The sequence below is a fragment of the Lonchura striata genome, chromosome 12 (assembly GCF_050655825.1).
Source record: "Lonchura striata isolate lonStrDom1 chromosome 12, ASM5065582v1, whole genome shotgun sequence".
NCBI lineage: Eukaryota > Metazoa > Chordata > Aves > Passeriformes > Estrildidae > Lonchura > Lonchura striata.
The window spans coordinates 9,550,345-10,005,154 of NC_140714.1; the positions used below are offsets into that span (position 1 = coordinate 9,550,345).

At 43.2% G+C, this 454,810-nt stretch overlaps 3 protein-coding genes and 1 long non-coding RNA gene across 38 annotated transcripts; 2 read left to right on the forward strand and 2 right to left on the reverse strand.

Moving 5' to 3' along the window:
* The first annotated feature begins 14,985 nt into the window (after positions 1-14,985).
* Positions 14,986-272,011, forward strand: GRIP2 (glutamate receptor interacting protein 2). Of its 8 annotated transcripts, XM_085590446.1 has the most exons (25): positions 190,157-190,956; positions 194,165-199,262; positions 212,016-212,096; positions 215,237-215,372; positions 216,142-216,287; positions 219,073-219,159; positions 219,427-219,502; positions 220,065-220,210; positions 226,054-226,201; positions 228,110-228,279; positions 231,961-232,086; positions 232,733-232,885; positions 233,098-233,284; positions 238,885-239,030; positions 239,645-239,725; positions 247,799-247,865; positions 248,684-248,829; positions 249,119-249,263; positions 253,506-253,645; positions 255,935-256,111; positions 258,838-258,991; positions 261,892-262,012; positions 265,426-265,662; positions 267,321-267,467; positions 269,941-272,011. In XM_085590446.1, exons 3-25 carry the CDS (start codon positions 212,057-212,059, stop codon positions 270,136-270,138), a joined length of 3,174 nt encoding a protein of 1,057 aa, XP_085446572.1. In that variant the 5' UTR covers positions 190,157-190,956; positions 194,165-199,262; positions 212,016-212,056; the 3' UTR covers positions 270,139-272,011. The 8 variants fall into 8 exon arrangements, with proteins under 8 accessions (XP_021387209.2, XP_085446570.1, XP_085446569.1 ...); XM_021531534.4 differs by lacking the exons at positions 190,157-190,956; positions 194,165-199,262 and adding an exon at positions 14,986-15,141; XM_085590443.1 differs by lacking the exons at positions 190,157-190,956; positions 194,165-199,262 and adding an exon at positions 18,490-18,831.
* On the reverse strand, positions 137,445-150,078 carry LOC116184103 (uncharacterized). Its single transcript, XR_004148841.3, has 3 exons — positions 149,639-150,078; positions 142,071-142,181; positions 137,445-141,965 (listed from the first exon to the last, which is right to left on the reverse strand). It is a non-coding gene; the product is annotated as an uncharacterized LOC116184103 (long non-coding RNA).
* Positions 272,012-274,070: 2,059 nt separating the features above from the next.
* Positions 274,071-367,378, reverse strand: SLC6A6 (solute carrier family 6 member 6). Of its 11 annotated transcripts, none has more exons than XM_021531631.4 (17): positions 367,280-367,378; positions 327,374-327,409; positions 324,813-324,878; positions 320,441-320,497; positions 307,916-308,155; positions 307,192-307,326; positions 304,779-305,013; positions 298,875-299,007; positions 295,491-295,625; positions 293,457-293,560; positions 293,217-293,341; positions 288,465-288,577; positions 285,671-285,808; positions 284,540-284,642; positions 283,560-283,660; positions 282,707-282,877; positions 274,071-281,182 (listed from the first exon to the last, which is right to left on the reverse strand). In XM_021531631.4, the coding sequence occupies exons 3-17, from the start codon at positions 324,865-324,867 to the stop codon at positions 281,042-281,044; spliced, it is 1,986 nt and encodes a 661-aa protein (XP_021387306.1). In that variant the 5' UTR covers positions 324,868-324,878; positions 327,374-327,409; positions 367,280-367,378; the 3' UTR covers positions 274,071-281,041. The 11 variants fall into 11 exon arrangements, with proteins under 11 accessions (XP_021387306.1, XP_021387298.1, XP_021387284.1 ...); XM_021531623.4 differs by lacking the exon at positions 367,280-367,378 and adding an exon at positions 331,779-331,871; XM_021531609.4 differs by lacking the exon at positions 367,280-367,378 and adding an exon at positions 331,177-331,314.
* On the forward strand, positions 330,905-336,375 carry LOC110471393 (uncharacterized). 18 transcript variants are annotated; one of them, XM_085590458.1, is made up of 5 exons: positions 331,556-331,885; positions 332,313-332,733; positions 333,475-333,651; positions 334,254-334,886; positions 334,992-336,375. In XM_085590458.1, the coding sequence occupies exons 1-3, from the start codon at positions 331,556-331,558 to the stop codon at positions 333,549-333,551; spliced, it is 828 nt and encodes a 275-aa protein (XP_085446584.1). In that variant the 3' UTR covers positions 333,552-333,651; positions 334,254-334,886; positions 334,992-336,375. The 18 variants fall into 18 exon arrangements, 16 of the variants coding, with proteins under 16 accessions (XP_085446584.1, XP_085446583.1, XP_085446585.1 ...); XM_085590457.1 differs by having other exon boundaries at positions 334,254-334,374; positions 334,686-336,375; XM_085590459.1 differs by having other exon boundaries at positions 334,254-334,374.
* Positions 367,379-454,810: the final 87,432 nt, after the last annotated feature.

The window sequence follows — 454,810 nt, forward strand, 5'->3', positions numbered from 1 at the left end:
TCAGTAGGTGGTCAATGAGTTCTCACGATCTCCTACTGCCAAAATCACCTTTCCCCAGGTACTGCTCAGTTCACTCTTGGTGCTTCTCATCCAGGCAGCCCATTCATTTGGGGATTGTCTTCTCTTTTTCTTAAAACAGCAGATTAGCCAAACATATGATGCTCACAATGCAATTGCTTAATCACAACCATCCAGCTATAGCTACTGATTAACACCTAAAAAAAAAGAGCGAAGTTTGACTCAACCCCCTATCAAAACCTTGAGAGCCTCATAACTTGAGGGGTTTGGTATCGTCAAGAGAAAAAAAAACCCAAAAAACAAACCACATTAAAAAAAAAAAAACCCAAACACAACCAGGAAAAAACCCAACCCAACCAACCCAATCTAAAACTCTCTTTCCTGCCTTACTTGGTGAGTGCCACAGAGATGAGACCTGAATGAAACAGCCAAGTACAAACCCACTTACATGTGATTGATCCAGCTCTGTAACCTCAGACAGGAGCACAGGTAGTCTTGGGAGTGTGTTTCGGAGTTTTAATAATACTGGGTAACTGTTTATATCATTTTTCATCCCCATGGAGAAAAAGGACTCTCTGATAGGTTTTAGTTGAAATACTGAAGATCATAGTTATCTGTGCAAGAAAAGGCTGCCTCTCACTTGTCTTTAATAAACTAGAAAAATACAAGGTGCTCTGATGTTGCTTGGCAGTGTGACAGCTGATAGAAGCACCAGAAACAGTTCTCTGAGTTTGGAAATGTATTGCTTTTGTGTTTGGCAGGCTGGGTCAGCCCATGTTTAATAGTTTATGGAGACAGAATTGCAAAGCTGAAGGAGGTAATCAGTTGCTAAGAAAGCTGCACCTGTATTCCAGGGAGTGCAAAGTGTGCAATAGAGAAAGAATGATTTCTGCCCTGTGAAGCAATTTCTGACAGTGAAACTGTCTTGCTTTTGGCTGTTTAAAAGGGGAATTGGTGAGAGACAGCAGGGACAGAGAAGTGCAGGTCATATTAAAACCATAAAGTATTTTAATTTGCACTGGAAAAGGAGAAACACACATTACTGGAAAATAGGACAAATGTATGAAAACATCTGTGCTGTTCTAATTAAATCACACTTCAACAAATAATTTATTGTTGCCTGTTCAAACCTCCCCTAGCGACAACACTGAGAAGGAAAAACAACCCAAACTCAAGCTAGGGTTGGTTCTTAAAATACTCCTTTCTGGTTGAGGATGAGATTAATCACCAAGTTTGTAAGGAAAATCTGTGCTACTGAGTTGCACGACAGGATGTGGAAAAAGGAATTAATCCTAGAAATTCCAAGCTGGCTCGTGCTGCTGTGAAGATTGGAGAGCTGGCACTTGTGTTCTTGCAAGAAGCAGTGGATTTTTCTGTGGGTAGCAGAGGTCTGGCTAGGCATGCCTGGGTTGGGAATGAGGCAGGGTTGCTGATGCTGTACAGAACCGAGTGTGTGATGAGATAAGCTCAGCTCAGGTCCTCTCTCATGGAGCATCAGCAGGCAGGGAAAAACATGGAGCAGGACAGAGGAGAGCTCTTGTAAATGCAGGTGAACCCAATGGGAAGAAATTATGATGTCTGACTCAATTCAGAAGACTGAATTATTTATTTATTATAACTATGCTAAAATACATTAATATACTATATAAAAGGGAAATACTAATATTACTTTAACACAACTTGTGACCCTCTCTCGAGAGTCCAGACACAGGTGGATTGGATTGGCCATCAGGCTCAAACCATCCTCACCAAAATCCAACCAAGCACTCACTCCAGGTAAACAATTCTCCAAACACATTCCACATAGGAAAAACAAGGAGCAGAAATAGAAATTGTTTTCTCTTTCATTTCTCTCTGTGCACCTCTATGAAAAATCCTGAGAAGGAGAGAAATGTGCTTGCCACAGGGAGGCCTGCTCCTGCCGGAGCCGTGGGGCTGCTCTGCTGCTGGGGGATTCAGCGCTGAGAGCACACACAGACAGATGGCTTTGGGAGCACCGTGTGTCACTTCAGTGGTCTTGGATTTTCAGGCTAAGAACTGACAAGCTTCACACATACGGTTTCCTCAGAAAGGCTCCATGTCAACTCTAACCTGTGAAGGGCTATTCTGTGCATGTTTTTGATCCAGCTCACAGGAATTAATAAAATTCCAGTGAGGGAGGAATAAGAACACTTCAAAATGTGAAGTAAAACCAGCTTAACTTAAAAAAATGAGGTGGGGAAGGGGAGGAATCTGTTTCAATGTACAGTAGAGGCTCAGTGTGGCTTATTTTCATCAGGAACTTGTGAAAGCTGTATAAACTACCATGTTTGATCTCAGACTGCTGATAGCCCTGAATTCCTGGGGAATAATTGATTCCTCACTTCCAATTAGTATGTTGCTCATTTTAGAATGAGGTCTAATTGTGTTTGTTTCCACAAAGCTGCATCATCACAAAAAGTGTGTTTATTATTTTTGAGGAAGATGAGAGATCACAGTGGTTTGTTCTTAGGGTTGTTTTTTAATAAAACAGTGGTGTTTCACTGTCTCATGAATTTGGTGAGAGGTGCTGCACAAACTTGAATCAATTGCAAAGCTTTGGTGTGGATTTCTCCTACACCCCCTTACCAAAACTTGTAGGAGCACCAGACCAAATGATATTGATGTTTGAAGGTTTTGTTCTTCAGAGACTGATTATCTTATCTCAGACACTAAGGTTTCATCCTACCCTAAGGCTTTGATATTCTCTTATTTTTCTACATCTTGGCTTTAAGATGAAATAAAACTGTGAGTAAATAACAGCTGGACATTTTGTGAGATAAGCCCTAGTGCTAGGGCACTCTGTCCTCATACGCTTTCAGAGCCACTCAACATAAGACAACTCATCCATGTTCTTCTGAGGGATGCAGAAATTCCTTCTGTCTTTTTTATTTATACATTTTTCTCAGTTTCTTCATCTCAGAGTTTTTGTATGAAAGAATTTGTGTTATATCAACAAAAATATTTTTTAAAACAGTGCAAGTTTTTTAAAATTTTGCTTTCCATAGTTTGCTGGAGTATTTGTGGAATTTGTGTGTCTTAGTGTGTGTGAGGCCAAAAATGACTGTGAATCAAGCAAAACTGTTTGCAAACTAATCTTTGCAGCAGCAGTGGTCCAAAAGTTTCTTTCCTTCTAGAAAAGATTCCCAAAATCAAGTCCTAGCATATCTCTTTTTACTTACTTCTGTACATTTTCCTAAGGGGACCTGAAGAAAAGTCTAGAAGAAAAGTCTTTATATTTTTGTATTGTATTTTAAGAAGTGTGCACTTGCTCCAGCAAAACAAACAAGCAAAAAAAGAAACCAAAAGCCATTTGTGGAAACTCTGGAGGGATACTGTGAATTTTTTTCAGGAAGGCTGAAAGTTAGCTTCATTTGGGTAGGTAATTGGTAAGTGTGAAGACTAGGAGAAAAAATATCCTAAAAGTCTGATAACTGTTTGAGATATTTTGCATGATCTTAGGCAGAAAGTCAAAACAAGAAGAGGTATATAGTAAGTGTTCAATTGCCATGTGTGGGGTTTTTTGCCTGTTGGGTCACAAGCTGCAATGCCAGATTGCTTTTGTGCTATCTCAGTTTTGCTTGCAAACTAAAAATTAGTCAAAAAAAAAAAAAAAAAAAAAAAAAATCTAATGATGACTTAATGCTAAATTGAATGGTGATCTAAATGAGCCTTGTCATTTTCTATGGGAACCTGCATTTTATTTTCAGTTTTATAATGCACTTGAAATCATGTCTTGTGTCTACAGTGTTGCCATCTCTTCTGTCTTCATATGTGTTATGAGAGAGGGAATACTGTTATGTGCTAGTTTTATAGAAATTGTAATTCCTCTCAAATACAGCTTGAATGTAGAGATTTCCTAAGGGCATCCAACAGCTTAAATCAGAATTAGGCTTAATGTCATCTTACAACAGAATCTGTAGGAGTGACATAGTTACTGCAACCAGAATTATCTTAGAAAACTGTTATTGATAGCCATGATTTTTTTTTAGTATGCATTTTAGGAAGTTTTACTGCAAATGGACATTGTGACCCTTCCTCCTTTGGGGAATGTGTGCATGTTCTTAAGTCTGATGGACATAAGAAAAAAAAATTGAGCTTGAGTTCAAAATAAGAATAGTTCTTTTTTCTTTTTTCCTGTACTAAGAGATACCAATAGATGTATTTTCTACACTAAAGATGTAAAAAGAAAACTTCCAAAGGAAATTGGCTTATCAATCTCGTTGGTGTGTGGCTGTGGATATTTTCCTCCCCTGAACTAGGATTCTAATTTATTGGACTACATGTGTGTTCTGTGGTTTCTGTCTGATTGGCATAAAAGACAAATATGCCCTTTAAGGAATTGCTCAACTCCTTATGATTTACCCATTCATCTGTCCACCCTTCTTTCACCATCTGCTTCTTCCGCTGTGGACATGCGAAGTTGCTCCATGCCTGCAGCAAAATGCAGCCTGGGTGGTTCACAGTCAGGCTTTTGCAGGCAGCAGTTCTCCTGTCTTTGCAAGCACAGATGCAAGCACACTACCTCTTTGTCAAGGTGTAGCCCTATAAAGAAGCTGGGTTTTGTATTCCAGCTGCACATCTGCAAACTCCTTCGAGACACTACAGACTTGTATTTCTTTGTCTCTAGGTGTGGGATGCCAGGCTGGAGGAAGTGCCTTGTTTTTTGTCTGCGGAGAATGCAGGGCAGAGGTAAGGCAAGAGGGGAGTATGACAGCAAAGGGGAGATTATATTTGAGGGGATGCCCATAGGAAAGGGTTGAGTTCAATGATTCTTTTTCTGCTCATAGATATTGTTAAAGCTGCAGGATCCATCCCAAAACTTAGGACTTTTTATTTAAAATAAACAAATCTACAGTGTAGCTTTCCCATAAAAAAAGCACATTTTTAGCTTGAAATCTGTTCTCCTTCCAAAGTGCTGGTCTAGATGCTGCTAGTGAATGCATACCTGCTTTGCTTACAGCTCTGTCTAATCTGACCCTGGCCTAACAGAGCTTTTATGGTGGTGTAGTTGTCTATCAAAAGCATCTACCAGAGCATAACATTTGGGAGCTCTAAACCTCATGTACCTTCTTTATGGTCTGTTTTTCTTTTAAAGAAAACACCAGGCTATTGATTGTGTCAGGTAGAGAGACACATGCTCGTTGTAGCTGTAACTTTCCAAAGAGGCTACTTTCTAGCTGTGAGTTTAAACCCTGTTATTTATGTTCATTTAGTGTCACAATGGTGATATAAGTCATATTTATATAACTTCTCGTAAAATGTTTCTGTTTATATCCCACTGTTTGAGCTGAATTATTTTAAACCAGCAGGCTCATGGCAGCAGATTCAGGTTTTCTGACATGTTGGCAGAAATCTAGGTCCTAAAGCACATTACTAGGCTACTTTGGAGGAGGGGAATAATTTATATTTACTAGTCTTTGCACAATGATGTGGAATTGCAGTTGATGCTTTTTTTAACGTATATTGAATGGTGCCATTACAATCTGAACTGGGTGAGATTTCTGTTCAGTACAAAGCAGCATGTTTTTTTTCCTTTGACCAACAGAAATCTCTAGCCTGAAGTCTTTAATTTGTCTTCTCAGGCTAGAAATGCAGGAAATGCAAAGGACGTGACTCTTTTAAGAATAAATAAATAAAAATTGAAAAAAAGTATGTATACATAAATCTTTGTTCTGTGGTTGTGGATGATCTTTGAATTGCACTTTGAGATGCAAACGTGAAGACCACTTCTCCACATTTAGTCTTTATGGAGGGTTCTGGTTCTTGACACTGAGCAGAAAATGGGCTGGCATAATAGAACAAATTATTGCTGTACATGTGATTTCCTGATACATTGGCAAAAATCAGATCTGTGTACTTAGGCAGGACACATCTCTGGCATGGGGTCGTTTTTACCTTGATGCACCAAAGAGATTTCAGTCAGCATAATTGGGGATGGGGTTTCTCTACCATATGGGCATTGATTACCTAGCAGTCATCTACCATCTGCCTGCATGGGTGGCTAAGTGGCAGCTATGATTAATTTATTAAGAGAACAAAACTATCTTGTGTATATAATCCTCAGATACTCTGGTAGTGAAAAGCTGCTGTTAGATGTTTTAGAATTAAGGGAATTTTTTTTTTTCTTTACTGTAGCTCAAAGACTTGGTCCACTCTAGTTTGTATTTCTCTTTATTTTCTACAGTGAGATGTATCTGCAATAAAATGTTCTTTCACCATCCATCATCCTATCATTTATACCAAAAAAATGAAGTGAAAGACATAAGTTGTCTTTCTGGACAAATTAATTGAGGAGAGGGTTGTTTGAGGAGAGGCTCGAAAGGGCTGTTTAAGATAATTTTCCCAGGGAAAGAGAGAGCAGCGTCTAAGGAAGACAGGAATAGTGGTGGATGGCTTTCTCCCGGCTCCCCTCTGCAGCAATGTCCTGGAGGCGTCACTTGTGCTGGCAGAGGGATCTCAGGGCGGTAGATGGCACTACGAGACTGTTCTGGCATTTGTGTAAGTCCCGTCTCAGCGAGACCGTGCGCGCTTGGCAGAGCTGACCTCGCATGAATGAGCGTCTCCCCTGCACCTCCCTGTCGTCTCATCAGCACTGGAGGGGTAAATTGGTTTCTTTTCCCCGCTCCTCCGCTCTCATACAAATAAGACAAGTGGGGAACCCAGAAATGCAAGAAGAGTGGGCCCCAGATTTCCAGCTGCCAGTCTAATTTCGGTGAGAGTGGGAGTCAAGTTTGGGCTTCTACTTCGGCCAGCTCTCTGCAATAAAAGTTGGACAAGTGCTTTTATGTTAAGTGACATGAAATAGCAGCCATCCTTTCAATCTCCCAGCTGACAAGTCTTTTAAAGGGCTGAGATTGATGATCAAATAGGTAAGGAGTTATCCAAAAGGGTTGTTACCTTTCCAGAGACACCAAAATACACATTGTAAGGAAGTCTGTGTTCCTTTTGCTTGAGTGATCCCTGCCCTGTTGTTGAATGGGCCTTCAGCCCCTAATACGAAGGCTCCTCCCCAGACAGGCCTTCCCATACAAATGTTACTTAAAATAGAACCCTGGCAAGCACCAAAGTGTTGCTATATGTATCATGAAAGCTTAGAGTGATTGTAGATGTTATTTTAGCAATAATTGAGAAAAGAAATATTGAGTCTCTGTACATAGAGAGAACTTGAAAATGTGTGTGGCGCTGATGCTATTAGTCAAATATAGACAAGTGGAATGAGAACTAGAATAGTACTTCAAAATGAATAACTACATCAGGCAGAAGTCCAATGATTTCTTTATTAAGGCCTTGATGAGCACCATGCAACTCATCAGATTTATCAAGGAGCCATACAAAATGTGAATTCCAGTATTTTATGAAACACTGGAGGTGTGAGCCCATACTACAAGGAAGTGAAGGGAGCTTTAAATTTTTCAGCTCTTGCCCACAGTGCTCATTTCCTTGACAGCTGATTTGGGAGACATCAGAACACTGAAATGGCAATTATTGCAGTTTTCTATCCCATTTGAATGTACCTGCAAAATTACAGAATGTTTCCATTAAGACCAACAGTCAATATCAATGATTTGCAACTGTCTTGCCTCCTTCTCTGATCTGAAATAGACTGCAGTCATTAATGTGCTACTGACAGCTGGAGCTGGGTCACAGTGAGAGGGATGAGGAGGCAAGACAGCCATAGTTAATGACTTTTAACATATGTTGACAGAAATGTAGTGTTGCTTTCTGCACCCTGCTCTTTGCTTCAGCTGCTTCTGTTCATCAACCAGAAAAAAGAAAACCACCTAATTTTTTCTAATGGCAATATTGAAGTCGGTTTTCATGAGATGCAAACATGTGCTTTACTGAGAGATGGATGGATAGTGTTTTTCTGCTTACTATCAAGTGCAGTGGGTTTTGGTGGAATAGATGAGTCCTTAATGCCAACTCTGGTTAAGGAGGGAGCTTGAGAGTGTGGCATGAGGGAAGGCTGGGTCCAAGACTGTCTTCATGTCCTGAGTCATCTGCCAGTGATGCACAACAGTAACTCACCTCATAAATTCGTTTTCCACAGCTTCTGGTTCATAAGATTCTGGATAGTGTTGGATCAGAAGGGCCAAACTTCTGGGAGTCAAATCTGCCAGCTGCTACCCTGAGTCTGACTGTCCAGAGCAGCTGGGATTGGATTTGACTTCCCTTCCACTGTAGTTCTGAATGGACTTCTGGGCATGGCAGATACAGTAGTCGTGTTAATAGAAGGCACAGAAGTAGTTCCATTGTGTATTTCTTTCATGGCTGTTAAAAGACACTGAGCTATTCCTGGAAGAAATGACAAATCCCTGGTGATCAACTTTTTTTACTTGCACAGCTGGTAACCAAGAAAAATGCAGTTTGGGAGTGCAGGAACAGCTTAGAGATCCTTTCACATAAAGAACAATTTGTCAATCAGGAAAACAAAGCAAAATGTAGAGCATGTCCTAATGGGAAACCTTTCCAGGCTGTCTGGTACCTGGCATTCTGGGTGGTGCAGAACCAACTATCCTATACCTGATAGCTCTTTCACTTAAGTGATCTGTAAAATTTCCCTGGGGCACCTCTGCAATGAGGAGCAGAGATGAAACCTACATAGCCAGAGGCAAATCTTGCTGCTAAGTGGATGCCTGGAATGAAAACCTCTATGTAGCAGTGGGATGATTTGGAGATTTCTGCTGTGGGTAAATGGTGGTAAGCACAGTTCTTGCTTGAGAGGATTATCTTTATGAAGATAAACACTTGGACATGGTGCAAATGGTGACATTTTATTAGTGATGCTGTGTGTATGTCTACGGTAAAACGTGGTGGTGTGTGCAAGGGAAAAACTAACATGATAAAGGAAAGGAGGGTGTCCTGAAAGCAGTTTTGAAAGAGAAGGAACATGTTTCCAGCAACTCCATCTTCAAAAGTTAGAAAATGGCTCTTCATTGCTTTGACCTACTTCAATCTTATTTTTAAATTCTCCTATCTTCCCAAGTAACACTACAGATCACACAGCAGCTTCACAGTGAACCAGACAAAACTATCTGCTGGCTGAATTGTGGAGATTTTCACACCGGATGCCACCAAAATGATTGTCTCTTATGTTGCATGGTTGTAAACAAATATTAACAGTATTAAGCAGTTGTATCAGTTGCTAATGCTTCAGACTCTGCTGTCTGTTTCCATGTGGAGGGTAGTACACAGAGTAACATGTAGCATGCATGGCCACCTTGGATATTGAATTTCTGACATGTTTCAGTAGTCTGGAAATCAATAGGCAGCAGCTGCAATGGGACAGGGGGCACTGCAGGGCCATAAACCCTGCTGTCAGCCTGGGAAGGGGCACAGACTTCAGAGTTTTAGTTTAACATTAATGGTTTGGGGCATGAAGTGAGGAAGATGCAAAGCTTCTCCGTCTTGCTACACTGTCGTCCTCCCAGCACCATATTGTGTGCTGGGTCATGGCAGGTAAATGGGGATAGTCTCTATGGTGGGGCATTGACAGTAAATTACAAGATTAGGTTTAGGAACAAGGTGGACAGCCAATGTTGTATTGTTGGCAGAAAAAGTGACTGGTGTCTGTGACTTGCTCTAAACAGCATCTATAAGTTAATAACCCTCAAGGGAAGCGAAACCAAAACTTAAGCACTAGCATCAGCCCAGCAGTCAGCTCAGCAAAGACAGGCCTTGTGCCCAGGAGAAGAGATGTGCTGACAGTGGTGTTGCAGAAAGCAGAGAACCAAGGAGAGAAACCCCTGACTTGGCTGGTCACAGGCAGCCTCAGTGCTTCAGCACACAGAGCTTGTTGTAGATATACTTTGCAGGGTTCTCATAGAAGGAAGATGACTTTGGAAGGAGGTGAAGGGTGAATCTCAGCCCCTTTGTGCTTTTGCTGTGATTTCCAACAAAGGAGGTGAAGAACCAGCTCCTGAGCTGACTCCAAGTATGCATTTGGGACAGAAACAAGGAGCTCTTCAGCTCCCTTCCAGCACGAAGAGAGCTTAGAGGTGACCATATCCTCATGGAGCCCATTAATGGGGTGTATACTTGTGTCAGTGAAATCCAAACACATCTGTCTAAAGGGCATTCAGAGAGATGAGTATCACCCAGAAGAGGCAAAATGACAGATTGCTTCCAGCCTTCAGAACTTAGTTGGACATGAACACTTCTGCAGAAATGCATAGTATTAAGTTCCTGACAAGAAGCAGGCAACAAAACAAGTAAACCGTTTGCATTGCCTAAATTTAAGGCAAAAGCAGAACCAAGTTGGATTAGTAAGTAAAGTTGCTATTCATCAACCTCTGGTAGTAGCAAAGTGAAGATAATCTATTTTAAAATTTCCTTTAACCTTCTACCATGACAGGACCATTATTAAATTCCAGGATCTCACTGCTGTGTATGGGTATAAAAGTGAGTGTAGCAGCCAGTGAGACAAACCCATCATGACCCTGTGTTGTGACAGAGATTGATGTTCTATATCCCCACTACCCTTCCATGGGCCTAAGAGGTGAAAATAGAGACTGGTTCTGCATTAATGCATCCATGTGCTATTTACATATCATGGTGGGATGGAAATAAATTTCCTATAGTCCCTGCCTTCTCCATGTACAGCTGTAAGGATACAGGGTGCCCTGCTTCAATACGCAGCAAAGTAGCCCAGCCTTGGTAGAGAAAGAAAATTTATCTTTTACTTAATTAAGGAGCAGGAGTGGGAGTGGGAGTGGGAGCAGGAGTGAGAAAGGCAAAGATTATTCTAGACACCTAAATAGATTTCCTTTGTGTAGGATTACATAGGTCAAAGTAATTTCTAGCTTGATCTTAACTACTGAATGCTGCCTGGCAGTAGCACCAGGACAATATGGGGGGAGGAAGCCCACAGTCCTCTCTGTTTCCCCAGAGGGTTTCATGATGCCTCCAAATCACTGTTGAAGTAATGCCACCTCACTAGTGGTGCCATTTCACTAGTGGTGCCATCTCACTAGTGGTACATCTTCACTCAAGCTGCTGGGAATGGTGGGTGGACAGAACACCACTCCTAAGGGTCTCCCAAGTGCCAGATCTTCCTGGGTTCAGACATGGCAAGAGAGGAGCTCTTAAGTAATTTGGTTTGGGGCTGAAAGTGAAGATTGACTCATTTCACTGACTTTCCTTGTTGCAGGGAGCCAGCTTACTCTTGTGAGATGAAGAAATGAGTGATCCTCAGAGTGAGGGAACACATGATATGAGAGTTTGAGCTGGAGCTGTCTGGAGGCAAAAAGTTCAAGGACAAAATGGAAGATAAAAAGGCTGGACATTCTCCCTTAACCCCTGGAGGAAAATGGGACTTTTACATGGGAGCCTCTCCTTACCACACAAGTGGCATCACTGTCTATCATCCACCAGGTTCATGCAGTATGCAGGAGAGGTGAGATCCATCACATTTGCAAATCCTGCTTTGAAGGCTTGTGACAGGCCTGAAGCATTGCTCAGTAGCCAGCTCCTGAGACTGGAAAACTTGGTGCTTTAATTTTTTTTTCTTACAGCTATAGTGGTATTTAAAGCACAGTGAGCCAACTGTTCCCTCTTGTGTGCCACTGAAAACTGCTGGGAAGGAGAGGTAGAGTTTGAAGCTACCCAGAATCATAGAGTCCATGGTCCCTCCAACCCATTAAGAACAAACCTCTAATTTAAGACCTCCCATCATTCCTCCAGCCTGAGAGAGATACCCCAATACACATGCAAGGAAAACTTGGTTTTTGTACTGAGCCATGCTGCCTATTTAGGTTTCACACACTGCAGAGCAGAAACCTTTCCTTTTGCCCAGCTTAGATGAGCTGGGACTTTAGTTTTGCTGCACTCTGTGTTCCTCAGTGGGGCAAGGACCACCAGCTGTTTAAACAGCCAATGTGCAGGGCACAGTAAAGTCCTCAGTTTGTCAAACCAGGTCATCCTGTCCTGGGGCACATGGCCAAAGAGGAATCTCTGCCTCGCAAATTTGGTTCGACAACCATTTCTGCAGGGTGGAGGAGGACAGCAGTGTCTTCTAAAGATTTGGCAGTATCCATGTCACAGTGGTGCCCAAAATCCTGAATCTGGACATTTCAGTTATAAGACAGATTAGACATTGCTCAGTGACATGGCTATTCATTTCTGAAGTTTTCTATGGACTTTCTGCTGCTTGAAATATCCCTCCATGACTTCCCTCCAAAGAAGTACCATAGCATCTATCTTACATTGATTCTGCTTATGAATTCCATACTAGTACTTCTAGGTATGTTTCATTTTCTCTAAACCAGTTTCCCACGTGGGTACTGAAGTTAGTGCTTGAGAAAATCTCACCACACTAACTTTGACTCTTTCTACAATAATGGATATGTCAAATTTGATTCTTAAGACCACCAAGCTGCTTTTTCATCTAGTAATATGCTTGCTATTTTCATGTTTAATTATTTTTGTAGTAGCAGTGTCCTTTAAAAAGCAGTATTGCTGTAGCCATGACAGTCTAAAGACACTTCAGGGAAAGTCTTTTGTGAAAGCAACCAGTGTAAATGGCAAAACCAGATGAGCTTTTAGGTACAAAAAGTGTCAATTTAACCTTACTTTTAAGAGCCTCTTCCTCTATCATGTTTGTTTCAGATTCTCATTACTTTTCCTGAGAACAATATTAGATCAATAACAATCACTTTCCTGGAAATAATTTTCTAGTGCCCAGATTCTGGTTATCATCATGCAATTATAAAATACAGCTGAGGAAATCAAGGCACAGAAATGCAGGTGATTTGCCTGTGTGGGTGGTTGAGTTAGTCATATAACTTGTCTCTGTATGCTGCATTTTAACTATTGAAGAAGCATAATTTCCTTAGGATGCATCCTGGCATCACATTAGTCCTTCTCGAAAAAGCTTCTGAGTTGTGCTATCAGAATATTTGGGGCATATCACAAACTTTCTATAAATTAGCATGATGTGCCCTGATCCAATCCAGCTGTGGAGTTGTGATTTGTTGTGAGTCCCAAAAGTACAAAGAAATTGCAGGGGAGGGGTGGTGGTGGAGTTGTGTTTTCCTCCAGGGAACAAGCTGTGCAAATGTGCTGTATTTAGTATAAGGAAAGGAGCTCTTTAAGAAGTTTAGCTGGGTGGGGAGTAAATCTCTTCTTATGTTTCTAGTTTGCAGGTAAATGTCGGCAAAAATATATTTTGATGTCTGTGAATTTTTCTGTGCTGCTAGTGGGTTATAGCAGGTCTGAGCTATATCTGTTCTCCTGCTGCCAACAGTCCTCAGGAAATCTCTCCTAGAAGTGATTGCTCCAGCTGGCTGGAATAAGCCTTCAGGTGCCATCACTCCCATCACTGTCCTTTAAACTGATGGGAAACTCTGGTTAGAAATATGGAAGGGAATCAGCCTGTACAGTGCTGCTCTCTGCTGTGGTAGGAACATCTCATGCAGTCCTAGGGCATTGCACACTGCTGTCTGCCTCTGCAGTGCTGCAAAATCTTATGCTCGAATGAAGAGGGCTGTCTGTTATAAACTATGAGTTTATAGTTATCCCAGCTTAACTCACTGCAAAAGCATGCTACAATAGTAACTTCAGAAGACCCTCTGCAGCCCAGCTCCCACATTGCTCTTCAAGAACTTGGGGGGCAGGGGGAGAAGCTAATTTAACCAGAGGCTTTTAATTCAAGTACCTCAGTCAGGATTCTCATCCCCCAGACTCCCCTAAAGTCACGGGTTTCTGCTTTTGCCCCTTCTTGCAGAAATGGATTTTCTACCTTGGTGTGCTCAGAGCTTTAGGAGGTTGTTTCAAGAAGATTCCCAAGTACCTTTGTGTTGAGACACTTCCATTACCACCAGGCACTGAAAAGGTTTCCAGACTCCTGCTGCCCAGCTTGACATATGCCCTGCCACACTTGGCTGGCAGCTCCCTAAATGGCAAACATGTCTTAGATGTGAGCAGAGCAGAGAGGGTGAAGCTGCTGTTACTTGTCCTACAATAGCTGCTTTTCATGCAGGTAGGGACAGAAAGGCTGAACTGAAAAGCCAAATCCATATGGATGCATTCTCTTGCTATTATAGCTATCCTATTCCATCTGAGTGATGTAAGACACCAGCCTCTGAACTGGAATTAGCTCATGCTATCCCAAGGGGAGCTTGGTCCCTAATATTTTAGATTATAGCAGATGCTGCACATAATACAATAACTCTCACAAAGGGAGGCAGAGATACAGAATGAGACCTACCAGATAGCTAATAAAAGGCCTCATGAAGAGAAAAAAAAAAAAAAAAAAAAGCTGCTAGTGATTGCAGAGATATGTTGCCCCCAGGAAATTAAAAACATGAATACCCTGGTATATGCAATAAGCATCTCCTTTGTGTCCATGTAAAAGTGCTGAAACCTCTGGACTATTAAGAAATTGAAAAGATTCTTTTAAGTTTTCCTCATACACTTCAGCTTCTTGCAAGTCGTAGTGAAGAAAATGAAATAGATCAGCCTGGCTGCTGTGCAACTTTATTTACCAGAGAAGCCAACTTCAGGATAAACACACGCGTCAATGCGCGCACCTCTGCGTGGCTGCCAGGCAGCTGCCGCTCGGGGAATGGAAGAGGCACCAGGCTCCAGCTGTAACCAGAATGTAGAATGGGAATAGCGTATCTTTCCTGGGCATATATCTGTCCAACCTCAGCCGCAGATTTGGGACCCGCAGGGCGCCGGTGTAGGTCAGAGCCCGGCGCCCGTTTGTAGGCGGGGCCCACCCAGTCTACGCAGACCCACCGCGGGGGAAAAAAATATCCAACATATCCATATCGCCACGGTTTCTCTACCCCTCTTCCCCACTTCGCCGCTGCCCGCCCTCCGCGGCGGGGGGAGCGCACCTGCGCGGCGGGCGGCCCGGGGCTGCGCGCAGGCGGGGGCGGGCAGCGCTCCCGCCCGGCCCCGGCCCCGGCCCCGCCGCCGCATGCACCGCCCGGCCATAAAGCGCCGGGGAGCCCGGCCGCGCTCGGCAGCGCCCGCCGCTCCCGCCGGGCCCCCCGGGCCCCTCCAGCCACGCCGCTGCCCCGGGGGGCGGCAGCGCTGCCGCGATGCCGGGCTGGAGGAAGAGCCTCGCCCTGTGCCTGCAGCGGATGCAAGAGGACGGTGAGCGCGGCGGGGGGAAAGGAGAGCTGGAGGTGCTCGGAATTACCCTCCGCCTCCCCTTTTCCGTGACTCTTTGCGGGGGTGGTGGTGGTGGTGATGTGCGTCCCTCTGGGAGGGAGAAGCTCCTCTGCGGGCATGGAGCTCCGCGGATGAAAGGACTGGAGGGGGGATGCTCTTCGTGCCGATAAACTTTGCCGCAGCCAATCTTCCCTTCCATACCCCGGCTTGCTTGGTTTCTGCTTTTGTTTATTTTTCTTGTCCAAGCGGTGGGGGCAAACCTGAGCGCGAGGTGGCTGCGTGGTCCTTTTTGGCTATTTAGAGGGGCTTGTAGTACCTGAGCCCCAACTTTATAAAGCTGCTGGTGATGCTGTTTTCAGCTGGTAATCTTCCCCAGCGCCAACTTCACCCGGGGAATAAAGGGTTTGTAAATTGCACAGAGAACGTGTCACGGTAAATCTGATTCCTATTGTGCTGCCTACTGTTGCTCACAGTGACTGTGAATTTTTTTGTTTACATGCTCAAGAGTGTGATGTTAAATAAATGCTGGACCTGCGGCTCATAAAAGTAGTGAGAAGCCATCCACAAGGTGGCACAGCGTAAGGGAGGTTTAAATCTTGCACTCTGGCTCCTGCCTTTGTAGATGAACAGGGGTGAGAGTGGTGGGGAAAGTTTATGTCTCTGAAATCGGGTGCGTTTCTCCTCTGCTCTCATGGGACTCGGGTGCAGGAGCTGATTCGGGATAGGCAGAAACAAGCAGGAATGAGTGTTTTATAAAACTGCTGCTTTTGTACAAACTAACTAATGGCAGGCTTTTCCTTTGGACCCCTTCCCAGACTACCTCTCTAGACTGTTCTAATCTGTAAACAGACTTAATAAATATATGAAGTGGCACTGTTGCAGCATTTCGTGTGAGTAATGCAAGAATCGTGGAATTCTCTGAACCTGCTGGTTGATAAGCACAGAGAGAAATTGTGCTGTTAGATCCCCTGCAAGGTGTTAGGACAGAGTCATTAAGCTGCTGCGCCTTTCTGATGCTGATTCCTGGCTCCTACTGCTTTGGGAGAGCACCATCTATTTCTGCTGCTGGATTGCTCTAGGACCATGGCTTCTCCTTGGAGCCTCCATCCACCCGAGATAGAGCTGTTAAAAATCTCGTCTTGTAGAAGAGTGAATCAATCCCCTGCTCAACACACCGAGACCTGTTGGCATGAATTCAGCCCTGTTATGGTGCAGTGCTTTGTAACGCTGCCTTGCTGTAGCTGGCACGGATGCTTTTGCACCATTGGATTGGGGTGCCTTTGGGAGCCTTATTAAACATTCACAGCAGAGACCTCTTGATCTACAGCTGTGCTGGGTTACTTTCTCTGTGACTTCATATGTGTATGTATACTGGCTCTTGTCTCTGGCTCTACATAATGCCCTTCCCTCTGATTTCAGTCCCAGCACTGCAGTGAGTCTGTGGCTGGTGTGCCTTTGAGTTAATTGCATTTATTTCTGTGGGTGGTTCACAGAGTAGTCAGTCTTAGGAAAGTGCCATTTAATCATAGAATGGCTTCTCTGGATGGATAAATCTTTCAGGCTTGAGTTGATATGCTGTGTAGAGGAAGATTAGCTGAGCTTGTAGGGAACTTCTTTCCCTTTTCTACAAGGCAACCGGTTTGATGGTTGTGTTATAGCATATAACTCTGCAGGGGCAGCAGAGGAAGTATTTGGTAATGTGTTTGTAGCACTGCAGTGCTAACAGGTATGTTAGAGAAGGTTTTGCATCATGATGTGTCCCTGTCTGTGACAGGAGGATTGAACCTAGATGATCTTTAAGGTTCCTTCCAATCCAAACCGTTCTATAACAACACTGCAAGAAATGTCTGCACTGTTCAGATTTATTTTTACAAACCAACCTCTAACCAGTATATAAAGAAATATGGACTTCTGTTTTTCTTTGTTCAGAGCAAGTTACATCTGCCTTGTTGGCATCTCTATGCCTATGTGTTGTGATAGGTTGTGATGCCCAAGCTGGGGAGCTTTTCCCCCAGGCACGTATACTCTGGCCCATCAATTTGTTCACTTCCTCTGAGGACCGTAGTACTTAAGCTTCCAAAAGAAATGTCCTGGTGTTCAGCAGGAGCACAATTGTAATTAGAAGAGTGGTATATTTTGGTTACTGAATATTAAAGTGATGAGTGCCTCTTGCAATTTGCAGCCATTCAGAGATGATGAATTGGAAGCTGCATTAATCACAGTTGGTAGAAAAGGTCAGTCATGGTAAGTCACTTAGGGAAATGCAAGATATACACAAACTGTGCTGAAGTATGATTGCCATTTCAAATACTATGCATAGGGAGTCTCTTAATGCGTGTTTTACCTTAAAATTTCTGTCTCCTGGAAGATGGAAGTGGCTTCTGGCCAGTATGCAGATTGCTTCATTATATAATGTGTTGGTTTTCTCCACCACAAAGAGATTTGTACATGGGATCTTCTACTATTTATTGTGTTACATGCAAGGAAAAAACAATTGATGTCAATGACTTAAGAATATTTGGTGGAAAATGTTTCCTCCAGCCTTCACGGATAACAGACCTGTTACTCCAAAATCATGGGGTTCATCAGCTCCTTCCTGCATTACTGTGGGATTGTCTCAGACCTGAAAGAAGAGGTTAAAGCATATGGTCTGGCTTTCTGTCCCTCACTGTGTGTGGAGAGCTTTGTGGCCAGATCTTCTGCTGATTTCTCTTCCTGCTAACTCATCCTCTTTTGAGGCAATGATGAGAACTAGTTGGCCAAGCCAGACCCTTTTCATCCCAGTTTCCACCCCTCATATTGCTGTCCTTTATGGGAGAACTGAAGGATTTGAATTGCATTCTCACTGCTCCAAGGTTTTCAGTAGCAGAAGCAAAGGCTAATTTCTGCTTTGGTAGCAAGAATATATGTGGGCAGGTGGGAAAGTCCCTGTTTTTGGCACATCTCAGGGGATGTGGAAACTGTGTGTCTAGAAAGGATAAACTGTATTTGCAGACTGAGAAGTGGAGATACTTTTATCCAGGCTGGTGAAAAGCAGTGTTGGCTAGATGCACAGGACTTGTGTAAGATGGGCCACGGTTGTGGGCAGACACCCTTCGCTTAACCTGAGATGTTTTCTGCTTCTAGGGGGAGGGAATACAGAGTTTGAGTGTAAATTTAGATTGTTGATACAATTCCCCTTCCTCTTCCAGATGGTTTATCTTAAGTAAAAGCAGAAAATTTGACTCTTACCTTTAAAACTCCAATATGATGACTTATAAAAATAAGTCATCATAATAAAAAAAATCAAAACCAAACCTTATGAAAGACTGAGGTAATGGGATTATAAAATGTGAAGTGAGTTATCTAACCCTTGCTTGAATCATGAGGCAGGTGGCAAGGAGGGGAAGGGGAAAGAGACAAGTCAGACCTACTTTAAAAAGTGACAATATAGCAGGGTTATGTTGCTGCTATTTGCTTGCTTCCCTTGTATACAGCTCTGTGCTTGTTACCTTGGAAACAGCTGTAGGAGCATATAGGGGCATTTTGCTGCTGTGCAGCCGTGGGCAGAGGTGTCCTGTGGTGCGTGGAAAGGAAAATCTTTCATGGTGCATGTTGATTTGCAGGATGAGGGTAACAAAGTAAAATCCTACTGCAAGATCTCCCTTTCTTGGCTGCCCTGTCTTGCTGCAGGTACAGTTTGGCAGGAGTGGGACCCTGGGGAAAATTTAGCAGGGGGGTGGATTTTCATGGTTTTGGCAGAGCTATTTAAATTTTTATAATAGGAAGGTAAAAATATCTCAACAGTCTGTTTTGAGGAGGCTTATAACAGCTGGGCTATGGACATCAGGTTTTTATTCAGTTCCTCGGAACAATGTGGTGGGATGTTTTGCTCAATAGCTCTGAAACTATGTCCATGACTAGAAATAGGATTCTTCTTTACTTATTCACATACATCATGGGGAAACATCCCACTAAGATGGAAATTTGCTGGGTTTGCATGATTAGCAGAAAATTAGATCTTCCAATGAGTTCCATGTTGTTTGTGATATGCCTGTGATGTGTAGAATAACTAAAATAGAATAACTGCTAAAAATAATGTGAATTGTCTTTTGCTCACTTGTCCATAAACATTTTGCTCTTGCAAATGGTATGGTGCATAACTTTAAATCAGTTGAACTATTCTGATGTTTAAAATACAGTATTTTTTTCTTGTGCTTGCCACATCAGAAATAATTTGGTCATTTGGAAAGGTTTTTTTTTGTTATCAAGTTGTCTTAGGACCATCTTTCAATGCTAGGTTGAGTCAGTTCCATTGTAATATGTTGCTTTATGGAGTTATTTTGTCCAAACCTACAATGACATGATTTATTATACTGGCACTTAATTATCAGTAAAGAAATTTGGCTGTGTAGCTGTCACTTAAGTAGTGTGCAGTTGAAGTGTTGCAGCTGAAGGGCTGTTACATCTGTCCTCTGTATGTGGTGTATTAATGTATTTCTACATGTGACACTTTTGCTTTACAGTGTGTCCAAGCTTTATCAGAGATGAGGACTTTCTCACACAGAGCTCAGGAATTTATGGGCTGCTGTTTGTTGGCAATACTCATTATACAGGCCGCTGCTTTTAAACAAAACATAAAAATAGAGGTTCTGACCCTCCAATGAAGTGTGGTGGGGAATTAGGATTGCATGAAAGCTGTGGTGGTAATGCTTAAGGGATAATGCTCACTTATCAACCTGATGGAACAGCTGAGCAAATCCTGCTAGACTTTGATGGGGTCTTTTTTCACTCATTAATATGCTGATGGGGATTTGGTACCCGTTGAGTGAGTAATAACTGCACCCGAGCACTGTGCTCACTGCTCCCCTCCTTGCTGGCTGTCACACTGGTCTGACTTTGGGCTGCTGCTTTTGGTCCTGTACTTCAGCAGTCTGAAAATTTAGCTCTGATTGAGAAGTCCTGCACAACCTGGGGATGAAGCCACAAAGGTTTTATGGAATGACTCCAAAGCCTCATTGAAAGTTAAAGACAGATATTGATCATTATTTTGCTTTTTGAACTAATCTGCCAGATTTTACAGCCTGAATGTGCTCCCATATCTGCAGACTTTGGCTTTATGAAACTGTATGGACATTATGGCTTCTGCTATCTTGTTTATGCTATTACTCTGTGGGGATTCTTGTGAAGAAGTTTTATCAGCAATATTGGGTGATGATGCTCAGTGCTGACAAAAGCATCAGCGACAGTGGTTTGGCATGCTTTTCCTTTAGAGCTGCCAAGGTTGGAAAGTGTGGGGGGAAACCTTTCAGGATGCTGAAGACCTTGATGGAAACCATGAATTGTGGTAGCTAGGAAAATTTCAGAGTGAGAAGAATTGCCAGATCTGTCTGGAATCAGGCCATGCTTGATGTTCTCCAAACCTGTTGGTGTTTCTATGGACTCATGCCAAATGTAGTGGAAAAACACATGGGAAAGTCTCAAGAAATGGATGTGGTCTTTGAAGCTGTTCCAGAGCTGTGATTGCAGCTACTGACCCAGAGATCTTCTGATGCTCTGGGTTGCACTGAGAGGAAGATTGCTCAGGTTAACCAAGGTGTGTGACCAGTCTGAGGTGAATGATTTGCTGTGCCTTTTTTTCATTTGTTTGTCTCTTCTAACTAGACACAAGTGGCAGAGCTGCTTAGTGGTAGGCAAAAGAAGGCTGTCCACCAGGGCATGAGCTCTATGCCAGGTTCTCTGTGGTTAAGACTGTGTAGGCCTTCCTACAAATGTCCCATTTTACTGACTGTTTTGTTAATTATTAGATTTTGTTATAACAGAATAAAAGTATTTATTTTGAAAATGAAGTGAATTTAGAAGTGTAAACATAGTAGAATAATTATAGGGTAGCACTCTATTGAAATTGCCTCTTTGTAGACAAGCCCCAAGCCAGTGAACCAGGCATTTCTGTAGCTCTGCATCAGATAAATGGAGCCCTTTATTTTAAAAGTCAGACCTAACCCTTGATGTTCAGAGCAGTGATCTATGTGCAGGAGGCTTAGATTTTCTAGAGAAAATCTCTCTTTTCTAGAGGAGGGGGAAAACTTTTTTCCCCATAATGGTCTCTTGACAGGCCATGTGTCGTGTTCCAATGAATGTTGGTGATGACCCCATGTGTATGGGAACTGGTTCTGCATTCATGTCTTGTGCCAAAGGGAGTCATACCACCTAAATACCTGTTTGTGTTCCTGAAATGAGTATAGCTATTGTGCACTAACACTAGTGTAACTGGGAGTGCAACATGGGCAGCATTTGATTGAGAAAATAAATTCCATGTTGAAGGTCTCTGTTGGAAATGGCAGCATCTCTTCTGCAGCGCTTGGCCTGGGTGAACCACACAGTGGAATGGAACATTCCCTCTCAGAAGGGTCTGCATTTTGTCCAGTTATTCTTGGTCTTGCTCTGTGCTCTGTCCATTAAGAGAAAAACGTAATGAAACTTTTAATTTAAAATCTGAGTAGAATTTTTGTCTGCTTGTTTTGTCAAAATAATGAATTACCTTTTTATTTTTCCAGTTTTCCTTCTCTTTGTCTTTGGAAAATAAAGGAATTCAAATAAGCTAAAACAAATTTTGTACAATTTGTTTTAGCAATGATGGTGATTTCCCTGTTACTGACTCTCACCCTCATTAATGTTAGATGAACTTGGCATCTAGTAATTACTGGCTTTCACTTTTCAGCCAAAACTATTTTCTGGCTTCAGCAAAATCTGCTGATTTCACTGATAGTGTTGAGAGAGCTGCTTTCCACTGGGAAATTAGTTCAAATATTTTCCTCTGACAGCTTCAGGTATGTGGCATCAAGACCATTCTGCATTTAAGAAGGGTTATCATGGTATTTGAGCTCAAGGAAATGCAGTGCATTAGGATGGGGTTAGATCCATGTCTTATCTGTGTTAAGTGGAGGTGTCAGTGACCCTGCCAGCTAAGCTGCTGTGTCTTGATGAGTAGAAACCTCTTTCTGAGGCCACAAATTAAATTCAATGCTACATTTTTCAAGTTGTCTATGAAGTAACACTTTTTGTTTGCTTAATGACTTCATTTCCACTGTGAACAAAGCACTACAGAGCTTTTGTTTTAGCAATTATATTAACATTGGCTGCTGCTTTGCTGCCAGTCAGAGGCTTTTCAATGTATTTATTTGGATTACAGGTGTTATTGCCTTTTCTTGTACATGTGGTACTGTTAGTCATCTTGGTGACATTTCATTCATCTGTCCAAAGAAATAAACATCCCAGCTCACATTTGAGTATTGCCTCATACAGCCCAAGAGGAGAGCTGCTACTTTCATAAAGCCTGAGAGGTCTCACTTGGGTTCCATGGGATGGAGCTGAGATTAGCTGCTGGATTTTTTTTCCTTGTCTTTAATTTATATAAAAAAAAAAAATCACGTCTCTTCTCTGTTCTCAAGGCAAAGTTGAGTTGAATGTACAGAATCTGTGCACAGAGGACTCCAGTCTTATCTTTGGTTCCATTTTGATGAGAACTGTAACCACAGGAACAGAGTGTAGACTGTAGGGTTGGGGGTGGAGGGCTTGTCCTCATTTGCATTCCCTTGCAGCAGAGGCCTTGAAGATTTAACAACAAATGAGATGCAAAGAAACAAGGAGAAAAATAAGATAATAAGGCAAACTGTCAGGCAGTGTGACAGTTTTGCAGAAATTAGTGATGCTAAGTTGCTCTCTTCTTACTTGGTACCAATGTGCTTTTCTGGTTGAGTTTTTCTATGTGTGTTCAGGAAATGATGATGATTCCAGGAGTGGGGGCTTCCTCATTAAAACTATCTTGCCCAGATGCATAGCTTCTGATTATTGGAAGTCAGGGGAAATTCCCTGGGGCTGTCAGAGTGGGATGAATTTAGTGAAGAGCTAGGAGGATATGTTAGTATTCGTAGTGGCTTGTCTCAGGGCTATGTGTTAATTCTGAGCAGAGGGCACAGTTGGGAATGAATGTTGTGTTTCTAGATTAAGTGTTCTTTGGTTTTCTTTCATCTTGTAATAGGAGGCAGTCAATCTCTATACTGTACATGCAGTCATGTCTGTAAAAACACCCTCACAGATTTCCCCTTTGAGGTTAGAGGGCAGGTAGATCTGTGAGAGGTGGGGTGGTGTTGTCTCAGTCTTATTCCCGTTGGGAGCATTATCTTTTCAGCCTTCCTCCATCTGGTTCTCCCTTTCAAGTAGTGAGGTTCTTTCTCAGTTAAAAGGTAGCTGCAGGTAAAATGTTTGGGCTCTGTCCCCACAGGCAGCTGAGCCTGGTGTGCTGCCTCCAAGTTGTTTCAAACAAAAGCAAAGTTTAGGCATGCTGCAAATCCCACGGCAGGCATTTAGATGAGATATTAATACTGTAAGCGTGCTCCAACTCACTGGCCATGCTTTGCTGCTCCAGAATCTTTCACAGACTGTGTCCTTTGCATCCTGCCCAAACACCTCGTGCATTAAATAGCTGCCATGCTGCCCAACAGATCAGGCTGCAGCCCAGTGGTAACTGCAATTCCAGTGTGGCTGGCACTTACTGATGAGTTGGTTGGTATTGGGTATTTTGGTCCTGTGCCTGTGTTCCTGACTGAGCATAGGGCTTGCAGCAAAATAATTTTATCATTTAGTTTCTCAGAGTGATGTGGTATTTTCTGTCATTTGAGATTAGTGGGACTGAGGGATTCTGTGCCACTCTGAAAACCTCTGCATGCCCGTCTTTGTGTCTGCAGAACGTGGATAATGACTACACTTTAAAGGTTTTGATGCTCAGATCAAAACGGATATGGAAGTGCAGTTATTAAGTGTAACTTCATGGCTGTCTTCCTCTGCTTAGTATCTTCATATTCAAAATTATACCAATTATGCCAAATATTTGAACAAAAATGAGGTAGAAAACATCTTTCTGGCACAGGATTGCAGATCTCTTGCAGCATAGAGCTGGACATAACAGGAAGTTCTATTTATGTGGATAAAAATTTCCCTGTACAGTAATGAACTGTGCTGTGAGTTTACCAGCTATCTAATCTAGTTTCCATCCGTTACACCAAGTGATAATCCTCTAGCAAATTTGGTGCTGTTAGCAGCATTTCTGTCAGCCTAGCTCTGGCTGCATATCTAGGCAACCTGCCTTTGAGGAATTTCAAAATTTGCTCTAGTCAGTCATGCTGCTTCCTCAGCCTCTGGAGACTGCATTTCACATGTAACACAAAGCTGAACTGTCTTGCTTCTTTAATTGTATTTATTCTGCTTTTCCTCCACCCACCACCTGCCAAGACTGTTTGGCCATGTCTAGAGATGGCCCCTGGGTTGTTTTCTTGGAATATTCATTGTAATTGGCTTTTTGATGTATCCTGTCCTACTTTAATATAATTCCTTCACTGTTGCTGTGCTTATACAGGGTCTTGTTAGTAAGTGGGTGGGGGATCAAAAAGCAAAACGTGTGCAGGCCAGGCTGGGATGCTGGTTTCTCCAGGGCTTGCTGGCTGGAGGGTGTGCTTGCCTGGGGATGAGCCATACATCACTGTGTGCCTTTGGCTCCCAGTGTGTGAGCTCTGTGGTGAGCCCTGTGCTGCTGTGGCAGCTGGTCCTGCCCTGCTCTTTGGGGCTGCCCCTTGCCAAGGGTCATGTACTGCCTAGAGAGATTCAGTGGCAGGCAATACTGCAGTGAATGCCATCCAGTTTCTGTCTCTGAATTATTCAGAGGGAGAGTGTGGCTTTTGGCCAGGCAGCGCCGTTCTCTGCCACCCATCTGCTTCCCCGACTGTTGCTTGGAGCAGCTGCTTGTCTCCAGGGGCTTCTGGGCAGGGCAAGTGGGGGGCAGATTCCTGACCACCCTTCATTGTCTTGTCACTGACATACATAGTGAGCTTTAAGTCCTTGGGGTGCCATTTTTCTGTGCTTCTTTTTTGTGCAAATTCACACCACGGTTTTTAATTGCAACCTGCAATGGTAGTTCTTGGTGTCAATGCTGTGGTGGAGAGCACAGAGTGAGGGACAGGGACTGGAGGAGTGCAGAGTGAGGGGGCTTGTTTCACTGTTAGCTCCCTCTGTAGAAATCCAGCTCCAGCACAGGAGGCTGGAGCTGCTGCTCAACAGTGTGCAGGGAGAGCAGCACTGAATTGCTCTGAAGGCAGATCCTTCATGCTCAGGTATGATGGACATGCTGGGAAAGCCCCTGTGGAGAAGGGCGAGTCCTCTTCAGCACTGTGTAAAGCAAAACCACTGACAAAGCAGCCCTTGCATTGGAGGAGCAGGTGGTGATGGCAGCCTCTGCAGTTTCAAAACAGCTGAGGAATTCCCTGTGTAATATGACCATGTCCAAGTTTTTTAATGTGACTCTAGAGTGAATTTGCTCTAGAGTTAGAGGTTCTAGAGGCTTTTCATAGCCCCTCAGTATAGTAGGATAATGTAATATTTTTATTAGCTGTGGCCCTTTACAGTGGGGTAGTCCAGGATTTGACCTGTTGAACTTCAACACCAAGTAAGTGACAGCCAGGAAGACACCCCTAAAGTTGTGACAACTTTCAAAAACTCATGTCTGGGCACTGTACTCCACTGCAAACTCTTCCCCATCTACAGCTTTTCTCATTCAATTTCCTGCTGAAGGCCAGCAGATTTTCTGTGATGACTCCCTGCTCTGAGCCAGTGTGACAGCCAGTGTGTGACCCTATCTATCTGTCACCTCCTCAGCCGGCCACTAACCAGCTGGGTGGGTTAGCCACTGGCATTTAACTCATTTTGACACAATGCTCAAGTCAGGCTCACAAGTCAGACTTGAAATAGACCTTATCAGACAACACACAAAATTTGATTTGTGCTGTGAGAGTATTGCTGATGGTGTTTTGGGAAACATTATGTGAGTAAAGGAGCAGAGGTCCATGAAGAGATTTTTAAAAAAATGTATTTCCCTCTTTTTTTATTCATAAAAATTTGAATTTGAATGAAAAACAACAACTTGGAGATGGATGGGGGAGTAGGAAAACTAATTTATACAGCTAAGTAAGCAAGAGGATGGAGGTACACCGTGCCATGACTGGATGGAGTATTGGGAAGTGCAACTCTCCTCTAGTGTGTAATATTCACACTTCACTGCAAGAGAAGACAGACACAAAACTACCCATCCTCCACAAAATATCTTTGTGGAAAGGTGTCCTCTTCCCAGGAGGCATTTGTTTCCAACCAAAAGAACAAGTCCAACATCCTGGCTGACTGTGGTGACCCAGCACTGGAAGGGACCTCTGGGGTCTCCTTTCCTGCAAGTGAGACATTAAAGCACCAATCATCCAGGATAATACTGTTTCATGAGCTCATTGATTTTTAGCAGAGGGAAGTGAGTTAAAATGATGAGTCACTGACCTATTTGAAAATGAACAACCTCCTCAGTGCATTAGGAGCTGGTAATAGATCATCCTGGACAAGAGCTGGTAAAAGGGGATAAAGGGTCTCCTTGAGCCTGCTGTTGCTCTACACTGTGTGTGGCTGCTGTTTCACTCAATTTTTTTTACGGGTGAAGAAGCAGCACACTTTATATATAAAAAGCCAAAAACTTCTTGTGAGTGTAGTTGAAATGTAATTCTAATGCTTTAGTCCTGCTGTAATTGTTACAGACAAGGAAAGGGTGTTATGCTTTTGCTGAGGAGATGTGGCAGTGCTGGGTAGCTGGAGCTAGTGTAAAGCACCTCTCCCATTAGAGATGCCCTTGCATGGGGATATCTAAATTAAACAGCAGGGAATTTATCTGCAAAATTTCTTGGCAAACTTGTGCCTGCCAAGGCTGAGGAGCTGTCTGCTTGTTCTGGGCTTTAGGCTGCCACAGGAGATGTGGAGATCTGAGCTCTGGCCTCCTTTGTAAAATACTCTGGGATGATTCACCTTTGAGAGGTGATGAACAAAATGTAAAATTTTAATTTTAAAATTGAATAATACTGTAAATTTTTTTTTTAAATTTTTGCTTCTTGCGTTGTAGACCAATATTGAATCAGTGGTTATTTGCTCTCTCACTGTTTAAATGTCAGTCCCCACTTGATGCCTTCTTTCCTATCTCTGGTACCTGCACAGGGCTTTGGTTTAATAAAGTGGAAGTCTGGTACTGAAATATCTTCCCTGTTTTGTGCCAAGTCTTGACTTTGGGAGTTCAGTCAGTGTTGTGTGCAGATATGATCAATAAAGCTGCTAGTGATGTACTTTGCTATTAAGTCTTAGTTCATTGATTTAAGGAGTACCAGGAACTAGGGGAATAACATGGTTAATTAAGTTAATTGGATTGTAAGGTCCACAGGGATTGTGCCTGTCTTTGTATTCTCTGAAGCACCTTGGATACCTCTGATCACTATAAAATAATGACTTTTTCTTTTCAAATACTGGCAGTTTGAACTATTTAGTTGCTTTACAACTACATGCATTTCAAGGCAATTAATTTCTACATGGACTATGGAGTTATGGCTTTGCAGCCTTTGGCTTTAGAGGTCCAGGTAAAAATGGAGAAGTAGACTTTTAATAGATTTTAGCTAAATAGTCCCAGGGAATCTGGAGCTTTGTATTTGCTTGCCAAGATGGCTTGGTGAAGTTGCTACCCATGGTCTTAGCAAAAAGTCTGTGGGGCAACTTCTAGTGTGTTTGTGTTTTATATCTTGGCCTTACAGCTAATTCTAATTATGGTCTTCTTCCATCCAGTATGATTTAAGAAGAAATAATATATCAGGTTCTAGATAGATTTATTCTGTAGCATCCATTTTTCAGGAAGGTAAACAGATCTCCCCCTGTCTTAAATGGAAATTTATTCTGGGTGTATGAAGTCAAGTTTTGCACAGAGGTATTCTTCTGCAGGTTTTATTTCATCAAATTTATAGCTTCTCTTCTTCTCCAAGGGAATTGGAGATTTACACCTTCCATTATAGGTCTGTAATTTATGTTTTCAAAATTCAATGATTGTTATCTCTCTGTGTTTTTATGAAGCTCTGCTGTGGAGGTGCTCAGATAAGGTTGTATATTAAGTACTGGCCAATTTGCTAGGAGCAGAACTGGGAATATAAATTACCAGAAACAGTCTCAGTCAGCATGAGCTGGTTCTTGTGTTAATGTCTTTAACTTATTTTGAAGAATTAGGGAAGATGAGCTGTAGAAAGACAGACTGGATGAAGCTGTGATGTGGTGGCTGGGAATATGTGCTTGTCTTACTTTGATAGTGATGAATTGTCACTATCCACAAACAGATTGAGTGAGATTCCCCTGGCATCTTTTGAGGGTCTGGTAAAAGTCAACCCTTATTTTAATAACCTCCTGAAGAGAAAGAGAATATGCTCATTAAATTTTTAAGATGGCAGCAAGTTGAAAGATATTACAAAAATACTGGTGAGGAGAGCATGGGCTTGATCTCCTGAGACATCCTCAGGAAAATCCTCCGATTTCCATGACTTTATAGGAAAAGCAAGGTATGGAGGATACATGAAGGACTGCATTCTTGTATAAATTAGAACTTCTTTTATTTAGAATAAAGGGGATGGAGGGAGAAAGCACTTCTGTGCTGCTTGGCAATGCAGCCATCAAGAGAAGAAAGTTACTGAAATTGGATTTACCTAGTAATTTGTTTTGGAACTGTACTTATCCTTTAAAAGTTTAAATTTAGACCTGAGCTATCTGTGCCTTTTTTGCCACCCTTTTGTTGGTTGTTCTCTGATTACTTTCCATGTTTACAGTTCCACAGGAGCCACATATTCATCTGAATCTGGAATTTAAACACTTGTCTTCAGTGTGTGTGGGGTGTTATTTTTTTTTTAGGTTGATGTTGTTTTTTTTTATGAGAGGGTTTTTGGTGGCTCTTTTGGTGGTGATTTTTTTGTGTGTTTTGTCTTTTTTTCCCCCAGAAGCTTAACATATTTTAAAATAGGATATATCCCCAAATCCAGTTGTGAGATCAATTTATCATTTTCTGTCTTTATAAAAAGCTTGACTGTCATTTTTCTTACTGTTGTTTTTCAAAGTGAAACAAAGTATCATACAAAATTCTACTATTTCCATAATGCTACCTGTGATGATATAAACAAAATTGAGCCACTTCCCATCTTGCTCCATCTATTTCTCATCAGGAAAACATTTAATCCTAACTTGCTTGCCCAACTTTTGTGTACTATTCTGCTGCATATTGATATGAAGCTGTCTGTGTAAAATTAATCTTGATGTTAGAAATTGGGCTTTCACTTTTAGTTTTTTGTTGTTGTTATTAAATAAAAAGCAAAGATTTTTCGTGGCTTTTCTTTTTCCTTAGGGGAAAATATCTTTCTTTACAAAAATACTTTCCTTGTAAAAGTGCCAACATGGTTTTTCCAGGACTGATTTCTGTATGTGGTTGGTACAAAATCAGAGGTACCTAAGAAATACCTGCCCTGATAGTAACTGAAGTATGTGAGGACAGCTTTTCTGATGCATCCAGGTTGTACATGGTTTGAAGGAGGAATTGATGTTTTGTGTTTCTGGTTATTTGTCTGATTGGTTTTTTTTTTTTGTATGTGGATGTGTGTTTTAAAACCTTGCCTGCAGACATCTGTGTTTGCAGAAGCAGCTGTCACTTGAATGAAAGACTGTCTCCTTGTCTGCTGTGCCTGATGTAGGTGTAATCTTACTGTTACCAGTGCCAAAATTATTGGCAGCAGTGTGATTAGATGGAGGCCAATGAAGGTGCAAGCAGTGCAGTGTACCTTGCTGTCTTTAGTGTGGTCATCCCTGTGGACAGGAGGGTGCTGGCGTGGGTCTGCCAGCTGTTTCTGCAAACACCTCTCTAGTTTCTCCCCCATCTTGCCTTGAATTCCCATTCTCCAGGATTATTATAATAAGCTGGAGTGTCATAATATAATAAGCTAGGAGTGTCTGCCTTATCAGCTCTTCCCAATGTTAGTAAAACCCCTTTTCTCTTTAATTTTCAGTGTCGAGTTGTTACAGGCTCTCGAATTACTTTAGAGAGCTTGTGCTATGTGTGGAGCTGAAGCAGAGCAGGGGAAGCAATGCTCCTGGAGGGGAGGGTGAGGGCTTGCCCAGGGCTCCACTGTGGGCATAGAGTTTCCACGTCTCTAAACCCCCTGGAATACAAATCTCTATGGTATGGAACAAGGAACTTTTAGCAAAGTCTTCTGGTGTAAGTATTTTAGATCCTAAAGAATTGCATTATTTGGGCTGTAGTCTTGCATTTGCATGTAGAGCTGAACAGATCTGTTCCTTCTTTCCAGCCTACTGAGTCCTCTGGGAGGCTGCTGCTTTTCCCTCTCTCAATAACTGATAGTGGGTTGTCTATATAAAATTATATGTAATGGTCACATTAAAGCATTTCTGTGAGCAGAAAAAATGTTACCTGCCATCTTTTCCCAGTGGTGCAGTGCTGGTGTGGGCACTGCATTGCCTGTGTGAGTACTGCCAGATTTCAGCTGAAATCCTGAAATCTTCTCTCTCTGCCAACAGTGATGGCTGCCATCATCATCTTTATTTCAAGGGACACAACAAGCATAAATATATCTCTGTTTTAAGCACTTGCACCCTGGAATGCTATTGCTACTACAGCTCTCTCTGCATGCAGCTGCTGTTCAAATGGTGGCATGGCCATGGGCTGAGATGTCCTGAGTCTGTAGCCTGCAGGAGGAGATACCACTGAAAAACTCACAATGGAATTCCAGAATGACAGTGCTTACCTGCAAATATTTGTGTGATAGGGATAAATATCAGTGCTGGAGAAGGAGAAGAGACCACAGCAAATGAGATGAGCAGAAGTACTGGTGCTGATCCTCTTGGTCAGGATTGGAAACTGCACTAGGCAAAATGCCATTGTCAGTGAGCATCAAGGAAAATCCCAAGACATCTGGAGGAGGAATGCTGAAATGCTTCTGGAGGAGAAAGACTGACAGATGGACTTAAGGGCAAAGCACTTGTAAGAGCTCCTGAGCAGAGAGAAACTCAGAAGCTGAACCTGGTGGAGGGATGTGAGGTTAGTTAGGCACCTTTGTTCTGTGAATCCCTAACTCCCCTTACCTCCATCCTGAACATCTGCAGCAGGGTGCCTCTGGAAGCTGTCATTTTACATTATCTATATGTATTATATGTGTAGGCTGTTTCAGGCAAAGCTCCATCCAAAAAAAAAAAAAAAAAACAAAAAAAACAAAAAAAACCACAAAACCAACAAAAAAACCCAAGAAAAAAGGGAATAGTAAAGCACCTTCAAACTGTTCCAAATTCTGCCTCTGCAGTGGATACATTTTCCAGCAGCACAAATCACTGCATTGCAAAAAAGCAAAGCAAACAGGGGAGCACCTGAGTAGTGAAATAAACTCTGAAATGCAAAATAAATCCTTGCAAGCAGCTCAGCAACAGCTCATTTAGTTCTCAGGTTGTTTTTTGGTTTTGTTTGTTTTTTGATTTTGGGAAGGAAGGAAACAAGATTTAAGCAAAACCCTTGAAGTAGACTTTCCCGACTATGAGAGTTCTTTTGCAGCAAACTACTTAAATGTGCTAGGAAGATTTTGGTGTAAAAAGAGGGAATAACAGTTTGAGGCTGTTTGAACTGGCTGGGAGACGGAGCAGTGCAATGTCTCTCTCTTGACATGGAGTTGCAAAGAGTTCTTGAGGCCTTTGTCCCTTTTGTGCCCTGGTACCACCTTAGTCTCATTTTCCAGTGGGTGTTCCAGTCCTCCCTGTCCACAGTCTCACCCAACCCATCACAGGAGCATTTGCCATCTCTGAGGTCAGTACCAGAGCACAGCAGCCCACACTGCATAGATCAAGCCTTCACCTGTCCAGAGCCACTGTGACTCGAGAGCTGCCAGCCAGAGTGTCTCACTGATCTGCTGTGCACTTACTCCAGGTATTTAGCAGGTCACAGTGGACTCGAAGGCTCGCCTGTCTTCTGCTCATGGCATGGTGATGCTGGACTATCTAATGTGACTCACTTCATGTTATTATCAAGGTTGATATGGACCTCTTCTGGGGAGTTTTTTCATTTTTATGGCTTCTTGTCTGCTAAGACCTTATGCCATCTTTATTGGTGTCTCAAACCTCTGGTGGACATTGTGGCCTGAAAGAAGAGGCTGTATAGCTTTCTCTAGAGCTTCAAGGCTGTGTCTTGCAGAAATGAGGCAATAGAAGACCAAGTCTGGATGGAATGCAAGAAGATAAAGCCAGCACTTTGCATTTATCTTATGATGAAAAGATGTGGGAGTACATTTTAGGAATATTGTTACAGATTGTAGCTTGACTTTGTAAAAGTGATGATTTAATTATTCTAGCCTCCAAAATGTACCACCCTGCCTCTTTACCCAAATAAGAATTGTAAAATTCTTAAACTGTTGAGAAATACAGTTACAGCTCAGGTCAGAGGCAAGCAGAAAAAAATGTGTAGGATTGTCCTTATATCTGACTGTTTGGCATCATCAGCCAGCCAGCCTGAACTTGTCCGTGATGCCTTAACTTTTTAGCTTTTATATTTTTCAGGTCCTGTACTGCATTAGTGTATAACTCTGAACTCTATATAGAGTGTTAGTAAGCTCTTTTCAGATTTTGGCCGGACAAAACAATCCTTCTGGGCCTGAGAACCAAGGACACCCTCTGCCTCAGGCCCTGAATAGTGTTAAAAAAAGTGAATTGGGAGGGAGCAAACTGGGAGAATGTGACTTCATTACCTGAAGCTGTAATTGGAGAATTAACCACTGATATGAAATAGATCAAACTTATGTCTGAAAAACTCGTGGCCATTGTCCATCTTGGGTGCAGCCTCTGCAAGGCTTTGCACTGCCCAGCTGTATCTATCGAAGGCCTTTAATAAATACCCACTTGTCCTGGGTTGTAAGATAAGCTTGTATTCCATTTGCCATCTGTCGAAGGCGAACCGGTTGGACAGGTTTTTTGTTATCTCTCTCAGAGACAATGGTTTGTGTATACACCTTTGACTGATTCAATGAAAGGCTGAAAAAAATGTAACGCCGTGAGGGGTCCCACCCAGAGGGGGGAAGCAGCTCTCCCTCTTCTTCGCGGGACTCCGAGAGAAGCAGCTCTCTCACTCTCTCTTCGCGGGATTCCGAGAGAAGCAGCTCTCCCTCTTCTTTGCGGGACTCCGAGAGAAGCAGCTCTCTCTCTCTTCGCGGGATTCCCAGAAAAACAGCTCTCGCTCTCTCTCTCTTCGGCGGCACTCGCAGCGAAGCAGCCGGCGCGCGCGGAGGCGACGGCAGCGGAGCTCAGAGGCAACCCCGGCGCAGAGGAAGACCGGCCCCCACTGCCACCAGATCTTCAGAGGAAAATTATACCCTTCTAAAGATCACCACTTCAGCTGCAACTCATCAACTATTGCAAGAAAAAGCAATTGTCCCAGCAAAACCTGATACTGGTATTCCTCAGGTTCTAGACTTTTTCTTTCACTAGTTTTGTTTGTACCGATTGCATTTTCCTTTTTAAATTGTTGTCTAGTTTTCTCCTAGTAAAGAATTGTTACTCCCACTCCCATATCTTTGCCTGAGAGCCTTTTAATTTAAAGATCCTCGTAATTCAGAGGGAGGGGGGTTTGCCGTTCTCCATTGCACAAGAGGCTTTGCCCTCTTTCACAAACTCCTGTCTTGTCTAACCAAGACACCACTTCATTCTCCATCTCTGTCTAGCCTCTGCTCTAGGTAGCCACTCCAATGCATTATCTGGACCTCAGTTCTCTGCCACCCCTTTGATAACACTTTCCATCTTAGTGGGGAATTTTTTTGTGCAAGGTTATAAGATGCCACATGCACAATCATCTTTATAGCTCATCACACACATGTAGCCATGGTACTGTCAGTTTTCATTTGCTGTCAGCATAATTTACTTCTTGGGTTCTTTTTTTATATTTCCCCAACAATTCACAATAAGCAGATGGTTGGAGGCTCTCCTTGCTGGCAAGCTGCAAGTGAAACTGCTGTTGGATGGGATTTGTTTGCCTAATTTTGCCTGTCATCTCCCCTTCCTCACTGTGGAAGGGAAGGCAGTGGTTTATCTCCTTTTGCCCCATCCAGATGCCTGGTGTAATTTGTTTTAATGAGGCAGGTGAAGACATCCAGAGAGGCTGGGTGTCCCCAACAAGGAGTCTCCTTTGCTGACTTTGAGGCAGCAGAGAATGAAACCAGAGATTTGGATAAAAGTGAAATTTGGGTTGTGATTCAGTGGAGGCTGTGATTAGTGATTCAGATATGCCAGTCAGTCCATTAAATCTAACCTTTCTTATCAAGTCCTCAGAGATCTCACTTCCAAAGCAGAAGGCCTGTGCTGGTGTCTAAGGGCAGAGAGAAAGGAATGATGGAAACATTTAGTGTTCCAAGTTGGAGCAGTGTCTTGGCTCACTGGCAGATTGCCTCTTTCATCTTTGTTGGCCTACTCAAAAGACCAGCTAGTTGGTGTAAATCCCTGTTGTGCTGACTCTTGAAGATCTTCATTTAGGGTAGTCCCTTCTGCCTCTATTTCCTCTAGCATGCTGCAGGCATCAGTTCAATAGAAATAAAAATTGATTAGTGTGGGTCCCTAGTGAATCTTTACAGGTTTGGCAGCAACTGCAAATAATGTGTGTGCAGGTGTTTAGTGAAGGGGTCAGATGGCTGTTATTCCTCTTAAAAATTGATCAGTGCTATTCCTGGGTATTGATCTGAGCCTCCTGGACAGAAGAGGAGCCAGCCCTGTCCAAGGGCACATGGATGGCACTTCTTGAGGAGGCTGGGAAAACAGCTCACTTTCTGGGACAAGAAAACTTATTCTTCATCCCATCTTGTATTTTAACCTTTTTTCTCTAATAACTTTCCCTACAGTCATGTTTATGGGTTTGGGCTAACGGAGTCCCCAGTGTTTAGCACCTGGTGGAAGCTGTAAGTGACACTGTGGCTGAACAGATCTAGCACATATCAATGTTCTGTATTTGCTTAGGGGAAGCATACAGTGCATCTCCCAGGCATAATTCCCACTGTAATGGATGCAGGCAGGGTGACACTGCACCAAGGAACTTTTCTTTAGCTCATTCTTGTATCATATTTAGTTGGTTTGTGATAAATGGATTGATGAAAGTCTGTATTGGCTGACTGGGAAAAGCAGTGTGTCTACAGGAGGCTCCAGTGCTTGTCATCCTTTCTTGTTGCTCTTCATTCACACAAGGCTCAGTGCTTTGCTACTTCCCCCTCAGCTGTGAAATGAGAAGGGCAGGCAAGCTGTGGTGGGGTGATGAGAACCTTGCCTGAGGAAGAAATGTTCCCACAAACCAGAACCCGAACCTCTGCACTGGTGTATGGCATCAAATGCTATCATACAGGAGGAGGTCAGAAGGATGCCCAGTAAACAGCCACCTCTCTTAGGTATTTCCCTTCCTCGTCACCTCTGTCCTCTCCTGAAAGCTGAGCTTGGCTTTCCTTTGTAATAAAAAGCTGATTAGGGGAACAAGACATCAGGGTGGGTTTTCAAGTCCAGGTTGCTTAGTATATAGCCAGGTATCCACAGGCTAGTAGGTCTCATAATGTACATCCCCTTTGCTGAGCAAACTGTGGCTGCAGAGCCTCTCCTCTCAAGAGGTGCTGGCTTTTGGGAGCCTTTGGCTGGATGCTTATCCCAGATACTGCCAGGCTGAGTCAGGGACTGACCCTAAAGCACTGTGTGTAATCACAGTGTGATCCTTCCATCTTACATTGGAAATCTGTGACCAAGCACTGAAAAGTAGCAGAGTTTGGGCTGGTGGGTTGTTGCTATTATTGGTTTGTTTGGTTTTTTTGGTTTTGGGTTGGTTTTTTGGTTGTTTGGTTGTTTTTGTTTTTCAGCTTGTAACCTATAGCTTTAATCCACCTTGAAATGAAGAGTGAATACATTTCTGTTGTTATTACGCCTGAGGGAAGCCTGTGTGTGACGGGAGAAGGTTAGAAAGCTCAGAAGTTTGTTGCATGGAATTAACTGGGAGGCAGATGGGGATCTTTTTTTATTCTCTTGGTAGTACACTGAGTCTCTGTAAGGGTAGTAGGTTTGTCTGTGTTAGTGAATTTTCATGGAAATAAATCTTAAAATGGACCCATCCATGAGGAGAAACAAGCTCTGTCATGCACCCGGCTGCTCCTGCATGTTCAATAGCAGGAGGACCACAATTTTTGCTGCTGTGCTGCCTCTAACAAAGCTCATGGTGCCTCTCCTCATGGATGTCCCACGAATGGCCAGGATGCTCTGGTGCTGGACGTGTTGCTTAGTAAATGTTTCTAAATTGCAGGAAGTGTGGTTTCCAAGTAGGCTGAACTGTAGTGTTTCTGAGCTCACTGGAGTTCTGCATTTGTGCTGGCTGGGGCTGGGGGACAGTGCCCAGGGTTTTGACTTGGGAGTGCCAGTGCCTGCACCCAGCCCCGGGGTTGGCTTGCCCTGCTGGGTCCATGTGTTGGTGCCTGTCATTTATTAAGGGCTTGTCCTTCAGCCCTGTGCCACTGACTCCCTTCTGAAGGGATTAATGTGGCAGGAATGGGTGCCTTTCAGTTTGTGATTGAGATTTTTTGCTCTGAGCCAACATCTGAAAAACCTCACTGGAACTGGAGGAAGTAAGACTGGATAGAATATGCTAACAGAGCATTCACTTTGCAGTCAAGATTAGCTGTTGAGGAAAGTGCAAGCCAAATGTCCCAGGATAAATGACCAGTAATGGACCATGCTGAAGGGGCAGCAGCCTTGAAGGGAGAGTCAGTGCTGGTGCTTCCCATCCTTAGTATGGTATGGAAGCAGTTTTTCATTGCTGTTTGGTACCTCCTGCAGGAGGCTGCAGCAAATTAATCCTTGCTATTCTCTTGGGGGTTTCATGACTGTTCATAATTAGTTTCCCTCTTTTCAGGTTTTTTGGGTTTATGGTGGATTTTTTTTCACAAATCTCAGTCCCTTGTCACCTTCACATCCTGTAGAAGATTATTTAATAACATACAAATATCTGCACAGAACAGGGCTGCTGGCTTTTGGGTGATGACTGTATTAGCTCTGCTGCTGACAGCTCCTTGCATTTTGTGCTGGAGGAACACTTAAACAATGAAATAAGCCCCTGGGGAAAGAGGTAGAAAGGTTGCTGTTTGATATTTAAGGCTTGATTGCACAAGGAGGGCATGAAAAAATCAAGCCCCTTGGGAAGGTGGCAGGCACGAGGCCCACACAGAAAAGGATGCTGGAGATGCCTGGATCATGTGCTGGCTGCCCCTATCACTCTGCTGGGTGCCTTTGCAGTGACTGTGAGCATGACCCCTGGGTGACACTGCAGGATGAAACTGCTGTTAATTGTAGCAGTCTGGTCCTCTGGTTGTGGCTTGCAGGATTTCCTGAGAGATTTGCTTTACTAGATCAGGCTTCTGGGGTGTTAAACACAACAACCCAGATACCCAGGTGGTCCCTGAAATAGCTAATCTAGTTATGTCAAGATACATACTGTGTTCATCTGTTGGACTCTTACTTGGACCAGTGGGTGATGGTCACTCCATACCAGAAAGCATATTTCAGAATGAGTATTCAGAGGATGGAAGAAGAATTAATGACATGATAGAGGTTTTTTGATGTGAAAAAAAGAAAAGACAGGGAGCCTACCCCAAATAATAGGCATCAGTAAGTGTGTACCACAATGGCCAGTCTGGGTAAGAGCAAGTTGGAGTGTTCAGTTTATCTATTTTTGGTCCCTTGTTTTAGTTCTTGATGCCCATGAGCTGAGATGTGACATTACACAGAGCTGCCTGTTCAGTGCAGTGATCATCCCCTGCTCTTTGGGGGTGAGCTGTTTGCAGTAACAGAGATGCTAAGAAATGGCATTGCTATATATAGCAACGGAGCATTTCTGTGCACTGTGTCATCTCTGTCTTTCCCCTTTTAATGATATCTGTAATGAAGAAGGAAGGATAGAGCTTTTTGCTCCAAACAGGGAAAAAAGCCTGGATAGCCTCCATCAGCAGCATGAAAGGACTTCATCCTTCACAGCTTGGTAAATCTTCCATGAAAATCAGTGCAATGGCTTCAGGTGATGGACATGTGCCAGCAGGCCAGGCCTGGCTCCTGTGGCTGAGAGGTTCACACAGTGTCCTATCCATGCCTCATATATCCCTTAGATCACCCACAGACAGAAAACAACTTCTGTACTCTTTGTTTTCCCTACTTAGGTAGGATTTTTTTAATGCATGGAGTTAAATGAATGTCTTCCTAGGAGAGGAAAAGGCATCAGAATAAGTAAGGAGTGTGCTGCAAACCAAACATTGTTGGGAGTACCTTCCTAGGAGTGGCAGGTTTGTCATTACTGAGCATTTGAGTTGACAAAAGACCCAGCTGCTGAGCCATGCTGTGTGTAGCTAAAAGGTGCATCATTGCTGCTGTCTTTGTGCACACCTGATCTTACATAGCATGGCCAGAGACAGAAATAACATTTTAGTGGTAAATTAATTGCAGAATTTCCAGGTACTAGCTTTATTGTAAATTATAAAATAAAAAAACTCACAAAAGTAAATATGAAAGCATGACTTGTGCTATAAATATGTGTGTAAATACTAGAATTTAGGCATGTTGCAACTGAATTGAATCTACTCAGCATGCTGAGTCTAATTTCTAACATTGTTTGCTTCCCAGTACTTCTGCTGTGTCCTATTACCAAAAAAATTTTCGAAGCAGTGGGATTCATCTTATAGGTAGGATGTGGGCAGCTGGAGAGATTTGTCCAGGTTGCAAAGTTGTAACAGGATCAGATTTTTGATGGTTTGGTAGACCATATGGTCTTCCTTGCAGGGATGAGAGACCTGCTTTACAGCCAGAAGCTTTGCAGCTTCTGGGATTTTTGTGCAAGGAGGTTTTGCTCTTTTTATGATCTGGGGACATTTTTTGGCTGGAGTAGTTTGAAGTGGTGTGGAAACTCATTCTTTTCTAAACTGCTGTTCTCAGGCTGTGAGTTTTCTTTTTCTTCTACAGAGCTCGGGCTTGGAAATGTCTCCTCACTGAAATAAAAAGTGATCTTGAAACTTTATGGCAGGCTCATCATTTCTCAGCGTATGACTGCTATAATAGTCATCAAAGCACTAAAGAAACTGTGGCAGCTTTACTTTACTTTAACTCCTACTAGTCACTGAACTGTAATCCTAGTTTTACAGCAGTATAAAAAGTGTCATTAAGCTGATCATAAATCACTTGGTTTGCTGGGAAAGCTGTTAGGACCATTCTGGTCCCACAGAGAGGTGCTTGGCTTGTGATTACAAGTTTAAATACAGCTGTGAAAAGAATAACCCAGTGCAGTGCAAGCAAGATGTTGGTATTGGCTGGGAGGGGTCAGTCCTGGCAAACCTGGAGCTGAAGAGAAGTAATTTAATCAAAGTGGATGTGTTTATGAATCTTTGCTGGGCTTTGTTCTTTCTTGGTGCCTTTGGGATGACTTCTGCCAGGAATGGGGTAAATCACCTGGTACTGCTTGCATGGAGCAGTGTGCTTCAGTCACACTTGATTTTCCATGTACAAAACTGCATTTCTACACTCCTATCACTCTGCTCTTGGCACAGAATGTTTCAGGTGCATGCTGAAGATTTACAGAGTTCATTGTATCTCCTGGAGCCACAGCAGAAGACTGAGCAGAGCTGTGCAACTTGTCTGCAACAGGACTGTCTTATCTGTCACTTGTGTGTGACTCCTTCAGTACTGAGAATTTCGGTGCTAAAAACTACCAATTAGACAAATGGTGTGTTCAGAGCTGGCAATTAATTTGAAGTAGATGATTTTATGCTCACAAATTCACAGCCTTTTAAAATTGTCTTAACAAATACCAGTGTTCTCCCCATTCAACCTTCTGCTGTATAGGGGATGATGTGTGACCTCCATCCTGTGCCTGGCCCAGAAATGACAGCTTCTTGCTGAATTCTGTTGGGCAAACATGTCTGAAGATCATGAATTAAGTAAATCATATGTGGATTAAAACAACATGCCAGCTCCAGGATGTGGAGGAAAAGGAGGGTTTTGGGTTATTTTTCCTCACAGCTCAAGTCTATTAGACAGGGCTGCTGGAGCTCTAGACACTTTGCTTTCATCCCAGTTCATCTTTCTCTGTGCCTGAGATACTTGGCTTCATTTAAAATGGGTCTTCAAATCGGTTTTTGCTAAATTGCTGCAAAATCCTGTGTGGATGCTCTTCAGTTGATTTAATCTTGGTTTATGTTGGTTTAGTTTCTTGCCAACTTTTGCTAAATCCATTTGAGGCAGAGTTAAATCAACTTATGAGTGTCCTTGCAATTTAATTAAGTCGACTGATGTAGCTAATGTAACTGATTGTAATTAAACGCAAGCAGCTTTTATATAAAGACAAGTCCTGAGGGGTTTCAGGAAATCCCATCTCATGTTCCCATTAGCCCCTATATGGAGTTTGCTCACAGTTTACCATCTCTGCCTCTTATCCTTGTCCCAGAGCAGAACTTTGCTGTGTTGGCCTGTGCCTTGTGTTTATAATAAACTCCATCCCTGGTGGTTCAGCTTCATGGCTCTGTTGCAGTGCTGCCATCCCTTCCTTGGGTGACCATGTGCCCACAGCCTGGTGGAGAATGGCACTGGCTTGCTTGCTGCCCTAGGTAAATAATAACCTGCTCAGGTGGTCATTATGAAGTCAGTCATTCTGAATTCAGTCATTCTGAATACTGACTTTTGTCTAGGAATGCATTGCTTTTTCTTGTTCTAAGCCTCAAACTGGAGGCAGTGGTCTGTAATGATGTAATCTTCCAAAAACCATGCAGGTCCCATGCCCCAAGGGCTGCTTGTTGATCTCCAGCAAGGAGTCTTGCCATTTAAGGGAGCAATGATCCTATGTTAACATGAGTTTCTGTGGTTTTGAGCGATAGAAGAGAGGACCAGATGGGAGAGCAGCCAGAGCAGGCTGTAGCATCCTTTCCCCTGACCCTGCTGGCATTGCATGGACTACCTGCAGTGGCAGCAGCAAAGGCAAGACAAGGAGTATCCCTCTTGTTCCACCCCCTTCTACTAATGTCCCCAAAAGTCTGGGTAGCAGAGGATGAGCAAGGGAGGCACCATTTATTACCATGCAAGCTTTTAATTTTCCTGCTGTGTTTCTAGCTCAGTTCCCATATCAAGAAAACATTAATAGCTTCTGATGACAGTTTCATGCTCTGTTTACATCCTTCCCAATGGGAGCACTCTCTCAATGAGCTGAGGGACCATGTGCAGATGTGCCACTCAGTGACAAGCCCACAAACAGAGAGAGAAGCCCACAGGAACTTGTGGGGCTGTTCATGCCCTGGTACTCTAGGCTGATCCTGTGAGCCCCTAAAAGGAGGTTGCTCACAGTTTACTCTCTCTGCTTCTGATCCTTGTCTTTAAGGGACCTCAGAAATCATCTTTGGGCCCTGAGGACCCAGACTGGGCTTTTGCACTGCCTTTGCTGCCAGATACATGTGTGATGGAGATTCTTTTTCAAAGGACATCAAACCTCCATGGGGTCCACCTTGCCAAGGGCTTCTAGGCTCTTTTTCCCTCTGTCATCTACCTCTTTTTTCAGCCTGGAGCAACCCATAATCTTTATTGTGCCCTATTATCTCTCTTTTCAGCTGTGTTATGCCTGCAAAAGCAATGGGAGAGTGTCACTTGGGCTTAGTGAGCTGAGCAAAGTCATTGGCCCAAGAAGCAGCAAAAGAGGAAAGTGGCCAAGGAGAAACCCCATATGCAGGGAGTTCTGAGGTGCATCCATGGCCAAGGAATAGGAGCTCAGATCAGGTGCTGAGGTGGGAGCCAGCAGAACTTCAACAGCATCAATGGGAGAGGATTTGTGGACATAAAGGGAAGTGACTGGCTTAAAAAAAAAAACAACACAAAAATTCCATTGTGTGATTATTTGTAGAGGGATGTGGTGGACATGTCCAAACCACCTTTTATAGGATGGAGTTACTGGTGGAAACTGAGGTAATCTTAAAACAGCTGATTGTAAAATCCAACTGTCTGAAGACTCCATATCTCAGAGCAGTGAGCCAGAAGAGACAGGGCAGCCTTTGGGTGACATATTTCAACAAAGTGTTGGAACGGGGCCAGGCTGGATGGCTGAAGTGAAGCTGACATCTTGCAGAATAGCTGAGGGAAGCTGAGCAATGAAGAGTTGAACCAATGAGCCAGCAGGCATGAGGCTACTGAAAGCCTTTGGGAGTGAGGGAGGGAAGGCACCCTGAAAGACACTGAAGGTAGAAGTGAATATGATACAATCTTCCTCAATCTGTGGGAGTTGAGCAGGGAAAAAGAAGTCTTAAGGGACAGCTCAGATGTTTGTCTGGATGTTAGGTGAAGCAGATAAAACAATTTGCACCTAAAAATAGATTTTGCTTCTGGAAATGCTATAGCAAAGAATGAGTGAATTTTTTTCATTTGTTAAAAATCCAATTTGGCGTGCTCCACTCACCCTTAAAATGCATTTAGATTTTTAATGAGTGAAAAAATTTGGAAAGTGATTTTGATTATTTTGATGTTGTTGAAAGAGAAGTACTTGTAGAGAAGTTAATGAAGGAGAGAATAAAAGGATATTTATAATGTTCTCAGCCCTGCCTCTAGCATCAGGGAGTGTTTTTGTACAGCAGGATCACAAGTGTGTTGCCAACCACCATCAAGGCAGAGGAAGGAAGCAGAGCAGAGATGGTGTGGCATGAGCGGAGCGTGTGCTACATGCTGTATGTACCTGTGTGAGATTTATGTAGCCACCTATATGCAAGTCAAAAGTCCACTTAAATGAGTATGGAAAGCTCACATCCTTTTGCTCTCCTCAAAACCATTCTGCTAGAGAACTCCTGCTGGAAAATACAGAAGGTTAAAAAAAAATTAAATACTGCACCAGCAGTAGTTACTTTATGCCTCATTTTTCCCATGAAGGCTCTCCTGGGAAAAAGGTATTCCCATGGCCTTGCAGTCAAATTTAATGACAATACATTAGCAAATCCAAGAGGACTGATTGATTTGAACATCTTGCAGGCTCTGTCAGCACTGGAGCTGGGCTGCAGCCTGGCCATGGGGTGTGTGTCTGTCATTATGAGTTGTGAGCATCCTGCTGCCTGCCTTAACCAGGGTCTCCTGCTTCCCTGGCCCCAGGGTGGCAGGTGGGTGACTGTGGCAGCATTTCTCACCTCCCTGTTGCAATGAGAATCACCAGCAGCTGCTGCAGCTGCTTTTTAAACTTCAGGCCTGAAGCTTGGCCATGAACGATGGCTTCCCCCAGCTGGGGCTGCAGCCAAAGGGAGGGTTAATTTTCCATCCCATGGGGGTTGTGGAACTGGTGAGGCTTGTATCAGGAGGAGAGATGATCCTGCAGGACATGAGACACACAGAAGCAGCAGGTGGAGGTGCAGAGGTGGGGGCTGCCAGGGTTTTATTGTTCCCACCACTCCAGCTTGGGGCTGGGCAGCCTCGCTCAGCTCACCTGGGGCCCAGGTAGCACTGGGGAAAGGAATTTAGTAGGATCTTCCAGTCCATAGGTGTTTTTTGTTTGGCTTACTCTGCAAGGTCAATAGCTGTTGATTCCCAGCTGTTGGTGCAAAGTTGAAGCACCACATTTTGTGGTTTTAGATTTACCTCTTAGAAAATAAGAGAAAAAGTGATTTGGTAGTGCTATAATTCTGTATTTTCATGCTGGTAATAGGAGGGAAGTGAACCCAGGGCACTGTTGCTCCTTAGGCTTTCCCTCTGTGATAATAGGTCCTGTCATGGTGACCGATGCAGAAAACCAAACCACTGGGTCAATTCTGGAACTCTTGCATTTGGCCCATGGTCTGTGGGGTGGTTTTTAGGCACGTGATAGCACTTGGGTTTAGTGACTGTTTAAGGAATGTACAGCTGTTGTTCACTTCTCTTTCCCCTCCAAATACTGCTGTTGCTCAGGATTTTATATCAATCCACAAAGAGGTTGAAACAGAACACAGCGAGACAGGAGTAAGCATATGAATTAGCTGTGAGGTAACCTAATAACTATTTGATAGAAGAGGAATTCACTTGTGACCCAAATTACAAATAAAATTAAAACAATTCTTCAAATGTCTTTTCTTTCTACATTTCTCTCCTCCTCTAGGAGTTGAAATGAGAGAGGACATGACAAAATACTGAGCTGGAGGCTGCTTTCTTTGCTGAGTCTGGCTCTGCTGTAATCCTAACTGCTTGTGACTGAGCAGGGTTTGAGGTATCACAGCCCAGGGATTTTTGATTTGCTCTTTACTGAGATTCATGTGTGAATGAAGCATCCCTGGCTGTGTGACTCTCAACTAGTCTTTTGTGAAATTATGTGTATTTTTAGCAAGACTCTCTGCTTCCTCATCCATTCTTGGGTTTAAAAATTTTTGTTTTTCTCAGTTAACAGACAAACCTTTTTGGCATGACTGGGTTTTGTTTTGTGAGCAGTATTTCAAGTCCTTGCCTGCAGAAGCTTAGCCAGCATGGTTCTGACACAGGCTGGAGTCTTGGCTCTGGGCTGCCTGTGACCAGCGGAGATGGTGACAAACCCTCTAAATAGAAAGTTTCTGTGTTTACTGTTGGAAAGCTTCTTTAAGCTACCCTCTCCTTTTTTGAGGCTAATGAACTTCAGACCTTGTTGACTAGCACATGGATTTCTAAATCCCATTGGAGATGTTTTATACCAAGACTGCACCTCTTGAGGTGTACAGTGACATGGAGGACGCTCCCAAGGGAGCACCATCCTCTGCAGAAGGCCCCTGAGCACCAGCCTCCCTAGTTCATTGGACATGGCTTTTGTCTTAAGGTGGTCCCTGTCACACAGGCAGTGCTCTGAATTTAATTGTATTACCGTTTTATTGGTCCCAGAGAAGAGCAGAGGGAAACTCTGCAGGTCTCAAGGAAGAGTGGAGGTGGTTTAGCCACAAGAAGTACTTGGTGTGGTGTGAAGTTACTGCACAGAAGCACCTGTTTTTAATTAATCTGTTGAATCAATTCGGTTCTAGCAAACTAATTCCATTAACAGGCTAAGCAGAATAATGACAGGCACAGCTGCTATAATTCCTTGTTACGCTTCTAGTTAAAACAAAATCCTCTTTGCATCAAGTAACACAAATCTAATGTGTTCATTATGAAATCTTTAGTAGTTGGGCACAATCAAATGTTTCACATGTGTTTTCATAATTTTCCCCCTCCCTACTATATGAACAATGTGTGGAAATGATGAGGTGATTTCTCCCCAGAGAAACAGAGCTAATTGGTGCATTAATGTTATTGAGAAATCAAATTGAAATTCCCTGCTATGCTTAGCTATAGGGTAGACTTTCATATTAGTTCTAATGTTCTTTGGGAATATTTCAGTTGGTTTTTAAGTTTTGAGCTGGTTGTTTGCTTATCAAATGGTTCAAATGTGTTCAAATGGTCAGTTACTATCTTCAGAGAACTCAAATCTGCTTGGATTATGGTCTCACTGTTAAGAAAAGATAATGTCAGACCATCTAACTCAATTATCTGATCCCTGTTAGCACTAAAGGATGGCCAGAGAAAATAGGACAGTGTCAATGTGTACGCTGGGTGATCATTCCTTGTGCAGTCTGTCCCCTGCTCCTGCCTCCAAGTCCCAGCTGGGGGTCCTGCTCCTTGAGAATTGACTGCAAGTTGGTGATGTTCTATCACATCCCACCTGTGATTTTAGCTTCCTCCCCATCCTTCAGCTGTGAGTTCCACAGTGCACCTGTTAACTGTGTAGGAACAGCAGCCCTGCTTCATTTGGTTTAAATGATTTGTCCTTGTGTGTGCCCTCAATCACCAGAGTACCTGTGTCTCCAGCTAAAAGGCCAAATACTTAGGGAGGAGGGAAATATTGTGGGGCATGAATGATCAAGTTGTGGAATAGGCAAAATATGAAACTCAAGGAGGCAAGAGAGGAACATGGGTTCAGACCTGACTTGTGATCTAACCCTCAGCTTTGGAAGGAATGCTCCCTGCTTGTCACACCTGCCACGTGCCTGTGCAGGGACGCGCTCTGTGCTGCTGCCCTTTGGAGATTACAGCTCACCCTCGAGATCTGACACTGCTAATTTCTAAAGTGCTAGTTTTCCAAACTGGATTTATCACTAAGAAACAGATGAGGTTTCATGGATTAGACTCAAATCATCCACTCTTAGAGACAGTGTAGAAGGAGAGGTGCTGGCATGGTCTGAAATTCCTCCCTGCTGGAGAAGTGGGAAGCATAAACCAGGAGTGAGCCCAGGTCCCCTCCTGAACCTGAGACTGGTCACTGCCTTTTATCCCATGCTACAGTGTTATCACCCAAGTCCTTGCCTGTAAGTGGCCTTCTTCTGGGATGTCATATCTCACTTTATCACTGTGAGGAAGTTGTAAAGCTTTCTGGTCTTGTTATCAGTGACACCATCTCCCTGTGTGCTGATTTCAGGTTTAGCTGGTAAAATATCCTGTCCCCCTGCTGTGAGGGTTGACTGGCTGGAGTCATGCCATGGGGGTTTCATGTCCAAAATCATCCTGTCTTCAGATGGGATGCTCTTGTAAGCTGCTCCAGTTTCCCTGTGTATTTTTATAATGCATAAAAACCCATTAGAGCCCTGATGTGCATCTGGGGTCTCTTTCCCTACAAACAAAGTAAAAAGGATATTGTTTAACTCTTGGGAAAAGTACTGGTTTGCTCTGCTGGGGCTACAGCTGCTTGTATGCCCTTAGGGATACAGCTCTAGCTGTGTGGGTTCTGTTGCCTGCAGAGCACACATGGGGCAGCTCTTGCAGTCAGTGAGCAAGCTGGCATTTGTTAGACTCACACTGTGAATGGATATGAGGAAATAGGTTCTTGATTTTTGTGGAAATGATGTTTTCAGTGCAGCACAAGGAAAGGGAAGAGGAGAATCTAAGTCACTGAGATAATTTTGAAACTGTCTGCCCCACTGTGAGATTTTGCTGAGCGATTTCAGAAGTGACATTCAGCACAGCTTATCAGCTTAGTTTTAGGAAGAACTAGAAATTAGAGAGTGATGGAGGCCAACCTCCAGAGACCAGCTTTGTCAGAGAAGGCAGCTGCCAAGCAGAGCTTTATGTGACTTGCACGCAGTGGAGTGAGACTGTGGAAATCCTTATGGCTACAGCTTGCAGTAGCTTGCTGCAGACAAACAAAAGCACAACCCTCTGCTGGCTGTGTCCATCCTCTCCCATAGGTGTGTGTCAGCAGGCACATACCCACACCCTCTGGGTAAGCACATCCATATCTCAACTTTCCCACATGAGGTAGCTCCAAACCTGCTCCAGAAAGATAAACAGGAAGGTGGATAAGCCAGTGCTGTGATGGTCCCCATCGGGGATTACTTTCTGCTGTGTTAGTTAGGGAGATGCAGGTGTCCAAGCTGAAAGCTGCCGGGTGTTTGTGACAGCAGTGTCAGGAGGAGAGTGCAAGCAGCTGCAGCACCCCTGCAAAAGGGAGTGTTGTACCCAGCTTGATCAGCTTCAAGTCTTGGGGCTGCATTCTTCTCATGGAACATGTCTCTTTTCTTTCCTGTTGCTCTAACTCTGTCAGTGCAGATTGTGAATTACGTGGGTATTCTGCAGGTAGAAAAGATGACATTAAATCTGCTTTTTTTAATGGTTAACAATTCAGAGGCACTTTTCAGTAGAAAAAATCCAGGGTATCCAGTGGAGCTATGCCAGCAACATACTTGGCATGGCAGGCTGATTGGAAAATCTGTTAGCTTCTCTGTGAATAAACACCTGACATCTCATTTTGCTGAAACCCCCAGAGTGGCATGCAGCTTCTTCCTATAAATACTGGCTGATCAAGGATAGCAAAAGCAAAAAGGCCATCCATTGCTAATTACAAAGCTATTTCTGTCAGGCCAGTAGAAGATGATGTTTTATCTACTCTTTGCTTTCAAAACTCACTGTATTTGCATGAATTGATAACAATTTCTCTCTCAGCTTACATTGAATGTGATGGCATTTGAGCTACAGTTCCCAGAGTGTCCAACATAAGCAGTAGCCTAAAAATTCAGAAAAACACCAAAAAACCAAGGAAACACCAATAAAAAAAGACCCCATAACCCATAGCAACAAAGCAATAATCACTGTTAATGTTTCAAGGCTAAATGCTTCAGCCACGGTACTTAATCGATAATTGAAATTGCAAGAGAAATGTAATGCTTGAAATTAATGCAGCTAATTTTATTGCTAGCACTTGTAATTTGAAAGCAATTCTGAAATCAATATGACTTTTTTTTTTGCATAGAATGGGAAAGCCTGGAGTAGGTTCAACCACAAACCATTCAGTATTTAAGTGCGGCCCACTGTTCCATGAGACATCAGGATTAATTTTATACATTTTTCCCCCAGCTATAAATAAGATCTTCCCCTACACCATTTGGTGCATTTAATGTTTGTAAATTGTTTGATATTGTATTTTTCAAAGGCTTCAGATGCTGCTCTCAGGTTTTCTCTCTGTCCCACGGGTTGCTCTGAGTGCCAGTAAGGCTGTGGGATAGGGGAGAGGCCAAAAGAAAGTTACAAAACTTCCTCCTGCCTAAATCCTGTTCCTTCCCAGTGAAATGTGCTCCTGCACTGCTTCCAAGCTCTGTCTCCACTGCTGCAGGCTCCAAAGGAGATATCAATTAAGGCAGGATTGTGCTGGGGTGTTTTGTACCTCTGTGTCTTCCCGATGAGCTTATCAGAAATGGGCTTATGAGGGCTGCAGTGAAGGTAAAGATCAAGACCTTAAGATGGAAAAGGATTGCCATGCTCTGATTTTGTCTCAAGTCATTAAAGCTTCTGTAATGCATTTGCAGACTAGCCAAGAGGCTAACTGGGATGGTTGGATCCTTCAGAGATGTCTGTTTGTGCTGCGGGTGTCACTGTGCTGTAGAAAACTTGGCCTGAATTAATGCCTTGGGCCTCAGTGGGGTTGGAGAGGCTTTCTGGGCAGTCCTGGTGGGCTTCCCTGGGAAAATGTCTGAGACCTGGAAAGGCAAACATGGTGTGGAGAATTGAAGGCATTGTTATGTGTGTCTTGCAAATATGTATTTTATCAGGAAATGGGCCTGACTTTGGCCTTAGAACTTCTCTTCTGGAAGAGTCCAGGCAGTTTTGCAACATCCCACCCTCTTTCCAAGCTACTCAAGCTTGTGAACCCCCAGAAAAACTCATAAGCATTGAATCCAAAGAAGAGCTTTACTAATTGCCACTGGTATGTGCAGTCTTGTTTTCTGTCTTGTTGGCTGGAGGATCTTCATCCTTATCACCTGACGCAGCTCAGATGCACGATGGCTTCTGAGTCAGCCTTCTTCAGGTGTGAGGGTATGAGAGCTGGCAGCTTGGATACTCTGTGTGCCTGTACTTCCCGTTCCAATGCAACTGCATTTATGGGCACTGCAACAAATATCCCTTATTTTGAAGACTACCTCTGGGGGTCTTGAAGTTCAAAGGTTCTTTTTGACAGAAAAATCTACAATGACACATGCTGTGATCAAGACCTTGAGCCTGCAGTGTAGGCAGAGAGCAGCATGGGCCCTTCTCTCCTGAGCAGGGATTGGGACCAAAAGCTGCCATCCAGGCTGTCTCACTTCTTATTCAGACTGGCATCCTCTTGATCTCTGTGGGAGTGCTGCAAATGTAAGAGCAATGGTTTCTTTATAGGAAAATCACACACAAAAGCTAATTTTAGAATTAACAATGATCTGATTGTTTTCCAAAATACCTTTGGTCTGTAATTTCCAGTGGCTGACAGGACTTTGTGTGGGGGGGTGGTTAGTTAATAAGAAAAATATTTTTTACCTTCAGTCTCATCCTTTAATTTACCAAGCTAATTAACTGATCTTACCCAGGGACACTTTGTTCCTAAGCAATGCCCTCCCCCATCAAAGTCAAGGGAAGACATCTGTGCACACAAAGGGTGTTACTGCTGAATCCTGTATGCAAGTAGGGTGGTGCTTTCTCATTCATCTGGCTTCATTTTAATCTTTCTCTTTTCACCCCGAGCTCAGCTGAAGTACATCACAGGTTCTTCAGCTAATTAACACGATTACAGCTGTCTGCATCAGGTTGGGAGATTGAGTTAGAAGCTGTCAAGATCCCAATATACTGGAGACTCATTACTGAGTCTCCAATGTAGCCACGTATAATGAAATTCAAACAGATCAGGTTAAATTAGATTAGCTAATGGAATTCTCATCTTCTCAGTTTAATGTAATTCCAAACAGTGACTCTTTAGTTTACTTAAAAAAAATAAATGTTTCTTTGAATTGGATTTGACCTGATGCTGCAGGCCTGAACTCTTTGGACCTCTGAGGAGTTAATGTTCAGGATCTGAACTCCATGGGTTTGGTTGGTTGGTGGCTTTTGGGGACCTTGTGCTAGGGGACCTGGAAGTAACTTGGTGCTGGGAGAGGAGGCTCTGCAGTGCTCTTTCTTGGTGTTTGTGGGGTGGCCCCAAGGGACTTGCATGGTGGATCTCTCCTGCCCTCAGTGTCTGTAGGTGGGATAGAAATACATGGCAACTGCCTCTGCCACAGCTCCTGGACCTCAGTGCAGAAACAGAAGGGCCAGAAGAAATAGCCTCTGTTGCAACAAACTTTGAAGTGTTTGATTTGTGGTATTAGCAGCTCAATCCTTTGTCCTGGTACTGAGAAAGAGGAAGGATGGAGCAGGCACCTGATAGCTAGCTCCAATGGGTTGATGTTCTTGTCTCAGAGTAGACAATATTCTGGAAATACAGTAGTACTTATTTCTTTGGCAAGCTAGTGGGGAGAGGATATGGTGAAATATTCAATTTTTTTATAGAGGCAATGTCTTGCACAGTCCCTTAGCAATCCCCAGATCTGGCAGCAGTGCCAAAGTGAGTTAGAGCAGCCTTCAAAACTTGATGGGGAGCTGCAAAGTTGTGCAGAACTCAGCAAAACTGCTGAAGTGTCTTTGCTGTGACCCCTTTTTGTAATCAGCAAGGAAACAGGCAAGATGTAATGGAAGGTCCCTGCCTGTCTGCCACTGGCTTGGTGTGACAGCCTGTGCTGGTGGAAGATGCAGAGTCTGAAGATTTGATGGGGATGGCAGGGTCCCAGCGCCTGCTGGGGGCTGGCTGTGCTCAGTGAGGATCCCTGGTATTGTGTGGCTGCTGCTGATCCTGGAGTGACACTGGATCTTGGTGAAAGTGGCAAAAGCTGCCTCTATGTTTAACTTAAAGAGCAAATAGTGTGAGTTAGGAAAGGATTTGTGTCCTGGTATCCTCTTACCAGCAGAGAGCTGGGGAGGTACCCAACAGTTGGATAAAGAAAGAAATTGTATTTGTTGTATTTTTCTGTCTTTACAGAAACTGCTTCACTTCTTGAACTCTGTGTGGCACCTTTTGCAAGAGCTAAATTAACTTAATGTGCAATGGCATTATCTGACTTGGTGTCACTGTCTGACAGCACAAGGCTTTTTAGAAGCTGTTGGGGCTGCATTCAACCCAAAACCCCACTATTCCTGTGTGATGTCTGCAGCCAGCACATGTGTTGGTATCCCACTGTTATGATCAGAAGCCCACCATAATCACATGTAGCTTTTGATTCTCTTCCTTAGCTTCCAGCAAACTGAACAAGTTTTGATTAGGAAAGAAGTAACTTCTGGCCATACAGTGACATTCCAAAGGCTTTAAGCTCTTCACAGTGACATTCCAAAGGCTTTAAGCTCTTCTCTGGGTGGTATTAATTTGGTAGCATCTCCTGGTGAAAGTGAAGGTCTCTGAGCAAAAGCAGGTGTCCTCAATCCAATTTTCTTTTAAGAGGTTCTCCTTGCTGTGACATCTCTGCTGTGCCCTCTGTGGGGTTGGAGGTTTGGGGGATATATTGTCCCTGTGGGTGTCTGCCCACTCACCCAGGCTGATGCACTGTTTTTAAGGCACCAAACATTTCTGCTGGTTATGGGATGCTGCTGGGACTGGAGGAAGTTGTTCCTAGTTATTCCTCTCTCCTTCCTTAGCACGCATGTCTTTTCAGCTGCAAATCCCATTGCCAGCATAATAGTTGTTTTCATTGCTTCACTGGGAGTAGTGAGGTTAACATCTCGAGCACCAGCTAAAATAGACACAAGCAAATAGCACAATAGCTTAATCCCCTGGAAATTACACTTTCAGTACAGAGTTATGTTTCCTTTTTATTTCCCCTCACTTTCTTTTAAAAGGCAGAATTACATTTTATTTACAACTGGGCCCAGGACCTGTAGTTTGCTGCTTCTGCATGCAGAGTTACAGAATAATCCTCTAGATATTCTTTTCTCAAAGGAAGTTTCCTGGTTAGAAGGTTGTGAGACCTTGGCAATGCAGGGTAGAGCAGTTCAACCACAGTACCTCATCTTTCTTAAATGTTGCGATAAGGTTCCTTAGTGAAACATCATCTCTCTGGTATTGCCTGCAGTGGAACTGGCAGCAAGTTCAAGTTGTCATTGCAGAGATGAGCAGCTTCCAACATACATAAATATCCACTCCTTCTCTGTTGATTCTACCACATTGCCTATAAACAGACTCACAGTCACTCTCCAAGTGAGCCATCTGGGTTTGACAGATGTCGCTGGCTTTTTCTGGACCCATTGTTAAATGGGAAAAAGGGAGTGAATATTCTGAATTGAAGGAAGTAGTTCTGATGGCAGTCTGCAATTTCATGGGCTGGGAGACGAGCTGCCCTTCTTTCCTTCAATTGCCATCATCTTCATTGATTGTAATCTGCATTCGCAGCCTGGGAAAAATCGCTTCTTGTGGGAAGTCCTGGAATTGTCAGTTTTGGGGAAGGAAGTTTAGGTGTATTTTTACCCTTGATGCAGAGCTAATGGGTTTTTTGTACTTTGGAGAGATGTAGTGTTGGTTTCTGAAGCTGTGTAGTGAGGTCTGTAAAGCTCTGATCTGGGACTAAATTCCCATACTCTGGATGCTTTTTATTCATCCTGATCCCAACACTTGGCAGATGCTGATATAAGGTAAAGGTCCCCTCCTCTCAGTCTGGGAACTACATGTACTTGCATATTTTTGAAGCCTCTTTGAATCATGATATTTGCTTCCCAATGTAGAAAGATTCCTGTGTCTGATCATTTCTGACAAATTGTGAAATTAGTAAAGTTGACTTTATGTTTAAATACCAGCATCAAATATCAACTTTACACTACCTTTATATATATATTTAAATATATTTTTATTATTGCTGGCAAAAGCATGTGAAATACATTAACTCTCTGAAAGTGATGGTATTAAAAATAGAAGGAGAGGTGTCTATGAAATGCTGAAGGTCATACACCAAAAGTGAATTTCAAGGAATTTATTCAGATGAGAGTCTGTGGTGAGATGCTTTGCTTTTCCTCTCTAATGTATGTGAGGGTGAAGTTTCAAGCTCTAGTTGACACACACACACACAGAGATTTTGCTCTCCTTGGAGTTTTCTGCCATGCTCCTGGTGATGGTGGTGGTGAGGCATCTCATACAGAAGACAATGTGTGGCTGTGGGCTGAACATGGACAGTGAGAGCAAAGTCCAAAGGGCACATTTTGGACAACTTTGCTAAAATAGCAGATTTTATGCTTGCTTTTAGGGTTTATTCAGTTAGCTTAAAAAAGGAGGAGAGAAGCAGGGGAAGCACTGTAATTCCTCAATCTTGCACATGTGGCAGCCCACCAAGTGTTAAACTGTCACAGGCAGAAGTTTGCTAAAGAAATCGGTAAATACTGAAAACCTAGTTTCCTCCACTGCATTATCTTCCCTGAGAGAGTCAAAAGATGATACTACTTAACAACCTATGTTCAGCTCTGAACCCTGGATCATTGTCAGCCTGTTGGAGAATATGTGTGAAAAGTCTTTGGATCGATTGCTGCTGTGCTCCCAGATTTGGCACCAGCTGTTGCTCCCAGATGTTCTGTGTTTGTGCTTTAGAAGAATGTTTCTATGTTGTCAGCTTTAGATGTGTTTCTAACACAAAGGTTCCTGCCCTGCACCATAAACATTTCTGAAAAGATTTTGTCCCTACTGTGTATCCCATAGTAAAATGTTTTCTTGCAAGTAGTTCTGGAATGGAGCTCTGGATTCATGCTTTTATGTGACTCTAGGGAAAAATTGCAATTTCTACAGAATGACTTGACTGTACAATAATTGCAAGGAAAAACAAACAGATATTAAGTGGCCAGCAATTTCTATCAACAGACATTTTGTCAATTTGTTCAAATGATCTGCATTTAAGGTGGGATTTGGGGCATGCACAGAGCTTCAAGTACCTTTGTCCATCCATCTGCCTCTTCTGTGCTCTGTGGCATCCGTGAGCCTTTCTTTAGGAGCTGCAGAAACATTCACTTCAGTGGCCACCCTGGTGAGCTACCACAGGTCCTTTAGGTTTCTTCCTGTCCCTGCTGGACTCTGTCTTGGAGCTAGAGCTTTATCAACACTAGATTGTTCTTGTGATTTCCTTGCTCCTCATCTACATCCCCTTCTCTCTCCAGCCCCACTATTGTGCTTTTTTTTTTTTTAATAGCTTGTTTGATGTGTGCTCTCTGATGGCACAGGAATAATCCCAAAGTGCTTTGTCCTACTGAGTGCTGGGGCTCATGCTGGGACACTTGCAGAGCTGGCAGTCCATCTCCAAGAACTGAGCCTGAAGGCTCTTCTATTAGGGTGAAACAGGCAAAACTGGGAAACAGAGTGTTGTGGAGTCAAAACTGCAGTACCCAGACTGGAAAGCACAGAGTCTGTAGTGCTGAGTAGTGCGAGTGGTATCGGCTTGATGCATTTATTTTGCCCATTGAGATCAACTTGCTGGAGGTGCCTGGAAGCAGGACTTTTACTAGCTGTGCTGAAGAAGTGAATGTTAACATGAAATCTGGGATTTTTAGTGGGCTCCATGGAAATGACATACTTAAATCACTGTAAATGGTGGCATTTAATTCCCTCCGGGGATACTTGGAAAGCCCTACCCTGCAAATGTGAATCGATTACAGCTTTGTGAAGAGAAGTGTGATGAAGGGGTTTGAAAAGCTCAGTGAGGGATGGGAGGCCTCTGCAGAAAGGGATCTGTGCGTTTAGGAGCTGAGATGCTGTCTGAATCAGCAACTGGATGAATTGGATTTTGTTTCAGGGGTCAGTGCCCAAACAAATATTTTCAATAAGACATTCATAAGCCTTTATTAAACCTACACTGAGGCCACCCTGTACTGTCTGAGATAGTGACAGAAAGAGACTCGAGATAAAAGGTTTGCATTAGTATTGGTAGTTATGTTTGGGCAAGGGGCTTTTTTTGCCTTACATAAAGGGAAAAGTAGTTCAGGAGCCGTCTGTGAGATGACAAAAGAGGCGCTTGGGACATAATTTTTCCTTTTGCATGAATTTTAAAAACACCTGAAGCTAGAAAAGCTTTGCCCTCAATAGTGTCCCATGAAACTCAGAATTTGCTTTCAAGTGAAAACTGCTGCAAACAGGCATGGAGAAGGAGAGGACAAAATGCTGCTTTGAAGGAGTTAACAAGCATGTGGAGCAGAGTCTTCTTTTGGTGAAGCCTGCTTGGATTTTTCAAAGACATTAATCAAAGTTCCTCACAGAAGATGTTTAAGGAAATGAAGCAGCAATAGAAAAGAGAGAGAGGGTTTTAGAAGAATAGTTGGTTAAAAGAAGATGAGCAGACAGTACAAGTAAATAATGCATTTTCCTGGTGGAGAGAAGTCACCAGCAGAAGACTGCAAGCTCTCATGCTGAGACCTTGTATCTTTCAAGTAGGAATCGGAGACTTGAAAAATGGATAAAAAAGAAAAGAAGTTTTGGCAACACAGCAAATTATTTGGGGTGGTAAAGACAGGCAAAGTCCAAGGATGTGCAGAAGGATATTCTGAAACAGAATGATGGGATGCTAAAATGACAGATGAATTTCAGGGTAGGAATACATGAAGTGATACACATAAAAGTAATTCTCCATGTAGATAAGGCAATGAGCTGTGAGATGCCAACAGGCTCTGGGGGCTTGAGGTTCTGGGTTATAATGTAGAGCTCAGTGCTCAGCAGTGATGAAAACCAAATTGAACATTAGGAGTTATTAGCAAAGGCAGTGGGAAGAAAACATGCTGCAGCTGTTTAAGCTTGTGTTTGCACTGCCTCCTCCTCTTTATCTCCTTGCTCTGGAACAAACCAAGAGAACAGCAAAGAGGCTCAGAGCAGGGTTAAGTCAGAGATATTGGCTTGTTTTTCTACCAGGAATTTGTAAGGAAAGCAGGGTTCCTTAGACTGTGAAAGAAATGGCTAAGGTGAAATACAGCTGCAGTTTGTAAAAACCATCAGAGATGGTAAAGGTGAGTGATTTCTATGGTGGTCCATCTCCATCAAGTGAAGGGCAAGAATGCAAGTCTTGCTGGCAAGGGCAGGGGAGTGCGATTGTAGCAAAACATGTGAAATAAAGTTCTAATCATGGATGCTGTGGCCTTTTTGTAAATGTCTAGGAAGCCTTTAATGAAAGGTTAATTGAGTGTTGGATCGGCAGAAAAGTATCATGGGAGAGCAAATGGTGAGTGCATGACTGGAGACAAATTGATTTGATATCGGTGTATCACAGTAGGGTGGTAATTCATGCTGTTCCCTGGCTGGTGTATCCTGAAATTGCAATGCTGCTGTTCAGCCCTTGGCTGTCTAGCTGTCAAGGCATAGGTGCCATTTGGCATCATGTGACATTCCTGTGGCTTGATTTGAGTCTGGAAGTTCAGCCCAGTGGAGCATGTAGGTCTTGGGAGAAGCATTCCCTGGGAGACCTGGATGTCTTGCAGACCCAGCTTCTTGTGGGAGATAATTACCTCCATCAGGTGTGGCAAGCACATTTCTCTCCCTCTCAGGATTTTTCATAGAGGTGCACAGAGAGAAATGAAAGAGAAAACAATTTCTATTCCTGCTCCTTGTTTTTCTATGTGGAATGTATTTGGAGAATTGTTTACCTGGAGTGATTCCTTGATTGGATTCTGGTGAGAATGGTTTGAGCCTGATGGCCAATCCAATCCACCTGTGTCTGGACTCTCAAGAGAGGGTCACGAGTTGTTTTAAAGTAGTATGTAGTTTTAGTATCTTCCTTTTTATATAGTATATTAATGTATTTTAGCATAGTTATAATAAAATCATTCAGTCTTCTGAATTGAGTCAGACATCGTCATTTCTTCCTGTTGGGTTTGCCTGCATTTACAATAATCAGCTTTGTTGGAATGTGTTCAGAGTGGGGCTGGGAAGCAGTGGACTTCACTGGTTTTGCTTCTTGTCACCACCTGTGCCATGGCATGCTTACAATGAAGAAGTAAAGCAGATGAGATACACTTCCAAGCACAGTATCTGGGTTTTATCTCTGTTAATAAAAAGAAAACAAAAAGGTAAAAGAAAGCACTGGAAGGGGGAACAACCTTCAAATTAATTTAATTTTCAATCTGGACAGATATTTTGAAGATCTCAGTGGTTGTTGCATCAAGCTGAGGACTTTCTCCTTGCTCAGGGCAAGTGTTACCTTGTCAAATGAGATGTTTCTGGGATCTGAGTGCCTGCCAGTAGTAATAGGGCTGTGGACCTTGTCAGGCTTTATTTTTTTTTTTTTTTTAAGTATCTTTTATATCTAATATAATTACTGCATTTCACAAATTATCTCTGAGGTTGCTACTGTAGTTTTGTATTACTGGGCTACACCCTGTGCATTTTGTCTGCTGCTCACCCAGGTACAGGTCTGCTCTCTCTGCCACAGAGGGATTTCATGACAGTGAGGGTCAAGTAGAGTTGAGTTGGGTCAAAACTTGCCAGGTAGATGCCAGGTCTTATTTAGAACATCATACCTGGTGTTTTGTTGGCATTTGGGTGTGGCAGAGACATCTGCATTGGTTCTTGTATGTGCTAAGAATATATGGCTGCCCTGAGAATGAGTATTTTAATGAGCAGAGTTTGTCTGCTCACCTAAACATGAGACTGAATGGATGTTCAGTGCATCTGGCTTTGTACAAGGCTGAGACTACAACTGCTCTCCCATTAGGCTTCAGCGCTTTGGATATACCCCTGGCTGCTGTTAAATTTCTCTCCCTCAGAATTACTTTGGTGATGTGAGAAAGGGTGAACAAGAGGACTTGACCTGTGCTTTTGTGACACTCTTCTTCACTACATCAGCCTTTTTGTAGATCCCAGATTGTTTTTCAATGCACAACCTTTTATTCAGACTTCGATCTACCACTTTTTGTTGATTGTTTGCCTCTGTTTTTCTAGCCTTGAAATTTTAGGTAATTTTAAGTACTAGTGTCTGTTAGAAATGCACACTTTCTCATTTATTAGTTCCCATGAGGTCCTGCTGTTAACTGCAAGCCAAATAATTTAGTCTTGGACAGGCAAAAAGAGCTTTCCAAGGAGTAGCTGGGGTAGCTGGTGGGGAGCACTGTAGTCACAATACTCCCAGACTAAGTTGACTTCTGATCTCTGAGAAAAACCACAATATAACTTTCTTTGTCAGGCCAAATTTGTAAACTAGAAAATTTTCTTTTTGTTTCTTTGTTCAAAGGTTTGTCTGCTGTTGGCTTTTTCTGAATTGTTGGAGTGAAAAATGTAATGGGGAAAATAAACTGTTAATTATAGACTGAATAAATCTCTCTAAATCTGAGAATTAATAAATCCAGGACAAAAGAGTTGAGGCAAATAAGATTTGCAATATCTTATAATAACCCACTGGCCTAGTGATGTGAATGGGATACTGCTAAGGAAGATATTTAATAGTGTGCTCTTACATGCTTGATAGAACATTTGCGCCAGCAAAGTCATGTTCTTTCTTGTGTACTGCTGCTTGTGGACCAGCAGTGCTTCCTAAATGAAAACTTAACATATGTTAGAAAAGGTCACAAATGTCCGGATTTTGCTAAGTTCTCTGCTTTGAAAGAAAAGCCTGGAAAAATTCATGACATCTGAAATTGTGCTATTTTTTAAGGATGCTTATTCCCTGATGAACAACCAAAGGGAAATCCCTCCTGGTGCAGGCAGGTGAAAGTGAACAGGATGAACCCTGATGAATGTAAATGAGCTTTGAGGCACCTTGCTCTTGTGGAGGTCCCCATGCTCTGTGTCATCCTGAAGCTCTTGGAGGGGCTACCATGGCTCTCCTGAGCTCAGAGCATGTGGATGGGACTGTGCTGTCACACAGGCTGCAGAGGGCCTCTCTGTGTTTAAAAGCATTTTTTCCTCCCTATCAACACCAGCACAGACTCATGAGCTGGCACTATTAGCATGTGTGTTTTCCCTTCAGACAGTGCAAGAATAATTATCCTCTCTCAGCAGTGCGACTGTTTCTGTTCCCTCTGATTTATGGAGGCAAAGAACTCATTTAAGAGTATGAGTCAGAAGTAATTGAGCTCCAGGGGGCTGTATTTCATGGCTTCTTCTCTCTTTACTTTTGCCCTGTACTGCACCTCATGGTTACCAGTTCTTTGGCCTTCCAGGGAATGTTCAATAAAGCTGAGAGGAACAAGCTCAGGTCTTGGTTGATGTTTAGAAACCAACCTGATTCAGTAACTCAAGAATGTAAAGCAATGATACTCTTTCAATCTTTGTAATATTATAATAAATATAATATGATTCATAGTTGGCTATTCCCAAATACTTGGCGCCTCCTATAAAATGCAGGATGGGTGTGAGAGCTGCTCTGCAGGGAATTCCACATGCAGCTGATGCTGTAGAGAGGTTTGGCAGCTGGTGAGTTGCAGGGAGTGGTGCTGGGTTTAGCTACAGAGCATGAATTAAAGAGGATTGCTAGGTATAACTGAAGCTCCTGGAAAGACAGAATCCAGGGAAAGCTTTAGGGAAGTGCTCGTGCTTCTGCAGAGGAAGCCAAAGTCATGTGTGTCAGTTTATATGTGAGTAAGATGCTGGTGCTTGAGTCATGCAGACAGATCCCAGGCAGTTGGGGATTGATGGCATGGCCTGGGCAAAGGTGGGATACAGAGCCATCACTTGCTGAACTGATGTCAGCAATAGATGGGCATCAGATGTATTTTGCATGTTACTGGTGAAGGTCTGTGGGCTTGACCTCTGAACAATGTTTTGAGAAGGTTTTTGAGTCCCACAGTGGTTGAGTATCAAGGCAGCATGAAAGACCTGCTGTGGTCTGAGCTGCTGGCTGACCAGCTGGCAGCAAAGAACAAAGTTTTTATTACTCTCTTGAAATAATTCCAGTCCTGTTGTGGTGGTGAGTGAGACACTGGTGTTCACAGGGTCCTCAGTCTCACAGGCAGGATTTGAGCTGAGAAGGCAAATAATCCTCCCCTACCTTTCTGGAAAGGCATGGCAACCAGTTAATCTGGAAGCCTTGGGAAGTTCAAGTTGGGAAGTCTGCTTTTTTTGCTAGTAGGCTTCTCCTTCTTGTATTCTTGTATTCTTTTTTTAAGTTCAAAATTTTTCGTGCAGAAGTGCTCTGGTGACAGGAAAGAGCGAGATGGCTGATGACGTGTCCCATCCCCCTGTGATTTTGCTCAATGCCTTTGCCATTGGCTGCAAAAGCTGCCAAATTCAGTTGCTGGCTTCTCCCAGTTTGGGACTGACTGATAAACTTCTGTACAAGCTGCAGTGACTGATGACTCTGCTTTTGCATTTCCATTTCTATTCACAGTTTAATTTATCTCTCTCTCTGCCAAGTGCTTCTTGAGAACACTTCAGTGGCTTTTTCCTTCAAGTGTAGCAAAACCAAACAAAAGAGCCTGATGTTTCTTTGCTGGACTCAATAACTCACTGTTATGATTGATAATGGTGAAACTGGTTTATAATTTATATAAACAGTGATGTACATTATTAAAAACAAAACAGGCAAACTCCAAGTCTGCTGTGGATCTGATTGCTTTGAACAGCAGATGATCCCTGGGGAACTCGGAGTGGGAGTTCTAGTTCCGAGGGCTCTTTGAAGCATTGTAAAAAGTAATCAGGAAAACTGAGGTGATGGATCAACAATTCATTGATTTATATGTGTCTCTGATGGGTGGAATTGTCTGTTGCAAATGGGCTTTGCTAGCTTTTAGCCAGTAATCCCTTGGTTGTTCCCCTCTGCCTATTTCTGCTAAACAGAAGGCACTGTCTCAGAATTAATCCCATTAGTTAATTACAGTCTTCTTTTCTCTGTAGCTTCTTTAGTCTGCAGATCCAAACTGTGAATGGTAGCATGGGTGGCATAGTATTTGGTTTTTTTCTGTGCTGTGGTCAACTCAGATTTGGGGTGTGGATGCTTTTGGGGATTAAACTGAAAACAGAAATGTTCTGGACTCTTCAGCATTTTTCTCAGGGGCATGTGTTTGTGCTGTTTTTCTGCAAGCAGAGTTTTAGAAAATATTTGAAAATGCAATGAAAATCTGGTTACAGCTAAACCTAAGGAATATGCAAGCCAGCACTTGTGGAAAGTTTTCAGGTGAAGCTGCCAGCCTCTCTAGGATACCTTTTTCAAACTGAATTTTCCTGGAAAGGTACTTAACGTTTGCCATGCACATGAGCTCTGTCTCTGATTTGCATTTGGGCAATGTAATGCATCCAGGTGCTCACTGTGGAAAAGCCATTCTTATGGGTGAAGGTGGTGCCTGATGCTTTTCCCTCAGAGCAATTAAAACCTTGTTCTGTCTGTCCACCTACCTGGTGGCCTTTCAATCTGACCTTTAAAACCGTGCAGTGTCCTGCCACGTACACCTTCCATGGGCAGAAAAAGTCGTTTCTCTATTGCAGGTAAAACTGGTGGTGACATACTTCCAGTCATACTCAGTGCTGGGGAGAGATTGAAACCCGAATTCTCTGACCTTTGGGCTATCCTTCATCTCTGGGCTGAATTGCTCCATGGACAGTTTTGTAAATGCATGGGTTCCTCACTCTGAAGTGCTTCCTCCCCCACAGATGGAAATGCATTCCCATTTCTCTCTGTCACTTTGCAGCTGGAGTACTCAAGGCACCAGGATCATAGAATATCTCAAATTGGAAGGGACCCATAAGGATCATCAAGTCCAAGTCCCTGCTCCTCACATCCAACAATCACTGTATTAATCAGAGCTCATTTTGTACTTTGCTGCTTTGAACACAAATATCTCCAAATGGCTTAAAGATGACATGGTTGAGTAGTCATGTGAAACAACTCCAGCCTTCCAAAAAATCCAAAACACAGGTGGCTGCTAAAAATGATATTGCCTGGAAAAGTCTTGTGCTTGATTTACTAAAAACAGTTACTGCTATCAGACATCTCTGTCTCCTCTGGCTTATGTCAAGGGATTTTGAAGGTTAGTAGTATATTGCAAGTAAGAGATTACTTTCTTATTGCAGGAAAGTAAGGTTGGTCCTAAGCTACTGGTAAATCATCCTGGTAAGCAAGAGGAGTAGAGGAGGTACAGCAGAAGGTGTGTTTGCTGTATCACAGCCTGGAAGGCAGTGTTGTAATTCAGATGGCAGAGTGTAAGGTACCAGATTGCTTTAAATGTGTTGCAATCCTGCGGTGTCAAGTGTTTGATGTGTCCCCAGGGGCTTAGCAACGAACAGCCCCATCTCAGTGCCAGACTTTGGAATCACAAGGTATGCAGAAACTTCTCCTCCACAAATCCACAGGGACAGGCTGGGTCCTTCAAGTGAATGGATTGCTTTCAGCATTCAGTGAGAGCCTCGTGCTGTGTTTGATGGCACTGCTGGATAGAAGTGTTCTCATTGCCGTCGGCGCTGCCTCGTTAATGCTGCATCGCTCCCCTGCCACAGGGACTTGAGGATGATTTAAGTGCCTTTGCATTGTGTCTTTGGAGGAGGGGTGAGAATTGCAAGGGAAGCTCTGTCAGATGTACAGGACCTGTGCAAAGCAGGCTGGGGTGGTGTGGTAGGAGGATACTGGACGGGGGAATGGGTATTAAGGGATTGGCAGCATGGTCAGGGCTGCAGGCAGGGCAGGCAGCTTCCTTGCCTCTGAGATGTGCTGCTCTGGGAGATGCTGCTGGACCATGGAAGCACTCCAGTGCAAGGCATCAGCTTTTGTTGACACTGACTGGGATCTGTCTTGTCCAAATTTGTGTGTCTGCACTGACAGCAAAGAGCTGGGGTCTTTCCACTGTCATCATGGGGACAAGGAGCTGTAGAGCTCTGGCCTCCTTGCCCCAGGTAGGGATGAAAGAAAAGGGAAAAGGGGGTCTCCCTATAGGCTTTGGGGATGAAGTCTGTGGAAACAGTCTTCTCCTGTCACTGAGGAGCACTGAATCCTGCTGCTTTCTTAACAATGGAGGGTACACTTATGCTTTTCCAGGAGCACAATCCCATATGGGAAAAATTTTTTCTCTGATAAAGCCTCTTCTGAAATGAGAATGCCTCATCACTAATAAGTGCATCAAAGAACATCAGGGGGCACATGAGAGCAGCACAGTGTTTTTAAACCCCTGCATTGCTATGGTGTAGGGCAAAAGGTCTTTTAAGTTTGATTTACAGTCCTTTTGCTGATAAAGATACATGCTATGGATGCAAATACTCTTTCAACTGATGATACCTGGAGGTGAACGTGTTCTAGATTTTACCTGGAGAGTATGTTTTTGTGTGTTTTGATTTGTTATGCTAAGTAATTGCAAAATATCTTGCAAGGTTTGTTGTGGTGCAACCACACAACAATTAAATTTCTTCCTTCTTCCCTCCTTGCCATTCTACATCACCCTTTCTCTCTCCACGTTATTGTACATGCAAAAAGAATTTAAACAGTTGAGTGGGCAGCTGCTAAACCCTGGAGGCTCCAAATGATCTTCTTCCAGGGAAAAACCTGAAAGAAACACTTGGGGCTTTTTTTGTCCCGGTATTTTAGTTGGAAAAAGAAGATTTGAAGATACAGTTACTATAACTGTGGCTATATATAATCCTTGTGGTTTAAATCCTTTTATTGGTATTTTATATCAGAAATGTTGGAATTATTTTTTCCCCTTCCCTCTGTCTTGAGAACAGAATTTTCATTGGTGGAAGGAACAGGTTTAGGACTGTTCATTCCAGTGCAAAGTGAAACTGGGAGCTTTCACAGCATGTTTGGAGTTGAAGTGCCAAGGCAGGAGGTGCAGACCCCTCTGGGAAGAGAGCACTCGTGGAGGGCACGGAGCTGGGTTGGGGCATCCCTTGTGATTCTCTCCTGCCAGCTCCAAGCCAGGCACAGATAGGACCTGACCCTGCTCATGCCCCATCTCCAGCAAGCATCCGACCATTTGAGTCATAGAGGTGCTCAATTATTTTGATGAGCAATTGCCTTTTGACCAGGGAAAACATTCTGCAAAACCCATCAGCTTGATGTGATGCAGCAGCTCTGGCAGAGATCGCTGGGTGTTATTTTGCAGCCGTGCTTTGCTGTGCGAGGTCGTGGATGGTGATTTTAATGAGTAGCCCTGAATGAGAGGAGCATTTCTTGCAGCTGACAGGGGTCCCAGGGCTGAGCTCACTAGCCACCCACCCCTAAACCCTGGCTCAGCCTGTCCCCCACCATCCTTGGAGGTGCAAAATTTCCCTGAGGCTGCTCATGTCCTCCAAGGAGCCACTTGTCCATCCTTTCCTCTTGTTTTCCTGCTGATGATACCTTTCATGGGGGTGTCTGTGTTTGTCCCCTGACACCCTGCCTCAAGCAGGATTGCTTTGTGTTTAGTTACTCAGCAGAGTTGGTGTTTCCTCAGAAGGGTTCCCAATGGCTTGCTTCCAGTCTGTGTCCTTTTTATTATTCAAACTGAAATAAAGAAATACAAGAAAAATGCTAAATGCTACTTTAATTGCTATCAGAATATATTTGTTTTTCCCTTAGGAATAGAAATAAGCAACCGAAATGTAATCTATAATTTTTTCCATGCATTTCATTGTGAGACCTAGAATAGTTCTGCAGACAACTCCCCCTTCAAGCTCAGTCCAATTCCAATTGCATCTAATGGGATTTCTGCCCCCTTTTCCTCCCTGAGGGCAGTGGCTACCCTTCTCTTTTTACTCCAAACCAGCAGCTATTCTGGGCTAGATCATGGGGATAGATATTATAGACCAGCACTGTACATGGACTATTGAGTGTTGTTTCATAGATAGGGTGGTGGGAAACTCATGTTTCCTCTGTCTTGTCCTCTATCCCCTTCACTAATTATTTATCAGCACTATCACAGCAGTGTCTGGAGGCCTCTGATCAGGTTCCCACTGTGCTAAGCATGGCTCAGATAATTCCTTTGGGATGATAAATCAGGAGCATGAAGAAGAGGGTGGCTGTGGCTGAAGGGTCAGAAAGATGAGGTACATGATGCCAGAGTAAGGAGCTGCTAAACACAACATGTTTCTGTGGCATCAGCTTCTTTTTTGTCATGTTTGTGACAAAGATCTTTTGCTAAATGGATCACTGAAGAGAGAGTCACAGAGTTTGATCTGATGCTGTGTTCTGATTATTTAAAATTGCACTTGTAGGGCTTTATTTCCTAACAAGTGTGTTCATGGTAGTGCATACAACCTGTGTGGTTATGTGGGTGCCTTATCTCCATGCACCTGTACTGCAGCAGGGTGGCTGTCCTGCTGTTATCTGTATGTTTGGAAGGATTGGTGCAGAGGGAAAAGGAAGACACATTGCTTGAATTAATATCTTAATACCTACAACACTTAATTTTATGTTTGCATTTTCTAAGTGTTGTTAAGTGTTGTTTTGTTGTATTGCCATACCTCCCTCTGCTGGTTAATTTCACAGTTTAACCATCTGTTTTGCCTGATTTTACATCTAATTGTAGCAGGATTATGTATTGGAGACTGCCTTGGCTAGAAAAGGTGAGGAGTTTGTACCCTGTTGGTGTGATGTATTTGCTGCCTGCTCTTGCTGTGCAGGTTTGCCTCCCTCTGCAGCTGAGTAAACCCATTTCTCTGATCACTTGTCCTCTGACTCACAGCTGCTGGGTGAGTCTGTAGCAATTCAAATCCCCATCAGGGGGGTTTGAGGCTTTGCTGCACTGCTGGACTGCAGCTGATAGATCTGTGGCCAGAGACAGTGGCTGGGGCAGTGCCTGGGAGGGTTTGTTCCTTCCTCCACAAGCCCATGTGAAAGGCAATCCAGTCATTCCCAGGTACAATGGGAAGCACTGTGCTATGGAGATTCCCAGGAGTTCCCTGACACAGCTAGCAGTTATTAAAGCTGTGCTGAAGCTGAGACTGGCAGCTGTGCTGGGCAGAAATATCTCACCTGGAAGAGTCAAAGGTAGCTCGGAATTTTGGTCTCTGCACTGCTGGGCTGCAGCTGTGTGTCCTGTGTGGGAGCATCACCTGCCTTTGTGGGCATGGCTGCTCCCTGCTCAGACAGACACCTCTGCCTCCTGGCTCCCTGCTGCACTTGCCCATAGGGAAACACTTTGTCTTTTTTTGACAACTGCTCATTTCCCCATCCATAAGGCATTTTAACGCACTGGCCTGTTTGTGCTGCTTTGACACAAAAATGGAGAAAAATTGTCTTTGCCAATGCCGTACAAGAATCACAAAAGAATTGCTTAATGAATATAATCTCAACTACAGAATAAATACTACATTCCTGCAAAGGTGTCAGTTATTTTCATATTTATATATATATATATGTGCATCTCTTTTCAGCAATTTTGGGACACAAATAATAAAATGTTCCCCTTTTGCCAGCATAACAGAAGAGACAGATTCTATCTCTTTGTTGTCTGGGTATTATTCCCTGCTGCTTTGTATTGAGTTTAATTAAATTCTGGACATCTAATACTTAAAGCTGATGTATTATATTTAAAACTACCTGCTAGCTAGAAGTATAGTGGAGAGAGTGATGAAATGCTCAGGAATAATTGGGCAGAGCCCTTTTCTCCCTATCTAGCTCCTAGGGGTTCACTTTGATTTAGTGCAGAAGTGCCAAAGGTGCCACAAATATGTGGCCAGGAAGCTGAGATATGGGTGGTTTGGATCAGATTTAAGGTTGGACCCGCATACTGGTGTATTTCTCCTGTTTAAAGATGGAATTTGAGGTTGGCTTCTCTTTCCTTCTGGTTTTCTCTGTGGTAATGTGTGTATGCCAAGTCAATATGAGACTGGGGAAAAGAAAAACTTCAGCCTTTTAGCATTGGCTGAGTTACCCCAGGTTTGCTTTAGTTTGAGAAAAGGATGAAGTTGGGTGTTTTCTTGTGTAACTAATGGGTGTACCGAGCTGAACTCTGCATTTCCTTACACACATCCAACATGGCAAGAAGTCTAACTTGGGATGTGTGTTCTGTGGGCTAGAGCAGAATGTGGGGATCCCCTGCCACCTCCAATCCAGGAAGCAGTGGGGTCATGTCCAGGGATGCAGAGAGCATCCTCTCAGTGAACAGCTGGGCTTAATTTCCTTTTTTCTGTTCAACAGCTTCAGGCTGTTGAAGAGGCCTAAGTAAGGCAACCTGGGGAGGTGGAGAGGTAGCCTGAGAAGTGGAGATGAGGAACAAAGTCAGAGCTGGGAAAAGGCAGGCAGTAACTGTCTCACCTGGTCAGGGCTGAGCTGAAATCTTCCTCAAAAATCACCATTCCCTAGTGTGTCACATAAGGGGCAAGTTAGAGATAAGAGGTTAGGCAAGGCAGTTTGCTTTTCATGTTTGGAAGAACATCAAATCCTCTAGATAAAGCTGCATCTGTAAAGTTGAACAACCCCCTCTTAATGGATGAGTTTGATCCATTACTTCTTGCAGGGCTGAGGTGGTGTAAGGGTGCCATAGGGGACAGCAGGGGTCAATCTTGCTGGAAGGGTTAATCCTCCCTGGAGCTGCTGCAGGCAGAGCTAAGATGCCAGTTCTTGGAGATCTGGGAAACCAGCACTAAGCTGGCCTGGAGGAGATCAAATGCTGTAGTAGTGGCAAAGCTGTGGTGCCTTAGCACCCTGCCTGAGTGGGTTATGACTGCAGACAGCCTCTGTGGAGCTCAGGCAGTGCAGGTGAGTGCCAAAGGTGCTGCAGACCCAGCCAGAGCACTCATGTCCCTTTGTGCTCAAGTGCTTGTTAATTTGGGTGCCAAAAGGAGGAAGATTCATTGTGACCTGACTGTGCTGCTGGTAGGAAATCAGTGGGCTTCTCACCTAGCTTGCTGTACATACATCCATATTACCAGCCGTGTCTGTTGCCTGTGCTTTATGTGGCAGGGAATTCTGGCTCTGGGAAAACTAGTGATGGAAGAGCTGTATCTCCTTGGTAGAGGACAGGTAAATGCCCCAGTACAGTGCTTGGAAACTTTCCCAGACAGTTCTGACACATTCTAAAAGCTGCTGTTTGAGAACTGGATCTGAGGGATCTGCTTGCATTGCATTTTCAGCGATTTGTTGTGGCTGGAAAAAAAAAATCAAAAGTGTAGAACTAGGGAATGTATTACAGTAATTAACTGTGGCCTGAAGAAAGTGAGGGACATCCTGGACACAGAGGAAATTAAATGGAAAGTGGTATTGACCTTATGTGGGATGGAATTGCAAAGAGTTCTGTTTGCTGGGTGGAAATTAATTATTGGATTTTGTCTAAAGCAGAGCTTATGTAAGAGGCATGTCTGTCTTCCAGACTTTGCCACCTCAACTCTTTGCTTCTCTGCTCATTAAAGAGGCACATGTAGTGACCTGCCCAGTGACAGTTCAAGCTATCTCAGTGGGGCTGGCTTGCTAAGGCTGCTGCTGATGTTCTCATTCAGGGATTTTTCAGTGTTAAACAAAAATTTTAGTTGACTGGGAGTGAATCAAATCTGTCTGCCGGTCGCTCAAAATGCAAATCCCTGCAAGCCCTCCATGTGCTGGTGGTGGGATGTTGCCTTGAACAGAGAGGCCTCAGCAGAATGAGGGTGAGGAGGATGTCAAGCTGAGATCTCCCAGTTCCTCCAGGGTTGTGGGATTGCCTCTGCCCTTTGCTGGCAACCAAGGAAAGCAGCTGCCTTGGCCAGTACTGCCCATGCTTTGACTTTTGTGATGCTGCCAACTTGGGCATGTCCAGGATGGGACATCCCAGTGGCAGGCATGAGAATTTTGTTGGCAGCAGCTGACACTGCATTGGTGACTACTCACCTGCAATAGAGATTCAGGAGTAAATGATATAGACTGTTTCAGCAGGAATATTATTACTTGTATATTTTTGTGTGTATCCCACAGGAGACCAGATTGTAGACCAAGACTGGTAGACGTTTGTCAGACACAGAAACAGTGTTTAATTCATTGATTGTTCTGCCAGAGCCTTGACAGTTGTGCTTTTACCTTTTTCATTTTCCCACATGCAGAGAGCAGCTCCAATCTTTTTCTCTTTATGTTGACCTTTGTTTGAAATGAAAGCAAAAGAAAATTGTAGAAAGCCCCAGTGAGAAAACCAGGACTCAGTTGTCTTTCATGTACTGCATGGCTTATATCTCATAGAAAGGCCATGTGTCTCGTTAAAGTATTTTCATCAAAATTTGTTTTCTAGGAGAAATGATTTTTCAAAGGAAGTAAAACATTACTGAAAATACTTCCTATTTCAGTTTTCATATTTTGCTGGAAGACATATTTGTTTTTCATTCCTGTTTTTAGGAAATCTGTGGAAGATGTCAAACATTCCAGACTGATTTTATAGTAAAATATGCCCATCTTTTTTCTAGTTGTTCCTTTTCTGTGTCTAGAGAAAATCACTCTTTATATAAATCAGCAAAAATAATAAGGAAGATGAGTTTTTTTTTTTTTTAAAAAGTAATTCTTCTGAAAAGCAAAGCAAAACCAGAGGAAGGAAGCAAAGCCCTGCCTCAGTGCAATGTCTAACAGTGCAGGTCCTACCTGTGAGGTTGCTCTATCCCTGAAAGAAGAAGATAGAAGAAAACTATCTGTGCTGCCCTGAAGCACTGCAAGAATGCATTTAGGTGGAAATCATAATGATGCAATTATTTTACCCATAAAAATATCATTTAATTGAAGATTTAATCCTTGCAAGAAGAAAAACAATAATGATTTAAGAAAATATTAAAAAAATCTGTATTGCAAAATTACTTTGGGGATTAGTGATGGAAGATTCCTTTACTGCTGCTGTTGTTATGGAAGCTTACTGTGTTTTATTTTTAATGAAGAGAATATTCAAAATGTATCATCAACAAAGACCATATTCTCCTAAAACAGTGTCCTTCAGTGGATCTGCAGAGTTTTGCTGCTGAGGTGGAAGGATAGGGTAGCCATATATGCAAGATGCTGCTGAATCCTTGATCTCTTTGTACTATTTAGATTTTTGATTTTGTGTGTCCATAAAGTTTATGGAAATAGGCTTTTATATGTATCTGTACTCAAAGAGTATTCGGATGTCTTGCCAGTGTGTTTCAATCTCTTCTACCTTTTACTGGAGCAGCCCAGCTGCAGACTTTTTTTTGTGGCTGAAGGAGTGGAACAGGGGTAGGGTAACATTCCACCTGTTTGGGGACTGTTGTGCTTAGAGTCCCTCACATTTATTTCCAGAAATAGTTCAATGGGCAGCTGAGACATGACCTGCTCAATGCACCTGCTCAGTGGCTGTGGTTCTTTTTGTGGGTTACCCCTGCTCAGCCTCTCCTGGTCTTTTCATGGGGAGAAGCTCAGCAGTGGGACTGGGATGTCAGTGCTAGACAAATGATTATCTTCTGTAAGACTCCCAAGGGATCAGAGGACAGGGGCAGGTCCCTTGTTTTACCTTGCACCAAGCAGAGCAAAGATTGAGCTGTTGCAACCAATGTCCAGGCCATGAGTTGAAATCCTACTGTCACTGATTTATCAATGTGTTCTGCATAGAGCCTGGTGATGGCTGTGAAGGGGATCTCCAATGGAAGCACAGCTGCAGTTCCCAGCTCAGTTCTGATCAAAGGCTCTGGGCTCAGGATAGTGTGTGAGGGAGGCAAAGCCTCACAAGCATTGCTTCAGGCTCAGCATAATTAACAGTAAAGTGTGACCCTCTCGATCAGCTCTGCAGGGAGTGGAGGAGAGGCTTGTCACAAATTTTGACAGTCCCTCAATGAAATGTGTGACCTTTCCCAATGCCCACACGTGCTTGCTGGGCTGGTGAGCCCCTGCCCTGCTCTGCCCTGGACCACTGCTGCCCTGCTGAGTGTCAGGGGCAGACCTGCAGAGGGGAGAGGGACCTCAGACAGACAGCTGGTGTCTGGCATCACCTGTGGTGCCATCCCTGAACTGCCAGCCTGTGGCGTTTGGGAGAGAGCTGACAGGATTCTCCTGTGCTGCTGCTTAGTTTCAGACTCTTTTGTTTTGATCGTTTCAAGTGAGTGATGGATGAATTTCACATGAGGATTTTGAAGGGTCTGAAAAATGTTATCCAATGACTTCCATTTGTCACGTTCTATTTTTGAGATAGGAAGGGAAGATGAAGGACATGAGGTGTCTTCCTTTAAATTTGTGAGACTTCTGCCTGATATGGTTAATATTGGGTATTTTTGATAGAAATAAAGACATGGAAGCACTGACCTAGGAAAGGAGTGTTGTATAGAGTGCATCAGGGAGGGAAATATTGCAGCTGGTACTGCTGATATCCCACAGTGGGAAGGTAGGAAGACTTACATGGAATGACAGGCTAGGGTGATTCCTTGGTGCAGGCACTCTGAATTAGAGACAAGTTATGAGCTTTCCTGAAGTCAAAGCATGTGTACACAGATGGTCTTTCCCTACTTTGTTAAATCAAGAGAGAGATCAACTGATTATTTGCATTTTCCATTTAATTTTGCTGTGTGTTTTCACTGACCTGAGAATTAGTCCAGTACATCTGACCTTCTTTGACTGAACCTGAGCACTTATAAGCTATTTCAGTCCAATCTGGTGTCAACCTCACAGTTCTTGATTGAAATTATTGGGAGGTAAAGGGCCCTTAAGAAAAATTATTTTTTCATCTGACTGTGTCCAGAGTACACTGTGTGCAGTGCTACAGAGTAAAAATGTAGTAGAGCTGAAAGATTTTTCTGTTATCTGTTGTGTAGAAATGATTTCATTCTCTCAGAAAATTATTTTCACCAGTGTATCAAAGACTGCAGTAAGAATTGTGTGCATTTTGTTTCTCTTCTACTAACTAGGATGTACTTTCCTATGGTACAGTATCGTAAGACTGGCAAATTCTGACATGTCCAGTAAGTCATAGATTTTTGAAATAGTGAGATTTTATGTGAACAATGAAACAGAACTGTGCCACACTTCTTAGGTTGCCTGTTGGTTATATGCACTGAAAGCAGTGCCAGTGAATATTTGATTTGAAATTTGAGGGGGGAAAAGATCAGCAGCAGGTCAAAAAGAGAAAATAAGATTCAAAGCCAGGCTGAGTCTCCTTTTTATTTCTTTCATTCCCTTCTGTAGTCTATGGGGAGTCTATTTCAGTTTGCATGAAGCTACTCTTTCTGTTTGCTGTTCACACCTCTTGGTTTCTGGGTGTTTTACATTGGTCATTTTCTGACTCTTGGATTTTTGTCCTAATGTAGTGTATGGTCACATTTGGTGTGTTTTATGGCTGCTTTTGTCTGTTAGTGCAGCTTCTGAAATTAAGGCACTAAGAGTCAATAATGAACCTCATGAATCACCTTGGCACTGTGTACGAACTGTACTGACGGTGCTGTGTTCAGGAGGAAGGTGTGGGACCAGCCAGCCTTGCCAGGACCAGGGGATGGTGACACCAGGCACCCTGTGGTCATTGATGCAGCAGTGGCAGGGCAAATGTGCCCACATCTTCTGTGCTCTGCAGAGACAAGGTTTACCTGGCCTGGAATGGGAGAGGGCTGAGCTCTGTCCACCTCCATTTACCATTGGTTACATCCCTGCATCTGGTTCAGCTCCTGACTGACCCATGTGAGCAACTGCTTCTGTACCCAAGGAGTTTCAAAGCTCAAGATTTTGATTTCCAATCTAATTATGTCAAAAGCTATTCACTGCTTCTTTCTGTTTCTTTAAGAAACTTATCTCTTCTCAATATCCGTGTCTGAAATCTGCTGCTACCCTGTTCCCATGCACAAACACACAGAATGGAGCAAAGATAAGTGAGGCGGGAGCAAACATTTTCTTATTAGGGCTGCAGTTTGAAGTAATGAAAATAATAAACGGAGTCTGGAAGGTACTGCCACGTGTCCTGGTGGCTGCATAAAAGGAAGATGAGAAAGGGTGTTGTGATGCCTTGGAAAAGATTTTAAGTCCTTGTTAAAATTTACAGAGCAATTTAATTAACATCCGGCTTTAACAAAGTGTTTTATAACTCTGTGCTGTCCTTCTTTCCCATCCTCAACAAAAACCTGTGATCTGTCACCAAGCTTGTGCCACAGCTGTAACACTTTCATGATTCAGTGGGGTCATGGGGAATGAGGTGTAGATCCACGGAATTGTTCCTGACTTCTGCTGCTGATAGAAACAAAGATCTCAGCTGCACCTCAAAAATTACAGCTAGCCAAACTTGTTCTTGGGACAGGGAGAATGCTCTGTAAAGACAGTGTGCAAAATGTTGCACTACAACGTGTGACAGTCAGAGAGCAAAGTGACCCCAAGTGACTGGGTGCAAAATTGAAGTTTGGGGGTATGCCAGGAGACTGGAGCTGTTTGGGGTGACAAGGAAGTTTTGGACATTGTTGAGCTCAGCCCTTCCATCACTAGCCTGGGAAATAGCTGAAGTGCTTCACATGAAATCTCACCCTTCCTCCTAAATTGTATCTATGCACAGATATATATGTGCCAGTGTATGTGTAACCTGACATGGAGAATGTCATCCCAATCCATTCAAATTTGGTGGAGATTTAAGCAGCAAAAGACAGAGTCTTATAATGGAAGATAGAATGCTCTCAGCACAACTTAGAGTCCAGTAAATTGAGGGAAATGCTTCTTGAGCCTCATTGAGGGGATCACATATTGAACATAGCATGGATTGAGCTGTGCTGAAAGGATCACTGAGGGCACCGTTTCTAGGAGATGAGCATTCCCAGTTGGTCCCTCAGAGGCTGAGCAGAGGGAAGTGTAATTCTATGGACATGTGTGTAAGTGCCCATGGCTGGATTTCACCTGTGTAAATCAGCTTAGTTCAGGAGCCTCAAAGTGGCTTTGGTGATTACCTTGGCTCAGGCCAAAGCTCTTGTTAATGGAATGAACGTGGAGTGCAAGACTCCTGCCCTCTCAGTCTTTCTGTCAGGCATCATTCCATGCCCTGCCATTTCAAAACTCATGGCTGAAGTGTTAAAAATGCAAGGCCCAGGATCAAAAATGAAGGAATTGAGAGGAAAAAAGTGTTTCTCTTTTCATTTACAAGTGGTTTTGAAATTTTCTGCTGGAGTTGGATCACATTTTCAAAATTTTTCTGTCATCTCCTTTGCAAAACTAGACATTATCTGCATGTGTGCACAAAATTTGGACCAAAGAGAAAATGTAAATGTGATGTGACTTGGGATAAAATTAGACTGACAGTGCTGGGCTATTGTTCCTCCCTGCTGGGCTAAGTCATCACTATTTAGATTTGCTGGAGTCCAGAAAAGGCTTAGCTCATGTTTTGAGCAAAGCTAGCAGTCACATCCTGCTTTCTTAATTGCTATTTGAGATGAACCATGATAATTTTCATTATGTAGCCAATTTTAATTAAGCAAACAAAACCTTTCTGCTCTTTTTTCTGGCAAGCTGTTGATGACTTCTTCTGAATTGTGACAGTCGGGTTCTGATGTGTTCTTCAAATGCAGCCAGGTTTAGAAATTACAATAAAGCAGAGAATCATGTGCATGGCTTTGAGCAGCAGCTTTGCATGGCCCAGAGTGTCAGTGCTGGCCAGTGGGTCCCAAGTAGGATTTTAGCCATCAGTGTTCCCTAAGTGCTGCATTGCTCATGGATCTGTAAGGTGATGTGTAGTTGAATGCAATAATTCAGGGGTTCAAGGGGCCTTAGACCAGCAGTGAGATGCTTTATTCTGGGTGCTGCTGCTTCCCCCTGAGACTGCAACTTCAATTGTGTTGGAGGGAGAGACATAAACCCCCAATTATTGTTATATTTTCTCTAATAGAGGGAGATACAATATAACAGGCTGTTACAATGTAAGGCAGGCAGATATGTTTGGCTTTTTGTGTAGCATGTGTACATGGGAAAAAAAGGTTGACTCCCATGCAAGTATCAAGGCATGTAGGGTGATGGGCTGAGGAAGTCACTGAGGAGCTGATAGATCACAGTCCCAGCATGGGAAAATCCCTTTCTGCCAGATGGTAAGGGGATGGTTTAACATAGCTGGATAGACAAGGACAGCAGGTCATTTATTTCTCCCCGTCTCATGGGGTACATCAATAATATATGACAGAAAACTTGTTACCTGACTCTGTAGTAACCAAGGTGGAACAGGCAGGAATGGGCCTTGTTTTGTGTTTTGCTTTCTCTTGTGACAGGACAAGAGGACATGGGCTCAAGCTGTGTCAGGGGAGGTTCAGGTTGGATATTAAGGGGAATTTTTTCACAGAAAGGGTTGCCAAAGCATTGGAACAGGTTTTCCAGAGGGGTCATGGAGTCACCATGCCTGGAAGTGTGTAAGGAAGGACTGGATGTGGCACTTGCTCTCATGGTCCGGTTGACAAGGTGGTGTCTGGTTAAAAGTTGGTCTTGATAATTTCTGAGGTCTCCTCTAACTAATTGGTTCTGTGACTTTCACCAAATAAAAAGTATTCTGTGATTCTTATAATAGAACTAGCAAGAGAGTTAAAGGGATGCTTACTTGGGACTTCCTTGTGTAGCTGCACAGCAACAGGAGCCTTGGGATTTAATAAACCTTTAGCCTGAGCTGTGCCAGTGTTTTGCATGAGAGCAGAGAGTATGGTGGTTTCATGAATACAGCCCAGGGAACAAGGCTGGGTGGATACAGGAGGGGCTGGATAAAATTCCTAGAGATTTCCCTATATGGTCTCACTGCACCTGCATGGGGAGGAAGATAAACTAACATTTAAAATGCTATCTCTCCTTGCAGCAACAACCAAAGCAGTACTTTATTATTCACTTTAAGATTGTGGGACTACTTTCCCCCTACTGTTCCCTGCAAAAAATTTGAGAAAAACACAACTTTTTAAAAATAATCCCGACTTAACTAGTTGGGATAATTTGCAACTGATTATAATGCTCCTCTGCTTGAGTCCTCCTTCATCCTTTGAGTTGCCTGTTGGTATTTAGCCATGTGTAGTCTCTTTCTGAACCACTTTTTACAGTCCTTATAATATAAGGGTTCCTTCCTATGCTGGTGGCACTAATAGCTGTGTTGAATATTAATACTTTTTTACCAATAATATTGGTAATATATCTGGGGCTGCTTAGTTGTGATCCTACTGTCCTAGTGAAATGAAATGGATTAAATACCATTCCCCAGTGAGAGTGTAATTCATAAAAGCAGTGTGGACAGTATGTTGTGCCTGACTGATGTGTTTCAGAGAACATCTCTGCTGATAATTATACTTTGGAAATTGGAAGAACATGTCCCTGGGACATATAAAGTGACTGTCTTTTAGGAACATGTAGAGGATGTGTCAGATTTTCAAGAAATGTCCTAGAAAGAGAAATTAAGTTTGAAAAAGGCAGTGCACTGAGGAAGGCAGGCATCTCCTTTTTCTTCCAGTGTGGATGAAAGTGGATTCTGTTTAGCCATGCATGCAATTTTAAAGCTGCATGTACAGGCTCAGGAAGGATGAAAATAGCATTTTCAAGAGCTGGCAGAACTTGTCTGCAACAATGGTACCTCATTAGCAGATGGTGATCCTATCAGAGAAATAAAATAAATGGTGTCTTTTGCTTCACTGAAGAAGATGCTGCCTTAACCCCTTGCTCCCCCAGAGGAAAGGGAAGAGTATCTGGGCAGTAATGCTGAAGGGTTTGAGCAGAGCCCTCCTGAGGGACACCCAGGGCAGACAAAGCTGGGAGACACAGCAGCACTGTCAGTCCTGTGTGGTTTATTCATGGGCCACATTGCAGGAAGGAGATGTGTTTGGAGCCCACACACCCTCAGTGCTCAGCTTGGGGAGCAAGCTGCAAGTCATGTCTGGTACCACCCATGAAGTCTTGCTTTTAAACAGTTGGGTAGCTGTCAGGGGGTTCCCAGGAAAGAGGGATGGCAGAGTCACTGGTGGAGGAGGAAAGGAAGTGTGTTGGAGGCAGCATGTAGACTCATGGAGAGAATGAGTAGGCTGCAGTTTTATACTCTGAATCTTACAGTGAAGAAACTACTGCTGAGACCAGCAAGCTACTTAGAATTTTAATTTTTCTTCTTGCTATATATTTAGTGTAGCTATCAGTGGAGTGGAAGGGAGTAGGCAGATAGAAGAGGAAAAGGAAGACAACAGAGGTGAAAGTCAGGGTCCTGGGTTTGGTCTTTGATTACTCATGTGTCCATTCAGGCCCAGGTGGTACAAATTGTCTTTGCTAATAAACCTTCTAGTAATTTATTTTTTAAGAAAGCAAAAGCAATGAATGAGTCTTTAAGGGTTGTGGCTCTAATTTGCTGTGCTGAAGAGCTTGAGGGTAAAAGTTCAGGATCATGAAAATTTATTCCAGCTCTACCTGGGCTACAGAGGAATCCTTTAGCCAATCTTCCCACCAGCAGCAGCCAGCAAGTGGGGAGGGAGGAGTAGTGGAAAAAGTCTTTATATCTAAGTAGGTAGTATTAATGATTTCCTGTGTGGTACCTACCCGAGAGGAAATTCTGTTCACATCTTTGTTCTTTCTCATCTTAAAGGTTTTCATGAGCATCTAAGTGCTGTTAATTTTCATCATTCAGAACATCCAGGTGCTGAACAATGTTCTTAATCAAGTGTGGAATGACCATTTGTTGAGAAAACTCCTGGTCCTTCAGCAAGATGCTTCTGAAAAGGTTTGGCCTTTGTCTGTGCCCCTTTGTCTAGGGAAAAACAAGTGACAAGAGTCTGGAACCTGACTGAGGATCATCACTTGATCTTACCAACCTTGTCTCCATGATCACCCCTCAGAGTATCAAACCAGTGAGAGCCTCATCTGAGCTGGAACTAACTTAATGGTATGATGCCAGTTTTGGCCTTGCTGAGCAACTCTTGAGACAAGTGGGTCAGTCAATAAAGAGGTTGAGGGATGAGCAGTGTGAGGCATTACTGGAAGCTCTAAATCCTTTGCTTTGTAGAAGTGGAGGGCTGGCTGGAAAAATGCACAGGTTTGAGCCCAGCTGGCTGGGGTGGTGATGAAAACAGAAGTTATGTGGGCTGCCCTTGGCCTCATGCATCTTGTTCCAGTCACAATGGGTCAACTGGGACTTGAACTGGGGTATCCAGGGAATAGTTCTAGTGATGTCAGGTGTCTCCAGGTGTCTTAGGTTCAGACTTTATCTTTTCAGTAGTGATGAGGTGATCAGAGTAATGGACTGTTCTCCTGCTGGGAATGAACAGACTTGGGTATGTTTGTCCACACCATAATGAGTGACACTGGGGAGCTCAAAGGGTTAGTAAGGTAGAGAATACTCTTCTTTGTGGAAGGGACAAAAATTGTCCCCTGCCTGATTGAGACTGACTGTAGGAAACACTAAGAGCATTTCTCCCCCTCCACTTTACAGAATTAATCCATTGGAAACAATCTGGATGTAAGATAGCATACCTGGAATCAGAATAAATACCTTTTTTTTCTGGACTATTAGGATATTTACTAGCTTTTGGCCAAAACCTCTGCTGATATGACTTCACCAAATTTAGTGAAGCTTGGATCAAAGTCTCCGATGACATATTTTTCATCCAGTTCATTAAACAGCAAGGAGATGGATCAGATAGGACACAGAAAGCACAAAACACTTGCTGAGAATGTAATATACTTCATTAGTCATCTGAGTTTGCAAAAGAGCAGGGAGAGAATTGTACCCACACCATCAAAGTCCTGTCAGCCCTGGTGGGTGTCTCACTGTGTGTCTCCAGCCCCTGTTTGAGCAGTGCTGTGGAAGGACTGGGATGCAGCTGTAGTGATCACTGGCTGGGATGATGTGCAGCTTGCTGAACTGAAATGCCATAAGAGGAAAAACTTCTGATGTAGCAAGCACTAAGGGGAAAAAAAGATAAAAAAGAGATGAGAAAGCATATTCATCCCCCCAGAAACCCTATTACTGCCATGTTGCTCCCAGGCATTGCTGGTGGGAAAGAGGGAGCAGCTTTGAGGGCTTCTGTGAAACAGCAGCCACAGCAACGAGCAGTCAATATGGGACCTCAAGGAAATATTCATAGTGCTTTTGAAAATGAAGTTTTGTTTATTTTATTTTTGCTAATGCAGTTCCCAGGAAGTCCCAGCTTTCTTTGGGAGGGGTTGTCAGTGAATTTAGCATGAACTAAACATATACTTAGGGCTTGCAGTGATCTGTAGTAAGTGTGCAGGAAAGGGTGGATATCCCACGTGCCTGCCAAAGTGGTGTGCCAGTGTCTCCAAGCCCTTCAGCACAAGCATCTACAACTGTGTGACTGTAGGAGGAGAGGGAACAGGATGGGTGCAGGAGAAAGACGGCAGCTCTGTAGAAATGTGGAACAGAGGATTACGCCCACAGTGTTTGATATGGAAGAGCAAGGATTGCTGCCTGTGACATTGTGTGGAAGAGATTAAAGGCACCCTAGGCAAGCAAAAAATGGGTGTGAAGCAGGAGAAGAAATGGGGATTCAGTTGGAAGGGGTGTGATACTGGAGGAAGGAGGAGTCTTCCTCTGGGTGAAACACAGGTAATGTAAGATGACAAGACTTGGATGGTGTGGATAGTAGGTGCATTGTAGAAGAGGTACAAGGGCTGAAGGATCTGCAGTATGGACCTGGGGTCACTCTTAAGCCCCAAACTTCCCCTGGAGATTCCTATCTTTCCAGCTCTTGGAAACAAGCGGTATGAAGTTTACCAGAACAGCGATCAGCCCTAAATATTGGAGTGGTGCAGAATGCTTCAGAGTCAGGGTGAATTGTAGGGCTTTCTTACTCTTCAGGGACTGGCTGTTAGAGGCTTTCTGCTTTTGGGTGGATTTCTGGGTTCCCCAAGTGCCACTTATTATCAGCTCCCTGGCAAGCCTCCTGCCCCTGAAAAGGAATCTCTAGTCTCTCTGCCCAGACTGAGTCTCCATGATGCCAAGTGCTACATTAAAATGTAATAAGGGATACTTTTTCTCCTGAGGAGTTTTTTTCTACTGTGCCAGGAAAAGAGAAAACTATGGTATGAACTAGCCCCAAAAAAGAGGGATTGTTGGGCTGCTCGTTGCATCCTCTCAAGGATATCAACATCAGCATGTTTGGTACAAGGGAAGACCCTGGAGATGAACCTGGTGGGATTTAGAGCTGGCTGAAGTGTTGTACTGCACTGTTTAAATGCAAAGGTATGGAGAAGACCACCTGCTAAGTATCTAAGGCTGATGCTTTAGTTATATTTGCACGTAGGATGCCTGCATTGTTTACTTATGTTTAAAATCCAACCATAAATTGTACTTTTAGTGGCTGTTACACATTTCCTGCTCCAGGAGCAGACTTTCAAAGCCTGTAAGAAATATTCAGTTACACTTATGTCTGATTTAAAGGGAGAAGATCTGTAGCTTTGTAGCCTTAATAATTTGCTCAAACAGCTGTAGATTAATGAAAGTGTTGCTCAAGGCATGTTTCCAGAAATAGTGTGTAGCTTGGCCTGCTCCAGTCACATTGGGTTAGGAAATGTGTTTTTGTTTTTAACGCTGGAAGTGCACACAGGAGGTGATCTACCAGAGCTCTCTGGACTCATGGTGATGTCTTGAAGAGCTTGAAAACTGTTTCTTTATGGAGCTGCAGAGCTCTTTAGAATCACCGCATAAATGGTTTTGCCTATTGCAGAGGGAATGTCAGCCTCACTCCAGTGAGTGACCACCAGCTGCTCTGCAGTCAGAGCACTGAGAGCCTGATGTGACTTTCCTGTCCCAGGAGACAAAGCAGATAAATCTGTCACTTCAAACACTGAGGTGAAAGAATCTATGAAGCATTCCAGTCTGTGGTGTTGGACTGTTGAGCTTCACAGACTGAGTCACCAGGAAAATTATGTTCTCCAGAAAAATGCTCTTTTAACTGTATGGTTTATTTTCCCTCTTAATTTGATTGAGGACAGAATGCCTAGGGACAAGAGGCTATTTGATAAGAAAACTGCAGTCATCAAGAGGAATCAGTTCTTATTCCTTGTCACACACAGAGCCACAGGGATCTCGCTCCATAATGTCCAGTGTGCTTTTCACAGAGAGGGGTGCAGTCCCTTAACTTCCAGTCAGGGGCAAGTGTGAAAGCAGAGTTAGAGTCTTCTCATGGAGTGTAGTTTGAGGTCATGTAATGCCCTGTTGATTGTTGAAGATAGTTGAAGTACCTGTTTTGGCATGCTTCCACATTGTCTGTTGGGATTGTCCCTGGCTCTGAAGAGAAGCATCCAGTATTGGTATGAGCTGAGCTTTGCCAGGGACCATGCTGGCCCTTGCTCTGCTTGTGTGTCATGGACTCTAATGTGTCATGTAAAGTCCAGGAGTGTCCCAGATGGGACAAGAATAGAGTTAAATGTTATTTGCTCCCTTGTGAAAATCTGATGACTTGCTGATTTGTGCCCTGCAGTGGGACTGGCAAACTCTTCCTGCAGTCATTGCTGCTCAGGATTCCTGTGGTGGAGAGCTGAAGATCCTTCCCTCCTGAGGCTAAGAGGACACCACACTGCTCCCACTTCAGTGAACACACATCCACTGTTTTGTGTAAAAAGCAATAAACCTACTAAGCTGTTGAAATGCTGCTGCCCTGTAATAACACACACTTTTCTTCTGAGACACTCACTTTATTGGGATTTTTCCATTGATGTCTGGTGTGATTTATCTGTTTCAAACATGACTGCAAATAAAAGCAGTGCTCGTTGAGCTGATCCAATTTGACCTGACAGGGACAAAATGACTGGAGCTGGATCGTAATTCTCTTCCAAAAGAGAATGACAGTGAGATATCAGGGAGATATGGATTAGTGGTATTTTACACCAAAGTGGTCCACTTCTTTTTTTCACTGCTTTCATGAGCCTGAATGCAAAGCTTTTTGCTTGTGGGTGGTAGATATTTTTTGGAGGAGGGAGGCAAATTGATTTATTTTGGGGGAAAAAAAATTGGTACTGCTTGAAAATTTTTTCCTAGCTTTAAAAATGTTGCTAGGCTGGGATGTTTGAATGGGGAACATGCAGGGAGAACGCACTCAGTACTCTTCAGCAAAGCACTTTAGGCTTGCACATAATCAGTTTTTTGAGTTGGATGTTAAGTAAAATGTTGTGCAAAAAACCAAACCAGCTGTATGAAATCCTGAAATGATGCTATAAGCACTCTATGACCTGCAAGGGTAAGGAGGTGATTTTTGAGTGCTTCTAGACATATCTGAATGTATAAAATAGGAGAGGATGTTCCTTCCCATACTTGAGGCAGTGGTAATTTGCCTGTGCCAGGGACAGGAAATAGTGACAAAGAATTACTGCTAATAAAACATCCTCTCAAAGAAGTTGACCTGAGGAGTAGCAGCAGTGTCTAATGCAGTTGGTGTGAATTTGGAAGCACTGGGGTTTGTCAGCTGAGTGCTGGCTGTTGCTCCACTGGTGAAGGCAAGCAAGGAGTTATTACTGCACTAAGAGGCAGCACCAGACACTGAATAATGACTGGAATATTGCCTGTGGGGTGAGCAGGAGCTGGGATGAGGAAAAATTCCCTATATCCTCTTTTGTTTTTTTTGGTTGTTTTGCAAATAACTGACCTAGGATGCTCTTGGCTGGATTGGCAGTTTGCCCCTCCACAGAGATGGCGAAGTAGCTTTAAATACAAAACAAAACTGTGGCAGCGGGTTGTTTTCAAGAGCATTGACAAATTTGGAGATAAGTATAAATTTTCATTATCAGACAGTACTAAAAGGCTGAATTCTCTCTACAGAAGTGATGCCACAAAGACTTACTGTCTTTGCCATGCTCAGGTCTCCAGGGAGAGGAGAGAGGTGAGGATGGCAAAGAGCTTGTGGACTTTGACAACATTGAACAGCTCTGGGCTTGCTGGTCTCTTAATGAAATTTAATTGCGGGCTGCTTGCTTGCCACTAGATGACAGCCTTACTCTGTGCACCAGGCCCTTGGCTATCATTAATAGGGGGCAGGGAAATGACCCTCTTACAGGACATGCCCTGCCTGTCTTGCTTCCAAATGCCTTCTTGCAAGGCAGGGAGCTGGGCACAGAGATGATGGTGCAGATTAGCTTGCTTAATGGAGAAGATAGTACTTGAACCTTGGACACACTTCAAATGTGAGGACAAATCAAAAGTGAAATCAAGAATATGCATGTCTTCCAAGAGTGAAAACTCTTCAAACATATCATCACAGAAAAGTCACATCATCTATTGCATTCCTTGGTTGCTTTTCCTCTGTGTTTTTCTTATCTTTGGTTTCAGTCTGTCATGTTGCAGATGCAAGAATCCAATTGCATGGGGTTATTTTTTGGGGCAGAGCATCCTACCACCTTCATTCTGCAGGCTTTTGGGGTCTGTATGATGCTTATGTGCTGGGATGGAAAAATGCAAATTGCCCAATTAATGTGATATTGGCATTCGGTCATTAACATGGCATAGTGTATAAAATGATAGAGATCAGCAGGGCAGATTTAATGACTTGAAAGCTTTTACACTGCCACTGTATTAGTATCAAATCTGAATATATGTGTTTTCTGTTGGGGCTGACTTTGAGGGTCTGGAAGTAATGCAAGTTGGAGGAGGTAACATGTGAAAGTAGTCGGGGAAATTTTAGTGTTGGACATAAGTAACCTATTACAGCCCTTCTCAAGCAGCCTTTTGGAGAAAGACCCTTGCAGAGGTTTTGAGTCCTTGGTCAACTGTTCAATTATATTTGTAGCATGCCCTGCCTCAGTGTATTTGCTTTCATGTCATCCCAGGAGCTTGAGCCCACCTTGCCTGGAGGCAGTAGCACTCCTACCTGAACATGGCTTTTCTGCTTTGCAGGACTGAAGACATCCTCTTGGGATGCTCCTCTGGCTCTGCCCCAGCAGAGCGGGGTTGTACTCTTTGTCTAATGATTTGTCTGTCCTGAAGCCTTTGGCCATGCTAAAGGGAGCACAGGTACATGCCAAGGTGTTTCAGTGTTCAGAATGTCTTGCTGTCAGGATGATGTTAAGAAAGTTGAGTTGTGAGATCATTATTGACCAGGATCTTCTCAAAGTTTGAGCCACTGAGCTTATATTTTATATAATTTCATTCTCTTTCCCTCCTTCTCCTGTCATTAAATTTTTCTCCATTATGCAATTTGGCTTGGAAGGAGATCAAGGATGGATTCACTGGAGCACATGGAGTGAGGTGGATGGGCAGTCACTGGGTCAGCTCGTGGGACAAGATCCTGGAGGTAACAAGCACAAGCCCACTGCTGTGCCTCACTGCAGGCTGCTCCAGGCAAGATATGCAAGGAAGAGATGCAGGATAACATAGGTCCTTTGTACAGTACATTACACATGCACACAAAAGACTTGATCTTGTGGTTTGTACAGCTGCTGGATAACCCCTGTGAAACAGCTAATTCCTGGATATAAGCATATTATCATCTCTCTTTTGATTAGGGTGCTAATACATATTAATATTTTTCTACTTTCCACCTACCAGTTGAAGGAATCATGTCCTTTACTAGTGCTTAGTTAGCTGGCTTATATGGGCAAACATATAAATATTCATAAGGAGGGGAAAAATGGTAATACATGGAGCTGAACTCATTAATTATTATTTATTAAGGAGTGAAAAAAATGCTAATTGAAGTATGTGAGCTTGACTAGCCATGAATGTTTTCACATGACATGTAAGAGAATCCCTGCTTTTCAAAACACTGTAAAGAGCATTTTGGATTCTGTTAAATGTTTTTTTCTGAAGGTTTTCAAGCTGTGCTATTGCAGGATGATATCTGACAGTATTTTTCAGGAGAACTTCTAGCTCTAGAAAATTGTTGGAGACTCATCCTTACTTCTGAAGAATTGCTTTGGTTTATATTTCTTTTCACTAACTAGTACATGCCTGTGTGCACAAAGGAAAAAGGAAACTCTGTTCAGCTGAGTCTTGTGGTCTTTCTGGGCCAGATTATGCTTTCACTGCCAGCTTTCCATATTTGCAAAAATACCTTATATTTGCTGAGGTTGGGTTCTGCCCTCCAGTATCTTTGTGTGTGGCCACCTTCATGTGTGTGCACACACTTGTGTGCAAAAAATCTTCTTCCCTTATGAATAATTGATGTAGAGGGCACATTTTGTTGCTTATTTACAGTGTGTTCCCCATCCTTGTTCTGTTTGAGGCATTTGCACAGCAACACTGAATACTGCTCTGCTTTGTTCTTTGCTTTTTCCTCTTCTGTGTATTTTTTTTTTTCCCTCTTTCCTCCTTTCAGCTATTTGGATGCTGAATTGGGGTTTATCCTTGCCTGTGAGGGTGATTTTTCAGGCCCAGCTCTGTGGCTCTCGGGGTGCCCTCCCCACGTGCAGGGACACTCTGGGAGGTGCCGTTGGCCTCGATGCCCAACTGCTCTGATGCTTCCTGACAGCTGCGCCTGCATCCAGGAGGGGAGGTCTGAGCAGGTCCCGTGCTTTTGTTTCTGGCTCTGTTGTGAAAAATAAAGCTTTCCAGCACATTAAATATCCTTTTGGGAAATGGGGACAGAAAGCGCCATCTCCCAGCTGCGTGGCTGGTTGTAGTGGCCAAGCCTTGGGTGAGCCTTTACCCCACAGCAGCTCTCGGCACGAGGCTTGAGTGTTGTGGGAAAAGGCTAGCAGAGGCTTTTCAGCTATTTGTGCTGGTCACACAGCAATTTCACAGACTGTTTCCTTGCTCCCTTTGAGCGGAAGGATTGTGGCTGCTTGTTCTGGTTTTGCACAGAGGTCCTGGCTTTTAAGGACCTGGATTTGCAGCTGAGCATGGAGATGCTCAGTGCTGTTTCTGGGGAGCCCAAAGGTGGCACTGACTGTAGAGCAGCAGAGGAGATCCTGGGGACTTGCTCTCAGTTTCCTAATGGAGGCATAAGGAACTGGAAAATTCTGACTCTGTCAAAGGAGAAAAGCCCCAAGTGCATGAGCTTTTCTCTTTTGCATCCTGCTTTAGTCCCTGTTTTGATGAACAGGCCCATACTCCTCCCTGTGAAGGGTGTGGGCACTGCACAGACTGGACACTTGGACACTGACTGAACTGTGTTTTTCAGTGTTTTGAATAATTTGTAGCAGGGCGTGATTCTTTTAAGAACTAGGGCCCCAGGACACATTATCAACATTTCATGAGGTTGTGTTCCACCCATGCCCCTCCCCTTCAGCAGAGGCACAGGAGAATGCAGCTACAGGGGTTGTGCAGACTATGCCATGTCCAGTGATGCTCCAAGCCCCACTGGCTGCACAGCACCCACAGTGATAAACAGGAGTGCTACCAGAATTTCTGAGCAAGGACAGCCCTTCTTGGAGGAATATCTCCATTGGCATGGAAGCTTGCAGCTGGACTTTGGTTGTTCCTTCTGTTTGTTTGTCTTAATGTTAGCTTGTTAATTATCCTAAAAAAGAGATCTGTGTGTTCTTCTAAAAATAACAAATCCTTACATGCTTTTGTGCCTGAATAATCTTAATTTGGTGACCCACAAACCATAGGCAGAATCATAAAATAAATAATTTTCTTTTTCTCTTAGGAAGCAGATGGCTCAGTTCAACTTCTGTGACATTCTCTAAATGAAATTTTATTCTAGGCGTTCAGCAAGAAATGAATTTTCGGAGTTTGGGAGAACTCTGGAAGGGTGAAGGGACCAAAAGCACAAATTGTGTGTCTCAACAAGGGACAGGAGAGAAGATGTGGGAGGAGAAAGGGAGGAAATAATTATAGTGCAGAATTTATTCCAAGTTTTCCTTCTGTTTTTCCCTCTGCAAAGAATAGAAACATTCACATATTTATTCAGTGTTTGCATTTAATAGCAACCTTCTTTCAGTCTGTAGTTCTTGGCCTGAAGCTGTTAACTGAACAATTCCTTCAAGCTGTTTGCAATTCATGTTGTGGCAACTCACTGTGTACATCAGCTGGCGTTGCTGCACTTTCCCCATATGTGACCACAGCAGCGTGAATTTGGAACAGTGTATTTGCACATACTGTTTGCAGATGGATGGCTGGATGGCTGGAAATGTGTAGCCTGCAAATATTTGACTGTCTCAATACAAAATTTGCTTTTGCCTCAGTGTTCACACCTGTAAAACTCAAGCATCAGAGCTGGTACTGTGAGAAAAAACAAAGTTTGGAGAAAGGACAGGGAGGAAGAGGAAGATGGTTCAGATCAGGCACTGGGAAAATCCAGTGCTGAGGGCATTGCTGTACTTGACAAGAGGAGAAGGTGAGGATTTTGTTGAAGAAATAAAGGTATGGAGGAGGAGGAGAATGGACTTCAGGCTGATCTGGTAGAAGGAAGTGGCTGAGCTTGTAGAGTAGGGAATCTGGATATGATGGGGAGGTGTGGAGTTCCTGCACTCCTCTGACTGGCTGGGATATCACTCCTTGCTCACACTGGGGGTGTCTTTGCTCCTGTTTGTGGTGGGTGAGAAAAGTGCATGAGATCAGTAAAACCATGGGAAGTTGTGGCAACCCTTAACTGTGGTGACTGCATTGCTTTTAGTCATGTGCATCATATTTTAGCAGAGTACAAAATTTTATTCTGAGGCAGACGAGTGTCGTGGGAGCAGCTTGGTTTTAGCCGCTCCAGTAGCACAGGGCTGGAAAGCAGAAGTGGAAGGAAAAGGCTGGAAAGGCCTCAAGGACTGATAACATTTTAAAATTTACAAAGCTGTTGAGTTGGATCTCTGGCACTTATATTCACTCATTGGTGTTGATTTCTTTCCTATTTATAAGGATGCTTTCAATCTAACTGGGATGCTTGTGTGGTGAAAGCAGAGACTGTCACTGGTTTCTTGAGCATCCTTGGACAGGTCTTCTCCCATGTCTCATTTTCCCCATGATGCATACAAATGCTGGTTCTACTTTTAGGATGTGTTTTGGCATCACCTACCATAAATCTACAAGGCACTTATGAAAATAATAAAAATGGTCCTGTCTCTATGGGCCTCTGGAGGGAAGAAAGTATATGGACTAGGAAATGTCAATGCAGGAGCATTTTTGGTCCAAGAAAAAGATACAAAGAGTAGTAGAGCATAAATATGAAGAGTAAAGGTAAATAAGAATACAGTTTCATTTACCTCTCTCTGAACAAATCAGTCTGTGTATGTATATGTATATATAGGTATACGCACACATATATATGTTTATATGTATATTTTTTTCCCAGGGGAAATAAGGTACAATTAATATAACAAAGTCTAACATATTAACATAAAGGCGCAAAGGTTTGGGAAGCTGAGGAAATAATTAGTTTGACTCTTGTACTGGAGCTTTAGGATAGCTGGATGATATTGTTTTCTGCCTCTGTCATTGTCTCCTTGTTCCTGTGCATCACCTAACACAAAAACATCATCCCTGCAGGCTTTGGAAACTGTGGCAAGTTGTCATCTCACCATTAGTGGCTTTTCCTTTAACAGACCGTTTGTATTTCCATAGCCTGCAGCTGCCATCACAGACTTTGCAAAGAGGGGAAGGAGTGTTTTGTCTATTTGTTCCTCAAATTCTAGATTATTTTATACCCTTTTCTCCAAAAGGGGCTGCATTTGCCTCCATGACAGAAGAAAGAGCCTGCTAAGAGCTTTGTCACTATGCTTACATTGCTGCAGGCTGGTGTTAGTGTTGTGCTTTATGAATTTTCCCCTTTCTCTCCCTGGCTAAGGGCTGTCCTTCCAGCTCACTTGGATGTGCAGCCTCTGGAGTAACCCAGCAGCAGCAGGGAATTGAACTCCTCGTGTCTGTCCTTCCAAGTCCATATTTCTAAAAGTAGCAAAAGCAAAATCTTATTATCCCCTTTTTGCAAGGAGGAGGTGTGTTGAGGAAAGGAGTTGAATGTGACAACAGTTTCCATGACACAGAGATGTCATGCTCTTGAGAAACTGAGGTGATGTGTCCTCTGAGCCCATGACACGCTGTGTAGCAACCTGGTTGCTCACTGATGGTGTTGGATTTTAACAGTGGAGTAACCAGCCCCAGTGGGGAGGGCCTTTGCATCCCTTTGTCCTTTCTGTGGGTGTCCCATCCTCACAGAGGAGCAAAAGATGGCTTTGCTCCAACAGCCAGTGTGTTCTTTGAAGATAGGTAAAGTATGTGAGCTCTAATCTGTTGGTATTTTTAGCTCTGCCTGGGGGATTTGGTCATTTCAGTTCACTGTTACTGATGTTTTTTTTTTGTGTGTGTGACATTCAACCTACAGCTGTGGAAAGTCTCTGGCTGCTGACCTCTCTGAACAGCCCTGCAGTGCCACGTGGAGGAGCTGTCTTTGCATGGATGATTGGTTTTAAGACTTGGCAGCTAGGGAGGAAAAGTGGAGTGGAAAACTGATCCTGATGAGCAGTGAAGGATTAGCTGGGGAGATTGTACACTGTAAATTTGCATTTCCTTTCCTAGATAGTCACAGGAAATACAGAGAAAGACAGACAAAGCACAAACATCAACAAGAAAACCAGTAGTCTTAAGCTAGTTTTGAACTTCAAAGAAACATCCAGCTAGTTCAAGGCAAAATTACAGGCCTTGTTATCCAAGCTCATTGGTGCCATGGGGCTGGTGGCTTGGAGCTGTGGGGGAGTAGGTTGGCTTCTTTTTACTCTGTATATTATTAAAGTCAAAGCCAGTGTGGTTCTGATTTTTTTTTTTCTTTTTAAAAACATGATTGGAAATGATGCATGAAGCAGAAAGGAAGTTACTTGATTTCCCTTTCCCTCTCCACCCCAATAACCAGTCTTAGCTGTTTTGCATGCTGTCAGTTCAGGAAAAATCATGCTTAGATTTAAAATGGAGAAAATAGGATAAGAGAATCATTAGGAAAGGAAAAAAGTAAGAAATGCTGTAGCTGTTAGAGTTTGGCTTTAGAGTTGTACAGAGCTGTGATGGCTTATCAGATGTGGTCAGTACTGGATGGGAACCACTGCAGGAGCTGGAGGTGGCAACTGTAGAGATGCTGGTGTGAGTTCCAGTCTCAGCAAGGTGGGACTGAGCTGTTCAATGCAGGAGCAAGGGGTTTTCTGCTCTGGAAATCTGAGGGACACAACTGCAGTCTAAAGACCATTTGCTGGCACTGTTCTATCTCCCAGTGCTTCCTGAACTGGTGAAGGGGGTCCTGAGATCTCAAGCCAGTCTTGAGAGCCCTCTTATTATCCAGGAGAAAAGTAGCTCCTGAGCAGCAAGGATGCAAGCTCAGAATGGCTCAAAGCTCAAATCCATATCCTCTGATCAGGCTGGAAAAGCTCACTCAGACTGACATGTGTAGAAACTGGGGGCCTAGAAGCAGTGCTGGGATATCAGTTTAATTCTTGATATAGAAGACACCATCACTGGCAATGCTTTGCAGTTTTACCCATAGCCTTCATGCTGCTGGTCTTTGACCAAACCAATAGTGCTCTCAGAGCACAGTGCTGTTAGCAGTATGTGAGAACCCACCAACCCAAGTAAGTAACATTTTTGTTATATCATCAGTGACTGAAATGAACACAGCTTCTCTCCCAGATACTCTTTACAATGTGTGGCCATAAAAAACTTGTAAGAGATATTCAGACTTTCTTTACTTAGTGCTTCATGGAGGTCATACCTGAAATGTCATAATTTTGTGTTTTCTGACTTAGGAAACTTTTTTAACTTAGAAGGACATAGGCAGAAGAGACATCAGTTCATTCTTATAACAGCTGTTAACTTGGTTTAATTCACCATCACTTGTTATGGCAAAGCACATTTTGGCAGCTGAAAGGCCTAACCTATTGGATGCAGCACTCCCCACTCCTTGCCTGCATTGATTGCCCTTTCAACACGGTCACTGGGAGAGGGGAATAGGGTGGTAATGCCATGTGAAATGTCAGGCACACATGTGCTCAATTAGTTTATACAAGCAAAGGGCACCTTTGCTTAGAGGCTACACTGACTGCAAAATCCATAATGATTTAACAGCGAGGCTGTGGCTTAACCTGCCCTGGGAAAGAAGTTCAGGCTGCTGCTTCAGCTGGCATTTCCTTTACAGAGCAGGTTTCTAAGAGTTGTCTGGACTTCCAGCCTCTTGTGATAATGACTTTGCATCACCACGGGGCACCTGACCCTTCATGCAATTTCTGGGACAGGTGACATAGAAACATGGGCTGCCAGCACAGCATTGTCCATTGGGAAATCATCCCTTTTCCCCAGGGGCCTTTGTGTGGAGGACAGCAGCTGGTAATCAACCATGTTTCTAGTGAAAATGAAAATCATTATCTTCTACTTTTGTAGTTATGTCTGGCCCAGGGACAGGCCTGCATTTTCCCATCTTCCTCTAAAGTCAGCGATGGTCACTGTCTTGAGGTTTTGGAAGCTCTTTTGAGTTTCCATGTTTAACCCTGTTTTTCATTCTGTAATGTTAGACTAACCATAACCAAATTTAGTCATCATAAAGGGAGACCACAAAACTTCATAAACTTTAAAATATACCTAATAATTACTTAAAATAAATGAAAAAAGCTCATTATTTCACTGAGGAGCAGTGGGCCTTGTTAGGCACTAGCAGTGAGATGCAGAGCCTTGCCTTTATGGGTGGCCAGACTGAGTTTGGTCAGACTGTATGTAAAGCATGTCCTAAGTAATAGTTCATCTTCTCTCATTCCCACCTGAAGCCACAATAAATCCTTTGTGGATGTCCCAGTTGTTCTGACAATAAGAGGATGCTGCTGACAGCCATGGAGGTGATCAAAAAGAATAAGCAGTAGGGGATGGGCCTGGACTACTTCTGCAATGGTGACAGTATTTGCATAGGAACTCCTAAGGACTAATCCATAGGTGAAGCAGTCAGGGCACATCAATGAATGAGCACAACAATGTGGAGGGGTCCTTGGTGACCTCTGGAGTTCAAAACTGGTGAGGGAATATGGTTTCTCTGGAAATGATAGATGAACACCTGTGTGTAGGTTTAGATCTATGTTTCCTACACCATGCTGAGGATTTATACATTCATTCATGGTGCTAGAATGCCACAGGAGCTTATGCATTTAACATAAGCCAGAATCTAATCTCCACCAAAGGTCTGACCCATTTTTACCAACAGTCAGTGCTGTTGACACCTTTAGTTTCTTATATTTTTGCTTGAAAGTAGCAATAATTTCAGGAAAAAGTAAGATTTACTCCTGTTTAATCTTTTCCCTGTTTTAACATTCCAGCTGTTTTGAGCTCAGTTGAGGAGTGCACGCTCAAGTGTTGGGACTGGGTTGTGGTTTCTGAGCTGGCTGTTTTCTTGGAAATGAATGTGAAAGGAGACCTCTTAAGGAGGGTACACTCCTTGTCCTTGGGTAAAGACACTGCAAAGTAGCTGTCTCTACTGGGCTTTTCTGGCATCTGCACCTCAATTTCTGAAGTAAAGCACTTGGGAGAGAGAAAAGAAAAATGGAAAAATGAAGAACTATTTCTGAACATTTCAGCTGGACATGCTCAGTTTTCATTTGCCTGAAGGTCAAATGTCATCTTCTCCAGCACAAATTGAAGGGCATTGGTTGAAGTTACTGCATTTATTACAGTGAAGTTGTAATAAAGTTCTTGGATTAGTTAGCTGGCTTTTTATTTTAGTGTTTTAATTTGTGAAATAAACCTGTGACTGCTTTTTCCTTTCAGTAATTGAACACTCCTCGTTATTTTGTAGCTCCTACTTCCAGCACAAGTGAGATTCCATCTTCTCCAGAAAAACCAGAATGCATGGTTTAAGCTAAAATAGCCAGAGAATGGTTTATGACAAAAAAAGAGCAATCCTGTACTGCTCCACTGGAGGGAAGTGTTTGCCTCAGTGTTGAAAGTATCAGTGTAATTTTTGTCCTTAAATCTAGTTCTATTTTTTTCCTTCAAGTGCCTATGACAGGAAACAGCAGCAAGAAAACAAGCAATACCCTTGTCTGTAGACTATTTCAGCAAATCCTGTGCCCCTGCTTTCAGCTCAAAATAGGCTCTGCAGTCTTCTAAGATCACCTCTGAGATATTTAAGCTTCCAGGGGAGGGGGAAAAAGTCCAAATAACAGCTTTTGAGATCTGTTGCTTTTTAGAGATGACTGAATTACTGTCATTATCTCTTTTGATACAGACCTTTGACATCTGACTGTCTGACATTTTCTTCCAACAATAGTGAAAACAATGGTAAGGGACAGTTTTGGTTCATATTTGTGATGTCTCTCTGCCTACCAATGAAGTCCTGTTACCAAATATTTAGCTGGTACTAATATTTCTATTATTTAAAAGCTTAAATTAGAAGAGTGTGTGTGTGTGGGGGGGAAGGAAAAAAGTAGCTAATGAAAGTGTGTATTTGCTGAGTGACAAATGACAGTGGGCTCAACAAGTCATGATGCTGCTGACTGATTTTGGCTGAACACTCTCAGAAATGAAACTGCACAAGTTCTCTCAGGTAAGTGGAACTTGATGAATTCTGCTCCACCTTCCCTTTATAGGCAGGACTGTGCTCTGAGAAAAATTAACATCACCTGACATTACAAAAATATTTCCAGGAGGCTCCAGTGCCAGCACAGCTGTGTGCAATGGTGAAACATGATATTTTCTACCGGGAGGTGTTTGATTTCTGAGGGGTAGTTCAGGATCAAGCTGGGTCCTGGCTCTGTTAGTGCATCCTGCAGTATCAGGAGACAGGACACTAGTGGTCACTGTTACATTAAATAAGCAACAACTGTATGAAATGTAATAAAAAGATGGGTCTCTTAGAGACATTTCTTGTTATTTGAGAGATTTGGGTTTAATTCCATTCTTTATCACAAGTTCCCTCAGACCTTGGACAAATCACCAAGAGAAGCATCAGTCCTGTATGAGATTTTGCACCCAGAGGTGGTTCCTGGCTGGGGCAGCATCTCTGGGGACATGCAGCCCACATGAAAGCAAGATTTGTGAACTTGGAGGTCTGAAACCAGATCTTAGCATCTGTGCTTCATTACCTTTTTTTGACATAAGGATGGCAGCTAACAACATTCCATTGGGAATGCTGTGAGGATAAATTAAAGATAGAGTAGAGAAAGGTGTTGCTGCAGAGAATAAAGAATTAATAGGGGAGAACTAGAAGAATGCCAGAAAACCAGTTTTAAAGCTAAGGCAGAAGTTAAATATATAGGCACATATTAATGCAGACATTTGCTTGTAGATTATTTCTTCTCTCCACTGTGAGCAGACAGACCAGCCTGGCATTTTCTTCAAACTGCAGAATTATCTCCTCCAGTTATTGCACATGAGTGACTCACTGGTAATTTCTGATTCTGAGGCAGGAAGTGACTGTAGGAGAGTGCTGGAGACACTTTTAGCCCTGGGTGAGCAGCAGCAGTGTGCAAGGCTGGTGTGGTGAGTGGGGCTGGGAGCATTGGCTGCCCAAACAGGTCTGAGCTCTCATCTCTTCTTGTGTTCCAGCTCCTGTAACATTTCTTCCTTCCCTTTCATAATTTTAAAATCCCAATCAAAAGCAGGAAGCCAATCTGTTTAAACAGCCCTCCTTTCCCACCTAGGCTATGCACAGCTCCTTAATTTTAATGGGTGCCCTTTGCATGGCTTTGGAGGCTGCTCTGAAAATCACAGAGGACACTGAAGGATCATGGTGGATTTCTGCTCTCAGCACTGTCTGCTAAAGGACTGCCACTCTCTTCTGTGCTGTGGCATGAAGTTATGCTTCTGTCTAAAATGAGACTGAAGGTGCTGCTCTTTGGTGGGTGGTTGGTGGTTTAAGTAGTTAAGGTGGCATGAAGTTCTTCCTATTGTTAAAAGTATTGAATCTGGGCAAATTTTTTGTAATCCTCGCAAAACGCAGGTGCTCTTTTGGTTTGTTTTGTCTTTTTCTGGACTCTTTATGGAGGACTAGCAGTTAAAGTCTGGCAGAGATGTTTTTCAGGGTAAGAGGCTTTTCCTACAAACAATGTGTGACTAAAAGGCACTGTGCCTACCTCAGGCATCAGTGAGTTTTTGAGGTGCTGGAAGAGGTTGCAGCTTGGTCTGACTTTTTCTGGTCATCCTGACTATGTGCCACATGGGATAGAGAGTACAGAACCTGTTCAGTGCATTTAATGTGTGCCTGATGCCCACGTGTAGGCCTTGCTATTGGTGCTGGAAGTGCTTGGAGAAGGTTGTTCTGAGGCTTTTGACAACTGGGGAGATCTGAGTAGTGAAAAGTCCCGGGCAAACTTCTCTGTGGGAGACTTGATTGTGTTGGCTACCACAGAGTATTGCAATGTGGGAACCATGCTTGTTCAGCCAGTGGGCATGAGGCTATTTGTCCTTTCTGAACTGTGATGTTTTTAATGTAGGACTGATCAAATATACTCCAGAGGAAATCTTGCTTTGGTTTTCATTCTCCAGCAAGGATAAAATTCTGCTCTGTGTTGAATTCTGCAAGCCTGATTGAACCTTCCACATGATTTCAACACCCTGATGGTCCCAGATCTTTGGATACTGGGAGTAAATTTCAGGAGTGATGTAAGTGTGCCTGAGCAGCACTTCAGCTCCAAGAAGGTTCACAGATGTTCCCTGTGCCCTGGGAACAAGACATTTTGTGTGCTCTGCTCTTCACAAGGGAATAATTTTTCTTGCATTTGTCTCACAAAGTGAGAAGGCTTTCATCTTTCCAGCAGTGATTCAAATAAAGCTTGAGTCACTGTCAGAGAAGTCTTTACTATCTGATAGCTCCTCTGTAATCTGGGAAGAATAATTTGGTGAGTGTTGGTTTAGTCCCTACTGGGACAGATGTCTGCGTCACAAAAAATCGATTTGCCATTTGAATAGAGAGGTTAAATGGACTGTGAAGACTGCTCTCTTGTCAGTTCTAGAGGCAATGATGTCTTGTGATTTCAGCATATCAAATATAAGGCACCTTGATAGGACAGGGAAAAGACTGCATTGCTGGGGAACAGTCTGCAGCTACTTTGTGGCTAAAATGCTCTTTTCTTGGCTTAGAATAACCACAGGATGCCAAGAATACCTGGGTACATTTGTGTGAATGTAAATGAACCTGTGTGCAGGCATATTCACATGAAAGGGTGCACAGTGCATATGAGGAGAGGAGAAAGAAGAGTGAGTCAGATCCAAATGTTGACAGATGACAAGAAAATTCCCATTTAGCTGAAACATCCGAAGAACCTCGGGGAAACCGACAGCTTGACTCAGCCTTGAAATGTTCATTGGTGACCTGGTATAATATCATAATGCAGACCTGTCTCCATCTTTATCCCACTTTTTTACATGCTTTTATTTGCCTGCCTCATTTTCATGCCCACATCACAGTTCAAATCATTTTAGCAAGATGGTTGTGCTTAATCTGACTCCCTGTGCCATGTGTATCTTGTTGATTACAGACCCTCTTAAGATGCCATTATGAGTGACTCTTTGCATGCCCTGCTGTCAGCAGCTTTTCCCTTCCTTAAGCCTTTTGAATGTCTTTGCTCAGGAGATTATAAGCCTTTCAATAAATACAGGACGATTACTGAATTAGTGTAAATTTTGCTCTGGGATTGCCAGTCACTTAGAGCTTGGAAAGCAACAGCAAACGAAGGTACCTGTGGATCTTTCCTAATATCTGATTGAAGCGAGAAAAGTCATGCAAATTTGTCTTTTTCCATGCAAATTGTCAGAAACTGATATTAAGGAAAGCTTGATCATGCTTGAGGTCTGCTCTCATGCTCCAGGTACTTGGGAATAGGTGAAGTGACATAGCAGCTCTGTTTGCTTTCTGGTGCAAGCGAGGCTGGGGTGTGATGGGGAGGTACAGGGCAGGGGAGAGCAGGCTGCAGATGATAGGCAAATTATTCATTAAGGTCTGCTCATTTCTGTATCTCTTGTCAGGAGCTCAGATCTTGCAAATATCTTGCAAAAGCGTGCAGCAGCAGAAATCAAGATCAACAGAGATGTACACAGTTAAAAAAGATCTGGTGGAAATGACCCCTTTGAACACCCTGAGGTGTGTGGTATGGCACTGCTGTTTTCCAGCAGCAACCAAAGAAAAGCAGATGAGTCACATCTGAGTGGTCATTTCTCCTACTCATTCTAGATCATGCTGAACAAATCTCTGATTTCTCCTTGCCTCAGTTTCTCGTTTCAGTATAGTGACAAGAGAGGACATATTCCAAGCAGTTCCCTGTCTGACTTGGACTCTAGCAAGAGTGACAAGATGATCTGAAAGACTGTATTCACTCACATTAAAAAAAAAAAATCCTGTTCTGGGATGCTTGAGCAGTTCATGGAGGTGCTGTGTTTAGCTCCAAAGCCTGCTCTTGGTCTGCAGGTCTGTATCTCACTTCTTTGTGCAGGCTGCTATTAGAGGACATCCCATTAATTGTTTGCAGAGATCTGACAGGTTTTGGATGACTTTTAGAATGTTGGTGTGGGTTAGGCAGCAAGTCCTATGGAGTCTTCCTGCAGCCTGGGTTCCTTGATGAGTTGGCAGCTTTTGAGAAATCTCCCAGGAGCACTGGGAGAGAGGAGCAGCAAGCAGGAAACAGCAAAACAATCTCTCAGCGTATCCGAGTGAGTAGCTTCTCTCAGTTTGCATTTGGCAGAGTACTCACAGTAACAGTGATGGCACAGGAGCTGTGGGTTGGGAATGACCTTTTCTCCCTGCTGGAAATAAAAAATGTGATTGTTTCCCTTTGCCACATACTGTTTTGAAAACGAGTCTGGTTTGATTCAAGTCAACCTTTGGAAAACCAGTCTTGGTTTCAGGTTGCGGAGGGGAGATGTTTATGGACTCAGACTGGCTCTGTGCACCCTGAAAATGGTTGTCAAGGGTCAGGCTGTGTCAAGTGTGGCCCAGCTCTACCCTGGGGCTGTGTATGCATGGACTGGAGGGCTTTTAGGGGACCCCAGGGACTCATTATCTCTGCAGACCAAAATTCCAGTGGAGTCTTGAAGAGCCTTGTTCTCTCACCTGTTCTCTTATCTGTTCTGGTCCAAGCATTCTGCATATAAGGCAGGCAGCAGCAGATTGGGTTAAATCCTAGAGGAGATGCCAAAGATTAATAATCCAGGAACTACCTAGATGCATGAAACTGTTGGAGGCACTAAAACTGGAGATGGAGGTATCAGGGTGTGCACTTTCATGTCATTGATCCTGGTATGGATAAGTCTTAAGGTGGTCTGACTTTTTGACTATTGCCATGAAGTCAGTGGGTTTCTGCTTGGAGCCCATATACAGAGAAATATTTGCCTGGGGAATGACAGTAACTTTTATGCCTTAGGCACTGATCTGATAAAAACAACTAGTGCAACAAGGAGTGCACTATTCTGGTGGCTATTTGTTTTTTAGGAAAGGAGAATATCAGGATTTTTTTTAGAAAGGGAATCCTTAGTTTTTAGATAGTCATTGTGTTTAATAATGCTTTTTGAAAATTAGAATGGAAATTATGTATGTAAAAAAAATATTTCACTTCCACTCCATTAATTTGGCAGAAAATTGTGAAAGCCTTGGGGACTATTAGTGCTTTCAGTCCACTCAGAGGAAGCACTAACTTCTGAAGCTTTCATTTTAGTGGGTAATGAGGAAAAGGGGACATGGGTGAAGCTATATCTGAGTGCTCCTACTTTCAGTAAATTTCTTACTTCTCCCTAGCCAAGTGTTGGCATCATATCACTCCACTCTGGTAGGCTTTGATGGTGGTAAATAATGTATTCCCACCAGTTATGAATTTGAATTTTTTTCCCTTTCCTTTGCTGGCTGGCCTTTGGGATAATCATGTGGAGTCAGGCCAGACAGTAGGACAGCTGTGTGGATGGAGGGTGTCAGCATGGTGCTTTCTGCAGCAGAGACTAATGATTTGTTCCACATCCCACAGGAGATATTAAATGGTTTTTGGAAATGGCAGTTATCAGACATTTGACAAAAAAAGTCTTTTATCTGTGTTATATGTGTAAGTGAAATGTGATTGCAGTTGCCCAGGCATGCTTTGAGTATTATAATGACTTTTTTAATGTAGCAAATAGTTTCTATAATTTCAAGTGATGTTTTTTGCTTCCTATTCTTTGTCTTATACTATTTTGTTTCTCTGTTAAATTGTTCATGTACCTCTCTTGGGTACATATTAATGGCAGGTGAACAGGTCTGACAAATGGGTGTCCAAAGCTGCAGAGAACAACTGAGATGAGCAGATCAACATTTGCCTGCACATTTGCAGTGGCTGCAGCCATGCCCATATTCAAATATACCCTTGTTTTTTAGATAAAGCTATATGGGGGAAGTGAGAACTCTGTCATTATGCAAAGTGATTTAGGGCAGTGTGTCCTATAAAGTCCCTGCCTGCTATAAGAATGAGAGAGGTTAAATCTTCCACGTGGCTGTGGGAGGTGGTTGGTGCTTCTCTGCAGAATCCTTCAGAAGGGTTTTACCCTGGTGCCATAGGTTGGGTCCCAAACATATCTACAGGAGACTGGTTCAGGGTTAATCACCAGCAATCAAGTGTTGTTTTATGTTTTTCTTTCAGGCAGAGGAGACTCCTTACAAGCTATATATAACCTACCTGGTTCCTCCATCCTGCATCTACCCCAGCCCCTTTGCTCTTGGTTTTCTTAGACCATCTCCAGACTTCCTCCAAGCCTGGGTTAACTTTATTGTTTGAAGTTTTTCCTGTAGTTAAAGGGAAAAGCAGTTTTCCTGTAGTTAAAGGGCAAAGAGCAATCCTGCTGAGGTAGGAAGAGAGAAGGTTTGAGGAAACTCCTGTTGCTGGTTCTTTTTCAAGATCCTCTAATAAAAGAGTGCTGCTTAAGGGTACCCAAGAAGCAAAGCTCAGTAACATCAAAGTTGGTCTGAGCACAGAGCAGGAATGAGATTGAATGCATGGCTCAGCCACAGTGATTTATTTTTGCAATTATTGTTTAAGGTCAATATTGCAACAAAATAAACTGCAACATAACTAAGCTAGACATGGAGGAACCTGGGAGGTAGAATTTATAGTCTAGCTTTGTACTGCTACACTTTGAGGAGATTTTAAAGAGAGCTGTGTGTGCTTAGCACCTGGGAAAAATCAAAAGCCATCTGTTAAGTGTTTGTGGGACCAGATTTTTCCTTCTGTCCAAGCAACTCACAGTTGGACTAGGGGCCTGGAAAAAATGAATCCTGTTCAGAAACTAACCACAAATCAACTCAAGGACAACTCTGTTTCACTAACATGCTGGCTTTCTTGTGTATATGTTATCTTTGTTTAAAAGAGCCCCAGTAACTAGCTGGGTCTGGGGAGCTGATTTGGCATCTGTCACAGTCTTTATGTTGTGTCATTTTGTTTTACTAGTTCAGTGGTAAGTGCAAAAAGTTCAGTTTTGGACCCTGTGCTTCCTGCTTGGCCTTTGAGTTTTGGAAAACTTAATTAATAGGCTGAGGTTTTGGTAGCTGTTGCTTGCAGGCAACAAGGCAAAGATCATAGAATATGGACTAGAAGAATTGCAAATAATACATTTCAGTGTTGAAATGAATAGGACAACATTGATTTTTGTTTTCTTATTGCCAACAGACTGATGACAATAGTTTTGCTTCTATCCTTTGGTGGCATCTGTCTTCTGGGCATGACAGCCACACAACTTACTATCTGTAGCTGTTGGATGTGGCACTTGTCAGGGGAAAAGCAACTCCTGCCTTGCAAATTACAAAGAGGCAGAGCCCAGCACTGGGATGCTCAAGGGGCATTGTGCCTCTTTATCTCATGAGCCATTGCATCCTGGCACAGCGAATCTGTTTGTTCACGTGTTTGTAGGTTGCTCTCTGACTTCTTTGTCTACATGTTAGTCCTCAGTGTAATTTATTCCAAAGTGTTCCCATTTCAGTGTGTGGTTTGCAAAGTCAGCCCTCAGTAAACGTGTTTCAATCCTTGCAGGCAATTAAAGAGGTGAAAGTAGGTTGAGTTCATGGAAGGACAGAGGAGCAGCCGACTGCCTGACTTGAAAGGCTGCTTATTTTTTCAGCGCTGCTGATTTCTGGATAATGACAGATGCTTATACTTCAAGGTGAGATGGAACAGGCAAAAAGAGATTATCAGCTGTGTGAGGGGGTCAGTATGCTTCTGGAAGGAATTTGAGGCCAAGGCATTCAGGTTCAGCTGTCTGGAATGGAAGTACTGGAAAACAAAGGAGAAAATCTGAGTTGAACTGGCAGCAAAATTTGCATGTAGCCTAATGAATGCTTTTGCACTGTGGTGGTTGAATTATCTTTTTTTCCTTTAAAACATGAAGGTAATTGCTTTTACAGTTCTTTGTGCTGTACAACAAGCTGAAATGCTTTAAAGACAGTGTTGAAGAAACATGTGTCACCAGGCAGAAATTGAGGGAGATTTAAGAGCAAAGAGTATGTGAAGCTCAGCAGAGCAATAAGCAGTTAAGGCTGTTTCTTCTCCAGGGCTGCTGGACCTCAGCTGCCTGCATGGGAAATGCCTTTTTGGATGAAGGATCTGAGTACTACAAGATCCAGATTTTACATCCATAATGAGTAAAGATTAAATGAAAGGCTTCTAATGTTTTATTCTGTTCTGTGTTACTGAGCAAGATTTCATTTATAAAGGTGCAGTTTTATAAATGTTTCCTGGTGAGATTTGTTTGGTATGGTCACGGTAGGCACTCTCTCCAGCCAGGAAAGGGTGCTAATTACAGTTTGAAGGGACCTTTTCTCCATATACTATTTGGTGTTTTTTCCTTAGTAATGGATAGGAAGTCTTAATTCACTAGATGATGATGAGGTCTGTCTTTGTATGCATTTTTTAGAGTGGAACAGAGCTGCTGTAAGCACATACAAAATTAAATTTTCCAGTTAAATTTTGAAGTTGCCTCCTGTGCATGGCTGCATAATCTTTTAGATACATCAGGTCTGGTTTGCAGAAGACAAATGAGTGGCTGTGGACAGTCCCCCATGTCCATAGTGAATAGGCCAAGAAAAGAGTGGCTTAAAATAGCAAATGGGGAGGTTAGGAGAGAGCTTCAGGGCTAGGAAATGCACCAAACTTTATCATTAGAGGTAACTGGTTTCCTTTACCCCTGTGGCAGCCAAGGTAGGTTGTGTCTAGCAAGGGAGGCAAAGGACAGATCCTTGTTTCTGTGTTCCTCACTGAAGTAGTGTCACCACATCCACAGCAGATTCACTCCTAAAAGTGCCCCACATGGCCTCAGGTTAGAAAGGGAAGAGGATAATTGTGCCAGAGGTTCCAACAACAATTATTCTGTGACTCAGCATGCACAGGGCCAAGCAGCTGTTCCTGACATCTTGTGAGGTGTCCCTTTTCACCTAGAGACTGCAAAGGGCTAATTAAAATTGTGCCCTCCAAGACCTGGGTTTAATGAACTGTCTAATGACAGGGAGGGTTAAACAAATTTTAAAACCCTAATAACTTCAATAGTAGGACAATTGAATCAATTTTCCAATAGTTTTAAGATGCATGCAAGTCGCAGTAGCAAGAATTAGGATCCCATTCTTCTGGGCTGACATGTGAAGGTGCCTTTGAGCATTTTCCCTGGCTGTTCCTGCCTTAAATGGAGGAGCAGAGTTCTGGGATGAGGCTGGGCTTTGTTTCACTACTTTAGCCTCTCTGACAGCAATTCTTGTAAAGATACATTCAAAATACCATCAGCAGCACTGTGAGGCCAGGTACTCTCATTTCCATGCTGTTTTCACAGTTCCCTGTGCAGAATTTAGATGGTCCAACCCTGAGTCTTGGGTGAGGTTTTGCCTTGCCTTCCCTTGCATTCTTTCAGCAGTAAGAAGGAAAGAAAATACTTTGAGTGGCCCAAAAGCTCTCTTGTTCTGCTCCTGTTCTCCTTAGTGTCAAAAATGAAGACGTCCCCTGACTTTTCTGGGGTCAGAAGAAAGTAAAGTGGCACTTCTGGGGATTGTTGGTTTTGATTGAGATGCTCAGATTTTCTCTTGGCAGGCAAAGTTTCCTGTGACTGCTCTCCTTTCCTGCCCTTTTGTCCTTTCCCTGTGCAATAACTAAAAACACCCAGGTGTGAATTCCCCTTCTGCCTCCCTCTTTCAATAGGTCAATGTCTTGCTGAGCCTGAGGCCAACTTGCATTCCATCTGGTTTTACCTGGAAACTAGAGCAGTTTGAAGGAGCAGTGCAGTATTGCCTGTGTTCAGGTTTGCCTGGGACACCCCATCCTCCTACCCTGACTGTAGCAAGAGTCTGGCTTTTATCACCAAAGACTTCATTCTGTGAAACGTGGAGAGTCATCTACTTAGACAACATAAAATGATCAAGAAAAGGTCAAACTGTTTTATGGGAGATGAGGCTCTGGCCTCATGCCTTCTGGAAAGAGGGAAATGTGGAACAGCACCACACAGACCAAAGGGAGCTGTGGGCATGGTGCCACCTGCTTTGTATTAAATCCGGGCTACTTTCCCCCCAAATAACTCCTTTGCACTATATATTGCATTCTGTTTGTGTGCTATGGTTGCTTGGATGAATGCGAGTTAAACTTTAATGAGTTCCTGTCCAAGAGGAATTGTGAAAATAAATGCAATTCCGCCTCCTTGCTCTCTTCCCCACGCTCTGGCTCTCTCCACCCCCCTCACGTCAGAGCAATCACATAATCATATGGTGCTGAATAAACAAAAGGGCCTAATGTTCTGAATGTGGTATAAATGGAGCAGTAATGGCAAATGACACAGTTTTTAATTTCTTTGATAAACAAATGTGCTCAGGGAGTTGGTTTAGCTCACCAAAGGGACATGGTGGCACTCTTGTTCCTTTCTGCAGTGGTAGTGTAGTGCAGATGCTAAAGGACCAAAGCAATGGGAATGGAAGGGTTTAGCTGGCTGTGCAGCTCATGCACCAGCCAGATTTTTGTGCTGCCATGGCTCTCTGGCTTCCTTGGGACTGTGTTTGCCATGGGCTTCTTTCCAGCTGTGCAAAGTCTCTCTCAGCTGCCTTTAATTTCCAGGATGCTTCTTTAATGTTCATTGCCAGAAGGATAAAGAGGAGCCTGGGAAGCAGCAGCTGTCATGTGAGAGCTGTAGTAGATCAGATAGAAGAGTATTTATTTCATAATTCTCTTTGCAACTTTTTCACAATTTCACGGTCCTGGATAGAGTAGCGGGAAAGCTGAAGCATACCTGTCAGTCACAGATTTGCAGAAGGGCAATCAGGGGCAACAGAAAGGTGAAAAAGAAGATAAAGAAACCAAATCAACTGGGTTTCAGTGGAGTTTTTTATGCCTTCCATACTCCCTTATTCCTGCCATTACTCCAGACAGCGTGGTCAATGGCTGGCCAAGGAATCCGTGAGGCTTGACCGAATTCCCACTTGGGCAGCCCATCCTTCTGGGCAAGTTATTGCAGCTTAGGGATGGTGTCTGTGTTCTCAGCTGCTGCTTTTACCCTGTTGTAGAGAAACTATTGCTAGAGAGACCATTACTAATTAATTATTCTTTATTTGTTTTACTTCTGGCAACCAACCCTGTAATATTCAAAACCTTGTTTGGGAAAGCTGACCCTGGAGGTTACAGAAACTCCTGGGATTTGGGGTCTTAGGGAAGCTGAATGCACTTGGGTGTTGTAGGTTTTTTTGGTTGCCACCTCTAGGTTCCTGTAAGCTCACAGTGTGAAATGGGGACTTAGAGGTAGAAATCTGCTGCTTATTATAGTTGGATCAAGTGTGGAGGAACCTTTGATCTGGGTTAGATGACTCCTTAATTTTGCCCTTAACTTTTCACTTGAAAAGTAACTAATGAAGCAGCTTTCCTTCTCCTGCTCTGTTGGTTTGTGCACATTTCAAATTCTTCAGGAGGAGCCCAGGAGGCTAAATCTATTTTTTTTTTTTTTTTTTTTTTTTTTTTTTGTGACAAGCAACTGGGACTGGGTAATGGCTAAATCTTTGTATATTGAATGAACAATAAAGAAATAGAGAATTTGTTTAACTACATAAAGATATGGACCCAGTAGCACCCTACTGTAAAATGGCTCTGAATTGCACAGGTGGCTCCACGCATTGCATAGCTGTGGGGAACCCATACATTATGCTGTCAGGATGAGTGATACCCTGTTTTGGTAGGAACAACAGGAGTCATTCATTACTTCAAGAGCTCCTTTCAGGCTGACAAGGTGGTAGCCTGCACTCTCAACAGCGTATTTTAAAACTGCAAACACCCTCCTTGTGCACTCAGAAGAAGCTGGACACTTGAAGAGCTTCTTCTTGCTGAAGTGGTGTTCTAAGTGTCCATGGGATGAGCACCTCAGTGCCTCTCCTGCAAATTGCTGCAGGAGGTGGAGACAAAATGGATGGTTTGAAGGGTTATTGCTGTGTTTGCAACCTCACCTCAAGTCCTTATTTGAAGGCAATATTTGCAGAAGTGATTTACGAACCTGTGTGGCACAGAGTGGCTGCAGGGACCAAAGTTATTTTACAGCTTTGGCATGTTTTATCCTCTGGCTATAAATGAAAATGTACTTGAGGATCTCATCAGTAATTATAGAAGGGGGAACTACTTTTGAGCACGTAGGTTAGCAGATGCTTTGTGAAAAGTGCTGTGTTGCAGGAACTGGGTCTTTGGCCCATTGTGCTGAGGATCCAGAAACCAGTGGTGTCCAAAGTCAGTGGTGGCTCTGAGAGCTCTCCTGCCCCGCAGACCTGCAAGCAGGACAGAACTGTCTGTGCAGGTATGGGGTGCTGCTCCAAGCTGTGGAACTGTTTCACAGGCAGTGATGGTGTGGTGTGCTCAAAAGTGAGAAATCCTCTCATCCTCAGCCAGAGCCGATCAGCCCCTTGTGTGCAAGAACAGCAAAGTAATAAATCAGGAATTAGATCAATATTCTGGAGATGCAGTTACTGAAATCCCTCAGTAGCTTTTCCTGGCTCAGGTAAGGTAGTGTGGATGCAGAAATGCTTTAAACCCATTTTTGCATGTTCACTCTTGCCTGGAACAACAATCCTTTTTGGTTATGTGGCCCTGAATTTGAGGCATGTAGTGTGTCTCAGTGTCTTTCCTGTGCCCTTGTTGATGTTCTGCACTGCCTTGTGTCTCCCTGATATTTTCTGTTTATTGTTACCTTTAAAACTTTGAAAAATATTTTGTATTATGTTTTTTGGGTCTGTTCAGCTGTTGAGTTGTTGTGACTCTTCTTCTACCTTTCATTGTCTAGTCCTGAATTAATTCTCTTTAGCTATATTTGCTGTCCCTAATGCCTTAAAATATGAGTTTAGATGTTAAATTATTTTTTCTTTATAAATACATTTAGAGTTCTTGATGTGAGTTATGATTCCTTAGCCTTTAAGCCACAGTGAGTCTATGTTTTCAGAGCCTTTTTGTTCATAATTGTGAAGTTTACAATGTGGCTTTTTCAAAAATGAAAACTGAGATTCCCACATTCACCTTCAGGAATTGTAGATTTAAAAGCAATTCTAAATGTTGAGACTTGCAGTAATATCACAAGGCTTGTCTGCTCTGGGAATACCCTCAGATTTTGAATTTGACAGGTTAAATGCCAACAGTCTTCTGAATGGTGCATTGTATCCAACAGGAATTAATTTTAAGAGGCTTCTGGTGAATTTTTTTTCCAAAATTGAGCACTCAGACTTGTAGAATATAATCTTTCACATGGGAAAAGTGTGCCCAGTCGGCAACAGAGAGAGAAACAAATCCAAACTGGGAAGCAACTTGTGAATTCACTCAGAGCTGGTTGGCACACTCTAAATATTAAGAAGTTGTTCCTTGCAATAATTTTTACTTCTGGGGGCAATTGTTGTTCCGTCTTAGCCACTGATGGAATCCCTTTAGGCATCACTGGAGCACAGATGTCAACCTTGTCTGCTGCCTCTGGATTTCTTACGTAAGAGTGTTCAGGCTCTGCAGTCAGGAGCTGCTTTCCTTGGCATTGATCAGAGATCAGAATCAGACCCATTGTCAGAACCTTTGTAAAATTAGTTTGGGTTTTTTCCCCCTACATAACTAGTTTCAACCACAACGAAGAGGTCCTAAATACAGAGGCTCTGTTGATAGCTTCCCCTCTGCTTGTTTATTTTCAGTTGCCTGATATTATTTGGTTTATCAACATCTGCTGCCTTCAGCACGTGTGACATCATATTTGTCACGCTGTCATGTGCTACCAGGGGTGGCAGTGGCTGTGCTAAGGGCAGGCCAGCAGCCCTGGTCTGTTTGAAATGAACATTCAGTGTGTGACCAAACTGCTGTGGTTTAAGCAAGGAGCTTTTCACCACCTCTGGGAGATTTGCGGGATCTGTCCCATCCACCAAGCAGTTTCTGTGCTGCAGAATGTGTCCTGCAGTGGCCCTGATCTCATATATGGGCCTTTGGACCTCCATAATGGGAGCTTCATTTTGGATAAGTCATAATTTTGTTAGTTCTTAGCTTGAGAAGCTTTTATGAAACTTGTTCTTAATCCTCAGAGCAGTCCCCTCTCTTCTATGAAAGTTGGTATAGAGAAAATAAATCTGATTGTATTATGTTCCTGAACATTAACCCCACTGCCTGAAGTGCTGAACCATGCTGTGCACCAGCCTGTTGGGTCATTCCTAAGGACATGGAAGCATAAAACTGTCCCTCAGGCTTCTTTTTGCTTTTCCTAATTTCTATGAGAAATCTCTTTGCAGGTGGGCAGAGACGTAGGCCTTTTCTAGGTTTTGGATGCAGTGAAAGAAAAGCTCATTTACTGCAGTCAGGCACCCAGGAGGAACTAAATGTGATGCTAATGAGCACTCTGAACTGTGCTACACATGCCTGTGTGTGTATCTGAACTGGGGAGGCCAGAGCTACTGCCCTCCGGATTTTTGTGGGTGTGGAAATAGGGAAAATAATGGAATTGGAAGTATTTTTCTTTCTACAGTCTTGTTGAAATTCAAAGTGACCAGAAACCTGAACTGTTTGGGAGAGCTGGGATCTGGAAATTTGGAAGTGCAACCTCCTCAGTTCTCCAAAGAAACTCTGAATCAAATGGCCAATTTTATCCCATCTCTAGTATTTACAGAAGAGAAAAATTATCAGTGATGATTACTTCTCTTTTTATCATGAGAGTAGGAGACACTGCATAGGAGAAAAAACCCAAGGTGATAGCTCATGGATGATAGGATGGAATTGCTCTAAAAATTGTCAAAAGTTGGGGTAGGATTTTTTTTTTCTCATGTCAACTTAATGGTGTGGCTTAAATTCAGCTGATGAGCAGAGGAAGAAATTAGACAACTGGTCTTGAAATGTGGAGGAGATAAGAACACAAAGAAAATTTTTCTAAAGCATAATGTAGCACATGTACTACATCTAAGGTTTCTTGCATGTGCTCCCTGAACAAGAGAGACTTCTGAATTTGGGTTGAATGTAGCAGAGAATTTGTGCAAACCTGAGAAACCTGTGCAAGCCAACCCCTGTTAGAGCTGCACACCTGGCCAGGCTTGGGTATCAGCACAAGTGCCCAGATTAATTACAAAGAGGGGGAAAATGACCCATAGCAAGCCAAATTTTTCTTTCTAATGGGGCACATTTTAACACTTACAGCAAGCTATTACAATCAGAATCAGGTTGTATTATCATCTGCTGCTTCAAATTGCATGCAAATCTCCTCAAAGCCTACCTCTTCCCAGTGGGATGGAAAGAGAGCTTTTCTCCCAGTTTTGCTAATGCTGCCATCTCAGTGTCTCACTCCATGACATTTAACATCTTTGCCAAATTTAATTTGTGCAAAATCAGCTGCTTAGTGGTGCTGAGGGCAGTCCTACTGATTTTAGCAGTGTGTGGACACCATGGTGATTGACACTGGAAGAGGCAGCCCCAGGGCTCCTGTGCCAGTCCTGCCTTGCTCTGCTGCACTGGGCTTGTGGAGCAGCTCTTGCTGTGTGGCCAGAAAGGTTAAATTTGCTCTTGGCAGATAAGAATATTTAACTGGTCAACTGAGGAGGCTGCAGCTGTATTTTTATGGCCTGGAAAGCTACAGGGTGGAGAAGGGTGGGAGGTTGGCTGGGTGTAATTGTTTTTGTCGTGTTTGCTGCTGCTGAGGGATGCAAAGAGCAGGTGTGATGGGAGGGGGAGGAATCTGTGGCTGACCTGAAATTTTGTACTCAGTTTGCAATACTGACTTTTTTGTGGATGATTCAGTCACCTACTCACACAAACTGACCAAAAAGGTGGCAGTCAAAACACTCCCTGCTCTCTTGTCCTCTACCAGCCATGCCCAGCCTGGCTGTTGACTGTGTGTGTTGTTAAAGGTTGGATAAATCAGGGCATGGACACTCTGTAAAAAGAGGACAGAGCTGAAGTACAACTCATTTTCAGTACTTCCTATTTGCATCTGTTTGTGGGCTACTGAGGCACAAAGATTTTGGCTGAACAATGAGGAGAATGTATTCTAATTACCATTGTTACTATCTAATCTGATTCCCCACAATAATTGTTCTATAATTTTATTTTTTCCTTAAATAAGCTTAGAATAAGCTTTAGGGGTTTTTTATCTCTTGGTATTTAAGTATGTCCTTGTAGTATCATTTGAAATGATCTCTGTATTTGGACAAAACTTTTATAATAATTAAAGATATATGTCTGGGATTTAAAAATATCAGGTCCCACAAACATGGGCACATGTAAACTGTTTCAGGTGCATACAATTTTGTACCCATTTGCAGATGTTTTTAAGCTTAATCTTGGTGCTCAGGGAAGCACAGCTTGTAGCCAAGTATTTAAACTAAGAAAGAAACTTGTAGCATTTATTGTACAAATGCCCTCAAACAAGTTTTGCCTGTGAAAATCCCCTTGACCCATTCTGTGCCTCAAAGATTAGACTAGCATGTAAGGCCAAAGTTCTGGTCAGTCTCTGTATTGACTTTGCCTCGAATATATCATCAATACTTTGTCCTGAAGGTCCTGAGTACAGCGGTTCATTGAATTGTCTAAGCTGATGTCTCACTTCAAATAGAAATTATATCATAATTTATGACTACTGTGAGTTGTGCTGCCTTGTAAGGACAAAGACCTGGGGAAACAGTGCCTTGGTTGCCACCATGGTGTATGGATGTTTTCTAAGAAAAAAGGAAAAAAAGTTTATTTTTTTCTTGTGAGGAAGTATTTGGTTTTTATAAGATATACAGAGAGACTGTTTCAGTTGATTACCTGGGGATCACAAGATTTATAGGCATAAAAAGCCTTTATCTGATGAGCATGACCCAATACATTCAGGTAATATTCTGTTTGATTCCAAGGGTATTAAAGGGAATCCAAGTCGAATGGATGTTTTGATAAGCTTAGGATGTCATATATGCCTGTGTGAAAGAAGAAAAGGTCACTTGGTATCAAGGAATCAGGACTAACTCTTCATATAGAGAAATCTCTTATCTGGCCATTTGTCATGAATGTGCAAGAGAGAGTTGGAGATTGAAAGAGATTTTCTGATTTAGATTTTAGATGGGTTATATTAGCCAGTATCTTAGCCTGCAGCAGATGTACAAGAAAAGTCCTTTTTTTATCCCTAGTGATGGCTGAGCTTCAAACTTTGTTTCACCAAAGGCAGAAAAGCTTCTAGATGCTTGGGTACACCTCAAAGTATTATCTGAATCTGTTTGGTTTGCTTGTCAACACAGTTTTGCTATGGCTTAGTTACAGGTTATAAATAAATATTCCTACTATGGTAAAATATTGGCTATTGAAAAGCTCTTGAATCTAGCAGAGATGCATAACAGGAATTAATGGCTGAAAGATGGAGCCAGATGAATCTATAGCAGTGGACTGATGAATGTTTTAAGGAGTAATTTTAGATAATCATTGAGATTAAGGAGGTAAAGAATAGAGGAGAGTTAACATTTCTCGATACCTTCAGATCATGATTGAATGCCTTTCTGGAAGATATTTTTTTCAGGAAATTATGCACTGCTGAGCTCAGTATAAAGAAAACTGGGCAAAAGGTAATGATCTGTGTTAGAAGAGGGATGTCACTGGTTTCCAAATGGTGTCTCCTGGCTTCAGATGTTATGAATTGAAGCAGTTGAGGACTTGGTAAGTGGTGAATTTTCTTTACGTTTCCAGGACTTCCGTATGGACTGAAAGTACAGAGATAACACTAAAGAGTGAGTAATTTTTATCATATTAAAGAAACCCTTCAATCTGAGCCTAAATGAAACATTTATGCTGATGTCTCACTTCAAATAGAAATTATATCATGATTTATGACTACGTTGTAATTGGAGGACATTTTTTGAGATCACTTATTTTATAAAGACTTAATTTTGCAATTAAAATTATTTTAATTTTTTTTTTGCTTTACTAGGAAATCCTCTAATTGGAAAATCTTATATAGGCAGAAGGTGTTACAAAGGGGAAATCCTACATGGTAAAAAAAAAACCCATCTCATCTGTTACAACATGAAAGATGTGTCCCTGGGGATGTTTCAGTGGAAAGCTACAGTGAAAGGAGAAACAAGAAAGTATTGGATATTTGACTACTACTTAAATTTTGTACTGGCACAGAAACAATGTTGTTTTTTTTTTTCCCTCTGCCATCACTATTTAGAAAAGGGCTTTTATTTCACCATTTACTGGGGGAAATATGCAAATATTCCCTCCTTGTGCCAAGGACCCCCACTGTAACATCAGCAGTGGAGGTGAACCCTTTTGTAGGCTGGTAGAGAGTCTCTTGCCTCTTCTGCTCCAAGGATGCCACTTTCAGACTGTTCCACATGCAATTTTAAAGTGGACCATTTAAGTGTCTCTCTTCTGAGACCCGTCACATTGAACTCTTGTATGTTTTTTATTTTTTTACTGAGGTGCTTTCTTGAGGAGATTGCCTGTCAAACTATCAAACCTCTGCAGACCTACTGGCTTTGCTGGCTGTAATGATCCCTTCTGCCAATTCTTGGGACGTGTGTGGATCTGAACACTGTCAGGAAGGACAGTGATTCACATTAGTGCAAAATGCTTCTGACTGAGCAGCAGGTGTTGCTCAGTGCAATCTTCCCCATGCAAGTCAAAGAGAGCTTGGTGCCTGAAGAAAGTGAGGAGAGATTTACTGGTGGATTTTTGTCCCAGACATCTATGCAAACACAGTTCTCTTACAACATTGCAGGACAGATGTTAATTGAGGTGAATACATGAATATGGGCTGGGGAAGAGTGATTGGAACTGAAGGCAGAGATGGAGAGAACTAGTTTCCCTCTTTTTCTAATGGTGCAATGTGTGGTTGCTGCATAAGAAGGAATGATGAGCTTAGGTGGACCTTTGATCTGATCTGCCACATATTAACCTGCTGCATCAACATAATCATTTCTGTCGATGACTTGGTGGCACAGTAGCACTGAAAGTCCTCATCCTTTAGAAGCAAATAATCGGTTTCTGTTCCCAGTGTGTGTGGTGTTGCCTGGCTGTCACTCTATACCTCATTGCTGCTGGTTAAGCCTGTGTATTAGTGGATTTTGTCTCATGAGACTTGGCATTGAGATATTGCAGTGATGGAAATAGTACAAGTCCTTTAGGCAGGCACAGCAGTTCGCCTGGAAAATGATTATACTGAACAGCTCGAGAAATTTTCTGTCAGAGAAAAGAAATGCTGAAAAATTTGGAGTTCTGAAGCCAACACATCCCTTGTGGGTATGCAGGCACAGGGACCAATACCTTGCTGTCTCCCATCTCTGTGCTGTGCTTTACTCTGAAGTAAAGAGAGCCACCTTCCCACCAAGTATTTATACACAGAGCAGTGCAACAGCCTCTGAGTGAGGTATTTATACCATGGGATCCTCATGCTTAGAAATAACTGCAGCACTGCAAGCATTGCCTGCTTGACTGTAAACACACTATTTATATAAATCTGACAATGTAACTACAGCTGTGGAAGACGACTTAAATACAGCTGGTAAAGTAAGTACACTCTTAGGAAGATATAACTAACTACACAGATAATAGTATCAGGTAACTATACCCACAGGAAAGCATAAACATGCAAATAACAGCCACAATGTAAGTGTAATATAGAAGTCAGAGGGTCTCAATATTGATGCAATAGCAGTTGGGTAACTTTACTCAGAGGAGAGGAAAATAACTCTGTGAATAGCAGCTGCAGCCCAACTGCAGTGATGGGACAGGGGAGTTACAGCTGTGATATTTAATTCCCAGTAACAGGAGGTCATCTGCATGGGGCCAGAGCAGGTTTCAAACTGAAACTTTTAGTGTGGGCATTTAGCTGTGGAGGGGGTCTGTTCCTGGCAAGTAGAGCTCTGGGAGGAGGGTGTTGTGTTCTAGCCTAGGATGATGATGGATGGAGGAGTGCAGTGGATCTGGCTTCTGCTCACTTCCCTGGGCATTCAATTCAGTATATTTCAGAAGATGGTTTTAAGCTGAAACCAGATGTTCTGAAAGAGAAAAGGTTTCCAAACACATGAAATAGTGATGGGCCCATACAGCTGCAGAGCAGCAGCATCATGTTGTGTGTGCTGTGTACAGGATTAGTAAAGTAACTTGTTCTGGAAACAGAGGACAGGAGAACAGAGAGATTCTAAAGCAACAATTTGATATATTTTCTTTTTTTGCAGCCTGATCTAATTTGCTTTCTAAATAGAGATGATTTTTATGTTTGTCTGTCTTATAAAAAATTAAAAGTGAAATAAAATAATTGCCAATTATCCTCTGTTTGTATACAGCTATTCAGCAACAAACTTGACTGAAGACACAGGAGAAGCACTTTTGAACTGCCTGCCATGTTACATTGAGACTGTGGTCTCTGAGCTGTGTTTGGCTAGAAATTGGATCAAGTAAAATAAAATTATGGTGGTCTCCTCTAGACCTTCACATGGGTTTTATATATTTCTTAAGATGTATATTTGACAGTAGAAGTTGAATGCCTTACTTTTAAAATAGAATCAATTTAAAGCTTCCACACAGTACAGATCACTTAAGTTATTGTTAACTGGTTATCAGTTAAGTCAAGAAACTGGGTTTGGAGTAGGCTTTTTTTGAGTTTATTTTTTCATTAGTTTTGTGGAGGATGTTGATTGACAGAACTCGAAATAAAGTACTTGTAGGGCTGTGTTTAGGGTGAGCACAGGAACACCACCAAGTCCGGGGCATGGTGTCTCTGGGTTTGGCAAATCACCTGGTGGATTTCTGAAAAGTTTCTCTGATCGCTTCTGATTTTAAAAACAGGGAGCAAAATACATTCTTTGATATCTCTTTGGAAATGTGGTATAAATATGTAATGATTAGCTTGGTTTTCCTTTGTCCTTGGTGCAATGACAGCTGTCTGAATGCTATGACAATGGAATTGGTGCTTGGAACAGACAGGTGGTTGTCAAAGGGAGCATTGTATCTTAGGAACGACTCATTGGAAATCTCAGTTACCTCTGTTTTAGAGGCAAGCTGAAGTGTCTGACTGCTTTACCTTAACGTGCCGAGGATATTCTTCACTCTGCAAGCAAGATGATCAGTTAGCCCTTAGGCTCAGTGTTATCCTGCAGGGTTCAGGGATACAGGCACAAAATGCCAAGACCAAATGAGATAAGAGGTAAGATTTTCTGCCTGCAGCTTCCCACTTATGGGAGTAAGGACATGCACTATGCCCTGCAGAAAACTTCTTAGGGAGGGTGTATCATTAGCAATGCATATTTCCTTCTTTAAAGCTCAACCTGGGAGCCTTTCCTGATTTGAAGTGTCTGGAAAGCAATGGGACAGCAATGCTGGTGGGTTGGGTATGGGCAGTAAGAAGCCCTGCAGACAGAAGGAGAGGTCAACAAGAAGGGAAGGAGGAGGGAAATGATGCTGAGCATGGGGAGATGTCAGCTGCATTATTCACCAGTTTCCTTCAGGCCAGCTTCAGGGCTCACATTCTGTCCTGCTGCATTCAGAAATCACCATGGTGAGTGCTCTGTGTAATCTCCCAGATGATTTAACACCAGTGGATAGATTTAACAGATGGTATCAGACATGAGCAGCAATGTCAGACAAGCCCCCATAATCACTACTTATGTTGGTTGAAACCAAGATTTCTGGAGCAGCATGAAGTGATTGTATTGGTTGCAAGTTCTGGTTGGGTCTAATCCTAATCAGAGTCCTAAACAAGTCAGTAACTGAGGAGGACTTGAGGACAAGTCTGTTTCAAGAGTTAACAGAGGACAGGTAAGGGGTCCTCTTAATCAGTGATAAGAGCATCTTAATCATAAAATGGTTTGGGTTGGAAGGGACATTAAAGAGCATCCAGTTCCAACCTCTCTCCCATGGGTAGGGATGCCATTCATGGACTGGGCTGCTCAAAGCCTCATCCAGCCTGGCCTTGAACCCTTCCAGGCATGTGGGGTATTTTAGCCCTGGTCACACAGCAGTGAACTGCTTTACTCTTGTTGTGGTCCTACCAAATGTTTTTTTCCCTTTGAATCCCAAGGAGGTAACACTGGAGTTTTTTAACTTCCAGAGGAGCTGCCACTGCAGATGTGGTGTGTTTGGTTTATTATAGTTTTTTTGGATCCAACTGACAAGATCTGTCACAATTTGTTGTCTTTATTGTACTTCTTCATAGCAATTAAGGAATTCAATATGCTTTTATTTAGCTAATGACCAGAAATTGTGCATTATAAGGTTTCAGTCCCAAAATTCCATCATATGATACTTTTTAAAATGCAGGAGTCAGCTGCTTTATGTCAGCCTACTTTCAAAGAAATGCAATAAAATTTAATGGGGATACAATTGTTCTTCATTAAATGCATTTATATTTTCCTTTAGAATTTAAGCATTGCAAATTCTATTTGACTCTGACTTCTGTTTAATAACCACTCTTGCTTAAGGCCATTACAGAAAATTGCATCTCAACCCATGCATGCTTTATGGTGGTAGTGGGCCAAATTCTACCAACAGAGGTGGTTCACAGTGAGCTTGTAGAATTCCTTTCCAGATTCTGCTATAAATGCAGACCTTCACAGACCTTTCTTTATAGCTGGGAGAAGTGCCTGGTGGAGCCATGTGTCAGTCAAGTTCAGGCTGAGAAGAACACAGACAAGAACATAGTTTAAAACTTGGGTGATTTCTTGCAGGAGTCATGTACATGTCATCTGCTCTCTCCCTGGTCTTCACTTGATATTCTCTTGTGCCTGCTGCTGAAGGCAGCAAAGTTCAGTTAATCTCAGGGTAGGGCATTCGCTGATTTATTCAACAGAGGATTAAGCTGTTGTTTGGATGTCAAGTCCTTTTTAGTTTGTTGCTGTTCTTAGGTGAAAATGTGAGAAAGGTAGAATTTGTCAGTCAATAGCAGTTTTCATCAGCATCTTACACAGAAAACCGTACTCTAAGCCTGTCAGAAAAAAAAGCAGATTTTTTTTTTTCCCTGTATGAACTATTTTCATTCAGTATTGTCTTTCCATTCTGTTACAAAGTTTTATTCCTGTTATTTTCCAGCTGGCCCAAATACAACATTGCTTAGCATAGCAACCTCTTTTTAACCGAGGTTTTTCTAGCATTAATACCCCTGTGTTTCTTTCACTAGAAATGCTATTGTTGCTATACAAAATTGCTCAAAAATTATCCTGTGATCCAGAGGTTGTCTTTTGTGAAGGCACACTGAATTACTAAGGATATATCTGTACAAGGATGGCAAATCTGCATCAAAAACTGGCAATGTTGTAACACATAAATTTAACTGAATACCATAATCACAGTTTCAAGAAGTTTGTAGCTGAATTGCTGCCTTTTCAGTCTAGGTCACCAGCTTATTCACAGGGAAAGATCCTCACAATAACGTGGCTGTTGAGTATTTTTTAATGAAGTGTCCTGGTAGTCTACATTTGTTCCTGTATGGACAAATCTGTATATTATAAGTGGACATACTGGACAGAGGCAAAGTGGAATTTTGGTGCTGAAGATCAGCCTTGGCTATGGCAGTTGAGGCACCAAGGGTTAAGGGTTTGTCTTGCTGCTGCCACTGCCAGATGTGCCACAGTATGAAGTTTATCTCTCCACATTGCCAGCCCAGCAGAGTTACTGAGTGCTTAAGTGTAGTTCAGCATTAAAAAAGAGCAGTGAAGGCAGGGTGGCTCTTTGTGTAACTTAGCATGCTCTGGATGAAAGGAAAATATGCTCTGCACTTGGACTTTGAGAAGGGTTGGGGAAGCTCAGCACTACTTAGGAAGAGCAAAGCTTCACAAAGGATAAGAGGTGGGATTTAACTCACTGGTTGATCTCCTTTTTCAGTACTTCTGTGGCTTTTCAAATTCTTTTTCTTGTAGCTCTGTCAGGCGAGAGACAAATGGTATCTTGAGAGCCAGGAGAGGTGTCCTGCCTGGGCCCCTCTGCAGCAGGGCCTCACCAGCATGAAGATGGCCACTGTCCTTGTCACTGTCATTGTCACCTCAGCTCTCGAGTGCCAAAGCCCTTGTCCTTCCCTTGCTGGTGCTCAGTGTGTACTGAGCTGTGACCCTGCCTAAAGCCAAGATGGGTTCTGCTGCTAGCAAGTTTTACAGTATTTCTGAGCTGCTTAGGAAGACAGTTCTTCAACCCAGTTTTCCTTCTAATCTTCATTTCTGCATGAAGATAAAAAGTGTCTTCAAGGATTCCCTTGAGGACCAATTTAGAGTTCAGTTTTGATTGAATTAGTTGGATGTATGTAAATAAAATCACACATTTAACAGAAACCCAGATGAAAGACACTTTCAGGAGGGCTTGGGGCAGGTGCTGTCAGTTTAGCCTGCAGTAAGCACCTCAGAGCAAATCCTACACTTCTCCCTTTTATCGTGATTTATTCCTTTCTCCTTCACATCTCAGCCACTGGTGAATGCTGTTGTTCCAAGATGCATATTTGTTTTGGGCACTTGTGCCTCAAGTCTACCTTGGGTCTGTGGCTGGTCCCTTTTACATAGTTGTGTGCCACAGAAAAAATATTTTTGTGCTGTTCCAGGAGCTCTTGTGTTTGAAAAACTGGAGTCATAAATATGGATGGCACAATTTGTTGGCATGAGAAAGGAGGGAGGTAAAGATTAAGGAAAAGTGCTTTAATTAGCTGTCTCTGTGTTGGGGGACAGGCACCCTATGTGTCAGCAGTGAGAAAGGGGATGTGGGATGCTTCATCACCTCCCTGCTGTGAGCAGGGATAAGGAACAGCCTCCTGCAATGCCAGCAGCACGGGCAGGAGCTGCAGGGAGTGGAACAGGGCTGGGAGTACAGCTGGAGGCCTGAATGGCTGCGAAGTCCTGCATGTCCATCCCACAGACTGGGAGTGCAGGGACTGGCAGCCAATTTACACCTTGGCAAAGTAAGCCTGGACCACAAGGCTCTGCTCCAGATGTGTCTCCTGTGAATGCTGAGGAGGGTGACTTCCAAAGGCTCATCTTTATTCCTCATGACAAGAACCTGAATTGCATTCTTCTTGGCTGGTAGTTTTTCTTCATCTGGGTACCTTGTGAGATTATACATGACTGTATCACTGTTTTTGCACCACAAAACACCTGTTCATCCTCCTGTGGGAAAGCCCTGATCTCTGCAAGTACCTGCTGGGCTGTGGCTGGGAGGTGCTGCTTGCTGCTGATGTGGCAGGGTTGGATCAACTTGCCAAACTGAGAATGCAGAGAAGGTCATGAGCTGCGGGGCAGGGGGCAGAACTTGTACTTTCCTAGGTGCTTTGGAAGTGACTAGCATGCTCCCTTTCCACACTAATCTGGGGCTTTAGTTTGTGTTTCCTTGGATTTGCAAAGCTCAGTGCCAGAATCTGGAAAATGTTGGGCTTTACATGGGAAAGAGGACTGCATGATTTAAGATGTATGTAGCCAGTTGTGGGACCAATTCTTTCCTTTAAACCATTTCATAGCACAGAAACATCCTCAATAACAGCAAGGGTTTTAGAGCCTTCTATGCAGAACAATCTCTTCAGTGCTGCCCTCACTTGCAGCCATACTGTTTAGTCAGAGCCTAATCCAGTTCAGATGAGGCTGTGACAGGCTTCTGTCACATGTCTGTGTGGTGCTATGCAGCCAGATACCCTGAGCTGTCGTTAAAAACAAAATAAATAAGACACTGCCCATCTCCTCCTTCCCACCTCTGAGCCTGCCTGTCTCCCTGAATGTGGGCTCTTGAGAGTTACTTAGCCAAAGGCTAAATCATATTATGTCATACATATGAGCTGGAAACAAAGCAAGTCTCAGCAGACACCTGAGCAGATGCCAAATGTCAAATTTGATGGAAAATACTTAATTACTTCTCCCAAGCCTACTTGTTTTTTCCTCCTCCCACGTTTTCTGAAAATTCCTCTTTTGCAGTGTGAAATGTTTTCCCTGATTCAACCCATGGTTCAGCTCTCCAGAATGGAGATTCTTGTTCTTACAAGAAGCTGGGAAACTCAGATGAGGGAGCTTGGAAGAATGTGTTCATTTCAACATAGTCCTTGCAGCTTTTGTTCTCAGTTTCATGGTCACCTTCCTTCTATAGAATTGTTTTGGGGGTTTGAGGTTTTATTTCTGCTTTCTGTCCCTCATGTCTTCAGTGGACTTTTGCACCTTATCTCTTTGGCTGTATTTTTGCCACTCACTTTATTCCATGAGAGTGAGTTGCAGAGTGTGGTGGTGATGTGATGAAACTTGTGAGTAGATGTGCTTGGGAGTGAGTCTGTGCTTCTAAGTGAAATTACAGGTCAAATTGAGATGATGGGAATCTGAAATGTGCAAAAACTTCTTACAGGAGCTGTGTATGATGTGTGTGAAATTCAGGTTCTACTCACTGTAGTAAAGCTGGGCAGGGTACAAGCTTAAAACTCTTCCCACAGCTAAGGTGAGTGCATTGTCCACAATGCTATTCTGGGAGGACCTCTATTGTCTCCTTGCTATTATATTTTGCTGTTGGATAATGATGAATTCAGATGAGTTTTGTCCCTAGGTGGGACAAACGTAGGTTTATGAAATTATTGTTACTCTTAAAGGATAAAAAAATCCCACCCTACAAAGACACAGCAGTTGAGTGTGTAACCATTCAAGAGGACAGTAGTGAGGATTTGAATACAGAGTCTAGATTTGAATATAGGATCTTAGGCTGCTGCTATTTCCAGGAGCTGTATTTTAGCTCTTGGAGAGCTTTATATGCAGAGATTGAGAGCTGTACCATCAGCAGAAGCTTTACATACATACAAAGGGTTGAAGGCAGGGGAAGGAGGGCTGCAGAAACCAAGAGAGCTTTTGGGAACTGAGACAGTCATAGGGACACTGAAGGTAAATGACACAATCCTGCTCCTAAAGGTGGAGCAGCTGCTGTGCCTGCAGTGCTGCCTTGGTGCTGTGCAACCACTGCCTGGGGCTTGCACCAGTGAGAGCTGTGACCCTCCTGCAACACGGGCAATGTGGTTTCTCCTCTTGCAGACAAGAGGGAGATGATGAGCTCAGAGGTCTCTGAAGAAATAGATTTTTCTCTCTAAGGAACTACCCTGATTCTAGGTAGTTTTCGGGTTTTCCTGTTTCTTGTACCATCCAAGCACTGAGCAGTGCAGCTGCTGTAGAGCACAGCCCAGGATGTACATGGAGCCTGTTGAGAGTACAGAAGTGAGTTGTGTTGTGTTTTTTCATACTTGACATCTTTTCTGTGAAAAATGAATTTCCTGTGTTTAAATTTTCCTGCTTTCCAGATCTGCCTGTGTGTCTTCCTCTAACCATTGCATTTGGTGAGTCTCCCCTGTCCCACTGGGGCAGCCCAGCAGCAGCAGAGCTCTTCCTCACACAGCATCTCCCAGCACACAGGGAGCCATGATCTGGGAGGAGGGGCAGGGATAGTGGTGTTTTTACTGTTTAATACACATTTACATTTACTGTTGTAGTATTTTCACAGAGGTGGGAAACTAGACAGCATCTACAGGACCTGAGAGCTGCATGGCAGGGCTCAAGAAGCATGACAATATCATAAAAATATCATGCATGACAATATCATAAAAAAGTGAATTGTGAAAAGAAGAGGTTGATGTGAACTTATACTTGTTTTCTGAAGGATAATTTCCTTAATGCCTCCCATGCTCTCTCCTGCACCTGAGCAGCCTCTGCTATCTTAAAGTAGTCCTTGTCCATGCTGGTGTCTGGACTCACACTGGGTCTTAAATTCCCTCTCCCATTGAGCTCTGGTGTTTGGAACATCTTCAGCTTCATCCAGAAGCAAACCCAGAGCAATTCACTTTGATGTGTGAAGTCTGAATTAATGAAACAACTGAATTAATGTTTTGTGCCTCTTGGGGAAGAGAGCAAGGGGAATGTGTTGGCCTATATTTCATCAGAGGGAAAAACTTGTTTAGTTGTATGCACAGAACCAAGATATCTCTAGACTCTGTGGTCTCTGTGTTGATCAAGTGCAGGTTCTCCAAACCTGTTCCATTTCCCATGCAGCCATTTCTTGCAGACTCTTTGTAGAGCTGCGGGCCAAAACAGGGGCAAAGTTAAACTTTTTTTTTGTTTCTTTTCTTGAAAATTGAAATTGAACTTCGAAGAAGAAACATATTTTATGGCCATTTGTGGCAGGACCTTGTTGGAGATCAGAAACCCCCTCAGTTGTGAGGAGGAAGTTCAATTTAACAATAACTGTGAAGCACTTGGATGCTATGGTGATTTACTGCTATAGAGGAAGTGTGACCATGGGACCTTGGATTTAGAGCAGCCTTTGATTGGAGTGAGGTGAATTGGGCTCTGAGAGGTCCCTGGATCTGTAGATTCATTGGTGTGTGGAAGGGCTGTTGCCTTTTGGTTATCACCATTAAACCACTGAATAGAAAGAAGATGAGACTGGGTTAAAAACAGTACATATCCTATAATTAAAAACGTGCACTTTCATATTTATGTACTCAGAGGCTGATTTAAAGTAATAAAACCCCTTAAATGTGCATTTCGTAAGGCTTTCATCATGCAGTTTATAGTTTTAATATTCTTGCACCTGGTTCTGTTTCATGTGGTTTTTATGAGCAATCTGTCTGGAGTGGCCAGGGCCAGTGCAGGCAGTGCCAGTGTTTGCACGTGGCCTTCTGAGCACAGGGAAGGGGGAGCTGGCAGCCTGCAGCAGCCTGGGGCCAGCCTGTCTGCCAGCAGATCAGGTTCCCTGTGTCCTGGCACGGTGCTGCCTGGCTAAATTATGCTCTGAGGTCTTAACACATAATGCCTGGTGTGTCCCAGGAGCTGCTCAGCATCTTCCAGGATAAGCTCCCATCTGCAAATGGGATCTTATTCCTTCCCCATACAAAATAACTCTAAGAGAGTGAGCATTTTTCTGCAGTAACATTGATTATTTTTCTGTGGTGCTTGCTCTCAGCAGCAATGTTGCTGTTGTAGATCCTGCTCATTATTTTGGCAGGGGATTTAAAAAAAAAATATTCTTCTCAGAAGATGCTCTTGAGAATTGATCCTGAATCAAAAGTAAAGGAACAGGGCATAACTAAGAGGCAGTTAGCAGCAAGTTTTGTTCATCTGCAAAATTTCCTGGGTTCTGCTTGGCCCTTTTTATTAGCTTTATTTATCTGGATAGAAACTCGCTGAGATTACAATCTCAGCCTCCAGAATAATTTGTCCTAGTCTCCTGTCTTTGAAAAACGGTCTCCAAACCATCTCAGGGGTGACACTCTGGTCGTTCTTTTTTGCTGCTCGCAATCTGTCCTGTTGCTATAGGAAGCTGTAAATGGTTTGTTTGCTTGCTTCTTTTCCTACACAGCTCCTGTAAATCTTTTCTCCCTTTCTCAGGGTGTGACTTATGACTCCTAGGAGGTTAGTGAAAATCAGCCTGAAAGGGATGGGAAGTATCAATTTGCTGTAAGTAATTTATTTATAAAGGCTGGGAGAAACACTCGTGGAAATCACAGCTCTGGGCCTCTTGCTGAGTGTCCCCCTTGCTTGTGGCTCAGCAGTGATGTGTATCTTGTGGCTCTTCTGGCCTGGGATGGCTGACTGTGTCCCTGAAAACCCCTGGGCCAGCAAAGGGAGGAGCAGGGGGCACACTGGAACCCTGTGTGCAGACCCCTTCCCTCTAGATCCACCATGGAAAAAAGGCTTGGCAAAGCTTTGACATCAGTGCTGGCACTGCTGCTTTCTCCTTGCATAAAAATAAGCCTCCTGCAGAGCTTAGTTTAGCGGAAATCCTAAATAATGAAATATTTTCCAATAGTTCACAGCACTGGCAAACCTGCCTGTGGGTGTTTTCTTGTCAGGTATTCCCATATGCAGCGTGGACCTGCAAGGTAGGACTTTGCTGGACAAGGAGTTTAAAGGGAGATATTTGCCATTTCAAAATTTTTTACTTAGGTTTTGCAGTGAGAAGGCCTTTAGAAGAGCAGGAGGCTGGGTCTGACCATGCTGATGTCAGTCTGGATTTAGCTGTCTTAAAGGGAATGAGGTTAGTCTAGACTGACACTGGCATAAAAGGAGAGGACAGAATTTGGATTATGATAACTAAAAAAGTCTTAGGTCCTGATTCATCAAAGGACTTAAGTATGACTGAATTCTTCCTAAAGCCCATATGTCAGCATTTTGCTGACAGGGGATGTTTATTTTTATTCAAAAATATCAAAAAGTACAATGGGGAACATTTTAGAAATGGTTTCCTTCTGACTAGAAGTATAATTGGCTCTAAATTTGGGGATAAGCAGGAGAAAACATGTTTTAGGCTGAGAATTTCTTGTTTGTTTAGTAATGTATTTTACTGTGGAAAGCAGCTTCTGATGCAAATATCGTGTCAGTTGCAATGACAACAGTAGTGTAATTATTTTTGATAATGAAGGAGCATACTATTATTTTGAATCAAGGAAGCTATAGGGTGGTCATCGTGGAGGATTTTTTTTTTACTGGCTATAACTTATTTCTGTATGATGTTGTAATTGTGACATAATCACAATCTTGAGATAATATAAGCACTTGACTGCCCTTTATGCATCAAAATACCCCAGAGATGTAATTATCTCATGGCTACTACATTTTCTGACAAGTCTGGTAGCTTAAATATTGCAGACCCTGAACATTGATATGCACAGAAAACATTAAATATTCATTTGCTGATACATGTATTTATAAAACTCCCATTTCTCTATTGAGTGAGAGGTGGTTTTCAGGTCACCCAATTCAATAACTGTGAGCATATTTGAGGACTCAGGAATTCTTGCTCATTTGAAGTTCTGTAGATTTTTTTTCTTTCTTTTTTTTTTTTTTTTTTTTTTTTTTTTGGCAAAATAAATGCAGTAACTACTTTGCTAGGAAAAGTAATACATTTCTTTTGCAGTTTGTTCCGCTAATAGTCCCTGTGTACTGCATGTGCAACTGTGCTGGCCTCATTGTAGTACATCCATGGAAATGTGCAGTGCTGTGATTGCAGCTCTTGGCACCCTTTGCAGTGCACAGACTTACCTCCCACCCTCCTGGTGGTTCACAGTGGGGAGGGACACAGCCTTGGTCTGGCTGCAGGAGGGGAGTAAAGCTTCCATTTAATCTCTTCTGTCTCCCTGATCATGGTGAACTAAACTTTATTTTTTCAAAGTGTTACAAAGTGCTTGACTCTTCTGCAGGATGAGCAAATCCATCTCTCCTCCCACCAAAAGTGTGCTTTATGTGTTTTGAAGCAATGGATACCTCCACAGTCATTTGTGGCCAAATTTTGTTTGAACCTGGCTTTGGCCAGCCAACTGTCTGGGAGGCCTTGGATTTTGAAAGAAAAAATCACCAGAGCAAGTAGCCAATGTTAGAAGATGCCTCAGCTTTTAAAATGCAAAACAATTTGTTTCTTGCTGTATCAGCAGAATTGTCCAATTCACTTTTTGGAGAGTGGCACTTATCTGTGGCTGTGTAGCCCCTCTTTGTGTGACCTGTGGTGGCCATACTGTACATGTATGAATGTTGTGCATGCCCTGAGGTCACTTTGGAGTCTATATCTGTGTTGTATTGTCTTCTGGAAGTGCCAGGTTTGCTCCTTTCAAGCTATTTAGGATGAGGATGAAGGTGGGGATCTCTCCAATGAGTTTTGAGCGGTGCATTAGTGTCACCTCTGACAGCAGTAAATGACCCAGGAAAATCAGCTGGGAGCGCTCAGCAGTGATTACAGTGCAGAAAGGGGTATCTGTGCCTCAGGGGCTTTTCTGCTGGTGTGCCCAACTGAAGTGATGGATAAATCCAGGGGCTATATCTTCCTCAGTGACCAGTTAAATCTTCCCCTTGTAACTGCCTGAAACACAACCTGTGGTAAGCTGGATAAGCTGAGCAGTTGTGCTGCTGTTTGTGTTTATCCAAAAGTCACAAGCAGTGAGGGGTCCTCTGCTTGAGTCCAATGTGAGGCAATGGAGCAGGATCCAACATGTGTGGGCTTTTTTTAAGGAAAAAGAAAAGAGGAAAAGCACAATGAACCCCAGGTGGTCAACCCAAATGGTTTGTTGCCTTCCCTCTTGCACTGACTAATAATCCATTACAGGAAAAACAGATTATCTGCTGATGAACACACAGGGGTGGTACGTGAAGGGAAGATGTTCTCTGGATCCAAGTAGCCAAACTGCTTCTGGCTCGAGCTGTGTCTTCTGTAACCAGTAGGTGCAGGAGCAACCTTTGTAGAACTGAGGACCCTCCTGTGCTATTCTTACTGAAGTAAAAATAACAAATCCCTGCATTTCCAGACATGTCGTGGCTTCAGGCTGGGGTACTCCCGATGTGGTGACACAGAACTGTGTGGGTGTGTGGGTTTGCAGTACCAACCTGTCACGATGCTTTTGGAATTTGTTGTTCTGTTTCAATCCTTCTGCAGAGCCTAGTTGTCATCCTGCCCTTTTGTTATGTAAACAAACAAACAAAAAAAAAACAATCAAAATGCCTTTGTTGTGTGTTTTTGATCTATTCAGCTCTGAGGAAACCTTTCTGGTATCACCCACCTCAGGTATATAGCTACTTAGCTGTGGTTTGAAGGGGAGTATCACTTTTATGCTTTATGTACTTGAAAGGAAGTTAAATAAATAGCTGCTTTACTCCTTTTAGTTTGTCTTGGACTCTTCACCCCTAAGAAATTGTGAAGCCAAGTGGAATAAGAAAAAGGCTGCATAGCAAGCAGTTTACCCATGAAATGTATTTGTTTTTAATTGCCTCATTAAGTCAGGTTATGATGGATTACATGACCTTATCCAATGCAGCCTGACATAATGGGATGCTGTCAGAAGTTCTGGAATAACAGAGTGATATTCACTTGACTGGGGTTTTCTTGCTTGTGTTTTTAGCCGTGTTGATCGCTCGCAGTGGTTATACACAATAAGAATGTCTTGACATGAGTAAAGGCAAGGTCATTAATGCTTTTTGTCATGATTACTTGATAAGCTTGTTGTTCCACCAGGAATTAATGCCTTGCTGGTAGCACAGGAAGGAGGCGTGAGGCTGTCATGCTGTGCTGCAATGGGGGTGGGTGTTGGGCTCACGGATTTCTCACGGTACCTCCCAGGGCTCTGTCCATCAGCTGGGATCAGGGGCTGCAGCCAGTGACAGCATCCCAGCAACTCAAAGAGCAATTTTCAGCTGAGGTATTTTAAATTATTTGGCTGGTGTTTAATAAACATGTCTTGAGGAGGCCCCTTTGTGTTGCACATCTGTTTTGGAGAGGGGCATAGGAAATGGAGGTGTTGTGTCCAAGGCAAAGAAAGGTGGCTTGGCAGCAGGAGCTGGCTTTGCTTCCTCCATGAGGGAACAGGAGCTCTCTCATTTTCTGGCATGTGTTGGTGGCTTGTGTAACTGAGAGATACAAGAACATCCTCCTCTTCCCATGATAGATGATCTTTGTAGGTTTCAAACTGTTTAAATAAGTCTTTTAGCCACTGAAAAAAGTAGAAGAAAAAACTCCCACTCTCAGGTAAATCATTATGCTGCATTTGTTTTCTGAACCCTCTAATAATAATATAAAAAAGCCATTTTGAATGCTATTCCTTTTGCCTTTTCAATTTCTCCCTTGGAATCTCTCATCTGTTAAATTAGCTTTTGGATTCATCCCAAACTTACGAATATTTCTTTGTCCCTCTTCCCTTATCTGTCTCTACTCCCCCATTCTTTTCCAGAATAATTTCCAGTGGATGAATTTTTTGGAAACAATATTTCCATGTGGGTCTTACTCACCCAGCACATCTTTCTTTAAATAATATGGGTGTTTTTTACATCCTGGATGGTTCTATTTAATTGTCAGGAGCTGGACTGTTGACTTGGATGAAGCCTCACTGTGTGTAAGTGCTCTTAAAAGCATTGATTAGAATGGCAGGTTTTGACAGCTGAGTCAGCCAGAAACCTTGAAATACACCATTTGGGATTGTTGGTTGTGATAATGAGTCTCAACTGCCACGGACTTCCATTCTTTTTATCCAAAAGTTTAGAGCTTTCTCCTTCATTAGGACAAGGGCATCCTTCAGACTCCTTTGAAATGGATGAAGCACCTCCTGTTCTCCTGCAGCAGTCATTGCTATGGGTAGTTTTGATGGAAACAAGTGAGATTTGGAATTTTTTGGAGATACTGCATTTATTTTCTTATTTACATTAAAGTTCACTGAAAAATTGATTTCCATAATAATTCTTGAGGTTTGTGGGACAAAAGTGAATTCTAAATCAGAATGCATCTAAACATTAAAGTTTTCCCAGGAAGCTGAAATTTTAGTGTGTTCCTTATGAAAGCACTGAAATATATTTCCAGGAGAGTAGATTGCTGTCTGGCACTTCTGTGAGAACTGAACTTGGCATTATTCTTATCAGCTTCATTTGAGTTTTACAGGGGGAGGTGGTAGGAGAGTGAGAGAATTCACATCAAGTCAAATTTACTGGAGCTTGCAGCCTCTGCAGCTCCATGGATCCCTGTGCTTTTAGCCAGGAATGAACTTGCAAGTGTCAGACAGGGCTGAGCAGGCTGCTTGGCCATTGTGGAGTGTGTTTGTAGCAGCTGAAGAGAAAACACAACTGCACACCCTCCTCGTTTGGCCTCCAGCCATTTGGTCCAGGCACCTTGCACAGCCTGATATTCATCCATCCCTCTTCTCTTTTCTCTGTTGAACTTTTCCTGACAGACTAGTGGGTTTCTGAACATTATCTGTGTTGTGGCTCCTGTGGGCATGAAAACCTTGGAGAAAGACAGCAGAGCCAGCCAGTAGCGAGGCTCCCCTGCATGTTCATGAAAATGGAGCTGCTTCTATCAAAGTTCTCTTAAAGCTTGTCAATCCTTTGGAAAAGCACTCATTTAATCAGAAATATCCTTTATGTTCCTCTTCTCTCTACTCATCCATTTCCTCATTCCCATTCCCAAGCTTGTCTTCTTTCCTTCACTTCCAACCTGAAGTTCTGGTATCAACTGCTATTTTTGAGCTGCCAGCCCCTTGCAGGCAGCCAGATTTAGCACATTTTGGAAAAATGCAACCAACTTCTCTAGGGCAACAGAGAAAGCCACAGAGCCAAAAGCTAGTCCTGATAGAAACCAGGGAGTTTTTACTGTCATGAAGTTCTTTAGCAAGAGCTCTTGTTTGTTTGGAGCTGCTGTGCAGTGATTATTTTTCAATAAGAACTTCAACTTCACCCGAGTGTGTCTTACAGAACTGAACCTAAATGTCTGGAGAGAATATGCTAAACTTCACTGCTGCTGGTGACAGGCTTTAGTAATACCTGCTCCCACAAGCCTATGGCTTTAGACATCTGCCTCATTTGGGCTTCCTGCAAATTACACCCCCAAGGAGCTTAGGGGACTGAAATAATCTGTACTGACAGAATGTGGTATGGAAATGTCCCTCCTTAACTGTTTTGCTGCATGACTTCAGTGTGGAAACAAAGGAAGATTGATGGCAGAGAGCAAGTGGAAATCACACTGATGTTTAGGCGTGACCTGGGTTAGGCATTGGAGAAAGAAATAAATAGGAGAGGGAAGTTGGGTCCAGAAGTGTCATTCCTTTTGTTTATTAACTGTCTAAGGTACTGGTGAGGGAACTCAGCATCTTGTGCCAGAAGCACCACTGTGAATTGCTTTGCTTGGCAGTGCCATCTTTTCAGAGCATTTTGTTTCAATTCCCTCAGAACCTTGGTGGGAGAGCTGAGTCTCTGAACAGCTGTAGTGAGCCCATGACTTCATTTCCGAATGACATCTCCTGAGGACATTAAGAAGATGGTGAGATTTGGGAGGAGCAGTGAGATGGCTGCTTCTCACTGCCTATGGCAGCTTCAAGGGTCAGCAGATCCTGCAATTAACAGGGAGCAATGAGCCAGCCAGGATGCTCTGGCACTTGAGCTGACATCCTGGGTGGAAGCTAAAGGAAGAGGAGGAAGGCAGCGAGAAACTTGGGAACATAAAAGCCCTTCATTTGAAAGAGAGAATGACATTGTTTTTCCTCCTAAATAAGCTCAGATCCTGTATTGTAGCCCTGATTACTGTGTCATCTGAGTGCTTGAATGTATTTGAGCTCTCAGAGCAACTCGATGGTGAATGTGCTCATATCCATGTTTTTGGCTGGGTGCTTGAGGCTGAAGTCCTGCTGATTTCAAGGGGTTGGCTTGGCACCATGTGGTGTGGCCCATCATCTTGTACAGTCCTGAAGCAATGCCCTTCACCTCTCCTAGTGGTAAATCATGGCTCCCCTACCAATTAAAGGAAGGGTGTTTTGGGGCCAGTTGGCAGTGCTGAGGTCTCTCCATGATTTGGCCAGAGGTCCTTACAGCCTCAGCTATTGTCTGTTTGCAGCAGGCTGCCTGTGCCTCCATTTCTTGATTACAGCAGGACAGCCAGGGCTAATTCAACTGCAATGATTGCAAGTAGGCTTTGGGAAGCTGATTATTCACAGTCATACCTGACACTGCTGTCTGATCTGGAAAATAATGCCAGCATTTGTCAGTGTGAGTCCCTTGTGAGGCACTGAGCTCAGAGACCTCAGTGAGGTGTGGTGGTATCTGTTTGCCTGCAGAACAGGTACTTTTTTGGAGGTAGGAGAGCAAACTGTGCCCACCTCATCCCACTGAAACATCTTACACTGTCAGTACGTCTTTGGTCTGTTTCAGAGTAAATATATTTCTAGATTTTCTGAGCTGCTGAATCCCCTACCTCCATGGACCTGCCATATTTCATCAGGATTTGGACCGAGTCCCACATCTCATAATCAAACCCCTTGTCAGTTAATGCCTCTTTCTGCATGACACCCTTGGGCTGATTTCAGTCTGGCAGGGCAGCTTCCAGTTTCATTCCATCAATGTTTCTCCAGCCATCCTGTCTTAAAAGCCATGTGTGTAACTTGTCTCCTTCTAAGTTCTTTCTCTCAGTACTGTTTTTTCTTTCTAGTTCTTTACTTACGAGCCTCAGGTTTTCATGTAAAAGCAGAAGTTTGGACCAATGTGTGTTTTCTGCCCCTGTGAGATCATACTCCACTTAGAAACCATGGTTACAGGACCAGTCCCTTTAAACTTGGATACTACTGAGCCACCTGTGATAGTTTATGCTCCTGAAAAAAACTCCACGTTTCTCTGAGTTTACTTTCTTTGTCATCTGTCTGCCAGCCTGAATTTGGCACAGGATCAAAAATGTCACCTTTCCAGATTTCTTTGCCAAACCAAAACACAATTTCAGAGTGGCTATAATATGGGAGTGCCAAGAAACAGTACCTGAAAGCACCAATTGTGCAGCATTTGGACTTTCACAAAACAGAGTTTTGCTGTAACAATTCTGTGTTGGTCTCTCCGCTTTCCCTTCCAGTAGAAGTATCTACTGCATGTTCCTGGGCTTGGCTGCAGTGTGTGTTTGGGTGTCTGTGAGTGCCAGGGGTGACATGTCAGTCACCAAATCTGTCCCCCCACTTTTCCAGGGCTGTGGATTTCATCCTACCTAGTGAGGCTTACTATTTATAGTCGGTGCTATTCTGATCACACAGCAACCTTTGGAAGCCAGAGGGGCACTGCAGGTGCTGGAATATCTTGTGAACTATTATCAAACAAGTGAGAGAAATTAGGGTAACTGCAGGAAAGGACCTGGAAAAGAAAATGTGTGAGTCAGATAAACTTGTATTTTACCCAGGCATTTTTAATATTTTCCCATGATTAATGGCCACAGTCTGTTCCTTGTTCCCAGTATTCTTGTTGTTACAGTGAAAATACCATGGGCACTGTCAAGCACTGAAATTTATTTATGTGGTTGGTGTGGGTTTTGTTGTCTCTACAGCATTTACAGCTCTTTATTATTTTACAGGTATTTTTTGACAGCTAGTGTTTTCCTGCCCTAGAAAAAAATAAGCAAAAAGCCAAATATGCACCTGATGCTTTTAAAATTGCGAAGATTTTAAAAACCATCTGAGCCTTTTTTCTTTAATAGTTTTAATTCTGAGACCACATTTCCTTGAAATAAGCATTAGCTTAGTATTGGAAGTAGCTGGGTAAATCCTTAATTGCTCTGCCAGGCCTGTGCTTTTTCATTTCTTGAAGATTTTGAAATCCTCAACTTTAATTTCTGTAGCTGCAGTTAAGCTGGTGAGATGCTGCACACAGGTGGCAAACCTCCAACACTATCCTCTTTCTCTTTTGCCTTGATTTATTGTCATGTTTATTATTTTGTAATAAAGCCAAAAACCAAAATAATTCATTTGAAATGAAGCAGTTGCAAGACACCAAGCTGTTGTCTTCTCAAAAGCTTCTTGTGGTCTTTGCAACAGCTGGAAAATAGCAAAGGGAAGGGAAGGAAATGGCAGGGCATCAGCAGAAAGTTGCAGAGGGGGTCATTGCCACAAATTGGTGTTAAAGCAGGTGAAGACTTCATGACACAAAGCCTAACAGCAGTGCTGCATGGTGTGATTAATAACTGCAGCATGTTGTGCTCTCTCCAGCCTCACAGAAACTCTGAGTTCTGCGGCAAGCAAAACAGAATGCGGTAGGGAAGGATCAGGTAAGGGCTCACCTGTGAAATTGTAGTTGGGGCAGGATGCCTCTCCTTGTTTGGTGGTGTTTGCTGAGGGTGGAACAAGGGTGTGGAGTGTGTGTGGTGTCTCCGTGCTGCAGAGTGTTCCTGTGTTCCTGTGATTTCCTGGAACCATGTTACAGCAGGTGGTGGTGGCTTTGAGAACCTAGTGCCAAGCACCATCTCTGGAGAGCAATGCCTTCAGTGTTGCCTGAGGGTTGCATACCAAAACAGGCCACAGGTTGAGTCTACTTAAATCTCTCAGATCTGTCAGCTGTGGCTTGGGTGGCCTGGCATAGACAAATAGGGCTGTGTTTTTATATCCCTATAATTTCAGAGTGGCTATAACATGCTGAAAAACCTCTCTGCTGAAAACCTCTCTCCCTTTAGTGTTTGTGGCAGATGAACCATATGCATGCTTTATAAAAATTCAAGGCAATAGTATTGGCTTCCTCCTGTTTGAAATCACTTGGCATGTCCTAGTGCTGAGAAATGCTGAATAGTACTGCTGGTTAGGGAGCAGGCTCTTCCACAGGGCATAGAATAGCTTTGCAGTCAGGGTGGGATTAGACAGGAGCAGAAGAAGAGGAGGATTGCCCAGGATCAAGGACAGTTGGTCTCAGTCATGTTGGGAAGAGGCAGCTGCCGTGTGCTGCTGACTCACATAATGACCCTTGTGCTAATGCTGTTCCCTATCATTTAACACAAAAATAAAACTGCTAAATTGAGACCGATTTGAAACATGTGTGGTTTGCTTTGGAAGACATTTAATAGCAGCTATACTTTAACTGTAGGACTCTGATTGGAAAAGGAGGGACAAGTAAATAGTTTACATTAACTTAGCAATATTATTGTTATTGTTGAACCTTCCTAAATTCTACCTAAATCGTGGCTCAAATCAAACAGCTTCAGATAATTTGTGAGAAGCAGCAGATGAAACTAAGTGGGAGTAGGACATGAAAAGAGTGTGATTACCTGAATGGAAACCAAAGTGTTCCCAGTACTCACAGTAGTTAGTGAGATGCTTTGAAGGCTTTTTCACCTCTTAAATCCTTACTGCTTTGAGGCAGTGATTTTGGCCTTCAAATGACTACAGCAACTTGCTGTCTTGACAGTGGAATAAATTTTGAAAGTGGTGTGAGTGCAATCTACAGGATTAACAGCTAGGCCATAAAGCAGAAATCTTTACAAAACAGAGAGGTCTTGTGATTACTTAATCATTAAAAAGTAGCCTACAAGACCTGGGTGGTTCATGGTAGCTTGTTGGCTTTTACACTGACAGGTGGGAAAATACAGAGCTCTGAGAGCCCATCTCAGCAAAATCTTTTGCATTGCTCCACAGTCTTGCTTTCCTGCTGCTGAATGTATTGCTGCAGCTCTCTAAAATATTAATCAGATGAGAAGGATTTTACCCTCGGATAACCCTCTATAGCATTGCTTACTGGACTGAGAGTCTGGGCTACAGTACAGTCCCAATCCATGTGTTTTGTTTTTATAGGAGTGGTAGTGGTGACTCAGTATGGATGACAACTAGAATTGGTTATGTCAGTTCTAACTAATGGCACTGAAGACCAATAAAGTGACTCTTAGATTGGTTTTGTATTATTAGTCTTGTTATTAATTATGGAGACATGACAGCAGCATTAGTGCTAATATTAACCATCAAAATAAAACAGAATTGTACTCATAAATCCCACTGATTAGGAGTACATGAAGGATTACAGCCATTCTCCAAAGGAAAAGAGAGGAAAAGGAGTGAGATGGAAGTGGAAGAAAATTTAGAGAGGGATAGCAATAAGCTGAAGATTGTTCAAAGAAGGAGCCTCAGCAAAGGGGACTAGGACTAGGACTAAAGTCTGCAACTGCCTAGGTGGACAAGGTTGGATTTTCCTGCATGTTAGCAGGAAATATAGACCTCATTGCCCTTGAGCCTGGCTACCTGTCTAGTGTTTCCCACTTCCCTTTGGGACTCTGCTGCTGGCTTGATATCCAATCTGGGAAGCACTGCAAATACTTTCTCCACTGGGCGAGGCTGGGCCAGAGCCCTGCCCATCTCCCAGGAAGCTTGTGGGAGCCTTAATTAATGCCTGGGAAGAGAAGGCAGATCTCAAATGGTGGAGACCAATGCAAACTGGGACAAGCTCTTGCCAGGAGCAGGCTCTGGTTTGGATGCTGCCTGTGGACAGGAGGAAAGGAAAGCAGAAACATCCATGCAGCCCTGGAGGGGAGGCAGGGAGATCCCTGCTCAGCACAAGAGTTGCCTTTGCTCCTGCAGATTGAGCCAAGTCAGAAGTGGTAAACTGCTGAGAGGAAGCAGTGCAAATTACCTCCTGCCCTGGAGAAAGGTGGCAGGAGGAGAATTATGCCTCGGAGTAATCCATGGGAACAGCACAATTTCCTGGGGTGGTGCAATCTGCATGGTGCTGCTTCTCTGGAGACGTGACTCATTAAAATATGGGCTTTAATGAGCTGAGAATCATCCGCCAGATCTTGCACTTGGGGTCTGCTCTGTGGCACTGCTGATGTGGCCATGTCTGGGCTCTGGCAGTTCAGGCCTCCAAGGGTTACCCAAGGCTGGCAGTGGCTGTGGCTGGTGACCATGCTCTGCCCTGTGCTGGCCTTTGCAGGGCGTGGGCTGCATCTTGCTCAGCAGTGAGAGTGATGGCCCTATTTATAATGCCTTAAACGAAATGCATGGTAATTTAATTTGTACATCCATTAATGCTATCTACTGCAGGGTTTGTACTTAATTATGTCACTCTAAATGGAGTTTTAGGTATATTAACAAGCTCTCAGTCCTGCTGCCAGGGACAGCCATGTCCAATCCCTGCACATGGTCACTTGGAGAAGGTCTGTTCCATTCCCCTAACCCCCTTGGCCTGGCTGGGGAGGGTTCCTCCAGGCTGGCAGTCACTGCCCAAAAATCATCATTCCTCTCTGAAATGGCCAGGAGGCAATAATGGTATTTCTTTGGCATCACTGTGGGAGATAAGATGGTATTGACACTCTCTGCAAGGCAGAGACAAAGGGGAAATTTTGGGCCAGGAGCTATATTGGTTTCCAAAATTTTCCAAGGCAAGCTCTTCCTTAAGCCAAATAACTTTGTAGGTTGGCTGAGGATTGACTGACTATAGGAAACTGATAATCTGCTTCTGCTGTTATTTCTTTTGGGTGTAAATGGGTTAATAAACATCTGTCTTAGGTCATGTCTCATGGTCTAGTTTAAATCTGAGAAGCCAGCAGTAAAGGTGTGTGTTTGTCACAGAATCATGGAATGGTTTGGGTTGGAAGGGACCTGAACATCTAATTCTGACCCACCCTGCCATGGGCAGGGATGCCCCCTGCTCTATTAGGTTGTTTAGGGCCTCACTCATCCTGTCACCCACCTGACTCCCAGGCAGTCATTCCCAAGCACACAGGATTGTTTTCCACTTAGCCTCCTGACTCTCAAAACTGTCATTTACAAACAAAATAAGTCTTTCAAAGGGAATGCTCTTCTTGCTGCTCATCCATACCTTGGGTTGCAGTGCTCAGATGAGAGCAGTGCAAGGGACTCTGAACTGCCTTAGGCCATTGCCATGGACATATTCAAGTTTCCTACACAGGGCTCTTGCATTCTTCTCAGTGGTTTGGTGGTGTCTGAGAGCAGCTATGGCACTGGGTGGACACTATAGGCTGCATGCTATTGTCCATTAAAGTCTTCACAAAAATACCAGAGGATTGCGTAGAAACGTTTAAAGACTCTAAATTATCTGAAAACTTTTGAGAGTCTAAGCTTTTGAAACAGGAAGAGAAGCTATTTTCAGGCATGTATTTATTGGTTCTGCTAAAAATGTCTTGACTAGCTACTTCACCTTGCTTTGCCTCAATGTCTGCAGGAAACTGGAAAAATTACTTGTCTTTGTCCAGAGATGCTGGTGAGAAACTGAGAGCTGAAAGGTGAGCAATTGTGTAAACACGGGAAAGTCAAGGTTTTTTCCTGCAAGCTTACAGAGTTATTTAGCATTTCTCATAGATGCAGAGATTATTTGCTGTCTGCGTTAGCTATTTCTAGTCTTTGAAAAGAAGCCAGAATTCTTTAAGAGTCACTGCTTTTTCTGAGCTGATGCTGGCTCTTTTGCCTGAGGAGTATTTGAAATCTGCCAGAATGCATGTATTGTCAAAAACAGAAATTGAAAACCCTATACAGGATCTGCTGCCCCTGTGAGTTACGTGCTTTCCCAAGTCATCAGGGAGAAGAAATGCCTGCTCCTATTGTCTGTAAGAGCTGTGGATGGACAGAGGCAAAAGAAATCCCTCTCCCTCCTCCCCCCTCTCCCATCACCACCCAAAACTCTCTATTTGGGTGGAAAGAAGCTTTTGAAATACACACACACATACACACAAGCGCTTTCCCAGTGACCTGCCTGCTTCTAGCTGTCCCTCCTTCCTTGGGAGCTGGAGCTGCTGAGACACCAGAGCTGGGCAGATCCCATCCCTTCCCTGCAGCCTTGAGACCAAATGAATAAAGTGAACAAGGTTTTGAAGATCCTTAAGAAGTCATCGAGGAGAAGGAAGAGATGGAGAGAGGAGCTGAGGGTGGAGGAGGAAGGGGAGAGCCAGGAACTCTGTGACCCAGGTGGTTTGTGTCACCTGCACCTCTGTACTGCTGGTAAGGAAACAGGAAGGTTCCTGCTCACCTTGGGACAATGTGCCTGTTTGATATCCATGCATGACAGGAGAGCTTCCTACAGCCAGACACTGCTGTTCTGCTCTTTGTGAGAAATCTTGGTGGGAGAAGTGGCAAAGGCAGGGAACTGAAACTCCTGGGTTTCCTTTTATAAACCTTTCCTTGCTTGCGTGGGTGGCATTTTGCACATTTGTGAAGTGGGGAGAGAAGGGAATATTTTTCCTGGAAGAATGGTGCTCCTGGAAACATAGGGAGAATGTGTAGCTCATTCAGAATTTTGTGGTCGCATCTCAGATATTTAAGCCTGAATGTTTATTCTGTGTATTTGTGCAACAGAAAAGCAATGGGAAATGAATGAATTTAGGTTGCTGTTTTTCTGAGGGATGTTTTTATCTGCCAAAGTTGGTCTGGACCCAGGTCCATTATATCCACCCTCGCCTTCCAAGCAAACGATGCTGTGGCTGTAATACCATTGAAAATTATTCTGTGTTTAGTCTGTCTATAAACCAGCAAAACAAAAGATGCTGAGAATGTGAAAAAGGGTAATTTAGGGCATGTCTCCAGTACATTTGAACTTTCTGCTAGGGGCTGTGACCCAGAAGAGGAAAATGTGTTGATGTGTGCACTTGGCCATCAGGCTCAGCTTCCTTTTGCATTGCCAGTGTCCAAGGGATATGAAGCCCTTATGAAACCACACTTAGGATGAAGCCACACTCAGGTTCAATGTAGGTCAATGCTCTTGATGCTGTCACATTTGGTAGTTTGTTTGCAATAGTACTGTTGTAGCTTTTGTGCATTTTACAGACTCACTCTTTTTCTTTCTCACACACCTAATTCTGTTGAGCTGCTTTTCTGACCCTGTCCTGGAGTATCTGATGACCTGTTCCTGCAGCACCTTGAGTAGCTTCATTTACAGCTGGAGACCTGGGGCACAGAGATGTTACTGGGCTTGCCCAGGGTTACACAGACTGGGGCAGGGGTGGCTGAACTTGAGACCTGGAAAGTGTCATGATGAGCAACATTGGTGACTGTCCTGCTCTTGGCTTCAGCTTCCAGTTGTCCAAACTTTCACTTCTCTTACCTCCTTGGTTAGTTCACAAATCTGATTGTTTCTACCACCATTTTTTCCAGTGAAATATAGTCAAATAATTTTGCTTAAAGTCTTTCTTATATTTCTTACCTTATATTTAGTAAAAATCTGCTCAACAGATGAGAAAGGAAATAAAAACCTGAATGTATTCAGGTGTCAGATGTGAGGAGGCAGCAGAAAACATTAACCAGTTTTGCCAGTTTGACAGTTATTTTTATTGGTAATCCCGTGTGTGTTTTACTTCATCTTTTTAGTAGGAGGTTGTCACTGAGAAGGTTCACCCTCAGCTCTGAGCTTCTCATGCTGGGAATGTGGTCCCATCATGGCTGAGTTTTATTTTCAGTCCAATTCCTTCTTACCATCTCATCTAGTGCACTCCAAGATGTTGACCTGAGAGATGGAATGCTTTGGTTATTTTTTACTTCTTTGGTATCTCTTTTGATAAAAAGAATAACACAGATCTTTTGAACCTGTAGCTAATGCCAAGCTGTGTGGGCAATAGTAGTTCAATAGCCTGAGTCCATCTCAGCTGGGTGTACACTGGGGACTTCTCCCTCCAAACCATGGATTCAGGCTGCTTAGCAGGGAAAGGAGAAGAACTGGGGCTTTTTGACCCAAAACATCACAAACTCATGTGATGAATTCTCTGGAGAGTCTATTGCTCTCTGTTGTTTGTAAGGGAAGTAAAACTGAAGGCTAAGATTTCACTTGTGGGCTGACTTTTATATGGCTTGTAGGGGTTTTTGGACATGAATGTGTGACTGTCTAAGAACCTTTTGGCTTTATTGTCTGGATATGCTTTAGGTGAAGGGTCCCCTCTTTCACAGTCTCTGCTACTCTGCAACAATTTGTAAGCTTGAGGCTTTTAAAAAGCTCAACTGATGGGGTTTTTTTTTTCCCTAAATGCAAGATAGGTAGTGGGTTAATGCACTTCTGCCATCCAGGCAACAGTGATAGAGATGGATTGACAGAAAAAAAGAGAAAAGCATCAGTTAAGGCAAATGGGGAGAAAAATACTGCATTCCTGCAGTTGGGTTCTGTGCTGGCAGTTATTCCAGCCAGTTATATCTCCACAATAAAATGTAAATGAATGCAATCATTTCTTTTGGAGCCTGGAGGCCTAGTGGTATGAAAAGATAAGCGAACATTTTCCATTGTTTATTTGGTGGGGGTGGCTCTTCTGTGTCTGCTACTGGCTCTCTGATACTTTGGCAGCATCTAAATGTTGCTTTTATTATTAAAAACACATATTTGGGAGTCTAATATCTGAAACGGATTAGAGTGGTGTTTACAGAAGTGCCAGCCAGCTCCCACTCCCTGCAGGCTCTCAGCATTCGTGCTCCTTCTGCAGGAGCAGTGCACGGGAGTGGGAATGCCAGCAGCTGGCTGAGGACTGGGAAAGGCAGAGGCACGAGGCAGGGAGTGATGGGTCTGCAAGGTGCAGGGAGTGATGGGTCTGCAAGGTGCAGGGAGTGATGGGTCTGTAAGGTGCAGGGAGTGATGGGTCTGTAAGGTGCAGGGAGTGATGGGTCTGCAAGGTGCAGGGAGTGATGGGTCTGTAACCTGTGTGGTTGTTGCTGGTCAGAGGGACGAGCAGGAGGGACTGGGAGTCTCCAGTGAGCTGCTTCTCTGGAGGCTGATGGGGGGGGGGGAAACAAAGGGAGGGTGGAGAACAATAGGACATGACAGTGGCATTAGGATAATCTCTGATCCTTTTTAGGCATATTTAATTGGCCTGTCACTTTTTCACATTCTCATGCATTTTCATAAGGATTCTTCTTTGCCTCTTGTTTTATCTTCTCGTAGCTCCTTGGATTTCCCTGCGGACAGTCTCTGGATTTCTTTGTTTTGTGTCCCCCCACATTCCCATTGCCTGGCTTTGTGGTGTCTAAGCAGAAAGACGGATTCAGCAAAGGAGCTGTTTGGGAAAGCCTCATGTTATTCTCAACAAAGAGAGAAATTTGGTATGGGAGGGGTGATTGTCAGTGACCTATACACGTGTGCCATCTAGTACAGCTCTTTTTGCATTCTTCTAAAGCTCTGAATATAAACCTACATCCCAATCATGTGTAATGTTAAGAGGAACCAATTTTCTTCTCCCTCTGGTCCCTCTGAAAGCTAAGATGCATTTATTATGATTTTTCACCCAGTACTGGCTACTTTAAAAATACAGAGCTGCTGAACTTCTGGGTTATATAAATTAATTCAAAGGTATGTTGCTCAGTCTTTCAGATCATCTCTGTTATAGTCCTACCCTTTCATTCCTGTGTGATGCCAGACCTAGTTGCTTCATCCTCCCACAAGAAATCCCCCAGGCACGTGATTAAAACCAAGACATCCATATAAAGTCACTGGCTGAGCTTGCCAGAATTGGTAGTGTATTTTTTGTGGCTTTGAAGTTCACAAGTACTGGGGCTTGGAGGGACATAAGGACCCACAGAGTGGCAGTCCTGGTGGGCAAAGGAGATCAGAAGCTGCAATGATCTCTGAGCTGGTCTCAGAGCTGGTCTTGTCCTACCTGATCCCTGGGGTTAAGACAAACATCTTCAGAGAGGTGCCTTTCAGAGTGGTTCCTCTGCAGAAGGGGGCTGCAGCAACAAGAGAGTCCAAAACTGCAGGGCCAGGCTGTCCAAAGGGTTTGTGTGTTTTAGGAAACCAAGGGGCAAAACTCATGAGAAGGGTATCCCAGACCCTCAGCAGGGAAGGAGATGGGAAGAGCTGCAGGTGGTGGTGGAGGCCAGGAATGGGTATCTCCTGCTTTGGAAGAGACCTTGTACCTAATGTCTGTGGAAGTGCAGCTGCCATAAAATCCTGTGTCCCATCAGCAGGGTGGTTTTCACAAGGCTTTTATGCATTTTCTGATGACAGCTTGGTTTGTGGCAATTTATTGTCCTACTGGGTTGTCTTCTCTGTTTATATCTTGTGGGTCTCATTGTACAGTAGTAAATAATTGCAAAGCTGGTAGTTTAGTTTCCAGACATAAATTAAAATGCTGGAAAAAGAGATTTGTGTATTCCTGTGCCTCTGTTCTTCATATGTGGCTGTTCAAAGAACTCTGTATGCCCCTAGATGTGAGGATGATGTATGGTAAAAGCGGTGGTAACTTAAATAATGTGAGGAACCTCTAAATAAATTTTTATATGGGATTGCAAGAGGTGAAGTGATTTGGACAAGACTCTACACCAGGGAAGGTAGAGAAACAGGAAAGGGAAAGAGATCCTTTTGGCAGAGCATTGGCACAAGGCTGGGTCTATGTGTGCTGCACTATTTGGTCATGGTTGTGGTCTGGGGATGGTGCTGGAGCACTGCAAGCAGCAGTCAAGCAGCTGAGGTTTCAACCTGAAGGTCCTGGCACAGCACTGAGGGCTGGCACCAAGTGTTCTGCTAGTGAGGGCAGCATTGTTGCTGGTAGAACAGAGAAAACCTGGAGTGGGAATTAATATGTGGCTCTGAAGGAGTCAGGGTTAATAGCATTGAGGCTGGGATGTTTGTAGGTAAAGGCAAAGGATCCCAAGGAAGCCACAGGCTGGAGACCCTAATAATCCTCTCTCCTCCGGTGCCCTGCAGTGGTGAGTGAACTGTAAATGAAGCAGTTATTAGCAGCTCTGCTCGTATCAAAGATATAACCTGGTCTATTGAGCAAGGAAGAGTTGCCCTTTTTTAACCTTTCAAAGTGATTTCCCTTGTGGGGACCAGCAGAAGGAGAAAGCTGTGCTTCCTGACTGGAGTCAGGTGCCCTTTCAAAGCCCCAGCAGCCCTGATCTTCCTCTTTGCTAAGGGCCTTGTGGAGCTGCATTATTTATATTTCCTCCTGGGCACCCCACTTGCACGTCCTGCAGTGCCCAAGGAAAGGGAATTGCTGGCATTCACTGGAGATTCAGAGGTGACTAAAGCTCACAAGTGATTATGGTCTCTCTTAACTTCTAGCAAAGATAATTGTACAGAAAAGCTTTTGATCAAACAGATTCAGTCCATTGTAGCCAAACATAAATTTTGCTGAGAAAATATTCTGTTTCAACATTTTCAGCAATTAAGCCCTTCTACATTTGGACTGTTTGGTGCTAGAAATTAATTAGTTGATAATATTCTCTTTAGAATGAAGACAAATGTTTTTTATGTCTTTGCTGAAGGCTAATATTTGCAAAAAGAAAAGGAAAAATATATGAGTTCCTTAAATCTCTTTAATCTTGTTCTGATAAATATACTTTCTTACTGATAAGTGTTCTTTAAATTTGTGTGTGCCTCTTTCTCACATTTCATATAATGCCAAGTGCTAGAGAGGGGGTAAATAAGAGCTGCAGGTAGCAGCTTTCAGAGGACTAGAATGATCAGATTCAATCCAGTCCTTCCATCTTGGGATCAACTGTAAAAAACAGCAAGGAAATGAGTGACAGTGTTTGATGAGACATACCTTTTTCTTCAAGACCAAGTACATGAATGCTCAAATGATTAGAGGTGGCATCCACACCTTGCTTGCTTATAAAGAGCTGTGTAGTTCAGTTCTTTTTGCAGCCACATCTTGAATTTTTCTGTGGTTGAGACAAGCACAGGTGAGCCTGGAGGCCAACAGCTGGAATTTCTAGGGAAGCAGAGACACATACTGAATTAGCTTCTCAAAATGCTCTGCAGCACTTGCTTTGGCAGATTTTCTGCAGTTGAAGAATGAAAATAAATAGGCAAAGCTAGGCAGCAAAGGAGTTTTAGAAAAAAACAGGCACCATCTTTCCTCTGATTCATCTGAAATCCTTCCTGTGGGATGCATCACCACTGACTTTGGAGCAAAGTGTTTCCACCTTATTCACCTGATGGTGGGACCAACCCATTAATGAGGAAATGCAAATAGAGAGTGAGAGTCTCCTTGGCTATAAAATGCAGCTTTGACATTGTTTTTAGACATCAAGTTAAAATGTAAGGTATAGACTGAATCACAGCCTTTGTGAAGGGCTGAGTTTGGCATTGCTGATTAGTGAAATCAATTTGGCAATTCTGGGATGAGGGAAATGTAGGCTATTACAGTAAGAAAATACTTCAGAAATGGGGATAATAAATTAAGTCTGAAGACTGCAGACATGGGAGATGGAGTTCCTAAAGTCTCCCTTGGATGACAAAAATAAATATCTCACTTAGTAGGAAGTATGGAATTGCTGGTAAGTACTTTTCAAAATATCAGCTGTTGGCTAGATTCAATCCATTATTAATTACGCCATCATGGTGATAATTATTACAATTTAGACACTTCCCAAACAAATCTCTAGTTAATTAACAGTGCAGTCAGTTCTTGGAAAAGTGAGCATTGGGTCACCTCTGTGATGGTGCAGCTCTGGGTCTGATAACCACAGGGGCTGGTAAATCAGCACCTACTGTCAAATAGGGTGAGAAATTCAAGCCTTGTGTGAACAGAAAAATGCTTAAAGGAGGAAAAATTAATGATGAATTTACAGATGGATAAATGGATTTACTCTGGGCTGGGCTCAATTACCTACTCTGCTGTTGTCTTCCAGTCTAGTGGCTAGGCCACTGATGGGGAAATTTTCTGCCAGAGTGTTTTGCAGATGAAATAATAATCCCAGTTATGTGTGGCAGTGGATTTGGTCATGAAATGTGTTGGTGGACAAAGATAATTCAGCTGCATGTCCTGAGAAAACACAGGCCAAATCCTTCACTGTAGGCAAAATGAACTCTTGGATGAGGTTTCTATAAGCAAACAAAATATTGGTGCAGTGTGTTTAATGAGAATAATAAAATTCAATATCATGAGTCCTTAAGACCTCTTGAACATTCTGTTATTGATTAATAATTGTTTAACTTGAAGCTTCCAATATTTTGCTTAAAAAACAAAGTAGTTTTTTAACTGAGTGCTAAATATTTGTAACAGCAAGTCTGCCAGGACAAACACGCTATTTTAAAAGGTACATATACATCCTAGCATGAGCAGTACTGATTCTGCATGGTTATTTAAATTTTCCCTATATAAAATGTCTAAAATTAGGCTGTTTTAATTTCAAAGCTAAGCTGGAGGTTGCAGTGACTGCAGCTTTCCTACCATCATTTCTGGGGCTGATGGTGCTCTGTAAGTGACAGATTTGTGTGTTATCTTTAACTGTGTTCACAGCAAAGGACTGCAGCTGGCACTTAAACTGGGGCACAGGAACCTGCTTAAAAGGGAGATGCCTTTTGCCTTTCAGCTTTCTAACTCGTCTGGGCTGTTCCTGCCTAATTGCTTCATTAGCCCAGCAACAATGTCAAATAGAGGGAGAAGCCTGTTGGGAGTGCATCCATGAAGGCAGAGCATGACCCCTGTCTAGGCAGGCATCTGCAGGCAGCATTTGCAGGAGCCTTTCATTCTCCCAAGTCAATTGGCAGTCAGAGCAAGTGGCAGCACAGCACACAGAGATAAGACTATTTTAATTTCTTGCTTCAGGAGACTCAGCTGCCTCCTTGGAAAGACTGATGTCTTGTCCATAGATTCACAGCCTGAACAAACATATTGTATCATTTAATTATTAAAGGATAGCTTCAGCATTTCCTGGCAAAATAAATTGGTTTTAGGATGAATCCTGGCAAAAGTGTTGCACCTGCAGGACCACTCCTCTTACTGTGGGCAATAGGCAGTACCACTTTGGTCACTACTCTTTGGGACAATACAGCTCTTCTAACCCTATTTCCAAATATCAGCTGATAAAATAGTCATAGTAGGAAGAGATGTCTACAAGTAATACTTAAGCTGGAATCTCAAGAAAGGAACATAGAGGTGAATGCTTAAAGTAGTAATCTTCTTAGCTCTGTGACATGACTAAAATGCCATTCACCCACATGAATTGCAGAAAAGTGCCCAAAAGATCCGATATGTTCAGCCTTCCTGCTCATATGGGGTGTGACTTATGGAGAGGAAAAATGGGAAGAATTTGTCAGCACGTATGGTGGTTACACATGGCTGCATTCCTTGTCTCAGCAAATGCAATGGTGAGAACTAGGAATTTTTCCAAAGAGCCTCCTGCTGGTTTCTTGCAGCTGGTGCTATAGTGGGTCTGCGAGAAGTTCTAATTCAGGGGAAATAATTGCATGTAGCTGAAAACTAAACATGGCATTTCTCATGAAGTGTCCTTTTGGTGAGTTTGTAGGAAGTTGCACAGGATGTTAAGAGTGTAGGTCAGAAAAGGTGGCCCTGGATGCAGAAAATAAGAACTTTCAAGGTATCACGGGTGAGGGTTAATGACTGAAGCATGTTTGCCTTTTTTGCTGAACACAGTTAGTGACAGACTGTCACCTGCATAAGTTATTGTCAGGGTAATTAAACGTTATAGTGCCACATGACACATCCCAACCCACATTTTACTCTGTTGGAGGCTGTGGCATTGCACAGGGAAAGCTGCAGCCATGCTAATTAGGATCAGGCAAGGTACTTGTAAAGCATAATTTAGACCATTTCCTTTTGGGAATTGTCTACTAATGAGCACAGTTTCAATGAAATTATTCATTGTTCACACTGTCACAGGATCATTTATTAAGGGCAATCAGTTAAAGCAGTACAGGTGTCAATGTGGGTAGAACATCTTCTTCCAAATGTCTGTTATTGACAATGTCAATATATGACGAGAAAGCACTTCAGTTTGGCTTTGTTGAGCTGCCAGTTTGACCCCCCAGCCTGAGCTAACAGCATTTGTTAGCAGCATATTTGATTTAACACACTCCAAGAGGCAATAAACTTGGAGCCTGGAGGAGAGGAGAGTCCCTTCTGGCTACTCTAATGCTGCTCTGCTTTCCACAGAGGATGTGGGTGTTTCTGTGGGAATTCATATGCCAGGAAGGGGGACTTCATTGCCAACAGATAGCAGCCAATGAGTCTGTGGGATACCTGAATTTTATAGATCAGCTCATCCTGCCTTTGGTTCAAGGCTTACTCTATTGGATTTGTTGTTTCAGCATTGATCCCACTTGCTTATCTAAGGCAGACTTTTTGTCTGCAAATGCTTTAATGCCACAGTTGGTCAATGTTATTTTCTTCTATGGCTCTCAAAGGGCTCCTGGGGGTGGGGGGGGTGGGGTGGGGGGAAATCTGTTGTCTGTTAATTGCAATAGATTATCATAATATTCACTATGGCATGAATGTTTTTGAGAGATACCTTTGGATTGTAGTTGGTCCATCTGTTTGACATATTTTTGCAGGACAGTAATCCCACATAATCTACATGCCCATATAGACTCATACTCTGTTTACAGAGAAAAACTATCTGTGGTGAACTTTATTTTGCTTTCTTTCTTAATGGAAGGTGTACACTGGTTAGCCACTTTAATGTGGTCTGATCTATGGAGATGATAAAAAGACTGTTAGTCCAGTATCTGGAAGTACCTGGTTTTATTTTTTGCAGACAATGTGCAAATACCAAAATAAAAGAAGAAAAGGAAAGGCTGCCTTTCGATATAAATCTGCATTTTTCTCCCCAGAGCCTGTTTTATAGGTCTTCCCACTGACTGTACTGATAGTCATTGAAGCACATAAAAAGTAATGTGGGAACATCCTTTAAACTAGTGAAGAGAAGATGAAAATAATCAGAACAAATTCACAAAGGCAGTATTATCAGTATTTGTAACATTAATACATTCAGCCATAACTGCACCTGTTAGTAAGGAAATATTGCCTTCTGAAATGCATTTTAGTACATTGTGTAATTTTAAGGATATGTATTAGGCACACAGGATTTTGCTTTATTATTCCTGAGGAAGAAAACAAACTGTATGGCAACTTCAAGGGAAAAATGAACTAATTTAATACGAGCTCTACTTGGAATAGTTTTTTTTCCTATGATTTTGTTCTGATACATATTTTTAAATGTTTACTTGAACAGAAGGCTGTTTCTTTTCCTTGCCACTTCTCCACTGGTTGCTGTTGTAGAAAATGTGTGTTCATTGTCAGGCAGATAAACATAGCAGTACATACATATATTCTGAATACTGTATATTCACTAATCACACTGCATTTTGCTTTATTTTTTCTGAAACTTGGTGTATATTTTCATTATCCTCTTGCATTATTTACAATGGATTCTATGGCTTGGCAGGGCCACCTCAAATACTAGACATGATAAATGGTAATAGATTTCCCATTATACAAATGCTTTTTTATCCTCTTAGTTTAATTGCTGCATTTCTCACTACTTCTATTGTGACTCTTGATGACCAGTGTCCCCACAGTCATTTCCTGAGCTGAAATGAGGATTAGATTTATATATGGGAGAGCAGAAAACATATTTATTTCAGTATTGTAGAGAAACAGATGTGTTTTGTTTTCAACTGGAATTTCCTCTAAGGTAAAGCTAATATCTTGGGACATTCAGGCAATTCCCCTGGCTAGAGAAGTTCTCTGGGACTCTTGGAGGAGGGTAAATTGGATCTTAATATTCAGGTTTAAATCAGAATAGCCTTAAATTTTAGTGATGAACCTAGAGAGAGAATGAAATGGCATAGTTCCTCTAGTCTTATATGAAGACTGGTACTACAGCATCATGAAAGCAAGGAAGGTGTGGTGCAAAATGGTATTTTGATTGGAGAAAGAGGATAAGATCCTCTGCTACAGCTCCAGTGAAATTAATTGCAGATGCCTGTGCTCAGTAGATGGAAGAGAAGAAAAAGCAGCCTGAACAGAACATGCAACTGTGCATGGTTGGAGTCAGCTCTGTGCTGGGAGTCAGCTCTCAGGCTGTCTCAGAAATTGAACATTTGGGATCTAATCAGTCCCCAAGTGCTCAGGCTTTTCATCTGCTGTACAAGGCTTTAAATACATAATTTACATCTAAATTTATCTATAGTTAACACACATGTACACACTTGTCAGTGCTTTCAATTCTATATAATTTTAAAGAAAACAAGATGGAGAAAAGAAGAAAATCTATTGTGTTATTACATCAAGATTGACCTCGAAAGTACTGATGGTTTATTGAGTTTTGAGGGTCAATAATGGGAATTCCTGAATTTGGATTTGGTGTTAGTTCTCTGGGATTGTCATTTGTGTGTGCTGCTAATGCTTCTACACATTCAGAGTAGCTCTCCATAGCCCTTTCCCTGCTGGAAAGCTTTCTGTGTTGTTTTCCTTTGGTTCCAAACTTATACCTCTGAGTCTGAATTTGCAAAACTGTTCATGTGTCCTTCTAGCCTGAAAAGTCAGAAGGTAACTCTGGTGGCTAAGTGCAAAAACTCAGTGGCAGAGCATTGCTGAGATCAGGCACTGGAGGTGAATTATTTTGTGTCATGTCTCTCAGGTGAACCCTGGAAAGCCACAGTGTGTTGTTTCCACAGACCAATGGCTGCAGGCTGTGAATTGTAATCTCCAAATCATTTGTGGGATCAGCAGAAATGTTGGCTAGAGATAAACTCCCAGATGTCCATCTATTGAGGACAGCCTTTACCTCTCAGGTATTGATTTAGTAATGAAGCTTTCTTGTACAGATCCAAAGTTTCCTGTGTGTTCCTGGAAGGCACCTCTGAGCTCCCCTGGGACCATGGTAAGAAAGAACTGAGAACCACTACTGCTGTAATCTAAGTTCCCATAGAGAGAAGGAAGAATATTTTGCTTATCCAGCTGCTGAGAGAGGCTCAACTCAGCAGAAAAGGTCAACTAAAGTGCTACTCCCAGTGTGATTTGGCCTGAAATTCAAAGGGGGTACTAACATATTAGTTGGGCAGAGTCCTCAGCAGGTGTTGTTCTCCCAGAAGAGTGTGAGGATGAGCAGGGTTGGACAAGAAAGGGAGTGAGACTTGTGTGCCATCACAAACCCTCTCTAAAATCTTTCCACAAAAAAAAATAGTGTGAAGTTTGTTTGGGATATTGATGTTCTACATGTAGTTTGTGGGATGGTGGCTTTCCTCTTAGGTCTCCGTGATATTGTCAGTGGTTTCTACAGACACAAAAAGCTGTTTTGCAGACAAGTTTTTTTAGCAGAACTTGCCCTGCTGGGGCTGTTACTAGAACAGTCCCATTGCATTTGTGCTGGTTTCTGGTGAACTGCTCCCATAAAATTGAGGGCTTTTATCTCCTTTGCTCTGGTAATCTCTGGATTAGCTTTCTAGTGAAGTGCAAGCGTGCACTCGTGTGTGCTAAGGAATAATCTTACTTTGCAAATTAATATGTTAATGTAGTGCCAGATTCCCAGCCTTTAACAGTGGGAGACCAGTGATAGGTTTAAAACATCAATGTGTGATTTTATTAATCTGGACGAGATAACAAAACAGCCCTGCACTGAAAAGTACCGAAAAGGGTCTGTGCCCCCTCTAGCTCAGTCTGCCATTCTCCCCCCCAAAGCCCCTTCCCTCTCACTGCCAGTGCCACTGCCTAAAGCCCGGCTCCATTTGACAGTAATCACACGTTAATTTGGAGCCGGCAGCCCCTCGCAGAGCCAGGCAGAGGTGCGGAGGGAGAGCGGCACGGAGCCATGTGAGCCAGCGCTGCAGGCTGCAGGAAGATGTTCGCGGTCTCGCTCAAGTGCCGGCTCGGCGTGGTGAGACGGAGGAGCAAAGGTACGGTCAGAGCAGAGCAGCTCGCTCCTGCCCGAGAGGGACTTGGAGGGCATTCGCTTGAGCATTTGCTTTTCCTTAGCTGGGCAAGAGGAAAAAAAGCTACTTGGGCTGTGATTGATTTTCACCCTCTGTGCATTGGCAGGCGGGAGTAGGATTATTTTAATTTCTTGCATGTCCTATATTTTTCAGATGTTGGATTTTTTTTTTTTCCGTTGACTCTCTGGATTTTTTCTCTATTCATCTGCCATGGTTATTACTGCAGTAAAGTAGATTTAGGTGTGCCTCAGAGTCTCACAAGGTTTCCCTCCTCCCGTATGGGAGCTGTTACTTTGCAGGGAGAAGCACTTGAGTGTTGGACACCACCAGACTGTCCCTCCCTACACTCCTTCCAGCAGGGGAGTGGGTTGAAAGGATGAGAAACCTGGCAGGATAATGGGGAGAAAATCAACTTTGGAAAGGTTTGAGGAACAGTAATATTTCATTTCAGAGCAAGTTAATCTGGGACAGGACAGTTTCTGTACTCACCATCCTGCAGTGCTGCATGCGATCAGATCAGAAGTGCAGAAGTTTTGTTGTGCTGGACCCAGGGTCCCTCGCCCCACTTCAGCTGTCCGGGGTCTCTGCTCTCCTGGCTCAGGGCTGCGCTGCAGCCGGGGCTCAGTCCTGCTGCTGCTGCCTTTGATTTCTGGGAGCTTTGCATTTTAATGGAGCCTGAAGCAGTTCTCACTGCTTGGAGCTTGACTCCCCTGTGCAAGCCCTTCCAGCCAGCGGCACTCCTGCAGCAGATCAAAGCCCTTTGCTGCTAAGGAAGATGACCTGCATTTTTATGGGGACCTCTAAAGCAAAACAGCTTTTAGGGGCTCAGTGTAACTCGGATGCTATCGATTCCAAATTAATGCATAAACTCAGCTTTTAGTCTCACTTAAGGGGAGAGACACTTACATGCTGATGCAAGGATTTCTGTGCTGATACACAGAAACTCTGTCAGGACCAGCAGGTAGAAAACTTTAGTAGCAAAGAGAAAGGCCTGAACACAATGCACAAGTTTCTGATGTGGACTGGACCTTAAGTTTAGGGTGCAATTCCTATGTGTGACTTGCCTAAAGTAAAAAAGTGTTTACTCAGATCAAGGTTGCAATTCAATGGGATGGATGTGAATAGGGAGCAGGAGTCTGACATTGGTTACTGGGGTGCTAAGAGAGCACGTAGGTTGTGATTGCCCCACTGTGCTCCTTCCTCCTGTGTGTGCACAGGCAGTGAGATGCTCTCCTGTACTCTGCTGCACACAAGGGCATGTTCACCCCAGGGTTACAGTCCTGCTGTGGCAGCCTTGGAGCTAAACTGATTTCAGATGTATGAATTTATATTTGGCATCACTTGCCTTTGACAGTTTATCCTCATGCCTCTTTGTTTCTTTGCCTCCATAGTTTGGAGGCTTCATGGGCTTCTCTGAACTGGAAGGAGTTTCATGTTTGCAATAAAACATGTTGGCATAGGCAGGATTTCCACCTTCTAGGGCAATGGCTGGAAGTGCTTGAATCAAACCCTGGTGTCCCTTTGTAACTGCCAGATGCCAGGAGAAAGTCTGGTGCCTTATTAGTTTTTACAGTCCTTTTTCCCTGGCATGCTTTTTTGCTACATATCCTTAAGGAATTGGCAGTAGTGTTGGAACATGATGGGTTTTTCTTCTACAATTTTCCAGGAAAGTAAGTAACACAGCAGAATAAATGCATTTGTGCCTGCAAAACACTGAATATGCAGCCTGAGATTGTAATGAAAGTAAAAAAAAAAAGAGTTATCCCTGTACTACCTGATAAAGTTTTAGTGGCTTTAGTTGAAATATTTAGAATTGACTTATTTCACCTGCTTTTCTTAGTGACAGATTTAAATGAGAGAATTGCTAATCCAGTGCTAAATTGTACTGCTTTGATCAAGGATTAAATTGAGTTGGAAGTGGCTTTTGGGACTTGAGCTTTGAAATGAACAACCAGAGAGAGAGACATTGTTACTCATCTTCAGCATTTTGGGACAGATGATGTTTAAGGAACATACCCCAAAGAATGATCAAAAATAAATATTGCCTGGTCACTTTGGTACGAGAATGAGCCCATCATGACTGGGCAGCAACCAAGGACAGGAGCTGCTATGAATTATGTTTGTGAGTAATGAAACTCTGCTGCATTTCCCATGTTGCATCCTATGAGATGGTCAGACCATTATTTGGCACTAAAAATTCCCACCACCTTTTGAGGAGAGACAGGAAGAAATGGCAAAGGGGATGTGTGAAAGACAGTGGCAGATACCCCAGCCCAGGTATCTGTCTTTCTTCTGGTCCAGGCATTTATGTGACCCAGTATCCCAAACCATGCTCTGCCTGGCTCTGCAGGTGGATGCTTGCTGAGGGGAAACTCCTCTGGTAAAGCTGATTTTAATTAATTGTAAGGTTAGGTGTTCAAATCTCAGCTATGGTGGCTGCTGTTAGTTTTGTGTAGTTTTAGCTTTAAACATCCTCACAGAAATAAAGATTGATCTCCATCTACTAATTGCTCCTCTCTTCTTCCAAACAGACCCCTTCCCCCAACTCTTCTGCCTTCTCTGCTATTTTCTTTTCCATCCCTCAAACTTTGCTCCTTCCCAGCTAATCCCCTCACTTCGGGGAGAAATTCTTGCTGTCAGTCCTCTTGGATTCCTGCTTTATTTCTCTCGCTGAGCCCTCCAGCTTTTCCTGGCATGAGGAACATTCACAGTTAATCCACCAGGCATTCAGCCGGTTGTCTGGGGCTGGCAGCACTTCCCTGCCCACAGCTCTTGGCTGTCTTTGGCCAGCATCAGCTCATACAGCTGCAGGGCTCCTCAGTCTGCTTCAAGGACTCTTGATCCTCTGCAGAAGGTGCTGCTGAAGACCCCAAGGAACATACCTGTCCAACACAATAATTTAACCTTCCTCAGTATTAGTGTGTTTTTCCACTGGAAAAGCAGAATGATTTCTGTCTGGTCATGCTTGTCAATCAGCTGAGCTCCAAAGGGATTCTTTGGGGAGGTTGGTTGGTGGTTGCCTGCCCTGCTAGCCCCCAGTTACTGCAGCAAATCAACTGTATTTTATAAATAAGTAAACAGAAGCAGTGAAGAGCCTAAATAATTAACCAGATACATGTGTTGGACTGAAAAGCAGCAAATGAGGCAATTCAAAGGTGTCCTCACTGTTTCTCCTGCTTTCCAAAGCCTGCAGCCCAAGGGGATGCTCTGCAAGAGCTGGTGAGACCAGCAGCTGCCTGAACAAACAGTAGCACACACCAAGGGGTCTGGACCCCACTGCCATGGCAGAAGAAAAGCTTGGTTACTTGGTTTGAGACATTCAAGCTTAAAATATGTTTATTTTTGTCCAGTCTAGTTTCTCCTACTGTGTGGTGTGAATGATGTAATGAAAGTAATTTTGCTGTTTTTTTGTCAAAGATTGTCACCTGGAACATGCCAGGCATCACATTCTGTAAAAGAAAATGCATGTTCTGCTTTCCATTTACATACTTCAGTGTTTCTCAACCTTTTAAACTTCACTGAGTTACGTTTACTATGTTATTTTTTGGACTAGATGCTTTCTCTTGCCTTTTGTTCTTCCTCTTGTGTGTTTGACTGGGAACTGGGAAAATAAATAAGCAAAAAAAAAAAAAACTCACCCTGAAACCCCCAGGAATAAAATAGAAGAATATGTTCAGAAAAGCTGTCATACAGAGTGTAATTTTCAATAAAAAAAAAAAGTTTTAGAACACCAGGTTTTACAGTGAGACCCAGACTTCCAGTGATACCACATTTGGGCATATAGGCATTGCTGTCGCTTAGATGGAAGTTACTGCATCCTGTTTGGTGCAGAAAGATGTTTGGTTTTGTTTTTATTGAGAACAGCATCATGGGAATCAATCCCATGAACTGAGAACGTGTTCTTGTGCCACTTCACCTTGTTTGCTGTGTAGCAGTATTGCACTGTAAAGCATCCTGGCTGTATTTCATAGCAGGGAGTGTTGCTGCAATTGTGTTTCTGTCACAAAAAGATTTGCTCACTGCAGGAAGACAAGAAAAGTTTTGGGTCTCTACTTGGCAAAGAAAAAAAAGAAAAAAAAAAGAGCAAGCAGGTAAGCTGCTTCCATCCTGTGGTGTGGTGCCAAGTCCAGAGCACCACACAACAGCTTGAGAGAGTGAAAAGTCCAGTGGAGCTTCTACTCCTTGAGGAGAGAAACCACTGATATTCCTGTATTTATCCTCAAGGCCCAGAGGAGCCAGTAAAACACAGTAGGTGGGCAACCAACACACAGAGAAACCAGACTCATCCCCAAAATGAAGCTGTGGTGCAGAGGCTGAGCCCATGGTGAGGCCAAGTGCAGTGTTATGGCCCTTGCTTGGCCACCTTTTCTTTAGGGTGATCACTGCCTGCTAGGATTTATCCTCACCTGCCTGCTTCAAAGCAGAAGGCATCTTGGAGGTGCTGCTGTGAATATTCATGGGGCTTTTCCTGCTGCAGTGATGAAAACCAGGCAGTGCTGAACACAGGGAACTCCCTCAGCCCAAACCACTGAGCTGGCAGGGGCTGAGATTCCCTTTCTGTCAGTGTGGGTACACTTCAGCCCTTTCCCTATCTCATCAATAACTCATGATTGGGCATGTTTTATTTATATCTCCAAATGAAGCCCATTTTTCAGCCTGGTGCTCTAGCATCCCAGGTGGCTGTCACTGGCTCTGAGTGCTGTGTGGTGCCTTCAGCCCCAGCTCATCCCTCATCTTCCTCCAGGCTCCAGTAGCAGAGAGGATATTGATCTCTTAGGGGGGTAATTGAATGAAAAAAGCCCCTAGCAGCCCAGAGGCAGATGATAAATCCTTGCAGGGATGGCAATGTGCAAAACAGTGTGTCTGAGGGGGCATTAACCCTTCCTCATGGAAAGGTACAGCATATATTGGAATCCTGTGTGCAAATCCTGCCCAGATCCCAGCTGTTGGAACAGGAATGGAAGACAAGCCTGCCTTGCTGTGGATATATTACACAAGAGCAGTTGCATGGGCCCCTTGCTGTGCTGCATGGGGAGTCCCAGGCTCTTTCTGGAGTGGTTTGGAAAATCTGGGCTTTGATTTAGACTGCAAAAATCACAAGGTGAAATCCTTGTGCTCCTTGTGTGTGTGTCCATGTATTCTTTCTGTTTTACATATAAAACTGTGTGGGGGCTTTGGGGGTGTTATTTAAGCTAAAAACAAAGGCTAGGGAGTCTATCCCATACCTTCCCTTTATGTTACTGTGATTAACAATTTGTTGTGCAGGTGGTTTTACTGGTAATTTGTTTTCTCTGTGACAACTACTCCAGCTGTCTCCCTTGAGAAAAGTCCAGGATGTCAAGAGCAGGTGCCTTTTATTGATCAAGGCTGGTTTGTGTGGATAGATTTGCCCACTGGCTGCAGGGCATCACCCATCACCCTCTGTCCCATGTATCCCCTGGCACAAGGACATGTCACAGGGAAATGCTGCTGATTTGCATCTCTGGCTTGCAAGCTCAAACAGGCATTTTTGGAGAACAAAGAATAATTTCCTTAACCAAGATGACATTTAATATGCTTTGTCATAGAGAGGAAAACCAGGCCTTGAGTTTAGAAAGCTGTAGAAGGTCCATGAGGTCACCACTGGCCTATCTGCAGTGTGTGTGAGTGAAGGAAATGCAAATGTACATGGTACTGTGATTTGATAGTTGCCATTTAACTGTTTTATAAACAAAACCCAGTTCACTGGAGTTGTAAGATGTAGTGAGTTCAGAGTCAATAGAAAAAAGATTTAAGAATATTATTTCAAAATTACCATCTTGCTGCTTATAAGGTGTGTCTGAAGTTCCTCTTTTCTCATTGTGCATGTGTCACCAGAGAGAGTTTGGATGTTAAAACCATGGATCTAAAGGAAGTTGTTTTCCCTATTTGTCACTGAGCTACATTCCTCTTGACTCCATTCCTTACATACAGCTATGGGACATTTTTGTCACAGTCTTCTTAGTCAGTGAATAATACAAAGCAGCTTGGCAGGCAGCATTTAAAACAGGTGAGGAAATGCCTTGATTTCCTATTCCTCTGCACCTGTACAACTTTTTATCCATGGCATTTCTTCCCTCGTGTACAGGAGTCTGACTTTGCATACTCACAGGGATGTGACAAATCACAGTTCTTCATTTATTTTGGAGCTGACAGGGAATCTGCAGTGGGTCTATCTGGAGGCCAATCTGCTCCTGTGCCTCAGGGCCATGTCAAGGAGATTGTATTAACTTCTCTGTTTTCTCAGTGTGGCAGTAAGTACTTTCCTTTTAATTGTAAAAATCCACCTAAATTTGACAGAATTGAAAATCTAAAATCACCCCATGGGTGCCCTCAGTAAATTCTGTGTAATGCTTTCCCTCCTCCTCAAAGTCTTAAAATTCAAGCTTCTACCAAGCTCATCTGTACCTCAGGTGTGACATTGGGAACAAGCCAAAATTATAATCCCGTATCAGTAAAAATGAATCTTTTTCTTTAGCCTCTTTCTTCTGTAATCACCTACAAAAATATATCCTTTAAAAGTGCTAGAAAGGCAGGAACTGAAGTAATCTAGACTGATGTTACTAATATGGGATATTTTATATATTTGCTGGCTCATCCAAGTTTTTGTCCTGGTTTAGGGCAAATTTGGGAAGAAAATTCCAAAAGGGTTAATCTAGAAAGCAGATTCAAGCAGCTTCTCCCTCAACTAGTTCAGGAAAAGACTTCCTTGGAGAAAAGTGGATAAAACTGCTTATTTAACAAGCAAAGTATTCACATGCATAAAAAATGAATAATATGAAGCAATAAAACCTCTCGCTGTTCTGAAGAGATGGCAAATTCAGAAAGTCCTTTTCATGGGGTGCAGCTCGGCTCGCTCAGTCCCTTATCTGGAAATGCTGTAAATGCCAGAGGTGTGAGCCCCCAGTGTTCTTCTGGGTGTTCAGTCCAGAGCAGGTTTGAACAGTTCCAAGAAAAAGAAAAGCCACAGTCCAGGGTAGCCTCAGCTAGCTAAAAACTAACTAAAAAGCAAAGGAGAGCTCTCTCCTGCTGTCAGTGCTGCAGAAAACACAGTCTGAGAAACACAGAGAGAGAATGCTGAAGCTGCCTCAGACATTCCACTGCTTCTCCTTCTCCCCCTCTTCACTCTCAGATCTGGTTTTAAAGGTGCAAAACTTACTTCTGGGCTAAACAGATGAATGGGGATACAATTCAGCATCATAAAGTCACCTCAGGACAGCTTTCTATCCTGTCTCAGTGTATAAATACCTGGTAAGGAAGTAGATTTTTTGAAGTAATTACTTTGAATGAAATTTTATTAACTAGCAAAATGTTTTAACAATGCATTCCAGAAGAGTAAGAGGACAAAAATAATGTGATGTGACGTTTCAGCATTCTGGCTCTGGTGGAGATAATAACAAGGCCACATATTGGCAAGGTAAAAGGTCTGTATTTTAATTTTGTATATTTGTAGTCTGGCCAAGAAAGATGTTTCTTTGAGTTGGAGATACAAACAGAAAGCAAACAACACTGACTTTTGCTGTAGGCTGAAATTACGGTAATTTTTCAATTACTTTCAACAAATCTGGTGGCCACCAGCTGTTCTCTTAATGCAACTGTTAGCTAATAACAAGAAGTGCTTCCCCAGCTTTCTGTTCCCTCTTGGATACACTGTGCTGGCTCATTTGGCTCAGTTAAAAGGAGTGATTTGTCTCATTGCAGAATGTGTTGGGAGGGCGTCTGAACTGGATTCCTCTATTCACTTTTTGCTGCGTTGCTTGAGCTACTTACACCTCACTGTACTCAGGGTAAAGAAAATAGCACTGTGTGCCTCCTCCTAGGCTCTAAGTCCTTGGGGAAAAAAAAAAAAAATCCATTGCTTTCTTTTTATATGAGTCTATAAAAGCTTTTCTCTACATGTGCTGTGTTGTGCATTTGAGGCTCAGTGGGTCTGACACGCTGGAGTTAGGGTTGTGTCCTTGCCCAGGCTGGCAGCCCAGTGCTGAACTCTTCTCCTCTTCTTGGTTTCACTCAGCTCCTGAGGGTTATTGTAACCTAGTTTTTTTGTGAGCGATTTCCTTTCCTCTCTGTTCCAATTGCTCTTTTTGCTTTATAGAGTACAGCCAGATTAATCATACAAAGCCATGGAAATCAACAGCAGTGTGTAATTCAGGGCTTGATAACTGACTGTGGGGAGGGCACAAGGGAAGGGCTTTGCTCTCTACAAAATTGCCACATGATATATCAATCCTCAAGACATATGTCTGTGTTTCCTTTTTTGCAATATATTTCAGGAAACACAAACCAAAAGGAAACTATTTTTAAAATAAATGGTCTGTCTTTGTAACCTATATGACCCTTCTCATCTGGGTGCATTGGAGTATAGCAGAACAGTCATGAGATAATGTTTTCTCCTCATACACACTCTTTTTTCCACTGAGACACTGAGACAACAGGCCTGAGCAGAAAATGAATGCTTTGGGCATTTGTCCAGAATCCTGCAGTGGGTTGTTCATGCTGTTGCTGTGTCTGTGCTGCTTGGAGAGATCAGCATGCGTTGCACTGGGGCCAAATGCCAATTAGAGAATAAAAGTGATTACAAACCAACAGTTGCTGAGGTATTTTTGTGTGAACATAATTTTCACCAAGTTACCTCAGACAACATATGAAGTTAGCAGAGATTCAGTGCTGTCTGTGAGAAGATGTAGCCTTTTCTCAGCTGGCATGTAACCAAGAAGAAATCTCAGCTTTTTTCACTTCAAGGCTTTGCACATTACTCTTGGGGTTTGTCCCCTCCCCCCTCTGCTTGCTTATATTTTGTTTTGCTTAAAATACATTTGCATATCTTTACAAGTTTTGGGAAATTAGGAATGTAGCTGATACCTCTGGCAGTGAGGAAGGCCAAGTCTTTCCACCTACTTCCTTCCCAACTCTATTGCAACCACATAAGTGGTCTAAGAAATGAAGGTAGGTAGGAGTTTTTTAATCAAAAGGGAGAGTCAGAACTCAGAGATGCATGAGATCTGGAGAGTTTTGATATACCTGTCATTAGAAACTCCTTTGAGAGTCCAGGATGAGCTTTGTAACCACAGTCTGAATAAAGAGACATTTTCATGAGAAATAGGTAATGACTGGGTGGTCAGGATATTCACATGAGGAGAGAGATCCCAGCTCAGATCCCTGATGTGCCTGATTTAGATCTGCAGTTGGAATTGACATCTCAGGTTATTTTAGGTTATCAGCTATGGCATGTACAGCTTCTGCATCATCATAGAACAACAAACGAAGTTCTGGTTTTGCAAGACAAAGAAATACTTTCCCACTTGGATTCACTGCCAGTGCAACAAGAAAAGCACAGATATATGAATTCAATAACACAGGTCTCTCTTCCTGAAATAATTCTTCCTCTGCTTTTAAGCGAGGGCTCCAAGGGTAAGCACTGTTTTTTCCAATATCTGTTCAGTAATCCCACTGGAAAATAAAATAATGTCCAGTTAGTTTACCAGCTGCTCTTGCCATATATTAACAATACCTGTGGTCTTAAATTCCAGAGGTATTGCCAAGGTCTTTTTTTGACAAAATCATCCTTGATTGGTAAAGCAGGAAGAAATAACTCCTTTTTGTTTCTATGGTATGTAGCTGAATGGTCATAAAGATGAGACGTTTTCAGAAAGCAAGGAATTTAAATAGTAATAATATGCTGTCTGTGTTGCACCTGTAAAGCAAGTGTTGCTTCCCTGAGCAGTTCACTTCTTATGCATTTTCTTTCTTTGAATCTATTGTCATGTTTTCTGATGAACTCCCTTCCTGGAAAGAATTGCTTACAGTTTTGTCTTCAAGCAATGAGCATAATAATAGATAATTAAAATGACTCAAGAAATTCAGGCACTAGACCACTCACATACTTTCCTTTATACATTCCTTTCTGAGAAGAAAACAGGAAGAAATATAGGGAGGAAATAAAACTGACTGATTTGAACAACAAAAAGCAATTCTAGCATCCCTCACAGGGAAATTTAAATGATTGTGCTGTTTTTAATATATTTGTATTGGAAAATGGTCAAGAACTGAGCTCTTGTTGAGCAAGTTCAGGCTTTGTCTGTCTGTCTGGCTGAGGTGCTATCATTTGGCACAGTGGAGCAGGCTGACTTCAGGTTGCCAGCAGCACAGGAGATATGCTGATGGTTAAAGCCTCACTGGCAGGTGCACCCTGATTTTGGGAACCTCAGGGAGTGAAGTAAACCCTGCACAAGCCCTGACCCTTCAGCATATCCATATTGCTGTGATTAATACAGATGGATTAACTGCACATTGGGCTCATGCTTTCAGTCCATGGGGACACAGCCAATGAGCTGTGTCCTGTTCCTACTCTGAGGCATCAGGTGAAGTTCAACCCAAGGACAGGAGGATATCATCAGCCTTTAAATGCCACCAAAGCTGAAGGCCTCCAGAGATGGCTTGTGTCACAGAAGGAAGTTTGTTCATGCATGTCCTACTCATACATGGGTCAGAGCCTGGATATCCTCTGTGTTCATTCCTTGGGGACCCATTTCAGACCTGTGCTGTCTCCCCATCACTGCCACAGGGAATGGGATTTAGAGCTGTAGTGCCTGGAGGGAGCAGTGGGTTGTTGTGTTGGGACCAGTGGCACAACCTCCATTGCTCACTTCACCCATGGTCTTGGGATGCTTCCAGCACTGGCCTGCCAGAACTCTGCCACACCCAAAGCATTTTCCCAAAAACCCTTTATCTTCTCCTTTTAATGTGGTTTGGGGTATCACGATATTTTCTTTTTTCAACAGTTGCACCACTTTTTTTTTTTTCTTCCTGCACATAAACATCAAATGCTGTTTGCTGAATATTTCACTTGTTCTTATTTGGGCTGAAGGTTTCTGTTACCACTGGCCCTTAGGGGACCAATTTAGCTGCACTGAACCAGTTTTGGTGTTCAATTCCTTCTTTTCAAAGAGCTGCATTTACACATCAGTTGAACCCTTCGTATGCTGGCATCTTCCACACTTCCAGCTCAATGAATGTTTAAAAATGATGCATCCATCCCCACACACAGATATGCCTCTGCCTTCAAAATGCTGGGGGGACATGAAAGTCCTGCTGAGAAGCGGGGGAGATTTTGATGTAAATGATGACCCACAAGGGATGCAACCTCATTCCAGCTGAGTGAGGTTTTATGCACAGAAACGCAAAATATTCAGCCCATGTATCATTAAAGTGTTGCAGCAAAGCCTCCCCAAGCCAGTGAGTGCCTCAGTAAATTCTGAATTGCTGACCAAGTCTCAGTTCTCTGCCCCCACCTGTGCTATGAGGTTGGCCTTTATAATTGCAAATGTGTCCTATTTGTGGGGCTCTTGTCCCTGGAAATCTTGACCTTGCTGATGTCTTGTGGCATACCTTGGTGGACAAGCCTACAAAATTCACTCTGTTCTCTCCCAGTCCTAGTAAGAGATGTGGGCAGATGAAGTAATTCCATAGTCTCTAGTGTTTTTCAGATAAAACACAGAATTAAAATTCTTTTGGTGCCCATAGGTTTACATTTGGATGCTGGAAATGCACCAATTGTGCTTATTGTTTTAGATTATGACTTTCCTTAATTTAATCAGAGTTGTGATATTGATATGGAACCAACCTATTCAGACTTCACAGGATAAAGATATTAGAGCCCAAACAAGCTCCTGTAGAGGATCCCTGAAGGTGGTGTGTGCATGTGTGCTGCACTGAGTGTGTGAATACCCCTAAGTTCTATACATTCCTTCTGGACCATTAAGCAGGACCCTTATTTCCTATCAGATTGTAGCATCTGAGTGATGGATTGCAGAACCCTGCCTATTGCCTGCCAGTTTGTTTAACTTCTCAAGCCCTTTTGGAAACCATGGTGCTGTTTAAGTAGAATACAAATTATTCAGAATTTGTTTTGCTGTAGCTGTTGGCACAATGGAATCTGCCATGGTCTTTAACCCTACTTGGCACAGCCTTTTCTCACTGTAGGATGGAGAAAGCCTGATGCAAGGGACTGTGATGCAAATGTTAGTACTAAAGATCTCCATCACAATCTGCAGTAGCAGAGATCTGTGCAGGGTCTAGTGTGATGGGCCAGGAAGGAAAGTGATTTAATGCTGGTACTGTCTAAATTGTGTTTTACTAGTTGTGTCCTAGTATTAGTAGTACATGACAGCCCTGTAGTCTGCACAGGGATATTCTGTGTGCAGGGCAATACACAATTTCAGTGATTCTATGATCTGTCCTCAGTATGGTTGACTAGACAGAGCATCCAAGAAAGGCATGTCCGTGTATTTCCCTTCCTGTCTCGTGTCGTCCCTGACAGTTCCTGGATGCTGCTGCTCAGTTCTGCACTTTCAGACTCTGCTGTTTAGGAATGGCACTGAAGCAGCATTATGTTTGCTTTTCCTATTTGAAATGTATATCCCCCCCTTTCCTTAAAGCTGCAGAGGGAGTGGGGTGGCATGTGCAGAAGGCCTCTGCAAAGACCACCCAAAGCCTGGGACACTTTTCTCTTTCAGGACTTCCCCCTGTAAAACATGCTCTGAACTGGCTCCTTTGGTGGCAAAGGTGTCAAGATGATCCCCAGTAGAAGCCCAAAGGGGATATTGGGATAAATTTATTTATTTGTGGCCTATCCTCTCAGCTTTGGTAGTCAAGTTATTAAAATGAGGCTTGTCAGCACACTGAAGAGGGTTGGGGGCTTTGCATCTTCCATGCGGTTTGATCCTGTGCGGCTCGTTAACACTCAGTTGCTTTTGTGATTAATTATTTAGTCTTCTCCCTAGATACTGGGGTATAATAGCACAACCCCCATTTCTGCTGAGATTCACAGTTCTTTGCTTCTTCCTTCAAGCTTCTCACATCACCTTGAAGCTCAGAGCCAGGCTGTCCAGGCTGCAGCACTTAAAGAGCCCGGCAGCTCCGGGGCTGCTGCTCGTCCTGTGGCACTGCTGGGAACGGACGGGGCCTCAGCCCATGGTGGCCATCAGTCCCAGCTCCTGCACTGCCCAAGTCAGTGGGAGCAGTGGGACAGCTGCCCCTGAGTGCTCTGTCCCTCCAAGTATGGCCTCTCACTCCAGCAGATACTTGAGGGGAGACGTCAGACGGGGCTGGCATCGACTCTGTGTGCAGCCAGACACAAGAATTGCAAACTGGAGGCGAACTTGTCAGCAGGGAGACTTTATCTGGGGAGTCAGCCTCGGCAGCCCTCTTCCCTTTCTCTTTTGGATGCCTTTTGAACAGCTTTCAGTTCAAGTTTTTGTAATCATCCAAGCGTTGCTTTTTCAGCCTTTTGTTTTTGGGGGTGTTGCTCATTGCCTTGATTTGCTGTCTCTGGTCATTTGTGCAAAGTTTGTCAGGTCTCTGCACGTGGCAGTAGCCTGTGCCCATTATGGGGCAGGTATGGGGTGACCCTGAGTGTGCTGGTCTGTGATCACACACTGGATGTGTGTGGCCAGGCATAGGGTGAATTTGGGCCCAGTGGGTGCTGTGGTTGTTACTGGGGTTGTGTTTCAAAATGGGTGAGCTGAGAACTTGGAATGCCTGAACCTGTTCTTTAGGGCACCAAAGCCATGGATCATGTGCAACTGGTGGTGATGTAGGGCTAGCAGGAACCCCCAGTGCTGGAAAGAACCTTCTTCCTTCCCCAGCTTTCCTTGGCTGTGCTTCCTGTGTGAAGCTGCTGGATAAGGCCAAGCCTGGGGTCTGAATAATTACCAAGGAATTAGTTGTGTTTTCTTTATGACACAGTCTCTCCCCTTCCTCTGATGTTTGCATCCTTTTCCTTTCATCTCGTGCCTCTGTGGCAAGCGCCTTGCACAGCCATGGGATGCGTGGGAGGCTCAGCCGAGGGGCAGGCAGGCGCATCCCGGTGCAGCAGGGCTGGATCGTGTCCCCACCCTGCACATGTACCAGATGTAACTCAGAGGGTGTGAGTCTGTCCTCTGCCCTGCTGCAAACTCCCTGTCTGCTGCTAGATGAGCCACTCTTCCCTCAGAGACATAAAACAGTGAAGTACCAACTGCCCTCCCCACCAAAGATGTTGGAAAAGCTTAGGAAACTGATGAAGCATTACACTTGCTTTCCTTATGTTTTATTAGGGCCCATAAATTAAATGGAAACTTACAATAATGTGGAAGGAAGCCAGGGAGAGAAATTTGTTGGAAAGACAACATGACTAATGGCTTTGCTAAATGTTAATTGAAAACATTGGAAATTTTAGTGATGTAACACCTGGAGGCAGCTGGCACGTAAGTGTGTAGAGCAGCCTACAACAGGCTGCATCGCTCACTCCTCTTTAGGGAGAACAGTAGTAACCAAAAGTTGTGGATCAAAAAGCACCTTTAAGACTTGGAGACAGATGATGGAGCCACAAAGCCCCAGACCTCTAAACAGCCTCTGATGTCCCACTGTCTCTGTTTTTACAGCTGAGGCTTCTGCTTGCAGACCAATTTACTGTCACTGAGTGTCTGTGCTGCAGTTTCCCCATAGGTTATAACTTTGGAATTTGTCATCCCTTACAGATCTATTGGGCATATCTCAGTTGACTTCCCAAGTCTGTACCTTGCTGTAGATCTGTGCAAATCCCTCTGGGACTGCCTGTGCTCTCTGTGGGTGCTCCTGTCCTCTGCTCACATGCCCTCCTCACAAAGCTTTCCCAGGCAGATCCAAGACCTCGAGCATCTCCAGGTGTTGTGTCAGGCGAGTGCTCCTGCAGCAGTGGATCCCTGTGGGTCCTGGCTCCCTCCACAGCATGATGGGGGTGTCACCGTTGTGTTGTGCAGTGTCACTGAGGCCCTCCCTGTCTCTGGGGGCACATCCAGCTTGCAGGAAAGACATTTCCAATGGGAGAATCCTTGTGTGTGCCTCCACCTCCAGTGTCCATTAATAGCACATTAATAGCCTGCTGGGTCAGAGATTCTGAGGGTAACACATAAGCTGGAAAGAATCCAGAGCACAGGCTGGACTGGCTGCCCTGGCAATTAGGTCATAGTAAAATTAAATGTCAAGCCCTAAATGTGCATTTCTTTTTCAAACTTAAGCAGCTCTTGAAATTACGTTGGGTCACACTGTAAGTGTGGGTACACCAGGTATAGTTTTTTCACAACAAAACAGCATTTTAAGACCCCAGTATCATAATGATTGAGCCATATTTATCATGTTATTTATTAATAATTACCATTTTAGGGTATGGGTCTTAATATATAACCTTAAATTTATTCCACTGCTTAGTCTATTTAGTGCTCATGGAACAATTCATGTTACAGGGAAACTAATATACATAATAGCTTGTGGGATTCACACAATTTATAGGAATATGTTTACTTTTTCAGTTTCAAGAAATTAGCAAAATAGAAGGTAGCTCTGTAGTAAAAGAGTAGCTGAAGTAAAGAAAGTTAAAATACATATTATATACAACATCTTGGTAAAGTTTCACAAAATCATTCAATAACTGAAATGATTTTATTTATATTATGTTGGTTTTTTAATATGCTTGATTATATTCTACAGTGCCCTGAGCACCTTGACTTCATAAATAAAACAATTATGTAGAATCTTCATAATATGAAAATGAATGCTTAAATGCTCAGAGACATAAACATTCCAGCAGTTTTTCTAAGGCTAGTGATAAGGGTTCATAAATACGTTAATTTTTCCACTCTTAAATATTTCAGGTCAATGGAGTACAAGAGGAGATGTTAACAAAACCTGTGCTCTTTTCATAAGAGACTGGAGTGTTTGGAGGGCAGCTGCTCTACTGCAGCACTCTAATAACATCTCTAGATACTGCAGTAGCAATAAAGCATGACAGGATTGTGTAATAACTCGATTTATCACATTTTTAGTAACATGAAGAGGGTATGTTACAGCAGCTATCTAACCCAGAGCCTTGGGCAATTTGGGGCAGTTACTGCAGAGGGCCACCATTTATTGTTTTCCCTGAACTCACCAGAACTCCTTTAGGGGTGATGCTTGTACTGTTTTGCTTCTTGGAAGGGACGGGGAGCAAGACATGCACGTGTGCCTGTCCCACCTGCCTGCCAGGAGAGGCTTTGGGAAGGGGGCAAAGACAAGTTCAGTGCAAAGACATTTTAAATGTGCTCAGCCCAGTTTCCCTCCTGAGCTGATCTGGAGCCCTTACCTACATCGTTTATGTGTTTTCCTCTTAGCTTTGTGACCTGGGGGATGGAACAAGAGAAAAACTCTGGGGTGGGAGTGCCTTTGTGCTGATTTTATAGTGGGAGCCTGTCTGGTCATTGGTGCCCTCTCCAGCCTGGGGTCAGTTCTCCTGAGAGCTGGTGTGGCTCTGCTTTATGCATGGAAGGAGCCACACATTACCCCAATGTATGCCCCAGGAGGGGAACTGCTCCCAAGTCCTCAGTGGCCAAAGATTCATCATGGGATAATGCTGCAGGCAGTCTTTGAATGGACAGCTTCTTGCTGATTAGCACAGTGTAGGAAAACTGTGGGTTCTCTTCTCCCTTGTGTACATTTGCCCATCTAATGATCACTTGGGTAGCAGACATGTAAAATTGGGTTGGATGGAGAGACTTCCAAAAGGATGCTACTTGACCCCTGCCTCCCACACATTCCAGAGCTTCTCAGTAGCCAGGAGGCATCCCAGAAGAAGATAATTAGGCTCGTGCTATTTCAACTTCCTCTGATCCCTGAGAAAGAGTTAATTACAGTCTTCTCCCTCTTGCTCAAAGGTGGCTGGGTATTATTATCACAGCTGTAATTATTCATGCTAATTGCTTATTTGGAGAGGGAGAGAGCATGAGAGAGAGAAGTCCCAGACTCCCCCTCAGTGATTAGCAGAGCAGACCAGGTGCACTTTGCGCAGGCTGGTCCGAGGTGCTGCTGGGGCTGGAAGGAGGTTGGGGATGCTGGAGTGGCTGTGAGCGAGCTGTGGAACAGCCCTGGTCCTGCTAATGCTGCCACCTCCTCCAGGACTGAGGAAAAAGAGCATGCACTTCTTGCAGACCTTCCTCTGGTGGAGGGCACTCCGAGGTAATTGTACTGGGCTCTTCATTTGTTTTGTGGCTTAATTAACCTTTCATCATTTGTTTTGTTTTGTTTCAAATCTCCCTATGAGGGAGCAGGGTGGGTTGTAAGATGCATGTCTGAGGTCTGTGATTAAGCTCGTCTGCAGATCTTGCAGCTGATATTTCAATAACTGAACACAACCTCCACGATCCCCTGGCTGCCTCTGCGTTCCTGGGTTTGAGATGGAATGGGGAAAAAGAGGTGGCATGTCTGTCCTCTTCCCCAGTTATGGGCTTTTAATTACAAGGCTGATTGCCTTTGGAGGCTTATTCCTATAACCAGATCTGGGTCTTGCCTGTTAAAAAGTAGTGGGTTTAAGCCTTATTTGTTGATGACTAAGGGTATCAGAAGTGTGATGGTCTTGATTAGATGCTTTGAAGGCAGCAGCACAGTTAAATTTAGCATGCTGCAAAAGCTGAGACTTTGTGGAAAAACACAGTGTCTCCTTGGGCACACCTGGAGCAGTTTGGAGATGGTGGCGTGCTGTGGGCATGATGGCACATTGGCTTCTTCTGAAGTGACCAAGTGGTTGGTGAGGTGGGTGCTTGTTGGGAGAACTTGAGTCACCCTGAGAAATAATTATTTTATTTGGCTTTATTTTTTCCTGGAACAGCAGGACTTTATGTTCTGCTTGACTAGGGTTGCAGACTGCTCCTGGTATCTAATCTCTGCATGAGTCAGTGCAGTGGTGAGCAGTGGGCTGTTTTCTGTTGCTCTTTCCGTTTTCTTTTAAGTCTTTGATTCCTGCTGCTCTTAAGGCTGAGGAAAGCAACCTTAAGAATTGCACTTACAGGTGACGTAAACTATGCAGGTTTTAGCAAAATAACTGGAAGTAGCTGCTCCTGCCAAATACCTTAGGATGTTCCTCTATCCTTCCATAAAGGTGTCTGTGCTGTCCTCCTTATGGACAGCAGCCATGTGCTGTGCTGAAAGCCAAACCCACGGCTCTGCCTTCTAGAGATCTAAAATTACGATCCATATGCTTTAACTTCCTAACTGGCCATGATTATGTTTTAATGTACTGAATAAGCTTTTCATCTGGATGTTTTACTACTTAAATTTTGTAGGCTTTCCATGTTCCCATCCTCTTCCTGACAGAAGAATTGGCTGGGGATAGAGCACTGCTGCAGAAGGGACTGCAGTCATCCCCATCCTCTGGGTGGGAGGCAGGGACAGGGCTAGGGAAATGTTTCCTTGTGAGTATCAGAGAAGTTTGGATTGACAGAGAGATCAGAGGCTTAGGTCACTGTTCTAACAGGTATTGTGTTGCTGAGCCTCAGCTGAAGGTGTAGTTTTCTAAGCCTTTTGCATATTGCTTATTGAGAAAACTGTTCACCTTCAAGAAGCCACAGAATCCAAATATGCAGCAGTGATATACAATAGAAATCATATTTAGTAACCCAGTGCATCCAAATCTAGATCCCCTAAAGACAGCAAACTTTTTACTTCTTTCAAAATCTGTACAAGTTAAGAGCCTTTTTACTTTCTGATGCATCTGGCCAAAGTGTAGTGATGTATTTTAATTTTTTTTTCTTCTATCCATATTTTCTGGCAATTACAACTTTATCATTTGCTTTTTTGTTCCCAAGTTGTGTGTATGAGTATGTTATCCAGCTAATTACTGCATACTGCTTTCTGTTATCCAGCTAATTACAACTTTCTGCTTTCCTATGGACCTTTGATTTCCCAGACATCTCCTAAATAAGACTGTTGTAGAAGATCAATGTACCTTTGTCTGCTTTCATAGCAAACCTCCCATGCCTTGCCAGCAGTGCTTGCTGCCTCTGTGTCTGTGGTTTATTCTTCGTGGTGGAGTTGCAGGGCTGTGAGTGAGTTGAATTTCTTCACTGAGTAGTTCAGCTTCATGTACAAATTGCCTGGGCAGGTCAGAAATCTTCAGGCTTTTATACCTGATCTTTGCATCACAGGGGTTAAATTGTGGTGTGTTGCTGCCATCCAGGAGAGTGATGCTCCAGAGGAATGTACTCTGGAGGATGCCAAAGCCCATGGGAGACTGTGATCTCCCTAATGAGGGAAACGTCCCTCCATGGAGCACCTACACAATGTCACAGTGTGTGCCTGGCTCTTATTGAGGTTCCTGACTGTGGGCCTCTGCAGGAACAGAATTTGCATTGAAAAATCTCTACAGTTCTTATATTTTTCAAGTCAGAAAGGGGTTCCTTGATGGATTTTTGTGTCCCCTATTTCTACTTGGATATCAGAGTTAGAGTATGTAGGTAAGGGGAAATCCTTAAATATCACTGGAATTTTCCATTATGTTGTTGTTAGTAGGGAAACAAAAATCCTGTAAGATGCTGTGATCATGATGTCTGTGCTGGCTTGTGTTAATGCTGGCTCTGGACTGACGGGGGTTAAGCTATTGCACCACTGTGGTTTTCATTTCTGTCCCCCAGGAAGGGAAGTGAGGCTACCAAGAGCAACTTGTCTGCTCGGTGCTTGGGGTTGGGAGCTGATGCTGGTGTGTGTGTGTGTGTTCAGTGGCTGCAGGGTGACCAACAGGAATCCTGCAAATGTTAACCACTTTTTTATTATTAATAATAATAATAAATGAAAAATTAGCCTTAACGATGTGGAACTAGCTGAGCTTGTGTGTCATAGGAAGAAAGCTGTAGGATGTCCAATATGGGTGAGTCCCAACTGGAGACAACACTGTTGCCCTTGACCTGCTGACATCCAGATTTCTGGGAAGCAAGAAAAGAGGCTTGGAGCAAGGGCTGGGTCAGAAGCTGGGGAGTGCAGTCTTGTAGCAGTTTGGTGCTAAATGGCTGCCTTTCATCTGCTGTTGACCTGTGCTGGACTTGGAGCTAATCAGGAGCTATCCAGACAAGCCTTTTGGACAGCAGCAGTGTCTAAGCAGACTTGGTGTGCTTTGATCTGTAAGATTCTCCTGTAGCATCAACCAGCCTTTCAACTGGTTGCTGTGGGAGAGAAGTTTTGATGGAATGAGGTGGCACAGTTGGGTTTACTGGATTTTTTTAAACTACTGTGGCTGAAATCAGAAAATGTAGATTAAAGGCTTTGGGAGTGAGGGGACATGGGAAACTGACCCCTCAGTCCACATCAACCATTGCAGTAGTTTGGCCAGTGTTACAATTTTCCTTTCTTTTCCCAAAAAGATCCACTAATTAAAAGGTTATATCAATCAGCATTCATTGAGTTTGACAGATCTGAGATTCAGTGCTAATTCATGGAGCAGCTCTACTCAGTGTGTGTGTGTATCTTTAGGGGCTGGGGCAGCAGGCAAGTCATCATCTGTCACTCTGAGTTCTTGCTCCATCTATGCCTGGTATATCTGGGAGGGGAATGTAGAGGGGAGCCCTTCCACCACTGGGTGTGATTAGTGAACACCACAGAATAAAACAACCAAGCAAACTAAACATCTGTGTGTTAGCTATCAGAACACAGAAGCTGACAAAAAGTATGTGGGCAATGACCAAAATGCTCTTCTCAGAGAATGCCTACACTTCTCTATGGCCATCGCTAGCAGGACTCTGGGCCAAGCCCCAACAGTGTGGGACTGTGCAGCCTTAGAGTGGTTGTTCTACAAATTAGCCCTGGGAAACAGCCTAGCTGGAAATAATTTTCTGCTCCAAAGTGTAATTCCTGTAGCAGGTGATCTCCTTGGGGTTGGTTTTTTTTCCACACTTTTGGAAACAACATTGTGAAGGGCAAGTGCCGATATTAATTAGTTTTATTTCTTTTTGCTTCAGATATTGCTGTTTCCTTTCTTTTCCCTCATAGCACTCATGAGGGCATCCCTGATTATCCTCATCCCTGACAGAACTTCCAAACCCTTGCTTAAATCCTTCCTTGTCATTTTTTATGACATGCAGTGATGACATAATGTGACAGGGACATATGTAACAAGCTTCTATGGAGAGACATATGTAGGAATATATATGTGTATAAATATTTTGGTAGCACTTAAATGTTTTACCAGTTTCTCCCACATTCCTTTGGTGGTGCAACAACTGCTGGTGGGGATTTTGTGTTATCCCCAAGCTCCCAGGCAGACACATTGCAGCTTTCTGCTATATTCCACTTTAGTGCTCAACTAGAGATGAAAGGTCTTTTATAAAATATCCCTGTTCATTTCCCAAGATATCCCAAGTAAATATTCTTGATAGTATTATTTTGACAATGAATAACCTGTTCTGCTCCTGCTTTGTGCTGTGTTGTTCTCTTCCCCGCTGTGGCACTCTGCAGTTCCCATTCCACTGTTTCCTACTGAAGTCTGAAAAGCTTTGCTGCTGTGACTGTGTGAGGGCCTTTTCTACATCCATGACCATAAAATGAACGGGTGCTGACCTCGTAGGGATCTGATTGAGCTGTCCTGGGTGTATAACTCAGTGGAAATAATGGTGTGTAATCTCCTTACATTATGAATACCAGTGCAAAAAGCTCACGTGAACTGTCTTAACCCACACCCCATCACCTTGTGGTTGGCTGCTCTGTGCCTTCAAATACTCCTGTTTTTAGGGGCTGAGATATATTTTTTCCCTTTCTTTACTCTTTGTGAGACTTAATTCAAGTTAGCACATGAATTTTGTGTCTTGCTGAGTTTGCACGAGGGGAGCAGCAAAGGCAAATGTTAAAAGAGGATCTCATTTCTGTCGAAATGCTGGGAAAAGAGACGCTAAAGGGTATCCTGTGCTTCTGATGCACTTGACTGTATTATCAGCAAGTTACTATGGTGGCCAAGTCAGGCCCTCCTGGCTTCAATACTTGTGAATCCTGAAAAGCCCAGTGTAACTGGGTTGAAACCTCTTCTGAAGCCTAATTCCCCCTGACATCGGGTGGTTTTGTTTGGTTTTGGGGTGGTGTTTGTTTTTGTTGTTTGGGCTTTTAAAATAATGTATTTTTAAACTGTCTAGCAGTTATTTACTGTCGTAGGTCAGCTTACAGAGGCAACAAAGCAAGAAAAATACAAACTGTGCATCGCAGCAGCAGCTTTCTTGCAGAAAGGAAAGGGTCTTGTTGTGACCCTGTATATACGTGTGTGTAAGAATAAAAATATTAACCTGCATCCTTTTCTGTCCCCGTTGTCCTCCTGCAGCTCTGTTAGCCATTTTCAGAGGTGTGGAGTCCAACTGCAGGGACATGCTGCTCTCTCGTGGAGCTCCACGCATTGCAGCTGAGGCTGGAGCACAGCGCTGCTCTACCTTGCAGCCTTAGGCTCAGCCCTGATGTAGCAGCCTCTGAAACAACTGATGCTTCTTTTTGGAAGGGAGAATGAGATTCTGCAGGTGATGAGATGAATGGCTTTCTTGTATTTATTTTCCAGCCAGCCCCTGCCTGTGGATGGAACATGCAGGAATACATTGTGGAGCTGGCTTGGCTTTGGTGAGCAGTAAGGAAGGATGAGGACATGATGGTAGGGACAGGTTTCTCCAGCCTTTTTTAAAGATTAGTCGAGCTGAAGAGCCTGTATGCATACCCAGGTTATTAGAGGCTTGTGTGCATGTCCAGCATGCTCCTACAGGCAGCCCTGTCTGTGTCTGCAGTGCTGCAGCCTGAGGCAAGGGCAGAGCTCTGGGCACTGCCAGACACGGGGCTAAATCCCTCTGGCAAAGCGTGGAGCAAACCTGAGGTCTGGGCTGCTCCCACAGAGGAGGAGGAATTGCTGTAGAGGAATCTGCTAAATGCTACCGTCATCCAACAGCTTCTGTCTGTTGGAAAATGCAGTGAATAAATGATAAGTGTATGGTGTGTGTGTGTGTGAACGAGGTGAATTTCTGGCAGCCTGGCTGTCATCGCAAGAGGGCAGAACTGGCTCATGGCTCGAGAGCTCCTCCAGCTCATGGCCCCAGCACGGGACAGCGGGACTGGCCTTGCCCTTGGCACTGGTGGCAGCCTGAGCAGTTGCTGGGCTGTCGGCACAAATGTGACTCCATCCCTCTGAATGTGCCCTTCAGCACCATATTACCTGAGGGAATATATAGATGAGACAGGAATATGTCTTGTGACCCTTCTCTAGTTGCTTAGAAAGGTCACCAGTACCTGTGTTACACTTATGGGTGGTCTCTCTATGATGTTAATAAAAGCTTCATTTTAATATTGATGTTAGAACTGAAAACATGAATTGATTGCTAATTAGCAGCAGCACTGTGGCTCAAGCAGTGCTGGCAATAATGCATGGAGGCAGCTTCACTAGCATTGCCTGCTCTGAACTCTGCAAATAGCATAAATGCAGATCACAGGTCCTGTTTGCAGTTAAAATAGTGGAGGTGCCATTGCTAATGAACACATTTTCTGAGCAGACAATTAGCAGGCCAATAATACTGGCAAATTTTGAGCCTATCTTCTGTGATGCTGCCTGGAAGGAGCTGGAATCATCATAGTGGGAGACTGCCTCCTGGTCACCTGTTGGTGGTTTCTTTTCACTTCTAGGTAATGCAGAAATGCAGGGTTTAAGGCTTTTAAAGAAATTCTAGATTTAGAGTGGTGGGAGGAGAAAATCTTGTAGCATCTCTGTCAGTTCCAGTGGAAAATAATGACTTGTATAAGTTCAGCCACTCCCTCTGGTATCCTGCCTAGAGACTGAAGTGTAACACAGTGCAGGTAGTTTTTGGAAGTCCTTCTTGCTGAGACTGAGCCTCTTATCTCCCTCTGAGCTGCTCTGGCTCCCTGTAGAGTATCCTGGGATGGGAGAGTCTTTTGTTCTTCATCTGATCAAGAGCAGATCTAAAATATGGGTGCCCACACAGAAGACACTGAGGTCCCTGATCCTAGACTGGAGACAAAGTCAGTGTTGAGTATCTGGGCTGCAAACACATCCTGGATGCTGAAGCAAGTTTGTCAGAGCCATGAAGTAATTTGAAACTGAAAATTTGAAATGGCCCAAAACTCTGTCATGTCTCTGAGCTTATTGTCTGTCTGAAGAAAACCCACAGGTCATCCTTCCCTGCCTGCACTGCCATCACTCTCAGTCCACAACTACAGATATCTGTTACGTGGATTGGCATCCAGGCTCCCAAGTGCTTCTTAAGAAGGGTCTGTGGAGGTAAGAGATGCCATCCAAGCTGTCTGCTGCCCTCAGTCTCAAGTTGAGGGGATTTGTAGACCATCCCCAGGACAAAGGATAGAGTGCTGCTCGCTTCAGCTGGTTTTCACCCTGCCACAGGGAAAGGTGTGGTCAGCCAGTGTCCCAGGGCCGTGCAGCGCCGTGGTGGAAGGTAGTCCCTGCTTCCCACACTGAGAGTTCAATTAGATCAAAGTTCTAAAAGGCAGCTGAAGCACAGCAGAAACATCTTGTCCTTGGGAGATTAGTGTCTGACTCATGCTAGCTTTGCCATTCTGTAGCTTGGGAGCTTCTCTTCCTCAAGGGATTTTTCCATTTTCTTTAAAGTTGGAGGATTTTTTTGGAGCTGCGTGGCAGAGAAACAACTGGCAAGGCTGGACTGCTTTACTTCAGCTTTCCTCCCAGCTGCAAGGTACAATCCAAAACCATTTCCTTGTCAACAGCTTTTCCTCTTGGCTGTTTTAGTCTCCTTGCCAAGGAAGCACAGGTTTCTCAGTTGCTCATTTCAGCAGTTGGAAAACCAGTGCCAACCTATTAGGCTTAGTGGGGTTGACATTTTCCTTCACTTTTCCCTTTTTTTTTTTTTTTTTTTTTTTTAAATTATTTCTAACTGAACAATCTTTGAACATGGTGAAATGTTTGGAAGCAGTGTTATCCTTCTGAAATGTAGCTGAACTGTAATGTACTTACTGCACAGGTACTTGCTGCACTGGGGAGGGTTTTTGCTTTGATGTTCTGGATAAGGAGTCATCAGGAGGAAACCTTTAATGGGTGTTATTTAGGCTGGTTTGTGTCAAAATAGAAATCCATGGCACAACTCTACTGGACAGTTTGAAGTGTGGCAATCAATAAAAGTATGACCTGTGCAATTTTTAGGTAAGACCACACAATCTTCACCTGAGTTTTCTGAGTTTCATTGATGCTATGAAGTCCAGCAGTAAAGTTATGATGAATGGACAACACTGCATTCTCTGGAATTTCTCCTCGGGTATGGGAATAGTGTGGCATTTTTGGCCCTCTCCTCCAGTTCTTTCCTGGGAATAAAAATTGGAGTTGTAAAACTGAAGGCAGAGCCATGCCATCACCCAAGCCATGCTGGCAATCTCTTCTGTGACGGGGGACCAGCTTTGTCAGGTTCAGAGTCAGCTCTGCCATCTATCACTCTGTGAGTCTGCACTAATCAGGTGCAACACTGGTGTCTGGATTACAGATTCTCCTCTAATGAGGTGATGGTAGGTGGTGCATGCCATTAACCTTTTAGGCTGTTTTAATTACTCAGTTTCTGATCAGGCACAGCTTGTATTAATATGTGATGGCTGAACTCAGTAGAATATTGCTGGAGCATCTTAGGCTCTACAGACTTCAGACCAGCCTCCTCTTTGCTTCCCTCATTTCCCTGCTCCATGCACAACAAAAGGAAGCCTGAAGCTCAGACATGGAATATGGGTTGGGGAGGGAATAGGGGCAGAAAACTAACATTAAAGAAAAAGCATACTGCAAAAACCTCTCAGTTTTTGTGTGTATTTCCACTTAGTAATTTTCTATATTTTACTTCTTAGTCTTCATATTTGCCTCTTAATTTTTGCCTCATCAGTCTTGGGAGTTGCTTTAAATGGGACTTTCCAAGTTTACTTCCCCACCACTCACTTTTTTACATCAAACAACTTCTTTAATCCTCTTTTGTCCCTACCTGAGCCCAGCATTTTCACAGGGAAAAAAAAAAAAATAAGCTTCTTGCAGTGGTTGATTGTGTTTGCTCTCCAGCTCTTTGGCTGGGTGACTTAACTCCTTGGGCAGGTAGTCCATAGAGAGGTGGTGTCTGGTGGCAGACAAAACAGTGCTTGGGGTGGGCTGTACTGGTGGGGGTGGGAAGATGTGTCCCCATAGCTCCTGGAGCAGAGCCAAATCCTGGGGCCAAGGGTGATGGGGTGCACCTGTCTAAAGAAGCAAAAGCTCCCTCCCAGAGCAGGTGGGTGCCTATGGTGATGTAGGAGGGACTGGTGGTGGGGCTGGCAGCTGTGGCCTCCAAACTGGAGCAGTGTGAGAAGGATCCCAAAATCTGGGCACTGGGCTGGCTCTTCAGGCTGCTGTGCAGAAACAAAGAGAAGTGGCCCTAACTTCTCCCATTGATCCAAATGTCACTGCAAAGCCTGAGGAGAGATTTCCCAAGTACCACAGATGAGTTGACAGGAACACACAGACAGAAAAGGGCTTTCCAAAGTGAAACAGGTGCAGTGGGAGACATTGAATTAGCAAGGGAGCTGGTGGTAAACATTGTCCTCATCTTGATGAGAATGCATGGGGAACATAAATGTTGGTACGTTTGACTTAACATGACTGAAGAGCCTCATCTAAGATGCAGAGTAATGAATCTGATGTTACTTAGATCTGAACTTGTCCCTAGGCAATGACATTTGCCTCAGTGAAGACTCATCTTATACTGTATGTTCATTATAACTGAATTCTGTTTAAGGATGCTCATTGTATAGCATCTCGTAAAACAAAATCAATTATGCTTCAACCATCTTATCTCTGCTAAATGTAAAATGGGAATTGATTGTTCCTTTGAGAAGAAAACTCTTTGTAACACTTCTCATCTGTGTCTAAATGTGTTCCTGGTAGGCCAAAACCATTTAGAAATAGCTGCAGCGAGAGTTGGATGCTGGTGCCGGATGGGGGCTGGTGCTGCCTTGTCCTGCCCTCAGAGAAATTATAGGAAGAGCTTTATGCTGCCTTAATACAGCATCCTTTCTGCAAATGTATTTGAACAACAGTGTAGAGACCAGGACAAGATGTAATACCTGCTCAAATCATGCTCTTGGTGTGTCAGATTAGTTGCAGGTGCAATGGCAAAGCAGTCTTGTTTAACACATTTTTATCTTCTGTACCAATGGATCCAAATGGATGAAAAAGATCAGGAGTGCTGGGCCACAGCATGTGGGAGGGAAGCCTGAGTCATGAGTGGTTCTTAAATGACAGCAGAATTGAAATGCCACAAAAGCCTCAACCATGCACCCTTGTAGGCTGCTAATTGTTGATGATCTGCAAAGTCTCAGCTGAACTTCTAAGAGTGGTCTATTTCCCTAAAGGAAAAGAGGAATAAGCCAGCCTTTTGTTCTAGCCTCTCAGCTGAGCTATGAGAACATGTGTGACAGAGAAGGTATGGCTTCCCTTGTACTGCTGGTTGAGATGGGCTGGCATCACTACCCTGGGTCCCCAAAATGCTTCTCCCCCACTTCTCCTGTGGCACCAAGTGGAGCCCACAAGTGGCCTGAAGTTCTCTTGGCATTCTGGTGATGGTGGTAGTGTACTGTGCCTCTGTAGGTGAAAGGACTAAGGTGCAAAGATGAGCTGCCCCCTTTTATTCTGGGGGAAATGAGTCCAGAGAGTGATGCTGGGGAGGGTGGGAGTGTGGGGCAAAGGACTGCTGGATGCAGAACTGCTCCTGAGAGTGCTGAGAACCCTTTTTCTTTCCCAAAAGGTAAGGGTGCCCTTCTAGTATAGAAAGCTCCAGGCTCTATTGCCTGATTGAGAACCATCTTCCATTATGTGGTTCCCTTATTCACCAGGTCTCTTGCTTGCACTTGGGTTGTTTTTAATTCTCTCCAGGCTGTGCTGGAAACTTCCTAGTCAAGGCTGAGGAACATCAGATTTGACTGGAATGAGGTATTTTCACCAGGTAACAACTGTCGCTTGAGGATTTAGCTGGAAAAATTTTTCAACCTGTTTAATTTTCCTACAAACCTGGTGTTGTGAGTCTAGCAGGACTCACAGCTCTGTGAATCACTCCCTGGCCTGGCACTGGTGGCTTCAGGGACCTGATGGAGAAGAGCCAAGTTATGGAGGTGGCATGCAGAGCACTGCAGCATGCTGTCGCCAGGTTGCCCTGACAAAAATAGCTGTGCATGCCTCAGGTTGAGGCTCTGTGTGATGAGTACAAATTAGGAGCTTACTGCTCACTTTGAAGTCAGTAGAAGAAGGACCAACTTGATCCTCCCTGCTGACAGACCCAAGAGATTGCTACTCTTCTTTTGTCCCTAAACCCAGTGCTGAATAATTCTGAAAAAAGACATGTTGGAGGTATAGCTCAGTGCCTGGGGAGATGTTGGAGGTATTAGTAGGTCACTAGTTAAACCTATGTAAAACTCTCCAGGGCTTAGTTTGAGGTCAGAGCCTTGTCCTCAGATGTAAGACCTGCTTATTGCATGGCAGGGCTCAGGCACAAATATCTGCCCCCTTCCTCCCAGCTCCTTGGGGCTTGCAGCATTGCTGGCTCCTTCCTTGCTTCCTTATTGACTTGGTCATCTCTGTGAAAACACAATACTTTCCTAAATTTAGCTTCATAAAGACTGTGGGTGTTGTCTCTTCTCCCCCCTTCCTCCGTTTCAAAAGCCATCTTAAAAACTGCACAGCGATTTAAATGGCAGCTTGATGGGAATCCATGGCAAATGACTCTGCAATTAGTAAATCTCTCCTATTGTGACAGCTCTACTATTAAACTGCCATAAATGCCAGGCTATTAATCTGCTGTCTGCTCAATCCCCATGCTTCCCCTTCCTTGCCTGTCCTTTTCACCATTTTATTTTTTTTTTTTTAAGTTTTAACTGCCTTCCAGCAAATGTTTTCAGGGAGGGGGTATGAGGTTGCAGTGGGAAGAAGGCTTTGTGGCCCTGTCCTTTAGGAGCTCTTCACCTGTAAGAAAGGTGAGAGAAAACACTGAATGGTCATCTCATTTGCTTTGAAACTTTTGCTAGTTCAAAACTGAAGTGAAACTCCTAATTTGCAAAAGTCCAAGGAAGGTGAAAGTGTAGGGAGAGAAGCTGTGACAGCAGCTGGGCAGCAATATTGTCTTGGGAAAAGCCATAGCTGTCCTAATGACACACTGAACTTCACAGCTGCCATTTTCTCCATCCCATGACACAGATGAGCATCACATTTCTGGGCCCATAAATCTGCTCTGTCACCCCAGGGCTTGGGGACAGGGGACAGGCAATGTGCTGGGGCAGAAGCCTGCAGGGCTGCAAACATCAGTGACAGCAGAGCCTCCAATTTCAGCCCAGTGTTTCCATAGTGGTGGTATGTTGTGTGAGGGCAGCACACTCTTGTGCACTCATCCCTCTGGAAAAGCAGAGGCTGCCAGTCCAGGGGCAGAAGGAGCTGAGGAGTGGCTGCTGCAGCGTGGGACTGGAGTGGCAGGAAGGTTTTGCATTTATTCTGAGCATTGAGATCGGCCTGTTGAGGTGACACTTCTGTCCTGGGATTTCTGCTAGGCATAGCAGCTGTGTCCTCTGCAGTGGTGTGAGGATGAGCTCATTGCAGGGACGTGTCTGTGGGCTGGTGAGAAAACACACAGGAAGTCCCCAGCAGCCTTAAATCTGTGACCTCATGGCACAGAGCTGCTGTTCAGTGTGTTCCTGGTCTCAGTGCAGAGATCTGCCCACCCTGCAGCTCCCCATGTACCACGGTGGTCCATGGAGGAAGAGCTGATGATGGTGCTGTCCACTGCAGCCTGGCAGCTTTGCAGAAAATCTGGATATGTACTTAGAAAATGTGCATGTATAGCTTTCCTGTTCCTCCAATATATTTGCACCTGCTGTTTTGAGAAGAGTACTGACTGGACTATATCTTTCTTAACGCTGGAAAAATTGGGATTCTATGGCCTTTCAACAGCTGGAGTATAATGAAAGCATCTACCCAGGGATGGGCCTTGGAAGATGTAACAGAAAAGTGACCCATCAGCACAAAATCTGAGACTTAAAAACTGTTTGGGGGATGAAACAAAGGGAAAAACTCCTCTGATGGGGAACGGCATCTTCGTTTTTCAGGTTTTTCCCTCAGCCTCAATGGCTTAAACACAGCTGTGATGGTGTAAATTAGCTGTGTCATGTAAATACCTAAATTTTGTGTCCTGTTGCTATAGAAACTTTCCCAAAGCCTGGATACCAGCACAGCCACTTTGTTGTTTTGGGAACACTGGATGCCTCTAAGCTGGGGCATCCAGTCCTGGAGATCTCCTGTGGACTCAGGCCCATTCTGGAAAGGACTTTTTTTGGCTGTTGCATTTGGGCTGCTGAGGTATTAGAGAAAGTGAAGATCTGCATGCACTTAGTGCCAGCTTTATTCCCTGGTGACAGGAGATGGGTTTCTGCCGAGCACGCTGCCCTCTGTTAACTGCGGGTATTTGGGAGATTCTTAAATACAGTATTATATCCCTAATTATGCAGAAATCCTTCAATCTGGCGTGTTTCATCTGGAATTATGCTCAACTGTCAAATCCTGCCAAATACCTTCTTAGAGCGAGGGAGGCTGGTGCACTTGGGCTGCTCTCTGCAGAGAGGAGAATCCCGGCCACGAGGCCACAGCTCCCAGCCCTGGGCAGGATCAGAGATGTGGATGCTGCTGGAGTGGCTCTGCCAATGTCCCTTTTCACAGGGGACAGCAGGTACACCCACCTTCCCTCACCCATGTGGTCCCACTGTAAGCATTTATGTTGTTGGAAGCTTCCCAAGTAAGGGGAGTATTTTTATTTGTCTGTGGAGTGAGTTCATGGCAACACTTCCAGAGAGGTTCCTTCCAACCCAAGTGATTCCATGAAGACAGGGAAGGAGAGAGTGGCTTGGAGAGAGGATTGATGTGGTAGCTACAGTAATGACCTGTAAAGAATGTTTGCACCTTCCTCCTCCAATACCCTTCTCCTCTGGCTAAATCACTGTACACCAGGAGTGAGTCATTCTGGGGATAACTAGAGTTGCATGATGCTTTGTATATTTAATAATGTATTTAATGTAGCTGCAATTCAGATCACAAATGCCCTTTGTAATGGTGAGACTACTGCCTAAAAAAACATCCTGATGGGCTTGAGGCAATGCTATTTCTAAAGTAATCCACTTTTTAATTACTTTGGAACACCACATAAAATGTAAGTAATTGGGCATACCTGGGCACCATCTACATGCAATGGTCTCCAGGAATGTGTGGTTACTGCAGGAGTGCACCTCAAATCTTGCAAGGAAGCTTTAATGTCCCCATTGTGACCTGCCTCTCAGGTGTTACTTGTTGGTTCAGAGCCTCTTTAAGCTTCACTGCTCTGTTTTGATCAAGACCTGTTTGATCCTGTTGTCTGTCATTTGACATATGTACATCAATTCTCAGCTATAAAGAAAGCAATCCCTTAATTTTCACTCGAATCTCCACATCCTACTAAGCTTTGTGCTGCTTCTCAGAAATGAATGAATAGTTGAGTAAATGGGGTTTATAGTACAGTATATTTTGGAGAATAAATATTCTTAAGCGATCACTCTGTAAATAATTGGACAGAATATTTCTATTACAAAAAGCTTTTTCTAGGAAACTCTTCTATAATGCTAGTTCAGTTCTGCAGTAGGTCTGTAACTGCATGTCAGGGATGTCAGCTAATATGAAGGTAGGTGATCACAAAACTACAAAACTAGGTCTTCACAGTGCTTCTTACTGCTTTCAGAAAAGAATTTTCTCTCTGCTTTTTTGTTTTCGTTTGAAAAGAAGACAACCATCAAAGCATCTTTTTTGCCAAATATATACCTTTAAAACATGGTTTTCTTGGTCATAATTTATCCAGTGTTGATTCTGGCTTGGATTCTGTGTGTTCATATTTGTGGAGTAATAAGGTTTTTGGTATTGTTCCCAGTGGCTCTTGCATTGAAATGCACTCTTGGAGTAGGAGGTGTAGCTCTAGAGTCAGCTTCTACAGGAATTTTGTGCCTTTGAGTACCAGAAACAGCACCCAGGAAAGCAGTAATGAACAAATCTCTAACTTTTAATGCCTTCTTGCACAAATAACTACCACATTTCAGCATGTGAACAGCTGCTGAGGTAGCAGAGAGTGTGCACTTGCTCACGAGCAATCTAAAGGTGTAAATGATAAAGCATCATTCCCATAAACTGGGTCACTGGGTTAAGAGAGTTTTGAAAACATCCCCTCCTAACCCATGCCTCTAGTATCTCAGCATCCATCTAGATTTTAATATGGCCATATGTTCATGATATGAGTGTCTGTCATCTGCTTGCTCTGAGGATTTTCTCCCTTAGTTGAGGAAATACTTTGCAAGATCGAGATCACTGCTGAATGCAGGATGATGCTGTGACTGGCAACAATTCATCTTCATTTGAACACTAAATATTCCAATTCACCAGCTAATGAAAGACTTGAATTAGGATAGCAACTTCGTGACTGTTCCAGGAAGGGTTTGAAAAGGCAATATTGAGCTGTACTTCACACAAATTCAGTTTTTAAAAACTAGCTGAGCTTTTGAAATTTCTGAGTATGGTACCCATTGCCTGGACTTTTGTGTCTTCTGCTTCCATGGGTTTGACTGAGACACTCTTGTATGGGTAGTGTTTGCACTGCTTCCTTCCTGGGTTTGAGTATGTTCTTTTTGATAGTGACTCAGCAGAAAATTCTAGGTTTTAGGGACAGGAGGAATAGGGGAAGCAGTTACTGAGCTGTATTTGCTGTTGTGTCAAAAGAGATGAATCTTCTCTCTAGTTTACAGATTGAATAAATTTCCTAACTTTAGCAAGGGACTCAAGATGACCTGCTCCCTAGACATGTCCTCTCCTTGGCCATTCTAGGGGAACCCCTGGAGATGCTGTTAGACAGCTCATACAGGTGGGGCTGGCTCCCTTCCCTAGTGCCTTTCTGAACAGCACTACTGAGACATTATGACACAAAATATTAGCTTGACTTGTTGATTCAAACACTAAATGTTTCCTCCTTCTCCCTTTACCTTCTGGGCCCAAGTGCTCTGTTGCCTTTGTGCTTTCCAGTCTGGGCAGGGTGGGCTGGCACACTGTCACTCCTAATGGTGTGGCCTTCCCTGGTCTGATCATAGAAATAGGAAAAGTTGCTTTGCTAACAGGTTTTGTGACCCCTTTGGGACTGGTAATCAGGATCTTGCAAGGAGGTGCCATACGCTGGTTTTGTGAGCAGCAGGAGTGCAGATTTCAGGTAAGGGACTTGGTCTTCCTTGCCCTGCAGCAGAAAGAGCTGAATGGCTACAACCTCATTTGTTAATTTAAGATGTCTTTGAATGTATATTTTCTCTCCCTCCCCTCTTTCTGAGAAATGGGCTTCTCTCTGCCTTTGCTATTAGGGATCCTCCTCTCCTTTATGTACATCTCTCCCTTTGAGCCCACAGGATCAAGCCAACCCTTTTTTCTCATGTCATACAAATCCCATCTAGTCCAGCTAGTCAAGATTCCCAACTAGCTTTATGGGCACTCTGTGAGAGCAATAGGTTGTAGCTGTCACTGTGGTTAGCAGAATTAATTACTCTTGTTTTAAATGGAAGACAGTTGTTCTCCCAGCTGGCTCCTTTAAATCTTCTCCCTGCCTAGAGCTTAGCAGCCAGGTCCCAGCCACCCTGAGGTTTGTGGGATCATGTTCTGACTTTCATGGGATAATGACTTTTCTGCCCTTGTCCAAATGACACTGACTACTGGTTACAAAAGAAACATAGTAAATTCATCTGTTAGCTGTTCTCTTTCCTGCAAGATTTACTTCCATCAGGGATTTTTACAGCCCAATGCTGTGTCTTTCATGATAGTGATGTGTGGTGGAGGAAATTTATTGTTCCCTTTCTAATAGATAGCTGTAATTTCATTTCAGAACAAGCACTTTATGTGCAAGGAAGAGATTCCATTATGCCACCACACAGCATTGGGAGCATCTGTGGCAGTGGGGTATTTGGATTAAAGAGAGTAAAGGCTGCACATCTGCTGCCCTCCACCCCTATTCACAGAACAAAGTGTTAATCCTAAAGAAAAGAAAGCAATTAGCTTGTAAACCCTTCCTGAACCCACTGGAAGATTAGCCATTTTCAATTAAAGCTTTTCAGCTGGAAAGATAATGGGCTAAAATTTCCAGCTTAAAAAAAAAATACTATTATTGACCATGTGGCTTTATTTCTGCCAATTTGCGTCCTTTATAATTAGCTACCCTGAGATAATTAGGACTGCCTCACGCCATACCCTGATCCCCACTCTCCCCCCTTACAACGCAAAGGGGAAAATGACTTCGTGGCTGGTCTCTTGGCCTGTTGCAGCTGTCATGGATCCGCTGGTGTTGTGTGGACCCACGCTGGGGACGAGCCTAAGCGGTATTTGATAGGTGACTGTAACACACCAGAGACGGACAAACCTTCCCGGGCTGCGGGGAGCGTGCTCCGACTGCTCCCGGCGAGCCCGGCTGGGAGCGGGGAGGCTGCTCCCGCCCTGCAAACCTGCGCCGACAAGCAGTTTGCGGTCCCTCAGGGATCCGCGTGTTCTGAAGCCAAAATGCTTCGTACATCGCCGGTCTCAGCACTTGGGGGTGCTGTGTGTGGCTCTGCCGTGCCCCGGCTGGGGAGGTCAAACTTGGCAAGCTGGAGCGGGATCCGGCCGGCAGCCGGGACCCCGCGGCTGCGCCCGCCCCGTCCGAGGGCGGCCGAGCTCCGGCACCTCCGGCACCTCATCCCGCTCGGGCGGCTGGGGAGAGCCGGGAGCCCTCCTGAGGCGGCCGGGGAGCCTGACCTGGATTCCCCCCGCGCTGGGAAGCTGCTGCCTGGCGTGGTAGCCCTTTTGGGTCATGTCTGTCTGCTCTCTGTGATCGGCTCCCCCCGCGGAGTGTGGCACGGGTGCTGCTCGGCGTGGGCTGTGCTGCCGACCCAGCGAGGGGAGAGCCGGGCTGGAGCTGACACCGGCCGTCCAGCGCTCAGCTGGGCACCCCTGTCCGCTCTGCCCTGTGTCCCTGCCACCACGAGTTAATGCCGCCGGCTTTGGTGGCTTTGGTCCCTACATGTGACTCCGAAGCCCGGCTGTGTCTGTGCTGCTGGTATTGGCTCTGCTATGGCTGAGCAAAAACCGAGAAGGAAGGCTGACCTTTCAGGCAGGCAGCCTGAGGTGCCTCACATGAGGAACCTCCTCAGCCAAGGACTTCTGAATGAGGTGAGCTCACTGAGGTATCTGAATGCAAAACCATCCGGAGCTCTGACTCCTGGGTGCAACGTGGGCTGTGCTTTTTCTGAGTCACCAAAATTATTGGTATTGCTTTTAGTTCTTGGCTGTCTCTCATGTAGACTGTGGCCAGGTCTCACCTAGCTTTGCCTTGTCTCTTTTAGAAGAGTTGCACAGCATAGATGCTGTGTAGTAGCATGCTAGAGAATATATAAAAGCCATTAAAGCTTTTGTTTGGTGGAGGAATACGGCTTGGTGCTCTTGGGATTTCACTGGCCTTATCATGCTGCTGATACTAATACTTGTCTTTAGCAGTCAGCGCTTTTCCTGCTATTTCTTTGTTGAAACACATATGAAAATGTGCCTTGGAAAATATTTTATATCTCAGCTAGTTAATACAGCACCTTGGAGAGAAGGTGTCCGATGCAACAGAGTACAAATGAAGCCTCATTAAGCAGGAATTCAGTGATTCTACTGAATGCCCCAGCAATTAAATTTCATCTCGTTTCATATGCAGGTCAGGAGAGTTAGGAAAGAGAATAGAGGCAGCAGAGCAATGTGGCTCTGTATTATGCAAATTAGTGTTAACATGGCATTTCATTTATTGTTAATGCATTGTTACACTGCTACTCATTGAAAAGAAACTGTGTGGCAACGGGTAAGACTGATGACCCACTTGCTTATTTTCCCTTCTGCATTGGCAGCATTGCTTTTGCAGAAACCAGTGCCAAGATAAATGCTTTAAGGAGAAGATGCAGAAGTTTTTCTTCCCACAGGCAGGAGTGGAGTTGGATGCTAAGACCTGTCCTACAGGTTGCAGCATTGCCTCTTTCTCTGTCTTTTTCTGTCTTTTTTTCTCATGTCTGTGGCAATGCCACATCCCTGCTACTAGAAGGGTCCTGTCTTTGGGCTCAAGCACTGCATCCTTTTGGATCAAGAGGAAGAAGTCTTTCAGTCCCTACTACTGCAAAGACCTGAGCTCTTGTGGCATGAGGGGTTGAGGGATGCTGATGTGCTTTGCAGCCCCATCCACCTGCTCACACCTCTGCTCCCTGCCATCCTGTGGCAGCTCTTTGGAGCTGACTGAGCTCTAGGGTTGTGTTCTATTCTTGTAGGGCTGCAGTGCCTGTTTCCCATTTTCTCTCTATATCCAAAGGTCTGTAGCAGAAGTTGTTTTCTCTCACCTGTACTTTGATTGTGTTGGAGCTTGTTTTACCTAAATTGCTCACCCATAGTGTGGAAAGAAGGTGGATGCAGGCCAGCTGCTAAAAGACCCATCACTACTTTCATTCTTGGTGACATGAATAAAATATAAAGAAGAAACAGCATTTTTGCTGAAGGAGAGATCATGAACAGGCCCTTTCAGGGCAGCCACTGGTGCAGGTATTGAAGTGCCAAGTGCAGCTGTCACACACTCACTGTGGATTGGAGTGGTTTAATGACCTTAAAACTGGAAATCAGTCCCATCACTGAAAAGTTTAGATGCTTACTTGCCCTCCATTTTTTTTCCTGTCAACAAATTGCTCCTATTCCAGTGCACGGGTCACTAAAAGCTGGGAAGCAGGCATTTTGTTTCCTCTAGTGGCATGGTGCTACCCTTGCTTTCTGTGTCTGCGTGGTTCCTCCAATCACGCACATGCTTGAGGATTTTACCAGTGTCACAAGGCTATGGGGTACCAGCCAGATATATTTCTATGAAAGATTTGAGGGGGGTAAAAAGTAAAACCAATTAGGAGACTCTCCAAAGGAAGGGGGATGTATTTTGCCTAGAAAAAGTACTTGTTCTGTACATAAAGCCACAGAAGTAGAGATAAATGGGAGAAATATGCTCTGTCTACCTGAAAGTGTTGAACCTCCTTTCAGAAACTGTGCATGCAACTTCCAGAGCTCTGCTCCTTTTGGACTAGGTCATAAACTCCAGACTTGCCCTGGCATGGCTGGTGGTGGTTGTTGTTGTTGTTAACCTCCTGCTGTATTTCTTATTACTGTGTCTTGTCAAGCTCATCTCCATTTGGCTTAAAAAAATCATTGTAAAGCCAAGATTCACTTTTGTTGGGATGACCTTTGCTAACAAGGTCCCTGAACGAGCTCTTTTATATCATTAGAGCTGGCTGGAGAATAAAGGACCTTGTACTTTCCTGCAGCCTATTTATCTTCCACTGTTTCTCTTATCAGCACTGGGGTCTCCAACCCCAGTGTGTCCTACTCTGATTACCCAGAAAAATGTGCAAGAACCATTTTGTTGTGCTCTGATGGTGGAGGGAATGGATGGGGGTCTTGGAGGTACCTTTGCTGTGTAAAGGAAGTACTCTGTGTCAGTGCTCTGCGTGTGTGCATGTGGCATGGGTTCTAATTGCTTACTGGATGGGTCAATTTATCTTTCAGTGTTCACTACCTGTAATAAATCAGTGTTTAGGACTGGCTGGTGGAATTTGCACTTGAAGAAAAGAACAATCAAGGACTTCCTCTGGCTCCATTATTAAGCTGTTTAAATACACTTAAAGATTTTTTCTTTTCAAGTCCCTTCTCCATTTGCCATAAAAATATATTGATGAAACAGTGCATTGCATTTTGGGGTTGTATGTAAAAATCAGGGCATCTGCTTAGACCAGAGATGAGGCCTGAGGCTGATATGCAGTTGTCTGGGGTTTCTAAGTAAGTACAACTATGTAAAATTGGAGCAGATGAAATGGAGCAAATGTGCAGCCAGTGGGTAGCTGGGTATTCAGCTGTGAAGTCTCTTCCACCAAGAGAGTGATGGGTCTTCCTTTTGTCCCTCCTCCTCCCTGTCTGTTGCAACCAAAAATCAATCAAAGAAGGCTCTCCAAACTTCTTGATTTTGTGCAGAAATGCTTAGAACTCTCAGTAAATACTGTCTTTCCCAGTAAGACAACTGGAAGCACTGGGTCTGCTGTGCCAGAAACAAGCCTTGAGAGGGTGGATGAGCAGGAAGATGAGTCCCCAGTCCCAGGGGGACCCTGATGTGTAGGCATGTATTATTAAATGGAAGAAGTAGGATGAGAAGAAGGAGATGGTAACGGAAAAATCTTAATTCAACATCTGAACTAAAAAAAAGTAGAAAGCATCTGTGTCAGTCTCTTCTGAACCTTCCCTAACCCAAAGCAATTTCTGTTGCTATTAATATCATTTTATATGCGGTTGGAACGTCAGTGTTTCTCTGCACTCTCTAAGTGCATGTGGTTGGGGGTTTTTCCTCATCATTTTCTTGTGGCTCACTTTTCATTATGTTCATTCAGCTGTCTTCAGAGAGTCTCCTGAGACTTCCTAATGTGGAGTGATGTAAGATTCTCTCCATGTTCTCCAGAGCTCAGACCATGTTCAGTGCTAAATGGTTCATATCAGGATCTTGTGTGTGTGTTCCACAGTCCTGTGACTTCTGACAAGGATCCTTTTGGATGTGGTTAAATAATAATGGTTACAAATACTTATCAAACACTGGACTAAATAATGAATATTCTGAGTAGCCTGTGATCTTCCCTCTGCTGTCCTCCCTGTCTTGTTTGGATGAAAGTGTATTCAGTAAATGTTGTCCCAACCAATTTAGGGCATGTAAGGTTTGCAGCATCACTCCCAATGAGGTTCTGGGAGGATTTGTAAGGCAGTTCTGGAGAAATATGTATGAGGTTCACAAGCAGGACAGGATGTGGTGGGTACAAGAAATGCTAAAGCAAGTACTAGTACATGTCTGTGCATGTAAGGGTAGATGCTCCTTACTTACAAGTGAACTGTACTCCTGGAGTGGTAATAGGAGATCAGAATATGCCAAAAAAACAGAACTGAGATTGTTTTTTTTCTTTTTTTTTTTTTTCTGTGAAAAAACTTTTTAAACATCCTACCTCCACAAGATTAACTTATTTTAAAAACCATACATTTGTAGATGAAGCTTGTATGTAGTTGATATGCCAGAGCATTTTTGGAAAGCTACTAATTCTGAGCACACAAACTTAAAGTTTACATCAAGAAGGTACAGGACAATGCACAGACTGTTCCTGAAACATCAAATCTCTACATACTGTTCCTTGAGTTTGTCACCATAGCTTAGGTTGATGCTCTTTTATGACACCTACACATTTTTATGCCATACCATATGTCTTTGGTCTGTCTTGTTTTGTTGGGGTGTGTGGTGCATCCTTACCCTTCCCCATTAGAAACTCAAGCTGTTCACTTTAACTGGTTTTAATGTAGTGCCACCTGAAACATGAAGAAAGTTTTGTGTTTGTGGATTTTGGCCAGAAACCGTAGAGTAAACACCTTTGTCCTCTCCAGGCTCCTGGTTGTCTGGTGTCTTGCCAAGAAGCTCAACGAATGCCACCAGCAATTCTGGGCTTGAAATGCCCAAATGCCTCTTCCACCAACATCAGAGGAATGGGGCAGCTCCAGCCAGTTCTCATCCACAGAAACAAGCAGCTTCAACTGTGTATTAGAGTGTGTGTTCTCACACACGTTTTTTGTGCAGCAGATAATGTGGGAAGAATTTTATGGTGGTGTAAACACAATTATTTAAAATTTTTCTTTAAAACACCATTTTGGAGACATCCATTTCATGGCATCCCAAGCAATGGGCTATTCTCAAATTAGCAGCTTCTTGTATTTGTGGTGCAACTGGTAATGTTTTTTCCTTTAAGATGAAATTTCTTTGCAGCAAAAGCATTAATAGCTGTGTGAAAAGATTTCTAATTATAAATTTTGCCTCAATTACTAATTAAGTCTATTGTCAGCTGAACAACTTCTTTTAAACAAATTATGGACCAAAATATCTCTTTTGTAAGTAGTTTTTTATTACTTAGTGATTTTATTGCTTTTGTATAAGTTATCCTCTCATGAAATAGCTGAATTTGAACCACAGTAGAAATGCAGCTGCATTTCAATCTGAACAAGAGCTCTGGCATTAGGCTGAAACCCAGTTATCTTCCTCCACACAGAGTTAGGACCCCCAGGTCTCTAAGTATTTTCTGCTTGTGCATTCAGATGTGTTTAGTTCCTCTTGATTTATCCAGATTTCTTTCCTAAGGAAACAAGGCTTAACCTTGCTGCCTTTCCAGAGCTTCCTTCTAAATTTGTGGCCTTTTGACCGCTTTCAGACAAATCTACTAGCAGTCTCAACCATACCTGGACCCTCATACAAAAATGTAGATGCCTTCTGTGCCTTAGTCCATGCTCATCTTGATCTCTCTTCACTGTTTGTGGGTATAATCTTGCTGTTATAGATGGCAGTAGTTCTCAAGAGAATAAGGTGACTATGAAGAATGCTGCCATGAGCTGTTTAGCACAGTTTGCATCTCACAGTTTGTCTGAGAAGGGGACTTGCACGGTGCTGGAGGCAGGATCTGACCCTGTGCACACCCTTAGAATCTCATGGGCAGGGCATTGGCATACTCTGCATGCTCTGGATCTTCAACACAAATCAGACAAATTTTCCATTTTAATAGTAAAGGAAGGAGACACTGGTTTCCTGCAACCATTTCTTCCTAGGCCAGTGCCCTTTCCCTACCCACGGTGCAGGGCCAGGGAAGCCATGCAGCATCTTGTCCTGGAGAGCCAAACTCCCGGTGACCAGCTGGGTCCCAGCACTGCCCTCAAAGCCTCGTCTGGCCAAGATCTCGACACAGGACTTGAATGCCTTTTGCCGGTGCTGATTCCTCCGCCTTTCCTCAGAAAGGGTTAAACAGAGTTTTCAGCAAACGCTGTAGGGAGGACACAAGGCTGCAGCCTCATATTCCCTTACGAGCACCGTGTGTATGTGTTTGGGAGGCACTGTAATGCTTTGACAGCAGCTTGACATTGCCTTGAAAGGTGCTGGAGGCTCTGCAAGCACTTGCCAAGAGGGGGTGGGGGAGAGGAAAGTGTGTCAGGCAACACTGCAGTCGCAGCCTCTTCTTGTGCTCAGCCCCGCTGCTGCAACTGCAATTGCAACTGCAATTGCAACTGCAATTGCAACTGCAATTGCAACTCGGGGCTGCTGCGCGGCTCCGCTGCCGGCCAAGTTCTGGCGCTGAGCGCGGCGCGGGGGCAGCGCTGCCTCCGCCGCAGCACCTCCTGCCCGCCCTCCTCCCGTCTGTGCCTTTTTTATTCCCCCACCCCGCTCCTGAAATGCCCGTGAGAGCCAGCGAGGGGCTCGGGCAGGAAGGGGCCAGCGCATCTCCGCGGGATGGTGCCCGCTCTCCGCCGGCGGGGCGCGGGGTGGAATTCCGCCGGGAATGAAGTGCTCGCTCGACATTTGCTGCATCTGCCGGAGCGTCAGGGTTCAGTGGCTGCCTCCCCTTCAACCAGCTGTTCCGGTTAATCACCGCGCTTCCAACTTTTGCTTGGCAATGCCTGATGGACAGTGGGGCCGAGAGAACTAGCACCGGATTTTTAGGACCTCATTAAAAAACCCCATACCCTTCATTTTCCTATTTCCACACAGGACTGGCGAGCCGCACGTTAAACAGCCGTGTAAAGATATTTCTTCCTAGAGGATTGCCACATCTCTGAGTCCTCGCAAACTGGAGAGCCCCGGACGATTGGTGCTCGATCTCGCTGCCGGGCAGTGCGGGAGCCGCGTGTGCGCTGCAGCCGCGCTCGGCGCCGGGAGCAGCCCGGGCTGCCCGGGAGCGGATTCCAGCGCAGGCAGGGAGAGAAAACGGAGCGGCTCTTACAGTTAGTTGAATGATTTGATAGATAACAGCAGACATGCTTTGTGGACTGAAAAAGGATTTGCAGTCAGACTTTGGTGAGTGAGCCATGTCTGTATTTTTTTTTTTTTTTTTTTTTGCCCTTGTCCAGTAGTTTACTTTTGTTTAATCTGATTTTCTTTAAGCATCTTTAATATCATGGGCAGTTTCATGTGCTACTTTCAAAGTGGTTTTACAAATCCAAACCATTGCATGCAAACTTAATTGCTTTGATTTGTGAAATATGTCTCTGCTTCTCTGTAAGGAATTTCTCCCTGTGACCACTGGAGTACCCTTCAGGCTGCCTTTTCCACCTGGAAGATTGGCAGTCACAGGGATTGTTCTTATGGCACCTAAGATATTGTGGAGCCTTTACAGCTGTTTTGGCTGTTTAAAAAATAAAAGCTAAATGCAGCTCCTTATTTTCCAAGCTCAGTGTGTGAATGGTCTGGGCATTTCAGCAATAGTGATTAGGGGGCTGGGAAGAAAGAGGGGAGAAGGGACTCTGCTGAATGTATTGGCATCACTGCCATTGACCCCCCTCCTATATAATCCACTATTACCTTGTCTAATAAATATTTCAGCTCCTGCTAGAAATCTGCCATTTCAATGAGCTGCTACCCCTTGCTTTAGATATGAGTTCACTATTACTGTGGAGTATGAAAAAAATCTATTCCATTTCTACAAGAGACTTGGAAGATGAGTGTAGAAGGGCACCTTTATAAAGGGCAGTCACCAAATTCTGGCCCCAGTTTTTTCAGGAAGGACAGGCTCATATTTCTAACTGAGTGCAATATTCAGGTACTTTGTTGCATGCTGTAGCTCTGCTTGTTGCAGCTGAATGTGCTGCATGGAGCTTGTCTTCCGCTCTGATGCAAGCATTTCCCTTCTGAAAGCAAAGACATTGGGGTTGGAAGTACAGAGGTAATTTATGGTTTCTGAATAATTTTGCACTGCCTGAAGTGATGTACAAAGTGAGACTTTGTCCTCTCTGTAGCATTAAGAAGCCCTAAAGCATGAACCCAACTTTAGAAAATTGTTTTCCCTCCCTCAGTCTGAGGGTAAGATGAACCAGGTGGAAAGCATCCTAGCCTGGCTGTGTTGCCTAATCCCATGGATAGTGACTGGAGGTAATGTTCACCTACTGTACCAGCACAGCAAGAAGCATTTTGGGGGCTTAATTTGAAGCTGCCAGAGACACGTTGATGAGTCCTGATAGGCTGAGGGAATCTGGGCGTGTGACTTGGCAGGAATGCACTTGTTCCATGGAAAGATCAAAAGACAGCTTGGCAGAATATCATACTGCTCTTGGGGTTGAGCCAGGAGCTGGGCTGTGGTTTGGAGGTGGCTGACACTGAGTGTGCTGGAGGGGTTTCCTTGATGCCACCAGCCACAGAGAGGGTAATTTGTGAAACTTCCAACATCACACCAGAGACATCTGGTGCTTCAAGATGGCTGTGTTGTTGCAAATGGTGATGTTGTATGGATGCTGGGTAATCAAATGAGAAATTTTTCTGATGTCAGCCCCAAACATTTCTCAAGAATCTTGGGCCAATGTTATGTCATGTACAAGGGAATCGTGCAGTCACTGGGTGGGTAAGGAAGCCTTTTTACCCTGGTGTCAGACCCTCACAGCTTATGCTTGTGGTGCTCCTGAGGACTGAGATCATGGCTTTCTTGGGAATGCTTTCTGGAAATCTAGAATGGAAGCAATGAAGGGAATAGCAATCTTACCACTCATTTTAGCATTTTAAGTGGAATAGGCAAAACCAAATGAATTGTTTCAAAGAAGCACCCAGACATTTCAGAAGTGCTTTTTGGGCCCACCACCAATAGGGTATTGGTGATTTCTTTTCTTTCTGTCAGTTGCTTTCAGACATTTTTTGTTGGGACATTTTAATAATAGAGAGATTTTGTGTGTCCTTCAGAATGGAAGGGTCAGAAAATGCAAAGTAGCAGTGATATTTTATGGGAGGTGATGTTTATTTTCTATTTAGAGTGAGTAGTTCTGCTGATAGGAAGGTGAATGTATTTCCACAAGAGCCTTTGTAATCCCGCTGTTGGAGGACTTCCTTGAAATTCTTTATGGCCTTTCTGTAGTCCAGGAACATCCTCTATGCTATGCTCTAACAAACTTCACATTCAGATGGTCCTTACTGCAGGATCATTGCAGGAATGGGCAGAGCAACAGAACTCACTGAATCTCTTCTGTGCTGCTCCAAGTGACCCACTGAAGATCCCATCCCAAACCAGCTCATGTCAAATATTAATTGAGGACAGCACAGACACTTTAGAAGACTATTTGTCTTTCGGATGTAACCACTTGGCTGACTTAATTATTTTTTATTTTTTAAAAATACAATTTTTATAGAAGGCAAAGGAAGAATAAAGATAGTAGATGAGTGAGGATGTTCTTTTCTGTTCGGGTTTGCTGTTTGGTTCTAGGTGTGGGCTTTTTTGTTGCCTTTAGAAGCCATGCTTTTAGCATGAGATGGACTCTCTGCAGACCAAGGACAGAATTTCCTGTCCTTTTTCCAGACTGGCAAACTGCACCCTTTATTGCAGGGTGGAAATGGCCAGAAAAAGAGACCTGTTAATAGATCTCTGCCCCTTCCTGCTCTCGGTTTTCAAGGGATCAGCTCCCCTGTTCTCTGCTTGCCAAATAAGCAGGGGAAAGAATAGAAAAAAACATGCCTGAAAGGGATAGAAAACTAATGTGAGGAGCTAGAATAAGACAGGAGGAAATCTTCATAGATAAATCTCCTAGGAAGAAAGATTTTATCTTTCTTATTGAAGAATTCATCACAATAGTGCTATTTAATATAAGTCCTGCTCATCAGGCTGCTTACGTCACTTGTCAGCTTTGCCTCAGTTGCAGCCAAATGAAAGATTAAGAGAAAAACAAACTGGGGTGTGTGTACCAAGACAAACATCTCTGGGTCTGAATCACAGATCTTAATTTCCTCGAGCCAAAACTGGGCAGAGAAAGTTTGTGCTGTTCCTCTACCTTGAGATAGTATTGGCCATACCTGTAATAGCATCCATCCACATTGCATTTGACTATATCCTATCTGGGAACACCTCATCAGCTCAAATTAATTCAGTATTCTAAAATTTTAAGGAAAAACTTTGCTTATTTGTAATTTCAGTGCCTTTGCATTACATCCTAACACAGATGACAGATTACTTCTTTCCCTCTGTGCATCACGTTCAAATATCTGAAGAGAGAAATAATACATTTTTTCCTCCTCTCTCTCTTCTTTTTAGCATAGGCAACTCATCTCTCCCCCCAGCCTCAGAAGTTGTGGTCTTGCAGATGTCTGACCAACCTGCACTGGTTCAACCTGAATGAACTCCAGCTGGGCCAAATAGTTGTTGAGCTGTGGTAACCAGGCCTGGGAACTGCATTCAAGCCAAGGCTTTTATCAGTGCTGAGTAAAATTAAATGATGATTTCACAGATTTTGTAGACTATACCCACTTTGCTTGTAGCAGGGTGTTAGCTCATCCTGCATATGACATTGCACTGTGGATTTACATTTGGTTTGCAGCCCACAGTATCTGAAGAGTCCTTGCTGTCACTTCTATAGTTTTTCCCCATCCTTCATTCATTAGATTGTTCCTGCCTGGGTCTGGTAGCTTGCATGCCCCTCTACCAAATTGTACCTTGGTCTTTTCATGTATGAGTCATTCTGGGTTCAATATCTATGTCCCAGCCTGCTCCCAGTCCCTCATGCCTTGTTGCTGTCAGTAGTCTCAATAAGCTCTCTGCAACATCCAGGTCATTTAGTGAAAACTTGGAGCCATACTAGGCTGGGGATTGTCCCCACAGAACTTCCTTTAATACATCTTTCTCTCCTGATTATGAACAACCGATGAATTTTCTCAGTGTGTGGTTTTCTAATCAGTTTTGCATACACTTCATAATCATCTGTATCCTGCTTCCCAAACACACTTACAAAAATAGCATGTGAAACAGTGTCAGAAGCATTTCTAAAATTGAGATATAGCAACTTGCATTTTCTGTCTATGCAGAAATGTTACTCTCATATGGAAAGCAATTGAGTGGGCATGACTTATTTGTGGTAGATCCAGGTTTGCAGTTAGTCTTCCTCATTTGGTGTTAACAGCTCACACACAGGCAGCTTCAGGAACTGAAAGACAGGGTGATGGATTTGTCATTCGCTCGCCCCCACTCTGGTAGCATGTTGTTTTGGTTTGGTTTTTTTAAACTGAACATTACATTTTATTCTTCAGCCTTGTGATGTCTTACCCCCTCCTTAGGTTCTTATGGACACCTCCTGATGGCTTTGGGACTTTGGTGACCAGGTCTCTTAAGTTTTGTTGACTAAACTTTTAAGTATAAATGAGCTGATCTGTGCTGTCAAAACAAATTCTTGCTCTTTTCTAGAGATGACCCATTTCACTGAAATTGCTCTTTTATAGAAGAAAACAGATGGAAGTAATATCCTACAGCTTTTCATGGCCTATAGAAACAATTTTTTAAATTCAGTTTTTCTCCTCCTGTATGGGGGTTACTGAGTTTTTCTCTCAAATGCTTGTGGTCAGGCACATCTTATTACTACAGATTTGTTAAGAGAAAGATGGTTTTCATGCAAAATCCAGGGAGATTTGACACAAATGTTGGTCCACACTGTCAGTTGAACAACTGCTAGAGAGATTTTCTCTCCAGTGTTAAATGTTGGAGTCCAGTTTCCAGCTGAGGCATTATCTTCCCTGCCACCACGCTTAAGAAAATTTCAATGCCACCAGAAGAGGTTCACTTTGACTTAGAGTGATCCATAGAAAGGGACTGAGTTTCATGTGGTATGTTAAGTCTTGCATTTTGCTTTATGTCAAGGATCATTGTTCTTTATAATGTTTGTTTTATTTTTTTAATCCATGTAAGCCAATGGTAACTGCACTGCCAAGGTGTTTGCATGTGTTAGGACATGTAGGATTCAATTTCTTTTGAAAATGGACTGCTAAAATTGATTGTGTGCAGATGCCAATGTTTACTGCTTGTGATATCCACCTAATTCAAAGATGGAAATAATGGGATTTTATCCAGAAGGTTAGAAAAAAGGTATTGGGCAATCTGGAGGAAAGGGCATCTCTTCTTTTGTGTGTAGGCATGTGTAGGTGTTGCAAATAAAAGAAACAATTAAACCTAGCAAGTCATAATAATCAGAAAGATGTGCTAATGCAGAGCTGGATAGGAAAAAGTAGAGCAAAAAAATATTTAGCAATATTCATCAATTGACAATGAAATGCTATCAGGCATAAGAACATTTAAGGCTCTTTTCAGCTGTCGGTTCAGCTACTGCATAAATTTTAGCATGTGAGTAATCCCATCAGGGTAGGCATGGTCTTAAGCCTTGATAGGATGGGGCCCCCAGGTCATTGTATGCCTGTCTATTCAAGGTGGCAGAATTTGGTTTCAAGACAAACGTGCTTGTGTGGGTGTTAGGAAATTCTGGGTCTGTGACAGTCTGACTGCTAGTCTGCTTCTGATTTTTTTTCTTATAATATTATTATTATTATTATTCTGTTCATAACAAAAAATGACTGAGCTTGATGTTCTTAGCCACCAAGTTTATTAATCTGTGGATTTACAAATCAGTCTAGTAACTTGAGATGTGCAAAATCACACAGGATGAAGAATTTCTCTCCCTCCATTATTAACAATTGCCACCCCTGATTTTTTTATTTCAATGGAAGTATTTTTTTTTCCTTTGACCATGGGTTTTTGTTCAAGGATCTGATAATTACATGCTTGGAGATGATGGCTTTTCAAAAGCATCTTTCCCAGCAATTTTCAACTGGAGATGTGGATAAAAATATCTCCCCATTTTTTTTATCAGAAATGTTTTCAGTAATGTGCAATTATGAGCTCTGCCTTCATTCAATTCATCCTGGAAGAATTTGCTTCACAGGGAAATTCGTTTTCTAGCTGCTGTAGATGCCAGCATAGTTGGCAGCTGCAGGTTTTGTGGGGAGGAGGGAAAAGAAAGGCCCAGAAATTAAAATTGCTGTGAAGTAAATTGATCTCAACACCTGGAAACCATGAAAAGATGGAGTTTCATACTTTTTTGTTAAATCATTGTTAAACTGCTTTGCATATCAGTCCCAAAATGGCCCTGTAAATTATTTAGTGTAGCTGAGAGATGAAGAGATGATCCACTTCATCACTGCTCACACCTGATCTGTTTCTTACTGTGCAGGTTCATGTTAGCAAGGTGGAAGGTATTATGGTTTTCTTCCCAGCAGTACTCCAGCCTTAATATATAATAAACACTTGTGTGGTTTATCATAATGAAGCTGTGAGGTAAGACCTGGCTCAGTTCTGGGGAGAACACTGTTGCTGAGAAGGACTGGAGAGCAGTTTCAAAAGCATAAACATGCTTTTGTCCTGGGAGGCAAGAACTTGTGCTGGAAAGAGTATGATCTGGCTCCCTGCTGCCAGGTGTGTGGATGAAGAAATGATTTGTTTCATTCTTCTGCATCATTGCATTTTCCTTGTTCCTAAAGGAGGCTTTAGGTCCTGATCTGGTGTGTGCTTCTGTTTTGGAGGTCATGTGCCGAGTTGTTTGCAGAGATTGAGTAAACTAACTTGTTTGAGACTCCAAATAATTATTCCCTCCCAAGTAAGTTCTGTTCCTCCTCAGAGCCCTGAGTACATGGGGAGCCCAGAGGTCCAGCACCCTCAGCCCCTGCCCTGTGGGAGCTCTCACCTGAGGCTGAGGGGAGGGTGGGATGGCCCAGCTTCAGACATCTGCTTTTCCAGCCAAACAGCCGACTTCAGTCATGGATCTGCTCCTCGATCTTTGAGCAACCACATGCATGACCATACAATTGATGAGGGTCTAAGTCAGACCTCCAGCAGTCCTCGCTGTTGTGCCACCAGCTCACATAGTGGAGATGTTGCAGCAATAAATCTGCTTTTCCATAAGATTTCAGTGGAGATCCTCTCCTTTCCCCTTGTGACCATGATGGCTGATCCATACAGGGTCCTTACTACAGAGAATCATTCACCCTGAAATGTGAGGGAAGTGGCCTGCTCCCACCCCAGTGATTTATAGAGGATAATTTCTTTATGGAATGTGGCTCCATTTGGGTAGGATTAAACTCTTGGCATAAGATGAAGGTATGTGTTTTGCTAAGGGATTTTTTTTTTTCCAATAATGGAATGCATTTCCCATACAACCCACTGTATAAACAGATCCTGTTCCTTCCTGCCATGGGACGTTGTGCTCTGCTCCAATCTGCCTCCAATCTGCAGCCCAGCAGCCCCCAGGATCTGGGGGGGTCTTGGGGCACCATCTCTGCAGGTTCAGCCTCAGCTGATGCCTCTGCAGCAGTGAAGCCATGCAGGGGAATCAGGGGGATGTGAGTGTGAGGTAGGAATGGACTGCATGGGGTCCTGGGATAGAGCCACAGAGGTATGCCTGGAATCAGTGGGAAGATGCTCAAATATGTGCAGATCTGGATCAGACAGCCCAGGTGACTTGTAAACCTTGTACCTGTGGAGTTAAAATCAGATTGAAGTTAGAAGAACTCAGAGACAGAGGGTGCATCACTCATTGCTTCCTATTTTCCTCCAAACCCAGGTGTCTCTCTGGGGTCCATTGCTCCCTTGCCTGTCCTTGCTGTGCAGCATGTGGGATGTTCTCCCTGCCATTCCCTGCTCCTTGCTGCTGTAGCCAGGCCATGGGAGGTGACTGCTGCTGTTAGGGTGGTGGCAAATTCCACCCAGCTCCAGGCTGGCTGCAGAGACAGTCGAGAGATGGGTGCCATGAGTTGTGAGGCTGCGCAAGAGGCTTGAGACAACAGAGAAAATGGTGTTATCATTGTTATTATTATTATTAATTTCAAAAAAGAATCAAAGAAACTCCTCTTCCTCCTTGTATTTCAATTTATCCCCAATCTTACTCAAGCGAGCTTGGCAGAGGGGCCCCATCACTTAGAGGGGGGATAAGCATTCACTTTATAGGAACTGGAAAACAAAATGTTTGGAAACTGTGGTGGAGGCGGGTGAGCAGAGCTCCACTGGCTTTCCCTCCTTTGTAAAGGACCCTTTATAATTCAGCAGCTGACTCCAGCAGCGTCATGAGCTATAATAGGCAATTAGCTCCTAGCGGATTTATGTGACACTGTGTTTTATAAGCAAACAGTCATGTGTGTTTAGTCATTAAATGGACCTGCTGTATCTGACGTTCACAGAGACCATGTTTCCCTCTCCTCTCCCTGAGCACGCACTCAGCTCTCCTGCAGCAGTGTGGACGCACAGACATCCATACTTGTGTGAAACTGGTGGAAATGTATCATCAGCAGCTGCCTTTGGTTCTGGCATTCAGTGGCAAGAGGTAAACTTTTGGCAATATTTGCTTTTGGAGAATCCAGACTCCATCTGGAGGTTAGAGAGGTGGGAATGGGAGATACCTGGTGCAGGGATGTCCCCCCACAATCCTGAGGACTCTTGCTAAGGTGAGGGGCTGGATGGGCACTTGCATGGCACCCCGCCGAGAACTGGAATTCCAGGTGGTTGCAGTGCTCCCCAGACTTGAAAAGCAGTTAAGTTTAGTATTCATAGCTAATTTTAGATACACCTGCGCATGCAGCTCTTCCACACATCCATTACACACTCTACAGAACCTGTTTTAATTTTTATTAGCACGAGTGCCTTGTTGAATCAAAATTAAGTGGGTATTTGGAAGCATAATGTGAAGCATTACATTTAATGGTCTGTGTTCCTGCCTGGAGAAAGGCTGTCACGTGCATCTTCTTCTCCCCAACACTCTGTGGTCTTTAGCTACACCTGAATTTTGCTGAGTTCTTTGCTGCTTCCTATCCTCTGTAAGCAGTAAAACTCCCAGCTGCAACCTTTCAGGTGCATGTTGCATCTTTCCAGATGTATGGCCTTATTCTGCTGCAAACCTGCCTGGCCTTGGGTAGTGGTGTGTGGGGAGAGGGCAGGTTTGGGGTGCTGGTGGAGCTGTGCTGCTGGAGCTGCTCAGCCCAGCCCCGGGAGAGCTCCTGTGCCTCTCCCCTTCTTATCCAGGTTCCCCTGTCTTGTTCAGAGGGGAGCAGGTGCCTGCCTGGAACAATGCAAAACTGACTTTTCCCTCAGTCCTAGGCATGAGGCTGCCTGGTCAGAGGCATGAGTCCCTCTGGAGTGTGTGATGGTCGGGAGAGCTGGGACTCTCACCAAATTGCAAGTGCTGTTTTAACCAGTGTCCCCATTTCCCAGCCTGAGGCTCCTTGTGGCCATGCCTTGCTCCTAGCTGATCCTTTGATTGTTGTGTTTTTGGGTTTCAAAAAATAGGGGAAATAAACCCACAGAACTATGGGGCATGAATTCTTCACAGAGCGGGATTTCCATATGAAAATCCCAAGGTTGTATTGGCTTACAGGTACTCACAAGAAACATCTTTGTGAACTTTTCAGAGGGTCACAGCTTGCAGCATTTTGTTCTGAATTTCACCAGGAGTTTCCATGTCTTTTGTGAATTCTTGTGCTGGCTGAATCTAAGACTGGGTTTTCCACCTGCTTTGTTTCACCTGTGTGATATAAAGCAACTGGAAACAGCACAGCAGTTTGCATTAAGACAGCCATAGAAAACAGCTGGAATACATTAATAACTCTGCTGGAGCAGGATCTCATCCATCTTCTGTACTGAACAGATGTTTGTTTTCATCAAAGTGGTGCTGTGCTGATCTTTGACATCAGCTTGTTTGGAGGCTGGGAGGTTGGCAGTCTGAAGCCAAGTCAAGGCTTAATGGGAAGCAAGAAGTGGGCAAACACAGGAGCTGAGCTTGTTGGAAGCAAGATTTGATGGGCAATTCAGGGAAATTTTTAACAGCTGGTTTGAAGAGATCAGCTGCACCAGTTCCAACATCAAATAACTTGGAGCTTTGGAACTTTCATATTTTATCTTGTCCTGCTAAATCTGATATTCCCTGACTCTTTGATTTCTCTCCTTCTCCCTTCTTCCTTTCATTTTAAATGAGGCTCTTGCTTACTCTTTCTTTAGTCATTTAGCTGTAAGCTTATTCCATCTCTCACACAGCTCCCGTGAATCCTCCTGACACAGTCTAGGATAAATCAGCCTGGGCTCATACATGGGCCATTGCATAAGAGATGGTTTGTGTGTCAGAGTCTAAAATCTACATATGTTTAGATCAGTCCTGAAGTAGGAACATCTGTATGTATTAATATATAATGGCTTTTACCACATGAATGAATAATCCAACTCCCACGATTTGGTATTTACTTTCTTTGAAACATTGCTACTTAGCTGAACACTGAGGGAGAATCACATTTATGGGAATTAAGTCTTAGTAAGGTTTAGCAGAGCTTCGTGGATAAGCTGGAAACAAGTGTAAATGGGGTGCCAGAAATCTTTCTTTTAAAATAGTTAATGCTGTCTGGAATTTCTTCCTTATTTTTTGACTCCCACTGGCTTTTAAGCACTTTGCATCAAAATGCAGTGCAAATCTGGGATAAAGCACCTGATCTGCCACCTACTGCATTAAATGTCTTCCTCTGTGATGTCACCTTCCTGCAGCACCAGCTGTCTTTGCAGTGCTAAAATAGGTTCCTAAACCTTGGAGGCTGCACTGTGAGTTGGAGGCTCCAGCTGGGGTATCACCTTATTGCTGACAAAGCTGGCTGTGAGATGCCTTCATGCACTGGCCCATGGGATGATGCAAAAGGCTGTTGGAGATAAGTTCTACCTGAATCTGTTTGCTCACTTCACACCTTGATCTCTGGCCCATGCTTTTATTAAATGTTACTGCACTGAAATGCATCTCTTCTGTTGCCCGATTTGCCAATTTGCCAGTGGTTTGTTTTTTTTTGTTTTTTTTTTTTTTGGTGTTTTGTTTTGTTTTGTTCTGCTGTTTTTGTTATGCTGTGGTTTGCAAGGGTTTTCTTATTGCTGTTGGCACTGAGATTGATGCATACCACACATGGACCTGTATCAATCTCAGCCACCTCTTGAACTGGCACGATAAATCTCCCAGATTTGATCCTTCATTTAATTTTCTGTGCCTTTCCTCTGAGTCAGAGCAGACTTGTAATTGGGAGCAGAGAGAGGGTGCTAACCTGGATATGTGGTAGGGTGACCTTCCTTGAAAAAGCTCTCCTGGACTCCCCTTGCCCACCCCTTGTTATATCTTGCTGGTACAAGTGTTGCTTATGTCAAACTGATGAGAGCAGCAGGGAAGCAAGATGTGATTTGCTTTTCCAGAAGCAGAAAAAAGGGGCTTTCCCCAACTCATCTAAGGATCTGTGTTTTCTAAAAGGTTTCCTTAAGCTTGGTTTACTTCTCCTCACTTGGTCTCCACATGGGCTACTGCAAGTTTAGAGGTGCTAAAATTTTGCATGTGCTCTTTGGGGCACATAATTTACTTTTGTATCAAGGACTTTCTTTAAAGTAATATAAAAGTAAAACAGAAAAAGGCATTACAATGTAGCTAAGTCCCACTTTGTAAAGGATCATAAGGCTGAATGTTGGCACAATGTCTTTTGGCCACCTCATCTTCCCTGTCTGGTGAACAATCCAGTGTTTTTTCCTTTGCTTTGTCTACTACCTGTCACAAGAGATTTGCTCTTGACAATTTGCCTGCTGAACTGGGACAAGTTATCTGTCTGTAGCAAAGCCCAGTATTAAAAACTGTTGTCTCAAGCCCCTAATTATCCTTCTTCTATTTCAGAACTCATGCTCTGTTTTTTTCCTTCCTATCCAGGTATATCTTGGGAAGTGGGTATTCCAGTTTTCCTCTGTTTGAAATTAAACATCTTTTCACCATAAAAAAGTAGCTCAGGGAACCCTGTCAGTCATTGCTTTTTGTTTCTGCTGCAGTAATATTGATGTATCCTTCTGCTTCATTTGAGGTGGGATCTTCAGCTTTGAGCTGGTCAAAACTGCAGAAAAGAATTATTATGGGCAAAAATTACCCTTTCATTGAACTGTGCTATTTCTTTTCAGCCAATTTAATCCCAAATGGCACCTTCACCTTTTTTGTTTTGGGCTTTTTTGTAAGACTAAATTGTGACTGAGCCATTCAACATCTAGTCTCACTCCCTGCATAATACAGGTCAAAGAGCTAAGTTCCTGTGAGCCATCCTCTGAACTGCTAAGGGCTGCCAAATGCTGCTGAGAAAGTCGTCCATCCATCATGCCAAGACATTCAGTAACACAATGTCCAGGTGGTTAATTCTTTACATTCAGTGGAAAGAGACGACCATGCACACGTTCCAATATCTAGGATGCATCTATAGCTCTCCTCAAATTTTGGCTCTCAAGCTCTGCACCGAAGAATTCTGTGCTCTCCTGCCAGGCTCACACACCAGACCAGATTGGCTTCTCCCTTCTCTTCAGTACAGTCCTACCTTGTACTTAAATTCCTTTGCTCCCTGGAAAGTTAACAGCCTCTTGATTTAACAGTTCTTCTCTATGAACTTCGAGGATGAAAGACAACAAGTGCTGTTTTTATAGCAATCATAATAGGGATCAAAGGAGAGTTTGTAAAATGCAAAATAGGTGCAAGAATTTTCTATCACTATCACTGCAGCAAATTGATCTCCATTTCAGAAGATGGAAGTCCTGACTTCTCTCTGTTCTAGCACACCCAAGCTGTTGCTTTATGCTTCATGTTCCCACCCAGGCTGTGCAGGAGGGTGCCCAGCTCTTGGCACTGCCAATGGCCCTCGAGTCTTGTCTTCCTGTCTTCTCCCTGGACCTCTGTGAGTCCAACCCCGGCGTTAGGTAAGACAGTAAAAACCCTAACAAGACACCAAGATGAAATATGTTTTAATAGGGACATTGATAATGTTTTTTGCTTCAACTATTAATATATCAAAAAATAAAAGCCTTTGCCTGCTAGGGTGTAGCTTTTGACAAGCTGCCTTAGTTGGAAGGCAGCTTGGAGCCAAACCCTGTGCAGTGGAAACATTCATGATGGGTTTCATTAAAGCAAACCTTGTTTTCCTTTTTTGACTAACTCCAGGGTTTTTAAAGAACTAAGTAATAGTGGCCTCTAGACTTAGGTGGCACAAGTGATTTGAGTGCTGAAGTCTAGTAAACTGACAGTACTTAATTTCATTTAATTGAAAACGCACAATAGAGCTGTCTTTTATTATTTGATTTTACTCCACAGTCACTTAGCATGGCATTTGGAACTTGAAAGAAGGTAAGTCCTCAGGGTTTGGATTCAGCAGGCTGCATTTCTTATCCACTGCCATATTTAAGAAAGAGTTTGGAAGCTTACATAGAGTTAATAGGGAGAATTGATTCCCTTGCCAGCTAGGATTTACTGCTGCCTGCTGCTTAGATTAATAAATCCAGTTGTATCTAGTGAAGCATTCTTCCTTAGGAATGATGTTAGACTTTATTGGTAATTTCTCACCATATTACAATTGCTAACTTCGATAATTTCCACGAAAGATCAGTCTGAAAATGTATCTTATTCATCTTGAATTTTTACTCTTCAAAGTTAGTTTCTTCAGATAACACAATCAATATATCAGCAATATTTCATCTTTCTAGCTTAGTGTTGGACTCTCCTCAGTACACTCTATGCTGCTTAATAAGAGAAATTGTCAGATTGACTGGAAAATGTAACTTTAATAACATCATTTCACTAGAACCATTGAGAAATAATAATCTCATGGAGTTGGTTTTTGCACTATTCTTGTCTCTCGTGCACAAAATTGCTGTGAATGCTCTGAGTCGGTGTGTACAAATGATCTGCAAGGGGGTGAGGCACTGCAGAGCTTCCTCTGCCACTGGGTCATCCACAGATATAAACTGATGAAGCTGTCTGAAAATGCCTGGGAGGGTGAGAAGGATTGCAGGAAGGGAAGTCTCTCTCCATTTCTCTCTATTTTTTAATGCTAGAAATGCAAATCTTGCTGGGGACTGCATAAGCAAAGTTAAGGAGAAGGCTCAGTGAGTGAAGAGGGACCTTCTTGGTGTTGATGTTGTTAAGGGATTGTTAGGAAGAAATGGATAAAAGTGAAGATTCTTGGCTTTTGTTTGGGAAAAGCTATTTGTGCTGAAGATCCAGCCTGTGAAATCCCTCAAGCAGCTCTTAATAAGCCTAATTTAATGCACAAAATCATATCCTCACCAGAATCAGGAAAGAGTCATCTCTGATACTTTTAAATGAAAGAAACAAAATCACAGGCTACTTCAGAAGAACAACATCAGCTCCTCTGTGAACAGAAGAGCAATGGAATGTTTCATTTCTAAGAGTCTGCATCCATTATCCCCTGGTCTCCTCTCTACCATGCAGAAGAAGATGAAGTTGGTCTAGATCTGGTTTGCACAACAGCTCTTTGCTTTTCTGAGAGCAATATCTTAAGTCTTCTCTACTCAAAACACATTTTTATTGAAAGTTACAAGATTATAAACCTCTTTCAGGCTGCACTCTCTCTTCCCTCCAGGTTGATGGATATTGGCCACTGTATTCCAGAGGTGCAGAGGACAGTAGATGAACAGCATGGGAATTTTATTTTCATACAAAACCAGGAGAGACAAATCAAGGAGCTGGTTTTAATAAAAAGTTTTTTTTTACTGTTATGAATATTTTTTCTTCCATCTCTCAGTACAGCTTGAGTGGAAATTAAGAACTATTTCCCGGTCCTCTATCACAGAGTCCCTCGGATGTGCTGATTAGATAAAGTGACTTTGTGTTGGCTTCCAAAGCAATAATGAGAACAAACACTGCATTGCAGCAAGGGCTCTGGTATAGAAAAGACATGGGTGTAATAGTAGATTGATTGTAGATTCTTAAATTGTGGGGCTTTTTTCTTTCTTCCTTTTTTAAATTTTTTTTTCTTTTTCTGGAATGTAATGTATTTAATGAAAATATGAGCACCAGATGTTGGCACTGCAAGCTGAGTCTAGCATTCATTCTTATCAGATGGGACTTGGATCAGACCTTGAGAGGTGTTTAATATCCTGTGGAAGTTGATGTGAGTTAAACCTTACCAAAGCCTGGCATTTCTGCAGAGCTGACTTAACTGGGTTTTGTGCACACAAAACTTGTTTACTAAATGCAGAAACTCCTCCCACATCTTCATGAGAAGCAGGAATCTTCCATCACTGTTACAGTCTTGTAGGGGGTAAGAAATATGCTCTTGTATCCCTTGGAAGCCAACCTGCTTGGTAAGAGAGACATGTTCTGGCTCATATCCTGGTCCCATAAAGGCCACTGCTGTGCAAATAATTATCTACAGCATTTCAGTTGAAAATGATTGCTTGAATAAAAATTGTTTCTTTAAAAGTAATTTTGGTTTCTTATTAAAAAGAAAAAAAAAACCCAGAAGAACAAAGCACGGAGTTTCTGTTGAACAATAGGCTATTGTATGTTCCTAGAACTGATTTCTGTGAATACAGCAGCAGGTGTTATAAAATTGTACATGCCTGAGAAGATTTGGTAGGTGAATGAATGGATACAGAAGAAAAGGAGAGATGTGGAGGGTGTGAGGAGATGAATTCCATGCTGTGTCTATTGAGGAGAAGAAATTAAGAAGTACAACTTCCTTTTGGAATACCCTCAAAGTCTGGACAAGTTATTCCTGGCTCAGAAGCTAGGAGCAGCAACTACACAAGTGCACAGAAGAGCCTTCTACAGCAGCCTCTGGTGCCACAAGGAGCTGCAGCTGATGGAGCACATTCCCAGGCCAGGGCTGGGAACACAGCAGCATTGCAGAAGGGCTGGCACAGGGACTGGCAGCAGGTTGATAACAATTCTCTTCCTCAGAATTATCTAGGAAAATGTGATAAAGCTCAGTTATTGTTTTGGAGGCAAGAGCCTTATTTCCAGCAAGGATGGTTCTTGTACAGCATGACTGTTTTCCTGTGCTCTTCACTCAGAAATTTCTGAGGAGAGAAGTTAAGAGGAAGCTTCCCCAACTTCTCATTTGTTCTGAGTATGAGCTGGGACAGGATTTGTTGCCAGTAAAGGGATAAATAAGAGGCTTTTCTTCACAAAAGGCAACTGCAGTTTTTACCAGATTTGTTGATACATGTATTTATGAAATTAGGGAGGAGCTGCACTCTAAATAACTTGGTCTGTTCCAACTTGAGCTCAGTGGTTAAGGGAAATTTTTTTTTAATCTTCCTGGCACAAAGGAAGGGAAAAGCATTTCAAAACACTGCTTGACTTGGGATTAGTGCTGTGGGAGAATCACATGAAAGGTGCCCTACACTGAGGGAAGGGGTAGAGCTGTGGTGGATACTGGGGTTTTTCACTGGCATTCTTCAAGCCCATCCCATCTTCTGAAGAGTAAAAAGTGAGAAAACACTGGGCCCTTTCAGGGTTGGGTTGAGTATTTTTTTTTTTTTTTTTCAGCAAGCTAAAATCAGTGTGTTGAAAATGAGATTGTAGTGCAGAATCCTACAGCAAAAGTGACTCTGTTTTCTTGTTTTAAGCACAGGAGCATGGACTATTTTGTCTAAGGATCTATATACTTGGATTAGTTTTATGTAGGGCACAATTATACTTTAGTTCAACTTTTCCATTCTTCATGAAAAGCAGTCTAGAGATCACTGATAGATGTGTTTCATCTGTTTCTTGGGGTTCTATTTATTTATTTTCTTTAAGTTTAGTTATACAGAGCCAAAGCACTGTATTTGTAGAGATGGGAAAAGACCTGAGCAGCTGTACTGGTAATAGTGAACTCATGTACAGATTTTCCAAGGGCCTGAAGAGCTGTGGATTTAGATGGGCAGAAGAAAATTTAAGCCACCTGCTGAGGAAGGCTTGGGGAAGGTGGGGTCTTTCATGCTCTTGTCAGAAGCAAACATGTGAGGGGAGCTCTTGCTCTGCAGTGAACTTTGTAATTAAGTACATTCAGAAAATCATGCAGTCTGTAACAGTATTCAATGGGCTTTTTGATTTCCAGTCCTGGGCTCTCTGGTTCTGCCTGTTTCCCTTATTAAAGGCTAAGTGCTTTGAAGATGGGAGGCCACCACTGTGCAGAGCTGACAGTGGCACTGCTGTCCCCAGCCTGCTGTGGTGGTGCTGAAATAACCCAAACTGCTCTCGGGGAGTTGTGCTGGAGGGGCAGTTTGGTACAGCCTTGCAATCCAGCCCAAATCCATCACTGGAGCATGAGATGCCTCTGGCTGTGCTGCCAGGTGGAGTGCCAGCCTGGGGAGAGGGAAGGATTGTGTTACAGTCATCCTCTGATGATGGTCCAGCCCCTGGCCAGGCTGTGGTGCGGGCTGTGTCATGTGGGAGCTAAAAACCAATTTCTCTTTCAGAATGAGTGGCATGGGTATATCACTTTCCCCCTCTCCTCCTTCTGGTAATATATCAACTTTTTAAATGTGATGAGATGCCTAAAGATGCAACTAGATGATTATAGTCTGTTTTTGAAGTACATGTCTGCATCTTCAGGCACTCAGAGATCTTTAAAATCCCAGGCATTGGAGGTTTTGCTCCCAGAGCTGCAGTTTGAATCATCACTACTTGCCTGACCCATGTTCGTGTACCCTCTGCTGCTCTTTGCCTGACTACAGATAAATGCCTCCCTTGACTTACAGAATTAACTCTCCTCAAAATGGATCAAATTGCAATTAGTTTTAGTCATTTGAATTCCTGCTTCCAGCCCCATGCTTTTATTCTAGCAAAAAAATACTGGCTTGCCTTAGCGTGAACAGCTTTTTGTTCTTAATGCTGGTTTGGTATTCATTTCTCTAAACAAGGAATGCAATTACCCTGTAGCAAAATAACTGTCTCCAACTGTCTTTTTTCCATTAAACAAATGGGAGGTTTTACCTCTTGGTCTTCCCATAAGATTAATGCACTTTCTCTGCAGGAACTGTCTTAAAGTGATCCAGGAATCTGAACAACTTGCAGACAGCAGCCTAATTGTCATAGAATCTGATTTAGCCAATGCTTATTTTCATTAAGAAGTGATCTCTGCTAATAACAGAGACTAATGGCTCTTCTAAATGAACAAAAACCCCAAACTTCTATTTTTTCCCCCCACAGGCAGGGATAATGAACTCCTAAATCAGTGTTCTTTCCAAGGAAGCCTTTTCCCCCCCATTTTAACAGTTTGTCTTTGCAGCTAACTGATGTCAGGAGATCCTGGTGCCTGTGCTTGGAGGGGTAGTGGAGTCTGCGCTGACTGTCCTTTATTCTTACCCCCCAGCTAAAGCTTTTCATGTTCCTTCATCTGTCCAGTTTGTTTTTGAAGGAATGAGATGGGGATTCTCTCTTATTTATTGTCACTGTACATGATACACTGACGTGTATCACTTTTCTGCATTGCTTCTGCAGGGGAGGAGAGTTCAAAGATCTGTGGGAAGACATAGGGACACAGAAGTTATTCTCTCTCTGATGTTATGTAAATAGTAAGGCATGTAAATAGTAAAAACTATTGTCAAAGACTTACAGGATCTTTGTATGTTGCCACAGATTTCCATCAATATAGGGATCAATATATGTAAAGTGCTGCAATCTCAGTTTTATTGAGGGTCTTATGCACTTGGTGAGCTTTTCTGGAAGGTCTAGAGCCAGCATTGCTATCACTGCTTGAAAACCATCAATTACACAATCTTTTTGGGGAAGATTTCTGGCTATCTTGGTGTGAGAGAAAAAACTTGATAAATACAACTCTAATAGCTCCAGCATGGATTTCTTGCAAAAAGAACCTGCATGGGATTTAAAAAGAGAGTTTACTTTCCTAATTTTTAGGAGAAGTTTGTGGCTTTCCAGTACTTGGATTGATGCTGCAATTTTGGCCAACTGAGCAATCAGGCTGGTTAGCAACCTCTTCCCCAAACCAGCGCTGTGCTAGGCAGAAGAAATTACTAAGAGCACAAAAAGTAGTTCCTTTATTAAAAAAACCAATGTAACCCCTTGCACAAACAAAAAAGTTCATAAAAAATGACTCCATTATTACCAGCTTGAGTGGCAGAGCAGGAAATTGGCTGCAAATGAACAAGGAGCCGTGCATGCGGCGGGGATGCTCCTGCGAGCAAATGCCAGCTCCCATTTCAGCAGGCCGCGTGTGGCAGCCTCCTTTCCTGTTCAAACACTTTAGCCAGATAATGAAGGGAAAAACCCAAATATTTTTCACATAATCAACTGAGTTTGGAAGGGAGGAGCAACAGGAGAAGGGTAGTGGTGCTGGTTATTTGCTGGCTGTCCGGGGCAGTGGGACAGGGCAGTGTTGCTAATTGCCGGCAGGGTCTGCAGCTGGGGTCACTGCTCTTGGCCACTGCTGGAAGCTGTTACTGCACAGGCAACTTGGTTTCATGCTCAAAGGAAGCCAAGGCATGTTTGCCAACAGCTGTTGGCCTAGGGAGGGCAACCAGCAGTGAGCTGGGGTTTCCTATCAACACTGCTCGGGGTTGTGATGGGGAAATGAAACGCAGAAGGGCACTGGTGCCTGTCTGGTGTGGGGCGGTGTGTTTGTGGGAAACAGATGGTTCCCTGCTTCAGTTTGCCAGCAGATTATGGAGCTGGCTTTGAACCATCTTGCGTGGTTTCCCAGGAATGCAGGGATCCCATCCACAGCAGAACCTCGCTGCCTTGAGCATGTTACCTGGGGGCAGAGCTGGCAGCAGTGCTCCCATGTGGAGGGCAGCTGCATGCTGGGGTGGTCCTTGCCATCTGCAGTGGCCTGTGGCACCAAAAGTACACTGATGCTCCAGTGCTAGCAAAAAATTCCAGCCCTGGGTGGTCCAGGATAAGTTGCGGGTGCCTTTTGCACAATTACCTCCAGTGTTGAAAAAGGAACCTTGTGTTGGGTTTCCTGAAATTTAGGATTCCTCTTCCAATGTGCTGCTGCATTTGGGAAAGAAATAAAGGGTGGTTGTAGTTGTTGGGAACGTGAGCAGTTGGATCAGCATTGTCCTGCTGCTCCCCTGGGAATTGCCACCTTCCTTTAGAAATCCAAAGCATCCCTGTTACCTGACTCTCCAGTTCTGCCAGGGGTGAGGTGACAGAGAGAGGGCAAACCAGAATATTAGGAAAAACCTCCTGGTGAGAGAGACTAAGATTTGCACCATCTTTACTTTGCCTATGGGGAAAGCGGGCTGCCAGCAAACTGAACATTGGGATTGAGTCCACTGTGTACAGACCCTTGTCTTGAATGAGGCTGAATTAAAATCTTTGTTCACTTTGTATGGAGTGAGACAAAAACTTCTTTGTACCTTAGATGTAACTTATTTAAGGGCTGTGGACAGGAATAAAGGGATGAGTTTTTTCAGTAACCTATATTTATACTATCATGTACAACTTCTAAACCTTCACAACTACTGAAAAATTCAATAATGTGGTCACTGAGAATGGGAGTTATTTGGTACTACATGGTTACTGGAAATTATTGATTGGAAAAATGCCAACTTTTTATGAAATGCCATAAAAATAGACATTTTAGATGGATAGAAATGAGATCTGTAAAAGCATGCTGTCTTCTCTGCAGATAAACTCTGTGATAACTAGCAGTCTTCCAATGGGACAATACAAAGATATTTAGATGCTTTAAATTTCAGCTTATGCTGGCCAGTGTATTTACAGTATATAATGCTATTCTCTCTTTACTCTGACTTTTTTTTTTCCTTTTAATCATTTAAAGAGGGTGCTCTCTATATTGTACAGAAGCTGGAACAGCAGCTGGAAAAGGTGACTGAAATAATGGGATCTAAAGGAATAGGCAATTTCACTCAAGTATAGTGATTTAGGGCCCTGTTAGTATCCTGATGTATGACTGCATTTCCAAACACCCTAAGTTTTTTCACAGGCATAATGACAGGCTTGAAACTTGTGATATGAATGCCCCAGCTTTTTCTATTCTCAGCTGTTCCACATAATTACAGAAGTAAGGGAATTTTGTTCTCTCTTAGCAGCTTAGCTCCAAGAAGAATAAATCAGATAATGTTACTGCCTTCCTGTTTCCTTCTCTACAAGGTGAGAGTCCACATGCTGCAGTACAAAGCTGGGACTCATAATGATTTTTCTTGCCTGCAGTCTGTGATACAGATGTGATTCCAATTTTGGTGTCACCAGGACAACTTCTTAAAGAACTCTGGTTCAGTTGCTTGTGGCTTTTGGCACTAATGTCAGCTTCTGTGTTTGCTCTGCTCACAGATGATGGCCCTTACTCAAAGGGGAGCAAGGACTCTGGTGGGATGGACACAGCCCTGGTCTCCAGGAGGCAAAGCATCCCAGGTAAAGGAGGGGATCAGCTCCCACTGCAAAATATTGGGGCATCCATTACAGTTTACCTGGATACCCCTAAAATGGGTAAAACCCCTTAAACCACTAATTTTGGTGCATCTATCAGCAAAGCTTTTGCTGGAAGACAGAAATGGATGGTGGTAACTGGTCTCAGTGAATGGTGTGTTACTGGTACAATGCCTGTCTTGTGTGGACCTGTATGTGTTGACATTAGTTACAGGGAGCTGGGAAAGGACTTATTCCTGCACTGGACTGACACTCACAAAGAACAAAACAGCAGCAAAAGAGAGAGGGAAGAAATGCTGCCACAGCTGAGCTCATCAAGCAGGGAGGGAGACTGGCAGTGTCTGGCAAGCTTTGAATTTCCCACATCTGACTAAGTTTGTTTTGATGTTTAGTCAGTCACAGCAAATTTTTGTGTGAGATAAACTTTCCCATGCAGAAACACCCCGGGGGCTGAAGAGGAAGTGGAGAAGTGGAAATTCATTTACCTCTGCTGGCACTGGGCTGTCTTGGACAACTCATCTCCTTCCTAGGAAAGCCAGGGACTTGGTTTTGACTTCTGGCTGCTAATGACCCAGTCACAGGGTTGGTTTAGTGTGTTCTAGGAATGGGGAGGAAGCAGGGCCCTTCTGCTATTGCTTCATCATTCAGCACTTGTTCCAAAGGATATTCTGCATCACACCACTGTAGTGCAGCCCTGATGGGGAGAGGCTCACAAGAGCCAGTGCATCCAACAACCCCAGCTCAAGGCATCTCAATGGACAGGGAAAAAATCAGGTGTGCTCTTCCTGCCCTGGATGCAAAATCCAATCATATTTGCCAATAGAAGAAATCCAAATCTGCTAATATATGGTGCTTAAACACTATGTCTTGAAGGACCAGATCCCCTCAACTAGCTCACTTTTACACGGTGTGGGTCTGTGACAGTGGCAGGAGATTTGTAGAAGCACGGGTCAAAATTCCTTATGGCTGACCTTGATTGGTTGATCTCAGGGATCTGCCTTTTTTGCAGTAGTTATTTTGCTTTGAACCCATAACAATGGATAATTGCACTCTGGGAGTTCTCATTTCAAACACTTATCAAGGATCAAAATTAAACCTCGTTGAAAAGCTAATAATCTCCCCTTGTGGCACCATCTGTGTTGATCAGTCATGTCTGTGGTTGAGAGGAAATTTGCAGGATGCTGCAGGATGTTGTTCTTTCCAGCATGGTGGCAAGCCCCCCCAAGTTTCTGGCAGCCCCTGGGCTCCTGAGTTGCTGATTGAAAATTATCTTACTGCAGTTGGCAAGGGATCAAAACTGAGTTTAAAGAGCAGAAGTATTATGGACGTGACATTTTTACAAGGAGCTGCCAGTACCACATTAAAAGGGTGCCCAGCAGTGCCTAAATGCCTGCCAGACTGGGGTTGGATTGCAAAGAGGTTCCCTACTCACTTTAATCAAGTGCACAGATTATTCTTGGAAGTGCTTTACAAAACAGGTAGTGCATGGCAGGACTCTAAGTGAGCTGCAATTTCTGGTGTCCTGGTGGCTTTGAACAGGAGCAAAGTGCTGGTGATGAGGCACCACAGAGCCAGCAGATCCCGTGTTTTGGATGGGTGGAGGAGGCCCTGCACTAGTATAGATCTTCTGTTTCAGTATGCTATTTAAGGGGCCCTGCCTTGCTCTGGAAATCAGTGTGCAAGAGGTTTCAAATGTTCCCTCTCCAAGCATTTAAGCCTGGTAAGGTTTACTGTGTAAACAAGCACCTGGGCCATTTGCAACACGGGGTTTTTGTCCACATCTGTGGGGCTGCTCTTCCTTGTGTGCTGCCAATGCCCATCACCACCTTCTTGCAGCCTTGGAGAAAGGCACCCTGTGTGAGGGTGACTGGTTTCCTCCTGTAAAATCATAGAAGATATCAGTACCCTGAGATAGTGGAGGTGGATGGATAATGCTGTAGACAAACTGTGTAAAAGCTTCTGAGAGGAGACTCTGACAAGGTGTAGATGTTGTCCTGTTTGCCCCAGGGCTAGTTCCCCTTTGAGCAAAGTGTGAGATCTGTTGTATGCAGTATTGCAGAGCTGCCTTTTGCTAAGTCTTTGGAGCTCTCGGTCTTTTTCTTAGGCCAGGACTGGTTCTCCTGCTCAGTTACTACCCTTTCCATGTCAAATCCAAAAGCTGGAATAATGTAGGAAACCTGTTTTGGTAAAACCCAGACATGATCTGTGATGAGATCAAAACTGGTACTGGGTTGGGCTTATATGTAGATGCTGGACTGACAGGAGTGTTGTCTTGGACTAGAAAAGGTAAAATGTGCACTGTTTGCAGCACCCAGAGAAGCAGTACTGGTGCAGCAGGTGTGAGGTGGGCATCCCCTGGACCTGGACCTGTGTCTGGTGGCAGGCAGTGCATGTGGAACAGGTCATGGTGTCAAAGTGACTCGTGAATTCAATTCCAGCTGCAGATGAGGTGGTTGGAGGGAGTTTGACTTGGACTAGGTGCAGCTGGGTGAGCAAACTGCTGTGAATGAGTGAAGGTCATGCCTCCTCCTCCTCCCACTGATGATGGCAGAATCTCACCCCTCTCCACATTGTGTTCTGTATCTCCCAACTATATTGATATCTCATGATAGATTTTTTTAATCACAGTATTTTAAGATCCACCCTGTTTGGTCCACCCAGGCAGCTACTGCAAGTCCACATCTCCTGGATCTGGGGGACTGCAGGATGATCCTTCTCCTGTGTAACTGTTACCACCTGACAGCTCTCTTAATGCCCTCCCCACTCTATATCAAGCATAATTCTTGAGGTGATCTCCCTGGACCATTGCTGAGCTCCCATCACCCTGGTTTTGAATTTGTCTACTGCATCCAGCACCTTGAAACACAAGGGTTTTATTCTCTCATAAGCCCATATTGCTCTGCCTTGTCTTCCTTGGTCCCGCCTGCCAGACCTGCCTGCAAACATTGTTGTGGGTCTACCAGGACACACTTCTGTTTTACAACTTAAGTTCAAATAACAATTCTTCATGCTAGTTGTTCAAATCTACTTTCCCACTACCTGTAGGAAAAGAGGTAGGAAAATCCCTTGGGATTGAGGGAACGTGCCTTCCACTGAGTTGTTTGTCTTTATTCCTGATCTTTCAGAGGAGTTCAGAGGGGTCACAATTGTGGAGCTGATTAAGAAAGAAGGAAGCACCCTCGGTTTAACCATTTCAGGTGGCACAGACAAAGATGGAAAGCCAAGAGTCTCCAATCTGAGGCCGGGGGGACTGGCTGCAAGGTGAGAAATGGAAATGGGGTGCAGAGAGCAGAGCAGGAATGGAAAGGAATAGTTGCATGTTCCAGCTACTGAATGAATAGAGTTATGATTAAAGTTGTTGGCACCCAAGACCCTTTTTTCAAGTGCCCCAGAATGCAAAGTTTTTGCTTCAGGAAGTAGAACATGTTCTATTTTGAGTTATTTCCTATGCTCTGTGCAATTATGCACTGAAATTTTTTTGCAGGGATATTTGTGGTTCTGTGAAATTAGGCAGCCTTGTCAGGAGAGCTGCATGGTACAATACATCTTGATCAAGCTAAGTGGTTTAATATTGTATCTGTTCTGAATACTGAGTGTATAAGTAACATTATTGGCTCAGAAAAGGAATGGGCAAAGAAAGGCTCCAAGAAGCAGGAAAAAGGAAAGAGTAATTGAACAATTTTGCAGAAAACAGGCAAAAGGAAAGATGTTTTCTCTTTCCCTGCTGGATTTTTTCAGACAGCTCTTGGTGTGCTTTTCTTTGACTGATTGCTCTACATGAATGGGAACTGAGCAACAGCAAAGAGGTTGTGAATACGTACACTGCAATTGTTGCTGTATGTACAGATCTGAACACTTGCCACCAGGAAAGATAGATGGCTTCAATTTTAGTACTTCCCTCTGATAGCAGATGCATGCAGTCAGACAGCAGAGATCAGTCCAGCATTGTTGGCTTGTTCAGACAGTCCTACAGTTACCAGCCAGCTGGAGACTTTGTGCTACCACTGCTTTTTATTTTATTTCTTTGCAGGAGTGACCAGCTGAACGTGGGGGATTACATCAAGTCGGTGAATGGCATTAACCTGACCAAGCTGCGGCACGACGAGATCATCAGCCTGCTGAAGAACGTGGGCGAGAGGGTGGTGCTGGAAGTCGAGTACGAGCTCCCTCCAGCCGGTGGGTGCCTCTCGGACACCGCTGCCCTCTCTTCTTTGTGCTGGGGTGCAGATGGGCTTGCTTGTGCAGAGGTGCCGTGGCCAAGGCAGTGTCCAGGGGCGTTTTGCTGTTGCCTTCATCTGCTCACGAGGGCGGTGGAGGCTGCCGAGCTGTGTGCAGTCGGAGCAGAGCACTTTTTCCAGCACAGTGGGTGCCTGTTCATGCACACTGGCAGGGGATGGCTGATTAGGTCTGTCTTGCCTCGGAGTGACTCGACAGCACAGGCCAATCTGCCTCCTGATGCTGCTTCACCTTCTCCTTTTCTCTTTTGGAGTGTTGCAAAAAGAGATTTAATTCAGTCTTAAACGTGTATTACCAGATGCCCTTTTCTGAGCTGTGCTGTTAGTCCTCAGGATTCTGTGAAGTGTTAGGTGTTTTTAGAAGGGAAACGGAAGCAATCTGCTTTCCAGCTAAGGGGCCCTGGCAGAAAATGGCAAGCCCAACTAACAGGGCTTATGTCCTGTCTATATGCTCTTGCCCTGATTTGTTTTGATGATTGATGTTTCTGGTTGAAACAAATTCCTCGATACAGTTTCTCATCACAGTCTTTGCATTGTGAATATAATCCCCCCAGTTATTTACCCATTCATTTACCAATATCAGTCAGACAATGATTGGGCAGAAGAAATAGAACAACTAAAAAGAAAATGACAGGAAAAACAAAACTAATGAAATCTAACATTTTGACCCAGATAGGAAGATATTTTACACTTCAGAGCTTTGCTGTAGCTGCTGCCTTTAGATGAAAAGTATTGAATATAGAAATGACTGTGTAAAGCCCAAAAGAGTAAAATCTAATGTGAAATAGCTGATTCTGTGTCCATCATTCCCCCCTCTTCTGCTGTAAATGTTAGTGAGCTTCTGCATACACCTCTGGTAAAGCCAGCTGTGGCTCAAGTCTTACATGTTCTCATGCTCCCTAGAGATGACCACTCTTGACCTTTCTCTATGGTATTCTTTATTCTCTGTGATCTTCCTTATGAGGAATCTGATAAACTCAACTTGCCAGCCAAGGAGTGGTGCCAGCTCAATCAATAGCAGAAATGCTAGATGTCCTCAGCTTCAAATGAGCTGGAAGAGCACCCTCAGATGATAGTGACTTCTCTCCAGTGAGATTACTGGGGCTGTTTATGAATGGTCCAAACAAAGAAGCAGTGCAAAATACAGGGAATTGTCAATTATTGCCTGATTCCAATTCATTGTGGGCTTTTATCTGATGTGAGAGTTTGTTATCGCTGTGTATGCTCACCCCCCTCTCTCTGTCTCTCTGTCTTTCCTTGGGCAAAGAGCAGAAATACAGTGCAATTCAATAGCTTGTGCTTGTGGGTTTGATTTTTTTCTCCCCACTCTGTAATTTCCTGCTTTGAAAGGGATCTTGCAAGCCCAAGTCTAATTTTCAGACTACTGTGTCCTATCATCTCTTTCTTGAATAAACCAAACCCTGTGTTAACACTGGCTTAGGTTTCCCAGCTCCCACTGATCTTATGAGAGGCTGTTGAAGCACTTCATACTTCAATGCTTAGGACAGAAATTGGATGGCTTCTGAACTCATTTGTGGATACTTTTTACCCTTTACTTGGTATTTGAGTATCACTCCTTGGCTGGGAGCCTTCCTGTGCCCTGAGTGCTCGTTTTTGGAGTATTTCTAGGCAGTGTCCCTGTTAGGTGTCTGTGCACAGCAGCAGGAGCAAAGTGGGGACAGTGTTTGGAGGTTTATTTGGCCTCACTGTAGCTGGTCCCCAGGGCTCTCTGCCTGCAGGCAGTACTGTGCCTACATTGTATGTCTTTTGGGGTTAGTTTAAGGGCTGGGCTAAGCCTGATTTGGCTGCAGGTTGCAAGCCCTCAGGGTGCTTGGCAGTAAGGATGAGTGTGGTCAATGAGGAGATTTACTTCAAACTCCCTCCTGAGCCAAGGGAAATGGCAGTGTGGATGTGCCTAGGGCACCCTTCACCTCCAAGTCAAGTTCTTGGTCTTTTTTTTCCATATTATCCTTGTGACTATTCATGGATCTTAGTTTGAAAATTAGGAATTTTCGGAGTGGACCAGGCTGAAATGTCACATGCAGTTCTGGGTGGAGAAGACAGGGAAATCGTCCCATATTCACTGCAGTTAGTGCAATAAATCATTAATGAGTAGGGGACATCAAGAGACGGAAACCATTTATTTCTTTTTCTCTTTACTTTGTACATTTTGTATTTTGTACAAATAGTACTGTGTATTTAACATAAAAATACTGAATTGCCCCTAGGATCAGTTTAAAGGATTTGCTTAATCTATTTTAAAATCCAAAATATGAGAGGTAAGGGAAAGAAACCAACTTTATGCATTGAGGATTTGGGATTTTCATTTTCTTTAAGGTCAGCTGGTGACTTGATTCCTTATGCTGCTGCTGTTTTTTTTTAATAAGTTTCTATCTGTGGCAGAAGCTTTTGAGAAAAGCTGAATGCATTAAAGCCAGTTGATAAACGAGATGGTTTTACTTGAATGTCAGGGTATTAACCGAGACAAATTTGAGGGGAGATGCACAACACTGAGCTGGTGAAATCATCCTAAAACCTGATGGTTGGCTCTGATAAAGGTTCATGTGTCTGGGTTGGGCTCTTTTTGCTTCCAAGAAGGGAAAATAAAATATGGGTTGGGGCTGGACTTTAATTTCAGTGTTGTTTGGATGGGTTTTGAAACTGTTTTGCACTGCAGTTGGAAAAGGTTTATCTGGGGTAACTGGGTCTTTCTCTCTTCCTTTTAGTGCCAGAAAGCAGTGCTGGCATTATTCCCAAGACCATTGAAGTGTCCCTCTACAAGGAAGGCAACAGCTTTGGCTTTGTGCTGAGAGGTTAGTAGTTCCTCCAGTGAAAAGCAGAAGCAGAGGTGGAAAGTGGGAAAAGGAAGAAAGTGAATGACAAAATCCTCAGCTAAGCAGTCAAAGCATGTCCTGGAGAGGATCCCCTGCTGCCTCTAAGGACTGCTGGCTGCCTAATCTAGGGCAGTCATTTTGCTGGCAGGCTGTGTCAGCTGTTATGTGATAGATGTCTCTTTCTCAGCACTCTCACTGAGACTTTCAAACCTCCGGTGACTTACGGCTTTCCTGGTTTGATTACAGGGGGAGCCCATGAAGACTGGCACAAGTCCAGGCCGCTGGTGCTCACCTACGTGAGGCCAGGTGGCCCTGCAGACAGGTACTGCTCGTGTCACACCTGCCTTCCCAGGACACTCCAGCAGCTGTCCCCATGCTCCGGGACGTGTGCCCTTCCCGTCCTCCTCTGGTGCCTCCCTTTTCTCTGGAGTGCAGTGCCAGCGTGCAGTGCTGGGTGGGGAGCTGGGCACGGCACTCCCAGCCCAGCCCAGTGCAGATGTTGCAGTTAAAGGCAAAAACTGCTCCTGCCCCTTCATTAGCCCTGTGCAGCTGAATCGCTGATGCTGTGTTGGAAAGCAGGAGCCAGTCTATCTACTCTTCTGCTCATAATTTAATATGATGGGCCTGGTACTATAAATAACCCAGACTGTTGTCCAAGGAGTGTTCTTCCATCCTACAGGATGAGAGTAATTGACTTCCTAATATGTGTGTGCATATACATACACACACATACATGTGTGTACACACACAAATAATATATGTTTATATATTTACATATAGATAATATAGTTATATAGCAAATTTATCTATATAAATATATATAGATATTTTGTCTAAACATAAATACATGTATAAAGAAAATGATTGCCTTTGGCTTCTTACAGGGAAGGGTCTTTGAAAATTGGGGACAGGCTGCTGAGCGTGGATGGGATTCCTCTGCACAGCATGACCCACGCTGATGCCCTCAACATCCTGCGGCAGTGCAGCCAGGAGGCACTTTTCCAGATCGAGTACGATGTGACCATCATGGGTAAGGACAAGATGGTTGTGATGGGCTTTTTTTTTTTTCTCTGACTGCCTGGAAAGTATGTGAGACTAGAGACAGTAATTGGGATACTCAGTTTCAGTGGAAAAATTGCTGAGCAATGTGCTGCCAGCATGGATGTAGGGGGTAAAGTTCAAAGCTGGCTTCATTAAATGCATTTGAAATGCCCTTATGCAGTGATGTGTCTTGATAGGAATGATGAGTGGCTTTAGAGGAGAGGGCAAAAGGGGATTTTCAAATGTAGCCAGGGAGGGCACAGGAGAAGTCATAGCTAAAGGGGGCTGGAGCTCTCTGCCAGCACTACAAATAGCACTATTAAATGTGCAGAGGAGTGAGCTGCATGCAGGCAGAGACTTACTGTGGCCTCTAAATTTTGACCCTGCTTAATTCTGGAGCTTCCTTTTCTTAGAAATGTTATTCCAGATCTTCTTCTGAAATAAATGAGGGGTGATCAAATGCTTGACCCCAAATAAGACAGATTTTACTGGAGGGCAGAGGATGAGTATTTCTAAAAAGCATTTTACACAGTTTTAGCATTTGGTGGGTTCGTGGTTGGTTGTTTTTTCTTTTCTTTAATTTGATTTTAAGTTTCAAGCCCTGGGAAAAAGTTTATTATTAGCTACTGTAAAGTCATTTTGAGCTGGCTTTGTGACATACAGCTGTTACTGCAGGGAGCATTGTTAATGAGTTTAATGTTACCACAGACCTTTGAAGCTGTGTTGATTCTGGAAGCTTATTGAGCTGTGTAGTAGATTGTGATGTTTCATATCCATCTCCAGAGGGGTTTCAGCCTCCCTGGAGCCATGAGCTGGACTAGGTTGCAGTCTTTTCCACAAATCTCACTAACCAACAGGTTCAGTCCAACATGCCTGAGCCTAGGATTCAGTGAAGGACAGGAGTCTGTGGTATCAGGTTGTTTTCTGATTTGTCAGTGTGGAGGAAAATAAAAAGAATCTGAAGCTGAGAGAGTTTGATGCCACATCACCCCTGAGGAAAGAGAGCTGAGAACACCAGAACTCACCCATGCAATGTGCACTAGGGGAGCTCCTTCTGACAGCCCTGAGGGCTTTCTGTATCTGCTTTATAGTCTCCTCACCATGAGCTTTCCCCTTCCTTTTGGTAGAAGCTCCACAAGCATGGATTAGTGGCTCTCCCCTGGTGGGATGGCTGCCAGGAGCTGGGCAGTGTTTGCCACAACACAAGTTCTCCATGGAAGAGCTGGAAGGAAAAGCTGATGCCTCAGCACTTGCCTGCACACTGCCTGGCTTCTGCCACACCACAGGAGCAGCTTCTCTTTGGAAACTGCTCATGATGAAGAGGAAACACTTAAACCATGGGAAACAGAAACTACCCAAAACCTATTTTTTACCTTTCTATGATTTTTTGGGGTAACTGGGCAGTAAGGGATGTTCATGCTTCTCCTTGCAGGCTGCTCCAGGGAGGGGGGAAATGGAGGTAAGGAGGGATTTTACATGGAGCTGTCAAGTCTGAACCATGATAAACAATTAATTGTGCATGGGAAATTAGTCTTTTGCAGGGGTTTATTGTTTTTGTAGTCCACGGTGTCTATGTTGCAGAAAGCTTCTTGTTTTAAAATCTGACTTGGAGCAAAAATAGCCATGAAGGTGATTTGGTGTCTAGGTGTTTCTTCTTGGACAGCTCTTTCACCTAAAACTGTGAGGGTTGAGTGAACATAGAGAGGCAGCAGGGGTTTATGCAGTAGCTCTCCATCTTGTGTTGCTAATCTGTGGACCAGAACTAGGTACTTCCCAAAAATGTAAAACCTGCCCCTTTCTTAGATAATTTTTGCCTAGAGAATGCTCTCTGCAACCCTGTAAAGGAATATATTTGTCCCGCTTTATTTTAAGGCAAGATGATACGGAACATGTTGCTTACAACAATCTCCGCAGATAGTTTTGCCAGGCAGCAGCTAATAATTGCAGTGGGAGATGAGTACATTGTCCCCAGTTCACAACTATTACAGCCTCTGGAAGATGATGAGGGAAGGGAAGAGCTGTTGCTGAATGTGGTCTGGTGATATTTTCACCCTAAAAGAAGGACTCTGAATTCCCATTTTGAAAACCTGGTGAAGGGGCTGGGGACACCACAATGAAGTGGTGCTTGTCCTGTTCATCCTCAGGAAAAGAGAGGTTTTTACATGGTGCTCACTCTCTGCTGCAGCTGTATGTGCTGGGGTGGGTGTGGGCTGACCCTTGAGGAGGGAAAGTTGTTTTTCTGCATCTGTCCTTGGTGAGAGCACAGGGTTGCTGCGGGGGAGCATTGAATCATGGCATTCCCCAGCTGTCTCTGTGGTTTTCCAGCCAAAATTGTGCACTGGGGATGATCTGCATGGGGCCAGCCCTGCTCTTGGTGTGAGGGCTGTGGCAGCTGCCTGCCACTGCCGCTGAGCATCCCCTGCCTGTTGGGATGGCAAGCTTTTTGTCAGGTTGGCTAAGATTTTTCAAGGATACTGAAGGAATTAAAATAATCTGCTGTTTCAATTTTAAATGAGTGCCAACTGGACGTGGACCATCCAGGGGCATTGGGAAAATCTCTGCCCTTTGCTGATGCCAGATGATCTTTGCAATGAACAGATGCTTTCCCATGGCTGCACTTTATTTTATGGGCCTTTTGGAAAACAGGGGAGAATGTAAAAAAAAAAAAAAAAAAAATCACCTCAAATAAACTGACCAGTCAGAAAATGGTATTTGAGTAGTTACTGTGTAAATAATCTGTGTGTATCATGTACCAAGGATCTGGGCTGAAAGCCTTTAGGGTTGACTCATGAAGGGGGGAACGTTGCTGCCAGAGATGATGGATGAGCAAAGCAGTTTGCTGTGTCCTTTTCCTCCTCTCTCTTCCCCTGGCTGCCCCTCCACCCATTCAATTTCAGGCTGAAGTTTTTTAAGCCTATGGAGCTCTCCTGCTGCTGGAGTGAAGGGCTGGTAGTGTCCCACAAGTGGGTGACTTGTCAGTGTCTGCCAAGCAGTAGCAGGGGCTAGAGCCTGAAGAGGGTCCCAGGAAGTCAAATACCCCCATATGCCTTTAAAGCTGCAGGGGACAAGAGCTGCTGGGTTGTGTCAGGAAGGGAGTAGCTCCCCAGTTTGGTTTTTCTAGGAGTTTTTTGTTTATTCTGTTTGCATTTTCAAGGGAGGTCCCTTTCCCTTTCCTTCCTCCTTCCCCTTTCACCTCTCCCATTCCCTCTTTCCCCTTTCCCTTCATCTCATTTTCCCTTTTCTTTGCCATTTCCTTTCTTCTCATTTTCTGTTCCCTCCTCCCTCCCAAAGTGCATTACAGCAGGAAAAATTCATCCCTAGCATTACACTTGGCTTATTCCCCAAGCAATTGCACTTTCCAGTCTGGTTACAAGAGCCATTCCTCCTCAGAGAAGTGAGCAAAACCAAGTGAGGCTCAGAAACCTAGCGCAAGAATGAAACCCCCTCCACTGTACTTCCTTAAAAAGAAGCTGCTGAGAGAAAGATCTTCTAGAAAACACCTGCCAAGCCCCTGTTTTGAATGGTGGGGTGATCACCTTTCCCATATCTTCAGCACTGGGGTGAGTGAGAACCTGGAGCAGGCTCTGTTCCCCTCGTATCCATCACAATATTGCTGAGTACCCTGCAAGCGTGTGGGTGTGAGCAGGTGTTGCAAGCCCTTTGTGTCCTCCTGGGAGGCTGTAGCTGTGCATGATGGTGCAGAAACTCCTCCTGGTGCCAGTGCAACAATGCCAATTGACTCCTTACAGTCAAATGATAGCATGGCCTATTCTGTCCCTTCCATGTTTCTTTAAAAATTAGCTCGGGTGTAATAGCTCCATGTTAATCACAGCTCACAAATATTGCTGGATTGCTGACTTCTGACCTTTGATTTCAGGCAAATCTCCTAGAATAATTAAGAGAGGCTTGGCTGGTATTTCCTCAATAAATGCCTCTATAAAATGGATTTGGAGCAATTCTCATCTGTGATGGAGATGAGAATTAAAAGGGACAACAAGGGGGCCCATACTGTGTGTGGCAGGAGGGGTGACCATGGGCTGGAGGCCGGACTGTGGTTTCTTACAGTCTTGCTAATAACCCTGGTTCTGAGGTCCTGAGGTTCTTTCTTCTCACCATCATGCTGAGACCTCCTTGGGAAGCACTTGGCAAAGCTGAGCAGCTTGGATGCTGGGTAAACCTGGAGAGGAGTTTTCCTTGCACAGAAAGGTCCGATGGTCCAATATTTTCTTTATCTTCTTCCCTTCAGCTGAAGGGATATAAATCCATGTTCCTCTTCCGAGGACATGTGCTGTACATACACAAAAAAACTGGCTGCAAAACTGACATATACCTGATGTTTGCTGTTGGAAGAGATCCTCAGTCTCTTCCTGCTTCATTTGCTAACAAATGCTTAAGTGCACCTTCTGCAGGCTTTAGCTGGGTGCTTTGTGTATCTTTTGATTAAACTGGGACTGTGCTTTTTACCAGGCTTGCTGATCTCCCCAGTGGTCCTTTTCATCAGAGAATAAACAGTATTTTATGTGAAGCCTGCATAACCTTTAGCGAGGTTCATTCCTCCTGCTTCCTGTGAAAAATGGCACTGTGAGTAGACCAGAGCCTGAACATCCCTTGGCTGATCCCCAAGGGGAATTTCCAAGGTAAATTTCTGTCTCCAGAGATTCAGTATCTTCAACAAATCTCAGAAAAGACCTTGCTGCAGCTTAGCTTCCCAGATCTGCATTAAAGTTCCCATTTATCAGAGAGCAAGAATGAGCCATGCATCAGCTTTGGAGCCAAGGAGCATCAGCATTTTTAGTGGAGCGTATCTTTGGAAGAGAAAAGCCTTACTATGAATAGTTAAGGGTTGAGGAGGCACCAGGTGCTCAGAGGGCTCTGCTGGCCTTTCCTTTGAAGTGATGGTTGGGTCTTCATGAGTGTTTTTGTGGGGGCTGTCACCTACACATGGGGGGTGCTGGGTATTGGATGTCTGTGGTGATAATACATTTGTGAATCCCATCTCTTCATGATGGCTTTAGGTAATCTGGAAGCAAATGTGTGTAACAGAGCTGGAGGGAATTTCTGTCTAATCAACCAGATACACAGGCTTCCTTTGTCCTCCCCCTTCCTCAGAAGAGATGGATAGGTTTGGTGCAGGCTTATGCTAACAGGTGCAATTTCGTAGGAGTTTCATAGTCTCACTTACAGCATCTATTAAGGTTATTGCAGAGATGCATCTTTTAAAAGTGAGTTGCTCCTGTATTGTCTGATGGGAGAGGAGGCTCTTGTGAACAGGGGGTTGGCAGTGCTGTGTCTGCTCCCACTGTCACACTGGAGGAGCTCAAACAAGCAGCTGAGGTGGTATTTTGAAGCTGGTGCTGAAGCAGAGAGGAGTTGACTGGCTTGTCACCAGCCATGAAACTTCTGAGTACTTCAGATTGTGGGATCCAATATCCTTGTGCCTTTTTGTTTTGGTTTGTTTGGGAAAAAGCCAATAACAATGATGTCCTTATGGTCTGCCTTTTTTGTGCTTGTAATACCATTGATGTGACTGTTGCAGGGCCTTTGAGCAATCTATTCCTCAATATTGCTTTTTAATCCAAAGTGAAGAGAGAGGAGAGTTCTTTCCATGAGTGAATTGTTGTAATACTCTTCATTACCATATAGATTTTGTGCAGAGACAATTTTTCTTCTTGAGTGTTCTGCTTTGTTAACTCACCATGTGACATGGACTATAGATGTCCAAGCTAAAGATTTGCTGCTTCACTGGCAAGTCAGCACTGTTGGCCAACCCCTGCATTTAGAGATGGAAAAGGCTGTATGAGAAATGTCTTCAGGTGCTCTCTTGTTTTGCAGATACTGTAGCAAATGCTTCTGGTCCTTTGCTAGTTGAAATAGCAAAGACTCCAGGGTCCACACTGGGAATCACACTGACCACAGCCATGCACCGGAACAAGCAGGTCATTGTCATCGACAAGATCAAGCCAGCCAGCGTGGTGGACAGGTACAGATCTGAACAGGCTGTTCCTAGCTCTGCTTTTCCTTTCTCTGCTGCTTTCTTACCCCCTTCTTAGTTATAAGCCACTCTTCTTAGTCTTGCCTTGAAATCTTCATGCACACATGTTCTTATCACTGTGTGTGCTAAAAATATCTGATCCACCAGCAGTGGACACGCCTCACCAGGAATGCAGGTAACTCAGTGCGTGTGAAAGCTGAGCTTTAGAAACCTCAGCTCTGACTGTGCTGGAGCTGTGAGATGGCTGAAGCCTATTATGGAAACCTGTGGCTGGAGCCTTTTCCTGACTGACAAGGCAGGAAACCCTTCACATGGGGATGCACAGACAGGCTGCTGTGCAGCACTAGCTGTGTTCAGCTGTGTTGCTGAGCTGAACTGCTGCCTCTCAGGACATAGCTATACTGCTGGGTGAGCCCTTAGCTATCCAGACTGGCTATGAAGGGCACTCTTACAAACATAGAAGATTTTTTATGAAGCCACCAATAGCACTGACTCAAACATGAATGTGTTGGTTTTGCACGGCCTGGCTTTTGGTAGTGAAGGGTGCAACAGAGCTGGTTTCTATGATAAGATGCTGGAAGCTTCCACCATGTCCAGATACTCTGAAGATGGACATGCTGCTGGCCAAAACTGGCCCAAGTAGAGATGGTGGTAACATCTCTGTGATAACATTCTTAAGAAGAAAACCAAAAGAAATTTTGTGTTCAGTGTTAATTCCAACTAGAGAAGAAGAGGAGGTGAGAACTTGTGAGGGCAAATACATGGAGACACCACAGTTAGTGGGGAAGGAGGGGCAGGAGGTGCTCCAGGTGCTGGAGCTGAGATTTCTCAGCAGGTTGTGGTGAGACCATGGTGGAGCAGCTGAGCCCCTGTAGCCCATGGGGATCCACAGGGATGCAGAGATCCACCCACAGCTCCTGGGGATCCACAGGGATGCAGAGATCCACACACAGCCCATGGGGATCCACAGGGATGCAGAGATGCACCCACAGCCCATGGGGATCCACAGGGATGCAGAGATGCACCCACAGCCCCTGGGGATCCACAGGGATGCAGAGATCCATCCCCAGCCCACGTGGGAGCTGCCCATGCTGGAGCAGGTGGATGCCTGCAGGAGGCTGAGATCCAGTGGGAGACTCCATGGAGAGAGGGCCCTGCTCCCAGGCTGGAGCAGCCTGGCCTTGGAGGACTGCACCCCGTGGAACAATGACCCATGCCACAGCAGTTTTGGGAGGCCTGTGTGCCCCTGGGGGAGTTCACATTGCAGCAGGTGTGGTAGCACTGCTGCTGCTGAGATTGGAACCATGTTGGAGAATTCACTGAGAATTGTCTCCGTGGGAGGGACCCCACAGCCTCACAGGGGAAAAACTCCTCTCACTGTGCAGTGAAAGAAAACCTTGGGTGATGAACTGACCAAAACCCCCCACGTGTCCTCCTGCACTCAGTGGGAAGGAGGGAGGGATTAGGGGAAGAAAAGGTGTTTTAAGGGCTTCTACTTCTCATTATTCTCTGATTTTGTTAGTAATAAACTCACTTTGTGCCCTGAAGTTGAGCCTGTTTTTGCCCTTGGAGTGTTTTTTCCTAGTCCTTATCTTAATTTATGAACCCTTTGTTTATTTTTTTTTCTCTTCTCTGCCCAGCTGTGGAAAGGGAGGGCGAGTGAGTGGCTGTTGTGGGTGTCTGGCATTGGGCCAGTGTCAAACCATGACAACCATCCTAGCTGGGTAATGCATGAACCTGAGGTTCAAGTTGGAATAAAAAAGAATTATATATGAAAAGAAATTACCAAGAATTTGAACACTAATTTGCAGTTGAATTTTGTGTGTGTTCTCCTTACTGAAAGGACATGGATTTTGGTCATGTGTCCAATTACCTCTCCTGCTGTTCCCTTTGCAGATGTGGTGCGTTGCACGTTGGTGACCACATTCTCTCCATTGATGGCACAAGCACAGAGCACTGCTCCTTATTAGAGGCAACTCAGCTTTTAGCAGCCACTTCTGAAAATGTCAAGCTGGAGATATTACCTGTTCACCAAAGCAGGCTGCCTTTGAAGCCTCCAGAAACAGGTGTGTCTTCTGTGCCTACGCTGTTGGTCACCCTCAAAACTCACTTTAGGTCCCTACAAGGGGTTCTTGCTTTTAAGTACTGGCAACAGATTCCAAAGAGAGACATCTGTAGAGGGAAAAAAATGGATGTTTTGATGAAATGTGCATGATTAGATGATGTTCTTCAAGGATGTGAATAGGAAAAAGAGGCAACATCTGAACATCTGTGCTTGAATAGGGAAATTGGAATGGGAATCCCGGGGTTTTGCAGTACTGAGTACTGTGCAAGCCACTTCCTTAGTGCCTCAGATAAGAGACTTTGATCAAAAGGGAGGAAAACAACTTTGCTGCTAGCAAATATATTTCCAAGCTCAGTTTTTATTTGCTGATTCTCAATAAGGCTTTGTAAAGGATGTGTTCAGTATCTGGACATGGTCCTGATGAACTTCCAAAGCTGGAATGCACGTGTTCATCTTTCAGACCAGCCTTCTTGAGAGGCAGTTGTGTCTGGGCAGCCAGGGGTAGAGTGAATCCATCTGTAGCTGGTTATTTCCACCAGCCATGCAAAAGAATACCAAGGAAGTAAATTCTGGCTGCAGTAAGATCAAGCCCAAAATGTCTGTAAAATGTCATTAGGATTTCACCGTGGTGAGCATTCTTGTTGCCAACTATTTCTCTGTCCACATGAGAAGCTCTCTCAGGCTCTCCTATAAATTTCATTGTGACCATGGCCTCAGTATTAGTGTATTTGTTGCAGCTCTTTCCTGCAGTTTTGTTACACTCTGTACTGGCAGTCTTGTAATTCAGATGTTTTGGGTATGACTGTTCAGTACCAGTTCCCTTTCCCCACCATTTTTAATCACTTGTCTCTCAGGGACATGCTTTTTAATAATATTGATGCACAGTAGTCCTGGGCACATCTGCTCTTTCCACTCTCTTCTAGGGTGGTTTGGGGAAAGAAGGGAAAGAGCTTATGGCCTTCCTTAAACTGATACAGTGAAACCTAAAACTTAAAACTATCTCCATGTCTAGAAATAAATTCCTTACATGTCCAGTCCAAATTGTGCAGAATGGAAGCACTTTAACAAAGTGAATGGATGACTTGACCTTTGTGCCCATGAAAAAATGGAAAGCTATAATCCTTTTTCAATGGCTGTTAAAATGAAGTATTCTCCTCCTTCCATTAGTGCCCTGCTCCTAATCTTCTGGAGAATATGTGCACTGAGCAGCTGCTCAAGAGAAGGAGGCTCTGTGGAAGGACAGCTTGGTGTGATCAGAGCCTGTTTACCCAAACCCCCATACACAGATCAGTTTGCTGTGGCAGAAATACAAAAGACAAACTTGGGACAATAATTGCAACACATGAGTATGAAAATTCAGGGATGTAACAATTGTTCTCCGTTTTGATTAAACTCTTTAAACATGAGGGATCATAGAGAAGGATGATGTGCCAACTCCACAGGCTGCTCTTTCTGAGTTTAGCAAACAGGGAGAATGAGGAAACATGAACCCTGCAAAAACAAACTCTTGTGGTTGTTAAGAGAGTAGAGCTCAGGGAAAGAAACTGAGGAGAAGGTATGATGCAGATCCATCTCTGTTCAGCACTTGCATTACTGAGTCCTTTCAGCCTGTGAATGCATGGTGTTCATCATTATATTTTTTAAAAGTGGTTTCTTGTGCAATCAGCATTTGGTTGGAGGAGATGGAGAGGGATATGATGCTGGATCAGTTGCCATGCAAAAATATGGCCTAATGCTGAAACATGGGATTTGTCAAACTGACTTGGCTTTCTCTCTGGTTGTGGGGGCACTTGGAGGGTTTGTGGGAGGATTATGCCCTGCTCACAGGATCAATGGGGACAGATGGTGCCCAGGAGCAGTGCTGGGATGGATGGGTTTCCTCAGGCAGGGATGATATGTGAAAGATTGGGGAAGGCTGTTGTAGGGTTTTTTTCACAGAATTGTCCAAAATGCCTCCTCTTCCTGAATTTGCTGACAGCTGAGTTTCAAAGGCACATTTTTTCTGTTGTCAGTGTAAGCTAAGAATAAATAGACAAATAGGAGAGTTTTAGTTGTTATAAGTGGATTAAATTATTTTGTATATATGCCCATAAGCTCTGTCCCCTATGTTCAAAGTGCTTAATTTTATTAAGAACTTTCCTTTTTGTCTAACTATAGCTAATTTGTTTGTTGTTTTTAAAAGCTGTCTGGCTCAAAATTTAGTTTTGAACATACACAAAATAGAAACCCCAGAGCTGGAAGTATCTTTTTAATAGCTTGATAGAATAAGTGCTAAACTCACTAAATGTTTTCCAAAGACTAAATATAATCACTATATTGTCTGGAAAATCTAAATGATTTAATGCCTGTGATGCACACACAAAAAATGGATTTTTGCTGTTCAGGGCACTAACAGATTACCTTTAGATGAGATCTCTGAGTGGGCTCAGTAAACAAAATAAGTCCCTCTCCCAGCTTTGCACCCTAAGAAGGTTCTGCTAGTGCCAGGGCTGGTGGCATTTCTGCCTGGTCAGAGGACCCAGAGGCAGGAGGAGATGTCATCCTGGGAAGGTGGTGGCATGTCAGTGGAAGTGGCTGTGAGATGAAGAACCCTGGGATAATGTGTGGCTGCAGTGATGCTCTGCTGTGGGATGCTCTCCATGCTTAGCTGAAGAAAAAAAGCTTGAAATCTTGCTTGTTAGCCAGAAATTCCTCTTGGAGGAAAACAGATTCAGGCAGCATGGTGCAGAGATTTGGAACAGAACACCTGGTGTTGGACAAGGAAAACCAAACTGACCCTGTGCTGCCCAGGGACAGGAGGAGTGTCCATGAGAACAGAAAAGGGACCTGTACCTGGGGACTGTTTGAGACACTTCAGAAGAGACTTGTGGCTTCATGACTTGGTGTTGCAAAGCTGCAGTTCCTGGACAGGGGTTTCCAGATGATGGATGTCACACTGCAACAGATTCTGCCAGCATGGGGTTAGGATTGAGGTTAAAGCAGTGCTGTGCCCTTGAACAGGCACAGGCATCATGTTGGTGCTATGCTTTCATTTGCTGTTTGCCACAGCATTGGCATATTTCCTGTGCTGGTGGCCTTCTTAATTTAAGCAGTGGTGTATAAACCCTCTTTTGTTGTGGTGAGCTGGAGGTGGCTCTCTGCTACTCCTGTCTTTCATCCATGTGTGCATTCCTGTGCAAGGGTATCTGCTAAACAGCCAAATGCTGAAACCAAGCAAAGTGCTCACAGCACGTGGGGAATGTGTTGAGCCTTGTCAGGGGAGGGCAGCTCTGGCAGCAAGGTGGGAAACAGCACAAGGAGGCTTCCCTGGTGCTGTCAGAGAGTGCTGATGGCCTCTGCAGGAAAACCCTGGCTGGATGGAGCTCCTGCATGTTGCACAACAGACTGCAAATGGAAATGACATGTGTGCACTGCCAGCATGGCTGAGTCAGGCTGGTGGCACTAAATGCAGAGTTTATTGTGGGAAAGGGGTGGATTTCTGCCACTTTGCATCAAGTGTCATGAGGTTATGTGGAGTTGCATTTTTGCTGCTGATGCTTGACACGATGTGGTTGGGACCTGACTTATTCAGAGTCACTATAAAGCTCTTTTCTACAATCTCCTGGCTTATGGTTCTTACCTTTTCTTTCTCTCATTTCTCCTTCCTGTCTGTGGCAATTTCTGCTCCCCTGGACACCATCAGTCAAGGTGCAGAAGAGTGACCACCATCACTGCTGGGACCCCTGTGTCAACTACTGTCACACTCACCACCCTGGACACTGCAAGACACCCACTTGGACCCAGACATCTGGACAGGATTACTGCAAATGTAACCTCACTTCATGGCGTTGCCCTCATCCTGCCCATGTTTGTTCTTGTTGTGACTCCCCATTTCCTTAATATTCAGATCCATAGTGTGGCTTGTCACTTGCTTCTTCCTAAGTCATCTAGTTCTTCTCCAGCCCAGTGCTGAGGTACAAAATCAGTGTCTGCAGCCCATCACACACAGATCTGGTAACTGGGACAAGAGCAGTGTGTTGGGCAGGCCCATGCACCCATCCTGTAACCCCACATTCCCATGCTTGGTTTCATACAGCAAAAATGAGTTTCTGTGGGACAGGGAAGGGTGTCTCTGGTGTTGTATAGGAATGTGATACAGCTCATCCCTCTCACCCTAGTGCCATACTGCTTGTTAACAGCAGGATTATGGCTACTTCAAAATCTGTAGATGCACTTCTTGTCAGGAGGGGGCTCTGTGCTGCCCCAGGTTTCTTGTCTTGTGGCACTAAGATAGGGAAGAGAGCACATTGTACTGTGTCCAAACTGTTGGAAGCAAACATTCCTTGAGTCTTGCACCCTGGAGCTGGAAAGGAGGAGCTGCTCCAAACCCATGAGGTGCTTGGTGACACTGTTAGTGGGTGAACCCACTGCTGCAGCCTCCATGCACGTCCCTAACGTGCTCTGTGTGTCCCCAGCTCTGGTGGCTGCCAACTTCTCGTCTCCCACCATGAACGCGCAGGGATTCCCGTGCCAGAACTCCAACACGCTACCTCGCAGCTCCCACCCCATGAGCCCCCGCACCACCATGCTGAGGAGGAGGCAGAAGAAGAAGGAGCACAAGAGCTCACGTAAGAGCAGTCTTGGGCCAAACTGGTTGGGAGGGGCCATGCATGCCTGCCTTGCTGTCCTTGTTGTCAAAGGTTAGCTGGGACAGAGCCACTCAGCACTGTCAGTGCCTCCCTCATCCTTGGTCACTGTCCCCACCACCACCAGACCAAGCCTGGAGCCAGGCTGTTATGTTGATGTGTGCCCTGACCTTCTGCCTCTCTCCTCCTCTCAGTGTCGCTGGCCTCCAGCACGGTGGGTCCTGGCGGGCAGATAGTCCACACGGAGACGACAGAGGTGGTCCTCAGGGGAGACCCTCTGAATGGCTTCGGACTTCAGCTCCAGGGAGGCATCTTTGCTACGGAAACTCTGTCTTCCCCACCTCTCGTCCGTTTTATTGAGCCTGACAGCCCGGCAGAGAGGTTAGAGACCTTGCCCTTGGATGCTGATGGTGCTGCTACTGAACATTTCATGGTTTGGTTTGTTTTCTCTCCTCAGAGGCTCATTTAGATATTTACTATCATCCTTGTAATATCTCCCATTCTTCACTGGGCATGGTTTACTGTCACTGCCATTTCTGCACTCGTCGGCTGACCGCGGCCTCCCTCGCACCCCAGGTGAACGTCTTGGCACCAGGCTGCGGCTGGTCTGGGAGGAGGAGGAAGGGAGTGTGTGTCTGTGTGAGAGTGCCATTCCCATTCCTTTTCTTTTTTTTTTTTTTTAATTCCTCTTTGAAAGATAAATCTTTTGTATAGGGGCAAAAAGGGGAAAGGTCTAAATAAGTGGCCCCTGGCTGATTTTGTTGTAGCAAAGCCCAGCTATATAAACTGGCTATAAAGACAAGGCTTTGAACTGCAGAGGTAGGGCTCTGCTTGAGGAGCAGGTAGGGGTTGCAGTTAATCCCTGCTGGTTTTGGCTGTGTAATGCTGGGAAAAATGCAGAAGAGCGGAGCAGCATTAATTGCTCTCTGTCACCCTGAGGACACAGGGAGCAGTGACTCCTCCAGTGGTGGAGCCTCAGCCCTAGAGTTCAGCTGCTCCCAGTACCTTGCTGGCTGGATGTAGAGTCTGCTCAAGTATCTGTGCACTACAATCTAGGTGTCTTCTGGTAAGGCTTTTGTTGCTAAACAGGCCAAGTTGTAGCATGGCTTGATCTCTTGAGGAGAGCTGATTTCTTTAGGCTGGAACTTAATGTTCCTGTGCTCATTTCTCTTCCAACCTTTGATTATCACTATGGTCTGTCCTCCCTAAGGGTGCCAAAGGTGCAGCAATGTGGCCATAGTCAGTGTCTGCTGCAGAACCTTTTTTGGAGAAGTCTCTGATGGCCCCGTCAGCATGTGCTGAAGGTTTGGTGTCTCCAAGTCAGCCCAGAAAAACAGCACATGGGGAGTTGTAGACTCATATGGCAGGAAAAGCGTCTTCAAAATGAAATGCAAGTTTTTGCTGTGCAGACCAGTCTCTGTGTTGTAGACTCTCTGGTCAGTCAGTGCAGAGGCAAGGTGGAACAGGAGTACCTGGTGCTTGTGTCTGTGGGCGGACGGTGACAAGGGGCTGGCACAGGAAAAAGAGCTGCCTTGATGCAGATTGAGAGAGATTTTAAAAGCCTGTTATGCTCTTTGTTTGTTTGATTGTTTCCAAACAGGGTTTAAAAATTCAGGTGATAATTTTATGGGTTTTTTTATCTTTTATTGTGGGTGAACTTGGTTCATGTTGCGAGGGACCAAACTCCTTTTATAAATCAGGCAGCAACAAAGCCTGCTGTCCCAGGGGATGAGGGAGATGTGCTGAAATCTGCCTGGCTTTGCTTTATCCTCTTGCCAAGCCTGGAGGAAAAGCAGTGACTGCAGCCTTGCCTGGCTCTGATGCGTCGCAGCCGCTGCCCGCCCTGGCGCTGCCCGCCCGGCAGCATTCACGCTCTTCTGGCTGCCGCTTCTGGAGACTGCGAGCAATCCTCTCTGCATTTGCAGCCCGGATTTGATCTGGGGATTAAATCTCTGCTGTGTATTTCATTCTTTCCTAAACCATGCTGCTCTTCCTAGCTGGCAGGAAAATGCTGTCTTTCCTCCCCATCTTGAAGTGATAAGTGCACTGGGTTTGCAGTGAAGTGAAACAGGCAGTTTTATGTTTTTATTTCAATTTTGTTTCTTGCTGTTTCACAGAGCTCTTTGCTCCATCAGTCAAGATACCTTATTCCCTGCTCTTCAGGGGTTCTGCTGTAGCTGCAGCCCAAGACATTAGAGCCCTTTTTATCCCCTTTAGCAGGCTGGGCTCCCAGCTGAGGTTGGGCTGTGCTCTTTCTTGTGCTTCAGTTTTTGCTCTTTGCCAAAAAGGTGAGCTCTGGGGATACAGGGATCAGGTTTAGAATCCTGAATCCGACCTGGCTGTTCACACACTCTGCAAAATCTGTGGATCTGAATATGCTGTTGTGCAAGCACATGATCCCCACTTGCTTTGTCCACCTGGATTGTGGAGGAGCTGCCTCTGGGATGCCCAACAAGTGTGAATACTACCAGGGAGGTGCATGACATCACCCTCTTTTCAGGGATGCTGGGATGCCTCACATTTATTGTCTACTTTGTGCTAGCTTGTGCCAAGCAATTTGATGCAAAAAATTCGCACCTATCTGACTTGTGATTTGTTTTACTGCAAATAGCCTCTAATAGACCTCCCTCCCCACCTGTTGTTTTGTTTCTAGGGTGCATGATGAAGTCTTTGGGCTCTGAATGAGACAGTGATTCAGCCCCTGTTATCAGCAGGGAGGGTGGAAGGGGAAGAAGCCTGACATCCCCTCTTGGCTGCCTTGAAGCACATAGCTTTTGTGTCCTTCCTCCCCCAGCTGTCATTGGCAGCAGAGGGAGAGTATCTGACTTCTCCATCCTGGTATCCAAAATCAATGCTTCCTGCTGAGCTACATCTTTTGTAGCTCTGCTCAGACACAGTTGTTTGATCATTGTGTTTCTGCCTTTTGGGTATGAATAGTTTGCAAAAGTGAAGTTTAGCAGCTGGCTGAAGCTGTCAGCAGAGCTTTGATCCATTCGAGGCTGAGACCCACCCACGAATGTGCAGGTACAGATGTGCACACACACACACAGATGTGCATGTCTGACCTGTGCAGGCCAGCTCAGGGCCATGTAAGGGCACAAGGGATGAGTTTCTGCATCCAGCAGTGTGGCCATGGTCACAGCTTTCCCCCTACAGCTGGAGTGACCATGCACATATGGATGATGCTGAGTGAGCTCTTTAATGTATATATATCCTGCCCAAGGCTTGAATATGTGCTGCTCTGTATCAAGCAAGACACCTCTGCTGCTCTGTTGCTGTCTTTAAGCCCAAGTAATGAGTCATGGCAAGATGCAAATCTGCTTTACCCCAGGGAGATATTCCCATAATGGACTCCAACATATCCATAGTGCTGTCTTTCACTCCAGGAGATGCCTGTACTCCTATTCTTTCTGATTTTAAGACACGTCTGCTCTCATAGTCTGAAAGCACTTTTTAGGTGCTGATGTTAGACTGAGCATCTCTGAGACAAATGCCTTCTCTTTGGAAAAGCTGTCTGAAGATTCTTGTAGGATCCCATGGATCAAAAGAGAGGTCTGCAAGACCCTTGGCTCTCCAGGCTCCATTCCCAAAGCAAGGACACATAACAGCTGCAGATGGATGTCTCTGAAATGATTCTGAAGAGTTAACAAGAGATGTCAGGCCTCCTTGAACTTGGTAGAGGAAGCCAGAAGGTTGTGGCATCACACCACAAACTTAAAAACCTGCAAGACCAGGGTTTAAAACATGGCGATTAACTGAGGCTAATAATAAAAGAAATAAAATACCTCTGACCTAACAGAGCTGTTGGCTGTAAAAGACTCAGGTAAATGCACCTTGAATGAAAAACCATAAAAAATGTCTGTTTTGGGAGAAGGCAGCTCTGGTGGGAAAGGTGGCAAACATTTGCTTTGCTGCAGTGTAAAAGTATCCTATGAGCTCCCAGCCCTTGTGGCTGAAAGAGGGATGCTAAAGTGGATTGTGTCCCTATGTGAGCTTGAGATGACAGTGGTGTCTGAGTGATGCAGCTGTTGATGCCTCCTTTGCAAAAGGTGCGCTTCTGTCATAGCAAGAGACCTCTTGGTGACAGAGGAGTCATCTCTGTTGTACTCGGTGCCATCTTCGTTTTTATAAGCTAATATTTCTATGTGGCTGCATAGCCACAAGTCCACTAAAGGACTGTAATTAAACTTGATGTGATTTATTTACAAGGGTGTGTTCATTTATACATCATGGAGTTGTCTGTCCTAATCCAAGAATCCTCCAACAAACAGCTCTGAATTTGCATCTCATAAAGTAGCCAGCATTTTTCTATAGATGGCATGAACTCAGGCAGAAGTGTGAATATACCTTCCTACCATTAAAATAACCTCCCTGGGCTCTCTCCAAACTTGTTCATATCTCAGCTTTTGATGGGCCACTGGCACAAGCTGTTGTGCTTGTTCATTTTTCTTGAATTCAGATGTGTGTACTTTTTCTTGATAACTCAGCCTTTCATACACATCCTGTTGTTTGGACGTGAATAATACAGTCAAGTGTCTGTTGCCTTTGATGCCTTTGTGTGCCTGGAAGCTGTGGTGCTGTGTTTTCTTACAACTGAATTGGGTGTGAGTGATGAAGAGTGACTGGAAGGTTTAGTAAAAAACAAGCTGTCTTCTGTGAGGTATCTGTGAAAGAACAGAGAAGACAAAGATGTGTTTGATCATTAAACAGGAAGGGAATAAAGATTCTCTGGAGAAGGCTTAAAACAGGCCAACTAATGTCTTCTGGAGAATTTTTCTGGTAAAATAACTCCACATTTTGAGGGGAACCTTAGACTTGATGCAATAACCCTAAACCTCTTTTGGAGACGACTCTGTAGCTTATGTTAGTGATGAGTGAAGAGTGGTTTCCCAAGCTCTGATCTAGTGGACAGCCATGTGATAAGTGGAAAGTCTAAAAGATGTAGTTAAAGTGAACAACTGATAGAGGAGAAGGAAGATGAGCAGTTTCCCAGCTTGCAGGGAACACTGCAGCCTTGTTTTTGTAGAGCCATGGGCCAGCCCAGGTGGGAGCTGACTGAGATAATGTGGGAGATAACTTGGAAGATCATCTTGCTGGTATTGCAGTATATGTAAAAAAAAAGGGAGTGTGGGTGGATACTGAATGTAGGAAGGTGTGAAAAACACCTTGCTTATAAATGCAGGGGGGGTCCCAAGAGACAAACTGTGCTGTAGCAGCACATCTCTAACGTAGCCTTGCCATCATGTTCTCCTTCCAAAGTAAAAATGTAAAAATCCTGCTGATCTCTGTTCCTGGAGTAAATGGGTCTAAAGCAAGAGCCCCAAAGAGTCAGTTGTGGTTATATTGTCAGGCCATCACACTGGAATAATATTGGCAGTTAAATAGAAACACTGTGCATTTGGCTTCCAGAAATGCAATTAGAAAGGATAAATGGTTATCTAATTTGCCGAGACATTTTGGTGAGTTTATTGGGTTGTAGCTTCAGTATTTGCCATGAACTAAGCAGAGGAATCTGTGCAATTTTCAATGCCATTAGTTTGTGTTCCAGAGGGTGCAGGTGCATGGGAAGAGCTATTTGTGGTTAGATAGGGAAGGAAGTCACATTCCCTTGCGTTTATCATTCTCATCTCTCAGCTATGGTGTTGATTTTTAGAAAGACAAGGGTTACTTTTTTTCCCCCTTGGTTGTTGCAAAAACTGTGACCAGAAATGCTTATTTAGGAGCAAAGTATGTTTGAACTTCAGAAATCCACAAAGGTTTGCTTCCTTGTGCCCCTCCAGGGACACTGGGACAGGCACAGCAAAACAAGTTATTTTCTCTTTGGGGCCACTGCTGTAAAACATGTCAGTACCTTGTGTGTCTTGTAACAGATTTGCCTGGCAAAAGTAACTCATGGCTGGTTGTGGGGTTGTTTTTTCCTCCTTTCCTCTTTTTCCTTGTCTCCTTGTTCCCGTCCCCTCTTTTCCCACTGTGAACTGCAGGTGTGGACTGCTGCAAGTAGGAGACAGAGTCCTTTCCATCAACGGCATCGCGACGGAGGAGGGCACCATGGAGGAGGCCAACCAGCTGCTGCGGGACGCAGCGCTCACCAACAAAGTGGTGCTCGAGATCGAATTTGATGTTGCAGGTACGTTCCCAAAGGAGCTGCTGCTCCTCTCTGCCCGTAGGACTCTGCCAGTGCCTTTGTTAACCCCTGGGAGGGAGCATATTCACCAGGCTCAGAGGGAAGAGCGAGAAACCCTGTGAGGACCTTCTCCATTTGTCGTTGTTCTCTAATGTGCACTGAGGTGGAGGGTTATTCTGATCCTTTCATAAATGTTCTGTGCTCATTCTTGGCTGAGATAAGCCTAAGGAGTAGATGAAGGGGACATACTTTAAATATTTGCTCATTAGTAAGAATAATATTCATTTAGGGCCTTGAAGCCAGGAGGGAGCCAAAACTATATGCTAGAGGTGAAGTGCAGTTTTGTATTAAAAAATAATTTTTTTTCCATTTACATTGACAGAGCTGCTTCAGTTTTGAAATACAGTGTGATGTGAGCACTTGATGTTCAGAGCATGTATTTTTAATGAGAATCCAGATTTCAACCTGAAGTCCACAGGGCCTCACTTAACCTTATTTGAACCAATAAAGCAGTGCTTTATGGGCTTGTTTTCTTGGTTCCAAAGAAGCCATCCATGCAACTGAAAACTCTTTTTCCTCCTTTTTTTTTTCTTTTTTGTTTGTTTTTTGCTTTATAGAGTCTGTCATACCCAGCAGCGGTACTTTCCACGTTAAATTGCCCAAGAAAAGAGGTGTAGAGCTTGGAATTACAATCAGCTGTAAGTATTGCTCAGACTTGCAGTAACAGTTGTGAGAGCCTCTGTTTTCCACACAGGCATTTTAGAGGACTCAACAGAGAGATAAGATCATGTGGGGTTTGTGTAGCCCTCCAGTGCTCGTGATTTATCCCAGAATTAATCAGATGTGTGGTTCCTGCCTCCATGAGCTGGCAGCTGCAGGGAAAAGCAGCTGCATGAAGGGTTAGGCCAAAGGATGTGTCTCATCTGATCACTTAATCTGTGGTGCAGAATTCTATTCTATTCTATTCTATTCTATTCTATTCTATTCTATTCTATTCTATTCTATTCTATTCTATTCTATTCTATTCTATTCTATTCTATTCCATTCCATTCCATTCCATTCCATTCCATTCCATTCCATTCCATTCCATTCCATTCCATTCCATTCCATTCTTAGTAATATTATTTTTATTTCCTTGCTCATACTTGTATTATGTTCTTTTTAAAAAAAAATTACCTGGGTCTGGTGGGTCCCTTGCAAAAAGAGGTGGAGGGAGGAGAACAAGTGAGAGGTGAACCCCACAGCTTAAAGGGTAGAGAGGGGAAACTGCCAAGAGGAAGAGTATGAAGAGGGTGGTTGGTTTTAGAGAAAGGGGAAGGCACTTTAAATTCCAGGGTTTGCCAGGAATTGTTTCATTTACAAGCTCAAGCCATGCAGAAGGAAAGCCATGTGCCAGGACTTGGTGTGCACTGAGAGAAGAGAGCATAAACCTTTTTCCTTCTTTTCTCTCTTCTCTTCTCATCTTGATTAATTACCTCTGTTTCCATTCTGAGCAGTTTTTCGTTTAAAGATCTTTTGGCCTCTTTGGAGAGGGTGCTGTAGGGGGATGATATAGGCAGATCCATCCCAAATTTCTGGCTAACCTGGGGTCTTGTTATGCCTTGTGTCAGTGAATTTTTCCTGTATGGCAAACACATGCAGGTCTTGGACCATGCATCCCTCTCTAACTTCTGGGTAAAGTGAGTTGAATCATCTGAGGTTTGCCATGCCCAGAGAGTGCCACCACCTCTGATCTGAAGCAGAGCAGCTTGTGAGACTGCAATTATGGGATCTCTTTTCTAAGCCCTCAGGAGCACGGACCCAGCTGTGTCTGGGGAATGGAGTCACAAGGGACACTTGAAAACTAGGTTTCATTAAAAGAGAAGCTATGGTAATTACCTCTTGACATTTACAGCATTAGTTAGAGAGTTAATTGGAGGTGTTCTGGTCTAAGTGGGATGATTCTCAGGAGTGACTGAAACATGGACAGGATGATGCCTTTGCACCTACTGATATTTCTTCTCCCTCATCTCAGCTTCCCCTATTCGTGCCACAAGAACAATCCTGAGAAATAACATCACAGTATTTAACATTTGGCTTGATAGCAGTTACTGTCTAAAGACATCAAATGCTTTATGAAAGCAGCGGGCTGTCTATAATGGGTGGGGAGCAGTGGTGGGCTGGGTTCCAACCTACTGCCTTGGCATTCTAGCCTAAAAGTGCAACCTAGGATAATGGATCTGGTAGCAAAAACTGGCTTGAGCAAGGCCCTATTAAGTTTCAAAGTTTAGTTTATGTCTGGGGCTAGAGAGTAAAATGAACTTGGTAACTGCTGGCAAGAACAAAAGTTTTTATTTATGAAGACTTATTTGAATGGAATCTGCTTCAGATGTGCATTTACACTTCAAACATATTTTTATGTTGGAAAGGTTTTCATTTCAAATTTTTTAAAAGAAGTGATTTCACACACGTTTTTGAAATCACTGCTAATAGAAAGGAACTGACCCCTGGGTTTTAAATAGATCCCCATTATTCAACTACAAAGCAGCTTTTTAACACTATAATTGAGTTGATCTTTTTGATTGCTGAACATGTTTGTAGGACATTTTTTAAGTAATGCACATGCATAAACCTAAAATATATTGCAGTTTTTTCCTGAGTCAAAGCCAAACTTATACTTACAAATGAAGAAAAAGAGAGGCACCCAGAAAATGCAGTGGCAAGGATGAAATTCAAGCTTAATCATAATTTTGTTTTCACATATTTATCTATATAAACCTATGTCCACATGATCCTTAGCAAATTAGGTCATCATTTTTTGACTTTGCCTCTGACCAGGCAGATAAATATATCAGTTTCAAACATTAAAACCAAAGCAAGCAGCCTTATGTTAAGTACTTCCTGCAGAGACATGATGTACATGCAGGAGTATGATGCAAGCAGCAAAAGAAAAGAGGTAAAAATAACCCTTCTCTGTTTTGCTCAGTTCCTTTCCTCTCAGTTCTGCTGACTTGAGTGTTTGTGTAGATCTAGAAACAGCTTTTACAGCTTTCCCTCTGGTATGAAAAAATATATAACTACTGTTTTAAAGGACTTTGTTTACTGGCCTCTTGCATTGGATTCCTGTTCCCTACTCTGTAAAACTGGAGCAGCTTATGTAGATGGCAAGGTGAAGGGGTCAGAAGAAGATCCACTGCACTGCTGTGGCCACAGAATTGGGTTTATTAATGAGCTTTATAGTCTAGCTACACTACAGATGTAAGATGAGTTGCTTTCATTGAGTTTTACCTCTTGGCTTCAGCTGGCTTCTCTGTAGTAAATTCCTGTGCCTGGGAAGGTTTGTCTCTGACTTCCTAAATGGGCAGAAAGTGTTGCGACCTCATCAGAGTGGCACTACAGAAATAAGTGTGACCAAGTTCTTGCTGAGCTGTGGCTTGCAGAGCTAACTGGGAGATGGACTAGGTAAAGGGTGGGGGGAGAGCAGGATTCTTGATGGATGTGTTGGAAGGATTCATGTAATGGAGCTGGCTGTAGGAGCCATTAATCTGCTGGAAATGCTCATAAAAGGGCTGGAAACCCAGGAGATTTGTGTACAAGGGGGGCAGATGCTGCTGGTTCTGGGATGAACATACAGAGAAGGAGCTGTACTTGTTCCTGGTGAAGGGACACAAAGCCAGCTAAACTCTCACTTTCTCCATGCTCCAGTACCTCAGCCTCTGTCCCAGAGAGAAGGGTATTTGCTTGTAGAGCAGCTACTCTGGCTGAAGAGCAGAGCATGCTCCTTTCTGCCCCAAGAACTCTGAAGCTTACCTTTATGCAGCAACCTCTGGGGCTCAGAATGGTGAGGAGGCAAATACTGGTAAACTGAAAGTTCTGACACAGGGATGTGAAGATTTCACCCTTGTTAGCCTGAACTCCCATCTCCATTAGCAGAACACATGCCTCAAATGCTCTGATCTTGCTGGCTGTGTCCAGTTCTAATGATGCAGTTATGCCTTTGAAGGTTTTCTGTAAATCTATTGCAAATGAAAATCTCCAGCAGCGAGAAGCTAATAGTCACATATTCTCATACGTTCAATACCTCACCTCTTAAAATAAGATATAGATTTGTTATTCCCCTCTGCAAAATGATAGTTGATTATACAAAAGATTACCTTTTTTATTGAGAGTTTGGGATTTTTTTCCTGTCTCAAATATCCTCTCCAAGGGCTGGTTGTGACATTCACTGTAGGGTAGAGGTGTGTTAGTGTAGCTGTTTAAAGAGATACTGAAATTGCTATTAATTTTAGATATGCATTAATGCTTTATATAGCTTGTTTATCAAATTACCTTTATATATCTTAGCAAATCAATTCCTGTGCCCTTGGTGTGAAGTACTGCAGATAAGGAGTTGGCAGTATATCTGCTTGCAGGTGATAAAACTGGAATTTGGGGAGATAGATAACTTCGATTAAGTCACTTAAGCCGTGTAATCACTGTCCTAGTGAGAAGATGGATCTCAGAGCCAAGCAAATGTAGTTTTGCAGGCTCTGTATTAGCCTGTGCCCTGCCACCAGCCCAGCCGAGCGTGTCTGCAGGCGGGGCAGGCTCAGCAGCCACCTGTCCTGCCCCCTCACTCACACTGCAGCTGATTCACTCCAGTGCTTTTATCCTGGTGGGATATCCTGATCTGGTTTTGCTACCTGGAGGTTGTGAAAGGAAAAGGATCCGTGATGAGGCAGGTACCCTGCTAGAGGCACTGCTAATTTATGCACCTGCTGCTAAACTTAATGAATGATAGAGGAAAAAGTTGGGTACTGAGGATTTGATTTTCACTGCTGCTCTTTGTAATCAATTCTGATTCACTTTTTTCCTCTTCTCATTCCTTAGCTATCCTGAGATTATTTGGTTTCTGATTGTGTTATTTCCAATTTAAAAATGCTTCTTATTTAAATGCATTCTTATGGCATTATTACAATTTCTTTAACTGCACATTGGCAGTGCTGCTTTGGCTTGGTCAATAATGAAGGGCATTTTTAACGGGTTGATGCCTGTGAAATATGTGCTTGTTCTCCTTGGAGGGGAATAATTTACCAGTACAAGTCATTATGCATTCTATTAAAAACACAAACTGGACATGTGTTCCTGGCCTCATCATCCATCACAGTGTAAACACAGAGTTAGCCACAATCCCAGCAGAGAGACTGAAAGCAATTTATAAAAAGTAAATAACAGTATTGATCAATTCACCTTTTTATCACTGCCGTGTCACCACTGCCAAGCAGTGTTTTCATTTTGAGTTTCTTCTCCACCACATGCTTCTACCTTTACCAGCTGTTGATTTATGGAGCCTTCTCTGGGCCACTGGAGCAGATTTAAACTGTCTTTTGTATTGGTAAATCCACCAAAAATACAAATGGGTCTGAAAAAGAGTCTGTTTGCACCTGAAGTGGCTTGCCCTGGCAGATGGAGGCCACAGCCAGGATGCCTGCTGAGAGTGAGCATGGGTTTCTGCAGGCCAGCTCCTGCCTCCATCTCTTCCCTTGACTTCCTTTGCTGCCATCTCCATTTCACACACAGGAGAGCAAAACCCAGAGGCAAGGCTGAGTGTCCAGACTTGTGTCTTCTTGCAGCAGAGTTCCCAAGACAATGTCTTTTGAAGAGATATAGCCACATTAACAGCAGAAATGAATGGATAAAGAGGCTTTACTCATCTGTGCAAATGTCTTAATGCCAAAGACCACAGCCCTAATAACAATGTACTTTAGATTGGTGCTGTTTTAATTACAAGCAAATTGGAAATTGTCTATTCAAAATCTCACTAGGGATTCATGTATCTAATGGCTCTGACCTCTACTGAGGCACCCCTTCAGTGAATTGCAGCTCTCTCACTGTCAGACAGGCAGCTGTTGTACAGAGAGACATTGTCACCCTGCGTGAATGGCCCAGGATGGTGAAAATTGTGGGGCTCAGGGGTGCTCAGGGCAACCTGATCCCAGCAGACAGGCAGGAAGCCCATCTGGACACTCTGCTAGGGTGCCAGGAAGGGCTTTGGGATGCCAAAAGCTAATTAATGGAGTCAGTAATTGCAGGTTTTTAGAATGAACAACAAGCCTCTGTTCTGTGCTGTGAGATTTCATTATCTTAACCTTGTATCTTGCGCCTCTTGAGGGAACATGGTTATTCATTAAGTCTCTCTAACTTACCCTTCAGATTTGATGGTTTTATAAAGCCTTTGCATTTTACATTAAGTAATTATGTAATGTGATGATGCCCCATCCCTGGAAGTGTTCAAGGACAGGTTGGGTGGGGCTTTAAGCAACCTGGTCTAGTGGAAGATGTCCCTGTTCCATGAGTGGAACTAGACGACTTTAAAGTCCCTTTCAATCCAAGTGATTCTATAATGATTCTGTGATGAATATTTGGAATGTTTTACATTTACAAGGGCTGCCATTTATTCAAGTTTGGGTTCTCTATTGGTAGGGACAGTTGTATGCAGTTATATATGGCTCTTCTATTTAACTCAAGTCTTAAGAAAATCTGTGCAAAACTTTTTAAAAAAGCCTGCAAACAGAACCCAGAATGATTTTTCTTTAAAACTTGCTTTGTTTTCTAATGGATAAAGCACTTGGTTTGTTACCCTTGCTTCTATCATGGGAGGCTTGTGCTGTGTTCAGTGCTGACACCAACTGTGGAGCTTCAGAAGGACAAGGTCTCGTTCTCTGTTCAGAGACAGACTGTGGGCAGGATCCCCCCACATGTCACAGGACTTGCAAGGCAGACGCTGAGATAAACATAAATTCTGCAGAGCTCCAGGCATGTTGTTGTCTGTACTTGCTTGCCTTTTTTTTCCTCTCCTCTGTTTTTCTCTCTTGCTATTCATGGTCTCCAGACATGTTGTTCAGCTGTGGCTTGGTCAGGTTAGAGATGGCCATCCCAGCCCACCACCAGGACAGGTTATGATCCTCCCTAACCCCTTTCTGTCACACTGCCTCTGCTTTGAAACTAGTAAACAAACCTTGCAGTGAAAAGTATCTTTGCTAACCTGGATTGTTTTGACAGAACCAGGCTAGGGAGTGATTAAACATGCAGCAATGCCACCTGACCCAGGGCTTAGGGGGTGCTCACAGGGTCTGCCCTCACTGCTGCTCAGACACCACTCTGTACACCCCTGTCAGCAGCAAATACATGTCCTATACTGAAAAGGAGAGCAACAGAAATAATTATCAGAGTGATACATCTCAATCCCTGTGCTGTTAGTCCATGGTGTGTGGCCTTCTCAGTCAGTGTGGGGATTTCTGCATTGGTTTTGCCCTTATTCCCACTGCTCAGCTTTGCCGAGTGTCTCTTGTCCTGACTGCAGTCTGGTCCATGCTGTGGACAGGCTGAATATAGGCACAAACCCTCTGGAAATCTCCACAACACATCCTCCTCCCTTAGATCTGCAGAGAGAAGAACAACATGAGTGTCCAGTCCAAAATTATCTGGTACCAGGCTCCAGTAAAATATGGGGAAAATAATTCCTTCAGGCTCTACTATTCAGCAGTCACATTGCTGTGACTATTTAAAATCAATCACAGTCTGCTTTTTGCAGTCTGACCTCACTGAGGTTCTCAGCCCTGCCACAACTGAGATTGTCTGTCTTTTTGCTCTCTTTAGTACAGAAGGTTTGGTTATTTCTGGGAGAGGATATCTTTAAAGGTGTTGGGATAGATTTGCATTTTTAAATCTCATAAATTAATATAAACAACAGAAAAATCTGGAGCAGAGAGGTTGGTAAACACTTACTATGTCTGAGTTTCTGGGTGCTCTCTAACTGCTGTTCAAGCAGGTGGATCTCTGTGTGTTTGGTGCCACGTGCCTCACAGATATTTTAATCTCTGCCCTGCACCTGATATGTTCAAAGGCTGTGAGTTTCTTTCTTCCCACACAGTTTTTGTGAGAAGCTCTGTCAACTTTAAATGAGGCAATGCAATTCCCATGGCAAGGCAGAAGTGAAGGATGCAGGGTGGAATGGATGCTCTTTCTTGGTGTATGTTTGGCATGTGGATGACAAGGAGGTCAGGAGTTTGAGTCATAAATCTCTCTTGGGTATCTCAGGCGAGCATCAGGTCTTGCAGGCAAGTTTGAAAATGTAAATGCTCCCAGAGATGCGTGCTCGGATCTCGTGGGCTGAAAAAGTTATCAGGGTCAGCCAGGAGATAAGAGTTGGAAACCACCCACCCCTTCCAGCTCCAGCACAAACCACCCCTGATTCATCTGGTTCTATGATTAAGTGCCCTAGAGAGCTGAACCAGCTGAAAAATAGAGCTTTTTCCCTGGGTTATTTTCCACCTGGAAAATTTCACAGCCCACTTTACTTGAAGAACACAGAAATGCTTGTATGGAGCACAGGGCTGAGCTGGATGCTCTCCAGGCAGCAGTGCTAATTCTGACTGCAGCCATGGCCTTTGGCTCCCTTCTCTTGTGTGTGAGGGGTGGTAAGGGCTGCTCAACAGTGCTGGGGTTGAAGTGCCACCTCTTCTTGTTGGACACCTCTTGCTGCTGGACACCACATGTCCTCTCCTTCAGGAGTCCAAAGGAACTTAACCTGGGCAAAGAGCAACCAAAAAACTGCAGGGTTTTATTTATTTATTTATTTAGTCTTTCTTTTTTTCTGGAGAGGCTTCCAGAATTCAACTGTGAAGCATCATTTTGTGATGGGAATATAAATCCCCTTTCCTTATGGCTGCTTCTCCCCATTAACTATCCACCATCCCCATCCCAGACAGCAAACTCAATACCAGGCTTTGTACCATGTGTCTCTTTTGCAGCTGCAAGCAGAAAGCTTGGGGATCCTTTGATCATCTCTGACATCAAGAAGGGGAGTGTAGCACACAGGTGAGTGCAGGATTTTCCATCTCTCAAACCCGCTGCAAAATGACCTTCAATGATAGTTAGAATGTCTACCAGAGAAGTTGAATGTAGCCCAAGCAGCACCACTTGGGTCTGGATATTTCCAGAATCCAAGGAGATCTCAGCACTAGAGGTTTTTCTTAGACCACAGTAGAGTTTGCAATAAAAATTGTCTGTATTGAAGTGAATAGAATTGAGCTAATGGAGAAGATGACCAGGGCACTGATTTAGATGTGTGTTGAGTCTCTAGGAGATGGATGTTTAGCATTTAAGAGCATGTGGTAAATGGCTTCTTACATCCCAGGAGGTGCTATGGTTTATCAGGTAGTTTGCCATGTCTCAGCTCCTGCTTTGGTGAACAAAGTGAGTGAATTGTGAGCACTGGTGGAGAACTGTGCAAATAACTCGGGATTTATTGACTTCCCCTCTGATCCCAACACCTCATAGCAAGGCATTCAGAGGAATTTAGTGTGGCTGTATGGCTTATTTCTAAGAGTGCTCACACAGGAGTTTCCATAAGAGGTAGAATATCTATCAGTTAAACATCAGGCATTTTCAGGGTTGTAGGTTATCCAGGATATTTGTCTAACCTTCCTAGCTGGTTCTGTCTGGATACATGCTCTACACAAATTTCCTCTCTTTAAAATTGCAGGTATCCCAGACTAAGCTCATGGTTGTTTTCCAGGAAAGATCAAGGACAGTAAAAAGTTAATATTGTCATTTCCACTGCAGAACTGAATGTGTGGTGGGATCTGAAAGGCAAATACAAATGTACTCTTAGTTTTCTTTTCCTCTCCATGTAGAACTGGCACCTTGGAGCCGGGAGACAAGCTGTTAGCCATTGATAACATCCGACTCGACAATTGCTCAATGGAGGATGCTGTGCAGATTTTAAGGCAGTGTGAAGACCTGGTCAAATTGAAGATTAGGAAGGATGAAGATAACTCTGGTACAGAAATCCTGATGCAAACTGGTGCCTGTCCACTGTAATGACATTTCCCAATAGGTAGCGCAAACTAACAAAGATAAGGGCTGCTGCTATCCAGTCACCACTTTCCAATTGATTATAGTCTATTTTTGTTATTCTGCCCTTAAGTGATGTCTGGAAGGTTAAAATCCTATTTGGTATGAGTGTCACCTAAGACTTCTGACTTTTGCTTCTAGATGCTGCAAGTCTTTCCTATGACTACTTGTACTGGGAAATGAAAAGAATTCAGCATTCTTGTTTTCTCTTTCAGATGAGCAGGAAACAACTGGTGCTATTATCTACACGGTGGAGCTGAAGCGATACGGGGGCCCTTTGGGAATAACCATCTCTGGGACAGAGGAACCTTTTGATCCCATTGTCATTTCAGGCTTGACTAAACGAGGGCTGGCAGAGAGGTGAGGTCTGGGGACAGAGCAGTTGAATTAAGAAGGGGTCTTGAACCATGCCAAGTTTCCTCTGCTGTCATAAACTCTTCTTTGGTGTCTTAGTCTGCTAGGGAGGAAAGATGCTCTAAAGGTATCAAGTAACGTGAGGAGGGTAGTGGGGGGCTGTGGTGTTGGGGCAATGAGAGAGACACTCAGGAAAAGTCAGACCCAGTGAGTCAGGTGAATTCTGCAGCCAGGAATACATATTTATTTGCCCCTCTTCCATAGGGGTGCTTCCCAGTCTGGGATTTGCCATGCACACCTTGTGTCAGCAGAGTGCCCAGCCTGCCTACAAAACCACCATAGACTCTGTCCAGGACTCCCCTGTTGGTAAACTGGCTTATGGCCATTGCAGTGGTGTGTCCTGCTGAAACCCAGGATCTCAGGTGTATTCTGACCTGTCCTTGCTTGCTGCTCAGTGTGTTACATGTGAGGTATCTCAGTGCAGGTTGGCATGCCCAAGCATCAGACATTTATGCTGGATAAACGTAGGAGCAGATTTACCTTCAGCTGCTGGGGAGGTGTGCCTGGGTCTGAATATATGTGGATGTGTGGGACTTAAAGGATCAGGACATTCCTGAGAGTATAAGATGGAACTGAGTCATACACTCTATCTTAATTAATCTTTCTATATGGGAGCTGTGACTTGTAAATAGATCATTTTGGCAGCCCTGACTCATGCTTCTCTGAGGGTCTCTTACTTTGTGTTGCAACAAAAAACAGCAACAAAAAAAGCCCTGAACAAACTGGTGTAAAGTGCAAGACCTTGGGGATGTTTGACAGCAGATCTGGCCTTTTGGTTTTTTCCATTTCAAGACCACACTCCCTCTTAGCTGGACTGTGAAACAGCTCTGTGTCCTTTACTGCATTGGGTCCCCAGAATTCTCAGCACGCTGCTGTGCATTTCCATTGCTTCCCTTTGCTGCAGAATGCAGAAGGTCTGTGTCTCCTGGGAAGGAAGGGGATGGACTTAGTCATTAGTGATTCTTCTCGCTGGGGATTTTATATCACTGCCTGCCACTGTAGGGTTTGGTCTTCTTCCCTATAAAATAGTAGCCACAGGGTATCCAAGGTTTTTTCTATGTAGCACTTCTGTACTGTACCTGCAACCCAGCATGAGAGAGGTTAAGAACAGCCAGCTCAAATGCTGTCAGGTGTCAGAAGACAGAATTGTACCTGTGTTGATCTCAGTTCCCTTTGCAATTCCACGGCTGCTCCTCCTTTGAACTCGGATGCACATTAGTGACTGCTGCGTCCAGAAATGTGCAGGCAAGCACTGCAGTACCACTGAATTTTGATCAGGAGCCAGCAGGCAGTGAGGAGTGGATAGCCTTGTGAGAAGAGTGATGGAGCTGTTCAGCATGTTCACTGTGGCTGAATAGCAGATAACAGCATGGGGACGTCTCTGGTAACCTCGGCTCCCTCTGGGGAGGGCGAGGAGCTCTGAAATGAAGGCTGTTTGCAGGAAAGGTGCATTTTTTTCTCCTGTGAGTGAGAGAAGGGGATGACTTGACCTTGTCAAGGGAAGAGGGGTGCCCCTAGTGCTACCCTAAATTGTCCCTTTCCTGATGTCTCTACCACAGATGCCCTTAGGCTCTCATTGAAGGATGGGGATTTAAATCCAAATCCATGCTCTGGCTGGAGCACAGAACATGGTTTGGCAGAACTGACATGGGGTGGACCTGATCTCAATGTCTGATAACAGGAATCCACAGGCCATTCTTGTGGAGGCACAAATGAAAGACTGCACAGCATTTTGGGCTGCTGGCAGTGTGGGAGGCAGGGTGTCCTCTAGGGTCTGTCACACATCTGTCTGTGGGTGACAGGCTGCCTAAGTCAAAAAGGCTTCAGAGTCAGATGATTTAGGGGTTTTTTTGACCTTGAACATTTTACTTCCTTGTGTCTGATCTTACAGAAACCTACAAAAGCATTTCAGGCTGGTAGATTGGTGTGAAGCTGTGGCTCTCTCCCATGTTACTCTCTGTGTCCCCTCCTTGAGTGCCTGCATATGGCTTAAGCCTGTGCCACAAGACTTGTGTTTTCCTTATTCTTGACCAAGGGAGTGTGCCTGAATACTGAATTCTGGTTGAGGTGTAATGGCTCTCCAAGAGCAATTTTTGGCTGTTGCTGATACTTTAAAGTGCCAGACCAGCCTCCTTTAGTGCCACCTGCTCAAGTAGATGGGGGTGGCTGTAGGAGAGTTTGGTCTAGGAGGATCCAGCACCAAGCCCCAACACCAAGCCATGTTGGCAGGGAGGAAAAGGGATGGTGACCCTGCCCATGTGCCACGTTAATCCCTACAGTCTGCAGCCACCTCTTCCCCAGTGCTTGCTGAGAAGTTCTAGCAGCCCCTTTTACATCGTTCCACTTACCTGTTACTCAATTCTGTTCTTGCATGTCCCCTCTGAGCAAGAAGGGACATGCAACCCTCGGCTCCTTGGGCTGCTTTGTGTTCAAGGTGAGTTAAGGACTGTTGGTAGTAATGAAGAGGCACAAGGGTCACTAGCTGGAAACTTCTTTCTCTGTCAGTCCTGCTCACCTTCTGTCTGCATGACCTCACAGGGGGGCCCTGAGAGGACTGGACTTTGGTTTGCTTTTCTCCCCTTTGAAGAAAAATACCTGGCTGAACATGACCTTTCTCTTTAATTGTTTCTGTATTTTTCCTTGCTGAGAGACTTTCACAGTTACTGCAGAGCCATCATGTTGTTCAGGGTTGGGTGGTTGGGCTGGTGTCTTGGATGGATGTTTCCCTGTGCTGGGTTCAGGAATACAACAGGAAACCCTTGAATGCTGAAGGACTGCAGTGAGTTTACTTCTGTAAACTGACAGCAGTTTAGCTTGATTTTTTTGACTTGAAACTTTTAAGGCAAATACTCCCGTCCCAGTTTAATTTGTAATTTGTTTGAGCGCAGAAATGTTTGTTTCCCCGACTGCTTTTCCAGGCGGATTTGGGTGGGACAAGACGGACATCTAGTGGCTGGTGGGACCATCATGGCACTGCTGAATATCTCAGCAGCAGCAGAAGCCACAGCCTGAGCAGTCCTGCCTTCTGCTGGGCTGCATTTCCTGATTTGATGTACTTAGAGTGGATGCTTCACAGCAGTGTGTCTACAGAACTTTGATATTTTGAGGAAAGCCAAGCAGTTGTTTTGTCTGCCTTGATATATCAAATTCCAGTTCTGCAGGAACTGTCTGCAGTCTAGTTTGGAGATGCAACCTGCCAAAAAGGACAAAAAGATACTGCAGTCCAGATTTGCATCTCCTCCTGACTCCATCATAAAGGTTCCTGATAGCACAACCTCCCGCAGTACTGGAGGAGGAGGTGGTTGCTCTTGTGTGCTGGCATTTGGGAGCTGGAGTGTGAGTTTGGGAAGCTCAGTCCAGCCAGTGGGGAGTGTGAGCTCCAGCCTTGGCAGTGGCTGTGGCAGTGGACAAATCCTACCCTGCCTGCTCTCCCCAGAGCTTCACTGGGAAGAGGTAAAGTGAGCCTTTGGCTGTGAGCAGACAGAGAGGAAGGATGGAGGAGGAGCAGAATTGCCATGACTTGTCAGTTTGTCATGCCTGTTGCTGAAGCCTCAGGATTTGTCTAGGTGAGAGCAATAGCCAGTGCTGGAGCATGGCTGAGCAATAAAACACAATCTCTTCCCGAGCTGGTGGAGAAAGCCACAGGGGTGTAGCTGAGTAGAGTGAGCTTTAAGCATGTCATTAACTGCAGCTGGTTCAGCTCATGCTTGCACACACATGAGCAATTTTGTTGAGCTATTTTGGTTTGGGTTTTCTCCAGTAGGTTTCTAGGTCTGTCTCATAATTTCTTTCCATCAGGGTGAAAATGTCTTTCTTTAGTTCCATGTTTGATGACTGTGTTGGACTCCACATAGTGAAAATCCTTGTGCTTTTTACCCTGTTGCATTGAAATGCTTTGTCTCTAAGCTGGTCTGCATTCCCAGTTCCTGAGGGGCTTGGGATTTGAGGAAGGCATGGGTTCCCATGTGTATTTGTGTGTCTGTGCACATGGAAGCTGGGGGGGATCCAGATTCCTGGTATGTGGTGAAGAGGAAGTCACAGGTATAGAGTGTACCAAGAGGGAACAAAGACATATTTTAGCATGCTGAGAGTTAATTCCTCCAAGCAAGAGCTGAGTGTCCTGTTCCCCAGAGGAATCCTGGAGGAATTGCTTCTCTGGAGCTCCTGAGTGTGCCTTTTTCCCTCCAGAACCGGAGCCATCCACGTCGGAGACCGGATCTTGGCAATCAACAACGTGAGCCTCAAGGGCAAACCGCTGAGCGAGGCCATTCACCTGCTGCAGATGGCAGGGGAGACCGTCACCCTCAAGATCAAGAAGCAGACAGAGAGTGAGTTGAGGAGCTGGGGTGGGGAGGGGGAAGGCTCACCCAGAAGGGGTCCTGGGCCACGGAGCAGGCACTGCTGGGGGGTTTCTGTCCTGTTGTGGAAGGTGAGATGAGGCAGTGTGGTCATGGGCATGGTTGGACACAGTGGGAAAACGTGTGTTTCTTGAACTTCAGACTCACAGATGAAAAAAAAAAGGCAACCCAAAGCCTCTCTGTGGTGATGGGAAGAGATAAAACAGCAGGTTTATTGGCAATAGTAATTTTTAATTCAGATTGACACCTTGTACTGTTGTTGCCATTCCCTGTCTGTGTTGGTATTTCCCACAGAAATTGCTTTTAGAAGTATAAGAATGTGGGATTTTTTTTTTTTTAAATATAACCCTGCTAAATGAGCAAGGAGACTGAGTTGGCAGAATACATGAATTCCCTCCCCCTCCCCCCCAATTTTAATTCAACTTTTTGAAAACAATTGGCAATAAATCTGTTACCCCTCTTTTCCTGGCTTGGGATTCTAAGATCATCTTTCAAAGCATCTAACTTCATTCTAGGAATCCCCTTTTGGTTTCCCTGACAAGCTCCCTGTGCCCTTGAAGCTGTTGTTGACATAGTATAAAAAAGCAGAAGCATACTTAGTCCTGGCAGGTCACTGTTTTATGGGGACAGAAGGGTGATTGGAAAAAAAGAGGGATCATGAATACTTTTCTCCCTGATTGCATGACCATAGCCAACCAGAAGCTTTTTCATTAAATTCAGAAAGTACCAGGTGCCTGGCTTCATTCCAGTCTCTCCCACCCCCAGTATTTTCCTCCTTTTTTTGGTGGCATGCTTCTGCAGTCTGTAGATTTGGCTGGGCTTACCAAGCCAATAGCCCAGAGTGCTGTGGGAATTAGAAGAAATCAAGAGATAAACCTTTTCTAAGCAAGCATAACCCTTGGGGCGCCTGTCCTGCATCTGAAAAAGTGGCATCACTCTTAAACATAGACCCTCTATAGACCTCAAAGCAGTTTGCAGATATGAGGCAATGCACCTGTTTTACAAATGGATGAGGACTGGGCAGGGAGTAGAGATGTGGCAAATAGAAATAGAACTGGGGAGTTGATTCCTCTACAAGGACCATCTCTTTCCCTGTAGCTAAATGTCCTGGTCTTTTGTCTGAAATGCTCTTTTCTCCCCCTGCTGACACTTAGCATTGTCACAGCCACTTGGTGAAATAATTGACATGCAAGTGCCTGTTGGAAAGTCGTTAATCATTCTGAGAGTGAAGCAGGTGTAATTGAAATTTCAAGGTAATCTTGAGTTAATCATGGTGAGCAATCTTCTGAAGGCTTGGAAAATAGGGACTTTGAGGACACCAGGCTTTGTTTGGCAAAATAATCTGTCCTCATTGACAAATGCAGACTTTCAGAGGGCTTTTTATCCCTCAGGTCAGAGATCCAGGGTGTGGATGGCTAACAAGATACCTAATCAACAAGGACTTTAAAATATCCAGTACAAAGAAGTGCTTGTGCTGAGAAGCCATTCTTTGCATAGCTTTTGCTGGAAAGGAAATTTGATATAATGACAGTAAGGGCTTGTTAGCACTAAAATAATGGAAGGGAAGGTCTGAGCTTCAACATTCACATGCAGCTCCCATTTTCCAATCACTGATCGGGGAAATTCAGCCTCAAAATACCACACCCAGGAATTCCACTGTTGTCACATGCGTGGAAGACTCTGGAGACCTCTGGAGAAGTGGTGGTTAGCTTTGAGTTCTTGCAAGGCTGTACAGTCGTGGAAGAGGGCTATAACTTCAGCAGTGGTGGTTGTCATTGGAGTCTAATTAAAACATCTGTTTGTAGCCAAGTTTGCAGCCAGCACCTGCCCTGGTGCTGCTCTGAGTATAAAGGAGGCCCTCTGAATCCAGAGAAGCTACAGGGTATTGCTTGCAGGAGCCAGCACTTCTCTGGGCAGGGTTGTTTGGAGGAAGCTTCCAAAGGTACAGCAAGATGTGCTTGTGAATTGAGATTAGGTCCCAACTCTCTCATGTGTGGTAATCCTCAAATCCCCATGGCTGCTCCTTGTATTCCATGTGTTAAAAAACTCAGAAAGGCATTTTTTCTTGATTCTGCTTAAGATAAGAGTAATGCATTAAATCCTTTCAGCTTCATTGCACATGCCTTTCTCAGCTACTTTTGAAGAGCTAAAAGAGGTAGTTTAAAGACTTACAGTACCTGGGCTTGCTCCCATGTCAGCACGAACTTTTCCCTGAGGCTTGCTCTTCGTGCCTGCTAAAGAAGGATGTTCTGGTTGCAGAATCCTACCCCAAGAAGTCGGGGAGCATAAACGAAATAAGTGACCCAGAAGATGAGCTGACAGACTCCCAGAAAACTAGCAAGCTGTCTGAGATATACTCCACCACAATTCCGAGTGTGGACAATACTGTGGAGTCCTGGGATGGCTCTGCCATTGATGCTGGGTATGGAAGCCAAGGTAAGCCGGGGTTGTGTTTTCTTAGGGGTTTCTGCTTTGTCTGGGTCTTGTCTCTGAATATGAGCCAAAGCCTGTGGCCTGGCCACATTTTATGTCCTCTTGCTTCCAGAAGGGAACAAAATATATTTTAGAATGCACTCTTGTGATGCTTTGAGTTGGCATATCTGTTTAGGCTTTTATTGGCATATTTTTTCTGGCTTATATGGCATCACATTGTTCTCATAATTTTCAAAACCTTTACAGCACTTTATAATTCACATAATCAGAGGCAGTATTCACTGGCCATATGTTTTACAGAGTATTTGGTCCATAGCTTACTTTTATTTCTCCAGAGAGACCTGGTAGGACATAACAATCCTCTTCAGGATGTTTTAAAATCCACTAGAATGTCTTGTGACTAGAAGCACTTGCTTAACAAAATAATTAAGGTAATACCACAAGAAAGTATCTCTCTCTAGTGAGTGATCAGATAAACACATGTCTTCAAGGTCAAGTTTATTCAGCTGTAACTTCTAGCAGATGTGGAACTGGAGTGGAGGATACTCTAGTCATGGGAATATATTTTTACTTGGAGAAAAGCCCTGGAAAATAGTTACACCAGATTCAGTGATGTAAGCTAGCATTAGCCAGTGTTGAAACAAACCAAAATCTTGAATCAATGCACAACAGGAAACTGGTGGGAAAGCTCCTGTCCAGAGCAGAATGTGAGAACAGGGAGGGATGCTGCAGGGTGTTCTGCAAAGTGTGAGTGCACTGCACTCTGGCTGAGTTCAAAGGACAGCACTGCCCAAGTGTCTCTTTCCCCATCCCTGCATCTTCCTTCAGCCTCTGTTCATCTGAAGTCTTAATTTGGGAGCACAGTTGGGACTGGAGGCTTCATTAAGGAGTAATCCCCTGGCCTTCATAATGCTGCAATCCTTCTCCACCTAATTGAATGTTAACACAAGCTGGACACTGGGAAGTGATTGCTTTGCTGGTAAATTGAGAACAAGTAATTGAGCACAGTGCCCCAGGGAGCGGGGCTGGTGCCAACTTGCCCAAGATCCACACACTGCAACTTTGCTTCAGGGGCTCTCTTGTCTTCCCTGGTAATTGCATTTGGCTGCATGGTGGTGCAGTGGTGCTGGTGCTGGAAGAGGGGTGCTGGAAGGTAGGGAGAAGGTCATGGATGGTTGCCCATGGGATGGCACAGAAACCTGGGAATTAAAGAGCCTGGAGACTGGGGATTACACCCCAAATGGAGATCCAGAGATCAGGCTCTGCAGCCTTGTAGGCTTTTAGGTTTATCCACAGCAGCAGGACGTGGCTCAAAGAAGGATTTTAGCAGGGAAGCTGTGCTGGGCCTGGTGGGAACATGCCACCAGGTGGCTCTGAATCCCAGGGATCCAGCCCTTCTCTCTGGAAGGAGGAGGTGACTCTATAATGATTCCAAGTGACTGCTCTGGACCTGTGCCCCTGTGCCCAGCCCAGACCTGCTGCCCAGCCACTGCAGGAAGCTGCATCCAGGGCCCCTGTCCTGCTCTGGCAGGCAGTGAGGGCTTCCCACTGCTGTAAGATGCTGGCAAGCAATTTTCCTGGGGCTTTCTCCAGAGAAGTCTAACCTTTAAAAACACACAGAGGAAACAATAAGTTAAATGAAATAACAGGCCTTGGCATTTTCAGAGAAAGTGTTGGCATTGTCTTTGGGTATTTCCAGTGCTCTTAGCTAACATCAGGTCTCCCTTAATTACATATTTCTCCATTACTTCTTCCTGTTTTCTTGGCACAGCGAGTGATGGGAGTATAGGGTATTTCTTGGAAAGGCTCTGAGGATTTCTCTGAAACACTGGATAGGGCAGTAGGAGGTGGGCAGGGGACTCAGGGGATTTATTTCTACTGCAGATGGCACTGACACTGCTGAGGAATTACCTGTTTTGGAAGTTTTCTGTTTAGGCATCTTCTCATGAGACTTGAGGATCTTGTGACTTGATAGTGATGGATTTTCATCTCTGGAGTAAGACACTGCAGTATGGAAAAGTCCATGGGGGCAGATGTAGTGAAACATGTCTGATTTCATACTAACAGTCTGTATTGATCTCCTGTCAAATGTGATACAGATGATCCTCTGCTCTCAAGCCAGCAGAGTTTTTCAGCCTATTCCTTGCCTTTCACACACATGTCCCTGAAGCAGCTTCCTCTACTTGCACCAGCTGATCCCAGAGGTATGGGAATTCTGAGAGACCTGGCTGGCAGTTCTTAGGATTAAGAGCTGATTCTTCCTCATTACCACCACTGAGGGAAGCTTGTCAGAATCTTCCCTTTGCCCTTTGAAGAACTTGTTGTATTTAAAGGTGGCTGATTTAACAACATAATTTCTGCTGGGTTCAGTGTGGAAACAGAAGCTATTAACCACAGCTGACACTGGCTGGAGGCAGGATCTGCATCTGTGTGTATGTGTACTCCCAGGTCTGTGGATTCCAGACCCACACCATAAAACTACTGAGAAGCAGGGGAGAAATGGGAGAAATGGGACATCCCATGTCAGCATCCTGAGAAGCTGCTTTGGTTAAAGCCAGAAGAGACTGGAAGAACTACTTTTGGATGACTGAGATAGAAAGTGTACAGTCCACGTGACCTCACTTTTGGGACCTAGGGAAGGAGGCTCTCCTGGCTCTGTCCTACTCCATTTGGGGTTTCTGACCAGGTATTGTCCTCTCTTTTCCTCCACTCCTTCTTGCCTTCCCTAGGTACGTACATACCCCAGGCTGCCGGCATAGCCCTCCATCCACATGAGTGGAGACACAGCAGGCAAAAGAGCAGCACCCCTCCAGCAGACCCTAGGAAAAGCTACCCCTACATGGATGGAAGCTTCAGTGAAGATGACTGGGACAAGCCCAGCAGGTATGGAGAGGTGGGAGGAGGCAGGGAGGTGCTTGGAAGTATGGATGTCAAGGCACAGGGACAAGGGGGCATGGGAATGAGATGGAGTGGCCAGTAATGTCCCACTTGGCATCAGGCAGCCATGGGGAAGGATGCTGGTGGTGCACCAGCTGTGTTGGGCCACCTCCACATTGCTAGGTTACCCTGAGTGTAGCTCTGTGACAGCTCTGTCATGGCCTGGTGACATTTTGTGTCTGGAGTTAGGGTGGTCTCAGCTGCATGGACCACAGGTTCCTATCATGGTTCTTACTCCTACCATGTAAAGGCTGCAGTATTTTCATAGTTTAGGTGTAATAAATAGATATGGTCAGGGCTGTCCCTGTATGTGCAGGCCTAGATGAGGCTTCACACCAGCTCAGTGCCACAAAGCAAAAGAGGCCAACCAAACTCTGCACTGGAGAACCAGTGTAAGGTTGCATATCCATGTTAATTTAAAATCTACCAAAACTGTGGCTGGATTCTCTCTCCATCACACTTTGGCCCTTCCAACACCTCAGACAAAGCTACACTGAGTGAACATGGTCAAATGAATCCCCCAGCTCAGTCAGCATGGGAAAAATGGCCTCAGCATCTCCTGAGGCCAGGGAAGCAGCTGCAGCTACCCTGTGCTTTGGGTGAAAATCCAGCTGGATCTGCCTTGGCCACAGGCTGCCCCTCACTGGGCCACACATAATGGAAAAGCCCCATTGCTTCAAAACTTTCCTCCCCTCAACATCCTCCAGAGTCCCCACAGTTGTGTGTGTTGTGTTGTTACTGTCGGTTCTTTTTTCTCCTATTTTTTTTCCTTAACTTTTGTTTGTCCAAACAAAACCCTTAGAACATCTCATGGCCATTTCCACCTATTTAAAGATGATCAAGCTGGCAGGAAGGCTGGCAGCGCTGGAGACTTTGTTCTTGTTTTGCCTCTCAGCGAGAGCCAGCTCACAGAGGTCACTGATCCCTCCCAGCGAGGCTGCTGGCAGCTGAAGTTGGCAAATCTGAGCCCTTGAAACCCCCGTGTCCCTAATGAGGATTCCAAGCCCTGATGTCAAAGTGCAAGTGAGATGGTTCATGCTGCTGAGCTCTCTTTTATATTAAAGAGAAAAACAAACCCTGACAGCCTTTAGCCTGGAAGAACCTGCTGACCAAGTGATGTGGGAGCCCATTCTGATTCATCTGTGTCCTGGATGTGTTTGTGTATTGCTGATCTGAGAGGCAAGACTGGTAACTAGAAGGGACATTTGCCTCTTTGGGAACCTGGGAGCAGAGGAAGGAAATGAGTAAGGGGAAAAAATAAAAAAATTCCTTTTTTGGGGAAATTTTGGTTTGTTTTTATAAAGGCTTGCTGGGTGTTTATTTGACCTTTCTGCCTGGCATAAATGCTACTGTCCTTTAAAAGCTGATGAAAGATAGGGGGTGAATTTAAAATACAATAAGCCATGTCATGTACTGCTCTCTTCAGGAAGTCCATGATCCCACAAGGAGCAAAAGGGTGTGTGAGTGAGTTTCTGCCTGCTTCAGACTCCCATCTAAACCAGTGGATCAAAGGGAAAGTGTGTGCTAAAGACTTTGCAGTCATTAAACATCTGGAAAAAGACCAAGGGGTCATTGTATATTTAATGGAGGCCAAGCTCTCTGTGGCATGTACTCAAGTAAAATGTTTTGACTTTGCTCAGTGGCTCTTGTGAGTGAATGTCCCTTCCTGTCTGTGGAGCTGACGACCATTAAACCATGCAAGATATCACCACATGGTGCAGAGCTGGAGCATCACCCATGAAACTCCTTATAAAACATGTATAAGATGCATTAGGGCTGCTCCAATATCATTGTCCCCTTGGGGCTCTTCCCATGACTCATTAGTGGATTTATCATGATCTTGATTTAACACCACAGAGAGTTTCCTTCAAGAGGCTTGTGTTAAACAGAGAACTGGTGGTTTGAGTTTTGCAGTTTGGTGTAGTGTCCAGCATCACCTGCTTTTTTGTTCAGAGGATTTCACCATGTTTAATTGCCATTTGATTTAGAGATATGTGAATTGACCCTGGCTTGTGGTCAGAGATTAAAAGTGCTAAAACTGCCAAGGTGGGGAATTGCAGAACCCCCAGCACACAGTGGTCACATTAACGTGTGTTTGTACCAGCTTGAGAGAGGTTCTCTCTAACCTTACTCTCTGTTGTAGACAGAAGTGGTGGCAAACTTTACACAGCTGTAAGTGCCAAGACAGCTGTACAGCAAAAAAAAGAGAGACCTCCTGAAAGTAACAGCTCAGTTCCCTGGCCATCCCAAAGCAAATGAAACTCGGTTTGTATGGGTTGTACATGACACTGTTGATTCTGCTGGCTGTAGTGTGTGTTTGCTTGTCCAGCCCAGGGCAGTCATTTTTATATACATCTTTGCATTATTTACTCTCATAGAGACCTAATGTATTTATCATTTTCTCACCATGTCTGTTACCCTCTGTGTTTTTCTCTCTCTTCTCAGGTGTTCTGTGTCTCAGATCTGAGCTCTATCCCATCAGCCTTTGTACTAACAGTCTCTGAGGCTCCTGGTTTACCCATAACGCATCCTTTTTTCTTTCACTTCTCTATTTCACCAAAAGGTCTTCCTAAACCTACAATCTTCCTACAGGCACTTTTTAATTTACACTTTGAACTCTGACATTACTACACCAACTTAATGCTTCCTTTGAAGGACACTTGCCCCGTTAGTAAATGCATGGAGGTCTCGTATGTGGACTCTTGTTTGAAAAGTTCATATTGTTTGCTTTTGTATATGAAGACTCTTCAAGTCTGCTTTTACTGGTGAGACACTTGCTGTAGCCTTGCAGCTTTCACCCCGCTGCAGAAGAGTGCTGACAATATTTGGTTCCTACGTTACAACAGATACCCCAACCGCCAAAATGGCCTTGAGACCACTCATGAGGACAATTTTTGGCGTGTTTTTGGAGAAGCTTTGGAGGATTTGGAAACATGCGGCCAGTCTGAACTTTTGAGGGAGATTGAGGTAAATCACTTTCTGAATTAGTTGCTGACCTGTTTTTCTCTTTCCATAAATGTTAGACCGTTTCCCCAGAAGTTACTTGCCCATAACATCCCTGAGCTGCCGGTGGTGTGAAGAAGGGTTTGGGTTTAATTCCTGTCAGGTTTGGGTTTAATTCCTTTGTGCTAATGGGTAGTTCTGCCTCATTAGACAGCTGCTTGCGTGTGCTCTTTCCCTGAGCCCATGTCTTGCCTGCCAGGAGCTCCACACCCTTTTCACAAACTGTTGCTGGCCAATACTCTTCACATGACTCTTGGCAAGCCTTCCCTATCCAGTGGTAAACCCTCTGCTTGGAAAGATATTGCCTGTCCAAAGCACTTGAAGGCCAAGCAAAAGGAGCCCCACAGACCCCCACTGGGACTGAAGCCTCGGCTTCAAGTGCTGACAGGCACACGTACCTTGCATTCAGCTGTCACTCTGCCGGAAACTATTTTAGTGAAATAGGTGATTGGAAGCTTTTCAGCCAGCTTTCCCCATGGAAAAATCTGAGAAAGTAATTGCTTCCTGCAGAAATAAAGGTGTTTCCTCTCTTCACAAACCACTTTCTCTTTTCGTTATCCAAAATGCTTTGGAGGTCATGTTATTGTGTCCGGTTATAGGATGAGGACCCTGGATTTCTAAGTCATGGGATGCAAATAAAGGGCCCCCTTGAGACTGTGAGCAGCAGGAAGCAAATCTGCCTGGCAGGATGGGGCCTGTGCTGCTCCCTTCCCTAGTTCAGCTCCCACAGCCTGAACGAAGGAAGAGGACCCCAAAAAAAAAATCTCTCCCTGTGCCCTCCAGGTGCAGAGGACTGGGGAGAACTCTCTGGGTCATGCTCTCCATCATTCCCAGTGGGACTGGTTTTATGTACACTTGCATATTGCGGAGGCTTCAGAGAAAAAAAGGCAACTTCTGAATAATTGAAGGTTGAAGAGAAAAGTCCTGTTTTGGTTTGTATTGTGACAAGCAAGGGACTTGCTAATTGTCCTTTCCTCCTTGATCCTTAGCAACTGTAAGTGGAGGAGGAAATCTCAATTAAATATATTGTGCTGAAGCATGGAATGCTGTTTTTATTATCTTAACTGCTTAAGAAAATGCTGACTTTAAAAAAACCCCACAACACACTCAAAATCCCAAATCCCCAGCCCTCTCAGATAATAACTTTTCCCCTTGATCACTTATTTCCTGGATCTGAATGTATTTAGAAAAGAGTTTAGGCAGCTATTCTCAACCTTTCTGAACAGCAGTTGCTGAGTACTTAAGAGAAAGTAACTCTCTAAAATGATGCACAAATATTTCTTTTCTGCTGGTATATAAATGGAAAAGATGGGATTTGTAGGACTCTCATTTGTTTTCCAGGGATCTGTGGTGCAATTGCTGTTTTATGCTGTTATAGAAATGTTTTTAAACATATAAAGAAATCCTACTGAAAGCTAAGCACCTCCAGGCTTTCTGTGTATTAAGCATGTTTCTAAAATAATTTGAAAGTTTGGAGGACAGAAGGGAAGTGTTTTCGTTTTAGCAGGAATCTGTTGGGTTCAACTCCCCTATTATCAAATCCAAAATACTACTGATCCATTCCTCCCTCTCCATGTGCTCAGCCTTTGTGAAGTGTGCTGTGGGATCTGCAGCCCTCACACTCGATCTCTTGTGATTTTATGATGGTCAGAGTTTTTATTTGTATTTTTTAAAAAAATTGGCCCTTTGTAATTTGCTTTTAAATGAGAAGAGGAGTCATACAAGGTGACCCATGATAGCCTAGAAACAGGTTCACACCAATTGGAATCCAGTTCCAGGCTACGAGTATGGGAAGAAACTGGCTTTTTCCAGTAAAGTGTGTGTCTCTGCTTTGTTTTGAGGGCAGCCAAGATATGGGAAAAATAATGCAGAGCAGCCACAGGTTGAAGAAATCCGAAATTGCCCTTTTTGCTGTTTGCACTAAACCTAAAGCTTATGGAGAAACTTTAGGAAATTGCTTATGATGCTGCAAGGAGGATTTAAATGCTGTGAAGATGGAAAAGGAGTCCAGTGCTGTTGGGTCCTGGTTGGTTGTTGTATTTGCAGCCTCTGGGGCAGGGCAGTGGCATGGTATGCACAGACCTTTCTTTCTCCCTGGCTCTGCAGTGCTGGGGCAGCACAGCACAACACCCTGGGAGCTGAGGCTACCCGAGGGCAGTGACCCAATGTACCCTGGCTGGCTGTGCTGTTTGTTAGTCTGCCTTTCAAGTATGTGGTAAGTCAGTGTCCTTCCATGTAACAAGGTGTTTGAGTTTTGCCTAAACTTTAGCTGATCAAGTCATGTGTGAAGACCTGAAAAGTGCAAACATGAAAGGTTTTTTGTATTTTATCCAACCCTTTTAAGGATAATGTGTGTAGTGGTGGCATTTTCCTACTGCCACCATAATTCACTTTATTTGCCTTTGTTGCACCTTGGAGCAAAGAGCTGGAGGGTCTTGATTAGAGATTTAGTTGGGTGATATTTCCGCTGTGCACAGGAGCAATTGCTCTTTGAACTTGCCACCTTTAGTATTGAAGGATTTTGCTGTCTGCTCCATACCTTTCCTTTAATTACTTCTACCTTTTGACATTTATTGGCACTTCAGTCCCTTTGAACTTGAACTTTAAAATTACAGGTTTCATTACACTGTTTAAATGGACTCTATGACCTGGAGCCAGCTGAGGTTCCACAGACTGGATTCTTGACTCCTCCGTTAGCTTTGATCAAAATAATCTCATTAATGAAAAGCATTGCCAAATGGAGTCGAATCTACTTAGGGGCATCTTTTAATGGATGTTATCAAAGATGACCAGGCTTAAATACTACTTAATTTCATATTTTTAACTCAATTTTGCTCAGTGACAGCTCCTATTTACTGGTAGATAAAATCCTAAATTTTGTGCTGAATTGCCCTCAGTGGAGTCCAAGGCATTGAGTCCCCTGGGCCATTGCCAGCACTGTGTGATGCTGGAGAGCCTGCCGAGGTAAGCTGGAGAACTAGGCTGACACTGGCTCCTCTGGGAGCTCCCTGAGAATGGGATATTCGTCCTCCTTAACTCAAGATGGTTCATGCACAAGATGAGATTTGCCTGGCCCAGTTAGTGTAGAAGGGGTCATGGGAAAATAAGGCAGAACTTCACAAATGTTTCCTTCAGAGATTAAGCTCTCTGTTGGGGTGGGGGTGGAAAGCATGAAGTGGCTCAGCCATAGACCTGGAAGCAAGCTCCCAAGGTCTTGGAATGGCTCTTACAGCCAACAGGAAGAGCTTCTTGGTACTTATTTTCTGATGAATGAGAGCAGCAGTGCCACCGTGTTGTCTGTGGCGCTTCAGTGGCCGTGTGGTCCGGCTCTTCCTGCTGCTGACTCAGCAGAGTGACGGTGTGCCCTCGCCCCGCAGGCGTCCATCATGACAGGGAGCGTGCACAACCTGGGCTTGGAGAGCAGCAAGCTGCTCCTGGACTCTGTCAACCCCTCGGGAATGAGCCCACTGAGGAAAGCCAACCCCAGCTGCACCGATGGACAAACTGAGAGCAGCAGCTCCCCTGCCAAGAAGAGCGAGAGGAATCTGGATATGAAGAAGATTGAGAAGGAGATGCAGGAAATCATGTCTCCGACCCCCCTTGAGTTTCACAAGGTTTGTGTCGCCAAGGGTGGGTGTAACTGTGGTGCTGCAGTGCCTCAATGGTTAAAGCTATAGAACCTTTGCAACCTTGCAAGAAATCTCCTCTGCTCAGAGGGACCCCCAGAAATTGGTCCTTGTTAATTCTGGCCCTCTCCAAGGTCTGCAGCAAAGGTTTCCAGAAGGTCAGATTAAGATGAAGGAGCCCCTTCAGAAGAGTAGTGGGATTTAGCTGCCATCATTCAGCAGGGTTCAAACCTGGACTTTTCTGTTTCTCTTTATATATAAGATTTCCAGGTCCTTGTGTTTTGGCATTTGTTAATTGGTGCTACAGATAAAAGTGAGAGAGCTCAAAGTATGGCCCCCTGGAGATCCATCAGCCCTTTTCCTGTGGTACACTCCATTTAGTAGGCACTTCTCAAACAAAAATCTGCTTACTTCCCTCCGCTTCCTCTCCACTTTAGTGATGGGATACTGGTTTGATTTCAGCATCCAGCTGAATGTAACCAGTTTAACCATTGTGCAAGGCAAAGGTAATTAGGAAAAGTAATTAACTGTAGAAGCTGCTGATGTAGAATGCAAGCAGGGAAGGGAGCTGGAGAGGTTTCAAAAATTTGATTGCCTTTTTCTTTCCTAATGTGACTTCAGAATGAAACCTGCAGTTATGCTAGCTGGAAAAAAAACAACTTTTTCATGTTTGATCTACTTTTGCCCTTCAGGGCATGGCAAATGTGTCTTTAAATAAAACTCCTTGGTACCTGAAGGCGAAGAGCTATGTAATTAGGTATGTTATAGGGTGACTTTTCATTCTGCTGGAGCATCTGGTATTGGCTGTGTTTGGAAATGAGGTTGAGGCCAGGTGGGATGCTCCTGTGTGTCATCCTGAGCACTGTCCTTCCCCAGGACCACAGATCCATGAGGCTCACCCAGCCTGGAGCACAGTCATAGTAGAGATTCACTCCCAGCTCATGGGAGGCAAGGGGAGATTGTGGTAGTGTTAGGGAATCAGTTGTCCCTGGTTCCCAGTGTTACCCTATGGTAAGACACTTCCAACAGTGCTTTTCTCCTTTGGACAAGACCAAAACGTGACATGCCAAGGGAAAGATGATGAGGTTGCCCATTTCTTGTCCTCAGCGTCAGCACTTGCTGATATGAATTTTCTGAAAATAACTTGTAAATAATATGGAGAATTTTAGATGTTCCTACTGAGTGATGTGTTAAAAATGAGCTGTCTTCACAATTGACTCACTACATTAAAAATTCCTAGTTGATTTTTCATGTGCTGGTCTGGCACACACAGAGGATACACAGCATAACCTGAGCCAGGGAAGGGGATGCTCTATTACAAACACTTGTTTGCTGCTCTTTGGAGAAACACGAGTGCTGTCTGTATTGCAGTGCCTGTGTTTCCTTCCACATCCAAGAGCGAGGTACTGTCATGGGTTTGGTTTTATGCCAGTCACCAAAGCAGTTCTCCTGTGATGATTGTGTCAGGTAAATAAAGCTCAGTCTGCGTTGTCTGCCCAGGCTAAGAAAAACCTGCCCGGGAGACCCAGAGCAGAATTGCTGTAGGTCTGCACACATCCCATTACTGCTCCCATCCTGGCATTCCTGTACATCACCTCCTTACTCTGCTGCATTGCAACATGCTTCTTCTCTTTCTGCCTCTCCAGATGACACTTCACAAAGACCCGGAGAGCGAAGACTTTGGATTCAGTTTGTCGGATGGCCTGTTAGAAAAAGGTGTCTATGTAAATATGGTCCGTCCGGATGGGCCAGCAGATCAGTGTGGCCTCAAGCCATATGACAGAGTGCTTCAGGTAATAAATGCAAAATGCAGTTCTGGAGGCTGGGACGGAGTGAATGAGTGGCTGAGAGGAAGAGAGAAGTGAGACCCATCCATGGCAGCACTATCTATAATGAAAGGTAATAGTTAGCCAACTAGGTGAGCTCTTAGCCACCAACACTCAATGGGACCTGTGTTTTATAATAAGAAATCACTAGGCAGTACCTTCAGGTGGTACCCCAGGTGGTACTCCTCGGTTACACTGGTCCAGGGCACAGCCTGTTCTGGCACTGGCCTTTTTGAGCCTGGACAGCTGAAAACAAGCAAAAAGCTGTGTTGCTTCCTTTCCTCACCCTCAATCTTACTCCTAGTTTTTGGATGAACCAGACTGTATTGACCAATATGTGTTCCTGTGAAGCCCCTTGTGGAATTAAGTGAAGTTCATGAAGTTCTGTGCATGCCTTTGACAACTAGAAAAGTTTTCTAGGAAACACATCCTTCAAGCAAGGTATTTTTAATGGATATTTTTCTTTGAAAAATGCTTCATCTGAAATAGCTGATGCAGAAACAGAATAAAAACTCTGGTCAAAAGCGCAGTCTGTAATAAATGTGCCCTGGGCATATCAACTACTGAAGAGACAGAAAAAGCCTGGTGAGTTTTGGAGATTGGAGCGAAGCTCTGTGCGGATGAAAACCAACTATTTTAGCTTTGAGCAACTCAAACAGCAACTGAAGGAAGTGCAACCTCTGTGGAAAAATTGCTACCATTTGGAAATGCAGATATTGTCACCATATTTGGAAACACTCAGATGTTTAGTTTTGCTAATTTCTAGGTGGGGGTTCTTAGCAGTCGGATTAGAGCCAATACTTTATGTACATCAGGTAACTGGAGGACTGGCAGCACTGTGGGGAACCTTGTTTAAGCTTGTTATGGTCTCTCGCCAGTTGGCTGCTATACAATTATTTCTTCTCAGCTTCAAATAAAAGATGGTGCAAGAATGAACAAGAAGCTAATTAGGCTCTGGGCTGCCTTTCTGTTCAGTGTTGGATGTGCTGCTTTTTGCAAGTGCCAAGTGCTCTGGGAGGTGTGCCCAAAATCCTAAACAGAGCGGCATGGAGACTTTGGACACCCTTTTTCCACACGCTGTGCCGCACAGCTCACACCTACGGGCGCACCAGGCAACTCCCATCGTGTATGTCATGTGGAGTTGGGAATGAGGGATTGAAGATGTGCTCTAGGGGATTCCCCTCAAGAAGTGCAGAGCTGCATTGCTGAGGATGCTGCACAGTGCTGCTGATTGTGGGCATGATGATGTGCCTGAAGGCCAGTGAAACACCTCGTCCCTGCTGTCACAGACACTCTGCCTCTTGCTGCATGGATTAACTGGAGCATGGCATTGCACTAGTGGCACTTCTGCACTGGAGCTGCCTGGCTGGCACAGAGCAGGGGCAGAGCAAGCCTATGGTTTATCTCTCCTTGTCCACAAGTGGGCTAGAAATTGTCCCTCTGCTGTAAGGGGCAGTACTGGGGTCTCTGTGCGGACACTGGCTGGGGTGGGGGGACACTGCTGCTTTCACAGACCCAGCACTGTGGGCATGCATCAATTCTGGGAAGGGGATTAGGATGGAAGGCTTGTATGGAGCCAAATACCCAGCCCTCACCCAAAGAAGGAAGCAACACCTGGCCCCAAAGGTTATGTTCACTCCAAAGGCGTACGGGAAATTCCTTTTCCCCTTCCCCACTTCCCATCCCTGTGCTGTTTGCCAGCCTGTTCTGTCCCAGAGCTGTCATGGCACCAGACCCAAGTGTTCTGGTAGCTGTAGGTGAGAGAGCTGGGGTGGTTTCTCTGGATGACCCAGCCTAGAAATGTGCTTGAAGGTTGGCAGGAGCCAGCAGAAACTGTTTTCATTGTTGAATCCTACATAGAATTTGCAGCTGCCTCCTGAACCCACATGAAATGCATCCAGACTCTGTGAAATGAAGGATATAAATGGGGAGAGGGGAAGAAGAAACTGTTTGGTATAGTCTGGGTTTACCTCTGGCTGAGTTGGAAAATGGTTGCCAGAATCCTCAGGCCTTTATTTGTTTTCTATGTGCTGGATACTTGGCACCACAAATTTAAGGCCAGTAAAATCCATTATGGAAAAAAAAATAATGGAAAATGGCAACATTTTCTTCTACAGGCTTGAACAGGAGAAGTGGTTTTGAGCCTTGCAGTGTTTAATACTCATAATACTGCCCCAGGCACTGAGGGTCATGGTTAATTCCTGGTCCAGACCTTTTCCCCCTTCCTTTATCAGTTACTGCATCATTCCTCAGCTAAGCATGGATGCTCATTCTGAAGGGGTGCTTCTGCTCTTCTTCATTGTGAACCTGGAATTGGGGACCCCCAAGAGTTGTGTATTTTTTCCAGCTGGGGTTAAGCACTAACCTTGCATTTGCTGACTAACAAACCTGATCTTTCTGTTGTTCCTTCCCATGGTATGTCCTAAATCCATCCCGGCAGGTAAACCGCATCCGAACGAGAGACTTTGACTGCTGTCTGGCCGTTCCCTTGATTTCAGAGGCTGGAGATAAGCTGGACCTGGTGATTAGCAGGAACCCCTTGGCACTGGCTGCCAATGCTCCCTCGGAGGGGAACAGAGAGCTCCCGGCACAGGTGCCCCACAGCGCCGAGGTCAAGGCGAGTGTTCAAACACTCTGAGCAGCAGGAGCAGAGCAGATGATGCCTCTGCTGAGCTCTTGTGGTATTTGGGGTGTTATTCCTGATTTTTTGCACTGGTATTTGTAAATGCTCTGTGTACTATAACCTGCAAGTGGGGAGGTGGGTCTTCAGTGAGCCTGTAGACTGCCAAATATTGCTGGGAAGGTCAGAGCTGGGTGTGTGTCTGGGGCTGTGGCAGCGATGGCAGCAAACTGCTGACAGGAGGAAGGAGCATCCACAGCCATCCCTCATGGCAGGGCAGCTCCCTGTGCTTCTGCCATCAAGTGTGCAGGGTCCTGCCTCTGACATCCTCCTCATCTTGAAAGGCCTTGGCCATCCTACAAACACACATGGTGCTATTATATTCTTTGTTTGCTCAGTTAATCACATACAGCAAGACTGAAATGCCTTTCCTTTTATGTTGTGCCCAGCTCCATCCTTTCAACACTCCTAGCAAATCAATTCCTGCAGCCCTTGCACTGCCAGTGCAGGGCTGTGGAGAGAGCCTGTTAAAAGACACTTCAAAATGTGCTTGAGAGTGGCTAAATGCAATTCTTGTGCAGAAATTGGTATTTCCAGCTGTCTCCTGCCAGCCCTATCCACACTCCCCACTAGGTCTGGCTCACCCCATAGTGGGATCAGGCACTTTGTGTGGCTATTCCCATGAGCAGTGCTGTTACCTGTGCTCAATAGTGACTGCAGAGTAGAGACCATGCCCAAGGCCAAGGGCCTTGAGTACCTGCCTGAATGCCCCCGTTTGTCTGAGCTTTACAGAGATCTCTTGCTTGCAAACTTGGCCTGTGCCTGGGAGTAAATAGAACAGTGCAATTCCCAGGGCTGCCCCTGATGTTTTGGATCAATGCAACCTTGTTGTCTCCCCCGAGGCAGAGGAATGACAAGCCCTTGGTTGGGTGTCCTGTGTCCCTGTGTGCCCCTTTGCCTGTTGCTGGCCTCTTGTAGCCCTGTGGCCGCTCCCCTCGTGCCCCAGAGCCCCTGGCCTCACACGGCAGAGGGGCTGTGAGGTTTGCATTGCCTGCCCCGTGTCCCACGTTGCACTTTATGATCATGGCCGTGGCCGTGTCCTGCGGCCGGCTCCGCTGTCCCTGGGAAGGCCGGGGCCATGGAGTCCAGGCGCTCACTGGGTCAGACACGGCAGCTCCAGAGCCCACTGCCCCCATTCCCTGCTTGCCCTTGCAGTTCCTCCATCCCCACCTGCACACCAGGGGTTTGTGGAGGGAGCTGGGTGGGTGTACAGCACGTGTGTGTTGCTTTGCTGAGCCAGGACTTGTCCTCGCTGTCTGTGTGCCAGCCCCTGTGACAGCACAAACATATCCGGGTGTTTCTTCCAGGCACGGCCCCATCCAGCTCTTTGTCGTTGTAGCCATTTTCTCTTTGAGTATGCAATATCCCATACCATTGCTGCCACAGCTAGATAACGTGCCATAATTGATACTGTGGAGCATTGACAGTACAGCCGAAAGTGTTTTTATATGCAATATCCTGAGCAGTGGAAGCTCACTGGGGCTTCTCATAGGTTTTTAATGAAGACTTTTATTAAAGGCTTAAAAAAAAAAAAAAAAAAAGGAGAAAGAAAAACTTGGTCCTTGTATCCCTTCCTATGCATTTTGAATGATATGAAGATGAAATGCATTACTTAAATGTGTATTTTTATCCATATATTAGAGTGTATTCCTTGTAAAGTATTTTTATATGCTAATTTTCTTATGTATCTATGAAAGCACAATATTTAAAAGTACAGCATTTCAAAGAATATTTTAGTCCTGTTTTGGACCTATTTGTAAATCTCTGTATTTAAATGGGATTGGAATGACCTTGACTTTTTTTTAAATTAAATAAAAGCAAATGAAATGCATTTATATTGGCTTGTGTTGCTTTCTGCTCGAGGATGATAGTGAGGCAATGCTTTGCTTCCAACAACATTTTAATTTGCCATGGGATACTGTTTGTAAGACACCTTGGAGGACAAGGAGGAGGCCACTGTTTGTAGGGCTACCAGTGTTGTCCCTTGCCACCCACCATAAGCAGCAGGACTTGGGTTGCTCCCTTCCCTGTGCCCATGGAGACTATTTTGCTGTAGCTAATAACAGGAAGAGCTGGAGATGCTCATGCATGTGTTTCCAGCACTGCCTTTAGCTTTTCCACACTGGGAATCTTGGCTTAAAGCTGGGCTGCTCCATGACAAAACACTGACGCAGCAAAGCACGTGGCAGCCGTGGCGTGGCAGCATTTGCAAAGCTGTGATTAATCCCTGGGGATGGGTTAGAAAACTCCTGGAGAATGATGTGCTGGCAGGAGATGTCCCATCTGGTGCTCAGAACCCTGCAGCTCCAGCAGGGCGCCTTGGGGATCTGCACCGTGGTAGCCAAATGACCCCACCTCTGAAACCAGACATCCCAAGAAATGACTGCCATGAGCCCAGGACACAGCTCTTGTGTCCATGCATGGAGGATTTCTTCCCTATGCTCCCAGGGTGGGCAGCACAGGCTGGAATGTTCCCTGGATAAGGCCATAGGGAATCTCTGCTCACCAGCAGAGAGAGTGTGAGCTGGGTTTTACAACCCTTCATGGCCAAGTGGGTAATGCAGGAATTTTCAGAGACTGAGCAGGGTGTAGGAATCCTCCTACTTAGCCTGGGAAATCATTGCCACATAAACAACCCTTTTCTGCCATCTCTGGCTGCCCTTCTGGGGTAAATACTTCAGAGCAGGACCCTGCACCGAGGCGTTGCCAAACCAAGGGGCTGCAGGAGGCTGAAGGAGCACCCGTGAAACGTGAGCCTCGGGGCTTGCCGTGTGCCCAGGGGTCCCGTGGGTGTCCCAGGGAAAAGCTTAGAATGGAGCTGCTCCCTGGGATGTGCCTCAGTGGGCAGCACATCCCGCTGCTGATGCCACTTCTCATCCCATGGGCCTTGGCTGATGGGAGCAGCTGCAGCCCTGGGCAGGTGATGGCCACCAGGGCAGGTAGTCAAAACCCTTCCGCAGCAGCTTGTGGCACTTAGTGGCTTTTTAAATTACCTGCTTATTTATTTTGACCTGAGAAACACTGCAATTGCTGTGCTCTTAGGACGCTGCTTAGCCCAGGCAATGCAGGCTTGTCTGAGAAGAGAAACCCTGACAAAGTCCTCAGTCACATCCAGCAAAATAACCAAACAAGCCAAAAAACCCCAACTAAAGACAGCTGTGGGACTGATCCTGGGCCTGGGGTGCTGGAGGCTCAGCAGTGATACTCAAAGGTTTTATTTTCACAAGGAGTAGCCATCTACGTGCTGTTTTTTTCTTTCCCTATTTCAAATCAGGACTTCAAGAATGGACACTCTGGTTTAGCCTCCATCTGTTTGACTGAAGAGGCCAAAGGGATCAAGAGGTCAGTGAGCTTGAAATAACCAGTCCCATTCACCAGAAAAATATATGTTGGGGTGGGCTTTTTTCCTTTCTTCCTACTGGGCTTTTCTGCCATATTTGAACTCCCACAGTAGTGGTGCCATGCATGGGCTGGGTATTGGCTGGTGAGAAATGGCTTTGTTTTGCATCACCTGGGTTTTTTAATTTTGTTTTTTATCTCTTTGATGTATTTTTTTGCCGTTCTTTTTTTCCTCACTCCCCTTTTTCTTTGCTACTTATTAACTTGTAGCCCATGAATTTTTGCATTTTTACCCTTCTGAGTCTCTCCCCATCCCACAGAATGAGGGGGTGAGTGTGTGGCTGTGTGTGGGGCTGTGCTGCCAACCAGGGTGACACCATGGCAGATGTGAAGTTAGATAGTGATTACACATATTTTATATATATATATATATATATATATTGTTTTATAAGGGCTAAAACCCCCACATCAACCCCAAAATAAGTAATAGGTTTAAAGGAAAAACTGAGCTACTCAAAGACTGAAAAAAAAAACATCCAGGAGCATAGCTAGTTTATAAAGGAAAGTTTTATTTTCATTTATAAGGTGATTACAAACTCATCTAAAAAAGCAAAGATGACTTAAAAATATCCATATACATTTTATTTATCTAAAAAGCAAAACATAAACTGCAAGATACAAACATTTACCATATACACAAAGGCTAGGGGGTTTTAGGATTAAATTACACTCCAAGGTCTTTTTCAAATACAAATATTCCGTTTTGGAACACACAAAAAATGTTTTAAAATGTTTTAAAAATATTTTTAAGGTTTTTTTTTCTTTAAAAAAAGTTCAGATGACATTTTTAAGGAGGCTATCATCACCCTCGCCTCCTCGCTGCATGTGCTACTCATTATCACATTACTGTAGTCACAGTTGCTAGGAATTTAAATAATTAAGAAAACACCACTGTTTTTTAGCCAAACACATCAAACAAGATGGGTCACCTCTTACTATGTGAAGTCCCTGGCAACATTATCAGGTAACAATCACAACATTACACTGGAGAAAAATAACATCCTATTGAACAACGAGCACTTCAGAACAGTACTGGGATGCTGCGATGCTGAGAGACCAGCGCTGGCTTCCAGGACAGGAGCAGGTCATGAACTAAGTCAACTTGCCCCCTCAGGTTTTGTTTGTTTTATCAGCCTCTCAACATAATTTTGCCACTGTTTGGTTTTTTTTTTTTTTATTTTTTTTTCTTTATATATTGAAAAAAAATTCAACTCTTTCTAACATCTCAGCTGCAGAAGCAGGTACATTTAGGAACAGTGTGTATCGTGCTCACTGTGCTACAGGGCTGAAGCCTTCTCCCACAAATGCACACACACACACACAGCACATGCACAGCTCCTTAGCATCATAGTTTGTTTTTTTTTTTTTAAACAGCTACATTTTTCCCATTATTTCTTCTGATTCCTCAAGTCAGGCCACGTTTTCTCTGTGCTGCAAATGTGAAAGTGAGCAGCACCATCCCACTGTGCACTGCAGAGCCATAGGGAACAAGCCTCCCAAACTTGCCTCTTTAAAATGATCTTCAATTTACTTTACTCCTAAACTTGTGGTAATTAAATTCTGACACTTCTACTGATTATTTCAAATGAGGACACATCAGCAATACAAAAAGGCTGTGTCTGCCATTCAATTGCCCAACATTATGAGCAGGGTCAGGCTCTTTTCCAAGCACAAACCCTGTCACCAAAGTTTTCCATCTTTGATGGGGATGGGTGGGTGATTTGTTTTCCTAAAGTTTTCAACCTGCAAAATTTTGAGCTTGTCCCTGTTTTCTGGTGAAATGGTGTCTCAACCTATTGCTGCTCTTGTTTTAGGACATGGGTAAATTGAAATCACCAATTCCCAATGACAACTGGAAAAAAAAAAAAAAACACACAAAGAATGTGACTTTTTCTGTTTATTTTTAATAGAAACAAACAAATTGAGATTTTTTTTTTTTTTTTCTGGAGAAGCATTGTCCATGTACACATTTCTTTTGGGCTGGCAGAAAAGAGCCACAAACTGGTGGAGGGTGTGGGGCTGGTTATATTCAGGCAGTTTTCCAGTGGGTGCTGGTGCTGGTTATATTCAAGTCTCTCTTGAGCAATCTTTCCCATAGACTCAAATTGACTGCTAACACCACAAGAAAATTTTTGTGACCAAAATATGAAGCTCAGGGCACCTCTTTTGCACAAGTTCAAGGGTTTCTTAAATGTCAAGTGTCACCAAATCAACTAAATACTTTGTTTCTTAAGCTTATCTTTGATTATAAGAAATAAAACAAGCTACCAGGGTCTGACAGTTCCTGACCTTTGCTCATGCAAATATACAAATACACAACTACACGTCAATCCTAACCACAAGGCTTTGGATGCTGATTTTGGAGAAAACAAGTCCAGGGCAGCTGCCTGAACCCACACCACACCCAACCTCCCATGCCAGGAGCCATGTGGTGCCTACAAGGAGCCAGGAGAAATTACAAATCCAACCTTAAGGCTTCTTTGGAGGGGGCCATGGTCCAGGGTTTTGCTATTACTTTCCCTCTTCCGCCACCCCCATTTAGGAAAGACCATTTGGACACCCTGGCAGGTTGGCTCTTTGCAGGCAAGTGGTGCCTAAACCTCCTCAATCCTCATCCTGAACAGCTTGGCAAGCTTTACACACATGATTTGCAGCCTAGGAATAGAAGCAATGTCCCCACTGTGTGCGTGCATATGAGGGTGGAAGATTTCATCTACTAGTCTACTTAAACACAGATTTATTTTTATTCTTTTTACTGAAAGTGAGCAACTTCCATTGAATCTCCTTGGAAATGATGTCAGGGTCATCTTTCTTCCAAGCATACTTGAGCTGCTTAACTAACTTGTCCACTGCATTCAATGCACAGCTTATTTAACATTTTATATACATTATGCCTCCATGAGTGATCCTGCAGGGACCACAAGACATGGAAGCTAATAATCAGTTATTCAAAAGTGTTCAAATCCTTCTCCCACAGCTGGAAGTTTGCCAGTGATGCAACAGGTGGGAGCTTTGAACTCAAATGTGAAAGCACAACCTCAACAAAACAGAAAGTCTCCTTAGCAAATAAAAAACAGACCAGGAGGAGACTTGGAAAAGATCTATTGAATGGAGATGTCCATGTGTCTTCAGATCTACTTGAATGCTGAGAGAAAGAAGAGGAACCAGGAGCATCTACAGTTGGGAAAGGAGGATGAACACAGGGCTGGAAAGAGCTGCAGGAGGTGCTGTCCTGGTGGTGACAACAAAAGCTCTGCTGATGTTGTTGAGGTTTTCTTGGTGTTACAGCAACTGTAAGGCTGCACTATTTTTTTCCCCACTTCTTTTTCTCATTTCGTCCTCTCCTCAAGAACAGCAGTGAAAATCAATTTTGCTGAGCTGTTTCAGCAGATCATACCTAACTCTCCTCCACCCCTAATTCCAGGAGCTGTGCTGCTGCTGTGGGGTGGCCACCAGCACTGCTCTAGATGGCAAATACAGCTGCCAGGCTTTTGTATTTTCATTTACTACACAAGAACAAATCCATTGTGGACCTACTATCTCAAACTTGAAAGAGGACTTTTCTAAGTGTGTGGATCTGTTTGGACCAGATGAAACGGAAAACTACAGATGAGAAGGAAAAATAGAATAATAACAACAACAACAATAAAAAATCAGTTCTATTTATGAAATCATACTGTTTAAACACTGAGATACAGACTACTGGTAAAGTCCCTTAGAATAGATACTGATTCAGAGAGATCATCACTAGTGACAGGTGAACTGAAAAGGTTTGGAAAATTGAGAAAAATATGAAACAGATTAGAAAAATTTCATGGGGATATGTTCCCCTTTACATTTCTACTATCTCTTGATTTCAGTTCAGCTGGAAATAAATACTGCTGGAAACTCTGCTGTTTTCAAGCCCAGAAGACCCCATGAATACAAAGGTACATGAAACATGAAAAGGTGTGCGTGTTGTCTTGGTTTATGCTGGCTTAAATCTCAGGGATCTGGTTCTACAGATCTCATGCCAAAACTGCACTGTTTTCCCAGAACCAAACCCGTTCATCTATAACTAGTCATGATGCTTTAACACAGAGTTCCTCATTTACACAAAACAGGTAAAATACATCATAAGAGTATTACTTGAACAAGTAAATATTGGAAAAAAAATCAGTTGTCTTTGCAGTCAAAATAGGTAGAAAACACAAACTTTTTTTTAAAAATTATGTTTTAATAAATTTGGCAGAGGATCATGTTGAAATGCAAATTAATCACCAAGAAAAGTTTAGAAATCTGATAAAATTGTTAGGTAAAAACCCCAAACTGTAAAAATGCAAATGTGCTCACTGGAGCTCAAACCCCAGATAAAACAAGAAGAATTAAGTACATTTTTTTTTTTTTTTTTGGTCGGGGGAGGGAGGAGAGGAGAGGGGAACTGTTTTAAAGAAGCAATGATTTCTTGGCTCTTGGTGAGCCCCAGCCCTCCCTTGCAGTTGTGCTGAAGGGCACAGCAGGGCCAGGGAAGCTGACACAGAGAATCTTCAATGAGGTTGTTGCATATGTGCGAGACCTTTTCACTTGGAACATGGAAGCGACTGATTTGAATGGCACAGTTTGTACTGAAATGGGGCTGGGTTCTATTCTCTGGTAGTTGTATTTTGAAAGGTGTAGTATTTATCCCTCTGGTTCTTCCCACTAAGACACTCTCCACAACGTGGGAGATGCCCAAACACCCAGCTGACTTGCTGGTGACATCTTTGATGTAGCCAAACCATTTTTTTTCCCTAACTAAACTTGTCTCAGCTCTATAGCACAAAAGTAATGTGTGAACTATATAATCTCAAACACAGTTGTATGACAATGTATATATATATATAAATGAAATAAATCAAGCATCAGTGTTTCATCTGCACTCACAAAAACCATTAATTTAGACCCCCCTAACCTTCTACTTCCTCTTCACCCGTGTCTGTTTACTGCAGACACTGACTGTAACTCAAAAATGAGAGTCCAAGCTGAAGCCCACTAAGAGAGTGGTTTTGGTTACATTTCCTTGCCTTTGATTGTTAAAAAAAATAAAATTGCTGCATGCATATTTATTTTGGGCACATTTGATGACACCGACTGGCTCTCAGAATTCCTCCTGTAACCTTGGGTGGTTTCTACTACTGGCCCAGTAGGTGTCATTTTGATATTTGCCATCTCCAGCTGTGCAAAAGTTTCCTTCAGAACTCTCATAATGCAGCAACCAGAAAAAAGAAAACACAATTCTACCATGGCAGGTTTTGTGGCTGCAACTCTGCTCTCTGTTGTAAAAGTATCTATGAATTCAAACTAGAAGGATTTGGAAGTTATGGATGCAACGATGTTTTTCTCTAATAATTAATAATTAGTTTGGTCCATCTCTTAGTTTTAAAACTTCCCATTACAGGGAAACCAATAAGTTAAGAAATGTTTGTGCTGCTGTGGCCAGTTAGCACATGGGCAAGAAAAAAATGAAATAAAGCTACTATATAGGAATGTTAAGAACTGTTTATGTTCCTGTTTAAAAAAGTGACAACCTCTGCCTTGACAGACTAAGCTTACAACAGAATAAGCAGATAAACTCTGCTTTTATCAAGCATTTCTTCTAAATACCTTTGGATAGACTACCTGTGGTATCATAAGAAAAAAACCTCTCTCTCTCTAATACAATGCCCACATGACAAGGCTGAGTTTTGCCAGAGAACCCGTTCCCAGCACAACCTGCTCAAGTTAAAAAAAAAAAAAATAAAGAAAAAAAAAGAGGAAAACAAGAAAAAGGCTTTTGTCCATGTTTTGGACAGTTTTCAGGGATCCAATTCCCCACAGAAACATTCACCTATACTACATGAAGTGGAACCCCCATTTCTATATTTCTTATAGGGATTTCTCTTCACTTCCCAGTATCACCTGGAATGGTACCAATTCCTTCTGACCAACACAAAATATTTCAGTATTGCGTGTTCCCTTTACTTTAACTTAAATTCCAAAGCGCCCTGTCTCTTCAGCAGATAAGAATCATAAATATGTTTGCCAACCTCCAGCCCCCCTAAAAATAAAATAAAATAGAATATAATAAAGTAAAATAAAATAAAATAATGGGTTAATCTAATAATGAGCAAGGAGACTGGGGCCTCTAGGTCCATTACTGCTATTTAGTAACATAGGACAAGGGATTCACTTAGTCCTTTTGTCTGTTCCTCCAACAGCAATGACCTCCCCCAAAAAATAAATAAATAAAGCAAATCCTGGTTACTGAACTTGGAAAAGCATTTTTGAGATACATGGATGAAAAGCACCTGTTTGCTGTGTGATATTATTATCATTATTACTATTATTATTAACAGCATGTCTGTTATCAATACCAGTTACACCAGGTGTGAGTTTTGTTACACCAGGTTTTGTTCCTCCTGTCAGGGATGAACTGGTTTGTGTTCACCTCTGGGCGGTCAGAGTCCAGAAGTGATTCTTTTATTTTCCTGCCCAAACCAAAGTCCAGATGAGGAAGCAAACACCTGAAGCATCCAGAGAGCAGGTGCTGCTTTTCCTCTCTTGGCTGCTTTGTGCTCATCCCTGCTGTGTGCAGAATTCAAGTTTACACCAGTGCCACCACACCAAAATACGGTTTGCTAGAAAACTCAGGAGCAGGTACTCAGCCTCCCTGCTCACACACAAACAGCAGGCATTTCATTTAAGTTAAAAAAAAATCTCAAAAATTTTATAAACAATAACAAAAAAAGACTGAACCATGCCAAATCCTGCATATGCCTTCCTCACATTCTCCTCAGTCAGTGTGACAGGGTCCCAGTGCTGTCCCTGGGAGGTACAGCCACAAGATTGTTCACACCCAGCTTCTCTGCATCCCTTGCAAACTCTCCACTCCAGCTATTTGGCCATATCCTTATCCAGGGACTGCACTAAACAAAGCTCTACCCACTCCCTAAAGAGACCCTGACACCTGTCGTTTACCACAGTTGAACCAGAGGGTGGAAATACTACACCTTTGAAAATTCTCTTGAAACAGCATTTTTTAAAAAAATTTATCTCTCAACAGAGCTCCTTTTGTGTGTTCTGTAAGTTACCCTGCTCCCAACCATACCAGCACCTAAAATTGCTTTCTGAGACTTGAATGTATTGCTGGTAAGACAATCAATTCAAGTGGTAAGGTGTATAATATTTAGAGATAAAGATATATATATTTAAAAAAACCCAATAATAGTAAATTCTTGTAATATGTCTAGTCTGATATGAAAGCTCTCCCTCTACAGAGAGATGTCTGCTGTGATTACCTTACAAAATATTAAAAAAAAAAAAACACACACACAAAAAATAACTTTCTCTGTGAGAAATAAAAATAAATCCTAGTGCAAATATAAAGCTCTGTAAACCTGGTCCTATGAGAATCTATGGTTAGTAAACGGCAGTTAAAGCAGGTTTATCCTCTCACAGAGAGAGCTCACATCATGGTTTCCACAATGATATGAGTTGGCTTGATCAATCCGCCATTCGAAGTTCCATTGGGGCAGAAGGGGGTGCCACTCTCCGTTTCTTTGGACCACCGATTCACCTCCTTGGGGGCAGCCACTGCCTTTATCCTCTGCAAGAGAGAAGGAGAGCACAGGTGAGATGAGCAGAAGGCCTCTGAGGAAAGCAGAGTGAGATGAGCAGAAAATCTCTGTGGAGAGCAGAGGTGAGATGAGCAGAAGGCCTCTGTGCCTCCACGTGCAGGACGCAGCATTCCAAGGACAGGGATGGTGCCTGTGGGAGATGTGTGCCTGTGGCTCTGTAAGGATGTGGGGATCTGTGCAGCCTTCAACTCCTGCTCAGCTGCAGAGCAAGGAGTTGAAGCCTTGCAGTTGCAGAGCCTGATTTGAGGCAGGGAAGTCAGACAGGAGCATTATCCAGCGTCCTGCACATTGGGCTTTCAGTGCTGCAAATGATGTGCGTCCTCCTTCCTCATTTAGAAACAGCTCTGCCTCTCAGCCCAGCCTGCACTGCCAAGTGGCAACTTCTGTCCTACATCTCAGCTCACAAAGGAAGAATTGAATGGCATCTGACCAGTGTTTACTTTCCTTCCTTTCCTAACATGGTCTTTGAGCAGTGTTTTGGCTACTTTTAGACTTGTGTCTCATGGTGACAATGGTGACAATGTAGGCAGGAAAATTAACACTTATGCCCTGGCCACAGCTGAAAAAGGCCATTAACACTTGGACGAAAACAAATGCAAGTGCTTGTGCTCTGAGAAATGTTTGGGTTTGGTATTTTTTTTAATCCTATTCTCTTTTTTCCTAACCCAAAGTGTCCCAGTTTCTTTTCCAAGAATACCCTGAGCTGCATTTAAGATCAACTTGTCAGGCAAAAAACAAAACTAATCTGAAAACTTTGAGGAGAATTGCTAAGTTTCATGCTTGCACAGCCTCTAAAAACTTTCCACTGCAAGAAAAGAAAAAATTACAGGAGCCCAGACTGAACTGCAAAGTGCAAGAGATTTCCTGCAAATCCAAACCTGAGGGAATCTGCACTGTCAAGTCTTAACCAGACACAAAGTTTTCCAATACCAGGGCAATCTGGATCCAGTATCAGTTTGAAATAAAATAAACACAAATTTAAAAAGCTAAAAAGTGAAGCCTTCTGTCAATAGGGTTTGACTTAGTTCCTCACAGTGAAGGGCATGCCTAAGAGCCACATAATCCACAGGTGTATCTGAATTTCCTTGAAATTCAATGAGTTTTCACACAACTGGGTTTGACCTAGGTCTCTCTCTCTTTATCTTGCTTTCCCAGCAAATTTCAGGATGGTGCTTCTGTGTCTCTGGGGGCTGGAGAAGAGAAACCTGAGACTCAGAAACACCCCAGTCCTTGAATGTTTGTCTGCACGTGGAGGTAATGGTTTGCCAAGCTGGAAGCTGCACAAGTGGGACATGAGTAAAATCACTTGGAGTTCATATGAGGACAGAAGGCTTTGTGCTCTCTTTCTACTGTTTGCCCAGAGGACAGGTGATCTTTAGGAGTCTTATTTGCCTTACCTGTGAAAGGTGGCAGTTTTCCAAGCATTACTTTGTACAAAACACAACAAGTTAAAGCTCCCTTTCTCCTCTAGACAGACCATTGGTTGTTCTTACCTCAATGAGTGACCCATCTGACCGAATGATGCGGATGACCATCACCATAGGGATGCAGATCATGGAGGAAAGGGCAAGAACCCAGCCCAGGCCAATTGCCCAGTCTGGGTATGTGTAGACCTTGTTGTAGGTCAGTGGTTTATACTTGGCCAAAGAAAAGATAAAGCACCCCTGTGGATGAGAAAGGAAAATAAAGTGAGGCTCAAAAAAATGCTTAAAGCAGTAGGGCTGTGGTGCAACCACTGGCCCTGAGGAAGACAGGCAGTGAAAGGCAGGGCTGATGGATACCATATGTATTTTAAACAAATGGGGGAATTGTTCTTCCATTTCAATCATTGGAAGAGCATCTGCATCTGCTTATAGCATCTGCTGTGTGATGACAGAGTGCTGTGAGATGGTGCTGAACAGCTGCAGTACACTGCCAATTCTTCTTCAGGGCTCAACTATTTGCTGTACACTGCAAGATTACCAGGATGTTCTTTCCACCCAATGAAATACTTCAAGCCAAGGTCTGCCTCAGACTGCTGAAGTCTTTTTATTACAACAGCCTAGCAGTCCTATGTCTTAAAGTAGGGACTGCTCTTTGGAGAGTGAGTTTTCTCTTCACGAATGCAGAATTTTGCCAATCCTAAGAAAAATACATTTAAATGTAGCCAACTGCAATTTGTGCAGGCACAGTAGAGACTAGAAAGCTGTCATGTTAACAGCTGACATCTGAGAACATCATGTCTTTGAGAGGTATGTTCAAGCCTTCAGCTTCTCTTTGCAAATTGGCCTTCCCTTGAAGAGAAGCAGTAAGAGGTGGCTTAGCACTGTCAAGCATAAGGCTTGAAGAGCACAGGTCAGTACTCACCACGCAGAGAACTGGTGTGATCACAATCCAGCTCCACTTCATCCAGGGACCAGGTCTGTATCCAATCATATCCTCAATGGCATCATAAATATTATCAGCGCCTGCAAGAACCGAGCAAATAAAAGCCCTGTAAATACGGTAGGATTAAAGCTATTTTCCTAGGCTCCCAAAGGGGTATTTAAAAGGAAAATGAGCGTGTCAGATGTAGTCTTCAATTGCTTCCCACAGCTGTGAAGTCCAAGATGATTTTCTTGAAAAGCTCAAAGGTTGGGGCATCCCTAATCTTGCCCTACCCTCATTATTTGGCTGCAGGAGTGTGATGCTAATCTCTCCTGCCCCTGTCACACCTCCTCTCTTCAGACTCTCTCTGAACTGATCACCATGGGAAAGACTTGACAGCAAACAGTGCACCTGCTTCTACAGAATTCTGACTTTGTTTTGCTTTTCTGAGGTGAAGGAATTAATGGAGAAACAGAGAAATAACCAGTCCTAATCAGCACACATCTGATTATTCCCCAGCCACAGCTCAGCTAGAGAGGCCACTGTCAGACTGTGGTGCCTGGCATTGCCAGAAGTAATGGGGCAGAATATACTTTCAGCTTTCTTTTTGTACTTTCTGTTTGGTTGGCTTGTCCCTGCAGACATTGCAGCTCTGAAAGGAAACTCTCTGAGAGACAAACAGAAATTTTCATGGCTGGCCACACTTTCAACTCTCACCTCTAAACTTAACACATGAAAATGCGTAATTGTGCCCTTATTAATTAGCAATGGAAGAATACTCATTTTTTTGTGGAAAAAACACTGGAGTTTGAATTCATCCCAGATGCAAATTTGTCTTCAAGAGGTCAGGGCAAATTTATATTAATGGCATGAGTCTGTTGCTGAGAAGAAGGCTCTGGGGTGGCTGATGATTATATATTTGGCTAAAAAAATTGTCACTGATTCATCGAAAGTTATGAGATGAAAGGATTCTCACTTACCATAAACCCAGGCTACAGCAATACATTCAAAGAATGCAACCCACAAAAGGCATACACCACTAGCTGCATAGTAGTCAAAGAGTTGAAAAACATACATGCCACCCTGTAAAAGAGAGACACAATTGGTGAAGATCCCACAGGAAAAAAACCCCCAAGAGTTCAGGCCCAGCTCCCAGTAACATCTACCAACATATCCCAACAACTCCTGTCCAACAAGAAGCAGCATCTAGCAAATAGGTAAATGTTTGGCATTACCTTCCCCAGGGAATATGCATGTCTACTACAGGAATAACTCCAAACAAGACAATGATTAAACAAAATTAAGCCACTTAATATAATCTAGTGAGACACTTAAATCTTTCCTTCTTACAAATATTTTAGGATGGGCATTTAAAGAAATAAATGGTTGCATCCTAACATTAACACCTTAAAAAGACTAGATATGAAAGTCAGCTCATCAGGAAGGTCTTCATTTACTTACTGAGTGAAAGGGCTACTTTCATGAAAATAGTTCATTTTTTGTTTTATAACTCTATTTATACTCTGCAGTTAAACTCTACTCTTACTACCTGCACTTTCACTTGAAAAACTGTGGGGTTTGGGCATCTTTGAAACAGGTGCTATTTTACCTCCCACAATCATGCTCTTTCAGATGTTTTTAAAATCTGTCTTGGATTTTATTTTGAATATAAATATCACAACAGTGCAGGAACTGGATCATATTCCTGTCTTGTTTATACTAGAATAAACCCAGTGGTGTTTAATTAATTCAAATCTGTGTAACTAAGATAAAAATCTCTTTCCCTGCATGCCACTGGATGGGTTCTTAAAGTGCTCGGCTGAAGGTCTTCTCTATGTTTCATCATTTAGAATAGATGTTAATACTCATGTTGACTGGCACCTGAGATCAGATTGAATTGAATGAGGTTTCATGTTTCTGTTCCTGTGACTGAAAAGGGAAGGGACATATAACTCCCATTCAAAATCCTTTCAGATGTAGGGATGAAAGATGCTCTGTCCATCTAAAAGCACTTCTCTGAGTCGCTAGTTCTTTGCAGTCTCAATCATAGCTAAAATTGGCCTGAAAAGTGGCTAAAAAAGAAGGCAATTTGCAGCACTGGTACCACTTACCTCAGTCACCATAGTTAGTCCCAGAAGATAGCTAAGGAAACACACTATAGCGATGAAGATTTCCCGTCGGTAACCCTTCCTTAGGAAGGATGGGTGCAGATCAACTAATGACGTGATCTGTCCTTCAACTTCAACAAACTAAAGGGGGAAAACAACAGTGGAGAAATGACTTGAAGATTACCTGTCATGCAGTTCATCCAGGCTCTTGCTTGAACAAACCCTCCCCAGCAACACCCCAGCCCGGTGCTCTGTGCTGCTCTTGATTACTAAGAAATAGAAACCATTCCTTTGTAACCCCGAGGTTGGAGCGTGGGGGTAGCTTTCAGGTTGGAACAAGCTTTCAGAATTTCTTTTTATTACCTAGAAGGCTTATGAGCTAAAAAGGGGCTTTGCAAATGCAAGCCACAAGGATGAAGGAGGCACTTATGTGCCTGATGACAGGAAGGCACTTATGTGGCTTTTATGCTGTCACTGTTCCAGATAAACACAGGATATATACTAGAGATGAGACAGAGAGAAAACACTCAAAAAAGTCCAAGATAGGAGAGTATCTCCCAGACTCTTTCTGATGTGCCAGGAAACATCACAGATACTGGTAGGTTATTCCACAATTTTATGTAATTCTGCTCTTGTTACTGAAAATCCAGCCAAGAGAAAGCAGACTGTGATGTGAAACAGCAGCTCTTGACTGAACGTGTCCTTCGTGGAGCTGTGAGAGGAGTATCTCTGGCTGAGGCTCTGGGTACTTCTGCAGCAATAATGGAGCTGTTCATACAGTCCGCATTCAATGATCTGGCAAACTATTTGCACTTGTAAACCAAAAATGAAGCTCTGAATAAATGACCTAGAAGTCTTTATCTTGCTTCAGGATAACTTTGTTTATACTTGTCTTTGGAAAACTATACAATGTGTAACTTGAGTTAAACAAATAACCCAAACTGGATTTGAATAAAAGTTGAAAGTTAATTAAAAACCGTATCTTTCTGCACCTGGAGGAAAGCAGCTACTGAACTTCCCCAAGTAAAAACATGGAAGGGATCTTGACTGGTCTGTACTTTCACCCTGGCAAGGTACAAAAGCACCAAGCTCACTGAAGACATGAGGATATTGGAGGTATCCATCTAGGCTGCCTCTGTAGAAAAGATCTTCACTTTAAGTAGACACATCATCTTAACTAAGAACTTATCATGGGGAACCTAAGACAGAACTTATTTCAGAAAAAGCTGTGTTTTCCTACCTGGCACCTCACTGCTCTTACAGCACCTAGAAATGCCCTGTAACAACCCTACCCTATTTCCTGAAGTTCTATTTTGGAAATACAGACTGTTCTGCAAACAGATTTTGTCCTCCATCAAATTTTACTGCCTCCTGTCTTGTTACTTTGACTTGTGTAAAACTGGTTTTCTTTTTAAATGCAACCCTTTCCTTTGAGCTGATTTGATCTGAAACTTCTCTGGCATTCCAGAAACATGCTTGACTGCACTCCAAAAAACCAGAGGGGTGGAGGAGAGAAATTAAGCGCTCCAATTAGTTTTAATCATTCTGCACAGTGAGGAGCTTTTTAAAATTACTAGACAGCTTCCAATTTGCATAAGCATAGGACTGCTGAACCACAGCATTGGGTACTTTCACATTTACTTAGGAGCAATTGAGAGTTGCTCACTAGAGTTCAAAGATTAAGCCATAAAGAGCAATTTAGAGCAAATGAAATTTAAAAAAAAGTCAGAGATTAAGTACACAACAACAAGGTAAAAATTCAATTTACAGAGCTCTCCTCATATGAGAGAGAATTTGGGCCACAGAAACATTTCATCCTTATAAATACATACATATATATATATATATATATTTAATCTTAGTGACTTTACATTTGAATGCAGAAAACTTTGGCAATTGCAAATGTGTAGTTACTGCATAATCCCTGGTCACCCATGTTTCCTTGTAAGTAGACTATTTAGAAATGATTTACAGGTTCCTTGGCAGTATTTAAGTCCAACATTCCTACAACTAACCACTGGGAAAAATAACCTAACTTCCTGACTGAACTTTTTGATTTTTTCCATGCTCACTAATTAATAGCAGTGCGTGCTATAAAATTAGTCCAGCTGGAATCTGAGATGCTTTCTGGCCTGTTTGGAGGTACTGAATGCATGCTGCTGACGTGAAAAGTCAGCAGGATCCCACACTGCTCAGCACCTCCAAGCCCAAGGCCACCAAAAAAGGCTGCAGCTTTGTCCTCTCGCTGTTCTTGAAGCCACCCTGGATACACTGTACAAAACATTATGTGCTTTTTTGTACCTCATGCTGACTTTGCTTTTCTTTTTTGGCACTTGGCAACTGTCAAAACCCATACTCCAAGTAGTTATTAATTGTTAGCTTTTTAATGATGGTGTATACACCCTGCAGGTGTTCAAAATGGCACAAAGGACTCTGTGGAACAGACTACTGCAGTCCCTTATGTTTTAAAAGATTAAGCTTTATTTCCAAAGTAAGAGAATACTGTGACCAAAATGGTGGTATTTTGTCGGCAGACTAGGAGTTAGGTTAGGGAGTACTGCCCTAGTGGGATAGATCCCACTAACTCTTGATGACAAGGACCTGCTGAGCAACACCATATTATGAATCAACAGTTGCAGATTCATCAAGTGCAGCCCCTACATGAAAAACCAACTTAGACGAATTCCTTGCAAGCAGCATTTAGAGGTATTCTCATGTTAATTCATGCCTGTAAAACCAGCTTTTCTCAGTGAGCAGGCCTGACACAAGAAGTCACACATCCCTTAATTGTACTAACCTGGCTATCCAGTCCAAGCAACAGAAGCATAATAAAAAAAAGGATTGCCCAAAAGGTGGGCAGTGGCATCATGGACACAGCTTTTGGGTAGGCAATGAAGGCCAGGCCTGGACCTAGAGAAAGAGAAAATAGGGAGGGGGGAAGGGAAGGGAGGAAAAGTAGTAAGTACCAGCTCTTTGGTAAAGGTAGCCACCCTCAAACTCAGGAATGCCTGGTTCCGTTCAGATAAATCCAAACGCAGCTGGAAATACCAGAAATGAAACAGTTTGGCTCTTTTATCTGAAATCGAAGCACGCATGACTACAGCAGAAACCACAGGCAAACCCCCAAGGCCAGTGCTAACAGATCTCCAGTTTTAACATGTCTCAAACATGCCAATAATGGAGGTGTCCTACACTTGCCCTGCACGGACACAGGACAGTCTTGGGGGCTGGGGACAAGGGGTGACCCAAGGGAATGGCAGAATCCCACTGCTAGCCCACATGGTCATGATGAAGATGATGATGATGAAACTCTTTTGCATGCAGGGAAGGGGACTCTGCTATAAACATTCCCTGGGGCATTCCACTAGTGCAACCACTGCCTCTCTGTATGCAACCTACAAACCCTGCATGGCTTTTCCAAACTGGGGTTTGCACTCCAAGGAGTTTGCTCCTTCTCTTCTGCAAACCCTCCCTGCTAGGCTGAGTGATCAGGCTACTCTTAACTTTATCAACTGAAAATTGAGAAAACTGCTGTTAGGAACTGCTGGGGTGTAAAATCACTCTGTGTAAAGTTGCTTCCCCATGCTGTTACACCATCTGCCCCTACCCAGGCCAGCCTACATGGACATGCCATGGGGACACTGAGCATGACCATCATCAGCCCCAACTGCAGGCTGGGCTGCAAGTGTAGGAGGACCAGTGGGGCTGTGGCTGACTGCCTGGGGCTGAGTGCCCAGGTTCTCTGCTCTGGAACCCAAAGTGTGGAGTACTCCTCCCTAGGTGGGGTCTGGCCTGCCCTGTGACCAGATGTCACCTCACTCATACCCACACATGGAGCAAAGGCACAGTGCTCATCTCCAGAGGCACCTTCACCTGGAGCCAGATCTGTCCTTTGTGAGAGCTGTTGTGGAGAGAGGAAGAGCCCTCCACCAGTGGGAGACAGGAACACTGGCAACTCTGCATTTATGGCAGGCTCTCAGAGGAGATGAAGAAATTTGGTGAGGATGACAAAAAATTCTGAGGGCAGATTACAGTTCAGAGTGAAACCAGGAATGCCTGGCTCATCTGCTTGTTTACTTTGAGGAGCCTTCAAAGTGCCAGTTTTCAAGTGGATTCATGTAATTTTCAATGGGAAAATGATTTTTTAAAAGATGTTGCAGTGTGGGGCCAAAAAAAAAAATCTTATCTCTGATGTGTACAGAAAAATCTCTAACACTGCTCTTCCTACCTCCCACTTTTCCTTTCCAACAAGAGAGATGGAAAAAGAAGCAAGAGAAACAGGTAAAATGAGATGACTTTTTTCAAACTAAGGAAAACTTTCAGTCACTGAAAATATTTGAACATAAATAAATACAAATTAGCCAACAATCAAACAACTAATTTTATTTTAATGAAACACAACTAAGATTTTATACGACAGAAGATACCAAAAAATTGGTCAATGTCTCAAATTTTGGGGAGCTTTGCTTTTTTCCCCCCTTAATTCAGTGGATACAGTAACTTCTTTCTGAGGGAGAGCTGCTAAAGATGGCATTTGCAGCTGATCTGTGCAATTGATGAGACAGATGTAAAACTGCTCTCCTCAATTTTGCTGCAATTTGTATGCTTTGGCCAGTCAAACTGTTCTTGCACTGTGATACCAACCAATACCAAGTGCTCTAAGCCTTGAGCTAATTTTGATTTTCCTTTGAAACTAAGTGTTGAAATATAAAAAGTCCATGTGAAAGAAAATGTTCCTGGCAAGCCTTCAACCGAAACATAAATAATCTAAAATTTGTATTTAATTTGAAACCCTGTTGTTTTGAAGAGTGTTTTGCAAAAGTGAAGTACTTGTGGCTGCTATTAAAAACCAGGGAGCACTGCTATGATCCCAGCCCACACACTGGCCATTTGCCATGGGGTGTTGTGGCATGGCTGGAGAGCTGCAGAGGCAGAGACCAGGCAGGCACCAGGAAACCCAAGGCATTATTGTCAGACAAGCTTAATCTGAATTTGTTTGCAAATGGAATTAAAAAAAAAAAAAATAGGCAAATCTTGTGCTGGTGTAACAGTGCTACAAATTGCATGGGTGGTAAAAGTATTTTTTCCAGCCAGAGGCCACATGGATTAGACAGGACTCAGTATGGTTTTGTTGAGCCCCCACTGCTTTCCTCTGCATCTTTAAAAGAATTTCTGAAAAGAAAAAAAAAGTTGTTTTGTTTAAAATCTGCTTTCATTCAGGAGTCAGAAGTCTGAGTTAACTGTTGAGTAAACCTGCTAAAGCCAGTGAAGGCCAGCAGCGAGCAGTGCTTTCAGCAGGAGCCAGCCCCAGCTGACAAGTGTGTCCCAGGCACATGGCACCAACACTGAATCTGGCACTGGGAAAAAATGTGGCCATGAGATTCTGCTGTAAGCAAATTTGTTGATGTTCCCGTGGCTTTCAGGAGGGCAAACAAATGGTGTCATGGATAGGGCAGGAGGAATTTAACTCGCTGGGAAGAGATGGGGTCTCAGCCCCATGGACAACATCTGCTGCCAAGTGCTGCAGCCAAGGGGCAGCACCTCTGCTTGCTTTTTCCTGACCCAGGGGAGCAGTTCTGACCTTGCATCAAAAGAAACCAAAAAGGGCAAGGCCAGAAAACAGAGGTTCAAGCACCTGCTAAATCCTCCTCTGCTACAAAAAAGCAAGGAAAACTTCTCTCAGAGCCCCATGCAGGTCCTGGGACACTCATACTGGTGGGACCAAATGTTTTCAGTGGCTCTGCACTTATCTCTCTGAGAAAAGCAGCAAGAAAGCACATAGGAAGTGGTTTGGATACTTTTGGATAATTTCAGTCAGGTAAAAATGTCCCCTAGGACTTAGCCAAAGACCAGCAGTGATAGGCACCCACTGCATGGTGAGCCAGTTGCAATCTCTGGCCGTAAGTGACATGGATATAAAAAAACAGTAGACAAAAAATATGCAAAAGAAATCAAAAGCCAAGTTCAGATGCTAGACTGTGCCCTTGCTGTCCCTATAATGAGCTATTAAACTCTCCTTTAAAAAAATGCTTTTTGAGATGTTGGGAAAAGTATTTAAACACTTAGTATTTAAACACTAAGTAGTAAATTTGTGTTTAAAGATTACTTAACAATCCAGTGTTACTATAGAATTGTTTAATTCTGGAAATGTCAGGTGACAGGAATGTAGCTGCCTCTATCAGAGATATAATAAAAATTAGAATAAATATTGACCAGATAAAAACCTAATGTACAAATACTCAAAAATACTACTCTTGGAATTGATCCACCTATGTATAAATAAAAAAATAGGGTTATTTATGATTCATTCAATAGGATTATTCTTTTGCTTCCTGTTTCCAAACAAAGCAATCAACCTCCAATCAAAATAAGCATTATGGCCAAGATTGTTACTAATTGCACTTGCAAGGGCTATGCCAATTGCAGCCACCCAAGATTCCAGCGGTGCCATCAATGTCATTAGTTTTTCATTAGCCCTTGTGAAGTGAGACATTTTTCTTAAAGACTTAACTCCCAGAGCCACGTGATTAGAAGATACATTGACTTTTTCATTTTAACAGCATGTTTGCAGAGGAAAGCTTTCCAATTCCAAGCAGGTGAATTAAAAGTGCTCAAAAAATCAGAAAGAAATATCAAAAGTGCACTCAGGTGACATTGCTATTACTAGAATCTGACTTGCTTTAAACCTCATGGCTGTCAAGGCCTGATTCATTATTTTTCCATGGTAATTCCCAACTAATCTGTCTGTTCTATGTTGAAACACATGGTTACACCTGCCCTCATGGATTAGAAATGCACAGAGGAAAAATGTCATCTGTTTCACTTGAGATACAGTCACAAGCTATGAGGATTGAACTTCTACCTCTGCATGTGCATAAGTGAATGTTAATGGGAAGGACACATCCGAAATAAGGGAGGAATCTAAGTGTACATCAGGTTTCAAAATGGACTTTGACAGCTCTGTCAACCTCACACTGACGCTACAGAGAACAAGTGCAGGATTGCAACACCTAGAGTTCCTGTGGGTGAAATGGTCCACAAAACCCTGGAGATGGAGTTCTCCAACTTCTCTTGCCTTTCAGTGAAATCTGGGAATGTATGTGTGTGCATCCCTTCAAAAGGCCAAGGTACTAATCCTATTCTAGTGCTCTGAGCAAGCAACACTAAGCTATAAAAATACATAAACACTGGCAATTTGCATTTGAATGAAAATAAAGGTAGTCTGAAAAGAAAGATGGAATAAATTCTTGAATCAATGACATTCTGGACCCTGGATAATGATGCAGTTATCTTAGCTCTAATTTCAATTCAAATGGATTAGCATTCTCTAGGAAATATGTTTGCTGCCCTGTTAATCAAACAGTACAACCCCAGCTAACCCTCACTACTCTAGATTAAAGCCCAAATCAACAACGTGCTTATATTTTCTGGCAATTATGGGAAATCTTGTTCTGTTTTATCACTAAGATGTTAGCTGATTGAGTCTGCAGAACTTTGCTCACACGCTGGGCGGCAGTGCCCACCACCACTGCCACCAACACCATCGTACCTGACTCTGCCACATCAGCAATGTTCACCCCTTGCTCTTGTGCCATGAAGCCCAGGACGGAAAAAATTGCGAAGCCAGACACAAAACTGGTACCACTGTTCAGGCATCCCAGCAGCAAACAGTCCCTAAGTCACACATATGTCATGGAGCAAGTTAATTAAAAAAAAAAATTAACCCATTGTCCCTACTTTATTTACATCATTTAGCTAAAACACTAAACCCCCTTGGATGGAAACTTGCCTATAGCAGTTGTATTTGTACTTGTTGTAGCTCCCCAGGGAAGTCATTGCTCCTAAGCAGATTGCATATGAGAAGAAGATTTGTGTCCCTGCATCTATCCAGACCTAAAGGAAAAGATAGAAATACTGTTACTACCAGCATTGTTGCATTTCAATAATCAACACAAACACACAGTTCAAACTAAGCAAAATCAACAAAATAATTGTTTCCATTGAGAGTGAAAGCTAAAGGATCAGGGAGAAAGGGAAAGAGAACAACACATTTCAAGTTTGGCTTTCACAAGGAAAAGAGAACTGTTAGCATCAGAACCCAGAAGAACATGATCTCTACAATAGTTCCTGTTTCCCCTCCCCAGAGATGCTCAGTATTTCTAGTTTCTTAGTCATTCAGCTGATCTTTCCTGCTGGCGCAGCAATAAACGTGTTTCAGTGCAATAGGAAATGCAGAAGTATTTATAACATTGCTCATTTCTCTTGTAACTCATTTCAGTTAGAGTCAGACGACGGATTCCTTAAACTGAAGATGTGAAAAGCTTGAGAAACAGGTTTGTGTATTTGTTCTGTTTATTTTTCTAGCTTTCTGGTTGTTTTTGTACCTGTTCAAATGCAAGATAAGAAGCCACAGGGGTGGGGGGAAAACAAGCAAAATACAATGCACTTTATAAGATACATATCTGATCTTGGTCTCATGATTCTTTGTCCTAATTACTTTAAAAAAAAACACACACAGAGTGAAATAACCGTACACTATGAACTTCTTGGCTAGTAAATACATAGCAAACTATCAAAACACGCCCTCTGAATCCCATCTGCTCTCTTCTTTCTGCAAATTGAAGACTGCTAACACCAGTGGAAACCACCAAGGAGGTTGAGTAAGTGAGAATGTAGACTGAGGACCATTACCTCCTCCCTCCCACTATCACTTCCTAGCACCTTGCTGGAAAGACTGAGGAAACTATGGTCTCCTCAGAGTGATGCTTTTGCTAGACTGTGGGTGGGAGCCAGCCAGCTCACATGAACCTCTCCTACATTATCTGCTGACATTCTGGTTAGGGCTAACAGTAGATCATAAAAATGACAGGGTCCCATAAAAGAAGATTAAATCATAAAATATAATGTCTCCTGTGAAAAGGGTATCTTATAAAAGAGGACAAGACTAGAAAATGAACCAAATTTTAATGATATTTCTTTCAATTACCCTTTTCCTACTTCAGTCCTTTAGTGACCACTGGAGTTTTATTTTAACCTAATGCTCGTTAGAAAGAAATAACGAAGACAGATGTTATTTCCTATCACTGCGACAAACATTTTATTATTTTCAAAGATCCCTTGCTTTCTTTTCTTTTTTGGGGGAGTATTGTATTTCTTTTTCATTTCTCACATGAACACTGTTGGCTGAAACAATGCTGAATTTGCTCAAGTCCCATACTTGCAATCTCTGAGCACAGACAGAATTTCTATCTATACAGAAAGAGTAAGCCTGGCTCCCACTAGCCAGGGCTAATCAAACAGTAGTTCCTGTGCCTCAGAAAGCATTTTCCCCACCTTTGCATGGCTTTTCATTCTCCTGTAATTTCATTCACTTCTCTCCCAATCTCCTCCTATTGAGCAGTGGGAGATAAGTGACACTGGTACTCACAGTTGTTGCTTGCTGCTCCATCTGTGAAGCTCACGTGTCTTTCCTTTGAAACTAAAGACTATCCTCATTAAAAAAAATGCATCTCCCTTACCTTACCAACAAGAAAGCTGAGATTGTATAACAGGACAGAGTCTACAGCCTCAGAGTCCTTTGACACAAAAAAATACACACGCATACACACACAAACATACACATGGAAAGATGCATTAACACATTTAACAGTGACCTTCTCAAGCAGAGCTCTGGAAAATATAACCCAGCATTAAAGTTCATGCTATATTTGGACCTCTAAAGACTGTGGAAAAAAAACCTGATTGACATTACATCAGCACCATCACCCTCCACCATCCCCCTTCACACAGGAAATCATCCCGCTCCCCACTCCTGGTTCTGTACCTGTGGGTCAGCTAACCGTGAGATATCAGGGTAAAGATAAAACTTGATGCCTTCTGCAGCTCCAGGCAGGGTCACACCACGGATGAGCAGAACGAGGAGCATGATGAATGGGAATGTGGCAGTGATGTACACTACCTGGAAATAAGAAAAAAAGGCCCTGTTTAGTCTGTGGCAGCCAAAGCTCCAGAACCAAGAGAGTTCTAACAACGGGAATTCAAAGCCCGCTCATACCTTAAAAGGGTCTGACCTGGGTTTCTGTGTCTATCTTTAGTTTAATGGTCTTTAACACCTTATTGCCTTAGGCCTGAAGGCAATGCATGAATCCCTCCAAGGGGCCCAGTCAATGGTCATATCACTCAGACGTGATTTTATACAATTCATGACTTTTGTTCAAATTCTGCCTTTGCATGACAAGTGCACCTCTGCCAGGGAAGTGAAAAGATTTACTCACTGAGGGTCCCTGAAACATTATTACCTCATTTTTTATTGGAACTTTAAAACTTCCAAATTTTGCAAGTTCTGCTGCTACCTCTGACCTTGCTGTGCAGCCCCACTGCTGCTCCTCCAGTCACCTCCCCAAGAACTGTGTTCAGAGGTGAAGGTAATTTTGTCCGTGCTCCTGTGTCTCCCTTCCTATCCCCTTGAACACATCAAGCCCTTCAGGTTGGCATCAGCCACCACGGTGGTAATTTCCAGTCCTATAACTTCATTCTTGCCCTTGCTGCCTATTCAGCAACATCATTACTGGAAACTAAGGCTCTATTCATCCAGTTTGAAAATATGTCTTCATTATCTTTAACCTCTATTCCCACTCTCTTTGAATAACAGCCTACTTCTTCTCTTCTTGTTATCTCCTCATTCATTTGATGAAAGAGCCCTTTGCTTTCATCTCAAGCACGAGGGTTAATTGAGCTTGCATTTGGACAGTTCTATCTTTAGACCCACACTTTTTGACCTCTAACATTTTGCTTTCTTTGCTCATCACTGCTTTCCTTCATTTTTTTATATAACTGCTGTGCTACAGTCACTACTGTCCAAGAAAGGGCATTTTTCTTGGAGTCAGATGATTCCCCCAGGTAATTACATTTTGCTGCCATGAGTTAAAATGTATTTTTGTTTTCCAGAATTTGCTTAACTACTGCAAAGCTCCCAGGATGCTCCATTTTTCTTCATAAGTGTGTCCTCTGAGAGTAATGAGAACTCAAAGCCTGCATTGCCATAAAATAATTCACAAAGCAGGGTTGATTTCATTGAATGAAAGGAAATTTTTTCATACGTGCCCTTTTTAATTATCTCTTTGAGTTTTTTGTATATTTTCCACAAATAACATGTATTACACATTAGCCTAGTTTCACCAAAACCAGGATAAAAAGAAGATTTCTGCATCTTCTTATTTTTTTTAAATAAGCCGGGACTATGAAAAAAATCAAAGTTTTCTTACCAACAACAGAAAAAAAAAACAAACTTTGACATATTTGCAGGAGCTGAATGAACAAAAACCCACAGAGAGGTCTTTGTACTGCAGGTAGAGATTCTCTCACAATGCTGCAGGAATTCTTAAGATCAAGCACATTATCTAAAGCTTAAGCATTACTAATATTTTTCATCACGATTTCATATTTGTCAAAAGCTTTAACTAAGAGATTTTAAAACTACTTCTTCCCCCCACCCCCACCCTGCTCTCCAAAGAGCCATTAACACACTGGAAAGCAGGGAAGTGCTATAAACAACCCTCTACTAAAGTAAACTCAACTTTTCAAATAATTCAAGTCCTCCATTAGAGTTTACAGTTTACTTTTCTTTGACCCCAAAGTTAATGGAGTCAACCCGAGACTTTCCAATGGTTTTGATGGTCTTTGCACACCCACACGAGCTCTGATGCTGCAAAGAGCAGTGAGTGAATTCCTACCAACCACCCTGCTTTAGACATGAGAAAATTTTGCAGGATTTGCAGAGAGCACAGATTTTTAGATATCTGATTTTAATAGACCTGTTTGCAACCTTTTATCTTCATAGGGAATACCACAGGGAGCTTGGAATGCTTTTCTCTGTTACCAGAGCCTTTTCTGAGCAGAAACCTGGGCTGTCAAAGGTGCTGCAGAAATGTTCACTTCCACCCTGCTGCTGCAGGATATTTCCTGCACCCACCTTTAATATAAAACTTGTACAAACTCCTCACTGAGTCACATCAGTCAGAGGGAATAGAGAAACAAGCATTTTTGTCAATGTGTGCTTTACAGGTGTGGAAGCTGCTTTTCAGGGGAAAGGTGGAGGGAATCCAGATCAAGGCACCAGCTTTTTAATGAGGCCCATTGATAGAAATCACAGAAAGCAAGGTAGAAACTGCAGTAAAGCAAGTGGTTTAGTCAACAGTGGAACTCATGAGGCCTGGCTTCCTACAAAGTTTTGTCTCCTGGTTGATTCTGCAGTGTGCAACAAGCTAAACCTGCTAAATTATGCTCTCTCTGCAGCTGAGGCACTTGGAATTTCTTCCCCTGACTTCTCTGGGGACTTATAAAAGATGAGTTCACACTGTGGCCTTTCTTAGGAGGGGCACTAATGGGTTCACTTCCACATAGTTGAAAAGAAATGTGGGGAACTTAGTACCTTGAGCTCCCTCCTCCTCAGTCAGACTTATCTGAACACTGCCTCAAGGAACAATTTTGAAAGCTAAGAATTACACAAGCACAATGGCTTCAAAAACTTACGAAAATAGGTATAAAAACACTACTGAATGCAAGGGGGAATAGTATTATGCTTCACACCAAGTGGCTGACCAAGATGTGCAATGGAGCAGGATGTTCAGGAGTGAGGCAACTGTTATCCTTTACAGGGAAACGTGACTCTGAAGAGCATGTGATGGGACCAAACCCACAAGCTGTGTAGGATCTTTGTTAGTGACAATGCTCCTGAACAAGTACCTAAGTTTAGCCTTGTGTGTCTCCACAGAGCTCTTCCGTAAGTGAGTGGCATTTCAAAAATGCTGTGCATCCACAACACCCCCACCACAGCTCTGTTAGCATCCATCCTGCTGCACTGGGATGAACTTGACTGGAGTGAGAACACAGACACAGTGCAAAGCCCACCCACCACAAGGCTGAGACCTTCCACACTCATGACATCAGTGGGATGTTTGTCCTCTGAGAGCTGAAGTGGGGCTCAATCTGTGCTTGTATCTGCTTCTTGATGCCCTTCCAGTAGTGGCTACTTGACTCACAGGCATTTTGGACATTGGTAATGACCCTCAAAAGCCAGTTGAATTCTCTTACTCATGGAAAAATACAGTTTTTCCAGGAAATGGTAAATATCTTCCAGAACAGCATTACTTAGTATTCCAAATATCTCTAACTGCAATGATTTTAGCATGGATAAAAGAGCACTTACCTTCCCAGTGGATTTGACTCCTTTCCAAATGCAGAAGAAACATATCACCCAGACGAGGAGGAGACACAGTGCTAGATCCCACTTGATAATACCAATATCTTCAATGCCCGAGGACAAGCTCAGCACATTGCGCCTGAGTGTTTGAAAGGAAACAAAAGAAGAGAGAGATGCAGGAGCTCAGTTGATGCAGACTCTGGTTCTGATGGCTAAGAAGACACGATGGTGTGCAGGGCAGCTGATGCACACACAGATCTCTGCTCTCAAAATGTGCTAAGTCAGTGGCTTATGTGATAAAAGCTGTGCTTTGCAACCCTACACCTCCCCTGTGTCTGTAGGACTCCTTAAATCAATATAGTGCACAATATTTAAAAAATGTAAGCTTTTTTTAGGAGCCTATGAACCACCCCAATATGAGATAAAAGAGTATTTGCTTTCTTGAAGATGGAAGACCAGCTTGCCCCAGTGAAGCTGCCTGGCAGTAGTACACACCACATCTCCATCATGGACACTTGCAGCTGACCTGGGTCCACATGTTTCTGCTCCTTTTCAGCTCATTAGCAAGGCTGCCACGAGAAGGAAAGGGAAAAAGCAGTGCAGGGGAGTGTCAGGCCATTCAGCTTTGCAGGGTGAAGAGTGGAGCCATTATCTCTTCTTCCCTTGGGGCCCCCAAACAAACACTGCCCAGGTGCTGCCACCTGCCCTCAGCACCCCAACACCGGGGTCTCATTGAGCCAGCACCAGATTATTTGGGAATTCTTATTCCCTCACTTAGGTTAATAAATAAAAAGTAATTCCTCAGCTGTGCTTTAAGGGAGCAACATCTGACCATTAAAAGAGTCTGATCCAGAGGGGAAATATTCATTAAGGCTTCTCTCTTTTCAAAATTTCCATGGCTTACCATTAAATACTTAATTTAAACTATTTTTCAAATCATTTCATGAAACATACACTGTCTTCACACACTGCACAGGCCTTGTCACACTCAACACTTCATTTGTCAAATATGTAAAAGAACAAACTGCTTCTTACTGTTCACTAAGCTAAAACTCTGCAAATGAACCTGGTAAACTCTGTAAGGTTTTTTTAGTCAAAGAAAATTTTTTACCTCAATTACCAAAGAAACAGCTTGCCCCAGGACTACAGGAGTGAACTTGCTACCTAACAATTTTTTTTTATTAATTATTAGTTAAAATTTACTTTCAGGTCACAGAGAGTAGAGCCCAGAGCAGTCTGAGTCAGGCCCATGTGTGTGGCATGCACAGCTTTGTGTGGGGATCCAGTACAAGACAGACCATGGTGGTTGGGTTTTCCCCTGAACTAATGATTTTTTTTTTTTTTTTTTTTTTTGCTATTACCATGGAAATAATAGTGAATGAAGTCACTGATGGAAAATCTGCAATTAGTTTTTGGAAAAAGCCCTGGATTGACGAGTTTAATAGGACTCAAACCCTTGCCCATCTGTTTTTGTGTCTCTGTTTGCCAAACTCACTTGGATTACCTGTGTGACTGTGTTCTCACACCAAATGCTTTCTTCTCTCTGAACGTGTGTGTATTTTGTTATGAAAAAGGACTAATGGCACCAGACAGGGTAAGTCTGCCCTAATCAGCACAGCTATTCAATACTTATGAGAACCCCCTCAGTAATGAATATTTGGCATAAAGTTGCAGTCTTGCTTCACCTGAGCCTAAAGAAACAAAGGAAAAACCTGCTGTGCCTATACAAAAGCAGAAAATACATTTATAAGATGAAAAAGTTTAGCCACAACTTTCTATGCCTTTTTTAAAAATAAATGGCAACTTTCCAATCAAAGGGGCAGTTCATATTAAAAAGGCAATCTATAGAGTTGGCTCTTGGGAAACAGTGAATAATTAACTGCAAATGCCTTCTGGAATAGGAAGCTTTATTAATGCATTCAGCTAAGACTTCTTTGCTTTTTACTGTGGAACTAAAAGCAAGTGTCCATCTCTCCTAGAGTTTGCCCCAGCAATTCTTCCAAGATTTTTTGGAAGATACCCCAGTGGGTGACTGAGAGACAGATAACTTGCTTTTCTATGCTTTTCTTGCTTATCCCATCTCACAAAGACTGACTTCCTCAAGGAATATGCTCAGAATCACTAGGGGAGCTTCAGCATTACAATTGTTTTATGACTTCTATCCCTGCATATTTTTGCAGAAGCACTCAACCTGGATTTTTGACCCTGTAAATTCAAGTTCAGGAAGGAGCATGATCTGGGCTGTGCTAATTACTCTTCAATTTTGTTACATAACTCCCATGCTACAGAGATTCAGCCAAGCCCACTCAGCTGCCTTCACACCACACACACAGAGTTGTTAGTCATTCAGATTTATAGTCGGATGCTGTCATTAACTGTCACTCATACATAATCAATGGGACAACAGGCTGGGGCTGAGTTTGTTATAAACAGGAGTTCTTGACCCTTGAACACTAATATGTTCTAGTGTGTGCAATATGGAAATGTAACAGGAGCTGTAACTGGCTCTACAACATAAACAGAAATAAAATGAAGAGAGTTATGCAATCCTTGGGGGATATTCCAGCTCATTAATCAAGTGAATGCAGACAAGACCTTTCAAACCAGGAAAGGTGAAGCACCCTTTCATGTTGGATGGACAAGAATAATTAACACTGAAGAGATTGTACAGAAGAATATTAAAAGGAGAACATGAAATTATTTTAAAAACTCTCACATTTGCTCTTAAAGGCAGAGACAGCTGCTCTGGATTTTGTTTAGTTTTTTGTGTTGCTCCCTTTAGGATTACATGCCGTTAGCATGTGATGGTCTTTCTTGGGATTTGGACAAATAAAGTCTGCTGATTACCAAATATTTATAAACACTTGGCCAGCACCAGACAATCAGAGGTTTTGTTCAACCCTAATTACCCTATTACACTTATCCCTTATGTATTAATATGTGTGTAAGACTTTAAGGTTTTGAACTTCAAAATAAAGTCTTCAGAAATAAGACCTGAAGCATGTGATACCAAGAGGTAAATCTCCTGATAAAAAGCCTGATTTTCTTAACCCCCTTTTATTGCTGCTCAAGCAAGCATGTGATTTGTACCAAACATTAATTCAAATTAGCTGAAATGTCAGGCTGCACTATATATCCAGCCAGACTGAGAAGTTCAGTGTGAAGAGGTTAATGCATCTATGTGGTCAATTATACCTGGGCAGCACTAGTTTTACAAAGCAGTACTGATGAGGACACTATAAATGTCCCACAATAAAAATGGCATTTGGTTTCAGAAACCAAATACTCACAAACCTCTGAATTAAACTGGAATGAATTGTGCCACAAAGCAGATGGATATCTTCAGTTAAAGACTAATTATTTACCTGTCCTTTCCATGTTGGTAGCTGGCTGGCTGGCAGCCAGTATTATCTATGGCAGCATGGTACCTGAAAGTTCTTCAAACTATTTTTAATTTCAGAATTATAAAAAATAGTAGCATGTCTGGGGGAAAAAATGGGGATATTCAGTGCTTGCGCCATGTGAAAGCTATGCTACTTTTATTACAACAGTGCTGCATGATCTCTGCTCTTCCTTTAAGGCATCAATAGTTATTTATGCAAAGACAGCAGCTATTTTTAATAGTCCTCTAAGTGTCATGACTCCTGGAGGCAGCTTGCTCGGTTAAGGGCAGTTTTGCCCATGATGAAACAGTGAATTATGGGCAGTGTATCTGTCCTAGTAGGATTACAAAGCCAAACTCCTCCCTAGCAAGACTCTGGGGAAGAGTTCAGCTTACAGTGTCTAAAACTGTTGAGGACACAAGTTAAAGTGGCTGCAAACTGCAGGGAGAGCTACTCCAGAAGCACTGATCACTGAGCAACCTTTGCTCCAACTCTGCTACAGACACAGAGAGGGCACAACAGAGGACAGCAAAGTGTTGTGAGGATCAAGGATTTGCTGTCCAGCTCAGGCTCCTCCAGCCTGACTACATCTACAGGAGGATTTGGCTCAGCTTGCAGAGGAATCTTCTGACTTGGTTTCCCTTGGAGGGAAGTTAACTAAGAGCTCCATCACTAACATGTTCCCATGGGGACATCATTCCCCTTACCCTGGGCTGCACTGCCACAACACCCTTTATCAAACACCTGCTGTGCTGTGACCACAGAGAGCTCTGCTGCTCCCCAGTGTGCTGGAACTCTCACTCTTTTACAATCCCTTTCCCAGCTCCTAGTCCTTTTTCTTGCGGTATCTTCAGTCACCTGAAGTGAACATGCTGCCTGGGGACCCCAGGGAGACAATCTGGCCCACAGATCTGTGCAGTACAAGGAGCAGGAGCTTCCAGAGCAGCAGGACAACTCCATGGCCACATCAGGAGCTCACAGGTGCCCAAGGTACAAGGGGACTGTCTGCAAAATCACTGCACAGAAGCAATGATGAACACAGTGGGAGACTTTGGAAGTCTGGAGGAGCAACTATTTCAGGGGCAGCATGTGGACCTCTGCTTCCTTAGGGGACCTTGGGAAGACCTTGGAACAAATGACCAAACCAGCCACTCATTTGGATTCAAGGCTTTCAGACCGAAGCCATTGTGGCTTCATGTCCAAAGGAATGAGAGCTGCTTCCCCTTCTACTGCAACTTGCCTCTCTCAGTTTCCCCAAAATATCCCAAGGTACCACTTAACAATCGTTTTCTAACTTCCTCCGTATTTACAAGGGAGGAAATCACCTGGGAAAGCAGCTGCCCCTCAACATGGAAACACAGAGCTCATGGTGAAAATGCTGCTCTCAGAGCCTGCACCCTGTCTCTCACACCAGCCACCAGAGCCTTTTGACAAACTACCAATCCCAGATTCAATCTGCCCCTTTATATTTTGGCTCTCGTGTTACAAATTTTAGCACAGCTCCTAAGACTATTTTTTCCTAAACCTCATGCATGCCAAACATCTTCAGCATGAACATGATTCCTGCTGGGGCTTTGGCTGATGCTTATTTTTAAAAATAGAGAAGTGGGTACAAGTTGACCAGAGATGAAACTGCACTTTAAACATGCTGAAAAAGCTAAGCTGGGCCAGAAACTGATTCTATCTGTAAGTGACTATCTGAGCAAGCAAGCAAAAAAATTATTAATGAACTATTTGAAGATACTTTGGATTTAAGTTTCCCTACAGGTGTCTTCCTCTGCTGCTATGTTTTGACACTTATATAAACACACAGAGTTTTGAGGTCATGCCTGTTCAGAGATCACGTTATGCAATATGATTTAAAACTTGAAAAATAACAGAGAAATGAGAATAAGAAGCTTATGACTGATGAAATTCAGGCATCTGGCAAAACAGTCTCCTCAGAGACTGCAAAAAAAAAAGTTGCAACAGAGGTGACCTGAGAAACCTGGAACACAGGACAACATTCACCACCTCTGTCAGATTTATTACTGAGGTCAAAACCTTACATTGTCGTCAGCCTGAAGAGAGATGTGCTATAGCTTCACAAAGTGTACTTCAAATGCTAACAGCTGGGGAAGAGATAACCACAAAGGTGATGATTTGTCACTGTTTTCACTGTAAATCCCTGCTATCAGGGCATCTGCAGTGACTTGTTTGTGTTCTCCTGCCACGCTCAAGAGAATCCAGCCAAGAAGGAAATAAGTTTTCTTCCAAAGAAGAAACTGTACTGGGCTTTTAAAGCTCTCTGTATAGTCTAGGATAAATACACTTACACATCTATCACCTGCCTCCACCACTCCCAGACTTACCAGTCTGTCTCAAGATAGGTGAGAACCAGTAGCAAACACTGGTCAAAAAACTGACACCCAGATCAATTTTCTTTTCCTATCTAATGCTCCCCATTGGGCTTCCATAAAATCTCAGGACTGACCTCTGGCATGCCACCGAGAGTTGTCAGAAGATACCGAGAAGAGGGGGTACTTACTCCCAAAATTCTGTGACAGGAGAGGTGAAGTTAGTGGCATTCAGTGATATCCAGAGTGTTTTGTTCTTCCTGAGAGTGTCTTCCACACAGGTCGGCGTGTTCCACTTCTGGTGGCAGTGTGCCCATGGCAGGACGCTCTGGAACGACTGGAACAGGTAGTAGAGTCCCCAGGCCAGGATCACAATGTAGTACACATTCAGAAGGGACACAATCACTATGGAAGCATAACCAATTCCTGGAAAGAAGGAGAGAGAAAAGAAAAACAAATGTGACAGCTGCTGCACCTTGTGATCTCCTGGGGCTGGTGCCATTCCCACTGTATTGTGGGCTTGTATCCTGCCCTGCCCTACTGCTGATGGAAACAGCTCAACCACACATAAGCACAGCCCTGCCACCATCTCTGGCACTCAGGGCTGAGTTTCTGGCTATGGTTTGCTGACACTGAGGGGAAGACTGCAGGAATCTTCTCAATTTAACACTAACCCAGCTATTTCAAGTTTTAGTAGAGGGAAGTCAAGGCATCAGGTTTTGCTTGTTGGCTGCACCATTGTCACCATTGAGTCAGGAACAAATGACACAGACTCAGATCAGAAAGCTAGAGGCAAAAAGCCCCACATTTATTCTGGCCTCTTCTTTTAGACACTGGTCTGCTGCAGGTGGACCTGATTGATCATTTAATCACATTTCACATGAATGGCTAATTAAGAAGACACCCACTGGTCAACAACTTTATGAGAAAACAACTTGTTATAAATACCACCTGCAGATTGGTTACTATTTGATTATCATTTTCTATCTCCAGCTTCCTAAAGCTTCCCAGACTGATTAATGGGAAAACTTATTAAGCTTTCTCTCTCTCTGACCACACCATTTCACTTCTTAGGTACCTTTGTGGGCAACCTCATTCTTGCCACACTGTCCCCCAAGCCAGCTTTCCTGGCAGCAGCTCAGCTGGACAGTGTCTGCACCAATCAGTTATCAACTGGCTGGACTCAGTCTGTGTGGGGGAAAAAAGACTTTTCTTGAATCAGTTAAAAAGAAATCTGTGTGAAAGTGGTGGTTTCTGCCTCAATTTCACTTGTGCAAAGGAAGAATAGTATTTGTGGATCTTATGGTTACCTGGATCAATCTCTGCTTACACAGTCGGCCAGTTAGGAATCACAAGCAAAATAAAAATACTTCCTTGAAAAATGTAGAGCTGTCTCTTACAAGAACCTGTGAGGCTCCCTTTAATATCACTCTGATGGATATCCCAGCACTTGGGATACCTGTCTCATATTTTTCAGTTTAAAACCTTGTTGCAGCAGCAGTCTTTATCACCACAGACTATTTTCATGTCAGATGGAAACAAGCAGATCAAGTGCTATTTATTCTGTACATCTGCATTTCTTTCAGCATATACAGCTAGTCACATTAGCTACACTTTCTTTTTATGGATGCCTAGGAGATTGCTATCTAAACAAGGAACATTCCTTCTTCCTCCTCCTCCTCTAAAAAAAAAAAAGTTTTCACAAAAGTGGGAGGAGGAGGAAGAAAATTAAGCTAAAGCAGCACAATTACATCATCCTCAGCAGCATTTTGAGTACTAGGTGGGAGGGTGAGCCTCAGAGAAAACCCCCACTTCTGCCTAGGGTGACATCAGGGGAGAGAGATGCCTGGAACAGCAACAGTGGCAGAGCTAGAGACACGCCAGTGTGAAGTTCCCACTCTTTCCAAATGGGATTTGAACAGGGCCACATGTTTAGTGTAGTTATTTCAAAATATTCTGCCTGTGCTGTCCAGATGTAAAGGGCATTCTACACACAAGACAGGCATTCTCTGTTGTTTTTCTAACTCTTCAATTTTTCCTTCTCTTTAACTTCCAGAGCAGCCTTCACACTGTTCCTGTGAGCATTGAGCAGGCAATATTTGATAATATCAGACTAACATTCACCAGGACCTGGTCAGTTATGACCAAAGCCCTGTTCTTGAATCCCACCAAAAAGTGCTATCTAGGTTTTGACTGCTTCAGTAGCAGATGGATGATGCCAATGAGAAACTTTCACATGGAAGACAGATTTTGATTTCCAGACCAAAATAACATTTCAAAGATGGTTTCCTTAATGTCATCCAGCCTTTTAAGACAACACTTTCTCTGATACCTGTAAACAAAATGTGCAATTGCCTTAAAAGGCATTATATGCAATTTCTTTCTTGGTTATTGGCAGTTTTGCCAGTTAACAAGCTGATAGCATCAAAATCAATACCTCATTTTGTCCTTCAGACTCTCTGACTTCTACCTTTCCAGGAACCAATATCATACCCTTAATTACTAGAGCAAACAGCTGAGTTAATGGACATGAGGGGAATGGTGCTGCTACATATGGTTTGCAGAGGGGTCTTTAGGCAGTAAAGCATAACAAGATGTACTGACCAGTGAAAATAGGGCAGATCTTTTCCCAGCATGTAATTCCACCTTCGGAGGTATACTGTCCTAGCACCACCTCCAGGAAAAACACGGGAAGACCTCCCCCAAACAGGAAAATGAAATAAGGTATAAGAAATGCACCTGTTGAGAAAATACAATAGTACATAATGAGATTAAATGACAGAACTTACACAAGATCATCAAAAAAGTGACAACAGGCAAATATAAACAAAGATATTTGATACTTTAATATCACTATGCAATAATCTTATTCTGGGGTATTTTTACTCATTTTTTCTGCTAAAAGGATGAGTATAGGCTGGAAAGGGCATTTTCTTACCTCTTTAAAATGAATATCTCCAATAACAATGACAGATTGTTAGGCACACAATACTTTGACAAGGCTCAAACTGCTCTTATTCTGAAATCCCCTGAAATCCTAATGGTCTATATTAATAGCATATCTTTTAGTTAAAACTCAGACTCAGTTGTAGCAGAAGTAAAAGAGCAGGAAAGGCCCAACAGCACAACATTTGAAATTCCTGGATTTTTTTCCCCTAATAAAAATTTAATATAAACTATTCAGTGACGAAACAATCTCTCCTGAAGACTGGTGAGGGAGGCAGAAAACACAGGGATGAACAGGTTTCTTAAAAACTGGATGAAAGCACTGAAAAGTAGTGAGCATAGGGCAGACAGAGCGATTCCCGAGCGTGGAATGAAGACTCACCTCCGCCGTTTTTGTAGCAGAGATACGGGAACCGCCAGACGTTGCCTAAACCAATGAATCCCCCCGCCACGGACAGCAGGAAGTCGATCTTGCTCGCCCACTTTTCCCGCTGGGGTGGCTTTCCCTCAGCCTCATCCTCAGGCCGTGTCCCCGGGCTCTTGCCAGGGGAAGGTTTGAGGATGTCCTTGTGGAAATCTTTCAAGCACTGAAGCTTTTCCTTTGTTGCCATATTTCTGCTTTCTACACAGAAAAAGAAAAAAGAGTAAAGAGGGGTTTACTAAACAGTCTTCTCCAGATGAGCTCTCTGCAAGAAATGCTTAGCCAAACTCATTCCGTACGAAACAGTGTTGTTTATTAAGCTGAATTAGGAAAATACTTCTGATGACTTCACTGACCAGGAGAGGCAAAGTCCCCCTGAGTGCGTGGTCACCTCAGTGCAGGCAGAGCAGCCAGGCAGCGTGAAGCCCTGGCACTGCTCGCCTGGCCTGCTGCCTGCAGGGAAGGGGCGCCCCAGCAGCGCTCCCCGTGCCGCCTCCGGCACGTGCTGCTCCCAACGCTGCTGCTGCCATGCCCAAAATAAAGCACAAACCACTGCATCTGGTTCCTTCTAAAACATTCGTGTGAAGTACAGAATAGTAAATCTCACCTTTCCAGATAAAAGCCGTTCTTCTACTCCCCAATAACTTGAGCGATCCTGTATTATTTATTGCCTGCAATTTCCATTCCCTGAAGTACTATAAACCTTTCAGAAAACTATACATTCATAAAAACTGCAATGGAAAGTCATTTGTTCTAATCAGCCTGCAGGAACTGAAGGAATCTTTTCAGTTTATTCCATTTTCATAACTGCATTGTTTTCCCTTGACATCAATAAAGGGACAAAAATAAGCCTTTATATTCAATTATTGTGAAATGCACACCTATGCAATGGATTAGTTTGCTGAGAATGATGGCTCCTTAGTTAATTAAAAAGTCAGTGGCATGAACCACATTAAATCATAGCTGGTTTAATAATTTATATATATATATTATATATTATCAAAATCATAGACATTCAAAAATAATAGCAGAAAGAATTATTCTAGCAAGTGCCTTTTTAACTAGGATTTTCTAATGAAAACAATTCAGGAGTAACTCGTAGCTTTTATGTTAACTGAGATGTCAGGCATATGCGGCCAATTAAGTCCCCACATAACTCAAGTGACTTCAGCTGGATCCGACCAGTTATTTTTGCATAGCATGTTGACACTGAAATTTTCACCAGAACCAGGCAAACCAGCAAGTTTGTTCCAGATCACAACCACTCGCTACTTATACGTGTCATTATGAGTATAGTCATAAAAAATATCATGCTGCAGATTATCCTGTTTGATAGCTGCCAGCCTCCCCTGTACCTGCATAATGGTTTAGAACTCTAACCTGACTGAGCTTGTGGCAGTGACCCGAAGACTAAGTTGACATTAGCTCTGCAGGAAGTTTTTAATCCAAACATGATTTGAGATAGATATGCATCACTGTACCTGCAATGCTTTCCACTCACCACGGAAAGTTTCAGAGGGCTAACACTGCCACAAACCACAGCAGCTCCACATTACCCCTCTGGCACACCGGTGGACTTTGCAAAGCAGGCACTGTGACAGCGGCTGCCTATCAGGCCATGATCTAAAAAGGGACTTTAATCTCCACAACGTTAATCATTATGACTTTCTACTGGTTTTTAAACAAGGCCACTGGTGAGTGCGCTGGGTGACACGAGCACTGCAATACCTCGTGATCAACAGCAGAGAGAGCTCACAGAAGGAGAAAGTGAATCGCAGGCTGATGGACCATCACCATGGTAGGGGGAAGAAGGCAGGATATATTCCACCAAAATATCTCCTGTTGGTCACTGTTAGAGACATGGTATGAAATAAAGCAGTAATGGAATAAAAATGGTAGGGCCAGCTCTGTAACAGTCTTTAGGCACTTAGTTGCTTTTCGGCTAATTCACAGTAGCTAGCTTGAGTAGCATGAATGGAGAATAATGGAGGTGCCTCTAAAATGGATTCACAGCAGCCTTAACATCCCTGAGACATCTGCATCTCACACCATGCCCCAAACAGGCACCATCCTGCATAAACTCCTGGAGTCCTTTCTTGAGGGAGAAAAAAAATGGATGTAACTGCTTTTCTTCAAAGAGGTGGTTGTTGTCCTGCTCCCCCTGCAACAGCTACCAGGTATGGAGAAGGCCCATTTTTGCTTTCTTTTCCTATTTGTGCTCCTTGAATCCCTATCTTTCATCTTGCTGGAGCGTGTCATAACCATCAGGCAACAGGCTATTCTGGGCTGAGGAATGGAGGGCATTTGGATTGTCTCATGGAAGCTGTTCTTCACATGGGTTATTGAAACACTCATCAACAGAGTGTGGAAAGAGAGAGGCTCACACCCAGTGTTTAGGGTATGCTCTTTTTTCCACACAGTTTTTTGGTGAACCGGTGGGACAGCCATAAACCTGCTTAAGAGGGCACAGAGATATATAGATTTATAGACCCCTGCAGGATTAGGTTTGAAATAGAAGCTTAACTGCTCCCTGTGGAGACTGATACTGGAAATACCCCGAAACAGAACCTGGGAACACAGGCTCCCCTTATGTAAAAAAACCTAAGGAGACCTGCAGCATTAGCCACCTCTAAGATTAAAAACTCTTCAGGATTGCAGTTTTTTGCAATCTACTTTTATCTCGTGACACAGAGTTCTTTATTTTTCCGCCAGCTCAAATCCTCTTGCCTGTGGATTTACTTTGACCCAGGTGTTAGTCAGTTCTGCCCAGAGTTTGGAAAGCTGACCAGTTGATTGCATTCTGCAAACCCCAACTCTCCGTGGGACAAGGTGATCACCCTATGGTTTGTCCCAATTAGCTGCACACAAAATGTGAAGTGGTGCCTTTCCAGACTCTTTCTTTGTAACTGAGTGGAACTGCATTATAAAAAGGGATTTCTAGTTTGTCTCAAGATACCCCAAATTAATGGCTGTGCTTGAAAACCTAATTACTAAGTTTAAATTATGCTTCAGCCTGAGCTGGAGTGTGATGACAGATCATGATCTCTCCCTTTGTCCATGAACCCTCAAAGTCGTGCTTGCTTTTGGGGTCATTTCACTGTATGGGTGGCAGGAGATGAGCCACCACAACTTTGCTGCAAGTCACCAGCTCTCAATAGAGGGGCACACTACCTATCCAAGGCTTGCACAAAATTAGTAACAGCCCAGCTTTATTGTGTACAGACTTGCTAAAATCCCAATTGTGTCTGGAGGACCGGCAGCTGTGGCTGGCAGGCACGTACGGTCCAGCAGTACCAGAGGAACTGCCCCTAAGAGGCCACCTGGGACTGTGCTCCCAGCCCATGTCACGTTCAAGGGATGTCAGATTTATCCCCCTTTGCTGCCAACCATTGGTGTCCACCCAGCCATTCCCAATTACAGGAACTGTCTACAAAGGCTGCAAGGGTGGGGGGTAAGGGCGATTCTCCCTGGTGAAGAAAAGCCAAGAAAAGTAAGTTTGTTTAGTGAAAGGCATTGTCTTTTTCCTTAATGGGGTTGGAGTTTCATTTCCTTTAGCTATGTCCCACTGGGTGAGGCTAAAATGGCTCTTAAGGGAAATAGTCTGACAGAGATGCTGAAACAATATGTTGTCACCGCCCAGGTCAGAACCAGAGAATAATAGGTTATTTTTACTGTATCACTTAGTGGGGATGGTATCCGAGATCTAAGTCCATCAGATTCCCCCAAGGAAATATATTGTGAAAAAATGCTCTTACAACCACATAGTCCAAAAGGAGTGATCCAAGTTTGAGGCATATGTCTGCCTCCTGGAGACCACGTCTGCCTTCCAGGAGCCACATCTGACTGTGAGAGTATCCCCTCCAGAAAGCTTCAGATGGCCCCAGAAAGCTTTGGCTTCATCTGATGAACTCAATATGGATAAATAAAAAGCATCAGTCAAGCCTGCTATTTATGGTGTGCCCCTAGGCTGAGCCCAGTCACACTGCAAGAGCCTGATCTGATAGCGAGGGGAGAAAAAATCCAGACTGGGGAAGGCCCAGAACTGCTCTGACATAGACTGGTACAAACCCTCATTAACTGAGGATGGAGTAATCAATTATCAAATCAATGCTGGCAAAACATTGAAAAATAGAACAAGGGATCAAGCATGGGCACTTTGCACTTCTCAAGTACCTGCTTGCTGGTGCAGCCAGGAGACCCTTCCACAGGAGAGTCTGTGCCTTGCACAAATTTCCTCAGGTAAAATACCCTGCAATAACCAGGCTCTCTTGCTGCCCCCCCATGACTGACCAATCTTTGATGCACAGGTGAAAATACTTCCATAAGAGGAGTGTTTTCACAGCCAGCTTGGCTTGGGCCATCTGTTGGGCTACAGCTATCAGATCTTCACATGTAGAGTCTGCACCTCAGATAACCCATACCCTTTAAAAAAATACTGGCATTGAAATGTAGTCCCTTGTAACATGCAAAAAAATGAGGGGTAGAGGAAGGGGGAGGTGCTGCACAGAGGGGGCAGTGATGCCCATGAGGGAAAGCTGCCAGCACAGCCAGGATCTGCTGGTTGTCAAAACAGACACAACTCCCAGTACTGTTGAACCACTGATTTTTTTTTTTACAGACAACGCATTACACATCTGATTATAGATCAGATTACACATCTGAAAATACAGTGTATTCAGTTTTTGCTTTGGGATTACAGTAATGATCCGCTCCAAGCTTCTTACAGCTGAAGACAAGCGACCAAAGCACAGCAACGCCTTCCAGGAGGAGCCTCCAGGACAAGCACATCATGGATGCCACCTCATTTAATAGTCACTAAAAATCAAATCTTTCAAACAGTGCTTTTCCAAATGCTGATGGAAGTGGGAAAATCAAAGTCTGGCTGTAGACACAGATATGTGTTTGTAAATATTTACACATGCTAAAATACATGCCCTGTCTTGCATCTGAACACCAGAAACCACAGCAAAGCAGATACTTCTTTTCTGGCCAATGCATATAAACTTTGATTAAAGATTCAGCATGCTAAATTGTTGACTAGAGTGATAACTAAGTGGGTTTTTTCCTAGCTTCTTTCTGTTAGAAAACTAAAAGCAAATTACACATTCAGAGTGTCTTTCACCTTGATGGGAATGTTGCTTGAAGAATGACTGTATGGCTGTACCACTTTTATGAACTATTTTTGCAGTATGATGTGTATCATCATTACTTCTCCTTTCAAGGACCCTTTTCTACTAAATTCGACCTGCGCAGACTGTATATCGTGAGCTTCTCAGTGTTCCCACATCCTTTTCTGCCTCAATGACTTTTGAAAGACATCAGTTTACCACATTATAATTAATTCTTCTAACCCTGTTTAAGCTCACTGCTTTTTTAGACATTGCCATCTCTCTTATTTTTCTGTCATTTATTTTGTATTCTGCAAATTGAAGTCAACATTCCTTTAAAAACTAAGCTTTCCTAGAACTGCCAATCTATTTGTGGGCTGGCTCTTTTAAAAAATTATTATTATTTTACATTCACATTCATGACTATTTCAAAATTAGATGCCCTGATTGCTGGATCAGAGCTGGTCTTCAAATAAGCAGCTTCTACTTTCATTGAGAGTAATGGAAAAACTGCTATTGATTTCAACAGTAGTAGGATCAGGTCCCAAATAAAACTGCATTTATTATGTTTGGCTCATTTCCTAGGATTACTTGGAACTTTGAAAGCTATAATTCTTGATGCTGACAGCTCTCCCTCCCTCCCAGGGCAGTGTGGTTAAGCCAATCGATACATGATTAAAATAAACAGCCCCTTGATCAAACTCATGGCTTTAGTGCAAGTCATTCAGATCTGGAGGAAAAAAAAAGCCTTTATGTCTGCCAGCCCTCAAGGTCCCACCAGTATCCAAGGAGCACCTGACTACACTTATTGTCCCTAATTCATATCCAAGTTCATTCTGCTTCATTGAACAAGATACCTACAGTTTCTGAAAAATAATACCACTCTCTTTCCTGCACACACTGCCTCTCTTCCTCCTAAAAAGTGCCTCTAAAAATTCCCTGAACTACAGCTCACTGTTCTGTCTTTAATGGACTCCTCTTTTTCTGTATACTTTTCCCTGGGTTTTGGTTGTTATTTAAACCCTAGAATCCATTTGTCCTTTCTTCTTAGTTTTTGCTCCAACTTTCTCCATCTCCCTTCTCACTTCTTCATAATTTCCTTTTCTTTCACTGTGATGCTTTTTTTAGTCTTCTAAGACTGACTGGAAAATCTGCTACTGAAAATTTTCTAGGAGGAAAATGAATTTCTTTATAAAGCTGAAGCCTACTCTGAAAGAAAAGCCCAGGGCTTAATGCAATTTCTTTTTCATCAGTTGTGGTCTGGACAAAAGGTATCTTTTTTCCCTACCTGCTTTTTTTTCTTGCTGCTGTTTCCATTCATGTTCTTCAAATGCTTCAAATAGGAACCATGTCACAGCACTGAGCTGTTATAAAATCCTACATCTTTGCTCAGATTTCAGCAGCAGAAACTCTGAAGTCACATAATACTCTAGATGCTCATTTTGTTCTACTTATTTATGTCAAAGAACAAAGCAGTTACAACTAAACCTGGAACAGGAGGAAATTAAAAACTCCTTTTCTGTTGTGTGGGGTGGAAAGGAGGAAAATGAATACCCACAAATTCCAATGGATTTCAGAGGGAACATGACCCTGACCCTAAATAGAGGCTGAGGCAAAGATGATGCTTGTCAGCCTCAGAGATGGAGCCTGAGTCCCCAGGAGATGGCACAGGGCAGTCGTGGCTATCAGGGGAGGAGCATGGGATGCCGTGGAGGTCTGGCACACTGAGTCGCACTGGTTATACTGGAACTGTCCTACTGAAATCCCCGGTGGGATTTCACAGTGTCTCCTGTATCCCAAGTGTCCTGCCTGGAGAGCCATGGTGCTCCTGCTCTGTCCCCTCCTCAGAGAAGCAAGCCCAGGGGTTGCTCTGGCAAAGACAACCAAGGGGAAGGAGCAAGGAGTTGGCAGAAGCAGAGAGACTGAGGGGAAACTGCTCATCCTCACTGTGCTGGTAACTCTGTGCAGGAGAACAACCAGTTAAAACTTGGGTTTGCTCACGTGAAGCCAACTGCTGACCCAATTTAATGCCTCTGGTGTGCCAGCTCACAGCCTCCTGACTGTCAACAGGCTGGAAAGAAACACCAGCTTCCCACTGCCATCCCTGCCTGCTCCCTCTGCTCTAGCAGCTCCTCACTGGGTGACACCACCTCTTTGTCCTTATGAGAGGGCCCTTAACAAAATGCATTCTATCCATGTGGTGCAGCAAGCTGATGGCTTTCCAAGCACGATGGGCATTGTTGAAGAAGATTCAACAAGCTGTGCACATCCTCAACTCTTCTGTCTCCTTGTACCCTGAAGTTACACACCTTCAGACCAAGAGAACAAGCACTGTCCTATTTTGCTTTCAATTCTGAAGCTCTGTATCTGAATGGACTGCAATTCTCTATCAAGCCCTGGTGTCAATTAAGTAATTTCTATTGCCACAAATAAACCACAGCAAAATCAATTAAGGGATGTCTTTCATCCTGCTACAAAAAAAGGCAAACCCCCTAAAGCTCACAAAGCTTATGAACTCAAACAGTCAGTGGTGTACACTGTGCCTATTGAATTTTTTGCATGTGATTAATAGTGTATTGATCATATGTGACACTTCTCCAAGGCACTTGCAACACACGATAATGTCAGACAGCAATTTCCATGCTACAATAATGGAGCACTGCCCCTGTGCAGGGAAGATAAACAATAAAGTAGTCATTTAGTGAGGCAAATGTGCAATAAAATATATTAATTCATTATATCGAAGTAGTTTTTTTCTTGGGGGTAAATAATTTCACCCTCACCTGTTTTTTCTTTCACACTAATTCTAAATTTGGCCTTAAATTAACTCAGTTTACCAATACTAATGTTCAGGGCTTTCTCACAATTGAGAAGTACTGTACTTTTTCATTATGTTTTCTAACTAAGTATAAAACAGATGGATGTGTAAGATTACACATTTTTGGAAAAACTAGTGTCTTCTATACCCAGCAATGGCTTTGATCAGCTGTTGCCATACCTGCCTAGGCTACCTCCACACAAAGCCAGTTATGTTTTTACTGCCTCTAACCATTCATCTTGAACAATAACTGAGGACAGATTTTCATCCCACCTGTGGCAGCTGTACAAACATGTCATACTGTACCTTATTCCGAGAAATCTAGATCCCTGCACCATCAGTGGAAGGGAATAATCCTCTCTTCTCCTTTGTTCCTGTGCCCCATCTGCCCAACACCTGATTTTTTTTTTTTTTCTAGAATACATTAATGGAAGGAAGAGTTGTGCAACAGGGCACTGTGGGTGGAAAGCAGCCAGCCAACCTGCACCAGGAAAACAGCTATTACAGGCACGCGATCCGCAGTGTTAGTCCCATTACAGGGCTATAAAATCTGAGCAGGTTACAAAGCCCTGAGGGCTGGGCCATGAGCACTAAAACTTAATGGTGAGAGCGAGCTACTTTTGATTTTAGCCTTGACTTCTCCTCCATGCTGGCAGTAAATATCAGCAAAAATATGACTCAGTGACAGAAATGAGCTGTAATCTGTTAAGAAGTGGAGTATCAACCCTTTGCTGATGAACCAGGGCACCCAGGTGACTGGGGTGCTCTGCCAGGGCACCTCAGCTCACAGGCCTTCAGCCACAGAAATTTCCTAAGCACCTTGAGGTTTAATTTACTACTGTTGTTTTCTTTTCTTCAAGCAAAAACAAAAACAAAAAAAAAAAACAAAAAAAAAAAAAAGGAACAAAAACTTTAGGCATATGAATTTTTGCACAGGAAATGAAATTGAAACCACTGACATGGCAGTGCAGCAGTGCAGGCGGGTCTGCAGGAGACATGCAAAAAGAAGAAGTAGCAAAGCTGATGCTCAGGGAGAGCACAACTTTGCAAAACAGATTGGTGAAACATAGACTTTCACACATAAAAAAAGTGAAGCTCTGTAGACACTATGATATTTATTTGCTTTCCTGCAGCTGGTGCCAGGTGCTGGCTTGCACAGCCAGACAATGGCATGTTTTGTTTAATCCCAGAACAGCCTTGACTCTGTCTCCAGCTGCAGCCCCATCCTCTCAATTTCCCTGGCTGCCCAGAGCCACTCACTGTGCTCCTGGAGGGCATTTGGGAAGGAATACCACTATGTCCTACAGGCCTTGCAATGGGCATTATTAGATCAAAATAAATAAAGTTCTGAGTTGCAAATAAGACCTTTAGTACTGACCACTGAACCCCCGTGCTTTTAAATGCCATGTGATTCAGCCTGATTCCCAACCAGAGGTGTATTTTCAGTTCAGTTTTGCCATGGGTCTCTGACATTTGCTTTCAGAGACTGAGAGCTGTGCTCATTTTTATGTCAAGAGATATGAAAACCAAACAGTGCCAGAACAAATACTTCACTTTTCCAAGGAAACTAACACATAAACCACTTCTGCATACCACGGTCTGCAAAGTGCAGGGCACACACCAAACAGGAACAAAAGCTTGGGCCCATACCCTACTTGGACAAAAGCCCCACAGAATCCACTCTTGAACTGCTGCCTCCAAAGGGAATTGTATTAGAGCAAAGGCTGACTCCAACACAAGACACAAGTATCTGCAGTCCCACCTTCATACCAGGGTGAATCCCACAGGCTACAGACACTTGTTTACTTGTTTTTCTGTTGGCTTTTGCAGGTAAGCTTCCCCAAATACAGCATGACATTATGTGAACAGCCTATTTTTCTCCATCTCCTCTTACCTTTTCAAACAAATGCTAGCTGATGATTTCATTACAGGTTGCTTTTGTAGTCCTGGCCTGAGTACTATAAACTGAACTTACTCCTGTTACCAGCGGAGGATTTTTCTTAGTGCAATTTCATCTTTGCGGACACACTTAAATAGGATACCAATATGGCACACTAGTATATAAAGCTGTCTTCATCATGACTACAATTATATTTCACTACTTGGTTTTCTTATGCAAAAGTTAATAATGGACAAGTGGGAAATTGTTTCAGTTCCACTATAAACAATAGGCACCTGAGAAGCAGCTGGGATAGCAACAAAAACACTACACATGCAAACTAATGGTAGAAAGTGAGAGACTTATTTGGGTGACTTGTCTGAATTTTTGTAGGTGACCTTTACAAGAACTACATGAACTTGTGATAGCTTTACAGAAGGAGAAATCACCTAGGTGATCTAAAGTCAGATGTACTGCATGAAGTTCCACATTTGGATACTATCTGTCCATGAAATTTCACTTGTAACCTGTTGCTTGTGTACTGCACAAAGAGCAGTGGAGAAGGGCACTTCAACCCTACTGAGCAACAGTATCTTCCATTATTATATTCCCTCGACCTGGCACAAAACCCTTTTCCCACTTGAAAGAGCAGTACCCTGCATCATTTAAGCAGGATCTGTATGAGGTGAGAGTATTTATGTGGTTACAGAAAAGGGAGGGCAGCAATGAAAGCAAGTCTATCCTGTTAAATCTTGATTTTAGAATCCTGCCTTGCATAAAAGGGGACAACAAAAACTCTTGGTTGCTCATATTTAGTCCTTCTTGAATCCACTATGGTAGCCCCAGTTGTACACTTTACTTTTGATAGAACCTGATAGGAAACCAGGTGTTTACATAAGAAATATACTTCTTGTTGATAAAGTAGAGAGATGAAGGAAAAGCACCTTATCTTGTCAGACTTGAAAGAGAAACCCTATGAAATATTCCCATTTCTTTTTCCCACCAAGGGAGTTTCTGAAGGTTTTTTTGTTTTTGTTTTTTTTTTTTTTTTGTTTTGTTTTGTTTTGTTTTGTTTTGTTTTTGTTTTTGTTTTTAGCCCTAGAATAACTACAGCATTGTTTAAAATCCCCTAGGCTGATATGGTGAATCTGAGTGGGATCTTGCTTTCTCTCGGCACAATTAAAATAACATTGTTCTGACAAAGGGCGTTTTTTTGGCTAACATATGGGGTGACCATGAGAATTTGCTACCCGATGGAGCTCGCAGATGCCCTGTGCACGTCCCAGCTTTCTGGCAGACAGCTGCAGGGCTGGGAGGGCCTTGAGCTGAGGAGCAGATGCTCTGTGCAGCATTAACTCCCTGACGTGGCTACGGCTGCATGAGGAAACCAGCACGCAAGGGCCCAGCCAGGGCAGCTGGTGGCCCACTAAATCCTAAACACCCCAAAGATCTCTTCAAGGCTGCTAGAGAATAAGATTTGTCACTGAAAAGGAAAAATAAGGTGATATTTACTTTTAAGTACTTATCATCCTGATAAAATTATGCTTCAAACTCTTCATTTGTTAGCTTCAATTGGAACTTACTGAAGATTTGAAGAGAGCTCAAGTGAAATCCTGTTACAAATTCCAAATAATTCAGAGATACCTAAATTTCACCTACTAATCTCATCTGAGGTCACCATTTACATCTTGATATTGTTCCCATGTTAGTAAAACCTCTGTCACCTCACTGCCCTTCAGGAGGTCGCTCCTGTTCTATGCAGGTATGAATGACAGGGAGTGAGGAGTTAATGACATGCACAGCACTATGGCTGAATCAGTACAGGAAGTTGGTGTTAAACAGAACCATAAAGTAATACGGGGTAGAAGGCATTTCTGGAGGTCACATAGCCCAGCCTCCTGCTCAAATATCAAATATCAAAATCAGACTGGCTTGCTGATGGCCAAGCTCTGGCCAAGTGTGGAGACTGTACAATCCCTGTGCAACTTGTCCCACTGCTTCACTCTGCTCAGGATGAACATTTATTCCATATAAACAATCTGAATGCCTCTATTGGACAAATAAAGAGGATGAGAAGGAAAACAGAGAGGAGGATTAATACAGAATGACAAGATGATAGCAAATGGAAGGCTCACTCTTCACTCTTCTGGTACTGCACACATACAATACAAGCAGTTGGAAAACAAAAGTTACTGAGGGGGTCTGCGGTGAGCAGCAAATGGGTAAGCTCCAGGTTAAGTACAAAATAAGCAACAGTCCCTGGTGGCAGCATATCAGACAATACCCATTCTATTGTCAGAGTAAAACATATTCCTTTAAGAAAACCAAACAAAAAGCCCTACTGAGTGCTTCAATGCATGCCAAGCAATTACTGCTTTCCACAGAGTGTCCTGTGACTCACTGTGCCACAATGAACTGGCATATGGTGCTCATTCAGGGTATATAACTCACACATTAGCTCTGAAGAGCTAATAGTTACTTGGACTCTAGTTAATTTTGGGGGTTTTTAATTTCCCCACGGCAATGCAATAAATGTCATGCTTATTATTGTATTATTATTTTTAAAAGTGTTTTTAGTGGTAGGCAAGTGTCATTAACACCTCAAATCTCTCGTATGCAATGAAAATCAATTCAGACAAACTCTGGCATGCGAAAGCACATAAATAATTGGTAGATACTACCTGTGGTCTTCTGGGTCCAGATTTGGCTGATGCCAAGAGCAATCAACTCCTTTTTGGCTGCAAAGGATAGGAGGGCACTCAATACCTTGCAGAAGGCACTCAGTACCTGGCAAAAATCAAGCTTTCTGTGTGCCAGCTCCCCATGAAAGAGCAAACCATGAAGCACGTGCAACAAAAAAGGTTCTTTTCTCTTTCAAGGGAAGGCAATCTCCTAGAGAGACACAGAGCCAGCTCTCTGAAGGCTGTCAAATACTACTCTGGGCTGAAAAGGGGGCACTTTCTCTTATAAAAGGAAACATAAAAAGTAACAAAGCTTCTCTCTTTGAGTGAGTCTGCCCAAGAGCAGTAGACTAGAAATCCAATTTTTATCATGAAGAAAACATCAGAGATGCTTAAAAGCAGAGACTGAGTAGTGGCAGAAGTAACTGTGTGCAATGACAAGAAAATTCTTCTCTTGTAATCAAGACACCTCAAATGAGCCCAGGCTGCACCATGACTTGTGAGTACAGTCAAGAAAACATGGCTTCAAGAGTGCTAATGGAGCTTTCCACCATACCCAGATGACTTCATTGGGGTAAGAATCCTGTAGAGGTAAGGGCTACCTAACCCTTGTATACATTTGACAAAAGTACACTGAAGCCAGTGCTATTCATTAGCAAAAGTGGATCAGAAGGATGGAAGTGGCTGATTTAGATTTTGTCCATGTAGGGACCTAGAACTGCAGCAGAAGTACAATGGGGTTGAAAGTCAGCAGGGCCCATTCCTGAAAAAGGAGTCCTGACTTTTGACTAATTTGCAAAATTAAGCAATAGCAATGGTACTGGAATCAACAAAGATATGCTGGAATAAGTCAGTTGAGAATTATATCCTGAATTTGTATGCCTTTGAGCTGATTTCACAGGTATGAAACAACACTAACATCTCAATTGTGACTTGGAGGGCAAAACATAAACACTTCAGCCTAAAGCTCTACTGCTCCTGATCCCCAAGGACACAATTATTCCTTCAGTGGTTTCCTGTATAGACCAAATGCAATTATTACCAATACAAATATTTTTCCCTGTGTTTTTGCTTTACAAAATGTAAATTTGGACTGTGTCATCTCAGGTGTTTTCTTTAGCATTTAACACAATGGTGATGGAAGAATATGGCCATGACTTTACTATGAATGGCAGTGGGGAACAAGGACCTGCTCTGCCTGTTTCCTCACCTTGAATCTCCTGAACTCTTTAGTTGAGTTGGAGACAGCTGAACCAAGACTCCCAGCATTTCACCTGCACTTTTTTGTCACTGCTCCATAGGTTCTTTGCTAATGGTCACGATATATTTCCCATCTCCTCGTAAATATCTTTGATTTAATAAAATATTCATTGCATCTCACTCAGCTACCTTCCTCTAGAAATGTATTCAAGAAAGGGCAAAAGTACATAACAATTAAGTAGAGCTGAGGCCTTTTTCCAATCAAAAGTCACATTCATCTATGCAAAAATGGCAAAGTCTTCATTTCACTCAAGGAAATAAAACCAGCATTTAGGTAATCCCCACCTTCTTCTCAATGCAAAGACCCTCCTGCTAGAGAAGGAAATGCTGCCCTTGCCCAGATCCCCAACATTCATTCTCTTATTGGCTAATTCATGACAGTGTTAGCTAGATTTTCATTTCAGAGCCTTATTTATAGCTGCTGTTTTCATGAAGCAGCTGTAATAAACAAGTGAGATTTATGTTCCTTTTAAAATTGCTTGAAATGATTAGTGTTAAATTTAGACTCTGAAAAAAATCTGAGTCTACTGATTTTTCTATTTTTTTAATAAATACAGAAGCTACAAAGCAATTTACCACCACCAGTCAGGCCTGGGTCAGAATGCATGCCATATAGCAGCCAAAATGTGTTTCAGATGAGGAAATAATCTAAGTTCTCCAAACAACCTTTTAAAAGTAAATGATGGTTGTGCTGAATGAAATGTTTTAACAACTGCACTGTGTGCTATTTTTCTCCAGCTTAAATGCAGACAGGCCTTTATTTTATACCTGTTCTGTTCTGTACAGGTATAAATGGGCACCCTGGATGTGGATCACACTGGTGAGATCAACGGAAAGCAGGATCAATACTGAATCCCAGACCCAGACCAGAATTTTGCAGCTGCTTCCTTGATTTATGCTGCATCTAAAAGCCCTAACCCATGTCAGACATTCAGATACCAAACTCAGAGCTTGTGGTTTGCCCTCATCTCTGCATCATTTACTTTTTCCACTCATTGCCCCTCAACCACAGCTTGCTGTATTGACAGTCCAGACATTTATTTAGAATAAATAAACACAGTGCCCTCTCCAACACAATTTGGCTGTTTCACAGCTGGTGCTGCACTTCAGAGCCTGATCCAACAAACCTGCTTCATGACAGCACGAAACAAACATCCTCTAAAAAGCTTTCCACCCATAGTTGGGTTTTTTTTTGGTTGGTTGGTCAGTTCTGTGACTCATCAGCCTTACAGTATTTTTTGTGGTGCAGCTGCCACCACCTCAGTGGTCCAGGTTTCCTCAGAGCAGTGGGAAAGACAAGATGAAATCCCAGGAGCCAGGACAGAACCTTAGCAGTTCTACAAGAGAGGGCTGATGTCCAGCAGATGTTCAGCTGACTACAACCCCAGGAGAAGTGAGGAAAAGATCATCTGCTGTGGGAAAGACCACATCATGCCATGCATAGAAGAGGTACAAAACCAATATTCTTATTGAATAATGAGGAAGGGTACAAAATTAAGACAAGCAGAAGGCGAAACCTGCCAGTTCTAATGAACTTTTTTAAGTAGAGAAAGGAAAATCAGGCAAGATAGACAAATAAGAATGATGAAGCTGGGAAATGAGTCTGGACTAACATGCAAAAGACAGCTGTAATAGGTATCAAATTTTAAAATTTTAAGTACTTTTCTCTATATATGGTAAAATAGTAACAGCTTCCATGTAAATGATAAAATCACAGGGCATTAAAATAAATAATGGCATACTGTTTCAAAATATTCCTGGATAAAATAAGTGGCATACAATGGGATGGGTATTTAATGTTAGGAAGTATAAAGCCCAACATCCCAGGAGAGCAGTAACATTGCCTGAGAAGCAGCTAGCAAAGCCATGAATCCAAGAATAACCTAAAGGTGATTGCAGGTAAGATTAGCCAAGTAATAGAGTTTCTTTGTGTGATGTTTCTGAGTGATGCAGAAGGGTCAAAGGCTAAGCTATTTCTGGATGTGAACAAGGGAAGGGGTGATAGGAAATATAAAGCATAATGCTATGTCAAAACAGCCACAGTGAACTAATTATGAGTTGTTCAAGTCTCCACAGATTAGAAAGGAGATAGAAAAATTAAAGGAAATACAAATAAGGACAACAAAAGTAATCTAAGGAGAGAGTAAGAGAGCTAAGATTAATATGTTCTATAAATGAGAAGACTCCTGGGCTGAGATCCAGCTATAAATACCTTCCAGGTACTGTGTATAGAGCAAGGTAATTAATCTAGCCCAAAAGGTAGTAAGACAAGAAGCAATTGCTTGAATCTAGGAATGGAAAAATTCAGGATATATAATAAGAAAAAGTTGTTTGAAGAGACACATCTGCTCAACAAGGCAGATTCCCAAGGTGAAACCTATGGCACACTTACTGTATGTAGTCCAGAACAGATTGTATAAGGATGGAGGTCTCGGAAATTTTGCCATCACGCCTTTCTACTGTCCAAAAAGATCACCACAGTCCAACTTACTGATCTTTAAGTTGCATTATTTTATGGGTTATCCTCAAGACTGTTTCTCTATTTAAAAAAACACCCCAAAACAGCACTCAACCTATACATCCAGGTAGTGACAATACATCCACACCAGAGCTCAGAGCTAGGGGTGTGCAGCACTCCAAGGAGCATGGCAAACCTCTCTGCCTCTCTTCAGGCTGTGCAGTGGTGTGGACAATGTGAGTCTACTGGGTGCTGGGCATGAGTGTCAGCAAGAACAAAAACACTGACCCAGACCTCAGATTATGCTGAGTACCTCAACACTGAGGTCAAAGGCCAAAGTGGGAACTACTTCTTGTGATACTCATGGTCTTTCTCAGCCTTGTGTTAAGACATCCTGCACAGAAGCTCTCAATGTCACTGCATAAATTAAGTACTTTGATTTATGCTTAACTGAAAACCAATGCTAGCAGTGTTCAACAAGTCTCAGCAGTTCCAAATAGAAAATAAAGAAGAATATAAAATAAAATCCCCAAAACATTTGCAACAGACCTTACCATTTTCAACGACAAACGGGTACACACAAATGTGAGGAATATAAAACCCAAGTACCCTTAATACCCTCCCTTAAACAAATCCCATCCCAACTGCACTCACCAATCGGGACTTCTGTCCCCTCCTCAATGTAGATGGGCAGTGGTGATTCCTCCATAGGATGAGGCACTGATGGAAAGTAATGAATTGTGGTAGTATTTGTCGCAAAGTGACTAAAATAAGATGGTCACTTTCTTATCATTACAACTACATATGGCTGGTTACTATCACAAAGAGCCCCTTCTCAAAGTAGTCACCTCCTGTCACAGAGACAGGCCCAAGCCCCGTCCTGAGGGGTTAATCCCCACTGAGCACTCACTGCCACAGGAGTCAACTCTCTGAACAGGACCTGGGAGAGATCCCTGTCCTGGATGCTTCACCAGCCTGCCATCTCACTATCACCTCAATACGACCATCCCTGGAGTCTAACTCTCTTTTGGAAACTCCCACTGTTGTAGAAGCCAAGGGAAGCCAATGCACAGACAGGCACAAACAGAGTTATCGAGTTAAAGTCATAATATTTCATGCACAGAACCAGAGGAGAGAGGCTCTGATGCTCAAAGCTTGCTGCTAGCTGTTGAAAAGCCACAGCATGTGATGGAAGGCTGCACTGCAAATGGCCTCTGGACCACTGACTTTCCATTAATCATTTTAGAGCGTATGTATTTGACTTAGGAATTTTCTTTGGGATACTACAATCTCCAAGCAAAACTCTCCAGATCTGCGTGGTTATTCTGCAATTTCCAGACACCGTACAGTCACTGCTGTAGGGTTCATCTGTTTGGGTTCTTCTCTGTTTGGGAGCTTCTTCCCTTAAAGGGTTTTTTGCTTCACCATTTGCCCTTTATAATCTATGGGAAGCATATGCTTCACAGGATTTTCAAAAGATTTTAATTTCCCATTCTGGAATGAAATAATAATGAGCTACAAATTTTAAAAGTGTTCATACTCAAAAACCTTCTGGGTTTTTTTTTCTTCTGTTACCTTTTAAAAATGATGATATACCTTCTCAAAGATAACGCTTAACCTAGTCTCAGCTAGGATTCCCAGCAGCAGGAAAGGAGGATTCTTTAATCCTTTGTGGGGTATCCTTCACTTAGTACAGGATTTCTTTGGTTTTGGTTTTTTTTTTTTTTTTTTTTTGAAAGATTGTCTTATCCATAAAGCCAGCCAAAGAACACTTGTGGTTTAAAGCTATTACATAAAGCATCTAACAATGTTTCTTCTAGCAACACAACCAGAATAAAGAGTGTTTTCAACAGATGCTTGACTAGCAACAGGCGTAAGAACCCCACGCGGGTGTTTTGCAGGACACAAAGGGCTGCCAGCTCCTGCCTTTCCATCAGCCCACCGCTCGCTCACGTGGAAGATGAAGGGAAGCACAGGGGAGAGGAAGAGCAGAACACGGTTGCCTACAGAACTACTGTACAGAAGCCACAGAAATCATGGTCTACCGGGACGCCTTGCGCAAGCCACTTTTATCTAGAAGCTGAACTAACATTCCAGCTCAACAATAGCAAAAAAACATTTGTTACCACACGGCATTTTGCTACATATTAACCAGCAAGTTGCTACGCAAGCATAATGGAGTGCTGTAATTCTGAGATACATGTTGTTAAAAAAAAAAAAAAAATTGATTTATGGGAGAGCAGCCTGAGGTGAGTGCTCGTGGGCTTGCCATGCCACTGGATACAGTACATGCTCGGAAGTTATGCGAAGCGGGCCCTGCATTGGGAACAATGCAGTCGTTTTCCTTGCTAAGCTAATTTTGCATAAAGGCAATGAGAGTCTTCATCTATGCAGCCCCGTAAAACATTTAATCAGATTTATTTACTAGGAAGAAATACCAGAGCAGAGCTTTCTATACTACTCAACAGTTTTCAAAGCTGAGATCTGCGAAAAAAACCCAGGTTGCTCGATGGTGTGAAAAAAACCCTGTTGTGTTTTTATGCCATGCAGCTTTCTCAGTCCCATGAAGAATACTTTAACAGGCTCCCCCAGACTGAGAGCCAGGCTGGAGCCAAATGCTTTCACAAACTTTTACAACAGTACCCACCAATGGCTGGTGGCATCTACTCTTACTTTAAAGGGCATCACCACAGGTTGTAGAGAAGGCCTGAAATACCTACAGGCTATTTGAGGCCAGGTACACGTACAGACACTCTCTTACCATACATACACATGCACACAACAAATGGCTCTATGGGCAAAACTTGGATTCTGTAGGATCCAAGGCACAAAAGCTGACTTTGTCACAGCATGTGGGGAGCAAGGACTCTGGGGTGCAAAATCAAGCTCTCACTTATGTGTCTCCTCTGCTTTGGGCAAACCATTTTAACATTACCCCTCCAGGATTTACACACCAGCTTTATGGGCATGCTGCTTAAATGTCTGCAAAGTGCTTTGCAACGTTTTCTAAATTCTGTGGTGATACACACAGAAGAACTGCACAGACAGATTTAAGACATCAGTTGCTGAGCATTATTGCTGTATAACTGCAGCCTATTTTTACATGCTCTATACTTGATTTCACAAACAGATGGTAACTGTTCAGTATTTGAATGTTTTAATGAGTTTTTTTCAGCCTTTTTGAAATTTCATAAACAAGCATAAATAACACTTACATGAAGAAGAATCTCTGCTGAATGTATTTTCTTTTCCTGTTTGGAAAAAAAAAAAAAGAGAAAAAGAAAAGGGAAAAAATATTTTAAAGGAAAAAAATGGGTCCAGCAAAATAAGTCAGACATGTTTCAATGCTATAATGCACTGTATTTTCTGAATTTCATCAGTAAAAACTTCTATTTGAAGAACACCAAAACACTGAATGTAGTACCAATGTCAAAACAGGAGATCATTCTATATAGAACATCACAGGAGATATCCCTCTAAATAGCAGGACAATTACACTGCATCAGTGAAATAAAATACAAATGCCATGTAATCTGGATCAAAAAATGAAATAAAAGAACTTTTAACTACATTCCAGCTCAGTGATAACCCCATGGCTCAGTGTATGGGTTGTTCTCCTACCTATGGACATGGGACTTACACCAACACGGTGAAGCAGGACCCTCCTACTGCATTTTGGCCCTGCAGGGTTGTTTTTCCAGCAGGGCTCAAGCACTGACTGCATTCAAACCCAGGCTGGGCAGCCACAGCAGCGAAGGTGTCCTTTGAGGCTGTGACAATTCTGAGTGACAGAGAACCACAACAGGAAACCCAGTAACTGCTGAAATGGGGAACCTTCCCAACAGGCCCTAACAGCCACCTCCTGCAGCTACGGGACTGCCACCCTGCTGCCACCCACCCGAAGCTTGCTGGCATGTGATTCACACTTCCACCAGCTCAGCTGGGGTCGGCGGATGCTCCTGGAACAGGGTTTAGGGCTGGCACTAAATGGCCTTTTGCTGGTGTAAATCTGGACACATTGGGAAAAAAAACAAGAAACTAACAGAAATACAGAAGATGCTGCAGGACACCAGCCATGGTTTCAGAGTCATGGACTGGCAGCAAAACAGCCCTTCCAACAGCAGGCTTTTGGAGAAAAATGAGCAGTGAAGAATGGAATGTTCAATTAATTTCTTCTGTATTACCTTGTATCAATATTAGCTACTATGTAAGTAATATAAAGTTTACATGCCTTGGGATGTAAACAAAGCTCACACAAATCAATTAAATCCATGGCACTACAACAGCTGAGGATTCAATTAAATAGGTATGTATGAAAGAGATTCAACAAATACCAAATCACTGTATTTTCATCCTCATGCTTTTCTTCCAAGGGCCAAGGACCCAATCCTACAAGCAGCCCCCCTAGAGTGCCATTAGAATAAATTTTAGTTCTGTGTATAGAGCTCTTACTGGAGCAGACACAGGATTACTTTTAAAATAAATAACCCTGATCCATTCTGGTCATTAAGTTAGTGATGAAAAGAAGTCAAGGGCACTAATCCGACTGGGTAATCTATTCAAAGCTTCACTTCTTAAATGATCTACAATTTGTTCATATGACCAATCAAATAAACATTACGTACAAAAGGCTACAACTACAATGGCTTTCCCATCCATTTTTAAGTGTTGTAATATGGTTTAATTTATAAAAAACTAATCAGCATAATCTTTTCAGAGTTGTTTGCCAGCATGATTAAAACCCCAGGTAGGGCACCACTTCAGAGACTCCCCTTACTGGTGGAACTGGCAGCACTGCCATTGGGGCATTGGTGCAACATTGCCCCACTGCCCACTGGGACAAAAATATGGGGCATTGGAAAATAGAAGGGACAAAATTAAAATAATAGGGGGGTGCTGCTAAGCCTTGATGCACATTAATGAAAATCCTAGGAATATCACTGTCTGGAAAGTGCTCAAGAGTCTCTTTGGAAACATCCAGCCCATAGGACCTGGCTGGAAGCCACTAAGATATACTAAGAATATTGATTTTAAAAAACCCTCACTGAAATATTAGCAATGATTAGCTGTAGGACAAGATCCTCACCAAGACTTTACAAACAGAACTCCACTCAGGCATGGGAGAGTTCCCAAACACTCTGCAGCAAGAGCCAGCCAACCTAAAGTGTCTTCCTAGTTTTCCAGGACAATGTGGCACCTCTTTTCTGCCAGCACTTCACACGACTGAGGTCTCCTGCCATTGCCCCAGCATTTCACCTCTGACATGAAAGCTCCAGGCAACCCACACAAAAGCTCCACATTTGAAGCCACCAATGAAGAGCCGTATGCCAAATTTTGTTTCCGGTTACAGAAAAAGAAAATAAAACAGAAGTCTGTAGCATTTGAAAGATTCCAAACCAAGATTCCTTAAGCAAACAAACCAAATGCCCCAGGATTTCGATGCAGCACCCCTGAGTACACATCCACCTTCTCGGGGCCTAAAGGTGTCACAATGCCACCTGCGACCTCCTGCTTTTTGGCAAGTATGAGAGAAAGGAGCCCCGACAGCGCAGGTGAAAGGAGCAGGTTCATCAATGTCAGCAAGAAGCGGCCGCGGGTCGGGGTGCCCGGGCAGCCCCAGGCAGGGGAAAGGTGTCTGTCTGTCTGTCTGCCGCCCTCCAGTGGGAACTGCGCTGGGCACCGAGGCAGGAGAGGTGGGAAGGGGAAGGGACAGAGGTGAAAGGCAAATAAACAGAAAAAAGACAAAAAGAGAACATGCAAAGCATGTTACCTAAGAGACAGCTGAAGGGGAGACGGGAAGATACTATCTCTGAAAGTACCAGAAATGAAGTTTCCAATGTCAGTTTAACGAGAGCAGCACAGACATCCTCCTTCCTCACTCGTGCTTCAGACTCGGCTTGGTCCGGGCAAGGGACGCTGTCACTGTCACGCTGCTGGCTGCCTCAGCTGCTCACACATTTTGCTTAAAAAAACCCCCAATAACCTTCAAGGAAACCTTTCCGTAACACTTGTGGCAAAGGTAGGCAGTGCCAGAAAGCAGTCAGCTCGGCTGAACGCAGACCCAGAGGTAAACACCCGGCTGTCAACAACCATCAGAGTTCTCACCAAAGCCTCTCCCATCAAAATTCCACAGCAGCAGGTTTTAACGGGCTGATTTACCCTCAAACCTAAAGCCATAAAACCTAAACCGGTAGCAACTGTCATCCGAGCCCTGAATTACACAGCTGATGACATGTGTCCCCGTCAGGACTGCCTTGCTGTTTTGCTAGTCCAAAACTCAAAACATTTTCACATGCAAGCAATAAAAAAAAATGCAGTTACCAAAATAGCACTATCAACGTAACCAGCTCCTCTCGGCACATTTTCTTAATGCCTTTCCCAATACGGTTAAAAAACATGGGAACTCATCAAAAACCTCCATCTTTTTACACCTTGGCACAAACTGTGCTGGAATAAGTGTGGCGTTATATTTCTTGGTGTTTATCTGGGTCCTCTACCACTACTTTTTCCTGTTTTTTATTTTCATCCCTGCTTCCCTTTAAACATAGTTCTTATTAAACAGCAGAAATCAGCTTCTACAATTTCTAAATACCAAGTTTTGCCACTCTTGGAGCTGCCTAAGAACAACACAGCTTGCTTTCAGTGTCATAAATAACACATACTCTGCACATTTCTTCGCCTGGGTGAAATAAATTCTCCCATGCTCTTATATGGAAACCTTGTGAGTCCTCCCACATACCTCCTGCTATAATACCAGGCAGCAACGGGCATTCATTATCTTAAAGCCAGTGGGTGAATTTTGGATCCAAGTTACCCCCAGACGAACCCAGAATTATCACCTCTTCGCACCATGCTGAGCTTGGTAACATGCCCTGTGTAGTCCCTGTATTTTATTTCCAAGCCCCATCACTACTTTGATTTCAGCACGTCGAGAACACACAAAATAAAAGGAAAATGAAGAGAATAAAAAAGAAAACGAGGGAAATCACAAGAAAGCAGCAGCAGCGGTATTACCCACCAGGTAGGCCCATTAGCATCAGATGTAGCATTGCCTGTACCAGTCTCTTCACTCGAGGTTAGCGCACGGCAGATAGAGAATGCACAGTGGGGAGGGGTGGCAGAAAAAATGGGCAAAAATAGCCGTGGAGAGAAGCGTGCGCTGTCGATGTGCTGGAGGGCCGCCAACGGGGAATGGCTGAGAACCTTATCGCCAAAAAAAGTTAACGCAAGGTGTGGGGGGGTGTGGGGTAAACAACCTCTGGGGAGGAAAAACACCGCGGAGGTAATGCGAGAGCTGGCGAAGAGGGGGCTTTAAGGAGAAGGATGAAATAATACATAAATGGAAGGGGGGAAGGGAAAGCGCACCCGAGGGCACCCCGAGTCGAGGCGGACAAAGGATGCCGCCGCCACCGGCCCGGCTCGGTTCGGCTCCGCTGGGCGCGGAGCGGCCGCCCCTTTGTTCGCCGCGGCTGCGAGGGGCGATCCGCGCCGCTCCGCCACCGCCACCCCCGCAGCGGCGGCAGCGGCGGCAGCAGCGGCAGCAGCGGCGGCAGCGGCGGCAGCAGCGGCAGCAGCCCCACCGCCCGCCCGCCCGCCGTCCCGCCCGGGAGGAGCCGGTACCTGTGTCCGCTGGCCGCGGTGCCTGCGCGCCGCTGCGCCCCTGCGGCGGTGCGGCGCGTCCGGCGGAGCGGTGCGGCGCGACTAGCAGCGCCGAGCAGGAGGAAACGGTAATTTATAAGCGCTTTCTTCCTGACCTCTCGTGTCTGTTGTCTAATGAGGGAGCTTTGAGCATCACCCATCCTGCTGAGTGGAAAAACACCGGCACGGCCTCTTCTTTGCTGGGGAGGGGGGAGCCTAAAGGAAGGGGTGTGGGGGAGGAGGGGCCATGCCGCAGACACGGCGGCGGAGCCCGGGCTGGCAGGCGGCCGCGGGCCGGCGGGGAGGGGCGGGCGGGTGCGGGGCCGGGGGGGCCGCCCGGGCCGGCCGCCGTCCCCCGCGGCTGCCGCGGGCAGCGGGAGCGGCCGCGGGGCCGCCCCGAGCCGGCCCGAGGGACCCGGCCCGCCGAGCGAGGGCTCCCAGCCGCCCGTCTCGTCTCGGTATTTCTCATTTTCGTACATTTTTTTTTAATCGTTATTTTTTCATCTTTACACAAAGAGTGTCCTTCTCACAGAAAAAGCATCCCACCGCGCTGTCACCGCCGCTGCCCGTCCCTGCTTCTGCGCCCTGGTTTTGCTGCTCCGCAGCCGCTTTTTCTCCCCGGCCCCCCCAGGGGACTGGACTCTGGACCCGGTGCCGCTCTGCCACGCTTTGGGGACAGGTTTGGTGCCGGAGCCGTCTGCTGCTGGAGGAGGCAACACGGGAGCGTGGTCTGGCAGGTGCCTGGGAGGCTGGGATGTCCCTGCTCTGCCCTGCCGCCTGCCTAAAGCGCGATCCCCGGCTCCGCAAAGTCCCGGTCGCAGCGGGAGAACAAAGTACGGCCGGGGCGATCGGCGGGGAAAACGGGCAGGGCAACGTTCTGTTTTGCGTCGGGTTTCACAGAACCGAAAGCCGGTCCTCTTCTCCTGCAGGCGAACGGGTATATGACTCAAACACGTCCTTGCTCTCCTACCTGCATCCCCTTGGTTCTCTTAATGAAAGGATACAGCGGCAGTGTCTCGGCATTTTCAGATAACCCCTGCTGAAGACTTAGTAAGAGCCTCTGTACTGCAGAATACCATTTGCATTGTGAGGGTACAGTTGTGGTGAAAAGGAGATTTTGGGCCATCTGTGTTTCACAGAAGTCCCACGGTGCTAACCTTGCACTGGGTACAGGAGGGATGGACCAAAGGAGAGTGAATAGCCTCTGCTCTCTAGGTTTTCCCGAATACAAGATGCTAAATTTCTACACCACGAACTAGGACAGCAGTTACTGGGGAACCAGCTCCGGGGCCCATAACCTATAGGCTGCTGGGGGGATCAAATTCCATCACAGCAGCCTCCAGGGAGGTCTCAGAAAAAGCTGATTTCCTTAGCCAGGTCTTGCAAAAGCTGCACCATTCTGCACACCTTTTGATGGCAATACAGGCTGCTAAAAACCCTGTGCCAGTCACGCAGCCGATTTTCCCTTACTCCAGTGCACTCTGTGATTTTCCGTATCCGAGCTGATTTGGAACGTGAGTAGGTTTTTAGAAGAAAACCAGATAGAGACAGGACATGCACAGCTAATTGATGACATATCTCCACTGAACAGCCTCGTTTAAACTCGAAGGATGAAGTCCGTGCTGCCACCTACGTCTTCTGATTCAGATTTCTTGTGTACTGCAACTTTGATTCGTAGGCATCCTTTGCAGGAGGCGGCTCACATTTTGTGAGGCTCCACGAGGGACCACAAACAGGCGGCTCTGGCTGCACTAGGGAGTGAAGCAAAAGGTTTCTCACCGGCTCAGCCACTTGTTTGGTTGCAGTGAGGATGCCTAGATGCAGATTAGGAGCCAGCAAGTCACATCAGTGAAACGTAAGTAGTGGCTGGAGCCTTGTCTGTGTGAAGGATCCTGCCAGCACAGCTGTACCACTGACAGCAGTGGAATATTTTGCTCTAGTTCTCTAGAGGAATCAGTCTGTGTTTTGTCTCTTGCTCTCTCTTCTTCTGTTGCTCCTCACTCGTTAAAAGTGAGCCACACAAAACACATGGTTGTTCTATGTGTTTAAACATAAAATGTTTGGGGTAAAAGACCAACAGCCAAAGCTGTTTTGAAGTCAGAAGCAGTACCTGGAACTAATAATAATAATAATAATAATAATAATAATAATAATAATAATAATGCCCTTTTGTGTCATAAATGTGCACATTGCTATTTGCTATTTCATTATGAGACAACACAACTTCTGAGAATGTGCCTGATGAATATTTGGGCAAACTCTGCCTTCAGCTGCAGTGGTGCACAGCAGCACTAGTGCTTCTGGCTTTTCCACTCTTATGTAACCAAAATCACAAGTTAGAGCCCAAATTACAAAGCATAAGCATGTGTATATTATTAAGCATACAAATGGTGCCTGACATTACTATCCTTTTCATGTAGGTCTGTTTTCAATCTGTTAAAATTTTTGCTTCTGCAGCTTTATTGATTTCAGTGTCTGCTGATGCAGTTTGTAACGCAGTCAAGCCTAACCCCTTATAAACCCCACTGTGAAGACATTTACCCAAACCTAACTAAGGCCAAAATCACTCTGGCTACAGGTAGGTGGAGTTCAAATGACTTTTATACCTCGAGTTTATCCTGTATTTGCTGTAGCAAGCAGAATACCATATCCCTGTGGCTGCTTTGGCAACCAGTCACAGTGGCAGGTTTCTGCACCCCAGTCCAAAGGAAGGATTTGCCATCACCTTCCTTTGAGTTCTCCCTCTTTCTCAGAGACTATTTTTGCCATTACCATGCTGATGTACTTGCTGGAGTTTTAAGGTGTTGGATGCTGATACAGCGAGTGCCTCTTGTATCTGTTTAATCCGATAACATAAACTCTTTTTTAATCTCCACGTCTGGGTCACAGGTTTTAAAAAAGACACTGGGCCAAATCCCCAGCTTGGCTACAACGTGTGGAAATCTACTGAGATGGCATGAAAGTCAGGAGAGATTCACTGTATTTGCACCCGGGTAGAGAGATCTTGAGGGGCAGGGATGTGACTGCCAGATTTCAGATGGATGAATATTAACCCAAGGGTATGACAGAGCTAATTCAGGTTTCCATAAGGTGAGGTGGAGGGAGGGGTATTACACCAGGACCTAAAATATGCTAATCAGCAAATTTTCATTAATTTTTAAATTGTAACCTATTTAATATTTCCTCATTTTTCAGGAGAAGCCCTCTTTTTATTGTTTGGCTGCTAGAGGGAAGATGATGTTTTATGGACTCAGGACCAAGATGGGTCATGGACAAAGAGGAGATTTTGCAGGGATTAGGAAGATTTTATGATTAAACATTAAAATTAAAAAAACCAAAGTTCATCCAGGCATGAAGTCCAGCAGAAATATAGGAGAGAAATGGACAGCACAGTCTGTAAAGGATTGTGTAAGCAAGAATGGCAAAAAGATGGTCTGAATAAATCCATTGCACTAATGATTTTCTATACATGAATTTCCAATACAAAATGATACTGAGTCAGTCTTTGGGGTTTCCCTGTATAGCAGAGGATCCTGAGCCTGAAAAAGGGAAGCAAATTTTGTAAGGGATTTGCATATCATGGAGTGACTCTGGATTGCAGATTTTAAGCATTACTAAATTGGGGAAAAAATTGTTGCTATTGCTGTTACATGCCAGGATATCTCACTAATCCATGCAATCCACTAATTTGCTGTAATTTTAGTTTGTCTTTATTTTAGATGAAATTATGGCCTGGACAGTTTATTTTTCTTAGTTTATCCATGTAAATCATATATAAATAAGGTATCAAACAGAAAACAAAACATGACCTGTGTTTTTGGTATCACTATCTGCCAGTGATAGAGCTCTGCACCCAGTTTACAAGTCAAACACAAAGGCAATGAAATGCCTGAATGCTTGCAAAGCAATCAGTTGGCATTAAATTCTCTTGTTTTAATGCTCTGACTGGCCTATTTTGCTTATATTTGAGACTGCCTAGCCATTATGCGATTGCCTGTACTGGTCCTTTCCTTACATCAAGCTAATTACAAATTAACTTAAGGCACTTAGCAGGGCTGAGAGGCTGGACTGGTCCTTTCTGAGTTTGGAAATGCCTGTTACTTTACAGTGGCTGATTCCTAAAGTGAGGGGCAAACACAGAGGGAACCAAACAGCCTGGAACCAAAGTGGTCACACTGGCTTTTGAAAAAAGTGACTGTCTCAAGTTAACTGAGAGTCAGCTACCTGAAAATAAAAACCTCTCATATATCCAAAGGTTTTCACTGGGATTTTCAAGATCTCCTGAGCAATTTAAAATCCTTGAGAGGAATGCACTATAGAATGAAAAATGTAAATATTATTAAAGAATGTCTCTGAACTGAAAGCCAGCCAGTTTCATAAAAATGAGCTAAAAAAGCAATAACAGGTAGTCTGTCTCCTGCTGGATGCTGTATGAACCGTATGTTTTGTATTTTGGAAGTCACTTTAAAACAATGGTTTTTTTCTTCACTATTGCTGATGGGAAGAACAGTAGAAGAACCATGTATAAATGAGATTAAAGTAATCTAATTAAAAATAAACAATGTACTTTCATCTTCAATTCATATTCAGTCATTTGGGATCTAACTTAAAAAAAAGGTAAAAATTCAGAAATTCAGAAAGGACTTTGAAAGACAACTGTTTCCCTTTAAGATTAATGATAATCATACTTGTGTGTTCAAGGGAGAATAGATCCAGGGTTATGTAACAGGATAAAGAAACAAAATCCTTTTTCCTTAAATTAAAATAGGCAGTATGTGTGTGAATTTTAGTCAGTCACTGAAAATTCAGGAAACCAAATTTCTTTCCCAACTGCACTCCACATGCTAAAATTGACGTCTTCTAATTCTTAAACAGAATCACAATAATTAAAGACAAAAAAGCTTTGTTTGTTGCATTTGACCACACTTTGCCAATAGAGGAATGCTCCCTAGGGAAAATTCTGTGGCACTTGCCCTGTGAAACAATCCAAATATGTACTCATCTTTTTATTTATGTGGCATTAGCAAATCCAATTATTGCACTTCCCAGTTGTTGTTTGTTTTTTTCTTTTTAATCTGATTACCTAGTACTAGATATATGATAACTTATCTATTTTAATATTTTTTTTGCCTGAACTATTACATAACATTTGCTATAAAATCCTGCAATGCCTGCCTAAATTTGCCAGAAACAGGACAAGATCAACAGGTAATTGATTTTTTTGATGTTGGTATTATTCTTTGCTGGCCCAATCATATACAATTTATTAAACAAACCACCCAAGTAAATAATTTCCTACCATAGAACCTCAATTTTCCACTTCTGTATTTTACAGAAGCACTCATACCAGAATTTCTGCATCAGAATTTGACACATAAAAGTCCTCTATCACATGAGTTCAATTTTCCAAAAGAAGGTAATGGTAGTATTAATAACCAAGATATAAGCCCTGAAAAGGCTAAGTCACTGATTGTACTTGCTAAAAGGGAAAAAAAAAATAAAAAAAGACATCTTGTAGGATCTAATTCTGGAGTCATTGTTTGACACAATGCAGAGCAGTTGGGATTTGCATAGAAAGGCTTTGCTGAGCTCAGGTGATGTTCACTTGTGCGTGGTGAAGCACGGGTGAGCTTTGCTGAGCGACTCCAAGCTTTGTCTGCAGACCAGAACAAACGCTGCAAATGTTGACCCATCCTTGCACATGTCCACACTCAACGTTTTCAGTCCTGGAAGCAAAGCTCCACATCTGGGCAGTTTAAGTGATGTTCCTTCACTGGACCAAGTGCTCTGTTAGCACTGCTCCAGTAGCACAAGGTGTGCTTGGAGATGATGCACATGGTGAATATGCCTCTTTCCCTGCTAGTAACACACCTGCCATGCTGCAGATAAATATTCTGCTGCTGCACGGCCTGCACAACACATCCTGCCAAGTCAAGATTGTTGCATGGGATCAGCAAAGTTGATATGGAATGTGGGAAGCCACAGGAGATGTGAGTTGGGAGACAGGGAAGAAGTTGTGGCAGACCCACTCTGAAAGCAATAAAAGGTCAACAGAGTCTGAGGCTGCTCTGCAGAACCACTTCCATTTCCATTTGGAGCTGATTATTGAGCTGGCAGTGTTGGTCTAAGCACATCCCAGGTGACAGTAGAGATCACAGTGGAAAATAGTCCAAAAATGTACAGTGGAGGCAGTTGAGCCTTCATGACTTACACAATGGCTCCAGAAAACTGATGGATTAAACTCACCAAAGAAGAAGAAGAGTGATCACTTGAGTGAATTCATACATGCTCGTATTTCTTTCTGTTTGCTTATGGGTCCCTCTGCTCCCTTCCCTCTCAAAGTGATGTTGAAACAGTTATGAGGAGTGTATAACTGAAAATTATACACTCCTCATATACTTCGTTTATTCTCACAAATTACATTGGAAGATATAGGCAAACACTGGGAGAAAATAATGTAAGAAACAAAACCATTCCCAAATGCATGCTTGTATGAGTTTCAAACAGATGGAATATCTAGCTAAGTGAATTAATGCACTGCAAGCAGAGAAAGAGCTTCAAATGCCTGAGCATCTAGAAAAAAGAAGAAATTTAAAATGAACCCTGCAAGCTATCCAGCAACCACTCATCCAGTATCATGATTTTAATTAACATAACTGGAAAGCAAGCATATAATATAAACTTAAAAACACAGCGCTTCGGTTTTCCAGACTACCAGTCCAAATGCAAAACAAATTGCTTGCATCTGGTGGTGGCAGGGAGGCAGAGCTGGGGCGGGAGTGCCGCGGCAGCATCCGCGCGCTGCCCGCGGAGCGCCTGGCACGGCCCTGCCCGCCGTGCCCTGGCACCGCCGCGCCACAAACACTCCGAGCATTCCCGCGTGCTCCGAGGAGATGCCTGGGCTTCCACCTCTGCTGGCAGCACGTTGCTCCGTGTAGCAGTGTCACTGAGGGGACACCAGTGGCTCTCAGGCGTGGGTGACCTTGATCCTGCCCAGGCAGTTACCTTTTCTGGACCTTTGGCATGCTCCCAAGTGATCTTTCAGCCGGAATCTCCGTGGCCTAAAATAAATTCAGCAATATTCACCGTGGCATCCCTGTATTTCTCTTTTGGGATACCTGATGCTTATGTCCCAACCTGGGCAGAGACTTGTTTTGTAAAGTTTATCTGGGTGCTGCAATACTACCAACCCAGCAGTGCATCCTTGCAGAGAGCAATTCCTGCCTGTCTGTCCCAGCCAGAGCAATCCCGCTTCGTTGTCTGTACATGAGAAGGTTGGGAAAGGGGAGAGGGTGGAATAGGCTCAGCACGAAGCACAAACGATCCAGACCTGGGCCTCTAAATCTCTTTGGTCAATGTTAGTCAGCTCTAATTTGTATCAAAGTCCAATATTATCACTTATTATTAAATAAGCCACAAATGGTTAATATTTTGTCAACAGTTGGTCACAAGCTGCCTGTAGCACTGAGCAATTGTCTCTTACTCTCTATGTCAGCCAAAATCCTCAAATATTCTCCTTTTTACTTCTGCAAATCTGTCTGTTTGGCTTATGAAGTTCATGGAGAGAAGTGTGAAAACTTGCCCCTATACTCCCATCTTTCTCTGGGAAGCATATCCCAGCAAACTGTGAAGCAGCCAAAGTGCGTTTGGGATGCCCTTGACATTCACAAAGACACCCTTGACCCCTGCTGCCCCATAGCAAGGGCTGCTGGAGGCCATTGGCATCATGGAGGAGCTGCATGGCCAGGCTGGGCTGTGGCAGTGACCAGGCATCATCCTGAGCAGCAGGGCCTGGGACTGCCTGGTGGCAGAGCTGAAGAAGTCATGGAGCAGAGGCACACAGTGGAGGGTGTGGTGGACCCCAGGAGCTTTTCCATCCAGTGCCTCTGGAGGACCTGTGAAATGGTATGGAGAGTGGTACAGCATCTATCGGGCACATCCCCTGGCCTGCTGGAGCTCAGGACACAGGCACCACCTCCAGCCAGAGCAGAGGACACTGCCACATGGCCACCCCACCTGGCTTCAACTCAGGTTTCCCCTCAAGCTGAACTCATACCACCCCAGAAGTCTTTACATGTGTCACTGCCTGAATTTTGCATCCCTACTGGGAGACTAAGCTCCCAGTTCTCCCAGTAAGATACAGGTTAAATACAGGTCATGTTTCTGCTGTTTTCCACCAGCAAAACAGCTGTTTGCTCTAAACATGAAGATATTTTTGTAAGAGCAAAAGCATGAATTATTTCAAACTTGCCTCAGGATGAATTTTCAAGGGTACTGCGGAGACTGTTTCCACAACAAAATGGGAACTCTTCTCCTACTGAATTGTTCATGTTATTTTCATGAATGCTAGAAAAGAAGATGGCTTTTTTAAAATGTCAGCAGATACCTGGAACGGGATTTTGTTTCCGTAAATCCTTTGGAAACTATTGTTGTTGATGTTGTCTAATCTGACCAAAAGTTCAATTTGTCAATTTTTATTAAGCCTTGCTGTCAGGTATAGGCAATTAGCTTAACAAAATATCAGATAGGATCTCTGCTGTGTTTGCAATGCCTGTTGCTCTGATCCTTACCTGGTGGGAAATGGCTTTGGAGGAGCACAGCCACATCTTTGTAGCTGTTTACATCACATTTCTGACAGAGCTCCACCCTGCTTTCCCCATTTGTACTTTGTTTTTCATGAATAAAGGTCATGGCATTGGCATCACAAAAAAATATTGTTGCTGTAGAAGGAATTCAGCTATCCCCTCTGGGTAATAAACAATAATGCACTCCAAGGCTGGCAGGGCAGCAATCAGAGATGAAGAGAAGGCCAAGATCCATTGAGATCTCTGCAGACCTCCAGCATCCCACAAGTCAGTTGTCTGCCTGTCTGTGCTGAGCCACTGCAGAGTTTGCATAGTCTCTAATATTTTGCCCAATCTAGATTTAGGCACTCCCCAGCTGTTGGCAGTGGGTCTGTTGTGGGTACCTGCCTCCCAGCCAATCACACTACTGGAATTTGCTGCCTAATAGTCAAAGGACATTTTTTCTGCAACAATGTCCTACATTAGCCCAACACTCCCTGTGTGTGTTGGTGCCTGGGGACATGGTTACCAGATGTAGTTGCCAACCACTGGCTGCCCCTGCTCTGGAGTGCTCTCCAAGGAGGTGCTGTGGCCAGGGCACGTTGTTTAGTCTGCTGCTTGTGTGGGACTCTGGCCCCGCTGTGGCCCAGCTACACAATGCATCATTTTAGCCATGTTGTATCTAGATCAGGGAATAAATGTATAGGAACTACATCCCTTGATTCAGCTATAAAGTAAATGAGATCTCTGCCGTGTTTCTGTAGTTGACCTCCATGCTTGTGCTCATGTCAAAATCACTGCTTGTCTTTTGGCTCAAAAGCCATTCTTCTAATCTTTTGTTATGTGTGAGGCTCTCAAGTTGTCTGGTGCTTTTTTGTTCTTTCAGGCTGCCAGTACTTTCTAGCAAGATGGAATTTTAAATAATTTCAATATTCCAGGAGTAATTTCATCCCCAGTGCCTGTAGAAACACTCCCTTAAATTTATGGTCCATGGCTTTATGATTCTCTAGGCATGGACCAAAATCTCAGTTGTTCTGAGAATATGAGGGAAATGAGGAGAAGTTGCTGCATTTTTGCTACAGCCAAGGACACACAACAGCCAACAAGCAAAAGCTCAACATCAAAAGCATTGGGAATACTTTTAGCACAAACACTACTCAAACAATTCCCAATTCAGTAGGAAGCATACTGGAGAAAAATCTCCAGGTTAGGCAGACCTTGAACTTTCTTACCCAGGATCACACCAGCTGAGAAGTAATTAAATTCTACAGAAGTAGTTGGGGGTTTTATTAGTAAAAATCCTAGAGGTGAATTCCTTGCTTTTTCTCAATCAGATATGTTTGAAAGAGAGAATTGGATGAATAATAATTATTACTCATTTTTACATGGTGCTTTAGCATAATCCCAGAAATTATAATTTAGGGAGTACAGATCTTCCTTGTTGCAAAGCCCTCAACATTCCTGTGGCAATAGCCAGGAATCAGATAAAATAGAAGCAATTAATAAAGTATTTAATCATTAAAATTTTTCCAACACCAGAATCACCCAGCAGGTTTTGTACGTCCTCTGGCATTTGAAATTTTGTCAGTAATGAAAACTAAATGAGTTGAATACAAATATAAGGTTTAAAACAATGTCACATGGGTCTCACATGTTAGTGTGCACAAAAATAATATTTGAATGGGAGCTGTTCAAATAAAATCAAAATTGTTTATTTTTTTATAAAGCAATCTCCTCTTGATTATTAACAGACCAAAAGCTGCCTTAAAGAGATTCGAAGGCCATCATGCTCCTATTTTCCCTTAGCATCGACTAAATAGTGGTTGAATTGACATCCCTATTTAAGGTTTCCACATCTCTTAGTACTTTGCATTGTATTTCCTCTGTGAAGTTTCCTAACTTCTGCTAACCATGAAGGCCTGGGAGGCCTGCAGAGCACATCCACGCTCTATAGGAAGTGGTTTTGGTGTTGCTCTAGCAACGCCAAATCAGTACTGAGTAAGCAGAGGTGCTGCTCAGCAGAGAAATCACACAAATGTCTGTACATCGTCACTGCCATTAAGAATGGAGGCAGCAGTTACGATGATCAAGCCTAATACCCTTCAAGGAAATTGCAATTCTCTCTTTTATTCCTCCCCTATGTTTTAATTTGATATAACTTCTATTCCTGGTGCTGCTTGCTGCAGCACACTCTGCATGACTGGGGAGCCATTCTTTCCTTTGCTCAAAGTGTCCCCAGACAGGAAGTCAGGTTGGGTAACGAATCCTTTGTGAGTCTGAAGCAATGTAAAGGGAGAAGGAACTCACCCACTGGATAAACCAGGTCCTTTTTTACTTTATACTAGAGCTGACTGCATTTTAGAAGAAAGAAATTAATCCTTTTATATTTTTTTCTAAATGTGAAGCTCCTTTAATTCACCCTTTTAAAGCATTTGGGGATCATCTGATGAAAAGTCCTAAAGAAACACAAGGCATCCCTGCTACTTGGCTTGCAAAGCTAAAGCTCACGCTCTGAAAAGAGGAGTGTGCTTAGAAAAAAGAGCTTTTGAACACAAAAACAAACAATGGCAATGCTTGCTGACAAACACTTCACCTGCCTGCTGCCATTTACATATTTTTACGTATCCATGGAGTACTGCTGAGGGTCTTGGTCACCTTGACCTGTCACCTGACACAAATCTGTTTAAGCTTTCTTCAAAGATTACTCCCTGCTGCCACTCAGGTATTTTTTGCTGTTACTTTTGTTTTTTATTAATCTTTGAATTGCTTTCAGTCTGAAAGCATCTTTCTGGTCCCCAAACTGTACAGAATATATCAGACAATCCTCTAGGGGCACTGAAATAAAATCTAAAACTCCCTCCCCCATGACTCTTACACAGTCAACACATATCCTTTTGATTTTAGACCTTGTTTTAGGTCCACGCAAGAAAGGCTTTGACATCTTTAATCGGGTTTGGTTTTTTTTTTCCCTTTAATTTTGATTTCTTCCAGTTTTCTGGATAGATTTCACACAGCTTGCCATCACAGCTCTAGAGGACAATAAAAAAATGTATGGGAACTCCTCCAAAGTACGTGTTTGCAAGGAGTGCTATGCCAGGAACATCATTACCAGAGTCCCAGTAAATAATCCAGAACCAATGCTGTAACTTTATGTGTACCAGGGGCACTGAAACCCATGCTGAAATACTTGGCAAGTCTGCCCTTAAACTAGGATATATTGTATTGATATTGGCTGTGATCAACCACAACATTCCTTGGTTTTGAGGTAGTATTTCTGAAGGGGGAGGTTTTGTGATGCCAGTTCTTGTCATATGTTTTCCTGTCTCACCCTATGTCCAAGCCCAGCTAATCTGATGATATCCAACTGTCCTAATGAGCTGCATCTACTTCTAGGCTGAAGCGTTGACAGCTGCTTGTTCTATTGCCAACAAAAACTTCTGAGACAACTGTATCTCATTCCTGCAAGTACGCAAATCGCTTCATTTCTAGCACAAATATGAGATATAATGATATTTTTTTAATCGATCCAGGTTGAAAAAGAGGTGTGTGAAAAATGCCATCCAGCACTCAATTATTTCCTCACGTGCAGTTTAATCCCTCAGCTGGAAATGTCTATTGGTTACAGAGAAATCAAGGGCTCATGTCCCTTACAGCAGAGGTACAGTCACATGGACTGAGGTCAGTGAGAAGGACATGTTCCTCCAATTAATGTTGGTATGTGTTTATTTGTATTTTTATACATTGGTAATTCTTCCATTTGCTGTTCTTGGATTCAGAGCTCTTGGCAAGAGCTTCAGCTTGTTCTTATTCACATAGGATTTAATGCACTTAATTCTTCACCACCACCTTGACCATCTCAAGCACATGGGATTTGCCCTCTTTCCCAAGGCTGTTGGACCCACAGACTCATAAACCTTTCTTTCCCCTGGATTGCCTTTGCAAAGCACAGAAACTGGGTTATAGGTAAGACCAGGCTCCCAACAAGCCATTATAAACTACTTACAACCTCTGGAGAGAAAGCTATCTAAAACAGAGATTGAATTTGCAGGAGAAATTTTGTCTTATAGGCAATAACAGACAACAATCCCCAGACAAAGATGGAGAGGAAACACACAGAAACACTGATTTTGATCCAAATGCAGTCAGAAGAAATAGAAGCAACACCTCCAGTGGCAGCTGATCAGGGCAGTTCATCTCCAGGCAAAACTAGTACTTCTCTTTGTATAAAGGAAAACCCATGTCTGCCCTCTGCCCCTCAAAAATTTTATGACTTGCCAGATTCCAGGAATCACAGAAAATACTATTGAGCCAGGGCCAAGGACCAGAAAATCTAGGGAAAGCACATCTAGTCCTGGCAAACTCTTGTAGCAGCCTAGGTCACCACTGTGGCTCCTCCTGTGCCAGCCTTTCACACTTTTCCCAGCTGAAGATAGGACCCATTTCTCCAATTCACTTTGCCTCAGTAAGTTACTCACACCCATATGAGCTCAAAAACTCGAGACTCTTGCCTAGGATAAGGCTGGAAGGAGGGAGAGTTTGTTATTGTTCTAAGGGCTTTATGTAGGTTTTTTAATTAATTCTTGGGATATGTCAGACTTTTAATTAATTCTTGGGATATGCAGTGGTGGAGACCATATAAGTAGCTAGATTAGAGTGAGAGACATAACAGTGGTATTGGATACAGAAATAACAGCCATTGCCAGTTCCATGGGAAGACAGGACAAATTAATAAACATCAATCATAATATCAGAAACCACCAGGCTTGGAAAAATCTCTTGATTTTAGGAAAAATTCACTGAAAGATGCCAGGGCTTGATCTGGCATCTGACTTTTTCTCAGGAGTATAATTGCCTTTGAGGAAGAAAAGGATTTTTGAGGAGCCATAAATCCAGGAACCTTCTATACCATTATCTTTTAGTCAGTAAGTTCTATGGACAAATACAGGACTTGTTTTTTTGGTAGGGCTTATTTTTGTTTTTATATTACATCTGTAGTTTCCCTAAGCTTTTTGCTCCAACATTTTTCATGATGAAAAATTTCATTCTATACCAAGATGATGTGCAAACTGAATGCAAAGGCAAGCAAAATATCCAAATAGGCCCAACTCTTGGTATCTCCTGAGTACAAGATGGTCTGACCTCTACAGGACCTTCTCCACTGTTAGCAGATCCAACACACCATCAAGAAGGCAGGGAAGAATTCAGGAAGAAATGATAAATATATATGGACTGAATGCCAATGCAACTATACTTTAAGTCCTATTCCAGCCTATGAGACCAGAAAGGTATTTTCAGTTTCTGGTGCTATTTACGAAGATATTTCTGATAGAATGCAGACTGTGCTGTTTTGGGGAGGGAGGAATTGGCTTCTTTAGGATTACTCAAAATTTATTAAATAAGAAGCTTTCTGTATTTCCTCACAGCTGGAGGCCAATCATTGCGACACAGATAGAAAAGCTGGAGGCTGGAAGAGAAATTCTTTGATTTAACCCCAGCTCCTTACACACACAGCTGGTGTGTGCAAAATGTGTCCAGGTTCTGTGAAGTGTGAGATACTGAATATCTCTGTCTGCCTCAGCAATATTTGAAACTTTACATTGAGCTAAGGGCTCAAATCCCAGAAGGTGGCATTGGGAGGCCAATCCCTTAGGACATCCCTGGTGTCAAATTCTTTGAGGATACTTGAGTAGACTAAATGCATCACAGCGAGGTGACATCTACCTTCTACAGAGCAAGGAGAAGACCATATGTTATGAAACTCTGTTCAGCTTTGGTTTCCTCAGTAAAAGAAAAATATTAAAGAATACATCGAAACATAACCACAATGAAGTTTTAAGAGGCTCAAGGTATTGATTCAAGATGGGGATGCCCAAAATACACATTAAGGGTGGAATGCTGGCACCATGAATATCAGCAAGAAAATCTCCTGGTGGCTGCATTGGAACTGTGTCCATACAGTTTATCCAGACAAAGATAGTATAAACACCAGAGGCTCAATTGTCCCTGAGCTAACAGTGCTCAGTTGTTTAAGCACAGGAAATGGCCCACCCTTTTCCCACCTTTGTACACCCAGGCAGGGGTCAGACACAGTGTAGCTGCCACAAGGGCAAGGCTGATTCCAGCCAGTGTCTGACACAGGGTGATGGAGGCAGGGTGATGGCAGAGCTGCTGCCCTGGAGCTCTGCTAGCACCTGCAGAGGTGGCACAAATGGGGAGAACGTATGGTCAATCTGTGAAAATGCCCCCTGGGCAAGCAGATACTTGCTACTAGTTGTCTTGGAGAAACTGGCTTAAACTCCTGCTCAGGACACAGTTTTCATTCTTAAAGTCAATGCTCAGGTGAAAGAAAAGTTCCAATAGTTTCCCTTAATAGTCTTCTTATATGAGAAAGACATCCAAGTAAACAAAATTACCACTGTCATTGTCACAACACAATCCCACCTTCTTCCAGTATCTTTTGCTACCATAACAGGATCCTGAAGTGGTTGTTTTTAGTTCAGCATTAAGATGATTTCATCTTTCACATTTATTATCTGAGTAAACGAGTACATACTTCTCTCATTCTTCATATTTGTCTTGATTATTCACCTTTGGTAATGGAACATGTAGGAGTGGGAAGGCATGAGTTCACTGCCAGGGAGTGCCTCTGCAGGCAAAATGAGATGCAGGTACAAAAATCAAAAGCCATGATGGAAGAGAAAACGATTTTTTTATTTTCTCTTTACCTAAAAACTCAAGGCAAAATAGTTGCCCAGGCCTCTCCAGGAGCTTTCCACATATTAAGCATTGTGAAGCCCCCATCTTGGGAATAGTGGGATCAGACATCGAGAGCTGAATTTCCATGCTACATAGACATGCACACATTTAATCTGGTTGTGGTTTCCTTAATATGAAAGGATCCTAAAGTCAGCTCTGATTTGACTCATCAGTTCCAGCTAATTTTCAAGCTAAGGACTCTAATAAGCAGATTCAAGAGCATCTGGGCAAATTTAGCTCCAACCAATTTGCCTCAAGAACATCCTTTGAATACATTTGCATAGTCTGTGCTCACAAAGCTGCATAAACCATGCTTTGCCAGCTGCTGGCTGGGCCCCTCAGCCTGGCACACTGTTCTCACTGCTGAATATCCACTGAAGCCATGACAAAGTGCTTATAGCCATTCACTTTTCCTTTATTTGATGTTATGTGTACCCCTGTACCATGGTGTGCAACAAATTCCCGGAATAATGATGATTTAAATGCTGGACAGGCAGTGTGTAGGCAGGGAGCTCATGCCCCATGTCACTGTGCCACAACCTTGACCTGATGACAGGATGCCTGAGAGTAAGAATGCAGAGCCATCACTAGCACCAGGCTTGGCTTTCCCTCTGCAGTGCCAAGTTTGATAGTCTCTTTGGTGATCCAGGCACATGCCCATTAAGAAAGTTTATTTTAAAGAGGTCAGGTAGCAGCTGATGGGTGGTAGGAATGTTTTAGTATTCCAAATCAGGCAGTGTTTGAATGAACAATCTACAGATGTCAATGTCAGCAGATGTATTGGTAATACCACATGCTGGAGTCTTTGTGAACTCTGAGTTCTTGCTCTTTGGTGCCTAATTATAGTCCCTGGAACAGTTCATTACTTGCAGTGTATTGGGACCTAGGGATCCTGGTCAGATTTGGAGTCCCTTTGTGCCAGGTGCTGCACAAACACAAATGCCAGCTCTAGTAGACCCTACAAGCTAAGACCCTGCAAACTCTTCCCCATGTACTGAACCTTCTTCACAGCTGTAACTTCACTGGGTTTAGTCTGATCTGTGCAGATTTGCAGCTCTGTTGTGTTCTAGCTCATTCTCTATTTAACACCTATTGAACACTCTGCAACTGCTTAAAAGCATGAAGTAAATCATGTGCATAAATGTTTGTAGAATGTGAGGCTTAATAAAGATCAGCAGCAATACAGGCAAGTGAGTGAAGAGGAAGATAAAAGTAACCACAAGGGGAACTTGTGATTACGTAGCCTGGCTACATAGATAGTTTGTGGGCTTCATGGTTTGGTAATTTTGTTTGTTTGCTTAATGTAAATGAGCAAGAGAATGTAAAGAATCCCTGACACCTACTGAAGCCAGAGCTGCAGTGTAGGCCTCGTCCAGTGCATTTATAAGTCCTTCCTTGTTCAGCAAAACATTTGGCCATGTTTTGCACTCTAAGAGGAGAATATCCAATATCATGTTCTGGGTAAGAACTGGGGACCACTTTCCTGCAAAGTACAAACCCAAATAAACAAGCTATCCCCAGAATACTCCTGTACAATGAGCTATGGAGGGAGGAGTCTCTGAAGTTTAGGGATGTTTTTCCTTTCAATATTTGTGAACTCTTTTCTGTGTTCCTTGGCTAGCTCTAACCAAAAGCTACCTTTAGGAGTGTTCTGTATTCAGTCTAATTTAGATGTACCCAATTTACATGCAAGTTCTCACTTTCAGAACAGGTTTCTTTGTAAGTTGTTGACATAAAATGGTTATACTCCTATTATACTCGAGTAAAAAGGCAAACTGAGTAATAGAGAAAATATCTTTTCCTATCTTTTACTGGAGTTTATTGCCCTGTTGTGCAAAGTTTTGTCACAAACACTTTGTCTTGACTGGTACTTTTTGTTCTCCATGAGCAGTTTAACAAGCTGAAGTTCAGAGAATTTGCAGAGTGCATTTGTTTTGGAGTGACAATATTTCCAGGGAATCATAATTCCTAAAACAAATTATGTTAATCAGAAATGTGTTGTAACTTTGCTTTGGGAACACTGAGATAACAGATTACCTTTAACTTACTGACACACTTCTGAGTTTTGGCCACTGAATAGTTGCAACAATCTACACATTGAGTATCAGCTATCTGTAGCACTTGGCAAACAGGATAAAACAGGTGAAACTCTGATTTTTTTATCAGCTCTCTGCAGGTTTAAAAGCCTTATTTAACAAAGAGTTTCTATACTTACTAAGTTAAGCATACACTGAAGATAAGCAAAAGCCTGAAAGCTTTGCTGAATTCACACTCAGTTAGGTAAGGTTACAGGGTTTTTGCTTAATCTGGGCCACAGCTAACAGCTGAGCAGTGATACTGGGAGCAACAACCGGGACTCCGGGGAGGGTGTGGATGCTATTTTTGACCCACTTACATTGATTGCTATTCAAGTTTTGTGTCGGTTACAACATGTTACATAGACACAGAGAATCTACAAACAAGCCCAAGTTACCTTCTCAGTTTAACAACACCTCATTTCAGAGCCCTTCAGTTTTTTACCTTGGCTGGTGGCTGTGTTTTCACCCCAGCATGCCAAATTGGCTGATCTTACTGAATATTGATACATGAAAGAAACAAGCCTCCTCTTTATTTAATATGAGTCTTTGCTCTTGCTGGCATTGGATCTTTATTACATCTGCAGGGAGGGTTAGCTTTTAATCTGTGTTATTGCAATGTGTCTCCATCAAGATAGAGGCATGCCCCAGCAGGACAAGATCCTATGAAAGTTCAGGTTGCTGCTCTTTGCTTCCAGCAAAGGAAATAATGTTTTAGCCACCCATGTTGAATCGCCAGTAGCCAGCATGGAAAGCTTTTGTAGACCAAAGGCTACCAGACCACTGATATTTGCAACACCCAAGATGCAGCTCAGGGACCAGCAAATCAAAGGCTGAATCTTGAATTTTCTGCTGAGGTCTTGATCTTGTTAAGCTTGACTTGCCTAGAAAATCTTCCTTCATTATATTAAACCTACAGATTTAAACATGAACCCAATCCCTTTCCTGCTGAAATCCTTCCTGAATGGCATTAGGAGAAGCCAAAACTTGTGGATTACCCTGGTGAAAGAACATGCTATGAGCAGGCATTATGGGCTTTGGGAGGAGCAAAATAGAACACAGTAATGATTAGAAACCCCACACTCTCAAACCAAACACAAGGTCCTTACAAGTTTTCCTCTGAAATGAATGGAAGGGTGGCTTTCAGGGCTATGTCAATGCTGTATTGCAACACACCTTTGCCATAACTTTGGCTGACAGTTCTCCCAGTGTACCTGTCTATGGACAAAACACACTTTCCAAAGGTGTTTATGACTTTCATATACAGACCTTGTTCTTTCCAGCAAAGGCAAATGAAGCTTATGAAGAAAGACACTTAGATTATGACAATCTGCTGACACACATGAAAAAAGTGGTTTTTTTTTCAACTCAGAATAGCCAGAATACCCCTATGAAATATTCTTTCTCACACAACATACTGTTTTCTCATTATGTGTGTTGACATTTTTCAGACTGACCTCAGCTAGATATTTTGTTCCGGAGTCCCCATTTAGTGGAACATTTAAACAATAACACTTTGAAGCATGCTCAGTCTCTCTTTTGAAGTCCATTCAGGCTCTGCCCTAGGGTCAGCAGGCGCATTCCAGCAATGATGCACGGACCATCTGCTGTACAAGTTTAAATCCCACTGGTCCTATACCTAGAGGTACTAACATGTTGCATAACTAGCACTGAAAAACAGCCTGTCAGTTCAGATAGAGTTTGGATTTATTCCTAGAGCTCTCTTATGCTCCCGCTGGAGGGCCTGTGTACAGTAACCTTTGAATGTGGTTTCTGGGAACTACAAAGTAATGAGATAAATAATAAGAAATGACATTAAATTCTTGCATTCAGAACCTTTATTTTCCTTTGCCCATTTACACCCTGGCTCTGTGATTGCCTGAGTTCATTGTCTGGCACTTAATTTAGGTGCCTTCCTATTCCAGACTTTTCACTTAGGTGGGCTCTGGCTTAGTTACCCTAAAAAGTGATCCATGGCTTAGTGTCAGTTGCTGCACAAGGGAAAACCAGGATGGTGCAATATAAAAGGTGAATTTTTTTAAGAAAATGCCAATGATTCAGATGACCAGGGACTATTTACTTGGGTAGGAACCTGGCATCAAAAGCATGACAAAAATCTCTGCCAAGAAAAGTATTTGTCTATATATTTTATCCATTGTGCTTTAATGTTAACTAGGCATTATTAAACTTAACAATGCATTGGCTGAGGTTAATGTATATCAGACCCAAGCACTGTTGGTCTCATTGATGCTATGTAAACATAGAGGAAGGAGTGGTCCCTGCCCTTGGGAGTTTAAAATCTAAACTTGGACAATACACTTCAAACATATGATATATCCTGCAGACTGAATTACCAAACTTCAATCAGCATTAGCCTTAACAATTAATTTATGTTGCACATATGTTCTGTATTTGGGGGCAACAGCTACAGTGGCCCCTTGACAGAAATGTGAGTGTAGATACATGCTGACCTTTTAATGGTGCACAGGGACACGGCAACAAGAAGAAGGTCAGCTGAGACCTGTGGGATGGAGTATGGCATGAGGGTGAGCATGGCAAAGAGCCACAAACTGAGTACAAAAGAGGAGATGGGGAAGTCTTGTGGCATAAGTGAAGGAGAACAACCGTATCAGAGCAAGTTTTTCAGAGCAGCTCTAGCACTAGTTGAGCACCAAAAGAAGTGGGTGCATTTCCACTTCTGAGTATCTGTCACTTATTTAGATGCCTCCTTGGCAACTGAGTTCTCCGGAAAATCTGTCTTCAGCTGTGGGTGCGGAGCACTAGACAATCTGGCCTGTTCATTTTCTCAGTATGTGGTTCATCTGTTCTAAGGAACAAGTCCTTCTGGAAATGGGAAAAAAAAAAAAAAAAGCAGAAAAAAATGTTGGAGACAGAAAAGCATGCAAGCTGCCTTGTGGGCTAATGCTCAAGAAAGGCAGAATAAGCAAAATTTCATAAACCAAATGAAGTCAAATGTCCTATAAACACTGCAGTAGTCCAGGAAAGATGGTGGACATGGGTTAAAGCACTGAGTAGGAGTCAGAAGATATGAATTGGCTGAATTGCTTCATCTCTCTGCACAAAATGTTCATATCTGACTGAAAAAAAAAAAAAAAAAAGGTGGAACATGACTATTTGACCCACTTCCCTACAGGAGGAAATTGTGAACATTAGTTAAGATCAAAACATGGCTTCAGAAGGAAGGAGCAGCCTATGGGGTTGAGGTGAGATCATCTGAGGCATTCTGACTCCAAAAAACAGAGTTGAAAACTGCACAACAGAGCATGAAGAGACCTAAAGCTGTAGAGCATAAAGTGGGACACGCTTCCATGTAGGCAGAAATCCAGCCCCCAGCTGTGGAGAGATATAAATCTCCCATTTGTTTGCCATGCCACATGATGGAGTGTGACGCAGCATTAGTGGTAGCCAGTCAACTTTTTAGTTAGAGCTCCTCAGACCTTACTGTCACCTCTGAACCCTCTGAATCAAACCAGTCACCTTTTGCATAATGAGCCTCTCTCTGCGTCACCTCCAAACTTATCCTTGCGTCTCCCTGGTGGGATGCTGTAAGAGGATTGGGTGGGCCACGAGGGAGCAACTCCATTGTGTGAGCACAAAAAGGCACGTTCATTAGTAGGCAGGCATCTTAGAACCAGTCGTGGAAAAAAAGAGAGTGGATTTGCCATTAAATCGGATATTCTTGGAGGTTTTCCTCAACACAACTCCCTCTTTAAAGCTAACCAGAAGCAATTGAGAAAAGTGCTTAGTAATTCCTGAGTTCCAGTCTCAGCTCTGACATGAACTCTGAGGCCAATATAATCCTCTTGTTTCTTACAATAAGGCCTCAATCCTCCCCTGCTGTAAATCAGCCTAACTCCATTCACACAAGTTAGTGTTACCCTTTTGGAAGATTTGGTTCAGAAATTAGGGCACCACGGGACAGGGCCATGCAGAAACACCCAGGAAAACCTGCTCCTCAGAGAAGTTTACACTCCAAACCAAGAATATATGTGCTTGTGAGCTGTCCTCATGACATTTTGGGCCCACAGGTGGTTACCTCCTGACAGGACATGTTCCTGTGAGATGCAGGTTTACGAGTGATAGCTATCTCTCATGGTAATTAACCATCTTCAATTGCTGCTGCCAGTGAAGGGAGGGAGCTTTGCAGTGCCCACTGCACAGCCATAGATTCACTCTGCAGAGGAGCTTCCAGAGACTTGCTCTGTGCAGGATCCAGTTCAAAGGGGCCAGGTCAGGAGCTGGGAATGACCCAAAATTTAAACAAGTTTCCTAGTTCACATCCATTGCCATTTTCTAGCTACATTTGCCCTCTTCTTGGTAAACAGCAAATATTTTCTTGGAATCAGTCTAATTTCTTATGCCAGGGGCAAAATAAACCCCAGCTCATCGTGGATGTGTCCTTTCCCAAGAATTACCACAAAAATGTCTGAAACCCTATAAAGGCTGTTAATGACTATAAATCTCCATAGGGCTTTTCCCCCCCTTCCTCTTCCTTCTTTTCTACTTGCTCTGATGAGCTGGTGAGTTGGGAATGGCTCTAAATACCACAATAGTCATGGCAGGACATCAAGAAAGAAAAAGGAACAGGGTTTTGAAATACTTTGTGTAAGGCTCCAAGCACTGGAATTGGTGCTTAGCTGACTGGCATGTACCACACAGCAGTCAGATGATCTCTGCAGCTTTGGGAAATAGGAGAAACTCTGGAGAAGGGTGGGGGGGAAATGGTCTCTCCCACATTGGTCTTTATTGTCTTATGGATTTTATCACAGTATTGTTCTTTATTTCCTGCTATTTATAGGCTCTCATGTTTTGTGCTGCTTTCATGTTTGTGTTATCTGCCTTCCCACGACATGCTTCACCCCAGCCCTTGCCTACAGCAGGGTCCATAAAGGCATATGGTTTGGAATGGCACATCAGGGCTCATCTTCTTTTTCCAGGTAATGAAAGCAAACTTCCCTTTTGTGAAGCACTGAGCAACCTAAGATGATGATTAAAATGATGGTGGTTGTTCTGCAAACTCTCAAGACAGGGATAGAAGAGTTTGTCACTGGGCTTTTGGTTATCAAGCAGTGGCATTCTTTAAAAGTCCCAGACACTGATGCTGGCGCTGTTTGCTCTGAAGTCCATATTTTACAATTAATTTAGACCATCAGTATAAGTCTTGGTGATAACCACTCCAAAATCTTCACCTGACTTCTTTTATAACTCTTTGTGCAAGGTAGTGCAAACAGAACGTGCTACAGGGGCTATCTCTGTCTTAATTCTCTGTGATTTAGGGATGTAACTCCATTGACCTGAGCTAGCAAAAGTGAGGTTAGTTCTGGTTTGAAACAAACACGAGTTTTCTGAAAGTCACACCTCTAATAAACTTGCTGCCTAAAAGATGGCTTCAAAAGGCCATGAGGCTAGAAATAAAAATGGGAGATGTGCAAAATAGTGCTGAAATCACTCAAGTCGATGTTTGAATCCTATCAAGATCCTTGTACCTTACCCCAAAGTATTTTCTAGGTAGCCAAAAACACCAACTCCCAGCACAAAGCAGAAACCAGGCTGCTGGTTAGGTAGGCTGATGCTGAGGGTTTTGCCCCCACCAACAATCCCTTTTGTCCACTTAGTGACAACAAGGCTCTTGCATGATTCCACAACTTGCATCACTTCTCACGTACCAAGAAGCCTGCCTTGGAAGAGTCCTCACACCTCAGTGCCAGTAACAATAGGAAAACCCCTTTGCCTAAACAGAGAGGAACAGCAAGCCCTGTTCTGGGACCCTTTCACAACACTTACCCAGCAGCAACACCTGCTATGGGTTGCTGGGGAATTTTAAAGAAAATTAAATACTTGCATAACAATGAAGCTAGGCTTGGGCAGATTTGCTGATGGAATTTTTGAGCAAATTACTCCCAATCTTTTACCTGTGAATGTGTGTAAAAGGGCCACAGAACATCATTCTTTGGTGCTGTGGAGCAGCATAAAGGCACCTGTTTGCCAAGGAGAGTTATTCTGTTTTGTTTCTCAAATTGTGTCTACTTTGGGAACATTCCTTGAAAAAAGAAGCATAATTCTGCTGTATACAATGTGAATTACAGGTTTTATTCTGACAGTGAGACAGAGGTTTCTGTAGCTGTCCTCACTCCCTGTAGCAGCTGGACTGAAAGAAGAGAATGGACAGAAATTAGAAGCATCTAGAATGGACCAGACTAAGCAAAGATAAAGCGTCATGCAAGGAGAATTAAGTGGTGACAAAGAGCATACTCATATTGGTGAATCCAGGATTCTTTTCAGGTGCTGCTAAAAAGGAAATTTATGTCGAGCCAGGAAGATCACTAAAGCACATTTCTTGTCTCCCAAGCACCAGTGAGTCCCAAAAGCTGCCATTAAAAATTTTTAGTATCCATTACAGGGAAATCATTGATTGCAAACAATGTGGGGAAAGCCATGCGAAAATTCTTTTTCAGGGTGGGATGAAAAAAATGTCAATAGGAACTCCACAACACTGGAAAACAAAGACCGAACCAACTCTCATTCCATCTGAGAACCAATTAAAAGTGTGAAACCAAAGATTTCCAGCAGAGACTGCTGCAAAAGCTTAAAAGATAGTGGCTCTGGATCAACTGCTGTAAAACATAGCCCCAGCCCTCCCAAAAAGTGCCGAGTGTCTTAATGTCCATGGGAATCAATGTGGACGGGGGTGTCACCTCTCCCAAGCCCAGCAGTTACATTCTCTTTTTGTCCTTTGTTTCAGCTGGTGAAAATCCGACTGTTTTCAGCTTGGTGTCTGGTACGAGCCAACTCCTGTTTATCTCCTGAGCCACGCTTTCCAGCGTGTCATCAGGTGCCCTCTTGGCCACCATCTAAGGAGCACTGACAGGTTGCAGTAGTTTTCCAGTCAGACTCTGAAATGGTTATTCACACGTTTATCATGGCAAGATTAGATAATTGTAATTCTTTATTGGCTGCCTTCCCAAAGGGGGCTCTGCATAAACTCCAGATGGTGTGAAATATGGCCGGCAGGATTTGAGTTAAGAAGGGACAGTATCATCCATTCTGTTAAAACTTCCACCTTGGCAACTGGCTAGACAGCAAACTGATTTCAAACCTGTCCTTTTTTCCTCTGTGCCCAGCTGAGCCCAGGTCTCTGTCAGCAATATTGTGATTCGTTATGGTCCAGAGTACATTACCCAGGCACACACTACCAGGTAAATAATTCTCTGAGGAGTCATTTCAAGAAGGTGAGGGAAGTATAAACCTGATTTCCATCTGCTCATTCATCTCGATAGCCAGTGCAAAAGCTGGGCGGGATTCTGCAATTACACCCTTTGCAAACATCACACAGTGTCAAGGATCGACGAGCTGCTCTTAATGAACTGCCTGAACCAAAACTGCAGCCTAAAGACCCCTGTTTGAGGCCACCTACCTCCAGGCTTGAGACACCAAACCATAGTCCTCCTCTGGCACAGCTGGGGACAAATGGCAATGCCAACCTTATCTTACAGGCAGCCATCTAAATGCAGCACGTCCCTAAGGCTCTTGTAATTTTTCCCTTCCAACCCCATTGTGAGGCACCAAGAGGACACCCAGACAGCAGCCAGCTCCCTGCTCCTGCTCTAGCACGTGGGACCTCATCAGAAAACACAGACTGCTGGTACGTGTTCCTGTGTGCCATCTTTCACTTTGTATAAACAGCGGCTACACAAACAATTGATAGGATAATAACTGGCTTAATACAGACCAGCACAAATAAAACCTTCCGGTGTTTTGGGCTTTTGTCTTTTTAGAACTTTCTCTTTCTGGAAGAGCATGATACGAAAGGTGTATTCCTTCCCATTTGTCTTGTTTTCATATTGAGCCCAAGAGTTAAAACCTTCCCTGATTTAGCTCATAGTGCCTAAATTCCTACAGGACTATCGTGCAAGGGATGTCTTGGGCAGGCTGTAATTAAAATCTAGTAAAGAATGATAATTTGGCTTCTTTTTATTAACTGCTCTTTACACATCAGAATGTGATTTGCTGCATAAGGGGGAGAAGGGCTGGGGACAGCTTTGCTGTGCACTGGAATGGCATGGCAAACACAGCGTGCTCTGAGCTGTTTACCTTCCCCGTCACTTCTGCAGGGAACCTGTGACCTGCCACTCATGGACGTGGATATAAAAGCTCATGCTGTTTTGGTTGGTTGTTTTTTCTGCTAGTGCAAGACAGCTGACACAGACTGTTTGCTTTGGGAAAACAACCAAACCCTTTTGTTTTGCATGAAGGGGGTGACAAAATCTGTATATAAAGAATTGCCCTGACTCTGCAAACAGCTACTGCACAAGGAAGAATGACTGGTGGTGAGCTCCAGGGCATGCTGACTGTCATTTTAGACCTACAGTGCCATGGTAATTTTAGAAATTTAGAAGCCTTGGGAAGCTGAAGACACAAAAATATTTCCCCATATGGATACAAACAAAATTTTAAGAAAAATTTCAGCAATGTGAGAGAACAGACAAAGTCAGGATGGTTTACCTGAAATAATGAGAATTTGGAGTTGAGATAAAATTATCTCTGCACCTTGTGCTATACTGTTCTGCACTTTCTATGAGACTGAGAAGTATATAGCAACTTTATGTACTGCTTTTACAAACCACGTCCTGCTGGACCAGATGTTTGGCCATTTTAACACAAGAGATATAGTGAAAAGAGCTTTGGGATGACTGCAGCCTGTATCACCCTGAGAGCAGCTTCAAGAACAGGAGCTACCACAATGTAAACCCAGCACTTTGATAAAGCCCTGTCTCAGTGCTGCCTTCAGCATGCTGCAGCCTATAAGAGATGCTGACAGACACCTCTCAGTTATCCATTAATTCCATTTCCAGGTTTCTCCAAAGCAGACTGTAAAGGTGCCAGTCCAAGTCCCACCAGTACTGAGGTACAGCCTTAGCTTAAATTTAGAATGAAATTTTTACATCTTTTAATTTTATAACAGTTCATTTTAAAGACAAATTTTATCAGTGTTTGTTCAGCTGGAGCACTTCACCAGTGGGTGTGTTCTAGGTATCTAAACAAAGGCATCTAGAGCTATTTGAAAAGTTTGTGACCCCTCTAAGGCAGGTGAAAGTCAGGGCCTGCAGGAGATTCACATCCTCTTTTAGGGACAGATGGAGCTCATGTGGGACATACAGAGGCACTGTAGTGTATCACATATGGGTAGGTGTTGCATATAGGTAAAGCCTTATAAAATAAGGGCCTTGTTACCCTTGTAAAATCATGGCTCAGGCCTCTACTTAGGCTAAGCAGAAGGGAACTGTGGGAGGGTGGCTCAGGTGGAACAGGGGTAGAGAAATGTGAGAGCCGTGAGAGCCACGCTGCGTGACTGCCACGTGTCCACATCGTGCTGTGGTGCTTGGTTGGCTTGGGCTCGTTGTGCCTTCAAACTGTGTGAACTGACAACTGGCTAACTGCTTTAAAAGGTCTGTTTTTTGCAATAAAGCCACTCTCCTTTGCACTGCCTTGGGACTCTGTGCCACTTTGCTTTGTACAGGTAGGCAACTCAACTGCCTCCTATGTGTGTCAACTCAATGTTTGTAAAGGATCTGCTCTGATTCTTTGTCTGCTGAGAATTGATCCATGAATGCATTCTGTGCATTTCAGAAAACTGTGAAAGGAGTGCTGGGAAAGGCAATGCCTGCTTATTTTACATAAAATATAACAGCTTACTTGTATTCCCTGCGAAGTCACTAGAAAGGTCTCCATGACACCAGCCACCACAGCCTTGAGCAGCAGAGAAATCCAAGCCATGATCTGCTCAAGCCTTCATGCACACAAACATCAATCCATTTAGCACATGCATATGATGCTGATAACCATCTGATGGGCCACATGACAGACTAGAAAATCAGACAGCAAACCTCACCCCAGTGTGTGACACAGAGCCCACCAGCCCAAACATGTGCCATTTCAAGCCTAGTTCTTTATCAGATGATGGCTCTCCTGATCATATAAACAGCATAATAAGTGCTGGAGCCCTCAGCTGTGAACATGAATGCTCAAATGCCAGGTGGCTTAAGCTGCAAGCGTGTAATCTCCTGTTGCTGTGTAGCTTTCAGGCATCCTTCCTCATTCTTAATTCTGGTAAATTTAGAGAGATTTGTTTCCAAAGAATACATTTTCCAGCAATTCATAACGTATCAGACATCATGAACTCTATGTACCACACTACAGCCCAGAGTGAAAGAGTTCAGATACCCCTATAGATCCACTCTTGAACAGCTGGGGAGAAGGACATTAAAAAGAGGCATGTTGTATTCTCTAGAGACCACCACTGTGACCAGAAGTGGGAATGGCTACCCAAACATCATGTTATTTGCAAGGCTGAAGAGTGAGTAGAAAAGTAAATAGATCATAGGCATTCATACAGAGCCTTTAATTAGAGAGAATGATGTGGCTCTCTGCATTGGAAAGCTGTGTCTTCATGTGGTGCAAATCAACACTGCTCTATTATGGAATTACATCAGTCTGTGCCAATGGGGATTCGGTCCAGGTATGCACATGAGGATGTCTGTCTTTACCATGGAAACACAACACCTAGGTGAGGGATCACACGAGCAGCTTAACAGCACCTGTATTAATACTTGACAGAGCAGGAAAGAAAAATGGAAACAATTGTTCTAATTGAAACTATGGGGGGTGTGTAAGTAGGGCAGAATGCACAGCAATTACCTGATTTGGAGCTAAGCCACCACACCAGCACTGCTGCTTCTGCTCTATGGAACTGCAAAGGAGCCTAAGTAAACAGGATTCTGGGGTTTTCCATCTTTGGCTAAAATGGTTGTTTACACAGAAACAGGGAACTGTGTAAAAAGACATGGTACCTGCCTAAATCTGAGGACTGAAGCAAGGCAACAAGCTGAGGAGCTGAATTGCTGCCCACACTTGCACCGAACAGCAAAGAGATATGGTGCTCCCTCACAGAGATATTTCTTGTCTGGATAGTGGATAGGCACGGTTTTGACCAGCTGGGGGAAGGAAACTTCAGGTTACTACAAATGAAATCAAGGCTCCAGAAGAGTTAACATGAACATTCTGGATTTCCTCAGACTGGAGATGCTACCAGCTCACAGTTCCCTCTCCCTGCAATCCACTTGCCACATACTACTCCTATTCCTTCCTCACAGCCATCACCAGCAGGCTCCAGGCACTGCTCCTCACTCACCACTACATCTCTCCATATCATCTGCAGAGATGCAAACCTGCCCAGAAAGCTGTTGAGAGGCTGGTCCCCAGAATCCCACACAGCAGTGAATTCCCTGGCACAGGGTGCATGAGAGGCACAAAGACAATGGTTAATAACAAAATGAGGCTCCCTGGTAGCATGGAGAGGATATAACCTGGCCTAGAGTTATTTTGGAGCATCACTTGAGAAGCAGTGATAGTGTCTACGAGATGAAGTCCTGCAGGAACAGTTCCTTTCCTGAGGAAAAGCCAATAGGCAATGGCTTTACCCAGTGATGCCATTCATGGTCCAACAAGCATGCCTTGGTCACGTAACAGAGGAACATCTTGAAGCATCTGCCCCATCACCAGTCACTGCTTTGTGACTGTGCCAGTGACTGCAGCCACAGGGGTCCAGTGCTACAGGCCCTGCACACACCCAGCACAGCTCTGAACCTGTGACCTGCAGCTTCTGCAGACCATCACAAATCCCCTGAGACATACAGCTCCCCACAGCCTTGCAGGTTGTTTTTAGTTAGACAAATTCAAATGGCTGCCACAAAAGTTTAATCTCTTTCCAGCCACGCTCACGCTGAGTGTCAATAGGAAAAAGTCCCATGAATACGCTTGATAATTACAGAGCCATGGCTGTAGCAAAGAACAAAGTATAATGCAGGCTTGAATACTCAGGAAATTGACTGCTGATATGTTTCCATTCATTGTTTTGTTCTCTGTTCTCAGTGTTATATTAAAATCTCCTACTAAGAATGAGCTTTCTTGTTTAATGGAACTTGTCAGTTAGAGGAAATCTGCTTGAGCTGTTTGATCTATTCTTTAAAATAATATTAATTGCAAATTTAGCACATGACCCTATCTTAGTTAGTTCAAAAACTAAAGCTGATATTTTCCAAAATGTATTTGTTTCCCAGAAAAATCATGGGCCATCACTTTCTCACTTGAACGCATTTACTGTCCCTTTGCCCCCCTATTCAGTCCTGCTATTCATTAGGTATGTTGATCAATTGTACCAGTCACCTGACATTGTTTTCCTGACTCTATTAGCGAAAAGTGATAGTAGTGAATAGCAAATAGTAAACATGGTGCAAATCTCTGGTCACGAGAAAATCCATGAAACCTTGCAGTCTGTGAGCATCTTTACAAAATCCTGACAACCACAATCAACTGTGACCTCACATCTATAGGAAATCACAGTGCTTCTGCTTGCCTCTCCATTAATGGAACTGGCTTGTCTATTTTTAATTCTATGTGGCTCACAGTTAAAAACTGAATTTGCATGTTTGCTATTCATCCTGATTCCCAGCATGTGCAGTCACAATAACAAATCTTAATTTCAGGCTCAGAAGCTGATGTATAGTAGAATCTGAATTTCCCAAGTCCTACAGTTCAATGGTTTCTAAATATGATGGTTTCACTTGGTTCCTTGCAGACATAAAAGAACAGTTTAGAAGAATCAGATGCAGTGCCCAGTTCAGATTATGCAAATTTGTAGGATTATTTCAATTTGCTGGTTCTGAACCTTCAATAAAAATCTGCAAAAATGATTGCATGGAGTTATTAATAGAAACAATATTTCTTTTGTGAGTGTCTTCCTGCACCTAGTTATATTGGAATGATGGAAGAAAGGGGAAATGGCTGGTTTAAGGGCTCATATAATTGGATATACACATTCTATCATCATCAGTACTTGGTCATTTAGGCTATCTCAAAAGACTTTTGGAAGTGCTGAGAAACCACTGTCCGTGTCACCATGACCACAAGTGCTGTCACTTTTAGGAATTTGACTTTACAAATGCAGAAGTGGCGCCGTGAGCCTGTTCCCTGAGAGGCAGCAGCATCAGCTCTGCAGCTGACTCCCTTTCCCCTCCATCACAGCACCTTTGGCAGGCACTGCCAATCCCCTCCCTTGTCTGGTGCCAGCAGGTTTGCTTATCCCTGTTCTCATTCGTGGAATTTGCTTCACCAGGGCCTTGCTAAGAATGTTGTGCTGGTGCAGTGCACCTCCACCAGTGCAAATTAGGGGCAGCCAGGCACCCCTACAGAGGCACCTTATTGAGGGATGTGCCTCAGCCATGGCTGCTCATGGGGAGGCTGAGCTGCCTATGCACCTTTCAGGACGTGCACCATCCTCCTGTGCTCCATCTTCCCTGCCCCTGACTAACACAGGCAGCTCAAGGTGCAGGGAATTCCTCTCAAATAAATCCATCCTCCCCCACCCTGATCCTTTCTAAAAGCAAGGGTAGAATTGAAAGAATAGAAACCCAAGGGAAAAAATCTGAAATAGGAGGTGACCTCCTTCCAACCCTCAGTGCTGGGGGCTGAGGTGTGGCCCCTCCTTGAGCTCCCTGGGTTATTCCCGCACCTTTGGCTCATTCCCTGCTGGAGCAAGGCCCTCCCATGGGCTGGTGTTTTGCATGGCCCATGAGGAGCTCTCTGCTCTGCCAGGATGGGCACTGCCATCAGCCCCTCGCAGCTCTCGGGCTGCCCTTGGCATTCGCTGGGAGCGGGGTTTGTGACAAGGAAAGGGTGGCATGGCTCAGCACGGCTGCATAAAGCTGTTGTGGGGGATGCCACCCATGAGCCAGCAGAGGAGCAGCTGCAGAAGCCCTGTTTTTCATGCCTGCCAGCAGGCAAACCCTCTCCTAGAATCCCCAGCGTGGTGCTAAAGTCCTGCTGGCTGTCACTACCTGTGCCAGCCACCCCAGGATATGGCACTGCTGCAAACACCTTTTCTCTGACGGCGTTGGCACTTCATCTGAGCCAGGATAAAGAGGGCGCGGCTGGTTTTCAAGTCTGCTTTGAGACTACAATAAGAGCTCTTTATGGGTTTAAAATTACCCTTCTGCAATACTGGCAAACCATTACCTCTTCCAGGAAAGCTGCTTTGCAGTACTGCAGGAAAGTTATCTCTCTGGTGTTGTAAGCTGCAGCAGCAGCATTGCAGTCCTGTATTCCTGACCAGAGGCTACTTCAGCAAGGGATTGAATGACTTCATGACCTTGATGGATGCACAGAGTCAGTTCAGGAGCACTCAGCTGTGCAAATGAAATGCTGGCACCTCACTGATAAGAGGGGAGAGTGCCCATGCCAGGGCAGAGGAGGGAACATGTAAGGATGAAACAGATAATGGTGGCTTGGGGTGATGGCTCCAGCTCTGAGCTTGCAGTTTTGCGGAGATAGACACCCCACCTAATTCAAGCCAGTCCCCAGAGGGAAACTCTGTGGCAGAAACAGCCAGCCTGGTTTGCCAAGGCTTCACTATAAACAAAATGTCTAATGAAGTATTTTTCTAACCATTTTCTTCTTCTAGTGCTGCTGGAGGTCAGAGCCATCCCAGACCAGTTTGCTCACCTATGGACTTCAGCTACACCAGCACAGACCCTCCATGTCTATTGGGGAGGGGTCTCCAGTCTAACATTGCTTTGAAACATCAATAAGGCAATTGTACACAGAGAGGAAAAAAAAACAGACTTCTCTGTTTCAGTGCAAGGAGAGTTCTGCTTTTGCTCTCAGCTCACTTCTTCGGTGCTCTTTGAGAGTTAGACTACAACTCAGACCTACAATTCTGCTTTAGATTTAGCTGAACCTCCATGAAATATCATATGTGCTTATGAGATTTCAGCACACGAGATAGGAAACACCTAAAGCCTGATATTGCTTTCTAAGGCTTTTTTCATCCATGAGACTTCTGTACCCTGAGCCCAAATCCTTCCCCCAGTCTGTCCTCCAACCCTAACTCTGTAGCCAAATAACATCCTCATTTTCTTTTTCCTTCTGGAGACACAGCAGCTGTTGTTTTTTGCTGCTGAATGAAGCAATATTTTACCAGCTACGGTTTCCTGATTTGCAGCTTTTGGTGGCAGCGCTGTCACAGAGTTCCCACCACCAGCCCCTGCCAGTGTCCCCCCCGCCAAATAACACTCAGGCCTTTCAGCTGGGCCAGAGCAGTTGTTCACAGCAGCAATGCTGAACAGGCACTGATCTAGTTGAAGTAAAAAGCAAAGCAAACCAAAACATATACACAAAAAAATAAAAACAAAAATCCTTTCTATTTTACAGTTTTTTTTGTTCACAGTCTTAGCCACCAGCAGTTCCTGATGTGGCTTGCTGCAGAGTCACATGAGGAGTTGTTTAGATACAACTGGGAGGGGGCTGAGCTGGAGTAAAACAGTGTGGAAAAAAGGCTGAGCTGGGAACATCTCAAGATAGAATTACTACTAAAGCTTCCCTGTCCTTAAAATATGCCAAGGTTTCTTATCTTGGACCACAACCAGGAGATCACCACAATTTTCCAGCAAACAGGCAATTCATTTCACAATTTATACATCATTACACATCGCCCATGTAACAGAGAATCAGCTCTATAGGCTCCTTTCAGGATCCTTAGACTTCAGTTTTCATATTTAAATGAATACAAGCATTCAACTGAGCTCTAAGCTATTAAAGCAAGATATCACTAATAAACTAAATAATTTCACAATAATTCATTTAATTGTCCAATTCACCTATGCCTTTAGAACAATGTTTTGGTCTAATAACACAAATAATAACACAAATAACAGCAGCACATCCCATCTTACTGAACAAAACAGTGATATACCAAAACACAGCTCGCGATACATTATCAGCAGCTGTGCAGGAGTGTGGGTGGGAAGCAGGAGGCTGCAAGAAGAGACAGATAAAGCAGCTCCTACACGCGACTTTTCCCTCTGTATTATTTGCCTTTTGCTGAAGAAGCGCAGCAAATACATTAACACATGCATGAAAAATGAGCTGAGGTAATTCCATCTATGAGCATGTGATCGGTCCTGCTGCCACAAATGTTTTCCCTCTAGGTCCATATCTGAATCTCACACGGACTGACTCACTCTGCGGCCGCACACGTCACGACTACCCGGCAGCGTCAGGCTCTCATTTGTTTCCTTTTGGAACGGGATGTTCTATAATCGCTCCAACTCCCACTCGATAGTTTATGAAATTGCAGCTCTTTCACATACTCCTTTGTTCCTGAGCAGCCAGGAGTTTTCAGTTTGTTTCTAAGGTGCTAAAAGAGGAGCAGAGCGGCCTGAGCTCAGGGATGCCTCACCCGAAGCTCTAACAGGATGTGTTTTTTGATAGAATGAAGGTGTGATGGTTCTCGGTGCACTGTAGAGTTTGTTCTTCAGGAAGACAAAGGAAGCGCAGTGCAGAACTGTTGCTTCTGGGGTTTGTCCCATAGCCAGGGAGAGACTGTCATGGACATGGGAGCTGAAGCTCTGGACATGCTGGTGGAGCCATGAAAGCAGAACCAGCTCTGCTTCAGAGTGTCTTGCTATGATGCTCAAATATGCAACACGTGTTTTTCAGCACTGATTAGTCTGACCTTCTGCTCTACAAATCCTAATCTACATCTATGTCTTATTCTGGAACAGGTAAGGGTTTCTGAAGTGAATCCCTGATGACTGTGCTTCACTTAATACCACACAGTTTCAGAGCTCAGCCTACAGGACTAAACTCATACCAGCCTCAGGTTAAAACCCCCAAGTGTCAATAGTATAGACATGGAGTTGTCAGCACCAGCTGGTTTGTTGTGCTGGATTGGTGCTCCTGTCATACCAAACTACCACTGCTTGCTACCTGTCTTTCAGAGCCCAAAGTCCTGGAGCTGTTCTATCCCACCACACAATTACAAAAGAGGAATGTGATGTGGTTCTAGAAGTGCAGCAGAAGGGAGGAAGCTGCAGTCCCCCAAGGTTCCCTGCCCACTTAAAGACCATGTTCATCAGGATACACCTGCTGAGTTTCCTGCTGTGAACATCTGACAGACAGCTGATACAAAACAGAGAGCCAAAGAATAAAAGGATGCAAAAGATGTTGGCATTTTCCTGCTTACTTTTGGGATGCTGCTATGATTCAATGCAGACTAAAATGGTTTTGTCCTCACACTGGGTGCACAGCAAAATGGATGCATTGCTATGTGGAATCCAGTGTCCCCTGCTCCAAGTACTGCTCCCCTATTTAACAAAGAGTTTTAACCAAATGGGGAGCTGACATTACTTCCTAAGGGTGTAGACATTCCTAAAAAGGAGGTCAATGACAACTTCAAGCATAGCAAAAAGAGTATTCCTATCATTCTTAAGAAAAATGTTATCACTTATTACCTGTCACTGGGAATACAATGAGAATCTTAAAAATGACTTGGAGACTATTTACTTATAATTTGCAAACTGCACATAACATTTCTTTAAGACACAAAAAGTTCACGAGGCTCCTGCCTGCAAGAGGGTGCCATAAGCATCCCTGCAGATATTTATTCTGACCTCCTCAACCTTTGTTCGAGGTTCATTCATTGGGTTTAAATAAATAAGCATTAACAAACCCAAGGCTCCAGATCTTCCACTGTCCTGCATAGAGCCAGGATCTTAAGCAAAGAGGCTTAAGTCACAATTATATTTCCTTTGACCTAGAGACAGAGCACAGCTCAGTATATCTCAGTATATCAGTATATCTCAGTTACAGAGCAAAAAGACCTTTATGGCTGTACAACCTTGTGTTCAGCCGCCTGAGAAACCTTTAGGACCTGCTGTAAAGGCAGATCACCACAGGCTGGCATTCCCTGCTTGCTGCAGACACTTTCACATGCAGCACTGGCTGAGGAGAGCAGCCAGAGCCCCAGCCCTGAATTACTTGCATCACAGCCTCAGGAATCCTCCTGGTGCTGCCTTGCCAGCCTTGGGTAATGCTGCACTGCAGGAATACAGTGCCCAGGCACTCAGAGCCAGCCCTTGAGCTTTGGTAGCCCTTGAGCCAGGACAAAAGACAATCTCTAAATGTAAGTCAATATAATCTCACAGGCATCACCTGTAACTTTACCTGCACTTACCTGGGTCGCTGTGGAGGGCAGGGCACTGTTTCCCTTGACATTCACAACGAACGCGTGCACCAGAGAATACGAGGCTCCTCGTACACAGCGTATTGTTCTGGATTTCGTATTTCTTCGGGGTTGTCTTGGCAACGAAGAGGGTTTGCCGCTAGAGGTGTGTGAAACACTGGGTAACAAAAAACATCACAACTCCCACTTGTTTCATTCCATCACGCTTTTAAACCTGACTCTTTTTCAACCTGGAACGCTCTCAGTGTGCTGTGTGTCAGGAGGGGCAGGACAGAGCAGCGCAGAATCCTCTGCCTCCCCCTTTCCCCCAACACAGTGATTTTGAAAATAACAAAAAATGACATTTTTTATTGGAAAATGATGTCTAGCCAGACACCCTTACATGCTTTTTCTCATTTTCCCCTCAAATACCTTCTTAGGGAGTAGCTCTTTGGCAGGCAATGGAACTGACAGCTCCAGAATGGATGAATGGATTTAAGCAAAATCAGGATGGAGTTTTTAATTTGTCTGCTTGTTTTAATTAATGACATTTTTAGTGATGTCAGTGAAGTCAGTGGGGTGACTGTGGACTGATTTCAGTATGACCAAGTCTGCCACTTTTCCCTAAACAAAAGTCTTTCATTTGTACAGAGAAGATATGCTGGACAGAGAATGCTAGCCCTGGTCAGCAAACTAATGGAAATGCCCCACATGCCCTTCTGACTCAGCTCCTTCCATGGACAACAGACCTTTATTTACTATGGATGAAGTCCTGGAAGTATTCTGAGAAATTTTTAAAGCATCTGTGTATGCACACAGATTCATCAACATCACCTTGCTCATTCATGTAATTTGCCTTTATTTTTACTTACTGAAGGCATTAAAAAATTAACCCAAACAGCTGTTCAGATGCCTCTATTTTTTTATGCAGCAAAGGGAAAAAGTCTGAACAGCTGTGTCAGTGGAACATATCCAGGTGGCATCCCTAAGGCAATGTTTCTACAAAGCCTGTAAGATAATGTTTTTATTATGTTAGTTATTGTATTTCTTTTTTATTACTTTGCTCTTGTTGATTCTTAAAGAGATATTAGCTACTTATTTCTTCACTGTCATCCCTCAGTGTTTGAGCTCTTTTGTAGCTCAACACAGATGTTGCAGTGATTCAGCCACCAAAGGGGAAAATCACCCTTTCAGCAGAATCCTTCTGAATCTATTCTGGGGTCTTAAAGGGGATGTAAGTCTGGGTAAGGAGCAATTTTATACATCTGGCCCTTCTATGGGGAGAAATTCAAGATGTGGCACCAAAAATTGCCTTAGGGATGCTGAAGAGCAGAGGGAATTTGTTTCCCAGGTTGTATAACTAAGTCAGCTGGGACACAGAGTTTTGTTGCAGTTCCTTGACAAGGTAGCTGGGTCATCCTCAAGGAAAGGCTAAGACTCACAATTACACAAGAGTCTGAAAGAGCAGCTGTTTGGGACTCCAGCATGTGTAGCATTGGGGATTTGGAAATTGCTGGTCAAATTCTCAGTTGGGTGATGCTGAAATCTGTATCAGGTTCACTGACAAAGACTCATGAAGAAACTCCCTTACTGAAATTCTGAATTCCTCAACCAGAATCCCAGAAATCTCCCATTCTGCATGGAGTAAATTTTAGCTTTCTAAACTCTGGTGCCCTTTCCATGCATTTACTATCACATCTCAACAATGAGAGGCTTCCAGACACCTGCTCCAAGTTCTGCATTTATTTGCACCACACTCCCTCTGTGCTCTAGGCAATCACACCATAGCCCAAACCCTGCCCAGTCATCCAGGGCTCATCTGTTTGGTGCCTTCCATATAAACCTCCTAAGAGTGGGATTCTGTTGCTACAAGGCAGCTTGCTGATTTATGGATGTGTTATTCATAAACTGATGGTTGGTATTTTCTGCCCTGACATCAGTGTTTGGATTATCAACTCTGTAGAAAAAAGTAAAAGCACTAAAGTGTCTGAAAATTGCCAGCCACATCACAGGTGTTACAGCAAATGATATTCATAATAACAGCAATGACAACTGTAGTGATAAAGCAATTTTTTGCTGTTATTATTATTTCTCTTATTCCCACAATATTTGACAAATATGGGCTCTCCTCTCCAGAGAGTTCTTGAGACTGGAAAATGTTTTCAGGAGACACAAAATGCAAAGAGAAGAGTTGCTTTTCAGCTTATAGCATAATAATAGTAGATAGCTAAATGCCTGAAATCTGCTTCTATACCACTAAGATTTTAATTATTTTTTAAATTAGCTTGAGAAACAAATTATGTAAAAATGTCTGTACAGTCCTGAGAAGGATTGTCTTCCAGGGGAAAGCTCAGCAAAATCATCCCTGAGCCTAAAGGAAAATTTCATTCTTCTCCAAATCTTTTCCTTTTGGTACATTTTCTTCATATTTAGTAGGTGGATGCAATTCCCTCTATATGTACTAAGCTTGTGTTATTACAGTTTTAGCAGATATATGTTTATTTGGAGTCTAACAAGATCATCAATCAGGAAATACCACTGCACTTCATATTATGTATTTATTTATGGTGTTAGGATGAAATTTACCTGGGTCCAGAGAACAAAATTAGGCTGTTACAGCCCTTGGTTTCATATAAGTTATTTTCCTCTCAATGCCTATGCCCTGTGGACACAAATTTATTTCTCCAATACTGGATGAAAAATCTCCCATTCTTTCACTGCCTCCAGGTAATGATGTCTATACCTTTCCTTCTGCTTCCAATTTTGTGTCCATTACTCGAATGCTTGAAAACATGAAATACAATACCATAAGTCACAGAGCAAGAAAATCTGCAGTGTGTAGGGAATATTTATTTTCCTTTCCAATCCTTTTGTAATTAAAGAAATTCTACTCAATCATTTGATATCTTCAGTGACATTATCATACTTCTGATCTTAACATTCCAGTTAAATTTTAGGGGCTGGTTAGCCATTAGAAAGAAGGAGCATTTTGCAGACAGGTTATGGGATGCAGATTTGGAAAATCTCAGTTCTCTGAAGTGTGTCACACACTAAGCAATGAAAGATGACTTTAAACAGAACATGTACTAATAAATGTAAATATGAAAGTGGAAAATTACATCACAGAATATGAGAGCTCAATGTAGTTAATCATAACAGTAATTATCTTAAGTAATACTAAAAATATCAGTGAAAATCGTTGAGAGACCTTTGTTAAGCATCCAAATGTGTTCTGATTGCTGTATTTGACAACTCTGCAAGAACCTGAGTCTTAGAGACTTGGAATCTCCATGAGATTAGATAGTATTTGCACACAAAATCCAGGAGAGAAGTTAAACGAACAAATGGCAAGTTTATCTCAAATAGAAGTGTTATAAAACCATTAAGCAAGTAAAAGTTTATTCAGTTAATTGGCTAAGGCCCAGCAAAGATTTCACAACACTATCAGCAGGGTGTTGAAACACTAAAAAAAACAACACCAACAAAAAAACCAACAAACCAACAACCCAGCAACCAAAAGCATGATTTCAGAGAAGCACTGTCATTTAAGAAACACTCTCTCCAGTATTTATTAGATAAGAAATTGTTTATCAGCATGTGTGTATGTTCTTCCTGGAATCAACGTCTCTGCAATTTATGTCCTATACAGCAATATTCTCTCAGTGCTTTGCAATTTTTCCATGCTCAAGTACCAGGAAAAGTGGAAGTAAGAGACATATATCGTTACAAAGAAGTATAACACATTTATATTTACTTAGTGATTTCTGCTAAGATAGACAGGCAATCACAGTGTAATGAGTTAACCAACAGGAGCTTCTGGCACCTCTTGTGCACAGAGATAAAAAATAATCCCTTAGGAACATGGATGGATAGGAATGTGTCAAAGCAGGGACACAAGGAAAGGTAGCTCATGCAGCTACCGATACAATAGAAAATTTGAACGTTGTGAAATAAAATAAATAAAATTTAGGTATAACCTATATAAAGCCAATGAAAGATGTGCTCTGGACATCCAGTAAAACTCCAGTGTAGTTGTACTGATCCTGTAGCAACCTTTGAAACAAAACATTTCTGTGTTTGCTCCCTCATGTATCTTTTCTTAGGAATAGTCTGGCCATCTAGGAAATATTTCACTCTACCTTCCAGCACACACAGAAGTTTGAAAACAATGCAAATGTAAATAGTTCCTGATGCCAAACACTGCAGTTGCCAAGAAGAAATGATGCATTTTGTACCAGGGTTATACTATGACCAAGATTAATTTTTGGATTGTCTCCGGCTATTCTTTAACAAAAACACCTCCTGATGAAACACAATTTGTAACTCACAGGTTTTGTGTATTCAGGGGAATTTTCTCAACAGCTGATTTATAGTGTTCATACAGAACAAACTGTACTGTGACTTGCCTTTAATCCAGCTGCCAGTTATTCTAGAGGTAATGTCATGGGAGAGGGGACCAGGTTTTTGAAGATGAGCCTACTCAGTGATAAAGATCTTTTGGAAAACCAGAACAAAACCAATCAATGAATACACACTAAATATTCTAAACAAAAGGAAAATATCTCACCATTATGATATAAGCAACTATTACCCAGCAAGAATTGAAGCCAGGCCTCAAGTAATATTTCACAGAATGAGTTATACGATCAGGTTGCTTGGTGCAACTGCACTGATTGACTGGTCACACATGTGCTTGCAATGTCTCTAACCAGGTCTGCTCTCTTGCTTTGTAAAAGAAGTCAATCTCCATAAAAAAGAAACCACTTTATATGTCTGCATTTGTATATGCACATTCATCAAGGTTCAAAAATATCTATTATAAATTCAAAGATGAAGTCTGTAATCAAACCAGGCATCGTCAAAATATAAACCTAAGAAAATGTAGAAGGAAATAAAAGAAAAGAAGGGAGAACTGACAAGTGGTAGAGAAACAGTGAGAAAATATTGGGAATGTGTTAGATTGCTATTAGATGGAACTTTCTTTGAATCCAATTTTAGTTACTTTTGGGAATAGCATGTGACCAAAATTTGCTTTTGGCTATCATATCAGAAGAATCATTTAAGTTTTGTAGATTCCTACCATGTCAAATCTCTTGATTAGAAGTAAATTTCCCTGAGTAATGTGGCAGCCTCTCCTTCCAGCAACAAACAATATTTGTCTGAGTCAAATGCAGTTTATGAGGCTTAAGTCATTAAGCATGACTGAGCTGACCAATCACACCGCACGAACACTGACTCATCACCCCTAAATGCTATCAAAAAAATAAGCACATCAAGTAAACCAAAACCTCAGAATCTGGAACAGTGGAGGGACCAAAAAAATTTCAGTTTCTACACAAGAAATTTCTCAAAAGAAAAAACACTACATTTGACAAGGAAATTCTTTTTTGCTCAGTTATACATTGCTGGTGTCTCCCTGTTCTTCTTTTTCCTCCCATATTTCTCTCTAGGAAATATTTCCAGAACTTGCTGTTCCAGTTACCTGTTTCAGAGTTGTGGCATTCATTAGTTCCAGGAACAAAACCACATTATTATAAATATTTCAGCTACAACATTTCTAAGGAAATTAGACTGACTATCATAATCTCCTGCTCACTCTCACCTGAGAATTTTAAATTCTCTAGTGTGGCAGTAGACTCTGAGGACAAAACACTAATTTTTAAAATTTAATTAAAAGCAAAAGAAGAAATTCAGGATAAAATCTCAAAGCCTGGAAATGTGAGTCAGAAAACAGCAAGATGAGAAAGGATGAAAACCAACACCACACTGATGACTCTGGAAAATTCCACACCAAAGTACATCATGGTACATCACAAAGTACACATTTTGTTTTGGTACAACAAAATGATAAACAGTACACTTGGACTTCAGAGGCTTTTTAAAGAAAGTTTTTTAACTTTTCTTATTCAACCTTGTACTTGAATAACAGCCTGTTCCTGAATTTACAGTCATGAATATTCTCCACACTCACACGTAAAGTTGTATCAGCTTCCAGCAAATTACATTTTGGAGTACAGACATCAGCCCTGAACATTATCTTCTGGCCTTCAAGCTTGTCACATAACATTTAGTATTTAGATAATAGCTGCTATCTAGAAGTGAGCCATCTTGACGTGATCAAGGTATTTCACCACTCTGCAGAAGTTCATGCCATGAATCAACAGCAGCATGAGAGATGCTCTGTCACTCTCTGGTACTCAGAGCTGCTTTACAGAATGACACAGTATCAAAGATAATAGCCAGCCTCTGGAGCAAACAAATCACAGACTAATGAATACAGAACATTAAACCCCAAAGTAATTTTCCCTGTACCCCCCTAGAGAACTATAACCAACACTATAGAAAAATCTCAATGAAATCTTGCTGAGCTCTGTGTGGAGCTCTGTTGAAAGCCAAGAGTGATGTAAGGTTTGCTTGGAGTTTGAACTGAACCCTCTGCATTGTTCTGAGAGCTTACCATTAAAAGAAGAATAAATGTTAGCAATAAAATGGTCAAGAAAATGAACATCTGACAGCATCTAAAGATCTGCAAGGGACCTCATGAATATATAGCAAACATCCTCACTGATGGATTCCCTAGAAGAGAAGAATTCTACATCACCCACAAAGCACATTTATTACAATCTGTTTATTTCTGTCTGGATACAAAGGAATAAAGCAGAGTGTTTAAATTATGACTTGTAAAATTCAAAGTCTAAAGCTTAGGAAAACAACCAAGATTAGAGCCGTTCAACAGAATCGTATCTCCCTTCACAAAGTATCTTTTTATTCTTACAATTTGTCACTAAACCAACAAATGAGACTCTCAGCGATCAATACTGTTAGATACCATGGCTTTAGGTACACAAAAATAAATTAAACAGCATGGGTTTGAATTATACCAACACCACAGGCAACTGCTGTGGGTTTTCCCAGCCGATGTGTTGGTGAGGGCTTAGGGCCTTGCTGTCATTTCATTCTCTGGTGACCTTGAAGAATTCAATAAGTTCTGGCAATTTTTGTTGGCTCAGGTCCCTTCTACATGGGCCATGTGTGACCAAGAGCAATTTCTCATGAAGAACTTAGCAGAAACTTGAGCTTGCTCTGCCAAAAAGCCCCTGGGAAGCAGGGTTGGTTGGCATATGCCTACCTTCAAGCAAACAGGGAGCAGAGGTGCATCTTGGAGTTATCCAGCTCCAGGCAAAAATGGTCTCTTCTAAGAAAGACCTTGAGAGCAAAATTACAGAGGATACAAGTGATAAACACAAAAGGGGAAGACAGAGAAACATGTACCAAAGAACACACACAAACAGAATGGGAACAGCATTTACACATATAGGATATACGTGTATAGGATTCTGTTTCTCCTCCTGGCTTTCAGCCCTGGGTGATGAAGCAGCTGATGCTCTAGGCTGTAGTGGTCCATCCTTTCTCCAGCTGGTCAGAAAGGATGAGGGGCCAGCTGAGGGACCTCTGTAAGCACCTCATAGCTCTGGCAATGAGGACTTGCAATTCAAGTTGATGCCTACACACTAATGCTTGAAGTGGTCTTTAGGTGCTGAAAATTCTACTGCATTCTCCTCTACCCCTTGTCATCTCTTAGACCACAGCAGAAAAGGAAATGGGAAAAACACAGCTACCTGGTCATGAACTAACTCTTGGGGTCCATCCTGTTGAGTCTGTGCTCTGGAGCTGAAGTGAGAATATTTTATAAAAGGAAAAGAAAACCCACTTCTAAGAGAAACCACATAAAGCAGCTAGAGATACTGAAGTGACAACAAATAAGCTTTGCAGTCAAGAAAAGGGTAAAATCTTGGCTCTACTGAAGTCATTGGGATGTTTGCCAGAAAGCTGTAGACAGCGTGTCTTATCCAGGACTTTTAATTAGTTATTAAATTATTCAATAGCAAGTTGGCTGGTTTAAGGCACACACAAAAAAAAATCATAGAATAGCTCCAGCATGCCTCTCCCTGCCCTGCCTACCCCTTAGGAGGTTCAGATCATGCGCAGCTTGTTTTATGGGAGACTTGACAAGTATTTCATTGAACCTTAGTTGAAATCAATAGGTTCCCAGGCCCTGCCTCCTTCCCAAGTTTGGGGATGAAGATAGGAAACACCTGCTAATGACACCAGAGACACAGCAAACATCAAAGTCATGTGTCAGCAGAAATCACCCTGGAAACCTGGCCCCTGCAGTACTGACACAGCCTGTCTGGTGGGGGACAGTGCACATGAAGAAATAGGATGCTGTGTTCATTTAATTGACGTACATTTGAAAGGATTTGAATTATTCTTGAATGACATACCCACAAATAAATAGGGCAGCTCACTGCCTTCAGGCTTTAGCCACTTTGTGAAGAGCCCCACAAGCTGAACGATCTATCCACGCCGCACATTTCTGCTCTGCCTCATTTTTCTGCCTTCCTCAGTCTCCTTCTGCCTTTCCCCCCTCAAAGTACACTGGTTTCTATGGGAACGAAACACATCATAGGAATGGGCAGAACTCGGCGATGTCCCCGCGTGCAGACTGAGAACTGACCCAAAATCAGCGTTTTGCAGCTCTGCCATGGGCGCTGGCCCCACGCGTGTGCGCGTGGGCGCTGGCCCCGCACGCACACGCTGTCCCCTTGTCACACGAGGCACACACATGCACAGCCACCGGCTCCCCGGGACGGCAGAAGGCTCGGCAGAACTCGTTCCATCCCATTCTGCTTTAATATAGCTGAAAATTGCTTTGACAGCTGAATAGCTTCTTTGTTTATAACTCGTTCTTAGCTGACTCTGCTGCATTATGGAGCTTTGTAAAGAGATTACTTTGTCAAAAACTGAACATATATGGTCCAGGCATGAACAATTTAGTGTGATGAACTGCATTCATTTTATGTGATGTGCAATCTACACATCTGCTGCCTGTACTGCATATGCCTTTCTCCATGGGTTTCATTTTCTCATCTCAAGTGTTTTATGAATTTTCTTGGGGTCTTTGGGATTATCTGTTATCTCCTTTACCCTCTCCTGGACTGATGCAGAGAATTTACATTATGTCAAATCTCAAGACAATTTGTCTTACACCAAATGTACAAAATCAAGATTTTGGTTGCAAAGAACTGATCATCATTGTTATCCACCTGCAAATATCTTAATTCCTGCTAAAGGTTTTTTTATATTTGAATTAGGATTTCAACACAGTAGAGTGCCAGCTTAGAAACTGGACCTGCTATAGGGAACATCATATGGAACATGTACAATTTCTTACCATGTCCCTTCATCCCCAGTGCTAAAACCCTAAGTAGACAGATCTCTATTCACATGACTTCAGCTGCATCTGAACCAGTCCATTGTCTTTACAGAGCATTATCTATACAATATTAAACAAATGTAACCTCTACTGCACTGCAGGCACTTATCAGGGCCTTGCACAGTGCCCTGGATGAGCTTTGCAGGCTCTGAAGCCATTGCCTTTAGCTGTGCTTGAGTTGACTTCACTGGTCATCTCTGATCACCACTGCAGTTTTTACTCCTAGCTATGGCTTGCTTAGAAATTACATTACTGCAGATTGACTTTGTGCCCTGCCTGGAGGCACAACAGAGACTCAGGATGTTTTTTTATGGTTTCTCCTGTCTTATTCCCCTTTCTCTCACTCATTTTTTTTAAACAAGCAGCATTCATTCTGATGGGTAGATGATATAATCCAGTTTAAAAATGACTAAGAACATTAATTGTCCTAACAGTAAAATTCCTATCAGCTTTGTAGGAGGCATTACAGTGATCTTTCCTTGACTGGAGACTGAGCACTTTTCTTATAGACATCACTGGAGGCTTTTCTTGTACAAGACACAGAGTTGGGCTTTGCAGCATTTTGTATTTCAAGGGGTTTTGCTCAGCCCATGAACTGTCAAAACTCCAGTGTATGGTATGCCCTGCATTTTGCACCTAGTGGTATTTTGCCACTTCTGAGCATACCAACATTCTCTACAAGCAGAAGGGAAGTTGGTCAGACAGACAAATCCCTCCTTATCTCTTAGTCATAACTCTGATCCACTTCAGATGTTTTAAAGTGCTTTGCACATATTTACCTTTAAAATAAAAAAGAAAAGGGCTTCTTTGCAAACCATTGTTTGAAAACAGAAGCTGCAGAAAGATTCCTCACAACCTTACTTGCTCCCATTCATACTCCTAATGGGCACATATATCACAAGAGATGGCACACTACATACTGATTTGTTGAAAAAAAAATATATATTTGAAATTCAACATCTCTGTGGAAGTCTTTATATTAGAAATGAGTGCCTTGACTACTTAATTCCTTAACTTTCATGCCTATGGCAAATGATGCACTGATGTCACTGACAAAAAAAATACCTCTGACCTTGCAATATTCAGGCAAATAATGAAAGGCTGTACAGCTGGTTTAGAAAAATTATACTGGGAATTTTCAGATTTAGCAAGAAGTCATGCGGTCTTTAGAGTCAGTAAATTTCCACAGACAGTTTCTGTTCTTCACCCCCCCTTGTGGCAAACATGGCTGAGCCACTAAACATGTCTCAATTGGTCTGCAACCTGCTCTGCCACAAGAGCACTCGGAAAATCCCAGCCCAGCAGACACCAGCTGTACTGGGGTATGGCCGGGGCCAGTAGAGGCAGCAGGGATTTGGACCCGTCACTGCTTGTGTGCATTGGTCAGAGAGGCTGAAACACATCAAAAGCTTTGTGCAAAAAGAGACCACGAGGGAGAAGAAAGGAGAGTCATGGCTTGCAGAGGAGAAGTAAATAATTTCCAATGTCAGGGACCCAAGATACAGAGAAAAAATGGGAAGTAGAGAGGGGAAGGAAGGCATGTCATCACCTCACAGCATGATGTGTCTGGAGTAAATACAGCTTTGCATGTGCTCAGTGTGCCTTGCCCTTTCCTTCAAGAACTCCGTATTGTTCAAATGGTGGATATCCACTATCATATAACTTCTCATTTTGGTGCTGCTGGCACCTAAAAATCTGACTTTAAGTTTCCAAAACCATCTAAAATCTATGCCTCTGACTCTAGTGTTAGCTGTGCCGTGCCAGTGTATGAACATGACTCTCTTTCCATAAGGTCATAGTTAATAACAAGCTAAATATGTCCCCCCTAGAGGACCTAGAGGGTGAAGGTGTCAGTCCACATCTTATAAGTAAACATGAGAGCTATTAAAGGCCACTTTCCCCAAAAAGGATCTTACATTTTGGCCATGACAATGATTCAGTGTACAACTCCTTTGACTAAAGACACATAACCAATTTTGTGTTTAGGTCTGTGCCAGTGGACTCCAGGCTCCTGCCACTTTAGACTCCTCCGAGCTCACAATACCTCAGATGGTTGACTTGCATCAAGCTCCTCATGGACATGAGAATACATTTAACCAGAAAGGACATCTTGTTTCTGGTTTCTGGAAATGTAACTGAAAACACAAGGGTTGATGCTATTAACAGATAGAGACTTTTCTTATTCAGAGTGCTTTCAGCCTGTTGTACTTACTGGAAAAGTGGGCATGGTGGGAGCAGCACCACAGACTCAGCTCTCAGTGCCCATTAGAGGTAAAGATGCTGGGCATGAGACATAATTAAGATTAGCAGGTTGGATCTCAATAGATCAAAGCATTTCAGACTGTATCTGCAGAGTTGAATAACTGAAGGAAGTCCAAGGCTATTGCACATGACAAATTTCCCACAGGTACTGGCAACCTTTCTGGATCTCATCAAAATAGTTCCTAAAAGAAATTTTGAAAATCCAAACCCAGAAAGAATCACCCCAAAGAAGCTCTGAAGTGATTTCCTTTAAAGAGAAAGGATAGGTACAGGAATTTCCTCATTCTCTTGTCTCAGAGACAGGCAGTGGAATTTTGCACAGCCACAACAGCCTGGCTCAGCCATCGACGGGATGTTTCAAGTTCTACCTCAGCAGGGCATAAATCCACCTGAAAGAGTAGGGAAGGAATTGCACAGCCATTGCCCCAGCCTGAATATTATGAGGCTCTTCCAGACCAGCTCTGTAAACAGGAATTGCCTTTGGACCCTTAAAAGCCACGCACCATATCATTCTGGAATGGCGTTAATCTCCTGGTCATGGAGGTCAAAGCAAGAGTTCTATTATAAGCTCTGTGAAACACATCTCCTTCCCAGCCACTCACTTGCAGGGAACAAAATCCAGTCAGCCAAAATGATCCATGTGTAACAGGACACCAGAGCAGGCATTTGAGGCAACGTGGGCGAGGCATTTTGGAGCTGTGAGACCTCCGAGCTGGTGCCGAGCCCTTGGTGAGGCAATATTGGCTCAGAGCCACAGCCAAGGAAGCAGAAGAGACAGTTTTCTCTTTGCTTCCTTGCAGAGAACAATGGGCTGTTCACAGACAATACCAGCTGGAGAGGCCAGGCTGCACCTCTCACCCAAGATCCAGCAGGGCCTTCCATGGTGCTCTGCAGCATCAGCTGTGTTCCCTGCCTGCCCCCTGCTATGCTTCCATCTTCTCTAGATCCTCTGCATAGTCTTGCTTCATTTATCTCTTATATAGCACTTAAAACAGCTGAAGTCCAGGGAAGACTGGACCTTGTGGTTACAAATGACAAAGCCCCAGCCTTGGAGTCATGTTGGCTGAGCCATGATTGACTTGTACCAGAGCACAGACCAGAGCACCCTGATCCCCAGGGATCAGGGTAAGCTGGAGGTAAGCTGAGGATCCCCCACATCTGTTTCTTTAACATATTTTCTTTGTATTTTCCTCAGGGTCCAAAATGCACATTGGATTTGCTGATAAACTTATCAGTAGCAGAGTGAAACATCTGTTTCATTTGTGCTGTTTAATACAGAGGCTTTTTCTCCAGTTGTTAAGTTGGGATTCAGTGAACAGGGTGACCCCGTGTTTTCTTCCATGCCTCACAAACGCTGCTCCCAGCAGTGTGTGACACATGTCAGAATATGGGGAGAGACTCTGCTTCAGGGACCATCCCTCCCCCACCCTGATGCTGGAATCTTCACCTCTACACTGGAGGTGGTCTACCCCCACACACCATTCCCAGCCCCAACCCAACCCCTAGAGATGAGGAAAGGCTGTGGCACAGTGTGTGGATGCCGATTACATCTCCAAACAGGAGGAGCACACAATCGGTGGGATCCGCCTGCTTTCCAACCCCTTTGTGCTCAGGGGCAGAAATACAAATAAGCCTCAATGTCTTTTTCCTGCTTATATGAACAAAGATCCGTTTTTCAATAGCAGGCCCTGTCAGATAAGTATTCCCTATTCTCAGTAGTTATTTTTGGGAGAGAAAGGCTTTTGCTGGCTCCCGTGACACTCCCCTTCAGCACTTGGGAGGTGCAATGGGATGGCAGGTAGGGCTGTGATTCAGGGATGCTCTGCACCCTCTGGAAGCTGGTGTTGCCATGCCAACCCTGTAGCCTGTGCACAGCCAGCCCAGGGCACTGCAGGCTGCTACAGTGTCTGTGCACTTAGATCAGAGTCAGCACCTTCCAGTGGAAGATTTGTTTGAACCTTTGATTGCAGGATGGGTGACAGTGTCCCACTGAATTTTCATCTCACTAGCCCATCTCCCCACTTTGTCTTGTCTCAAAGAGAATAGCATCACAAACTTTATGAGGGAGTTTTCCCCCTAAATGACTTACATCACACAACCACTGCTAATAACCCTGTGTTGTTTCAGAAAGACCACAGGGAGAGAGGTGGGTAGGAATGGCAATAATCCTCCCAACAAGCCCAGGCACCCCTGGCAGAGCCGCACCCATCCTTCACCCGCTCAGCATGTCAGGTCATGTGCTGCCTGAGACAGCATCCAGAGCCCATCTGAAGCACTCACAGCATGAGACCTATTACCTTTCCTCTGCTTAGAGTCATCAAAAGGGACATTTTGAAAACTGTTCATTCCAAAGAGCACTAAGTGACAAAATCAGCTCTGTGGAAAGCCAACAGAAGTGAAGGGCACTGCAGACAGCTCATAGCAAAAAGACTTGTTTGTACTTTATTGCCTTGTTTTAGAATTCCCTGGGTAATTTCCTTGGTATTTTCTAGCTTACTTCCTCATTGCTCTCTGGGTAAACTAGGTCAAAACACTTGCCTTGTCTAAGCTTTGGTTTGTCAATGTATCAAACAAAGGTGATGGAATGAGTGTTCCCTGCATTTTCTGCATGGAGTTCAACCTTACAGGAAGTCCATACAATGCCTTCTTCTCCTTCATTAACGCCAGGAAGGCCTTTGAAATCCCCAAACTCAGACAGGCTGAGGAGTGTTGTATATTGCTATAGGCAGTTCAAGAGAGGTAAATCTGAAATGTGAACAACTAGATTATTAAGAAAGATGTGCTCAGAGTTGCATAGCATTTTGTATCTAAAAGAAAAAAGTGCATCACCTATAATTGTTTTTTCTTGATCACCCTGCTGGCTAAAGTAGGAATACACTTACAGAACACAATATCTGAAGTCTCAAGAAATATTATAGGAACAATGAGGTTCTACCACCCACTGTGCTACATCCCAGATCTGAGATACTGCAGTACATCCCAGCCATGTTGGCTGCCACTGTACTCACACTGTTCATTCACTTGCACTGATTTTCTCAATAAAAACCTGAGCATTTAAAACCACAGTACATTTGAGGGGCCTGCAGCATGTACAGTGGGATCTAATAAAAGGAAAACTACTGTGAGCAGACAATACAGACAGAGAGGTGGTCAAGGGTCTTTGAATCAATATACATGCCTATCAAGTTTGCCTTAACAGAAAGGGTTAGTCTACAGCATCCCAGATGGGGAATGAAAAGTTTTTTTTAAGAAGGTAGGGTTTTCTTATAAATAAGATGTCAGCTAGCAGTAATGTTTTACTGCACTGTTAACATGCAGGGTGAAGTATACCAACAGATACCACATAAGACATAAGATTGTTCCTCAGAAAGCTTCTGCATTTCAGTGTCTGCATGAAATATGGCAATAAACCAAGACCAATTTTCTTGTATGTTGCATGGCATCAGCACTCTAATACTTTCTGATATAATAAGATCCAGAAATCTATATAGATATTTACTTATGTGATTCTTACTCCATTTGCATTTCAGAATTTGGGAGCAATTTTGGCATTGGGTCTTCAAAAATGTAACCACAGTCTTTTCAAGGGCAGAGACAACCAAAATGAGAATTTTAACTTAGCAAGACATCCACAGGGAAGTGGAGGAAGAAACTGTTGTCAGAACAGTATTGCCATGACTTTTGTTTCCTATATAGCAACCTTTAGCTGCCTTCCACTCCCTAAGGGGCCCTTGCCTGGCTCCTCCTCACTGTCCCACCTGTGGGCTGTGTATCTTGTTTCATGGCCCTGCATGGGCTGTCTCCAGTTTATGATATCATCACAAGTCATTACTTCGATCCACATAGCCAGGCTTGGTACACAGGTTCCAGAGAGCAAGTCCTTTGAACTGCATTCCTCAAGTCCACTTTCCATCCCACTATCAGATTGGTACTGAACAGAGGCCAAGTGGAAAATCCCAGTATGACATGCATATGCTGTCATTCACATAATGGCTATGATCAGAAAAGGGTTGGTAAAAGACCTCACCATATATTGAACTATGTGAATTATATGTGTTTAGTCTAATTGGAATGATTTCTGATATCTCAGGGTCAAAGTCTCATAATTCATGAGCAAACATTTCAGAGAACTTGTATATTAATGACGTATCATTAGCCAGAATCAGAACTTGTTCTGCTTAGTCAGTTACCTTGGATGAAAAGCATTCAGCCAGAGACTCTGAGACATGATCTGGCTCCAGGACTTAGAATGAGGACTGTTTCCCTCACTGCCCAGCTATGGCAATTACACAGCCAAGGCTGGGACTTCCAGACAACAGAGCTATTTGAAGATATGGGGAAGGTCCCTCACTACCTGTTGAGAAAAAAATCCCAATTATACAACAACAAAAGAAACATCTAATTTTTGACAGTTTTAAAGCTTGTTTGCTTGATGTCTTGCTACAGCAGAATAAAAGAAAGTGCCGTAGTGATGACTTTGGGCCATTAAAGGATCATGTTGATGCACACATATCTGTGCTGCACTGCACAGAGTCTGTAGGGATGTACATCCTGGAGCATCCCAGCACATCCAGTCCCCAGAGGGGCTCTGCAAGCTGCTTAGATAACTGTTGCATTAAATTACATTTAGCTTGAGTGATCAGTAGCTCATCAGTTGACTTCTGGCTCTGATTTCTAATAACTGGAAGCATCTGACATAATGAAAGTGTTTAGAGAAGGCACAGAGAAAGAAATAAATGTGCTAATTAAGCTACGCAGAGTGCCTTGGAGAAGAGTGCTCCACTTCAAGGATACCCTGACATTTCTGACCCATTACAAGTAGCAGCATAGAAATTTCAGGCATTTAATGTAGAGTGTTTAATTGAGACACAGATGGAAAGAATCAGTAGAATTTAAAACTGTTTTCTTCCCTATATCTTAGTAAATATTCTTAGCCACTAATGTGGCTGACTTTGATTACAGGACATAAATCAGCCTCATAAATGTGATAGAGAACCATGAATGCCTAGCATATTTATGATGAATTCTTTGCTTGCAATGCAAATGGAAATGCAATAGTCCTATTGCTGTATTCTGCTTAGCACTTAAATACAGTTTTTCTCATTTATGTCCATAATATCAACATAAGGACATGGAGGAATATTTTGATTTTTACATATTATACGTATTTTCTTCCAAGAGTGAACTTGTAAAAACACAACTCAAATAATACTACACTATGCAGCTCTCGCCTACAAACCCTCTAACTTTTACAGTATCCTCACAGGATACATTTTGGTTTATCTGTTTAAATGCATAGTTAAACTGAGGCTTGAAAATCAGTAAGTTCCAGGGTCAAAATGCATATTAGGTACAGAGTTGGGGAGAGAAGTCCTGATTCAGATTCCTAGTTGTCAGCTCTACCAGTTTGCTGGTATTCCTTTCCTTGCTGGCATTTAGGAGCACATTACCTGGATGTCCCATTCATATAAAAGGTGCTGAATGGGAGACCACTCTTCTTAGGATGGTTTGAAGCCCCTTTCCCGCACCTTTGAAGAATTTCTACTTGTTTTTCAAATGAAAATGTGTGAATTATTACATAATTTGTGTAATGATTTCATTAGCAGAAAAGGTCCACCCTCCAGTATTGTAAAATAGCTCTCATTTCATGTACCCTAAGCTACTCAATAGTCAGCACCTGATGTCTTTTCATCTGGATTCACCACACCTCTGAAGTACATCAGAGCATTCCTTTTTATAAGTTAGAAGTAGGAATTTAAAGCATAGCCCAGGCTATGTTTATTTTGGAATTTGGAGTTTGGTTCATACTCATCAAAGGTGCCAAATTGGGTTAACCTTTCCATACTTCTCCATGCTGCTGAATATTAAATTAACCTTTCCATACTTCTCCATGCTGCTGAATATTAAATTAATTAGTTGTGATTAACACAGGAGGGTCATTAATGAAAACGCTCTCTATCCAGGCAGTTTTATTCAGTGTCTGAAGGACATGAATACTTGGACCAAGTTTATGTAGATACATTTCTCATTTTTTTCTGTTGGTGGGAACCCAGAGGACTGCATATGCAATCTTCAACCACTCCAGTTTTGTCTCCAACTCTATTTAATCCATGTACTAGGGCAACAGCTTGCTACTACCACTAGCTGAAAGAATTGCAGTGGAAATGACTGATGAACCTGAAAAAATCCAAAAAAAGAGAACCTACAGTTCCAGCATTTTCCCCTCTGATCTCCTAACCAGAGCAATATCCTGCAGAGAGAAATCCAGATACTGCTGAATGTGAGAAAGTTGGCTGGGAATGGCAGCAGCACCCCTTTGATGGCAGAGCCAAGGAAGAAAACGATCTAACTCTTCCATTGCAAAGTTTCCACTGTACCAAAACAAAACAAGCATTCAGTTTGGTCATGCCTGGGGTCTGGCCCTTTTAATATTCATCTGGGCTTCCTATTCTTTCTCCAGCTGTGGATGCTGCACCCTTGTGCCTTTGCTCCTCTCCTGCAGCCCCCCAGCTGGGCTTGGGTAACCTGTGCTCTGACTTGTGCTGCTCTGCATTTCCTAATGGGTTTGGGCCAGTCTGAGCTACTTTACAGGATAATAAACTGAAAGAGGAGAAATTTAGATTAGATAGTAGGAACACATTCTTTACTCTGAGTGTGGTGAGGGCCTGGTACTGGTTACCCAGAGAAGGGGTTGATACACCGTTCCTGGAAGTTTTCAAGGCCAGGTTAGATGGGTTTGGAGTGACCTGGGGTAGTGGGAGCTGTCTCTGACCCTGGCAGGGGCACGGAACCGGAGGATCTTTAAGGTCCCTTCCAATCCAAGCCATTCTGTGATTCTAATAAGCCATTAGCAGTTTTAATACAATAAGGAACAAGAACAACTGTATTTCTGTTGCTTTACTTATATGTGGAGCAATGTAACTGGCTCTCCCTGTCTCAGTCTTGTGCTATTAATAAAGTCCATGTGAAGAATATACACATTTACAGCACGTCTGAAACCTGTGTACATAAGTCTCGAGCTAGAATAGTTTCCATGCCATGTATCTCCATATAGTCCATCTTTCTGGCACATGTGACCCAGAAATGTGTCATCAGGACTCATGTAGTCACTGGACTGATGAAAGGAATTCAAGGGAAACAGAAGAAGCATGCTGCCTCCAACCTTTGCTCAGCTTGCTGCTGCTCTCTGGGAAAGTCAGCAACATGTGAAAAAGATGCTGTCATCCCAACCTGGCCATGGTTTTACCTTTTCCTACAGAAACCTTTTATGTAAATCCATTTTCCCAGAGATTATTAAGAGAAAGGTACTAAAAATCCACAGCTCTCAGTTTTTAAAAGCAAATCATCACTCCCATGCAATGGCTGAAGGGCAAACTTGTACCTAAAGACCAAAGTAGTGACCAAGTTTATACCAAAGACTTGCAATTGGCATCACTGACACTTTTCATTGTCTAATCAAAATGCTAAAAATAAAAATAAACAAAATCCATGGAGAAAAATACACTGAATTTTAACATTCTTCCACATTTCATAACCAAAGCTGTGATCAGCAACATGGAGCAAGAAAGATGTTTGGTTATAAGTCATGACTACAATCCAACAGTCTCACTGGCATCACATGGAAAACTTCCAAATTAAATGGATGTCCAAATTAAAGACATTCAGACTAATGATGAAACATCACTAAAGATGAAACATCACTGTTTTGGCTAGTATAAATAAAAATCAATCCAGTCAAATGACCAGGAAGATAACTGATGCAGCATTGTTCTTTTGGGCATTCTTGCTAGTGATTTACCCAGTGTGTTTTAAATGCCTACAACAATTAAAGAGCTATTCTAGTCTTCTGGGTATGAACTGTCCTCCTCATGTTTGCTCTCTAGGTCTCTCCACAGCCACATCCTTCTAAGGTCTGGCTTCTTCCTTCCAGCCTGCAGCTGGTGAGTCACCATTTAATCAGTGCAGCCACCAAGGTATTCACCTGCCAGATCAGAGCACCCCTGGTGTCACTGCCATGACCTTCACTGTGTCATTTCCCCTCTTTTGCTTGTTACTCCCACTCATTGCTCCACACCTAAACTTGTGTGCCAGCACTTCAGGGCAAAGCTCCCACCATGTGTGGCACCAAGCCCACCCTCTATCACAGTGTCTGCAGACCCTATGGAAGGTCATAAACATCTTAACTGCCCAAAGGATGAAAGGACTGCAATCTTCAGGCCTCATCAGGTTTGAAATCCAGGGTAAAACTTCCACTGGCATCAACAGCGCTGGATGAAGCAGCAAGGGGCTGATCCTGAAGGTAATGCTAAATGACACTTGAAGGGTCTACATCTTCTCAATGGTAAGGGATTCCATCTTGCAAATAGAAGTCCTGAAGCCAACAAATCATTTTAACAAGGACTGTGAAACTCCTCCAGCAACACTCATTAGAAAGTTACTGTCACAAAAGACATGAGGCAATAATGAGTCTGGAGGTGTAGGGGTCACCAGAGTGTATTTTATCCTTCTCTCTATATTTTGTCCAGAAACAATAGAGGAGATACAAGATAAAATGTGAGATTATGTCACAGCAGAAGAATGTCTCTATGTAGATGAAGGTTAAGTCTTTTTCACTAAGTCAATAATCTTCAAAAGCTGACTGAGCTGTATTGCCATGCACTCTGCAGTTTTGTACAATCTTTTCGCTTCCTGTAGTTTATGTAAAAAAGCTAAAATTACGTTACATTATATAGCTCAGCTGATCCAAAGGTGTGCTCCAAGTCCAGTTACTAATTAGAATAAGGAAAAATATCAACATAAGTGGCAGTAATTTCATCATGTTAGACTGGCAATGGAAACTTTAACGAGGAGAATAGTCAAATCATGTCAGACAGTGTTTGATTATCCACAGATGGATTACCTGAGCCATGGAATAGCCCATTCTGTCTTTTCCCAACAGCTTTGGCTGTGTCACAGCCAGGACAAAGACTCTCACTGGCTTACAGCTTCCAGGAGCCCCAGGTCATCTGTGTCTATAAGGAGAGCACTTTCTGCATATTAAAAGATGGACACAGTGTCCACTGTCCACAGTTTCTGTCTCACTAGCACATGTTTCACATTAGCTGTGGGCAATCTTCCCCCTCCCTCTCCCTGCACTCCTTCAATATCTGGATAACTGGCTGCAGACTATCTCTGAAGGAGTATGTTTGGGAGTCATCACAGGAGCATATTATGAAAGAAAGAACTCAACCATAATAATATCCTTATTATAAGAACAGAAAAGCCACATAACACAAAGTTTCTGCCTTCCAGACCCCTGTACTTCAGATCCCATTTTGCATCCAGCAGTCAATGCTGACTTTTGCACATGGCAGGCTCATCAGCCCACAATTTGTCTGGAGAAAATCTGCACTTCAAACATGGATTTTGGTGAAATTTCATGATACAGAAATGAATCAAGACAGCAGCCTGCAGAAAAGCAGGGTATAGATAGCAATGATCTCCAGTCCTCTTTGGAAACACACTGCTGCTAAGGCACTTTAATTGTATTTATGTTGATAAGTGCCAGAGGGACTTCAGGGTGCTCAGGCACTTTTTGAGCTCTACAGCAGCAGGAAATCTTCCTCAGTGGGGCGGGGAAGCCTCAGGGTGAAAAATCTAGCTGGTCACTATCCAGACCACAAGGATTTTGAAACATATGGTACCCACAGGCTGGCTCTACCCACTTGCAGCACATTGCTTTCCCTGTGCCATCTACTCCCTTCCAAAAATCCCACAATTGCTTTTATTCTGGCTTAGCTCAGTTCTCTTCTCTTAGAAGACACGGTTGTGAAAATACAAACTTTTTGACAATATTTGAAATAATGATTCTATTAATAGTTTCCTAACTCTCTTTTAACCATACTAGGAAGACAGCAAAATAGATTAATCTGAGCTGCACAAACTCCTCCATACTGCTTTCATAGGTATCCAGAGAGAAAGGGCACACACAGCTCAGAACACAGAACCTGTCTCAGAGACACCAGGGAAAAGTTAAGATGAGGCAGCAGGAACACTTTAGGCTGGAGGAATTGACCTATTTCAATGCAGCTGAACGAGGATCTCAGCCCATGCAGACCCTTCCTTTCCTAGAGACTACTTTTTTGATCCTGGTAAATTATTTACCTGTGTTACACTGTTATTTACCCCAGGTTTACTTATTTACTTTTCTATTAAAAGTTAGCTACACGAGGGGTTGTACGTTTTGCTCAACTAGATACAGTCATTGTGAGTTTCCAAAGTCCCCACACATCATCTACCACACATAAAGTTCAAGACTATGACTTCTCTGAACTATTCAGTGATATAAATTCTTGGAACACAAGGGAAGAGAGCCTTATGCCATACATATGGGAGCATGGCTACACAGAGATAACACCTGCCAGCTTCAGGAGACTTGTAATGGCAAGTTTTTTTTCATTGCTTTCATTATCTCAATTCTATATATGGGGTGTTGCTGGAAATCATGTGAGTTCCTGAAGGTCAGCTCCTCTGCTTGTAAACGTGCTTAAGAGTTTCACTTTTGGACTGCTGGAAAATGAAAGTGAGGTACTACTCAATAAACTTTTGTTCTATAAAAAATTAATGTCCATGGAAATAATTTTCATTTCTTATACTAATTTATAACTGCCATGTCCTTCCTTTACAAGGATAGCTTCCTAGCATGAAGGTATGAAATGCCCTAGATTTCATTTATGATGACATTGTCATCAAACTCAAAAAATAGCTAAATGAAATTATAATAATTAAATGTACTCAACTGCATTTTCCCTGAGAATTTCTGCATGCTTTGAGTATGGGAGAAGTGACTCATTCTTTGTGAAGAGAACGCAGTATAAATCCTGCTAATTATTTGTGCTGAGAGTGGTATCTACAATTCATTAATTATATTAAAGTTATAGGGCTCTGGCACTTTTTCATGAAGTGCCATTAATATTGCAGCTGGCTAAGCTACAGACACTCCACAAGATCTTGAGAAATCATATTTCAGATAGGATAGAAATACTTTAAATATATTTTTTATTCAACATATTTTAGTATTTCTTCTTTGAACATATTCCCCTGACAAATGAAACAATCTCAGCAACTCCAGCAGGACAAAAAAAGAAAGCCTCAGCTGCAGCTAGAATTCAGAAATAGATATTATGCAGCACCAAGAGATATTGTGCACTGTTATAGGATTCCTGGAATGAGTGCAGGACTGGAAGTGAATCCCCTGCCATTTATCAATCCCCTATTACTAAAGGCCACATTCCAGAATAACTCTCAGAACAAGCTAACAGGTTGTTAATTAGTAGTCACTACTATATAAATTAGAACCAAGGGACTAACAGGAGCCCAGACAGTGTGTCACAGGCTGGAGTCCCCCAGCCCATTTCACAAATGGTCTCTGTGCTGCCCTTGCCCAGATCTGCCACGACCAGCCCAGCCCCACCACTGAACCAGCACAGCAGAAAAAGCTGTCAGTAGCAGTGTGTGTGTATAAACCAAGAAGAGATGGCACTAGCAGTGTGTGTATAAACCAAGAAGAGATGGCACTAGCAGTGTGTGTATAAACCCAGAAGAGATGGCACTAGCAGTGTGTGTTTGTATAAACCAAGAAGAGATGGCACTATCTAGGAAAGAAGAAAGGAGAAAGAAGATGAGGAAAGCAACACATGAGGTGATGCAAATTCCATTAAGCTTGAAAGAACCTGTCAAGCCCTTATCCTGCTATAGATAAGTTGCTGTAGTTAACTGAGCTGATCCACCTTTCTGATAAACTGAATCCCCTTCAACTGCAGTGCCATTTGTATCCAGGCTGATGTGTGTGTCTGGCTGTCTCTAGGACATACATTAGGAAAATAATGGAAAGCACCTGATAGCATCAGTCAGGTAAGATGGCTGATGTTTCCTCTACAGTCAAAAATGTTGCAAAAATACAAAATAATATTTTAGACTGGGATGACTCAGAAATCAGCATCAACTTGCCAACTTGGAAGGCCTTAGGATGTTTGCTTCAAATAGTATCTTGGTAACAAATTCGTATGTCACATTCACATACACAGATCCATACATAATGAGATTAAAGGTCACAGCTCCTGAGGAGAAACTCTGTTAGTATAGAAATACAAAGAGAGTCTTCTGTCTACAAACAGAAAACTTATAATCCAAAGGCCTTTCATTAAGTGAATAGATCTATTTCTAGAGCTCTGCCCGTAACAGCCTCCAGCCTCCAGCAAGAAAAGCCCATTATTTATTTGTTTTCATGGGGGTTTTTTGTTCATTTTTTTTTTGTTTTTATTTGTTTGGTTTTGTTCTTGTTTGTTTGTTGTTTGTTTTTTTTTCTTTAATCTAGCATTTTTATCATGCCTGGATTTCATTTGGGAGAGTTATATTTTGGGTAAAGGATTTATTCTGAAGGCTTAGATTTCTAATTGGCTGAAGCCCATTAAGTTTTTGTTGTTATTGTTTGCGTTTTGTTTTTTTTTTAATTCAGGAAGAATTCTCTTTGGTATTTAGGAGCTCCAGTATGAGGACAGGGATGAGCCCTTACATTATGTATCAACAATTAACTTATGAATCCAATAACAGTTTATTTTAAGGGTGCCATCACAGAGATGAGCTCTATGACCACCAGAATCAGGAAGAATTAAGAATGGGAATTGTCAGGCTGCATGTCAGAATCAAAAATTACTGACAGTCCCCTGAAAAATTTCCTTGCAAGGAGGATACCATATACCTTAAAATGTTGCCAGATAGTATCACGGGAAAAAAACCTCAAACAAACTTACTGACTGAAGCACACTGGAGATTAGGTGTACCTGAAGAGATGGATCAGGACTGGATCAGCCACAGGACTAGATTATTACTGCACCAAAGGCACCAGACACTTAAATCACAACACAAATTAACCATAAAGATCCTGTAACACTGGATCCTTTCTTTACTTTACGTGGTCACCAGTCACATGTGAAAACCATGACAATTTCAAGCATCATGATGAGATTTGTATTATTTTCCCATGGGTTATTTTCCAGACTGGAAAAAGATATTTGGAGAAAAATGTTTTGGAAACTGAAGTCACATACTTTGATGTGAAAAAAACAGCCAGCCTGAAATGATATATTCTGACCTCAGCATTAAACAGAACTCATCAGTTTCTTAAAAGAAAACACAGCATGCTTTGGAAATTAAAATGAACTTCCACATGATTGGAGAAGAAACCTCATACTTGATTTCTGTGCATTTGACATGAAATACAGAAAGCTTTGATTTAGAGTTTAGCATGTTTCAGTAGATTCCAGATAGCCCTGAGGGCAGCTCTAAAACTAAAGGTAATTATGAAAATAAAACTTTGAATTTCTCAAACAAACCAAAGGTTTGGTTTAAATCCTGAAAAGAAACTTGTGGAGACTGGTCCATGATGGTTCACCAGAACTGGATCCATGGACTGCTTCCACGCTAATCTGGCCACACCTGAAGCACATCTGTGAACAATCTCTATGGCTGGCACTTAGGAGATATGCATGTTAGAGCCTTAACTGAATCTCACCTACCAGCTGAGTCTGGACCATCCTGCTAAATTACATGCCTTCAAGAAAAAAGCTCTCAAGGCCCTCAACAGAGAACATAAGATTAGGCATCACTTGCTTGACCAATTAGCTGCTTGACCTGAATTCATTTAATAATGAAAAAGTCTACAGTCTTTAACTTGCTAGAAACAAACAGAGGCAGAGAGTTTCCCTGTGCAGAAGTCCCTGGGTCTGCCCTGCCAGTGGGTTTAAAGCTCAAGAAATCCTACCTCTCCTTGTTCTCAGGATCTCACTCACCTCCTCCTCTCTCTCCAGCATTTATTTCAGTCTCTGTGGCAACTTGGATAGACAAGCAACTTGGCTCTGCCTTGTCCTGTGGCTCACAGAACCTTGTTCAGCCCTGAGCAGGACTTGTCCCTGCCATCTTTGACCTTAAAAGACTCAAAGCCTAGAAGAGCACCCAGGAAACCCTGTAGCTGCAGGGTTCCTGTCAGTGAACACCTCTCAACATAGCACTATTAAATAAATAGCACACAGTGGTGTTGACTTTAGCTCTGCGTTGTACCCAGCACGTAGCCACAGCTGGGTATTGCACCACACACATCTAATGTTTGCTTTTAGTGATGGCCTCTGTTGGCTTATCCCCTCCAGGCCTATTTCCCACCCCTGACTTGAACTTGTGCTGTTGCTATACTCCCTCCTAATTGCCAAAAATTGCTTGTCTCCTCCATGCCCTGGGATTGTTCAAGGTATCCATCTCATGGTACTGCTGCTCCTCTTGTATTGAAGCCAGTTTGGTATTACAAAAGATGACATTTTTAATACTTAAAATGCTTTTCTTAATAATGAAGGATACAAAATTAGTAATGTAAACTACATTAATTTTCTGGTCTATTCCACTTTCATCCATTATATGAGCATTATAAAATGCTCATATAATACTCTCAACACACATAAATACAGGTCCTATCTTTGGAAGATTTTGAAGCACAAGAATAGCAAAAGAGTCCATATGGAGACTCAGAGATAATTATCTTATTCTGTGTATATATTAGCAGTACAGACCTTACTCTGGCCACACATTAATCCCACCTTGTGCTAACTTCCACCAAGGTATCCAGTTCAGCACCAGGGACTTCTCACAGGGAAGGAGCACAAGAACATCCCTCAGACTTCTTAAGAGAGAAGAATTTGACCTTCCAAGTTAGATTTTAAAACTCTACTACAACCTTAAATAGCCTCTGTTCTCTTCCCATTGAAATGGATAAATCTTATTTTTGCTTGGCAGATCCTGTTTCCTAGAGACCTGCCTCTTTTCCCCTTCTCCTTATCCCACATCCTTCCCTCAACAGCTTTCCTTGCTCCCATCTCCCTAATCCATCTTGGGCTCATTTCCAGGGGTGCTTGTAAAAACACAGCAGCGTGCTATAAACAGCCAGCCTTGTCAGCTTTAAACTTCACTAGTTTCTGTTTCTAAGGCAGGAGAGGGGAAAAAGGGTATTCCAAGGGGACCCCTTTGACATCCCATTCATCTGCCTACATCAGCAGTTCCCAAGCCTGTCGGCTCCCACCCTCGTTTCCGGGCTCATGACCCCCCTTCCATCAGCACTCCTCGGGGTCGTGACCCCAACTTTGGAAACTTCTCATCTGCATCAGTCAAAAGTGACGCCTCAAGAATAATTTTCTAGCTGGTGCCATGTTTTTTTATGCTCCTGAGTGGCGTGATTACCCTGGAGTTCAGGTTCAAACTTGTCTCTTTGCTTGTTTGTAAGTTTGGAAAGAATTTCTGGGTGTCATTCACCAGTTGATAGCAAACTCCAACTTTTGACTGTTCTGGTTAAAGACAATTATATCCCAACTGACCTGGTATGGCATTAAGCTCTTGGTTGCAAAGTTCAGCCGTGCTTGGAAGAAGCAAGGATTTTGCTTCTCTGCAGAGTCTGAAGACATCATTGTTTTCCCTGCTTGCATGTCACGATCATTCAGATATAACAATTACAGTGCCCAAACCACTCCTTATGCAGTGACACGATTCATCCCCCACGCTCTGCACCCTCTGTGCTGCACACACGCATGCAGGCAGCTGAACTCTCACAGCTGCTTTTCTGCATGTCAGGTTGTCTTTCTCTTTATGGTCACTGAGACTCTGGGGGTACTGAACATTGTAATATTCTAATTTCCCGCTCTGCTTTGTAATCTTTGCTTGCTGATAAAAGGGCAGTGGGAGGGGGAAAATCAACAGTTGTTTGAAGAAATATTGAAAACACCACTAAAAATGCTAAAACTGTCAGAACATTTGCAGTATGGATGTACTTCAGCAAGTCCTGCTTTGGAATTTCCCTGGAATTAAAACAATTGGACATTTTTCAACTACCTTTTTCTTGTATTTTCACATCTTATCCTTATTCAGCCTACATGTCTCTGTAGAAGTGGTTCTGCTCCTGCATTAAAGACCAGTTTCTTTAGCTTTCCTGCCCACAAAATCTCTCTCAGCTGGTACTCTCTTACTCTAAGCCTAAATCAGCTGTTTGACTTTCTGTTTAACCTCAGTGTATTTCAGTGTTACTGCTTTTCAATTTAAACAGCCAAGAGATATCTGCCTAGACACACCAGGCTGGAATCTGGGGAATGTAAAGTGGAAGCTCAGCAGTAGCAGCAGCACCTGGGTGCAGCCAGCCTTCATACCTGCCTTGGGAAAAGAAAATATAAATATTGAGTCAAAAGGAAACCAGGTAATACTGAGTATTAGCTAAGGGAAACCAGTTATTAAAGCATATGAAAGGACACAACACCACCCCTGCACTTGAGAGGGATAAAGTTATTCAAGATCATTCAAGGAGGGAGAGAGAAGAAAGACATTTGTGACTTTTCACCACTAAGGCACATGTGAGTACATGAGGCAGTTGGATACAATCCCTTTTTCTAATTATTCAGTCTCCATATGAGGTTTAAGCATCTGACTTTGGATGCTGCCAGTAAAAGAGATTAAACTGAAAATGTTTCAGCATGAAAGGCAACCACTGAAGCCAACACCAGGGCTTCTCTCTTCCCCAAGTATGAGGGCAAACCCCATGGCCTGGCAGCACAGGCCAGCAGGTGAGGAAAACAACATCATGCTTTGTTAGAATGAAACTTGGTGAGCATCAGAGCACATCATTGGCATGGAGAAATTCCTGTAATGATGTGCATGAGACCATCACTTGTTTGTCACTGTACTGCACTTGCAAAAGGGTTGCAGATCTCTACTGAATTGCAAATGGTTTTCACTTTCATCCTGGGTTTTGTTGGCATTCTGTGCTTACAATAGTGCACAGACATCAGGTTTGCCTTCTGCCTTCTCTTGTGCCATTATGGAATAGAAAACTGCTGGAGGTGTCAAAGTGGTGGACTTGAGAAATTGGTGTGGTTATTGCTACTGAGTTGAGTGTACCTGGAATATCTCTGTCTGTGACATCTCCAGTTCCAGCCAGGGGGATTCAGATGGACAGAACTTTCAAGGTTCATGGGCAATTGTCTAGTTGTGGTTGGATTTTGCTTTGTTCTTCTTTTTAAATTTATGTATTTGGGTTTATTTCAGCTAGGAGAGAATTAAAAACTTTGCCAGCGAGGACAGAGCACTGGACTGATCTGAGATCTGCTAAAACTAATCCAACCTCTTGCTTAGAAAATGTGTCTTCATGAATAATGTTCTACATAAAGGAAAACCTGTACTGTTAAATGTAAAAGAGATTCCAAAATTAGAATTATCTTATTTATATTGCTAATGCACATTATAGGAGGATTTGTAATATGCATGAACTAGATGTAATTTAGTAAACAGGTTGACAACTAAAAATATTTTGACCAGTATAGGAGATAAACCTCCTTTTGAAGAAAAGGGCCACTATCAAAGGTTCATGGCTGAAAAACTAATTAGAGCACAGCCACTGTAGCTACATGATATTTGTATAATCAGATCATACTCCCATTTGATTTATCAAATGCACAGGGGCTCTTGTTTCAGGGGGTATGGAAGCACACTTTGAAGTGCATATTTGATACCTGGATGAAGCTCTCATGTACAGGTGCAGCATTTGTAAAACATCCAAGAAAATACAAAGGGCCCTTTTAAGAGAGAGACTCCCACCTCTGGGAAAAGTTCTTTTCTTTGTGATTACAAGGCTATTAAGCTAATATTAATATTTGGGCTATTCTTGCTGATCCAAAGAAACCAAACAGCACATGGAAATGTTGGAAGGTCATGGGTTTAATCTTGTCAAAGATACTTTCAGATTTGGGCTTTTTTTTTTTTTTTTTTTTTTTAGTAGAAAGGCCATATGCCTTTTTTGGTCCATTGAAATATGACACTGGAAAATATTTTTCAGAAAAAGTGGATGTCAAAGGGTAAAGGATGCATCTCCATTCTGCCTTTGAAAGACACATATAACCACAGTGTTTCATGTCACTAAAGGTCCACAGGTCTCTCCTACCACTGCCAACACAGACAAGACTCCAGCAGGTATCATCAATATATGTATTTTAGACCTCAGGACACCAGAAGGCCTATCCTAAACATGAATAATTTAGGGAAGGGTGGGTTTCTTGGGAAGATTTTCAAAAGATGAAAGTGCTTTTGAAGAAAAAGAAACTTTGCTTTCAAATCACATAACAGCTGCAGAGCAAGGCATGAAGATAAACTCTAAGGTGAGCACTGCTGGCCACTCTGACAGCCTTCCCAGGGAGCTGAATGAGGAGAGTTGAGCTGGCACATCTTGGTAAAGCTCCCAGTGCCAAGGACTGTACACAAAATGATGCTAAGGGACCAACTCTGCTCAATTTATTACAGGAAAGATAATTATGTTTGCTCATTTTAATCATTTATCGGTTCTGAATGTGTGCCCATTAACCATATAAACAGTAGAGAGGAATAAACAGTTGGTGAAATAATCCTACAATGCAGCAAGGGAATTCACTAAAAATCTGTACTTCTGAGTGAGAACAAGTGTCAGAAAGTTCATAGGGCTTCCTGTGTGATCCTGTACCTGCCAAAGAAAAGGATCTAGACAAAGTCTTATTTGTGAAAATGAAAAATTCACATAGTCCTTGAAAGGAGAGAAACTCTTAGAAATAAAAAGAGGGCAAAGACAATAATTCACCACGTTTTGTTTCTTCTTGCCTTTCGTTAGATTATTATTCCCTAAACCAACCCAGCAGGAAACTGAGACATAGAAAATAAGTGCAAATATGTATGGCCATGACAGCAGTAAGCCTTACTCCAACAATTCTCAAAGTAAGAAGCATAACTCCATTATATGATGATAAAGCAGTTTCATCTGAGACACCAAATCTTCAGTCCCAAAGATAGAAACATTTTATCTGCATCTGAGAAATGACAATGATTCTACGAAGGTGGAGGCTCATGGAATTACAATGGCTTTCTTCAAAGATGCTGAAAGGCACAGATGCCAAAACAAGATCAGGGAAGCTGAAACTGATAGTGCACGAGACTATATGAATCAACCAGACAGCCCAGTGATGCAGGGGTCAAATAGATGGGAGGAAGAAAAGAAAAAAGACTGCAGGCCAAAGGTATTTGGACTGTATGTGAACACATTTACATTCAGTGTGGCACTATCCATGTGTCACACACAAAAGTGGGACCTGCTCTAGCCCTGAGCAATGCTGCAATATTGCCTTATGACAAGACATTCACTCATGACATGGACTCTTCTCTAAATTAAGTGCTTTCTAGTGCCAGATAGTCTTTCAGATTTGCTTTTTTTAGTGCTTTTTATATAGCTTGCTCTCCAGTGACCTGGAGTCACATGCTTGTGCCTTTGATCATTCAGAGAGTATTTCACAAATTCTTTGGGAAAATACTCAGACCAGCCTAGATAAATAGCAGAGATATGCCTGTAAGAAACTCCCTTCTCTACCTGGAACCAGCTGAAGACAGGGGGAGATATTTCCACAGTCAGCACCAGAACTAAGACTAAGGAGTAAAAGGTGCTCACCTGTAAGTTTGAGCTCTACGGCTATTGCTAGCAAGAACGACCAATATAAAATGTCAGTGGAATGGCACAAATAAAGACATTTACTACATGAGGGTGTGAAATTGAGAAGGAAGGCTGGGATTATATCTGGCCAGCTCCTGTTGCATCAAGAAATGCATCTCTGCAGACAGGGACAGGCACAGCCAGAGCTGAACTCAAGAGGGTGGCAGAGGTTCTTGGGTGGGCTCAGTCACCAGTTGGGAAGAGCCGTGGAGACTTTCCTTGGGTGTAAAAGGAACTCACAGCAGTGGGATTTGAGTGAGTTGCACTGGTGTGCTTTTAGTCCTTGGGCTTTACAATTTTCATATTTACATGTCACTGGCCTGGGAACATCAGTGTATCTGTAGAAAGACAAAGTTCCCTGTTCCCAGCTGTCCCAGCTGCACATAGCAAGGACAGAAGGAGGCACAGCAGTTTTAGAGGGATGGAGTGATTTTGAGGTCCTTGTAGGTTCTTTGTTCTCTCTGGCGTGCACTGGAGCATTTGAGGGCAGCTCGGAGGCGTTTCCCAGGTGTGCAATGGGCCCTGCCTGCAGTGCACTTCAGCATGGCCCATTTCCAGAGTCCCTGTGCAGTGAGTCATGAGCTGAAAGGAATACACCAAAGAGGTTGTTCTTGTCTCTCCTGCCCTCTTTCTACAGCCTCTGAGAGTGGCCAGGACACCCTATAGGAGGATAAGTGCAAGCAGGAGTGGAGTCCTGCTCCAGAAGTGATTGAAAAGCCAGTTAAATAAACTGGCTGGTAAAACTGACCAGGAAGTCTGATGCATTGAGTCTTCTGGATCACCCTTGGAAGGAAACTACACAACTTCAGTTATGATGCATAAGATCACCACAGACTTCAACAAACACTCCACAAGTCACCAGGAATTCACCAGTATGAATGAAAGCTGCTCCACTGAATCCTGCAATCCACTGCACAACAAATTGCCACAGGACTGAACCCCAAAGTGCTCCATGGGGGCTCATCATGTACCCCCGAGGCCTGGCAGCCTCCTCCACCAGGCACCTCTGTGTGGGTGGCCTAATGCATTCTTTCAGGTGCACCTGACAAACTGAAAAAAAGATCTAGGAACCTAGAATGATGCCTCAAAACTGCACAGATGTTAAAAGGCACAAGCAAACAGCACAAGCAGCCCTTCCTGCTGTCCAAATCTAAGAAGGGACGCAACAGAGGGCAGCGAGTTTTAATGCATGATCAGAAACTGCTGTAAAAGTCCTTGTGGAAACATGAAATCTATTATATTTATCACAAATTTGCTAAGTAAGGTTAATACCCTGGCATTGACCCTGTCTCATATGCCCTTAATAACATTATTATGCTTTGTCCTGTCAAGATTTTACAGCAGAAGAGATAACACATGGTCGATAATCCATTATAAACAGGTACTTTTCATCCTTTCCCCTTGCCCACAGCCTCCACCCCATTGCAGCAGGGAAGATACTGATTCAGCCAGAGAATTTTCCAATGTCAGCCTGTAACCATCATATGCCTGAAGAAAAAGAAACTGATCAGGCATTGTTGGTCTTATCCTGGCAGTCAAATAGCCTGCATGAATATCAACATTATCATAAATCATTCAATTGCTGAAAGTCATCCTAACATCTGAAGGAGCTGAATAGCAACCATTTCTCAGTCCTTATGCACATCCACTCATAGCAGCTGAGCTGTGGGAGTATATAGACCTATTTTTCAGTGAGCATGATAATGAAGACATTCCTCATTTAAGAGTGAATTCATTTGCCTTGGTATTAGTCCTAAATAATATCAGAAATTGATATGTAATCTCCAATTCAAATGAAGATTAAACTGAGGCCACCAAACTCCTTTATTCCTTAAAACACATATAAAGCCCCAGCAAGATTCTTATTTTTGTGTGAATCTAAACATACTGAATAAAATTTAAAAGCCACCATTTCAGACTGTTTTTTCCCAGCAGCCTCAGTGTAGCATAAAAATCAGAATCTGTCCTTAATATCTCTGCACAATGGTACCGTGCAGAACTAGCTCCAGACTATTTATAGCTCACACTATATATACACACTGCAGCTTCCAAAAGAATATTTTATCTTTTGGGAGGACAATGCTTTCAGTAATGTAAGAAGCCAAAGTTTTGCTTTTAAAAAAAATCAAAAAAACAAAACCTCTGCTCAAATCCTTAATGTAAGAAGCCAAATTTTTGCTTAAAAAAAAAAAAAACCAACAAAAAAAACCAAAACAACAAAAACCAAAACCTCTGCTCAAACCCTTAACCTGGAAGAGTGGCCCTGCACTGCCAATCAGATAATGGGCTTAATTCTTACATCACACTTTATTTGTAGCTCACTGTGTAGTTAAGGTTTGCAGCTTATCTAACAGGAGAAATGTGTAACCAGAGTTTTAGAACAATAGAAACAAGGCTGTCACCAGCAGGCTGCCAATGAATCATGTCCCTGCAGTCAAGTTCTCCCAGAAGGTCATTTGTAACAGAAATATATCCCTGCCTGAGCTGGCAAAATGCTGAAAAATGTTTCTCATTTTTATCCTAATAAAACATCGAGCAGATCAATTACCAGAACAACTTCACCTGGTAGGATTTTTAAGTTCTATTGTCTGCAAGAATTAATAGTAAAGGTTACTGAGTGAGCAGGCCTGCTTTCTTCTGTGTCTGGATTCTAGAGGTGGTTTTACCTTCAATCTAATTGCAAGGTAACAAAAAACCTTGTATAAACTTCAAGAAAAGTGATTTACTGTTCTCTTTCACATTTTCAAAATCAGAAAAGAAAAATTTTAAACTAAGTAACTTTCTTCCATATCATTCTGAACAGAAGCTCTGGAATCATGGAAAGTCAGCAAGGTGTGCAAGAATGATTTTACGAGAGACGCAAAGCAGCAGTAATCCTTACTTTCTTCTGTTTAGAGAGAGATGCAGAAAAAAGACAAGGATTTACCAAAAAAAAAAAAAAAAAGAAACCCACCAAAAAAACCCCCACCAAAACAAAAAAAAAAAAAGTCCCAAGCCTGAATCATAAAAGCTGTTTTTTGCTCATATGTAATTATTTTAAAGTAACTGCAGCTTAAAAAAGGAAAAAAAAAACGTATTTTCTGCTGTGCTTGCAAAAGAGCTCCAGATTTTCTGCAAGAGGGAAAGCAGATGATGGGGGGAGCTGTTCTTTTAAGAAAAATGTCATTGGCACAAACAGCTGGCACTTGGTGACATGTTATTTACTTGTGCTGTTGCTGTGTTTTTTAACAGATAAGAAAGCATTATCTCATTTGTGATTCAGGTGAGGAGCACAAGCAGCTCTGCAGCGCCGCTGTGCCACGTTCCTTATCGTATCAGAAACATCTGTCATTTTGCAAATGAGTTCAATTAAAAAGTGTATCAAATATGCTGTCTCAGGATGAGATAGAATTCTGCAAGGAAACCTGAAAAGCAGCCTCCCCTGCAAATGCTGGGATGGTCTGTCCCACATTCACCAGTTGGGATGAGAGCAAGGACTGGGAGGGGGGAGGAGGAGAAAAAGAGAGAGAGCTTGGAAGTGTCATGATTATAAATGATCCTTTCTCTAAGAGCCAACTGTGCCTGAGAACCACCCTGCTTGTGAGGTTCATGCTGCAAAATGATTACCACATTGTAAAGAGACCTGGCTGAATCCTGGCCTCTGTAGTCCAGGGGACTTTACTCAAGAAAACACGGATGGGCTGGGGTAGGAAGGATGCATTGAGAGGTGGCCAGCATGGGGACTACCACCAGAAATGCACTTGCAGGGGCTCTGCCCACAAAAATGGAAATTAATCCATTTTAAGGGCAGCTGAGGATGAGCTGGTAGGAGCTCCCACTTCCGGGGAAGACAAAGGTGTGTCTCTACTCCAAGCTGAGGGGAAACCAGGGCGTGCTCATGCACCTATGTTCATCCCTGCAGTACAAAGTTAGAGCCCAACCATTCATAGTATGGAACAAGTTCTCCTCTGGTGGTGCTCTCCAAAGAACTGGGTGAATCTAGTACCCTTGTGAGTACAAGGACATTTTTGTACTCTTTAGCAGTAACAGAGACAACTCAAGGTGGCTTCAAAATTTCTCATGCCTAGAAATGCCTCTAGCTCTGGAAGCAGGCAGCTGGATTGAGATCTCCATCTGTGTCACACTGAGCGACTGCTTCCTGCTTTGCCTTTGGGCTTTTATTTAAAAATACAGGAGAAAAATGACTGTTTCATTAGCCCTTGCTGAGAAATCCCTTGGACTTCAGCTGATACACAGGGGAAAACTAAGGACAGACTCTGAACTGGGTTATTGTTCCTTTAGCCTGCTCACAGCCACATACTGCCTTTTCTGTCCCATCAAAGACCTCCCCTTGGTGATCTTTTATGGCTGCTGTACTTCCAATTGTGGATGAAATGTGAAACATCCTCTTTTTTCCCCAAGGAGTACTAAAATCAGGCATGCAACTTAAGAAAAATAGGTGAAAATGCCTATTTTAACTTTGCTTCTAATCAGAAAACATATATTCTTAAATATGCATACATCAGCAGAAACAGCAGGTAAGGGCTCCCACTCTAAAACAAACAGAAACATGCACTTTGAACTCTCATATGAAATTGCAGTAAAAGCCCAACCCAATAATTATTTTCCTTGATTTTCAGCCAGACGAGGCACAAGACAAATAAGTCATCAAGGACAAATAAAAGGAGGTTCATTCATCGCATTCAGGGCTGGAATCTTTAATAGTCACCAAATGAACTAAGATAACTAAGTAACCATTGTAAATATTAATCTTTAAAGGAAAACAATACTCCCAACAACAGGAAGTCTGATAAGACATTGGATGTGGCCATCAGTGTTATGGAGTCTCTCTAATTTCCTTAGTTTTTTCTTATGCCTCTAGAGGGATCAGGAAGGGGACCATATGGTATCTCTCAAAGGAAGTAAATTAACATTATTAATAGCTAATGTGGGAGAGGTGAAACAGTGATTGTTCGTTCTGGTTGTTATTGTGCTTTTCTTGGGGGGGAAGCCTGCCTGCTAGTAAGCTTAAGCACTGAAGCCAAATTCAAAATCTTGTATTTATAAACAGAGATCTGATAACAGTTGCCTAAGCATCCATGATGCTTTGCCAGCGCACGCACATCGAGCTGATCCGAAGGGCCTGTCCTGGGGTTAGCTCACACGGAGGACAGCTCAGGCTGTCCCTGTTCCCAAGCAATGCCTCACAAGCACCCCCACGTTCTCCTTTGCATTTGTTTAATTTGAAGTAGAAGGACAAGGATGGGTAGATCTGCACTGGGTGGGTTCTCACAGGCAGTGTCACCCTGTGGGACATCTCCTTTTGAGCCCAGTGTTGGCACAGCTGCTTTCCAAGCATTGCTCAGCATGGGTGCTATGGAATTGGAAGAAGAATTATTTTGTGGGAAGCAGTGATAACAAAGTGCTGCATTAGGATTGATTGAATTGGTGACTTGGATGAATATGTCAGAGGTCTGGGATCCCTTGCACTTTCTCTGCACCACGAGAACAATTCACCTTTCTTAGGCCTCTACTTTTATCCCCCAAATACTTAGAGGGTGGTATTTATTCTACAAATAATATTGCCACTCAAGTTATACTTTGTGGCTATTTGAAAGGGTGAGACCTTGATGTGAAGCGCATCTGTTTGTCCCAGGGCCCCTGAAAGCATAAAATGAATTTCTCATTTGTTTCAAGAGTTCCTATACTTTCTATTTTCTTCCCAATAATGAAACCCTGAGGCAATTTCTAGCTGGCCTAGCAGAAGTGGACTTTATGACACCTTGCATGTTGAGACAATCTGCAAAATAAATTTGATAGGTAAAACCAAGAGAGTTGATTGAATTACCATTATCCATTGAGCTAGGTAGATTTTAACAAACTTTGGGGAAATTGTTCCATAAAATCCTCAGAAAGAAAACAGTGGAATTTGGTATAATGAACTCACTGGACCTTAATAAAAATTGAGTAGCCTAGTAAGATTACCTCATGCTTCAGGGCATATGGTGATTACTTCATAGAGATAAAGGAATTCTCTCTGCCCTTGAAAGCTTATACTTCAACTGCAGGCTGTCAGCTGGAATTTGTTTTCTAGGCCTGAGGAGGACAACTTGAATGTTTTAAGACTATACAGACTTCAGTTAAACTTAGGTGGAACTGCTCTGTAAGGAAACCTCTTCACTACTAGACAACTCCACTTGCAGAGAGAAGTCAGTAAATTCTGATTAAGCTTGTGTCTTACATCTGGTCCAAAATACCTCTTCCTGGTTGATGATGGGATGTTTTATTTCTTAAGAAACTCATCACATTAACCAAGAAGCTCATGAAAGGCTGAAGAGATGTGCTTTGTTTCCTGTCTCTGTGGAGTCATATGATATGGATAAATTGGTCTCTGTGCTGAAGCCTGAGTGGTTTATAATATTGTGAAGTTTTCCACACTGCAAATTTTAGGGCCCGTTTGTATTTCAGGTTACATAAACGTATAACAAAACTGTTTTTCCTTGGCTCTGCAGAATGGGACTTTCAGGTCCATCAGGGGAGGGTTGATTTCCAGACACAAAAGGGAAGATGATTTCATAATAGTTTAGGAGAGGACATTTGCAAAATATCCACAGAAGTATGAGAAGACAGATGTTTTGTCAGGACAGCTCTACAATAAGGAAAAATACCAACTCAAAAGAAATTAAAAGCCAAACTCTCTAGTGATTGAAATACTCTTTAAGATAACAAATCTGCCGATTTTCATAACCTTAATTATCAATATTAATATGATGATATCACCTTGATGATTACAACTCATTAGAGTGATACATTTGCTTCTTGTTGCCTGTCCCCCACCTTCCATCCTTGTTGGGCCCCAAATGTGGTTGTTTGGTAGCGGTAGATGAAGATAACCTCAAAAAGCAAAGCGAGTTACAGTGCACTTCCAGGGAATTATAACACCACGTCCAAAGGTTTACAGATCTCAAGAGGCCCTGTCTTACCCCGATATCAGCGGGGTCTTGGAGTTCACGTGTCTGAGGCAGCTGAAGAGCATGGGCAACACTGGGCCATGCAAAGGTCACAGGCACACAGTTAACCCCTGCACAAAGCTATTGCTCACTTGCAACTCATTCTCTATCCTTATCATGTAATTTAATCACACTTTGTGAGAGCTTCAGGAAGGAGGGTGTTGTCTGGGGTGGCTGCGATAACTCAGTTGCAATTTGGACTCTCCACCCAGGCAAGGGATTATTGGAGAAATCGAGCGCTGCCTCCCTCCCCACCCATGCTGCCTGGACCTCCTGGGTTCTGGGCGAGGGCACAGAACCCATCCCTCTTCCCTGTTGGTACACAGAGCAAAGGGCAGACTTGGCTCCTGCCCTGTTCATGACCGGAGCAGCAGCACCTGGAGCAAGACCTCAGGTGACAGTGTCAGGTTATTTGTGGTACAGCTCAGCAACTTGCTTGCTAATCTCTGGAAAGAAGGGGGAAGCAGAGGAAGGAATTTAACCCTGAGGTGCCTCTCAGTCAGCTGGCACAGGCACACAGTGCCTCCCAGGGCCACCCCAGGGAAGTGTGCCTCCAGGGCACTCCCAAAGCCAGGGCATGTCTCTGACTGCCACAGGACAATTTATAGGACAAATATTGAGGATAATTAAGGATAATCTCTGCTTTAGGTGTCTTACAAAGAAGGTCAGGTACTGTCTTTCCTTGTCAGATGTGATGAAGTCAGGCAGCTCCCAGGAAGAGGAGGTATTTGTTTCTTAGAACAAGTAATAATAAAAACCCCATCTAGATCCTAAGGGTTTCCTAGATTTAATCTTCTCAAAATTTAGAACAAGATCATTACAGTGAATTCTGTCTCTAAAGAGCAATAACAATAAATTACATTACCAGCATCAATCTCCTTCTGGTACGTGCTTTCCTTACTGTTCTCATGCTAGCAAATACAGAGAAGTACTATAATACTAATGTCCCCAGCTCAGACACTAACATCCTTTCAAGCAACTTGGCAGGTCAGGATAGATTAGATAGTCACATGAAAGCAGAGAGGGAATCTGCCCTGGCAATTTCTGCTATTTTTTTCTGTGTTTAATCTGATGATTTCATAATATTTGGTCATAAGATATTTTGGATATTCAGTCATTATCATGACATGTTTCTTCCTAAATAGCCTTTGGGTAAGAGACATTTGCATTGCTGGTGAAGTGGCAAAATTGGGACTAACCAATTCCTGCTCTTGAAAGATCCTACTGTTCCCCAGCTGAGAGGATTTGAGAAGGCATGTGTTGAATGATCTATTCTGCTTATAGATGTGACAACTGAAACCAGAGGAGGTCTGAGAAAAAGGCATGTTCCAGCCTCTGTTTCACAATCCTTGGGTACAGAAAAGCCCAGTTACCAAGAAACCAGAGCAACAGCATTTGCCCACCCCTGTGAAGGAGGAATATTCCTTGGAAAAATCTGTCCAATGCCACAAGAGGCAAGATGCTGAAGGTGCAGGACCAGTAGTCAGAGGAGGCCAATGGACATGTGGTCAAGACAAGACTGTGCTCATGTAAGAGGAAAGTTCCGTGATTTCTTTGAAAAGGCCAATTCAAAACATTGGAAAAACATGTGGCAACACAGGCACTGAGAGATCACTGTTACATCCGAGCCATTTGTAGCACTCCTGACCCAGCAATCCCCTTTGGTGTGTCCAACTCTTTGTTTACATCCAGGAACATTTGCTGCAGCACTTGAGCTGCTTCAGCAACATTTGTAACGTAGCAGCATATAACTACACCTTAATTAAGCTGATGGGACTGAGAACAGAATTTGATGCTCAAGGCTGCATATGGCAATTGAGCTCTTACAAATTACCATGCCCACATAATTATGAAAATAACAACTGATTAAGGCATTGCTGTCCAGTTAACTGCAGTTCTACATATTTCACCATGTTAAACAAATGCATGTGATTTTATGTCTGTTCTGCTCAGTGCTTTCATGATCTTTTGAATGTTCAAAGATAAACAAGAGTCCCCTGAAATGACCTGGCCACACCTGATCAAAGAATAGGCAAGGGGAAAACCCTTGTATTGTTAGGTCAGTCCAATTGTCCATGGCATCAAGAAACCTCTCCCTAAAGCAGGTTCACCCCCACTTACCTTCTTCACACATCACTTCACACCTCAGGGGACTCAGCTCCCTTACTGTATGTTTGCAGAAAGTCTCAGGCAGTAAATCCATGTACCAATGGAAGCACCAAGGATCTGCTGCCAGCGGAGCAGATCCAGCATAGGACTGCTCCAGCACAACTCCTGCCACCTTCCCCGCCGGCATCGCCTCCTCCAGCCTGGACAGACAGAGTGGGCAGCAATGGCAGCCAGCTCCAAACTCCCACACCTGGGAAAGGAGAGGAGGGAAGGAGCCTGCATCTGTCTCAGTCACCTCTGGTGCAGGCAGGCTTAGGGATGGATGGGGACTAGAGCCCACACAGGCAATGCAAACTAAGGAGACGAGGGATGGGCTCACCATTACACTGGGTACGACAGCAAGGCCCCATCACAGAAAGTGGAGAGAGCAGTGCCACTGTTTGTGATGACACAAACTGCTTTCTGTGCTTACTCTTTATATCTATATCTACATACACAAGCACACACACAAGCCAGGCAAGCCAGGTGGGATTCCTCAGCTCAAGCTCAGTTCACCTTGTCACCCACAACCAAGTCCTGTGAAAAGGCAGGTGCTGAGTTCACAGTGATACTCCCAGCAATGGACATAATTTCACAAATAAAGCCCAAGGAACAAAGCTGACTTGCTGCACACTGGTGTCCAGGTTTGGGGACTTCGTTTTGGAAGGGTTCCCTGGAATTGGAGATGGTCCAAAATCCTAGCCAAGAGATCCATCGGAGCCTCACCAGCATCCCATCTAAAGCCTCATCTCATCACAATTCATCTCATATTTTGCAACCAACAAAGTGCAATGACAGGGCAGGGGGTTAGCATTATTTTAAACTCAAGGACACTGTTCTGAAGCTTGCCAAATTTACACTCCAGATTTTTAATTCGACTTGATGAGCACTGAGTCTTCATACGAACTGTGTCTCATGGAATAGATGCTTGTGTTCAAGACAGGCTGCTGTTCCAGACTCACCTCCATTCTGTATCTCAGGTACCAACTGCATGACCAGAAGTAGTCCTTAAACCTGCAAGCAAAAGGGAGAGAAAGACAAGCTCTATCACCCTATCCCCCCTCAAGAGCCAAATTCAGCTCTGTTTACAAGAAATTTTGTACTCAGTCAATAAAAGGCACTTGCAGTTAATACTATTGTTTGGGCAGTGATAGGCTTATATCCCCCCAGTACATATGCAGACCTTCCAACTCCTAGACCTTAGAAGAGATACTTATAAAAATATAGATATCATCATATTACTTTAGAGATTGGAAAACACAGGCTTGAAAAAAGTATCAGATTAATCATCCAGAATCCCACAAAACTAGAGCCAGATTCACACCTACAGCTCTCCATTTTCTAATGTCCAACTGTCTGCATATTTTTCAGTCTGGTTCTGCTTAAAACTTATGTTGTGACAAAAATCTAAACACATTTTATCATTTTTGACTTACAAACTGTGAGATCACATTTGTCAGATGTAAAGCTAGAAGTAATGCATGCAAATTTAAAGTTTTCTCAAAACAGAATGGAAACATTTTAGTCTGGAATGGTAAGGATGGGGTGGGCTTACTGTAAGAAAGTACTTTTTATTCAAGGTAAAGACACATTCAACGTGACAATGGATCTTTTAAGTTTGATTCTTGATCCTCACCCCATACACAGGATGAACACTTATTTCTTTTGTGTCTCTTTGTTACAGGGCTCTAGAGATTGCTAATAACTGAATTCCAGTCACAAAGCACACTTGTAGAGGTAAGTCCAGTAGCTAAGCTGCTGACTGCATTTTCTGATGTCCTTAGAAAACACCAACCTATAATTAACTTAAAATACCTGCCAAGAAAAATATTTCAGTCTATAATACACTCATGTAGTTACATTAAATGATACCTTCCCAGAGTGACAGGGACAGTGCAGGATGTACAGTAGCCTAGAAATGGGTGGATGCAATACACCTGTAGAGTAGAAGTGTGTTTTTACCACAGTATTCTTACTACAGGTGCCTTAAGCACAAAGCTGCATCAGGCTTGAGGCTCTTTGGAGGCTCTCTCAGCACCATCACGTTTGAAATTTTGGGTTGGAGCTGTGCTTATTCATCCATAATGACAAAGTCAGACTGATCTCTGTTATTCTATCCTGAACCCAGCTTAACTTCATTAACTATCAGAACAAGGTCACGCTCTGTTAAGTTTGTACTTTCACATCCCATAGTAACTTTGAATCATCCTCACTGTCAATGCACTGACATTTATGGTCTTCTACTATCATCCCTTTGTTTATGTTCAAAGTTCATTCACTGCCTTCTTCCATTAGGGCTCTGTAACATATTCTCTGCCCTAATACCTCTTGTTACCTTTTTCTTACTTGACCCATCAAAAGTTTCTGTCACCAGAGGTAGTTTCCAAGGAAACTCTGAAGAACAGGCAAAGTTAACGAGGCATAAAATGAAGACAGTGTCCTCAAGCTCACCCATTTTGAAAATCTAGGTCAGCAATGTTTGCTTAAAACATTCCACTCTTCTAAAACCATGTTCACTTGTCTGTTAAGGATGTAATAAAAAAAGAAGCTTTAGTATATCCCAAATTTAGCATGTTTAATATAATACTGGATGTTCATGTGAATAAATTATTTTTACAATTTCTTCTAGCCTGTTTTTCCTTTCAGTTTTCTTGGATAACCCACAGGCATTTAGTTTTATCATCCAGTTACTCATCTTCACCAAATATTTACTCTGGCCATCATCATCTGTCTTTCAGGTAGCGTTCAAGAAACCTGCTATGATCTCAATGAGGGCAGGAGGTATTGGCTCTGTCATCCCTTTTAATCTCATCTGGAGGATCTACAGGAATGAAAAAACAGTCTACATGAAAGCCCAATTCAGTCTTAGCCTACACAACACACAGACAGAAGCCCAGTAATGCTGAAATTTAAATTTCCTTACAGCTGATGTCTGATCTCAGCCACCAACTCCAAGCACCAAATGCTGATCTGTTGAAATGCAATGGACTGTGCTCCAGTAAATGATTTCTTGCATTCAAGGGGTTTCCTCAGTGAGAATCACAGTTTCTCTCAGGAGAAGAAACAGCCATACCAAGTGTTAGTGCTAAAATATGCTGTCAAGTACATAAGGTTATGGAAGGCTGCCTCAAAAAGCTGCTGTGGAGGGAAATAATGCTGATGATTTGTTCATAATTTTCTCTACTAGTTGAAAGGAGATGTAATCAGTTGCAGTCACCTTTTGAGATGCAACTATATAGCCAACAATACCCATGTTTTTGGGCATGCCTCAATCTGATCTCCACTATTTCTCTCTAATTTATACTGACTGAGGGCCTTCAGTGTTTTGGGTAGCTGAGTGATGACCTGCTCCTGTTAAAAGGTAAGGTCCTGTGGAACACAGAGCTTTTTTTCCTGGTTTTTTTCTGTTCACAGTGGATGGTGATGGGATTTCAGCTGATGACAAGCAAGAAACAAAGGTTAAGAAAATACCTATAACCTCATGACTTCCTGAGAAAATAAGGTGCACATGATGACAGCTTACAAAAAAAAAAATCTGCTGTCCTAGTAAAATCTACTGCAATCCACCCTGTTCCTTGTGTTATCAAATATCAAATCAGAAGTAAATTAGGCCTTTTTCTGGCCAATTCCCTTTTTTCTGCCTAAACCCCTATGTAACGTGTTGATTTAGAAATTATGTACAGCCAGGACAGTTTGAACAACATCTGAAGCTGAACAGCAGTCCCCAAAAACACTTCAGTGTAATCCAATTACACTAATTAAAATAATTATTTCCACTTAGTTTGTTACTGAACTGCTTGCTTGGCACATCTAGAGTCAGTGCATACAAAGGTCAGGTGCAGCCTCTCCAAACTCTAGGGAGGACATAAAAAAGTAGTGTAGCAGGATGCAAGTCTCTAGATGCTGTTTGTGGTTTGGTTTTGCTCAAGTGTGCCAGTTAACAACAGACAGGTGGAGAGCTTCCAACTTGTTTCTTCTTGTCTACACACATCATACTTTCCCCCCTCAGCTCTTACTCCACTCCTCTGTTGTGCTGCAAACTGAACTCCCAGCCTGGAAAGTTTTCTCCAGTGATAGGTTTTGAAAGAAGATGTGCTAAAAACTTAAATGTTTCTGCAAATGGGTACTTCATGGCACTGGTTCTAGAAAAAGAATCATAAGGCAGACAGATTGCCCTCCAAATTTGCAATTGAAACGTCTGCTACTTGTGCCTACATCTTTTTCAGAATTTCTGGAGGAAAAATCAACCCATTTGAGAAAGAAACAAATAGAGACCTAACTGTCAAACTTATTTTCTATTTTTTTCAGGGAGCCTAAAGGAAAGTTTCCTTCATCTCACTCTATGTTGTCAGTATAGCTTTGTCTCCAGCACTTTACAATTTTCCAGGATGCCTGTCTGCTGCCAAATCCTTCCCTTGACATGACCACAGAATAAAAAATCCTTTGCTTCCTTCATTTGAACATCCAACAAGCCACAGTGGCTTTCTTAACTACTGCCTTCTATGAAGAAGCACAAAAAGTAGTCCTCAGTCATGCCCACTTAAGCAACCATGTGAAAGAGCCTGATTTCATTTTTCTTTGTATCAGCACAGTAGACCTCTGATATTACCCTGAATAATGCCTCTAACTGGCTACCTCAGTGAGGCCCTGGGTCTTTCGAAGTGCCACCATTCCTCTCCCCCATACAAGACATTCTTCCCCTCTGCTAACCCAGGACCAGGGGTTTACTGCCTCACCACCTGCATTTGGCCAGAACAGATAAAAAAAAAAAACCCACAGAAATTTGGAGCTCCTAAACCAACTGTGACTTTGGTAGAGCAGATGCTGCTGTAAAGGAAGCTGGTGGCTTCAAAAACTGGGGCACTGATGTTTTTCTCATATGCCCTGACGTTGTCACTCACTATGTGATCTGTATCAAAAGGACAAGGCCACAATGTGCATACTGTCAGTATTTCCCTGTGTACAAGCCTTGGATTTCTGTATTCTTTGGACATCTGAGCCTTTTTGCTGCAGTTGAGATAACACTTACTGTACTCATCAGGAGGTGTGAGGTTATCTGTCAGTGTCTTCATTCACAACATATATGCACAAAATTCCAGGTGAAACACGGGTGAGTTTGGATTAGCCTTTGTTTTAATTCTGGGATGAAGTTAAAGAAGTTACAAGAAAAACAAAATAATACAGTCAGCAGTCAGTTCTCAGATTATGACAATGATGAGAAGAAAAAAATAGCCTATTTAGTAGATCAATAAATGTATTGATCTATCTGGAGAGAACATAAATAATGGAACATATGCCAAGCAGATGTGGACAGAAGGGACACAATAATCCATCTCCAAATGGCACCTGCTGATTTGTGGAACATAAAATATGCTCTTGCAATCTATTGATTGTCACGGAATTAGACCAAAGCACTGATTTCCTAGCACTGGCACTGCTCTGGCCAGGGCCTAAAAGACCAAAATATATGACAAATCCCAGCTAAGAATTTTTTGGGTTCCATGGCTTCCATCATGCTCACTCAGAGTTTTTGGTGCATTCATTTATGTTTCTCCAGAACCCCTGAGTTATCTTTGATCAAGACTTATATGTTGATGACAAACTGCATTCTGTCATTCAGATGTCCTACTTTTATCCCAGGAATGCAGCTAGATTAGAGTTTTCTGCATCCCAGGAAGATTGGGAGATGTTAATCTATTCTCGTGTTACATCTTGGCTGGGCTCCTCACACTCTTTGCTGACATCTTTAACAAGCAGAGCCATGAATTTATTGCAGCTTAATTCAAATTTATCTGCAAAAGATGCCACCTGAGACTAAACATTCATGTATCATTTTGCCTGACTTTAGAACCCATCAGCTCTCTCCCCAGGAATGTGGTGTATTGATATTAACAATTCCTCTGTTCACACTTATTGCCATTCACTGATCCTCTGCAATGGCAAATATCGCTCCAGGCTCATCCTTTCCCTTTGCTCCTGGTGGACAGATTTAGTGATCTGAGTGAGGGAAGAGAGCATACTAATTAAATTCAGATATTGAATCTAAATCAGGAGGTGCTGCAAATGCCAGGGAAGGCAGGGAAAACACAGTTCAAAAGGAATACATAGCCCCTAGGACTAAATGGAAAAATCTGTCAGAATGCAAATATAAATGTTTGGTAAAGAGAAATAACATGAAATATACTTTCACAAGAGAATCACTACAAAATTTTGATGTTAAATGGATTGTAGAAAGCAAATCAGATCAAAACTTGAAGTAAAATATGGCATAACGAAAACACATGATTAGGGAAGTTTCCTTCATCAGAGGCAGAACACATTTCTATATTCAATTTACTCCCAGGTTGCTGTAGGCCACAACTGCATCCATAAAAGTCAAAGTGTAAGAGGAAAACCAAAAGTGATTTATAAGGATAAATATTAAGGACTAAATGTGAGTGGCACAGCCAAATAGATGGGAAGGAGCAAAAAGATTTGCATAAACCTGTTGGGAAAACTACTGTGGAAAGGAGGAATTTGCAAAAGCTATGGGGGGCTCAGCTAGGAAAATGAATGAGTCAAATTTTGAAATAAAGGAGGGGCCAGGGTTACTGTCCAGAAAATGGTGAAGTTGAGTGAAATACACTCTCCAGGGAAGTAAGATGCCTGATGTAAATCAGGAATGGGCTAAAGGGCAATAGAAAGAAAACATTTTTGTATTTTTTTTGTGTATAAAATAGCTACATTTTTAAGCATCAAAGGATAAATCCTCAGCTGCACTAGATCACTGCAGCTGCACCAAAGTCAGATTACACCAGCCAAGACCTGGCATACCTATCACAATTCACATGCTGGGCTGTGAACAGTAATGGCTGGCTCCACCCAGCAGCATTCCCTTGCCCTTTATATTTTTCAGTCAATATATGCTTTAAAAAACAGGGCTGAAAGGACCTTTTGGATTGTCAGATCCTCTCTTTGGCTGTTACAGTGAGGCATAACCACTCCAGCTGACAAATTGTAAAATGACTGTGGCTGCTTGCACCCACTGCTCTTTGTAAAAAAAAGCTCCCTGTATAACTTGTCAGAGAACCTAACTTAACATCTAAAATAACAAAATCAATTTTAAAACCCTCCCTCTTTCTTTGTTAACAATGTTCTCCTCTTATTCTGGTGTTTAACTCCCCACAGTGAAAGAGGGGTAAATGCCTCTTCTAGTTACAGCTGATAAATTAGAGTAATGGTAACTTTTGGTAAAGAACTAAAGATGTTACTGTATGGTTTCTTTGGGATCATTTCCAGAGGTGATGCTTTGAAATGAACCATACTCACATGGTCCCAGGAGGGCCAGGATTGCCAGGACCAGTCATAACAATATTTTGTTTACTTTTTTTAGAAAGTCAACAGCGTTGAGTGGCTGGAGATACCAGACTGAAACCCTGATCCAGATGAAGTCAGCATCAGTTCTGCCACTGGTGATGATTCTCTTGAATCTGCACACCTCAGATACTTGTGACATTTGCCATTGCTTCTCTGCATCAAAATTCCTTCCCCATCCTAAGCTGACATCAGCAAAGAGCTCTTATTCCCCCCCCATTCCAACCTTCCCACATACTTTCAGAAAGCAAATTTGAATGACCTTTCACCAGGCCAGAGTACCATCCTCTACATTCAGTGATGCCTAACTTGCCCTAGGTCATCACCAATAGGTTTTTCACAGGGTTAATGATTTTGGGAAGCTCTGAAAAGCTTTAGCACAAAGAGCAATGTAGAACTGAGGTCATGCCAGGGGGGAGGTGGAAGCCTCACGAGACTGGCCTGAGCACAGTTGTCCCAGAAATAGGGCATTCACCCCATCCCAGACAAACTGGGGTGGGGAGAAAAAGAAAAAAAAAAAATGTAATCAGGCCCTGGCTCATGAAAGATAGTAGAAATTTGATTAGAAGAAATGCTGTACTTTACATGCAAAGAATTGCACAGACCAGTAATAACCTTTATAATACCGGGGCAGAAGTTCACTGGGAACCACATTCACTCTCCAATGCTGCACTCTACAGTGAATGAGGAAATAAAAAAGCCTATTGTAATCCATTTTCCCTGGCAGGTATCCTCAATGAGATTATCAAAACAAAAATACTAGAAATAAAACAGATTTATGAGCAGTGATAGTAACAGATAATTTGATACACGTGGAAAAGCAACCAAGCTTTCAAACAAACCCTTCAACTCTGAGGTAGAAATCTCTAACTTTAAACTAAACAGAGGCTAGGGAGGCCTGAGCTTATATTTATGCTTAGAAATACATCTTTCTGAAAGTTCTGTATTTGTATTTTTTTATATTGCAACTTTCTGCTCAAGTCCTAAGCAGCATCAGAGACTTTCCTCTACTCAGACTTTCCCTTACCCCTGCCTTCTGAAAGAGCAAATCATCAGGGAGAATAGAATTCAGGCTTTGTTGTTCCTGTTGCTCCAAGAGCTGCAGACAGGGGAAGGCAAACAGAAGGAAGTTTCTGTGTTACAAGGTGTAGATTAGAGAGGAAACCCAGCATCCTTTATTGGGTCGTGCAAGTTGAAGAGGAAGAAACTGGCTCTCGATGCTTCACGTGCTGCGTGGCCATGAACACCTTGCAAATATTAACTAATCCTCGTGAAACCCCTGAGACAAGTTAATATAAACCATTTATATGTAGGCAAACAAACAGCAAGAGTGTCCAGAACCTGCCTGGAGGCTTTGCCAGCAGCTCAGAAACTGGAGTAGGTCAGTCAAACATTTTCCAGCTTTCTCTAGTCCATTGGCTTCAGTGTCATCAGAAAATGTAACCAATATCATGCTAAAAGGTCCAAAGATGGCCAAACCCTCTCAGACAAGCTGGGACATAACATTTCATGGAAATCTGTGCTGGGATTATGGGATGTGAGCAGTTTTAAAGGGTCGGGAGAAGAAACTGAGAGAAAGGCTGGCTATTTCAGCTCAGCTTTGGAACTTCTGGGTTTCTTCCAGGTGTGACTCAGTAAAATTTGCATACATGACATTTGCATCCACACAGACATAAAAGAAATTCTTCATTTAGAGAATTCTCAGCACTAAGACTGACAAGCTAAAAGGCATTTTCCCATGAAAGGCATACCCTTCTTGTGTGTCTAATTCAGGAATTTAATGCAGCACTTCAATAACTAAATTTACACCCTTATGTTCTGTCTCCTCACTTATTTAATTTCCCTGATTACCAAGGAATGAATTCCATTCCTTATTTGAGCTGGTGAGCACAGAGAAATGGCACTTTTCTTCCTTTTTGATAGAAAAAGTTTCCATTGGCAACAAGAACCTGGACAGTTTTGTCCAACTTTCCTGCCTGAATTATGAGACAGAAAGAAAGAAGCAAGAGAAGATCCTAATCCTACAAAATCCAGTGGTTTGGAGTGAAGTGGGGCAGCTGTAACACAGTTTACTGCAGTAGAACTAAGGGAGTCTTCATCAGTCTAGATGAAATAAATTTGGTCTAGACTTGACAGCTGAAAATTCAAATACTTTAAAAGAAGTTATCTTAGCAAGAGAAATGATTGCTCAAAGGAAGCAAGGCTCATGTAGCAATTTGATATGGGGATGGAATCCAGGATTCCCATGGTCTGTTCCCAGCCTTGGACTGGCCTCCTGTGAAACTAGGAGGCAATCACTCAACAGCTTTTCCTTCACTTTATTCTTCCTTATAGGATGTTGTAGGACTTAAATGCAGGACTTCACAGAGGATATGTTCCTACATTTCATTATGTGGGCTGCAATGCACCAGCTTGTGCTTTGATAGCATGGGCTGAATACTGCCTGAATTGCTCCATGCCTTGGTTTTCCACTGACATAAAGAGAATATTCACGTGCTTTGAGATCTTGGATGGAAAAGAAATGCAAACACAAAAGTGCTACTCTTCTATTGAGAGGAAGAGACAGTTAAATTCTGCCCTTTTGCTTCCCTAGTCTATTGGGATTGGCATGAAAACATAAAGATGACAGGCTGGGCCCCATTCTATTAAGATTTAAATTTAGCAAGGAACTGGAAAATTACTGAGAGTCTTATGTCTAACCTCTGCCTCAGAAGCAAATATGCATAATTCTTGTTCCATAGCTAAATTTGAGTGAATTACCAAATGTTGGACCAATAAAAGAACTGTCCAACACAATCCTTATCTGTCCGAGATGCACATATCTGCTTACAAGATCCTTTGTTAGTTAAACAAAACAGAATCATTGTTGCTAAGAAGTTAATATTGTTTAATATTCACTGGCTTACACACAGAACACTTTCCTGAGTTTCCCCATACACATTCCTTTTCTGTTCTCTTCATTTCTTCCCCTCTTTTTTTACCTTTTGTACTGACTTGGCTAAGGCTGAGATTTCCTTTAGGTGAACTTGCTCATGAGGTGATATGAACTTTGAGGCAGGCAAACATTTCAGTTGATACAGTGAAGGGTAAATAACTGTTCAGATCAGAGCAAACAATTAATCTGGAGAGCAAAATATAACTGAAGTAATTCCCCAAGCATTGAACAGGAGCCTACTTGCTCTACCTCCTACCAGCTCACTCTTTTCTTGCTTGCAGCCTTTTAAACCTGTGTTGCCAGTGTCCAAAACTCCTTCATCCAAAAATTGACTTATGGGAAAATTAATCCAGCCACAGTGTTCCAATGAATGAATAAACACCCTTCAATGCTTTCTGTGATATATTTTTAAATTTGATAGTCTCTTCTAGTGTTGGGACAGTACATGCCACAAACACCCACATGGAAATCAAAATATAAAGAAACACTTCATTACCAGAGCAATATCAGTCAAGATGCCAGATGTAAAACACATCCCAGCAGCATGACATCCCTGGATGGCAGCTGCTGAAATCCCTCTGCTGACAGCAAAGCTACACTTGGGATTGATCTGCTAAAACCACCTCATCCTCTCCCTACATTTCCCATGTCCTGCAGCATTATAAGGGCTACCATTAAAAGCACATTCAGTCAGGGTAATTTCACCTGCCCTGTAGGTGTCTGCCAGCAGAGCTGTGCCCAGCTGAGAGGTGACCATAGCCAGAGCTCTGACTGATGCTGTGTGCACCAGCAGTGCAGAGCTGCCTGCTTTGTGAGCCCTGAGAGCCCTCTGGGTCCTTGGCCACAGCCATCTACAGAAAGCTGTGCAGGGTAAATGAGGGCACAGACAACCCCCTGCCACTGTAACCAGACATCCTGAGCATCCCCCCACGAGGTTGCAGCCTGCAGATCTGCTGGGGGGATGTAGGCAGGACATACTCATAAAAGCCAAGAAGAGATGTTCTGCTCTCACAGAAAAAGCATTGATAAGAGCCACTTTTTACAGCATGTGCTTTCCCATCAGAGATTAGCAACTCAAATACTTGGCTTTCACTGGTTAACAATTTTTCTAGCCTAAGGACTGATGAAAAACATTCTTGAGAGTCTGAAAAATGAAGCCTTTCATTTTACACACAAACCAGACAGAGAACTGGAGGCAGCAGTGGAAGCTGCATGATCTAGGATCAGTCTGAGGGTCCATGTCAGACCTTTAATGGATTTTGTTCCACAGTGAGTAACCCCTTAAGCCATGAGCAGTTTTCATAACTAGACCAAAAGCAAACTCCTTTCCAGCAAGTACAAGGGGACTGAAGCCAACTAAAACTTGTGGCCCATGCACAAATTCACTCTGAATTTCTCCTGCCACCAAGTAGGCCTCATTATGAGGATAATATTCAGATCTCAATGTGTATCACAGCCAAGTAGGGACAGGTGAAGTGAGCTGTCTCTGCACTGAATGTGTTTGACACCACTTGCTAACTCTTCAAGGCAGAAAGGTACAAGCTATTCCCCAGCATCACAGAAATGACTGGCAGAACTAAAATGTGATCATGAAATGTGTTGACTGAGTTTGTCTTGCAAAGAAACTTAAAAGTCTGGCTGTTAGGGGGCTCCTGAAATAGCATTTCCCAAAGGTTTTCAAAAAACGAAATGAAGTAGTCAGTGAAGATGCATCATTTCCTCATCCTGGGCAAAATTTGAATATTTCATCACATGTCATCAACCACTAAAGGAAGAAAGCACATGTTGACTCATCATGGGTGAGGTGGTAGGGATCTTTGGCTTCAGAGGAGGAGGAATTACTCTGCTTCACAGTTCTGTCCACTGGGACATCACACATGGCTGTGACATACAGCACAAACCATCGGTAACACTCCCACATTACCTTGGAGTTTTTTTTGTTTGTTTGGTTGGTTTTTTTTAAGTGTATTTCACAGAATCTCAATTCCAATGTGAATTTAAGAGCTAGATGGAAGAAAATGTTCCATTTCAGATCAAGGAAGATCACTCAATAAAATCATTAAATGAAACATGAAGTGATGCCAAGATCAAAGAGTTTCTCATCTCAGAAATGCCTCCCCTACTCTACAGTTAGATACAATCATAGCAGAACATAACTAAAGAGATTCAAAGCATCCATAAAAGAAAAGGAAAAAAAAAAAAAATAAAGACCAATGCCCTAGATCTAAATTGCAGGACTATTGCATTCTGCCTTCAAGACATTGTATAATCTGCTTTCTAGATCAATTGGGGCATCCTTTTTACACCACAGAGCATGAGCACTCTCTGGAACCAGAAACAGAGATAAACCTCCCAGGAACTAAAGGCTGACAAACCTCTCACCTGCTGATCCAAAACACAACTCTTCCAGCAGCCTGCAGAGCCCTAAGCACAGAGGATTGTACAAACACACACTACATGCACATACCTCAACCCTACCTTGGCCCACACGATCCATCCCTGCAAGGAGCACAAAGGGTGACAGTGACAAACAGGACACTCGTCACTCCTGCTTGGGATGGAGGCAATGGCCAAGCAGGAGCAGACAGGAGGCTTCTCAGCCCCAGTCCAGGGCAGTGTGCCCCTCCATAAACCCATCACAAACCCAGACCAGGAGACATCCTACACAGATCCCTCTCTCCCCTAAATCACCGGAATGCTCTCTCCCTTTCTCCTCCAAGAGCCTCCCTCAGGTTTACCTGCCATGGCCCCTTCCTTGCACTGGTCCAGCCCATGACAGCTCCTATAACTTTCCCCTTTCCTCCAGCTCTGTTACATAAACTACTACCTGCTATTTTAGATTTTACATAGCAACATGATGATAAAAACAGAAACAGCAAGTTTGGGTTAATTTCCCTCCCTCCTCTCTTTGTTTGGTTTTCTGGAACTACTTCATCCCAAACATTTGTAAATAGTGCTTGGAGCTACATTCCAAGTTTCATCAGTAAACATTAAACTATCTAATATATATATAGAAGGATGCCTGTTCTTCCAGTGTATCCAGGCAACCTTGCAATACAAAGTTAAAGCACAGCTATTTGTTCAAAAAGTGTTTTCACAGCTATTTCCTCTTCCCCCCCACCCCCCTTGACGTTTTCCAACAGGCACTACTTGTATTTATCATCTGGAGATTATATTCCTTTTTCCTTTTTAGAAACTATAATAGATTGTTTTAGGAGCAGCAAAGCAAAGACATTTAGCTTATAATAAAGCTTGATTTAGTTTGTGACAAATGAAAGAAAAATAGCAAAAGTTTCACAAGAACACCTGAATAAAAACTTCTTTGTCACATGCTGTGTAACTCTGGAAAGAAGATAATTTCCAAATATTAAGGAAATCAGAATTCTGTAAGGAAGGAAGAAAATCCCATTTATACAAACACTAAAGCAAGTTGAAAATGTGGTTTACTGCATCCTACCTAACACTAGTTGAAGGTTTCAGAATCAAACATGTTTCCTCAGAGAGCAAAGGTCAGGCTGAACTAAAACTTTTCTAAATGAAGAATATAAATTTTTATTAAATTTTTCAGTTAAGAGCTCTTTAGAGTAAAAAGCCAGCATCTCAATAGGAGGTGTTTTTAATTTCAAAATGTTAATTCAAAATAAAAAGTGTTACTTTGACACATTGGACACCTTTATTTTGGTAGGCAATGTTGACATTTTATTTTATTTCTTATTTGAAAACCTCTTCAGAATACTTTTTTACTATATGGCTCAAAATTTCAATTTTTGCTTCCTATTCTGATGAGAAACAATCTTTCCTTCTTATTAAACTTTTCTTCTGGGCTAAAAAATTCTGCTGAATATTCCCTGAACATTCTCTGATTTCATTACAATTCTTTTCTCATTAAGTGCATAGTTGACTTTTTTTATCAGAGTAAGAGTCAATTAAATACTTCACCTTTGGAAAAAAAAAATTGAAAACATTTCTCAGTCTTTAGGGTGAATGGAGAGGAAAAATAAAGAAAATTCTCTGAGGATGTAACCATATATCTTGGCAATATGTTAATATTCTATTTTCATATGCTCAACAAATTAATAGTGGTGATACTAAAGTTATGAAATCAACTCTTTCTTTAAACAAGCAAACTCCGCTTCCTAAATGATAGTTTTTGCCTTTACAGAATATGGGGTCATGTAGATTAACTAGGAAAATGAGCCTGACACAAGGAAGAAATGGAAATTAATGTGCTACATTTATGAAGTACAGAGTAGTTTGCACATCTCAAGCATGGAGAAGTAACTTCCATTGCCTTTTCCAGGCAACTTCAGCTTCCAGCAAAGAGTCTTTTCCAAAGTGTTTAGTTCCTCAATTTACCAAAAAGGAAGCAATGGGCACGAGGCTGATTTAGTAAGCACAGAGTCCTATTGGGCAAGTGGCTTTTCCTGAAGTTGTTTATGCTGAGAGATGACTTCTAGAAGCTGAGGTCAGCAAGTGAATATAGTTTATTATTTGGCCTCAGAGTTCTTGTGTAATTTGTCTTCCAAGTTTTGGTGTCCAGAGGAAACTTCAGTCACAGTTTTTCCTCACTTCAGTGCCAAATCCTATTTTGTTTTTGCTTTTTTCTTGAACAGTTAAAAGTCTTGGGTCTTTACTGACTGCTTGAGCCCATAGGGTAGTGTCTAAGAACAAAGGCAGTATGTAAGGCCTACCACAAATTTCTTCTCATTTTGAAGAATTCCTTAATTCCAGCAATTTCTCTAAAGTTTCCACTAAAATTGATGAGACTGGTGAAACAAAACTCTTGGTGATTTTCACTTGCCAGTGGCACCCCATAAAACTTAACCCCTAGGTCTTTGATCATGCATTGTAACTATCTCTCCCAGTGGTAGCACAAGGAGGACACCAATAATTTCTTAAGTTCAGTTGTAAAGTACTTGAACAAATAAAGTACCTGGCAAATAAAACAGCTAATAAAGATCAAGAAGGATGCTGTTAAAACACATCAGTTTTCCAGGCCCTGATTACAGCAGTGATAAAATACTGAGAAAGCAGTAAGAACAACCATAATTGTCTAGATCCCATTTTCCAGTTATTTACCTATTAAAATAAAAAAGAATATAACCCAAAGAAAGCAAAACATTTGTAGCAAAAGTCTCTGAAATATGTCAAATGTCTCTTTAGGCACTGCAACACATATCCTATTTCATTGCTCCCATACATCAAGACAAGCAATGGTTAAAAGGAACAATTTCTCATGGTTATAAAATACAGGACTCAGGCAGAAAGTCAACAGTCCTGCTCATGCTTCCGGTGCAAAAGAACTTTCTCTTTGTTTTGATTTCTTTTTTTTTTTTTCCTTTTAAACAAAAATAGTCATACAAAAAAAAATTAGCCAGAATGGAAGGGAAGCAGTTCAAAAGGTGTTTTTAAATGCTTTTCCATCTCAGCTGGACAACAATTCATAGCATTACTTGCAGCAACAAGTCTGGGTGAGTACAGACTGCCCTGTGTGCTCCCAGGTACAGCAGGGTGACAAGGAATATTGGTTTAGTTGGTGATGAGCTTTTGTCTTGATGGTATCAGCACTGAAATGTTTGCCACCTTTCTTCTAATGTAAGGTAGCTGCCCAAGCTTTGAGCACTGACAAATATCACCTCCCTTAAGCTTTGTGTAAATAAATGTCTTGGCAGGAGCTCACATTTCTGGATTACCTCTGCACATAAATATGACTTCATTTCCTTAAAAGCAAAAAGTAGCTAGATGGGGGTAAGAGCTGGTTTGGTGATTAACTCTGCCTTTCCCCCCTTCTCATCCCCCAAAATCTAGGTATAAGCAGAAAAAAAATCAGACACAAGCCAAGACAATAGCATAAAGGAGTGAACTTTTCCAAAGGAGATTCAGCACCAAAGGTGGTTCTCTTGTGGGACAGGATAGGTGCTCTTCCAGTTATCTGAACTCGGCCAGTATTACTGTCCTACACCTCAGGAGTCATCCTGCATCACCCAGGTGGGCAAGGGAGGGCAGAGCCACCCTCCACAGGCTATGGCTGTCATTCCTCCCTTCCCTGCAGACAGGCACTTCTACATCCAGCAGTGGTACCAGGTACTGTTCTGGGGCCAAATGTCTCCCTGTCCAACACCCCTGCCCACAGACAGCATGGTCTGGTCTCTGAAAATAGGATCTGGTCCTCAGGCAAGGGTTTCTTCTAAAGCCCTGTGAAGTAATGAATGACCTTCAATTATTTTGGGCCACACTTACTACAAAAGGCCAAGTAGAAATTAAATCCTAGGCATAGAAAAGCTCAGTGTTTAGCAAGAGTGAAAGTGTGGGAAAGACGCTCTAGTTTTTAGCAAGGGGACTAACTCCTTTCCCACTCTGATTTTACAGCTGCTGTTGATAGATGCTCCTAGGAGGCTGTCAACTTTGTAGGTTCACAGAGAAACCATGAAAAAACAACTGCTGTGATTGTAGGATGTTGGTGTTGTGCTGTGCAGCCCTTCAGAAGGACCCTGACACGTTGGAGAGACTGGCAGAGGAGAATGAAATTCAGCAAAGGCAAATGCAGATCCTGCACTTGGGGAAGAAAACCCCAGGCACCAGCACAGGCTGGGGCTGACCTGTTGGGAGGCAGCTCTGGGGAGAATGACCTGGTGGACACAGAGCTGTCCATGAGCCAGCAGGGCCCTGGGTGTCAAGAAGGCCAGTGGGATCCTGCGATGCATCAGGAAGAGCATTGGCAGGAGCTCAGGGAAGATGATCCTGCCCCTTTTCTGAGTCCTGGGGAGGCCAAACTGCAGTGTCCAGTCCAGGCTTCTCAGGACAAGAGTGACATGGATCTCCTGGGGTGAGACAAATGGAAGGTGACAAAGATGATGAGGGGACAAGAGCAATTATCTTATGAGGAAAGGCTGGAGGAGCAGGGCCTGTTCAGCCTGGAGAAGAGATGACAGGGGGAACCTCACCAATGTCTGTCAGTGTCTGCCAGGAGGGTGTCAAGAGGATGGACCAGGCTCTGCTCCATAGTGCCAAGCAACAGGACAAGAGGCAGAAACTGATGAACAGGGAGTCCCACCTGAACATGAGCAGGAACTTTTTTGCTGTGCTATTACCATGCACTTGAACAGATTGCCCAAAGGGGTTGTGGAGTTCCCCTCACTGGAGATATTCCAGAACTGTCTGAACATAATCCTGTGCTATGTGCTCTGTTAGGACACTGCTTGAACAGGGAGGTGGGTCCAGGTGACACCTTGTGGTCCCTTCCAAACTTACCCATTCTGTGAAACCAAAGTTAGCTTCTGAAAGTCAAGAATAAAATTCACAGATCTCTTGTAAATCAAGATGCATCCAAGGGACAACCAGTTAAAACTGATGAACTAGAGCTACAGTGTGGTTTGGATATTACCATGTCAGCTTAAACCATTAGAGGGACCAGCAATTTCAAATTTCCATATTTTAAAGCAGTAAAATTCAGCAATATTAGGCTGGCCTTAATCACAAAAAAGTTCTCTTTAGGGAATGGCTGCCACTCAAGAGAAAATTTACAGACCACAGTCATTATTGTCAGGAGAATGGAGGTCAAAGGCTTTCCTGGCCCACATCTTTGGAAGGACTGTGAGGTCAAAAGTGAGCAGGAATTGTCCCTGCAAGTTCAACTAGGATTTCAAAAGGTTGCAGAGCTACTTTTCCTCTGGATGGGATGGCTCCTTCAAAACACATACTTGGTAGATGGAATACAACTTGGAGAGGAAGCAAGAGACATTTAAAGAATTGAAAATCAGACACTGTTTTTGCACACTCAGCCAGCAATCTGGAACTGACTTATCTGCTAGGAAAAAGAAATTGCTATCAGCAGCAATTATTGTACATCTCAATTACCCCAAACCACCACACGATTGCATATTCCTTCCTCCCTTTCACATCCCAAGTAGCACTAGCAGGTGCACTGCCTCCCTGCTTTCCCCATGCGAGGTAACAATGATTGCCACACCACCAATCCTTCCCTTTCCACCAAATCTCCTCTCCAGGATTCTCAGGTGTCCATAATACACACCCTCAATGGTGACCTAGGCCTTTTCTACTTTCCTCATTAAAAAATTAGCAGGACCCAGCCATGTGGTTTGACAGAGACAAGGCCAACATGCAAGACAAATGGACAGACCTTGCCAGCTGCAGAGCAGTCTGCATTGAGGTGTGAGATTCATCCAAGGCACAACTTCCTTGCCTTCACCTGAATTATGCAAAGAATATTTTTTGCCTGAGGGCCAAATTGATCCATCTGGATATAAACTGATAGCAGGAATTAGAGCTGGTAAGAACTACTGAAACTGCTGGCATCTCTCTTTGCTTGGTTCTTTGCTGCCCAGCAGTCTAGTTCAATTCATCACTGTATTAAGTAGTGCAGCTTCTATTCTTAGCAACAGTTTATCCTGCTCAAAACATCATGTTTCAATCCCGTGGCAAACCTGGAAAGAGTCTAGAAATAGGCAATGAAAATGTGAGACATTCTGACACACAAAGGCATGAAGGAAAGGCCAGCACAGTTCAAGGTGAAGACAAATCCCAGGGGTCATGGGAGTGCTGTACAGACTAGACAATAGCACAGGGAAAGCTGGCAGTGTCCTGTACCCATGGGGGAAGCAAGAACAATCAAAGTCTTTACTTATACCACAAGCATTTATCTGCAGTTAAAAATAAAATTATCTTCCTCTTCTCCAAAACCAAGAGTTAGACACACGGATAATAATTCAGAAATAAGCAACAGATGTCAGAAAAAGTTAGCGAGATGGTAACTGGGTACTTTAGATCCTATTAATAACAATTTGATTTATAAAGAAAATCCCACCTTTAGCCTGGCTGTATTACTGTCATCTACAGGATTCCTTGTGTCCATCTCAAAAATTTGTACTTTGGAGAGGTGACACTCATCGTCTGGTCACTGGCCTGTCTTGTTTAGGACTTCTAGTGCTTCATTGGTTAGATGTAGAGGGAAGGTGTGTTCAGAAATTCAATAAAATGAAAGCTACAATTAGAGCATCTGAAAATTCAGGTGTATTTGACCTGGGGACTGATTGAAGCACACTCTCACCAAAATATTCAGTGAAGCAAGGATGCCTACTGACTTTTATGGGGTTTGAAATACTGTTTATGCTGGTGTTGTATAAATACACCATGGTCCTACTCCAACAAGTGCAGAAGCCAAGGATTCTACTATTATTAGGAAGGTGCACCTATTCCGTTTCTTTAATCTTGGACCAAGTCCATACCAAGGTCTTCAAAACCTCTTCAGCAATTTAGGACCCAAGCTCATGAGGAATCCATAATCTCCTTATAACTAGGTATGAAGGAGACTTTGAAAAAATATTCAAATTTGTAGCAGCACTCAGCAATTCTGTGCTGATCACCCTGGGACTCCTTGCTCTGGTTAGCATAAAGAAGAGCACACAGATGACATCTGTCCAATTCATGTTGCACACACACTGCAGGAGTAAAACACAGGTGCTTGGAAAGCTTGGCTTCTACTGCAACAGAGCCACATCACCTGATGTGCTTCATTGGGTTTGCAATTTCTTTTTGGAGAAGGGCTGAGAGGTCCCAAAGCCTTACACTTTATCCATATTATACCTGTAAAAATCAGAAATTCAGCTTGCCTGGCACCTTTCAAAACACATAAGCCATAAAACTCTCTTTTCCACTTCCTGCCAACCACTTCAGAATCTGGAAAGCCACGCTTGGGTCGCTGCCTCCATGGGCACGGGTGTGGAGGGGGCTGTGCCTGTGGCCAAGGCCTTCTAGAAGGTACCCAAGGCCCAGCAGGATATCCAAGGCCAGTGGGACTGGGTGCTGCTGCCCACCCATCACTCCTGTTCTCAGCTAAATACCTTACCGAGAAAGGTGGAATTCCATGGGAAAAGAAAAATCAAAAGAGGATTTGGGTTTTTAAAAAAGTGAAAACCTGTGAGGGGTCATTCATTGTAGGGTATTTGGCAGAGCTGACTCCATGGTGTAAGAGTTTCTTACACAAACACTGTAGTGAATACTGGAAGCAAAAAAGATTAATCAGAAGCTAATCCTCACCTGAGGAAGCCTTTGCAACAAAGGGCCAGTTTAAGAGCACCAACTCTCATAAGGGCCTTTCCTATACTACCAGCAGAGCATCTTTAAAGAAGTTGGTCCATCACTCAAGGCTGTGTCTGCATTTGAGGGAGCATGTATCAGCTGGCTGGAGATGTGGCAGCACCAAGAGACATTTAAGTGAGGTCATTTCAATGGATTCCTTCAGCCAGACCAGGCCTACTCATAAAAAAGAGAGAGATGCTTTTGGTGCTATCCTTTTGTCTCAATCCATTGAATGTACACAATATACTTCTATCCAGGTATTTATGAACGCTAATTAAAGAGAAGCCTCTACCTGATCTGGCCTTTTTGAAAGTGTCCACATAAGAACTATTTCTCCAAATAAAACCTTGGTCTAACCTTTCTGTATATAACTTTGATCTGCAGACCCTGACATGAAGAGAGCTTTCATCAGGGCGCTGCCATTTTGGAGGAAGGACCCAGTGAAATGACTATATTTATATCTCAAATATTTCACAGAGTTGTTACATACAGTACAATCTATTCTTTTCCACTGCATATGTATAAATAGTCTCCTCCTAATCTAGGGGTCAGTTGAGCTGCACACTCAGCACAAGCTCAGTGTGTGCTTGTACCCATCAACTGCTCTAGGCACACAGGTCTCTGCTGCCACACGAGCTTTAAATCCTTGCACCACAGATCCACCTAGAAGCCTCCAAGGCACTTTTAAAACCTAAAAACCAAGTGCTTGCCCAAAAATCCCACCAATAAAACCATTCATATACCAAATACTGTGGAAATGTCTCAAGTTTGGCCTGCCACAAAAAAACCCCAAAAAAACAAAAACAAAACAAACCCCCAAAACAAACAAAAAACTCCAACAAAATAAACCAGCTAAGGGGACAATAGGCAGAGCACTGACTGGCTTCTGTTCCTAATACAGCCAGTAATTTTGTGGCCAAGAGCATATTACAGGATGTGGGAAAGCAGAATTCATCCCTGGGCTTCCTAGTTTGGGGCCAGGGCTTGATTCCAGCTTTCCAATGTCTGCACATATACTTGGCACAACACAGCCTGGGTCCTGCTGCAGTCCAGCCCTCCTGGTGCTTCTGGGTTTGCTGCTGGTTGCTATCTTCCTTCACATTTTATCTGTGGCTTCCCACACAGGAGCCTTTTTATACAGAGCATGCTTTACTAGCTCCTGCAGACCAGTATCCCTGACAAGTTAGAATAGATAGTCTTAAAAGCCAAGAGTTTAGTGCACTCAAAAGACCTCTCCTTCACCAGGTAAGACAAAAGGGCTTCTGGCTGGTGAACACCCCACTCATCCCAGCCTTTTGCTGAGATTGAGCAAAGCTCTACCAAGGACGGGTATCTGATGCCAACTTAAAAATGGAGGAACCTCTCTGGGCTCCCACAGCATTTATCCTCCCTCTAAACCCTGCACAGTATTTATCTGCTCTTCAATGCTTTGGCAGTCTGGCTTTAAATGCCTCGAGCATTGGAGCTCCTTGAGTTTAGACAGACCAAGAAGCCAGCAATTAGGAAACTCTTTACCAAAAGCCAGCTCACATATTGCTTTTGCCTCATTTTTATCATCTGACTACTCTTGTTCCAATTGTTTATCCCTCAAGGATTATTTTTTTAATGCTTTCTTTTTTTCCTCTCACAGTGGAACTTGTTTTGCCAATGACTACTGAACCCTAGCTTTGTATTTGGGAAGCTTCAACATAATAAAAAATTTTACCCATTAATGTTTTACAGATATCAGTAAAACTTCTAATTCTTAATTTTAGTCATTATTTTAAAAAAGTGCAAGCAATGATCTTTCCAAACCTCTGGCCAAGTCTGCTAGCCAGGTTTATTTATATGTGATCCCAAACTCCTGAAGTCATAATAGTTCCAGGAAAAGAGAAAAAAGGAAAAGAAACACACTTTATAGGATCTTTCATTGGTTAAGTCCACATCTATTTCTGCTTGATATCCAAAGCCAATCTGAGCTTCCTGATCACCACAATTCCCTGGTTATTAGACTTGTTTATGTAATTTCTAAAAATAGAGAGCAGCTATATTTTTTTACATTAGAACATGAGTTTTTCTTAAAAGACTGGGATATTAAGGAAAGAAAGCACTAGGGGAAAAGGCAGGAAAAAGCTAAGAACATTTCCTTCAGCCAGCTTCTAAAACACACTGCATTTCCTCTCTGCATGAGTTGGAGAACAGTTTTGGAAAACTGTTGTTTCTCACACACTTTCATCTCATGGCGGGTTTCAGAGACAAGTATTCACAGCTGTGTGAAGCAACTGAGAATCTGCTATTTGCAATTATGCTCCCCTTGATCTATAAGAACCTGCAGTGCTTATGCATGGCTCCTTTTGTCCTGTCAGTCCCACCCTTGCCCCCAGCCTGGTGGCTTAGTGTGGAGCATCCCTTGTCTCCCCTAGAGGAAATCTCCTCCAAGATGGCACACAACCCATCCCTTCTATTTTTGCAGAAGGGTCCTTAACACTTTGTAGTCAAGTGAAGTCATCCCTCTCTTCAGCTCCCTCAGTCACCTTCAGGGTCACCGCTGGTAGCTCACATTCTACATCACTAAGATCCATTGGTACTAAAATTGTTTTCTTTTTCCACTCTTCTATTTGCTGGACACAACATATCACCTGTCATTATGTTTGCTTTAAGTCTAAGCAAAGCCATTTCACACACTCCCCTACCAAAGTACTCTCTATTTAGGAATGTCCATGGCAGTTTCCCTCCTGAAGATGTTTAAGAACTTAGAAAACATAATTCAGCTCCTTCATTCCTGAAGCTGGCAAATGTTAGAATATGGTTTTCTGAAGATGTGCAACCTCAGGTTCATCAACTGGTTCAAGGTTATGTGTCTCCATGGTGCAGGTGAGAAAAAACCCATGTTGGAGCATAGAGCCTCTCTTCTGGTGCCTCTGAGCCACAATGCACTGATGAACAGCCCCATTTTTCTCCCTCTTTCCCAGCAGGGCTCAGTGAAAAAGACCATCTTCTCTTTCCTGGCCTTCTCTTTCTCACATCTGTAAACACTACAAATGATACCTTTGGAAATACAAGTCATCCTATTCCAGAAACAAATCCTTTTCCCAGTGACTGTTCACTTGGGGCTGTCAGTGATGTCCCTGCTGCATATTTTGTGCAGGTGGGAGGCTTGGCTGTGTCACACACACACAACACACCCTTGCCTGAGAAGGGAAGGCACTCAACAGTGCTTACAAGAGTACCTGAATTTGGCCTTGAGTGCCAAACACCCAGGACCTGAATTTGAATGGATTAACCCCAAAGCTCAGTATTAAACTTAGCTGTGTTAAATCACTGACCTCAGGTCCTCCAGCAGGTCAGACCAGGTGTTCATATAATGATAACAGGTGGTTCCAAGATTAATTACCTTGCTCTTTAAATACACATCTCCCAGTAAGAAGCTACACCACATTTCACAACACTAGAACATAATTAACATCCCAGCAGTTGGTTCTGAATGTGGAACTTGCACACAGGGAGGGTAAAAACCTGTCACAAACACCAGGTAAATCCCCATGCTTCTGTTGTCCTGCAGATCACTTTGCTTCCAGCCTTCATTCCCTTCCTCCTCTTCCCATCCATCCACTCAGGAGTTTCAAAGGCTGTGTGACAGGGGCACAGAACTGAACTCAGAGAAACAGCCTTTCACAATTATAAAATATCTTTTTCTTAACTGGGTAATTTAACCTATCTTCCATCTAAAGCAATTCCAGGATGCTACACAAGTGTACAAGATAATAAAGGTATTTTTATGAAACCTGCAGGCACAGCATTTACCAGGTGGGACATGAACAATCATCAGACAACTCCAAAGACCTTTATTTACTTTCTAGAGAAGCACCTTCTAAGTGCCAGAAGCAGGGCAGGTAGTTATCCAAGTTTGCCAGGTCAGTTTTTAGCATGAGCTGCTCCCATTTTTCTTCTCCTCCCCTGTTCGGTGTGTCTGCCCCTCCTGGCACACAGCAGCCTTGAGAGGAAAGTTACTGTGCCCAGAAAGAGCTTGGCACTGCACTAATGTACTTTGACAGTGTGTTTTCTTCCCTGGCACCCAGCCATGCACAAATCCCTTTTCTGAGTCACACCCAGTGAGAAAACCAACACCGGCATTCTGCTCTGCTGAAAGGGTAAGGCTGAGAGAGCAAACATAAAAGGAGCTGCCCATCAGAAGGGGCTGGGGATGAGCTGGTGTCTGAAAGCATCAGAGGCAAGGGGAGGGAATTCCTATAAGTGCAGCGTAACGCTGACAAGGGAAGAAGAAAAGCTGGAAGGAAGGAAGCTGGAAAACTACCGCTGGCAGAGCAGATGATGCACACTTCCATCAGCAACTTATGGCAAAATCAGGCCTCCCAGGCTGGACTCTCACTTTCTGCTTTTCGTCTTATTTTAATTGCCATAACATTTCTTGCAGTTATCAGGGCCAGTTTTGTCCTGCTCTGTACAAATATGGCAGATGCCATGTTGGCAAGGACCAGGGTTGAAACAGGGACCAGCAGAGCAATAAAAGCAGGATTCTCTGCAGCTTGAGGTGGGAAGCCAGGCCAGCAGCTGGGAGCTATAACAGAGCAATATCCTCTGCAGATTGGGCACAGATGTGGACATGTAACCACAGGCCAGGGTGTTACACAAACACATCATGCGGACAAACTGTGCCTCAAATGCTTACAGCCTAAACTGGCAACAGGCAGAGGACAAGCAGAAGATTGCAGTGAGGCTGAGAAATGAGTCTCTAATTTTCTTGAGAGTGAGATCAGAGCATGGAAGTTAATTTGGATATTACTTGAGAAGAGTCAGTCACCAACCTGCACATCTTCTAACAGATTCTTTGTATCTGCAGGATCCAGAAACAGAGATGAACATTAGGGAGCATTTTCTCATTAACCTAACTCCTCTCAGGCTGCTTTGCCAGAGTTATTGAAGTGGTTAGTTACTTTACATGGGAACGAAACAGGTGGAGAATAAGCCAGAGGCTTGCTTGGCTGAAGGCAACATGTCTTCTGCCTTGGAAAAAAAACAGAACAAATGTCAGCAGGGCTCCATTCAAGCACTCCAGTAGCTAAGCCCTCTTGGAAACCTTTAGACACAGCTTCTTATATTTGTCTCTGAAGGTAAAAATATGGCAGGGCATACAAGTCATAGGTCACTGTGTGAAGACATCTAATTTTGAGCCAGGTACTAATAACAGGAGCATCCTAGGCGTTCTTGGGACCATTTACAGAATTAGCAGCTGGCAGCTCCCTCTCAGCCTTTCCTCAGAGCATAGGCTAAAAAGCAGATATATGACCATATAACTGATTACAGTATTTGAAAGTAATCCTATGCTCCAGGCTGCTAAAAGCTAGTTTGAAGAGCAGATTGCTGTGCTGAAAGCCCTCTCTGACCAGGCACTAGTTAGAGACTACAGAGTTGTTGCATGAGAAAGAAGAAGTGCTACAATATTACAGCCTTGCAAGGAGAAAAGGCAGATGAATTAATCTATTTCCATAATTGCACAGTGTTTGTTCTGTACACCAAACAATACACAATCTATAAATCAACCATATGCAATCTCATACACAATAAACCAGGATGCCCAGAGGATCAAGTATAACTTGGTGGGTTTAGGCAGAAACTCCAGTCCACACAACTCTGAGAAGCAGTAGTCAATGGAATAAATAAAAATATGAGCAAGCATCAAATTACTTCAAATACCAAGGAATAGCACAGGAGACTAAACATTTATTATGTGGCAGCAACCGTGAAATGGGATGTATAAATAAAACAAAGTGAAAATGTGAATTCTATGCAAGGCAGAAACCCTATAGAGCTGAGCATCTCCCAGTATCTCATACTGGGCATCAGTGACACAACCACAATAGCTCTGGTAGCTGTTTCCCCAGGCAGACTCCTGTCAGTGTTTCATGACAAGGGCATCCCCCCTGTGCACACTCACATTTGTTGAAAGGCACCAATGTGCAGCACCCACTCACACAGGCCCTCACAGCCAGTTTGTTAACAGTTGCACCCACAGAATCTTTTAGAAGGGGAATGAAGCAGAAAGAGCCAACACTCACCAAATCAGGATCAACCAAAGCTACTCGGCCTATAGAAACAGTGTGAGAGGAAAGCATTCTTCTGATGAATAGTATGAGGCTTCACAGCAGTTCAAGCTATAGTAAGAGCTTTTTACACAAGATACGTAAGTTATCAGTTGCTCATAGAAGCAGTCAGTGTACAGAAAGATGGAATTATATCCAAATCTTATGGCTGAGGAGCCTCACAAGTATGGATGTTTCCTTGGCTTCCCCTCCTTCTCCCAGAATACACAGACTAGCTTTGACCACTCTTTAGGATTGCTCTGGGATAAAACCTTTACTTTTTCCAAAATATGGCTTCAGACTTCAGAGCTGTGCATACACACACACATAGAGCTGTCCATGAGTGCTTAAACCTGTGTGCACAGAAACACCACCCGTGTCATGACAGTGCTCCTGCAAAGCCCAAACCATGGGCTAGGGTGCATGTGTAGATGAGATGAATCAGCACAGACATTTTATTTTCACCACCTGAGGATCTCATGCTAAATGTCTCTTTGTGCTCATTTAAAAGAAGCTGAAAAGACAAGTTACAGCTCCCAGGGAAAAGCACATGCTTGTTTAAAGATGGAGCAAGCTCCTCCTCGTTCTAACAGCAGAACTGATCAGCTGCACTGATATCACTACCCTTGAACTTACCCTTGTCTGAGTCATCTACGAGATGGTTGAAGCTGACAAGTTGTTAAAAGTCATTGCCCATGGATTATATTCAGAGAGAGCTTTAAAATATTTTCTAATTATTTTTGCTTCCACTCCACCAAACACTGTTAATCAAGAATTATTTCCAAAACACGGTGTATTATAGCAGTGCTACACTCCACAGGAGAGGCACCAATTGGGTTGGACACCTTCCAGCTCCAGCTGTCAGATGACCAAGGTGTTCTCATTCTTAGAATAAGGTGCTCTTTATGGACAGGGAATTTACATTTTTTCTTTATTTATGCAAAATGCAAAGGAGAATGCTTGGCTGTGGGGAAATCAAGCTGCCTGGCTGGATTTTGCATTTTGATGACCTATACCAGTGATATAGGTAATACTTTTCTTCACTTATTCCTTGTTTCTTTTCCCAGGTTGTTATTTCTTCATGTTGTACATAAGGACCTTGCCTGGGCTCTCCTCATGTGGTTGTGACAACATGCAACACCCAACCCCTTCCTGTGGGTGCAGCAGGAGAAAATTGGAAGGAATTTTGCAGCTCCAAAACCTTGTGATCCAGCCCTAAGTCTTGCATTGGTTTTTGGACTTGCAGTTTGTTTGCAGAGACTTCATACTACTCCTGATTTTCCTCCACTTTTCATTCCTATTTTTTTATATCCAAAGCTCAGTATGGGGAAAATATGAATTCAACACAGAACAAATCTTAGTGCTTCAAGCACAGTTACCTGAAAGTACCACAGCAAGTGCAAAGATCAGAACAGATTCTAAAGAGGAATAAAAAAGAAAACTCCACAAAGAAAAAATTTCAGATTTGTCTAACAAGTGACCCTTTTCACTGTGGAAGGCTTCACAGATTCAAAATCCTTTTCACAATCCCACTAATTTAGAATTGGTAAAACATGAAGTTACCCATATTTCAGTGGTTTGAAGTTTCATGCTGAAAAATGTTGGGATTTTTTTAAAAGAAGCTTCACTGTACATTAGTAGTTTACATTATAATTTCTGTCAATGTGTAGAGATGAGATATAAATATATAGATAAGAATTACTCAATAATGTAATTTCAGTAAAAACAAGATTAATTTACTCCAGGATGCTCTAAAAATTAGTCCGTTCTAAAACAGTTTTTTTTCAGCGTGCAAACTGCTTTTATCAAAATAAAATCTTTAATCTTTCCTCAGAAGCTTTGAAAATTTATATGAAGAATTTGAAAACCACTTAAAAAAATGTAGTAAGGCTTCTGATAATTAACTAATTTATCAAGCAGTAGCACTGAATCTAATAAAAACAAGTCCAAGACACTAAATCCAGACTTCAATCTGGATTTTCTCTCAGCTTGTTTCCATCCATGGTTAGGCATATTTTCCTGATCACCATGGAAGGTAAAGAGGTCCCCAGTTCACCAAAAAACCCCACCCCAAACAAAAAGACCCACAGCAAACAAACAAAAAACCTCCAAATCACATCTTGATCCTGAAAATCCCGAACTGTTCCTATCTGCAGTGTTTGTTCAACTTTACAACTACATTTATTTATTCAAATAGTGTTTTCACACTGGCTCTCCTCCCAGGCATGTTTAAACAAGCAGCAGCACACGGTGCCAGGACCCAACAAAAACGTGTTCTATAGACAAGTAAAAACAATACCCAATGGCTTTAGCTGCCCACACCGTGAAGGCATTTTGAGCAAATCACTTCAAATTATGTTTCAGTCCCTGGACACAAAGCAGAGTTGGTTTAAGAGTTGTTTGCCTATGTTTTGGGTTGTGGTTCTTTTATTGCTTTGGTTTTTAAGCCATTGGCTGGGCCCACACTCCCCAAAGATGCGAGCTATTCATTCTGTTCCAGCTTAAAGGCTCAAACCGGACTTGAGCTCAGTAAGAAGTGCGTGGTGTGTAAGGTGGTCATAACTCAGCCTGGAAACGCAGCGAGCCATCTGCAGCTCATGAGGAACCCATAATCTCCTTATAACTAGGTATGAAGGAGACTTTGAAAAGATACTCAGATTTATAGCAGCACTCAGCAATTCTGCGGCGGGCAGGGTGCCCGGTGGGGGCAGCCCGCCCAGGCCAGGCCGGCTCTGACCAGCCCTCATGAACGCGGCCCGGCCAGCGGGCGCTGCCGCCCTCGGGATGCCCGTCAGCCCGGTCCCACTGCAGCCAGGGTGAAAAAAGAACACTCGGAAAGGAAAAGGCATCTTTTCCTGCGAGCTGAGGTTAATCCGCGCCATCAATCTGTTGGCGGTGGCTGGAGCGACACCCCAGCTCCTCCCGTGCGGAGCTGGAGCCAGCCCACAGGAAGCTGCTCCCACTGCCATGGCTCTCCATCCCCGCTGCAGTAATTTTCCTGTTGTGAAGGCAGGAGGGAGGAGAGCAACCCACACGTGGCTCCAACAGAGATCATGGCCTCGTCAGCAAGAGCTGAAAATACCAGCGAGCTGGCACCGTTTCACAGCTATGGCCTCCCCCCTTGCCCTTTCCTCCACAAACACCCTCCCTGAGTCATGGATCAGCACAAAGGGCTCCCCTGGATCCATCCATAAACTCTTCCTGGAAGACCAGCACATCTTGACCTGGGACCAGATATTTTCCCCATCATTGACATTTCTCCTTGGTTTTGTTAATGTTAGAACGATCCTTTCAAAACTCCTTTTCTCAAAAAGTGGATTCCAAGCCTTGAGATGATTCCACCAGCACCCCAGAGGGCACCAAGCAGAGCAGCTATAGGGAGTTATCTGCAAGGAACACAACTGTGGCTCTCCCAGCAGAACCCAGAGGACTGCATCTACCCACCAGCCCAGCTGGTGAACTGGCCCTGCCTTGCCACAGCTGTGATTCTGGGCTCCCCAGGAATGGAAGTCTCAGCAGCTGCTGCTGAATTCCCTCTAGAAGAGCCATTTCAATCTCAGCTCCATGGTGGAGCACACTGTCAAGGAAGGAAGTGAAAGTATAACAACGTGGATGCGGTCCTCCAGCACAGCCACCTGGCGTGGCAGCACCACAACAGGACACCTCCTTACTGCTATCAGACACTGCCTGTATTCCATGTCAGATAAAAAAAGCCTTCTCCAAACCGGGAGGACCTCCACTCCCACCCCTTTCATTCTTTTCTCTGTGCTCATGTCTCCCTCTCACTGGAATATTTACTGTTTTGACATCAACTTGCACCAAGAGCCAGGAGGCATCTGACATCATCTTGTCAGTGACAGACAGCACATCCTTCTCCTCTGGTCCCCATTTAGTGAAAAATAATTCTTTACGTGAGGCAAGCCACCACAAGCTCAGCATTTAGAGCCTAAGTGTCACATTAACTGGGAACATCAGGATCTTCTGCTGTGTAAGATTTTGGCACCTCCTCACTTTTATGGTTCAGAACTGTTGACATGATAAAATAAAACCCCAAACTGAGGTTCAAGATGTTTATTATGGTGAGAAAGAGAATTGTATGGTGTGGGAAATTTCCAACACAAATAATTATGACCATAATTTTGAGGCATGACCACACTGTTCCATATTTGCAGTCTGGGCGTGGGCAGATTTTGTTTCAAGGCAGCACATCTATCACACCCCACTGCCCTGTGCACAGTGTGACTCTGAGGGGACTCGCGTTAAATGTACTGGATTTGGAGCCCTATGGCAGGTCACAAGTGTCACTGGAAATAACATGATAGAGGAAGAAGTAATAGAGCACCATGACAGAGCATTTAAAGAGCTGGGCAATCATTAAAGGAGGACAGAGATGACTGGAAAATAAGAAGCCACTGAAGGAAAGTGTTTCACTGGGCTTTCCCTGCACCCCCTCAAGCACCAAAACATACTATGATTATTTTAAAAGGTATGCTACTACTAATAGTCATGCTATGGCCAAAATCAACAATATATTTGCCTTCTTCCTAAGGTGTTTTGCACTTCATCACTAAGATGACACTTTTCAGAGGAACTGGCTTTTTATTGCGGAGCTATTCCAAAGCAGAGTGTTTTGTTGACTAATAGTTGCTGCACATAGATGTTTGGTACTGAAGGGTTGCTCATAAGTACCTAATCTTAAAATAAAAAGGAAGTGGATTATATTTTTTATGAGAGTTACAAATATTATTAGCACTTGGAAGTTCAAAATATGATTTTGAAATGTGATTTGCATAGGAGCTTCAGGTATTTACTTTAGGGCTCACAGTTTTTCAGTGTGGCACTTTTATTCCAGCCAACAAATAGGAAAACAAGGTATTTGATGCCTAACTAACCTTCTACATGTCTCTAAAGGTAAGTAATGAATGAAATGGCAAATTTGATGTCTCTTGTAAAAAGTCCCATTTAAGCTCCTCTCCCAAGTCTAGAGATTCTTGCCCCCATTTGCATAAAAGTACAAAACTTGATCAGGCTTAATGGTGTCCCTCACAGTAGTAGAATTGCACAGTATTCAAGTTTGCAAAACCTTTTACTGAACTGTTTCACTTCCACCTGACAATGACCACAGCTGGGCAAATAGCCAAGTCTTCAGTCCAGCGCAAAACTAAGAAATCAAGGAAATTCCATTTGCCATTGACTCAAAACATGTTATCAAAAAGTATAAATTGTTTAATGCTTCCAAAAGTTCTCTCTTCAGGTTATTTGACCATATTAAAATCTTGCTGGACTTTTTTTTTTTTATTTTTTTTGGAGGTGGGAGGCTTTTGGTGGTAATGGGTAGCAGAAAGGAGAGGCTGTTTGCTCTTCATTCTAAATTTAGACCAACTCATCACTGAATTTCAAAAATGACAAGCTTTTTCATCATTTTGGTAATATGATATTCTGGAAACACTGAAGCAGAACATTTACACTTTTTGAAGTAATGGCTTCTTTCAGCAGAAACTATTTGTAAACAACAACCTAAAAACAAAAAATGGAAGAGTTGAACAGAGACTTACTTTCCTGTTCCCTGGAACAGGTAGTCCTGACCCCTTGCACCCTCAAAACTCCCACAAACCAATCAACCAACCAACTCCTACCAAACAAAACCAAACCTCATTTTTAAAGCATATAACTACACATACATGTACAAAATAACACATAACTGCTACAAATTTGAACACTAAGGACTTCTAGAATAAAGCTGTATGTGAATTCAATTGATTATGATTAAAATCCAAGCATCTCACAGTATAGGCATTCCCAGATAATTATTGCATCCATGGCATCCATCATTTGGGAAAATAAATAGCATCCCAATAAAAGACAAAGCAGTATGGTCTCTTCTCATTAGTTTCATTCAAATAAAACCAGGAAACAAATATCTGCCAGACACTGCCCATTTGAAAGCCTCTATTTGCATTATGAAAATAATCACATTCTGCACACCGCAAATACTCCCAAGTTTTTGTCATCCATCATCTTTCCTCCTATAAAATTGCAATGACCAAACCAACAACTTCCCAACTCTCAGCTTTGCAGTTCTCTGTAGCAGAAACACCTGGATCAAAGGTTTAAACAGACCATATGCATCATCTGCTCCATCCAGTTATTAGAACTTTTAAAATTTAATTAATGGTCCATATTGCCTCTTCCCACCTGCTCACAAGTCCTGGGAGCTCCCTGTGCAGGTGAAGTGTGGAGCTGCACTAAATCTCCATTGCACTGCTCTCTGCAGGAGAAGGAATGCTTCCAAAGGCAAGGACATCGTGGACATATATGAGTTGTGGAGCCCATGGGGAGTCTCCTCCTTTCACCACCACACACCTTGAACAAACCAACCTAGGCATTTAAAGGGTTGTAAAGCAAACCTCTGCTTTACACCCATACTGGATGTGCCACTCCACTGCCACCCAAAATAAAAGCAAGTGGCCCCACGTGTGTCTGGACACCTAAGCCTTACACTGACATGGCTCCAACTTCTATCTGTTTAACTATTTTATCTGTTTCACTCCCCAGAAAACAGGTGCAGAAGACATCAACCAAGGCACCTGCCTACACCTCACGGTTCAGCAAAATGTGACACTCCCAGAGCAGCAACACGGGAGCCTGAGCACTCCTTTCTACAGAAAGAACTACAGCAAAGGAAGCAGCTCTAACCTTCTGCCACGCCATCCTGTCAGCACACCTCAGCTTTAACCTTCAAGGTTTCCCTATCCCTGTCCATTCTGCTGAGGCTGCCTAAAAAGGTGCAATTAGATTCATTTGGGATGGCAGGATCTGCAGGGCTGACATATGACCCTTTGGAAACTGGACTGTACCCAACATTTCTATTTCCCCAGGCCATTAAACAGCTGTCAGAGTGTGACCTATAATTCCTCCTATCCCATCCCATGCAAATTCTGAGTTGGTGACAGAAGATGGAAGGCTCTAGGTACTTGCAGTCATCCAGGCATCCAGAACAAGGAGCTCTCTGATCCATGTGCTGCCCATGCAATGGCCAAAAGGATTTTGCAGCCAAAGATAAACACACCTCTCCAGTTTCCAGCCAGCTATAGCTTCTAAGGCAGGCAGTCTTCTCTTCTGCTTTATACAAGGAAGGAACTGGTTGTTATTCAGGAGAGATGTCAGGCCCACCTGCCACTACCTACCAAAAAACAGACCAGTCACCTTCAACTCTGGCCAGAATCTCTTCTATCAACAGTGTGTGAAGTGGCTTTCAATCCCTTGAATATCAGCCTGGCATGGGAAATTCTTTCAGGCTGGGTGATAGCATCATTTTAATGTTGATATTCGCAAATATAAAGAAAAATAAATCTGCTTTTACTTGGCAGTGATAAAATGCCTTTTAGATCACAGATTTCAGCAGCAATTTTTTCCCCAGAAAAATCCAAGCAGAAAGTAGAGAACTGAAAACGCAACACCTGAAGTTAGAAACTCTCTTAATCTCCTTTTTTTTTTTTCATTAATTTGTTTACACTCAGCCCTTTTCCCTCTTCTCACTTCTATGCATTTTCTTCTTGCCCCCCTTTCTTCCATACCTGCCTTTTATTATACAAAGATATTATATGTTTGTGTTAAGGAGGACTATGATGCTTTATCTGTATGTTGGATAGCAAGACCCACTCTCAGAGTGCCAATTAAGACTGAAATATGTTTTAAAAAAAACAGAAAGTTGCCTCATAATGTTGTCCTTCAAACCACTTCTAATTCTGCACTATTCCCTTAACTTCTCTCTTGTCTGCTATACACAACAGGTATTCCCCATGTGGGTGGATACAGCAATAGCTAAGAGAGATGGGAGATGAAAGCCTGTTACCTATTTTTTATTTATGTCCTGTAAAACCCCTGTAAAAGAGCATGGGGAGTTACACAAGAGGTCCTGTAAACAAGGTGAGGGCCAGTTGCTTTTTACAGCATGGAAAATTTCCATTTCTTGGAATAGACAGGTCAGCTTGGAAGGAAGTCAGCCCTCACCTCAAGGTCTTTCTCCCTCTTTAGGGCTGATCAGAAGCACCAGCTAACCCAGAAGGTGCTGCCCAGGAGTCAGGAGAGCCAAACAAACAGATCAGAGCAAGGCACAGCCTCAGCTGCAGTGATGTTTCCATTTCTCGCCTGGCCAGGCACCCGGAGGTGGGGTTGTGTTGTCAGACCAGTATTTCCTCAACTGCCAGGCTCAGCAGTCTGGAGATTTCTGCTAGAGAAGCACAGCTGGGACTGGCAAGCAGCACTTGTCCCAGGTTAATATATGTCTGTGTGCCTCCCCAACAGACTTGGGAAGCCAAGGAGAGAAAACCTGAGAACTGCTCCAGAATTAGATCAGATGGCCCTGAGCCATCTTCCCAGCCCTGGGTACCCAGAGAACTGGGAGAGAGTCTCAGATGAGTTTCACACTGGTGGGCAGGTCCAGCATCAGCAAAGTGCTGTTCATTTGCACTTCTGCTCCCCTTCCCAGCTCACCTCTTGCACCATCCAAATCGATTCTTTCTGCTTTGTTTTCCCTCCTGTACTCAGCAGTGCTCTGACTTTCCTCCCCCCCAGCTCCCCATATGCAGTTTAGCTCCAAGCTGTCACTCAAAAGGTTGGCATTTCTGAAAAATATCCAGATACTTCAGCTATTTCTATTCTGCCTGACATAAGGTGAAAATCTGAGTCAGCTGGCTGTGCTCTGTCAGGTTTTTTGCAGCCAGCGTCCTGCCTCTCAAAAACACCCACCTAATTTTGGAAACACCAGTCTTAACTTTGGTGCTCCTGATGAGAAGCAGAAAAACACACTCAGCTTAATCCCAGCTGCAGAAAATGATCCATACAAAGGAAGATGCCTGAATATTAAAAAGAAAAAAAAAAAACAACTTGCTCCTGCTCACTTACAAACATTTTACGTAGTTTTTATGGGAGGAAGACAGAAGCCTGTTGCCAAAAATATTGTCTGGGCACAATTATCCCTCTCTTCTCCTCCCCTTGCCAAGTTAACCTCTCTGAATCAGGCCATAAGGAAGGAATAGAGCCAGACAGGACTTCTACACATTTGGCTCAACATGCTGCGAGTGTAAGCTGTCAGGCAACAGAAGTGTGTTACTGAGTAGTATGGGAATATTAATAAGCAAGAGATGGATTTTATCTTCTGTCACAAAGCATCCTTCAGAATCACAAAAAGAACAGAAAGGGAAGAAGAGAAGAAAACAAACTAATCTGCTATTCAGAGCAGTACTCAGTCATTCTAGAGGGAAGAAATTTACCCCAGGCCAAAAGCTTCACCATGACAGTGGCCATATGAAGTGACTCGTAAGTCTGAGACTTGCAAAATTGGTTAAACTCTGCTCCCAGTGACATCAAAAGTAAACTACAGCTAGGTTTCAGGGAAAAGTGACATAAATAATAAAAAAAAAAACACTTTTGAAAATTCAATCTTATGTTCCAGCTCCAAAAGCAATAAAAAATGTACCCCAATCCCAAACCTCAGCTCATCCTATTTCCATGCCACAGGATTAGCTCTACCTTTGTCATGCCTTGTCAGCATTTCTCCAATTGACCTTAGAATTTTGTAGTTTTGAAAGCTCTGTACACTGCTAAACCATCTGTCCCAGGACTTCACTGCCTTAAAATCCTATCAAAACCTGCTTCTTCAGCAGCATAAATCCATTCCTTCTTTACAGTTTGTCACAAAACACAGTTTGGTCCCTTTCTTTTTGCAGAGATTTCAATAGAAAGGCTTTTTTAATATCTGAAAGCTCTAAAGGCTGGGGTCACTTAGCACTAAAACAATGTGCACCAATACTATGGTCTCAAACTCCTATCACCTAGAAAACAGCAATAAATTCAAACCTGGAGAGTGAATCACAACACCTCTGATATTTATAGATAAAAGCTGCTGTAGGGTGCAATAGCAAGAAATAACTTTTGGAGGTCTCACCATTTCCAATCCCCCAGTTTCTTGGCAATTAGTCTTTTGTACTTACTATTAACAAATAGTCAGGTACCAGCCATGAGATAAATAACAGTTGAAAAACCATAGTAAATTCTCAATATCACTCACCCTTCACAACACAGCCACATCTCATTTAGTAGTGTGTCTGATGTCAAGCCAAGTTTCCAAATGAAAAACTCTCAGCCTTGAGAGGGGAAATAGAAGCAGGGCCTCTGGAAGCTGCATCTCATAAGAGTAACGAGGCTGCCAAGGTGCCTCTCCACTGGGCTGGGCAGGTGTGTTCTGGCCTTTCCTCACAAATCCTCTGAGGATTCTTCATCCCCAGCTGTGGGGCTTTGTGCTTCACAACTACAGTTGAAACCAGAAGGAGCCTGGGTACTATTTCCAGCTTGGTGGAGGAACTTCTGGTGAAAAAGTGAAAAATATTTCTTCTCTTAGAAACCCTAGCTTTAAACCTGAATCAGTTGTGAACTCTAATTCAGAATTAAATTGTGGTTCTTTGTGTTTTTCTAATTAGTACTATCACCTGTCTGTTACTGGCATATCAAACAGATGTTACCTGTCATCAAAAGTGGCTCCTGCCTTGTAGTTTCATTAAGGTAGGCAAGAGACCCTACCAGGTATTAGCTAGGGAAAAATCAGGAAGAAACTCAGGCCTATGGTCTAAGCACAGTACTGGGGATGAAGATCTTCACTGAACTTAAAGTATCATTCTGGTACCACTGAGAAAATCAGTTAATGTCTCTAGACTTTCTCTTTGGGAATATCATCTCCATTTTGAACATAAAGCCATTCTCCCCAGTTGTCCTTCCCTGCAGAGGGGAACATGTTTGCACAGGGCTTTGTAAAACTATGTTTTTAAGAATTATCTGCTGGCACCCGAGTCAGAAGTTGTAAGTCATTCTACACCCTCCAAGAAATTGGATTCTCCTGATATCCCTGGGAATGTTCTCTCTGGCTTGAAGCTGTTCTTATTTAGGTATTGTAAGCGTGTCCTGTAGCCAGTATAGTTTTGTGGCCAACACCATTGCTATAGCTCTATAAATCTGCAGACACTCTGCAGCAGGAGTGTAGTGCCAAAAAACTGCAGTTCTCTGCTCTGCTTCCAGTTTGGGAACACATGGTGGAGCAAAACAGCTAGGCAGATGTGGCATCCTGAACACCTGATAAAACCTGGTAACTGGAGAGGGGTTTCTGCATGTCTCTCAACTGAAAATATTGTTTTCTTCTCAAATGTTAGAGAAAATGAATGAAAAATGAACAGGAGATTTTGCATATTAGTACTTCTAGGACCTATACCCAAAGAGGTATAGTTGGCAGTCACTGGAGGTGTCTGTGTCTTCTCAGTCTTCCTTTCCTCCCCTGCCAAATCAGCTCCCAGGCTTACTTCCTTTGTAGCATGGAGAGGGTAGTAGCCTGCTAGGGGACTGCTTTTTGCAGGAAAAACAGCCCCTTCACAGAGCAGAACAAAGAGAACATCAATCAAAAGCTGATGGGGCCGAAGGGGCTCCTCAGTGCTGCAAAACCCCCCTTCCCATCTGTGCAGCGACTGCAGGAGAGAACTGGGAACCCCGGGGATGCTCTCCCTTGGCACTCTCCCAGGTTCTCAGCTGGCTGCTCTGCTCTGCTTGGTGTGAATGAGAGAAACTCTGGCTTCAGATGCCATTCTGCCTCCTTCCAAAACCCCGCAGTCTGGCAGGAAGGGAGGTGCTTCAGCAGGGGGAACTCAAATTTATTCAGTACAATTCAGCCTGCTGCAGAGGACAGCTCTTGTAGAGCAGGTGGCAGCATTACAGTGACAGCAATACCTCCAATAGATCTGCAGCAATAATTAGCATTATGCCAAGAGCATGACATGGCCTCCCCTAGACCTGTCTGCTCCACTAACCACTGCTCCCACCCACAGCAGCTGCATCCCCATCCCATCACCTGCTGCAGGCCAGGTGAGTGACTTTGTGCCAGTCTAACCCCCGACCATTCCATCTCCAGCCCAGCCTCTGCCAGGCAGGACAGCATTCCTCCCAGGCCAGGTACTAAAGGATAGTGCCAGTCCTGTGCATGGAGCTCCTACCTGCCTCAGGAGATGGAAGGGGAAGAGGGTGGAGAGCTGCCAGAGTTGTCCTGATACCAACTCTGTGTGTCATGTGCTGTGGCCATGGGATTTTGCCTTGGGCTGGCTCTTAAATGACTGCTCAGTGGGGGTGGGCTACTGTCTGGCCTTGCAGCTCACAGCACAGGAGGGGAGCTGAGGCGAGCGGCTGTTCCACTGCTGAGATGGGGACAGTGGGTTGTTATTAGTTATGTTGTGGTGCTTCCTAATATGCTCTGGGTGCATTCCAAAGGCAGAGAGAAACACAGGCCCTGCCCTGGAGGGCCATGTATAATTGAAAGAGCAGTCAATGCATTATCCAAGCTGTGGGCTCTCCAAACAAGCCATGCCTCCCATTCAGAGGATTGTTTGAGGCTGAAGGGAGTGCTGGGGATCATGCAGACCACCCCAGCTACTGTCATGGACTGGGATTTATTTAATCTTCCCAAAGCAATGGCTGGAAGCTTAGAAGAGATTCCACAGCGTCCCCTGATAGTTTGTTCCAATTGCTGTAACTCTTCTTGGAATTATGAGGTTTTTTTCCTAATATTTATACTAAACGTTCCCTGCTGCAGCCTCAAGCCATAACAGCATTTTCTGTCATTTTACTAATGAGAGTGTTTGATGTGTGCTCTTCCTCAGAACATCCCTTAATATATCTGAGCACAGCCAGCCTGTCTCCTCCATGGGACGAGCTATCCCAGGGCTCCCAGCATTTCCTCAGAGGCCACAGCACTTTCATGGGTCAGTGCACAGCTCCAGTCAGCTTGCTCATCTTCATCTCAGCTGGTACAAATGAACACTAAACACAGAATCTTCCTCTGACTTTCTTAATAAGCTCTACATGGCCAATGCTCTCCATGCCTCCAGCATCCAGGCCCTCTGAGCTCTTTGCTCACCATCATTTAGGAGCCTTCACAACCACTGACACAGTGAGAGAGTCTTGAGTGGTAATTGGGATCTTTTGTTACTGAGGCAGGGAGATAACTGGGGATCCCCAAGGTGCTCCAGAAAAACAGTGGTGAAACTCAGACTGCATCCAGAAGTGCTGTGGGTGGACTTTTATGCCACACTCCCTCCATTCTGCTGCACACATTTTTCTGCATAAGGATGAAGAAATGCACTGTGATGTCCCGTTCACACAGACCTGGATAATCAAATGCTTAAATAAATTCAGAAGCAGATTCATGAGATTATTCATGAACTGGGGAAATGTGTTTTCTCTCCATTTCTCCTTGTCTCTCCTAGATAACAGGTAAAAGCATACATGTTGTGATCTCAGCAGTGAATAGCAAATTAATTACTTAATTCAAGTCTTCCTGGGTAAAGCCTTTAAGAACAATTTCCTAACCTCTGGTGCTCCAGTGAAGCCCCTGGAAAGGACCTCAGTTTCTGGGATCATAATGAAGTTATGCAAGAACTTTCATTGATGTCAGAGCACACAGAATCCTGATCCCCTCTGAAAATATTGATCATCATTAGCAAAGAGCTGGTTAAAGTGGGCAGCAGTTGCCTGGTTCTTCTGCTCTGGATACAGCTACCTATCTGGTGTTTTACCAGGAGTAATGAAAAGCAAAGAATAGATGGATGAAACCAAGGCTGCACTTGCTGGCGATTTATCTTGATAGAGATAAACCAATGAGAAAAGGGAAACAAACAAAAGTAAGAAAGGAAAACCAATAAAATCTGAGATAAAAGATCTGTAAAGAAAGATGTTTTGCAGAGTTTTTTTATGAGGTTTCTGGTGGCCTTCCTGACTCAGAGAATTCATTAATATTCCTCACTCTAGGAGGACAGACTTATGTAGCATAATGTTTATTCTCTCTGAAGTGAGAGCATGGACTTCATTGATTGCATTGCCACAGTGTTTAGTATTCATACTAAAAAGTATTTACTTTTATTAATTTTACCTGGCCTTTCTTGGGGTCCTGAATCACATCCTAGGCAAGATTACAGTCAATCAGGAATAATCAGTGATTTTAAATTACCATTAGGCTTAAGTATTTAGGAAGAGCAGTCAGTTAATAATAAACTGAGGCCATTCCCTCAGTTTATTTCCAGGGCCTGCTTTGAAATTCCCCATTCATTAAGGGCTTGCAGAGTAGCCTAATGATTAGAGAAGCATAATTCAAACCTAATGATTAGAGAAGCATAATATCACAAAGCCTGGTATTCTTCCCAGCTTGGTACCAATGTGCCCATGTAAACATTGTATATTACTCTTGGCTGAGCACCCAGGCTGAATCCCATTCTTGCTGTGCTGTCCTCAGAAGCAGGTTCATACATCACAGGGCTGCTGGCAGCCTTTACCAGCTGCTGTGCACATCACCATTTGTGATCTAAAAACTAAGTGTTTACATTGTGCAAAGTTTCACAAAGAAAACTAGACCTCAGCTCACAATCCCAAACCACTGGCTTCACCTGGAGGAGACTGGAAGCCTCTAAGGGGGGACAGCAAACAATTTTGTAACCAACCACAATGGTAACCATGGCCATCATGATGACATTGATCAAAGGACAAGTGGAAGAGCAGCTGTGGGCACTGACAGAACACCCACTCTGAGGACACAGAGATGAGGAGCTGCAGTGCCCATGGAGCCTTGCAGGGACCATATGTGCTGTGACACGGCAGGATTCCCAAAATGCCAAGACAAATCAGACAGGTTGTGCAGTCAGCACAGGCAGCAGAGCCAATGCAAGGCTTCCACTTTGGAAGAGGAAAGGATGCTGGAGTTTGGGTAGCCCCAGGGCCAAGAGGTTGCAGCTGCCTCACTGATTTTGCTCTGGGTTAAGGCTGACAACTGCAAAAACATTCCATGACCTTGCTGTTCTTTGCAGGGTTTGTCACTCAAAGCCAGCATTTGGCTGGACTCAGAGGAAATCACAGACTCACTCTTTCAAACGTGGAGAGAAAAATGAAAAGCCACAGCTAAAACAGCTGCTTCCTTCAGCCTCCCTGACCCCTCGGGTGGAGACCAAAGCAAGCTGCTTCCCCTGTTCTCCTCACTGGCTCAGAGGACAGCCCTCCTCCATGCTCTTCACTCTTAGTAGGGAGGAGCTCCTGAGGGACCTCAGGTGAAGACGGTGGAAATAAAAAAAAAAAATCTTAAAATCTTAAAAGTGAGATTTCAACAATATTTTTTTTCTGTACTAGAATGAAACGAGATGTGTAAATCTTCCGCGGAAAATGAATTTATCCTTTGCTGATGCTGAGATCCCATCACAGGTGAGTTGCCTTCACAGCTGGGCAGAGCCCCAAGGTGCCAGAGCTCTTCCAAAACAGGCTGCAGTGTTATTCTTTCAGTTTCCTGCAAGGAGGATGTCCCAGGGTTTCAAAGCAGGGAGTGCCACCCCTCTGTGGTGTAAAATGCTGGGGGCTCTTCTCTCCTTCCCTCCAGCTTGCAAAAGAGAAACTTTCCCAACAGCATGTTGGCTGAAACTCCCCTGGGAGAGCTGGTGGAGAACATTGACAAATACTTAATTAGTGACTGGGCACAGCTGGAAAATGAGCACTGAGATGTTCTGAAGGGAGCGTATGTAGGAGCTCAGGGTATCTCAGGTATCTTCAGATCAAACAAGAAAGGGAGGTTTAACTGCTTCCTTATGTTAGGCGACCTCTCACGAGGGCAGTGGGTTCAGACTTGAGCCTTCAGCTCACTGAAATTTTTATTCAACTGCTTAGATCCTGACTGGGTTATTTGAGAGCACGCAAACAAGTTGAAAAAGGACAGGAATGAAACCCAAATTCCCTGTGTCCCAGGGTTCTATTTACCAGAGTGTCACTCCTCGCAGGCACAGTGCATGTGAGTCATCTGCAGTGTCAGAAGGGAACCAACACACCCCCGTAAATGATCTTTCCAGACCTACTGTGACCTAAAGTTCCTCAGGATTTTCGGCCTCCCTAGGAGGGAAGGCAAGGCAAGGACAGACAGTATGGACAACTGTGCAGGAACATTCCTCATTTATCACAGAGAATCCTTCCATAAAATGATCAAATGTGCCAGAAACAGATGATTTACTCCTGAACAGTCACTCCAGAACTGGGCTTTTCTGTCAGGAGCCTGAAAACTTCTCTAATTCCTGGGCTAAACAGATATTTTCAGTAGAATATAACAATACCACTGATCAGTTCATGCCCTTCCATTTCTGTGCTGAAGTTGATCTTCAACTTAAATAGGTTTTAACACCCTGGTTCTATGTGCCCTGTATCCCATCTTAGCCTCATCTTCTTAGGCAACTGACAACTTCCCTTCAATGTTTTCTAACATTATTATCTCTCACCTCTCTTCTAGCCTGCTCCCTTTCAATTTTTTCCACTTTTGTCATAATCCCAAATTTCTTAAGCTCTGTTAAAATTCCCCATCATGACCTTATACCTTTATTATTTCACTGAAGTTTAGACAGATGTGATCTATTACATTTCCTTTGTCGAGATCAGTTATCTTATCAAAGAAAACCATGAAGTTAGTCAGACATGGTTTATCCTTTATCAACACTTGTAGTTTATCTCATTTTTCCATTTCTTCCTTGTATTTAATTATTGTTTCTTTCAATAATTGTTCTGCTAGCTCTGTATGCTACAGCAGTCAGAGTGATCAGTTTATAATTTTCCAGATGGCTTCCTCCCTTCATCTTAAGTGCAGGTATAAAATTTTCTATTCTTCTAACCATACAGCATTACTTGATGAATTAGTAAAATATCTTCTAACAAACTTGCAGCTTCATCTGCCAGGTCTCCTGAATTTTGAGGGTGAAGATGTTTTGGTTCCCTGCACCTGTCAGTTAAAAACCTTGTGTTTTCTTTCCCATTGGTCACCCTGCATTTTTTCCACATTCAGAATCTTTAAAAGTTACCTATTACAAGCTTGGGTCATCCCTGGACTCCTTAAAGGAAAAAAATTAGGGTACCCCACCATTTTCTGTATCATATCATTATTACTGTGTCTGCAAATCTGACTTGTCTCCCCTTCTCCTCCCTTGCATTTCCTCCTCTCTACTTTTAAAAGAAAAAGTAGGAAAAAACTCTCTGTATCTCCAACAAACTTCCTCTGCTGTCTGTTTGTTCACATGTGCTTTGTTCACCTGACAGAGAGAGAGTGGAGCAAGCAGGAAAAAGTGATTCTGATTATCCATTCCAACAGGAAAGAAATGTTCTGGCTGCTGGCAGTGTCTCCCTGGAACACTTCTGGACTGTCCATAGGGAGTTCATTTTTAGCTCTACAAATTGAAACCAGTGTTATATTAGATAACTATTTAATTTCAGCTGTATGTGTAGTAATGTCCAGAAAGGGTCCTGAAGTGAGACATGCAGATCATACAGATTAGATCTGCATAAGGTCAATCTCCATGTTTTAATTCCGGCTCCAGGATCTTTGAGAACACCCTGTCCCTTTCCCTACTTAGAAGCTTTCCTAATGAGTGGCCTTCACTCACTTCAGATGGGTTTGTTGCCAGATGTCTCCACAGGCAGAAATGCTTTCTAACCTCATTCTCATAATAAATATGAACACCACTTTCACAATACCTTTGAGCATGGGAATTCAAAGTGTTTTAAATATGTTGAGCATTTTAAGAGCAATGAAGAACAAATTTTTTAAATTATGATTTAACCTTTTTAGAGCAGATGAAAATTAACACTGGGAAGAGTACAAATATAAGGGGATAGCTTTGGCTTTCTGTTGGATGAAAACCTAGATCAGATCTTTGGACAAATCTACCTTTAACAGCCTTTTCCAAGCTCATGGTGGTGCTACAGAGATCCCTTCAGCCAGAAAAGATGTTTCCTGGAGAGCAGTTTTATAAAGGGGCTCTCTGCAGCTGCTGAACAGCTCATCTCCTCCAAAAGGAGGGAATGTATTCCCTTTGGATTCTGCTATGGGAGTTTCATTGCTTTCCTGCTACATTTTGCTTTCTGTACAGTGAGCCCATTAAACTGATATTTGCTCCCAAGATACACCCCAGAGCTTCAGGGAAGACAGAGACTAGGAGATCATCTGGCATAAAAGTGTTCTTGCCCTCTGCCAAGCTTTTCTCAGGTAACAATTCTGTCAGCACTGCTGCTTTGCTACCACAGGGATCTGGCTCTGAGTTCACCTGCCCTCAACATCCTTCAGTAGTGAAGGCTTTCTCAAATCTTCCTCATCCCAAAGATGTGATGTGTTCCTAGAACGTCCTACAGAGGAAAGATTTTTTTTCCCAGCAAGGTGTGATGGCTCAAATTGACCAGACAATTTCTCTCTATTGGAGAACAATGCGTGAATGAGGAGCAACCCAACACCAATTACACAAGAAGATTTTCACACTGATCCAAGTTTTGGAAACACTGCAAGTTATTTTTTGGCCACCTCAGCCTTTGGTGTCAATGAACTGCCTCTCCTGCAGAAGGGAAATTTGGAGCCCAAACCCTGCTGTAAGCTGCAGGACTCCCAAATCTGCTTGGGTTCTTGGATGTGCAGGTGGGAGCATGGAAGCTCTTGGGGGAGCTGCAGACCCCCAGGATCTGCTTGGTTTTTGGCCAGTCACAGTAATGACAAGGTACAGATCCAGGGGAATTTTGCCTGTATTTCAGAGGGAATTAATTCATTTAGATGAAGGAGAGGTTGGTTGTTTTCAGTTAATCATTGCTTTCCAACAGAGAAAACATCTTTCAGAGAATTCCCAGCAAATTCACTTTCTAGATTTCAGCAGAGAAGCTCAAAACCAGTTTGGATTGGCAACCTTTGTCCCTGTGAAGGTCCCCTTGGGCACACAGGCCTTGCTGCAGTCCAGCAGCACTGGAGAACACAGAACCCATGGAGAGGAGACACACTTTGAAACTGGGTTGTGGTTTAGCTTCTCTAGCTCATTCCCTCATCTTTTTTTTTTTCTTCAGAATTCATCCCTGCCTTAAAACATAATTTTCTCTTCTCTCTCCCTCCAGAAGCACAGTGGCATGGCTGGTCTACTCTTTTCTGAGATAGAGAACTGGCTGGGGACCTCAAAAGTCAGAGGGTGTTGGCAGCTGCCACAATTTTTTCACAAGTTTCTAAAATCTGATTTTCATACAGCTCCAGCAACCAGACCAATGTGATAAATACAAATTTTCACATTCTTTTACTTTTGATCCTGAATGATAGCAGAAAAAAATGTGATGATTGAATGGCAGAAATGAGAGAAAATAAAAAAGAGAGAATTCCACGTCCTGAGGCTGCTAGTCTAAAGAAATAGGGCTTACAAAGGTTTTAATGCAAGAATTTAATATATTTTTTTGCAAATAAACAGATGTTGAGTGGTGGGGACACTTAGTTCTCTCTGAGAGGAAGCTGTAGCAGGGTTCAAACCATATTAGACACTGGAACACAGGTGAAAATCTGCCAGACTCCACTAGTTCTTGTGTTTTTGGAAACACTTCTTTTTCATGTCAGAATTTTGAACTCAGTTTTCCCATAGCAAGCAAGGCAGATTTTCAGTGTTTTAAACAGTCAGCAGTAGAGATAGTGAGAGCTTGCTTTTTTTCCACAATAGCAGATCAAAATATTCTTTAATAGGAAAATATTTTCGTTGAGCTCAACAAAAGATGCATTAAAAAGGTCATTACTGCAGTTAGAAAATATAAACTGAATATAAATCACTTCCTCTCTTGGGGGTCATGGTTTTCTCTGTCTACAGGTCATTCTCTTTTTTTTTTTTTTTTTTTTTTGGTGAAATATAAGATAGGCAGAGCATAAGTCATGAGTATGTACTTAAAAAAATTCTTAAAGAAATATAAAAAACTCATTGTGGCTTGACACCATAAAGAAGAAAAGGTAAAAAAAAATCCAGAATTTTTTCCTTTAACACCACCCTATGGAAAATCACACCAGCTCTGTAGCACTTATCAGAAAAGACACCTTGCCTTAAGCCAGGCAAAGATTTGGTGCTGTGTATTTTGCCCTTTGAGTGTGGGAAAACACTACGAGGAGAAAAAACTGTAGAGAAAACACCATGGAGAGAAAAGAACTGCTTTCCATTTCTTGCATTAATACTCTCAGCCTGCAGAGTTATCATTATCATTCAAAAAAAACCAAAAAATGGTAACAAACCCAGCCATCTGCTTACAAAGCCCAGGCTGGTGATAAATCCACTGGATCCCTTAGATTTAAAAAAAGGGGAAATGCTTTGAAGCAATTGCAAATTATGCAATGCCAGCCCCCTCCTGGGAGTGCTGAAACCTTTAATCACCTAAGGAGGTGGGAGCCCCGTGTCAATATTATTCCTGTTACATAACATCCTGCTTTATTTGCTGATTGAATGGGCTTTTTTTTTTTGCTTTTGCTTTTTTTTTATTTTAACCGAAATTGTCTCTCAGATGCCAGAAAAGCTTACTGGTGAATTGCAACCTCTTCTGAAGAGAAGCAAACCTCACCCACGAGCAAAACAGCATGACAGATTGAGATTTGCTATCTAAAACCGAACAATCATTAACAACAAATAATCCCTCAAAGAAGGTACAGCAAGCATTGGGCACCTTCCTGACACAGAAAATCAGGGCCAGCCTAGCAGGACAGAGAGACAGAGCTCCCCCTCTCCCACAAACCTGAATTACCCACTATATATTTTCTTTACCCTCCTGCAGGGAAAATGTTTTATTGATAAGGCCTCTCCTGGGTTGTGATTACCCCCAGGGCTGAGTGAGATCTGAAGCTGCTTGGTTTGACATCATGTCTAGACAGTCCCTTTGCTGGACAAACACTTCAGTGTACCTGAGAACAGCCCAGTGAGTCCAGTAATGTGCAAAACTGGTCAGGAGAAACCTTTAGGGGC

What these genes read in the sequence shown, in the direction of transcription:
- SLC6A6 (XM_021531609.4), bottom strand. Translation starts at nt 331,207, where the DNA reads ATGCTACATCTGATGCTAATGGGCCTACCTG. An exon ending in CACGGTTAGCTGACCCACAG is followed by an intron (nt 293,561 to 295,490) that starts GTACAGAACCAG and finishes CTTTTCCTTTAG; the next exon opens with GTCTGGATAGATGCAGGGAC. An exon ending in TGCTGTAGCCTGGGTTTATG is followed by an intron (nt 283,661 to 284,539) that starts GTAAGTGAGAAT and finishes CGGTTCTTGCAG; the next exon opens with GCGCTGATAATATTTATGAT.
- LOC110471393 (XM_085590455.1), top strand. Translation starts at nt 331,556, where the DNA reads ATGCCGCCGCCACCGGCCCGGCTCGGTTCGGCTCCGCTGGGCGCGGAG. An exon ending in GCGCCGAGCAGGAGGAAACG is followed by an intron (nt 331,886 to 332,312) that starts GTAATTTATAAG and finishes CTTTACACAAAG; the next exon opens with AGTGTCCTTCTCACAGAAAA. An exon ending in CTTCTCCTGCAGGCGAACGG is followed by an intron (nt 332,734 to 333,474) that starts GTATATGACTCA and finishes TTTGATTCGTAG; the next exon opens with GCATCCTTTGCAGGAGGCGG.
- GRIP2 (XM_085590443.1), top strand. Translation starts at nt 18,744, where the DNA reads ATGGTGCATGTTGATTTGCAGGATGAGGGTAACAAAGTAAAATCCTAC. An exon ending in CCAGCCAGCGTGGTGGACAG is followed by an intron (nt 226,202 to 228,109) that starts GTACAGATCTGA and finishes TTCCCTTTGCAG; the next exon opens with ATGTGGTGCGTTGCACGTTG. An exon ending in AAGGGGAGTGTAGCACACAG is followed by an intron (nt 247,866 to 248,683) that starts GTGAGTGCAGGA and finishes CTCTCCATGTAG; the next exon opens with AACTGGCACCTTGGAGCCGG.